The following is a 513,409-nucleotide window of genomic DNA, read 5'->3' as shown; positions in this document are numbered from 1 at the left end:
TCATCTGCCTCATCTGCCTCATCTGCCTCATCATCTGCCTCATCTGCCTCATCTGCCTCTGCCTCTGCCTCTGCCTCTGCCTCTGCCTCTGCCTCTGCCTCTGCCTCTGCCTCTGCCTCTGCCTCTGCCTCTGCCTCTGCCTCTGCCTCTGCCTCTGCCTCTGCTGCCTGAAGTGCTTATGAATGCCTAACTTGTAACTTGTATTTGACAAACTCTTGGAGAGTATCAGGGAATGAGAAGCTGGGAAGGATTCGTGGTTAGGCAGGGATGGAATGGTAAATAGTAACCCATTTGTGAGGGGAGGGGATACATTTCCACTCTGAATATTTACCTGCAGGTGTAAATACAACTGCTATAAGCTGATTTTAAATTACCAATGTGATGGTGCTGGGCTAGGGAAGATGTGCTCTCAGCTACCGCTTCAGTGACACACCTCTCTGCTTCCCACTGTGATGATGATAAACTAACCCTCTAAAACTGTAAGCAAGCCCCCAGCTAAATGCTCTCTCTCTTTTATAAGAGTCGCCTTGATCCTGGTGTCTCTGCACAGAGATAGAAGAGTGGCTAAGACATTCAGAGACATGTCTCTCCATTTCTTCTGTTCATACTCTCACTGGACTGCTTGCTTTCTCACTGCTGACATTTGCAAGTTTAGACATTCAAGACATTAGTCTTTGGTCATATTTATGGTTTGAAAATATTTTTCTCTTGTTGTGGGAAATATTTAAAAAGGAACCTGCACCACAGGGCTCCTGCCTGGCCATCTCTCTTGGTGGGAGGGGAGGTTGAGTTCTTCTCGCTACCACACAATGCCCCATGCACCCCATGGTCAGCCATCACATCACCCAATTTCCCAGTAGAGTTAACACTCTTAAGCTTATAGTTAACTAATCAGATTTATGTATCAATAATATCACAATTTACAAGACACCAATACAATAATTTCTGGTTACAATTATTAATTATTACAATAATTAATTACAATTGATAGTGATAATAGCTTTATCCCGATTAATCTAACCTTATAATACCACAACTACTTGTGGCTGGTAAACGCCACGCAGGTTCACGTTGGCATCCATCTTCCTTTTCTTCCTACCCTAAGACGCGCGCGCTCTCTCTCTCTCCCTGCCACTCTTAGCTCTGCCTCCCTTTTCCCTGTCCAATCACAGACCTTCTCTGCACTAATGTAATTGGAGAGGGAAAAATCTGCGACATTCTCTCAATTTGAAGGAGTCCTGTGCAGATGAGATTTCCCAGTGTATAAGTGTGTGTGTGTGTGTGTGTGTGTGTGTGTGTGTGTGTGTGTGTGTGTGAGTGTGTGTGTGTGTGAGTGAGTGTGTGTGTGTGTGTGTGTGTGTGTGTGTGTGTGTGTGATACTGGACACTGAACCCAGGGCCTGGCACATGCTAAGCTACTACTTAACCATTGAATCACACCTTGGTACATCTTCTCTTTTTAAGTAAGAGTCACAAAGTATATGTTTTTTTTTTTTTTTTTATAATTTTTGGTGAAGTCCAACTTATCAATTCTCCATCGTCTGTGCTTTGGTGTCAAGGGTAAGAGCTCTCTGCTTAGCCAGGTCTTACAGCGATTACACTGTTTTCCAGCTTAGTGGTTTGTATTTGCATCTGCGATCCAGTCTGAGGTCATTTTTAACAAGGCTAGAAGTTAAGTTACAAACCTTCTTGCTTATGGACGTCTAACTTGTAACTTGTACTTGACAAACTCTTGGAGAGTATCAGGGAATGAGAAGCTGGGAAGGATTCGTGGTTAGGCAGGGATGGAATGGTAAATAGTAACCCATTTGTGAGGGGAAGGGATACATTTCCACTCTGAATATTTACCTGCAGGTGTAAATACAACTGCTATAAGCTGATTTTAAATTACCAATGTGATGGCGCTGGGCTAGGGAAGATGTGCACATACACACAAAGCTGAGATCTTTACACAGTGAGAGGGTGCGGAGGGAAGGTCAGGGTTTAGGGACCTGAATCTTTTATAAGAAGCTGTATTTTTTAAAGACTTATTTTTATATATGTGAGTGTGGGTGTCCCCAAAGTTGGAAGAAGGCATTGGATCCCCTGGAGCTAGTGTTTGAATTGATATGAACTGTCAAATGTGAAAGCCAGGAATCAAACTCACATCTTCTGGAAGATCATAAGCCATCTCTGCAGTCCTATAATAAGTTAACTTCTTAATATTAACTCCCTAATAGTTCTGCAGAGGTATATATACATATACATATACATATACATATACATATACATATACATATACACGTACACGTACACGTACACGTACACGTACACGTACACGTACACGTACACGTACACGTACACGTACACGTTCACATTCACATACACACACACACACACATACACATACACATACACATACATATACGTGTGTGTGTGTGTGTGTGTGTGTGTGTGTGTGTGTGTAGCCACAGGTTCCCTAACGGGGTGTCTTTCTTGATCACGGTCCACTTTATTTTATTGAAACTAGGACTCTGACCGACCCCAAGGCTCACAGCTCAGTCTGCATAACAGAGTCAGCTTGCTCAGGGATCCTTGTCTCTGCCTCCGAATGCTGGGATCACACATAGTTGCCATGCCTGCCTGGCTTTTGTGTGACTGCAGCAGATCCAAATTCTGGTCCTCCCCACTGAACCATCTGCCACCCCTATATTTATTATTCGGGATAATAAGGAAGACTGGCCCGTTCTGGAGATAAATACCACAGAAGCAAGTTGGAAAAGACAGAGCAGGAGTATGTCTCAGTGGAGGAGGGCTTTCTCTACCCTGTTAGAGTCTCTGAGTTCATCCCTAGGACTCAACAAACAAACAAACAAACAAACAAACAAACACACACAGAACAAAGACAAAGGTTATTTTCAATAATGGCTGTGTTTAACGCCAGCTATTGAAATTCCTGAAAATTTGACAATAGACTTTCAGGCGCTGACACAAGCTGGTTTATAGGAAGAATAATATCAAAGGACAAAACACACACACACACACACACACACACACACACACACACACACACACACACACACACACACAGGGTTGGAGGAGAGACAGAGAGAGAGAGGGAAAGAGAGAGAGAGAATATGCCTCTTGCTGATTTCTCTAGCTAGGAGCCAGGAAACAGGTGAGGAAGCGTATGACTCAGGGTGGATTTTTCATTATCTATTTTCTAGAACTGTTATTATTACTGGAAATTGCAATGAGTAAAGGAAGTATTTGATGGGATTTAATTGGAGTTGTGTGTGTGTATATCTATGTATGTGAGTGCATATGTGTGAAGGTATGTGTCTATGTGTGTGTGAGTGTGTGTGAGTGTATGTGTGTGAGTGTGTGTATGTGTGTGACTGTGAGTGAGTGTGTGTGTGTGTGTGTGTGTGTGTGTGTGTGTGTTCTGTCACTGGTAGCTTTTCTGCCCACCTTTTACCAACTGTAAAGCTATAAAACTAAGCATTTGGGTAAATTTGCTCATATCCTACACTGAATATGTGTGGAGCCTGCTTTAAAACCTGTGGTGGTTTGTATATTCTTGGAGCAGGGAGTGGCACCATTTGGAGGTGTGGCCTTGTTGGTATAGGTGTGACCTGGTTGGAGTAGATGTGTCACTGTGGGTGTGTGCTTAAGACTCTCATCCCAGTTGCCTGGAAGTCAGTCTTCCAATAGTAGCCTTTGGATGAAGATGTAGAACTCTCAGCTCTGCCTGCGCCATGCCTGCCTGGATACTGCCATGTTCCCACCTTGATGATAATGGACTGAACCTCTGAACCTGTAAGCCAGCCCCAATTAAATGTTGTTTTTATAAGACTTGCCTTGGTTATGGTGTCTGTTCACAGCAGTAAAACCCTGACTAAGACAAAACCCTTGACTCCTAAGTTAATTAATTTTGAGATAGGATCTCACTCTTGCAGCCCAGGCTGGTCCTCGACTCACAGCAATCCTCCTGCCTCAGCCTCCTTCTAGGAGTGAGGATTCTAGGCGTAGCTGCTTTTGCAACTAGAGCTCTCATTCACCACCAATCATGAGTTCTTCTGGCTTCTCTGTCTCAGGCAGCCACATCAGCAAGCACGCCTGTATTGGGTGCTCTTTAAGGGCTGCAGCTCCCATCCAGACTCTGCAGTAACAAAAGCCACAAGAGGCTCTGTTTACACATAACCAGGCCCTTACACATAACCAGGCCCTTACACATAACCAGGCCCTTACACATAACCAGACCCTTACACATAACCAGGCCCTTACACATAACCAGGCCCTTACACATAACCAGGCCCTTACACATAACCAGGCCCTTACACATAACCAGGCCCTTACACATAACCAGGCCCTTACACATAACCAGGCCCTTACACATAACCAGGCCCTTACACATAACCAGGCCCTTACACATAACCAGGCCCTTACACATAACCAGGCCCTTACACATAACCAGGCCCTTACACATAACCAGGCCCTTACACATAACCAGGCCCTTACACATAACCAGGCCCTTACACATAACCAGGCCCTTACATATAGCCAGGCTCAGCGGGTAATCCCTGCTTGCTGATCAAGCCTGGCGACTTCTCAAACTCAAGCAATGGTGGAAGGAGAGAGCCTAGTCCACAGAGTTATCCTCTGATCTCCCTATGTTCTCTGTAGCATGCACCTCAACAGAATATTCATGTGTGCACACATATATTCACATGAATAATAAATAAAAATTAAGGTGAAATAATTAAACAGGGAGCCAAAGGGGTGGTCCAGTGGGTAAGAGTTACACTGCAGCCATGAGGACTAGGGCATCCACATCACATACCCGAGATTTAGATAGCTCCCTGCTCCCTGCCAAATTCCTGGCCATGCAGCGTTCTCCATGCTAATGAGGTACCTAGAGGCCCTGAGGGTTTAGCCAATAAGCTTCCCTTTCCACACATTTCTCCCTGCAAAAGGTATTTAATCTTCGCTCCACCCTGAGAAGTTGGTATGGTACCAAATGCATCCATCTGCTAAGATGAACAGTCAATAAACCGTTCAGAACCATGAACTGTCTCTTACATCAAAATTCGCAGTGAGGAGTCACGGAGAAGGCATTCGACTACTGAGCTGTAGCCTAAGCCTCCAGCAGAAGGTCTCTCTGTGCTTCTAGCCACAACAGCAGCCAGGCTAAGACAATCACCACCGAGCTAAGCAGAGCTCCCCTTTACTCCCCAGCCCCGAGCTCCACGCTGTCTCAGCCCGTGCCCCTACTCTGCTCCCTACTCCTTGAGAAGCCCAGACGTCCGGGAGTTTGGGAGCACGCAGTCCTGGCTTGTCGAGGGCCTGTGGGCAACCCCCCCCCCATTCCAACTTCTCTGTATGGTTCTCCAGCAGCTATTGGGGGCCCCTGAAAGCCAAGGAATACCAGCTCTGACTTTCTCACATCTCATACTGCGCTTTCCCATCCCCAGACCTGTGTCTAGGCGCTTCCATGAAGCCCAGCACAGCTGTGGTGTCCGATAAGCTCAGTCAAGCCACACCGCACCCTGTTTTGGAGTTATACCTCCCAAGCAGCCGTGCCCTGAGGCGGGCAGAACTGGGACCAACAAGGTAGAGAGTGATAAAGGGCACATCTGACACACAAATAAGTGTAAAAAAATTAATATAAAGCAAAGCAGGCTATGTGTGAAACAAAAAGTTAGATGTGCTTAGGAGTGAGGCTAGCAAAGCTGGGGAGGGGTTGGGGAGGCCAGAGAAGGTTGCATGTGGGCGTGGCCTGGTGTAGAACCTGAGGAAGGTGGAAAGGAAGCAAGCGAATGGCAGGAAGGGCCATTGCAAGGCTGGGAACTGCCGATGCCAGATGCTGCCGCAGCCTAGAGGAGATAGGAACATGCAGCATCAAGTAGCAGGCAGTGGCAGACGGTGATGGGGAACATTGTCCCAGCAGCAGAAACTTCAAAGAGCTACAGAGCCTTGGTCAAGAGATGGCTCAGTTGGTAAAGGTGACTGTTTTCAAGTCTTATGACCCGCGTTTGATCCCGGGAGACCCATATGGTTGGAGAAAACCCCATCTTCAATCTCCACACGTGTGTGGTAGCTTATACGTGAGCCGGCTTCCCCAAAGTAAATAAATAGTGTTAAATAGAAGAAGCCGTTACAGCAGCCAAGGAACTACAATGGGGTGCGTCAATAATGCTTTTCTGCCTCTCCATCCGTCCTGCAACCTTTAGGCATAGTCTTTTTGGGCTCACTTTGAAGATGGTCTCTGTTGCTGTAGCTTTTGTTACCCCACCTAAGCTCAGGTAACGAACTGCACTACTAGCCCTGCCCAGGACCTTAACATCAGAACCACCCCTACAGGCCTCCACCTTCCACAGCCCCCCTGCCTTCTCAAAGAACAGCCAGCAGCAGCCATGTGTGGCAACGGCTGCTCAAGATCTGTGCACGCCCATCTTCCTCTCCTCTCACTCTGCTAGTCTGATCCTGGCTCTGGGACAGAAGGAAGGCACTGGCTTGGGCTCAGGGAGGCAGTCTGGAGGCCTTGCCCCCACCTGTCCTGCCATTTGAATTAACAGGGTGCCACTGAAATCCCCTTGTCCTCCTGTCTGTCCTAGAAATCCATTCATTTTGGAGAAGGGTTTCATGGGATCCAAACTAGCAAACCACAGAGAACCCGCTAGCTGAACTGGACATAAACTTGGAGTCAATAGGTCCTGCTTTGGTGATGGTTCTGCCACCATAACGTTCCTAGGCTGCATTGTACCCTGGGGTGGGGTGGGTTGAAAGTTGGGGTGTTCCTCAACTCTCCTTGGGACTACCAGGAATCCCCAAGGCCAAAGTTGCCTTGTGGAGTCTGCTTCAGAGTCTTGAAGTAGGGATTTTTCACACCCACCCACCCACCCAATCCTAACCTGCTTTTGAATGAAGAGGAGGCTGAGGCTCATACAGCTTTTCTTTGGGGCGCTGCATTCATTAGTCACCTGGCTCTGGGGTTAGACTGACTTGGACTGGGCTGGCCGTTCTGCTGCTTCTCTACTGGGTGACCTCTACCAATTTCCTGACTCTCTGTCCTCATCCATCAAAGTGCATCATAGAATACACTTATATGTCATTCTCAAGGGCAAGTGTTTTAATCTGTGAAAGCTCATGCGCAAGGCTGAGCTATGGAGAACTTCTGTCAGTACCTGCTTTGATTGTTCTGGCTTCTTAAGGCTGAGCACTCTGGTAGACGGCCTTGCCTCAGGCTAGGTTGAACTGTTCTTAAAACCACAGGAGTGACCTCCAAACCCACTGTCTTAGTTAGGGTTTTACTGCTGTGAACAGACATCATGACCAAGGCAACTCTTATAAAGATCAACATTTAAATGAGGCTGGCTTACAGGTTCAGAGGTTCAGTTCATTGTCATCAAGGCAGGAACATGGCAGCATCTAGGCAGGCATGGTGCAGGAGGAGCTGAGAGTTCTACATCTTTATCTGAAGGCTGCTAGCAGAATACTGGCTTCCAGGCAGTTAGGATGAGGGTCTTAAAGCCCACACCCAGAGTGACACACCTGCTCCAACAGGGCCACACCTACTCCAGCAGGGCCACACCTTCTAATAGTGCCACTCCCTGAGTAGCATATACAAACCGCCGCATCTGCATGCAGTCAGGTGGGTGGCATACACCGCTTGCCCACTTAAACTCATTCTATGGTTTCTGCTACTCTCAGGGTCAAGGTGTGTGCCTTCCATTTGCCATCTCAGCCTTTGAAGTGGAGCTCAGCTGATGGTGTGCTTCATCTTGCTCCACCCTGAGGAGAGAGGTGGGGTCTTTGATTCCTTCCACACTTTGTCTCCCACAGGGCTTTTGCATGTAAAAAAAAAAAACCCTACTCTGCAACAAATGCCTTTTATCCCTGGACCCTCTGCCTCACTCCCACTTCCCCCCAGCTCCGTTGTGACTACCAGTAAAGTGTGCCCTACACCTTGTCAGACAAAGCCTCTTATTGCCATTCGTGTGGACATCTTGCTTGTATTTGTGTGACTATTTTCCCGATGTCTGTCTCCTGTATCCAGTCCTAAGCTCACCTCAGGGTCCCCCGTGCCTAAGGTGAAGCTTGGCACATAGATGCAATTCAGTAAATATTTGTTGAATGCAAACTTGGCCAAGTCTAGCAGCCATTTAGGGGCTACTCTTCAGAAGCCCTGAAAGCCATTTGCCCACAGGGCTTAGCCAAGGGATGGTGGGTCAGCTGAGAAGATGGCCCGCTCTCTGGGTGAATGCCTTAGTCTTTGATCTCAGAGACCTCCATGTGCAGCTCTGCTTGTGTAGTAAATGACTCACCCTAGGAAACCATGCTGGAGGGTTGCCAGCCTCAGCGGGAAGATTCTGTGTGAGGCAGACACAAGAAGCTGGCTGTGGTGATGACGGCATCAGCTCTGATCTTGTCTTTAAATTAGCACTAATGTGAGGGGAAAAAATTAGGAAGTAGATGAAGAATGTCTTAAATGTGGGGTGGGGGAGGGTGTGGCATTTTCCCTGAGCTATCTGTGGCCTTTTCTGGAAAGTTCTTTTTAGGCTTCTGTTTCTACAGCAGGGAAAGGGTATAGCTCTTGAAGAGTGAGGGAGCTACACTAACGTAGGGTCTCCTGTCATCAGACCCATGTGCAAGGAGCTGGGTCTGTGACTCTCAGACTATGGAATCAGAGGGTCCCAAGGAGAGGCGAGCCACTGCTCTGAAAGCCTGGGTAGGTTGTGGTACCAAATGGCTTCAAAGGTCTGACCTGAGACCCCCTCGGAACCAACTCTATCCTACTCAGAAACTTGTCAAAGCCTAGACAGTTCTGGTTTATCAGGCTCCTCCCGCTGGGAAGCATGGGGTAGACAGACCTGCTCACAGGGGCCCCCTATCTGTGGTCTCTGCTTCCCCGTGTCTATGAAGTGAGGTTGGTGGTCTTGGAAGCTGCTGACAATAGTGTGAACTGTGGAGCAGTCCGCACACATCAAAGGCGGCCTGCTGCCAGTGTTCAGTAAACGTTGCCGCCATTTCTAGTGTAGCTCAGGAGATTTGACAGTGATTTGTTATAACAGAAGTCTTCACTGAGGGGTGGGAAGATGGCTCAGTGTGTAAAAGCATTGGCCAGAAAAGCAGGTTAGGGGCAGAAAAGGCCCTAAATACAGATTTTCCCCAAACTCACATACAAGCCTGGCATGCATGAACACAAGTCTGTCACTCTAGTTCTATTGGGGACAGAGACAGGAGGATTGCTGGGGATTGTCAGTCATCAGCAGAGATCCAAGTTCAGTGACAGATTCGGACTCAAGGGAATAAGATGAGAAATGGTAAATCAGGACACCCGCTATTTTTCTCTGGCCTCAGTGTGTGCATGCGTGTACACACACACACACACACACACACACACACACACACACACACACGTCTTCAGTAGAAGCAGAGGCCTGAGTGTGGAGATTTAGACGCTGGCTGATTCCCTCAGCAATGCTACTCATTGTGCGTGTGTTGTCGTCCTTTCCTGACTGCTTTGAAGAGAGAGAGAGATCAACATTTGATGCCTACATTGGTCCTGAGATCTTCTGGCCCAGCCGTTCATTTTGCTGAAGTCACAAACGTTATCACCCAAACCACACAGGGGACCCCAAGACACTCAGGACTGGACCCCGTTCTTGCTTAACAAGAGCTGGTACTCCTGCCCCATCTCAGGCTGGTCTCTGACACAAACAGGGAGCTCAAAACTCTGTCCCAAGTGCAGATGTCTGGAAAAGGTGAGACTGATTTTATTCCTTTTCTTTCTTTTTCTTTTTTCCCAGCACAAGATCACAGCCACCCTAGAACCCTGGCCTGAGACTCTCCCTTTTGTCTTGGGCTCTGAGGCTAGGAAACTGTCTGCTGCAGAGGCCTGCTGGTTTTTCCAGCCCCCTGTGGCTTATTGGAGGTTTGTGCGGTAGGTGTGCTCCCTCTAGTGGCACAAGTAAGAATTACATGCAGCCCGGAAGCCGTTTCTTCCTATTATGGTGGGGGTGAAGAGTGGGGTGGGGATAGGAGAGAGTGGGTTGGGGCTGGGGGGCTGGGGAGCTGGGGAGGCTGGGGGGGTGGTTGTCAAGCCTCCAATGTAACTTTGATGCATTCTGTACTTGTAGAACCGACTCGCCCCCACCCCCGCACTGTCTCTCCTTTACCTCACCCTAATTCCAGCCCTGTCAATCCCAACTTTGACTTTTGCTCTTTGTTTTTGTATTAATCTTGATTTACTAACATTCTCTATTAAAATATTATCTGTATATATTATTGAGTCTTTGGTCATCTTTTAAAATTTGTGTCTGAGATGGGTGTCAGACTTCTCCCCTGCCATAATTTTGATCATCAACCTGCAGAGGAAAAGCCCTTATGTAAACGGAGTACAACACGCACTTGCCAGGGGAGACCTAAGGTCTGTCTGTCAGTGTGGGCTGGAAGCTCTCTGCACTGTCATGATCAGAGGTGGGGTTCTCCAGGCTGCTTCAGAAGGGGGTAGCTGCCCTTCAAAGAATGCACTGAACTGGGGTCTGGTGGCACAGGCCTTAATCCCAGCAGGCGGACTTCTTTGAGTTCCAGGCCAGCCCAGTTGACAGAGCAAGTTCCAGGACAGCAGGACTGCACAGAGAAACCCTGTCTCGAAAACCGTGAGGCGGGAAGCTGCTTTTCAAAGAGTGTATTGAAGGAGAGAGAGCCTTTGGATTAAAGGCTCACCAAGTTCTAGGTCTTCTTCAGTACCTACATAAAGGGAAGACCGCAAACAGGCCCAGCTTCTCAAGGCATTCAAGAAGCCACAGACAGGACTAGGAACGAGGGTCTTACCATGTAGCCCTAGCTAGCCTGGCATTTGTTATGTAGATCAGGCTATCCTCCAACTCACAGAGATTCACCTGCCTCTGCCTCCTGAGTGCTGGGATTCTCATCATCATGCCTGGTTTAAAAAAAATTTTTTTTTTAGAGAAAGGAAAAGAAAAAACTGTTTACAAATGAAGGTGCCAGTCCATCTCAGAGGCTGACCCTTCTGCGGGGACCCCGGGCAGAACCCCTGCCCACCTGTTGATCTGTTTGGGCCACAGAGTACTGCCTGGTTTCTAGACACTTACCCACCCCATTGCATTTGTGGTGGACTCAGTGAGAATGATTAAATAAACCTTATTTTGTTAGCACTGGGCCCACGCTTCCCAGGACCAGCCCATGCCCTACCTGTTGTTCCATGAGTATCCACCAGGGGGCAGTGAGCGCAAGCTGCTTGAATGTTTGACCCTATCAGATAGGAAAATCTCTAAGCGTTGATCATGGGCTTACCGCATTCTGGCATGGAGGCTTCTTTAGCCCTGTATTCTGAAAACACCTGACCAGGGTAGACTCATCTCAGTGCTATTCATTCCTGCCACCAGGCACGCAGTGAAACCCTGCTCTTCATCACCGACCGAGCAGTGGGCCAGCAAATAATAATAAAAAGCCTGGGTCCTTGATGAACAGCGCTTACATTCTGAGGAGGCTCAGGATTACCCCATTGTAATGTCATACTCCCTCTGCATACTGGTAAATTAATACTCTTTTTCTTTTTTCTTGAGAAAGTTTCACCCTTAGCCCAGACTGGCTTTGAACTCAATGCAATCCTCCTGCCTCAGCCAGCAGAATGCTGGAGTTACAGGCAGAAGCTAAAGCAGCTTTCTAATAGGAAGGAACATGATTATGAGGGTCTTTGTGATCTTCCACCCTCACAAGTCTCAAGTCTCTTCTTCTTAACTGCCCAATTCTTCTGGCTTCAGTCAGTTCCTAAAGAGCACCCAGCTCTTCCCTGTGTAGAGAGGGCATTTGTACCGGCGACCAGGTCATTTTGCTCGAAGAACATTCCTTTCAGGTTCTCCTGTTGCCCTGTGTCCTGCTTCAGAGCCCAGCTCCTCTGTGCACTCATGGGCTCTGATTTACAATTCTTTGACCTACGGATTTTTGACTTTGGAAGGTATAAATATAACACACGTTCAGCAGGAACTGCCTGGAATTTTGATCTTTCCCCTCACTGTCCCTGTGTAGGACATTGGCTTTTGCAACAGTGACAGTAGGCAACCTGTCAGGGTGAACAATTGCTCTTCTGTGTGCCATGTGGCTGGGCCCCAATGCTCACTTTTGAATGTATCTTTAACTGAGCAATATTTTAAAACTTATTGTGTTTTAAACGCAATCCCAACGGAAGCAGAGGAGTAGCTGTGTCCTGGTTGAAGGAATCTCAGAGAGCTATGAGAGATGGGGGTGGAGGGTGGGGTATGGGGGTGGGAGCAGGGGTCGGAAGAGTGGTAGTTGTCCCCCCACCCCCATCTATGTAGTGGTACAGGGTACACATGTAAGTCAAAATCCATGTTTTCCACGTAAAATGTATGTCTGCATGCAAGTAGACTTAAGAGATGAACTCTATATTAAATAAACATGTCAGCTATGTCCCTATGGCCATTTATATAATTTGCTCTTTATTTGTGAATTGTATTTCCGGGAGGATAGGCACTCTGTCTTCCCACTGGTGTATGTACCTCATGGAGTATAGCCCAGTGCTGGTTACTCAACAGATACTAAGACCATTGGTGATGGACAGAGAAATAGATGAATCAATAGCTTGGATTTAATGATTTCTTTTTTAAGCAGCAATAGAGGAGGCCTGCCTGGGAATAAAAGATCCCAAGATTGTCAGTCCACAGCCCCAGTCGAGGGATCTTCCTCCAGGCACCCACGCAGACTCTTAGTCCCTACCTCAAGGCTCAACCCCGGCTTGTCTATACCTCGTTGGGGTCTCCTTGGTCAGCGTAGATGAGGAAGCCGGTGAACAGGCTGTCGGTCCAGTAAGGGTCGTAGAAGAGGCCATTCTGCTCTGAGTAGAAGATCTGCAGCCAGACTTCATCACCCTCCTTGAGAGCTAGGATGGTGGAGCCCGAGGCCACGTCGTGGTTGCCCGTGTTGGCATCAAAAGTCCGAATGCGGTACTGACCATTGTGCACCAGGCCGATGGCCAGGTGTTTGTTGGCCAGCGTAATGTCATAGGTAAAGTAATAGATCCCCGGCACGCTGCAGACGAACTTGCCACTGGACGCGTTGTAGTGGCCACCCTCGTTCATCAGAATCTTGTCAAACTTGATAGGCAGTCGCTCGCGTGGGTAGCTCTTGGTTACCGCCACGGAAAAGGCCGACTTGGCTCGGCTACTGCCGCAGCTGCAGGGGCCTGGGAGGCCAGGCTCCCCTTTTTTGCCCTTAGGTCCCTTCTTGCCCGGTGTGCCATGCTTCCCGGGGGTACCACTGACCCCCTTGGGTCCTCGAGGGCCAGCTCTGCCAATGGCCCCAGCTTTGCCCTTTGGTCCTTGTTTTCCACGGTTGCCTGTCCTGCCAGGTGGACCTGGAACACAGAATAGTTGGTTTTATAAGGGACGTGTAAGAACCCGGCAGAGCCCTGGGGTGGAGAGAGGAGAAGGCTGTGGAGCACGTGGAAGGTGCTGGTAACACAGCCCGAGGCACTTCTCCTCTTGGTCTTTTCTGGAAAAACCAGGGTTTTGATGTGTTTAGTAGCGCTGGGAATCAGAGCAGAGGGGCAATTCACTGGGCTGGGGATGCAGCTCGGTTGGTAGAGTGTTTGCTTAGTATGTGTGAACTCCTGGGTCCAATCCCCATCACAGTAGAAAACTGGACATGGTGACAAACTCCAGCAATCCTAATGCAGCCCTAGTACTCTCTCTCTCTCTCTCTCTCTCTCTCTCTCTCTCTCTCTCTCTCTCTCTCTCTGTCTCTCTCTCTCTCTCTCTCTCTCTCTCTCTCTCTCTCTCTGTGTGTGTGTGTGTGTGTGTGTGTGTGTGTGTGTGTTTGGGGGCAGGGGTGTAGGGATCAGGAGTCCAAGATCATCTTGGCTTCACAGTGAGTTTGAGGCCAGCCTGGACTATGTGAGACTCTGTCTCAAGGAAAACAAAAAGAAGGAGGTGGATTCTCATGTTTCACAAAGACAGCTATGGTGCACACTGAAGGGAAACAGCAGCAGGTGCCAGAAACTTCCAGGTGTCAAGGAAACACCAATGCTATTGATTCCTGTGTTCTTCAGTGCACAGGACAGTGCTGGGCACACACCGTCTCAATGTTAAACATCGGTTGGCAGATCCTGCAGACCATCCCTAGATGTTTGCTCAGGAACCACTTTGTGGTTTTTAATACGGAGTTTTCATAAAATACACACTTTCCTACGAACAGCATCTTTGTGCCAATGGTTGTATTGGAAACATTTATACTTATGATCCTTTAACAACAACAGTCTCATGTAGCCTAGGGCTGGTGTGAACACACTACAAAACCAAGGCTGGCTATAGCCTGCTGACCCCTTCCTTACCCCCGAATGCTGGGATTCTGGTGTGAACCACACACATGGGAGGGGGCTTGTGCTCTATCTTAACATAGCCATGCTTGGTCTGAATGGCAGGGTTGCATGCAAAGTCATGCCAATTGCCCATCGAAGGCCTTGTTTCTGAGAGATGCTGGTACTCGTGAACATCTGAGATTGGCAGACACAGGGCAACGATGTGGAGGATAGGGAGACATTTTAGGAATGTTATGCCTTGACAAGGCACTTTGTTTCTGTTAAGTATGTAGTATGTTGGCATTTCACTATGTGACGGCTAATCTTGGTTGTCAATTTGATTGGAGAGGAATCAGCCAGGAGACGCGCCTCTGGGCAGGCCTGTGAGGGAAGGATTAACTGAATGAGGAAGAAGGTGTCCTAGAATGGACAGCACCTTCTGACGGTGTCCCAGATACAAAGAGATCTATCTTTGGGAAAGGCTGTTGCCACAGCCGCCATCAGATTGGGATTGCTGAGGTGGCCCGCCTCGTGGACTGAGCAGCCGCTGAGTTCTCCGCTTTCCCACCATGCAGATGGTCATTTTGGACTATCTGACCCATCCTCTGTTTGCAACTGTTGCAGTCAACAAAGCTGGAAGAAGTTCAAGTTCCAAAGAGCTCTTTAATAATCAGACATAGAGATGCGGAACTTGAAGTTTGTTCTGCTGGTTTCTGGTTTTCAGTCTCGCTTGGGCCCAGCATTTCCTCACTAACCCCCCTGTCCTCCCATTTGGAATAGTCATGTATATTCCGTGTGCCTTGTATATTGGAAGTCTGTGGGCCGCTTTTTTAAATTTTGATTTTACAGGGGTTGCAAGGTTACAAGAGATGGCCTTGAGTCTCACAAGAGACTTTGGACTTTTAAACAGTTTTAAGACTGATAGACGATGGGGACTGTTGAAGTTGGACTGAATGCATTTTGTGTTAGGATATGGCTCCAAACCTGTGGGGGCCACAGAGTGGAATGTGGTGGTTTGAATGAGAATGGCCCCCATAGACTAAGGGGCTAGGAGGCGTGTCACTAGGGATGGGCTTTGAGGTTTCAAAAGCTCACTCCCAGCCTCTCTTTCTCTCTCTCTCTCTCTCTCTCTCTCTCTCTCTCTCTCTCTTTCTCATAATGGACTAAGACTCTAAAACTGCCATCAAGCCCCCACTTCAATGCTTTATTTTATTTTGTCTTTTGTTTTTGTTTTGTTTTGATTTTTCGAGACAAGGCTTCTCTGTATAGCCCTGGCTGTCCTGGAACTCACTTTGTAGACCAGGCTGGCCTCAAACTCAGAAATCCTCCTGCCTCTGCTTAAAGGCGTGCGCCACCACTGCCCAGCCCAGTGCTTTCTTTGTTAAGAGTTGCCTTGGTGTCTTAGTAAGGTTTCTATTGCTAGGACAACACCATAAGAAAAGTAATTTGGGGAGAAAGGATTTTGGTGCAATACAGTTAGGAAAGGGTAGGAGCTTCTACCTCCGGCTGGGTGGTCTGCTTCCTTCTTTGTTACCACCTGAAAGGCTTCAGGAGAAACACTGACTCTCCTTCTGGAAACCTTTCTAGAGATGGGTTTACATTTGTTGGTTGGGGGCGTGGCTAGATCTCATCCTGCTCCTGTTGCTAGGTGACCTGGAGTTGATTGGGTTACACACACCACACTGCTCCATTTCTACCTCTGCACACTGCCTTCTTTAGTTGTCACTTGACCTCTGGCAGGAGAGATAACTCAAAGAATCCCAGACCTGTTCCCCTCTTGTTCCTGATCAAGGAAAGTGGTTGACCCAGAGACCATCTCCCATGGGATCCACAGGCAAATAAATCCCCAGGAAGGCTCTGGCAAGGCCCTGCTTGACCAGAATATGTCACAGGGTCAAAGAATGTGGGATAGTGACATCTAGTGCCTACCACCCCGCAGGACCTCCTCGGGTTCAAGCATTTCCAATGCTGTCAGAGGTCTTCCCCTAGGAAGGGGTACATCTGGAGGAGTTGGCTTTGTGCCTGCCATAGGAAAGACCATGGGTTTGGAGTCAGTCTAAATTCAGTAAATCTAAGTTCAGTTAGGGTGAGTGTAGTGGTTATTCCTGGTTGTCAACTTGATTATATTTGGAATGAACTACAATCCAGAATTGGAAGGCTCACCAGTGACCCTAATCTGGAGGCTGGGAGATAGAAGTTTCTGATCTGAATCTTGGTATGGAGAACTTGAGGCATAGTGACTATGGATTCCAGAAGATTAAGACAGGGAGATCTCTGAGTTCAAGGTCATCTGGGATTAAAGGTGTGGTGGAACACACCTTTAATCTGGGCTACACCTTCTGCTGGAGACCATATAAGCACATTGGAAGAAGGGAGTCTCGCTCTTGCTCCTTTGCCCGCTTGCCATGTGGGACTGAGTAACTGCTAGATGCTTGGACTTCCATTCGCAGCTACTACTGAACCATTGTGGGGAATTGGACTGCAGGCAGTATGTCATCAATAAATTCCTTTCCTATATAGAGACCATCCATAAGTTCTGTGACTCTAGAGAACCCTGACTAATACAGTGAGTAACATTGTAACACTGACTTCAGGACCTTGGATGAAGTATTCTGATACACTATTGGTATCACTGCTGCATATATGAGGTTGCTGCGGTTAGGGGAGGTTAAGTCACTTGTTTAAAATTAATATCCCAGGTTGATCTTAGAGTTTACATTCTTGCAGCTATGACAAGCTTCTCTTAACCTTGCCACCCGGATTCCTACTCTTCTCATTTGAAACTTGAAATAATAAGAGCATTTTTTTTCCAAGATTGGTAATTTGGTATTGGTAATTTGATGAACGACTTACTCAACATGCCTTGTCAGGGTTAAAATGCTATGTAAGTAAAAGATACCATGAGACTGAAAGGGTGGAATGTGTGCTTGACCTGCCCAAGGTCCCGGGTTCAATCCTGAGCACTACCAACAGAAAACTGCTATAATTTCCCTACGTTTCAGATGTACATTGAGGATGTTGATATCATACAGAGCAGGGGTGAAAGGGAAGGTCTAAGTGGAAGGAACCGAAAGACAGGATCTAGTCTGTTTCACGGCTACCTGATCCCTATGTGGATCAGGTAGACTCTGTGTGGATCCCCGTGGGGCTGTCAAATACAATGACTAAGTGTTTCCACCACCCACTCAAAAACATCCAGGGCTGGCCCAGGATACAACCTTGGCAAATGATGGCCCCACATCTCCCTGAAAAAAGGTTAAAAAACATGGGTATGGGTGAAGCTGTAGGGGTGGAGACCTGAACGCATCGATGACTCTTTCAGAACATCCAGCTTTTAGGGGGATGAAACCAACACACAAGGAGAGGCAGAGCCTCAGCAAAAAGAATTAAACCCCGGGGCCAAGCCATTTCTGAATCTCAGCTCTTTTTCTTCACAGTTTCATGAGTCAAGTAATCTCATTCGGGTCTGTTAATTGGGCTGATGCCAACTGCAAGCCAAGTGCTTTGAATAATAGCTCACAGGCTAGCATCAACTCACCCTGTCGCGATTTAAAAACTCAGCAGATGGATGGTCTTCATCTGTTCTCTTCCAATTGGTTATTAACAGGTAGTGATGAGTGCTAGCTAGTTTTAGGAGCTCTAAAGCACCTTCCATGACAGATTCTGTTAACCCTGAGTGCGACAAGAGGGCAGGTACGGGTCTCTTACCTTCTTCTCCACTGTCCCCCCGGTCTCCGTCCTGGCCATCTTGGCCGTCTTTCCCAGGGAAACCCATTCTTCCCACCACTCCTGAGGATCCTGGTGCTCCTGGAGGGCCAGGTGGGCCTTGGGGACCAGGCAGGCTGCAAACTAGTTGAGGACCCCCCTTCTGGAAGTCCCTGCGAGCAAAGGCACCAAGCATTGGGTCAGCAGCACACGGAAGGGCACAGGCCAAGAGTACCCAGGAGATCATGGTTGTCACCTGTAAGAGCATAAGAGCATAAGAGCATAAGAGCAGATGAGAGCAGACATGGTGCTGACACACTACTGACCAGTCCTAAGGCATCAGGAGAAGAAGGGGGAGGGCAGGGAGGAGGAGAACGGAGAGGAGGAGGTTTGAGGAGGAGGAGAGGGAGGAGGAGGGGAGGAGGGAGGAGGGAGGAGAGGAGGCATGGACACAATTGCATTTCTGTCTGCCTTTCCTCCATCACAGATATCCATCTAGACAAGTGGTTCTCAAGTGGTCATCACCCCTTTGGGAGTCACATGACTCTTTCACAGGGGTCACCTAAGACCTTGGAAAACCCGGGCATTTACATTATGATTCATAATAGTAGCAAAATTACAGTTATGAAGTAGCAGTGAAAAGAATTTCATGGTTGAGGGTCACCACAACGTGAGGAATCGTATTAAAGGGTCACAGCATTAGGAAGGCTGAGAACTGCTGATGTAGACAGTGCCCTTGCGTCCGTCCTAAGGGCGTACTTGGATGGATGAATCCTGTGCTCAGATATACTTTGCAGGGATCTTGAGGCAAGCCATTCACCAGTAGGCTATCATTATTCATCCAAGTGGCTGATATACAGAAGGAATTTGCACTCCAACCTCCACAGCACTAGTGCCTGACCTGTGGCTTTGGTGGAATACACTATTGACAGTGACAAGGGCAGAAATACTTTACAAATTGTGAAGTGTAGCTAAGGCTGCTTCCCACAGGGACTTGGGGCTGCAAGTGTCAGAGATGGGGATTCAGCGACTGAGGGTGGTACCACACGAGGGTGGTGATTCCACACGAGGGTGCAGTCACACTGCTAGGTGGCCATGGTCAGAAGTCGCTAAATGCTTCTGGTGCCCAGGCTCACTCTCAGGACACAGGGCTGTCAATCCACGCTCCATCTCACAGTACAGCGGCCTTATGCAATAGGCACATGGGGAGAAAAGAGGCTCGGAAAGGCGAGGTGATGGGCGTGGCTAAGTCACATAGCTAGCAGATGGCAGGCTGGGGTTTGACCCAAGCCACACAGCTCTGAAGATCGCCCCCTCCTGCTCCAGCCTGGACCATCCTTAAGGTTTGATCATCCATGTGGGGCACAGTGGGAGATCCTCTCTTCCCCACCTTCTATATCGATCAGATTGGGAGAGGGCTTGTTAAAATGCAGACGCTTGAGTCCCAAACCCTGAATTTATTCGCGAGTAGCTCAGGGGCAGGGCTGGCTAATTTGCATTCATAGTAATGAAGCTAGGGCTGATGGTTATTATCTGAGTACCAGTTTGTCCCACCCAGCTCTGGAGCTGAGCCTTTTCATCTTTAGCCTTCCTTCCCTATATGGATATGAAGAGTGGCTGGCTTCATGGCTCCCACACAGCCTTTGACCACATTATTGGTGTCCAGGTAAGGACTCATGGGTGGTGTGGAGCTAGAGGCAGGATGGGGACACTGCTCAAGCTTTGGAGCTCAGGGTTCCTCCTGAGTCCTTCGCAACCCTTCTCCACTCCTTTTGCTTCCCATCCTGCTGACAATTGTCCAGGCTTTTGAGCTGTCTTTGGCTGTTCCCCAGCGGACAAGCTGGCCTCTCCTCACTGAGTTTCTCAGGCTAGATTTGAGCTCCAGGCACCGACTGCTGGGTTTACAGAAGAACAGAGGGAAGCAAACATAGGTGACCATACTTTGTATTCCTTGTGTCAGGCTTTCTCAGCATAACGAATGCTAGTATTGCATCAGTGACAGATGCTTCTGGAAAACTGGCCCAGGCACCCCTCAGGCCCTTGCACCCTTTCCTCTTTCTGCCCAAAGAGATGCGAGTTGTGGGAAATGGGCTGGTGCAATTTCTTTTTCCCTGAGTTGGGGATTGAATCCTGGGTCTCATGCATGCTAAACAAGTGCTTTGCCATTGAACAACATTCCCTAGTCCAGTTAGGAGCTAAAGCACACCTGGGGGGGTCTTAAGAATGAAAGTTAATTTTCCAAGCAGCTTAGAAATGATCTGGAAGTTTGTGACCTATAAACATTCCATATTAGCAAGAGAGGAAGGGAGGGAGGGATGGAAGGAGGGAGGAAGGAGGGAGGTGGGGTGACTTTTACAAGTAGATGCGAACCCAGAGAACAGCTAAAGTCGCAGCAGGAAGACAGCTAATCTATCACAGAGTTCCTGTCTATTCTACAAAGTACAGCCACAAGGCCCCTCTGAGGGAGAACACTTGCTCTCTCCGGCCTTGTTTTCTCTGGACAGAGAGGGGTCAGTGGCTCTCAGCGACAGCTGGCTGGAGGAGGCCCAAGAGCCTAAGGGGTGGGCTGCTCTGAGACACACAGAGAGATGTTTTATTTTTATTTTTTTTTCTCTGAAGCTGGAGCCTGAAGTTTCTTGCAGCCCCAGAGACATTCCTGCAGCTGGAGCCAGGAATAGCTTTGGAAAGGAAAGCAGGGGACTCAATTTGCCTCCACAGCTGAAGGCAGAGAGAAGTCTCCTTGCTTCCCAGGCACCTCCAAGAAAAACAAGACTCCAAATAGCTCTGCTCCCTCCTGAACACCATGCTCACACCACCACGCACAGGATGGCCCTGGAGAGAAGACTGGGCAAGGGGTGGGAGCAAGACCCCAGCCCATCTAGATGGGGTAACTCTCTCACTGGCTTTTACATAAACGCATAGCCAACTTGGGGAGGGTGTCAATGACAATGGAGGCAGAGACAAAGTGACATTATTAGGCACCCTGATGATCCAGGGTCTGCATGGAACTCTTCACCTGCGTTGTGTTATTGGAAGGCTACAGTAAACCAACGAAGGCAAAAGGAAGTGTTAAAGGAAGAACCTGAACCTCTAAGAGGTGAAGTGATTTATCCACTGTCACAGCATCAGAGAGCAGGGTTCACCCACGGCCAGCCATGCCTCGAGACCACGCTTACCCCACATTACCTATTTCTCTTCTGCGCCTTCCTCCCACATACCCAGAAAGGCAATTTGCTCATATCAGTAGCATGAGTTATATTTGAACTTGGCATTGGCTGCCCCTGATATACAAACGCTTTCCAGGCCGTCAGCATTGGTTAGATGCTTTCCTTCCAAACATCCCAGATTATAGACAAGACCTTGAAGCACAGGCCAAAGCTGCACATAACATTCTTTGAGATGTATTTTATTTTACAGTTTTATACATATGTGCCCCATATGACTTTGAAAATGTCAAGGTGATATTACTTTGATAATCAGATACTTGAAAAAAATCTCTTGTCCTCTGGGGTGTGGAGGTGCACACGACTCAGGTGGACACAGAAGAATCAGGAGTTCAAAGCCATCCTCAGCTATATAGCAAGTTCAAGGTCAGCCTTGACTACAAGGGACCCAGTCTCAAAAACACACAATAAAGGAGGCTGGTGTGTGTGTGTGTGTGTGTGTGTGTGTGTGTGTGTATGTGTGTGTGTCTCAGTAGTTAAGAGCACTGGCTGCTTTTCTAGAGGATCTGGAATCAATTTCCAGAACCCACATGATAGCTCATAACTGTCTGTAACTCCAGTTCCCGTGGGTCTGACACCCTCACACAGATATACCATGCAGGCAGAACAGCAATGCACATAAAATAAAATCACACACACACACACACACACACACACACACAGAGAGAGAGAGAGAGAGAGAGAGAGAGAGAGAGAGAGAGAGAGAGAGAGAGAGAACAAAACAATATAGTGTTTCCTGCTTTAATAGATACAAGTCTCCAGGGCTCTGGCCCACCACAGACCCCTCTGGAGTGTTCATGATGTGGAACTCAGCAAGGATCCAAGCTAAGATTGGGTTCAGGTTTGCAAAGCCTAGCCCTATCCATGATTCATTCTTCATGTGCACTTTCAACAGCCTCCCTTCCTGTGCTTGCTGCAGACTCCCAACCTCTCCCACACGCCCCTGCCAGAGCTTAAGTCCATCCGCCAGCCACCTCATTCTTCAAGCTGGTCCAGTAGCTTCTGGCTGCAGGACATAAACACAGGATCTCCTAACAGGGCCCACATGGCCCTAAATGACCTGGCCTCAGCCTCACCCCAGCCTCTGCTCCTCTCTTCCTTTGCTTGTTGGAGAGCTACAGGTCCTCCATCATGCTGTGCCTCCAGGCTTAGCTCTCAACCTTCTTCCAAGCATTCCCTGACCCCCTCTTTTGGACAGTTCCCCTTCCCCGGCTCATGCAACCACTTTTGTTTGTTTACTGTACCGTCTCTCTCATGCCTAAGTCCCGTGAGCACACGATCTCAGCTGGCCACCTGTTTACAAACTTTCAAGCAGATATTTAAGAACTGGCTGCTTTGGGGCTGGAGAGATGGCTCGGTGGTTGACAGTACCTTCTGCTCTTTCAAAGGACCTGGGTCCAAGTCCCAGCAGCTATATAGGGCAGCTTACAAACATCTGTAACTGCAGGGTGTCTGACATCGTCATCTGGTATCAGAGGGTATCCATGAGTGTGCGAACATGCACATGCTCGTGCACGCGTGCACACACACACACACACACACACACACACACACACACACACACAAGCAAATCTTAAAATAAAAGAAATAGCTGCTTTATAATTGCTTGAGACTCAGAAAGTCTGTAGGGGAGAGAAAAGGGGGTCTAAACACTATAGGTCATAGAAACCCCTAATTCAAGAAACTTTTCTTTCTTCTGTCAGATTTTCTTCAATGGCACAGCCAGAGCAAATCCAGTTCCTTAAGATTGCTCAGTCTGCCTTTCTGTCCCTGTCTCTGGGGCTGTGCTTGCAGAATGCCACACATACAGCAAATGCTCCACACAGAGAAGTTTAGTCGGTCAAATAAAAAGTTAACCATTACCTGCCTCCCACTCCCCTTACCTTTTTAAAAATTGTCATCTAAGTTGTTCTTTCTGGGAATGGGTTGGGAAGAAAGGCTTCATCAAGTCTTCTTGCTAAAAGGAAGAAGAAAAAAAAAGATAGTTAAATCCCAGAAATGGAATCATGAGGTGTTAAACTTGGATGCACTCTGAAGTCTGGTTTTAATCTGCGCAGCCCCAGGCTTCCAGCCTTGCAGGAAAGTAGCTGCTGATTCGTGGATGCACACCCTCCAGGAAAGCTCTGGGACCCCGTGGCTCCAGCTTGGAGGTCGCTGTAAGGGGAGAGCCTTCTCCATCCGCCTTCACAGGACATGGACTCCCATTCATTTTTGAGGGCTTTCTGCCAAAACTGTGACATGAGAAGTGGCAGAGGTGGGGACCCTGGCCTTTCTTCTATTTCTCTGGAATGTGTTCTGCAAGGACAAAGGCCAGGGATGCTCTCGGAACCTTGAGTGAAGCTGTGAGGTCCAGGTGCTAACCAATCTCCCCTTGAAGCTCTAAACATCCCAAATCAACAGTTGCCATCCTCAGTGGTTAAAAGCCCTGGGAAAACCCCGCCACAACACTCATTTGCTTAACTATTTCATGGACACAATGCTATTTTTAACCCACAGTGTCTGTGACAAGAATGAGCTTATGCCCCCAAACACCTAGGCCAGTGGATGACACACTAAATACTGAAGTTGGCTACCTGCCCCCAAATTGTAATCTGCTCCCCAGAAGCCCTCTCAGCTTGTCTCCTCCTCCTTGAAGCCTCAGCTCTCCCTCTCAGCTAGCCTCTTCCTTGAAGCCTCAGCTCCGGTCTCCTTTCCTTGGGGAACACTGCCCACAGTCTAAAAGTATCTGACCCATAATGATCTTGGGCTACCCTGTTCTGCCTTCCAACGTGTTTGACCCAATTGTGGCGAGGTTTGATTCACCTCTGTCTCTTCGTGCTGGGAGATCTAGGGAGGTAAGGCCCTTGCCTGTCCCTCTCTGTAACCCTGGAGCTTAGCACCGCCACACATATAGTGCGTGTTCAGCACAACTTAAGTGACCTTGATTGCAATGGTCACTCCTGATCCACGAAGTACCAACAAGATGTCGATTTGTTCATGGTGGACAAAGTCACACATGGCTACTGAGAACGTAGAGAGCCGAATGCTAAAGAAGCAGTTCAATTGAGCCTTCCAGGCTCCACCTCAACCAGGAGACCCTGGAATGATGCCTTGCCTGGCTGTATCCTCAGCAGAAGAGGACCTCCAGCTTGGATCCAACTGGGCAATTCTTGATGTGTGTGGACTTAAAGGGGACTGAAAGGGGTTAAAGAGAGCTTGCTTGCAGAGGAACGAAGACTGTTGGAAAATCTGCTTTGATGGGAGAATGCTCTAATGGAAAACACCCTGCCTTTACCAATTCCAGGAAGCAAATTAGAAGCAGCCCTCCCCAGTGTCTCTTAGTGCTGAGGTGGCCTGCAGGAGAGGGGCTGGCTGCAGCTCCATACATCCATTTTGAGAGCTCTCAGGACATCCATTTTGGGGGATCTCAAGTTTGGTGCCCACTTGGAAACTGCAGGTCTCAGAGGAAAGAGACGGGCGACTAAAAGGTGAATAAAGAGAGTTGGAAGGGACGAGGTCCTCTTTCTGAGAAATATTTAAAGTTTTTCTTCCTTTTTCTCCCTTCTCATTCTTGGCTCTGCCTAGAAACAGAGGTCCAAGGATAAATTATGACCTAATGAGCTAGGACCTGGTTGGGCTTGTCTCAGCAGGCACTTCTGAAGCAGAAGTCAGTCTTGGGATTGATATTGAAGGATTCTATCATCTGCTATTTATAGCTCAGGTTCTTCAAAGCCAACAAACATACCATTCAATATGGTGGGCAGTGCAGGTCAGCCCTCTAGTCCAGGCTGCTACGGGTCTTTGAGATTCCACTGAAGAACTGGCTACAGGGGTCGGAGAGGTGGAGCCAGGCTCCTCGTAATCGAAATGGGAGACCATCAAGCTCCTATGAACTTGTGGCTATTGTGTCACATGGAGGACCAAGGAAGACAGTGAAGAAGGATCCAGTGGCTAAGTGGGATGAGAAGAGAAGAGCTGTGAGGGTGTTTGTTCTCCTGTCTTCGTGTCTCTAGGGGGTCAACCTTGGCATGGCAGACCGGCTGACGTGGTTGGAGAGAATAATTGGTCAGCGCTGTCCAATAGGAAAAGGACACAAGTCATATGTCATTTAAAATTATCTTATGATCACATTAAAAAGTAAGAAGAAGCAGGTGAAATTATTTTCAATGTTATTTAGGCCAAGGTATCATCTCATCCGAACATTCAATCTTCAAAATAATGATTAGTGTGACATTTCACCATCTTTAAAAAGTATTTTTAAATGTATTTTTATTTTACACATATGGGTGTTTCACTTGTATGTGTGTCTGCACCACATGTATGTCTGGTGCCCATGGAAACCAGAAGAGACTGATGGACACACTGGATCTGGAGTAGAGAAATGTGATCTGTTAGGTACTTGCTGGAAGTGAACCTGAGTCCTCTGGAAGAGCACTCAGCACTCTTAATTGCTGAGCCATCTCTCCAGTCCCACATTCTACAATATTTGATTAACACTAACTTTGGAATCCTATGAGGTTTCTCACACTTACAACTTAACTTTTAGTATTATTTACTAATGTACATTGATTGATTGATTGTGTGTGTGTGTGTTTGTGTATCTCTCTCTCTCTCTCTCTCTCTCTCTCTCTCTCTCTCTCTCTCTGTGTGTGTGTGTGTGTGTGTGTGTTTGCACATACCAAAGTATATCACAGAATACATGTGGAGGTTAGTAGACAACTCGCAAGGGGATGTAACCTCAGATCTACAGGCCTTTGCAGTAAAGCACTTTGCCCACCAAGCCATCTCCCCAGCCTCCTGCTGATGACTCTTGCTGAGATGGAATTCTCTCAGGGACAAAGTTGTTTTCTGTAGCTTTTCAGCCTCTACCCACCAGTTCTTACTCAGTGTAATCTTAAAGAAATCAATCAGTAGGTTTGATGCTTCTTTAGAGTAAGGCATGTCTGGAGAGTATCTGAGGATTTTCGTATGCATATGCACTATTGCATGCTGTGCTCATTGCATGCATATGCCCATTGAATGCATATGCACCATTGCATGCTGTGCTCATTGCATGCATATGCACCATTCATGCTGTGCCCATTGCATGCATATGCCCATTGTATGTATATGCACCATTGCATGCTGTGCCCATGGAGACCAGAAGAGCCACTGAAACGGTAGCTAAAGAGGGGTGCCATGTGGGTGCTGCCAACCTGAGTTCATTTCCCAGAACCCTCTTGGTAAGCTCTTGAACTTGTGACCTTTCAGCTTGTGTCTCCCAGGTGCAGAGATTACAGGTATATGCCACCAGAATCGGCTTTACACTGTACTTTTAATTTCTGGGTTTTTTTCCCCTCTAATTTTAAGGTAATTTTTTGTATTCAAAATGTCTAGGGCTGGAAAGATGACCCAGTGAGTGAAGCACTTCCTGTGCAGGTGTGAAGGCCTCAGTTCAAATCCCCAGACACCACGTAAAGCTGGAAACTGGAGTGTGAGTCTATATGTAATTCCAGGGCTCCTAGGATAAGGTGGGAACCGGAGACACAGGACTCCTTGGAAAATCACAAGACAGCTGAAGCAAACATGGGACTGAGCCTCAAACAAGGTGGAAAGCAAGGCCCAGCACCTAAAATTGTTCTGTGCTTTGTGCACGCACACTGCAGAATGGTTGTGTTCACACTCAGGCACATGCCTAACCAGAGAGAAAGGGAGAGAGAAAGGAAGTATTTAGCTTTTCTGGGAGACCTGGCATCCTGTGGGCCTTGTATTGCTCTTCACAGTCCAAGTGATAACGGCGTCCCCATTTTGCAGGAGACAAAACAGAGCCCAAAAAAATGTAAAATAATTTTCCCGTGCCAAGCATATTGGGGAAACTAGGCCTGCCAATGCTAGGCCCAGAGCTCGGGGGTCCTCCATCTTAGCCCCTCTGCTAGCAGGGAGGTCTCTAACAGGTTAGTGATGCCGGCATGACCGGGCACGTGTGCAGAGAAAGAAGCCAGAGGAGACAAATCCAGGGGAGGATCATTGGCTTTAGAAAGGGTTCAGCAGAGAATTGCTTCCAACACTGGACCTAGAATAGAAGAGGATTAACTGAGCAAGTCCATTTGCACAGAGTTCCTCTCATGGAAGTAGATGCAGTTTGCAGGGCTCTGATTGGCAGGAAGAAGTTGGAGAAGTACAAGTATTCGTCTGCTACCTCCTAGTGAGCATGGGGGAGCTGGGAGCATCAGTGAGAGATGATGGGAAAGAGTGCACAGTCAGCAGGGCCAGGACTAGAAAGAATGCAGTGACAAAAAAGTTACTTCCTGGGCTGGAGAACAAATACTAGCAAATATAAGGAAGGACCTGAAATTGATCCCCCAAATCTACATTTAAAAAAAAAAAAAAAAGGAAGTCAACCGGTAACACGTGCTTGTAATTTCATCCCTGGAAAAGCCGAGACAGGCAAATCTCAGGGACTCCCTGAAAAACCAGCCTAGCGTATTTGGTGAGCTCCACGCCTGTGAGAGAGCCAGACTGGAGATGGGTGGCATTGGACAGCTCCTAAGGAATGACTTCTGAGATTGTCCTCTTACCTCTACATCACTTAAGTACATGTGTCCTCCTTAGCACACACACACAAACACACACAGAAAACGTACACACAGACACAGATACATACATATACACACACACACAGAGAAAACACACATGCAGACACACACAGAGAAACATACATACACAGATACATCCATACACAGAGACATATAGGCACACAGACACATATGTATCCACACACAGATACATCCACACAGAGAGAAACACATACACACATGTATTTACACAGAAAACACACACAGATACACCACAGATACACACATACACACACACACACAGGAAACACGTGCAGACACATGCATAAACACACACACACACACACAGAAAACACACACATGCAGACACAAAGAGATACATACATATACAGATATATCCATACACAGAGACATACAGATACACAGACACAGATACATCCACATACATACAGACAGACAGACAGACACACACACACATACATACACACACACAGAAATTTCTTGGGGGATCTTGCTGACTTCTTCATGGAGTCAAGTAGCTTCAAAGATGACTTTGAACTTGTGTAAAGAGTTCTGATTCACCCTACTGGAACAAATGTCATGATCTGGGAAGCCGTCGCACGTTCGAGTGTGCTTTGCTAGTTAAATCAGAAAAGGGCAGAGGCGATGTCTGGAGAGATGAGCAAGCAGAGGGGTTGAGTTAGTTGGTGGTGGAGAGCGGAGTAGTGATTGTAGCAACCAGATACCAAATAATCCTGTGTAGATGGGAGAGCCGAAGTAAAACAGTGGGAAGAGAGATTTTTAATAATTCTAAATGCCTTTGTCATTATTAACGCTGCTGGTCTGCTGTGTATAGTTTCTGGCAGACAGTCATTTACGGGAAGGAGCTCTGGAATGTTGCAGACCAGTTTTATGGTCACGGCAGAGGAGCACCACACTGAGATGTACGAAGGCCTTCGTGTGTTACAGAAGGAACTGGATGGGCTGGGAGACCACCATCAGCCACTGTGATAGTTTGGGTGTTGAGGTTCCTGGAGTGGATCCCAGGGCAGTGGTGGTAGAAAATGTGAACTGTATAGAGATACAAATGAGGCAAGGGCATTTGGAGTATGGCTCTGCAGGGAGAGAGCTTGGCCAGCATGGACAAAAAAAACCTGGGTTTGCTCCCTGGAACTGAATAAATCCGACGTGGTGACACACGGGGAATCCTACCACACCATTGGCAGGGGCAGGAGGAGCAGGAGTCAAAGGTTATCCCTCAGCTACATAGTGAGCTCAAGGTTGGATGGGCCATAGGAGACCCTGGCTCTAACGAAAATAAAGACGAGGCTTAGAGACGAGGAGTTTGATGAAGCAGGGGGAGAGGAGAGAATTGTGAAGAATTTGATGTAATTTTCTGACTGTCATTTACTATAGCTTTCTGAGCACAATCTGCACCACCCTTCTCCCCATTTTAATGTATTTAAAGAAATGTCCAGAGATAAAGAGATAATGAGCCCTATTGAGGTTAACTCTGTGAACCCAAGCGTCCAATTTGGACACAAAGAGTTAAGTACCTTTGCTGCCGGTGCAGCCCAGAGCCTGTCCTTAAAGTTAGTTCCTCCTTTGAAGATAGATAAGTCGTTGTCATGGAAACGAAAGCACACAAGTTCAGGGCCTGAGGGCGTGGTACCAAATAGGTTCTCAGTAAACCTCAGGGCTCTTTTCTTTCTTAACCTGCGAGCCAGCAGTCAGAACCTGGCACATGGCATGCTCCTTAGAAATGTTTGAATCCGGGCTGTAATGCCCGAGGGAGGCAGAGGTGGAGAGGGGCCCATCCCGATGTCTATCCCCATCCCGGGGCGAGCTCTCTGCTACCTCATCTCGCGCCTGCAGCATCCAAGGTTCTTCCAGGTCCGCCCCACTCTCTGTCCTGAGGGGCACTACACTCACCTTCTGTGCACCGAGCCACATCCAGGGCCATCCGACGTCGCTGCTCCGGTGGTGTTCAGTCCTGCCTGCAGCAGCCAGAGATGCCGGCCCCAGGCATAGTTTTCCCATCCCGTCATGGGCGGGAGTGCCTTCCTTCCCGGTCACGTGCGCTGGCTAGCAGCTGGCCTTCTTTTTCCCTTCGGATTTTAGAAAGACTTTTAGCGATGGGGGCAACTTGGGTGTGTCGATGCATTTATGTGTGTAGAAGCTGTCAGAGCATTTGAAGGTTTAGTACACGAGTCGTTGTTATTGCGGTGTTCGCCAGTGTCTGCAGAGCCATCTGTGTGTACACGTGGGCATTTATCTCTTGGTGGATCCGAGGCTGTCTCAGGAGAGAGCATTTCCTTGTTCACTGAATGTTCGTGCACTGGACAGTGATTATAAGGTATACATACATGTTTTGTAGTAGTAGTAGTAGTAGTAGTAGTAGTAGTAGTAGTAGTAGTAGTAGTAGTAGTAGTAGTGTGTGCGTGTGTGTAGGTTATGCATTCAAATATACGTCAGACCCCAGTATGCATGTGCAGATTCATGGTGAAGACTGAGCTGAGTGTGTAACTGGGAGTATACTGGGTGTGTCTGATAGTGGCTAAGTATCTGTGTGAGGTGACATTGAGTGTTCAGTGGCTTCTTTTCTGTATACACACACACACACACACACACACGTACACACGTACACACGTGAGGATTTTCTCTGGATGTCAATGTCCACACAGATGGGAACATATATGTCCCTGCCCTCATCTCTCTCTCTCTCTCTCTTTGTCCTCTGCAGATGAGTTTCTTCTTTATCCTTCTGACTCTCAGGTCTACCTCAAGTTATGGAGAGAGAGAGAGAGAGAGAGGGAGAGAGAGAGAGAGAGAGAGAGAGAGAGAGAGAGAGAGAGAGAGAGAGAGAACACCCTGGGTGATCTCAGCATCCAAGACATCAGAGAGATCTCAGTTAGATAACAAGCAGACACTAGAAGAAGAAACACCAAAGGCCTGTTATTAGCACCTCTCCCTTCCTTCCTCTGCTCCCTTCTTCTAGCTCCTAGTATTCCCCACTGAGCAGCAGGAGCATCTGGCTAACAGCTGTCACAAGATGCAGACTTTACAGTCAGAATTTTAATGCAGAAATGCCTCCAAAGTCCAATGCTGATTGCATTCCCCTAGACACGTCAGTGGACTGCATAGACAGTATTTCACTTTCAGAGATGTCAGAGGAAGAATAATGATCTCACCTGCACCTGCCTTCCTTCCCTTAGCTGTGACACTCACCCATAAGACACTTAGGAAGTTATCAAGCTATGCAGAGATCAGTATTGATATTACATAAATTTATAATTTGTAGTGATCATAAATGTTATATTAATACCATCATATATATTAGCATTATATTGCATAATACAAAATAAGTAATGATACAAAGACATGCTAGTGGGCTCAATGTTTATTCAACAAATTAAAAGATTAACTTACATTTATTTATTTATTTATTTATTTATTTATTTATTTATGTTTATATGCATGTGTGTGGAGGTCAGTGGGTCTCAGACTGGCCATGCCTACAAGATAGACATGAGTCCAAGTGAACCAATTCACCCTCCCATGTGATCTTCATGAAAGGTACCATGCCTTTAATCCCAGCACTCAGGAGGCAGAGGTAGGCGGATTTCTGAGTTCGAGGCCAGCTTAGTCTACAGAGTGAGTTCCAGGACAGCCAGGGCTACACAGAGAAACCCTGTCTCAAAAAACAAAACATAACAAAAAAAAAAAAAAAAACAAAAAAAAAAACAAAAGAAAAAAGAAAGAAAAACAAAAAAGAAAAGAAAGGTACCGATTTTCTTCTGAAGTATTAACTTCAGAGACATAGTCCTATTGTCCTTGAGCCATAGCTTCATGCCACTTGGAAAGAACCTGCTTATGAAAAGAGACAGTGACAGTCTCACATAAGAACTGGAGGGGACAGAGTGCCATGGCTACTTTATTAAAGCCTTTGTTCTGATACTTGTAATAGTTGTGACAGAAGTCCTATTCTCTTACTCTTATCCTCTCTTTAAACTAGCTTCAATGAGTTCCTGTCAGTAACTATAGAAGGAGACTCACTGCAGTGTCTGCCTCCCATACCCACTTCAAACCTTTCCTTTTGTGTGAAGTTCTTTCAATGTGAGATGATGTGAATGAAGCCATTTCTTTGAATTATTAACTGGTGGTCTACTGGGTCCCCACAACCTCTCTGTGCCTCTCTTCTGAACTCTAACAATGCTGGGTTGGTAGTTTGACATATTGTAAGGGGGGGACAATAAATAATAGAAATCACTAGTGTGAGCCAGCCTCTAGCCTGCTTGCCTGAAACACCACTGTCTAGAGCCCTTCTCAGTTGCTCCTCCCACTGGCTAGAGCCACGTCCCGATTTGTGTACCCCTTGCTTATACCAGGTAGGCAAGCATGCCCTGGTCTAGGCTGCGTCTGAGTTTTTAGACTCACTAAGGAGGAAAGGTCCTGCAAAAGAATTCAGGCCAAGGTCCCCATTGCATGCACAATGCCACGAGGCCCAGAGATGGCTAGTTGCTTGATAGCTGTGGAGCCGGTCCTTTGACTTACACCCATAGCTAAAATATGGATTACTCTCTTTGCCCTTTTCAACTCTTCCTTCATTCCACCCTTGGCACACAAGTGTCTACACACCATTATTGAGTCATTCCAAAAGCTAGTGGCCAAGACCCAAGAACTCAGATGTTCATTGTCAGTAAAGGGCTTAGTGTTGTAGAAGCTCTCCAGAATGAGGTCACTCCACATGGGGTGTCAGGAATGAATCAAGGGCAGGGAGACAGCAGTTGGTGAGGTAGGCATGCTGCCATTGTAGAGCTCCTGAGTGGGTGGGCCTGGGGAATTGTACTCACGGTTGTAATGTCATTTGATTGAAAAGGTCAAGTTAAAAGGCCATGGGGTTGAAGCAGACACTAGCTTCCTCTGTCACTGAGGATGCAATGAGACAGTCATTCAGCACAAAAGAAAATATGTAGGTTTATGTGACATATAAATTTTGTTTTGGTGTTGTTTTTGGACATAGCAGTTGAGGAATTTGTTCTGGAAGTGTGCCCTATGTCTTTCGACCCGCTGAACTGAGAAAGAACTTTAAACAGTTAGGGAGGAAGTTAAATAAGTCAGCACACACTTGTATACAAACAACAAAAGCAAAACTGAGAAGGGAACACAAAATATCCCATCTGAGTGTGGTGGGTGATGCAAACCTTTATGGCAGCACTCAGGAGGTCGAAACAGGGGGATTAGGAGTTTGATTCACTGGATTTCCAAGTGAAATGCTGCACACACACACACACACCTAACCAACCAACCAACCAACCAACCAACCAACCAACCAACCAACCAGCCAACCAGCCAACGAACCAAAACAAAAAATAAACCCCCAAAACAAACAAAAAAACAAAGCAAAACAACAACAACAAAAAGCAAAATTTCATGATGGGAACTGTATTCCTTAGAGAGAGGAACTGAAAAACTGGAGACCCTTTTATTTTCCACTGTGTATCTTGGAATGATGTGCATTTGAAAGCTATGGGAGTGTTTTTACTAATTCAGTATCCTGCTTTCTGATAAAGCAAAAAGAAAAGAAAACAAAACAAAAGAAAATAAAACAACCAAGTCCTGTGAAACAGTTCTTGGAGAGTCTTCGTTTCACTGCTATGGGTGGACTTGGATCTGCAGGTGTGCCAGAGACTTCAGGAAATTAACAGTGAACTCCATACAATGGCACATTTTATTTATGGAAATAATAAAAATGGAAGTTTTTTCTTCCATTTCACAGGGGAAAAAATGTGTGGAGCACAAGGATGGGTCTTTCCCCAAGATTGCATTAGTGACGGGGAGCTGAGGTGACCTAACCCTTGGTCCTGGGCACAAGGTCCTTTATTAGAGCAAGAGAGAGAAGTTTCCACGGGAAAGGGAAGAGTAAACAGAGGGAGTCTCCAGCAGCAGAGTGGTTTCAGGAACTCTGAAGTCCCGAAAGGGCTGGAGCTCTGACAGAAATTAGACCAAAATAGACACTACGTCTCTTCAACAGGAAGTGGCCAGAAAAGCGCCATCCAGATTCCAGATGTAACTTGCAAGGCCTTGGCTGGAGAAATCTCATTTTTAGAATCAGATGAAGAAAGAGAGTGTGGGGGAGGAAGAAAGGGAAAAGAAAAGACAAGAGAAGACAAGAAAAAGAAAGAAAAGAAAAAAAAAGAAAGGAAAAGGAAGGAAGGAAAGAAAAGGCTCTTGAGAAGGCTTTTCAAATGCAGGGCTCAGAAAGGAAGAAGCTGGGCATGGTGGGTCACACCTGGAATCCCAGGATCTGTGAGGCTAATGTAGGAGGATTGCTGAGAATTTGGGGCAAGCCTGGGCTACATAGGGGGTGACAGAGTAAGACCTACTCACAAAACAAAACAGATACGCTGTTTGAAGGGGTGCTGTAAACCACTCTGCAGAATTAAGCTATGAAGAGCAGGTACGGGCAGGACTTGCCCCATTTCTGCCAGTGTAGTCAAGCGAGAGTAAAGGAAAAGGAAATTCTCCATCTCTGCACTTTGGCTTGGAAGAAAAAGCAGACAACCCAGACTCAGAGTAAGATGTGACAGTGACTGAGCTGTGCACACGAATGAGCTAGAGTCTGGGAAGAGACTCTGTCTGCAGCTGTTTGTGTCTGGGGAAGCTCTGCCCTTCAGTGACACTCAGATGGAGTTCTGCATGGTAGGTCTGCTCACACCTGGCAGGTGTGTTTACCCGTCTGCTCACACCTGGCAGGTGTGTTTACCCGTCTGCTCACACCTGGCAGGTGTGTTTACCCACAGCAAACCATATCTGTGTGCACAGCCATCTCTTTAAGGATGTATAACTTCCATGCTCCAGTGACAGAGAAGTTGAGCTCGGGACTTGGGATGGTTGCAAAGTGCCACATGTGTGTGTTACAAACTAACTGTGAAACATGTTTGTTAAAAAAAAAAAAAAAAAAAAAAGGTCAAAAGAAAAACCAAGTTAAAAAACAAAACAAAACAAAACAGGATAGTGTCTTTGCTCTGTAGCCCAGGCTGAACATATGTCATTTCAGCAAGTGAGTCCATCTCATTAATGACATTATGCAGATTAGATCTAATGAGGTGATAACATACCCTCCATTTTAGTAAAATGCCTGTGAGTCAGAGAATTAACTTTGCTGAAATTTCTGATGTTTTGATACTATAGAGTGTAATGTAACAGCTATTTAATGGCAAAAAGCAAATTACTATTTCTCATTCCTCACCATGGTAGTGAAGCACAATGCTTGATAGTCCTTTGTGGTACTTCCCATCCCATGTACCAAGAGATCCTTAAGCCAGATCATGAATGGCTTTGAAGCACGCCTGGCTTTAGTGCTAGCTGCTGCTCCGCCATCTGGAGCTCCAGGCCTAGTGGATCCAATGATACTTTGATGAGCAAATGGAGATTCTTTATGGAGCCTGTGCTAAATGCCAATAAGGGAAGACCTCCAGAGCTTTTTGAGAAAATCCACACTCTGAGAAGTAATAGCTCATGGTCTGCTGCTAAGTCTTGTGAAGGCTGAGCCCTTTACAATGGCGCTGGATGCTGTTTGATTCTACAAGCTCATAACGTGGATTAGTGAACATAAAACAGAGGAGACAAGGAAGAAGATGTAGACAACACAAGATTTACCTGGGTCACATAACAAACAACTCTGCTTTCCTCCCACAAGGCAGCTGCTGCCTCCCCCTCCTCCTGCCCCTTTGCCCTTTCTCCCTTCCCTCCTTTTCTCTCCCCCCCCTCATCTTCTCCTCCTCTTCCTTCTTTTTCTTCTTCTTCTTTCTCCTCCTCTTCTCTTCTTTCTTCTTCTCAACTTATGACTTTGTCTGCAAGGGGTGAAGGTTCCTCATGATAAGCTAAGTGGAAGGAAGAAACCTTGGTCAATGGTTTATTCTGACCAACACTACTGATTGCTGTAAAAACTTTCAGCGTTACAAATTCAATCTTCTGACAAAACAGTGTTCGGGGCGAGAGTTCTGAGCATGACATTTGGTGTCTACTGTGTCTGAACTAAGCAATACCTAGAATGATGGATGTAGGCTGCAGCAGTTAAGGGCTAAGTACTAAAGGTTTGATGTGTAGTCATGGACTCACAAAGAGGCACAGAATAGACCTTACAGATAAGAAGAGAATTAGTTTAGGGTTTCTCAATATGAATCTATGCACTATGTGGATATACCCTGGAGCTCATCTGAGGTCATGAGAAGTCATTTTGGAATATATTATAAAGGAAACATGGTCAAGAATATGCTCATGTGGGGGCTGGAGAGATGGCTCAGTAGTTAAGAGTACTGATTGCTCTTCTAGAAGTCCTGAGTTCAATTCCCAGTACCTATATGGTGGCTCTCAACCATCTATAATGGGATCCGATGTCTTCTTCTGGCCTCTACAGGTACTAGACATACATGTGGTGCTCCTACACAAATGCAGTCAAGGCATACCCACACAATAAAAATAAATAAATCTAAAAAAAAAGAATATTAATGTGAAAAGATTTCATGTGAAATTTGATTTAATTGTTTTTAAGGATAAATGGGAGTATAATGGTAATTGTTTAATTGTATTTAAGTATATATGGAATAATGAAATCCAGGCCTTCGATCTCAAACATAGGAAATAAAGGCAGGGAGAGAGAATAGAAAGATTGAGGAAAAAATGCATTGAAAGAAAAGTAAAAGTCTTGCCAAGGCAAATACAGAAAGTCTTTGACCATGGTCTACCTGGGAATTCAGGGATTGCTTAGCCTGGTATGACAAAAAACAGAGCCTGGAAATAGACTTATACAGTAAGTAGAAGGGAAGTTAGTTAAAATTAAATACATAGAGGAATAAATATTTTGAGGCTTTTGTTCTTAAATTGTAGGTCAAGATCAGGGGTTGAGTATAAACAAACTTACCTCGACAGATAATAGAAGCTTATGTTAATTCAAGTTATATAAAGAGAAAGGAATATATACTCACAGATATATTAATCTCCAAAGAAGGGAGAATTTAAATATACGGAGATGAATAAATGATTGAGGCTTTTGATCTTAAATTATAGGTCCAAAAGCAGGGGGTAGGCAGCCTAACCTATCTCAAACAATAAGAACTTAGGCCTTGATCTCACTATTAAAAATTAATTGTGTAAGAAGAAAACAGCAGATGGTGGGGGAGCACTATCTCAACAGATACTATTTGTTTAGTTTGTTTTAATTGATTTGAGTTGTTTTCATTATCAAAATGAAGATGATGATAAGTTTGGTGGTATTTATGATGCTAAAATTCCTCTGGGAGAGGTCAAGCTATACCTTTAACGATTTCCAGTTAATGGACCAAAGACATGCTATTTTGGGAGAGAGGCTCTGTATTTATGGTAACAGGAGAGGGGGAAACGGCTTTGGACCCCTTTCAAAATGATATGAATCCGGTTGATAGGGAAGACCCCCTGAAGATCTTGGCTATAGACAGAAAAGAAAAAATTAAGAAGACCAAACAGGACAGGTAATTTGATCTGCTAAATTCTCAACATGGGAACAGCCAATAATTGGCTTAGACATAAAAATGTCTCTAGCCAAAACCTCAGCTAAATTTAGACAATAAATCTTGTTGATTATGAAATCCTTAAGGTTCTTCATGCCCTCCTTCATATGTCATGAATGAAGATTTATTATAATTGGTTATTGATCAAATTAACTCATAAAAACGACGGTTGTCGGGGGCTGGAGAGATGGCTCAGTGGGTTAAGAGCATTGATTGCTCTTCCAGAGGCCCTGAGTTCAATTCCCAGCAACCACATGGTGCCTCACAGCCATCCATAACCAGATAGGACACCCTCTTCTGTAGCATCTGAAGACAGCTATAGTGTAATTACATATAATAAATAAATAAATAAATAAATGAATGAATAAAGTTTATTAAAAAAGACAGTTGTCTTTCACCTACACAAAGAAGAACCAAAATTGATTCTTTTTTTAAAAAGATTTATTTATTTATTATATGTAAGTACACTGTAGCTGTCTTCAGACACTCCAGAAGAGGGCATCAGATTTCGTTACTGATGGTTGTGAGCCACCATGTGGTTGCTGGGATTTGAACTCGGGACCTTCAGAAGAGCAGTTGGCGCTCTTAACCACTGAGCCATCTCGCCAGCCCCCCCAAAATTGATTCTTAACTGATCTGTGCACCTTGCACAATCCATACAAATATCTTAATAATACCAAAATTTTGGTTATGAGATTTATACATTGCAGAATGTACAGCTCTGGCAAGATTCATCCTCCAGGACGCTGAAATGACCGGCTGTTCCAGCCCCCTGCTTCCTGATGCTGTTCAGAGACTTGCTTCTAGAACATCTTCAGGAATTGCTGCTGATTTCCAATGGACTCAGTTCATCCAGCCTTTCCAATCAAAACTTCAGTTATGTCCTCAGCTTTCTAAGCACACAGAGATGGATAACAGACACTAAAGCTATCTTTCTTAAGTCTAACCAAATTTTCTAATTTTCCTACCTCTCCCCACTGCTTTAAAGAATTTTCTTGTCATTCCTATTTAACAGGAAGAAGTTATGGAGAATTGCCATCCTGATCCCTTGCGTTTGGGTGTCTGGTTATGGTTATTTTATAAATTATAGATAGGTTGTCATTTTAAGGAATAATTTGGAAATGGTCATAATTTTGAACAAGAAGGAAATGGCTGGGATGGATTACTAAATCTATTTTTAAACAAAACATTATATAGCCATCATCTTACATGGGTAGAAATCTTTATAATTGATACAAAAAGAAGTTATAATTTTACACTGATACAAAGTTTATGGATTGATGCAGATTAAAGTTTTAATTGATATAAGTTTCCTATATTGCTACAAAATTTGCAATTAATATTGTTACTCTTAGATAAGCATCATGCCTATACAACTCATTTAAGAATACAAGGCTTAGAGCCAGTCCGTCTAATAACTGCTATTACAAACTATATAAGATGATTTAATAAGCTGGGCGGTGGTGGCACATGCCTTTAATTCCAGCACTTGGGAGGCAGAGGCAAGCGAATTTCTGAATTCAAGGCCAGCCTGGTCTACAGAGTGAGTTCCAGGACTGTCAGGACTACCCAGAGAAACCCTGTCTTAAAAAACAAACAAAACAAAACAAAAACAAACAAACAAAAAGATGATTAAATAGCGCAAATTAAAGGCCAGGTAATAAACTCATGGTTATATTAGACTCTGATCTAATTATATTAAGGTGCTTTCTGTAATATTCAAATGAAAATAGCAAAGAGTAGTCAAGGTTCAACAATTCAGATATACTTTATATAGATAGATAGTCTTTAAAACATCAAAAATCCACAGAATATAACATTTGATATTAATTCATTATTAAAGATCATTTGACTAGAGACATGTCTGCTCCTGACAGTAACCCTTTCTTAGTTCAAAGAAGAAATTGAGCGTCAAAACCTCCATATGGAGTTGCTCCAGTTATAGCAAGGTAGCAACTGGACAAAAATTGCCCTATTAATCTACAGACAAAAAGTACTGTTCAAGAACAGACACATGATATAGCATGGTCAATAGCTTAGCTCTGCCAAGACTCAGCAAACAAGTCCTTCAAAGTTCCTTCTTCATTTCAAGGTCTGTCAGCTGGTTCTTGGCCTAAAGGCTAAAGACTGATGCTCCAACATTTTGAGGAATGAGGGGCTTTCCAAGTAGTTAACTGTCTACAAATCAGTTAAGTTTTGAAATCTATGTTTTGTCCTTCCTATATCTTCAGGTAATATTTAATTCATTCTTGGATTTCTGATAATTCTTGGAAATCTGATAAGGTTGAAGATGACTTATTGTCTCATAATCAAACTCAAATTGTTTAACATTGAGGAAGATGATATAGGAAGGGTAGTTTTCAGATAGTAATATAAGTTAAAAGTTAAAACATAATTCAAGCACAGAATTGTAAACTTTTAAGTCAGGATAAATAGAGTACTTTATCTAATTGACAAATATGATCGATTGGATGAGCAAATGCTCATACCCTTAGTCATGTCCTTAGCGCCTTATTGATCTTCTCAGAGGACTGCCTCTTGGTTTTATTGATTTTTCTCTATTTTATTTATTTCTGCCCTCTCTTTTTCTTTCTTCTTGCTTTGGGTTAGTTTCATTTCTGAAGGGACAAGTCCAGGTTATCTCTTCTCTTCTCTTCTCTTCTCTTCTCTTCTCTTCTCTTCTCTTCTCTTCTCTTCTCTTCTCTTCTCTTCTCTTCTCTTCTCTTCTCTCCTCCTCCTCCTCCTCCTCCTCCTCCTCTTCTTCTTCTTCTCTCTCTCTCTCTCTCTCTCTCTCTCTCTCTCTCTCTCTCTCTCTCTCTCTCTCTCTTCCTTCTTCTTCCTTTCTCCCAATCTTACTATGTAGCCCTGGCTGTCCTGGAATTCACTATGTAGATCCAGGCTGTCCACATACTCAGAAATCTGCCTGCTTCTGCCTCCTAGTGCTAGTTAAGATTAAAGGTGTGCACCACCAAGCCTGGCTATTTTTAATGTAAGCACTTACGGCTCCACCTTTCCCTTTGAGCACTGATTTTGATGCATCTCATGATTTGACATATGACATTTTGTTCTTGTCCTTTCAAAATACTTTCTAATTTTCCTTCTAATTCATTCTTTGATGATCTATCTGGAGCAGCAGGTCCTTCTCCAGTGGCAGGTTCCTGAGAGAGGACTGGACGATCAGAAGATAATGAGATAGAAAAGACTGGGATCGGCCGTGTCAGTCAGTTTACGCGAAACACCGAGGGGAGAGTGTCCGGGGTAGGTTGGTACACGAGGAGGCACCATGTTCCTCACCGCTGTCCTCCTCCGCGGCCGCATTCCGGGCAGGCAGTGGATCAGGAAGCACCGGTGGCCGCGGACCTTGTTTCTCCAAGCGAAGGAGAACATGATCTGTCGCCTGGAGGCCGAGAACCACTACTGGCTGAGCATGTCCAACATGACAGCGAAGTACGGCCATGCCACGGAGCGAAGGGCCAAGGCTTTTGAACCATCAAGGCAGCGTCCACTTCCAAGTTCCCTAAGCACAGATACATTGCAGACCAGCTAGAACATCTCAACATCTCGAAGAAATGGTCCTAACCCGGAATCATCACCCTTCAAGATTAAGGATACCAAACTGCTCTGTCCTTACTTGGTCCTAGGGCTAAGAAAATTTAATTTATGTACTAGTGTGACCCCTTCGACCAGTATCTTATTAAAGCAAACATGATTTTAAAAAAAAAGAAAAGAAAAGAAAAGAAAAGAAAAGAAAAGACTGGTATTAGGAGGTCTTGCACAAGCTATGTCTTATGCTAAACATGCTTATTAAGAAGTGCAGAATCATATATACAGACTTTAGGCAGAAATGGGACAATGTCAGCAGGAAGCTTTCATACAATGGGATGAAATCAGTGGGAAACTCATCAAACAATGTTGCACAAAGGGGAACCCAGGATTTCTTAAGGGCACCACAAACCGAGCACACAGTGGCCTTGGGACCAATAACTATAGTCCCTTGGGGTGGAAAGAGTTGGGTTTTCAGGATCTGAAATTGTAACTCCCCTAAGGCCTTAGGACTTAGGCCATTATTGGCTCTGTCACACATCCTGATTTTACAGGATCTGTGTGTAACTCAACATTATGACATATTAATGATTTCAGGAGTGGTTGACTATTTTATGTAAAGATTATCACTAAAGTTGATATAAGGATTTAGTGTTTAGGGAAAATAGTTCATGCTACTACTAGTAAATTTGAGGACTGAGACTTTTTGCATTTTTATTCTGGGAAGAAACTACCTTTATAGAAAGGGCAATCCTGTTTAACAAAACTGTTTACTGAATGGAAATTACCCATCTTTCTGGCACCTGCCCCTAGTCAAACTTTCAATATGAGTTAGAAAGGTATGGATGTTAACCAGCCAAAGGAGTGGAGTGTGCTAGCTATTAATCTAATGCTTGCAGTGTTAGCCTTCCCTCACTGTATGCCCTATGATGCAGGGGCTACAGCCCCACACCTTGGCTTTCTTTACTGCCTCTTGCGCGCACCGGACTCGACCAGCAAGAACGACGCTGCAACAGGATCCTTCTGCACACGTTTATTGGGAGAGCTTGATTGCAGAGGCGAAAAGAGCCCAGAACTGGTGCTGCTTTTATAGGCCTAGGAGAGGCGTGTCTCATACCCGGATTGGTTATGCACTAAGCCTCATTTGCATGTTCCTCATCTGATTGGCTACTCTCTCTCAGTACCTCACAGAGCCTCATTATCATACCTCATTTGCATGTCTCACATCTGACTGGTTACTCTCTTAGTACCTTACAGAACCTCATTATCATATCTCATTTGCATGTCTCACATCCGATTGGTTACTCTCTTAGTGCCTTACAGAACCTCATTATCATGCCTGGGCCAGGCAGTGTTTTTGCAAAAAACTTTCCTGCATATGTACACATTGGTTGTTTGTCCAATCTTATGCGTGGTGGCCAGCAGTAGTCAGTGCCACTCAGCAACGGCACATGTGGCTTCCCACATCTCCCCCTGTTTGTTTTAATAAAATGAGGCTGGACTAGGCCTGTGCAATTATGCCCATCCGCCGTGGCTCCTGTTTTAGGTCGTTCCTCTAATGTCACAGCCTTACCCGTCATAGGGTAACCCTATCGCCACCGGGCCCCATGTCTTAGGTTGGACTGTGCACGAGGAAAGTTGCCCGTCTCTGGATACCGCAGTGCTGTGTGACAATAACTGCTAAATGACCTAGGGCGAACTCTGCAAAAGAGGCCAGCCAAAAAATGAATTAGTGGTGAAATCATGATCACTCTATCGCTTGCAATGAGGAAACCTCAGTGATGTGCAAGGGCTGATCAATGATCGTTGAGTCTCTCTCATCTCAGTGCCGTGGAGTGCAAGAGCAGAGAACTCAGATGCCAACTAATTCTTGAGCATGGATAACCAAATTTCAGGGGAGGAGCCGTTTTCAATAGCTAAAAGTGCCTGAGTTATAATCACCTTGTCACGTTTTTGTTGGGTTCTGAATTTGCATACCAACCAGAGCATGAATGCCAGTCCACAGCATATGGCAGCACCAAACAAAATCACTCCCACCCATTCCTTAAAGTAAGAAAAAGCAGAGGTAAACCAAGAGGTAAAGTCTCCGAGGGTCACTGGTTCCACTCTGGTCCCATTAAGGTTCAGGATCTGCATCTGCAGTCTCGCCTGCAACCTCTCCAGCTCCTGCGACCAGTTCCCCTTCAGGTAATTCGATAGGTCTGTACTTTTAATAAAAGAATTATTAATATACTTATTGGGAGTAATGCACACATGCGATGTGGATGCCACACAACTCATTTGTATGACATCCATCATCCGTTCCATATTATGTTGTAAAATATCCACTCTCTGATTCACTAACATTAACCCTGAGGCGATATGAGAATCCACCTTTTGCAGGGTAAGCAATGCTTCAGAGGATTTTTCTGCTATCTGACTTATGGTGTCAGCAGTATTAACTTGATGGGCCATAGCAGTTCCTGCGGTAACTGCTGATGCCGCGGACACCACAATGGCTGTAACAATGGCAGCTGTGATTCCAAAACCTCTCTTTTGCCGAATAAGACTCGTTATTGGGAACTTCTCTGGATCTGCCTCAACAGGCACAGGGACAAAGATTGGTAGATGAACCACTAAGGCTAAGAATTTGGTTCCATTCCAGCATTGCGTCAAAAAACAAGTAACATTTGTACAATCTAACCATTCTGTATTATTTTGAAATTCAGCCAATATAAAGAAAAATGGAGGATTGACACAAACTTCTACTGGAGAAGTAGTCATATTTTTGATAATTCTATTAGTTGTCACATTATCTAAATGAGTAGAGGTATTGGAAAGAGTGGCAGAAACATTCAATATCTCATGAAAGGTTCCAGTCAGCAATGCAAAGGCTGACAGACTGGTACTAGCACCTGCCTCATTGCTTAAAATCCATTGGTAATATGGCCAAATATTTTCTTTCCCTGTAGCATCTCCTTTATCGTTCATTGTAGCAAAATCTAGTGGGGGTGACAAGACAAAACCCTTTGCTATTTCTTTCCGAGGAAAAATTTTTGATTGACAAGGTGAAAAAACTATAGGAAATGCGAGGTCCGGATGACACCAAGGCATGCTGCGTATAGCAGTAGCATTGCCAACAGGCCATCATGATCTTTTGGGAATGGTCACCTTTCCCTTTATCATAATAGTGGTGATGTTTATAGGTGAAGTTATATTATTTTCAACATCACCTGAGCCTGATTGCACTCCTTGAGCAACTTGCGTTAAAGCACTAAACAACACTCCATAGCTCACCTTATTTTGGCTAATGGGATCTGCCCAATTAAAGATAATCTTTTTCTTTAAAAATATACAGGGTGTAAAAGGTTTATCCACATTATGCACAAAGCATAGTGTATAATTCAAATGAAAACTAGTACTATTATACACCCGTGGCTCTTGAGGAGTTTGTCGTGCACAAGGCGCATCCAAATAACATTCCGTTGCAAAAAATAAAGGCAAGGTAGAAGAATTGGAATGTACCGGTAAAGGTACTGGCCATGATCTTACTATGGCCCACAAAGGTATACTTATCCCGGTTTCAATCATCAGGAGCAGGAGAATCATCTTGGGGTTCATCTTGCTCTTTCACGGTCCTTGTCAGTCGTGTCGGGACCCAAAGTGGATTTTCTTCACCCTGTGGAAAAACACAAATAGCTCCCCGGGACCTGATTAAGATAGGATCCGGGCCATACCATTTATTATCAAGGACATTTTTCCATTTGACCATTTCATTGGGCGATTGAGGCCATTGTCCATGCCTTTCAGCTGGTGATCTTCCAGCATCATCCAATTTTTAAAAATTAAGAGTAAATATTGTAAGGGATAGAGCCATCTTTGGCGTCATAGCCTCTATTCCCCCTTTCTGTTTTTGCAAATATTGTTTCAGAGTGTGATGGGCTCTCTCAATTATGCCTTGGCCCTGTGGATTATAGGGCAATCCAGTAATATGTTTTACTTGCATTTGTTTGCAAAATTGGCTAAATTTAGAAGAAGTATATGCAGGACCATTATCTGTCTTTAACACTAGGGGCTTGCCCCATGCAGCCCAAGCCTCTAAGCAGTGAGATATGACATGAACTGCTTTTTCCCCTGTCAAGGGAGAGGCATGTAGGACACCAGAACTGGTATCGATGGATACATGTACATATTGTAATTTCCCAAAAGATGGGATATGCATGCCGTCCATTTGCCAAACATCTAGGGGTCGCAATCCACGAGGATTAACACCCACGGAAGGTGCATTAACAAATTCTACACATTTACCACACTGTAGGACAATATCTCGGGCTTCTTTTCGTGTGAGCTTAAACTTTTGTCGTAATGTAGAAGCAGGGACATAATAAAGTTGATGAAATTTTTTTGCACTTTCTATAGAACTTTGTGATAGGAAAACCATGTCTCTGGTGGCTGAGTCAGCAATTGCATTTCCCTTAACCATAGGTCCAGGTAATGATGTATGTGCTCTAATATGTTGAATATAAAAGGGATGCTCACGCATCAAAATACAATTTTGTATTTTCATCAAAATTTCAGATACAGGACTGGACTGTTTAAAATTTCCGGCAGTCTCTAATGCTAGAACCGCATTAACTACATAAACAGAATCAGAGATAATATTTATGGGCATAGGAAATCTTTTAAAGACTTCTAAAACCACCAAACATTCTACCAATTGAGGGGCTCCTGGTGTAAATTGCAACCTTACAGCCTTTTCATTGATTACATAACTTCCAACTCCTGTTTTGGATCCATCTGTATAAATATCAATGGCTCCCTTTATAGGGGTATTAGCCATTACCTTTGGAAATATTACTGGATGTAATAACATAAAATGTAATAACGGATGTTTAGGATAATGATTATCAATTAAACCAGAATAACTGCATCTAAGAATGGCCCATTCATCTATAGTAGCACACAATATTTGCATTTGTGCGACAGTATAAGGGACAATTATGCTATCAGGCATTTTTCCAAAGTGAGTGATTGAAGTTTTTATCCCTTTGTGGGCCATATTTACTACCATGGTGGGATAATGCTCTATAGTCTTATTAGGGGATATATGTGGATGTATCCATACTAAAGGACTATTTTGCCATAACACAGCAGTTGGCAGATTGATGGTGCGTAATATGCATAGGCACAAAGGTTCTTGCTCATTTATACGAGTTAACTGTGTGTTTGGATCACCTTTTCCACTTTCCTAAGAACATTAGAAGCCTCAGGTGTTAATTGTCTCAATGAGGTAATATGTGAGTCTCCTTCTAGAATTTGAAATAAAGGTTTTAACTCCGAAGTAGGGGTCCTTAAATAAGGTCTAATCCAATTTATATCTCCTAATAATTTTTGAAAATCATTTAGTGTCTTTAGATGATCTTTTCTAATACTAATCTTTTGTGGGGTGACACATCGTAAAGTAATAGTGGCTCCTAGAAAATGACTAATATTAGACTGCTGTACCTTTTCTGGTGCAATACTCAAACCATTATTTTTTAAAGTTTCATTAAGCAAGCCATAAGCTTGCTGCATACTTTCTTCTTCAGGTCCACAAATTACAATGTCGTCCATATAGTGACAAATTTTTAAGGAGGGGGAACCATCCCTAACCGGTTGTAAAGCTTTTCCTACATATAACTGACATATGGTAGGGCTATTTGCCATTCCTTGGGGTAATACCCGCCATTGGTACCTTTTATCAGGTTCCATATGATTAATAGAAGGCAAGGTGAATGCAAATCTAGGTTTATCTTTCTTATTTAATGGAATTGAAAAGAAACAATCCTTAATATCTACTACTATAATTCTCCAATCCTTAGGTAGAGCTGAGAGTAGGGGGAGTCCTTTTTGTACAGGACCCATAACTTGCATTTGTGCATTAATGGCTCTTAGGTCATGTAACAATCTCCATTTACCTGACTTTTTCTTTACAACAAAAATGGGGGTATTCCAGGGTGATTGAGTGGGCTCCACATGTCCCAGATCTAATTGTTCTTGTACTAATTCTTTAGCTGCTTCTAATTTCTCAGAGGGTAAAGGCCACTGAGGCACCCACACCGTGTCCTCCGTATGCCACGGAATGGGCAAAGGCTCTTCAGTGGCCCCTAGAAAAAACCCAGCCCTTTCTTGTCTGCCTTTACAGTGGCTTTAACTGGTGAAATTCTACCTTGCAAATTTTTTCCAAGACCTAGTCCAGGTATATATCCCATTCCTTTCATCATTTCCTTGCTTTTCTGAGAGTAATCATTAGTCAATATAAAGTCCATAGCTGATAACACATCTCTCCCCCATAAGTTTACAGGTAAAGGGAGTACATAAGGTTGAAAAAGCCCTGTCCTTCCTTCTTTATCTTTCCATTGTAAGGATTTTGCACTTATAGTTGGGGTAGCCTCATATCCTAATCCTTGTAAGCTATGTGATGATTGATTAACAGGCCAAGAAGCAGGCCACCACTTACTAGATATAATGCTTTTATCTGCTCCTGTATCCATTATACCTTGAAAGGGTTTCCCTTCTATTTGTAAAGATATGTACTTTATTTTCAAACATACTCTTTCTACCCTTTGTACACTGCTTTTGCATATCATCTGTTTTCTTATGTTGTTTAGAATAACTCCAACCTTGAGTTTCCAATTTTAAGCTAACTTTCTGTTACAAGCAAAAGGCTGCCTGCCCCTTTGAAAGCTCCATTTGCAATCAGCCCTCAGCAGGGCTTTTTCAGCTGTACTTGACTCCCAGCCACTGTGCAGCTAACTTGTCATTTTTTGCTGTGCAGACTGAGACTGCTTTTTTATTTTTCAACATGAAACACAGAACAACAATCATTCAATCATCCAAGCAAAAACAAACACGAGTTGATAGACATATAGACAATTTGGTGCACCATAAAACAGACAATAGAACACAGATATCCTATCCGAAGCTAAAAATATCTCCATAGGAGCCAGAGAGGAAGCAGGACGTCTCCCGTTTTCCGTCTGTCCCTAGGAGGGCTCTGAAATAGCTTATTTTCATTTTTTCTCCTTCTTCTAGGAATTCTGCACAGTGGCTGCTTCTAATAGTTACTCCTCTTTCCCTGAGAGCTATCTTTAAGCCTTTGATGAAGGCTTCCTCTTTAGTCAAAGTCCTCGAGAGGAGGGTAAATTGACTTAATTTTTTGTTCTTCATTTTTTATATTATCCTTTATATCTTTATATTATCCTTTGTATTTTTATATTATCCTTTGTATCTTTATATTTTAGCTTCTTTTCTTTTTCTCTTTTTACATTTCTTAAGTTACTTATTTTTCTGCACGCGTCTTCTTTTTCCTTTCTCTCTGTTTCTGATATGCCTTCCTGGTACTCCTACAAAGTCGCTGCCCTTCCTTAACAGCTGGTCCCACACAAACCCAGCAGCAATTACCAGACCCACTGCGTAAGAAAGCATACCTCTCAGAGACTTACCTTAATTTCTTTATACTTACTGGTACCACCGTTCCTCAGCTGAAGAGTTCTGAATCCACGCAGTTGAATCCTTCTCAGCAGTCTGTTTTGCAGGAACCTTTATTAACACTGCTCCCCAGCTGAAGAGTTCTGAATCCACGCCGGATCCTTCTCAGCAGTCTGTTTTATGGGAACCTTTATTAACCGCTCCTTCCCCGCGATGCAGTTCTGAATCCTCCCTGTAGTAGGGGGTCTTCGCTCGTGCCTGAAGATGTTTCTTGTCCCGGGTTTTCGGCACCACTTCTTGCGCGCACCGGACTCGACCAGCAAGAACGACGCTGCAACAGGATCCTTCTGCACACGTTTATTGGGAGAGCTTGATTGCAGAGGCGAAAAGACCTCGAGCCCAGAACTGGTGCTGCTTTTATAGGCCTAGGAGAGGCGTGTCTCATACCCGGATTGGTTATGCACTAAGCCTCATTTGCATGTTCCTCATCTGATTGGCTACTCTCTCTCAGTACCTCACAGAGCCTCATTATCATACCTCATTTGCATGTCTCACATCTGATTGGTTACTCTCTTAGTACCTTACAGAACCTCATTATCATATCTCATTTGCATGTCTCACATCCGATTGGTTACTCTCTTAGTGCCTTACAGAACCTCATTATCATGCCTGGGCCAGGCAGTGTTTTTGCAAAAAACTTTCCTGCATATGTACACATTGGTTGTTTGTCCAATCTTATGCGTGGTGGCCAGCAGTAGTCAGTGCCACTCAGCAACGGCACATGTGGCTTCCCACAACTGCCCACCTTACCCCTTATTTTATAAATAAGAACTGCATGGCATAGGAGGCATCTAGAGAGAGGTCAGGGCACTTGCTCACCTCTCCTGCTTGCTGTAGATTCTTCACATTGAGAATAAGTTCCTTCCAAGTGGTAGTTGACTTCTTTCTAGGTTTTCCATACTCCCCAGGGCCCCTCCCTCGGTATGCTCAGGGCTGGCAGCACAGAGATTGGCAGCTGCCCTTTAGACTTCTGAGCTGCTAGGGCATCAATGCCAGCCAAGCGGGTGATCTTTCTGAGACCAAGGAGTATCATTCCAAGGGACCCTTCTCTATGCTTCCGTGATCTCAACCTCTCCCGTCCACCCAGCCCTTGGTTTGCGGGTTGGATCCTATATTTGCTGCCTCTGTGATACCTCACTATCCCCTTAGGCCCTTACAGTTTGCTACTAGCTGACTCCTGATTCTTTACATTAAATTCTACTTGTTAAAACAGGTGAGGTTTCAGCTTCCTGATTGGACCCATGCATTTAAACAGAGACAGTTATGGCAAACGTTAATGTTTTTTAAGTCTGGAAACAGTCATATGAGTGTTAACAATACTCCTGTTCCAACCTTATATATTATATAAAATATATATTAAATATAATATATAATTTATAATATATCATATAGCTGAAATTGGGAGTTAATAATAAACAATATATATTTTATTATTAATTCCATCAGTGTTTTATTAATGAAATATTTTCACATACTAATATATTTTTATATACTTAACATATAACAGATATTTAATAGTATTTATATAAATATAATAAATACATAATATACAAAATATAAAAATGTTATATGTAATATATTTATATGTATTTTTATATGAATGTATTTGTTGTATTATATTAGATAAATATATATTATATATACTAGATAATTATATAACAAATATATTTATTAAACATATGAATACATATATGTATATATGCCTAAATCTTTCATAATAAAACTCTGGTGTGGGATGGGGTGGCAAGGTGGCTTAGCAAGTAAAAGCACTGGCTGTGTAAGGCTCACCACCCGAGTTTGATTCTAGGAACCCAAGTAGAGGTGGAATTGACTCCATAGAGTTGTCCTCTGACCTCCACACATGTGCCATGTCACATGTGCTCGGACAAACTCACATATGACACATACACACAGTAAGAGTAAACAAAGTCATGGGAGATCGAGTTCTGAAAACAGAACAGACAGGGCTTTGGTTAGGATGTAATTAATGGATTTGTGACCATTCCAATCAAACTGATGTTCTATCAAAAAATCCTCAGATACCATGAACCAGATCCCTACTTCTGAGTAGAGCTAGGAAAATGTCTTTATACAGCTAGTGCATTTTTAAAAAAGTCATAATTAAGCAAATAAAATATGACTTTTTTGGGGGAAAACAAAAAGGTTCTATAGAGAAAACCTTTCCAAGTGTTTGATTGTAGAGTGGAGAAAACTGAGGCCCAGAAGAAGTAAGAGCTGCCCCAAACCATGTAACAAAACTGGAATGGAACCTTCCCCATTACTCAGTCCTAATATTGGAAGGCAGAGGAAGTGGGCTCTGGATGGTTTGTGATGGGAAGTTGCCTCCAACACAGGGAACGTGCGGCCTCAAGGAGTGGAGCGGGAGCAGTGAGTATGGCTGCGTTTAGCAGCTGGAACAACGGAACGGGGATCTTTCCCCTTTGACTGTTGGCTGCAGTTCCTGGAAGATTTAGACACATCCTGGGCATCTAGCACGGACGGCATCTTCCGCCCTTATTCCAGGGAAAGTACCGGGGCTGAATCTGGTTAGCCAAGAACAGACCAGAAGGACTGGCAGGCCGGGAAGGAAAGTGTCTCATGCAAAATAAAGACACTATGATGAAAGTCAGCAAATGAACCAACGAATGTTGGGCAGGTCAAAAGAGACAATCAATTGGCCAGTCATCGTCGTCATCATCGTCATCGTCGTCATCATCACCATTATTTTGGTTTTGTGAGACAGAGTTTCTCTGGAGTTACAGGTGGTTGTGAGCCTACTCCTGTGAATGCTGAGAACTGAACTTGGATCTTCTGTATGACTGTATATGCTCGGCTCAGGGAGTAGCACTATTAGAAGATGTGGCCCTGTTGGAGTAGGTGTGTCACTGTGGGTGTGGGCTTTAAGATCCTTATCCTAGCTGCCTGGAAGTCAGTATTCTGCTAGCAGCCTTCAGCTAAAGATGTAGAACTCTCAGCTACCCTGCCTATCTGGGCCCTACCATGTTCCCACCTTGATGATAATGGATTGAACCTCTGAGCCTATAAGCTAGACCAATTAAATGTTGTCCTTATAAGAGTTGCCTTGGTCGTGGTGTCTGCTCACGGCAGTAAAACCCTAAGACACTCTGTAAGAGCAATACATACACTTAAATGCTGAGCCCTGTCTTCAGCCCCTAATACCTTTTCTATAAATGTTTAATGTTAACATATCTCAGAAGTTTGTGTCCACCCAAACCTGCAGATAGTGAGTGACACCTACTGGTTACAATCTATCATTATCTGTCTGAACTAATTTAAGAAAGAAGTCAGAAAAGACCACATATGGTTGATCTGTGCCAAGATGGATATTATTATGGAAAGTTTGTACATGTGTTTTTTGTTTGTTTGTGTGAGTGTCACATATGCAGGCCATCTTATTTATACTTTATACTCTAGTCACTTGAAACCTTTGAACTGTCTTAGACAAGTACATCTAAGGAAATGTGTGATGTGGAGATATCGGGTGAAGGAATAGGGGCAGGAGAAGCAGCCGGGGTTGGTGCACTCTGGGTACTGGGCTCTCCTCTCATCTTACCACAGGAGTGTCTTCAGAGTCTGTGTGGTGAGGTGCAGGAAACCCTCAGCAGGCTTTACTGACTTTGAGCACTGACATAATTCTAAAAATGGGCTGTACTTAGGTATTTCTCAGGATTGTCGCATCTGCAGCATGGGAGAGACAGGAGTAGACACTGAGGTTAACTCCAGAGAGTAAATCTAGAAGGCAAGTGTTATGCAGGACACTCTGCCCTTCTACTGCATTCCTTCATAATCCACAGTGGTGTTGGGAACTCATCAGCTTCCTGGTAACAACCCTCACAGAGAAGGGAGGGGCCACTGTCAGTTTGTCCTTAAGGATGGGTGTTGTGGAAATTATTTAATCCCAATCCAGGGTTTCTACCCTGCCTTTGACCATTTAGTTCCCAGATAGCACACACACACACACACACACACACACACACACACACACACACACACACACATTACTTATATTTGCAAGAAGCTTAAAACGGCACAAGAGCTGGGCAGATGCCTACTCTCTATGCTATTGGACTCTACTTTCCTATCAATAACCTGAGTTACTACTTACTGTTTCATCTGGGCTGCTCTTAACTCCAAAAGGCCAGAACTCAGGGCCACCTTTTAATGACTCACTCAACCCATGGCAGGCTTCTCCTCCTTCCTTCCTCTTTTCTCCCCGACTTCTCCTCTCTCTTCATGGTCCTCTTCTGACCCCCAGCCAGGGAATCCTAAGCCTGCCTACCTCTCTTCTGCCCAGCTATTGGCTGTCGGCATCTTTATTTACCAGTCAGAAAATAACACGGGGGCAAAGTCACATAGTGAGTACATGAGGACTCCTCTTCTGACCCTCAGCCAGGGAATCCTAAACCCTGAGCAGCTATTGGCTGTCGGCATCTTAATTTACCAGTCAGAAATAATTTGGGGGCAACTTCACAGGGTGTCTACATGAGGACTCTTGTTTCTTGGGCAACCAGACTTAAGGAACCAACATTAGCATTCATATAGAAGCACCATCAGGCCAACCCACTACAGGTGGGAGGACCTCTCTCTTCTTGGCTCAGTTCCTAACCTATCAGACCATATTTAATGTTCGGGTGTTTATTTAATTTTTTTAAAGTAATTTGGTTAGATCTTTCTTTCTTTCTTTCTTTCTTTCTTTCTTTCTTTCTTTCTTTCTTTCTTTCTTTCTTTCTTTCTTCCTTCCTTCCTTCCTTCCTTCCTTCCTTCCTTCCTTCCTTTCATGGATAACCACGAAGGTCGGCAGAACAGGAACTCCTCTGTGCTCTCTCTCCCTTTTACATTGTTACTGCACAAATGCCATTAGTGGCTGCCGTCACCCACGCCATAGTCTCAGCAAGCTGAATGCCCACTGTAAGAGGGCTGGCTTTGAGATCTTCTAGAATTAGTTGTTCGATGTCCAGGCTCATTTTGTCAATTCTGAAATGGATCACACCGTCTGACAAAGGTACTTCTGAGCTTCTTCTGGTCATCTGGGCCCCAAAAGATTTGTGCTGTTTCTGACTTGTGTTATTTCAAATGCACAAGATTTGATGATTTTTTTTTCAACAGTGGTAATGAGGATACTTCTCCTTGGCACATAAATGTCCAAATTAATATGATGCTTGGGATAAGGTGCTCTCAAGTGATCCAAGTGTTTTTGACTGTGCTTCAGGCCTGTGGAGATTATGTCCGCGAATACCATTGCAGTGTTTGTTGAAATAGTCTGACAGTTTTGATGGCCAGAGGTTAATGTTTGAAATGCACTGTTACACACCACACACCGTGGACGCTGAGTACCACCTCCATCATTGTACAGGTGGACCAGGAACAATTATCTTCCCCTTGCATTCCTTTCACATGGGACACAAACATTTTCAGGGAATGTTCCAGAGACATCACAGGACTGTGCTTTTGAGTACATTATAACCCTGAATTAAAAATGAAGCCACATTACAAGCTGGTCTGTCCTTACATGCTATCCCATCCACATCAAGAATCAACCTGTGATGTGACATGCCTGTTCAAAGTAAGTTCAGGCAGCATGCCAATCCAACTCAAAGCCAGCCACCGAGATAGAATTAATGTCCTGGTGGAGGTGATTTCCCAGCCAGCCACCGAGATAGAATTAATGTCCTGGTGGAGGTGATTTCCCAACAAGTCTCACATGGAAGAGTTGGGCTCAGGCAAATTATTAATATCTATGAGTCCTTTATTATAAAATTGTATTTATGACAATTGTTTTCAATAATATTACAAATAAACCTGATCTATCTTGAATCTCTTAGGAAGAATACCCCATCTCTCCCATCCATTCTGTACCAAAGATTTGCATCCACTAAGTGAAGAGCCATGGACTGAATAAAGGAACCATTCACCCAATACTCAAAGGAAGGGCAGAGTTTTGACAAAGTGGCTCATATTTTTAATAAGGATTAAGCAGGAATATGAAGTGGAAACTTAAGGGTTCTTTGGAGAGTCAGTTGTGTGGGGTGGTGTTTTACTGAGGCAAACACGTGAAGGAGTGTTTTCCTGAAGTGGGCACAGGTGAAGAACTAAGGCAGACTCGTGAAGGAACGTTTCACTGAAGCAGACACAGGAGAGAGGATGCTCTGCTAGAGCAAACACGTGAAAGGACACATGATGGATTCTTTGCTAACAACACGCATGTATTAGTCTGCCCTACGTTGTGTAGTTGAGTTCCATTTGTTTGGACGCTGAGGACTTGGGCTGACTGGATGCATGTGCTGAGGCAAGACCTGTCCTGAGGCAAGGGACATGGAGAACATTCGATGTTTGGAAGGTATAAATAGGACTCAGAGGAGTGATGGAGACAGAGCTTGGCTTACAGGAACAGCTCGCTGTGCAACGCTTGTGGGTCTCGAGTCTTCGCTGATCTTCGCTTCCCTGAGAGAGGCACAGTTGAGAACTTCTCTTGGTGTTCCTGCTAATTGTGCATGGAGGCCAGAGGGAGAGGTCAGTGGGTGTGTACAGGCACGGCTAACTTTTACACGATACTGGGATCCAAACTGAGGCCCTTATGCTTCAGTGCAGTGAGTGCTCTTCCACTCTCTCCAGTCTGGGGAATGTCATGACCTCACACTACCAACTTTATTAAAAGTCAATGTCTGTCTTAGTCAGGGGTCTCTAGAGTCACAGAACTTTTGGGTTAGTCTCAATATAGTAAGGACATTTCTTGATGACTTGTAATCTATAGTCTAACTCCCAACAATGGTCAGCAGCAGCTGTGAATGGAAATCCAAGGATCTAGCAGTTGCTCAGTCCCACATGGCAAGCAGGCCAAGAGAGAGGCCATCTTCCTTCTTCAAATGTCCTTATATGGTCTCCAGCAGGTGTGGCCCAGACTAAAGGTGTGTATCACTATGCCTTTAATCCCAGATGACCTTGAACTCGGAGATCTCCCTGTCTTAATCTTCTGAAATTCATAGCCACTATGCCTCAAGATCTCCATGCCAAGATCCAGGTCAGAAACTTGTATCTCCCAGCCTCCAGATTAGGGTCACTGGTGAGCCTTCCAATTCTGGATTGTAGTTCATTCCAGATATAGTCAAGTTGACAACCAAGAATAGCCACTACAATGTCCATGTCAATGTAGATACTAGAAAGCCTGTCAGAGAAATTGCAAAAGACCAGCAGCCATCTAAGCCTGAAACCGAAGCCTTGACACAAGGCAACATTTGGATCTGACATACGTTGGCTGCAATGCTTTAACTGTTAGCCGTCAAGCAAGCTGTTTGGAGGCAAGGACTCATGCTAACTGTAAAATATAAATATCTTGCCCTTCATGAGATGTATTGGTGACAACATGACAGCTCCAGCTCACAGTTCCAACACTGAGATAATAAAATGAAAGTTCACAAAGCAGGGCCCAGTGGTGTACACCTGTACCCTCAGCACTTGGGAGCTGGAGGTAGGATGTTTGTCCTCAGCTACAAGATCTGCACATTACACTCCCTTCCCCAACTTAACAGTAATATGACTAGGGGTATTCTAGAATTCTTTCTAAAAGCAGAGTAAATTAGGCCTCAGGGTGGAAGAGAAACACTGTTTGACAAAGGGTGCTGAAAGTTTCTTGTAAACACAAAACTTAGCCACGTTCTTCAGCATCCCCATAGTCCATTTCTCTGCCAAACAGGGGTACTTCAAACAACTCATGGCTAAATATTCTCAATTGCATCTTTATTAACAAAAGAAAATACACAAAATAGACACCAATAACCGACTTTGTGTTGAACCACCCATGTCGAGGTAGAGATAGAACACAATTTTGGCCTTTATGATCAGAGATCCATTTGCATTATAAGTCTGTGTGTGTGCGCGTGTGTGGGTACAAGCGTGGCATACGTGTAGAGGTCAGAGAACAACCTGTTCCTCCGGAGCTGTTCACTGGTCTGGTACTTGCAGATTTGGCTGAGCTGGTGAGCCTGAGCCTTAGGTATTTTTCTCTGCCTCCCCAGGGCTGGGATTACAAGCATACACCACTGACTGCATCTGGCTGGTCTGCTTTCTCTTTACCATCCTTGCAAAGCAAGGCCTTCTCTGACTGAGCCAATTCCCCAAGCCTGCATTGCGGTTCTAATCTCAGTCTGAATGCTCACACCATGGAAAGCCAGGTATCTGGTGCTTTTCTCCTGCCTGTCTGAGATGCTGACGTCACACAGTGTCCTGGAAGTCAGTCTGGAACACACTCGCTGAGTCAGTGTCCCCAGACTATGCTCTCACAGTGGAGTGGTGTCAGCATTGTCTTTGCCATGTTTCCAGGCAAGGCAGGCTGAAGATCACAGCAGCAGCATGACACGTCGGAAGCCATCCTTACGGTCTTTAAAGAACCTTCAGTCTCAAGTGGCTTTGCTCTTGTATTTTTACCAAGTGATACCTGCTGGGTACAGTCTAGGTAACTAGATGTCTTAGATCTTTTCAACTTTACTTTTGTAGCATTAAACAGATCAGAATTAAATGACATACAATAGTAAAAAACACATCATATATCATAAATCATAAAAGTGACTTCTAGGTCTGAAAGTTCATGTTCAGCAAGGTAAGTGTGAAGCAGTCAACGACCATTAAAAGATGTAAGGTATAAGGAAGTGTACGAAAATCCAACGTTTAACAACTGAATGAAAAATAGATTTATTATTAGGATTATGGGGGACACAGATATTTGATGCCCGGCAGATTTCCCTCTGTGCTGCAGATAAAGATAGAATATTTTTGTTTAAAACCAAGAAAATCTTAGATGGCAAAAACCAAATGCTGTAACTGCAATTATAGAGTTAAATTACTAACGATGTCACTACTAGAATCACTAGTAATTTAAGAACAGGGCTCTGGCTTTGAGAGGACCTACAGGGTGGGGCTACATTCAAGAGACCAGAGGACTGACGGCATGTACATAGCTGGAGACCTCACTATGAACAAATGACTTTGTTTTTCTCTTCCTTCCTTCCTTCATCTCTTTCTTGAAATCACCTTGCTATGTAGCCTAGGATAATCTCAAACTTTTTCATTTTGAGACAAAGCCTCATGTAGTGCAGACTGGTTTCAAACTTGCTATGCAGCTAATGCTACGAGGCTCTTGCCTCAGTCTCCTGAGTGCCAGGATTACAGGTGTGCACTACCATACTCGGCTGACCTTGAACTCTTGACCCCCCTGTCTCCACCACTCTCAGGTGCCGGCATTACAAGACGAGCCATCATGCAGACTCCACAAGACACTTGAGAGGAAGAGAGTCAAACTTTCCAAATCATTAATTAGGATGGATGATTTTAACCCTAATCACAACTGGATGCTCTTGCTTGCTTGCTTGGTTTCTTGACTGTTGAGAAGACTTTGAGACTTCAGAAAAATTTATTAATGTCAGGGAGCAAGAAGGACAGATAAAGATTTTCTATCTCTCGGTGACAAGGAGCTGGAAAGAACATGCTGTGTATGTGTCCAATCCTGACGAGTCACTGTCCTAGGAAAGAGGCCATGGGGTCATCGGGCCTCTGCCGTTTCATCCTGTAGGCCTCCATCTCCTCTTCTGTGGGCTCTCGGGTTTCATAGATGCTGTTGTAGGGCCGCTTCCGCTCGTCAATCTGCATGATCTCCTTCACGTGAAGAAGGCGAGCCTCCTCTGCATTCAGTGCCTGTGTCGAGATGTGAAAAAGCAGCACCATGAATCTCCATCACACCCGACCACAAAAGGCCCCATGGAATAGAGTGTTCTATCAAACCCCACTGTCTGAAAGAATGGAGTCAGCCCCTGCACTATGAAACAACAACCACTTACTATTTGGCTCATCTATTATTTTCCATAGAGTACAAAGTGTTCTATGATGTTTTTTAAGAAGTTAAAGAAACTCTGTTAAGGGGCTGGCGAGATGGCTCAGTACATATAGGCAACTGCTGCCAAGCCGGATGACTCCAGCTTCATCTCCACAATCCACATGGTGGAAGGAGAGAACCAACTCGGGCCACCTACCTTCTGACCTCTGCATGAGTGTACACACGCGCACACACACACACACACAGTCAGACTCACATGATCTGAGCAAACAATCACTCAGGGTGGTCTCCTCTGCAGGCAGGCAGGAATGGCAGCATCAGCCCCAAGCGCCCACTCCCCACCCCCGCCCCCGTCTGGCTTGCTGCGTGTCACTTTCCTGACTGAGATGTCACAAAGTACCTTTTTCAGTTTCTCCTGCTTCCGTTCCTCATCGTCGCTGTCAGAACTGCTCTTGCGGTGTTTCTTCTTCTTCTTTTTCTTCTTCTTCTCCTCTTTTAGTTTCTCCTGATGTAGCTGTCAGGGAGAATGAAAGGCTACGTGAGTACAGAGCTCAGGCACGTTTCCACACCCGCTTGCTCAGGACTTAGTGATCCCGAGCAGACGGTCACACACTGACCTCCAGGAGGGCCTGAGGTTTCTTCACAGACTCTTCTGCAGTCGCACCAGTTATAATACACTCCTCTGAGTTCTGTGGGGAAAGAAATGTAATTTCAGTTGAAGACTATAGTTACGAATCATTTGAAGAACAGGTTAGAACTTGAAACATGAGAAGGTAGGATTTATGCAGCCTGACTGTCTTACACCTTTAAAAACTAGAGGACAAGGGCTATGGCTGTGCCTTGGTTGGTAGAGTCCTTGCCTAGCCTTCGAAGCCCTGGGCCCCATCCCGAGCACCTCCTAAAGCCAGGCCTGAGCACAGTCAGAAGCTCAGGGGCACCGCTGGCCAGGGTGACTTCTCGGCTAGCCATGCCTACATGAAACCCCACCTCATCTCCTTACTCATCTCCTCCACACAGAGAAAAGCTAGAGGGTAATACTCACAACGCTCTCCTTCCCAGCTTCTCCAGTACAGTAGGAATACTTAAAAAACGAGTGACAACATTTGTATCCCCAGCGGCCTTCTTTCCAGTAAGATCCCCAGATATGCTGTAGAGAGAGACAGAGACAGAGGTTATCTGGAAAGGAGCCTGGGGATAGAGACTCTTCCATCCCGCTGACAGGAGTATAGAATGATGCAGCCACCTTGAATTTATTTCCATTGTTGGGTAAAACAGAGACAGAGGGTGGGTCAACTTCAAATGCTGGAAAGCTGGGCACTGTAGTTATAATGGTCTAAGTTCTATTCTTAAAAGCCAGGCATGATCCCAGCATGGAGACAGAACATTCAAGTTTGAGCCAGCCTGGGTAAAACCATGTCTCAATAAACTGACTCCCACCCCACAACCTCCCAAAAAAGTCTATGAAAAAATTTAGTATTTGATTCTCTTAAGGTGTGAAACATTTCAAACCGAAGGTTTTACTGTTAATAAGTGGCTTTGCTGAACAGTGCGTAGACCCTTGTTAGACTGTATTTTGCTGACAGTGTGTGAGGTCTGTTTGGCTCTTTCTACTCTACATAGTACAGCTACAGTTTTAAGTTTACTGATCCTTGATGTTTAAAGTTTTGTTAGTTTAGGTTCACAACAAATGGGGTCAAGATTGTAGCTCAGTGGCAGACCATGCTAAGCATGAATGAGGCCCTAGGTCCAATCCCCAGCACCAAATATATATATGTGTGTGTATGTGTGTGTGTGCGCACGCTTTATGATGTAATGCACTAAGGAACACAGTATCATCTACTATATATTCTTGCCAAAAATTTAGGCTCTACTAAATCTGGGCTTTGACCCTCAATTCTTGTTTTAAGGCATGTAGGGATCGGGGGAGGTTATGACCCTGCTAGGAAACAGGCGGATGCAGAGCAGGACTTGGTCAATGATCAATACAGGCTTAACCGAGAGAAGGATCAGAGGGTAATGTGCTCACACACAAGGCTGATGGGCCTGAGTGGACTCCTGGGATGCACACACCAGTGGACGGAGGACGTCAACTCTAACTTAACCCCTGCACATGTGCACACTCGTTTTTAGAAGACGTGCTTGAGTGAAATGTCATACCTGTGATTTCCAAATATTTCTGCCAAAAACTATTAAATACAACTTGCATGTGTGTACATTCAAACCCAGACAAAGTATAAATGGTACAACATACAAAAACCGTGTTGATTCTGGGTAAGCATGCAGATGAAATAATATTTTTTTTTCACTTCAGAAAGCAGATCATAAAGCTAAGCTAAGCCGTCAGCAGCAGCAGCAGCAGCAGCAGCACAGAGAAGCCGATGGTCAGCCTGCTCAAGTGTGTGAGAGAGAAACAGCCCGGAGCCCAGCGAGCACTGACCGTGTGGTTATTGATCTTCACGTCTTCCTCGTACTTGGAGCAGGCGACAGCCCGCTCCTGGCCTTTAATGACTGTGCCATGCCTGGAGTACTCCACGTAGTCTTCTGTCTGGGCTAAGAGCAGCTCAGCTGGAGGGGCGTCCAGGTGTTCTTGGCCACCGTACTAAAGGACATTGAGCATTTTAAAACACATTTTATAACCAAACTTTTATATCAAATCTTTATGGTAAATAAATCTTTCCGGGTAAATAAGAAGTTTCCCTTGTTAGTTATCTGGTAGTTTCAAGATGGCCAGAGATTTTTGTGTGCACATGCCCAATATTCTTTGCCTCACAACTTTACTGTTTCCCCATCAAGAGTTGGAGCCAATTTCTCCATCCCTGGAGTTTGGATGTGTGGAAGCTAGAAAATGTGACGAAAGCAAAGGTGTGTTTTGTACATGGGGACATACTTTGTGGCCTTGCCCTGGAGCCCTCAGAAAGCATTTTAGAATGCTGGGCTGGGATTGAGAAAGCAAGACTGTGACGCAGGTGTGAGCTGTGCAGGTTCAGGGACCCACTGCCATAACAACGTGTGAGAAAGAACAGGCATTTATCTTAGCACTCCATCTCGGAGGGTTGTGAGTGATGCAAAAGTCTGTACCAACTGAGTTGGCAGGAGGACAGGAAGAGAAGCCTCATGGGTTAAAAGGGGCTCTCCGTACTGCACACCAAGCTTAATGCCTCTAACGCAGTAGGTAAAGGTTTCTTAGCCTTACCTTTTCCAGGATGCTTTCCTTCTGCTGCTCTTTGAAGTCTTCTTTTTTGACTTTGAAGGACTTATACAGCAGCTCTAGTTTTGTCGGATCTGCCTGGAGATGCACTTCAGACCCCTTGTCGTAGGCTTCCCAAGCAAACACTAGAAGAATTTAAAGTGTCTCAATGAGTTGATAGCTCCTTGTGGTTTTGCATTTTTAAAGCAAGCTTTAAGTAGCCATCACCCATCTCCCTCTTTTCTTTCTGACTGCTGGCTTTTTCTGAGACAGTTGCCTTAAGCTTGTGGCAATCTTCCTGCCTTGGTGTCCCAGGTAGTAGGGTCATAGACATATGCCATCATGCCTGTCTTCAGATCTCCAGTTTCCTTCTTTACATTGATTTATCTGCATGTGCAAATGCTCATGCCACAGAACACATGAGAGGCCAGGGGACTCCTCCATTCTCTCGATTTACCATGTGGATGCTGGGGACAGCACTCCGGTGTCAAGCCTGACAGCAGGCACCCTGAGCCATCCTGCTGGTCCTCATCCCTAAAGTCTAAATAAAAGGCCTATAAAGTGTTTGGTATAGAACAAACACTTACGTTGTGTTTGAGCCATGGAGATGGTATCTCCTGTGTATCGAACAAAGTTATCTCCAGCGTAGCTCACTCTGAAAGCACAGTTGTTAGAGACTGCTTTAAGAAAAACTCACTTATAAAATCAACTTAGAAAGCTCAGAACCCTTTACACCAAAGTCAGTAAGTTTAACTGGATACTTACTCATCTGGATTCTTCCCTGCATTGGCGTAAGGATTCTCTCTCATCGCTCTGGTTTTTGGATCATAATAGGCAGAATTTGGATCTAAATTTCTCAAATACTGAAAGGAAAAATATTTGAAGACTGAGTTACCACTGATTTATAGCAAGAAAGGCCTCAGCTGGGCAGAAGAGTAGGCTCTGATTAACTAAGCATACGTGTAGGTCCTGTACAAGGAGAAGCGACGTTGCCGGCCTTCCAAGTACCTCTAATTACACTAATCAAACCACACACAGACACTGCACAGGCAGGGCAAGTGCGGAACCTCTATCTCTCAGAGCCGGAGGTCAGGCTGACGTGACTTACTTTTGCAATATCTTCACGAATCCGGAGATTGCGAACAGTAATGCGTCTCTTAGAGTCGAAATTCTGCCCAGGCATGTCAATGTCATCCGCATATTTGTCTTCGTCTTCATCCTCACTGTTATGATCCTTTTCCTGAAAGGAAGAGTTGGGGACGAGAAAACTGAGCAAAAAGACGCAGCACTGTGCTCTTGTTTTCATTCCCCTTTAAACAAAGGCTCACTGTGTGACTTAAAGTTATCACATGACTGCGATTACGCCGAGCCAGTGGGACTAGGAGAGCTTGCAGCCAGAAGGACCAGCACGCCTTACCATCTGAGAGTTGGGTTCCTCTTCTCCCCACTGGTGTTTCGGAGAGTTCTGCATCAGGAAAGAAGGAAAACAACTGTAAATCCTTTTCATTTAGATTACTTCAAATTTAAAAAACATGCTATAAATGGGTATATGGGAGAAGTTCGCTGTGTGCCTAGCATGCACCAGACCCTGAGTCTAATTCCTAGCACTGAAGGGAAGGGAAGGAGGTGAAATGGAGGGAAGGTTGGCTGGTTTATTTCAACAACACGCTCTAGTACTTCTCACCTGTCCCAAGCACATACACTCTGACACAGTAGCTACTGTGAACTACTTTATTGATATAGAATGTCTTTCATATGTACGTGTCTGTGGGTGTGCATGCACATGTGTGTGTGTTTCCTTGGAGGGCCGAAGAGAACACTGAGTTGCTTGGAGCTGGGGTCTCAGACAGCTGTAAGCTGCCTGACGTGTGTGCTGTTACCAATGGTCTTAGGTAACCCCTGTGAACCAACTGTTTGACCCCAAAAGGGGTCATGACCCACAGGTTGAGGACCACTGTTTTAAAGAGTCTGAATATTTTGCTTGACTATCTTGTATCTTTACTTACAGCTTGCTCCACTAATTTTCCAGAGGCTAACTCTTCTTGCAGTTTCTGTGCTTTCAATGTCCGTTTTGCCTAAAAAATAAAGACATTTAAATTTTACTTACAACATTCAGATGGCAATTTAAATGTAATTGTACATACTTAAAGTGGGTGAATTTAGTGCTTTCAGAAATGGTCCTCTTGGGAAACAGAGGCAGGTAGATTTCTGAGTTCGAGGCCAGCATGGTCTACAAGTGAGTTCCAGGACTGCCAGGGCCATACAGAGAAACCCTGTCTCAAAAACAAAAAACAAAAACAAAAACAAAAATAAAAACAAAAAAAAAAAACAAAAAAAAAAAAAGAAAAGAAAAAGAAAAAGAAAAAGAAAAAGAAATGGTCCTTAGAGCTAGCTGTAGGATTTTGGGTCTCAAAGAAGGAGGAGGAAAAGGAAGAAGGGGAGGAGGAGGAGGAGAAAGGACAGGCAGGTTTATAGAGAGTTAGCCTCTTGCATGAACAAGCCTAGATTTATCTGCAGAGAGAGCCCCAACAACACTGGCAGGCGCTGCTGACTCACAGTGACTGGCTGACCAATCTCCAGCAGGGTCAGGTCTCTTTTTGTATGTTTCAATGCTCAGAAAAACATGACATCTAGATGTTTATATGCTGTCCCGTGATCTTGCCAGGCATGCTGGCACATGTCCATATTCCTCGTACAGGAATCAACTATTCGAATCAGCTATTCTTACATGGGATGTGAGACAACTATAAAGCAGCCTTAGACACAAGCTGCAGCTAGGGATGAAGACTGCAGAACTTCTAAAAGCCAGAATCAGCTGTGTGTGGTGATGTCACACCTTTCTTTAATCCCGGCACTCAGGAGGCAGCTAGCCAGATCTCTGTGAGTTTTAGGCTAGCCTGATCTGCATAGTGAGATCTAGGCAAGCTAGGGTTACATGATGAGACTGCCATAAACAACCAAGTAATAGAAGATCTGGATGTCAGTCTGTTCTTACAGGTCTAGTGTCTTTGGTCACACTGGAACTAAAAACTCAAGAAACTGCTGCCAGCCGGGTGTGGTGGCACTTGCCTTTAATCATAGCATCTGGGAGGCAGATGCAAGAGTTCAAGGCCAGCCTGGTCTCCACAGCAAGTTCTAAGACAGTTAGCACTACATAGAAAGACCTTGTTTCAGGGGGTGGGGAGGGGGTGAGGGATACACTGCTGCCAAGTAGGGCCACCACACCACATTCACCATTGAATTAGACATGCTACTATAAGAAATGGCACCTTCTTCAGAGCACCCCAAGATGTGCAAAAGCGCTGTCAGGTTAGAGACACCGCAGAATGGAACTTCTCTAGGGAAGTAGAAAGCAGGGAACTGCTTACCAGATCAACCTTGGCGTATTCCTCGACAATCTTCATGTGCTCTTCCGGATTGTAGCCATTCCAGCGGTCTCTCTTCCCATCATAGTCAAACATCAGCTGGGGCTGGACGTGCTCGTCTGGAGCAATGTTAGTTCCTGTGAATTTAGCTCCAACCCGCCTCGGTCTCTGAAAGGCAGCAGATCTCTCCCTAAGAACTTGCAGCACACAGAAGACTCCCTGCAACGTTTACAGAGTTGGCGCAGGCACACCACGGCATTTTTAGTGTCTTTAGTTACCAGGCAGACTTTGGACAGGAAACTGTAATGATACCAGACTAAATTCAAGCAAATTCATTTTTATTTTTCTAAAACAACTTTAGGAAATAGAAGTTTTCCAACAAGGGGAAAACAAAAGGCTAGCTGACGTTTTCCCACCAGGCTTGGAGGAAACTTACCTCAAAGCAATCTTTCCTCTTGTGTGTCATGGCTCCACAATTCTCACATGCACCTTTGCGGTACTTGGTAGTTATAGAATTCTGTTCAAGGACAGAAAAGAACAAAACAAACTTCTTATCAGAGGTAACTTTGGCTCTCACTATCTTGTCTACTAAAAGACTTTATTTGTTAAAAGGAAGACCAGGGGCTAGAGAGATGGCTCAGAGGTTAAGAGCACTGTCTGCTGTTTCAGAGGTCCTGAGTTCAATTCTCAGCAACCACATGGTGGCTCAAAACCATCTGTAATGGGATCTGGGGCCCTTTTCTGGCCTGTCGGAATACATGCAGGCAGAACACTGTATGCTGTATACATAATAAAGTAAATCTTTAAAAAAAGGAAGACCAGGTAGCCTTCATGTTCTGAGATGACCAAGTTTAAAGGTTTTAATAATATAAAAGAAGAAATAAGAAAAGACTGGAACTAACACTGTGTACACTGTGAATTTCAACACCAGGGTCACACAATACCTTCCTACTTTAAACAGCATCACATTCAAAGTTCTTAAGTTCTTCATAAAAAAAAAAAACCTCCACCGGCAAAAGGGCACACAGGCTGCCACCCACATACCTCCTTTACGCCTCGCTTGTACCACTCCCCAGATGAACTGAACTGCTTCTGTTTCTCTGGCTGTGGTCTCTGATGCTTTAAAGTGGGTCTCTTTGATGGATCAATGTACCATGGAACCGAAGAAATATACTGAGGAATATGAGGGTTGATATCTCTGTAATAAAATTTAAGTGAAATTGTGAAAAAGGAAGTTTGAAAATGGCATTTTAACCACAAAGGTAGTGAGCACAGAGGCTAAGAACAGAAACCCTGCCGTGGGATGGAGAGGGAAGACGGTTGCTATCTCCATTAACTGAAGAACTAAGAATAAAGATGTACGGTGTCATATTACACCGAGGAACTTTCTAATAGAGATGCGGAGACTTAGGTACAACTGGAAGGAGACGGAGGGAGGGGTTAGCGAGCTCCCTCCATCGGAGCTGAAAGTTAAACTAGTGCACACAGCCGACTGAGTAAAGCAATCACAGAAGCATTACAATTCAGAGATTTGAAAAATTCAAAATAAGAGCATGGGAAAGTAGCCACTTTAGGCTGGGGGCAGAAAAAAGGTCAAAAAGGACAACTGCTAGTCACTATGAGCTCTTTAGTAGCATTTGTCTACTAAACTACATACTTATGAGTCTGAGGAGATGAGAAAGAAGAACACACATTCTGCGAACAATAAAGGACAACCCCCTACCAAAGCAAAGGGTGGGCCCCCGATGAACTGGGGGTGGATTTAAACACACCAGCAACAGAAGACTTACTTTCCCTCTTCATCGACTTCTGCAGGAGCATTGCCCAGTTTCCTCTGTTCTTCTAGCTCCTTCTTCTTCCTCCAGTCCTCTCGGGTCATCTTTTTCGGCTCCTCCAAACTCATCTCCTTTGATCCCGTCATGGGTGTCGCACTAACTGGGTCCACAGCGGCCGCCGACATGGTGAACTGGTATCCTCTAAACAAGAGAAGTTTGTACAGTAATGGAGGTCTCCTGGAATACACCCTGACACTACTGAACGGTGTCTGAGCACGGTGAGCTTTCCTAGGGTCTCTCTCGCTTACACTTTTTTTCTCCCTCTTACTTCACAAACTTTTTTTTTGTTTTTTGTTTTGTTTTTTGAGACAGGGTTTCTCTGTGTATCCCTGGCTGTCCTGGAACTCACTCTGTAGACCAGGCTGGCCTTGAACTCAGAAATCTGCCTGCCTCTGCCTCTCGAGTGCTGGGATTAAAGGCGTGCACCACCAGACATGGCTACTTCACAAACTTTTTATGGTGTTGTGATCAAAACTGGGTCCTTGCTGCACTAACAGCATTCTCCAGTCTCCTATGTTCTTATTCTTTCAAAGTGCCTATAAAGGAGGGTTTCTTTACATTTTATTTATTTTTTGTGTGTGCAGGCGTGTGGAAGGGTCGGGTAAGGACCGAGCGTGCCATGGAGTGTATGGGAAGGTCTTTAGTGGGATTTGGCTTCTTTGTGGGTTCTTTCCTCTCCCATCCTTCTTCATCCCCTTTCTTTTACCTTTTCAACCCCCTATCACTAGATAAAAGAGAGGAAAGGAGAGAGAGGGAAGAAAAGAGATCCCTGAAGAAAGCCAGGAGTCAGAAAGGAGGCAAGGTTATCATTAGCATACTTCCTGCTGATTGGGGCACTGAGTTCCTTGGGGCAAGTTTGATCTTTGTTGTCAGGATATCTGATTTTTTTTTCTTCTTGTCTGCACAAGATTACCTAACAAACCTCAACCCCCAGCAATCAACAACAACCCCCAACAACTAACAACCCACCCCACTTCTTGGGGCTCTAGCATTTATTTACCCTCTAAGTCCAAGTCCCCAGAATTCCAAATGTCACATGAACACAGCAACTACCTGCAGTTGCTGGCAAAGCCTCTGCTAGGGCATGAAGCAAATCACAGTCAGCTACTGCAACAGTCCGAAGCAGCCCCACCTGGGATTAAAATGATAACATATTCTTATAATATTTCTATGTTTTTAAAAGAAACCAGAACTCCAAAATTATCACTACAGAGGTCAGAGATCAACTTGTAGGAGTTGGTTCTCCCCCAGTCACCACGTGGGTCCCAGGGATCAAACTCAGGTCATCAGGTCAGCAGCAAGTGCCTTTACCCGCTGAGCCATCTCACTGGTTCTAACGGTTTCCCTTACTCAAAAGGCTTTACAAACTGGGCACTGTAATATACAACCTAATCCTAGCACCTGGAGAGCAGAGGGATGTGGATATTCTGGAGTTGGAGGCTAGTCTGGAACTAGGTTGGTCTACATATTGAATCCACAGCTAGCCATGGCTATATAGTGAGACCTTGTCTCAAAATGAAAAAAAGTCTTTACGTATTCTTAGCGCCAATTCTCTCAACACTCCAATTTGTAAGCAGAGAAAGCCATGTATATAAAATTTTAAGGAGCTGGAGAGACGGCTCAGTGGTTAAGAACACTGGCTATTCTTCCAAAGGTCCTGAGTTCAAATCCCAGCATTACAACCATGTGTAATGAGATCTGATGCCCTCTTTTGGTGTGTCTGAAGACAGCTACAGTGTACTTACAAATAACAATAAATAAATCTTTAAAAAAAATTCAAAGACTTTCATACAGATGTTCCTAAATTAGCCCTCCTGCATGTCTCAAACTTATCTTCCATAGGAAAACAAACAAACAAACAAACAAAAAAACCCCAAAAACCTAAAAAAACCAGAGCACATCACTGTTCCCCTTGAAGGCCCAATGCCTTAACAATTACCAAAGTTCAGGGCTGGGGATGAAGCCTCAGTTGATAGAGCGTTTGCCTAGCAGAAGTTTGATTGCCAGTGCAACAAAAACTAGGCCTGGTGGTGCATACTTGATATCCAGCAATCTCGATGTGAATATAGGATCAGAAGACCAAGGTCACCCTTGGATATATAGAGAGTTCAAGACATGAGACCTTGTTAGAAAAAAATAGAGATGGGTCTGTCTACATTCAGGGATGCCTAGCATATCTAGTTCTCTCTGTCTCTGCCTCTCTCTCTCTCTCACACACACACACAAACACACACCACAAAATCACCCATATTCATAGTGTGCCTATTTTTATACCTCTGCTTTGCACTCCTCTGCTCTGGTCACTGACTTCATTTCCATTCCCGACCATTCCATGCCTTCTTTTGTCAGAGATTCTCATTCTTTGGCTTCTATAACATGTTACTGGTTTTCCGTGAACACCTCTCCTGTTCTCGACTTCTCTGCAGGCTCATCTATTTGCACACGTTTATTTAGAGGCTGATTCCTTACAGAGCAGCAAGAGCCTCACTCACCACTCTAAACAATACCAGTTGCCAAGATTCAGGAGGAACAGTATCCCACTACTGGGGTTCCATACTATCTCTCTGCCCTAGACTTTTCATTTGATCTTCAAATCTACACAACCAACTGTGTACATGACATCCACACCCAGAACACTAAGTATTTATCCACAGCATTCCTTAAACTCCATGACTTTCCTGTGAAATTGTGTCTGCCTCCATCTCCCGAGTTCTGGCTTTATAGGCATATGCCACCATAGAGGTCTGTGTATGGGGCAGGTGAGACGGTTCACCTACTGCTCCTGTAGACAACCCTAACTCAGTTCTCAGCATCTATGTCAGGTGGCTCACAACTGTCCCTAACTCCAGCTACAGGGATTCCAAGAAGACTACACACGTTCTTACAAGGGCAAACCCACCTACCTACTTATACACATAATTAAAATAAAATAGACTTAAAAATAAAAACAGAAGTGTTAGAAATCCGTGGTAGTATATACTAGAAGCACAGATTTAATCATCTTCATTTTAACAGTTACCATTTCTTTAATTTACCATGCAGACCGTCACCAAATCTTTACAACCACCCTATTTTATGGTGAGGAAACAAGTTTGGGGCGGGGGGGGGGGGGTTAACACCTTCAGATAACAAGACATTAGTGAGAGACGACAGATCGCAAACCCAAGCCTGACTTTAGTTGGTCTTTCAACCCCTGTTACAAACCACAGACACTGGAGTGCAGGCCTGTCACATTCAAGATTAAGAGGGACTGAAGTGTTTTGTCATTAGGTTCCACTGCTCTGCAGAGGGTCCGGCTCTCTCCGAGTTAGAACTTTAACAGCTCCCACTCACTGATGCAATACGGACATTCTAATTTGACCCTCACAAAATAAGATCATCTCCACCTAACGGAAAAAACTGAACCTCAAAGGAACTCTTTTGGGGACAGAGGGCTCAGCTTCGGTACGGGCTGCTCAGGATGTCCGGCTTACAGTGACCAGGGCTTTTCCTTGAGGAGTCAGCCTCGGTCCGGCTGAACGCGAGGGCGGCGCCTGCGTCCTGGGCCACAGTCTCCACCCGGGTCCGCCGTTCCACGACGGCTCATCACCGCGAGGACTCACTGCAGGGGATACCCGCTCCCCGAGGTCCCCAGTTCGTCTGCTCAATCTCAGAACCCCAACTTACCCAGTCGCGCCGCAGACCACTCAAAACCATCCGCCAGAAACGAAGCGACTCGGCAATGTTTACTTCCGGGTTCCCTGCCTTCTTCCGGCTGCGCAGAGATAACTTCCGGGAGATCGGCACATGCGCATTTGCAAGCGCTTGGCTCTTTTTTTTTTTTTTTTTTTTTTTTTTTTTTTTTTTTGACCCAGAAAGGCGAAGTGATGGCAGTGCAGCTTTCTTTCTGGAACAGCACAGAATCTTTTTTTTTTTTTTTTTTTTTTTTTTTTTTAAAGATTTATTTATGTATATGGATAATCTATAGCTGTACAGATGGTTGTGAGCCTTCATGTGGTTGTCGGGAATTGAATTTTTTTAGGACCCCTGCTCGCTCCGGTCAACCCCGCTCGCCCAGTCAGTCTCTGCTTGCTCCCACCCAAAGATATATAAGTACACTGTAGCTCTCTTCAGACACACCAGAAGAGGGCATCAGATTCCACTACAGATGGTTGTGAGCCACCATGTGGTTGCTGGGTTTTGAACTCAGGACCTTCAGAAGAACAGTCAGTGAGTGCTCTTACCTGTTGAGCCATCTTGCCAGCCTACAGCACAGAATCTTAGCAAAAATGATTATTGAAAATGCTGCAAAGGTCGGCGTAATGGCACACACCTTTAATCCTAGCAGAGATAGGCATATCTTTGAGGTCCTGGCCAGTGACATAGGAAGACCCTTTTTCAAACAAACAAACAAACAAACATCCCCATAAAAAACAAACTCCTGGAAAATAGGCGACTTTGGTGAATTTATTTTTCTTAAAAAAAAAAAAAAAAAAAGCCTTATGCCAGGCAGTGGTGTCACATGCCTTTAATCCTAGCACTTGGGAGGCAGAGGCAGGCAGATTTCTGAGTTCGAGGCCAGCCTGGTCTACAGAGTGAGTTCCAGGACAGCCAGGGCTACACAGAGAAACCCTGTCTCAGGAAAAAAAAAAAAAAAGCCTTATGTTTTTTGTGTGTGAGTTTGCACATCATTGGCGTTAGATCATCTGTGACTGGAAATGCAGATATATGTCTGTGAACCAGAATGAGTACCAAACCGGGGGCTTCTGCAAGAATGACCTGTATTGACTACTGAGCCATTGCTTGGCCATTTTTCTTTATGCTGTCTTGTGGTTATTTATACTTCCCCTACGTGAAGTGCTCTTCAGATATACAGGACTATAGCTAACGTCCCCACCACCTCAGTCAAACAGCCCAAAGTAGTAGACTTTTTAAAAAAGGAACTTGAAGTGGGTTAAGAATGTAAAAATAATTTTGATTTTTCAAGGCAGCTAAAGGCAGAGCAGAGTCCTGCGGACTCAGAGCGCAAGGCTTGAGAGAGGGACCAAGAAGGCAGGGATTATCTTTGGATGAACGCTTTCTGTAAAGCTAAATTAGGAGAGACTTGTATTAGCTGAGGACTCTATTATAAGTTTACCAACCAGGTACATTATTTCCCAGTAACAAGTGGGGATCACAAAGCTGGCCTGGGAACACCATCACTCAGAAAAACATGTCCTTTTAAAGACAGGATGGTGATATTATTTACACTTGCAGTGGACTGGGGAAAAGCAATGTTTCCTGTTGGTGAGAGGGGAAGAAAACCTCTCAAGGAATTAGACAATGTTCACGTGGAAGCTGTGGGAATGTATATAGATTTATTTTTGAAAGCAAGACTTTTGTGTGCTGGTGGTTTAATTCAGAAGTAGATGCAAAGAGAAAATAACAGGTTGAGGGGATAAAAGGAACAGGGAATAGAAGGGACAGTAAAAGTGTAAGTGCTGTGTGTGTGCTTGTGTCCATGCGTGCGGGGCCCCGTGTGTTGTTTTTATTCTTCAACTCCCAGAGTTAGGCTCTTTCTTTTGATGATTAGCATAACACTCAGTAAATATTTGTTGAATGAATTTAAAGGAAGCTTGAGTTACATATTTACTAGGAACATCCCTTTGCGCACAAACAGATTTAAGGAAGTGTAGGAAGACAGACCCCAGTCTGATGTGATGTCTGTGTAGGGAATAGCTCTCACCCCAACTGTAAAGGAGTTACACACATCAAACTGCTCTTGCATCTACCCAGATTACTGCTCTTCCTAATTTTTGATTCTACTCTACTGCGAGTGTTTAAACCCAGTATTGGCTGTTTCCCCATCTCACTTTATAGGTTTCTCCCAACCCCCTTTTTAGTTGAAAGTAGACAATTGCGTGCTCATTTCCCTCGGCTGCAGACTGATGTCTGTAAAGCCATTCCTCAAATGTTTTCTCTCCCTTTAAATTTAGATTTGATTCCTTTATTCTCTGGATGAACAGTCATCTAGTTGACATTAGGAAAACAGTCTTGCTACTTTCTTCTTTTGAGTTTCTAAATATCTCCCCCACCCTGGTTAGGGCCTTCCTTATGTTGGGCAAACACGACCATGCAGCCATATACTCAGCCCTCAGAAGACTGCTTAAGAATATCATGCCCAAAAAGTCTCTCTGGAAAAACATGTGTTTTGACATAAGTCTGATCATAATTCCTTTCTTAGAGGTAGAGATCATGTCCCCTGTCCTCTCCTCCTCTCTCCGCTCTCTCAGGCTGGCCTTGAAGTCTACGTGGCACAGAAGGACTTTGAACTTCTGATCCTCCTGTCTGCCATCTTACTGGATTTATGCTTCTTCAGCATGCTAGCTAAGTGCTCTATCAACTGGGCTTTAGCCTTGATTATAAATGTAAAAAGCAGTCATGCATTTTATAGTGTTACCTATTTCTTTCTATGTATATGTATATGTACATATATATGAAACTTTTCAAAATAAGTATACATTTCTTAAATTTTATCAGCACCAAAATGTTTGCCTATGCCACTTAACAAAACCAAGATTTATATCCGCTACTTCTCTTTGAACATTTCCTTCTTTTTCTTTTGGAGATAAGATCTCACCATGTGGTCTTGTATAGCTACATGAACTCAATATGTAAACCTGTCTGGCCTCAAACTCACAGACATCCTTTTGACTCAGTGTCCCAAGTTGTTGAGATTAAAGGTGTGTGTCACTATGTCTGGCTTCTTCATTTTGAAGAACCTCTTTGGATAGAATTATGCAAAGATCCCGAAGCTAAGCAGAATCTGTTGGTGCTGAGGAAACAAAGGTGCCCCTTTGTGTCTAGAATAAGAGGAAGAATCACAGAGAATGAGATGCAGGATTTGACTAGCAATATAAAGTTTTGCTATTTTATTGCTAATAGGAAGCTTTCTTGCCTTCCAGTCTGGGCCGGTGTCCTGAGAAGCCCTTGGGGGAGAACTCCTCATCTAGTTCCACAACACCCAGAGGAAGTTCCACTCCCAGGCACTCTAACATGTCCAGGATCACAGGATTCCAGGAGCTTGGTTACACCAGGATCTCAGGGTCCCAGAGGCAGCTTAACTCCCTGGAGCTGTGACACACCCAGGATCTCGGGATCCCAGGATCCCAGAATCACAGGATCATAGAGACAGCTAAACTTTGAGGAGTTCTGACACAACCAGGATCACAGGAATGACAGGCTTCAGTCAGATATGTCGAGGGCAGGTAGCACTAGAGATAATCAGATGATGGGAGGTAAGCATAAGAACATAGGCAACAGAAACCAAGGTTACTTGGCAACATCAGAATCCAATTCTCCCACCATAGAATGTTGTGGATACACCATCACACCAGAAAAGCAAGGTTCGGATCTAAAATCACTTCTCATGATGATGATAGAGGACTTTAAGAAGGACATAAATAACTCCGTTAAAGAAGTACAGGAGAACACAGGTAAACAGGTAGAAGCCCTTAAAGAGGAAACACAAAAATCCTTAAAGAATTACAGGAAAACACAATCAAACAGGCAAAGGAAATGAACAAAACCATCCAAGATCTAAAAATGGAAATAGAAACAATAAAGAAATCACAAAGGGAGACAACCCTGAAGTTAGAAAATCTAGGAAAGAGATCAGGAGTCATAGATGAAGCATCACCAACAGAATACAAGAGAGAGAAGAGAGAATCTCAGGTGCAGAAGATACCATAGAAAACGTTGACACAACAGTCAAAGAAAACGCAAAAAGCTAAAGGCTTCTAACCCAAAACATCCAAGAAATCCAGGACACAATGAGAAGACTAAATCTAAGGATAATAGGTATAGAAGAGAGTGAAGATTCCCAACTTAAAGGGCCAGTAAATATCTTCAACAAAATTATAGAAGAAAACTTCCCTAACCCAAAGAAAGAGATGCCCATGAAAATACAAGAAGCCTACAGAAGTCCAAATAGTCTATTTGGACCAGAAAAGAAATTCCTCCCATCACATAATAATCAACATCAAATGCACTAAACAAAGAAAGAATATTAAAAGCAGTAAGGGAAAAAGGTCAAGTAACATATAAAGGCAAGCCTATCAGAATTACACCAGACTTCTCACCAGAGACTATGAAAGCCAGAGGATTCTGGGCAGATGTTATACAGACCATAAGAGAACACAAATGCCAGCCCAGGCTACTATACCCAGCAAAACTCTCAATTACCATAGATGAAGAAAACAAGATATTCCATGACAAAACCAAATTTTCTCAATATCTTTCCATAAACCTAGCCCTCCAAAGGATAATAGATGGAAAACTCCAACACAATGAGGGAAACTACACCCTAGAAAAAGCAAGAAAGGAATCTTTCAACAAATCCAAAAGGAGATAGTCACACAAACATAATTCCACCTCTAACAACAAAAATAACAGGAAGTAAGAATCACATTTCCTTAATAACTCAACATTAATGGACTCAATTCCCCAATAAAAAGACATAGACTAACATCTGGATACGTGAACAGGACCCAGCATGTTGCTGCATACAGGAAACACATCTCCATGACAAAGGCAGACACTACCTCAGAGTAAAAGGCTGGAAAACAATTTTCCAAGGAAATGGTCCCAAGAAATTAGCTGGAGTAGCCATTCTAATATCGAATAAAATCAACTTTCAACCAAAAGTTATCAAAAAAGATAAGGAAGGACACTTCATACTGGTAAAAGGAAAAATCTACCAAGATGAACTCTCAATACTGAATATCTATGCCCCAAATGCAAGAGTACCCACATTCATAAAAGAGACTTTACTAAAACTCAAAGCACACATCACACCCCATACTATAATAGTGGGAGGCTTCAATACCCCACTTTCATCAATGGACAGATCATGGAAACAGACACCAAACTGAGACACAGTGAAACTAACAGAATTTATGGACCACATGGACCTAACAGATATTTATAGAATATTTCATCCTAAATCAAAAGAATATACTTTCTCCTCAGCACCTCATGGTATCTTCTTCAAAACTGACCATATAATTGTTCACAAAACAGGCCTCCACAGATACAAGAAGACTGAATAATCCCATGCATCCTATCAGATCACCACAGACTAGTGCTGGTCTTAAATAACAACAAAAACAACAGAAAACACACATACACATGGAAGCTGAGCAATGCTCTACTCAATGATAACTTGGTCAAGGAAGTAATAAAGAAATTAAAGACTTTTTAGAATTTAATGAAAATGAAGACACATCATACCAAAACTTATGGGACACAATGCAAGCAGTGGTAAGAGGAAGACTCATAGCTCTGGGTACCTCCAAAAAGAAACTGATGAGAGTTTACACTAGCAGCTTGACAGCACACCTGAAAGCTCTAGAACAAGAAGAAGAAGAAGAAGCAAATACACCCAAGAGGAGTAGAGGCAGGAACTAATCAAACTCAAGGCTAAAATCAACCAAATAGAAACAAAAAGAACTATAATCAACAAAAATCAGAAGCCGGGCGTGGTGGTGCACACCTTTAATCTCAGCACTCGGGAGGTAGAGGCAGAGGCAGGTGGATTTCTGAGTTCGAGGCCAGCCTGGTCAACAAAGTGAGTTCCAGGACAGCCAGAGCTACACAGAGAAACCCTGTCTCGAAAAACCAAAAACCAAACCAAACCAAACCAATAAAACAAAAACAAAACAACAAAAAACAAAAAAGTCAGGAGCTAGTTCTTTGAGAAAAATCAACAAGATAGATAAACTCTTAGCCAGACTAACCCGAGGGCACAGAGACGGTATCCAAATTAATAAAACCAGAAATGAAAAGAGACATAACAATGAAATATATCTTAAAATAATTATTCCGTTTATTGAATATTAACAGCTAAAAATATTAAACTCATGTTCTACAAACAAACAAAAAGAAGGAGAAGAAGAAGAAGAAAGCAAGCAAGCTTTCTTGATCTACCACTCACCAGTCACACATCAGCATCTCCTGTGGCTCCATAGAGCTGAGGACTTTACAAGCTGTCACAACCTTTGTAGAAAGGGTCTGTCCAGCAGGAGGGGGTGGGGTGGGGTGGGTGAAATTCCTAGTACAAGTATCCCAGTATCAATCATGGAACTTTAGAATGTTTTCAGGAACACACAAAGGAGACTAAGGAACTTTTATGTTAATTAAATATAATCACACACATAGCAGAAAGTGTGCAGGGGGAGGCTCCAATGTTATTATTAACAATGCTTATTTCAATGGGAAGTCCTGGGCTCTTGAATAATCTCCATTCTTTGTCTTCAAACCTGCCAAATTTCCACAAGTTCTAAAAATAAGCAGAGATTAACTACTACTTAAGAGGCAAAGGCAGGCAGATGTCTTAAGTTCCAGGCCATCCTGGTCTACATAGTGATTCCCAGGACAGCCAGGGTCTTCTTCAAGATCAGTAAGTGCTTGTAACTGCCCAGGAATCTCTCCAGTCTTGGATAGGTTTTGGTGGGGGCCGATCCAAGACCCAAACCATCTTCTCAGTAGATTAGTGCCTCTGACTTTGACTTGAAGATTTAAGGTCTGGATTAAACCTCTTGGCTTCTTCAGTTAAGTTTTTATGTACATGTTGGTCTCTTCTACTACTTATTCCTTTTTAGTCTTCTCCAAACTCCAGTATCTACTGCGCAGGCCTGTTCCCCTAGAGATTACACTCTGGCTACTCTGATCTGAGCTCTGAGGCAGGAGAATCTTGAGTCAGAAGCAGGCCTGGGCTAGTGAGTTTCCGAAAAGCCTGAACTGGGTAGTAAGAGACTTTTTCAAAGAAGCCAAAACCATAAAAGTGAGCCTGGAGCAGTGGCACAGCCACTAATCTAGTCCTTGGAAGACCGGAAGCAGTCTCAGGAGTTAAAAGTGATTGTCATTCACCATCCATTGCACAGTTCAAGGACAGTCTGAGTCCTGTGAAAACCTGTTTCCAAAAAAAAAAAAAAAAAAAAAAAAAAAGCCCTTCAAATTTAAAGGGACAAGACGTTTATTGGGTGAGTACCTTCTCGCAGGTCCATGTCGTGGCAAACAAAAAGCCTCTCACAGGAGTTTTGGACAATGTACGATTCTAGTTTGTTTGTTTGTTTTTTTTTTTTTTTGGTTTTGTTTAGTTTTGTTTTCCTTAATACTTTGGAGACAGACGCGAGAGCTGGGCGGTGGCTGAAAACTTCCGTTGCTCCCATTGGTTCTCAGGCTGTAGGCCCCACCTCCTCTCGGAGGGACCAATTGAGTTACAGTTTAAACTGCGGTGTGCCGGGTCGTTGGTGGCGCAGTCTTCGGTGAGTTTAGCTGTGAGCTCGTCGTGGGTGAGGGCGTCTTGGGCGAGCTTGGGGTGGCGGGGAGGGCAGACCCGGGACTGGAGGTTGAAGCAGGGTCGGGACGTGTGCTTCACTCGGCCCCGCGTCCCGAGGCGCTCTTGTCGTGCTCGACCCACAGCAACGCTGTTTTTACTTTTCTTCTTCCCTCCCCACTTCAGGATCTCAAGCAGCCCTGGCTGGTCTTGAACTTGTTATGTAGCAGGAGGCCAAATTTGAGCATCCTCTTGGCTTCTCTTTATAGCAGAGATTGTAGGCTGGAGACAGTTTTGATGGGTGCCAACATAAACTGATTTCTGTAAGAGTTGAGTGTTTTATGACCCTGGCGTGCAGATTTAGGATCTGGATTAAGCCTGTTGACTTCTCCAGCTACTTATAAATTTTTGTGCATAGGTGCCCTGGGTAAAGCTTGGTCTCTGTTACTGCGTAGTTTTTCCAGCCGTCCTCAATGCCAATATCCTAATATTCAGGTCTCTCCCTTAGAGTAATCCAGAATGGCTACTCTTATCTTTGTTGATAAGGATAATGAAGAACCCGGCCGCCGTTTGGCATCTAAGGATGGGTTGAAGCTGGGCACTGGTGGTAAGTATTTCCTGCCTTGAGATACACAGGTGTTGTGAATGGTCCCAGCCTACAGTTCCCAATGTAACCTAGGGGGGCCTTGAACTTCTGATCCTTTGACTCCACCTGCCCAGTGCAGTGATTACAGGCATGGGCCACCTTGCCTGGCTTATGCACTGCCGGGAATGGAACTTGGAGCTTTTCAAATGCTACTAAGTCACGTGTCCAGGCGCTCTGCTTAAATCGGTTTTTTGAGACATAGCTTTAACTGGCCTGGGATTTGCTATGCAGATCAGGCTGGCCTTGAACTCAGGAGATCCACTTACCCCTGACTCCTAAATTCTGGGATTAAAGGCGTGCGCCATGGTGCCTATGTTCATACTTATTGTCTTAATGAGGTTATTTAGAGTGCTAAGTAACTGCCCCAAATGAGGCACAGGTTTGTGTGTAAGAATTGAGTTAAGTTGTATGGCCTAATCTTTAAGAGCAATACATTTATTACCTTTATTTGTGTATGTGTGGGGTCACACGCATGCCGTGGTGTGCCTGTGGAGGTCAGAGGACAACCTGTGGAAATTGGTTTTCCTTATACTGTGTGGGTTCTGGGGACTGAATTCAGGTTGTCTGGTTTAGCCGAAAGCTCCTTTATTTACCCACTGAGTCTGTGATTTTTTTTTTTTTTTAATGATTATCCCTTTTTCAACAGTCAAGGCCTTAGATGGGAAATTGCAGGTTTCAACGCCTCGAGTCGGCAAAGTGTTCAATGCTCCAGCCGTGCCTAAAGCCAGCAGAAAGGCTTTGGGGACAGTCAACAGAGTTGCCGAAAAGCCTATGAAGACTGGCAAACCCCTCCAACCAAAACAGCCGACCTTGACTGGGAAAAAGGTGAGTGCGGGCTATGAACATGAATATTTGTACATGTGTTGGCACTTAAGAAAAGTTTATTATTTTTATTCATGTATACGTAGCTGTAGATGAATACTGCATGTGTGCAGTTACATAAGGAGGCCAGAAGAGGGCGCTGGGTGCTTGGAATTGAGTCTGACTCCTTTGGAAGAGCAGCAAGTGCTTTTACCCTCTGAGCCATCCTAAGCCCCACTGCAGCACTTCTGATGCTTAGAAACTTACTTCCCATCTGCCTCTCTTCCTCTCAGTAGGAGGTAAAGAGAGGTCCACAAACTCACAGAGAGGAGTCAGGCTGGTACTTCCAGTTGCTCAGCATCTTGAGATCGCAGCTTTTAGGAGTAGCTAACCCTGATTTTGCCTCAGCTGTTCTTAACTAGTACCAGGAAGCAGTTGGTTAGAGGCCATGTGACAGATGTGTGAAGTACTTAGCTGGGCTTGATAAGCACCTGCAATCCCAGCACTTGGGAGGCTGAAGCTGGAGGAGGGGTTGGCTGGAGGCTAGCCTGAACTACATGCCCCCACTCTGGCATACATACACATAGATCGGATGGGATCAAGAGCGCCCAGGCTTCTGTTTTGACTTGCTATTATTGATTGTCTACCTGATAATTCTTTGGATGTTTTAGGTTCTGCTGCTACTTAAGTCCATATGTTTAAGGAACACAAACTTGTTAATATTAGCCAAGTAAATAATTAAGGTAACAGTGGCAGAAAAATTACACTTTTATGAGGTCAAATTGACTTCCAGGATTAGCCACTATTCTGGGGTGCCTCAAGTCTGTTTTGTCCACTGTTAGGTTTGAACAGTTGAGTTGATTAGCTTTAAATTAACCCTGCTCAGGATTCTTAATAATATATGTGGACAGGTACTAAGAGGTCTGACTTAAAGAATACTTTTATTTTATGTATTTGGATGTTTGCCTGTATGGTATATGTATTGGTTAGGGTTTTCCTGCTATGAACAAACACCATGACCAAGGCAACTCTTATAAGGACAATATGAATTGGGGCTGGCTTACAGGTTCAGAGGTTCAGCCCATTATCAATGTGGGAAGCTTGGTAATATACAGGCAGGCATGGTGCAGGAGGCACTGAGAGTTCTACATCTTCATCTGAAGGCAGCAAGGACCAGGGTATTAAAGCCCATGTCCTTAGTGATACACATATTCCAATGAGGCCACACCTCCTAATATCATCACTCCCTGGGTCAAGCATATACAAACCATCACAGTATGTAAGTGTGCCACGTGCCTGAGGAAGACCTGAGACATCGCTTCATCTGGACTGGAGTTACAGATAGTTGTGAGCCACCCTGTGGGTGCTGGGAACTGAACCTGAGTCTTCTGTAAGAGCAGCAAGTGCTCGGAACCACAGAGCAGTTGGTTAGAGGTCATGTGACAGATGTGTGTCTTCCCGTCTCCTTTGTGTGTGTGTGTGTGTGTGTGTGTGTGTGTGTGTGTGTGTAGGGCAGGACAGGGCCGGTGCGTGTGATGGTATGCATATCCGAGTCAGGACAACTTCCAGGAGTCCATTTTCTCCTCACCTTTACACTGAGTCCTGAAAACTAAGGACTGACTTCTTAGAAGACAGCACACAATGAACACATTCAAAGTAGTGATGCCATCATTGGAAGAGGCTGTCCAACCGCAAGCTACCTTGCAGGTTGGCGAAACTGCATTCTCTCAGTGCTTGTTCTCTTGGGTTTTTCTAGATCACCGAGAAGTCTACTAAGACACAAAGTTCTGTTCCTGCTCCTGATGATGCCTACCCAGAAATAGAAAAGTTCTTCCCTTTCAATCCTCTAGGTAAAAATGTCTTTGGCACGATGGGCAGGCCCTCAGTTTGAGATTTCTCTTAGACTCTAACTCCGTGCGACTCTAACGTGTAGCCCTAGAGTCTGAGACTGTCTGAACCTGACTTACTTTGAATACATAGACTTGTTCAGGGGGACTCACTTGCCAGAGCATCACCTTCTGTCACGGGGGAGAAAGGGAGCAGAGATGTTGAGGAAAAAGTTAGAAGTTCAAGGTCATCATTGTGTGAGTTCAAGGCCAACCTGATTTACAGAGCAAGTTCCAGGACAGACAGGGCTATGTAGAAGGACCCTTTCTCAAAAAAAAAAGATGTAGATACCCGAATATTGAAACATTTTGTGTCTCGTGGTGCAACCATGACGGTGCATTGCTTGATATCACCTCTGATGCCATCAGAAAGGGCCAAGTAGAGCTGCGTTTGGACATGCACGCCTTTAGTCCCAGGGAGAGGCAGGCAGATCTCTTGAGTTCAAGGCCAGCCAGGGCTATGTAGAGAGACCCTTTCTGAAATAAACCAAAAAAGAAAAGGCCAAGTATAAAGTAATATAAGATAAAAATTTGAAATTAATGTCATGCTAACTATTATAGGTGAATGTTCTACACTTCTAAACTTATTACTGTTTCTGAATTCTGTCATTGGTGACAAAATTTTCCTTGAAGTGTGGTAGACTTCCCTCATTCCTTGAAGGGAGTATGGGACAAGTACATTCTCTAGATTGTAGTTTAACTTTCAGATGAAAACTGCCTTCCAGGAAAAAACAAAAACCAAAACCCCAGGCTTGGCTTGCGGCTCAGATCACTGTAAATCCGTTTTCTGTGACATCGGCACGCTTGTCATGTTTTCTGGTGTGCAGAAGTTCTCATTACAGAATCTTTGACAGGGAATGGGAAGCTGCTCTGTAGTTCAGCGTTGAACTCACAGTGATGTTGCTCCTCTCTCACCCTCTCCCATGCTCAGATAATAGCCACATCCCACCATGATACTTCCCAGAACCTGTTAGAGAATGTTCAAGGTCTGGGCTGTTAAAATTATACTTTTTTTGGGCAGTGGTGGCGCACCCTTTAATCCCAGCACTTAGGAGGCAGAGGCAGGTGGATTTCTGAGTTTGAGGCCAGCCTGGTCTACAGAGTGAGTTCCAGGACAGCCAGGGCTACCCAGAGAAAACCTGTCGTCTTGAAAAGCCAAAAAAAAAAAAAAAAAATATATATATATATATATATATATATGAATATGAAAGAAAATTATACTTTTTTTCCCCAAGTATGGCAAAAGTAATAGTTACATTGGGGCAGTAACTTTATTATCTAACTGGCTTTTGTTAAGTTGGCTCTATTTTCTATTTTTTTTTTTAAATTTATTTATCTATTTTATGTAAGTACACTGTAGCTGACTTCAGACACTACAGAAGAGGGAGTCAGATCTCGTTACGGATGGTTGTGAGCCACCATGTTGTTGCTGGGATTTGAACTCCGACCCTTTGGAAGAACAGTCGGGTGCTCTTACCCACTGAGCCATTTCATCAGCCCTAGGCTCTATTTTCTAAATGGCGAATAGTGGCAAAGAATAGGCTGACTGGATGTACTTCCCTACCCCATGCTTGGCTTCCCTTTGTGGCAGACTTTGAGAGTTTTGACCTGCCTGAGGAGCACCAGATCTCACTTCTCCCCTTGAATGGCGTGCCTCTCATGACCCTGAATGAAGAGAGAGGGCTGGAGAAGCTGCTGCATCTGGGCCCCCCTAGCCCTCTGAAGACACCCTTTCTATCATGGGAATCTGGTAAGGGAGTCCGTTCAAACTCGGGCTGTAAGCAACTTGTCACATGACACGTTTTTGTTGTCGGGACTGAATTGTACAGGTGAGTCTCTGGGCAGCTTCGGGATATTGGGGCCAAGTTTAGAATAAGAACTTCCCTCAGTCATTGTGTATGGTTGAGTCCCAAAAGAAGGTTTTCTGGAACCTTGGCCAGCCTTTGGTGATAGCAGTGGGTGAAGTTGAACACAGAGCTGCTTAGGCTAGGAGTTGAAGTCTGTGGTAACTGAGACTGGATGAGCACTCCAGGTTCCACCTGTGGCTGTCAGAGGACCAGTGTAGACTGACAGTAACTTGTCAACCACTGAAAGCTTAAGGCTTTAGTTAGAACGGGTGTGTGTGTGTGTGTGTGTGTGTGTGTGTGTGTGTGAGGGAGAGAGAGAGAGAGAGAGAGAGAAAGTGCCTCAAATGAGATGGGTTGCCGGTCTGATTTTATGATTTTGTGAGACTTTATGCTCAAGAGAACAAGTAGCTTTCGCGTATTTTAAAGACCTGCTTCTTGACTACCCACACTGATGCCGACACTGATGCTACATGTAAAAGATCTGCATGTGTGCGTGAGATTCATTAGATGAATGTAGGATGAAAGTTAGCAGCTAATGTTTGTTATGGATGATGGCTAGAAAGGAAGTGCAGAATCTAACGAGAAACTCCTCTTCTTCCAGATCCGCTGTACTCTCCTCCCAGTGCCCTCTCCACTCTGGATGTTGAATTGCCGCCTGTTTGTTACGATGCAGATATTTAAACTTCTTACTTCTTTGTAGTTTCTGTATGTATGTTGTATTAATAAAGCATTTGTGCATATGTTCAGATTGTGAATACTTAACCAACCCCTGATTGGTATTTTTTGGTGTTAGGAGACGCCACTGTTCTCCTTTGGAAGTAGACCCCTCAATGTGTCCCTTTTTGTGGCTGTTAGCTAGTGACAGTTATTAGATCTCTTATTTAAGGAGTCACTCCCAGCTCATTTAGTATTTGTTAGGCATTCTTTTTTTGTTTTTTTTTGTTTTTGTTTTTGTTTTTTTTTTTTTGAGATAGGGTTTCTCTGTATAGCCCTGGCTGTCCTGGAACTCACTTTGTAGATCAGGCTGGCCTTGAACTCAAATCCACCTGCCTGTGCCTCCCAAGTGCTAGGATTAAAGGCATGTGCCACCACTGCCCGGCCTTGTTAGGCATTCACCAGATTGGTTTAGTTCTAATGACTTTAGTATTCAGTAACGAGAATTTGAAAGGCTCTGAGTCTTTGAGAACTGTCTCCTCAGGATCTCTTCGATGATCACTGCAGATAATTTACTTACAGTAGGGTTCGTTCCCCAACTATAGAAGTTGGTTATGTATCCAATAGTGCACATAAGTATTTGATAAGCATTAGTGTTATTGACATCTGAGCCTATATTCTTGGACATTATGGGACTGGGATCTTTGTTTTCAAGTGAACTATGTTTTGCAACTGTCACAGCATGCTGGTCTCTGAAGTGTGACAAGTTTTGTAAACGATGTGGGGCTTCAGTCCTGAGGCGGGAGGGGCCTAGCATCTTAATTTACCTCTCGAGGATGTGGTATAGGACACGTGTGGGAATGGAGAATGATCAGGAGCTCCGAGCTTCAGGGCTGGAAGAGTGAAGTCCTCTGCTGTGCTTTGCATCTGCAGCTGGGAAGACATGGCCCCAGGAAGCCACTTTCCAGCAGGGTGCCTGGAAGGGTTCTCTTTTTTTGGGGGGCATTCTCCCTTAAAAGTGAGTTTTAATTATTGTTCCATGGAGCTCTGGGTGGGTGCAGTCTTGTGTGTAAAGTCTGAAGATTCTCCTTGAGAGGGGTGAGCTCTAAACTAGAGCCGCATCTGCCTCAGCCCTGCCCTCTGCTTTAACTGGGTTCAAGCTCATTTCTCCTTTCTGTGCTTGCCACGTTCACTGAGTCTGGGTAAAGCCGTGAGCTCTTAACCGAGCCTCAGTGTGAATTTTGTGCTGTCCTAATTGTAGTCCACTTCTGAGCTCAGCCCCACTCAGCTCTCTGGAGTCTGCTTGGGATGGAGGTGGATTCATTGCCAAATCTAACACGAGTGGCTTTCAGGTCCTGCTGAGCACGCTTGTTCTCTAGCCCGGGGGGGGGGGGGGGGGGTCCTTCCTGTCCATCTTCCCAGCAGCGTTCCATTCTTCTGAACTCCTCCCAGAACGAGCCATTAAGCTCTGCTTACAGTAGCCAGAGCTTCCTCGGCCTGCATCTCCAAACTCTTCTAACTCCCTTACATTGACCTGTTCCCCAACATCTGCAAGACCACATTGTCAGGTTAATTGCGGCAGTGACTCCATGTCTTGGTCCCACTTTTTAGTAGAGAGTCCATCATGTCAGGAGGGCATGGTGGCTGGAGTATCTCTGACCATGGCATCAGGTTATATCTCTCCACAAGGAAGCAGGGAAAAGGGGGCCTGGTGCTTAGCTTGCTTGCTTTTTTATCTTTTCTTAGTCAATCCAGGACCCCAGCCAATGGGATGGAGCCATCTACATTCCAGAGTTGGGTCTCTCTAAATTAATCCTCTCTTGAAAACCCCCTCAGTTACTCTCAGGTGATCCTTGCTAGCATTTGTTAACCTGATCAAGTTGACAATTAAAACTACCCACCACAAGGGGCCATCTGGAATCTACCCTTCCAGGCACAACCTTGAGATCCTTTCAATACTCTGAGCACCTCAGAGAACCAGGGTAGATGAAGGTCTCCCACCACATCAGGATCTTAAGTCTCCAAGGCTTGGGCTGCGGTAGCAGGTGTCCCATGTTGATGAATGTCCGGACTTGGAGGCAGGTAGCAGTCTTCAAGTTGAGGTAAATCTCCACTTGCTAGTGATCCTGTGTCTTTAGTACTGTGATGATGGGGTGGGAAAAGATACCACACTCTCATTTCTAGGATGTGCCCCAGCAGCCTTCTCTCCTGCCATGCTTTGCTTGGCCAGTGGTGGCAGAGTGGGCCTACGGGTTCTGTACCTTAGGCTGTGTGCAGCTGGGGCAAGATGACTTTCCAGTCTTCGTTCACAGCTTCATATGACTGCAGGAAGGCAGCCGTGGACTTGGCTTTTTCCTGCACTCATCCCAGAAGCTGGCTAACTTCCTCAGACCTCCCTCCTCTCAGGGTGCTTGTTGCTCAGGGCTGGCATCTCAGCCCAAAGCTAACTTAAATCTGTGTGTGTGTGTGTGTGTGTGTGTGTGTGTGTAGATCTGAGGACAACTTTTGGGAGTCTCTGCTACCTGAGATAAAACTTAAATTGTCAAGTTTATCAGCAAGACCCTTTATAACCTGCTGAGCCATCTTGCCAGCCCCAGTGCTGACTTTTGAATAGGCTGCACTCAGTGGCTTTGGAGACCTCAGCTACACGTGATCAAATGACAGGAACAACCAGATGGGGGACCTGTTCCTCCTGTCCAGCTAGAGTCAACTCTTACCAAGGGTCTCATCCTTGTTAGTCTGCAAGTCTCTTAGAGACTGACCTAGATAAACTAACAGCTTGGGGAACTGGATTGCAAGGAAGAAGAGTGCAAAGTGCCCTTTGTCCTATGTACACACGACTTCGAGGACGAATCATACCTTATGAAGAGGCCTCATTGTCCTGTGGGAGGAGCTTGGGATTGATGGTCCACTTCTCAGACCACACAGTGGAACAGGCTACAGGCCCTCCAGTATGCAGAGTGGGAGGGAGGGGGTTTCCATGGTGATGGCAAATCTCATCACTTCCCTCACGGTTGCTGCTGGATGCAGAAGTGGGAGCTGTCTGCCCTCGGCAGGCTGCTCAGAGATCAGGTTGTAGCTGGCTTCTGTACCTCGACCTTTGGGTGGGAATCGTAGTGGGGCTGGAACACTAACCAGAAGTGAATGGCAAGGGCACCTGACTCGGGAAACATCTTCATTTGTCTGGAAAGATTAAATTGAGCACTGTTCTACATTTCCAGGTTGAAAGCTTGGCATGTAGCTACCTGTTCTCAACCTGTGGGTGTCGACCCCTTTGAAGGTCAAACAACCCTTTCACAGGGGTCACATTTCAGATGTCTACAGTACGATTCATAACAGTGGCTAAATTACTGTTATGAAGTAGCAATGAAAATAATTTACGGTTTGGGGTCACCACAACATGAGAACCTGCATTAAAGGGTCACAGCCTTGGGAGGATGAAGAGCCACTGAGCTAGAGCAATACTTACAGCAGCCGTTCCAGCCCCACTTTGTTATTGAGGCAGAAGGAAACGGGTGTCATGCGGGACAGGACAGTTGGATAGAGAAATGACAGTAGAAAGAGCCAGGGAACTGGAAGCCAAGAAAACAGAGATAAGGAGAGATGGTTCTTTAGTTAGGAACAAGTAACTGAGTGGGATGTGGTTCCCAGAACCACACCAGGCAGTTTACAGCTCTTCCGGCCTCTGAGCATCTGCACCATGCGCACAAAACGGCCTCCCCAACTCACATAATTGAAAATAAATCTTAACCAAGCAGACACAAGATCACATAAGGTGGGCATGCAAGCCTGGGGCTGTTGAACTTTGTGGGATGCATCTCCAAAGTTTAACAATGACCCTGATGGATGCTGTGCGCTCTGGCTCTTGTAGAGGAGTCTGCCAGGCTGGGTAGCTGAAACCTTGGAGATCTATTCTCACAGTTCTGGAGGTTAGAGACTTGAGACTCAGATGTGGTTCCTTTCAGGCCTCTTTAATTGACTTGCTGTTAGAGGAACTGTGCCAGAGCAGACCAATGTGTTCATGGGAGGAAGAGAAAAAACGGTACTGCGAAATGACCTGAAGTTTCAAGCCACGTGGAGGGAGTGTGGCTGGTACCCCAGTGAGGGCAAGATGAAGATGAGAAGAGAAGATGAAGAGAAGATGAAGATGAAGAGAGAAGACGGCAGAACATATTTCTCCACTGATGCTCATGGAGATGTGAATTTTGGTAAGTTAAGAGACTGCAGAGTCCAGAGGGCAGTCTGGTAATCTGGGTGTGAGATATGTCCTGTATGAGATGGCTTATCTTAGTCTGCATCCTATTGCTGCCATAAAGACTCTGACCAAAAGCAACCTGGGGAGGACAGAATTTATTTGTAAGTCAGGGCAGGAACTCAAGGGCTGGAACCTGGAGGCAGGAACTGAAGCAGAGGCCATGGAGGAGTGAGTGCTGCTTACGGACTTGCGCAATGCTTCACTTAGCTTGCTTTCTTATATTTTTGGCATTAGCCTAGCTTTTCACAGCTGAGCCATCTCCTCAGCCCTAACCTGTTTTCTTGTACCACTGAGGACCATCTGCCTAGGGGTTGTTCCACCCACAGCCTGTGTGGGCTTTCCCTCATCAACCATTTATGAAGCCAATCTGATGGAGGCATTTTTTCCAATGGAAATTTCCTCTTCCCTGCTGACGGTGGTCTGTGTCAAGTTAACAAAATACTAAGTAGCATGCTGATGTTAATGATGGACACACACACACACACACACACACACACACACACACACACACTGCATATTTTGAGACAGCCGTCTCCCTATGTATCTGGGGCTAGTCTTGAACTCATGATCCTCCTGCCTCAGCATCTAGATTCTAGGATTGCAGGCGTGCATCCCCACACCCAGCTACATATTTTCATCAACATGCAGAGGTGGGTTGCTTCTGATACCAAACTTCTTAGACTCCATGGGATTGTGTGAAGATTTCCCACAAGTTCTCTTCCTAGAAGCAGAATAGCAGCCAACAGGTTATTATTCTTGGTCACAACGAGCAAGAGTTGTTAGGACTAAGCCAGAGGCCATCTTCCTTGCTTGAAGGATTCTCTTCAGGGTCATCTTGCTGGTGGTTGCATGCCTAGCACAGGGGAAGAGATCTGCCCCTGGATGCACAACGTTGCCAGGGAAAGTAGACAAGAAAATGACAGGCACAACGAATTCCCTGGGATACATGACTACTGGGAGAGCAGAGGCCTCTGTCTGTCATCTGTCCTTTAGAGTAGCCATTCCTGATGGTTGTCTAGGGAACCCCAGGGGTACTCAAGACTTTTGTAGGAATTCATGAGATTGAGTCTATTCTGTTGATAGCACCACCCGCTTACCTCTTCTCTCTCTCCTATTCTTCCACAGGAGCCTGGTGGCATTTTCCAGACAGGACTTTAAGTGTGAGGTCACAGCTGACTGAATGCAGAAGCAGCTCCAAGATTCCAGCTGTCATCTATGATCCAGACGTTAACGAGCCATGCAAGCGTGCGAAGCAACGCCAGCCTTCTCACTTGTTTTCCTTCCTTTGAGGGAAAGGTTGTTTTTCATAGAATATTTTGTGTTAACGTTAACAGGCTTATTATAGTCATGTTTAAGTCAACCAGTAAATATTTAAAAGGTTTCCTCAGATTTATTTTTTTATCACTATACATATGGACAGAATCTGTACAAATACAACCATTTGTAGTCTTTAGTAATCTTTTGTAATATTTGTGTCTATGTATGTTCATCGTTGTGCAGATTCATTTGTGTGCACGTAAGTGTGTAAGTGTGTGTGTGTGTGTGTATGTGTCAGAGAAAAATCTCAGACCTTTGGAGCCATGCACTTTTGTTGATTTGATTTTTTTTTTTTGTTTTTTGTTTTTTTGAGATAGGGTTCTCTGTATAGCACTGGCTATCCTGGAACTCAATCTATAAACCAGGCTGACATCAAACTCCCAGATCTGCCTTGCCTCTGCCTCCTGAATGCTGAGATTAAAGGCATGCACCACTACCACTGGGTTGAGACAGGCTATTCCACTAGCATGGACCTAAGCAAGTCACTAGAGTGTCTGACCAACAACACAGTGAGGTTTCTGTCTGCGTCTACAATGCTGGGATGAAAAGAACACACTACCATGCCTGGATTTACAAGTAATTACATGTATCGTGTGTGTGTGTGTGTGTGTGTGTGGGGCATGGGTATGGTGTGATATGTGTACCACTATTTTACTTAAGGAGATCAGAGAACAAACCTGCATGACATTGGCTGTCTCCTTCTACTTCATGGATCCTAAATATCAAACTCAGATCCGGTCTTGGTGATAAGTACCCTTACCCTCTGAGCCATCTTGCCAGCCAGCCCTTCCTTCCCTTCCTCCCTCCCTCCCTCCCTCCCTCCCTCCCTCCCTCCCTCCCTCCCTCCCTCCCTCTTCCTTCCTTCCTTCCTTCCTTCCTTCCTTCCTTCCTTCCTTCCTTCCTTCTTTCCTCTTTCTTTTTTTCTTTCTCTCTCTTTCTTTTTTCTCTTTCTTTTCTCTTTCTTTCTTTCTTTCTTTCTTTCTTTCTTTCTTTCTTTCTTTCTTTCTTTCTTCCTTCCTTCCTTCCTTCCTTCCTTCCTTCCTTTCTTTCTTGTTGTGAGCCTACCTTTTAATGGCTGACCCATCTTTTCAGTCCTTTATTTCCTTTTAAATTGGGATTGAACCCAGGTCATTGTGCTCGCAGGCAAGCACCACACTGACAGAGCCATCCCACAGCCCTTATTGTGGGATTTTAAAGAGTGTAACAGACTCGTGAGATCAACCCATTTGAGAATTGTTAGTTCAGGGTCTATAGACTCCCGGGCTTAAGTGTTTGGGTACAGACTCTGCCATTGTCATCTTAGGCAAGTTACTGGCCGTCTTGAGACCTAATTTCCTTATCTGTAGACTGTTACTTTCCTTATTCAGTCACTGAGACCAGCAAAAGATAGCACTGGACACTGATCATTTTTAAAATGCTAATTATTCTTATCATAAAAAAAGATGGGATGTCTTCTCTGTGGGTAACCATCTGCTAAGTGCTGTAAAGGCTGCACAATGGCGAACGTCACAGCTCCCACTCTAAAAGGGTCCTGTCACCCAGCAGAGTGGAGATGCCCAGGTTGTCAGTCTGTACCTTTCGGTTAGATTCCGAACCTGCCTGGGATTTATGGTCTGATTTCGAATTAGTCACTTTCTTTGGGAAAAGCCAGACTATATGCCTTTATAAAGATCCACTGAAGGGACAACACATTTCCACGTGTCCACTTCAGGCGAACCGTCCATTACATCAGGCGGTTTTCCCTTTCCCTTGAAGACAAGCACCAAGTCCTCTTCTGTTCCGATCTCCAGAACCTGCCTTCTTGTGATAGTGTAATCAGCCACTAGAGGGCGCCCCCTTCATTTCTTGCTCATTTGCTTTTCTTTCTGCAGTCTTAGCTGTGATGTGAGACATGTTTAGCTTGATGGCTGCCTTACATTTTGCTTGAGAAATAGTCTTTTAAAACACGGGTCTCACGTAGCCCAGACCCACCTTAAACGTGTAGCTGAGGCCAGCCTTGAACTCCCAGATCTTGACTTCTGCCAAGTGCTAAGATGACGGGCACATTTTTGTTTTTTGTTTTTTTGCCACACCCAGACTGTCTCTTGTTTTTAAAATTAGCGGTGCTTACAGAAATGCTTTAAATTTGACCTTTTTAAAAAAATATACATTGTTGTTTTGCTTGCATGTTTTGTGTCTGTGTGCGGGTGTTGGATATTTGAGTCACAGAGAGTTTTGAGTTGTCATGTGGGTGCTGGGAATTGAATCCCAGTACTCTGGAAAAGCAGTCAGTGCTCTTAACCACTGAGCCATCTCGACAGCCCCACTGAAATGTCTTTAAATAAACCTGGGGCGGTGGGATGAATGTCGCTGCCGCTGCCCAGCCTTTCCAGAGCATCTGTTTTCTCACCAGATCTGCACCAAGGGCATTTCACGGGCATCTCCTGGAATCGCGGGGCCACAGTGTGTGTAAGGTGGCTGTACTTGTATTCTAACGACTGCAAGCTCAGATTCTAGTTGGTTACGTAATCTCTGCTACATCCGTCTTGACAGGACATTTGATATTGTGAGCCATTCTCCCCAGGGCCATATCCCCGCTGGCTGTAAGAAAAGCCCAGGATAGGTTTTGGGTTTTATTCTACAAGAGTGGTTCCTGGGTTTATCGGACACAATGCTTTCTGTAACAAATATTTTGTGATAAGTAATTTGGCTGGCTGTTTGTTTTGAGCGGAACAGACCGGACCAAACCAATGTGGAATTCAATCACCGAGGCCTTGCAGCCAATTAACTAAGTTGCAACTGAGCTCCGGGCTGACGACTAAGGTGTAGCCAATTATTTTTTATGTCTCACTTTTTTTCTCCTGTAAATGCTATGTGTTCATGCTGTTGGCTGGAGTTCTCAGAATCTGCCCTGGTGTTTGGAGCTGCCCCATGTGAGAATCCTGGGTCTGGAGATAGCTCAGTCAGTAAAGTGAAGACCTGACTTTTGAGCTTCCATTTCACCCAAGCTGGCCATGGTGACATATCCTTGCACACCCACCACTGGGGATGTGGCCAGCTGAAGAAGGATCTATCCTAAAAAATACATGACTTGCTGCCAGTACCAAAGGTCTATAGCATGTGGGCACCAATTCCCAAGTATTCCACCAGAGGGCGGTATACCCTCTTCAACCCCTGCAAATTGCTTGGTTCCTAATCCTTTTCTGTGGGTGACAAGGGGCCTCTGTTAGAGGACTGGAGGTCCCCTGGGTGGTAAGGGGGGTGAAGAGGGAAGTGAAGAGAGGAAGTCACAGAGCATAGAGATGACCCCCAACTTAGTGTGGTAGATTTCTAGTCACATGGTATTCACCATGACTTCAGTTATGTGCTTGACAGTTTTAATTTTGTTACTTGTCACTTGTTTGCAAGGTGATAATGAACTAGCGCATTTACTCTTGTCAAAATAGGGTTTTTTTTTCTATGTTTGATAACCGGTGATGAGTCTTTACTGAATAATTTTTTTTTAATCGACTTAAACTTTTGTTTAACCTGATATTACATGTGTTTAAATGGTAACTTTTAATGTTTAAGTGATGTGTAGGCATAAAACTTGCATCATTGACATAATTAGAGTGTAAGAGAGAGAGAGAAAGACAGAGAGAGAGAGAGAGAGAGAGAGAGAGAGAGAGAGAGAGAAGAAGAAGAAGAAGAAGAAGAAGAAGAAGAAGAAGAAAACAGAAACAGTGTTACTAAATTCTTGCTGACCCTGACCCTGTCTGGTCTCTTTCTCACTAAAGCGTTGTCTAGGGAAAGATTTATCTGCGTAAAGACAAGTTAGTGCAGAGTCTTGACCATCCTTCAAGTAGCCAATAGGATGAGCAGCAATGCAGCATGAATAATTTTCCCACCATGTATATTGACATTCTATAAAGCATCCTTCAACCTTCAAACCATTTCCCTTATCCTGTGCACAAACAGCCAGTCATTGTGGGGGCGGGGTGAGATTAGGGGTGGGGGTGGTCAGTGGCTCCCTGGATGTGGAGTGTAGGTAGGGTCTACTTAAGAGTTGTGTGTTCTGTTCTGTGCATATGCCCTCTCTGAGTCTCTGTATCTCATCCCTCAAAAGAAGATGTTGGAGTAGATCTCATTCTCTCTCTCTCTCTCTCTCTCTCTCTCTCTCTCTCTCTCACACACACACACACACACACACACACACACACACACACGAACGCACGCACGCACTCAGAGAGTTCTGTGATGAGCCATCCTACTCTCACGACTTGTAAGAAAGTGAATGTTAATCTCTGCTTCCCAGGAAGGAGCTTGTAGAGGGGAATCCCCTGAACAAGACCAAGAGGGTTTTTACAGGCTGAGAGCTGTGTCATAAAACCAACGGCTGGGGATCCAGACCTCTGCGCAAGGACTTGGCTCTGGAGCAGGGCAGGGGAGAAAGAGGAGACTGCAGTTGCAGGATCTCTGAGATGGGAAGGGGTTGGAGTTCACCTGCATGTGTGTTTGGGTGTATGCCTGTATGTTCATACTTGTGCTAAGGTCTATATAAGGAGGTCAGAGGACAACTTTGTGGCGTTGGTTTTCGCCTTCTCCTTTTGCAAAGTCCCAGGGATAGAATTCAGGCCATTAGGCTTTGGAGACAAGCGCTTCCCATGCTGAGCCACCTCACTGGCCCCAGCTGAGTGCTATTAAAATGCTCTTTGCTTAGGAGGCGGGAGCAGGTGGACCTCTGTGAGTTTGAGGCCAGACTGGCCTACAGAGTGAGTTCCAGGACAGCCAGTATTACACAAAGAAACCCTGTCTCAAAGAAGAAATCTCTTTGTTATCTACTTGGCTGTAAATTTTAGTGGTTACATTGTTGGTATTTATAGAATATTTCCTTAACTGTCTCAGTGTATCCCTGAATGAAAGTGTATCATTTTATGTGTAGCACAAGAAACTTACAATCTATTTTTATTCTCCCCTCCTGGAGCCATTATGTTATGTTTGTGCTTTTTAATATCTTATAAATATATTTATATATTGTCAATATTCTTTTGTTTAGTGATCTCTCTCTCTGCCTCTCTTTGGTCTCCCCGTTGTGTGTGTATGTATGAGTTTTATGTGTGTATGTGTGTGTTTGTTTGTTTGTTTGTTTTTTTGAGACAGGGTTTCTCTGTATAGCCCTGGCTGTCCTGGAACTCACTCCGTAGACCAGGCTGGCCTCGAAATCAGAAATCCGCTAGCCTCTGCCTCCCAAGTGCTAGCATTAAAGGTGTGTGCCACCACTGCCTGGCTTTTTTTTTTTTTTTTTTTGGTATATGTTTTGTATATGTGTTGTATGTATATATGTGTTTTGTGTGGTGTGTATGGTGTGTGTGTGTGTGTGTGTGTGTGTGTGTGTGTGTGTGCGCGCGCGCAGGATATATGTAGAATTACTATAGGTAAAGTGGCAGGTTTGAGAGGTAAGAATAGATAAAGGCCAGAGGAACTGTTACACTAACAAACATTTCCAGGCAGGCCGTATGCTCTTTTGAAACTTTCTAGAACACATAGCTTTCCAGCAGGCATGGTTTTCTGTCCATGTAATTGATAGACCTATTTGGTTGGCCCTTACAGGAAGGGGTGAGAGCCATTCTTGTTCTTTAGCAGAAAGCCTTGGTTAGACCTTACCCAGAGGTAGATATTACAGGTGTAAATGTTTATCTGTCACTGACCTCCCAGACAGTCAGAATGTCATTTCCAGGGTCAGAGGTAGGACTTGGAACCCATGCTAATAACCAGTCTTCTAGTTTCAGTTTCTGACTTTAAAGCAGCAGTTCTCAACCTGTGGGTTGTGACCTCTTTGATGGGGCAAATGATCATTTCACAGGGGTCACAAGATCGTGGGAAAGCACAGATATTTACATTGTCACTAATAACAGCGGCAAAATTACAGTTATGATGTAACAACAAAACTAATTTTATGGTTGGGGGGGTCACCACAACATGAGGATTCGTATGAAAAAGTTACGGCATTAGAAAGGTTGGGAACCACTGTTTTAAAACCTGCTGATTATGAGAAACGGGTCCACAGTTCCAAAGACATCCAAGCCCGCTCATTTCCAACTAGCTACATAACAATGTCCATCAAGACCTGAGACCCAAAAATCATTTAGCAGATGAACAACAGAGTTGATCTGGCCAATTCTGGCTAAAATGGAGCATGGAGTGGGGTTTCCTCTCTTGCTAACTTTCAGACCTCAGAAAGTGATCAAGGGAGCCAGAGAACGGAGTTGGGCTGATGCAACACAGCTTGGAGATAAAATTAGGAGAAGAGGTAAACACAGAGGACCAAAGATGAATAGAATTACTTCTCAGACTGTAATAGGCATGATCCATTTCTACTACAAAACACCCAGAGAGAGATCCCATTCAAAAGCTGTTAGCAAGAAGGCATTGCTGGCATCTGACATGTTTTCAATTTGATTTTGCAAATCATTTAATGCAGACAAGGCAGCAGTGGGATTATGGGGAATATATACACAGTGTTTGACCTTGGTAACAATGGCAACAGCTTCTCCTGAGTGCTGAGGTTATCTGAAGCCATACAGTTTTGTGTTCCTTATGTCAAAGGCACGTGTTAGCCTACTGAATCCTGGTCATCCCTGGTCAAGCAGTTTTGATAAATGTCCCCCAGGCAGACGGTTTTGATTTCAAGGTATTGGTGAGACTCTCAGGACTACTCACTGGCATTCACTTTAAAAACTCATCAAATTACAGTAACCCTGAAGAAGGGGTTTTAAAAAAGAAGCTTTTAATTTATCACAAGCTTTTGTTATTCTTGTCGTTATTCCCCTTTGGGGATCCATATAGAAGTTTAGCTATGAGGCCATATCCAGAACTTAGAAGCTTTGAGTAGTCTATTAGTCTTGCAAAGGCCTCCGGAGACCCTAGGTTATTTTCTAAGTGTTGGGGATTGTAAGGGCCTGGATGGCTTGAATACAATCATCTAAAGAGCTTTATGCTCTAGAGTTAAGATAAATTCTAATTTAATACCTTTAGGGATAATAATTGGATCTTTGGATTCGATCATACCCTCTGTCAGCTATGGAATTTAAAGACTGCATTAGGTGATTTGAGGATCCATTTAAAGAAGGAGGTCAGATATAAGAACTTCATCCATGCATTGTAAGACCATCCCATTATTTAAAGTTAAGTCATTTAGACCTCTAGCTAAAGCTCGTCCAAAAGTGTGGGTGCTGGCTCCGAAACCCAGGGAAGAAAAGTCTAGGCGAGTTGCCTATTCTGATGTTGCACACTGGTCCATCCAAAGGCAAAAATGAATTGAGACCCAGGAAGAAGGCATCTTTAAGATGCAGGACAGTGATCATTGGTCATTAGAAGGAATTGTATACAGAGGCCTGGGCACACAGCTTCACTGCTCCATAGTCTCTGCTAAACTTTTTGGCCAACGCTGGGGTATTAATGGGTGATTTATAGGGAGTTAAAAGCCCATAAGAGAGAGATCACTGATTAGGGGGTGAAGTCCTTCCCCAGGCTTCAGGCTGCAGAACGCATCAGTAACGGTTAGGAAAAGCATGAGAATCCACTATAGCTCTGGTCTGTAATCCTGACCTGTCAGTCGCCATGCTTCGGGGTGAATGAGGAGGCTTGCGAGAACCTAATAATCTCCTCAAGGTTACTTTTAGGGATGTGGGAAAGGTCCCTTATTGACTTTAGTGTTTGCTCTCTTAGTTTTGCCATGTGCTGAGGTGGGTTAGGGTCTCAGTGACTGTGGGCATACTTGGTACACTTGGCAGTATTGAGGGTATTCGCCTCTGTATTGAGTCTCCTCTTCACATGATGTATATCTATTAGAGTCCAAACTAACCAAAGGCCCGTAGCTTTTCTGATCAAGAAGACATGAGCCTCCCAAGCTTTGGGATGCTTTTAATGGAGTCCAGTGGGACATGATGGACAAGGAAGGAGTATGGGGTCAAAATATTAGCTGTCTTCTCAGCCCCTTGGGCATTGGCATACAATGTGTGACTGGCAAAAACTCAGATCTGTTAAACTAGTTTTTGGGTTTTTTTTTTAAAGATTTATTTATTTATTATATGTAAGTACACTGTAGCTGTCTTCAGACACACCAGAAGAGGGTATCAGATCTCGTTATGGATGGTTGTGAGCCACCATGTGGTTGCTGGGATTTGAACTCCGGACCTTTGGAAGAGCAGTCGGGTGCTCTTACCCACTGAGCCATCTCACCAGCCCTAGTTTTTCATCTTAGGCATGGTCTCATCCATTCCGGCTGGTCTCAACTTGCTATGAACTTGAGCGTAACCTTGAGTATTGATTCTGTTGCCTTTACTTTCAAGTCCTGAGATTATAGGGACCACTATATTAGAAGAAGTAGTTTTGAATCACAAACAGTGGCTTAAAATATAGTTGTTGTATAACACTCAGATAAAATTGGACAAAACAGATTTTGTAGATAGGCAGGATTCTATTACGGTGGTTCTCATCCTGTGGGTCATGACTCCCTGGCACACCTCTATTTACAAAAATACATTACCATTCATAGCAGTAGCAAAGTCCCAGTTATGAAGTAGCAGCAGAAATAATTTTATGGTTGGAGGGTCACCACAATATGAGGATCTGTATTAAATGGTCCAAGTATTAGGAAGGTTGGGAGCCACTGCTCTATTGGGAGTGTTTCCTAAGAGGTTAAAAGCCCTAAAAACACAGCAGATAATATAAGCAATTACCTTGATAGAATGTAAAATCCCTTTTCTCTAAGCTGGTGTTTGGTAGCTGTTATAGAGAATAGGCCAACATTTAAGAAAACTTTTTTTTTTTTAGACAGAAAATTGGGTTCCAGTTCTGCATCAGTACATTAAATCCTGATCTTAGGAAATTTTAATAATTTTGGATTATGGTCAATTTAGTCATGGCCATACCATCTCTAAGCTCTAACTTCTTGTGACATACTTTAACCTCCTGGCTTTGTCCTACTTTTTCCCCTATTTCCATTTTGAAACAGTCCTTTCCTTAGTTGTAAAGTAAAACTAGATTTCACCATATAATTCCCCCTTTAGTCAAAAAACATTTTCTTTTTACCAGAAACACATTTCTATGCCTGTAATATACATCTCCTTTTCACACTTGCTGGTTTCTGTTTTACTTTCTTTTACAAAATTCTTCATGTAATTTGAGGTATTTGAGTTTTTCTTATAAAGCCATAAAACCTGCACGCAGGACATTCTTGACCTTTGGGTTTTTTTTTTTCTTTTTCTTTTTGTATCTTATAAAATTCATTTAGCTGGAGGATGGCATTAAAACTTAAATTGGCTATTATAGGTAATTTTACTCTAGCATCTAACTTAAATTGCTTTGTTATATTATTCACATAATCCTGGGTCTTTAGGCCATTTGCCTAGTCATTCAACCCCCCGCCCCCACGCACACACAGACTTTTCCCAGGTCCAGTTCTTTTTTTTTCATTCAAAATTATCTTCATTTTATATGTATAACTGTCTGTAGCTTGATTTTCTTTTTCATATAGTATTTTACTATTGGAGAATTTAATACATGCATACAGTGTATTTTGATATTATTTACCCAACTCCTCCTCCCTTTCCCTTAACTTCTTTTAGATACATCCCCATCCCCTCATTCCTTCTTAACATTGTGCACCCTTTTAAAAAATAAAACAAACAAAGCAAAATAACAATATCAAAAATATTGAGTCCAACTTGTGCTGCCTTTATCTGGTCATCTGTTGGAGCACGATCAATCAACTGGGAGTCATAACCTTGAAGAAAACTGACTCTCCTTCCCCAAGAAGCCCTCAACTTTCAATAGTTCCTCGATTACGGGTTGGGCTCATAAGCCCTCTTGGCTCCATGCCAAGGTATTGACTGGCTTGCTCTTGTGCAGATCTTATGCAGGCAGTTGGTCATTAAGTTCCGGGGTGCAGCTGCCCTGTCATAGCTAGGAGACACTGTTCCACTCCAGCACCAGATTTTGAGAAACAAGACTGTCCAGCCGGTTGGCAGGAGGCAGCGAGGAACGGCAACTTTCTGAAACTGGCTTGACTCAGAAACGGCAGAGGGAGGGAATGCCCTACCGCACGCTCGAGGCTTCCTTGGGAAAAGAGCAGAATCTTCCGGTCTGTTCTCTGCAGTAGTTTTGCTCATCACAGCTCAGGTTCTCTTGGTTATGGTGCTTTGTTCATTCGCTGGCACTTTTACCCCTCCCCCCATCACTGGAGGTGGAAGGGAAGACTTCGTTATGTGCAACTAAGAGTGCGAAAGATAAAAATAGCAGACAGGAGGTGAGTGGGAGAGTTCCGCAGGAAAACAAGGAAGCTAAGGATTCTGCTCCTAGGGACCCACAGAATGCTAGGTGACCTCGGTCAGGCTACATAGCAATTAAAGTATCAGAGCTAACACCAAATGCAAACAGCTTATTATGTCCCAAGGGAGGAGTGATTGTTAGGAACGTGTTGGAGCTGTTGACATAGTTCAAAGAAGTGACAAGTTCTGTGCTATTAAATGCCCCATTTTGTCATGTCTGTATAGTGCCGAATCATACAGATAAAATGTTTGCATAAGGGTTATTGTTTCCTTTTTTTCAAAGATGACAGGTGAAAGGAGTCAGTACACATGACACTGGCCAGGCTGGAAAACAAGAAACCAAATACAAAAGTAAAGTTATCATTTCAAATTAGAACTCAGCTCTGCTTCACTTGCCCAATTTGGACTTCTGCGCAGGCTTGGTGATGGCTAGGGTTTGGGAAAAAGCTTGAGGGATTGTGTGCTAGGGGCAGTCCTTCTCAGGATGCATACTGGAGCTATAGGCACAGGACTCCTGCAGCTTCATGCTGGTACTGAGAAATGCCCACAGAATACCTTGTTTCTGTGAAGTCCTAACAAATCTTTCACCCACTCCCATCCTATCCCTGTTCTCTAGTCAGCCACGTTTTACCCATTTAGCAACCACATTTGCTGTTTGCTATGCTTCCTTGGTCTTTACCTTCCTCCTCCTCCTCCCTCCTCTTCCTCCCTCCTCTTCCTCCCTCCTCTTCTAGACAGGGTTTGTCTTATGTAACAAGCTCTGGCTGCTCTGGACTTGCTTGGCAGACCTGGCTGACCACAGACTCACAGAGGTCTTCCTCCCTCTACCTCCTGAGGCTGGGATTAAAGGTGTGTGCCACCGTGCCTGGCTGACTTCCTTCCTTCCTTCCTTCCTTCCTTCCTTCCTTCCTTCCTTTCTTTCTTTCTTTCTTTCTTTCTTTCTTTCTTTCTTTCTTTCTTTCTTTCTTTCTTTCTTTCTTTCTTTCTTTCTTTCTTTTCTTTCTTCAGACACACCAGAAGAGGGCGTCAGATCTCATTACGGGTGGGTGGTTGTGAGCCACCATGTGGTTTCTGGGATTTGAATTCAGGACCTCCAGAAAAGCAGTCAGTCCTCTTAACCACTGAGCCATCTCTCCAGCCCGCCTGGCTGGTTTTCATTTTCTTAAATCTCTTTTCTGTTCTCAGCTTTGAATTCATTTCTGAATCCTTTGCTGATTTACAAATTGAAGCATATGCCCTTAACTTGATATCTCAATGTGCCAGGAGTTGTCCTACCCTGACATGATTGTGATGGGCTGTTAATTTATCTGGAACTCCCTAGGAGATGTTAAAGATCCCAGAGACAGATGCTGGGGAGACAGGTTCAGTGGTTAAGAGTGCTTGCTGCTCTTCTAGAGGATCCAAGTTTGGTTCACAGCATCCATATTGGGTGACCCACAACTGCCTATTTAACTCCTCCCTGGGAGATTTGACACTGTCGTCTGGTTTTAGTGAGCACCCACTCACACACGTGGTACTGACTCTCTCTCTCTCTCTCTCTCTCTCTCTCTCTCTCTCTCTCTCTCTCTCTCCAAGAAATACATGCCTTCTTCATGGCTTATTTTTGGTTCATGAAACAGCAGTTGATGTTACATTTATTGAAAGAATTTTAAAAATGTTTGCTCAGGGATTCCAGATGTTGTAGGTACACAACAGTAAAGCATGCTTGGCAGTGTTATACATTCACAAGTCCCCATTTCTCCCTCTTACGCTCATGAAAAACTTGGATTTATTGCATTAACCAGTTTGCTAACTCCTCTGTTTCTAGATGTTTAACGTCCCAAATAAACATCATCCAGTCACCAGTGTTCAGATACTGTAGGTGGTGGCCACATCCTGGGTCATTGTCAGCTTTTGCTGCATTATTTCCACTGTCACTCACTGGCCTGTGACTGCTTCTTAGAGTCCACTGCTTCTCATCCACCAGCATCAGTATCTACCTTGTTCTGTGTGTTTCTCCTTGTAGCAATTGAAACTTGAGCTCACTTCACTCCCTGGTCTCCATGTTGACTTTGGATCCTTAGCTATCCCATAGTTATATTTATTGCTGCTCTGTCTGTAAGCCTATCAAAAGTTAAAAGGTCCCTACAGCTAGGGAGTTGGCTCAGTGGATAAAACACTTGGGACACAAGTGTGAGGTCTGGCATTTGGACCATCAGAACCCATGACAAAAGCTGGTGTCGGCTTCTTTTGTGCCCCAGCACCAGGGTTCCAGAGATGAGATCCACTGGGTAACCTGGCTGGCTAGACCAGCTGGGTTAGTGAGCTCTGAGTTCAGCAGGAGACCTTACCTCAAGAAGTAAAGTGCAGAGTGGTGGAGAAAGAAATTTGATGCCAACTTCAATCCTATACACACACATGTGCATGTGTCCACATACCTGGGACATACATGCATACACACACACACACACACACACACACACACACACACACACACACACACACACATGTTATACACACAAAAGATATAAAGGCTACTGATTTTCAAAGATCCAGTACATAAGTTCACCCAGAGGTTAAGAACTGTCACAGTAATGCCCCATGGTTTCAGTGTTTGTGAAGAACCTAGAACATGTCACTTGCTTTGATACCTTTATTTCTCATGGGGCTGGGGTGGTAGAGAATAGTAAGTTCTTAGAATATATTTTTGTGATTCAATTTTCCTTCAGTCACCATCAAAGAAGTGGTGAGAGTCCTGGGGACACTTTGTATCTATTCTCCTTCCATCTGGGGCTTGAGATGATAACTCTGGTACCCTCCTGACTAAAGGAAGTTGTCTCAGACATCTCTGCATGGCGATTGCACATATATAGTAGATGGCCACCAGCCTTCAGGGAGTTAATGGGCTCTAATCCATCTTCTATTATCTCCTGTCACTATGATTTTGAGAACAACATGGTACATAAATCTGGTCAAATGGAAGTTCTGTACTTGGATGATAAAAAGACAGTACAGTGCATATATAGAGAAATTAAGTTTCCTTTTCTGTACCCAGGCTGCCCAGTCTAATCCCCAGAGGCAACTACTAGGACTGGTTTCTTGTTTATCCTTCTGGAAAAATTCCATGTATAAATCAGCATATGTGAATACGGCTATCATTGAACAAGCTCGCTTGGGAGCTGTGTATATGTGACTCTTCCCGTTGCTTTTTTTTTTTTTTTCCACATAGAAAATGGATTCTGGAGGTGACTTCCCTTAACACATAGTCAATCTACTGCTTTAAGAGCAGCCTAGTATTCTATGGGGCTTTTCGCTTTGTGATTAATTTAAGTGAATGAATCATTGATGGGTAATATCATTTATTTCTGTATTCCTTAATATGTAAATGTGGACTCTTGAAGGCAGGTCTGATAAATTCCCTTTTACATAAGGAAGCCAAGGTTTTTAGGAAAATTTGTGAACAAGGGATTGGAGAGAGGTGGTCAGAAGCCTTCATATTTTCGGGATTAGATTAGAATGCTTAAATGTGGAGTTATTCTGGTGCTCGACTCAGAAATAAAAGCCATACATTTAATTGGAGGAAAAACAAAAGCTTATCTCCTCATAGAGCCAAATTCTCTCAGTTGTGTTTTCTTTATTGCTTCTATTTCTATTTTCAGTTCTTAGGCAGTTTTATCAATGTCCTTCAACTGTTTAATTGTATTTTCCTGTATTTCTTTAAGGGATTTGTTTATTTCCTCTTTAAAGGCTCGTGTCATCGTTATAAAATTGGATTTAAGGTCATCTTCTTCTGTTATAGTTGTGTTAGGATATCCAGGGCTTGCTGCAGTGGGACAGTTGTGCTCTGGTGGTGCCATATTGTCCTGGCTCTTGTTGGTTGTGTTCTTATGCTGTCCTTCAGCCATCTGGCTGTCCTTGGTATTGGCTGAATGTTCCTGGTGCCAGCAGGATGCCTGGGAGAGGCAGACAGAGCCTGACCATGGATCTCAGGAAATAGGATGCTCCTCACCTTTGCTGACTTTGGCTCAGTTGAACCCAGCAGGCACACATTTGACTGAACAGGGGTCTAACCTGGGTGCTTCTGGGACCCCAAAATGTCCTCGGGAAGGCAGAAAGAGCCCTGGGCCAGATGATGGAGGTCAGGGGACAGTACATACCTCACCTCTGCTGGCTGTGCTCCAGGTGGACCCAATTGGCAGTGGATTAGTGGGTTAGGGGGTCTAAGCTGGATTATCCTGGAGCCACCCACAGGCCTCCTGAGGGAGGTAGGAGCAGGACACTCCTGGGGTCCTGCAAGGCTCCTTGAGGTGACAGAGCTGTGGGCCAGATGACAGAGCTCAGAGTATCAGATACAATTCACCTCTGTTCTAAAGTAAATAAATAAATTAATTAAAAAACAAAAGACCTTTTTAAGTATGTGTGCTACAAGTCTGCATGGCGGTTACCTGAGAGATATCTTTCCTTCTTTTTAATTTTCTTTAAATGTTAAAACAATGCATATGGCTCGGTAGTGGTGGCATAGACTTTTAATCCCAGTGCTTGGGAAGCAGAGGTAGGAGATCTCTGAGATCCACGCCAGCCCAGTTTACAGGACAGCCAAGGCTACACAAAACACCCGATCTCAACATTCCCCCTGTCCCAGTAAGCAACACAATACATTCATACACATGGGAGATTCAATCATGCTCACCCAATATTTATTTAGTGTTTACCATGGACTAATTACTATATTCTAGGAACTGAAGGCCCACCAGTGAATAAGTGAGATAAAATCCTGACCTGCAAGGAAGTTACATTTTTAGCTAGGGGAATAAGGGTTAAAAAAATAATATGAGGAATAAGCAGTTTAGATAGTGTTGGAAGATGGTTAGCACGGTATAACAATGGTGTGGAGTGGGATAATGGCCCTGGAGCATGTGCTGATTAAAGTGTGGCTAAGCCACGGAGAAGATCTAGAGTGACCCCTTGAGGGAGAAGTGGTAGTGACCTGCACACACAGCTGGGAGCTGAGCTCCCAGAACCCACAACAGACTCTTTGTTAGCCAGTGCAAATGACAGGTAGTAGAAATAAGGTCCCAGGATTGACGGGTAAAATGAGGGGGCAGATTCCACTGGGATGGGCAGAGGAAGGCCTTTTATTCTTAGGTTGAATAAAACCTGGTTCCGCTAGAGACTTTTGAGTAGAAGAATAACTTTGAAAGACCAATTCCAAAGGTTATTCTGGGGCTGAAGATGTAGCTCAGTTAGTACAGCTCCTATATAGCACTGGTGAAGCCCTGGGTTTAACTCCCAGTGTTGTGTAACGGGAATGTGGTAGCACGTGGGTGTGTTCTCGTCATTTGGGTGCTGGAGGCAGGAGGCTCAAAGTTAAAGTCATCCTTAGCTATACAGTGAGTTCTAGGCCAACCTGAGCTACATGGTATCCTGTCTCAAACTAGTTAATCTTTGAGCATTGTGTACTTAATAAAAGACCAGAAGTTACTTAGATGACCACCAGTAAGCAGTTGGCTGCACAAACACAGCTTTAGCAAAGAAAGCATAGTGTGTGTGAGGTGGTGGGAACTAAGGACTAATCATAAGCTTCTCTGTTGAGGTTCGGTCTTTTGATATGCTAGATACTGGTTGCTCCCAGAGACCATACCCAGGGAGTGCTATTTGACCTTGCCCCCCAAGTTATCTCTGACTGGTGAATAAAGATGCTGACAGCTAATAGCTGTGAGAAGAGACATAGGCATAGTTTAGGATTCTCAGGCTTTGGACCAGAGAAGACCACAAGGAGGAAAAAGAAGATGAAGTGAGGAGAAAGTGCCATGGGGTAAGAATCTTAAAATAATGGCCATGTGGGTTGGCTAATTGAATTTAAGAGTAGCCCAGACAAAACACGGCAAATTATATAATGGGATTGTTGGCTGGGAAATAGACATAATGGCATAGAGGACAGATATCTGCCCAGCTTTTGTGATGATTAAGGCTTATCATAAATATAAAGGTTGTATGTGTCTTTTATCCGGGAACTAAATGGTCAAAGGCAGGGTAACTCATTGTGATGGTTTGTATATTCTTGGACCAGGGAGTGGCACCATTTGGAGGTGTGGCCTTGTTGGAATAGGTGTGACCTGGTTGGAGTAGGTGTGTCACTGTGGGTGTGGGCATAAGATCCTCACCCTAGTTGCCTGGAAGTCAGTCTCCCACTATCAGCCTTTGGATGAAGATGTAGAACTCTCAGCTCTGTCTACGCCATGCCTGCCAGGATACTGCCATGCTCCCTCCTTGATGATAATGAACTGAACCTCTGAACCTGTAAGCCAGCCCCAAATAAATGTGGTTTTTATAAGACTTGCCTTGGACATGGTGTCTGTTCACGGCAGTAAAACCCTAACTAAGACACCCAGATTGAGATCAAATATTTCTACAACCCTTTTCTCCCAGATTTAGAGTTTATGGCCTAATCTGCAAGGTGGTGGTATCAGAATGTGGGGCCTTTGGGAGGTAATTTAAGTCTCCAGACACCTAATCCCTCTCCTCTCTTTCCCTCCCTCCCCACTACTCCAATTCAACAAGAAAACATCCACCTCCAACCCTGTGGATGTCATTACTCTGATCTCAGACTTTAGCTCCAGAACATAAGAAATAAATGTTTAATTGTGTTTATACAGTGCAGAACATCACCCTGTAGTATTATAGCAGAGTGAACTGCTAGCATGACATCCATGACTTCAGGCTGTCAAACTACACAGGAATCTGATGGCTGCTGGGAGCTTCAGTGCCCACTCTGGAGTATAGAGTATGATGCTGTAGAACCTTTTTGGTTTCCATTTGAATATTATTTAGTGTAATTTTTTATGGTGCTAGAGATTGAACACAGTCTAGGCACATACTCTACCACTGAGCTGTACCCCAAACTCTGTTATGTTTGTTTTGGACTTTGAACCATGTGAATAATATAATATTACCTATTCAAAAATAAAGTATTAGCCAGATATGGTGTCACATGCCTGTAAGTCTAGCTACCTGGGAGGTTGAAACAGGAGAGTTGAAAGTTTGAGGCTAGACAGGATTATTTACCAAGACTGAAAAATTCGTACTAGGGGAGGGGATAGCGAGAAGCCCTGTGTTTAGTCTGCAGTATTGTAAAACAGACAGACAGACTAACAAAAACAAAACAAAAGAAAAAGTATATACCTGTCTCAAGTCAGATGATATAGACAGTATATTAAGAAAAAGTTGAAAACCAGGCATTGTGATGCACACCTTTAATCAAAGAAAAGCAAAGGACCAGAGGTAGGCAGGTCTCTGTAAGTTCTCGGTTGCAGTGATAGCCAGGCTTTAAAAGGCTGTTAATTACTCCCTGCTTATGTCTTCCACTCGCACTGCCTGAGAAAAGCCTCCTTAACAGCTCTTTCTGTGGTCAGACATGGGTGTACAGAACACATCTAAATTTTCGTCTAAAAACAAGGAACGAGAGGTGGGATTAATTCATTACTGTGCAGCTTGCTTTCCCTAACGGTCAACAAAACACCCTCTTCCAGGCCGAGACAATACATCAAACCTTGGCTCTCATTTCGTTTTCTGTAGCAAAAGCATGCACTCTATTGATGTGCCAAGTTCACTTAAGAAGCCCTTCACTTGGAGCACTGTTCAGCAGTCTCTAGGGTCATTGTGTGCGTGCACCCCTGACTGCTGGGATGGACAATTCATTCATCACAATGAACCTTCTAAGCTGATTTCAGATCCCCTATGTCAGTTATCTGCGCTGGATAAGGCTGGGACACCTCCCGTGTCTGAAGCAGTGGTATGAGCCAAATAGAGAGCTGACTTTTTTGAAACAATTTTATTCATTCTTCTCATATACATTATATCCTTCCACTACATCTGCCTTCCCAGGCCATCCTGGAATATCAAACAAAAACTACATAGCAAGTTACAATAAGACTAGGCACATTCCCTTATAGCATGGCTGGATAAGGCAAGCTAGTAGGAAGAAAATGGTCTCAAGAGCAGGCCAAAAAAGTCAGGGTTATACCCATTGCGCTGTTAGGAGTCCTATAAAACCACCAAGCTACCCAGCCATGACATATATGTAGAGGGCATAGGTCAGACCCACAAAGGCTCCCCGATTGTCAAGTTAGTCTCTGTGAGCTCCTATGAAGCCTGCTTAGTTGATTCTGTGGGCTGAGTTCTTGTGGTGTCTTCAACCATTCTGGCTTCTATAATCCTTCCTCCCCTTCTTCCTCGGGGTTCCCTGAGCTCTGCCTGATGCTTGGCGGTGGGTCTTTGCATCTGCTCCCATTAGTTGCTAGAAGAAGCCTCTTTGCTGACGACTGGGCTAGGCACTGACCTATGAGTATAGCAGAAAATCATTAGAAATAATTTCAGTGACTTTTTTTTTTTAAATTTTGCCAGTTGTGTTTGGTTCTATCCTAGGTCTCTGGTTCCTGGCCCTCCAGGAAGTGTCCGGCGTGGGCTTCCTGTCGTGGCTTGGCTCACTGCACTTGGTTTCCACAGCATCCCCTAAATGCCCTCCAACTCTAGTTGCCTCTACCAATACTCTCTCCCTCCATCCACCCTACCCCTCCTGTTCCCATCCCCACCCTCCTCCTCACACATCGGTAGCGGGAGACTTCAATACCCACATCCCACCAATGGAAAGGTCATTGGACAGGAACTAAACAGAGAAATATGGGCGAGAGCTGCCTTTCAGTACAGCTTTGCCACTGAGCAACTCATTGTGTAACTTTCGGCAAGTCTCTGCCTGCCTCTGGGTCTTAGTCCATCCCAGAGTCAAAGGAGAACTCCATGAGATGATCTCTGTGCTTTAAGATCCTGGAGGGATTGAAAGTGCTATAAGGAGACACTTGTGCCACTAACTGTTGCCGACTGAGTGCTGGTAGGGCACTTCATAAGTACTCACTGGACAAAAGAATGAATGGATGCTTTGCTGATGTCATTGGGCTTGATCGCACCACAGCTGTACAAACTTCTGCTTCCTGCCCTTCTACATCACCCTACGTCCCACTTCTGAAATATCACTGCCCTTGACCTTTGAATCTTGTGATCATATGACCTTTACCACATCCACTGATACTCACGTGATGCAAGCCTCACTGCTAATGGATCTTTTATATATTACGGGAGAGCTCTAATCTTAGCACCATCGTTTGCTCCCTGCCTGGACTTGGGCAAGTTGCCAGAGCCTATTTCCTCCTGTATAAATAGGAGCGAAGGGTCAAGACATGCATGCATGAGTGCTCTGAGGTACTTGCCCAGGGCTTGGTGGGTGATGGGTGCTTAATAGATGGTTGCAGGTGTAGTCTGAAGTGGCATCCCTTATGCGGTGGTCATTCAGGCCTGCAAGTGTGGTGGCATCTGTTAGCTGTGACGCCAGCCTGCATGTGGGGGCGAGTCAAAGCTGTATGATCAATGGGCCTCAGTCTTTTAGGAACAACTCATCAAGACTCCCAGAAACATTCAGAATGGAACCCTCTCAAAATGAGTAACTGTATTATTGCAAGACATGATTCTTGGCTTTTCCTGACTAGTTACTGGATTAACACACACACACATTAACACACACACACACACACACACACACACACACACACACACACACAGTACATGTACACACACACACACACACACACACACACTCACACACATTGTACATATATACACATGCACTCGCCGGGCAGTGATGGCACATGCCTTTAATCCCAGCAGTTGGGAGGCAGAGGCAGGTGAATTTCTGAGTTCGAGGCCAGCCTGGTTTACAGAGTGAGTTCAAAGACAGCCAGAGCTACACAGAGAAACCCTGTCTCAAAAAAACAAACACCCCCCCAAAACAAAACAACCCACCCCCAAAAACAAAACAAAAAAACAGAACAAAACCCATACCCATACTCACAAACATTGTACATGTATACACACATTGTATACACACACACACACACACACACACACACACACGCACACACATTGTACATGTATACACACATTGTACATATACACAGACTCACATACATTGTACATGCACACACACACACACACACACACACACACACACACACACACGGGTAATTTGAATCCAGAGTTTCACACATTTGGCTTAGTTCCCGTGTTTCTTATTCCAAATTTCCAAATGCCTCAACCATCCATGTATCTTACGGTTAGGTTTGGAAGGCGACTGCCTTGGAAGCTGTGGAGGATTGAAGCAGTTAAGAAGGACAGGAAGTAGTGGAAAGCCTTGCTTTCATTTTCTTTCATCTCTTCATATCTAATCCTATTAACGCAGAGAATGCCGTGAATATGGTCATTGTGCAGAGAAGGAAATGCAAAGAATTATTCGCCTCAGAAAAACAAATGAAGTAAAGCCTCTTACACACAGCGGATAGGAGACGAAACCAAGCAGCTTAAATCACAGTCAATTTATGCTCCATATTCAGTGAGATGTTCTGCAGGAGAGCTGAGCTGGGTGTGTTAGGCTGGATCTAGGGATTTCCGAGATCGATCACCAAGTGCTTTCTTGTAGTACTGATGTCATCATTTCATCTCTCACAAGGGTCCCTCTAGCAGCCCCCTTTCGTCATGGCAGCCAAAGGCATCCCGTTTACCTACAGCAGTGCCACTTCTGAAGGTGTTTCTTTAAACCCCAGGATTGGTTGTTCCTCTCTTCATGGCTTGTCAAGATCATGACCCCTTTCCTGAGACAATCCTTGTTGTTAAGAAGTTTGTTTGAAACCAATCGGTGCCAAGATTTAGAGAAGAGACTAAGATCAACTCCACCAAAAATAACAAGGTTGCCTTTCTATTAGAGCGATCTGGGATAGTCCTAGGAAGGGAAATAGGGACTACAGTAGGCAATGTGTTGTACCACGTGTGCATGGACCAACTAATTTAATCCTAAGAAGAGCCTGTTGGGGGCTGGAGAGATAGCTTGGCAGATAAGAGCACTGACTGTTCTTCCAGAAGTCCTGAGTTCAATTCCCAGCAATCACGTGTTGGCGTACAACCCTCTGTAATGGGATCTGGTGCCCTCTCTCTGGTGTGTCTGAAAACAGTGACTGTATATTCACATACATACATAAATAAATATAAAAAGGAAAAAAAAGAGCCCCTTGAGACCTGCTATTTTAATAATCTTTTGCATGAAACAGCACAGCATTGTGAAATCTGGTAGGTGTCCACCCTGGCTCCCATGGGCCTAGACAGTGCAGTTCCCGGTAACAACACCAAGTCATGGTGTTTACCCTACACAGGTGGCACCCTCTCTCTAAGAGGTTCTGGTCCATAAAACCATTTCCCTAATACTCTGTGCTAGAAATGATAGATGCTTTCAGAAGAAAATGACGCTGGCATCGCTGTGTGCCATCCCATTTAGTTGAAAGCCTTTGGTAGTTTCAGACTGTTTTCATGCTTTTAGAAGCCTGTGGAAAAGACAAAGCAATTTGTGTTTAAAATCACCCCCAGATTGTACTTATCTTTCATCTGTAAATATTTGCTGCTAGAAAGCTCCTAGTCCATCATCTGCAGTGTTTTACCAAGGGCCTGGCCAGTGTTGGGCTTCGCCCTGAAGCTTTGAAGAGGCAGAGCAGAGGAGCCCAGCCTGGGGAGGAGCCTTGTGGGAGGAGCTTGGTGGGACGTGTCTGTGATCTCAACCTCTGATTTCCTTTCTTTCTTTCCCCCTTTTCCTCTTTCCTCCTCTCTCTCTCAAACTAAAATGTCTACCCTTTCTGTAAATTATCATGCATTTTTATTTACTTATTTTTTATTTATTTAATTAAAATTTTTTTCTTATTGAAAATAGGTTTTTTCTATATAATATAGTCTAGTTATTGTTTTCCCTTTCCCTCAATTCTTCTCATCTTTCCTTTTATCCAGCTCCATATCCTGTCTCTCCTTAGAAAGCAAACAGGAATCTAAGTACTGGATTTAATAGGCATAGGAAGAGTGAGCATCCTTGCCTTGTTCCTAATTTTAGTGGATATGCTTTGAGTTTCTCTCTACTTAAATTCATGTTGCCTGTGAGATTGCTGCCAAGTTCCTTTATTATGTCTAAGTATGTCCCTTGTACCTCTCTAGGATGTTTACCATAAAGGGGAGTTAAATTTTATTTCAGGCTACTTCTGTATCTAATGAGGTTTTTGTCTTCCAAACTGTTCACTTGGTGCGTTGCATTTATTGATCTATGTACATTGAACCATCCCTGCATCTCTGAGATGAAGCACACTCAGTCTGGTGCAAACTTTCGTTTGCAAGTATTTTATTGAGAATTTTTACATCTATGTTCATAAGGGAAATTGGTCCATTTTACTCTATCTTTGTTGAGTTTTTGTGAAGTTTGGGTATCAAAGTAACTGTGGCCTCATAAAAAGAAATGAGCAATGTTTCTTCTGTTTCTATTTGTGGAATAATTTGAAGAGTATTGGGGTAACTCTTCTTTGAAAGTCTGGTAGAATTCTGTGTGTGCTAAAACCATCTGGCCCTGGGCTTTCCTTGGTTGGTAGATTTTTAATTACTGCTTGGATTTCACTAGGTCTGTTTAAATTGCTTATCTGGTGTTGATTTAACTCTGATGGGTGGTATGTATCAAGAAAATTATCCATTTCTTTTAGATCTTCCAATTCGGTGGAATATAGGTTTTTAAAGTATGAACTAGTGGTTCTCTGAATGTCTTCTGTGTCTGTCGTGATGTTCTTCTTTTTGTCTCTAACTTTGTTAATTTCGATCTCCTCTCTCTACCTTTTAGTTAATTTGGCTAAGAGTTTCTCAATCTTACTGATTTTTCTCAAAGAAACACCTCTTTGTTTCATTAATTCTTTGTATCTTTTTTCTATTTTATTGATCTCAACCATGAATTTGATTATTTCTTGCCATCTACTCCTTTGGACTTTCTTTCTTTCTTTCATTCATCCATCCATCCATCTTTCTTTCTTTCTTTCTTTCTTTCTTTCTTTCTTTCTTTCTTTCTTTCTCTCTCTCTCTCTCTCTCTCTCTCTCTCCTTCCTTCCTTCCTTCCTTCCTTCCTTCCTTCCTTCCTTCCTTCCTCCTCCTCCTCCTCCTCCCCCTCTTTGTTCTAAGGCTTTCAGTCGTGCTGTTAAATTACTGGGATCTCTCATTGCTGCCCCCCCTTCTTTATGTAGGTATTTAGTGCTAGGCACGTGCCTCTTAGAACCAACTTCATTGTGTCCCATAACTTTGGGTATGTTGTCTTTTCATTTTCAGTAAGTTCTAGAAAGTCTTTCCACTTTCGGGCTTGATTCATTTCTCACTCAATAGTGAGTGGTCTAGATCCCATGAATTAGTAAGCTTTCTGTTGTGTCTGCAGTGGTTGATATCCAGCTTTAACCCATGGAAGTCAGAAAGGATGCATGGAGTTACTTCAGTTTTCACATCTCTGTTGAGACTTTCTTTGTGTCCAAGTATATTGTCAGTTTAGAAAAAAGTTCCATGAGGTGCTGAGAAAAAAAGGTTTATTCTTTTGTATTTGGGTGAAATAGTCTGTAAATATCTGTTAGGGCCATTTGGTTTGTGGCACCAGTTAGCTCCAATAGCATTTATTTGAATGATCTACTGGTGAGAATGGGATTTTGAATGCCCCCCACCCCCACCACTCATTGTGTGAAGGTCAATATGTGATTTAAGCTGTAGTTGTGTTTCTTTTAGGGACAGCTTTTAGTATTCTTTCTTCGTTCTGTACATTAAGTGTTTTGATTATTATGTTCTGTGGGGCATAATTCCTTTTCTGGCCCAGTGTGTGTGGTGCTCTGAATGCTTCTTCTACCTTGATCGGCATTTCTTTCCTTTTTTAGGTTGGAGAGTTTTTCTTATAAGATTTTTGTTGAGAATATTTTCTGTGCCTTTGGCCTTGTATTCTTCTTCCTCTGTTCTCATTATTCATCAATTTTGTCTGTTCATACAGTCCCAGATTCCTGGATGCTTTGTGCCTGAAATATATATATATATATATATATATATATATATAATTCAACAGCTTCTTTGACAGAGTTATCTATTTCTTCTATCTTGTCTTCAGTGACTGAGATTCTCTCTTCCATTTCTTGTATTCTGTTGGTAAGGCTTGTCTCTAAGTTTTCCATTGGGGTTCTTAAAATTTTTATTTTCAGTTTTCCCTCAGTTTGGGGTTTCTTTGTTGTTTCCCTTTCCACTTGCAAGTCTTGAACCGTTTTGTTCATGTCTCTCCCCTGTTTGCTCGTGTTTTATAGATTTCTTTGATGGATTAATTAGTTTCCTTTCTGAGGACTTCTAACATATTGATAAAGGCTATTTTGAAGTCCTTGTCTTGCGCTCCCTTCAGTACTGTATTACTTAAGGCCTACTGAAGTCTGCCCGCTGGACTGTAATGAAGACACAATGTCCTGGTTGTCATTGATCGTGTTTTTACATTGGTGTCTAGGCATCTGGGTTTGGGAAGACTGTAATTCTAGTTGCTGATATCAAGAATTTTATCTAGAATATCTGGTCTTTGTTAGGTGAGTGTTCTGTTCATTATTATTATTATTACTATTATTATTATTATTATTCCCTCTGTGGTTCTTAGGAGAGTGTGGATGCTGTGTGTTGTCTGAGATCCTGCCACATGTGGCCACTGCAGGTTCCAAATAGAATGTGTTTCTTCATATTGGGAGCTGACACTAGGGCTTCAGATGTGCTAGAAGAGATCCACAGGAGGATGGAAAGTAGGGTGTGCCATCAGGATCTGGTTAGTCCTCAGGGATGGAGGCAGGGAGGGGGGAGAGCCCACAGTTGGTAGTCTGCTACAGAGCTGACGATGAGACTGGGACATTGGAGTTGGAGCAGAGGAGCCTGAGTGAAGATCTGGAGATCTCCATTTTGCTTCCCCACCCTGCCTGTTTCCCTGACAGCTTGCCAGGTTCCTAAAAGCAGGATCCTAGGGAATGTCTATGGGAATTGGCTGCCGAGACAAAGGGCTGAGGTGGTGAGGGAGCCTGTGGGAGATTGGCTTGGTGCTGGAGGTGGAGGGGAAGGGGAAGGCACAGCGGATGGTCTGCAACAGACATGGAGAACTGGGTTTGGAGGAGAGAAGAGAGAGTGAAAAAAAATCTGTTTATTAGCATAGAAAATAGGGTCGAAAGCTAAGAAAGAGCTTTCTTATTTCTATCTACTGCCAGTCTACAAATAGCTACTCTTAACTAGTTTTTTTTTTTTTTTTTTTTTTTTGGTGTGTTTGATGTCTTCAAGGCTTCCCCGCCCACAAAGACATTAAATGACAACCACAGCCTTTTGTAATTCCTTTAAAATGTATATTTAGGGAGGCTGGCTCAGCCGTGAAGATCACTTGTTGCTCTGACAGAAGACCCCGGGTTCGATTCCCAGAACCCACATGGTGGAGCACATGTAATTCCAGTTCCAAAGGACGAGGACCATCAGCCCTTTTCTGACCTTCAAGGGTACCAGGCATGCTTGCAGAGCATCTACAAACATGTAGGCAAAATACTCACGCACAGAAGGTAAATCTATATGGTGTGAGTAGTTTTGAGTATGTGTATGAGTATTTGTGAGTATGTGTGTGAGCTTGCTCAGCGGTTAAGAGCACTTTAGTGTCCTTATGGAGTACCTGAGCTCGGTTGCCCACACCCTGTGTGAAGTGGCTAACAACTGTCTAAAACTCCAGCTTTTGGCTTTGTCCTTTTGGCGTATGGTGGACCAGGCATTACACTCGGCATTTTGTTGACTTTAAGATCAATGTAATCGTCAGTGGAACTGTGCCAGGTTAGGTGTTCTTGATTTTATTGGAAGAGTCACTTAAGGGATTGAGCTGCTTTGTCTCAGCTGGAGCCTAAGGCCTGGGTATTTAGACTACTCTCTGTTGCGTTTACACGTGTGTAAATCCGTTAGCAAGAACAACTGTGCGCGAATGAAAAGTTAAGAAGGCTGTACGCAGCCGTCGGCTGATAGGCACCCACTCTAACCCCAGCAGAAGCTACAGATTTGGCTTTGAACTTCCTGGGTTCAAGAGCCTGAAGTGTATCAGCTGCTGTGTAGGCTGGAGATACAAGCTTCATCATGACGCTTGGTGGTGTTTTTCCGAGCTGTCTCTCTCACAGTTTCCATGTACAAGACTGACGAGTCTGAGGACTCCCTAATGGTGGCGTCTTCCCCACTGTGACTGGGGTGTGCCTGAGAACCGTCTCTCCGGTTGTACATTTGCATACTTTTGAACTGTGACATTTCAAGTGTCCTTATGCTTCCTCCTTCCTCAGAACAGGTGACAAAACTCTGACTTAAACATGGATCTAGGTACCAACACCAGGGACTCTGGGAACTGGGTGCATAGCTTTTCAGGGCTCACAGTGGGTGTGTGGAGGTGTGTGTGTGTGTGGGGAAGTTGCTTCGAAAATTCAAAAGGGAAACTACAGAATGAAAACTGAACAACGTGTAGTCAAATGCGTCTGCAGTGTGGCTTCAGAACTCCGCACTGAGCGCCAGCTTTCTTCCTGGTCCTGATATTTGCAAGTATCAGATAATACAGTGCTGTGTGAAATTGAGAATGGCCGGTTTACAATACTGACTGTGGGATGTGTGTGTGTTTCGTGATGTCTAATACAATGCAGAACTGGGGGCTGAGAACTGGGGGCTGAATAGGAGGTGAGATATTTGGAAGGAGTTGTGATACTAGGAATCAAAACAAAAACCACGCAGGGCTCGAAAGATGTTGAGTGGAATTGATGGGACAAGTTCAGGGATCAGTCAAGATTCAACATGTCAAAGTTGAAGATGGCTGGGGACTTTGGTACCCTGGGTGAGAAATATGAACTAACACAGAGTCTCTCTCTCTCTCTCTCTCTCTCTCTCTCTGAGAGATGCTTTCTCTGTATAGCCCGGGCTGTCCTTGAACTCGATCTTTGGACAGGCTGGCCTCAAACTCAGAAATCCGCCTGCCTCTGCCTCCCAAGTGCTGGGATTAAAGGCGTGCGCCACCACCCACTGGTTGGTATGAACTCTTAACTAGCACAGAGCCATTCTTGCAACCCCCCACAATGGCATTTAGTTAGACTGGGGCTCTGAACCAAGAAAGCTAGTGAGTATTCTTGCATGGATGGCCTCCTACGCATGCAGCAGTTCTCCCAGCCCCTCCAGACTCACCCTCTAAGTTGTTAACTTGTCTCAGCTTCTGTCTTCTCTTTCTTTCTAGGTGTTAGAAATAGCCATGTGGTAGGGATCAAATGACACACAGGTGTGTAGCGCTCTGCCTGGTGTGTATCATAAGTTCCACAAATGATAGTTAGGCTTGTCATTTTGCCTTGTACCCCTCCCCCCCGTGTTACAATTTTTATAGTGGAATGAGGAGGCTCAATTCACATTTCATATATGAAAGCCTGTTTCTTGCTTTTAGTCTCTGCTTCCGGTGGCAAAAGGAAGGCGATGGGAAACCCGTGCAGCTAGCAGCAAAGAGTTACACATCTGGCTCTGAGCGTCCTCCTGACTGCTTCTGAAAGCCACAGTGAAGGAACCTAGGTGTTGAGAAGGAGACACTGGGTTGCAGGAGTTAGCAATGTCAAGCCGGGTAGTGGAACCATCAGCAGACACTGGCCAGGCTAGAGCTCCCACCGATGATTCCATTTAAATCCGTGTCTGTCCACTCCCCAGCCCCCGCTCCCAATGGCTCCAAATGGTTTCAGCATTTTTAAAATAAGGTTGTCACTGACATGCCGTAGCTTTTGGCCTTTTATAGACAGCTTCACAAGTAGGTCTCTTCTACCTTAACTTTCTGGTTACCAGGATGCTTCATCTCTTCCATACACCCAGGATTTCAGGGAATGCTAAATTTGGCTTAGAGTCTACTCCGATACCTGGAGCTATGCCTCTACTACACCAAGGAAGCCCCTTTCCAGGGTGTAGAACTCCATGAGTGGGGGTATGAGGTAACATATGGGGACATTAGAGACCTGGAGACAACACACATCCTTTCTAACCCCAGCTCTGCTAATTTCGGGGTGACCATGGGCAAGCATCTTTTAGATCCCCCATTTCCTTACTTATAGCCCAGGGATTAAGAATAGTAACTACATGTGTGTGTGTGTGTGTTGTTGTGGTGGTGAGGATTAAATAGGGCGTTGTGTCTGACTTTCAATGATGCTCAACAAATATTTCCTTTCCAAAAAGCTAGGTGTAAGAGAAGTTTAAACAAAGTGTTACTACCCCAGCAAGATGAGCAATGGTTACCATCTGGAGAGTTCAGGGCAGCAACCATCTTGACCTGTCTCTTTTCTGCCTGTGGGTAATTTCCCAGGGTGGCTATTTTTATTTATCTTGACTGGGAATTTGAACTTTGTCATTGCACATTCCAAAGACCCTGTAAGGGTTTTCTGACTTGGGGATACAAGCAGCGAAGGGTACCCACGGAAGGATTCTGTGACCTCAGGCAAGACCCCTAACCACACCAAAGATTAAAACCCTGGAGTCGGGAAAGATCTTGTTTGTGAAGCACTTGTTAGAGTGCCTGCCTGCCGTCTGGTGGGACCTCATTAAAATGTAGAGGTTGCTGCTGCCATCAACAGAGACAGGGACTGCCCTTCTGCAGATGGATGCTTGGGAACGAATGGATTTCTGAGCGTCCTTCCTGCCTGCCAGGTCCACATTCACTTTAAGCTGTCAGTTCGTAGTTGAAAGCACCTCTTTGTTCCCCTGCGGAGCCAATCCAGGACCGTGTGTCTGAAGCTAGGCACAAATCTTTCCCCTCAATCCCCTCCCTGCCTCCTGCCCCTCTCCAGAGGCCAATTCTTTCTCTTTTAAAATACCCGGACACAGGCTACTCTATCTATCTATCTATCTATCTATCTATCTATCTATCTATCTATCTATCTATCTATCCATCCGAATGTTAAATTGAGGTTTTTGGTCGAAACTCTGCCTACGCCTACTTGAAAAGCCAACAGGCTCGTTGGGCAGCCGACAAAGCTCTCGGGATTTCCCCACAGGCTAGGGAGAGTACAGACAGGAAGCCAGGGACCCAGCGCCTGACCAGCACTTCCTCAGGGGAGGCTGGAGCTTACTCCGTCTTGCAACGAACTCTCTAGAACGTGCAGGCTATTCTAGCTGTAGTCAGCAGCCCGCCTGGTTAAGAGAGGGTCCCTGCGGGCATCTGCATGGGTCTAGACTCTGCTGGCTTTAAGGTGGGAGCTGCTGGCTTCTGCCCTAAGATGCTGACACAGCCTGGCTGGGCTGGAACCTTCTATTCCGGCTCAGCCGCTTCCTCCCTAGCTGCCACGAGGAGGGAATTGAGAAGGGACTTTCCAGAGAGAGTTAGCTCGCTGGGTGCGGAATGGAATAAAAGCATATGCAAATTGGCCTGTGAGTTCCTTCCTCTGCCCCAGTGAGCCAAGAGAAAGATGCTCTTCTGGAAGGCTCTTGGCATCTCTCTTCTCTCCCTGGATGGCGGCAGCGGGGGTCCATTGGAGTGGTAAAACCAGCCAGGCAGCCACAGCAAGGGGGTGGGTGCTGCGGAAGCAGCAAAATGAGGAGGGGTGGGGAGAAGAAGGAAAGCCACATTGGAAAAGATAGGTAAACTGGGATTTGAGCACACGGAGAATTGGGGTTAGAAAAATAGTCCTTGCCAGCTGATTTACTATGCACCTATCTGTTGTCTGAGAGTCAGCCAGCTTTTGTACAGTGGATTATTGCAGAGCGAATGGCGCATTAAAGATATAATCAAGATGTTCAATGCTTAGTGAGTGACACTAGAGTTAAAGTAGGTGAGACTTTTGTCATGGGCTGTAAATATAAAAATGTCAGTGGCTTAGAAATATTTCCAGTAATATAGTTAAAGCATGGGTCTATTTCTGAAAGGAAGATAATTTTAGCCTTTTGTAACTTTCGGGTGGGATGGCAATATGGGTGATACAGTAAGGTGCTTCCTTAAATCCTGGTATTGTGGCTCCTATCTGGCAAGTCATCAATTTTCTTTTAGTGACAGTAATAAAAAATATTACATTGTCCAATATGGAGTGTAGGGGGTGCATGGGAATTATGACATACAACTTTGTTTATTGTATGGCTGTTCTTGGTTTCCTTCAGTCTTGTCTGTAGAAGGAATTTTTTATCTTTCAAAAGCATTGTTTTCTGTTAAACTTGACTTGTATTTTAATTGACATTAATGTAAATTTTCTCTCATGAAACCCATGGGCCTCAGAATTATTTATTACAGTGCTTTCTTCACATTTGAGGTATTTCCAGTCAATATTGTTTTATTCATCTGTTCCTATTCAACTTTGCTTTTTGTCTCAGCCTTTTCTGGTTGCTGATATTTTGTTCTCTAGTTCCTGGTATTGTATTGCACTTTTGAGCAGAATCAACGTTATTGTTATTATTAATTATTATTAATAATATTATTAATCTCACTCCTGTCCTTATTCACTGCTTGCGTTGGATAAGCACCTAGAATCCTGTGTGGAAACTCAGAGGGAGTAACGGAGGTTGAATCTCTGGCTGGGGTCTGCTCAGACTGCATTTGCTTGTGTTGTTGGAGGTTAAGGGATTCAGATACTAGAAGGAAAGCCCAGGCAGGGGATGGCATGAGAAGTTACTGGAGTTTCTGGTGTTACACCTTTGGTCCTCTTAGCTCTGGGTCCCTAATCTCCACTTTCTCTAAGGCACTTGTATATGTGTGTGAGTGTGTGTATGTGTGTGTGTGTGAGTGTGTGAGTGTGTGACTGTGTGTGTGTGCGAGTTTGAGTGTGTGTGTATGTGTGTGTGAGTGTGTGTGTGTGAGTGTGTGTGTTTGTGAGTGTGTGAGTGTGTGTGTGTGTGTTTGTGTGTGTACTTCCTTAGCTCGGGCTTAGTATTGTTTCTTCTGACTGTCAGCAGTTTGTGTTATTGGGTGTGGTTCCTAAGAGCCAGCTTTGGGCACTTTTTAAATTGTGATAATGATGCCCCTCTCAGATTGTTCTAGAATCTGGCAACATTTTCTTATTTGGCCTCCGCTTCAATCCCAGTTAATCAGAAATTTGTCTTAATAACGTATGGTACATGTTTATAATTTACAATTTGTAAAGCAATTCTATATGTTTTTTTTTTTTTATAACCCATGAAATCTGGAAGGTTAAGAGTGGCAGTAAAATTGTCACATCATTGAGAACTTATTAAATATTTGTTGCTTGAATGAAACATACCCATTTGATTGCTAAGGAACTGGAGACTTACATAGATCAAGCTGTCTACCCAAGGCCTCATTTTGCAGTAGGGACTCCAACTCATACTTGATTTTACCATGTCACGCTGGCTCAGATAGTGTCTATACTACACACACAGACACAGACACACATACACACACACACACACACACACACACACACACACACACACATACACAAACACATGGCATTTTACCCTGTAGCCCAGGCTGGCCTCAAACTCACGGCATTCTTTTAACCTTAGCTTCCCCGTTATTCAGTAGCAGATTCGAGCCACTAGGCCTGGTTTTCTAATCACTATTTGCTATTCATTGTGCAGAAAGGTAGTTTTTGATTCTGTAAGAGAAGACTATGGTAAAGTCATCTGTATGTTCCACTAGCCATCTGGCTACCATCCTTCTACAGATCAGTTAAGTCAACAGAATAAGGTCTCAAGGCCAAGAAAGCAAATTAGAGAAAAGAAAGGCAGACTGGCCACAAACCCTTTCTGGGGTGTGAGGGGCTCAGAGACATAACAGCTTTTATATGGACGAAAGCTACATGCCAACCAAGGCTTCCTTACTGAGTTCTCTCTCTTTCCAGAATTTATGTAGAACAGGCTGGCCTTGAACTCACGAAGATCTGCCTGCTGCTGCTTCCTGAGCACACCGATTAAAGGCGTGCACCACTACATCTGATTAGATATATTTCTCTTTTTTAATTTTTTCTGAACATCAAACTGGTCCCTGTTCTATTAGGGTTTGCTCCTTCATTTCTGTCTGTGGGCATCACTAGGGATCGAACTCACAGCTGTTCCACATTCATAAATGCTAAGCAAGCACTCTACCACTGAGCTATATCCTGAACCTTTTTCATGTTTTATTTGAGATAGGGTCCTGCTAATTGCCTAGGCTGGCATTAAACATGCTTCATAGCTCAGGTAGGCCTTGAATTTGTGAATCCCCTGCCTCAAGCCTCCCAAGTAGCGAGAATTACAGTTTATTTAGGATTGGGAATCGAACCCAGGGTCTCATGAATACTAGTCAATTATCCTACCACTGAGCCAGCTCCCGGGCTTTTGTGTTTGTTTTAGGTGAACACACTGCCTTCCAGGGAGTTAATTTACATGCTTCACATTACGTTAATGACACAATAAAGTCTACTTTCCTTAGATTGGGGAGATGTCACTACTCAGTCTGTATTCTTTAAAACCAAAGAAAGATTATTTCCAAGTGAATGTCTTGACCGTCTAGGTGGGGCTTTCTAGCAATGGGATTGTGGGTTTTGGGTTCAAACAATTACAAAGGAGTAGTCTTCGACCATGGGGGGTACTCCATCTGAGCAGTGGCAAAGGGACTTGTCTACCACTTGGTACGGGACGTTTTTAGGTTCTTTATTGTGCTAAAATCCCATTTCCTTAGACGGATAGCTACCTAGATCTGGTCCTCGGTAGAGTGAAGCCTCAGGTTCATGGCGGAAACAAATTGGCTGTCTTAAACTTGTAATACGTTTTGGAGGTTTGAGCGTGAGCTTCAGAGGCCGCAGAGGAAGCTAGCTTCAGAGATTCAACAATGGCAGTGGATAGCCTTGTTTCTTTGGGCCATTGGGTGGGTCAAGAAGTGTTACTATTTCAGGGCAGCCTAATATTCAGGGGTCAGCAGTGTTATGAACTTATGAACAATGTCACTAGTTGTTCCCACTGCTGGAGAAAATGTCACTCATATTAGCCCAGGCATTAAAATCAAAAGAATAAAGTTCTGTTGTAGCAGAATTAGACTCTTAGGCAGCATGTCTGGGCTCACGTTCAGTTCCTATCACCAGAGAGTCTTCAGAAAGCTACGCCAGCAGCAGAGAGAAGGAAAGACTACTCTAAGCTAATTGGGGAGAAGTATCAGTGGGATTCTGTCAAGGGCTTGTCTTTTTGACTTCTGTAGCCTGTTATTCAAAGTTCTGTCTGTGAAGTTTCTCCTAGAGGAGAGTTGCACAAACAGTTGCATTCTTTTTTTTTTTTTTGACTGAGATGAACTTCTTTGCGTGTGTCTGTGTTGCTACAAAGGGCGTCTCAAGCCTGTCTTGGTGCTCTTGACGCTTTTCGAGTCTCACCCAAAACGGCCTTCTTTAAGGATTACTTTGGAATTGTTTATTTGGTGTGTGTGTACGTTTGTGTGTGTATCTGTGTGTGCCTGGATGTTCATGTATGTGCATGTGTGTTCCTCTGCCGTGTGTGTGTGATATGACTGTCAATACCGGTTGCAGTCATTGCCAGTGTCCTCAGTTGAGAACAACAGCTCTGGGGGATTCTTGCTAGAACCTGCACCATGGCTCTCCTGTTTACTGAGAGCATGTCTCCATTGCCTCCCAAGGTAAAGATGGTAATAGTGCCTATCTCATGTGGCTTGGGGACCTCAGCTAATGTACCTGAGAACACATCAGATGTGCCAAGCAGATGTGGCAGGACGGACCAGGGTAACTTTAGCATTCACCCTCGCTTGTAGTGCCCCCTCACTCCTGGTACTCGTGTGGACTTTCCCTTCTCACCCACTCCCTCCCCCTCATGCGTTTAAATCACAATGATGGTCACCCCAAATAGCAAGTCTATGTAATGAAGTTCAGCTCTCCTTCCAGAGCTCCACAGCCGCCAATTAATCAGCTCCCATGATAAACTCATCAAAAATGAGCATGGATTTTATTTGCGGCTACAGAAATGGTAATTCCAGTTAGTTAACGGGTCTTTACGTGATAAGCTGGCTCCGTGGAATAGCAGAAAGGCCCAGAAGTGACTCTGTAGTAAGACGGTAATGCCGGTGTGGGGGAGATAGAAATGTGAAGCCTGAGGATTTGCTTGTTTCATTAACTTGATAGTTTGGGGGAACTAAACAATAGTTCCTTCATTTGTTGTTAAAATCCACCGACCTATTCGATTGTGGGAAGGGGTTTGCGGCGGTAGTCCTCATTCCCCAGCAAGCGTGTTACTTAGGGCCCGGTTTTATTTTCTCTCTGTAACAGTGGATTTTGAGAAGCCGTGTTTGTGGCTAAGACTGAGAAAGAGCCCCTCTGTGTGAGCAGATCTGGCAGAGGATGGCATCCGTCCTCTCCACCTTTGCCCCTAGGGATCAGTTCCAGCACTGGGTGGAACTGGGGATGCAGTTTGGGAAGGGGGGATGGGAGCTCTGTTCTGGGATACTGGTGTTGTGGGGTCAGCTGGACTCATCGTGGACTGCTCAGCCGTCTCAGTTTATCCCTCAGTCAGGGTAAGAGAGTGGCTGTGAGTGTGGGGTCCAGACTTGGTATAGTTAAGTGCCCAGGTGCTGTAGGGCTGTTGAACCTTCCTAAGCCTTGCTTTCCTCACATGACGTGATGCTGATAAGACAGCCTGCCTCATGGCTTTGCTGTGAAATGTGTTAAAATCCATGCAGCCCAGTGGCTGGAACTTAAGTGCTTGATGGTTGTTTGTTATAATGGTATTGTTATTGCATGTTTAGTTGTGTCTGTGAGCCAGAGGTTGTGTGGGGGTCATAGGATGAAGACTCCACTCCAGCCCAATGCACTATTTCTTGTGCTTACAAAGTATCTACTGTCTGGAGATTAGAATGAAAGTATTTCCACTCTGTCAAAGGCTATGAGGCTACAGGGCCAGAGAAACCTTTTGAGCATGCAGCTTGAACATGGATAGAAGTTGTTCCAGGAACTGAGCCTTAACAACCACGGAAGGTTTGACTGGAGACACAGGTAGCACTTTCCACATGGTAGACCGCCACAACAGTGGAAAGAGAGGTAGAACTTGGAGCTTTCCCTCCAGTAAGTTGACATTTATAAACTTGGAAGTGGACAGGTGGGAGGACCAAGGAGAAATGTCTTGGCCACTTTTTTAAGGAAGCGTAGCCTTTAGATAGCGTTTTGTGTCAGGCTTTGCTGCATCCTAGCCGACAAGGCCTAGAACCTAGAGACCTGGAGCCCAGCACAAAGCACACAGTCTAGAACCGTTTGTCCAGTCACTTATGTTTCACAAAGTCTCTCTTTGCTTCAAGAACTCACTTTATAGTTTTAATGGGACTTTGCTTCACGGAAAGAGTTACCAAGATGGAATACCAGAGGACTGCCTTGCTATTTCTTCTCACTGGCAAAGACTTATTGTCTGCGTTTTTAAAATGTTTTCTGGTCTGTTTCAGCTCTCCTCCTAAGGTTCTGTGCAGAGATGTAATGATGTATTTTTGCACACCATTTAATTTTTTCTTTAAAGTAAAAGGATATGTAACTACTTTCTTTTATCCTTCCTTCTTCCCTTTATCTTCCTTCTTCCCTTCCTCCATCTCTCTCTTCCTCTTTCCTTCTTTCTTTCTTTCTTTCTTTCTTTCTTTCTTTCTTTCTTTCTTTTTCCTTCCTTCCTTCCTTCCTTCCTTCCTTCCTTCCTTCCTTCCTTCCTTCCTTCCTCCCTCCCTCCCTTCTTCCCCCTCTCTTTCTTTTTCTTTCTTTCTTTCTTTCTTTCTTTCTTTCTTTCTTTCTTTCTTTCTTTCTTTCTTTCTTCCTTTCTTTCTCTCTCTCTCTCTCTCTCTCTCTCTCTCTCTCTCTCTCTCTCCCCCTCCCTCCCTCCCTCCCTCCCTCCCTTCCTTCCTTTCTTCTTTCCTTCCTTCCTGTTTTAAGAGAAAGTACATAAAATAATTTAGATCCATCTTCTTTACACCATAGGGAAATAAACAGAGATATCGGCATTAATTTACCTTTGAAAGGTTATTAAGCTTGTAACCAAGTTCCCAGTAGTGTCTTTCCTGGAAGCATCACACATGGGAACCCCATTTATTTTTCTAATCATTTAGCAGGAACAAAGGACCAGACATGTGTTTTGGGTGGAAGGTTGGCACATTTATAACAACTTTCAGATTTGTATTTAATTTTCCCCCAGGTACTGGGAAGAACACGCATAAGAAAAAGTCGTGCTATACCTTTGTCATAATAGACCATGACCAAATGATTTCTTTTCACAAGGCAAGTTGTGCCACCACACTTATATAGTAGGGATTCCATCTGAAAAGAGAGGTCAGCACCTCTTTTTATAACCGGTTCGACAGAACTCAGCTTTCCTGGGTTTGGCACCAAGGAACTGCTGACAATGCTCAGAGTGGTTCTGTTGGTCAATTCAAATGACCAATGTGATTAAAGAATCTTCTATTCTTCTTTGGTTTTCCTGGGCTGTCACTACAAATCTCTTGAAGTTTAACAGTGTGACTCACGGCTTAGAGAATGTTCTGGTAAATGGGAAGCAATGGCTGTCTGGTGGCTGACTACATATGGAGACTGGGACCTGGAGGCTGGCGGGTCTGGGGACCATGTGCAAGCTGAAGGGGTCAGGGCTGGAACATGGAAAAGTGCATCATTCAGAAACCTCCCTACTATTGGTGATGCAGGGACGATCACAGGGGCCTGATAAGGCAGTCATTTGATATTGCTCTTCAAAACCAAGCATGCCAGGTAGGCAAAAGGTGGGGAAGTGATTAGAGGCAGGAGAAGACCCCATAGAGGGCAGAGAGAAGGACTTACTGATTATAATGAAAATGAAGGTTACCTGGCCTTGGTAATTCTAGCAACTTGGATGTTGAGGCTGGAGTATTCCTAGCTTAAGGCCATCTTCGACAGCCTAGTGAGATTCTGTCTCAAAATCATTTTAAGAAGGTGGAGGGCTGGGCGTGCAGCTTAGTGGTGGAGCACTTGCCAGGTATGTGGGAGGCCCTGTATTTGATCTCTAGTTCCAGAGAGTGGGGTGGAGTCTCCACCACTGTTGAGAGGAGGGGAGTAAAAAGGGTAGAATCTCAGTCTCACTGTTGGAGATCCTGTCAGAGTTACATTGTAGGATTAGTCGATGGCTATTTAGGACGATTTCATATTTTCTAGCTGTACATCAAGCTGAGCTGGAATACTTGAGTCATGCAGTCAGATCACACTTCTCCCCACATTCTGTAGAGGAGCCCTGAGGTCCCAGGCAAGGCTGGCCGGGATGGTTTGCCCGAGCCTCCCTTGGTCTGCTCTCATCTAGAAGTATGTGGGCCACATCCTATCAGACTTTCCATATTATGCATCTTTCCTTTTGACTGTTTTGTACAGACCACAGTGTACTTACCTCAGGGCATCTCCTTCAGTGTTGGTCTTTGGGAGCCTTGGCTCTTCAGAGCATCTTCAGGCTTTCATTGGAGGCACATATCACGAGTGAACCTGATTGTTGGTATGGCTCTCTGTGAGATCTCACGAGGGTGGGGCAAAGGCCTGGCAGCCTTGGTCTTGCTGCATCCCCAGCATCTGGCCTCACCTCTCCGGTACTCTGTGGGTGAGTGATGAGCCGGTGGAGGTGGAGGGAGAGCTGTCGCTGGATCAATGCGATTGGCTTTTCAAAGTGCATCATGGTCCCCTCCTAGGGCACTTGGCATGCTGTGGGAGGCATCCTACCTGCTCAAGTCTCATATGCTCATAAAGCTGCCAAAGAGAAGGAATTAGATGATACCATCTTTCATCTTTGGAGTCTGGCTCACACAGGAGCTTTGTGAAGGCACACAGGCTGGAAAATAAAAAATGAAATGGGCACAAATGAAGGTGACTCATCTCACTTTGATGCACACCATGGGAATGAGGGTGTAGGAAAATGAATTTAAGAACCCAGGATAGCATTTACTCTGTCTCCTTTCTTGAAAAAAAATTTCTGGACTGTGTCTATGATCCAAGTGTGTTCTAGAAGCTGGAAATAATATTATGGAACCAACACCTACTCCCTACTCCGACATGAAAAAAGTTAAAAGTGAGCTTATAGGGTCAGAACCCCCCCTGGAAATATGAATCATATGATATATCTAGAATATAATTCTTATAATTTAATGATAAAAAGACAAACAGCCCAGTTTAGAAGTTGCAAAATATGTGAATTTTTTTTTTTTGTCTGAACAAAGTAGCTGTGCAAATGCAGTAAATAGATGAAAAGGTGCGCAACCTCATTAGCCACCAGGGAGAGGCAAATCAAAACCACAGTGAGGCACCGCTTTGTACCTGCTGGGAGAACTACAATCAAAAAGTCAGGCCATATAGCAAGGCTGTGGAGAAAGGAACCCCCAGACCCTGGCGGAGGAAATGTCAAATGGTGGAGCAGCTTTAGTGGAGAGTGTGAGAGTTCTCTAAAGAGACATGGATGTAATGGAACCCCACCATCTACTCTGAGTTACAGAGTCAAGAGAAATGACAGCATCTATCAGCACAGAGCTGGGAATGGCCCTAGAAGCATTTGTAGTTGAGATAGAGCAGAGGTGGGCTGGAGAGGGGGCTGTGTTTAAAAGCACAGACTGTTCTTGCAGAGGTGCCAAGTTTGCTCCCCAGAACCCATGTTGGTGGCTCACAACAACTTGTAAATCTAGCTCTAGGGGGACTCTGTAGCCTCCTTTGCCACCTGCATTCATGTACACACACACACACACACACACACACACACACACACACTTACACATACTTAAAATAAACAATAAAAAATAAATATTTAGGAAAAGTGGAAATAATATGTATTTACATGGCCTAGAGGTCGGGTATAGAAGTCAGGAGTAAATGTGATTAGCATGTAGTTTAGGGATGATTAAAACATTCTTAGATTAACTATGGTGGCTATCAAACAACTTCATGGTAATATTGAAAGCCATTGAGTTTTATCCTTTATGAGTAGGTAAATTGTATAGTCGTGAGTTCTATTTCAAAGAAACAGTTACAATTATTTAAAAAAAATTACTTGTTGTTGTAGGGGGGTCTTTTGTTCAGAGACTTACTCTATAATGCTAGTTGGTCTGGAACCCATAATGCTACCCAGGATGACCTTGAACTCACAGAAATCCTCCTGCCTTAACCTCAAGAGTGCTAGGGTTACAGGAATGCTCCATTTTGCCGAGCTGTTGTTTATATACTTTCAAAAAAAAGCACTAGCATGGGCTCTGCCCCTGTGAAAATATAGTCTTGTTTGGGAGATAGTATTTATCAACAATGACATCAAAGGCTCTATCAATTAGTTTATAACTATGAAGGGAAGGATTGAACATGACACAGGAGAATGGCAGGTATCACTGGGGAACGGAGACGAGGTATTAGTGAGGCTATTACACTCAATGATTCTAACAGATGCCTAAATAGCAGTGGCTTGAAAAGGGGAAGGTCCTGCTCTTGCTGACGTGAAGAAATACAGTTTCAAAGATCATCTAGTGCCATGCCCTGCCCTATCATGGGTGGTGCATGGCCCACATTGCATGGTGTGGGTGCAGCTGTACTGTGCGCTCTGTCTCCATGTAGAACTGGGTCACTCTAGGAAATGGGGCCTTTGTGCCAGGAGTGTGTGTACACGGTGTGTGGGGGGGAGGGGTGGTGGGTTCGGTGAACACAGAAGAGACACAGGGTGACAATCCAGTCATCTCTGCTATTGATGGTCTTGCTGAGGAGGTGATTCAGTAGGTGAGAGCCTCAGGAGGAATAGGCGTTGAGGGCAGTTTTCCAGGCCAGGGGCACATGTATGAGGGCACAGTGGGGACGGAAAGACCATCTGTCATGTTCCTGATTGCTTTTGAGAAAATCTTGCTACGTACTTCAGGCTGCCCTTGGACCAGCAGTCCTCTTGATGCACCTTCTTCTTCGCTGGGATTATGGGGTGGCCTCAAACTGACATTTCTCCTGCTGCAGGCTCATGAATGTTGAGATTACAGGCTTGCACCACATGCCCAGCATGTTTAATGATTGCTTATGAACTTGCCTATCTTGTGTCCCAGATCCTTATGCATCAAGAGTGTCCAGTCTGCAGAGGCCGTGCTTTTGGATTTATCAGAGATTTCTCTTGTGTTTTTACAGGGCTGGCAGGATCTGGCCTGGGAGGAAGGCCTCATCTGGAGAGTCTGTGTGTATCCCCAGCTCTGAGAACTGAATTCCATGGGTTATATCAATGTCAGACCTGTGAAATTCAGTTCTTCAGCTGGGATAGCTCTGTCATCACGGACCTGAAGAACACTGGTTGGAACAAACTCTGAAGGCCTTCATAGTCTGCCAAGGAACTTGAAGAGTGGAGAGAGTGGGGTGAAGCGTGGAACTGCTGGCACCGGAGGGAGTCATGTTGGATTGATGTGTGTTCTAATTTCATTTCTGTTGCTCTGATAAAATATCTTGACAAAAACAATTTAGGGGAGAAAGGGTTTATTAGATTATAATTCCAGGTCACAGCTGATCATTATAGGGAAGACAAAGTAGGAACTTGAAGCAGCTCGTCTCATACATCGTCAAGAAGAAAAAGAGAGCCAAACATTGTGGCACATACCTTCACTCCAAGAAATTTGGAAGCAGAGGCAGGTGGCTCTCTGGTAGGCCAGCCTGATGTACAGAGCAAGTTCCAGGCTAGCCAGAGCTATATAGTGAGATTGTGTCTCAACAAAGAGGAAAAAAATAGAGAAAAAATATATATGCTTACTTGTACTTGACCCCCTCTCTACACTTAAAGAGTCTAGGATCACCTGCCTAGGGAATGATGCTGCCTACAGTGGGCTTGGATCTTCCTATGCCAATTAATATAATCAATATATCCATCCACAGATATACATAGGTCAACCTGATCGAGATGATCCCTCACTAACACTCTTTCTAAATGATCCAAGATTGTGTCAGGTTGACAGTGCTAAGCAATATAGTATGGCAATTCCTCCTCCGGTTGGGAAAAGCGAAGCATCCTATAAATAGCCTCACTGAGTGGTTCTTGCTGCTGTGACTCTTGTTTACATTTCCATGATTTAGGATGAGTCAGGTATGAAGGGGACTAAGTGCTATGCATGCTGTTATAGGAGACTCATGGGAAACACCACTTTAATGAAGCTTGAGAGACACAGGATTGCCAAGCAGTGATTTCCCAGTCTCTTTATGGGACCAGATGGAATTAATTGTATGTGGCAATTATCCTTTAGCATGGTCTGCTGAGGTGTTTGGCTGCTTTTTCAGATATGTAGCAAAAAAGGATAAAGAACACATCCTTCTTATAGCCCCTCATCCCTTTTATTTGAACCTGTGCTTTCTTGCCTACTTTAAGCAAACAAGGGGTAGAGTGTTCTTTTGTACCTCCAAACAAGACAAAAGAAGTTGTAATTACACTCCACTGTAACTGACAGTTTCTTCCAGGGATGAGGATTAAGAAGCCTTAGAAAGTCTATTTGGACATATAGTCTATTAAATGATGGGGCTCAGGTCCTTGTAGAGAGGCAATAAAGACCTCTGTCACCAAGCATGTTGGGTCTCTTCTGAGAGTTGGGCTTGATTTGCTGCTGCTGATTATCTGGACTTTATTAAGCTTTTGAATTAGTGGGGAATTAGGAATGTGCCCTGTGCTTTGGGAACTCCTCTTTGACTCATCACTACGTCTTGGTGTCCTGGGATTTCCTTCTTACTCTTGTCTCTGAATGAAAAGAGAGGGAGGTAGCATGAGATGGGGGACTGTACAGCACCCACATGCTCAGTCTTTCAACTGAGGAACGTAGGTGTTTACTGTGCATCGACTCCTAAATCCAGGGCTTTGCCTATACGATCTCAGTGAATCTTACCAAGCCTCATCTCCATAATATAGACACATCAACAAAAGGATTTTTTCCCCTGTTATTATGATAAAATGGCCTGGCAAAAATAATGGTTGATTTTGGCTCACAGTTCAAGGGTATTGTTCATCATGGAGGAAGTCATAGCATGAGAAGCTTGAGAGCTGCTGGCCACATGACCTCGGCAGACAAGCCGTGGAGAGCAGCAGATGCGCACAGCTCACTTTCTCCTTTGCATGAAGTCCAGGACACTACCCAGGGAAGGGTGCCACCCTACTTTATGGTGGCTCTTCTTACATCAATTAACTTAATCACCTCACAGGCATCCTCCAGGGGTAACTCGATCTAAATAACCCCTCCTAGGGATAATTGGAGCTATGTCTTCTAGATAATTTCAGATCTTGTCAAGTTGATACCAAAGAGCTATGGTTGTCAAATTAAAAAATCCGAACCAGACTCAATGGGAAATCTTCAGCCATAGTAGCCAGAGAAGCAAATCTATGCCTTGCTCAGTCATTATCAGAGAAGCTTCCTGTTCCAGAAGATGGAAACAAGTAGAGATCCAGAGCCAGAGTATATGCAGAGAATGAGAGACCGCAGAACACTCAACCTTAAGAGGGACGTCTCCATAAAAATCCCTCCTCTCTGGCTCAGGGAACTTTGCAGAAGAGGAGGCTGAAAAGGTGCAGGAGGCAGAAGGGATGGAGGGCACCAAGAAATCAAGGCCTTCTAGACACAACTGGGCTGGCATACAATGGAATCACAGAGGGCAAGACAGCATGCCTAGGGCCTGCTCAAATGGGGTCCTAGAGCCAAGAGAAGTGGACACATGACCCCAACCCTAACCCAGAAGCTGTCTCAAGTAATAGCTATGCACAGATGAAAAGTTAGTTTTCTCTAAGAGAGTCTTATGGGGAGACAAGCCACTCTCGATCCCCATGCCCAGAAGTAGATGACCAACATACATTCAACAGTTTCTTTTGAGGCTCTTTGTCTTATAATGTTAAGTCAAGGCTTCTTTGGTTTGCTTTAACCTTACAGGTCCTTTGTGTATCTATTATGGCTTCTGGTTTTGTGTGTGTTTGGGATTCCTGTGTGGGTAAACGAGTCTCTGCACCTGTGAGTTTCTTGTGCTTTTTTTTCTTTGGCTCTCTTTATTGTTTGGTTGTTTTGTTTTATTCTGTTTTTGATTAATTTTATTTTATTAACACTTCTTAGATGTCTGTTTGTTTCTTAGGTAGAGTCAGAAAGGGTGTGGAACAGGTTGGGAGGCAGGGCAGTGGGGAAGAACTGAGAGGGGTAGGGGAAGGAAACTATCACTAGAATATATTGTTTTCTAAAGCTGAGCCATGCTCTTCAGATGGAAAAGGGTTGCTTGGTGATCGGTCCCTGGGCTCTACTGATCAAATCAAGGCCTCTCAACCCCCTATGTTCCATTCTGTGCTTATCCGACCCTTAGCCAGTGACTTGTCCTAGAACATTGGCAAATCTCAGCTGCGACCAGAGGTCAGTGTTGACATCCCACAACAAAAAGAGATTTATTGTGTGTAAGCAGAAAAGTCAGGTTACCCCATAGGTTATAGTCTGTTTGATGTGTGATTATAAATTATAGGCAAATTATAAGTTATAAGAGTAAGTATATTGAAAGATGATTGTCAACTTATTAACAGCGACTTTTTCCCCCTAGGGAAAGACTGGAGATTCATTTTTCTTTCTTTGTAATTTTCTTTATTGTTTGACCCTTACTCTGAGCATTTGTAATTAAAATAAACTATTGTAGAAGACTTAATGCGCAGTTGTACTGATTCCAGACAGTATTGGCAGTGAGAGATGGTTGGAGAGGAGTTCCTGGTATGTTGCCTGATGAAAGAGAAATTAACAGGCAATATGTAATATAGTTTTTAAAAAATTTAAAAGATTTATTTATTTTTTTATATGAGTACACCATTGCTCTTTTCCGACGCACCAGAAGAGGGCATCAGACCCCATTAGAGATGGCTGTGAGCTGGGAACTGAACTCAGGACCTCTGGGAGAGCCTTAACCACTGGGCCATCTCTCCAGCCCCTGTAATACTTTTTTCACGTGTATGTGTGTGTGTATGAGGACTGAAGTTGATGCTGTGGGTCTTCCTCCACCATCTCTACTTTATTTACTGAGGTAAGGTCTCCTGTTGAACCCAGAGATTGTCAGTTCTGCCTAGTGTAGGCAGCTTGCCCTGGGGATCCAATTTCTGGCTCCCAATTTAGGGATTGCAGGTGGTGGCTACACCTGCCCAGCTTTTTATATGGGCTCTGGGGACCTGAGCATTGGCATCTGCCCTCACACTTTATGGCAAGGGCTTTATCTACTGAGCCATCTCCTTGGTGCTGTCTTTTCATCCCAGAGGCTATGAATAGAGGCTGGAGAGATGGCTCAGCAGTTAAGAGTGCTTACTGCTCTTACAGAGAACCCGAGTTCAGTTTATAGCACCCAGAGGGCAGCTCACGGCTGCCTGTGATTTAGCCCCAGGGGATCTGATGGCCTCACATGGCTTCTTTGGGCACCTGCATGTATGTACATCTCCATTCCATACACACATAAAATAAAAATAAGTAAATCTTTAACACAAAGGTTATATAGGGTGTGAATTTGTGTGTGTGTGTCCAGTGTATGGTAACAAGTAATTTGTTCGGTAAATTATTATTTTTGCCTAGCCAAAACAAAAAACAAACTTACAAACAAACAAACAAACAAACAAACAACAACAACCACAAAACAGCAGCAGCAGCAGCACAAACATGGCATAGATGTGCTGCTTTCTATGTGTGCAGGTGTTTTTCAACATATGGGTTGGACCAGCAGCATCACTGAATCTGGAAACTGGTTGGTGATGCACGTCCTTAGTCTTGCCCAGGTCCTACGGGAGAGGAAAAAAAGACCCATTGAAATAGAAACAGGGCGGGGCTGAGGAATTCGATGGACCAGCCCATTGTGTGACTCTCATATTTGTAGCTACCGAGGTCAGTCAAAAGATACCCTTATTTGACAGAGCTAAACTGTAGCTCACGGAGACCCGGAAGACTCTGGGCTCACACAAGCACATGCAAAACCCATCTATCTCTGAGAACTGAAGAGCCGGCCCACAGACCTTCCAGACTCTTATTGAAGGTTTATACCAGAGGAGAGTCTGCTCCAAGTTCGTTTGAGGAAATGTTCCAATTTGTTCTTTGAGAGTTTCATACATGTATTTAGCGAACTCTGCTTACTCTTCTTGCACTTTCTCTCACTCCTGTTATCTCCCTCTCTTCCCTACATGCCTCACTCACGCCTGTTAGCCTACGACCCACTGGTATAAGTCAGGACTGAGCCTGTGTGGCCATGGGTTTGGAACTGTCCACTCTAGCCTGGTGGGATCCCTGAAGACAACCAATGTTCCGCCCAAGAATCCAACAGTAGCCAATAGTGCATCCTGAAGGAGGAGGGGCTTATGAGCTCCTCCCTATTCTGTGATTGGCTGTTGACAGGCTCAGTCTTGTGTAGGGTAGGTACAGTTCACTTCAACTATGTTGGTTCTCTGGATTCTTAAGATACAATTTTCAGTGTATTAAATCACCCGAAAGAGCTGTGAATGAAGGTAAGTCCTAGGTCACTCCTCAGTCCAGCGACTCAGCCGCTCCAGGGTGCTGTCACTTTAGCCCCAACCCAGGATAGATTCCACCAAGCAGTTTCTAGGACAGCACTATATTCCTAAGTTCCTTTCCAGTTCTTTTTTCCCCTTTATTTCTGTGATCTATGGGATCTCTGAAGCACATTCATCATCCTCGGCTCCTCAGGAAGAATAGCTCAGATGCAGCTGGAGACGAGTCTTGGGAGTAATGATAATCATAATGGAAGTATTGATTAGCCATCTTCAGACAACAAGGAAGGGCGTGATTTATCAGTTCACGATGATGGGCTATTTGGGAAGTTGGACACGTGACAGTCTGAGTAGCCACGGCTCTGCCTAGTTGCTATAATCCAGAGGTTCCAGACACAATGGCTTCTGATGATTTTTCTAGCATCCAACTCTTTACCAATCAGACAGGAAATTTCCCCTTTCATAGATTTGTTATACATGGAAACTCTCTTGTTCTCTTTTCTATTAGTATTTCAGGGAGGTCCATGTTGGGTTATCCGTGTGGTCAGGGAGTCTAGAAAAAACAAAACAAAACAAACAAAAAAAAAAACCCCCCAAAACTCTGGGGTGGAAGTTAGGGAAGCTGGCATCTTGTCCACTTCCTCTTTGCTCTTCTTCAAACTAAGCTGATTTTTACAACTGGTTTTGGAAGGAAGTTCTGACCCTATCTCTTGGGGGAACCCTTCCAAATAGAAATGAACTCTGCTTCTCTCTCTCTCAACCCAGAATATCTTATTTATTCATTGGCTTTTCCACATATGTGTATAATGTACCTTGATAATATCTATCCTGCCTCCTCCACTCCATCTCCCCCATAGAGCTCCCAAAAGGGTGTCCCCTCCAAATTCTCTTTCTGTTTTAATTACCCACTGAGGCCATTTGGTGCCCACATGTTGCATGGTGACAGGGCCAAGAATGAGCAACCTACCTGCAGCCACACCTGCAAAGAAAAATTATTTTCTTTCTCCCAGCAGCCAGCAACTATCAATAGCTTCTCCCCCCATGCTTGGTTTTATCTTGTGCAGGTGACCACAGCTCTGAGTTCATGAGTCCAGTAGCCAAGCCATGTGCAGAAGGCAGCGTTTCATAGCTCTCCTTCCATCCTCTGGTCCTTAATACCCTCCCCCAACCCCACTTCCTCAATGCTCCCTGAGCCCTGGTGTGGGAATCTTGTTATGATTCTTGAGAAGGTGTAAGCATCATGGCGATTTTCTTTATTGGGTGTTTACAGTTCTTCACTTGTCCTGAGAGGGTGTCCTTTTTCTAGATCGGCCTTTGAAGTTCCCATGGGACGTGCCTGCTATGATATTTAAATGAACTGCCTGGTAGAATCCAGTGTCCTTTCAGTACTCTCCCTGAGGGGATTTGCATTTTATTGACACACTTTAATAAATATCAGTGTATTTTTGGAATGTAGCATTCACACCATGATAGAATGGGTCTTCCTATGCTGATTTTAGATAGGAGAAGATGGAGTTTTCAACATGATTTTTTTCCTTGTGACATGAAGTTGAGTTCCAAAACATCAGTCGACATGGAAAGTAGAAACAGTTAAATCTAAGCATTCATGGGAAGACAATTTTAGATGGTGGTCCTTGCTTTTCTACCTTTTTTTTAAAAAAAGAATTATTTATTTATTTTATGTATATGAGTACACTGTAGCTGTCTTCAGGCAAACCGGAAGATGGTATTGGATCCCATTGCAGATGGTTGTGAGCCACCATGTGGTTACTGGGAATTGAACTCAGGACCTCTGAAGGAGCAGTCAGTGCTCTTAACTGCTGAGCCACTTCTCCAGTCCTTCAACCTTGTTTTAAGATAGGTTTCTTTGTCACTTGTGTTGGCCAGGCTTGAGGGCTTTGAGCTTCCAGAAAGCCCGGGTCTCCAGTACCTACGTGCCATGGCATTCATGTGGAGGTCAGAAGACAGTTTGCAGGAGTTAGTGGGACCTTGTGACTGAACTCAGATAGTCAGGCTTGGCAGCATGGGCCATCTGCGTCATCTTGACAACTCAATTGCACTAGCTTTTAAGTGAGTTCTGGGGATTGGAACTCACTGTATTAGGCTGATAAGTGCTTTTACCCACTGAACCATCTTACCAACCCATTCAGTTTATTGAGACTGTCTCAAAATGTAGCCCTGCTTGGTTTTAAACTTGTTGCATACACCATGGTGACTTTAAACCTGCATGATCCTCCTACACCAGCCTCCTGAGCTGATAGGATTATAGAGCTACAGTGCCACACCTGGTTAAGTTTTATTTTAATCTGAACATACTTTTTGTAGAGAAGTAATAAACATGTAAATATAAGCGTCGTAGCTTATTACAATTAATTTTAGAAATATGGCAGGGCATAAAAGAAAACAAAATTATTAAAATTTAAAATGATAGACTGATTATATGTTTTATTACCAGGAATATGGACAATTTAGAAAATCATGAAGGAGAAAAATTATCTGCAAACAACACATAGATTATCATTTTAAGTTCATCCTTTTTTTCTTCAAGGTAATTGGTGTGTGCTTGTTCTGTTTTCACTATTTAGCATTTTATCACAACCATATCCTTACGTTATATGGCCTGCTTTTGCATTCTAAATGGCTGTGTCTGTTGTACGTGGAGGTGAAGTGGCTGTATATTTTGAACTGGGGCTTCTGATTTCCAAGTTTATCTATCTATCTATCTATCTATCTATCTATCTATCTATCTATCTATCTATCTATCATCTATCTATCTATCTATCTATCTATCTATCTATCTATCTATCTATCTCTATCATCTATCTGTCTGTAAAAGCTACAAATTCTGTAGTTCCCTGGGCAATTTCATATATGCATATAGTATATACTATTCCTCTTTCTTCCCACTCCTCAGGAGTATTTCAACAGCATGGCATCTACTTAGTTGTTAATACCAGCGATGCTAGTATTGAGGACAGAGTACATGCCAAGCTGTTTTCAGCCCCTGACTAGGTTCTCATGTGGGCTCCTACCTCCCACCACATTTTAGGCTATTTCCGTGATGACGATGAGGTTGCAGAGGCACAGGCAGGAGGAGGGCTAGAAAACCTTCCTCTGTGCAGCTCTCGGCTCTCATCAGAGAGGCTTCTTTGTGCAGTGGATGGTGGTTAACATAGAAACTCACAACTGGTCAAAGTGAAGAGAGTGTGTTAGTGGAGGGCTCAGCCATGAATGGGACGTCAATATCACATCCCTTTGCCTCCCAGGCTCAGAGACAATATTGGAAGACAGATACAAAGATTGTAAGGGCCAGAGGTCAGGAAGAGCAGAGCCAAATAGTCCCCTCTGGCTGTGCACTCATGAACTTATAGTATAGCCTCGATGGCTGCCTGCACCAAACCTTCCTAAGTGAAGCTAATAAACATCTCAGCTTAGGTGGGGAGAGAGGGACTCATGAGTTCCCACCAACAGCCGAGGAGCTAATGACTGTCAACGGCTGCTAGAGCAGGGAGAGTCAGTTCTCTTTAAAGTAGGTAGACTATGCTCTAGCAGGTGGCTTCATGGAGTACATGGGCAATGCAAACTGAACTTGTGGATTGTTAAAAAAAAAAGGACATGAAATTAGGAAGAAAGATGGTGGTTGAGGATGGGTCTGAAAGGCATTAGGAGAGGAGTAGGGGGTGAATAGGACCCACATATCTTACATGGATATATATACAATTCTCAAAGAATTAATAAAATATTATATTAAAAATAATGCATCCCAACTTGTACAGCCACTATTGAATTCAGTTAGGTAGCAACTCTGAATGCTAGGAATTTATCTACGTAAAGATCCAGTTATAGTACCTTTGGGCATATACCTGAAAGTTTCTATATCCTACTACAGAGATAGTTGCTTATCTATGTTCATTTCTGCTCCATTTATAATAGCCAGAAATTGGAAACAGCATAGATGTCTATTAACAGATGGATGAAAAAAAATATGGTCTACATTTACACAATGGAATATTATGCAGCTCAGAAAAACAAAAACAAAAACAAAACACCACCAATACTATCACCAACAAACCTGACATGGAATTTGCAGCTTTATTGGTGGATCTAGAAAAAAAAAAGATTCTGAGTGAGGCAACCTAGACCAAAAAGACACATATGATATATCCTCACTAATATGTGTAAGTTAGCTGCTAAGTCTTTGATAAGCAGGCTTCAATCCATATAATTACGGAGGCTAGGTATAGATAGAGTAAGGGATTGGAGGGGGGAGGACAGGGTCTCCTGAGGAAGGGGAAAGAGACTATATAGTTATGTATGCACAGGGCTGGGTGGTAGAGTAGAGTGAGTGGGAGGATTAAATAGAGAGGAAAAGGGAAGAAGGGAGCAAGACAGAATGTACCAGAAGGGACATCTAATACTAAGGGTCATTTGAGGGGTCATGTGTAAATCTACTACAGTAGATGCTTCTTAAAATATATACATATATGCAAGAAATCTAAACAGAGTCAGGAAATAATAGGGTAGACAAAGTCCCAAGAAGATATCTGACATCAAATAAAACCTTCAGTTTCAGGAATAGGTTATATCTACTTGAGTTTTTGGCTAAATGGGCCCTATGGAAATCCCCAAACAATTCAGGTTATTGCCAAATCTCTTGGTTGCTCTCCACAATCTGACAGCAAGGCCCCACTGCTGAAGACAACATCTATGTAACTCAAGGAACATGGAGACATCAATCCAACTGGTGCCTACCCAAAGTCTTCACTCCTACTGACTAGTGTTTATGCTACCAGAAGATACTCTGTATGAACACTACCAAAGGAGAAAGCTAAACACAAATCCAGCTACAAACCCTTCCATCTACAATGGTGACCTGCCTATGGTTGCCATTGTAACGCTGATACAGTAGTGGCATCAGAACTGAAAGTAACCACCCACTATCTGATTGGCTTTAAGGTCTACTCTATGAGATGGAATCCATGCTTGACACTGCTGGGTAGCTAAGAACTGTAGCAATATTTTTTAATATATAAATCCTGGTGCCGGCATGTTCCTGCTATCCTCCCCAATGCTCTGGGCTCCCAAATGAAACACACACACACACACACAGCCTTTATATCTTGATATGCCTTAATCAGCTCGATGGCTGGGCCACTTCTTAATCTCCATGAGGTTAATTCCCACCCCCCACCTCCCATAATCCTGAGTTATTACTTACAGAATCCTACCCAGAGTGATGCCTAGCAGGGCCACACTCTCCCAGCTCCTTCACATGCTAGCTATGCCTTCTTGTCCTCCACTCTTCTCAGGCATGGCTGCTCTCCTCTTCTCCTTCTCCCAGCATGGTGAATCTCCTTTCTCTCCTTTCTCTGTATCTCTAGCCATTGAGAGATATCATCTAGAATCCTAAAAGTCCTACCCCTGTCTGCTCTGCCCAGCCATTGGCTTTTGGCATCTTTATTTACCAATCAGAATCAACTGGGGGGCAGGGTCCCTCAGTGTTTCTTCCTCAGACACTCATGCAAACAGGTTTTTGGGGAACATAATTAGCATAAGAATACAATCAGCTACAAAGAATCTGAGATTAGATTGGCCATTGACCTACAAGAAAGTCAAATTAAAGAAACAGAAATAAAATAACTCTTAATGGCATTCTGCTATACTCATAGATCAGTGTTTTGTTCAGCCATCATCAGAGAAGTTTCCTCTTGAAGTATATGAGAACATATAAGAGACACACAATTGAACAATGTGGAGACAGAGGAAGGGAGAGAGAGAGAGAGAGAGAGAGAGAGAGAGAGAGAGAGAGAGAGAGAGAGAGAGAGAGAGATATTGCAATTCTTAGATCTAAATGGGTTGTCTTCACCAAATCCCTCTCAGAGTTCAGGGACCTCTGTGGAAGAGGAGGCAGAAAGATTGTAAGATCCAGAGGCGATGGACAATGCCAAAGAAAGAGCGTCTTTCAGACACACCAGGACTGAGACACACATGAGCTCAGAGACTGTGGCAGCATGCACAGGGTCTGCACTGGTCTAAGCCAGATGGGGTTCCAGCACTGAGAGGGGAAGTAGACAGAAATCCCTATTACTAATGCAGAAGTTATCCCCAATTGATAACTGCTTGCAAAGGAAAAACTAATTTTCTAGAATAGAATCTCACTGGGTATATAAGCTATGTTTAAGGTCAGGAAAACACTGCCCAGCAGTAAATGGGCAATACAAAATGAATTCAGTGGTAGTTTTTGTTTGTTCTGTTCTGTTGTGTTTGTTTGTTTTTTTCTTCTTTTCTTATAATGCTTTGGGCATTACTCAATCTTATAGGTATTTTGAATATATATTATGATTATCAATTATGTGTGTGTGCAAATGTGTGTGTGCCTGAGTCTGTATGTGTTCAGTGTGCTTTTTCTTTGACTCTTACTTCTGTTTGAATTGACTATTCTGATCTTCCTCCCTTCCTGTTTTCGATGCCCGTTTGTTTTCTAATGAGAGAAATCAAAGAAAAGGTGTGGGTTTGTGTGGTTAGGGATGTGGGGACCGTCTGGGAGGGGCTAGGGGAGGAGAAACCATGATCAGAATATATTGTTTGAATAAAACCCATTTTTGATACAAAAACGTGAAAAGAAACCAAACCAAACCTGTGGGGCAAGTGGACAGAGCCACCAGACAGAAGAACTGGTAAGGCTGAGTGAGCTCAAACTCCGTGAATCTCAGAATTGAGAATGGTAGGAACGGGACCACTCCCTGCCTAACTCTATCTGCTGTACCACAATATCCCACTGAGGACCACGGCAATCAGGCATTTAGCACAAAAACCTGGAGTTTCCTATGCTAGTGAACTATCAAAGAGGACCCTGAATGTTTAGCCAATGAGCTTCCCTTCCTGGGCATTCCTTCCGCAAAAGGTATTTAATCCCTGGTTCTCCCTGAGTAAGGTGTATGCATCCACAATCGCCATCAAATAAAGCATTTTGAACAAGCCAGGGACATCTCTTCATCAAGAATCTCCGAGATAGTGGGGAGGCCTTCATGGTAAAGAGACGGCCTTCTCTCTTCCGGCTCCTCCGTATTCTCGGCACTCATTCACAATCAAACCAGGTTCTACTTCTGTCCTGGGCTCTGCCTTCCTCTTTCTGCCCGGTATGTGACACCCTGAGAGGAAGCCTGGATGGGGACTCCCAGCAGCAGGCCAGCAGCGCCTGGGTACTCAGGAGGCCGGGAACCTAATATCCTAGACTGCTGTTTTCCACTCTGGGAAAACATGGACCCCCGATTATGGACTGCATTCTGCGCCTCCCCACCCTGCCAGCGCCGGGCTAGGATGCAGCCTGGTAAAAGTGCTTCAATGAATTCTTTTGTTTAGAGAAAAACACTAGTTTGAATCCAGCAACGACTCACACTGGTTCAGAAGCTTGGTGAAGGTTTCTGTCTCCGCTTCCTTCTGTTGTGTTTTAAGATAGCGGCAGCCGTTCAAGATGCTTACATTCTAGTTCAGGAGAGAAAGATGGGGGGGGGGGGGAAGCTCCAATTGATCACATCTGCTCCTTTTACCAGGAAAGCACATGTTCCCCCCAAGTTGCTCTTTTCCCCCTGCACACACATGTTTTACCTTATCGTGGCTAATTGCAGGCAAGACTGGGAAAATGATCACTTTTTCCAACCTCTGGAACAGAAGGTGACTGGGAAAGAGGGGCTTGGGGTTGATTTAGGTCAGTCATCCAGCAGTGGTGGGGTTGTGCCTGGAGAAAATTGCTCCCCACAAATTTATGTGTACAGCATGACTGTATTGGAGATGGGTCCTTTAAGGGTTGTTATGGTGGACGAGGTCATAGATGTGAAGCTCTGATTCCATGTCTAGGCTATCGATGGTTATAGAATATGTGAGAAGCTGGTGTGTTGATACATGCCTGTAATCCCAGCACTAAGGAGGGAGAGGCAGGAGGATTGTTAGTTTGAAGCCAGCCAGGGCTATAGAGTAAGAGTGCACGCACACACACGCGCGCGCACGCGCTCGTGTGTGTGTGTGTGTGTGTGTGTGTGTGTGTGTGTGTGTGTGTGTACGTGTGCACGTGCACCTGTAGGAAGCAATGCACATAGTCCTACACTCCCATCTTTGTCCACCTGAGGAAGTCACTTAGCCAGCTAACCAGGTTAAACTTCCTTTCCCCTTATAAGGTCTAGCAGCATCCGGAATTCCTCCTCATGCAAATGAGGCATCCTTAGCACTCTGGCCCTGGCCAATGAGGTGCATTTGCGCCAATAGCCCCTACTGACCCTCAAAGGTTTAACTAGCCTTTGTTTCCCCCATTAAAATGAGCTGTCTCACTAAAGCTGCCTTCCAAGTCTGTTTTCCTCATGTTCACCAATGCCTGTGGTCTCTTAGCTTCCAGCCAACCGAACTTGTGTCCCCTCTTCGGATTCTCTGGCTGCGATTGTGGTGATCAATGTACTACAGATGGGAAAGCAGATTCTGAATGGCTCATATATATGAGGATGCAGCAAGATGGTCACCCGGGGCCCTGACTAGATCCTGGCTACTCTGGCACCATGATCTCAGACTGAAACCCCAAGACTGTGGGATTGTTCTTTTATCCTGGTAGCTGAGCTGTCTTGAGATAACTGACTACTAGGAGATATTCAAGCCCTGGTCTTGCTTGACTCTTATATTCTTCTTCATACTAGAGCCAAGAATCAATAGGAAACTGCTGTCTTCTCACGTCTCTGACTTAGGTTAAAAGGTGGTCCAGAGTCCGTCAAACCTCATCTTTCTGTGAATGTAGCTCCATCTCACAAATGCTAAAGTTTTCAACTGTATTAACAAGCACCACACAGTACTATTAGAATAGAAGTGGCTTTATACACAGTGCATATATTCAGCCTCCCTCCCTTCCTTCTTCTTCTTCTCCTCCTTTTCCTCCTTCTTCTCCTTCTCCTTCTCCTCCTTCTTCTCCTCTTTCTTCTTCTTCTCCACCTCCTCCTTCTTCTCCTCCTCCTCCTCCTCCTTCTCCTCCTTCTTCTCCTTCTTCTTTTTCTTCTTCTTCTTCTCCTTCTCCTCCTCCTCCTCCTCCTCCTTCTCCTCCTCCTCCTCCTCCTTCTCCTTTCTCTCTTTCTCTCTTTTGTTCTTTCGTTCTTTTCTTCCTTCCAGAGAGCCATTTCCCTAGTTCTCATAATTTTGATAAGAAACCTGAAGGTAACAGGATTTGGATGCCCAGGCTGAGACCCAGGAGTGAAGGATTCATGAGCTGTAGGGTTGAAGCAAGCTGTAGCATCTTTGTGAAGTTCAGTGGTCGAGTGCTTCCCTGCAGGTGACATAAGCAAGTGGCCATACAGCAGAGAAGTCTGAAAATGATGGTGGTACCCACTCCAGCATATCAGGTACCTTCCAAAAAGGATCTATCACTTACTAATGCTTTTTTAGTTATGCCTCTCAGTTTCTGAAAGGTTCGGACTGACAATTCTTGTCACCAGGGAAACACTGATGCATAAAATAGCCATGGATGTTCTTATGGAATGACGTTTTAGAAAGTGGAGATTTTGTGCATAAAGCTGGCTTTTTCTTTTTTTCTTTTTTCTTTTTGAGTCTTGATATGTAGTTCAGGCTAACCTCGAATTGACATCCTTCGTGCATTAGCTTTCATAGTTCTGGGATTATTGACAGGTAAACCACCATCCCTGGTTAGATTTCTGGCCCTTTACAGTATCAGTATGATGGATGATTCTGCATGGCTTTTCTGCATGGAAATTATCACCTTGCTCCAGGGAGCCATCTTCTCCTATAGACGTAGCATGAGGTCTGTAATTATCACATTCCCTGATACTCCCTATTGTCACATTTGACCTACGTGTAGTCTCAGTGGCCGGATACCAATATTGTTATTACTAATATAGCTATTTTTATTATTCACTGTCATTTTCAAACAAAGAAAACTGAGGTTCACACAGCTGCAGTGGACTGCCTGAGGACTTCCAGACCAGCCCGTGGAGTGGGCTAGGAGCCAAGTTCTATGCAGCCCTGCAGACTGAGCTCTCTGGCATCCTATGGAGCATCAATTTGGGAGGCAGAAACACAGATACATCACCTAGCAAACACATCCAACCCATAGAACACCAGGTTAAAGGGTATCTTGGCAGGAAACAGATGGCACCCTTGAATTAGGATAGCTCTAGCCTAGCTTCATATAGAAACTGTTTACAAAGGCGTGGGCAGAGTGGAGGGAAACCACAAAGCACAGTGGTGGGACTTCCGATTAGTAACGGTTGTTTCCTACAGCTCCCCTAGGCCCTTGGAGGGCATAGGAGGGGGGTGAGTTCCGGGAAGTGGAGGGACTGACAAGACTTGGGGGGTCTGGCTGCCTTACTAGAACCCTAGTATTTGGCAGGGGACCCCCAAGGAGGGAATAGCACCCTGGTTTCATACCCTGAGTTCTCTTTGCTTTTTCTAGCTAGTGACAAACACGTTTCCCAATTGGGGGTTAAGGGCTGATGATGCACGCATTCTTGCAGAGCAGTCTGGGAGCACAAAGTGGAGGAGAGCGAATAGTGGCTCAGGAGGAGTGGGTGAGATCAGCAACCCAAGGGGATGCCCCAGCAAAGAGCACTGCTGGGTGAAGGTCAAGGTGCTGCCACGAAGCATGTGGCTCTGAAGAAGGGTTATTTCACACGGAAGGCATTTGAGGCTCAGCAGATGTAGGAAGCAGCTTTTCTGGACCCTTCCTCATGTGACTAAAAGCAGAAAGTTCTGAGGATGGCGGCGGCCCTGAATCCCCCTTCCCTGGGAAGATGGAGAGCTGCGGAGATTGGTCTGTGCAAACAGATGGATACAATGGCGAGGCTAGCCCTCGTCTCATGACTTTCCTCCTTTACTGAGCCTCCCGTGTTCCACCACCTGGAAGCAGGCAACCCCCAGTCCTTTTCACTACTCTGTTTTCCCCCACATATATTGTCTTATGCCTCGATACTTTGGGGGTATTTCCTCATTATCAATGAACTTCTCTTCCACAGACATACAACTTGCAACAGAAAACACAGTTTGTCTGCTTGCTACCCCCTCCCGTTAATCCTCATTTTGGTGGTGTGCTTTGCTGTCAGTGCCATCAGAGAGCTTCGAGGTAGCACTGCTGGCTGGGCAGAAGAGGGACATCCCTTCCCCCTTGGGAATCACAACCTTCACTCAGGTAAAGCTGGGTCCTTGACTATGCTTCAGGAAAGAATTTCAGAACAAGTCAAAGTGAGGCAAAGTGACTACTTGATTAAGTAGACAAGGATGGTATGCACTTCAGATTCAAGCATGGGGTTGGGGAGAGAGCTTAAGAATAAAGGCTGTAGTAATAGTGTATACCGGAGCAGGCTTCTCAAGGAAGTAATCTTTTCTCCTTCTTCTTCCTCCTGCTCCTCCTGCTCTCTCTCTCTCTCTCTCTCTCTCTCTCTCTCTCGTTCTGAGGACTGAACGTAGACCTTCAGGCTTTGTAACAAGCGCCTTTACCCTCTGAACCATTTCTCTGGCCTCTCTTTGTTGCTTCTAACACACTTTTTTGAGACGTCTCTTGAAAAAGGTAATACTGTCCTTGTAGGCAACAGCAACCTTAATGGTGCCAGTTGTGCTGAAGTTTGGGGCTCTCAGCTAGGAAGAAATACAAGGAGTTCCTGCGCGAAGGACTTCTTCCCCTTCTCACGTTCCCTTCATTTTCTGTCTTTCTAGACTGACCCAGACTGAGCTATTGAACCAGGACAGAGGAAACTTTCCCTCCCAGGGCAGTAAGGATGAGTGGGTGAAGAGATAAAGATGAAGATGAATTCAAAGTTGGATTCCTTAGGCCTGGAAAGAAATCCCCCTTGTCTCCCAGACCACTGATTGTATACCATAGGGCTCCACTCCCACACCCCATTTGTAACACAGGACTGTAGACTCCATCCCAGCCACCATCTAACGGACACTGGTTGACCTAACCAGGATGCTTTCCTTATTTTTTATTTTTTCAAATGGTTGGCAGAGTGTGTAGATAGCCCTTCCTTTTAAAAGCTCCATCTTAACATACTTATGACAGGCCATCCTGCTTTTCAAATTTCCCCAAATCTCTTTTGCTTAATCCTTGTCAAATGCCATATATCCTGGTAAATGGAGCCATTTATTAATACCACTAAAAGCCAGTTTTAAAATTCACAGTTTCTGAAACCTACAGCCCGTGGCTTGAGATCTTTAGCAGAGTAGAGTCCCACGAGTGTATTTCAATCATCTTCATGGTGACATTTCCCAGCATCCACCCCAGAGACTTTTATGAATGTCGCTGTCAGCCTATGTAACAGGAACAAATCCAGGAGCGCTTCACTGACATTTTAACAGTCAAATAATCTCTACACCCGATGTACCCGACTCAGAAATGGAGTGCCTTTGAGGGTAAATAGGGCGGGAGGAGGGCATACGCTGGAGGGGTCACATAAGCATGGTGTCAGAATTAATTTAGGGCACAAATCTATCACAATTTAACATTCTCTTTTTCCTTGTCAGTGGGACCCAAATAGTGTTTAGATAGTAGATGTGTGTGCCTCAAAAGAGGTGGGGCTCCTCAGCTTCTGGGGCAAAGCATGTATTCACCCAGGCTTGGCGACATCATCCTCTATTGGTGGTTGGATTAATAGGGGATGATGATATGGTCCAACCAAAAAGCCATGAGCAGAACAGTTTGCTGCTGCCTGAGTGTCTTGCATAGGTTGCTGCTAAGAGGAGACATCGGGGAAGAAATGGCGGTCTCTTCTTCCTCCAAGGTGATGATGTGCAGGAAGCAGTTCTCATGCTGAGGATGAGACAGTACGAAGACGTTTCACCATGGCTAGCCAGAGTTCACTGACTCGTTCCTGAGATGCCTCTGATCTTACCTTGGAAGCCTGGAGACATGGGAGGCCTGGGGCTATCTTACATATACACGGAATTCCAGAGTTGAAGTAGATAGAGAAAGGCAGTTGATGATTCTAACATACCTTCTTTTGGATGGCAAAATAGTAAAAACAAAATGGAAAGGTTAGCATAGAAACCGGAAGTCCAAAACCTCTACCTCTTAAGTAATGATGTGTCAGTGCTATATTAAAAAAATGAAGAGGTTGGACATGGTGATGTATAACTGTAACCACAGCAGGGAGGCAGGGGCAGGTGGGTCTCTATGAGTTCAAGGCTAGCCTGATCTACATGGTGAGTTCTAGAGATGTTGTCTCAAAATGACAGACAAACAATCAAATTCCCATCACTACCCAACCAACCAAATAAAACAAAACAAAATACAAAATGAAGTTCCAGGGTAAATAATCCTGAGTGTAAGTTGGATCTTTGATAAAACACATGTGGATTTATCTGCTTCTTACTGTAAATATCCCGAGCATGGCTATATCATTATTGCTTAACCCAACATATGTGTGTTTTTTTTTTTTTAAACTGAGACCCCTGGGTAAGTATGCATGAAGCGTCCCCGATTTCTACCTTCAGTCAGTTTCATCTGTAAAGCCATTCTTAGGGAAACCTTTGTGGTACAGTGAAGGGACACACGGTTTGGGGTCAGTTCAATCACACTCTAGTGGTTAGATATTGAGAAGTCAATAACCCTTTATGAATGCAGGTGTTTCATCTCCATAAAAAAGAGACAATAAAACATACCTTTTGTTGGACCAGGTACTGCACATCTGTAATCCTAGCATCTGAGTGGCTGAACAATATATATTTATTATTTCATATATATGTGAATATATACACATATATTCAACATGTATTTTGAAATCCTATCTCCAAACAAACAGACAAAAGAGCTATGTGTGGTGGTCCATGTCTGTAATCCTAGTACCTAGGTTGTTGAGTTAGAATTATTACTGTGAGTTTATGACCAGCCTGGACAACTTGGTCGAGTCAAGGCTCATCTTAAACGCAGTGAGACCTTGTCTTGAAAAGTCAAAGAAAACAAGAGAAACCAACCAACCAACCAACCAACCAACCAACCAACCAACCAATCAACCAAATGTCCTTAGGTTATTAAGGATTATAAACAATATATGGGGCTGGAGAGATGGCTCAGCTGTTGAGAGCACTGGCTGCTCTTCCAGAGGTCCTGAGTTCAATTCCCAGCAACCACATGGTGGCTCACAACCATTTGCAATGGAATCTGATGCTCTAATTCTGGTGTGTCTAAAAAGAGTGACTGTGTACTCACATACATAAAATAGGTAAATAAATCTTTAAAAATAATATATTAAAGCATCCGTAACTTAAAATGATTGTTCACTAAACAGCAGCTAATGGTTTAGCTACCTTCATGACACGACTATCTGGTTTTCCTTGCCTCGAACACAATGGATTAATACATGTGTAAGATCAGTATCTTAGTCTACAATAATGTCTCAAAACTATGGAGCAACTGTTCCTCAAGTGCTACAAAGGAGCTCATGGAAATGAGCCATCTAAATCCACCTTCACGTCAGCCCTGAAAAGATAAGTTAAACATTTAACTTCCCTTCCATGGGCAGATGGCCCCTGATGGGGTTTGAACAATTTATCAAATAAGCTGGAGAAAGATATCATTCATGTTCCAGAAGATCTCAACAGACTTGGGTGATAGGCTAAATTAAACAAGATGAACTGTTTTATGAAAAATTGTAAAACCTACTACCTATTGGGTTCCATTTCTTTTTCCTTTTCTTTTGGCACAGCATGGAAAGGGAGAAGTGGCAGGCTTAGGGCTTCCTGTGGCTGAAGTTCAGTGGGAAGCCATTGTGGGGATCCAGCTATCTACACAAAGTGGTCTTTGTCCTTCCTCATCAATAGAACAAGGAAAGTCAGAAGGAGGAAGGTGCTGCTTGCTCAGCGTCTCTCCACAGACCACATGCCTACAGTAGGATGACAGATTCCCAGGATATAGGCTGAGTAAACGCCACAACCCAACTGCATTACATGGAGCACATATGTGGCATCTGAGCTCTTTTGTGCACAGTGGTAAAGGTAGCTGGGTGTTTTTGAATGGAGTTAGAATGCAAGGCATTGGGGGTCAGCAGACTAAAGCTTCTCCCACCATCAAAGGTGGACACCATTCCATAAGGTCCATCCTCTCACCGCTCACTAAGGCTTAACTAATCCCCAATCTGGAAGCTGCTTTGAAGAGCTTTCTCTAAATGGAGACAGGGCATACACACTGATCCTCTCTTTGGGGAATTTGAAAGTGGGAAAATGATTGAAAATCAGGTAGTGCGTGACAGATCTATAAACTGAATTGTTCTCTGGAGGAGGCCAGGCTGTTAGAGGGGCAGGATAAAGGAGTACGGAAACGTTAAGACAAACAGGAACAAGAATGAGGAAGCAGGAACCCTTAGCTACAGTAGAAACAATAAAAGAGGTGGAGTTTACTGAAGGTCAACCTGGGTTTGCTGAAGCAATGATGGCTTCTCTATTCATTTCAGAAGAAACAGAGTTGCTTTGCCAGCTCTGCTTTCCCCTGGAAGCTTCCTGACGCTTCACTTGAGGTTCATCTTAGGTCCACCATTGAAGTACCTCCTACTACCTGAGGTAGTCTGTGGGAATACCTGTTCTCTGTAAAGAGAAGGTATTTAAAAGTTTCACGTGGTGAGCTAGAGCCCCCAGGAGACTGACTATGAGGTCATAGATGCCTGGGGGCTGTCACGTGGAAAGGATGGTCAAAGGAGTGTGGATGTCTGTGTAGAGCAATGATTTTCACAGTGAGAGCCTCAGACAGCCACAGGGCATCTGGAAACTCCATTTCTAGGTCCACCTTGGACTCACCAGATGAGAAAATTTGGGGGTGAGTCCACCACTGAGGGGTTCTACAAAATTGTTCCATCTGAGGCATCCTTAAGTTTGAGAACAGTTACCCTAGAGATGAGATTTGACAATGACATGGCAGAATATGAGTGTGAAGAAAGGTAAGAGAGCAGTCAGTAGAGCCAGTTCCCATTAGGTTTCAGGAACTTGGTCCCGTGAGCCTAGGAATGCTGTAATTCTGTTGTGTAATTCTGACACAACAGAACTGCTGCTGCCCAGTACCCTGGGAACTGATTTTTTTTTAAAAAACTAGGATTAAACTTTAAACAATCCTGTTGGCATAGCAGAGATCCCACAACAGCAAATGATGTGCACAGCAGCTCACACTTGTAGAAATTTTAAATCCCATTCTGGGGTTTCTACCCTGCCTTGATCATTCAGTTCCCAGATAAAAGACACACAAGCAACCTTTATATTTTCATTAAGCCTGAAACAGCATAAGAACTGGGCAGAGCTCTATGCTATTAGAGTCTTCTTTCCTATCGATAACCCCAAGTTATTACTTACTATATTTTATCTGGGCTGTTCTTAACTCCTATTGGCCAGCTCTCAGGGCCATGTTTTTATGGCTCAGCTAAACCATGGCTGCTTCTCCTTCCTCTTTCACCTCTTCTCCCTCCTGGTTCTCCTCTGATTCCAAGCCTGGGAATCCTAAACCCCACGTATGTCTCTTCTGCCCAGCTATTGGCTGTTGGCATAGTTATTCACCAATCAAAAATAACAAGATCACACAGTGTCACTTGGGTCTACATGAGGACTCTCTTATCTTTGGGACAACCAGGTTTTGGGGACCCAATATTAGCATTAGGATACAAGTAGCACTAGGCCAACCAACTATACACTTTGGCCACCCAGAATTGTGAGCCAGTCTGTCTGATGACACCATGGCTTCAGAACATGATAATATACATGCCTGTACCCATAGAAACCCACCTTGTTACATCTTCCAAATGAAGACCCCTGTCTATTATTCTATTATCTTATGCAGCCCATGGTGCTCTAGTTATTGCCCAGCAGCACACGTCTTCTTACAATCTGGTCTAAGAGTTGAATTCCTCCAGCATGTGTGGCTCAGCCTGCTCTAGCGAGCACAGTTCCCAGGTGCTTGAAGGAGACAGAGTAGGTATGATATATATATGAGCAGAAGGCAATACTAGATTCAGAGACTGGGAAAAGGGAGACAGAAAGCATGAAACCCAAGCAGTTCCCGCTGCTTTGAGGAGGGCTGGGGCTGCTTAGAGTTGGCTGTGTGTCTCTGCTTGTTCAAGAATGGCTCTTGACCTGCAGATACTATAGAGAACTGTGAAGTTCCTGAGCTCAAGAAGATGCTAAAAGAGGAAGTGTGAAGTAGGCAGCAGGCTATGCAGATCAGGAACAGGGACTGAGGATGGGCATCAGAGACTTTGTTGCCATGGTAACTCTGGGGCTAGGGTAGCAACGAACTGATTGTGTCTTTATGAGCCTTTCTTGGGGCTTCTTGTCATGTTCCTTTCTGAGTTAGGGGTCAATCCTGGCTCCTACTTTCTACCATGCAATTAAAAATTTCTGGGAGTGAGAGTCTACCTTGTCACTTGCTCATGGGGACCTCTAGGTCCTCATTAAACTGGCTTCAGTAAGACTCCAACATCAGAGCATACAAGTATAGGACACCTGAACAAGCATTTGGGGACGGGAGGCCACACTCTAGACACCAATGTCAAATATACATGTTGAGTCTCATGGTGGTGATCATGAGTGCATGGGCAAGCTGCTTTTCTAAGTTATGGGATCATTTTCAGACTGACCCTGAACAATGTCCATGCAAGCACTCAGCCCATGTTATTATTGATATTCTTGCCTTGGTATTGCAACACACTTCCAAAGTTCAAGTGAAGAGGGCTGGATAGATTGCATCAACCCTTCTCCACAGCTCCTGAAGCAGAGGCAAGGAATCTTATGATCTAGTATGAATAAATGTCCTTCTTGCGGTCTGTGGGGACAAGGTCACCAAAGCAGCCAGTGGTACCAACCCCTGCCCCAGCTGGCTGCCATCAGTGTTTGAGAATCCAAAACAGATTTTTTTTGAAAGATTTATTTATTATGTGTGAATATACTGTTGCTCTCTTTGGACACAAGAGAAGAGGGCATCAGATTCCATTACAGATGTTTGTGAGCCACCATGTGGTTGCTGGGAATTGAACTCAGGACTTCTGGAAGGCCACTGAGCCATCTCTCCAGCCACCCCACACCCCCCAACAGGTTTTGTATCAGCGATTTTTCTCTGGCTTTATCCATTCCATTTTCCTATCTCCCTGGCCTGGAATTTGGAAGGGCCCTGGGAACTTCTCTCAGCAACTCCTTTCCTCTCTTGTCAGTCATTTCTCTGACCCATGTCTGATTGTCAGGTTTCCATGGGGAGCCCTAGCCTCTCGAAGACTCTCTGTTTTCTGTTCTTAGATGGGCTTGAAGAAACCAGAAAAGGCATGTGAGGCAAAAGCTGCTTGAATTGATAACAATGGGACTGGCAACCTCAAATTCCCTTCCATTGAAAATTCCTGGGGGTGGGGGTCGGGATGGGGCTCTTGCTTTCAGTACTTTTAACTTTTTATCATGCCTCTTTGGATTAGGTTTTTGGTGGGCTTTCCAAAACTTGGGTGGAAGGTGTCCACTAAGAGTGGGAAGGGGTGCAAAAGCAGATGTCTATTTGCCACAAAAAGGAGCAAGTAAGGAAAGGTTAAGATGTGTACGTTTCCCACACACATTTGGCCTCTGCTTCCTTCATCCAATGAGGCAGCTGAGTCTTGACTCCCATTCTTGTGTCACAGAACAAGTTGGAGAAGTTACAGCACCCTGGGATGAGTCCTGCGCCTTTCTTTCTTGTCCCTCTCATCCTCTGCTCACCCTGATATCCCCATTTCCTGCTTGGGGTCTTACAGCCAACAGCCAGAGCTCCTGAGCTCTGTTTAAAAAAAAAAAAAAAGCCGTCACCATGGTAACCTGCATCCTGCTCCATTTCAACCAGAGATACAAAGAAGCAGCAAAAGAGAAAGTTTAATCAGATTAAAAAAAAAAAAAAAGGAATCTTATTGACAGTATCCGTCTTTTTGGGAATAGAAATGTTCCATTTTAGTGGTGTTATCAAATGCCAGTCATTTTATGTCCTGTGGCTTCCAGAGGGTCAAAGTCATTGCTTGCTTTCTAGGGCTGTAGATGTCACGCCTTCTTCTCCAGAACGGGTTGAAGGCTCTTATGTGGCATGCTGGCTTTTTGTTTCTGGTTTGTTTATAGGCAGGGTCTCATGCAATCCAGGCTGACCCCAAACTTGCTATGTAGCTGAGGCTGACCTGCTTTCAGCTCTCGAGTGCTGGGGTTACAGGCTTTCTGGGTGTTGCTGCACTGGCCCCTGTTTATGCTTCTTGGAAGGAATTACGGTGGGATTCACTCTAGGGAGCTTTCCAGGCTTTTCCCACCTCAGTCTCCCCAGCCTACAAATCCTTACATCATAATGGAATGAGAAAAAATAGCTGTGACATCCTTGAAGGTCGCTTACTCCACAGCGCCACTCTTGAATTTGTGTGTCTAGTGATTCTTCCCAGGCATCTATGCCCAGAGAATGCTCCTGGATCTTCCTCAGGAGGGCGTGACCTCAAGAGGGCGTGACCTCTGGAGGGCGTGGCCTCTGGTCTTCATGACTCACTTGGAGCTGGGAATTATCTGGCTCATGCTGGTTAGTTTTGTCAGCTTGACAGTCTCCTAGAAAGGAAGCACTCCAATTGAGCAATTTTCTCTATCGTACTATTTCGTGGACATGACTGTATGGCATATTTATTGATATAGAAAGGGCCGAGTCTGCTGTGGCTGCCGCTATCCCTAAGCAGGTAGTCCTTGGAGATATATGAAGGGTAGATGAGGTAGCAGCGTTCCTCCATGATCTCTGCTTGAGTTCCTATCTTTATGGTGTTGTAGTTTTTGTTCTTGTTTTTTTTTCCCCCATGACTGTGATAAGCATAAGCCAGATGATATCTTTTTCCTTCCTAAGTTCCTTTTGGTCATTGTTTTATCACGGCAACAGAATGAAAATTAGCATGTTCTCTCTCATAGACACAGGGATGAGCCCATGGCCTGTGGGAGTTCTGGGCTTTGGTCTGGCAGGACTAAGAGGCCAAGTGAGGGCAGGTCCGGTGTGAGGATGGAGGCCAATGGGTGCAAGGATAGGGAGGGAGACAAGGCTCTGAGTGTTTCTCTTGGTGTTCATTGGAATGTACTAAGACACTGCCATCATCTGATATTTTTAAGTTATCCTAGGCTCCCCTGCACAACTTCCCAGAATTCCCCTCATTCCACCGTCCTTAAGTCAGATATACACTTGTTATTTTTCAAACTAGAATCTTTGGTACTCAGCTTCAGCTGTCTTCCCAGCTATGTTTTTGTGGATACTGCTGGGTTATCTGTTTGTGGTTTGTTGTTGTTGTTTTATTTTAAATCACAGCGAGGTTTGTTTTTATAGACAAAGATACAGTGGCCCTGCAAGGACTTATCTCCTTTTTGCCTAATGAGTGGGCCACAGAGAGTGGCTGCAGTACAGTTCTTGGCCACTAGGGGGCAGGAGCACCAAAGCAAAGGACTAAAGAAAGCCAGCAAAAGAAGCCGGCAGGTAGCAAGACAACAGGGCTTGTGAGGCTGGCACAGTTCAAGTTCTGAATCTCACATCTCTGTATCTCATCTTGGATGCACTGCGTGCCTACTTACTCTGATGATCTCATGCACCAAAGTGCCCGAAAAGAAATTTCTTAGGACTTTTGATGTAGGATCTTACTGCCTATGAAACAAAGCAAGAGGCATCTCGGATAAGAATTAACCTTTCATAGTTCTTAAAGAAGTTCTTGGGAATTGTAAGACCTCAGCCTCCGCTTCCAAGACAGTGTGTGACCTTTTGTAAGAAGCCTAACCCACTACCTCTCCCTGGGCTTAAATGTCTTCTTCACAAAAGGCGAGATGATGGGGCATCATCATCCTTTCTAAATCCAAGAGGCAAAGGGCAAAGATGGCAGACGTGGTTTCTATAGACTCCTTCCCATGAGGCATTTAAATCCGCTCCTTCATCCCCACACTGGGATCTACGTACTTCTACAGGCGGCCGCACTTTACACACAAGAACAAAAAAAAACCTCAGGTAGAAGCTTGGTAAGAGGTGAGTGAGGTATTTTTTTTGGCTCTTTCTACTCACTCTGTGTCTGTCTGCACCCTTTGATGGTAGTGAGGTCTGCGAGCAGAAGTTAGTGAGCATCTGTGATCGTTGACGCTGTCTTGAAATCCACATCAACTCCTTCCTTATCCTGAACCAGAACTTACTGAGCCAGCCCAGGCTGCCTGCCTGGAATGGAGTAGATATGAAAGTCCACTGGGAGCAAGGCATGGCTGGGTCAGGGGTTCTCAGCCTCCCTAATGCTGTGACCCTTTAGTACAGCTCCTCATGTGGTGACGCCAACCATGCAATTATTTTGTGGCTACTTCATAACTGTAATTTTGCTAATGTTATGAATCATAGTATAAATATTGGGTATGCAGGATATCTGATATCAATCCCTATGAATAGATCATTTGACCCACAGTTTGAGAAGAAGCGCTGGTCTAGAAGGGTTTTTTTTTTTTTTTTTTTTTTTTTTTTTGCCTTGTCATAGATCGTATTTATGGCCAGGCAAGACTATTTCCATACAATGCCATGTGGTAGAGCTTTTGCTCAAAACTTTGACTTTTTTTTATTCTTAAAAGATACTCCAAAGAGTTTAGGAACCCACGGACCTATGAGACTATCTGCACTTCTGGCTATCCCACATCGGGGCAAGATGGTGGCTTGGCTCTCTTTCTATAGTCTCATCCATGAAACACCATGAAGTTAAAAAGATCAAAACAAAAAGCAAGTGATGCGAAAAAAAGCAAAAACAAAACTAACTTATGTAAAGCTTTTAATCCCAGCATTCAGGAGGGAGAGGCAGGCAGATCTCTGTGGGTTTGAGATCAGCTTATTCTGCATAGTGAGTTTCAGGACAGCCAGGGTGCTATGGAGTAAGGCCATGTCTCAAAGAAAGAAAGGAAGAAAGAAAGAAAGAAAGAAAGAAAGAAAGAAAGAAAGAAAGAAACAAACAAACAAAAAAACCAAGAGAAACAGCCAACCAATCAACCAACTAACCAGACAAAACAAAACTCAAACAAACAAAACACCCAAGCTTAAGTAAAACTTTCTCTCTCTCTCTCTCTCTCTCTCTCTCTCTCTCTCTCTCTCTCTCTCTCCTCTGGCAGCCTCAGTGTCTCAGGCTCACTGTCCCGGAATGCAGAGGGGAGGGGTTGGCACAAGGGAGATGAGTCCTTGCCTTGCCTGTGCTTGCTGCTGTCTAGCTCTGAGTGACCATTCTTCACGTTTCTCAGCTGCCTGGTTGACGGTAAGCGGCCACTTTCTGCCCCATTGCCATTTCACTTAGCAGGACATTGTAACTAAAGACTAACAGAGAGTAGCACCATTTCTCTCTTTAAAAATTACTTCCATCAAAGTAAATCCTTATTGTTGAAGACATGATGCATTTCAGAAACAGGCCCCGGAGGCCTCTGAGCTGGAGCTGACCTGAGCGGCCCGGCCTGAACACTAGCTTTCACGGAACCAGAAGGCACCATGCAAGTTTCCGAAGGAGGGAAGCGAGCAACAGTCCCATCTAACTATAACACGAATGAGCCGCATCAACAACCAGCATGGCGTGGTAACCCTAAGGGGGCAGTAGTGGCACACATGCCTTGGCAGTAACCATCAGGTCTCCAGTTGGATTTAAGACAAGTCCAAGGCTCAACAAGAAGGAATTCATGTCTAATACAGCTAACTACTAGCTAGCCTAATCTAGCTAAAGACTCAGTGCTGGTTAGAGTCTTGGTTAACTGGAGAAGAGTCTAGAACCATTAATTTACTAAACCAGCACACTCCCTAAAAATCGAAAAACATTTGTTCTTATACCTACAGGTAACTGTAGTCTTTACATCAAGGAAAGTGCTGTTTGGAACATATGGAGACCACTACAAAAAACCCTCAGCCAATCAAAGTGCAGGTTTGTGGACTCCAGTCCCTGTGGATACATCTACAAAATCCTCCCACGTGTAAGGCTGAGAGAGCATTGTGAAGAGGGGGCAGAAAGATTGCAAGAGCCAGGGGATCAGGGACTTTGATCTAAGATTGTGTCTCCTAGTAATATCAGAAGCTGTACTCATGAAGTCTCACCACTAAGACTGTCCAAGTGTGAGCTGAACAAGGATGGCACCAGTGGACATGACAGATTGGATAGGGGAAAGCCCATGAAGTCTCAGCCCCACATAAAGAGCTCTAGGCACCTGAATAAAGCAGAGAGTGGGATGGGGTGGACCTCCCCAGGGAAGAGCATACCAGATGGTTGCCAAGTGCCACACTGCCAGCCCTGTAAACACACATACAATTAATCAGACTAGCTAAACAGGTTGCATTCCTGAATACGTTCTATCTATCTATCTATCTATCTATCTATCTATCTATCTATCTATCTATCTATCTATCTATCAATCTATCTATCTATCTATCTATCTATCTATCTATCTATCTATCTATCTATCTATCTAATACATGTAATGACAATTAGTGAAAAAGAGGACATAGATTTGAGGGAGAGTGGGGAGGGCTTGGAGGTAGGAAAGGGAGGGGAGAAATGTAATTAAATTAAATAAAAAACATTGACCACTGTTTTTGTTTGTTTGTTTGTTTTGGATGGCATCAGCCCTGAACCTTTAACAAGTGCAGAGCATCCTGTGATAACTGACCCAGGCATCTATAATGGGCAGGTTCCTGTTGACCCCACCTGTGCCCTTCAGGTTACTCTCCTTGTCTTTGCTGGGGAAGAATTTTGATGTCTTTCAGATTATCTTTTCCAGCATTTCCATTGTTTAGCAAGGGGAGATGGCTTCTGAGCTCATATGAGATCTGCATGCGAACACAGGCTTTTGGAGCCACCTGCTCTGCTGGCTGCTCATCATAGAGTGTAGCTGGGAAGGAAAGACAAAGGGACCTCGAATTTCTCTGTGCGGGCCATTTACAGAACATTGGGGAAAATGCCTCTTGTTCACTATTTTGTGTTCGCTGTGTCTGTATTCTGTGCTTCAAGTATCCAAAATACTGTCCCCAGATAATAGCTTATATGGTACATTTGGTCTGGTCCTCTTTCCTGTGTCCCTAAACAGTTTAAACCCTCCATATCCTCTTCCTGTCCTAGTCCTGCCCCGCCTTTGTGTTCCCCCAGGACTATGTTTCCCAAGGGTGATTGCCACATCCTGACAGCTGCCCAGTCACAAGCTAAATATAAACCCTTCAGACAGCAAGTAAGCCCCTCTGGTTATCTGCTCCTTTGTGTAGCTTATTATCCTCCCAAATCAAACTCCAGAGGAGACTCACAGATCATGCATGCTGGGCAGGGCCGGTGGGGTGCGTGCGTCTGACTGGGTAAACCAAACAAACGAAAGCGTTGTGAGTCAGCTGTACCCTTTCAGCAGAGCGCCGGGTCTGCACTTCAGACAAACCCTCCAATCCTCAGACGTTGATTTTCAAAGCAAATTGCTGCATGTCGCATCAATACTGGGAGCAGATGTAATAGTCTGGTGAGCTGGCTGCATGCAGCCAAGTGCAGGGACATAGAATCAAGGGCAGAGAGTAGCTGGCACACTGAGGCTTGTATTATCTATATGGCTCTGCCTTCCTTACAGGACCATAGGAAATGGAGGCACGGTGGGCAGAGGAACCCAGGTCTCTGGTTGTCTTAGAGACTGCGAAGCCCAGGGCTATGTCTTTATAGTGACCCATGGTAAGGTCTGGGGCTGCATATGGCCTTCTGGCTGCGAGGATTCTTAACACAGAGGGCAGCTTGGGATCTCCAGGGGCTACAGGCTTAGTCAAGGCCAAAAGCTGTCATGCTGAAATAGCCAAGGCCTGAAGGAAAACAGATTTTTTTTTTTTCTTCCAGAAATTGGTGGTCTATTTCAAACCTTGTGTGCAAATGCTCAAGAAACAGGACCAAGGGAGGAATTAATGTTTGGAAAAGGCTCTGGGGTTGATGCCATTCTGCAATTTTTCTGTGCCTGGATTTCCCTCATGTTTCTCTAGAGGTTCACCTTCTTGGCCACTACATGTGGTCCCAGGACCTTGTTTCCTCTCACATTGTATTCTCTCTCCTAACGATATAACCCTAGCTAAGCCAAGCACTTCTTTCCACTCCTCCTCCTCCTCTTCCTCCCTCTCCTCCTCCTTTTTCTCCCCTCCTCTCCTCCTCCTCCTCCTCCTCCTCCTCCTCCTCCTCCTCCTCCTCCTCCTCCTCCTCCTCCTCCTCCCCCCTTTTTCTTACCCGAGACAAGAGCTCACTGTGTGTTACCTAACTAGCCTGGGGAAACTCAGTATGTAAACCAGGCTGACCTTGACCTGACCAATATCTTTCTGCCTCTGCTTCACAAGTGCTTCCATTAAAAGGAGTGTGCCTTTAGTCAGGCCCAACTTTCCCCTCTGTTTCCATGCATCACATTTAAATACAAAAGTCACGTCTGTTTCCTACCAGCTGCAAATGGAATACCTGACTTCACCATTTGGATGTCTTGAAATCAGCATTTTGAGAGTGAGCCTGCAATCACCCATCTGTGCTTTCTGATGTTTCTTACCTCATTGAACAGCAACCACAATGCAGTTAAATAAGTCAGAGACTTTGTCGAAATCTCGTATCTCTTCCCCGCTTGCAATGCTGTGCTTAGCCTTGCGTTGATTACTTGACTCAGACATATTTTTAACCTGCCCACCTTTCCCTTTTATGACTCTGACTCCTTCTGAAACTACTACCGTGTCTTGCTTGGACTAACAGATCAACTGCAACCCCTAATTCTTTTTCTTGAACTCACTATAGCTCCCAATTAACCAAAAATACCGTCCTCAAAAAGTGAGTTGAATTCTTTATTCGCCCTTTCTCTAGTGCTCCCAATCTGGTGTTCGCCTCTAGGTGACTCTGATAGTAGAGGATAGTGAGATTCCAACATTCTTATGCCCTTACTCTGTCTCTCTCTGTCTCTGTCTGTCTGTCTGTCTGTCTGTCTGTCTCTCTCTCTCTCACACACACACACACACACACACACACACACACACACTCTTATACTTTAGTCTTATTTGATATCTCCTCTCTCCACACCCTCCTGTAGTTTGCTCTTTTCAATGTAAGGACTTCACCCGTTTTCTTGGAAATGGCTTGTGAGAGATGAATTAGCTTTTACAACTCAGATGAGTCGGATGGAGCAAATAAACGTCTTCTGGCTCTTCAAGCTAACCAGTGGATGGGGCTGACGCTCCCGGGGACTGCTCTACACCAACAATCTGTGAGTCTGGAGCTGCAGCATTTCAGCAGAGGTGTACGTATAAACATTTCAAAGGGCATTTTACAGAGGAGGTGGGAAGAAGGTTCACAGTGATGGCTGTCTTTCTTTGTGGGATTGACTCTCTCTTTGTTCCTTGGCTGCTCTGTGATGGCAACTTAGAGGTCAGAGCTCAGCTTGCTGGTCATGGTTTGAACTTTTCTGGGGGCGGAGGGGGGGGGGGAATAAAAGTTGGAGGAATGAAGATCTCATTGTTTAACAGCAGACAGTAATGAAAGGCAAAACAATCTACCACAAAGAAAGCACTGGGGCCGCATCTAGCAAGAGCAGGACAGCCACAGGAACAGAGGATGGAAAGACAAACCAACCAACTGACGGACAGAACGACCAACCAACCAAAACAAAGTAAACAGCTAGCCAGGACAGCTCCCCATATCTGACCCCTGCAGTTACATCTGAGAATGCACATGTAGGTGATTGGATTTTCTTTGGCTATGAGTTAAAGTTTATGCTGAGAAGATTGTAGCAGGACTGAATGAGCAGGAAGAATTTACCTGGAGATGAACTTTCTCTGACTGGTCCTTAGGCTGGAAGTAAAAACACAGACATTTCCTTACCATTGGCATGGATATGGCAAACAGGCAATCTATGAGCCACATAGGGCATGGGTGGTTAGATAGCGTTTACTCCCCTGTGTGTCCCTGATTGTTTGCATGCTTGTGGCTGACTTGAACATTGGTATCATCAGGACTTAAAAGCCAAATATGGTTGTGATGGGAAATGGTATGGCAAGCGGTTAATAATGTCTGCTGTGGCTAGAGAATATGGCAATGGGGCCGCAAGTATCCATCTCAAAATTGGGTCCACCACACATAGTGAAACTGGAAGCCAGAGAGACATGCTTGCTATTTTTTTTAATTAGGTATTTTCTTCATTTACATTTCAAATGCTATCCCAAAAGTCCCCCATACCCTCCCACCACAACTCCCCTACCCACCCACTCCCACTTCTTGGCCCTGCCGTTCCCCTGTACTGAGGCATATAAAGTTTGTAAGACCAAGGGCCTCTCTTCCCAATGATGGCCGACTAGGCCATCTTCTGCTACATATGCAGCTAGAGACACGCGCTCCGGAGGTACTGGTTAGTTCATACTGTTGTTCCACCTATACGGTTGCAGACCCCTTTAGCTCCTTGAGTACTTCCTCTTGCTCCTCCATTGGGGGCCCTGTGTTCCATCCAATAGCTGACTGTGAGCATCCACTTCTGTGTTTGCCAGGGAACGGCATAGCCTCACAAGAGACAGCTATATCAGGGTCCTTTCAGCAAAATCTTGCTGGGGTATGCAATGGTGTCAGCGTTTGGAGGCTGATTATGGGATGGATATATAGCTCACTCTCACCGGAACTCACCCGGTCCTGATAGCACTGCATTCGTCCTTTCCAAGGCCAGTGCCTCTGACAGCAGAGTTACAGTGAACTAGATCAAGTGACCCTCGGCAGCGCCAGGCAGATGCTGAAGCTTCTAGCTCATGGAATGGTAGGAGATTTACTCAGAGCAGATCGGGACTCATCTCGGGACTGTGGTGCAGAAGCTGCACAATGCAAAAGGCATTTGGACTTGATCCTGGAGCAACAGAGAGGCTAATGGAGTTACACATATGATTAAACATGGTCCCTGCTTTCATCTGGCCACCACTGTGGTAAGGAAGAAAGAGACCTCAGCTGCTGGCTGCAGCCCAATGTGCTATGGGTTATGCAGAGGGGATGTGAAGAAATTAAAAGACCAACATGACTTAATGAAATGTGACCCTGGAACTCTCCTGCTGAAAGCCCACTTGTTCTTAGACTGCAGATAAAATCTACATCCAAGGCTCCTATGATTGGCTTACTGATGTCCGTTCCAGAGCCCTCCATGGCACCTTTTTTAGCTTCTCTGTGTCTCTAATCATCTCTCTTTAGTCTCTAGATAGGCCAAAGATTCTGCTAGCACATGATCTTTATACATGGTATCCTATTTTTGGGGGGCACTCTCTCAGTGGCCCCACCCAACTCCCACCTGCTTCACTAACTGCCATCCCCCCACCCCCAGGTCTCAGTAGATGTCCCCAGATCTAGTGAGGACCTTGCCCTTCACCCTCAGTGCTTAACATCCTTATTTATATGACTGGTTGTTTAATTTCTACCTCTCTTGATGCGAGAAGCACCTAATAACTATTGAATGAATTAGTGAGTGAATAAGAAGACAGTTTCTTAGTCTGGAAGAATAAGCAATACTAATATAAGGACAGTGGATATGCAGTGTGCAGCCGGGGCTGAGTGTAAGGGATTGGCCATGGCCGTCTTCTCTGTGTTGGCTTTCCTCCCCTCCTAAACATGTGTGAAATGAGCCATGGCACCATGGGACTTGCTGAAAGGCCACTTCCAAGGGATTATCAATGTCAATCCTTAGCTCTTTAGGGAAAGCAAACATTCTAGGTTGATAAACAGTGCTTAGCTCTATCTCTGGGAATTATAAGAAAATCCTTCAACCTTAAAATTGCTCAGAGCTAAAGAGCTTTTTGAGGGGTTTCTTTGTGGGGGGTGATCCAGCAAGATGGAGGACTGGTGGCTAGCATAGAAGTAAGGTGCAGCTGGCCCCTTCTGTATTCTGTGTCCTACATTGACAAGGTTTTCCTTGTCTTAGGGTTTTTATTTGAGAACCAGGAGGGTCAACGTCTGTAAACGTCCCCAGTATTAGTGTTCTGTTGCCGTGTAATGACTTATTCTAAGATTTAGTGTCATGATATGGTAACTGTTATCTATTGTAGGTTTCTGTGGGTAAGAAAGGCAGAGCATAAGAAGAGAGACTAGACTTGTGCTTCACATTTTGAGTCTCAGGTAGGATGAGGTGAACTCTGGATGTTGGAATCTTAGATTCATTCACATAGGATTCTGGGAGTTCTGCTGTGGTTGACAGAGGGCCTGGATAATTTTGTTGGTTAGAACATCCAGGTGTGGCTTTTCCGTGTGTCTGCACATCCTTGTAATGTATCCAAGGGTAAGAGACAGGAGATGGACATGCAGATGTACGTGCAGGGGTATGAGGATACACACACACACACACACACACACACACACACACATGCACACACACACACAAGTCAGGAGCAGGTGAAAGAGATGACCAGGCATACATATGGAAGTCCTACAGTGTCATTTTCCCTCGGTTTATTTGTTGGAAGAGAATTGCTTAATCTTTCCCATGAGTATGGGAAGTGGTTGTTACCTTTCACTGGAACATTTAAAAGTCACCTCATTCCTTTAAGCAGATTCTCAGAGAGGACCATGGAATAGGGGTATAAATTTAAATAGTGACATAGCAAAATCTAGAAAGGCCGTCCATGAAGCCAGGCATGATACCATATCCAGTGCTTGGGAAATGGAGGCAGGAGGACTCACTGAAGTCTGTCATTGGCTACGCAGTGAGCTTGAGGCCAGCCTAAGCTACATGAGACCAACTAACAACTACCTGTGGAGAGCCGTGAGCAATCGCCGTTACAAGATGGCGCTGGCTTCTGTAGTGCCTAACTGGTAAACAAGTAATGTGCGCAGGTGCAAGAGTAAATTCGTGCCAAGTCACTGCCCATCCCGGGGCGTAGTAATGGGGTGATGGGCAAGCAACCAATCAGATGCTGACACGCCACACGGAGGGGTATATAAGCAGCACCATTTTCCGGGTTCGGGGTCTTCCTTATGATGAAGCAATAAAAGCTTTGCTGTAGAAGGATCCGGTTGTCCGAGTCTGTTTTGCTGGCGAGACATTAGCTCGGGACAACTACCTACCTACCTACCTACCTACCTACCTACCTACCTACTTTACTCACTCACTAATTAACCAATCCTTCCCTGAATAGCAATTTGGCAGCTGTTCCCAAATTTGTCACTCTTTAAGGAGATGTACTGATTCTCCAGAAGCAAGCATCTCTACCTTCAATTAAATAAGTGCAGGACAATCCAAATGTGCGTGTGTGTGTGTGTGTGCATGATCTGGCACAATGGCTCTTTTGAAACATTGGAGACATGGTCTGCCATTGTGCTGGAGCACTGGGGAGAGTCTAAAAGCTACATTTGTGCAGTTTTACAGCTGCCAAAGAGCACATGCACACACACACCACCCTCCTAGTAAAGAGTTGTGTTTAGGAGAGGGCTCTTTGACTGAACTAGTTTCAGTGTTCATTTTATTACTCAAGAGGGCACTTTGGAACTCCCTGCCATTATGGAATAATTACACTGTAGTTCTTATTAATTTTTTACTGCCTTCCTTAGGTAATTAGTGGGATCATGTGAATGATGTCGCATTAATGAGTGGAGTTTTGAATGTGAGTAGGCAATCTTTCATTTGGCTGCACAACAAGACAAGGCTTAGAGGACCTCAGGAGCCCTCCCTCTACATACAGTTAATGGTGATGAAGCCCTCCATAGCTTTCAGAGATGCACCAGGCTTCCTCCTTTGTCATGAACAGCTCTATAACTAGGGAAACAGACAGTTCTTTTGCAACAATGGTTTGGAAACTAAACCAGGACAATGAGATTCTTGAAGCCTGAGGTAGACAGTCTCTGCAGGGCTCATCATTTTGTTGTCTAAAGTGGCATTTACCAGCAGCTGGCACTTTACCAGACAATAGGAATATACCTGCTCTTGTCATGTATCTTGTTGCAGTAATAAAACAAGTACCCTTTCTTTTTTGTTATGCAAATTCTCAATTTCTGTGTGATGTCATTGTTTTTCCATTTATTTATTTATTTATTTATTTATTTATTTATTTATTTATTTTACATCCTGACCACTGTCTCACCTAAACCTTTACAATCCCTTTCTTGTTCTTATGTATATGAGTGCTCTATCTGCATGTAAGCCACCAAGCCACCATGTGGTTGCTGGGATTTGAACTCATGACCTCTGGAAGAGTACTCAGTGCTCTTAACCACCGAGCTGAGCCCTCCTTTCTTGTTCTTAAATTCCTCAGCACACAGGTGTGAAAAGATCCCAGTGACTGTGACACTCTTCTCTTATAATTGAGGAAACTTAAGACTCAGGAGAAGAAGAGATCGTTTAATCCACGGAGAAGCAGTAAAGCCCAGTTGCAGGCATGGTTCCTGGGGGTGGGAGACTGGGTTGCTGTGGCCCCCTTATTCCATCTCTGTGGGCTTGCTGCTCTGATCCCGACTGTGGAGTGTGAGTGTAGCTGCCTGGATAGGCTTCCCTTTGGCTGTGCCATCTGCTCAGATAATCTGCTTATCCAGTGTCCCCCCAGGCTGGGAACCCTATATCCTCTGGTTTGTCTGTCCACTTACAAGTCAAGTGTGCCCAGCCTGTGAAAAGCAGAGGATGCTGGCTGAAATCCTTGTCTTCTCAGTGGACAGCCAGCATTGGTGCCCTTCAAATATTACTTGGACGTTTGAATATTATCTCCAGTACCAACAGCTGGCTGTTACCTTGGCCTCTTCTCTTCCCTGCTGGCCCCTGCCTAACTTAGTGAGTGTGTGCCTGGCCAGTCACTGTCCTCCTTGTCCTGCATGAGGACACTGTAGGCTTTTCTTCCATGCCAAAGGCACTCTTTCTGGGTGGTCTGGAAGTGTCCAGTTCTTAAGACAGAAGACTGCAGAGGAGAGGGCCCTACCAGCATCATGCTTCCTTGTCACTGGGCTCTTGTGAGCAGGGTCATGACGAGCCATCTCTTTTTACCTGAAGTATCGTGAAGATGCTCGTGGGTGTTAGGTTACCATCAATTTCTGACCTTTATATTCACGACTAACCTCAAATTTGCTCCCAAAACATAAAAGCAGTTGCCATTTCACTCATCCAACATCTTTTCTTCCCCCTTTGGCCCTGATTATCAATCTGTATTCCCGTCTGTCCTTACAGAGTTAAGGTGTTCACTGGTTCATCTAACAAGCTCTCCTTGCCTACTTGCTGTGTACCAGGCCATCTGCTCTGGGCTGACTTTATCAGAGTGCACATGATAGATGTGCCCCTGTCAGGAAAACTGGGTGCTGACTACGCAGGTGGATGTGGTGCTGTCTTTTTTGGTAGAATATTAATTATATTTGGGATGTGGATTATTTATTACTTATTTTTATTTGTGTGTGTGTGTGTGTGTGTGTGTGTGTGTGAGAGAGAGAGAGAGAGAGAGAGGGAGAGAGAGAGAGAGGAGATTTTTTTGTATGAGCTCTTTATTTTAATTACTGAAGTAGTATCAATCAAATGCGCAGATATCAGTATGGGTCATCTTGCTAGCCAGCTTACTCTGGGTCTCCTCATCTCTGCCTTTGAAGCCTGGAACTATAGGCAGGCTGTCACACCCAACCAGCATTTATGTCTGTTTTGGGGATCCCAATTCTGGTTCTCATGCTTGGGTATAGTCACTTTAATTGCTGAGCCATCTCTCTAGCTCCTGGGGGGTATACATTTGGCCACAGTAAAGACTCACAGAATTTCTAGAATGGATCAGTGTAGGACCCCCATGTCCTTCTTACTTACTGGACATGCAATCTGATGCTGGAAGCCATGATAGGAGAGATAGGTGCTTCTAACAAAAGGGATAAACATGATCAGGAAAACCTAGAACATTTTGTTCTTTTCCCCATCTGTGTGCCTTGAAGAAGGGGTTGCTATGTGAACTGTCAGCTGATGGGGGAGAGGTCCATGTGAGGATGCTGGTGTGGAAACAGAGTGGGGCTTACATCAGTTATGAGACCGACTGGGAGACTGCCTTCTCCTGAACTCCCCATGCAGAAAAATAACAGATGCAGAACAATTTAACACGACCTCTCCATCAGTCACTTTCCTAACAGAGAACAGCATGGTGAGTGACAGACATGGCCTCCCGCCCAGTGGGCTTCATGTGCACATCCATAAGTCGCAGAGATGTGGGGGAAGCATCTCTCGATGCTAAGAAGCTGCCCCCCCATACTCTTTTATAGTCTTGATGCACTGGGCCTTTGCCCAGCTTAATTAAATTCTATCTCTATCTGCTTTTCCTTTAACTTCTAATTTCCCAGTGTAAATACGAGCCAGAAGGAGCCAATCAAGAAGGCAGCTGCTCCTCAGGGCAGGCTGGGCTGGGGTGATGGTTGATCAGAGTCACAGCTTGGATCAATAATGATTTCTGTTTCAGCAAAGGCATGTGATTGACGCCAGGAAGGAGGGACTTGGGATGTGTGGGCTGTCCCCTCTTCTGTATATGGAGAAGTCATTACTTTTTTTTTTTTTTTTTTTTTTTGCCTCCAGGGTTGCCAGATCTGTCAGCTCCAGCAATAACTGATTAATAGCTAAGGTTTTTCTCTACAGAAGGAGGAAGTTTTGCTGTGTGATCTTAGGCAAGTTATTAGGCAGGGCTGAGTCTGGAGGGCTTCATAAGGCAGTGGGTTGGTGGGATGCACAGGGGCAAACACATTCTAAACAACTGGAAGTGAGATTTAAGTAAAAGTATGGAGCCGAGACAAAAGCCCATGATGCACTTGGGACAAGGATACAAGGGCTTGCAGAGGGAACTCAGTACTGCCTCCTTGCTGATTCTTTGTCTCCAGACTTTTGCCTGTGAGACATACCTAAGGCCAGACAAGAACTGAATCCTACCCCTAAATCTGGCAGACACTACTACATATTTTTACCGACATTTAGCATATCTACCCTTTTAATGGGGTACCTTCCTGCGAGTGGTGGATGGACCTTACTCAAATATTTTAGGGGCCACTGAACAACACAGCTCAGGAGCCCCAGCACCGTTTGTATCCTTTGACCTAGCAATTCCAATTTTAGGAAATGATTCTGAGGAGATAATGGGGACAATTTTTGGAATACTTATTATACAGTATTGTATTAGAGGAAATCACCTGGTAATTCTTTCTTTTCTTTTCCTTCCCTTCCTCCCTTCCTTCCTCTCCCTTTCTTTCTTTATTCCTTCCTTCCTTCTGTCCTTCCTCTCCCTCTCTCTCCCTCCCCACCTTCCTTCCTTCCTTCCTCTCTCTCCCTCCCTCCCTCTCTCCCTCCCTCCCTTCACTCCCTCCCTTCCTTCCTTCCTTCCTTCCTTCCTTCCTTCCTTCCTTCCTCTCTCTTTCTCTCTCTCTTTCTTTCTTTCTTTCTTTCTTTCTTTCTTTCTTTCTTTCTTTCTTTCTTTCTTTCTTTCTTTCTTCCTTTCCATGATCTCACTATGTAATCCAGGATGGTTTTGAACTTGTGACCCCTCCTGTCTCAGCCTCTCAGGTATGTACCACTATACCTGACTCAGTTTCCCAAGTGAATTTTGGTGAGTTTGCTTAGTCAAATACCTTGTGGTTAATCTTTCTTGGTCAACTTGACTGCATTTAGGACTTGCCACTGATGATATCTGTGAGGCCTTTTTTTAAAGAAGAAAGAGAAGACCCTTGAATGCAGGGGTCACAACCCCATGAGGCTGAGGGTCCAGAGAGGATAAAAGGGGACAACAAGGAGAAATAAGAGAGTACCAGTGTCCTGTATGCACCTGCTGATACCTCTGTAGCCCCCTGATAGTACTCGGGACTCTACTGTTGTACTGGCTGGTTTTATGTGTCAACTTGACACAAGCTGGAGTTATCACAGAGAAAGGAGTCTCCCTTGAGGAAATGCCTTCATGAGATCCAGCTGTAAGGCATTTTCTGAATTAGTAATCAAGGAGGGGAGGGCCAATTGTGTGTGGTGCCATCCCTGGACAGGTAATCCTGGATTCTATAAGAAAGCAAACTGAGCAAGCAAGTGAAGCAAGCCAGTAAGCAGCATCTCTCCATGGCTTCTGCATCAACTCCTGCCTCCAAGTTCCTGCCCTGTGTGAGTTCCTGTCCCGACTTCCTTTGGTGATGAACAGCAATGTGGAAGTGTAAACTGAATAAATCCTTTCCTCCCCAACTTACTTCTAGGTTATGATGATTTGTGTAGGAATAGAAACTCTGACCAAGACACTGTCAAGCTGTGTTATTGCATTAAAGGGAATGAGGGCTGACCTTCCATTTCTTTTTATTGTTCCCTTGTATTCTGTAAAGTTTCCACACCAAAAAGAAATTTGATAAGAAGGAAAGCAGACCTTCTGTGCAAACAAACATGCAGAAGCCCCACCCTGCACTCTGTCTTCTCCCAACCAGTGCACCCCAAATTTCTCCCATAATAGCAGAAGCATTGCACACTGAGTCTAGATTAGGAAAGGCCTCTGGGAAAGAGTGGTGGGGGCTGTGTGTCTCTGAGAGCTACAGAATCACAGAGGGAAAGCGGCAAGTTTCAAACCATCTGGCTCCGTCTGAACACGCTCAGCCCCTCCTCTCCTATGCAAAGGGGCCTCTTGCAAGATGTATTTTATTTACTTTCTTTTTCCTGAAAATCCCTCCGACATTGAGATTTATCCAGTGGCTCTGGTAATTGGTGCAGTTTGCACAGTCATTTGTATGGACATAATGTACTGTGGAGGTAGCGAGAGAAATCTCCAGTCACCCTGAGCTTGAATCAGGTGAATATATATTTTATAGTTTCGGTCAGATTGATTTTTTTTTTTTTTTGCAAAGCACCCCTGGGGTGTTTGCAGGTAGGAAAATTCTTGTACTGTGGGTTGCTAGTTTACATCAATGGGAAGAATAAAAAGAGGAAGAAGAGGAGGAGGAGGAGGAGGAGGAAGAAGAGAAAAAAAGAAAATGTTCTTTTTGCTGATGTATTCCATCACCCTTAGATGTGTGCTATAGAAGGAGATGAAGGGTTTCCCATAGGAGGGAGAGAGGCCAGGACCTCAGAGCTAGGGTGAGGAGCTTCCTACCAGGACTGATTCATACCACGCCCAACTGGCAGGTGAGGGTAGAAGTTCATAAGCTTTGGATAAGTTATGATAAACAAAACTGATATGATCAGAGGTTTTTAAATTCCAGAGCCCTAAGATTAGGAGGCTTTGTGTTCATTCTGGGCAGAATATTCAGCTTTTGGCCTGGTGTTTTACACTGAATAAGTATGTGTTATCTTGGTTATGTAAGTTGTATCAAACCAACCAACGAACCAACCAACCCCATGTCTTTTTCTAAAAGCCAGTCAAAACCAAACTATAATATTTATCTTCCTGCTCCAGTTGTTTCTTATGCCTGAAATACTTTTAGTATGTCTCCCTTGGGTAACAGTAGGCACACCAAGTATGTAGCATGCATAGTATGCTGTGTCTCACTTCTGATTCCATGGCAGACATTACTAATCAGTCACTTTTTACTAATAATGTGAGATGTTTACTTCTGTGATGGTTAATATTGATTATCAACTTGGTAGGCTCTACAGTCACCTAGGAGACATAGCTCTGGACATATCTATAAGGGACAAACCAGATTAGGTTAGTCTCTGGGTATGTGTATGAGGAATTATCTAGATTAAGTTTACTGAGGTGGGAGGACCCACCTTAACTGTAGAGAGCACTGTTTTCTAGGTTGTGGTCTTGAGCTGAGTAAAGAAGAAAACTAATTCATCTAATTCATCATTCCGTTCTTGACTGCACACACCACAGGACCTCAAGCTCCTGCTGCCATGCCTCTCCTGCAGTGGACTGCACCTTTAAACTGTGAGCCAAAGTAATTCCTTCCTTCCTTCTTTCCTTCCTTCCTTCCTTCCTTCCTTCCTTCCTTCCTTCCTTCCTTCCTCCCTCCCTCCCTCCCTCCTTCCCTCCTTTCCTGCTACTATCTCTCCCTCTCTCCCTTCCTTCTGTCATCCCTTCATTAAGTTGATTTTGTCAGGATTTTTTTTGGCAGCAGCATGAGAAGCAACTAGTATTCCATTTGCACTCTGGGTAAAACAACTCTTTTGTACTGGGAAAACACTCCCTTATTGGTCCAGAGGGAGTGGTAGACAGAGCTGGTGGTAGACAGAGCTGGTAATATAATGGGGAATGAAGCTCCGTTTCATCTGATCTGAGCTCTGCTGGAAGCCTGGTTCTATTTCTGTTTGAGATCTTTAAAACAAGATTCAAAACATAGACCAGGATGTCAGGGAAGTGGATATGCCATTGAGAGGTGCCTCATAGGGCACCTGGGAGGTGCTACCTCATCCAGATCCCAACCTCAGGTTATGGGATGGTGCACTGAAGTATGTTCAGTCCTCTTTGGTAGTCCTTGTCCCAGTAGACTGTTCTTGAAGGCATTTAGTATTCAAACTCTGGGATCCTTGGTCTTGACATTGGGAGGAACCGCAGTATAATCAGTCAGTCAGGTGGACGCTTACTGCTTAGTCAGGCATTAGACAGAGCAAGCAGAGCTTATTTTGCATATTTGAAATGTTCCTTTGTAAGTATTTAAAAATAAAGCTTCAGAGTTACATAAAAGTAAGACACATTTTATCATTCAAAGCACAAAATAGACAAGTAGTGGAAATTACATGTAAATCTCAAATATTTGCTGAGTTTCTTTATTATATTCTAAAATTACATAATGATGTTTGATCCTAAACAATTTTTAAAACTACAATGCTGTCCCATTTGTATTTCTGTTTTAATCAGGGAATACTAAATTCATAAGATTGGGCTGGGTATGGTGGCACATGGCTTTAATCCCAGCACCTTTAAAACCAGGGCAGAGGCAGAGAGATAACAATGAGTTCAAGGTCAGCATGGTCTACATAGCAGGTTCCAGGCCAGCCAAGGCCAAAAAAAAAAAAAAAAAAAAAAACGAGACTCTGTTCCAAAAAAATCCATAATTTCATAGAGATAATTAATGGAAAATTGGTATGAGAACTTCTAAGAATGGGCATGAGCAGTTTTCTTCTTGGTAATGGGTATTCAGGCATATGCTACAGAGAGCCTTATATCCAGTAGAGAAATCTATGCAAAGGGGGGTGGATTTTAAAGCCCAACCTTCCTTAACGCAATTTTGAAATCTCTAGCCTACATTTGCTTCAGACTTGCTTCTCTCAGTTCTGTGGCTGTGGCTAGCTGCTAAATTCCTTGACAATGAAGATCCTGCTTCTAGATCAGGCAGTTTGTTCCTGAAGACTGAGTGACCTCACACGAGCAATGACGTTGTCAAATCTTACCACCCTCAGCTATAAGATAAAGAAATTGGATGCAGTGCTCAGCTGTGCTCTGTTCACTAGGGTTTCCTGCACAGGGCAAGGGAAGGGTTTATTTATTTATTTATTTATTTACTCCTTTCTCAAGAGAAGCTGCATTTTTAGTTAGTATCTATCTATCTATCCACCCATCTATCTATCCATCCATCCATCCATCCATCCATCCATCTATTATGTAACACTCAGGACTTGCTTTGGAAAAAAATAGGTTGGATGACATTTAAGTTGTCTAGATTCAAAAGATTCACAAAGTTCTAATTCTGGGTTCATGTAGTTTTCATCATGCATGGCTTACTCCATGAGCACAGAGGGACTTAGTAGGTTTCATTGGCAAAGATAATGAATGGGGGCATTTGGGAATAATAACTGGTGGTTTGGTTTGAATGAGAAATGTCTCCCATAGGCTCCTATATTTGAATAACTGGTTCCCAGGTGGTAGTGCTGTTTGGGGAGGCTGGAGAGCCTTTAGGAGGCACAGCCCTGTTGGAGGATACATGCCACTAGGGGCAGGCTTTGAGGATTTTTAGACTCACCCCATTTCCTGCTGGATCTCTCTGCTTCCTATGTGCAGATAGAATGTGATTAGCCCTTTTCCTGATCCAACTCCTATTTGTCATGCCTTTCCCAGCATTAAAGACTCTCCAGACTGTAAGCCAAAATAAGTCTTCCATAAATTTCTTTGGTCTTGATGTTTTATTATAGCAACAAAAAGGTAACTAATATAATAAGTAATATTTATCCCACGTGTAATGTTTGCTCCATGGATTATAATCACCTTTACATTTGTTTCTCAAAAGAGCCCTAAAAGGTAGTTTTTTTTTAAAAAATTGTGTGTGTATGTGCATGCCTGTGCTATTCTGCAGGTGCTTATAGAGGCCAGAGGAGGAGGTTGGAGTTCCTGGAAAAAAAGTTACAGGCAGTTGTGAACTACCTGATGTGGGTGCTGGGAAATGGACTTGATCCTCTGCAAGAACAGTAAGTGCTCTTTACTTCTGAGTCACCTCTCCACCTCTGAGGTTGACTTTCTTTAAGAGAAACTTAGGATCCATCAGATTTTTTTTTTTCTTTTGTGAGGATGTAGTTCCATGGGGGTTGAAAACACAATATCTTTGAACTGTGCTACTGTTTACCTGGAGACACTGGAGTTTTTTTTTTCCCATTTTTTATTAGGTATTTAGCTCATTTACATTTCCAATGCTATACCAAAAGTCCCCCATACCCACCCACCCCCACTCCCCTACCCACCCACTCCCCCTTTTTGGCCCTGGCGTTCCCCTGTACTGGGGCATATAAAGTTTGCGTGTCCAATGGGCCTCTCTTTCCAGTGATGGCCGACTAGGCCATCTTTTGATACATATGCAGCTAGAGTCAAGAGCTCCGGGGTACTGGTTAGTTCATAATGTTGTTCCACCTATAGGGTTGCAGATCCCTTTAGCTCCTTGGGGACTTTCTCTAGCTCCTCCATTGGGAGCCCTGTGATCCATCCATTAGGTGACTGTGAGCATCCACTTCTGTGTTTGCTAGGCCCCGGCATAGTCTCACAAGAGACAGCTACATCTGGGTCCTTTCGATAAAATCTTGCTAGTATATGCAATGGTGTCAGCGTTTGGATGCTGATTATTGGGTGGATCCCTGGATATGGCAGTCTCTACATGGTCCATCCTTTCATCTCAGCTCCAAACTTTGCCTTTGTAACTCCTTCCATGGGTGTTTTGTTCCCAATTCTAAGGAGGGGCATAGTGTCCACACTTCAGTCTTCATTCTTCTTGAGTTTCATGTGTTTAGCAAATTGTATCTTATATCTTGGGTATCCTAGGTTTGGGGCTAATATCCACTTATCAGTGAGTACATATTGTGTGAGTTCCTTTGTGATTGGGTTACCTCACTCAGGATGATGCCCTCCAGGTTCATCCATTTGGCTAGGAATTTCATAAATTCATTCTTTTTAATAGCTGAGTAGTACTCCATTGTGTAGATGTACCACATTTTCTGTATCCATTCCTCTGTTGAGGGGCATCTGGGTTCTTTCCAGCTTCTGGCTACTATAAATAAGGCTGCTATGAACATAGTGGAGCATGTGTCCTTCTTACCAGTTGGGGCATCTTCTGGATATATGCCCAGGAGAGGTATTGCTGGATCCTCCGGTAGTACTATGTCCAATTTTCTGAGGAACCGCCAGACTGATTTCCAGAGTGGTTGTACAAGCCTGCAATCCCACCAACAATGGAGGAGTGTTCCTCTTTCTCCACATCCACGCCAGCATCTGCTGTCACCTGAATTTTTGATCTTAGCCATTCTGACTGGTGTGAGGTGGAATCTCAGGGTTGTTTTGATTTGCATTTTCCTGATGATTAAGGATGTTGAACATTTTTTCAGGTGCTTCTCTGCCATTCGGTATTCCTCAGGTGAGAATTCTTTGTTCAGTTCTGAGCCCCATTTTTTAATGGGGTTATTTGATTTTCTGAAGTCCACCTTCTTGAGTTCTTTATATATGTTGGATATTAGTACCCTATCTGATTTAGGATAGGTAAAGATCCTTTCCCAATCTGTTGGTGGTCTTTTTGTCTTATTGACGGTGTCTTTTGCCTTGCAGAAACTTTGGAGTTTCATTAGGTCCCATTTGTCTCGATCTTACAGCACAAGCCATTGCTGTTCTGTTCAGGAATTTTTCCCCTGTGCCCATATCTTCAAGGCTTTTCCCCACTTTCTCCTCTATAAGTTTCAGTGTCTCTGGTTTTATGTGAAGTTCCTTGATCCACTTAGATTTGACCTTAGTACAAGGAGATAAGTACGGATCGATTCGCATTCTTCTACACGATAACAACCAGTTGTGCCAGCACCAATTGTTGAAAATGCTGTCTTTCTTCCACTGGATGGTTTTAGCTCCCTTGTGGAAGATCAAGTGACCATAGGTGTGTGGGTTCATTTCTGGGTCTTCAATTCTATTCCATTGGTCTACTTGTCTGTCTCTATACCAGTACCATGAGTTTTTAAGTAACTATATATGTGCTCTTATGAAGCACAGGATACTAATGCCTTAGAGTACATACCAAGGAAAGGATCATTGGGCAGTGGTAGGGTAAGCTATCATCTGCCTTCCAACAGTGTAGAATGACTGCATTGTAAACAACAACAGGACACTGCAGATGTAGCTGAATTTAGCAAAATATCTTCACACATTATATATATATATATATATATATATACACATACATATATATATATACACACATATACATACACATATACATACACACAAACACACACATATATGAATTCATAATAGTATAGGCCCAAAGAGTTTTCTTGTGCTTGCTGTAATTTTGATTTTCTTCCATTACTAAGGAGGCTGAGCAGGTCATTATTTTTTTCTCATCTGAAACTCTGAATACTGAAAGGTCATGGTGTAATTCCTGGTGTGTCTCTGGCTTCTTCTATCAGGCTAGAATCACATTAAATGTCTGCTGAATTGAATGTGACTGAGATCAATGCTAGGTGCTTCCCTCAGCAGTGGATTCAGGTGTTCCAGAAAGAAACTCTGTCTTGAAATTTTTTAGAAGTAGAAGCAGCTGTGTCCAGCCAGGGCCTGCCAGAATAGAAATTGCTAGAATAGAAATTGCAGCAATGATCAGGGTGTTCGTTTGCTATTGCAAAATTGGAGAGCTGATAAGATTTCAGAAATCAAAGAGGGGTGGTCACTGGATGAGACGGGTCTCATGATAGATTTGGATTTCCTTTCTTGCTTTTGTTGACAGTGTAATATGCTGACAATTATTATTTAATGTACTTGAAATACTTGATAGACTCCACCTGTAGAATATCTAGTCTCACCCTTTACTGTCTATCACCTGCACCAGTGATTTTATGTTCTTTGTGTTTGTATGCCTCATTGGGAATCTCTAGAAAACAAAGGCACAGATTTTGCACAAATCCCCGGTAGATGCTTGTTGTAGTTTTGTTATATTGCTGGGATGAGAAACTCTGACAAAAACAACTTGGAGAGGAAAGGGCTTACTTGGTTTGCACTTCCAGGTTGAGAGAAGTCAAGGCAGGTACCATATAGGACTGATACTTGCAGGCTCTTTGGCTCATGCTTATCTAATTTTTTATCACATTCCAGGATACCCTGTCTAGGGAATGGTGCCACCCACAATGGGCTGAGCCCTCCTACATTGACTAGTAATCAATACAGTTCCTCATAGACATGCTCATAGAGTAATCTGATCTAGGCGATTCCTCAACTAACTCTCAGATGACTTGAGGCCATGCCAAGTTGGCAATGAAGGCTGGCTAGGACAGTTATAGACCACTTGAAGACATATGTCAATCATTTGTTTGTGTATGCCATTATTCATTCACCCACTCACCTTTCACTTAACACTCATTCATGTATTTGTTTTTAACTGCTGAGGTACAGGTGTTATATTAGAGATTTATGAACAGTGCTCCATGTTCTCAAAGGGCTTAAAGTCTATGTGGGTAAATAAATCTTCTAATATATTGTTGTATGATGTAGAAGAGGTGGATAGAGATGTTGAAGTTGTACAAAGGAAACAACTAATCTGGGGCTGCTCTCAGTGTGAAAGATCATGAAAGGTTTCATTGGTAAGAGGAAGTACTTTTGACAGAACAACTTGATTGCTGTGTACACACAGGTGTGTGTGTGTGTGTGTGTGTGTGTGTGTGTGTGTGTATGAGTGAATGCAGGATATATGTGTGTATGATAGAAGCCTGGCCTCTGTGAATTGTGGGCAAGTGTTGGACCTCTGAATTACACGTCCTGTCCTGTGTTGTGGTTTGAATGAGAATTCTCCCTTTAGGCTCATTTTTGAACATTTGGCCCTCAGTTGATAAAATTATTTGGGAAGGATTAGGATAGCATCCATATTTACAATAGCCAGAAGCTGGAAAGAACCCAGATGTCCTTCAACAGAGGAATGGATACAGAAAATGTGGTACATTTACACAATGGAGTACCACTCAGCTATTAAAAACAATGACTTCATGAAATTCTTAGGCAAATGGATGGATTTGGAAAATATCCTGAGTGAGGTAACACAGTCACAAAAGAACACATATGGTAGGCACTCACTGATAAGCGGATATTAGCCCAAAAGCTTGGAATACCCAAGATACATTTACCAGATCACATGAAGCTCAAGAAGAAGGAAGACCAAAGTGTGGGTGCTTTGGTCCTTCTTAGAAGGGGTAACAAAATACTTATGGGAGCAAATATGGATACAAAGTGTGGAGCAGAAACTGAAGGAAAGACTGCCCCACCTGGGGATCTATCCCATATACAGTCACAAAACCCAGACACTATAGTGGATGCCAAGAAGTGCATGCTGAAAGGAGCCTGATAGACTGTCTCCTGAGAGGCTCTGTCAGAGCCTGAAAAATGCAGAGGCAGATGCTCTCAGTCAACCATTGGACTGAGCATGGGGACCCCAGTGGAGGAGTTAGAGAAAGGTCTGAGGAGCTGAAGGGGTTTGCAACCTCATAGGAAAAATAACAAGATCAGCGAACCACCACCCAGAGCTCACAGGGACTAAACCACCAACCAAAGAGTATACATGGAGGAACTCATGGCTGCAGCTGCATATGTAGCAGAGGGTGGCCTTGTCAGGCATCAATGGAGAAGAGGCCCTTGGTCCTGTGAAAGTTTGATGCCCCAGTGTAGGGGAATGCCAGGGAGGGGAGGCGGGAGTGGGTGGGGGAACACCCTCATAGAAGCAGGGGGAGAGGGGGTAGGATAGGGGGTTCCTCGGGTTGGGAACCAGGAAAGGGGATAACATTTGAAATGTAAATAAAGAAAATATCTAATTAAAAAAAAAGAAGATGTGGGTTTTTTGGAGAGGCATGTTACTGACTTTGAGATTTCAAAAGTCCTTACCTTTCCCCATTAGGTCTCTCTCCCTTGTACTTGTGGATCACATATGAGTGCCCAGCTACTGTTTTAGAACCATGACTTCCTGGTCACTTCCTTGGTTTCTCCTATAAAGGTCATGGGCTCTAACCCTCTGCATGGGTGAGTCTCAAATTAAACACTATTTTATAAGTTGTCTTGGTCATGGCATCTTAGCATAGCAATAGAAATATCACAAAAATCATCTTGTTACTTAATGTAGACTTGTTTCTTAAATTTTGGCATTCCTTATATGTGTTTGATAGTTTTATGTCAACTTGACAATAAAGTCATCTGAGAGTGGGGAACCTCCATTAAGGAACTGCTTCTAAAGACACATGCTCCATTATGTTCATAGCAGCCTTATTTATAATAACTAGGAGCTGGAGAGAACCCAGATGTCCTTCAACAGAGGAATGGATACAGAAAATGTGGTACATTTACAAAATGGAGTACTACTCAGCTATTAAAAGGAATGAATTTATGATTCAAATGGATGGACCTGGAGGGCATCATCCTGAGTGAGGTAACACAATCACAAAAGAACTCAAATGATATGTACTCACTGATAAGTGGATATTAGCCCAGAAACTTAGAATGCCCATGATATAAGATACAATTTGCAAAACACATGAAACTGAAGAAGAACAAAGACCAAAGTGTGGACACTTTGCCCCTTCTTAGAATTGGGAACAATCACCTATGGAAGGAGTTACAGAGACAAAGTTTGGCGCTGAGACAAAAGGATGGACCATCTAGAGACTGCCATATCCAGGGATCCATCCCATAATCAGCCTCCAAACGATGACACCATTGCATACACTAGCAAGATTTTGCTGAAAGGGCCCTGATATAGCTCTCTCTTTTGAGACTAGGCCGGGGCCTAGCAAACACATAAGTTGATGCTCATAGTCAGCTATTGGATGGATCACAGGGCCCCCAATGGAGGAGCTAGAGAAAGTACCCAAGGAGCTAAAGGGATCTGCAACCCTATAGGTGGAACAACATTATGAACTAACCAGTACCCTGGAGCTCTTGACTCTAGCTGCATATATACCAAAAGATGGCCTAGTTGGCCATCACTGGAAAGAGAGGCCCATTGGACTTGCAAACTTTATATGCCCCAGTACAGGGGAACTCCAGGGCCAAAAGGTGGGAGTGGGTGGGTAGGGGAAAGTGGGGGTGGAGAGTATGGGGGACTTTTGGAATAGCATTGGAAATGTAAATGAGGAAAATACCTAATAATATATATATATTTATATAAAAGGAATTGCTTCTATACAACTGGGCTGTAGGCAAGTCTGTAAGAAATTTTCTTAATTAGCCACTGATGGGGGGAGTTTCTAGCCCATTGTGAGTGGTGCCATCCCTGGGTTGGTGGTCCTGGGTTCTATAAAAAAGCAAACTTAGCAAGCCACAAGGAGCAAGCCAGTAAGCATCACTCCTCCATGGCTTCTGCATCAATTCTTGCCTCTAGGATTCTATACTGTTTGAGTTCCTGTTCTCACTTCCTTCAATGAAGGACAGTGCTGTGGAAGTGTAAGCCAAATAAACTCTTGCCTCCCCATGTTTCTTTTGTTTCATCATAGCAATACTAACCTTATCTATCTTATCTATCCACCCATCTATCCATCATCTATCTATCCATCTGTCTATCTATCTATGTACCTGTGTGTGTATTTGTGCATGTATAGGCACATGTATGTCTATATGGGCACATGCATGGTCAGAAAATAACCAACAAAAGTTGGTTTTCTTCTTTTGCCATGTGGATCCTGGGAATCAGACTCAGGTCATCAGACTTGGCAGTTAGAGGTCTTACCTGCTAAGCCATCTTTCTGGCCCCTATATAATTTCTAAGTGATGACTAAGGATTTTTGAAGACCATAAGTCTTCAGAAAGGTAACAATCATATTGAACGTATTATTGTATTTACACTTTTTTTGTATATGTAAACACACACACACATTCTGTATATATGGCAAAGTTCACCATTTCATCTACCTTCAAGTACATGTTAGTAACATTAGGCAAATCCAGTCGACCAAGACCTTTATTTTTGAAATGTTCTGATTGTTCCATATAGGAATTCTGTACCCATTAAGTGTAAGTGTATATTTCTCCCTAATCTCTGGAGACCTCTGTTATATTTTCTGTCTCTATAAGTGAGCCTAGTCTGGGCATCTCATATAGATAGCACCTTACTGTACTTGGCTTTTTGTGTTGGCTTACATTAGTTAATGTAATGTTTTTGAGATTTATCCACATTGCAGCATGTGTAAAATTTTGTTTTTAAATGGCTGAATATATATATACACATACATAATCTTAACACTTAAGTTCCTTTATTGGCCATTATGAATAATGTTGCTCTAAACACTGGTGTACAAGTATCTATTTAAGTTCCTTTAAATCTTTAGAGTATGTATGTCTGAAAATAGAATTGCTAGATGGTAAGGTATTTATCTTTATATTGCTGTAACATAATACCAATTAAATTCTAAAGATAAAATGTTACTTTTGGCTTATTATTCTGGAGGTTGAAGTACAAGATCAATTTCTTCATTGCTTTGGACAACTGGCTAGGGTGGTCCACACTGATGGGGATATAAAGCAGAGCAAATGGCTTACTTAACTTCATGATTCAGGAAGTAGAAAGAAAGGACATTACAAGTGCCACGTCCCCTGTAAGGAAATGACTCCAGTAATTTAAAGACTTTGTAAATTCACATCCTAAAGGTCCACAACTCCTCCCAACAGCACCACTGTGGGGACAAGAAATACTTATCAGTGGGGAGGGGCACTCATCTGAACCACAGGATATAGTAACCTTTTCCTTTTATTATGATAAGAATGTGTAACACACGGTTTATCTTCTTAACAATTTTAAGTGCACTAAGCATAACACCATTCAGCATATTACTAGAACTTACTCATCATACGACTGAAATTTTATATCACTTAGCAGGGACTTCCTCTTCCCTTGTCCCTCTATCCCTTGGGAACTCCAGAGCTATTTTTTAGATATTACATGCTAAGGAGAAACATGTTGTGTGATTGGCTTATTTCACTTAGTAGAAAGTCTTTTGTATTGGGATTTCTATAATTAAGGGGATTTTTGACACCACCTATCATATTTTTACATTTAATTGTTACTGGAGCATTTCATGTCATGTCTAAGAAACCACTGCAAAGGTCAATGTTGCGATGACGTCCCCTTATGTCTTCTTCTATGGGTATTTTAGTTCCAGGTCTTGGGATTAAGTATTTACTCTATTTTGAGTTCATCTTTCTAGATGATAGAGCATTAACTCTTACTTTTATTTTGTATGTGGTAATGGTCTCCCCAACATAATTGAGAATTCCCACATATATGAGCCAGTGGTTGCCCCAAATGTGGAGACACTATCCTTCCTTATTGTATTTCTCATATTTCTATTGGCTATCCTTCAGATATGCCAATTTTACATACTTTTAAAACATTTGTATATCTATATATTACAATAACATCTCTGGGTGGCTAGAGTAATGGCTCAACCACACACACACACACACACACACACACACACACACACTATGTAGGATTCACAAACAGTAAAAAACAATTTTTTGAATATATTTTCTAATTGGTAATTTTAGATTACTTATTAACCCGTTACTGCTTAATTAAGACTATTTTTATTTTAACTTTATAATATTATTCCTCTGTTTTGGTAATCATGTGGCAGAGTGTTCCCTAAATATGAACATGACCAGAACTTATTGAAGAGCTGTTCAAACAGATAGTTGGGGTTCATTCTAGAATTTCTGATTCAGTGGATCTGAGGCATGGGCCAACGTAGTCATTTCAAACAAGTTCCCAGGTGATGGCCCTACTGTTATTGTTCTTGGAGCCATATTTTGGGGACCACTGACTTGTATACTGGGGTTCCTTGTAAGATTATATTTTAACTTCTCCTTTAAAATATAACAAAGATATTATGAATAGTACAATTAAGTTTTGTCAAAGCAGACATTACATTATTCTGTACATTTTTTGGTACAAAGTTTCAATTTGTGTATTTTATAATCAATAATTGTCTAGTTCTATAATATTTTTGTGGTCTCTCCAACTCCCAAACCTAATCACTGTGCTTTTTCTTTTCTATTTTTTTTTAACAGAAGCATACCAGACAGCATCCTAATTGTGTGTCTGAACTAGAATTTAATCAGTCACAACCAATCAATAAGACATAAGTTGTTAGCTTTGTTGCTCCCCCTTCCACTCTCTCCCTCCCTCCTTTCTTTCCTTTCTCTTTACAGATTCTTTGTACACTCTTGCCATGTTGTAGCCCAGGCCCTTTCAAAGTCACCACTTTCTAGTCTCAGCGTTCTAAGGGCTGGGATTATAAGTGTGTGGCCGCCCCACCTGGCCACATCTGTTTTCATCTATGCACAAAGCTTTGGTGAGCATTTCTCTGTACCAGAGTTCAGATTTTGGCTGTGTTTTAGGATTCCTAGAGAGCGTTTCCTAAGCTTGAGTCTTACGAGAGCTCTTGGTTTTATTGGTCTTAGTATAGCCCAAACACAGAAATTTTAAAAAGTGATCCTAATGTGTAGCTCAGGGTAAGAATAACTGCTCTGCATGTATATGGGACCTATCATGTGGGGTCTGGACTAGTCTATGACATCCCCTTGAGATCTGATGCTGAGAGAGTTCACCATTGTTTCTTTTCAAGAGTTATGTAAAGATGCCTCTTCCAGAAGTCTAGGTGTGCATGTTGATAGCATAGTAGCAATGGCAAGAGGCCCAAATACACACACACACACACACACACACACACACACACACACAACATTAAGACAAGCATCATCAGAGGGATCACGATGGAGGCTCAGTCCTTATCTTTCCCATACGCACCGTATTGGCTGTTCTCATTACTTAACTTCTGGCATTTAAAAAATATTATCACTGAAACATGAATAGAGATTAATTAACTGAAAATAAAACCCCCATAAAGCATCTATTTTCAATTAAATAAATAATGAGAATCAAGTCTAATCATTTTAATCAACAGTGTTCAAGTGCAGATGGTACCTTCTAGACTTGAAAATGACTGACAAGTTGCAGATGCAGAGGGGACCCTCAGACACTAAGCTGATGATATTCAGGATACAAAACAGCTCATATAGCTCTGGCAGATTAGGTCTGGTTAGTTCCTTGCTCTGATCCAGTCTGTCAAACACATAATTTTTTTTCAAACATGATCTCATGTAGTCCAGGCTGGCCTCATTATGCAGCCAAGTACGACCTTGAACTTTGGGTCCTCCTATATAATTAAACAAGTATTTCCTTTCCACCCTCTAAATGTTGGACTTGGAATCCTGTGTTACCACGTTCAGCTTGCCAACAAATGGACTCAAAGGGTTGTTATGAGTCTCCAACCCTCACAATGCTGCATGCTTGCTGGTAGTTCTTTCACTTGACTGGTTGTTGTTTTTTTTTTTTTTTCTTATTCTTTTAAAGATTTATTTATTTATTTTATGTATGTGAGTATACTGTAGCTGTACAGATGGTTGTGAGCCTCCATGTGGTTTTTGGGAATTGAATTTTAAGGTCTTCTGCTCGCTCTGGTCAGCCCTGCTCCATACGGCCCAAAGATTTATTTATTTATTTATTATATATTAAGTACATTGCAGCTGTCTTCAGTCACACCAGAAGAGGGTGTCAGATTTCATTACAGGTGGTTGTGAGCCACCATGTGGTTGCTGGGATTTGAACTCAGGACCTTCAGAGGAACAGTCAGTGCTCTTACCTGCTGAGTCATCTCACCAGTCCTTTTTTTTTCTTTCCTTCTTGGAAACTGAATTGAGACACTACCACGGCATTGATTACTTACAGTTTGTAACCTAAGCAGGGTCCTTGTTAGAAACATTTCCTGATGAGTAGTGATAGACCAGCCTTGATGGGGAGATGAGACTGTGGGCTTGGCTTGGAAAGAAAAGCCTCTGTCCAGGAAGTGTCATTACCATTATGGTGGGGGTGAGATGGGAAGAGGAGTTGAAGAGAAATCTAGACTGTTCTAATTCTTATTTTTTCCCAAATAATTGACTTTGCTGGAGAATACTGGCTATGGGAAGGACTGTAGCCATCCCAGATGCCACTCGACCCAATTTACATACAGGGAAACCAAACATAGACAAAATGACTTGACCATGGCTACCTAACTATTGGGTTTGGGCCTTTAGGAAAGAATTTAGGGCGGGACTAGCTTCAAGGCTTTCCTGCTTGGCTCTGCTCTCTTTGAGTCTTAGATTTCTTCATCTGCAAAATGGGGAGCAAGCTAAATTAAAATATCATTATCCATGTGATGAATAGTTTTATGTCAACTTGACACAAGCTAGAGTCATCTGAAAGGAGGGAACCTCAACCAAGAAAATGCTTCCATAAAATGGGGCTGCAGGCGAGCCTCTAGGGTATTTTTTTAATTAGTGATTGATGGGAAAGGTTACAGTCTGTTGTAGGATGTGCTTTCCCTGGGCTGGTGGTCTTTGTTTCTATAAGAAACCAGGCTGAGCAAGCCATGCAGAGCAAGCCAGTAAACAGTGCCCCTCCATGAACTCTGCATCAGCTCCTGCCTTCAGGTTCCTGCCATATTTAAATCCCTGTCCTGACGTCCTTGGATGATGAATATTGATGTGGAAGCATAAACAAAATTAACCTTTTCCTCTCAACTTGCTTTTTGGTCATAGTATTTTATCATAGCATTAGTTAACTCTAACTAAGACAATATAGAAGGAAATAAATATTTACTAATGATTTCATTTGAATCCTGATTTGAAGGAGTTACTAAGGCACATTTGGCTCATAAATATTTGAGAAATGAAGATTTATGTAGTTAATTAGTCAAAGGAATACAGTGTTAAATTTGACTATATATACATCACCAGCTAAGGTCTTATAGGGCAAGAAATTGTAACCTGTGGGACAGAAATTTGTTAGTTAAAACATTATATTTTCACGTCTGTTCTCTGATCAAATAGTGAATGGCAAAAATCAATCAAAGTCCGAGGTAATTAAATAATGTTCTAGTGAATCTGTTGAACAATGATCTTTGAATGGGTATATACATCCTGTACCTTGTTTTAGTACAAGCTTTAGACAATTTTCTTAATAAGTGTTAGCATGATAATGAAAAAAAATCTGGTCCTCAAATATTGCTATTTTGATACACTGCTGGATATTTTGGTCTTAATTGTTTGAGTATCCATCCTATATGCCAGCACAGGAGAAATATGTCCTAGGACATCTCTATCTAACTTGTTAGTGACAACTAGACAAACTGAAGAACATTTGACAGTAAAGGTCCAGGAAAAGCCAAGGGAGACAGATTCTTGTTATTTTGGCCAAGAAAATATGGACATCAATCAATAATTAGGGTTTTCAAAGCAGAAGGCTTAGTGAACTGAGGGCAGAGCTGGTCAATGGCAGACCTCTTTGTTAGGAGTGGGGAAGGAATAGCACCATGAAGCACCTTTCTGTCACACACACACACACACACACACACACACACACACATGCATGCACGAACACACGAAAGCACACACTCACACACATACATCCCAATGACTCACTCATTTCAGGCATGGACCATGATGTCTAGTCAGGAATGAATCAGTTCTCTTGGACCTTCTAATTTCTGAGTTTGCCTTTGTTTTCATTTCAAACTGTTGAGCGATTTGTTTAAGAACTTGGCCATAGGGACTGTTCTGTCAGTGTTTAGGAACACTCAGCTTATTTGTGTCTCCCACAGTTCATGCTGAACTGTGTCCACTGTCTCATACACCTGCAGGGATAGTGGAGGGGACAGTGCTATAAGCTGGCTCTATCAGTGGGTGGTCTTCAGCCATGTTACAAAGCATATGGGTAATGCTTTCCCTGTGCCTTTGACCTTGTTAGGTAGCTCTCACCCCAAGCCATGTGTATTTCACTCCATTACGGAGCCCCACGTTCACACCGAGCGATACATGATTGACAGATTTTAATTGATTGGCCATGCCAGAAATAATTTTTAAGGAGTATTTTTAATAAGAAAAGTTTGTGTTCATAATGAAAGGCTTAGAAATGAGAGCAATTTATTGAGAAGAAAATAAAATCACTGGGTATACCATTATCTAGAGATCACAAATATTATTTGCTGTGCTTGCTTTCAGAGATACTTAAACATACTGAAAATCTACTTCAGCGGAGAGAGTTCATATATCAATTAGGGAATTGGAAAGATGGTGTTGGGAGTTGGGGATGTTGGTGAGCGCTCAGTATGTGGATGGAAATTGCAGCCAGAGCCCATGAGCAAATGTACTTCCACCCAAGGAAACAATCCTCTAGCTGAATGCTAGCTGAGGCGACATGGTCTTCTAAGAGAGAAGGTTTTTGGAGACATACTACTATGTGTGGGGAAAGCAGGTGGATATGAGGCATGGGCTCTCCACCTTAGAAATGAATCTTATCAAGACTTCCCTAACTGTGCATACTTCCACTGTCTGTCCACTATCCAACCTGTGTCACTTTCCTTGCCTCTGTCAAAAAAAAAAAAACAAAAAAAAAACCCTCCTGAGGTTGATGCTGGGAGATGGATGAGGTGATGATGTGCATGATTTACAAACACAGGGATCTGAGTTTAACTCCCTGGACCACGTAGTAAGCTGATGTGGTGGTCCATACTTGTGATCCCAACCCTAGGGAGGTGAAGTGTCCCTGAGGATACTTGGAGTTCCAGGTCAATGAAAGACCCTATGTCAATAAAGAGTGGACAGTGACTGACAAATGACACCAAATGTCGTCCATTGGCCTCTGCTGGTGTGCTTGTACACACACACACACACACACACACACACACACCAAAACATGTTAGAAAACCCCAAAACAAAACCATAAACCATCCTGACCCTGATCACATGTTGTCTGTACAGTTAAAGCCTGTAGCAGTGGAATTGTAATTGGCCATTGTTACTGGAGTCAGGCAGAGATGCAAAGGCAGATGAGGAAGCTTGAGCTTTAAAATGGAGGAAGGGAAAAGCCTCCGGTGTGCTCTGGCTGGAGGCAGGCTCGTTGAGAGCAACACTGTGAAGTGATTGGTGAAACTGCTAATTTGGATGTAGTGTCTACCTGTCAGTTCACCAATGTGCATCCCGTCTTTGGTGCATTGTTATAGGATTTTTATTTGCCTCCCTGGCCAGTTCACTTCTCTAGCAAATAGTGGTCCCATAGTCTTAGTTTCTGCAAGTTTAGTTTTCTGGACACTGAAGACAATGAGTTTGTTTGCTTGGCTGTCTATAGACTTGTACATTAGAATTCTATTTTTTATATGCATATTCAGTCCCTTGTGCTGCATTTGAAGTTTAACAGTGTCCTTTGGTGGACATGGGTACCAATATGATCATGAAGTGGCCGCTATTATAGTCATTCCCATTTACCTGAAGAGATCTGAAGATCAGTGAGGATATAAATCAGCAAGGATCCACAGCAAGAAGAATCTGGCTTCAAATCTTGGCAGTTACGTTCTACAAATCACTTCCTTATACTGTCTCTCTCAGCTACTCAGAGACAGAGCCCACCCTGTCTTTGACCACATGTTAGAAGATAAGAACTTAAAAATGGTGCTTTGTTGGTGATCTACTAAAGACTTGCATTGGGTCAAGCCAGTGATCATTTCAGCATGGAGAGGTAAGGGGCTTATGGGCCCCATGCCTAACTAGGAGCTATTGGTAATAGATGATTTTCTTCAAGGATGCTTTGCCCCTGGTAGATTGACTATTTTCCAGTGGATAGCTGCACACCTCTGTGTATATGAACAGCACAACATTGACTCAGTAGATTGTAAACGCAAAAAAACAACATGGAATTGGAAGGGTGTGTGTGTGTGTGAGTGGGTGGGGTAGATCTGGGAGGAGGTAGGGGGATGTTTTAGTTAGGGTTACAACTGTTGAGATGAAACACTATGACCAAAGCAACTTGGGGAAGCAAGGATTTTTGGCTTACATGTCCATATCACTGTTCATCATTGAAAGAAGTCAAGGCAGGAATTCAAACAAGGTTAAGAACCTGGAGGCAGGAGTTGATGCAGACCTACAGAGGGGTGCTGCTCTTTGGCTTGCTTCCCATGTTTTACTCAGCTTGCTTTCGTATAGAACCCGTACCTCCTATCCAGTGGTGGCCCCAACCACAATGGACCAGCTCCTTCCTCATCAATCACTAGTTAAGAAAATACCCTAGGGCTTGCCTACAGCCTAATCATATAGAGAAGCACTTTCTCAATTAAAGATTCCCCTTCCAGTGACTCAAGCTTCTATCAAGTTGACATGAAACTAGTCAGCACGGGGAAGAACAGGGAGTGAGAATAATCAAAATGCACATATGAAATAAAAATATGCATATGAAATTCTCAAAGAATTAGTAAACATACTACATTAAAGAATGGGCCCCTTTCTCCTACTGGGTTGCCTCATCCAGTCTTGGTACGAGGGTTTACGCCTAGCCTTATTGTATGGGAGAGTGGAGGGACAGGAAACTGCAGTAGGGATGTAATGCATGAGGGAAGATTAAAAAAGAGCCTCTGTATTAGCCAAATTTGCCCCTGTTGAATCTCTTCCCGAAGAAGTTGGTCCTTTCTGTAAGACTTAACCCACTTTTAAAAATCGTCTCAGAGGACCTTGAATCCTCTTGATTCTGTTCATCTATCTCACTTCCCCTTTAAATTCCCAAATGGACAGAAAGATACAGAGGATAGAGTCTGGGAGAGGTGAACAGATGGTGCCGGGACATCCTTGGATACCTGTTCAAGAGTCCTGCTGCCCAGATCTGGCTGATAGCTGCCTTGTTTAGTGGGCTAAAGACCTTGAGCTGATTTCTCATGTCACCTCAGTGTCAATTTCCATTGCCTCTTCAGTATGCCCCAATGATGCTAAAATACTGCCTAGTCTGTGAGCGGGGTGATTGCAGTATAGACAGAAATCATTTATGTGATTCTGGGGCAGATGGTAAGTGCTCTATGTAAATTAGAATGCAAATTCCTTCCAAGTTTTCTTTCTTTTTTTTTTTTTCTCTTGTGGCTCTGGCAATATGGAATGGAGGAATTTGAATTGTTGTAAGTTTGAGCTGGAAAAATCATACCTACTACCTCCTTTCAAACACTGTCTTGGGAAAAGCGAAGTTAAAGTTGATAAAAAAGTGGCCTTCATTCCCTCCTGCATCCCTGCATATTTGCCAGCCCACACTGTTCACTCAGATTGTCTAATAATCATGGGAGAAAAATTCTCAGTATCTTTTTTTTTCCTGATTCAGTTGAACAATTACTCTTTGTGAATCCAGATAAACACACAATACATTAAGAGCTTCAAGCCTTATTTTATGTTTCTTCTCTGGGTCACTGTCCTTGGAATCAGTACTTGGAATCGGTAGACACTGGATGAATAGGCTGTGGAGGAGCAACGTGGGGACGCTTAGCCTTTTGTTGGCTGAAATAATAGCATAGCAAGAGGCTTATCCTTCTTGGGTAGAAAACACAATGGAATATTTTAATAGTCAATTTAACAAAAGAAAAGAGATTTACATCCCAACACAGTTCATTTTCTGTCTCTATGGTATCCTCCCATAATCAGGGAAGCTAGGGGATTCTGCACAAAGGTGGCAGAACAGTGGCTCAGTGGTCCTGGAGAGGCTGGAACTCCTGAGTAGCCAGAGGATTGTCTCAGGCATCCTGCAGGATGGCAGGGATGAGGGTGCTTGGCAGAGAGATGGGTCTTCCTAATGACCTGGAGAAAGAAGCAAAGTTGATGGCTGAGGTTGGGCTCAGTGTTTGAGGTCTGAAGACTGAGGAAAGTTGTGGAGGAAGCATCCAGAGGGAGAGGATGTGAAGGATTCACATTAGGGTCTACTTGAGGTTGTGGTCAAGACTGCAATGGCTGGATTGGCCTGGTTTGAACTTTTCCTCAGCCACTTACAGTTCTTGGTACAGAGGGAGTCTTGGTTTTAACTACAAAGGTGTGAGTTAGCCAGGTTGGATAAGGTAAGAAGTGAGAGGAAACAATGACAAGGGCCAGGAAATCTGATTCATGTAAGGACAGCCAGTGAGGACATGTCGTTGGGGAAGATGAAGAGGGATGGAGGCTAAGGTTATTGGAGATAAGACAGGGAATAGAATGAGAAGGTTATTGGGACAGTCACCTAAGCAATTCTTGAAGTCACTAATAATCAAGACAAAAATGGACTGGAGACAGTGATGGTGAGCCAAGAACTGACTGGTTCAGGATGGAAGGTCCAACCTTGGGATGCTGGTGAAGAGGACGGTAGACTTTGCAGTTGAATACCAGGAGACTCAAAGGTGCAGGAGGGGAAGAGGGAAGATGGTCTGGAATAGAGCGAGAAGGATACCAGGTCATCTCTCCAGCTGGAGGCTAGGAGAGAATACAGTCTTCACTTGAAGGATCTTCTCAGGGGAGCATTGGGGCCTCTTCAGATGGCTCCTTTGTAACCGTCATAGAATAGGCCAAGTGTATTGGGGATGATGTACAAGGCCATCAAAATGAGTAGTGAATGTACACATTGCTAGAGAAGGGCTCCTAGGAGGCAATTGTGGGGAGGAGGTGAAAGGTGGCCTAAGTTTTAACAAATGGGTGGAAGCCACCCTTGGAGATGGGGAGGAAGGAAGGGGAGAAGTTATGGGCAGATACATAGCCATGTGGCTGGATTTGGAGTACCGGAAATCAACTGAGAAAACCAGAAGAGGGAGGAATGGAGGTGGTGGTACTCTCATCCTGGAGCGCCTTTCGGTGTCACTTTTGGAATTTGAAGTTTCCTTGAAGTGATTGAGTCACTGAACAAGGATAAGCAGAAAGTAAATTGGCTACAAGACTTGTGCTTTGTTATCTGTGCGCCCGTGACTGCACGTCTGTGTTGGTTTATATGGTGCCCTGTGTTAGGATGGTCCAAGTGCTTCCATCTCTGACCGCTTTGTTTTCAGCATTAGTCTCTTGGAGATTATAGCTTTAAGAATATAGATCTGAATTTGACTTCCATTTGTAGCTTAGCACTTTATAGTCTGTGATTAATGTCTTGCACTTCCTGACCTATCAGTAAAATGGGAATAATAGACCCTAGGTGAGATTTCCTTTGGGGACTGCACAATTTTTAGTCACATGCTTGGTGGAATGACTCCTAGGGACACAGTAACTGTGCAGTGTAGTCTCTCTGGTGATCTCTATGTTGGGTTATTTCTCTTTAAAATGTTGTTGTTGTTTTTCATGTACATGGCTGTTTTGCCTGAATGTTAGTCTGTGTACCACATGTGAGCAGTGCCTGCAGAGGCCAGAAGAGTGTGTTGGGTCCCTGATTGTGAGTCACTTTGTGGGTGCTGAGAATGGAACTCTGGTCTTCTGGAAGAACAGCCTGTGCTGTTAACCACAGAACCACCATGCCCCCCACCCCCCAGGCCATTTGCATTATTCCTTGTGGCTTGGATGTGTATTGAAATCACCTGATTCCATTTATTATTGGGGCAAGCTTTTGCTATGCTACCCAGCTAGTCTCCAGTTGAGATTACCCTGCCTCGGTCTTCTGAGTGCCAGGTAACAGACCCACACCACTGTGTTTAGCTGCTTGCTCTAGTTTAGAAACTCCTATCTGCAGGTATTCTGGTGGATTTGATTAAGGGTGTGGCCTGGGTTGTTTCTCCGAGATTCAAAGATGATTCTTCCATGTAATGAAGGTCAGGCAGGTACTGAGCTCAGTGTATTAGGGAGTAGCCAGCAGCATTGGCCTCAGCTGGGATTCATTAAAATGCAAATCCTCCCTGATCTACTGATTAAGAAGCTTGAGGGCTTGGGGCCATCAGTGAGTGCTCTAAGGAGCTTCCTGGTGGCTGTAGTTTATATCAAGCTTTAAAACAAGTGGTGTAGGGTGAGGCAGTCAGAGCAGTCACTTTGGCCTTTGATGTCTCTTCCTTCAGACCTGGTAGGTGTCTCACATGTCCCTATTCTTTTTAATCCCCAAGAGAACTGTACCAATTGAGTTACATACCTAGCCTGATTTCAGTTGTCTTTATGGTTGAGCAGGCATATTCTTGTAGTCCTGGCACTCGGGAGGCTGAGTTCAAGGTCAGTCTGAGCTATGAAGTTTTAGCGTAACCTGGACTAGGTTGAGGTCCTGCTTCAAAATCAAATTCTACGGTGTATATGTACTGTATTTTATTGATCCATTTATCTGTTGGTAAACATCTAGGCTAGATCTGTTTCTTACCAACTTATTGTGTGTAGGAAAGCAATAAAAGCAGGCCTGTAAACTTCTCTGTGATATGCTGACGTAAAGGTTATTGTGAATATGTCCTGCAGAGGATAGCTGGGTCATACGACAGCTCTGTTTTCAATTTTTGAGAAACTTCATTACCTGCATGCTTTTCTAGTTTAGAGGGCTCTTTGTCTCTCTCTCTTTCTCTCTGTGTGTAGGTGTGTGTGTATACTTAGTGTTTACTCTCCTTACAGATTGGAATATTGTTTTGTTATTTTGCTTTTTTTTTTCTGTCTTGTGCTATGATACTATCTTGGACTGTCTCTTATCTGATAACATCTATTTAATTCTAAATACCTCTTGTGTGTGTATGCTGATTTCTTTCTCCATATTTGAGCTATTTTGTTCTTTTTTTTTTCTTTCCATTTTTTATTAGGTATTTAGCTCATTTACATTTCCAATGCTATACCAAAAGTCCCCCATACCCACCCACCCTCAATCCCCTACCCGCCCACTCCCCCTTTTTGGCCCTGGCGGTCCCCTGTTCTGGGGCATATAAAGTTTGTGTGGCCAATGGGCCTCTCTTTCCAGTGATGGCCGACTAGGCCATCTTTTGATACATATGCAGCTAGAGTCAAAAGCTCCAGGGTACTGGTTAGTTCATAATGTTGATCCACCTATAGGGTTGCAGATCCCTTTAGCTCCTTGGGGACTTTCTCTAGCTCCTCCATTGGGAGCCCTGTGATCCATCCATTAGCTGACTGTGGGCATCCACTTCTGTGTTTGCTAGGCCCCGGCATAGTCTCACAAGAGACAGCTACATCTGGGTCCTTTCGAAAAAATCTTGCTAGTGTATGCAATGGTGTCAGCGTTTGGATGCTGATTATGGGGTGGATCCCTGGATAAGGCTGTCTCTACATGGTCCATCCTTTCATCTCAGCTCCAAACTTTGTCTCTGTAACTCCTTCCAAGGGTGTTTTGTTCCCAATTCTAAGGAGGGGCATAGTGTCCACACTTCAGTCTTCATTTTTCTTGAGTTTCATGTGTATAGGAAATTGTATCTTATATCTTGGATATCCTAGGTTTTGGGCTAATATCCACTTATCAGTGAGTACATATTGTGTGAGTTCCTTTGTGAATGTGTTACCTCACTCAGGATGATGCCCTCCAGGTCCATCCATTTGGCTAGGAATTTCATAAATTCATTCTTTTTAATAGCTGAGTAGTACTCCATTGTGTAGATGTACCACATTTTCTGTATCCATTCCTCTGTTGAGGGGCATCTGGGTTCTTTCCAGCTTCTGGCTATTATAAATAAGGCTGCTATGAACATAGTGGAGCATGTGACCTTCTTACCATTTGGGGCATCTTCTGGATATATGCCCAGGAGAGGTATTGCTGGATCCTCCGGTAGTACTATGTCCAATTTTCTGAGGAACCGCCAGACTGATTTCCAGAGTGGTTGTACAAGCCTGCAATCCCACCAACAATGGAGGAGTGTTCCTCTTTCTCCACATCCTCGCCAGCATCTGCTGTCACCTGAATTTTTGATCTTAGACATTCTGACTGGTGTGAGGTGGAATCTCAGGGTTGTTTTGATTTGCATTTCCCTGATGATTAAGGATGTTGAACATTTTTTCAGGTGCTTCTCTGCCATTTGGTATTCCTCAGGTGAGAATTCTTTGTTCAGTTCTGAGCCCCATTTTTTAATGGGGTTATTTGATTTTCAAAGTCCACCTTCTTGAGTTCTTTATATATGTTGGATATTAGTCCCCTATCTGCTTTAGGATAGGTAAAGATCCTTTCCCAATCTGTTGGTGGTCTCTTTGTCTTATTGACGGTGTCTTTTGCCTTGCAGAAACTTTGGAGTTTCATTAGGTCCCATTTGTCAATTCTCGATCTTACAGCACAAGCCATCGCTGTTCTGTTCAGGAATTTTTCCCCTGTGCCCATATCTTCAAGGCTTTTCCCCACTTTCTCCTCTATAAGTTTCAGTGTCTCTGGTTTTATGTGAAGTTCTTTGATCCATTTAGATTTGACCTTAGTACAAGGAGATAAGTATGGATCGATTCGCATTCTTCTACATGATAACAACCAGTTGTGCCAGCACCAATTGTTGAAAATGCTGTCTTTCTTCCACTGGATGGTTTTAGCTCCCTTGTCGAAGATCAAGTGACCATAGGTGTGTGGGTTCATTTCTGGGTCTTCAATTCTATTCCATTGGTCTACTTGTCTGTCTCTATACCAGTACCATGCAGTTTTTTACCACAATTGCTCTGTAGTAAAGCTTTAGGTCAGGCATGGTGATTCCACCAGAGGTTCTTTTATCCTTGAGAAGAGTTTTTGCTATCCTAGGTTTTTTGTTATTCCAGATGAATTTGCAAATTGCTCCTTCTAATTCGTTGAAGAATTGAGTTGGAATTTTGATGGGGATTGCATTGAATCTGTAGATTGCTTTTGGCAAGATAGCCATTTTTACAATGTTGATCCTGCCAATCCATGAGCATGGGAGATCTTTCCATCTTCTGAGATCTTCTTTAATTTCTTTCTTCAGAGACTTGAAGTTTTTATCATACAGATCTTTCACTTCCTTAGTTAGAGTCACGCCGAGATATTTTATATTATTTGTGACTATTGAGAAGGGTGTTGTTTCCCTAATTTCTTTCTCAGCCTGTTTATTCTTTGTGTAGAGAAAGGCCATTGACTTGTTTGAGTTAATTTTATATCCAGCTACTTCACCGAAGCTGTTTATCAGGTTTAGGAGTTCTCTGGTGGAATTTTTAGGGTCACTTATATATACTATCATATCATCTGCAAAAAGTGATATTTTGACTTCCTCCTTTCCAATTTGTATCCCCTTGATCTCCTTTTGTTGTTGAATTGCTCTGGCTAATACTTCAAGTACTATGTTGAAAAGGTAGGGAGAAAGTGGGCAGCCTTGTCTAGTCCCTGATTTTAGTGGGATTGCTTCCAGCTTCTCTCCATTTACTTTGATGTTGGCTACTGGTTTGCTGTAGATTGCTTTTATCATGTTTAGGTATGGGCCTTGAATTCCTGATCTTTCCAGAACTTTTATCATGAATGGGTGTTGGATCTTGTCAAATGCTTTTTCTGCATCTAACGAGATGATCATGTGGTTTTTGTCTTTGAGTTTGTTTATATAGTGGATTACATTGATGGATTTTTGTATATTAAACCATCCCTGCATCCCTGGAATAAAACCTACTTGGTCAGGATGGATGATTGCTTTAATGTGTTCTTGGATTCGGTTAGCGAGAATTTTATTGAGGATTTTTGCATCGATATTCATAAGAGAAATTGGTCTGAAGTTCTCTATCTTTGTTGGATCTTTCTGTGGTTTAGGTATCAGAGTAATAGTGGCTTCATAAAATGAGTTGGGTAGAGTACTTTCTACTTCTATCTTGTGAAAAAGTTTGTGCAGAACTGGAATTAGATCTTCTTTGAAGGTCTGATAGAACTCTGCACTAAACCCGTCTGGTCCTGGGCTTTTTTTTGGCTGGGAGACTATTTATAACTGCTTCTATTTCTTTAGGGGATATGGGACTGTTTAGAAGGTCAACTTGATCCTGATTCAACTTTGGTACCTGGTATCTGTCCGGAAATTTGTCCATTTCGTCCAGGTTTTCCAGTTTTGTTGAGTATAGCCTTTTGTAGAAGGATCTGATGGTGTTTTGGATTTCTTCAGGATCTGTTGTTATGTCTCCCTTTTCAGTTCTGATTTTGTTAATTAGGATTTTTGTCTCTGTGCCCTCTAGTGAGTCTAGCTAAGGGTTTATCTATCTTGTTGATTTTCTCAAAGAACCAACTCCTCGTTTAGTTAATTCTTTGAATAGTTCTTCTTGTTTCCACTTGGTTGATTTCACCCCTGAGTTTGATTATTTCCTGCCGTCTACTCCTCTTGGGTGAATTTGCTTCCTTTTTTTCTAGAGCTTTTAGATGTGTTGTCAAGCTGCTAGTATGTGCTCTCTCCCGTTTCTTCATGGAGGCACTCAGAGCTATGAGTTTCCCTCTTAGAAATGCTTTCATTGTGTCCCAAAGGTTTGGGTACGTTGTGGCTTCATTTTCATTAAACTCTAAAAAGTCTTTAATTTCTTTCTTTATTCCTTCCTTGACCAAGGTATCATTGAGAAGAGTGTTGTTCAGTTTCCACGTGAGTGTTGGCTTTCTGTTATTTTTTTTGTTATTGAAGATCAGCCTTAGTGCATGGTGATCTGATAGGATACATGGGACAATTTCAATATTTTTGAATCTGTTGAGGCCTGTTTTGTGACCTATTATGTGGTCAATTTTGGAGAAGGTACCATGAGGTGCTGAGAAGAAGGTATATCCTTTTGTTTTAGGATAAAATGTTCTGTAGATATCTGTCAGATCCATTTGTTTCATCACTTCTGTTAGTTTCAGTGTGTCCCTGTTTAGTTTCTGTTTCCATGATCTGTCCATTGGTGAAAGTGGTGTGTTGAAGTCTCCCACTATTATTGTGTGAGGTGCAATGTGTGCTTTGAGCTTTACTAAAGTTTCTTTAATGAATGTGGCTGCCCTTGTATTTGGAGCATAGATATTCAGAATTGAGAGTTCCTCTTGGAGGATTTTACCTTTGATGAGAACGAAGTGCCCCTCCTTGTCTTTTTTGATGACTTTGGGTTGGAAGTCAATCTTATCAGATATTAGGATGGCTACTCCAGCTTGTTTCTTCATACCATTTGCTTGGAAAATTGTTTTCCAGCCTTTTATTCTGAGGTAGTGTCTATCTTTTTCTCTGAGATGTGTCTCCTGTAAACAGCAAAATGTTGGGTCTTGTTTGTGTAGCCAGTTTGTTAGTCTATGTCTTTTTATTGGGGAGTTGAGACCATTGATGTTAAGAGATATTAAGGAAAAGTAATTGTTGCTTCCTGTTATTTTTGTTGTTAGAGTTGGCATTCTGTTCTTGTGGCTGTCTTCTTTTAGGTTTGTTGAGGGATTACCTTCTTGTTTTTTCTAGGGCATTGTTCTCGTTCTTGTATTGGTTTTTTTCTGTTATTAACCTTTGAAGGGCTGGATTCGTGGAGAGATAATGTGTGAATTTGGTTTTGTCGTGGAATACTTTGGTTTCTCCATCTATGGTAATTGAGAGTTTGGCTGGGTATAGTAGCCTGGGCTGGAATTTGTGTTCTCTTAGTGTCTGTATAACATCTGTCCAGGCTCTTCTGGCTTTCATAGTCTCTGGTGAAAAATCTGGTGTAATTCTGATAGGCTTGCCTTTGTATGTTACTTGACCTTTTTCCCTTACTGCTTTTAGTATTCTATCTTTATTTAGTGCATTTGTTGTTCTGATTATTATGTGTCGGGAGGAATTTCTTTTCTGGTCCAGTCTATTTGGAGTTCTGTAGGCTTCTTGTATGTTCATAGGTATCTCTTTCTTTATATTTCGGAAGTTTTCTTCAATAATTTTGTTGAAGATGTTTGCTGGTCCTTTGAGTTGAAAATCTTCATTCTCATCCACTCCTATTATCCGTAGGTTTGGTCTTCTCATTGTGTCCTGGATTTCCTGGATATTTTGAGTTAGGATCTTTTTGCATTTTCCATTTTCTTTGATTGTTGTGCCGATGTTCTCTATGGAATCTTCTGCACCTGAGATTCTCTCTTCCATCTCTTGTATTGTGTTGCTGATGCTCAAATCTATGGTTCCAGATTTCTTTCCTAGGGTTTCTATCTCCAGTGTTGCCTCACTTTGAGTTTTCTTTATTGTTTCTACTTCCCTTTTTAGGTCTAGTATGGTTTTGTTCATTTCCATCACCTGTTTGTATGTTTTTTCCTCTTTTTCTGTAAGGACTTCTACCTGTTTGATTGTGTTTTCCTGTTTTTCTTTAAGGACTTGTAACTCTTTAGCAGTGTTCTCCTGTATTTCTTTAAGTGATTTATTAAAGTCCTTCTTGATGTCCTCTACCATCATCATGAGATATGCTTTTAAATCTAGGTCTAGGTTTTCGGGTGTGTTGGGGTGTCCTGGACTGGGCGAAGTGGGAGTGCTGGGTTCTGATGATGGTGAGTGGTCTTGGTTCCTGTTAGTAGGATTCCTACGTTTACCTTTCGCCATCTGGTAATCTCTGGAGTTAGTAGTTATAGTTGACTCTGTTTAGAGATTGTTCTTCTGGTGATTCTGTTACCGTCTCTCAGCACACCTGGGAGACAGATTCTCTCCTCTGAGTTTCAGTGCTCAGAGCACTCTCTGCTGGTAAGCTCTCTTACAGGGAAGGTGCGCAGATATCTTGTTTTTGGACCTCCTCCTGGTCGAAGAAGAAGGCCCAAAACAGGGCCTCTCTCAGAAGCTGTGTTGCTTTGGCAGTTCCCAGAAGCTGTCAGCTTCTGTGGTGCAGACTCTCACCTGTGCAGACTAAATTCCTAAGTTCCAGGGAGTCCTGGAACCAAGATGGCGACCACTGCTCCTGAAGCTGAGGCCGCCTCCCGAGCCAGGCGGATACCTGTCCTCTGGTCTGGACGGTGGCCGGCTGTCTGCAGCCTGCAAAGGGTACTGCCTCAGCGGCTCTGTGCTTCCGCCTGTCCCAGAAGCTGTCCGGTTCTCTGGCGCACCCTCTAACCTGTTCAGACTAATTTCCTAGGTCCCGCGGAGTCCTGGAACCCAGATGGCAACCGCTGCTGCTGAGGCTGAGGCCGCCTCCCAAGCCAGGCGGGCACCTGTCCTCTGGTCCAGACGGTGGCCGGCTGTCTGCGGCCCGCCAAGGGTGCTGCCTCAGCGGCTCTGTGCTTCTGCCCGTCCCAGAAGCTGTCCGGTTCTCTGGCGCACCCTCTAACCTGTTCAGACTAATTTCCCAGTTCTGCTGAGTCCCGGAACCAAGATGGCGACCGCTGCTGCTGAGGCTGAGGCCGCCTCCCAAGCCAGGCAGACACCTGTCCTCTGGTCCGGATGGTGGCCGGTTGTCTGCGGCCCGCCAAGGGTGCTGCCTCAGCGGCTCTGTGCTTCCGCCCGTCCCAGAAGCTGTCCGGTTCTCTGGCGCACCCTCTAACCTGTCTATTTTGTTCTTAATTTATTGAATAATACATTCTCTCTGTCTGTCCTTTAAAAAAATTCTTAGTTCCTTTTGTCTTTTGGACTCTGCTTTTGTTTTTTTGATTGTATCTCAGGATTCTTGGACATTGCAGTCATGTTTATTTAGTTTTATTTATCGGTGTTTGTGTGTAGTATTTCCGCATCCATGTCCTCTATCTCTGGTACTTTTCCTTCGGTCTGGCTGAATCTATTGCTTATGGTTTGGTGTTTTTATTTGACATATTTTTTATTTCCAACATTTAAAAATGTTCCTCACTGGGGTTGACAATGCTCCTTCCAAGAGCCAAATACTGTCTAACAGAAACCCCAATCCCAGGCATGAGGAGCCCTCTTTTTGAGTCGTTGATAATGGTCATCCAGGAAATGCCCAAAACACTACAGGCTATTTCTGTTGGCCCTGGCTGTCCCCCTTGAAGGTGCACCATGCATTTAGATTGCTGGGATGGAATTGACCGGAAAGCCTCCTCCTTGAGAACCAGTGTTTATGGCATCAGAAGGAAGGATACAACCAACAGCCTTGCCCAGCTATGACACCTAAGAACAACAGCAACAATGACCAGTGCACACAGATGGCTTTGCAAGTCTTTGGGCTTGGCTGGGTATCTCGCCCTCCTCTGACTCCCCAGGTTATATTCCCAAGGGTGTTTAATGAATGTTCCAGATGGAAAGGTTTCTTCCACCTGAGTCACCGGTGAGAACAACCACAAACAGCTCTGAACAGGCACTCTGTAGATCCTAGGAGATCCCACTCTGAAGATCTCCTAAGGTCTAATCACCCTACTGTGAGGATGCACTTTCAAATTCCTGGCACCCGCATCAGTGAATGGCAGACAGGTGTGTTCAGAGGCCCCCATCCCCCACTAACCTCAGTTTCAACAATATTGAACTTCAGTGCTATTCATTAGTTGATGGCATTTACTCCTGGGTATAGAGGGTGGGGGGTCACCATTCCCTTTGCATTGGTTGCCAGGGCAGAACCTCTTGTGCTTCTCAGCTTGTCAACATCTATGCTATCACTTACCGTGGAGTTGTAAGGGATTAAATTCAGGCTCCTTGAGTTATGCTTATTCGTGTTCTCAGGCCCCTCCCTCAGCTATTTCAGTTTTAAACACTAGGCTCCCATGCAAGATAGTACCTGGCCACTGCCTTCTGAGTCATACAGCGTGACAAAATTGAAATCATTTCCACCTGCTGATATGTTCATCTGAGGAATAGGGTCTCACCAAACCCCATGACTTGACTTGAGGCTTGTGAGGCCATGGCTTGTCTTGAGGGTAGGATTCTGTCTCTTTATAGGGTTGCCTGGCCTTCCTGTTGATGAGGCCTCCTCTCTCCAACCCCCCACTAGGAACTGTGCAGCTGGAACTGCCTCTGGTTTGAGTTCTTTCTTTCTGGTGCATCAGCCACCATTTCCTGTCACTTTCCCACTGTTCCCTCACTGTCTTTGTGAATTTCTCAAGTCTGCCCTTCCCTTTCTGAAACTGTGATTTCTTTGTCAGACTTTGTCAGGTCACACAGGCAGCACACTGTCTGCTACCTCACGCAGAATTCTGTTAATGATATTTGTTACTGACAATTACTAAGCTTCATTTCCTGCTCTGGGAATATTGATTTTTATCTGAGGCAATATGAGCAGATGAGTGTCCGATTCTAGGAACTTTCAGGAGGTGTGGTGGTATACTGTCTTTCCACAGGTATAGTTACTGTAATGACAGCCCACTTCTAGGCTCAGAACACATCTGCTTCTCTGTCTCCAGAAACAGTCATTGCTGGGACTGGAGAGATGAATTAGTGGCTAAGGACACTTGTTGCTGTAACTCCAGGGAATCTGATACCCTCTTCTGGCCTCTAAGTGCACACACACACACACACACACACACACACACACAAACACGTCAAATAAATAAAGTACTCACTGCTATGCTCTACCCATGCTCTTCCAAGGTTCTACTAATGCTGATGCTGATGTTGCCTTGTACTAGGCCTGAATCTTCACAGACTATAAGATCTTTGAGAAGCCCAAGACTATTTTAATTGAATTACTGCATTCAGTGCTAGGCTTCAGGAGTAGCCTATAGGGTATTAGCTCTGAATGAATTGCTTTAGAAAAAAAAATCAAGCAGCATGAATTGTGGTTTAATCCTCAGGGGATATATAAATGGAATTCCTTTCCAATTCCTTTTTATTTTCCTGTATTAGTTGGTAAACATACTTTTATAGAATCGTTCCTTCCTCAGCTAATGCTTTGTAGTTGATTTAAGAAGAAATAAAAGTTTAACAAGACCTTTAAACTTTTATTGCTTGATTTTAAATTTTATTTTCTTGGTTTTTATGTTGGAAGGGATGATAGACATCATCTCATCTAATCCTTCAAGGGCTTCATCTGGTATGGGCCAAAGTTCCAAGGAGGAGAAGTCCTGCCTAAGGCCCTACAACTTCACCCTCATAGATCTTAGCTTGAAAAAGACATTTCATATCTGGACAGGAGTTGAGAACCACACAGACGTGTCATGGAAAGGTTCAAGCAAGCAGATCAGGGTAGTGGTAAGGGTAGAGTTCTGTGCTCCAACTAGAGTAGTGTTAAGGGAAATGGGTACTCCAACTAGGGTGGTGTTAAGGGAGGTGGTATGTACTCCAACTAGGGTGGTGTTAAGGGAGGTGCTATGTACTCCAACTAGGGTCTATCTGGAAGAAGGAAAGGATGAAGCCTAGTGATAGCCAAAGGGAGGATTTGGGTCCCAGGAAGAGATTTCCCACAGTTCTGACAACTTGTCAAGCCACTTTACAGAAGAGACTAGAACTAAGACAGGTCAATGATGGGCAGAACCACACCTTGACCAGTACTTCAAAGCCTTGAATACCTCTTTTCCAATATTTAAAGGTAAATCTTATATCAGTATGGGAAAGATGGTCTTGGGGAAGGTCCCTGGACCATCTCGTTTTTACCTCTTCTGAATGAGATCACATGGAATACTAATACTAGTCTGGTTTGCAGTATGAATTATATGCTAGTGGTTATGGGTAAACTTCTGACCTTGTAAAGGGAATTTCTTTATGATGTGCATTCAGGGACGCACCTGAGTGTTTTGAAAGTTAGAAGGTCAAATTTCCCTAGATCAGGTCTGATTAACAATATTCTCTGATCTTCTGATAAGATCTTAAACAGAATGGACTTAAATGGTTAAAAATGTGGAAGGTCAACACTAGGAGGTTCGGTTAACAACACCAAGAGTAACTCTGGGAATATTACCATCCGTTATTTCAGTGGACTCTCAAACTGTGTGTGAACATCTATTATGTAAGTATGGTGTAATAGATGCTAAATATATTGGTAGTTAGGAATTATCCCACTTGAATGAGCAAGCTGGCTCAGGTTTTGCTGTGTATCAAGCTAGCTTAATTTCATCAAGGTCTCGTTCCCCATGGTTCTGTAGTTTGGTTGGATGGGTCCTCTGCTGCTTTTGTGGTCTCACTCTTGTAGATGCCAGAGAGCAACTGGATTTGGAGAGGGCAGCCATCTTCATGTGTATATTTGGCAGCTGATACTAAGTGTGGACTGTGAGCTTCTTTGCTTCTGGATCATATGGCTTCCCGTCTTCCAGCAGGCACAGAAAAACATTCCCAGACAGAGAGGTGCAGGCTCTGGAGCTTGAGTGACATTAATTTACCCCTCACATTTACAAGTCAGAGCAAGTTATAAGACCGTATCAGATTCAGAGATTGGGGGTGGGCTAGGCAGCAGAAGGAATTTCCTCCATAACAGAGTCTGTAAAGAATTTGTAGACATATTAATCTGCTGAGATATCTACGAGTAAATCTTTGTTAGCATGTGGTTGTGAACCATAGTCTCTACAGCACATTTATATTTGCTCCTAAGAGACAGGCATCTGGGGGAGGCTTTGGGCACCTGGTATATCTGTTGAGTCCTGAGTCTCTGTGGTTTGGAGGTAGTATTGTCTGTGTTCTGCATATAAAAATAGCTGTATAAACCAAGAAAGTAACAGCATGTCTTTTCATTCTTAGAGAGCCAATGTGCCCACCTGTGGCTTAATTTTAGAGATCTGTTTAGATTTCACTCTCTGAATTGTTTACAGAAATCCAGGGCTAGGAATATGCCCTTTAAAAATGACGAGTTTTCTATAAAGGTCATGTGGCTCTCAAGCATTTGGGGAGATAAAACAAAGGTGACTGAAGGCCAAAGGATTAGATTTCCAGTCAACAAGAGGACGTTTGAAACCTGAAGAAGAATCCTAGAATAGTCTGGGAACAGAACACCTTTGTGAGAATCTCCCCAAACCCCCAAACTGTACTGTTTTCCTAAACAAGAGAAAAAGGCAATTCAGAGAACACAATTAATTGAGTTTCTGTCTTCATGATGGTGACCTTTAGAATGTCCCATTTACCCTAAAATGTTTATAACGACACTATAAAAGGTTGGCTAAGGAAGAAAGTGCAGCATAGTCCTCAGTGCTTGCTTGTTAAGGAGGAGGGTCCTTGCTCAGCCACTGGGCCAAGAGAGGCCATTTGGCACTCTCTGCAAGGAAGGGATTGTGACCATTGTGGAGGTGACTCTGGAGTGGAACCCAGATGAGAGCAAGGTGAAAGAGAATAGGTGTGCTATACAAGAGGGCATCTTTGGGACACGCAAATTGTGGCTGACCATGTAGGATATTTATAATGTGAAGTATTAATTAATTTTCTTGTGAGTGGCATCCAGTGATGTCCTCTTATTGCACTGTAACATGGGGAGAAGGAGCAAGCAGAGCTTCTTATATAGCCACCGAATTCATTATGGGGCCCCCATCCACAGGACCTCATCTAACGCTAAAGACCTCCCAAAGGCCACGACTCCAGATAAATTCAAGATGTGAATTTGGGTTTTGATATTCTAACATATGAACTTTGGGGCATATTCAGTTCATGGTGAGGAAGGCAAACAGAGAGGTAGTTTGGCAACCCATGATCCTTCTTGAATTGAGCTACACACAAAATCCATTCCAAACAGTGCATTTAAGCATCTAGAGTGTTACCTGCACAGAGTCCCATGCTCTTTTCCAAAAATGGCCATCCATCACTCAGCATCTGGTTCCTTAGCAATCCATAGTGACTCCTCTTTTTGTGGCCATGGGAAGGAATAATTGTCTCGGGCAATTTCATGTTCTTATAATATAGTATCTTATAAGAATAGTATCTAAAACTCACAATGAGTAGAAATTTGTTTGCCTCATAGTTCTGGAGGTTGAAAAAACCCAAGATCCAGGAACTATCTTAGTAAGTGTTAACTGTGGTAGAAAGTAGATGGGTCAAAAAGTCCATGTTGAGTGAGAATGAGCAAGGCAGTGGGGAAGGATGATCAAAAGTGAGGGAAGAGAGGAATGGAACCAGAGAGAATGGCCTCCTGACCCCATTCTGGAGTCAGAACCTTCATGGTCTCAACACTGCCTAAAAGTGTCCCACCTCTCAAGACGCTGTACTGAGGTTAAATTTCCAACCTGTGAACTTTGGACGAGAGGGTCAGACCAGGGCAACCTCTAAGCAGGTAGATATAGAACACATTGTGGTATTTAATACACGTATACATTGTATATGGGTCAAAACCAAGATCATTAATGTTTCCATCTCATTTCATGTTTCAAGGCTCTTTCATTCTATCTACTCATCATATATAACACAGATTATTCTGAACTGCTGTCATTCCACTATGCTATTGAACATGGAAACATTCCTATTCCACTCGTCTTGTAATTCCTCTGCCTACTTTCTAAGGTTTCCCAAAACATAATTAAAAAAATAGTTGAACAATATTCCATTGTTCGTTAGGACTGTATTCTCACTCACCCATGGACTGATATCTAGGCCAGTCGCGTGTCTATTGTGACTAGTCGGGTGACTTTTTGACTTGCTGACATCACTTTCTTTGTGCATGTACCAGAAATAGGATTGAGTCAGATGGCAGATCTAATTTTAGTGTGTTTAGAAAATGCCACCTGGTCCTTCTCAATGGTTGGATGAATTTACATTTTACCAACATCGTATGAGAAATCCCCCTTTTGTATATTCTTCCCAGCAGCTATTATCTTTTGTATTTTTAAAAGTGATATCTATTTTCATTTTCAGTTATGCATAAGCATATATGTCTGACTGTGGTTTTGTGTACATGGATGGTGCATGCAGAGGTAAGAGAATGCTGGCTTCCTTAGAGTTGGAGTTACAGGCAGTTGTGAGCAGCCCAACATGGGTTCTGGGAACAGAACTTGGGTTCTCTGTAGAAGCAATACATGCACTTAGCCATTGACTCATCTCGCCAGCTCTATCTTTTGTCTTTTTACAGTAGCCAGGTATTCTGGCTGGCTTTGTGTGTCAACTTGACACAAGCTGGAGTTATCACAGAGAATGGAGCCTCCCTTGAGGAAATGCCTCCATGAGATCCAGCTGTAAAGCATTTTCTCAAGTAATGAAGTAATGATCAAGGGTGGGTTGGTTCCATTGTGGGATGTGACATCCCTGAGCTGGTAGCCCTGGGTTCTATGAAATACCAAGCTGAGCAAGCCAGGGGAAGGAAGCTAGTAAGCAGCACCCTCCCTCCATGGTCTCTGCATCAGCTACTGCCTCCAAGTTCCTGCCCTGTGTGAGTGCCTGTCCTGACTTCCTTTGGTGATGAACAGCAATGTGGAAGTGTAAGTTGAATAAATCCTTTCCTCTACAACTTGCTTCTTGGTTTTGATGTTTTGTGCAGGAATAGAAACCTTGACTAAGACATCATACTAACTGGGATAAGATAATATCTCACTGTGGCTTTTATTTGCACCATACTGATAACTAGTGCTATTAAGAATTGGTCCCTATGAACTAACCAGTACCCTGGAGCTCTTGTCTCTAGCTGCATATGTATCAAAAGATGGCCTAGTCGGCCATCACTGGAAAGAGAGGCCCATTGGATTTGCAAACTTTATATGCCCCAGTACAGGGGAACGCCAGGGCCAAAAGGGGGGAGTGGGTGGGTAGGGGAGTGGGGTGGGTGGGTATGGGAGACTTTTGGGATAGCATTGGAAATGTAAATGAGGAAAATACCTAATAAAAAAAATCAAAAAAAAAAAAAAAAAAAGAATTGGTCCCTAAATTTGTTGTTCACTTCCTTTGTATCTTTTGCCCATTTTAAATCAGGATATCTTCCTTGAGTTTTAAGTGATTTCATTACTCCAGATATCAACCCTAAACCAGATGAATAGCTGACAGTTTTCTTATTCTGTAGATTGTCTCTTCATTCTGATTTTTTTCCTGTGTAGTGGGGAAGCATTTTGATTTTATATAATCTCATTTATCAATTTCTGTTTTTTGATTTTTGTGCTTTTGGGGTCTTGTTAAAAAAGTTCTTATCTATACTGATGTTTTAAAGTATTTGCCCTTTATTCTTCTCTCATAGTTTCAACATTTTACTTAGGTTTGGTCCATTTTGAGTTGATTTTTGTAAGCACAAAAGTGATAAGGATCACTTTGTTTTTCTTTAAAAATATTTTTATTAATTCTTGGGGATTTTCATAAATTTGTTTGATTGTATTCACCTTCACTTCCCTCTCTAAGTCCTTCAAAATCCACTCCCATCTCTCCATCCTCCTAAATTTTGTGTATTATTATATTTTTTTTCAGTTTTTAAAAATCTATTTGGAACAATAAACATGATAGGAGTAGAAAAAAAATCTCTTATGAAGTCCTTTATGAAAGGGAATTGTGACAAGTTCCTTATTAGACAGAAACAGTTCCATCTCCAAGGGAGAATATACAATGTAACTGTGGCTTCATAGAATAAATCGGGTAGTGTTCCTTCTTTTTATATTTTGTGGAATAGTTTCAAGAGTATAGATATTAGGTCTTCTTGGAAGGTCTGATTAAATTCTGCACTAAACCCATCTGGTCCTGGCCTTTTGTTTTTTTGGTTGGGAGACTTTTAATGACTGCTTCTATTTCTTTAGGGGTTATGGGTTTACTGTTTATATGGCTTATCTGATCTGGATTTAACTTTGGTATTTGGTATCTGTCTAGAAAATTGTCCATTTCACCCAGACTTTATGGTTTTGTTGAATATAGGCTTTTATAGTAGGATCTGATGATTATTTTTGATTTTCTCAGTTTCTCTTGTTATATTCCCTTTTCATTTCTGATTTTGTTAATTTGGATACTGTCTCTGTGCCCTCTGGTTAGTCTGGCTAAGGGTTCATCTATTTTGTTGATTTTCTCAAAGGACCGAATACTGGTTTTGTTGATTCTTTGTATAGTTCTTTTTGTTTCTACTTGGTTGATTTCTGCTCTGAGTTTGATTATTTCCTGCGGTCTACTCCTCTTGGGTGTATTTGCTTTTTTTTTTTTTTTTTTTTTTTTTTTTTGTTCTAGAGCTTTCAGGTGTGCTGTTAAGCTGGTAGTGTATGCTCTCTCCAGTTTCTTTTTGGAGGCACTCAGAACTGAATTTTCCACTTAGCACTGCTTTCATTGTATCCCATAAGTTTGGGTATGTTGTGCCTTCATTGTCATTAAATACTAAAAAGTCTTTAATTTCTTTCTTTCTTTCTTCCTTGACCAAGTTATCATCGAGTAGAGTGTTGTTCAGCTTTCATGTGTTTTTTTTTCTTTTTTTCCATTCTTTTTTTAAAATTAGGTATTTTCTTCATTTACATTTCCAATGCTATCCCAAAAGTTCCCCCATACCCCCCTCCCCTCCCCACCCACTCCTACTTCTTGGTCCTGGAGTTCCCCTGTACTGAGGCATATAAAGTTTGCAAGACCAATGGGCCAACTAGGCCATCTTCTGATACATATGCAGCAACAATATGAGCTAAACAGTACCCGCTGGAGCTCGTGTCTCTAGATTTCATGTGTTTTTGTTGCAATTGAAGACCAGTCTTAGTCTGTGGTGATCTGATATGATGCATGGGATTATTTCAATCCTCTTATATTTGTTGAGGCCTGTTTTGTCACTGATTATATGGTCAATTTTGGAGAAGGTACCATAAGGTGGTGAAAAGAAGATATATTCTTTTGATTTAGGATGAAGTGTTCTATAGATATCTGTTAAATCCATTTGGTCCATAACTTCTGTTAGTTTCACTGTGTTTAGTTTGTGTTTCCATGATATGTCCATTGATGAGAGTGGGGCGTTGAAGTGAGGTGCAATGTGTGCTTTGAGCTTTAGTAAAGTTTCTTTTATGAATGTGGCTGCCCTTGCATTTGGAGCATAGATGTTCAGAGTTGAGAGTTCTTCTTGGAAGATTTTTCCTTTGATGAGTATGAAGTGTCCTTCCTTATCCTTTTTGATAACATTTGGTTGAAAGTTGCTTTTATTCGATATTAGAATGGCTACTCCAGCTTGTTTCCTGAGGCCATTTGCTTGGAAAATGGTTTTCCAGCCCTTTACTCTGAGGTAGTGTCTGTCTTTGACATTGAGATGTGTTTCCTTTATGCAGCAAAGTGCTGGGTCCTGTTTACCTATCCAGTCTGTTAGTCTATGTCTTTTTATTGGGGAATTGAGTCCATTGATGTTAAGAGATATTAAGGAATAGTGATTGTTACTTCCTATTATTTTTGATTTTTTTTTATGTTTGTGTGGCTATATTCTTTTGGGTTTGTTGAAAAAAGATTTCTTTCTTGCTTCTTCTAGGGTGTAGTTTCCTTCCTTGTGTTGGTGTTTTCAGCTATTATCCTTTGTAGGGCTGGATTTGTGGAGAGCTATTGTGGAAATTTAGTTTTGCCATGGAATATCTTGGTTTTCCCATCTAAGGTAATTCAGAGTTTTGTTGGGTATAGTAGCCTGTGCTGGCATTTGTGTTCTCTTAGGGTCTGTATAACATCTGCCCAGGATCTTCTGGCTTTCATAGTCTCTGGTGAGAAGTCTGGTGTAATTCTGATAGGTTTGCCTTTATATGTTACTTGACCTTTTTCCCTTACTGTTTTTAATATCCTTTGTTTTGTGCATGTTGTGTTTTGAGTATTATGTGACAAGAGGGGTTTCTTTTCTGGTTCAATCTATTTGGAGTTGTGTAGGCCTCTTGTATATTTATGGATATCTCTTTCTTTAGGTTAGGGACGTTTTTTTCTATAATTTTGTTGAAGATATTTACTGGCTCTTTAAGTTGGGAATCTTCATTCTCTTCTATACATATTATCCTTAGATTTGTCTTCTCATTGTGTTCTGGGTTTCCTGGATGTTTTGGGTTAGGAGTGTTTTGCATTTTGCATTTTCTTGACTGTTGTGTCAATGTTTTCTATAGTATTCTGAGATTCTCTCTTCTCTCTCTTGTATTCTGTTGGTGATGCTTGCATCTATTACTCCTGATCTCTTTCCTAGGTTTTCTATCTCCAAGGTTTCTATCCCTTTGTGATTTTTTTTATTATTTCTATTTCCATTTTTAGATTCCAAATGGTTTTGTTCAATTATTTCACCTGTTTGATTGTGTTTTCCTATAATTCTTTAAGGGATTTTTGTGTTTTTTCTAAGAGCTTCTACCTGTTTACTTCTGTTCCCCTGTATTTCTTTAAGGGAGTTATTTATGTCCTTCTTAAAGACCTCTCTATCATCCTCATGAGATTTGATTTTGAATCAGAGTCTTGCTTTTCTGGTGTGTTGGGGTATCCAGGGATCACTGTAGTGGGAGAACTGGGCTCTGATGTTACCAAGTAGCCTTGGTTTCTGTTGCTTATGTTTTTGCCTTTGCCTCTCACCATCTGCTTATTTCTGGTGTTAGCTGGTCTTACTGTCTCTGACTGTGACTTGTCCCTCCTGCAAGCCTGTGTGTAAGTACTGCTGGGAGACTAGTTCTCTCTGGGAGGAATTTGGGTATGAAGAGCTGTGGTGCAGGGTCAGTTTTAGGGTGCAGATGGAAACCGGAAGGATCCTGTCCCCACTGTTCCTTGGTTCCTGAGTCCTGATGGCTCTGGGAGGGTCCCTCTTGGGCCAGGAATTTGAAGAGAAGCGGTGGTCTTACTTATGCTCACAGGCTTGTCAGCACTCCTGGCAGTATTTGGGTATGGAGTGCTGTGGCACATGGTCAGCTCCCGGTGCAGATGGAAACTTGAAGAAGGATCAAATTTTAATCTTCTTATATACATATACAGGCTTTACAATAGCATTTATTAAAAAGACTATATTGTCTTTTTTCTCATTTATGTTTTTGGTAACTTTGTAAAAAAATATTTCAGTTAATTTTAAATATATGGAGTTACATCTGGCCAATCTATTGTGAGCCTTCATCTGGTTGTTGGCAATTGAATTTTAGGACCTTTGCTTGCTCTGGTCAACCTCACTTGCTCCAGTCAATTCTGTTAGTTCAGTCCTTGCTCGCTTCAGCCCAAAGATTTATTTATTCTTATATATAAGTATACTGTAGCAGTCTTCTGACACACCAGAAGAGGGCATCAGATCTCATTATTGGTAGCTATGAGCTACCATGGATTTGCTGGAATTTGAACTCAGGACCTTCAGAAGAGCAGTCAGTGCTCTTACCTGCTGAGCCATTTCACCAGCCCTTCAAATTCTTTAACCAGAGTATGAAGCACCATATATTTGTAATCCATAAAATTGTAGGTAATAGTATTCATTGTGCATTTGGGAGTTCAATCACAGAATATTGTATACACACACACACACATACACATAGGTAAAGCAACTCCATTTGTCAGGGTCTTTATTGGCTAGTGACTTTTACATCCTTAAGAGAAATATGTTGCTGAGGGTGGCATGAAACCTAGGTAACGAAAACATCTGGCTGCCTGAAGTCCTGACGGAGTTGTTCACCATTCACCGTTGTCACAGATACCTGAGATAAATTAGGATAAGAAGGAGAGAGGAAGATTTATTTTGGCTCACACGCTCTGAGGTTTCAGTTCACATTTGGAAGATCCCGTTGCTCAGGCTGTGACTCGGCAGCATGTCCTGGTGAATATAGTGAAGCAAAACTGCTCACTCTCTAGTAGCTATGAAACAAGAGAGAGAGAGAGAGAAGAAGGAATCCTGGTTCCCCACTTTCCTTCACAGATATTTCCCCAGTGACCAATGTATTTAAAGTGTTAACAGAGATATATTTTGGGCACAAATGTAAATTTGTCAAATGCTAGCCTCATTCCTTAAAGCCACCAATTGTTTCTTTCCTGTTGTTTCTTGCCTAGAAGTAGAGGGTTCAATTGATTTTTTTTTGCAAAGATATAATTGATGAATAAAAATTATATTTAATGGGTATGTATTAGCTTATTCTCTCACTTCTGTGACTGAATACCTAATAAAAAGTAACATATGGAAGGAAGGATGATTTTGGCTTGAGGTCTGAGAGGGTAGTGTTCATTATGTCAGGGATGGCATGACAGAGTTCATCACAATGGGCAGATGTAGCTGGGACTCTTCAAGTCTCAGCAGAACAGGAAGTAGTGGGAGAGGAATGCTTGTCCACATCTGGCTTTCTTCCCTGCCCTTTTATTCAGTGCAAGTCCGCCAACCCTTGGCATGGTACCAGCCATGTTCAGGGTGAGTCTTCTGCCTCAGTTAATTCTCTCTGGAAAGGACTTCATAGCTACAACCAAAGGTTTGTCTCCTGGATGATTCTAAATCCAGTCAAATTGACAGTGGAATGAGCTCATTGTACACTGTTTTGATATACATTTGGATGTGATATAGTTACCATGATCAATGTAATGAGATTATCCATCACCTCTCATAGTTAGATCTGTTGTTGTGCTAAGAACCCAAGCAATTCTGAAAAAAAAAAAAACAACCCTCAAAAACAAAAGCTCACAATCTTTTATTGTAATGTAACAGTCACTTGAAACTGAGACTTGTCATAACATATATTAAAAGGATGAACTTTTGTCTAAAAATAATATTATGCATAAACTACCCAAGAATGGAGTAAGTAGAAAAGTTGGTTTCTTCTTACTATGAAACTCGTCTTTGGCAAGAAAAAGTATGAGATCTAAGTTGCCTGGAATACTTGAATTGGTGACTTCTATTTTCAATATATTTTCTTTATCAATCATGGTATAGTTAGAGAAACAATGGGAGATATTTAACACAAGAAATCAATAACTGTATGAGCTATCTGTATAGTATTACAAAATATCCTAAGACTAGAAGCTTAGTACAACAATCTTTTTTGTGTTTTTTTTTCGAGACTCTGTGTAGCCCTGGCTGTCCTGGAACTCACTCTGTAGATCAGGCTGGCCTCGAACTCAGAAATTCGCCTGCCTCTGCCTCCCAAGTGCTGGAATTAAAGGCGTGCGCCACCACTCCCAGCTACAACAATCTTTTAGTATGAGTTCTCCAGTTAGCAGGTTGTTGTCTCCTGGTTGTGGCTGGCTCCCTCATATGTCTGTGCTGGATGTCAGGTCAGCTAGATGGCTTTGATTCTGAAGCCTGGGTGATTATGCACAATTGGGTTTTTCTGAAGACATTTCTTATCTTCTAGTTGGCAAGCGTGGGCTTAGTCATATGTCAGGAAGGTTATTGGGTTTCCAAAGCAAGAGTAGAAACCTGAAGTGTATTTAGATCTAGAATCAGAACTAATACAACATTGTGTTTATTATGACTTATGGGCTAAAAAAAGGAGTAAGGCCAATCTGTGTTCAAGAGGTAGAGAAATAGACTCTATCTTTAATTCTATATTTCAGAAGTCTGTAGGAAGGGGCTCGTTAATTGTGACTATTTTACACTGATATAGTAGCCCCTGATCCACTATTTTATTTTTCAATGCTTTCAGTAATCTATGATCGATCAGCAGTGGTCTAGAAATACTAAATGGAAAATTTAGTAAAAGTAAAAATTTACTTTGGAATAAAAGTAAAAGGCCTTTTAAAATTTTGCAGCATTCTGAGTACCATGATGCAATCTTGCACAGTCTCACCCTGTCACCATTTCTGTTGATTAGGCTGACCATCATGGCATAGCTGTGTTTGGGTTCAGTAACCCTGGCTTTACTTTCACGGCCTTAAAGCACAAGAGCAATGATGCTTGCAGTTTCAGACAGGCTCAGAAGAAGCTGTAGCATCGCTTCTTCTATGTGAAAAAAGTAATTTTAATAAGAGAAGAAAAAAATCCAATGAGGAGGTTGGTAGAGTTAAATGTGCACTATACCAGAAGCATGGACAAAAGCACTTGTGTCTTTTAACAATGTCAAAATTTATTGATTATCAAAGTCACAAGGTACAGTGGTTTTATTGAAAGCAACCTATGAAGTAGTCCCAACTCCTTGGAAAACTGGCTCAGGCAAACAAAGCTCCTTTTATTCCAATCTTAGCTGCTGCTATTACTGTAAGACACAGTAGACACCACACCGTGAATGTGTCCTATATCTATATATGCATTTATGTAGGTTATAGAATGGCTGCAAGGGATAAAGAGGCCTCAAAAGAGTAAAGGAGTTCTACAGAGGTCCAATTTAGAGGAAGAAGTAGGGAGTTTGGGATCCAGAGACAGTCCTTGTGGGAATAAGATAATGGACCCTGTTGGAGGTCTTTTGGAAATACCTATGGCAGGTGAATGGGCTGGGTCACAGGTTCTAGCTGAGCTGCAGAGTCAAGTCAGACTGAGATTGGGAGTTGTAGAGGTGAAGAACAGGATGAGGTAGACAAAAGGCTGATGAATAGATACAAAGTTTAGATAGATGAACAGGTAGATGATGAAAGGCAGGTCAAGATGGACAATGGGCAGATGGATGGATAACAATTGAAGAAGTTTGTAGTGACAATGGGGAACAAGTAGAACCAAAGCTTCTAGGACAAGGGTTTCTACCCATCAGTTGTTTGATCCCACACTGGCTGGTCAGATGACAGGTTTGTGTGGGCTGTCATTATCGTACTTGTGGTGGGTTGAATAGGTTTGGGCTCTATAGTTTCATGTGTTTAAATGCTTGGTCATAGGGAGTATCACTATTAAGAGGAATAGTCTTTTTAAAAAAAATTTTTATTAGGTATTTTCCTCATTTACATTTCCAATGCTATCCCAAACGTCCCCTATACCATCCCCCCCCACTCCCCTTCCTACCCACTCCCACTTCTTGGCCCTGGCGTTCCCCTGTCCTGAGGCATATAAAGTTTGCACAACCAATGGGCCTCTCTTTCCACTGATGGCCAACTAGGCCATCTTCTGATACATATGCAGCTAGAGACACGAGCTCCAGGGGGTACTGGTTAGTTCATATTGTTGTTCCACCTATAGGGTTGCAGACCCCTTTAGCTCCTTGGGTACTTTCTCTAGCTCCTCCATTGGGGGCCCTGTGATCCATCCAATAGCTGACTGTGAGCATCTACTTCTGTGTTTGCTAGGCCCCGGCATAGTCTCACAAGAGTCAGCTATCTTATTGGAGGAGGTATGGACTTGTTGGAGGATCTATGTCATTGTGTAGGTTGGCTTTGAAGTCTCCAATGCTCTGGCTCTGCTCAGTGCAGAAGATACTCTCCTCTTGGCCTTAGCTCCTTCTCCAACACCAAGTCTGCCTGCACACTGTAATGCTTCCCACCATGGTGATAATAGACTAAACCTCTGAAACTATAAGCCAGTCCCAATTAAATATTTTCTTTTATAAGAGTTGCCTTGGTAATGGTGTCTCTTCAGAACAATAAAATTCTAACTAAGACAATAGTCTTTAGATGTCTTTGTCTTTATGGGGTTCAGGTGAAGGTGTTGTCCTTCCTCAGTTTGGTGTGCTTGATAAATACTTGGATCTGTTTTTTTCTGATAATTTATTCCAATAAATTATAGAGAGGTACCCCTCTTACATTTAGACTCAGTTATCAGTTTTTGTCTTGTGGGTAGTGCAGGAGGACAGTGCTAAATGCCCACAAAGGTACAGAGTCATCCTGTGTCTGCATATACACTCAAATGGAGTCAAATACTTTTGTGAGATGCAATTTTCAGGATAAGGCACAGCTAGAGAAACCACTGTTTTATATAATATGGACCAATTTAGAATAGGACATAGTCTGATTTCAACACCTAAGATCTATAGTAAGACTTATTGTTTTTTTTTTCCAAATATTTTTTTATTAGGTATTTTCCTCATTTAAATTTCCAATACAATCCCCAAAAGTCCCCCATACCCTCCCCCACTCCCCTACCTACCCACTCTCACCTTTTGGCCCTGGCATTCCCCTGTACTGGGGCATATAAAGTTTGCATGTCCAATGGGCTTCTCTTTCCAGTGATGGCCAAGTAGGCCATCTTCTGATACATATGCAGCTAGAGTCAAGAGCTCCGGGGTACTGGTTAGCTCATAATGTTGTTCCACCTATAGGGTTGCAGATCCCTTTAGCTCCTTGGGTACTTTCTCTAGCTCCTCCATTGGGGGCCCTGTGATCCATCCAGTAGCTGACTGTGAGCATTCACTTCTGTGTTTGCTAGGCCCTGGCATAGTCTCACAAGAGACAGCTATATCAGGGTCCTTTCAGCAATATCTTGCTAGTGTATGCAATGGTGTCAGCATTTGGAGGCTGATTATGGGATGGATCCCTGGATATGGCAGTCTCTAGATGGTCCATCTTTTTGTCTCAGCTCCAAACTTTGTCTTTGTAACTCCTTCCATGGGTGGTTTGTTCCCAATTCTAAGAAGGGGAAAAGTGTCCACACTTTGGTCTTCGTTCTTCTTCAGTTTCATGTGTTTTGCAAATTGTATCTTATATCATGGGTATTCTAAGTTTCTGGGCTAATATCCACTTATCAGTGAGTACATATCATTTGAGTTCTTTTGTGATTGGGTTACCTCACTCAGGATGATGCCCTCCAGGTCCAACCATTTGCCTAGGAATTTCATAAGTTTATTCTTTTTAATAGCTGAGTAGTACTCCATTGTGTAAATGTACCACATTTTTTGTATCCATTCCTCTGTTGAGGGGCATCTGGGTTCTTTCCAGCTTCTGGCTATTATAAATAAGGCTTCTATGAACATAGTGGAGCATGTGTCTTTCTTACTAGTTGGAACATCTTCTGGATATATGCCCAGGAGAGGCATTGAGGGATCCTCCCGTAGTACTATGTCCAATTTTCTGAGGAACCGCCAGACTGTTTTCCAGAGTGGTTGTACAAGCTTGCAATCCCATCAGCAATGGAGGAGTGTTCCTCTTTCTCCACATCTTTGCCAGCATCTGCTGTCACCTGAATTTTTGATCTTAGCCATTCTGACTGGTGTGAGATGGAATCTCAGGGTTGTTTTGATTTGCATTTCCCCGACGATTAAGGATGCTGAACATTTTTTCAGGTGCTTCTCAGCCACTTGGTATTACTCAGGTGAGAATTCTTTGTTTAGCTCTGGGCCCCATTTTTAATGGGGTTATTTGACTTTCTGGAGTCCACCTTCTTGAGTTCTTTATATATATATAGAATATTAGTCCCCTATCTGATTTAGGATAGGTAAAGATTCTTTCTCAATCTGTTGGTGGCCTTTTTGTCTTATTGACTGTATCTTTTGCCAGTAAGACCTATTCTTATGGTGATATGTGATTAAGAAAAGACATGTGACATAGTACTACCGGAGGATCCAGCAATACCTCTCCTGGGCATATATCCAGAAGATGCCCCAACTGGTAAGAAGGACACATGCTCCACTATGTTCATAGCAGCCTTATTTATAATAGCCAGAAGCTGGAAAGACCCCAGATGCCCCTCAACAGAGGAATGGATACAGAAAATGTGGTACATCTACACAATGGAGTACTACTCAGCTATTAAAAAGAATGAATTTATGAAATTCCTAGCCAAATGGATGGACCTGGAGGGCATCATCCTGAGTGAGGTAACACATTCACAAAGGAACTCACACAATATGTACTCACTGATAAGTGGATATTAGCCCCAAACCTAGGATACCCAAGATATAAGATACAATTTGCTAAACACATGAAACTCAAGAAGAATGAAGACTGAAGTGTGGACACTATGCCCCTCCTTAGAATTGGGAACAAAACACCCTTGGAAGGAGTTACAGAGACAAAGTTTGGAGCTGAGATGAAAGGATGGACCATGTAGAGACTGCCATATCCAGGGATCCACCCCATAATCAGCATCCAAACGCTGACACCATTGCATACACTAGCAAGATTTTATCGAAAGGACCCAGATGTAGCTGTCTCTTGTGAGACTATGCCGGGGCCTAGCAAACACAGAAGTGGATGCTCACAGTCAGCTAATGGATGGATCACAGGGCTCCCAATGGAGGAGCTAGAGAAAGTAGCCAAGGAGCTACAGGGATCTGCAACCCTATAGATGGAACAACATTATCAACTAACCAGTACCCCGGAGCTCTTGACTCTAGCTGCATATGTATCAAAAGATGGCCTAGTCGGCCATCACTGGAAAGAGAGGCCCATTGGACATGCAAACTTTATATGCCCCAGTACAGGGGAACACCAGGGCCAAAAAGAGGGAGTGGGTGGGTAGCGGAGTGGGGGTGGGTGGGTATGGGGGACTTTTGGTATAGCATTGGAAATGTAAATGAGCTAAATACCTAATAATAAAAAATGGAAAAAAAAAGACATGTGTATTAGTTTTGCTGTGCATTGTGAGCTGTACAAGTTATAGACATGGTGAGTGATGTGTGCTTCATTGAGTTGAAAAAGCCATTCAATTTGTGGCCATTAGCAGAAAATATGTTCCAGCTGTGTGGTGGATTTGTTAGGAATGGTTCCATAGACTCATGTGTTTGAAGGCTTGGCCCACAGGGAATGACACTATTAGGGGTATGGCTTTGTTGGAGGAAGTGTGTAACTGTGGAGGTGGACTTTCAAGTCTCATATATGTTCAAGTCACACACTGGCACAGTCTTTCCTGCTGCCTGTGGATCAAGACCTAGAACTCTTTATTTTTATTAGATATTTTCTTCATTTACATTTGAAATGTTATCGCAAAAGTCCCCTATACCCTCTCCCCCACCCTGCTCCCCAATACACCCAATCCCCCTTCCAGGCCCTGGCATTCCCCTGTACTGGTGCATATGATCTTCACAAGACCAAGGGCCTCTCCTCCCAATGACCGCCGAACTAGGCCATCTTCTGATACATATGCAGCTAGAGACACAAGCTCTGGGATTACTGGTTAGTTCACATTGTTGTTTCTCCTATAGGGTTGCAGACCCCTTCAGCTCCTTGGGTACTTTCTCTATTTCCTCCATTGGGGGCCCTGTGTTCCATTCAATAGATGACTGCGAGCATCCACTTCTGTATTTGCCAGACACTGGCATAGCCTCACAAGAGACAGCTACATCAGGGTCCTGTCAGCAAAATATTGCTGACATATGCAATAGTGTCTGAGTTTGGTGGTTGTATATGGGATGGATCCCCAGGTGGGGCAGTATCTGTGTTCTTCCTTCTGTTTCAGCTCCAAACTTTGTCTCTGTAACTCCTTCCATGTGTATTTTGTTCCTCATTCTAAGGAGGAATGAAGTATCCATACTTTGGTCTTCCTTCTTCTTGAATTTTATGTGTTTTTCAAATTGTATCTTGGGTATTCTAAGTTTATGGGAGAATATCCACTTATCAGTGAGTGCATATCATGTGTGTTCTTTTGTGATTGGGTTACCTCACTCAGGATGATACCGTCCAGATCCATCCATTTGCCTAAGAATTTCATAAATTCATTGTTTTTAATAGCTGAGTAGTACTCCATTGTGTAAATGTACCACATTTTCTGTATCCATTCCTCTGTTGAGGGACATCTGGGTTCTTTCCAGCTTCTGGCTATTATAATTAAGGCTGCTATGAACCTAATGGAACATGTGTCCTTATTACAAGTTGGAACTTCTTCTGGGTATATGTCCAGGAGAGGTATTGATGGATCTTCTGGTAGTATTATGTTCTATTTTCTACACTGATTTCCAGAGTGGTTCCAGCTTGTAATCCCACCAGTAATGGAGGAGTGTTCCTCTTTCACATCTGCTGTCACCTGAATTTTTGATCTTAGCCATTCTGACTGGTATGAGGTGGAATCTCAGGGTTGTTTTGATTTGCATTTCCTTGATGATTAAAGATGTTGAACATTTTTTCAAGTGCTTCTCAGCCATTCGATATTTCTCAGTTGAGAATTATTTGTTTAGCTCTGTACCCCATTTTTTAATGAGGTTATTTGATTTTCTGGAGTCTAGCTTCTTGAGTTCTTTATATATATTGGATATACGTCCCCTATCTGATTTAGGATTGTAAAGATCCTTTCCCAATCTGTTGGTGGCCTTTTTGTCTTATTGACAATAAGACCTAGAACTCTTACCTCCATCTCTATTACTATTTCTGCCTGCACAGTCATGTTTCCCACCATAATGATAATGTATTAAACCTCTGAAATTGTAAGCCAGCTCAAATAAAAGGTTTTCCTTTAAAAGAGTTGCCTTGGTCATGGTGTCTCTTCACAGCAATGAAACCTAAGATGAACTAAGACAAACTGACAGTAAGGTATTGTACCAGAAGACGTATAGCCAATGTGAAGACTTCCAATGTATTGCACCAGAGAACATTTAGCCTAAGTGAAGACTTCAGCTGGGGAATCTTCTGTTCTGATTGATGCTTGCCATTAACTGTAAGAAATGGATTGTCACTTGAGAAGGACTGGGAAGATGGTTTAGTGGCTAAAATGCTTACTGCACAAGCAACCAATGTAATATCCAGGCATGGTGAAACTCTGGCACTGTGGGGCAGAGACAAAGTCTCTGTGGAGTGCTGGCCAGCCAGTTTAGTCCAAGTGGTGGGCCCCAAGTTCAGTGAGGAGAGACTGTGTTTCAAAAAATAAGGTGGGGACTGATAAAGGAAGACATATAAGGTCAAACTCTGGCCACTGCACATAAAAAAACACATGCACGCACATGTATCTGTCATGCATACCTGTACCCAGAGTCTCAGATACATACATCGGTTGAAAGATATAAGAAAAATATAAAACATATTGGAGACACTGCCTTTTGCTAGGAAAGAAGTTGCTACCTCATTTCCAACAGAACTAATATTGATGAAGGAGAAGGCATATCATTCCAAGTAAGGGCTAGAGGGGCTAGAGAGATGGCTCAGGTTAAGAGCACTGGCTGCTTTTCCAGAGGACCTGGGTTTGATTCATTAGGGTCTCTGTAACTCCAGTCCTAGGGCCTCAGATGCCCTTTTCTGGTTAATCTTTTTTTTTTTTTTTTGGTCTTTGTTTTTGAGGCAGACTTTCTCTGTGTAGCTCTGGCTAACTTGGAACTCCCTGTGAACTCAGAAATCTGCCTGCCTCTGCCTTCGGAATGTTGGGACTAAAGGCATACACTCTGCTATAGCTATGCACACATGAAGTGATGTGTTATGTGTGGTGGCTAGACATGTTTTCTGTTTCAGGTATCCTTTGGGGTCTTGGTATCCTTTGGGGTCTTGGCCTCCCTCATGGGTAAGAGGACTATCATTTAACCTAGTGATAAACGTGTTAGAGCAGGAGGAATAGATGAAAGAATGAAGTGTGCTTGAGGACAGGTAAGAAAGAGAGGTCTAAGTAATAAAGACAAAGCTGCTGCTCCCGAGGTCATGTATTTGGTACCCTGGAGAACAATTTCTCAGTTGCTGCTGGACTGCCGAAGAGACTACAGCTCTGTGGACATCAGGATGACTTTCTCTTTCACCGGTGGAGTGATTTACATTGGCTGAATGGGACTGAATGCCTCAGCATGAGCAATAGGGAAATCCAGCCTAACAGAGGCTTCCAGGTGTGGCAGATAGCACAGGTGCAGAAGTGAGAGAATGCACCTCTCTGGGGTTGCTTAGCAGGTCTGAATCCCAAGGCTGTAAAAGGCTGTGATTCTGGGGGAGTGGTGAAATGCAAATTCTTTCCTAAAGGCAAATGTTGTCTGGGTCAACTCAATTGCTAAATCCCTGGGGACTTACCCTGGTGTCAAAGCCACTGTGCTGGCTAGGGATAGAGTCATGGGCTAGGTATATGACCTGAATGGCCAAGAAAACCATATTCTATTCATTGACTCGTCTTTCAAAGAAGTCTTAATGGAAAAGCGATAGGTACAAAAGGATTCGTGTTACCTTCTTTGTTTGGGGGATGATCTTAGCTATCACCACTGAGAGTATTTGGGTGTATATGTGCAGTGTATATATAGAGAGGCAATCAGAAGAGTACAAGTGCATTCAGTAGAAATGGCTAAGCAAACACCAGTCAATAGCTGAAGGAAAGCCACAACTTCAGATCCTTTAATGAGGAGAGCAGTACAGATATTAGAGAGATTTAGTGTTCTCTATTACTAACCTCCAGAGGATGGGGAGATGGTGGGGAGCAGGAGGCAGGATAGGTAGCCAAGGATGAGGTCAGAAAGGGTTTATAAAAATTCTGCTCTGAAGCTTAATTATTAACCCTGAAGCCATATACATAGGTTGAGGGCTGATTTGGCAGGCTTATGTGTTTTAAATATGTATTGCTTTCCTATAAGAACTATTTTACACTAATAAGTTATACTGGGAATTAACCAATCATTGCCTGAAAGAGGTTGGTAAATGTAAAACAAAAACAAACAGAAAAAAAAAAAACCCAAACAAACCCAAACACCATAGTCATATCACTTAAACTCTTTGAGGCACATTTGCACATATGATGAAAATGAGCCTCAGAAGCTGGAAGTGGTGAGTCTGAGGCTGCAAGGCCAAAAAGAAAGACAAAGTCAGGATGAAAATTCAAAATACATGCTTTTTAATTCATCGGGTTTATAATCTGACCCCCAGACTCAAAAAAGTTATGGCTTATATTTTGACAGAGTCTTAGTCTTTCTTGAGGCTGTGGGAATCACCCATGGAGACTTTACCAAGTCGGTAAACCTAGATCTAATCCAGAACTTAAAAGGCAGGGCTTGAGGGGCAAGGGTACAAGCGCTTGAGGGTGCTTATGCCAAAACAAAACCAAAGCATCAAATCAAAAGTTTTGCTGTGTCAATCTGACATTGGAGTCTCGAAGAGCTAGCAGTTCTGATGGCAGTAGCATCTTCCAGGTGTCTGCCCTCTTGCCTCTGATTTCCCTCTACATCATGGTGATTGCTTGAGGGGTTCAAGTGAAAGACCTTGCATGAGAGATTTGCACTTGCTTTGACCAAGGATAAGTGTTAAACTCACGACGAAGGGGTGGGCCATTACTAGGTTGTGTCCTCTTAGTTTCTGTAGGAATAGATAAATCCGTGGGATGATGTCTACCTAAGACCTCCAGGTACTGGGCTGCATATAGTGCACATAGTGCACATAGGCTTGATCAAGGAGAGGAGCTGGTTTGTTCCAAGGGCAAGTGATTCCAAAGACAGTTGGTTCTTCTTGGCTAATGCTGTACTTGTAAATATTGGAATGCTACCTGACATGTGTTAGGTGTTCAGTTAATACTTGTATGTTGAATAAATGAAGTATGCTTTATGGATGTCAAGTGTGAAAGCTTTATATATAACATATCTGGGATCACTAAGATTTCTCTTTCTAGAAGGTAGGAACGGAGTGTAGCTGGGATTCGCTCAGGAGCACTCCACCAGGTCTAATGTGTGGTGATAAATATAGCCCTCCTAGTGTTCAGAACCAATTTCACACCTCATCTGTTATCACGCTCAGAATGTGTAAGAAAGTCCCTCATCATGGTAATACATCAGCTCTCAAAGATCAAAATTGCCTGAAGATCAGAAAAAAAGAACACGGTTATAGTCCATTGTGCTTAATCAGCTACCCAGACATTGATGGATTTCAGAAGATACTTATATTTAAATCCTGACATCTACAATGTCTCAAGGAGAGCCTGCAGTTTACAGCCATCATAGGAACAGTTTCACAAAATCATTTCTCCTCATCCATTGTCAGAATCACAGTCTCTCTTTGAAGAAATATTCCAGAAAAGGTCAGACAAGGATTGGGGATAAAATCCTACCTAGAATAATCAAATCACTAGGTTACCAAAATTCTCACTTTGTCCATGACAGGCATCACTAACAGAACAATCTACGTTCTTGTGCATCCTGGATGCAGCTTTACTGCTTCTCAATCCAAGGCTCTAAGTCATCACTACTGGTTTATCTAAGCTGCCATGTTGAAGGGGGAAGTCATTGCCCTTGCTGATCTAGAATTTGTCTTTGATTATTACTTCCCTGGAAAGGTGATATAAACAGATAATAAGACAAGAAAGAAATGGTAAGAGAAGTACTCTGGATTGAGAAAGAATATTGATGTAGGTTATCTGGGCAGAGATTGCTTCTGGGCAGAAAAACTATTCAAAGACATGGCTTAAGACTGTCCTCACCAATGGTAGTCGTTCACTAACTCAGCTTTTGGGGTCATGTGTATCAGAACCACCCTGGTTGTAATGCATGTGTTTGTACTCAGGACTTCCTGAGCCTCTGGCTCTGAAGGTGGATTAGAACATATTCCCTGTGTATCTTAGTCACAGCCAAGTTGGACCCACTGCCCCAGGGAGACCTGGATTCTAGTCCCAGCTCTGCCACATGATTGTGGTGTGAACTCGGTGTCTTGGCTACTTTTCTATTGCTGCAACACCATGACCAAGGCAACTTAAAAGAAAGCATTTAATTGGGGGGTTTGCTTAGGGCTTCAGAGGCTGTGTCTGTGACCATGGTGGAAGGCAAGTACAATTGGCTCTGGGGTGCTAAGAGCTTACATACCTATCTGCAAATTGGAGAGGGGAGACACTTTTGAAAACTTAAAGTTAAAAGGGCCGTACCTCTTCCAACAATACTGCCTCTCCAATCATCCCTAAACAATCCATCAACTGGTTACCAAATACTTAAATCTAGGTATAGCCTTACCTGAGCCTCAGTTTTCTTAGCTTATGGAGCAACAAGTACTCATTAGCCATGCCCCAGTCTCCCTTACAGGGTAATCCTGAGTGTCATTCAAGAGAAAGCTACCTGTGATTCTTTGGAAAGAAAAAAGATGTCCAAGACACAGAGAATATAGCTATCTACCTGTTATAGTTATCAGCAAGTTAGAGAATTGAGATACTTTTCCTCAGGTGTCACTGGCCTACTAAAAACCAGGAGAGAAGTAAAAACATCCCTGCGAAGAGACCACAGCTGCCTTTATCAACCATAGCTGGTAAAATTTGGGGACATTTGAGAACCACTTGATCTAGAGTCTTATCCAAGATGGAGTTAAGAAGGAATCCAGGGTGTGAGAAGCATGGCTTATCTAGTTTCATATTTGTTTTGGTTTTTGTCCTTTTCCCTGCAAATGGCTGACCTGTTTGTCTTTCAAATTTAATTCACATTTTGTTGTTTTACAAATAGATTTTACTTTATATTTATTAGTAATTTATACTTTAATAACCTCATATATATATATACATGAATATATATGTTTATATTACACATGTATATTTATGTATAGTACATTCATTGTCACTTCCTACCTTCTTTCTAGCCCTATCAACCCTAACAGGGGATTTATATTTCTTTTTCTTTTCAAGTTACTTGAGCTCATTTCCATTGCTGGCAACCAGAAAACCTTCACAGACACTTTCTCATTAGCAGGTCAACTCTCCAAAGCTAGGGATCTGTCAATGTTTGGTTTACCCTAGGACCCTGAGTGACTAGCATGCTTCCTAGAACACAGTAGACATGAACATTTCACTTAACAACTAAATTGAGAGCTGCCTGAGGACTAATCCTAACAGAAAGAGATCAAAGCTAGGTCTTCTCAAAGCCGAGAGATAATAGGAAGAAAGTTCCTGGCTTTTATATCTGGATGCTCAGGGAATGATTCTGGGGATCATTTCTGAAAGGTAGGTAAAGCATAGATGAGTTCACAGAACACACATTTGTGAAGCAAGAATGACATATGAGTTAAAACATAGCTGTGGCCATTCATGAACACTTTGTGCTATAACCCCAGGGTGACTCTGTGGCTACTATTTCACTAAAAATGAGGTTACAGCCAGACACACCATTTATAAGGAGAAAAACATCATAAGTGGAAAATGAATCCCGATATTTCATTCAAACAGTGTGGCTTAACAACACAGGACAGTGAGGGTCAGCTGTTCATGGTGGTGATTGGGCAGATACGGTGTGGCTACCTGGAGCCCAGCAATATAAAGCAGCCCATGTGGCTTATCACTAGTCTGAGAAAGGATGAAAAGTCCAAGTATAACATCTAATGAATTAAAATACTCTTTGAACCATTGAACAGTTGAAGCATCACATGTGGAATATTGATAACAATCAGAGACAATATGAGTAGAAAACTGCTTTACCATGTGGCTCCTTTTCTCTGCTGGTCATCATCCTATTCTGCCCACCCTCTTTTGCATCCCAGAAGTCATGTCCACATGGTAGGGTGGATGCCCGAGACTATGCTTCTTACAGTCCACTAGTGGCCTCAGCATCTTACTGGTACCTGTGACATTCCTGAGTGCCTCTGCAGATCAAATGAGTCAGAAGCTCTGGGGGTGGGGTGGGGGTGGGTAGTGTAGTCTTCTATGACCTCTGGGTAATTATGATGCTTCTTCAAGTGTGAAAATCATAAGCCTATGACAGTGAGTTCTGTAGTTTCTGGTTAAAGCATAGGCAGAGGGAAGGAGTTAAGAGAATGAGCTGGGGAGGAGGGGGCAGTGACTGGAGAGATGGCTCAGTGGTTAAGAGCACTAACTGTTCTTCCAGAGGTCCTGAGTTCAATTCCCAGAAACCATACCATGGTGGCTCACAACAATCTGTAATGGGATCCTGTGCTTTCTTCTGGTGTGTCTGAAGACAGCCACAGTGTACTCACATAAATAAAATAAATCTTGAGAGAGAGAGAGAGAGAGAGAGAGAGAGAGAGAGAGAGAGAGAGAGAGAGAGAGAGCATGCGAGAGCAAGAGAGAGTGAGAGAGAGCTGGGACATCTCCTTTTGTCTCCCTGCTATGGGGTTACTTATTCTTCAACTGCATCTCTGCCCCTGGAAGATGCACCTTCTCTGTTCTGTGACCCATGAGGCACCACAACAACTCCCCTCTCTCATCATTTTGGGCTTGGGGATGTTAGATCCCCCTACCCCCAGCCAGACTTGGGGTTCATACAACCTGTCTTGTTGAAAGATATTTTATTTTCAGTGTTTGGATCATTATAGATCCATTTAAGTTGTTTTTATCTTAATTCAATTTTGATAAGTTATATATGTTTAAGAAATTATCAAACATTTTTGTATTTTCAGTGTTCTAGATTATGTTTTCAAAGTAATCCCTAATGATTTTCTATATTTTACTGGAGTCTATAGTGACCTCCAATTAAGTTAATTAATTAATGATTTCTTTTTTCAGACAGGGTTTCTCTCTGTAGCCCTGGCTGTCCTAGAACTTCCTCCATAGACCAGGCTGTCCTTGAACTTACAGAGATCTACCTGCGTCTGCCTCCTGAGTGCTAAGATTAAAAGCAGGTGTCACCACTGCCCACCTGATCTCCAATATTTTAATTATTAATTTTCTTAGCTTTTATCTTCTTTCTTTTAGTTAGTTTGACTAGAGGATTCTCAACTCTTTTTATTCTTTTACTTATTTACTTATTTTACAGTGAAATGAAATATTATTTGATTTAAGTTTTGTAATTTCATTTAACACAATTGCTTATTATTATTATTATTATTTTATTACTATTATTATTATTTAACTTATTCACTTTATATCCCACTCACTGCTCCCCTCTGGGTTACCCCCTCCTACAATATTTCCCCCCATCCTCCCTTCTTTTCTTCTCTAGGTATCCCCTCAACCATGGCACACCAAGTCTCTGTTGGGCTAGGCGTATACTTTTCCATTGAGGCCAGACAAGACAGCCCTGTTAGAAGAACAAATTCCATGGACAGGCAGCAGCTTTGGATAGCCCCTGTTCCAACTGTTCATTACCCACACAAAGACCAAGTTGCACATATGTTATTAATGTTTGGGAAGGCCTAGGTCCAGCCCATGTATGCTCTTTGGTTGGTGGTTCAGTCTCTGAGAAACCCAAGGGTCCAGGTTAGTTGATTCTGTTGGTCTTTCTGTGGAGTTCCTGTTACCTCTGGGGCCTATAATCCTTCCCTCTATTCTTCCATAAGAGTCCCCAAGTTCCATCAGCTGTTTGGCTATATATCTGTCTTAGTCAGCTGCTGGGTATAGCCTCTCCTAGGCTCCTGTCTGCAAGCATAACAGTATAATTAATAGTGTCAGGGATTGGTGCTTTCCCATAGGATGGGTCTCAAATTGGGCTGGTTATTGGATGGCTATTTCCTTAGTCTCTGCTCCATCCCCTGTTCTGTGTTTCTTTGTAGACAGGATAAATTTTGGGTTGAAAGTTTTGTGAGTGTGTTGGTGTCCATCCATATTGTTCCACTGAGGTTCCTGCCTGGCTACAGGAGGTGGCCTCTTCAGGTTCCAAATCCCCAATTTTCTTAGTTTTGATCTTTCTTTTAGTTAGTTTGACTAGAGGATTGTCAAATCCTTTTTATCTTTTTATTTTTATGGTTATAGTTTAATAATAACATTTTCCCCTTTGTTTTCCTCCCCCTAAACCGTCCCATATAATCCTACTTACATTCCTGCAAGTTTATGGCCTCTTCTTTTCTTAATTGTTGTTTTGTGTGCATATATGTATTTGTATATACATATCAATTTTTACATATAACCTATTCAGTGCATATAATTTTACTTGTATGTATCTTTTCAGGGCTGTTTGGCACTAGACTACCACCAATTTTGTTTATCATTTCAAAAACCAACTTTTTGTTTGATTCTTTGTGCCATTCTTTAATCTCTATTTCATTAATTTCCAGCATGATCTCCATCTTTTGCTGTCTACTAGGTTTGGGTTGTTCTTGTTTAGGACCTTGTGGTAGATCACTAAGTTATTTGACTTTTTTTACAATTATTATTTTTTTTTTTTACTATAAGCAGTCATAAACTTTCTCCTTAGAATCAAAGTATCCCCTGGATTTCAATGAGTTATACATTATTTTCATTAGGTTATAGGATCCTTTTAATTTCCTCACGGATTTCTTCAGTGACCCATTCTTCATTCAAGGCTGATCCACTCTGTGTGTATTTGTATAGCTTTTCTTGCTATTGGATTTTTAGGTTTTTTAGATTTATTTATTTGTTTACTTATTTAATGTATGTGAGTCTTCAGACACACCAGAAGATGGCATCAGAACCTTATTACAGATGGTTGTGATTCACCATGTGCTTGCTTGGAATTGAACTCAGGACCTAAGGGAGAGCAGTCAGTGCTCTTAACCTCTGAGCCATTTCTCCAGCCCTGATTTCCAGTTTTATTCCATTATTAACTTTAGATTATTTTAATTATTTTATATTTGGTAAGACTTGTTCTATGGCCTATTTTAGAGAAGGTTCCATGAGATATTGAAAAGAATGTATATTCTGTTATGTTTGAATGGAATATTATATAAATATAAATATATATATAAACTCCATTTGATCTGTGGTATAGTTAATTTTATTTTATATGCATGAGTGTTTTGTCTATGTGCCATGTACCATCCAGGTGCCTATGGAGGTTACAAGAGGGTGTTGGACTCTCTGGGAATTGGATTATAGACAATTGTGAATTGTTATGTCATTGCTGGGAAGTCAAACCAGGTTTTCTGAAGAGCAATTGGTGCTCTTAACTGCTGACCTTGCATTTTATGTCTATTAATGTTTGCTTTATGAAATCAGAAATGTCATTGTTTGGTTCTTAATTTGAAATTGCTTCTTTTAAGAGTCACCTGCCCCCCAAAAACCCATTTATCTATCTATCTATCTATCTATCTATCTATCTATCTATCTATCTATCTATCTATCTATCTATCTATCTATCTTTCATCTACTTATTTGTATGTGTTTGTGTGTGAGAATGCACGCATGTGCATGCTATGGGACAAACTTTCAGGGCCACTTTCAGGATTCATTTATTTCCTTCCATTATATAGGTTCTGAGCTTGAACTCAGGTCATTCAGGCTTGGCAATTAAATGAGCCAGCTCACCGGCCCTACGATTGTTTCCTGCTTTTTCTCTGCATTGTTCCATAGTGGTCTTTGTTACCTGTTTTGACTAAATCTGGTTTCAAGTCTATTTATCAGATATTAGAACAGCTATGACAATTTGCTTTGTTTCCATTCACATGATGGACTTGTTTCTATCCTTTGATTCTCAGTCTGAGATGTCTTTACCCTTAAGATACATTTTGTGGAGAAAAATACATGGATATAGTTTTTAAGCTACTCAGCCAGTGTGCATCTCTCTCTCTCTCTCTCTCTTTTTTTTTTTTTTGGTGTGTTGAGGCCATTTATACTTGAGAGATGTTTACAAATTACAGGATTTTGCGGGTATTATTCTTATGGCACAATGGATTATTGCCTGTTCTTTATATTCTCTCCTACAGCATTGGGAAGGTGTTGTATTAGATGTGATGTATTCTACCCTAATTCTCCTTGCTCTCATGAGTGTTATGTTTTCCCATGCTCTTGCGACTGAAATTGACTTTTCCCCTGTACTTTTTTGTTGTAGACCGTCTTACTTCCTTTCCTATGCTCAGTATTTAAAAAATATGTATCTTCTGCAGTGTTGGCTTTGTGGTCATGGGCTGCCTTGGTTTCTTGACCAGTATCCTGAAGTGTCTTTATTTCTTTGTTGATTTTCAAAGATAGGTTTGCTGGAGTGGCAGTCTGAATGAGAAGTTCCCCAGTGGGCTCATATAATTGAACGTTTGTTTGCTTAGTTGGTGGTACTGCCTGGAGAGGTCTAAGAAGTGTGGCCTTGCTGGAGAAAGTATGCCATTGGGGGGCAGGCTTTGAAGTTTCCAAGCCTTGCAACCATTCTCAGGGTACTTTCTTTGATTTCTGCTTATTGTTCAAGATACAAACGTTCAGCATTCAGGTCATGCTGATGACTGATGCTTGCTGCCGTGCTTCCCTGCTGAGATAGATTCATCCATCTGGAACCATAGGCCAAATAATCCTTTCCATCTCAAAGTTGGCTTGGTTGTGGTTGTTTGTCACAGCAACAGAAAAGTAATGAATACAGCTGGGTGTAGCAATCTTTGTTGGCAACTCTTTACTTCCAGGGCTTGGAATTCATAATTTCTTTCCTAGGCATGTATAAGTAATGTTTAGACTTGTGAAATCCATGTCTGTGGTCCTGAAGGTATCAGCCATGAAGGAAGACATTTTTAGGTCCTAGGGGAGTATAGGACTCATGGATTAGTCAATGTGGGCCTGGAAATGTTGTATATGAATGGGGATGCCCCTAGATTATATGAGGCAAGCTCTGGTGGGGAAGCTTAAAATCATAGTACCAATACTTCTAGAGCCGTAGAACATGGGTGGAGATTTCCTCTGCTCTCCAGGGATAAGCTAGAGGGATGTAAACAGTTTTTCACCAGTAGCTATATATCTAAGTCCTTTCTTGGGTTGGAAAGGCAGTCTTCCCTGGCTTTTGATACATGATTCCATTTGGTGATAGAGGTTTGGGCTCCTGGTATCAACATTCCTTAAGCTTCCAGGAAGCATTCCTGAGTTCTGAGAATCGGCAGAGGATTTTACTGATCCCTAATAGACATGTGCAGATGGAGTCAGAACTTTATAACAGTAGCTAAGATTGTGGGCTGGGGAGGAAATATCCCTTAGTTCTTGCCAAGGCAAGTGAGCTTGGGACTCAGTATGGGTCTTTAAGTTGTAGGATGTTAGAGAGTGTCCTTTTCCATATGAGTGATTTGTCAGCCCAAGGTTTCTGGTTGTTCCGAAGAACAATTGCAAATCCCTAAGCCAAGAAGGTATATAACATGGATTGTTGTAATAGCTTGGGTTTAGGGAGCTGGGTGAGACTTAATGTACATTTTTAATTTGAAACACAATGGCCACCCTCAGACTATCCTACATTCTAAACTGTATTGAAAGGCTATAAGGGGAATGGAATTCTCTTGCTAGTGTATCTTCTAGGCAATGTTGTTCCATTTGCTGTCACTTTTCACCTTTTCCCTACTTCCTCAATCCCTCCCCTCTCACAGGGAGCCAGGTTGACCTCATAAGCTGCAACTTCTCCACGTTGACTTTCCTCTTTGCTGTCTAAGGTTCTAATGATTTACTAACTCATTTCCAGACTTTTCTCTTTGTCACTGTCTTCAATATTTCCTTTGTTGGCTTGGATTCATTCTGTAGCAGAGTCATATGGGGGACACTTCTATTCAGCCATCTGGGTGTTTCTCCTCCAGCCTGTCAGCCTCCTGGATCTGTCAGCCTGGACCAAGAGACCTTGATCTGGCCAAGAAAATCTGCCATAGATTATTGCTGGCATGTCTTGTTTTCTTATCATCCATACCCTCCATACATTTCCATACCCACCTACGCCACCTCTAGATGATCTCTCTGCTGGGATTTCCTGATCATCTCCTGCTTCTGGCTCACTCTAGTATCTCTTAGACCTCTCAAGATAAACCCCAGTAGCTGATTTAATGTAAGCATGGTAGCTTTCTTTTGCCTTCCAGGTTTTTAGCACTTCACCAGTTTCACAACTAGAACAGATTTTAGAGACCAGCTCTCAGTTTCTAACATTTGTGACCCACAGAGTAAAATGGAGAAGATACCTATATAATGTCAGACCTAGAATATGAAGCTGTAGGATAAGAGCCAATTAGGGTAATGTGAGATGGGAATCCAATCCTCTATTTGGATTGCGTCTTCCCAGTGGTTTTGAGGAATACAGTTTAGCATTCCAACTGATTTGTTAACTCTTTTTTTTGGGGGGGATGAACAGAATCTTGAAGGAGATAGAGTAATTTGTTCAAGGTCACCCAGTGGATTAGTTCAGAATTTGAATCAAGGCTTTCTTAGCTTTACCACTTTCTGTAGATCCACAAATAAGACAGACTACAGGGGACTTTCAAGGGAATGATCAAAGAGTGTCTACCTCCTATTAACCCATCATCCCTTCAAAGTCTCACAGTCCGTCAATAGGTCCCTATGAAAATCATCAATATCATTTCCTCTTGAAACGTCTCCCTCCTGCCCTGATATAAATGCATTGCTGGCTTGTTAATTTTAGTTGGAAAATCGGAGACCTAGTGACAACCACTACTGCACAGGGCTCCTCTGCTGTTCAATAAATGCTAATAAACGGCAATCTGCAGTCTTAACAATTGCTTCTGCCTGAACCCAGATGCAAGGGCAAAGATTACTTTGGTCTGAATTGGATTTGAAAAGGCTGAAGGAACAGGCTTTGAGTGCGCAGTGGAAATGCCAGTTGAATATTAATTACTGCTGCGCTGCCGGATTGTGGAAGGGTGTAGTGGTTCAGCGCAGAGACAAGAGGGACTAGCAAAAGCCTTCAGAATGCTTGTGCTTGTGGAATCCAAGAGCGTGGCTTCAAACAGAGGCTTGGGAGCCTGGGGGTGGCTTTTTCTACAGCTCTCCCAGTGTTCCGAGAGCACTTCTGCTCTTGCAATTTGCTCATTTTATTTACTCTTCAGAATCATCATAGTGACTCAGCCAGGAGCTGTCTTACGGGCAGGTTTTAATTAGTGGCCTGGGAATTCAAAAAGTAGCAGGGAGGTACATAGGGGTTCCAGAAGCTACTTGCCCCACTAATTATTTCGAACACTCCAAGAATGGAATACTCATGCCTCTAGTGATTCCCAACACACAGTTACGACCAGCCTGCCTTACACAGTTATCCCCCTGACCCCAGCATTAGTCGTGTGTCGCATGTGAAGGATAGAGATTTGCTTATGAACATACTGAGGTGATTTCCATATATTCCCACCCCTAGCAATCTTTTAAATTATGGATACTAAATTATGTCCTACAGATTTAGCTGACCAATAGACACATGACTAATTGTTTCTTTCCATTTGAAATGTGAGCCTCCTGGTGGGCTGTATGTTTTGGTGCAATTATATCAGCCCCAGGCCAGAGCTGGGCCATTTTAGCCACCTGAAGAGTGTGCTAATTGTCCTGAAGTATACTGCCTGATGTGTGTCTCATTGCTGTAGTGGTTTTAATGGGAATTTCTAATTAAAAATAAGAAGAGAGTCAGGGTTGGATGCCTTCCTCCTGCATTACAGTTCAGGCAGAGCCCCCTTGAGCATGCTCATGTGATCAAGCCCATGAGGGGAGGCAGCTAGGGCAGAGACTAGCGTGTGTCTGGTTTGTCTAGTAGGTACAGCTCAGGCTGTTGGAGCTCTCATTAGATCTGGGCCAATGTCAACATGTCTTCCCTCATGCCACTTCTCCCAGGCTCTGTGTCAGTGTGTGGAGTGTGTGCCAGTGGGGACTCTGGGAAGAAACAAGGCAGGGATTTTAATCAGCTGGAGTTTCAGGCTGACATCTGGAAGGAGTTCATGACATAAGATTGTTCTAGAAAATCATAGTCACACCCCACTGCTTCCAAAAGACCAGGTTCCCTGGTGATTCAGTAAGTGGTCCAAGAGTCTTATCAGATGAGAATATCAGCTCTGTCCTTATTAACAGTACATTCTTGGAAAAGCCACTTAACTCTTTTGAGCCTTGGCATACTTCCTTATAAAGTGAGGATAACTAACAATAGAAACTCTGATGGCATATTGGTGGACATTTGCTTAAGACATTTTTGTATTGTACATGGTGAGTCACATTTCCTCCCCATGCCCCAAACCCATATTCTTACTACCTTGTTCACAGTCTAATAACACAGAGGACAGGAGAAGAGTGAGACCAAGTTCTGAGACTATTAGTCAAAAGTAGAGACTAGAAAGAAAAGGCAACAAAAGAGAAAATGGGATTTTCTTATCCCTGTGGGATAAGGCTCAGCCCATTTTTGCCAGCTGACATTGAGAAGTTTTTGAGAGGGAGAATAGGGTTTGTAAGAGGTGAACTGGGGGGAAGAAAGAGAAAATGGAAGAAGAAAGAGTTAAGAGGGTGAGAATTGTTGTTCCACCTATAGGGTTGCAGACCCCTTTAGCTCCTTGGGTACTTTCTCTAGCTCCTCCATTGGGGGGCCCTGTGATCCATCCAATAGCTGACTGTGAGCCTCCACTTCTGTGTTTGCTAGGCCCCAGCATAGCCTCACAAGAGACAGCTATATCAGGGTCCTTTCAGCAAAATCTTGCTAGTGTATGCAATGGTGTAAGCGTTTGGAGGCTGATTATGGGATGGATCCCCGGGTATGGCAGTCTCTAAATGGTCAATCCTTTCGTCTCAGCTCCAAACTTTGTCTCTGTATGAACTAACCAGTAACCCCCCAGAGCTCTTGTCTCTAGCTGCATATGTAGCAGAAGATGGCCTAGTCGGCCATCATTGGGAAGAGAGGCCCCTTGGTCTTGCAAACTTTATATGCCCCAGTACAGGGGAATGCCAGGGCCAAGAAGTGGGAGTGGGTGGGTAGGGGAGTGGGTGGGGAAGGTATGGGGGACTTTTGGGATAGCATTGGAAATGTAAATGAAGAAAATACCTAATAAATAAAAAAATGCTAAAAAAAAAAAAAAGAGAGTGAGAATTTGAGAGAGAGCCCTCTGTGGCTTGAGCCCCTTGAATACATAAGATATCAAGAAGTAATGATGGGTCATCTTCTAGTCCTTGCATGTGGAGAGAAAAAGAGGCAGGCTAAGTCAGGGGAGGTATGTCTCCAGCTTCTGTCTTCTGGACATGTGTGTAGGATTAGATATGAAGACATTATTAAGAGCCGTCCCATTGTCCTCATTGCCCAAAGCCTGGTACTAAACATGGGGAGGACTAAAGTTGAACCTTTGACGACTCAGTACACCAGTCTTTTGGGAGTGACAAACACACACAAGAGGCATAGGTAACTAGCAGAGGCCTGTGTTGGCTTCTACAAGAGATGTGTAAAAGCATTTGAAGAAGCGATTTCATGCAGTAAAGTAGCTGTATGCAGGTCTGAATTCGAGATGGGGCATTGAACAGTTGCTCTGGCTAGAGCCCATGCAGGAACAATAGGATTGGGAGGTACAGAGTGTGCTCAGAACAGCAAGCAGTAATCTACTGTGGTATTCTAACAGCCTAGGCTCCGAGCCTGCAAGGTCAGGTGATGAAGGGCTAAGTGAATACCTGGCTTAGGAGCTGGGCCTGTAAATGGAGCCCTGTTGACTTTTTTTCTTATTTACATTAAGAGTTATCTCAATAGCCTTCAGTTTTATTTCCTACCACCTACCTACTCCTCCCTCCTCCAATCTATATTTGCAATTTGCTAATGCTCAGCTGGTCAGCAGGTTTTCTGTTGACCTCCCAGTGCCTTTAATTTTCATCTCAAAGAGTTAGTTCTATCTGGCTTCTAATACTGTCACTAAAAAAAATTAGATTTCTTAGTGAGATCTCTTGACTACAAGTTTGAAGGGCTTTTTAGAAATGGCTTCATAAATGTTCTCATGGACAAGAAGGCAAAGTTCAGGGAAATCGCAGGCTTGGGAGTCCTTCAGACCAACCTTCATATTTTAAATAGACAAGAAAGAAAAGCTGCACAATAAGAACTTTGCGAGAATGAGAAATGATCTCCTGAGTCTTAGATCCAGTTGGGGCTTTTCAAAGCTTTCTTTTGGCAGGAGGGTGATTTAATAATTTATTTTTTACCACCTGAAGGTGAGTAACACAGATGTGACCTTTGACTTAGCCACATACTTGCCTGAACAAGAGCAGTAGTGTCCACTCTCCTGTGTGTCCTGTTGTATCAGCAACAGCCTCAGATGTAGGCAGTCCTGTCCATGGAGTCTCCTAGATAAATGTGTCTATCTCTCCATCCTTGACTGCCATCTTGACTTGAGAACTCTTAGGCCTACTTCTTTGGCATAAAGCAGATAAGTGTTGTTGAAAAGGATGGCTTGCCAAGGTGGGAAGCTCTCACTGTTTGGCCATGATGGTCATGAAGGTGGTGGCCTGAGTGATGTACTTGACTGTTCTGACCCAATGGATTGTGGTCCAAGAGGGTGGTATAAATTTTACTTTGGAAGGGTTCTGTGTGCCACTGTGGGAAAGAGCATGGAGTAACTGTGTGGATCAGAGGTGACTCTTCTGCATCTTCATTGGGACTTTGTTCCTTTCCCTTTTAAAGGAGGTGTGCTTGGCTAGAGGCCTAGTGACTGCTGCCCAGGACTCTTGAGTTTTCAGCTTGAATATCTTCCATAAGTGGAAGAGGAAAGTGCATGCTTATTTTTACATACGTGTCTTATACATATATCCAGGAAAGGGACAAAAGTATATGTGTGTGTATGTGTGTGTGTGTGTGTGTGTGTGTGTGTGTGAGAGAGAGAGAGAAAGAGAGAGAGAGAGAGAGAGAGAGAGAGAGAGAGAGAGAGAGAGAGAGAGAGAGATCTTCTGAAGGCAGGAAATGGGGCTCAATAGCAGCACTTGATGGAGCTTTAGAATTTGTTTCTGCCTTTGTAAGTAGGACAAAGGCACTCTGAAGGAAGCCTTTTGCTGGTATAGTCCATCTCTCTTCTCCTTCAGGCTATTCCTCTGCAAACAGGGTAACACGAGGAGTTCTAGAAGGACTTTGTATTGGTCATCTTCCTGTCTCTGTGATAAAGTACCATGACCAAGGTAACTTATAGAAGAGTAGGTTTGGGCTCATGGTTCCAGAGGGAAGAGTTCATCATGGCGGAGAGGCAGGCATGATGGTTAGAGCAAGTCTACTCTCAATGAATACTTCCTCCAGCAAGTCCAGCCCTGCTCAGTCATTGCCTCCAACTGGGGACCACGTGTTCAAATACACAAGCCTCTGTGGGTATTCCTATTCAAAGCACTACACACAGAGTTCTACTCAGACAGATTTCTCTTCTGTCCTTTATCACGTGGCCTCAAGTTATTCTATGCAATTGTCATTTGGTGTAACAATCTTTATTTTTTTTAAATGTGCATAGGTGTTTTGCTTGCATTAGTGTCTGTGGGAGGATGTCTTTTAAACTGTGCAAACAGCTCTGGAAAGCATTGGTATTTTATCTCTGGCTGATGAAATAGTTGAAGATGGGAGTCAGGAGAGCAGTATTCTGATCGTAGCCTTGCTTACACATTGCAGAATGACCCTGGACACAGCTATCTGTCTCTCTGTTGAATTTCATCATCTGCATTTAATAACAACCTTTCATTTGTGGGAATACACAGGTTAGCTGCAGGAGAAATGGCATTTCCAAAATCATTTTCCATTACCTGCCTAATTCCTGTGCAAGACTGGGCCCCTTAACATTATGAGCCAGAGAAGATTATGAGGACTGTGGTGGTTTGAATAAGAACGGGCCCCACAGGCTCATAGTTTTGAATGCTTAGTCACCAGGGAATGACACAATTTGAACAAGATTAGGAGGTGTGGCTTATAGGAGGAAGTGTGTCACTGGGGGTAGGCTTGGAGATTTCAAAAGCCCACACCCAGGCCGAGAATGTCTCTCTTGGTCTCCGGACCACCATGTAGTTCTTAGCTATTGCTCCAAGGCCATGTCTGCTATCATGCTTCCAAACGGAAGACGATGCACTGAACCTCTGAATCTGTGAGCAAGCTTTCAATTAAACGTTTTCCTTTCTAAAAGTTGCCTTGGTCATTGATGTCTCTTCACAGCAATAGAACAGTGACTAAGACAAGGCCCCACCCCTCTCTGAAGGGGTAATTATGTTGGTAGGTAATTAGGGTTGCTGGGTAAGGGAGAGTCATTTTATTCAGCATTGCAGCCACTGCCAAGGTAATTTTAAGAAACACCCACTCACCCACTCACCTATAACTCACCCTAATTAAAATCATTTGTTCAAGAAGTGTAGGAAAATACTTTCTTTGGATTTCAGTCAGGCGTTTGGTTGGCTAGTCTCTCTACAATTATGTCAGTGGAACCTTCCCTCAGGCCTTCCTGTGAGGGGTGAACCCTCTTACAGACGGCTGCAGAGAGAGTGTCTGTTCAGCTATCTACAGAGGTATGACTTTGAGGAAATAATATGTTTGGAGGGGCATGGGAATATGGGCTTTGTGCTTCATTCACATAGTAAGCAGCCATGTTTATTGAGGGTGGCTGGTAGGGTTGCTGAGGTGCCTGGGGACCTATGTAAAAGAAAGGTATGCATTTGCTCTGGCTTCCCTCTTGACAGTTGGAAGGGCTGAGTGCCTTGACCCTTCGTTATGGATCCCCTTAAACAACAGTTTCTCAACATCTATGTACTGATCTGAAAAAGTCAGTCAAGGTCCTCCAAGGGATTGGAGGTTTTGTTACCTTTCCCCCAAAGGGTTGATGCCTCCTCAGCTTCACTCAACTCCTGAAAACCAACCCCATTCATGATCTCTCCGACGGCAGTATCACAGTATCATCACAGGATGTTGTACTCAGAGCACCAGGGGCAGAGCAGGAAACTGATGTCTTTATGGGCTTTTCTATTCTCTGTGTTTATGTGTGCATGAGATACAGACTGATACAGCTGCACAGTGGACCACAGGCTTGAGATCTGTCCAAGAACAGTCCTACACCATAGCCAGCCTCCCCAAATAGCTTTTAGAACCAATTGAGGGCCCAACTGGAGAGGTTGGAAAACCTGGGAAGAATAGTTTTAGGGAAAAGCTCCTGAAAGAATTTGTTTAGAGTCACCATAGAAACCAGAACACCAAGACTTGAAATCTGGGCTCCAGTTCTTAGATCCAGACAGACTCAATGTCCTCAACAGGATTCCAGTGCCTGAAGCTCTCCCACCCCTGCATAACCCCAGTTGCAGTACCTCCTTCTATCCGGCTAGGTGGCAGCAGAAGGCTTCCAGTGGAAAGCATTCCACAGGGATCTGTCTGACTTGGTGCCCAGTTTGGAGTCTGAGAGGGCTGCAGGGGAGATGTTTTATGGCGGTGTAAAGAGTATTTCAGGTTTCCCCTAAATGATGATATTATACTTACTTTTGTTTGGACTGCAGCCCAGATTTACATGGTATGGAATTGTCTTTCTTTAGGCCACATTGCTGCCTTATGCTAGATTTGAGATGAAATTAGGGCGCCCTCACCACTATGAAACCCTGCCTCTCAGGAGAATGTCATGTGGTTCTGGTTCCCCATCTGCCCCCCTGGTCTTATCTTGAGTCATGCATCTCTGGTTAAGTACACAGACACTGCTTACAGACTCCCAGGGTTAGAATACCACCTGACCACTTGCTAACCATGGGACTGTTGTGTCTTTATGTGACTTCTCTTTACCTCACTGTCTTCTCTGAGGTTGGGATGAATGACTGCAAATGGCACTCAGTTTCTTTACAGTGCTTCTCATGAGAGGATAAGAGAATATTTTTGAAACAAGTGTTTTGCTTCCATGGAACCTGGTGGTCAACAAGTATACAAGTTCTCAGCATAGATCTCATGAGCTCATGCAACTCTTTTTCCCTCTGAAACCATGTGACCAGACCTAGCTGGCCTCCTCAATGATGAGAAACCATGCAGGAAGGAAGATACCAGTTCTTCAGCTGGGGTCCCAGTTACATGTGAGCTCCATTGACATCAGGCAAAGTAAGGGTGAGGCCAATGCATGGAGCTTTGAGGTAGTGGTGGTGCAGTTGAAGCTATTGAGCCAGGTTAGATAAGTCTTTACCCTGCAGGGTTGCTGTGGTGTTAGATAGTGATGTACAAAGTCTAGCACACACTAAAGTAACCCAATACAGTTATTAGGACAACATATTTGCTGTGGTGTTAGATAGTGATGCACAGAGTCTAGCACGCACTAAAGTAACCCAATACAGTTATTAGGACAACATAATCCCAGGCCATTGTCTGTTGCTCTCTCTCTCTCTCCTTCTCCCTCTCCCTCTCCCCCTCTCTCTCTCTCTCTGTGTGTGTGTGTGTGTGTGTCTCTGTTTCTCCCCCCCCACCCGATGCATGTGTGTGTGTGTGTGCATGTGTTTGATGTGTGGTATTTCTGCACATGGAAGACAGAGAAGATTGGATATCCATCTTCTACCATTCTTTGCCTTGAAACAAGTGCTCTCCCTAAACTTAGGTTCACAACCACCTAATCCCAGAGAGTTTCCCCTTTCTGCCCACCTCACACCTTTGTCAAGTACTAGGGTTACAAGTGCATCACCCTACACATAGGTTTTTAGGTAGGCACTAAGGATTTGAACTCATATCCTCATGTTTGTGCTGTAAGCAGTCACATTGACAATGGATGGAAAAGCCCAAGTCAGCCTAGGTTTTGGGTGTGTGCTAGGTTCACAAGAGAAAAAGTAGTTGCGTTAGATTTCCTGAATAATGTTGCATGTGCCGCTTTCAATTCTTGTAGCCCAGAGATATAGTTTGTGCTCCACTTTCACACTGGGCCAAGTATTCCTAACACCCTGAAACCTGGGAAGGTAGGTACAAGTGATGGCAGGCCCAAGCTGCATTGAAAATTATCTAGTAGAGACTTACTAAAGTTTCTTGGATAGATACATAATTGAGTACAAAGAAGGACAAATGAATAAATATTCATGATAATAGTAATGATAATGTATAGGTAGAATAATAGGATTTCAGATTGGTAGGAAATCTATGGAAAAACCAAGTTTATTTTTCTTTCTAAAAAATGATGACATGTTTCCAGTCTATCAGTAAAAAGATTATACACATATAACATGTACTACATACAGTCACTAGCATTATATTACAGAGGCAATGTTAGAGCTTCCCTCTGAGTGAGGTGGCACATCAGACAGTCACACAGTTGGTTTGGTTCATGAAGAATGGCAAGAGTAAGTGACCACTTGTGACCAGCTTGGCCTAGGCTCCCCAGCATGTGGAAAACTGTAAAAATGGGGCCATCACAAGCAAATGGAGTTGGTTGGTAAGCAAGAAAAGAGCAGCATCCGAGTGCTGGGCAGAGCACGGGCTTCAGGAAGGGCTGGGGGCTTGCATAATCTTTTGTTTTCCCTATCCCCTCTTTTCCTTCTGGGGTGAGACTCTGTTACTACTGCCGACTGCCCATGCTTCTGAAAACTTCAACGTGCACTGCATGCGATTTGGACTCAGTCCTTCTGCCAGGAGGTAGAGCTGCTGAAACTTAATTTGCAAGCATGGTGACCTGCTTCAAGGTCCTTTAAAGACTTCGGGGAAAGAGCAAACACTTAAACTCTAATCTACTGGAGTCAATGCTCTGTTATTTTTTAATTTTTTTAGAATATACTGCTGGGATTTCTGAGTACTGGCAGCAGGCAGGGAGTCTCATGGGGAAAGTAGGGTTGGGGTTGGGTTTGGAATGGGGTGAGATCCAAGTTTTGGTGAATCTTCTCTCTTGAAACAACTTATACCTGATTGATAGGACTACTTATTCTTTACCCCCCTACCTCTTGCATGACTGTATCAATTTTTCTGTAGAATACTCAAGTCCCACTGCCCTTCCCTTTCTGGCTCATGCTGGCGTCATTATACAGTAGAGCTTTAGGATGGCCCTCCAAATGACTTCTCCGGTTTTTATTTTTCACCAGGAAGTCAGATTACGTTTCCATTTGCCATCTTGATTGTGGAGCTCTTTGTGAGTGCCATTGTTGAGAAATGACTTAAGTGACAGGCCAACTCATGACTGGTGGTGAGGACTTGGGTACAAACGTTTACTGCACTAGTTTGGCTCTCCTTGGACTTTTTGTCCAATGTATAGGCACTGTCTTAGGGAGACTGGGGCAAAGAACACTCCTTGACTTAACTCTGAGGACTTGGAATAAGTCATAGCAGACCTAGATTCTCTTGACAGCCTTTTAGAGAAATACTTCGAGTTCTTTAACATTTTTAGCATTTACAATTTATAGGGATATGAAGTACACGTAATTCTTTCCTTATGACTGCTTAACTTAGCTGAATCATGGGTCAGCAATGGCCATGGCATTTGTGAAGATGTCACTTTGCATTCAGAGTTGCTCTGTCATGTGAGTCTCTTCCTGAGTGAAGCTGTGTTAAGATCTCATCTCTGAATTTTCCCATTGGAAGTGTTGAATGAGGATGGGTAGTTTTATTTTGAAATAAATAAGTAGTTTGATGAGGAGAATGCCATGTCTTTTTGGAATATTCCTTAGATGGTGGGACATGTGGTCCATTAGTGGAAAACCTTTAGTATGTGTATTCTTCCTGCTACTTAAATATTTGAGCTGCAACCCCACAGCCTTTGACAGTATCTTTTGTTCTGCATGTAAATCCCATTTTCATCTTTGGCTTAGAGCAGTAGTTCTCAACCTGTGGGTTGCATACCAGATATTTCATCTTATGATTCATAACAGTAGCAAAATTACAGTTATGAAGTAGCCACAAAATAATTTTATAGTTGGGGGAGGGGTCACCAGAACATGAGGAACTGTATTAAAGGGTTACAGCATTAGGAAGGTTGAGAACCAATGGATTAGATGAAAGGAACAGACTCAACTTTGTGAATGGAAGAGATGGTGTTGTAGTGATCTTGACATGAAGTCCTCTTATGTGCAGGTCTCTTCTAAAACTGGAGATCTTGGGGTGAAGTGATGGCTTGACAGGCCTAGTAACTTCCACATTCTGAAACATCCCCAAGGTCTATAATACTGGTTGGAGTCGTGGATACTTACTGCCTAGTTGCATTGGGTCATAGGCATTACTTAGAAGAACATAAGGATGTGCATAGGCTATGAGAACACAATGCAACAAAAACATCTCTGTATCCAGACTAGCATTTTTAAACTGTGCTTCCTGGCAGCAGAAATAAAGCTAGAGTCAGCTAGCCTGACAGTCAAGTTTTCCTCAAATCCTTTGGGGCCAGCATTTCCTGAAGGCAGTCAACCCTGGTGAGGAGAATTGATAAAACTGTCAGTCATCCCTCTACAGAGAGGAAAGGGGACTGGGTCACTTGCTCATGATTGGATGGTCTCTTCTGAGTTTGGATCCATTTCTGATTTCTGTAGTCCCTCATATGGTCAGTGAACTCTGAGATCTGCGATGGCTGCCTTTGCTTGAGTGTCGAGATACATCCTTTTGACCCCTGGAATAGGCTGTAGGAGCCACTGTCCTGTTTGGATCCAGAAGGCATTCCCCAGAAGAAAGTTTAGCTAATGTATCTACAGTGCATGTGTCATCCCTGGAATGCTCTCTGCTGCATCTCGGATCCTGGAGAACCCGGTCTTCCACATGCTTCTGTCTGGGAGGGCCAGAGCTCTTTGAGGTACTGGCTCCAAAGTTCTGCTGTGCTTCAGGTGGTACTGGATGGCATGGGGGTCTAGTGTGGACAGTGCCAGTAGCAGGAGCTGAGGCAGAAGCAGAAGCAGAGGCAGGGGCAGGCCTCTGTTTGCTTCTCCAGTTCTGGATTTCAAGGTTTCTTTTGTCTATGGGCAGCTTGTCAATTTTCTGAGCTTTTGAGATTAGAGACTTCCCATATGTACCTTGTAGAGATAGGAGAAAATACCTAGTAGGAAGTAAAGGGGAGAAAAAGAAGCAGTTTTTGAATTGTTGTTAAAGGTAAAAGGACAACATAAATCCCATTTGTCTCTATTTAAGGACCAGGCCTGATTTTGAAAAAGAAGACCATAAGTTACTAGCTCTAGGAACAGACCGTAAGTCCTAAAAAAGTAGGCCAAAAGGTACCAGCTCCAGAAACAGACCATAAAATCCAAAATAAGGTCATAAAATCCCTTCCTAAAGAATAGCCTCGAGATATTCACAGAAATGGGAAAATATCTTATCCAAGGATGGATCATCTGTGTTGGACAGTCCTATCTCATCCTATAGTTAAACATTCATGACAGAGGAATGCAGACTACTGACCACGTAGCACAAGCCAATCAGAAGTTGACCCCTGTCACCTCCCCAGCACCTGCCAATACAATATTAGATTAACTAACTCACTCTCTAAATACAGAAGAGCTAACATAGTAGCCAATCAAGTTATACTGTCACTGCTTTGGCCCCAACTAATCACGTTAGAGATTACCTAATCCTTCTAGAGAGTTCCCCTAGTTCCCTATAAGAAGGTCTGCCCACCTTTGTCTGGGGTCACCATTTTAGAGAATGGCTGAGCCCGGATGCTGATAATTTCTGCAGAATAAATGCTCTTCATCTTTGCATACTCTCCGAGTCCAGAGTCTTCCTTCCCTTTAGTGATTTTCGGAGCCTTACCAAGGGATTCTGGTCAGCTAGAGTATGGTCAGCATGGCTCTGGCAGGCCTTGCCCTTCTCCCACATTCCCTCTGCCTTGCTAAAACCCATTAAATGACATTCCTAAAGCCAAACATCAAGGTCTGTTCTCTTATTTGGCAGCTTCCTCCTTCCAAGACTGATTACCAAGGTCCAGCTATCAAAGTATTGAAGTCTAGCAACCAAAAGATTCCTTCAGCTCATCTAATTAACATGCCCAAGTAAAATGAAATACCCCACCCTAACATGGAATTTCCCCTTGTATGTTTATAAACTACCCATTTTCCTATGGACCACTCCTGTCTCCTCTCTATCCAGAGGCAGTCCTTTGTCCTCCTCCCTTGTTCCTTTTCCCTTCTTCCCCATCCTCCATTTCCTGTCTTTGTTTCTTATTCCCTGCCCCCTGTCCCTCTGGGGCAAACAAATCTCCTTTGTGCTGAGCACTTGGTCTTGGGGGTCCTGAGCTGATACTTTCCTTAACAGTTGTTGACTTCTTGAATTCAGTGTTGAAAGGGGTATTAGAATTTAACTCTGCACAGATCATCTTTATTGGACTCTGAGTGACCCCTCTCAAAGCTAAGGGTGGCTGCCTCTGGTGGAGCAGAAGAAACAGGATAGCACCAACAACACATAACAAACAGTCAATGCTTATTCTGTGCCAGGACTGCTCGAAGCGCTTTGCTGAGTACTGACATAAATCTCTCAAAAAAATCCGTGTGCTTGGTACAGTCGAGAAACATGAGGACACGCATGCTTCCATCACCTGGGACCATTGCCAACTTCTGTGAGTGTATTTTGTGACGTTTGTACTAAATGAAATTGTCTGATGCTGTGGTTTTCATTTCTTAGTCTGTACAATGCATAACTATACTTCCTTTTGTACACACGATGTGGAAACTAATCTAGCAGTTTGTCTGATGTCAAGTTATGGTCAGACTCAAGTACTCTAGATCTACAGGCTAGTCTCTAGTTTACTGTACATACAACAGTATTTTTTTAATAGAACTTTATTTATATAATTAGTCTTTGCCCAGTAAGGAAACTGACACCCCTAGGTGCTGAGGAGAAAGTGCCAAGGTCTCTTGAAAAGGTCTGAGACGTCTGTAGCTCGCCCTGACTAGTCTTCTTCGTGGTAGCTGTATGCAGTCTGTGGGAGACTCTAAATCCTGGATCCAGATTTATCCAAGTGGAAGGGTGAGAATGTTAGGTATCTGTTACCTTGTGTCACAGGCCACCCACACTCCCTTTCCAAGTATTATCTAAGAAGCAGCCCACCTGGCCTGGAGGACATTTAGAATGTTAATTTGAAAGCCTCTTAAGAGAGAGTCTTTCATTATTCTATTGTATTTCAAAGTTGCTTGGTGAACCCACAGGGGCAGAGGGTCTTCTCAAGACTATAGATCTCGCCAGAGAATAAATAGGGGGCAAGTATATGCTTCAGGAAAGATTAGATTTCTTGTCTGTCCACTGAAGTGCCCTTAGTCTAAATCTCTCCCACAGGACACTGCCTTTCTCCTCCATCCTCCAGTCAACAAATATGTGTTAAGTTCTCACAGCAGTCAGGTCCTATAGGATTAAGCTTTGGACAAGAGAGAACTCCTACTTTTTGTTATATAAGAGTGTAGTTTCTGAGAGAGAGAGAAGGCCTAAAGACTTGGTCTTATCTGAAGACCATCCTCCAAGAAGCGTTTGGGTGGAGGACTGAGGTTTTTGTACAGTCAAGCTCAGGGGTGGGGTGGGGTGGGGTTTGAGACACCAAGGCAAACTAGGTGAAGTTTGAAAATGACAGTTAGATCCTAGATGGGGAGACAATGACTAGAGCAGGCAAGGACTGTGGGCCGTGGTTTGCATTTTGTGTTTTATTATAAAGGCCCAGGGATGCTTTTGTGACTGGCAAACGCATGACTAGACCAGACTTTGATACATTAATAATAGATAGTGAGAAAAGTCTCAAGAGGAGACAAATTGTATAATTTGGGATGTCAGGGAAGTAGCCTGTTTATGATGGCAGCTGTAGAAATGAAAATTGCAGATGTATCTGAGAAAGATACCGCAGGTAGAAAGGTTGACTTGTTGCTGTGTATGGTTATGCAGCCCCAAGGGATGCCAAGGATAATTGCTAGAGGACAATCTGGGCCCTGGCATTTGCTGAAGGGAACTCTAAAGAGGCTGGCTTTGGAGGGTGAACCTCGAGGAAAGTCATAGGTGCTCTCTGTTTTTGTTAGACTGTGTGCAGTTGATGAATGAGTTAAAGAAATGCAACTGGAATCAATGAGAGGCCCGTGTTGGAGGCATCTGCGAAATATTTTTCAGTTCAGAACAGTGGTTTTTGTATGTATGGAACAAGTATAAAACTAGGAGACCAGAGAGCCTGGGATGAAGGCTTGCCACTCACTGTATCTAGGCTGTGAGTTGTAAAGGAAAGAAAGAGAAGTTGGAAGACATTCCAAGCATAGGCCATGTCGAGTCAGCTCTGCAGCCTACCTGACCTATTTTCTAGGTCAGAATTCTTTCTTTTTTTTTTTTGAGAGTATATAATTTCCTGTCTCCTTCCTCCCTCACACCATCCCATATAATCTTCCTTGTTCTCTTTCAAGTTCATGGCCTCATTTTTTATATACACAAAGACACACACACACACACACACACACACACACACACACACACATCCCTAAATACATAAATACAACTTGCAAAAAAAAAAAAGTCAAGGGCAGAGGGCCCAATTAAAAGGATTAAGAGGATATATTAGGGTTTAAGCTTGGTATGTTATTTTGCTTTTAAATCTGTAATAGTTTGTATACATCTATGCTCTAGTTGAAGGGAATTTGTCATGTTCTTTTGACCTGGGTGGGTTACCTAGCCTAAGGTTAGTGGCCTATTATTACAAGATTGGTGAGGAAGACCAATCCCCATTATGAGTAATATGACTTTCAACTGCAAGCCAGGAACAGTTTTCTACAGCAAACATTCTGTCATGTGGGTTTATATAAACAAACAAGGATCATGCCAAACTTGAAAGTCAGCAGTGCTTATAACTATTAAAATAATCCCTTCATTATCAGAAGAAATCCCTTTGACCTTAGTAAATAGAATTAAATGCGAATTCAATGTTGTGGTGCTAATATGAGCAAAGCTTTGGCCTGTATACCATGGTCGGTAGCAAGTACATACTTGCTAACATTTCCCTAAGTCATCCCTCATCTGTTCAGCAAGCCATCACCCTGATGCCCATCTGTTCTCTCCATGTGTGTCAACAGTCCGTGCACATGTTTCAATGGCCTTTCTTAAGCTGCTGCTGCAGCCTAGTAAGACTCTGGCTCTAATCATTTTTCCAATGAAGAACACTGGGCTAATGAATTTCTTCCTAGCTTTGAGGCTATACAGTACGTATCCAACATGAATGCCACAGAGAACCACCATTACTGCTGATATTTTCTTTGAAGACGTGAAAGCAGAAGTTTTTAGGTGGGAAGCCTCAGGAAATGCTTTGTGAATATGAATGATTTATCAGGAAGACAGAGCCTTTAAAAACGTGACACACGTGCTTTAAACTTAAGCGATGATAAAAATTGGCTACTTCATGAAAAAAATTAAAATTTCTGAGAGAAATCTGAAGTTCTGATTCATAGTTCTTCCCTGGAATGACAGGAAGTTCGTTGCCTCCTTGTGTGCATTGCATGTGGCTTACTGTTCTGCTGCCTTTCCTCCAGGCACTGAAGTGCAAGACTCCCCCACTAATAGAAAAAGATTAGAGAGCTTGAAAGAAATGCTCCCTTACCACAAAACAGAATTTATAAGCCAGGGAGGTAAAATGATCACTCCTACATTCCATATGTCACAGCGGAGGCCATTTTGCTTCTCTATGACTGACCTGGGAACTGAGTCCATGTTATTTACCCTCTGGCTTATTGTTCCTTTATCCTAGCACCTCGCCTCTGCACAACAATCTCAAGGCCCCAGTCACCTTGACTGATTTAGAAGCTTTATGGAAACACACATCTGGGTAGATCTCTGTGTGTGTTTCTAGAAAGGTTTAGCAGAGGAGGAAAGAGACACCTTTACTGTGGGCTGGGGGTTCTGGGCTGTGCAGAGGAAGTAAGCTGAGAACCAATAGTCCTGTCTCTCCACTTTCTGAGCATGGGAGCCATGTGACAGGCTCCATGATAGACAATTGTCAAACTGTGAGCTGAAAAAAAAGCCCTCTATCCTTAAGTTGATCTTGCTAGGAATTTCTTCACAAAATCTAATACATTTGCAGTATATGAACTTAGGGGAGACTGGGGATTTTAAAGGACATTGCCCAAGAGCTCAAACCTTGGTAGAAGAGCCACAACCGGAGTGAGGAGGCAGATGAGGTAGAACGTGGGGTCTGAGAGCTGCCTTTCCATCACCCAGTAGGGATTGGTGGGGCTGTTGCAGGTGACACAAGTGGCGTTGTATATTAGGGAAACCACGAAGTACATCAAGAAGCTTCCCAGGAGGACAAGGCCATGGAGGACAGTCTGTGGAGGGGACAAAGAAGATGCTGTTGGAGGTTATAAAGTTAGATTGTGGAGCAGCAAAATGCACACCGCTTAGTTAACCTTTGTTTTAAACCATTTTCAAGAGCATACACATATCAAGCATTCACAAAATGAGCAGATACTGGAGCAAGCTCTACCTAGCTGGGTTTTGAAAACTGACTCAACTTGTAAAATTCTGTCCCCCCCCCACCAAAATGTAATGGCTAAGAGCATCCTAGACAGTAGAATTTGAGATGGACATTTCAAGTATATCTTAGTAGATAAAATTAAGGTAACAACATATTTCTTGGTAAATGGCCTGTCTGTCTTTATTCCTGAGCTTAAATTTCAGTGTTCATCATTTTTAAGCCTACTTCCCAATCTATATAATGAAGCTCTAGTTCTCAATTGATAGTATTTGAATATGAGGCTTTTAGAGGTATTTTAGGAACCTCCCCCCATTAATGGGCTTAGTACTGTCCTGAGAAGAGACACAAAAGAAAAGATGCCTTTCTTTCTTTTTCTTCCAGAGATGTGTAAAAAAAAGGCAGCTGTCTACAACCTGGGATGAACACTTTCCCCCAGATAATTCCTGGCCAGGTTGCTGACTTTGGACTTTTAACCTCAAGAATGGTAATACATAACTTTTTTTTCCTGTTTAAGCTCCATTATCTACATTTGTTATAAGCCCCAGGCAGACTTAAAATAACTCTGCATTTTTCTTTCACTCAACATCTACTTGAGAGCCACGTGGTACACAGATGTTATATTTCTAGCTTGTTCATTTTAACTATAGAAGCTTCTTGACCCACGACAGAGTTAAGCCTTGTAAACGTGTTGTAAGTAGAAAATGGTGCATGTTACAAATGCTTCTGACTATACCTGACCCTCTGAGCACCCCAGCCTGGCAGTGTAGCCCAGAGAATGGGTTGTTTGTCATTGTGATTACAAGGCTCAGTGGAGCGTTGGAGCCTGCTGGCTTCGCTCTGTAGCTGCCTTGGGAGAATCCCTCACACATACTGCCAGCTCAGGAAAAGATCTAAGTTCAACATTTGAAATACAGCTTTTAACCCACATGTGCAGTGTTGGCACCACCATAAAATAAAGCAGAAACAGAGATGCGAGCTTAACTATTGCTTAGATGGGACTACATGTGTTTGACTGTACAAACATACCACTGGGAATTTTACCGTTGATATACATTATGCTTTTTTGTATGTATGTATATATGTATGTATATATATATATATATATATATATATATATATATATATACACACACACACACAAATGTATATACATATATACACACACACAATATACATATATAAAATTAAAAACAATGCTGTAGCAAATATTTTTATATGTTTCCTTACCCATATGTAAGATTATTTGTTTATTACTGTTATTTGTAGGGTGCATACTTAGGAGTGACATTCTTTCATAGACTCTGGGTACTTTAAACTCTTTCGATTGTCCTAAAAATCACCCCCTAAGCAGTACTTCTCAACCTTCCTAATGCTGTGATCCTTGAATACCGTTTCTTACATTGTGGTGAGCCCCCCACCCCACCCATAAAATTATTTTAGTTGCTACTTCATACCTATAATTTTGCTACCGTTATGAATCATGATGTAAGTATCTGTGTTTTCCAATGGTCTTAGGTGACTCCTGTGAAAGGGTCATTCGACCTCCAAAGGAGTCACGCCCCACAGGCTGAGAACTACTGCTCCACAGTCTCTCATCAGTTTATAGTCTGCTAACAGGATAAGAAAGTTGTACTTCTTCACCTTTAATACACTGCTGAGTTTTACCACAACAGAAGGCTTAGCTTGCATGACTTCTTTTATCCTTGGACTGCCTATGGTCATGTGGCTTCCGAATCACTCTAGCCATGGAATAAATAGAGCTGTCATTTGAATGAAGGTGTTCCTTCAAGGCTCTTAGGGTGGCACCTAAGGCACTACGTGTGACCAGAGGAGGTAGGATGTTTTGGGGAAGCGACTGAGTTACAAGGGCTCTGGGCAAAGAATGGATTTATAAAAGAGGCTGGAGGGAGAACATTCTGCCATTATAATATAAGAATGCAGCATCCAGTTTTGCCTCCGTCCCCCGAAAGTAAGTCATCTGGAAATGGAGGAGTTAGACAGTAGTCCCTCCCAATTTCCTGTCCTTAATGCTAGTTTTCTGTGCCTTCATCTTGGACTTCCAGCCTTCCAGATAACCCAAAGTCCTACTGTTTACAAATTTTGTTTGTAAGCAGATATTTTGTTATAATAGCATAAGTAATCTAAGACAAATCTCTTTTCTTATTTTTCTAGTTCATATAGACTATGGACTATGGTATATATTGGTATGGTCCAATATAGAAATGGTATGTTTTTTGGTCAAACTCACTCTTTAATCCTCTGGAGTTGGGGTTTAGGGGATAAGATTTAGTTTGTTTTTATTTGTTGAGTTGATCTTGAGCATATTTTAGTAACCTTTAAGCTTGAACACCATTAATTTTCATCTTCCTCCTCCTCCTCCCAATCTTTATTCCTACTTGGCTTTTGTGTATCTCCTACCCTGTCAGCTTTGCTCAAGTGTAGTTTCACTGGAGTTCTGTGGAACTCACATTTATCCTCATACTGATTTTTTTTGACCTACCAGCAGCCATCCTCTTAAAGAAAACCTTAAGTCATGGTTTTTTAATCACTCAGAAAGAGGTTATTCATCATGATTTTCTTTTTTACTTCATGTGCTATTTAGTGATTAAGTTGAAATTAAACATACTAAAAATGAAGGATTCCTATGGAAAAAAAGCACAGTTAAGTTAAATATATCTACTTTCTTTGCTAAATAACTTACCTATTGTTTTTTGAGAATTCTTGACAAATTAAATATATTCTTTTCTTTAAGTGAATAATAAACCTCATAGTTTATTTGAAAATGCCATTCATTTCAAAAGTAAAATAAATAAAGATTAATTATATCCATTAGTGGGCTATGCACACACATAGCTACTTCAGTTACTTCCCCTCAGGTCTTTGATTAGAATTAAGCCTCTGTTTTTGAGCAGCTTTTGCTTTGGTTTCCCTAAGTACTGGTCCTCTGGGCAAGCTCCAGTAGGAATTACATTGGAACAGTCCCTAATTACTAGCGGATTTTTGAGACCATCTCCATGTCTTTTTGGGTCTTGTACAGTTTTACTATTTATATTTAAGTGGTATAGTGAGATCTATTTTGACTAATTTTAATTCTGAATGTTTAGTTCTTCAAATATTGCTTATCCACCCTTCTCCCTTCTCATCACCTCGCGATTCTCTGATTCTCTCGGGGTGGACACTGAGCCATTGTTTTCCAACCACCTTTCCTTTTCATAACTTATTACTTGTGAGTCATTCTAGATGAGTTTTCAAGTTTACTTCCCAATTTGGTACCTCTCTCTCTCTCTCTCTCTCTCTCTCTCTCTCTCTCTCTCTCTCTCTCTTTCTCCCTCTCTTTCCCACTCTCTTCTTTTCTTTCTTTTCCCATGCTGTCTGATCTAGAACAGGTTCCACAGATTGTACCTTTGATTTCAACACTACTTTTTCATTTTGGGCAGTTTTAAAGTTTCCTGAGCTGGGCTCAGTTCCTAATATCAAAGTCCTGTCTTTGACTCTTACATCCTCTACTCACTGTTTCTGATGTAACTATACCCCAGGAGCTCATCAATACCATATTTTCCATAGCTTATTTTGTAGAGTAGACATAATTGAATTAGCAATAAATGAAACTCTAGATTTCCATACTATAAAAGATCCAGATTCCCCTCTGGCTTATCTGTGTCCTGCCTCCTAGAAAGCATTCTGTACCTGATCTCTCCTCCACTGTGCCGTTGCTTTTTCTGGTACTGATGGCCCATGTACAAAACTACCATGAACTTACACCAAAAGAGGCACAGCTAGGCTTATCACTTTTTCTGTGGTCACTGGCACACATTAGAGAGCAAGATTTCCATAATGAGACCACTTAGACCCGGAGGTTTTCTTGGTGCCTCTTATATAGCCTGTGATGGTGGTAAGGGAGGGAAAAGTCTCATTGTATGATGAAGGCATGCATTGAGCCTGCTTAGTAACCTTGTAGAGTTTTTAGTACATGTGCTTTCAGAAGCACTCATTTCCACGTGAATATGGGTAGATCTCTTTCCACTGTGATCTCCACATGCCACTAAATCTTATGTCTATTTCGTTAGCAAAGGGGCTAAAAGGACAAGGATCAGAGCACCAGGGCTGAAAATTCACTTCTCCTTTGAGCGGCATGGAGCCAGTTTCTTAACTTGTTATAGCTATTTGTAAATCTGTAAAATGGGAATATAAAAAAGAGTTTAACACCAAGAGCATAGTGGATTTAAATGAGGTAATTTATGTGAATTATGATGATTAATACTGGGCATATGATTTGAGCCCTTTAGAATTATTAATTAGGGAAACTCAGTGAGGGTGCTCTCTCTCTCTCTCTCTTCCTCTCCCTCTCTCACATACACATCTATCTATCTATCTATCTATCTACCTATCTATCTACAATCTAGAGGTTGATTTTAGTGTCTGTTTTTCTCAAACTCCATTTTTTCTTTTGTGACAGGGTCTTTTGTTTAACATGGGGATCACTGATTCTGTTAGACTGGCTAGCCAATCATCTGCTACAAAGATCTTCCTATCTCCATTTTTTTCTGGCACTGGGATTACAGGTACACACTGCCATATCTGGCTTTAATGTGTGTACTAGGTGACAAACTCAAGCCCTCACCTTACTGATTAAATCACCTTCTCACCCTGTGTTTTATGATTTAAGATACTGAAATATGATATTTGCAAATGCTTGCTATGTGGTAAATAAGTTAAATGGGCAATAGTCCTGTGCACACAGTCTCAGCTGTACTCCAGGTAGCCTTTCCTGGCTCTGCGGTGCTCCTGAATTTTTCATCAGTATCTCTCTGGTTTTGCAACTCTCTCATTGCTTTATGTTTGTTTGTTAGTGTTGTCAGCATGGTTGGATACTGAGGCCAACAAGGCCAGTTTCACTGCTGTACAAGGGCACAGTGAGAAACTAATCAATTTATTGAGCCAGAACAACTATATATAGTAAAAAGAACTCAGAAATCTGAGTGCAGTCAATGAGCAAGACTATGAGTTTTAAGCTAAATGGCCTGTGGGGTCCTTACCCATGTCTTCATTTCCATTGCCTGGTGCAAGAGGATGGTGGTGAGGGAGATGGTGTTGATTGGAGTTCCAAAAGTAAAGACATCTATGTCTGAACCTCGGTAGGTCTGAGGAGGAAGAAAAACCAGGCACTGTCAAGGAGGCATATCAGGGCATGCACAGATTTATGGCTACGCATTAAATACAGTGAAGCTAGGAGTCAAAGGAGGGGAAGGAACATGGTGAAGAGAGAGTGGAAAAAAGCTTAGGAACATGTTTGCTTTGGTCAAAGCAGAAAATCATGGTGGAACGGTGCACAAAGGCTTTCTTGAGCATTTCCCAGGCAGGGCATAATTGCCCAGGGTAGGTGTGTCTACCTTCAAGGAGTCTGTGGTCTTTTAGGCAGGGCAGGTGGTAGTATACGTTAAGAGGATGAGAGTTCTGTGAGAACTAAGACACTCTGGGAGCACAGATGAGGTTAATCAACTGAGTCCTAAGTATGATAAAGGAAATGATAGTCTAGACAGAGGGCAAGTTTAGGAGTGGCCAGTGTGATGGTTTTTGTGAAAGTGACATGAACCTAGACATATCTGGGAAGAGAGAATCTTAATTGAGAAAATGACATAATAAGATTGGCCTTAATAAGATAACTTTAGGCAAGTCTGTAGGGTATTATCTTGATTAATGTTTGATGTGTGAGGGTGCTACTCCTGGGTAGGTGGTACCAGGTGCTATAAGAAAGTAAGCTGATCAAGCAATGAGAAGCAAACCAGTGAACAGCATTTTTCTTTGGCCGAAGCTTCAGTTCATGCCTTTAGGTTTCTGCCTCAAGTTTCTGTCTGACTTCCCTCAGTGATGGACTGTGATGTAGAACTGTCAAGCTGAATAAACTCTTTCTTCTTCAAGTTAATTTTGGCCAAGGTGTTTTATCACAGCAATAGGAACCTTACCTAGAATAAATGGTTTCAGCTCTAGGGCAGGAACTATAGAGTCTAAGAAGCATAGGATGGATCTTGCTCAAAGATGCCTCCATCTTTGGGAGGCTGGGCACCTTCGTAGTCACTTTAGAAGGCAGGGGAATTACAAACATGCTATAATTTCATGGTGATAGTGTAGAGCACAGGCATGCACAGAGGAGGGGCTGCCACAGTAAGATGAGAGAGCAGAGGCAGTCAAACAACATGGTCCCTGACAATACAATCCCATATCTAAGCAGGCCATGAACCAACTCCAAACTGTTTTCCCACAAGAGATAATAACCCAGCATAGTGACAATATTTGTTTTTTCAAGAGCTATCAAAAATGAAACTTTGCACAAATTGTTCTATCTTCTCAAACACTTAGAGTTGGATGTACCCAGCTAGTAATTTGCAGTCTCTGCCATGATGTATGTATACAAGACACTATTCGTCTTGATTTTGTATAACTAAGACTAGTTTCATATGTGACTTGTATGTCTAGGATGAGAGTATATGACTTACCAGGTAAGGGATAAAGAAACAGATGAGGCTCTGGTAGAATGCATCAGCCATGGAAACCCAGAAAGTTGGCAGGTTGTAGCACTGCAGGCAAGAACACATCAGTAACTTGGCATCCTGGCAAACCTCTGGTCTTTGCAAGCATTTTCCTTGTATGGCTGGGTTTGACAATATGATACTTTGCATACCTGTTGTCTTAGCTACAAAAGAATAAAGTTCTAGCTCTGCCTCATACATGTAACTTTGTGGAAATTATGAATCTTCTCTTAGAGCTGCTTTTTTTTCCCCCATAAAATATGGAGTTCAAGGGCACTAAGTGCATCTGTGCTTTTGGTATCTCGGAAGTGCTGTCAGCATCACTGTCAATGCCATACATTTGCTCTGCTCTGTCACTAGTACTGCTGATTTGAAGCAATTAAGTGCTGTCTGTGTGATGGAGAGGTCATTCATAGACCAGTATCAATGTTCCCAAAAGTCAGAGATCAACCCTTTTAGAGACAATATTTCTCATCTTGTCCCTGCTCTTCCCCCTTCTTGATGATGATGGTGGTGGTGGTGGTGGTGGTAGTGGTATGTGTGTGTATGATATATACTCAAGGACTACATTATGTATCCAGCATGGCTATGGGGAGGGTAAAATTAGAAGAGCCTGAGATGGGCTATGCCCCCTCCCCTTCTTCTTTATCTTGGCTGCTTGGGTTGCTGTATTGTTCTCCTCTGTCTTTGGGTTAGGACTTGGTTTGATTATTTTGATTCTTTGACTGTCCACAAAAATAATCAATGGCTCTAAGACACTACCTTTGGCTTTGCTCTTCTTCATACTAGGTGCCAAGGCTTGTACTGGACTGTCAGGTGCTTCAAAGCTCTTTCCTTAAAACTCCCTTGGAGGCAGCCAGTGTTGCTCCCATCTCTTCTGTGTAGCTTCCTTGTCTGTGCCTGGGCTAGTCTCACTACTTGGGTTATGTCAAGTCATTCAGAGCTTCAGTATGACCTTTATAGAAACCTACATGATGATTTCCTAAGCCTTCTGAAGTTTATTTGATTAAACTAGTTCTAGACTCTATATAATCTTGAGGTCTAGTTCTGCCTTCCTTTAGAAAGATTCACTCTGTTCCTTACTAATGAGGAGAAAATTAGCTGTTGGTCATAGAGACCCTTCAAACCAGGACCAATAATTTGGACACGATTTAAGTATATATCCCCAAGAGCTTCCATGTTGGAAGCTTGGTCCTAAGTGTGGTATTGTTTAAGACATGTTACCTAGTGGGAAGTGGTTCAGTCACTGAAGGAAGGTGCTTTCTGGATTAATACTGGTTTTACAGAGTGAGTTAGTTCCCGTGAGAATGCGTTGTTAAAATGATCCTGTGCTACAAATCTCACTAGCTTCCTGTCACACCATGTGATCTCCCGTTCTCACATATGCTCCCACCTTCACACTGTGATGGAGCCATGGAGGCCTTCACCTGGAAGGTGGAGCAGACAGAGTTGCCTGATCTCAGACTTTTAGCATCAAAACTATGAGCTAAATAAAAATCTTTTGTAGTATTATCTAGCCCTTGGTGTTTTGTTAGAGGAACAGAAAATGCATTTGTAACTGGTCTTGGAGGTTTAATTATTGCATTTCACAGCCTAGAAGGGTGGGGGTCTTATCATATATACTCCACACTTTAGCTATGGCATTTGATGTAATTATGATGCTATTAAAATATAGTTACTAGTCTTATCTAACATTCTTAGCAGCAAGTTTGAAACAGGCTAGAGTCACCCAAAGTCATGTAGAGGTAAGTGACAGATTTATGGCTAAGCAATAGACTTCCTGACTTGTAGCACAATTCTCTTTCTCTGACATGCAGGGAACAGTTAGATCAGAGGTCATGCTGAGGTCAGAGAGAATCTGAAGCTATGGCCCCATGCCTTCTGGAATTTCTCACCTCAGAGTTCTGGCCACTCTTGTATAACTCAGGCAATGCCAGGAGTGTTTCTGCAGAGACATCTTTATCGAGGACTCCAAAGATGATGGGTGGCAAGGACGTGAAGAAGAGATTGAAGAATATCATCTGCCAATAATCGATCATGGTGGAGCCAGAGAAACCACAGAAGAACTGGTACCAAAACAGCAGGTTGACGTAGCACTGTAGGCAGGGAGCATGGCTTTGTGAGTGAGGGTCCTGCATGATCTGTGATGGACTATGACAGTTAAGAGCAGAGGTTTGAGAAGTAGAGAGGCTGGATTTTACATGTCTGGGTATATCAATTACTACTAGCTCTGTGACTTTGGGCAAGCTATGTCATCTCTCTGAACATCATTTCATCATCTATCATGGCACATGATATACAAACAGCATCCTAGTGGTAATAGAAAGTGGGAAGGGATGATAGAAAGCTGATCTGTGGACTTCCAGGTAAGACGGCAGATTACAGGTTGTCTCTGTGTGAGTCTGTAAAGGAGAGAGTAAAAGCAAGGATAAAGAGACTTCATCCTAAAGACAGTTAGAGGAAAAGCATGGGAAATCCATAATGGAAGTGAAAGGAATCAAGATGCATGCACAGGAGAAGTAGGTGACACAGCCTGATACAGGGAGGAGACTCAGCCACCACTTCCAAAAGGTAAGACAGATGAAAGCTACAAGTTATTCTCCAAGACACTCCCACAACTTTCATGAGAGTCAGACCCAGTGGATTTTGGTGAGACAGAAAATTCCTCCAGCAGATGGGTTAGTAGTAGAGATAAATCCTATTTTGCCACACTGCAACTAGGAGGACAGCAGCTGAGCATCATATTGAGAGTGAATTTGATGTTAAAGACTGATCTATGTATCCTTGGGGTCCTGAGTTTAGGGAACATCCAAAGATCATGGAGTTTCAATTTAGCTTGCCTTAAGGCTTGGGTGAAAGAAGGCTCTGATGCTGTGCAGGGGGTTGGGTCGTGGGGGATGAGCTTGTCTTACTCACTCAGAATTACCCTTTGGTTTGATGATAACTGGTTGTGAGTTAGGGATCAAATTCTGAAACCACCTGTTTTGTAGAGTGCCAATCTCTCACGTTCCAAAAATATGAACGCAGGTCCTCTGTGCTTTAGTTGCTGCTCAATGAATCTGGGAGATCCTGCCTTCCCCAGCTAAAACAGACATCCCAGGATGGCAGAACATACCTAGCCCATATCATGCAAACCTAAATGTGTCTAGAAGATACCCCGATTACTCAAGTAAGAACTTTCCCTCTGAAGATGGCTCTGGAGAACATCAGACACTTGTCCAACAGGACAGGTGAGAGGTCACAGTTTAACTGGTCCCCTCTACACACACTTGCAGTGCCCAGTTTGAAGACCTAGAACAAAGCTACCCTGATACTCACCCCCCCCCCTTTTTAATATATTTGGCACAGGTTTTTTTTATTTACTGTATTGTATTTACATCAATCAAATTTTGTTAAAGATTTATTTATTTTATGCTCTTTAGCTGTTTTCAGACACATGAGAGAGGACACTGTATCCCATTACAGACGGTTGTGAGCCACCATGTGGTTGCTGGGAATTAAACTCAGGACCTCTGGTAGAGCAACCAGTGTTCTTAACCTCTGACCCATCTCTCCAGCCCATCATCAATCTAATTTTTTCTATATATTTCTTATTTATTTGTATTTTTGTTCCTCCCTTGTTTCCTTCTCCTCTCTTCTTCTATATTTAATATTTTGATTTACCTTACAGACCTTTATATAATAGCCAGAAACTGGAAAGAACCCAGATGCCCCTCAACAGAGGAATGGATACAGAAAATGTGGTACATTTACACAATGGAGTACTACTCAGCTATTAAAAAGAATGAGTTTATGAAATTCCTAAGCAAATGGATGGACCTGGAGGGCATCATCCTGAGTGAGGTAACCCAATCACAAAGGAACTCACACAATATGTACTCACTGATCAGTGGATATTAGCCAGAAACTTAGGATACCCAAGGTATAAGATACAATTTGTAAAACACATGAAACTCAAGAAGAACGAAGACCAAAGTGTGGACACTTTGCCCCTTCTTAGAAATGGGAACAAAACAGCCATGGAAGGAGTTACAGAGACAAAATTTGGAGCTGTGACGAAAGGATGGACCATCTAGTGATTGCCATATGCAGGGATCCATCCCATAATCAGCTTCCAAATGCTGACACCATTGCATACACTAACAAGATTTTGCTGAAAGGACCCAGATATAGATGCCTCTTGTGAGACTATGCCAGGGCCTAGCAAACACAGAAGTGGATGCTCACAGTCAGCTATTGGATGGGTCACACGGCCCCCAATGGAGGAGCTAGAGGAAGTACCCAAGGAGCTAAAGGGAACTGCAACCCTATAGGTGGAACAACAATATGAACTAACCAGTACCCCGGAGCTCTTGACTCTAGCTGCATATGTATTAAAAGATGGCCTAGTCAGCCATCACTGGAAAGAGAGGCCCTTTGGACTTGCAAACTTTATATGCCCCAGTACAGGGGAATGCCAGGGCCAAAAAGGGGGAGTGGGTGGGTAGGGAGTTGGGGGTGGGTGGGTATGGGGGACTTTTGGGATAGCATTGGAAATGTAAACGAGGAAAATACCTAATAAAAAAAAAGAGAAAAAAATAATGCTTTTAAATTTCTTTTTTTATTTCCCCCTCCTATACTGATCTATTTTAGAACTTTTTCACTATTGGGAGGACTGGGAGGACTTTTTGACGTTTTCTTTAGTTTTGCTACACAGCTCTTTCTTTTCCTACTTCTAACAATCCTTCCCACGCCTCTGCTTTCCATCTATCCAATCAGGCGTCTCCCTTCTCTCCTCATCTCCTTCCTTCATCACATTCATTACTGTTTTCATACTGACTCTGAATTATCTTTAACTCCATAGCTCATGCTACTGTCCCTTTCAGATCCTTGGTAATCGATGGACTGTAACGTAAGTATATTTTTAGACCCTGCATGCTGAGATGCTGTACTAATTTTCTCCTTGCTGAGTGTTGCTGGGGATTGAGCCTTCAAGAGCTCAGTATGAAGGAAGGCTCCCTGATGCAAGCACAGGGAGATGTGCACAAATGGCTAAACAGAAATCCAAGAAACATGAAACACAAGACAGCACAACTCCTCCATAATTACACAATCTCTCAACTATGGGACTCAAAGATACCCAAATAGATGAAACACTGGTGGAAGCTTACAAAACTTTTAAAAGAACATACAAATAGGCAGCTAAATCCAACAGGGATCCTAGAGAAGAAAGTCATAACACAGGCAGAAAATTCATGAAGAAAATTAAGATTTGGATGGAAAAAGGACAGAGATATTGGAAGAATTTTTTTTTTTTTAAGCTGGAAATGAAAGCTCACTGAACAAAATGAAAACCCAGTGGAAAGCATTTCCCACAGGCTTAACCCAGCAGCAGAAAAAAGTGTCAGGGATGCAGGAGAGGAAAGATGAAACCATGCATTCCAACATCAATAAATGTTTGTGACCGCAACATCCTCAGACTGTGGGGTATGACCAGGACACAGAGCTTAACATGAATGACAGAAGAAAGGACTGAGGTAAACTGAAGGTACAGATAATCTGGTCAGTAAAAATTATAGCAGAAACCCTCCAAATCTAGAGAAGGAATTAAGTAAGCATTTAGAACACCAATAGAAATGACCAGAGGACTATGACATACTCTACAGGCAACATGTCAAAAATACAAAGCTAAGAAACTATATTAAAAATGGTAATGGGAGGCTTAGAGGGATGGTGCTGATAAAGTGTGTCACACTAGTGGTATGGCGTGTGAACTGCTTCTGAGAGAACCTGAGTTTAGTTCTAAGCATCCAGGCTCACAACTGCCTGCCACTCAATCTTTAAGGGATCAAATGTCCTTTGTAATCTCTGCAGGCACAGACTACCATGCAAAATCTCACATCACATACACTAAAAGTAAAATTTCTTAAAATCTTAAGGAAAAAAAAGCTGCTGTAAGAGAAAAACAACACATAGAGGCAGAAACACCAGAATAACATCGGATCGCTACTCCGAAACTGTTAAAATCAGGAAATCATGCAGTGATCTATGTTAATCCCTGACTATGACGTACCTAGCACTTTTCAATTTGACAGAAATAAAGACAAGTGTCACATATTATTTCTGTGGTTGCTGTCTCCAATGGGAATATAATGGCTGGAGTAACTACAGAAACCAGGAAGAAAAAAAAAAAAAAGACCATGGGGAAGTGGGTGCTAGAGAAGGGACTAGTAAAATCCAAGTGGTATGAATGGGGGAATGTGGAGGGGTGGGGCTTATTTGGGGATCAGGAGATAAGTCAATACAGGAGGAAGGGAAGATTAATAACACTAATAATGCTTGAAAAAGTCCTATAGAAACATTTAATATTTACTTAAAATCACACACACACACACACACACACACACACACACACACACACTCACACACATACATACCCCTTAAATGAAGTTATGCCACTTGAACTGAACTAAAATTCATATGGACACACGAAAGTTCTGGGATACTTAAAATGATTCTTATGAGAAAGAGCAATGCCAGAGATAACATACACTCCAAACGAATGATATTTCAGAGCCACAGTAACAAAAACAGCTTGATGTTGTCTAGAAATGCAGATGTGTAGACCAATGAAAGAGATCAGGGGACTTGAAAATAAATTCACACAGTGATAGCAGCCTGGGTTTCATAGAAAAAGGTCAAACATTGTCTTTTTAATAAAATAGCTATTTTTATTTCCACTTGTGAGTGTGTATGCACACGTACACATATGAGTGCAGTGTCTGCTCTTGTCAGAAGAGGGCAATCAGATTTCCTTGAGGAAGGAGTTAGAGGTAGTTGTGAGCAGTTTTTATAGGTGCTGAGAACAGAACTCAAGACCTCTAGAAGAAAAGCAGGGCTGTAACCACTGAGCAATCTCTCTCGCGCCCTAACTGTCTAATTGTCAACAAAGCTGTCAAAACTGTACACTGGAGAAAAAGGCAGCCTCTTTCATAAGTGGTGCTAAGAGAACTGTCTATCCACATGTATAAGAATGAAACTAGACTCCTATTTGTCATCTTGTGTGGAAGTAAACTATAAGTAGGTCAAAGACCTTAGTGTAAAAGTTGAAACTTTGAAATGTTTGTACGAGAAAGCACGATACAGGCCCAGGAAAGGATTTTGTGACTAGGACTTCAGTGGCTCAGGCAATAATCCTCTAAATGGAGAAAGAGAATTAGGTGAAGTTAAGAAGCTTCTGCCCAGTAAAGCTTCTTAGAAACCAGCACCACGGTGCAGACACTGTCTGTGTCATGCAAAAAGAAAGGCTGCCGACTGTGCGTCAGAAATGGGGTTCACACCCGGGCCGCACAGATAACTATAATATTAACCACCTATAACCATCTAACCAATAAATGGGCTAATTAATCCACTAGATTGTTCTCAAAATAAAAACAAACTGCCAATATTTGAAAAAAAAATGTTCACTATCCTTAGCTATCAGGGAAGCTGATGTCAAATTTACGCTGATGTCAGCAAGAAAGTAAATGACCTCGATCAATCGATCAGAGGACGATGAAGGAAGAATCCTTGTTCACAGCATGAAGGGAACAGAACTTGGGCAGTTACCATGAAAATCTCTGTGGCGGGTCCTTCCTCCAAAACTGAAGCTAGAACTGTCATGTGGCTCATCATTGATATATACTCCAAAGACTCTTAAGTCCATATACACAGAGATACTGCATGGCTATGCTCATAGTTGGACCATACACAATGGTCAGGGAAGGGAATGGATGAGGAAACTGGGGTGTATATCTAATAGGTAACTACATATGTGTTCCTAGCTCATGAAGCTAGAAAGGATCATTGGGAGCATATTTTAAAGGGGTTGGGGGAGAGGGTAATGTAATACAGATAATAAGAAGAAGTAATTGAGAGAACAGAGGGGGTCAGCTGGAGGGTAGGAGAGGATACTAGGTTGGGGGGAATGAATGAATGAGAACAAAGGATAATGGCAGTGTAGGAAGAGGCCACGAGGAAACCTATTACTGTGGATGAAAACTGAAGAAAACAAATGAATGCAAGTTAGTCCATGAGCAGGAAACCTAAGGGGAAGGCAACCTCATGAGGGTTACCACGTGATTCCTTCCTGATGACCTTACAACACAGAAGAGTGAGTGATTAGGCTTAAATACACCATTTTCTTTAAAACAGCACCTCAGTATGGAGGCCTGGCTGGCCTCGAATTAACTACGTAGACCAAGCTTGCCTCAAACTTAGAGATCTGTCTGCCCCTGCTTCTCAAGGGCTGGAACTAGATGTGTATGCCAGCTGTATTGGCTAGTTTTGTGTCAACTTGACACAGCTGGAGTTATCACAGAGAAAGGAGCTTCAGTTGAGGAAATGCCTCCATGAGATCCAACTGTAAGGCATTTTCTCAATTAGTGATCAAGGGGGCAAGGCCCCTTGTGGGTGGGACCATCTCTGGGCTGGTTGTCTTGGGTTCTATAAGAGAGCAGGCTGGGCAAGCCAATGAAGAACATCCCTCCATGGCCTCTGCATCAGCTCCTGCTTTCTGACCTGCTTGAGTTCCAGTCCTGCATCCTTTGGTGATCAACAGCAGTATGGAAATGTAAGCCGAATAAACCCTTTCCTCCCCAACTTGCTTCTTGGTCATGATGTTTGTGCAGGAATAGAAACCCTGACTAAGACAAATTGGTACCAGCAGAGTGGGGTATTCCTGTGACAACCTGACCATGTTTTGGGGAGGACTGTGGAAGGACTTTGGAACTTTGGGCTTGAAGATCCATCCGTTGTTAAGAGCTCTGTCGGATGTTGTGTAGGAGCTTGGAAGACAACGTTGAGAACACTGCAGAAGATGGAGGTCTGGTTTGTGAAATTTCAGAGGGAAAATTAAAGACTCTTTTCAGGGCCATTGCTGTTTTGATTGTGAAGATTCTGTAGTTCTGGTTAGCTGGGGCTGAAGAATCAGCTGTGATTAACAAGATACCAGAACTACTAAAGCAAAAACTTTGCATTACTGGGACTATTGATGCTGGTTAGCTGGAGCTAAGAAATTAGCGGTGATTAAGAAGAGACCAGCATCATTGAGGTGACATCTTCTGGGAAGTGTTTTCTGAGAGCACAGTGGCTGTGTTCCAGATATAGCCAAAGTTGTACATTGTGCTGTGGCTGGACTTGGTAATGTGTAAGGGTCACCCAGGTGGTACTGGTTTTGAAGGCATGAAGGAGTTGAGCAGAGCAGCTGAGGCTTGGCACTGTGAGAGGCCATGGAAGGCCATTGGTGAAAGTGCAGCCTCAGTTGCAATTGATGGCCCAGGACTGAAGGGGTCATGCAGTGTTTTGGAGATGCCAGTACCATGAGATGACCACCAAGAGCAGCAGCAGCAGTGGAGTAGAGGCATCTGGAGCCTAGAGGATGACGCGTGTGCTACAAAGGGCATGGCTGGAGAAGTGACCCAAGCCCTTGGAGGAGCCCAGAAGATCGTGAGTTGGATCCCAGACATTGGACGGTTGGAGATTGATTTTTGCTTTTGATTGTGACTGTGCCCTGATATTTTCCCTCTTGAAGGAAGAAACTGTTTTAGTGATGCCCACAGTTAAGAGACTTTTAATTTAAAAAGACTTTGGATTTTTAAAAGAGATGGATATTTTAAAGAGATTGAAATTTTAAGAATATGTAAAGACTGTGGGACATTTAAAGTTATTTAGACCTTGGGGATGAATAAGAATGTAAGGGTTGAGGCTTACTAGTGATGTGTTTGTGTGTCAAGTTGACAAGGGGTCAGCTGTATTGGCTAGTTTTGTGTCAACTTGACACAGCTGGAGTTATCACAGAGAAAGGAGCTTCAGTTGAGGAAATGCCTCCATGAGATCCAACTGTAAGGCATTTTCTCAATTAGTGATCAAGGGGGCAAGGCCCCTTGTGGGTGGGACCATCTCTGGGCTGGTTGTCTTGGGTTCTATAAGAGAGCAGGCTGGGCAAGCCAATGAAGAACATCCCTCCATGGCCTCTGCATCAGCTCCTGCTTTCTGACCTGCTTGAGTTCCAGTCCTGCATCCTTTGGTGATCAACAGCAGTATGGAAATGTAAGCCGAATAAACCCTTTCCTCCCCAACTTGCTTCTTGGTCATGATGTTTGTGCAGGAATAGAAACCCTGACTAAGACACCAGCATACCAGGTTTTAATTTTGTCTTGCCAACTCTTTTTCTGTCCGAGATCCTCCTACCCAGAGTGTGCTGGTCAATCATATTGTAAAATGATTGAAGTATGTATCTAGCCTCAGGGAACTGAGAAGTTCAAGACCCAAGGCTTAAAGGTAACGGCAGGGGGTAGGCGGGGATATCTTACAAGAACTTAGTAGATTTGTGCCAAACTAGCACTCTCATTTACTAGACGTGGTCTTGGTAGGGCTTTGAACTCAGCGGCCCTTTATCCTAGTTGAGAACTAGAAACAAGCATCTGAATTTTCAAAGTTCTTTCACTTTAGTCACTCTGGGTCTTTCCTGGCCCTTCATCCTCTCTTTGGGTTACATAGTAAGATTCATCTAGACGCCCGGAGCCAGCAAAGCAGACATCATGTGTTACCTAGGCTTCATGGGAAGAAACTTGTCGTCTCAATATGGACAGAGCATCTCCCTCCGATAAGGAGATTTTCTTCCTGCCTCAGTCCACACACTGTGCCAACTGGCTAGCATGCTGCCTAGCACACAGCAGACATTCAACAGTTACTTGAATAGATGAAGTAAATCTTTGTTTTTGTCCTGACATGCATCTTGCAAATTTAACATCACAAAGTATATCTGTCCCCTAGAGGCTGGTTTCCACTTCCCCTCTGGTCTTTGCATTTCACAGGGAGCACACTGAACCCCGTGACAGCAGGGCTGAGATTGGGTGCCCATTCTTCCTCCCTAGATGCTCCATTACAGTAATTAATTCATTGTTCAAATTTCAGAGCAGGCAGGTTTTTAATCCCCTCTGGAATTGGTTTCGGATGTGGAAGTCATCGTTGCCCACCCTCTAATTACAGCTGGGAGATAATACAGCATCCGTATTGCAGTTGGGAGCTTGGCAACATGCTAGAAATAAATATCATTTGAGCTTTGAGAGCATGGCTGGCTGGAGAGGTTTTCTTTCTGTTTCACAAATTTAATGCAGAGACGAGGCTGTGCCGATTCAAAAGAATGATTCATTGGATGGAAAATAAAAACCTAAATAGGCTGTTTTGGATTCTAAGTAAGCTGTCTTTCATTCTCAGAGTGAATTTCAAGTCAAGTGGAGTGACTTGTTTGCGTAGACTGTGCTGAGACAACATCACCCTCCAGCTGATTGAATTTACCTAATTTTTTGTTGTGCAGCTCTTTTATGTACGCATATGCATTGGACTTTGGACAGAGAAGTTAATTTCTGAACAAGGAAGACTGTATCAGAGTCTAAAACCATGGAGTAAGAGGAAAATGATAACCATTTTATAGGCTACTATGTTTCTCTTTCAAGTGCTTTCTGTACAACATTACCAGTTCTTATGACTACATTCAAGCAAGCAATAGCTGCCTCCCTTTCCTGAGGGAGGAATCTACGGTCTATGGAGAGATGAACAGTGTTGCCCCAAGTTGGACAGTTAGTGAGATTCCGAATCCAGGTCAGCCTGACTGGTTTCCTTGTGCAGAAATGCTTCATCTAGTCTTCAGAGGAGACAGAGCTCTTGCAAGGCTGTATGGGAAGTTAGACGGGGGATACTCACCACATTCTTGTAGAAGTAATACACTACCATCCTGGCCAGGCGCGAGTAACACCAGTGGCCATGCACAAGCAGCAGCTTCTTGAGGTGGCTGAAGCGGGCAATGGCAAAGTCACTGGACATGACAGCCTAAGAGGAAAGAGCAGAGACATTGGTTTTCAACTTACAGCCATCAGTGCCCTCAAAGAAGCTCTCTTGAAGACATTGCTTTATTCTAGGTCTGTAGCAGTCTGGGCCCGCCTGATCCCTTGTCACCTTCTCACTCGAAGGTGGCTCTTTGGGTTCCAACACCCCTCCTCCCTTTTTGGAAGCTGAAGCCTTACTAGAATCTAAGAAGGGCCAGAACTCTACTTGGCCCTGTTTCCATCCAGTTAACCAGCAATAATTTTTTAAGGCCCACTGGCAGTTTCTGTTCTGAAAGAGAACAAATTCACCAGGTGATTCTCAAACTTCTGAGTACCCTTGAGTGCCTCTCGAGTAGGCCACTGGCATAATATACAGATGAGTCCATTGGTTGGGACATTTGTTTACATGGTGCTGAGATGGACATTCTGTCATTGGGGTCATTTATAACAAGATACAGAGGTCTCTTAAGAATATGAGGTTTAGATATGTTTGTTAGGACTCTTGGAACACTTTCAAATTATGTCAACTCCCAGAACCTCAGTTTTATTATCTGAGAAAATGATCGACAGTCTATAATATATAATTATTATTGAAATCCCATGCAGTAACATATAAAGTATATGACATTGCTGGCATATGGTTAGGACCCGAAGGGTGACCGAGAACTAAGGCTGCTGTTCTCACTCTCAGCAACCATTTAAAGCAGTATCTTTTCTGGTGGTGAGATTATGAGCATTGATGGTTCAGAAAACAGGGTCTGATTTAATGGGAAAGAATAGCATCTCATTTTAGTATGCTTGTTCCAAATGGAATTTTTAGAGAATTAGGTACACTACGAAAATGTACCAATTAACTTATGAGGCAATAAAATATATTCAAATATCCCTATGTATGTCACTCCTTATGGAGGTCACAAGGATATGTGGAGACAGAGAAAGGCTTATTCATGCTGTGTAGCCTTAGACTATTGCTACCATTGATTTTTTTTTTTTGTAGAAGCCACATAGCCTCAATGTCCCTCTGTTTTTAAAGGACTGAGTTGTAGGATTTTGGTAAAAGAGGACACAGAGGCATGGAAGACCCCCTGACAGTCAGTTAAAAATTCTGTGATGCTCAAAGGAAGATTTCTTCAGCCCCCTGGGATACTCCTCTAACCTACAGTAAGGATAAAGGAGAGCAGACAAGAAGAAGGACGAGATAAAGGGCACAGTACCTGCATGCCTTCCTGCCCAGATATTCCAATGCCGATGTCAGCAGCCTGAATCATGCTTACGTCATTGGCTCCATCCCCTGAAAGAAAAGAGACCAGTGAGCATCTTTACACCTGGTCCAACCGCTCAGAGTGGCCCATCTGAACAGAAGAAACTGCACTTTATTTTAAATCTCTCAATGATTACTTCTTATTGACTTTTTACTCCATCAATGATGATCAAAAGTGTCATGAATGGTCCTTTATAATGTGCAGAAAGGCCTCTGCACATCTTAGAATAGATTTTGCTGAAGAGTAAATTGAGACTCTGACCAATTTTGAGACTTGGTGAGGGCTGTCCATCTGGTGAAGGCATGCAGTAGTACCGGAACTTGTCTATTTCTGTTCTGATTCTGGGGTTGCTAGGATTTGATGTAATATGTCTCCTGAAAGGCTCCTGTGTTTAAGGGTTGGTCCCCAGAGGGTACATCCACCACTGAGGAGTGATTATGTCACAAGGGCTCTGACTTTATGAGTGGAACAATCCAGTCATGGATTTATAATTTGATGGTATTCTTGGGAGCTGATGGGAAGTGGGGCCTGGCTAAAGGAAGTAGGTGACTTGGGACATGCCTTTGAAGGGTGTCTTCTCTCAGGCACCTTCCTGTCTCTCTCTCAGTTTTGATTCCCATGAGATGGCACTTTTATTTCATCATGCTCCCTCCATCATGATGATGATGATGATGTGTGTGTGTGTGTGTGTGTGTGTGTGTGTGTTAGAGCTAGAACAAATGCTGAGTGAGACTTGACCATGGGGTCACATATGTAGATCATCCTCTCTGAGATCCTGCTTCACACTTCAGGAGGATGTAGTGTAGCCAGAACCTAAACTGCCTAAACCATGAGCGAAATAAAACAGTTACTCACTTGAGGCTGTTCAGGTCAGATATTTTATCACAATGGCAAAGAGGTGACTGAAACAAGGCCTAAGGGCCTTCTCTATTTTAGTTTGACTCGAATCAACTACCACATCAAGATAACTAGAATACAGGGACAGCTAGCTCATCAGAGACCATGAGTAAGACCCAAAGGAATGGATGACATTCAGTTTTCTGTATAAATATAGAAAAAATGAGATCTATTCACTGATTTTTTTTAAAGCTGCGATATAGTATCACTTTGAGTAAATTAAGCTTTCATGAAACTAGAGTAAGGTCATGAAAGCATGCACACACACAGACACACACAAAACACACACACACACACACACACACACACATACACACACACACACACACAGAGACACATGGACACCCTACGTCTGATACCAGGACTATCGAGTAGACTGTTCTCTAATGTTGTAAAAACCTCTGTATCTACAATAGAGAAATAGTTACCATCTTATATCTATTGAAATGTGGCTGGTGAAGGTCTATTTAATTCAAGAAGCCACATACAGTTCTATACAGTGAGGGCATCTTACAGAGCCCAAATCTCCCCAGTGCTTTATCTTATAAGCCAGAGCTCAGCAAGCTAAACTCTAAAGGATCAGATAAATATTTTAGGCTTTGTAAGCTATAAAGCAAAGTGAAATAATTGTTGCTGAAAGACTAGTAGTATTAAATTTTATGTTTAAAAATACAAAACCATTATAAGCTTCCGTATAAAAATATACAGTAGGCTGGAGTCAGCCTGTGGGCTCTGCTTGGTCACCCTGTTAGAGACGGTGTTTACTATAGTCTCCTTCGGAACCCACTGGTTTTCCGTAGTAGCTTCTCATATATAAGCTGTAATTAAGTTTAGATTGTTTATGATAGAGAATAATGGAATTGGAGAGGAGAGAGAATAATTCCTCCACAATTATTTGGCAACAAGTATATGGAGCTTTAAAATGTTATCACTAATATTGCACTCCATAAATTTATATGATTTATGTGCCAATTAAAAATGTAGTAGTTGTCTTTCTTGGTAGACTTTGTCATTATAATAGTGATTCTTTTCTCGATAGCACAGCAGTCCATAATTTTAATCCTCTCAAAGGCAGAATAAAGCTAAGCTTTAACTTCTGTTGGCACACCAGGAGAAGCAGAGGTGTGGAATCATGCTATTTCTCGCCCTGTTGGTTTTGTTTCTGTTGCTATGGGAGTGAAGCCAATCTCTAACCTCAGAGAGCATGTGCTGGGCTATTGCCTATTGTGTATCTGGATTAGAGAAGAGGACGGTTCACAGCATTGCAGTAGTGATGGCGTTGCTAAGGATCTGTTCCTTTATCCTTTTCTCTGAGACCGGATCTTATAGATCCCAGACTGGCCTAGACCTCTCCGTGTAGGTGAGGATAACTTTGAATTTTGGGTCTTACTGTTTCTTCCTCCCATATGTTCGGGGTATAGGCATATGCCACTGTGCCTGGTTCTCTCAGTTTTTATATTGTATATGGAGACTATTTAAAAGAATATAATATTTTCCAGATCTCTAAAACAGGAGAGAAGAAAAGAGAGAGGCGTTTTTTCTTCTGTAGAGATGACCCTAAGTAGAATAGGTTGGTTACCCTTAGCTCTGTGTGTCTGAAACCATGGACAGTGATACAGTCTATAAACTATTTGTGTGTATATATATATATATGTGTGTGTGTGTGTGTGTGTGTGTGTGTGTGTGTGTGTGTGTGTAATGATAGTAAGTTTTGCTTCATAAATTATGTCCAATAAAAGGTTAACAATAACTAATAATACAGTGTTATAGGAAATTAGAATAATATATCATAATATTTAAACTCATGAATGTTGATTTCTATAATTATCTTCTCTTAGGCCCAAAGACAACTAAAATTTCAGGGACTAGGTTGATGTATGTGAGTTGAGAGATGGGGGTGGTGGTGACTATATTTAATATATGTATGGAATGTGCTCATCTTGAGATCAAATAGTGAATGAAACAGACTCTGTCCCTATAAGCTTATGCGTAGGAGGTACGATGGGGAATGGGACTCCACCAAAAAGGGCAAGATATGGGTGGGGTTAGGGGTAGAGTGTTTCACAGAGCATTTTGTACAAAGGCTTGGAGAGATGAGGGTAAGGAGGAAGGCCCATAGAGAATGGCAAGCAATTTAATTTAGCTTGGACAGAATATGAAGAGCCCAGTGATAAGGAATGATAAGGCCAGGATAAGAAACACCAACAGCGAGTTAGTGTAAACCAGATCGCGAAGACTCTTATAAATCAGGCTTCTTGTTCCTGGGAGGTACTTAGTGGGAAAGTTTTATTTCTGTGCTTGAGATGAGTAGCCCTTGATCTTCTGACCAATTTATCATCAACCAACAAGAGTCAATTGAGAATATGCCTTGGATGTAGAGGCTAGCATATAAAATTAAAAGATACCATCTAAAGATCTGAAATACCCCTACCCCGTCTATCCCCAGGAGAATAGCAAATTTATAAATATCTTAGGTATTACCATGGGTAAATAAATCTGGGAGGGTACTGGACAATGTCTCTTAGTGGAGCACTCTTGCTTGTCTATTTCTGGTAGAAATATTTTTTAAACTATATTCATATTTTGAGTCCAGGGCCCTTGTTTGGCAGTGACTTCCACCTAAGATCTGATTTTTATTTAGCTAACTGGCCAGTTCTAAGCGCTTTGATTATTGTTCTAATCTAGTGGCCCCTATTTTCATCTCCTAACGTCGACATCTAGACTGTGATTTTTATCAAAGACCTCTGCCTACTCATATTGTTTTTCACAGCTGATCCAGGTCAGGTGAATCCTGCCCAGATACCACCCACATCCCAGGCTGATGGGTACCTATGGAAAGAGTCATGACGCTCAACTTGTCTCGCACCAGCTTGACAATCATACTCTTCTGCAGTGGGGTGGAGCGGCAACACAGGACAGACCGACAGTACTGAGTCAACTCCAGGAACTTATTCTCCAGCTTTCCCTGGAAAATTGCATTCAGTGTCTTCCCATCAATGACCAGTCCAATTTCAGGAGCCATAGCTCCCGAGTTAACAGATGGCATCTTAGGTGGGATGCGGTGCCCACAGAGTTTTCTGGCTGGCTGCTGCGGTTCATGAAACCTCTTTATGTCTTCCAATGTACAATTGAGGATGGACTCGCAGGTTTCCTACAGAGTGTCACATAATAAAGTGTTAGTAAGCAGCCTTGAAGGTTAAAACTGTACCTTTATTTTTAGTAAGATAATTATAAAACTCTATCATATAAGTAATTTTCCAAGTTCATTGCACATTTCTCTGCAGTATTTGAAGCAGCATTAAACCATACTGATTTTTGAGACATTAATGGCCAGAATAGGAGAAGGTGATTAGAAGTAGAAGTGGCTGTTGCAAGATGGCAACTGAGTTGGGCCGGGTATAGGATAAAACTTAGCACTAATATGTTGGTAGACTTTGACAACATTTCATGCTGTTCTGTGAGTTTTCTGTCTCTTACAGGCCTTTCCAGTTCCCTGCTGTGCCTTTACACATTGTTGTAGGTATCCCTAGTCTTGGTTTAGAGATGAGGAGATTGAAACAATGAGGAACATAGTACTTTACTTAATGTCAGCCAAATAGTAGTGAGGCAGGAACCTTACTTTTTCAACATGGTTTCCTAACTTGAAAAGAAACCCGCCACTCTGGGTAGATCTATTGGTCTATTCCACAGAGGTCTTAAGAACTGTGCTATACAGTGTTTTTCATGTTGGTCTGGACTGACCATGAATATGAAATTATTACTGGTTCAAAGAGTCTTCTCTGTGATTTTTTTTTCTACTTTGAGATGGTCTTTTGATATAGTCCAGGTTGGCCTTGAACTAGTGATATTACTGTTCCCCTTTTCAAGTGATTAAAGATGTACCACAATCATGTTAGTTTTATGATTTTTTAAAAAAATAAATGATGTTATTTTGAAATTCGGTGAGGAAGCTGTTTTTAATTAGCAATTCTTTTCTAATACTTTGAATTATATCAATGATAAAATCAAATCATAGTACTAATTATTCTTCTGATATTTCTTCAACTCGTGTAAACATTACCTTTTAATAAAGCTTGAGAAGACCGAAGATAATAGTATAAATAACTTTAGTAGCATGCTGTACTCATTTGAACTGGATTTTCTATGTAAGTATAGCATGCATGCATTTCTGTATGGATGTTTGCATATGTGTTGGTGAATGTGTAGATGTGTGTGCCTGTGTCCTGTGCATGTGGAGTCCAGAGGGAATGTTGGGTGCCAGCCATGAATTTTCTCCACTTTACCAAGGCAAGGTCTCTTCTCACTAAACCTAGAACTTGTCAACTTGGCTAATCTAGCCAGCTTGCCCTGGGGATTCCCTGTCTTAGCCTCTAAGTGCTGGTATTTCAGGCATGCCCCATGCTCAGTTGACATGCAGGTTGTGGGGATCTGAACTCTGATCCTATACTTGTGCTACAAGTACTTTATTCTTTGAGCCAGCCCCTGAGCCTATCAGGTTCTTTTATCCATGGTAAGGGATGATATTTCTCTATTAGTCAAAATGCTAAAAATCTATTCTAAAAGTAAAGTATTATTCAAATGAATTATTTTGAATAAAAGCATTAAGAGAAATAGTTGAGGTGATATGTGGATTTGGGTAGATTTTGTGAAGGTACTCCTTAAGTGACAGATCTGGGGCAGATTGATCTATTGTCTAACAATCATTGGGGTAATTCCTGGAGTAGATACAGCTCATTTTCCTGAATCTTCCCTTAGGAGATGCTAAATTGCTATCGCAGACATAAGGACTTGCAAGAGCCAGGAGGGGCCACAGGAACTGATTCTGGAGTATAAAGTGTTTCCAGATAATGGGGTGATTCTTGCTGGATGTTGGGCTTGGTTCTAGTCCCATAAATTCTTCCAGACTGGACCACACAGTCACAGGAGCTGTGAAGTTCACAACCAAACCCGAATCCACTTATTTCCATGTTTTAATCACAATAGTTCTAGTTACTGAATATTTAACATTTTGTCAGGATCCTGCAGTAAACAATGCTGGAGTGATTCCTTCTAGTCATAGACCTAATGACTCTTCCAAAGAAGAGAAATTTTACACACACGTGCACACACACACACACACACACACACACACACACACACACACACACACACGATATATCTTCCCAAGTTGACTTCTACTTCAGCACTCTTTCCCATTCACTCTAGTAGCTTGCCTTGGGAGGAATCTGGTGCCATGTTGTGTAGCAGTCTGTGGCAAAGCCTAGAGGACTGTGAACTGAGATCTGTTAATAGCTGTGAGGGTCAACTTGGAAGCAGGGTTCCTTCCTATCTATAAACCTAGTTAAATTTCATCTTGCCTCAGAGCCCTGGAAAGGTAGCCTATAACTTTACTGAGACCTTCACCCACAAACCCTGGCTCAGAAATCCCTGGGTTTCTAATTCACAGAACCTCGGGATCATAAAGGACTGTTTCAGCTGCTAAGCCTTGGGGATAACTTGTCATGAAGCACTAGCTAACAAATATAAGGACTAAGTAAGTACTTTCCCTCTGCAATCCTATTTAATCTTTCTGGCAGCATGCACATTAAGTATCTTTAATCCATGCTTTAGAGCAGAGGATGAAAGCTATGGAGTATACAATTTGGAGCATTTGAAGCTCTAAAGGTGCTGTCAATAATAATAGTAACGGTGGTTGTTATTATTAGTTCCTTTTGAAAATGCACTTCTAGTCTTAGAATTTATAGACACGAGAACCTAGAAATCTTGGCAGACCCCACAAGACCTGCTTATTGCTTTAAGATATATACAAAAGAGATAGTAAATCTAAGTATGTTTATAGTTAGGTAAATTAAAACCTGTGGAGAAAATGTTCACTGAATAGGTAATTACAGTAAACTAAGGCTTAAATAAATCTGAGATTTAGATTGTGTTTTCTCACTTTCTGGCTTAATATTATTGATATATCTACGTACTCCCAGGGAAAAGGCTAAGGGAGACTACTCTTACTGGATTAGTGGCTCCTGTATAAGGGTGTGAAGATTCAAGTGTAATCGAAGAACAGTGGTCTTCAACCTTAGGGTTGTGACCCCCTTTGGGATTGGAACAATCCATTTCCAGGGTTTGCCTAAGACCATCAGAAAACACAGATGTTTACATTACGATTCATAACAGTAGCAAAATTAGTCATGAAGTAGTGACAAAAACAATTTTATGCTTGGGGGTCACCACATCATGAGGAAGTAACTGTAGTCAAGGGTTGAAGCATTAGGGAGGATGAGAGCCACTGTCTTAGAGGGTTCTGGACAGCTCTGAAGGAGTTGACAGTGATGGAGTTGAAAATTCAGTGACTAAACCCACAATGACTTGGAGTGTGGCCAACTGTTCTTTAGAAACTTGACTTGTTAATCAAACATCTTCAGTTTCCTACAGGAATGCATCTCATTAAGAAGAAGCTAGCCCACTGCACCCTCCTTAGTCTGAGTGTCCTACAGATTTGCAGATATTCAATCTTCAAAGTTATTCACAGGAAAAAAGGAAGCTTATAGACCAGATTTACATCTTAAGGGACATAGGCATGCTTTGTAGTGTGTGTGTGTGTGTGTGTGTATGATCATGCACATGGGTGAATGTGGAGACCAGAGACTGATGTAGAGTGTCTTCTTCAATCACTTTCTACCGTATTTTCGAGTCTGGGTCTTTCTGAACCACGAGCTCTCTCTATTCCTCTTACCTGGCTGATGAGTGAGTCCCAGTGAGTTTCTTCCTCCCCAGCGCTGAGATTAGAGGCATTCACTGCCATGACCACCTCATTTATATGGGTTTGGGGACCGAATCCAGGGTCTTATGCTTTTGAGGGACACACTTTACTAACTGGAACAGATCCCCATCCCCCCTTCCCTCCCCACACATTCAAACAATGCATCTTTCTTCATGGTATAAAGACCAAATATAAATCTTCCCAAACTTCTCTCCTGGGGTCTCGCTCAGCCAGCAAGAGGCCAGCACTCTCTTTCCCACTCTGGTTGCTTCCATTCACCTGCCTTTCCACTTCTCCTTCCCCATGGAATATACTAGCTTCCCAGGTTCCCTCTTCCCATGGCCCCTTGAGTACAGTGCTCTTCTTGTCCAGCTCCTCTGAATCTCATCCCTGCTCCATTGACAGGGGATTCATCTCAGCACTCACTTTCCACATTCCTTATTTCACTTTCTATATCTTCCTCCCAAATGCAAACTCTTAGGATAGCTGGGAAGACATTTCCTTAGGTCTCATACTGTGCTTTCCTGGTCCTCATACTTGGCACAACCCACTCTGGTGGGAAATATTGATTTCTGGCTTGTTCTTACACTTCTCTCCCATCCCATCACAACATAGTCTCATGATGCATTATTTCTTTTAGGATGCTGTTCCACAACATATAAATTGATGTTGAAAATTTAAGCTCTGGTTAATTTCAGTTCAAGTGGGACTTGTCAATAGGGGGCTTAATATTAACCAGCAAGATACTGACCATTGAGTAAATGGGTGTGGTATATGTGACTTGCACTAGCCTGACAAGAAAGCAGAACTCTAGATTTGGTGTCTAGACTAGCAGACTAGCAGGGAAAGCTGTTGAGCAGGAGACTGAGCCTTTGTGGTTTTCAATGTCCTTACCTATAAAGTAGGGAAGCTCAAACTCCCTGGTAAGTAGCAATCAAAGTGACCTGTTTACTAAGCTTGTGCATGGATTACTGAATGCTGGGCTGAATGACTTTCAGATTTTTCTGAGATCCAAGATCTCCAGAGTTGGCTGAGGGGCTGCTATGTATATCAGCATTCACTCCCTCTTTGGCCTTACCTGATTCTCTGTGTTAATGGAGTACACTGTGTCAGTCTGATCCAGCAGTTTGCAGGAATATGCGATATTGACAGCTGTCTCCTGTTTATCTCCTGTCAAAACCCAGAGCTGGATTCCAGCCTCCCGCAGTGCAGCGATGGTATCTGGAACCCCTTCTTGGAGTCGATCTTCAATCCCAGTGGCTCCTGGAAACACCAAAGACATGGGGGCACAGTTAGGTCAAATGTGTGGCAGCTTACGTCTCCCACAGCATTATACAGCTGTTAATCAAATATGCTCTCTGTATTAGTCTGTGCACACAGGATACAACGAGGAACTAGATAAAGATGATTGGTATGCTGGCTAATTTTATGTCAACTTGACATAAGATAGAGTCATTTTGGAGAAGGGAACCCCAATTAAGATTATTCTGTAAGATTGGGCTGTAGAGAAGCCTATAGGGCATTTGGTAAATTAGTGATTGACATGGGTGGGCCCAGCCCAGTATAGCTTATTGTGTGTTTGCGGCCACCTCTGGGCTGGCAGTCCTGGGTTCTATAAGAAAACAGGCTGAACTAGCCATGAGGAACAAGCCAGTAAGCTGGACTCCTCCTTGATCCCGGTATCAGCCCCTGCCTCCAGGTTCCTGTCTTATTTGAGTTCTTGCCTTGACTTCCTTCAGTGATGAAAAGTAATGTGGAACCATAAGCCAAATAAATCCATTCTTCCTCAACTTTCTTTTGGTCATGGTGCTTCATCAGAGCACTAGTAACCCCATTTAGGACAATTGCTGCCTGCCCAGAACTCAAGCCATTGGAAGGTTTGTAATTGAGCTACATGGCAGGATCAGAGTGCTTTGTGAGCAGACACAGAACTTCACCTCGAAAGTCAAGGAAAAGTCTTGCTGATGAACAACTGTTTCTGTTCAGACCAGGAAGATCAATGGCAGAGGTAAATGAATATTCCAGGTAGAGGGACCAACAGGTGTGAAGGCCTAGAATTCAGAGTACGAGATGACTAGAAAGGAAGTCAGGAGGAGAGTGAGTGAGAGGGAAATAGGTTTTGGAGTCATATCAGGGCCTTGAGGGATATGGAATTTATTTGGCCGCAAAGAAAGCTGTAACAGGGTGTTAGGTGGGGGAGGGGCAGGATCGGGTGTGTATTTTCAGATCATTCTAGAGAGTGGATTGGAGAATAGAGAGTCAGAATGAGAGTTTCTCAGGGACTAAGCAAGAGTGTAGAGGGGACCTGGTGGTGGCCTGTAGTGACACAAGGCAGTGAGTATTGAAGAGAGCAGAGAGAAACTTGCTCTGGCGCAGATCACAGCAGGTTTAATAGGGACTCCCGTTTGTTTTCGATATGCACAGTCATGCACAATTAGACATACAGATGCCATCATCTGTGGATGATCTCGAGCTTTGCCTCAACCCCGATGAAGCCGTGCCCATGTATGAAATAGTTGCTAAGCGCTTAATCAAAACTCAATCTGCATTTGAATTGAGATTCATTCCAGGCCACACACTAACGGCTAACCATTTTACTTAGGGTACAAGCAAAGGCTTCGTTTCTTTGAACAATCCAGGGTGGTAAACCGTTGGCAAAGCAGTTATATTGGCTGCATATTGCTTGTATTTTGAGACTTGGTATGAAGGCTGTGCGGCATTTTTGGTGGTCACAAGTTTCTGCCTTCAAGTCACATTTCCCAGCCACCTTGAGGTGAAAAAAGGGACCCATCTCTCTTCACATGTGCCTGTTTTGTATTTCAGGTACAAATGCATAGGTAAACAACTCTGTGGGCAGTGATGACTTAAATATCGTTTCTCTGTGAGGTTTAGCCTGCGAGGTGAGCTCAGGAGATCGATTTACAGCACAGGGAGGCTGTGTGGAGGGAAGAGGGAAAACACATTTATTTGTGTGAAAGAGAAAATGAAACAGGAAGGTTGTGAACGCCTCTCCTAGACAGGGAAGCTGACAGGCTCTGACAAGTGAGTCCTTCAGCAGAGCCAGCTGATGAATATCTTCTGAGGCGGAGAGTTGGTGCTACCCTGAAGCCAAAGACACATCCAGGAGGTGAGAGAGTGGTGGGAACCCCAGATGGGGTGACCACTTGTGGCCTTGTATGGTGGGTAGACTACTCTGGACTAGCTGCATTCTGGTTCTTGTAAAAACAATTCTTGTTTCCAGCTTTAGAAGTGTCAGGGCTTAGGAGGCAGCAAACATAGCAGCCAATGCACAAGGCAAGAGGCAGAAGGCGCTAAAGAGTAAAAAGTTCTGTTTGAAGGCTGTCTAACTATTCTGCTGCTGCCATTTAATTGTCAAGGCCTCACCATCTTGTAGCAATGAAAGACAGCTCTTGGTTTAGTGGCCCGTGTACAGCCCTAATTCTTTCTTGTGTGTCATTTTAGAGGAGGTCTGTGAAAGATCCCCTCAACCTAAATTCCTTCCGGCTGCTTCTCATCTCTCCTGGTGGCCCCAGAGTGATTAACAGCAAGGGCATTTCTTCCAAGACACCAGGAGATTCATTTTCCTAAGCAAAGCTTTTCACTTTTCATCTCTGTAATGCTCTTTCTTCCTATAGACATCCAGCCTGTCTCCTAGCTGGTCTCAGTACTTCTCCTCTTGCCCTGCATCATCAGTTTACCTTTTTATATAGCCGTAGCCCTGGTGATTTTATTAAAGTACTCCATGAATGTTTAGCATATGATCTACATGGCCCTTCATGAACTGGGGTCCTCTCAGCTCTCCTTTCTATTCTGTGGTCCAGCGAAAGCAGATCTGAGACATTTCCCCTTCTCCTCAGACCTCACTTCCTGCCTTTCATTTAGATCCAATATTCTGTCATGAACATTCCCCTCCTTTTCCGAATAACTTATATTGGTCTTTGCAATTAGTAGTGGCCTTTCCAAATTGTCTTGGCCCCATTGTGAGTTGGCACCTCCGATTTTGCATTTATATCCCATTTGTACATCTGTCCCAGCTCCTGTCACTTCCTGAGTGATGATCTGACTTGGTTAATCATCCAGGCTAGATTCTAAGTGTGGGAATATGGAAGCTGTGGTTCCATTTTCTCACTCTAGCTGCAAAGCCTAGCATGCTACTTCGTGCACATAGTAGGTGTACAACAAACATTTGATTGGGTAGAGGAGTTTGCTGTTGGGGAAGAAGCCAAACTTATGGGCTTCTTTTTCCAGCAGGAAGTCCAGGAATGCTCTCAGGGCAACCCCAGGAAACTGGGCTGGTTGCTGGTATGGCCCAATTATGCCAAATATCTGGAAAAACCCATGGAAGGCTCCTAATTGAGACAAAATTGTAGCAGCATCGGAATCCTGGCCAAGAGTCCCTTTCCTAACTTGCAGCATTCCTCTCCTGTTGTTTTTAATGTAGTGATGTCTTATTTTTAGCTACCAAGTAAAGTGAGGTGATTCTCCAGGTGCTGGGCTGTCTCCATCAGAAGCTCCTCTCGGTTGTCAAGGGATGCTTCAGCCTCACGACGGAAGCTGGCCCACCTCTGGAAGTCCTCCTCATCTACAACCTAGGAGACAGGAGAGGATTATCAGTAACCTTGAATGGATCAGCAAATGGGATTCCTCCTTGTTCCTGATATGCTGGCCTCCTCTAAGTCTGTGTGGATCTAAGTCTGTGTGGATCCTGATATGCTGGCCTCCTCTAAGTCTCACAGAATTGGGTGTGGGATTCTCCATAGTGATATTTTGAATGTATAAATTGACAAAAGATTAAACCTTACATTCCATGATCACCAAACATCTGCTGAGTTCCTACTATGCTCACGTTTCAGGATGCTACAGATTATATGCTGATGGAGGGTGAGATGATTTCGTCAGGTAAGTGGCTTAAATGATTAGTTCATTTCGAGGAGTACTATGCAAATAGAGAAAAGGACAATACTATAGAGTCTGTTGTTGACGGAGAGTAACTTGCTTTCTGTTGTGTACTGGCTAGTTTTGTGTCAACTTGACACAGCTGGAGTTATCACTGAGAAAGGAGCTTCAGTTGAGGAAATGCCTCCATGAGATCCAACTGTAAGGCATTTTCTCAATTAGTGATCAAGGGGGAAAGCCCCCTTGTGGGTGTGACCATCTCTGGGCTGGTAGTCTTGGTTCTATAAGAGAGCAGGCTGAGCAAGTCATGGAAAGCAAGCCAGTAATGAACATCCCTCCATGGCCTCTGCATCAGCTCCTGATTTCTGACCTGCTTGAGTTCCAGTCCCGACTTCCTTGGTGATGAACAGCAGTATGGAGGTGTAAGCCGAATAAAGCCATTCCTCCCCAATTTGCTTCTTGGTCATAATGTTTGTGCAGGAATAGAAACCCTGACTAAGATATGTTGGAAGTTGAGGTCTTCCTGACAGCTGACATGTAAAGTAAGACCCAAGGAGCCCATGCTGCAGTCATGCCCAGAATATGGACAATAGGGAGGGAAGAGAGTTCCTGGAGAAGTTACGGTGATGAGTTGGAGAGGGTGAATATGGTCAAAATATATTGCATGAAATTCTGAAGGAGTTAATAAAAACATTAAAAAAGGACCCAATCCTAGAAATCATGAGGAAGAGAAAGTTAAGTACTGTGAAACAGCAATGAACTTGACCCCATTTCTATCCAGTAGTGCATCAGGAAAGCAGCAGCCATATTTTCCATGGCTTGTAGACAATTTATCAGGCAGAGAGTCAAATATACAGAGACATGATGTGTTTCTACTTTGGAGTCCCAGAGCACCTTTGGCCCACCATGTTATATGTATGCATCCTCTTTTTAAAAAACAAATGATTCTTTTATACAAGCACAGATATTAATTGAGTCCTTCTGTGTGACACTATAAGGAAAATCAAGGGGACACAGGTCCTTTTTATTTGTTTGTTTTAAGACAGGACCTCACAATGTAGCCTTGGCTGGCTTAGGACGCACAGAGATCTACCTGCCCCTGTCTCTTAAGTGCTAGGATTAAAGGCATGCACCACCATTCTGGGCCATGAGTAGGACTTTTGCATCTGAGAAATGTACAGTGTATAACAGGGGACACAATAGACACAGACATATGGAAAACAGACAATGGTAAGAGTATAGTTATTCTGTAATAAGCTATCCTAAAGTCACATAAAAAATAGTGAGATTGGGACTTGTACCCAGATGGGTCTGGTTTTAAAGTGAGGATATTTAATCTCTATGAATCAGATGAGCAGCCATGGGGGTCTGTAGAAGAGAAAATGATTATGGCCACCTCAAAATGTATGAGCATCATGGCATTGCTACCAGATATTACACATCTCATCAGATGCCCTTGCTCTGTCCCCCTTTCATACCTCTTCTGTCAGTGCTGCAGCGTCAAGAGGTGAGGGATCTGTATGCCCACATCAGAGCCAAGGGTAAAACAATAGCTAATGGTGGGGACTGAAGGCACAGTCAGAACACAGTTGAACATGTTCTCATCACAGGGATCAGTTGTTACATAGTTATGCAAATTGGTGCCATCAGTGAAGACTCAGATTCTCAAAAAGAAACCAGAAAGCTAGATTTCTTTCATGTGAATACACACACACACACACACACCCTCTCCAAATTTTAATTTAGACAAATAATTCAAAAATTAAAAGACTACTTTGAAGAAAAATTATATCTATGAGTGGGTGGATAGGATTAAGATACTTTGAGTACATGCATAAGATTTCCAAAGAATATAAATAAATAAATAATTTTATGAGTTGCAGGCCACCCATTACACATATAATAAAGATAGAGAATGGTTAAAGACACAATATCTATTTTTTATGTTCAGATTTTTGCCTCAGCAAAATTGTAACAATCATAGATTTTTGGCCTTGAGTCAGAATAGTTAAACCTAGCCAGGACTGATGCAGAGCCACAATCCCAGTGACTTAGGAAGTTGAGGCAGGTGGTCACAAGTTCAAGGCTTGCCTAGACAACTCAGTGAGATTCTGCTTCACAAAGCTACTAAGAATATAAACACCACCACAAAGCAAAGGCTGTAGGCAGAGCCTAGTGCTGGAGTCCTTATTTAATATATGTGCATGGTCCTAGAGTCAATAGCCAAGAAGATTAACTTTCGAACTATTAATAAAACAAACCAATGGTTCTTTGGAAAGAAAGGAAGAAAGAAAGAAAGAAAGAAAGAAAGAAAGAAAGAAAGAAAGAAAGAAAGAAAGAAAAAAAGAAAGAGAGAAAGAGAGGAAGAAAGAGAGAACAGTTGGGGAGGTAGAGCAGTCAGTAAAGTGCTTGCCATGTAAGCTTGAAGACCTGGTTGTAAGCTCAGTTCTGTGGAGACTCTAGAGACTGCAGGATTCCTGGGGCTTGCTGGCCATTCAGTGCCGCTCCAGGTTTAGTGAGAGACCATGGCTCAAAAAATAAGGTGGGAGTTAATGAAGAAAACACACGTGCGCGCGCGCGCACACACACACACACACACACACACACACACACACACTCACACACACACATTCACACACACACAGACACACACAGAGACACACAAAGACACACACACACACACAGACACACACACACACACACACACACAGACACACACACACTCACACACACACACAGACACACACACACACACACACACACACACTGAAAGAGGTCGAAAGCAATTCAGTTACTGCAAACATCTGGAGCAGGCATCATTTCTCACCTTCTTAGCGATGCACAGGGTTCGAAGGCCATCTCTTGCATACAAGTCCAGATGTTTTTGGGTCCTGGCTCGGATTCTCTTCAGCTTCTTTTCCACATCAATATTACTCTCTGTCAAATAGTTGTTTCTCATGAAGCCATAGGCAAATGCTCAGGGAGTTTCACCGTCAACTCCCTGGAGTCTTTCCAGTTAACTACATCAGCCATAAAAGAGGAGTCCCCTTTCTAGCCCTCCCTAGGAACATGGAAGAGGTCTTTTGATGACAGACTGCCTTGGAAAATGATAATTCTATGAGTCCTCACAGTGTTTGCTTCTTAGAGCTTTTCTTCAAAAGCCTGGCTGGAAAAAGTGCTACTTAAGGAAGGGAGGTAATCTAAGAAATTGTTCAACTAAACCTGCTTACAAGACAACTGCCTAGAAAGTTAATGCAACGCTATTGTTAGGTGGAGGGTTGGGGGCTAGGAATTTCAGTCTTGATACTCAAGGTATATTTTCAGTAGCCAGCCTTGCTTGGAGAGCCACCCAACTTTGCAAACTATTCTCTGAAACTTAGACAACCCATCATCCGCCCTGTCATCTACTTTAGCTCTTGTCAAGCTCAGTTCCAAGACAGCTGCAAACCTGGATCTCATTAGTGGACTTCTTTAGCGCATTGGGTTTGCTGACTTAGGCTTTCTTTCAAGACGAAGGATGGTGTTAGAAAAAAATAGCTTTTGCATTTCCTGTAACTTTAGTGTGAAAAATACCTCACTCCCTTGTTCAAAAATCCCTGTGTTGGGGCTGGTGAGATGGCTCAGTGGGTAAGAGCACCCGACTGCTCTTCCAAAGGTCAGGAGTTCAAATCCCAGCAACCACATGGTGGCTCACAACCATCCGTAACAAGATCTGACTCCCTCTTCTGGAGTGTCTGAAGACAGCTACAGTGTACTTACATATAATAAATAAATAAATCTTAAAAAAAAAAATCCCTGTGTTAAAGTTCCACATAGCTTATTTCTTTTCAAGATCATTTATTTTTTTTCTATTAGACAATAAAAATAGTTCAGGACTGGGCTGGTGGGAAGGCACAGGACCGGATCCTGCCCTTTGTTCATCTAAGCTGTGGTAGGCATCAGTCATCTATAAATCTGTAAGTCTGAGCAATGAAGCCTTTAGAATCCCTTACTAGTGCTGGGCAGAGGTTTTAGAGAGATCCTCAGGAGTGAAGAGAATTTGAACGCCACACCCATTCCTTCATACAATGCCAAGCTAAAAATATAGTTTCTAATACTGGTCTCACTAAGTACAAGGAAGTCCAATAAGTATATCTTTATACAATATAAACATCTTTTCAGATATTACTTCCTCATTGATCAAATGACCTAAGTCCAGGCTTTATGTAATCAATGCCTAATTGAACACTGCAATATCTTATCTTCAAAATCATCCCTTTTGAAGCTCACCCTTGTGAGCCCTTGGGTTTTCCCACACCAGGTTTTCAGGAACCCCAGAGTCAAACTGGATGATCAAACATCACAAATACACTAAACCTGATCTTATTTCTTCCTTCCCTTTCAAAGCATTGTCTCTTTCTTAAGGCAGTGACACTGCTATTGTGGTTTTTATTCGCAGCATCTCCAATCCATTTCTGCAATCAGGTGAAGAAGGAATAAACAAACATCTCCAGGGCAACGTGGCTCTTGCCCAGAGTGCTGTGGCTTCCTCAGCTCAGAAGCACTCATCTGCCAGAGTCTGGGGATGAAGAGAACTAATTAGCTCCCTTCTCATTCTAAACACTAATCAGTCCCCATGAACCTCTTGGCTGCGATCCACAGCTGATAAGGCTGGAGGCTCTGGGCTGCCTGGGCAATTCTGAAGCTTGGCTGGGAGCCACTATCCTGGGAGAATCATACCCCTATCACTGTCTTCTCCTTGTTAGCAATCAGAATGCGGCTGCACACCAATTCATGCTTCTCTAAAATTGGACACTGATACATAGGGACTTTGGAGCTTTTTTTTTTTTTTTTTTTTTTTTTTTGGCCCCATGCAAGTTTATGAAAAATCCATCTTGGTGGGGGTGGGCACTGGGGAAAATGATAATAAAGAGGGACACTTGAGGGACCACAGTGTGCTCTAGGATGTGACTAATGGATGTTTTGGTAGAAAGAAGCCTGGATATGGGTATGGCTAATGAATATTTTAATGAGTGTAGAAACCTGGAAACTGGAAAATGTGAAGGTAAAATAGCTTCTCTTATAAAAGACTCTACAGAGTCTTGAATGCATTAATGAACACCCCACTTCCATAAGTCAAGGTGGTGGAAAATTCAGTGTGTTCTAAGGATCTTGTTTTGAGACTATCTCATGGGCTTGGGTCCATTGCAATGTTAGAGTAAGTGACTTTTAACTTGGGTTCCTTGTCACCATTACACATTGCCCCTAGGACTATAGCCCTTGTGTTCCCGGGCCCCATGGTGGGAACTCACCACAGGCTGGATCTTCCAGCAGGTCCATGATGACTGAGTCAGCACCCTTGGTGTAGACGATTATTTCATCAGTCAGTGGGTGCCTCACCACTACTGACATTCTCTTCCGGACAGAGTCAAAGCCCAGCGTGAAAAGGAGGTCAAAGGTGAGGCAGATGCCCTGGGGCAGACGCACAGTCACCTGCTCAGGTGTCCTAGACACTAGTGTGAAACTGTAGGCACGGGCAGCATGCACTAGGGCTGCTTCATCAGGGCTTTCAGCCTCGTAGCACAGCTCTGGTTCATCTTGGCTGAGAGTTGGTGCCTCCAGCCCCTCCTCCAGAGAAGTGCCTGATTCAGACCCCAGGATGTCACCCTGCTCCCATGTGCTGCTCCGGTAGCCACCGTCAGTGGAACAGTCACCGCTACACACGGACGTGTCATCTTTCTCATCGGAGTCTATGGTGGGCAAGTTGGGTCCCAGACTCTCTCCTAGATCTGTGTCAGAGGGGGCCGTGGATGAGAATGATTGACTGAGACTCAAAAGCTTCAGCCTTTGGAAGAGCTGTTGAATCTTCTCCAAGGATGTCCCTAGAGCCTTGTTGGCTGGTGGAGTGGTAACCTGTGGTTGAGTAAAGAAAGTGCAACATCACTCTAAGCATGTGAGCTGTCTTATGCAGAATAAGAAGTCATTTTGCAATCAGAGCATTATTTGGGTCTTCTGTGGTCATAGACCTGTAGCATGGTCATAGAAAGACCCTGTGTTCTGTGGATCTCAGCCTACCCACCTGTACAAAGAAGGTGTTAGCTCAGATGTTTCCTTCTGTACCTGACCTTCTAGGTGTATAGTTTCCAAACATCCCACTCTGGTCATGGTGGAAAGAAACATAGGGGTGAAAATGAGACTCTCTACAGTACTCTTTCTCTCAGTTCAGTGCATGGTAAGCTGCTTTCTCTCTGTGTGAATCATCACATTCATTTTTTTCCCTGAAAATCTATGGGTATGGAAGCCAGGCACCCAGATGTTGAATAGATTTGCCATGATACCTCAGTGTTTTGGTAATAGAGTTGGGATTCAGTTCTGAGTTTGGGTCCAGCAATTAGCTTGGAGCTATGAGCTAGTGCCAGCCTTCTCATTAACTTGAAAACTGAAGTTGGATGCTAGCTTTCCCAAAATAGTACTTCTCAAAAATAGTTGCTTGTTCAGTTAATGCTTTCTGTCTCCTATATATCACGGAAAGTGTGTGATCATGAGGTGATTTTTCTGGGTGGTTTGAAATCTTGGCATAATGAGAGGAAGTTATAGTCTAGTGAATCCTGTTTTTTTGGTTTTATAGCCACAAGTTGCTCCAAATCATTATTTTTTTTAAAACTTTTTATTGGTTCTTTGTGGGTCCCACCTCATGCAACCTAATCCTACTCGTTTTCCCCTTTCCTCATATCCATCCTCCACCCTTGCATGCTCCTCCACAACAGAGAAAACAAAATCCCATTGTGAAAAGTATAGTGTGTCACAGTGTGTCTCACACTGTACTATCTTGTCCACACTACTTTGCTTGGAAATGCTCATTGCAATGACTTGGTTTGGAATAAAGCCTCTGGTTTCTGCTACTCTGTCAATACCGGAACCTCACTTGGACTCCTCTTGGATAGCCTGTTGTTGTCCTGTTCCATGGAGATCCTGTAGTTTCAGATTTGTAGGACTGGCCCCTTCATGCACTCTATCAGTTCATTAATGGAGATGATGAGGCAGGCCAATTCAAAGCCCTGGATCTGGGCCATGAATGGGACTTGGCTGGCTCTACCACCCTTGTCATCCAGGGTTCAGCTCTCCTGACTACCATAGATGGTGAGGGAAGTAGGGCATCTCTCCCTCATCCGTGCCGTCACCCAGAAGACAAGAGGCAGGGACGGCTCTCCCACACACACACCCTTGAATCTGGCTCACCCTCAACTGCCACACCAGGGCCAGCTCTACTGAGATGTTCAAGTGAGGAACAGGATCAGCTCTTCTGTTTTCAAGACCCCATTGGGGTCAACTCTCCTGTTCAACACCAGTGTTAAAGGTAAAAGGGAGGGGAGAAGACCTCTCCCTCTCTGACACCACTGAATAGCAGAGGAGAGGTAGGGCTGGCTCTCCTACACTCAAGTCCTTGGGACTGACTCACCTGTAACCCCCACACTCAGGGCCAGTTCTACTGTGCTACCCAGGTGAGGTGCAGAGCCTGTTCTCCCAAGTGCTGCAGCTGGTGAGGGCTAGGGTTAGATTTCCCACTCTGATGACCAGGTCTTCTGTCTGCCATAGATGGCAAGGGGCAAGAGGGTTCATCTCTCCCTCTCCATGTTACTGCACAGCAGACAAAAATAGCAGGGCCAGCTCATCTGTACCCCCACCATCAGGTTCAACTCTACCATGCTACCCACATGAGGTGCAGAGTCTGGTCTTCCAAGTGCTGCTGCTGCTGAGAGGCAGGGACAGTTTTCTTGCTCTCATGACGCCAAGGCTAGCTCTTCCAAGATGCCCAATCAAGGAGTGAGCCAGTTCTTCAGCTCTCAGATATAACATGTCCCCATGGAGCAGACCAAGGATGCCCACCTGACCTTTGGTGGCAACAGACCCTTGCTGTTGCAGGGTCATGGACCCAGACATGGCCCCCAGTGGTGCCACAGGTCAGGACCCCACCATGGTCCCAGGTGGTATCACCAGCTACTCACATCAGGCTGTTCTTCACTACCCTTGAGTCTCCAGATCTGCTTCTCTTCATTGTGCCCACATCCTTACTTGCTCTCCTTAGAGCTGCTTGGGCTCTGAGTGTCTAGAGTCATCTCAGGAGTAGTCTCAGGAACATTATGCCCCACTTGTGAATTTTGGTACCAGGCAGGGGTCATCTCAGGCATGGTCTGCTCCCCCATGCTCCCACAAGACTGTTCAGGGTCTGAATGGTAGTCATCTCAGGCTAGCTCCCTGTCTAGGCCCCATGGCATTGGTCTGGAGGTCATCCCAGGCTCGCTCCTTGCTTGCCTGACCTAGTGGTCCCATGTGAGGTTTACCTGTCCCAGGCTTACTCCCACCCAGGGTCCTCAATCCCAGATAGGGTTCTTCTAGTCTCAGGCTTGCTTCTGGTCTTGGGAGGTGTTAGGACCTACATGGCTACAGACTGGTGGTCATCTCAGGCTTGCTTTTTTTTTTTTTTCCAGGAAATGTTAGGCTCACAAATTATTCAGATGTTCAGAGCTCAGAACTCCTCTCTGCCACCTACTGGTGCATATATGACACAGCAGCCATGCCTGCAATGCGTCTAGTGGCAGGCAGATCATTATTCTTATCACTGACTTGTAGGGATCTTGGCTGAGTCTGTAGATAACTGAAGACCCATATACCCTCAGAAGTTTTCATTGTTCCACTTCATATAGACAACCACATTTCTGCATTGTTTACAAGGAAAGCACGTAACACACAAGCTTATTAATTTTAACTACAATATAAAAATAGATTCAAGTATGATGATGATATGATTTGGGAACCCTGAGTCCACAGGTGGTTCTACCACAGGTTAACCATGCTTTCTAAGTTAAGTTATTCAAGAGTTCAGACTTCACTTGTTAAGTCAAAAAATTATGCCCTTCTAAATTTCAGGGTTGTAAGTAATATACAGAAAGTAGTTAGCATTGGGACCGGGCACCCAGTCAAATGCTCAATAACTATTTACACAGTCCCTGCCCCGCAGATGATGGGCCAAGGTTGAAGGTTGCACAAACAGCTGCTCTGTAACTTTTCCCATTTAATTTATAAAGAGGGAAACAGACCTAGGAAGATCACAGGGCTGATCCAATTTTCACAGAGATGGGCTGATGATGCTGCCGCTAGCACCAAAGGGCCGTGCCTTTCTGATCAGGGATTTCCCCTTTCCCACCTGCCTTTGTACTTCTCCCTCACCATTCCTTCCCTCCTTAATCATCACTCCACCTTACCCTCTTTCTGGGCTCAGTGGTTGTGGACACCATGACGGAGTTGCAGATGGTTAGGGCGAGAAAGAAGTCAGCAATGGAGGCAGTGGTGGAGTGCGAAGGCTTGGCAGGTCTGGTATCTGAGGTCTCTAGCCACAGGGCAGCATCTCTCACTTTGCTCAGGAGGTTTTTGTCAGGAGTCACATCTTTTTCCTGGAAGAAAAACAAAACAAAACAAAACCCTAGTGAGGTCTTTTCCTGAAAGGACTGGGGAGGGAGGTCCCTCCCAGCAGGCTCTGCCTGTCTAGGGTAAGGAAAAACACCACTATCACTGCAGTCTTGCATCCAGCACATTCCTCCCTGCAACTGGACTGATCACTGCTCATACTTATTTGATTCTTCATCGTCAATCGGCTCTGTGGAGCTACTAGTAGCCAACATTTCTTCTCATCTACCATCTTCTCATCGCTTGCTCCTTACTCCTAGAGCTTGGATCCTCCAGCCCCCAATTGTATATTTTTGTACCAACTTTATACCAGTACTGCTACCATCCAGCTCTTCTTACCCTGCACATGCACATGTGCTATGCCATGTTCCCAAGACACCACTTTTTTCCCCTACTTCTTTTTTTTAAAGACTTGTTTATTTATTTTATGTATATGAGTTCACTGTAGCTGTACAGATGGTTGTGAACCTTCATGTGGTTGTTGGGAACTGAATTTTTTTAGGACCTCTGCTCACCCTGGTCAATCCTGCTTGCTCTGGTCAATTCTGCTCGCTCAGTCCCTGCTCTCTCTGGCCCAAAGATTTATTTATTACTATAGATAAATACACAGTAGCTGTCTTCAGACACACCAGATGAGGGTGTCAGATCTCATTCCAGGTGGTTGTGAACTACCATGTGGTTGCTGGGATTTGAACTTAGGACCTTCAGAAGAGCAGTCAGTGTTCCTACCTACTGAGCCATCTTACCAGCCCTTCCTGCAACTTCTGACTTTCAAAAAGATCTCCAGATCATCACCATCAGCATCTCCAACTCCTCCTGCTTCTAAATCCCTTCACAAGTTTTTTCATCAGACCCTAGTAGTCTCTGTTGCAATCTGGACACACAACCTCCTTTTATGTTTCTGGTCATATCAACAGAAGAATACTGTCCTACTCATCAAAGTCTCACCTAGATCTTAATGACCACAGAAGTGCCCGCCAGCTGCCTGTTAGATTCGATCCATCTCATGGTGATCTCTTCTGAATCACAGAAGTAAGTTCTATACTGACAATGTCCAGAGGTACCAGGCATGTAAGGCGGATGAGGAGAGTGCGCCAAGGCACAACTGAGTTCATTATGGGATAGAAAGTATTGTTAACCTGGTAAGCCACACTAAACAGTGCTGCTAGCTTTGCTCAGCAAAATGCTCCAAGGTCCTTCTGCCAAGAATCCTGACTCCTCAGGATAAAGCAGAGATGAGAAGTGACCTGTTTCCCCTTTTTCTTCTCTTTTAACTTTCTGAGATGAAACTGATCCACAGTTTTGCAATTTTTCCAAATTTTTGTAGAACTTTCCATTTGAACTGTCACTCTGGGATGGGTGCTATCCATCTTCTCTGCATTTGAATATTGTACTTCTAAAAGTAGCTCACATTTATGAAGTGCTCTCTACCTTCCCAAGCTCAGGGCATTTGTGTGACACCTGTCAGATCGTTGCAGGTTCCTGTGGAGATGTATGTAATTCTCTCTTAACCAAATCAGCCCCAGAGATTTAATCCCTGGCTCTTAGCAAGATAGGGTGGAGCTCAAATTCATATCAGATCCCTCTACAACAGACACAGCATCTTTCTTCTGGGGTTATGGCACAGGGGCTTGGTCCATTAGCACCCTGTCTGAAGTTCTGTAGCCAGACCAGCCAACACTACCTAAACACTGAGCCCTCTTCTCTTGGTAATGAGAGCTCCTATTCTTGCAGTGTTTCATATTTTCCCAGGACATCCATCATCTCCATATATCTCTGCAACTGGTATTGCTATCATCTTAGTGCTGTTACCTTTAATTTTAGGTTAGAAAACTCATGCCTAGCAAAACTTAGTGCCTTGTCTAAACTCTCACATTAAGCAAGAAATATTTCCTCAGCTGACTCTGGGTAGTTTGACTCTAGAATATCTCTTCACTCCTATACCAGGCAAGATCCTCCAGGAGAAAGAAGTGACCTTTGGGACTTCTTGAGAGACAGAGCCTTGAGTGTCTGGCATCCCAGATGCCATGGACTGGCTTGAATATCACACCTGAGTTCTCAGCACTTCGGGAGACTGTGGAAATGTTCCTCTTTCTGAAAAATGGATTTTTTTTTTTTTTTTGGTAGGGGATGATGTAGAAATGGGATTCTAAAGCTTTGCACAGAAGAAAGTTCTTTCTGGGAAGAAAGCTCAGAGGCCATCAAAGTTCAATCCTCTATTTTCCTGCAGAGAGTGAGGAAATGAACTGCTCATAATCATGTCTTGCCTTAGGGTCAGAGCCAGGTCAGCTTTCCCTCCATGAGGTACCACATCATGAACTGATCACATAGCCAGAATCACTTAGTAGGTACTTGCTCCTTGTTCAGGTATTCTAGACTCTACACGTGTCATGAGGATGGTGGCTTGTGTCTGATGTGTCCCCAGTGCCTGGAGTTAGGGCATGCAGAATGTTGAATGATTCCTTTCTAGAGCACTGATGAGTTCTTGACTCTTGTTGTTGTTCGCTTTTATTTATTTTTGAGTGTGTGTGCATGTGTCAGGATACCATGAGTAGAGGTCAGGGGACATTGCCTGAAAGTTAGCTCTCTCTTTCCACCATGTGGCTCCCAAGAATCAACCTACTTAGACCATCAGGCTAGGTGACAGACAATTTTTCTGCTTTGCTAGTTCATTGGCCCTTGACATTTCTTTATTAAAACTATTTTTTTTAAATACATCTCTACTTGATTATAAGGCAGTGTGTTATAAAAGGCTTCTGCAGGTGTTGGGTGATATGTCAGTCAATTTTTTACCTAGTCACCAGACCAGCCACTGCCCCCAAAATCTCTTCAGGGTACTATTTGCTCTGGTCCACCCTTTTCTGTGTGGTCTATTAGCACTTGTGAACTTGGCCCTTAAAACAGAGAAAAAGGTAGTTCCTTTATGCATGGCTGGTAACTTTGAAGGAAAAGAAACAGGAGGCCATTTATGGAGGGCATTTACAGTTTTTTTTTTTTTTTTTTTTTGAGCCAGAGCTCTGTGGTACGCAGACTCCCAGCTGACTGGTTTCCTTCTATTGTTAGTTAGCTGGAGCATACAGCTCTTGTGTGAGCTCTCAGGGCCCACATGAAGGAATGCTGATATCATTAGGCCACCTTTGCTGATATTAGATACATACCCAAGTTCTTTGTTAAATACCCTCATTTTATATCATCTACGCCAGGTCTATCATTTTCCGTTTTGATTATGAGGCAAAGGAGGCTCATTAATATTAAGTCATTTGTCTTAGATCTCAGATCCTGTGCCAGGACCCCACATTTCTTTATCCATAAACATGACTTCTTAAATGATATGGTGGTGCCTCCCAAACTGGGGTTGAATTCAGGCCTCCTGTAATGGACCTGGGCACCTGTATGCCTAACTAGCTTACAGGAGGGCTTGTTCTGCTGGTTAAGGAGCACAGCTTGAACAGCAAAAGTGTGTGCCACATGGTGGTCCAGTGGTTGCTCTTCCTTTCTGGCTGGACTATATTCCTACACTGAAGTTTGGGGAGAACAGGTCCACTTCTATTCTGCTATTCTCCCTTCAAGTATGTGCAAATATGTGTGTGTGTGTGTGGGTGTGTGTGTGTATGTGTGTAGGTCAGAGGTCATGCTATATGCTGGGTGTCTTCCTCAATTACTTTCTAGTTTATTTTTTGAGTTAGGGGCTTTAACTGAACATGGAGTTCCCTGATTGGCTAGGTTGGTTTGAATAAGTTTTAATAAGCTACTCAAATCACACCATCACTGTTACTGATTGGGGATGGCAACTTCTCCATACAGAAGTCTCCTAAGCCATTGGTAGACAGAAGTAGGCTACTCGGCCCTTAGCTTGCAAGGAGGCATGGCTCCTCTTGTGACTCCATCTTCCTTACTTCTCCATCTTGCATCTTTCTTCCAGCTATGGATGAGCACCTCCACACGCTCTGCCTTGCTTGTACAGATTTTTCTCCTGTCACACCTGCTCCTCATTCAATGGCTGCTGCTGTTTAAGTTCCCCTGGTTACCCTCCACCCATTCAGGTGCTAGAGCTAGGCCTGGAGCGTCCCTCTGCTAATCTCTTATAATACATTTGTACCCACTCCCAACAGTAGTTACTAGTGTCCTAATTGCTCCTTCATTAGTTTGTAAATTCCTGAATTGAGGGGACACTGCCCTATTAGACTTTATACGCCCACTGTCTCGCTATTGTATTCACCATTGAAAGGATGTTAACAAATGTTGATGGATCGGCTGACCAAATAAATGAAAGGATATTCTAAAGAGATGCTGACAGTAACCACAGATACAGTCGACATAGTAGGGAGGAAGCAGGCCTTTCTGTTTGTTGTTGGTGGAGGGACATGTACAACATTTTGGGAAAAGTCAATTGACTAAAAACTGCACAGACATTCCAACTTAGCAATTATGCTCTAAAAATTGATATTGTAAAAAGCCTGCTACACCTGTATAAACCCCCAATGGTTCAACCATCCAACAAGTTCCAACAGACACTGAAAAAGAAAACTGAGGCTGCTCTATACCAAACTTATAGTGTGCCTGAACATAGGACACATTCTCTATGTCATGTGTATGTATGTGTGTGTGTGTGTGTGTGTGTGTGTGTGTGTGTGTGTGTGTGCGTTTAATAACAAAGTTGGGGCTGGAGAAATGACTTGGTAGTTAAAGTGCTTGCTCTGAAGAATGAAGACCAAGATCAGACCCTAGCCCTCATGAGTTCTGGGTAGCTTTGGCAGACCACCTGTAATTCCAACCTCAGCAGACAGATGGGAAATCCCATAGCAAATTGCTTAGCTAGAGTAGTCCTATCAGCAAGTCCAGTGTTTGATTGGCAGACCTTACCACAGTGAGTAGGGTAGTAGAGTGGTCAAGGATGACGTGCTGATCTTTGGTCTCCACATGTGCATGTGCATACAGAGACATAGTTATGCACAGCCATGTGGACACATGTGTGCCCACACATTTTAACGTGCGTATACACAGAGAGACCCGTATGAAATCAGAGAAAAGGCAAAGTGCAAAAGTTATTTGATCAAAGAATCATCATCTATTTGTGTGTGTGTGTGTGTGTGTGTGTGTGTGTGTGTGTGTGCGTGTGTGTGTGTCTATATGCTCTATAGAGGCTTCTGTTTAGGAAGGGTCCTCTGGAAAGGCTGCATAGGCTCCTGGGGGATGTTTGTCTCTGGTGGAGTGGGATGGAAGACAGCACCATGTGGCCTTTGATCCCCTTTCCATTCCTAGCTGTATGTTGGTATTAATAGCATGGAAATAGGACTTTCTTGTTGCTGGGGGAACTGAAGGTTGAATTTGTTTCAAGATAGTGACATTTATGTTCCGAGGTTGTGGTCTTGATGATATTTAGTTTGGATTAAAAACTGGGAAGGCACAAACATTCATCCAGATAACACACAGATTGTTAAAGCAAGCTAGGTAAGTATAAGGCAAATTCACTGTGGCTACCCCAGAAGGTTTTTTTCTGATAGTTTTTGCCCTTCCATTTGGGTCCCTGGAGACTAAGGACAGTCCTGCCTTGTGTGGTCACATTACTTACAGAAAGATATGTGTATCTGCCTGATTTAATCAGTACCCTTATCTAACCTCACAGAGGCAGCAGGCATATGCTGGTTGCCCTGACAATCTGCAGGAGTCTGGGAGTGTTTCATAGAGGAAAGAAGCTGCCCCTAGGCACCTCTTTCAATTGTGTCTACTGCATTCTCTAGAGGTGGCAGGGTAGGGGACGTGCCTATAGAAGGAGTGATGGAGGAAGCTGCAGAGGCCCAGTGCAGCTCTATACCATGGTTGGGATGATGCTCGCTAGTCTGATGATTTTTGTGAAATATTGTGCAAGTGGCTCTTGGAATCAGGGACTCTGCTTGAATCTTGGCTGCTTGCAGACCAGGGCAAAAGGCATTTTATTTTCCATCTGCCAGTGCTGTTAAACATCGGCTGGGGATGTGCCAATTTCATAAGTATATTACCCACCTTAAAACCACAGGTTTATAGCATGTAATTAGGAGATAATCGCTGATGCTTCCTCATGTTTAGTAGCAAAAGAAAAAAAGCAGACCCAGTTTTGGTTGTTGCTGCTACTATTGATTCTTAATTTATTTTGGGTTTAGATTCAAGGGTCAGGGAGACCAATAGCTGGTCTCTTGAGAAGCTTGTAGACTGCTGTCAACTCCTGGTACCTTGGGGGTTTCTAAGGCAAGCTCTGACTCAGTTCTAAAGGGAAGGTGGAGATGGGGTGGTTCTGAGAGATGCTTATGCCAGGCCGGATGCCGACTGGGCAGGTGGAGGAAAGCACCAAGACAGGTAGGAAGGGTGTAAGCTGGGCAAGCCTGTCACAAATAGATGGAGGCAGACCTCTGGAGAACTACCTGGGGTGACACCCAAGTCTGCAGTGTCCTCGTTTAGAACCTGACAGCAGCCAGCACAGCATCAGAGCCAGTGGGTATCTTTAAAAATATTTATTTTTATTTTAGATATAAGTGTTTTGCCTGCACATATCTATCTGTACCTTGTTTGTATTGTGCCCACAGAGGCCAGAGGGCGTTAGATCTTCTGGAGCAGGAATCACAGAGGGTTGCAAGTCATCATATGGATGCTGGGAACTGGATGGAGGTCCTCTACAAGGGCAGTGAGTATGCCCTTTCACCATGGAGCCATCAATCCAGTGAGCATCTTTAGAGACAGCACAAGTCTCCCCTTCCAGCCAAGGATTCAAGTGCTTAGCTGAGCCATGTATGTGTGGTTTTAGTCAGGATGTCAATGGCTTATCTAGAGAGAACCCCAGTCTTGCCTGCCCCTAGAATCACTAGAAATGGAAATGATAATGTTCATATCCATAGACAACATGTATTAGAATCTCAGGGGAATAAGAACAATCTTCCTTCCTTCCTTCCTTCCTTCCTTCCTTCCTTCCTTCCTTCCTTCCTTCCTTTTGTTCAAGACAGGATTTCTCTGTATAGTCCTGGCTGTCCTGGAACTCACTCTGTAGACCAGGCTGGCCTCGAACTCAGATACCTGCCTGCTTCTGCCTCTCAAGTGCTAGGATTAAAGGTATGCACCACCACCACCCAGCAGGTCATGCCATCAAATAAGAACTTTTCTTTAGAAAGGTCACTTCAAATGTGCACTAACTGTCTGTCTGTCTTAGAAATATGATGAATCAGAATTGCCCATAATTTAATGAAGGAGGTGCCTATAATTCCAGTTCACTCTGTTTGCTGAGTGTTAAGTAAGCTTACTCATAGTAGAGCTGAGATGAAGACCTGAGGCCGGAGACCAAGATTGGCTTGATTTGTAACTGAACAGGATTTTGAGGTCAGCATAAACATTGCTTTATTTGATTTTGGGAACATCCTAGTAAGAATTTTATGTATTTTCAGGTGATTAAAAAAGGGATAAAAAGAGATTAATCATATTATGAATTAATAAGCCAACAGCATAGCTATATACCTATCTTTTCAGACTTATTGTCCAGCCCCTTCCTGAACAATTACCCAAAGTTGATGTTTTACTAACACCAGATTCTTGGCTATACATAAAAAGAACACATTGGTGTCTCTTTCTATCCATGTCATAGGTGGTGAGTTCATTATCTGCTTTCCTTATTGCTCTGGGATGAATGTAGAACTTGTTTTAGAAACCGCTAACCAGTACAGAACACTATAGTCTATGTTATGGGGACAGTTTGGGGTTAGACCATCTCGCCCATTGCCATCAGCTAAGGGCCCTCCATCAAATTTATATTGACTAGAAGAGATTTTTTTTTGTTTTGCTTTTTAAATCACTGCTGCCAGAATGCTTCCAAGTCTCCTTCCCTATGTCCTTGGGGCTGGGGGCATTCATTATTAGACACATAAGATGACTGCCATACCTAGAACCGTGAAGTTCCAAAGACATATAGACTAGGTCCAATGAGACTTCATTTAAGCAACTGAAAAAAATATCATATAAAAATGTAGACGAGCACTTCACTCAGAGGTGTAGAATTAAAGAAGAGGGTGCGGGGAACAGAACTCTGGTTCTCTGTATGAGCAGCAAGAACTCTTTAGCTGCTTAGCCATCTCTCCAGGTCCACACTGTGGCATTTTCTAGGATTTGTGATGCTATGTTTCTGAATATGTGTAGAGGAAGGAGTGGAGCAGGAGTCAGCAGACTCCAGCTCTGGCCTTGACCTCCAGGGACTGCTGTGCAATTTGAGAGACTGAATTTGGAGTCTTCATTTGCTATTGGATGCCTAGCAATGACTTTGAAGGGATCAAAAATGAAAAGACAAAAGTCAGAGCAAAGTAGAACTCTCACACGGGAACCACAGAACTAATCTAAGGGACAGAAGCAGCTAGACAATTTGGATATAGATATTCACTTCCCAGCTCTCTAAAATTCCTCTTTGACTCCTGCTAAAATATTTTCTCTCACCTTTCTTCAAGTGCACAAAGCCTAAAAGACCTAAGCCTTTTGTCTTTCTAGTTTATGGAAGTACACACATAACAAATATTTATTCTTTCTTTTAGCTCTATAATTGGAAAAGCGTGCATAATGAGGAGGCTGCTGGCTCTTAGCCATGGCCCTGACAAATGGAGGAGGGAGGGGTCCCGGGGAACTGAGGAGTGTGCCAGCCATGTGGGATGGATTTTTTAACTCAAGCTAATCATTGCCATTAGGAAACCCTGAATTAGTACAGGGGATGCTTCTAATTCCATTTGCAGAAGAGGATAAATCAAAGAACCTCCAAGTTTCCAAACGTGGAACATTTGGAATATACAACATTTGGAAATAACAATTATATGCTGACCGAACATTGTGTGAGTGCCATTTTGAGCACTCTTCACACTTTAATTTTTTTTTAAATTAATTACAGGGTTTCATGTAACCTGGTCTGGCCTCAAACTCACTATGTAGCAAGTTCTGGGATTATAGGTGTGCAATATCTTACTTGGTTTATGAGGTGCTGGGATGGAACCCAGGTCTCATGTTTGCTAGGAAAGCACTCTTCCAAGTAAGCTACACTCTTGACCCCAACTAATCAGGGTTTATAGAGGCTCTGCTATATCCTAGAGCCTTCTCTTATTTTCCTGACATAATTTGTTTGTGATTCAGTGAATACAGGCAGGTACTTACTATTGAGCTGCTGAAGGCCACAGGAGGCTGTGAGGTTTCCCACCTCCCCACAGATCTTTGTCGGCAGTGGCTCTGGATTGGAACCCGGGCACTATGGCATCTCCTCAGAGGCTGGGCACCTCCTTGGCTTCTCATCGTTGTTGAGCCCTGGGCCCATCTAGGTGGGAAGGACAGACATTGGTACTGGGTCCACTCCTCACCATCTGAGTCCAGCTCCTTTGGCATCTCCAGTCTCTTGGCTGTAAGAAAGGAATCTTGTCATGTCCTGGCTGAGCTGTGTTTGGGGGATGCTAGACTTCAGGGGTTGGGGTAGAGTGTAAGAAAGTTTTATGGAAAACTGTATCTGGGTTGCTTAGATGGGAGAAAGTATGTGACCTTGTTCTTTGACTCCAACTCAGGATCATTTTGAAGATTTAGTAACCTAATTTGTAACAGTGACTAGCAAGCTGGGTACCTGTAGCAGTAGCTGTTACATTATTAAAAAGAAATAAGAGGCTCCCATGTAAATGGTGAATGATCACCATAGTAAAGTGGATAGAGTCATCTATAATATCTCCTGCTTTCTCTTTATCGTGTGTGTGTGTGTGTGTGTGTGTACTACTTAGTTCTATATGTTATCTTCAGACATGAAAATTTACAGTCCAGACTGGTTCACATTCTAAATTAAAACACTGACTTGGTGAAATCTAAGACATCTGTTAAAATGGAAGGCATTTTCTAAATATGCCAAATTTGACCCTGTGCCTGTACCTAGATCTGCTCTGACACACCAGGTAATATCACTGAAGAAATTTCTCAGCCTGGCTTCATGACTGATACACAGTTGGGATCCATTCCACCTTAGCCCATCTTTGATGTAAACATACTTTGCTGTGTTGAGGGGTAAAGCAACTTGCCAAAATGCCACAGAACCTCTCTCTCTCTCTCTCTCTCTCTCTGTGTGTGTGTGTGTGTTGGGGGGATGGGATCAAGATAGTGTCCTTGTTCCCCTGTTCTCTTAAGAGAGCAGGGCACTTATGGACCTTCATACCATTTTCTTGGTGACAATATTCGCTGCCCACAATGGTACAACGCCTGAACACCATCTTGTTTTCCGTCAGGGTCCCTGTCTTGTCAGAGAAGATGTACTGGATCTGGCCCAGGTCCTCTGTAATATTTAGAGCTCGGCATTGAATAGACAAATCAGTTTCTTCATCATATAGGTCAAGGTCGTTGTGAAGGAGGAACACTTGCCCAAGTTTTACCAGCTCAATGGACACATACAAGGAGATCGGGATCAACACCTGAGGGGAGATAGATTCACACTGTGTCATAAACCGACTTGATCCCTGTTCCCAGATCCTCAACTGTGGGTAACAAAGGCATTTGAAAGAAAGATGAGGACAGCTCACAGCATGAATTTTTTCTGAGAAATTCTGTGTCTCTTGGAATCCCCAGGGCAAACGGAGAGGAGACATGCCTCCTCAGTCCCTGTTGCCTGGAGTGAGGCAGACACTCCTCACTGGTTGTTCACCACAGCATGACGGAGTATAGAAGCTCTAGCACCACCTTTGAGAGACCTCTGAGATTCTCGGATCTCTGTATCATGGAGATTCACAGGCACCGTTGTGAGTGTTCAGGCTTTTGCTGATTATGTTCACTAGTCCAGTGCCTGATGGATTAATCTAACTTCTGATTCGTTTCTATCCCTAACTCTTGGGGCGAGAGTCCTTGGTAGCTCCCTGTGCTGTTTAATTTTCCTTTGGTCATGGGTTTTAGTAGTTTTCCTGCTCTGTATCTGGCAAAGGGATGCACACATGTTGCTGCCTCACTCTTTAAACCTTCTCCAGCAGCTCTCTGAGGGGTTGTCTTGACGTTACCTTCAATGTGAATACTTGATAGTCTATCAGAAAGCGGTAACGATCTTCCCATCTTGTCCTTGTTACTTCTTTCTGAGGCTAGCACTTATTTTCCTTTAAAGCTGTAGAGTTAGAGAGCTCCTACCTGGAGTAAGATGATCATTGTGAGGAACATATAGAAGCCTCCAAGGGCAAGAGAGAGGAAGTTCCCATCGGCATCTGGCACGTCAAAGGGAGGATGTTCTTTAAAGGTACCGTTCCAGAGGCTGTGGCCTGAGAAGAAGCAAAACTAGGCTTGAGACACAATCTCTCCTTAGTCCTTAAGTTATCAGGTACCTTTAGGCAGTTCTGAGTGGGTACTTTAAGAGCCCATTTCTATTTATTTATTTATTTATTTATTTATTTATTTATTTATTTATTTAACGTATTCACTTTACATATTGCTCACTGCCCCCTTTCTGCCATCCCCTCCCACAATCCTTCCCTCCATCCCCCTCCCCTTCTCCTCTGAGTGGGGGGGGTGGGGCTGGGTATCCCTCTACTCTGGCACATCAAGTCTGGGTGCGAGTCTGGGCACATCCCCTTCACTGAGGACTGACAAGGCAGTCTAGCTGGAGGTACATATCTCACAGCCTGGCAATAGCTTTTGCCATAGCCCCTGGAAGAGCCCATTCTTATTCCACATGACACAGTGTTGTCTGCTCCTCCCCCTCTCTTCCCTCAGTTGACAGTGATCCTTCCTGTACCCCATTCTTTATTCTTCAGCCCCTTGATGGAATGAGGGACACTAATTCTGTTTTTACTGGGGAAGATTAGCCTGAAGATGACCTATATTTTGATGGGGCATGTAGTTTTCTGTCATGTTGTAAGAAGTGTGTGGTTGGGCCATCTTGACCCATCTGTCCTCCCATTTTCCTTCTCCTATCCACCTGTAGATCCAGGCATCCGCCACCGAATTCTTCCCAATCTTCCCTCCTATACCAAATTATTATTTGCATCTGTCCTGGGTTTTGATATTAATAATTCCCACTAAACAAAGGACCATGACCCTGAAGGTCCATGAGGGTGTATGTGCCAGAACACAGAGTGCTATGAGATGCTATGTGAGTTCACAGAACTCACACCTTATATACTTTGAACTCTTTGTTTCCTTATTTGCTAAAGGGGTGATAACCCATTATCACAGGATTATGTAAGGTGAGCTACATGAATGTCCTTGAATGTTAATTAGTGATAGCTATCCTATAGGGTTATTGTGAAACTGGAATAATCTATTGTACAAAATTCTAGGCTAGCTAGTTTTCTGTCAGCTTTAATACAAAGAAGAGTAAACCTCAACTGGGAAAATTCCCCTACTAGATTTGCCTATGGACAAATCTGTGGTACATTTTCTTGATTGATGATTGATGTGGGAGGTGCCAGCTCACTGAGGTAATACCATCCAGGGGCAGATAGTCCTGGATGGTATAAGAAATGAGGCTGAGCAAGCCATGAAGAAGAAGGCAGTAAGTAGCACTCCACCATGACTTGTGCTTCAGCTCCTGCCTCCAGGTTTCTGCTCTGACTTTCCTTAATAATGGACTGTGATGTGGAATAAATCTTAACTAAACCAAACATTCTTAGCTTCAGGACACAAACTGTAGAGTCACAAAAAGAATATGTCTTCCTGCCCAAAGCATTCCCCTACCACCTGCTGAAGCTGGGCCATATTCTTCATAGTCAATTGGGAAGACAGGGGAATTACAGACATGCTATAATTTCATGGTGATATTATAGAGCACAGGCTTGCACAGAGGAGGGGCCATTGCAGTAAGAAAGATGAGAGAGATGAGGAAGTCAGAGTAACTAGAAAGTGAAACAGGAGGCCCCAGGGGTCTTAGAGCCTGGGCCAGTGTGTATGTGTGTGTGTGTGTGTGTGTGTGTGTGTGTGTGTGTGTAAGGGCATTATGGGCCAAGCAGGAAGACACACCTTGATATAAAGATAAAGAGAACACTTGGTAAGGAACCTTGGAATAATAGTTGCATGGGAGAACTTTCTCCTCTTCATAGGCTATGCAAAGAGTAAGGCAGCAAAGAGTCCTGTTTCATAAAAGTGGCTATTTGCCCCCTTCTCCATTGGTATTCTCTCTTTATCATTTTGGAGAGCCCGCAAAGCTAATTCCGGGTGGCTTGTGCCTTATCTCTGCACGGCCATGGAATCATTAACTTTTTTTTCTTCCTGGAGACTCAATGATCTCAAATGTGCTTTTAGTTCTAGTATGTCTGAAAAATCTACTCAATCTGGAGACATAGCTCCAATGGCCGTATGGGCATGGGTAGGAGTTGTGTTCTTGCTATGGTTTCCTCTGTCTTCTTCTGCTGCCTTTCCAGCTGTGAGCTACCTACTCAGGCACAGCTGTTAGACTCCCATGGGAGGTTCATTAAATAAACACTCCTGACCTCACCGAGACAAGCTCTAGTGCCTCACTATACTGACACATTAGATTCATTCTCTCTCTCTCTCTCTCTCTCTCTCTCTCTCTCTCTCTCTGATGCCATCTTTTAAAATATGGCAATGGTTATGGTTTCAGAATAAGGCTGGCAGCAAACATCATTACTGCTTTCTAGGCCAGGGTCATCAGGTGCGTCTGAGATCATGAGTTTTTCTTCTCAATCTTCTGTGATTGATTGTGGGGACTCCTTTAGCTTTCTGCGAACCAGCCATAGATTCAAGATGATTGTTAAGAGCTCCATGAAGGACCCTTTCTTGTCTCCACTCTGAAGATCAACTTAAATGGCTCTCGCTCACTTCTGCTGTGCCTTCTGAAGCTTGGCCTTGCTCCTATGCACTAGATAGGTAACTGCTGTCTGTGTGCAGTCGTTCTCCTCCCACCTCTGTGCCTTCCTCACTGCTCATGTGGCTAAGTACAGTCTTTCTGTCCCCAGAATTCCCTGCCTCATTGTTCTCCTGAACTTTGTCTGCCACCTATCTTCTGTACCAAATATCTACCTCATCTAGGAACCAGTTAGAGCAGGTACCGCTCCAGGAAAGACTGCTCTCAGTGGTCTCACTGGTGTTTCTACGTACGTTCTAACCTGTGGGTCCTGGAAAGAGGCTGTTTTATGAGGCAGAAAGGAATCTGTGGATGTGATTAGCTCATGAAATTTCAAATGAGGAGTAGCCTGGGTTCTCTTGGTGGGTTCAAGGATGTAATTACAAATGTGTTTATAAAGGGAGATACTACAGACAAGGCTGGGGAGATGTGAGCAGAGACTAAAGGATGCTTCTATTGTTAGCAACAGAGACAAGTTAAAAGCCTCGAGAAACCCACAGATAGGACTGGATTCCTCCTTCTGTCTCTTCAGAAAGACTCATATCTGCAGAAATCATGACCTTAACCCAATAACATTGGACTTCTGATGTTAAGGGTAGAATTCTGCAAAGAGAATTTTTGCTGTTTTGAACCTCTCGGTATGAGTTAATTTCACTTCAACAGCAGACAACTAATGCAGTAGCCATGGACAGTCCTCTGTTGAGTAGGATAGGCTGAGCTTTTGAGTCTGTTCCTGTTTGACACCTCCTAGGCGGATTGTGGGATTTTCAAGGGTCAGTCCTGTGAGTCACTCATCTACTATCCTTCCATGCTCAGAGAACACTTGGGTTCCAGGAGATATTTTTAACCAATCAGTGATTGACAGTATTGCTAATATATTTAAGAACATATGCACTTTCAGGGAATTTTCATGGTACCCCACTAAAGTAGGCAATATGGACTTGATTTTTCTTTTAGGAATTTAAAGCTCAGAATTGTGACTTGCCCAAAGAAACAGATTTCTGTGTTGTCTTTTGCAGAACATCCCATACCTACAGCTCCAATGAGGCACATGAGGAAGAGGAGGCCGATGCAGAAGAAGATATCTGTGTTGATGCGCCGCTCGATTTTGCTGCGTTTGTATCGGGGGCCACTATTGTTCAGCATGGCTTTTGTTTCATGGCCTTTGAGAAAAAATTGGAAAATTCAGTTTCTTGGCTCCTACAGAAGCTTTTAATAAAAGTGAGTTTTCATTTGTTATGTTGAACCTGTGCTGCTTCAGAAAGTCTGCTCAGAACAGGTAGCAGAGGCCTCACATAGTCAGTCATCAGACCTCACATAGTCAGTCAGGAGGCCTCACATAGTCAGTCAGGAGGCCTCACATAGTCAGTCAGGAGGACTCAGTTGTTGAGCATCATCTCCATGCCAGGCACTGTGGTGGACAGCACCAGACCTCCTATGCCATGGGATACACATTGCATCACTCTAGAAAGAACCCCCTTATTTTTTGATACTACTCATCTGCGTGGTTAGCATGACAGTGCTGTCTGGAGAAAGGGATCCTTTTCTAATTTGCATAAAGCATGATCTTTCAGCTCTTTTAGGCTCACGGTAGGATATAATAATATAACAGGTGGCTCACTGTCTGGCGGAGACACAAATAAGATCAGTGTAGCTATTCATTTGCCTTGCCACAGTTGAAAAAGCCAACCAGTGGGAGCAAGATAAGTATATCGCAAACACGTGTTCCTAAGGAAGGCCCCTATATCTGAATCCTGATTGGTGGGATAACTTGGTACAAATGTTTGTGGATTACAAGTTTAAAAGATCTGTAGCATTCCTACTTGGGGTCGCAGTCTTAGCTCCTGAGCCTGACCTGTGTCTCTGATCCATCAGTCCTGAGGTATGTGTACAATAAACTATCCCTGCTTGATTAGAAACAAAACAAAACAAAACAAAACAAAACAAGTCCCCCAAGATCAATGATAACAGTAGCCAAAGGGCTAAGGCAGACACACGGTGGCAGGTAGACAAGTGATTAGCAAGAGCTTCTTTGGAGAGAGTCACTTATTAAGAGTGAAAGAAGAGTTCACTCTTCAGAGAAGAGAGATTTAGAGGGAAGAAATGCATGTGCAAGGGGCCTCCAGGAGGATGAGCTGGGGCCAGTAATTTCCCTGTTTGTTTCCTTGTGTCTAAGGTGCTGACACTTCATGCAGAAGAGAAGTGGAGCCAAAATCTGTCACCCTACTATTCACCAGCTACACTTCCACATAATATCTTGCTCAAAGGAAAAAAAAATGCCAAACTTGGAAGACTATCAGTTTTCCTGGTTACTTCTTTTCTAGCTGGGGAAACTGAGGATCAGGCTAGAAGGAACTTGTCCAACGGGAAAGGATAACTTAACACTGGAATTGCCTGGAAAGCCAGGATCCCATCTTCCAGCAACTTGTGATGCCCAGGGAACTTCAGGGGAGGTGCTGAGAAACTAACACGTGGCCTTCAGATGGTGACTCTTCTTAGGAGCTGCTGGATTTTAATGTCTGTGTGTGCTCAACACCAGTCAATGCGAGATGTGTTACTTGTATTTTTGTGTGTGTAAAATTAAAAACAAAACAAAACAAAACAAAAAAAACAGTACGCCGGTTCCAGAAGAGATGGCTGCAGGGCTACTGAGTTAGCTGCCTTGAGGATTCAAGATATCAACAACAGTTGGAATGAATGAGCTCAGATTATTAAATTAGATCGGAGGTACTGCAGCTGTGATGGGCTCTGACAGTGATGGGCACAGCCTGCTGCATCCATCTCCCAATATGTGCCTCAAGCTCACCTCCTGGGGTCCTCACCCTCTGAAACCACTCCATTCTTTTGGCAGGAAGTGAGGTCAAAGGCAAGGCAATTAGGAGAGGGGTTAGAGTTGGAACTTGCTCTGTGTATATCTGACCTTGGCTCACAGGAAATTCATCTCAAGAGATGTGGGACCTCAGGCAAATGGATTCTTCTGCACTTGAACTTCTCAGCTGCAAAATGGGATAATATGTGTGTGTGTGAGTGTGTGTGTGTGTGTGCATGTGCATGTGTGTGTGTGTGTGTGTGCATGTGTGTGTGTGTGTGTGTGTGTGTGTGTGCATGTGTGTGTGTGTAGTAAACCTACACTTAGAGTCTATTAGCTCCAGGTAAGTAGGGGGTCTGATAAATATTTTCTGTGAGGAGCACATACCTCTAGAGCTTATTCGTCTGGAAAACTCTCTCTGCCTCCTTGTGACAAGAGGATTGTCCCATCATGATATGATGCAATTCCTAACTAGAGCTGAGCTAATCAATACCCGTGTCGGGTCCTTACACCTCCTCACACTGTGAGCTAAAATTAGCTCCTGCCTCAGTTATTGTAGTATATAGCAGTGTATAGTAATGAAAATGTCTCCACATCCAGAACCAAGCAGTGAATAAAGAAAATGTTAAAATTATAACTGATTAAAAAAAACCCCACAAAGCCACCAGTAACTGGAGTTCAGCAAGCCTTCCCTTCACTAGATACAGCACTAGGTGACTTGCATGGGATAGGCTGTTTGATTCTCAGGAGTCTATAAAGAAGATACCGATGCCTTTCTTAAACAGGGAGGTAGGAAAGTTGAGCCATGAAGGGAGAAGCTATCCGTTTGTGGGGTTATTATAAAGACCTGCCCATGTTTATGTCCCCAAGCCACCACCGGAGTGATGAACTGAGTCCCTCTTCCTATCTGGTGGGATACATGGTATTGACTCGTATCTCATTCTGTCTTCTGTGAACAGAGTGAGTGAGCTCCTGTCGCCACCAACCTTTGCAAGCTTAGCTTAGAAATGAAAAGTCGCATGGTGCTGCCCCTAGGAACTCCTGCAAGTTGCCATTGTCTGAAGATGAAGTTAGAGAGGCTAGAGAGGGGAGGCAGGTTGAGAAAGAAACTGTATAGAGAAAATGACCTGCGTAGATGACAATGCCAGCCGCCACCTCGGTGTTTCGGATGGTGCAGCCTCGGAGCAGAAGACTCTCGCTGCCAAAGCCAGTCCTGGTCTGATCAGGATGCTCCCTGGAATGAGGAGAGAAGTCAGGGTGTGCTTTCTGCTGGTCTCCTTATGTGATTTCTGATCAGTATAATGGAACTGAAAGCTGTGAATGAAAGCAATTCATTCCCCTGTTTCAGCAACCATGGCAGCTCTTGGGAATCCCAACTCTATGTCCAGGTGAATGTCACCATTGCTGCTGGGGGGCTGGGTGATGTTGGACCATCAGAGGAAATTGTTCTTTCTGAAGAATCCTTAATTAGCTCACATTAGAGACAGAGCTGTGACAAGAAAAACCCCAGCTTTTAATTCTTACCGTCAAATTGGTTGCAGGGATAAAATGCAAGGAATGAGCTTTTGGACCTTCCAGGTTTGGTGCTGTGTCTCCCTTGGACTGTGTCTACCACCCCAACCCACCAAGTCTAGCTGCTGGGGATAGGAACCACACTAGGTGAGCATCCTAGTCCATGGAAGATGCCAGATCTTCCTGTCTTTTGTATCATGACACAGATTTAGAGAGTAAAATAAAGCAAGAAGGGGTTGGTTACAGCCTTCTCACATCTGAGCTCCCTCCCACACTGGGTCTCTCTTGCTATATACATTCTTTCCATTACTCAGCCTCTCATAAAGTATGTAGTCCTCCTAGGAGGGCACATTGACCCTTTGTCTTACTACAGGAGGCAGATTCTTAAAGAAGAAGCAAAGCACCTTTCCTCCTCCAGCCTCAGAAAGTATTTCAGCTTTCCACTTCATGTTAGAAAGTTCTGAGGCATAATGACTCCATTTATGACCTCCAGCATGGCATTCTAACCCAATTCCTTTTTCCCTGGGATTTCAGCAGGTTTAAAAGTAACATTCTAGAGCTGCCAAGAGGATAGGAGAGCAGCAATCCTAACACTGAATCCAGGAGAGCAGCAATCCTAACACTGAGTCCCTTCTCCCAGAGGTTCATCAATGCTTCATTTTCCTTTGTGCATCTATGACTTTTTCTCTGTGTTACTGAAGCTGAAGGCAGTTTATAAGCCAGGTCATGCTATCATATCCACTTTAGAGAAAGGAAAGTGGAGGCAAATTCATAGCTCTCGTAAGAGGCAGACTATGTCTTTGATTTTTAAATAGCTATCTCTTTCATGCTGAGCTCATATGCAACATATGCCCATTGATTGATCAAAAGATTGTCTTTTAAAAAATGTGTTGACTTAACTCTTTTTCATACAGTATATTTTGATTAAATTCTTTTCCCTTCCCAAGCTGTTCCAAAGCCTCTCCACAGCTCCTTCCAAGTAACTTCATGTTCTTTATCTCTTTCAAAGAAACAAAACAAAAAACCAAAAATCAAAACAAATACCAAATAACAAAAACAAAATATATCACATACCTAAAACAAAATATGAAAATGAAAAGAACACTAAAACGGTGGACCCTATTTGGCTTGGCTAACTACTCCTGTGCATAGGGTCTGCCCTGAAGTATAGTTGATACACTCAGTGTCACTCAGCTGAAGAAAACTCCCAGTGCGTATCACTTACAAACAGCTTCCTGTTTGGGGGTGTGACTTTGAGTCCACTTCTGCCTTTCTATGCTAGGATTTTTGAACTTGTTGTAGGTCTTATGCATGCTGTCACCATCTCCATGGATCCATATGTGCCGCAGGGTCACTGTATCAGGAAGATGCTTTTTCTTTGGAGTTATCCCTACTCCTGCCTCTTAAAATATTTCTGTACTTCCTTCCACATAATCCCTGAGCCTTGAGGTTTGATAAAGATGTCTCATTTAAGGCTGAGTGCTTCAAACTCTCTCTGCATAGTCTAGGTATAGGTCTTTGTGTTAATTACCACCTTCTGAAAGAAGAAACTTCTCTGATGAGCGTTGACTGATCCTCTGTCAGATGTATAATTGATAAAGCTTGTCTTTTTTGATATAGTTTTATTATATAGCTCAAACTGTCTTTGAACTATGATCATCTTTCCTTAACCTCACACTGACTGAGATTACAGGCATGTGCCACAGTGTTCAACATCACTTTTTTAAATGTTAACAATTCCTTAGTCTGATTATAAACTATATTCACTTACATGATTGTGCGTGGCTCTGGAAGGTTAGCAGGGTCATTTTATAAAAGCTAAAGCTTACAGAGGTTGAGATTTTTTCCCCCAAGGGCTAAACACCTAATATCTTGGGATTCTGGATCGCAGGTGACAGACTGTTTGCAGCTTGTAGTTTATGACAGCCTGATGTAATAGCACAGGGATAGCCAGCTTCCCTCTCTCTCTCACAGTATCTGTTTTTGAATAGATGGGGAAAAGGGTTTAGCTGACTCGTGGCTATTCTACCATTGAGCACTCTTTGCGAACAGAGATGTTCCTGGTCAACATGCAGCATTTATGTCTTCAAATTAATAGTTGGGCAGGCAATTTCTTTGTTGTGGGGTTGTCTTATATATTGTAGGGTGTTGGGTGGCATCCTGGCCTCTGTCTACAAAAGAACAGTGGCATAGCTCTCCACCATGACAACCAACACTGCCTTCAGACATTGCCAAAGATTCCTGATTAAGGAGAAGGATATAGTCTCAGACTGAGAACTGTGATCCTATGGAGATTCATTTGTTTAATCAATTATTTTTTGAGACAATGTGTCATATAGCCAAGACTGGCCTCAAGCTTGTTATGTGTTTGAGCATGACATTGTCCTATTGATCCTTCTACCTACAACAACTACTTCTTCTTCTTCTTCCTCTTCCTCTTCCTCTTCCTCTTTCTTCCTCTTCCTCTTCCTCTTCCTCTTTCTTCCTCTTCCTCTTCCTCTTTCTTCCTCTTCCTCTTTCTTCCTCTTCCTCTTCCTCTTTCTTCCTCTTCCTCTTCCTCTTTCTTCCTCTTCCTCTTCCTCTTTCTTCCTCTTCCTCTTCCTCTTCCTCTTCCTCTTCCTCTTCCTCTTCCTCTTTCTTCCTCTTCCTCTTCCTCTTTCTTCCTCTTCCTCTTCCTCTTCCTCTTCCTCTTCCTCTTCCTCTTCCTCTTCCTCTTCCTCTTCCTCTTCCTCTTCCTCTTCCTCTTCCTCTTCCTCTTCCTCTTCCTCTTCTTCTTCTTCTTCTTCTTCTTCTTCTTCTTCTTCTTCTTCTTCTTCTTCTTCTTTTTCCAAGAAAGGGTTTCTCTGTGTAGTCCTGACTGTCCTGGAACTCACTCTGTAGACCAGGCTGGCTTCAAACTCAGAAATCTTCAAATTCTGCCTCCCAAGTACTTGGATTAAAGGCATTCACCACCATGCCTGGCCTACCTCCAACTACTAAGTGCTGGAATTACATGGACATGTCACCATCTCCAATTTATATGGTTATGGGGATTGAACTCAGGATCTTGTATATGCTAGATAAAGACTCTATTAATTGAATACTCCCACCCCAGCCTAAATGGTTGCATGTAAAGTCTCAAGCTCATTATCTTCAAGTAGAATAAGCTGTTCATCTTCTAGCTAACCTGTGTAAATAACAGGGGATTCCTAACTTAAGGAGATCCATAAAGGCTTCTGGTATACAGAATTATTAGACATTTGGTTTATGTGTATTGGGCCTAAAAGTTGTCTACTTGTCTGACATAGGTGGGGATATAGGCCAAGATGGTAGAATCTTTCATAATTTTGGGATTGCCCATGGCCTGGCTAGTTAGACTTCAAGGTTTCTCTTCAAGGCCTGGAGGCTGGGGGAAGACAGTTCTCTAGGAGCAGCAGCCAGAACAAAGGGGCCCTGAAATGAGTGGTGCTGGACAGTGCTGTCTGAAGTCCATGTGGGTAGGAAGGCCCGAGGTTTCAGTGACAGTGAGACAGGACACATGTTAGTAGCATGAGTTCAATGGAGAAAGAGCCATGGGGAAAACCAGGCCATGAGTCTGATCTCTAGTAGAATAAGGAGATTGGTTCAAGGTACAGGTGACTTGGAGCAACCAAATCCAGCAACTCAGGCAAGAGGGGTATTGGGCTTGCCAGAAACAATGGACAGATTTTTCCATGATAGATGCATACAAAGAACTCTTCCCCAGTTCCCATATTTCTCTCATTATTCCTTACTGTGTATTTAAAAGATAAATAGCTTCAAGGGTACTGTATACATCTTCTGTGTTCTTCTTTTATCTCTCTCACATTCCTCCTCATGATATCACACATGGGCTGAGTAGGAGTCTGGGAAAAAAAGAACCGTCCCAGTAGACTGGAACCCTATTGGTAAGGAGTGGGCACAACACAACTGAGCTGTGGGAAGCAGGGCAATTGAAAACACATCAACCTGCTGTGAAATGTTGGGTGAATCCAAAAGTCTAGAGCATAAGATTCTCCATCTGAGACATGGAGACCATGGTCCCTACTTCCTTGGTAGCTGTAAAGACCACTTAAGATGGTATTTTGAGAACTCCTGTGGCACTGGAGAAGACTAGACATTTACTTATATCCATCCTCTTGACTCTTACTGTATTTATTTATAGCAAATAGATCAGCTGTTTGACGTGGGCCAGAATTACAGTAAAATTCTGAGGCTTAGTCAAAGTTGAAGAATAACAACAATTCTAACACAAACATCGATGACTAACTGGGCATTTTTGGCACAGTTTTGCTAATCTGAGCTCTGCATATGATATACAGTTTGGTTCTTAGGGAAGAGAAGTCCTGCTATATAGGTATTATAAATTTTACTCTGCAAAGATGGCAACCAAGGAACACATAGGTGAATAAAGTGATCCAGCTCACACTGTTTATTGTTGGGAGAACTATAACACAAGGCCAGGTCTGTAAGCCTCAAACATCTGTAACCAAGTCTGTAAAACTCAAACATCTGTAACCTCAGGATCTGGGTACTCTTAATGGTCCAGTCATTTCAAGGAAATACACTTTCCCACAGAAGAGAAGATGGTTCCTAGTAGCCCAGGGGCCCTGGATACTTACATATAACCCTTAAACTTGCTGAGATGGTTGTTGGGCTTTTCACACACGATGGTACTGTGGAAGTGCTCTGGTTGGAACTGCACCTCCTGGGAAAGAGAAGAAGACCCATGAGGCAGTTGCATCAAAGGGATCTAGCCTGCATAGGCTCCCAAAGAAAGATAATTACTGCTCTCGGCATCACACATGCGGCCACTGTCCTTTGTCACACCATGATGCTTGAAGCATGCCAGGTTAAAGATACCTCCTCATTAAGAAGAGGGAAGTCAATAAGAACACGGAATTGGGTATAGATTAAAGGCAGGTGGGTACAGCACAAATCGGCCTTGCACAGCTCTCCTCTAACCCACAGGCTCATGCAGTCTTGCTCCCTCCCTCTTCCATGAGGTTCCCTGAGCACTGATAACATGAACATTCAGCTAAAATAGCTGTAGATTCCTATCTAGGGCCTATGGTCGCCATAGTCCTAGGCTTTTCACAAGGTTTACAATACCAGGTTTAAAATCCCTCCCATGGGAGGCTTGTATAGATGACCCACCCATAGCTATTCAGCTCTGCCGTTACTGTGTTGCTTTGACCTCATGAGTTTCCTCATTGACCATCACCCATTATAAGAAGAAACTTCCCTGACCACAGTTGAGGATAGCACCAATCTATGAATATAAAAAATGTTTAGAATTGTAAGGAGTAAATGAATTTCTGAACGAATGTGTGTTGTTAACATGGGCACAGCCATGTAAGAGATCCATGCTTAGGCACAGGGAAGTAGCTAAATCTGCCTCTGGTGAGGGTGAATGTTGATAGTGTATGGAGAAAATCTTCACATAAGCCCCCTTCCCATGTTTATGGTTTAAAGACTGGTGCCCTATAGAGACCCCTCACACCAAGCTTAGCTAAACCTCCCTCCTTGTTCAGCTTTGTACAATAATGCTACCTCCTTGCTAATATGGTTATAATAGCTCTGCCTCCTTGTTTAACTCTAGGCAGTTAATTTTACCTACTTCCTTGTTCAGTTGTTCATGATAAACACACTGAGCTTCCAGGGTGCTGCACCTTCCCCATCTCAGAGCCCAGATAACTTGATCCCAGCTTTACTGTACATGTCTCTGTCATGTCTTCATTTCCTTGTTAGCCATAGGCTGGGTTTTGGGACTCAAGCTGTGTAAGGACATGGCATATAATGCAGTTTGGTAGCATGATCATCCAGCAAAAAATAACTGTAGACTCTTGTCTAAGGCCTATGATAGCCATAGCCCTAGGTTTTTGACAAATTTTACAATACCAGCCTTAAAATCCCTCCCTCTCGTGGAGCAGGCCATGCACATGCGGGCAGCACTAATCGGATTCAGGGGTTATTAATAACAGTAAATAAAGATATGATGTTGGGAGGGAGATTGGGTTGAAGACACTGGGGAGGACTTGGAGAGAGGTAGTCATGGGTAGATATGATTAATATTCATGGTATAAGTGTATGACACTGTCAAAGAATAAAAAAATACAAAAAAGCAACATGTGGTACTGATGTTTCTCTGGCATCTCTGCGTTTGTGTGTAGTATAGAGCTGCCCAATGATGGACAATCTAAGTCTGCTTTGCCATTATGGAAGCCACCAGTGTGGCCACTGAGCATGTGAAATATGCTGGTTTGACCTAGATTTATTTTTTAAATGTAATGGAATTTAAACTAAACTTAAATATTTATATGTGACTAGTGGCTATCATACTGGATGACACAGAAATATATGGGGGAAAGGAAGGGCTTTTCATGGTATTGGTAATAATTCCTGCTCTCAGAACACTGAGGCAGAAGAGTCACAAGTTCAATGCTAAGTTGGCTACTTAGCAAGCCAGTGTCTTAATACCAACAGCAGTAAAATAAGGGGTGATGGGCACACTAACTGCATGCTGCTCTATTATACATGCTGTATGTATAGTACACTTCCAGGACTTAGAAATAACTACATACATATGCATGTATTCATATACAGTTTTACATTTCAAAAATGAGTTCATGGTCTTGTGTCTGGAATAGTCCTTCAAACAACATGCATACATGTGATGTATATGTATGTTGCAAGTGTAGGTTAGAAGTGAATATCTCACACCTTCCTTAATGTTTGATACCTTATTTATTTTGAGTCAGTGTGTGTGTCTTACTGAATCACTGATGAGACTAGTCCAGCTGGCCCACATGATCTAGCTCTTCTCAGCCCACTCTGCCTAGCACCTAGATGACAGGCAGACACTGCTATGCCCAACTTTTCACATAGGTGCTGGGATTTCAAGTCAGGTCCTCATGTACTTATAGCAAGCATTTACTTACTGAGCCCTCTTTCCCAGCCTGCCTTGAACAGTTTGAATGTCAATTTAAATATTTTTATGAACACCTGAAATAGAATATCTATAATGTATATATATATATATATATAATTTCTTTTAGTTCTTTTCTGATAGAATATTTGTATAATTGGTTTTGACTATAGAAACTCTCCTTGAAGTTGTTTCAGATATAGTATAATAGGAGTAAAATCAGCTAGAGATGGTGAGATATTGCTTTCCAACTCTAGTGCTCAGCAAAGCATTTAACACTTGAGCCTTGGTTTCTTTATCTGTAGAATGTAGCTAATATCACCAGCCCTGCCTATCCCATTGGTGCCTTAGAAAATAGAATCTATTCAGAAGAATTCTGCAATGCATATCATTCTATCCAAACAGAAGGCAGCAATGCTGAAGACCATAATGGGCATGGTTCCTGGGTATAGTTTTGAACATATGAGCGAGTAAATTTGTCATTCAGGGTTGTAAGCTACAGCTGTTCAAAGGGGCAATTTGATTAGAAGAAATGATAGCATTTCCTGTCTTTGTGTAAATATACTGTCCATTACACCCATGGGGGTGCCAACATAAATAAACTCTCTACTCACTTGAAATAAATTGCCCATCCAGGAGTTTCTAAAAATATGGCTCTTGTCCCTCCAGGTATTGATTCTTTCAGGGACAAACAGTGAGTCCGGAGATGATGACAAATCATGCTGTAATTTGTGGGCTGCTTTTGCACTTTTGATTAAGCCATGCGCTTTGGTCCTGACCCATACCACTCAGATCACTGCTGGGTTTCAGAAAGGAGTGGCAGCTAATAATCCTGCAGCAGCTCAGAGTCCCTGTTGCCCCTGAATCACGCCCTGTGGGGCTCCGGCCAAGGTCATGGTGAAGGTCGACTCTCTTGCCCTGTTCTTGCTCAGAGCAAACCTGCTGTGTCTTTTCTCTGACTCCTTCTTTCCAGGCACTGCCCATGGCTCTTCTGTCTTCATCTTGTGGAGGGCTGGTTTTTCCCTCTCTCGCTACCTTGGTTTCTTCTTGCACTCTCCAAAATAGATGCAGAAGACACAAGAGCCCTGCTTTTGCAAATGTTTATTATTATTTTTAAAGTATGTGTATGTGATACATACATGTGAGTGAAGATACCCTTAAGATATAAAAAAAAGAAAAGTGTTCTATCCCCTAGAGCTGGAGTTACATTCAGCTGTGATCATTCTGTTGTAGTTATGGAAACCAAACTTAAGTCCTCTGCAAGAGCGGTACACACTCTTTTAACCACTGAACTATCTTTCAAACCCCCAATACTGTGTCCTCTAAACATGACGACGTGGCCCTACTTCCCGTAAGGACAAGATGTGGTTCCTCCAGGGAAGCTTTTGTGACTGCCAAAGGATGTATGTAATTACCAGGCCATCTAACATCAACCAGGCTCAGCAAACTTTGATTCTCCTCCCAGGTAGGGCAGGGCTCATCTCACCACCCTCCAGATTATTCTATTTCATGGATAAACTTAATCTAAGCAGATTCTTGTTTTTAATTGTTCCCCCCTTCCCCCATAAGCTGCTGCTCTTTGACGAGAGTCCCACTGACTGCAACCAAAGCACAGGGAGAGATAACCCTCTTTCAGAGGAGGGTATATGTCTCTGCAGGGCTTTAGGGAAGGCCAGACTATTTTTCCCTGTGTCAGGCACATGCTAATAAGATCCCAATGTAAATTTAGGACGTGTGGGCAAGTGTATAGTTGAGAATAAACGGAACATCATCTCATAGTTGGCATGTAACAGATTTGCCTATGGGAAAATCTGTGGGGCATTTCTTGATTGATTTGGAAGGGCCCACAGTGGGTAGTGGCATCCCTGGGCTGGTGGTCCTAGGATATATAAGAAAGTAAAGCTAGCAAACCAGGAGGAGTAAGCTAGTGAACAGTACCCCTCCATAATCTCTCCTTCTATTCCTGCCTTGAGTTCTTGTCCTGACTTCCCTTTATCATGAATAAGCTGTAAAATGAAATAAACTCTTTTTGAACCCCAACGGCTTTTGGTCATGTCTTGACTATGGCAAGAATGCAAACTAGAACAGCTGACTCATAAAAACTGTCTTCAAAGTTGAGGTCTCATGCATTCATTCTTTTCTCTTTCATGATTTTGAGTATTTATTGGATATCAGGACATGGATCTTGGGGAAAGGGAAAGAGATTCAGAGAGGAGGAAGTGGGTATTGACACAACAATTACTATAGCGATAAACAACACCCAGTTCCCAGTCTTGCTCAGGTGTGTCCATTTGGTACCTTTGAAAGCAAAACAAAGTGGTCCAAAAGTCAGGGTGTCATAACTTCCCAGGCTGTGTTGTCTTACTTTTTGCTGACCTTTATCTCAGATACAGCAAGCTGGCCACTGTCAAGGCCACCAGGAAATGCAATCTAAAGCAATCTGGCTGGAGCATATTGTAACAGTGAGAACAGGTTAGGACAGGAAACCCCTTACGTGTTCTTCCAGTTTTACTTTTTTAAGTTTACTTACCATCATGTTATTTTCACAATGGATTATCAAGTCATTCAATTAAACTGGTTAACAAGTCCCTGCTTCACTTTTTGATATTTTAGTAGACCACTGCTCCATGTTTCCTTATCTCCTCTTCCATATTCTTTGCAAAACAAGCTCCTGTAGCCCCTTCATCCCTTGCTCACATCTTGACGTAAGTCAAGGCATCCTGCCTCTTATGCTGTCCCACTGTGGGACTGTGAGCTGAGTGCAATGACTCCAGGAAGGAAAATCACACAAGACCGTTAACTTATTATTCCTTTCAGTCCTTCACTGTCATCTTGGATTCCTAGTTGTGGTTTCTAAGTCCAAATCCTCAAGCTTTCTTTTCAACCACCGAGCCTTATTATATGTTCTTCCTTCCCTTCCTTTTCCTACCGCATTCTTATTACAATTCTCTTTTGTTCCAATTATCTAGAACCATCTCACAGAATTCTGTTACTTGTGAAGAAAAGAACACAATTCCCTGTAGTGGTCACTCCACTCCATGGCCACACAGCACACTTTCTTTCGTAACATAGATGTAGTGTTACTTTACAAATTTTGTGAGAATTTTATTTTTAATTATTTGTGCTCCAATCATTTATATTTTAAATGTTTACATTTGTTCTATGACCATTTTGTACACGTTTAATAATCCTGCTTATTGTTTCCTCTGCCCCTCATTTTACCTCACTCTCACCAGTGTGGCCCGCCTGACCTTCCTATACTCACACCCTTTTGTTTAGAGACTCCTGTTTTTAATCAAGACTGGTAGATGATTAATTCCCACAAAAGGTCACCAATTCCACAGTAGTTTTGCTAAATCTGTATTTTTCTTTGTTAATGAACACTGAAAGCATTACTACTTGTTTTGGAGTCACACAAGGTATAAAGCAGTGGTTCTCAAACTGTGGGTTGTGACCCCTTTGGGGGTTAACTGATGGGGGGGGGTCATTTATATCAGAATTCTTCCATATCAGATAGTTACATTATGATTCATAACAGTAGCAAAGTTACAGTTATGAAGTAGCAACAGAAATGTTTTTATGGTTGGAGGTTACCAAAACACGAGGAACTGTGTTAAAGGGTTGTAGCATTAGGAAGGTTGAGAAACACAGCTATAAAGTAACAGTGACTCACAGTCATATGGTCTTAGAGTACAGGATTCATGTTTCAAATCATTTTGAAACCCCTGTCAATCTAGAAATTCTGTGCTCATTGAAGGAAAGGAAACAGCCGGCCTTTCCTCTAACACAGAACACATGTATTCATCCAGATTTTACTAGGAGCCGAGGATGTCTGTTAAAGAGAAGAGTGGAGTCAGTTATCACTACGCTTGCTTACTGCTGAGTCCATTTTCTCATGGTGCTCAGGAGAGGGGGCCACCATGAAGATTCCTGGACCTGGATTAGCCCAACAAAGCAAGGGTAGGGATACCTCTCCTAATCTGATCAATGGGCCATGCCATAAAGGAGTTAAAAGGCTGGCAGAACACCATGCCAACTAAAAAAGCAGTGAGGAGGAATACTGTAGAATTGGGGAATTCCTCTTCACTCACTCTTTTAAAGAAAAAAAAAGTGTTTCACTAGGGTATCTAAATCGTGATAGCAAATGTTCACCATACATCATCTGCTGGGATAAATCATTGTTTCCTTCCTGGAATGCAAATGAAGGAAGCCCTAATTTCTGCAAACCCTATCTGAAACTACTAACAATTACTGGCACTTGGCAAACTTTCTAGTTCCTGGTTGGTGATTGTCCTTTTCAAGATAACCACTGGGTGTGATGAGTAATCCCTTCCATCTGTCTCTGGAGGAGGGGCTAGTCTACATTCCCAGTCATCTGGACAGTCTTCCTGCCACAGCTACTGGCATACAAGAACATGGCTTGGGCTGGAAGGCCATCTGAACGGGACCTTAATGCTTCCTTGTAGGTTGAGTTTCCTTTTTCCAAGTAGATGGATATTATGGTTTTTTTGTTTTGTTTTGTTTTTTGTTTTAATTCAAGACTAATAAATCTTAAGGTCTTGCTGTGACATATTCCTTATAATGTCTGGGTTTGACATTCCAACAAAATATCAGAAAAAGAATGATTTTGTCCCCGGATCATTTCCAAAAGAAATATTAGTAGAGTTGTTTACCAAGGACTGTGTCATGCAGTCATTAATTTCTGATTAGAACTCATTGGCTTAGTCTATTCCCTGGCCTGTGTTTATTTTGTCTTCGACCCCAGGAATATGTCATTGCATTACTTCACAGAGAAGGCCTGTCATCTACACTCAGTGAAAAAATAAATAAGTGACATGAGGCATAAACTCTGGACAACTGCCATAGGAGGGGCAGTGATGTCTTAAGGGAGTATTCACTGTAAAGACAAACCTTCTCTGTATAAAACTGTCTTGTTAGAGATAACAAAAACACGGGAAAACAATGGGAAAACCCAATGTTTTTGGCAAAAGAGGCCGTAAAAAGCAGAGTATAAATTTCAACTCGAGAAGCTATATTGAGCTGTTCACAGAAGATACAATCATAACGTGTCACCTCTGCCAATAAATAATGGCAATGAAAATCCAAGCCAGGCATTAACAACTAGACATTCTATAGCATTGGATGAGAAAGTGAATTGATTAACTGGAAGATGGGGTGAAGAAGAATGAGAAGTAGCAACATCTACAGAAGCCCAGAGAAGAGTAAGAACCTGCTATTCGATCCACAATATTGGGAAGGCAGAGGAACTAAGACAGGAAGCAGGTTTCGGGGAAGAAAGACTAGCATGGGGGAAGGGATATAGGAGAGAGTTAGAGGACATCCAGACCCTGCCCTATATAGTATACAACCATGGTCATATGTAATGTAGGATTTTACAGTCTGAGTCTGTAATGGATATCCATTGCTTTGTTGCTCAAAACCCTTTTTCTCCACAGATCAGTCCTCCTTATGACTTTCAGACGGAGGATGCAGTTCAGAGAACCCTGACACTCTGGCCATAGTTAATTGGTCCAGGAATGGGTATATGATACCTAACCTGGGACAATCAGTCTCTTTCCCTGGGATGCTTTCCTGACATACGTATCAAAAAGACTGATTACTCCTCTCTAGGAATTAAATGGGAGCTGGGCCCAAAGTGGAGCTTATCCTGATGGATTCTCACTTCCTGGCACCACAAGGCCTAAGGCGCACTCACCTTGTATTTTTCCAACAATTTTCATTTTGGGCAAGGTATTTTTAGTCAGCATTTTGCCATATGCAACCAAGGTATTGTGTGTGTGTGTGTTTGTATGCATATGTGTGTTTTGTCTTGTACAGGGCAGAAGTTGGGACAGCTGTCTTTCATTTCTCTTCACAAAATGATTTGAGTCACTGTCCTTTACTAAAGCTAGAGCTTATTGATTAGATTAGATTGGGTGATCAAGCATGCTGAGGGAGGAATGCTCCTGTCTCTACCTTGATGATGCTAGGATTATAGGCTCACATCCCCTTCGTAGTTTTAACACAGGTGCTGGAGATCCAACGTACATCCCCAGGGATGGTTGTGTAACATTTACTTGCCTGAGCCATCCTGCAACTAAGATTTTTGATTAATCCACATGTTAGATAGGTATGGTTATCATTTGAGACAAGAAATATTTTTCATATTGAGTTTAAATACACACAATTTTTCTTACTGGTTAAGGTTGTGTAGGCCAACATTTAAATCTAAATATATTATCCTAAGCTATGGAGATGGTAGAATGGAGAAAGTCTGAAATCTTTATGCTATCATCCATTAAGACCTTAGTGTGATTCCATCTTTCACATAACCTGGAAGAGTGGATCCTGAATGGATATAAATGGTAAAGCATTTTTAAATAGTTGTGTGCAAATAATGTTAACACTGGGAAGAGTGCATCCAATGTTAATACTGTGCATGTGTGTCTGTATGGACATATACAATTGTGTCTGTGTGTATGGATCTATACGGTCACATGAATAGCTATCTGTCTACATGCATTTGTGTGTGTATTATGCATACATGCCTGTTGTGTCTCTGTGTTTGACTATCTCTTTTTCTGTGTATATATGTACATGTATATCTTGATACATATGTTTGTGTCATATATGCATATCTATCTATTATTTATTTATTTTAGTGTGCATGTGTGTATTTGTGTGCCTCTACCTCAGGAAAAAAAATCTATAGGAAACTATAGGAGATAACCTGTTAGAAAAGAGTCCAGAAATTCATATAAGTCAAAGGTAAAATTAATTGATTCTCACTGGGTTGTTCTGTCACTAAATTATCATTATTGCTGCAAGTAATTAAAACGTATATAGCTTGGGTATTTTCATGTACAGAAAAGTTATAATCAATTAAGAAATACAAAGTATAAATAAAAGGACATAGAATTAGTTTAGCATTGGGGAAAGCAGTCTTGTGTATAAAAATTGAGTTTTAATTCAGACTAAACACGATATTAACTAGTTAAGCTTTACTAAAATCCAGCATCTCTCAAATTGGTTTTTTTTTTCTTTTCTAGAATGTTCCCAACAGTTTGTTTTTCTAGAAGAGAATGTTTCTGTGACATCTAGTTGAAGGAGATTGATCAATGCACTGGGTAAGGACTATGTCTGAAGTAGCAGGAAGATCTACATGTAGTGTGTGGGTGAGATTCAGTTAAAATTTTGAGTTCTGAATTTAAGTTTTTTTCTACTTGAATGCACAGGAATAATGATCACAGAAAGCAGTGAGCACCTTCAGCATGCACTGATAGTCCTCACTGAATGCCAGTTCATATGGAGAGGAACCAAATCTACCAGAGACTAGTGAAGTTGAGTCAGGAGACACCCATGACACTTCTTTTGAAGTACTTATCACTGGTTAAAGAGGACAATCAGTAAAGACAGCAACTGCACAGATTTGACATATATCATTTCTGTTTAAATCTTTGAGTTTTCATTAACACTAAAGCAGAAAAACTTAAAGTCATTAGACATATTTGGAAGATGCTGGAGAAAAGTTCTTTTGAAAACCGGTAAGTCAATGAAAATGATCATATCTTCTGCATTTCCTGGACAGAAGACATCTCAGCAAAGCCAAATGCTCCATGAAAGAAATTAAATTAGGATATAGTCATTTTGAAAACTCCATTGAATTTATAGATTGAAGCAATCATCACCAATGACTCTCAACAGGGCAGAAGAGACAACATGTTCCATGGGATGCTCATACACTATGTGTGGTGGTTTGTGTGTTGAAACACTTGGTCCCCAGCTGGATGTTTGGGAGGCTATAGGAGTAGAGCCTTGCTACAGGAAGTATATCACTGTGGGAGGGCATTGAAAGCTCATAGCCTTGCACCACTTCCCATTTTACCTCTGCTTCCTGTGTGTGGATGAAAATGTGGTGAACTAGTTTCTTGCTTTTGTCCCCCACCATGCCTCCTTGCCATGATGGACTCTACCTCAAACTGTAAGTCAAAATAAAATTCTTCCTCCAGTTGCTTTTGCTCACTATTTTAACATAGCAACAGAAAAGTAACTAATACACGACGTTACCTATGACCCCTCTGTTTTTACACACACATTCACACACTCACACAACCCTCTCTCTGTGTATCTCTGTGTCTTTCTGTCTCTTTCTCTCTGTCTCTCTGTCTCTCTGTCTCTCTGTCTCTCTGTCTCTCTGTCTCTCTCTCTCTCTCTCTCTCTCTCTCTCTCTCTCTCTCACACACACACACACACACACACACAGAGGGAGAGAGGGGGAGAGAGCAAGAGACCATTGAAGAGTGATTCATGTGCTGGATCCAATGATAAATCTATAGAAATAGACTAGAAAGGGGGAACATAGTAAACGATACCACAGGTACACAATAAAATCAGAAAAATCAAGGTTATAGGGAATTTTGTACAATAAACAAATTGGTTTGTTAAACAACTTGATACCAACTATGCAAAGGAAGAAGAGAGATAAACAAGAAATATAAGGTAAAAGAAATATAAGCTCTTAACCTGGCTCAAACACTCTGGGAAACCAGTCAATACCACTGACTTGAAAGTTAATGTCAAAGAATTATTGCGGTTTTACTGGCATAATAATGGTGTACTTAAAGACCTTATTATTCAGAGATACATGCTAGATATTTGCAGGGGAAATGCTAAAATGCTGATAATTAAAAACACCTTCCAGGGCTAATGAGGGAGGGGAAAGAGATGAGCAGATTTAATTATGTATGTGTTGCTTGTTTAAATTGGCCAATGGGTACATGAACACATATCAAATTATTCTCTAGATCTTATATATACTATAAAAATCAGAATTGAAAACCTCACTGAGTTTAATGCTAGTTTGGTCCACCACAGCAGGGTAATAGAGTACCACAGAAGTGTTTATCACAAGACAGAATATCCATTGTATACAGCACGAGCTCGATTTAAGTTACCCATTGATATCATATAGAATTATATATTATTATATACATCATATATTAAGTGAGCCACACAATGTAACCACTATTCAACAGTGATAAACTAGAAAGCACTAAATATTCTTGATAGAAAATTTGAACAACCCATCATAGGCAGGACTCAATACCAGATTCCATTTCTACTAGGGAAGCAAATTTTCCCTGGTTCTCAGGGCAGGCAATGCTGAGAGGGCTGGCAACCATGCTGAGGTTTTGAGTTGGTGGTTCTTTTATTCTTACTGGACCACAACTCATTTGTAGGCAAATGTTCATGTTTCTAAAAATGCTAAAAGCAGTAGTTCTACTGCAGAAAATGACTATTTCTAACTGAGCAAATGCTTTCAAGCGGTAACTATTGGCAAGGAGGAAGCCATAATAGTTAAAAGAGATACTCAACAAGGAGTTGAAAATGGAATTATTAATCAGTGATGCTGTAGGACAGTGCCTTTCAAGTTCAATATGCACTCGAACCGCCTGGGACTCTTGTTAAAATCACTGTGATTCTCCATTGCTGAGTAGCTCTTAGATGATGCTGAAATGGCTCAGCAACTTTTGGGCTTAGCCTAGCACATTCCTGATATGGGGAAATGGTTGGATACATGCTTTGGTAGACTTAAGTTTCAATCTTTTAGATGTCAGACAACCAAGAACATGCTTGATCTAGAGTGCTGATTTCGAAAATCCATTTCTGATTCTTTCGCTTTAGTGACTTTTGCATTTACTAAAATAAGAGGCACAGGTATTCAGTTTTAGAGGCTTCAAGATTCAGAATGCCACAAATAAGAAAAGCAAACAAATTAACTCTCTGGTCAAACCTTTTGGATGCTGGGCAGAACTTAACATAGTGGTAAGGTTGGACTGTTTGTTTCCAACTCTTCCCTGACAATGTGATATGGGACTAATTATTTCAAAAATAGGTCAATGATTTTGTGAATCCAAAAATGACTCCTCCCAAGAAAGATTCTAGCTGAAAAAGTAATGATTTTGGTCTAATTTTAGCTCTAGGAAAAGGATTTAAGCAACAATTCTGGTCCCCGAAGCATCCTAGAAAGCAGACACTTATCAGTGGCCACTGATGTTTATAATTGTACTTGAATTCCACTCGTGGAAAGAGAAGAAGAAACTACTTGAGCCAGGGGAATTGTCACTTTCACCTGTCATGATTATGTCTGTATCAAATCCAGGAAAATGTCCCCTTCTCTAAAGTTTTATAGGAATGTAAATGAGTACTTGTTTTAAAAAATGTTCTCAGGCACCTTAATATATTGTACATTGAACCCTTCATGAAGATATCTATGGGGTTCTAGCTTATTAGTTTGACTTGACCATGAACCATAATTTTCAAGAGCTAGGGACTGTGTTGGGTTTATTCTGCTTTGGGAAATGCTTGTCCAAAGAAGCCAACTTCAATTTCTCACCATTTCTGAGTAATGTAAATAAGATTTGAGGTAGGGACTTCTAGCAATGTCTGAGGTTTGTAAAAGTCCTTTGGGAAGAATGAGGGTCTCATAGAAAATAGAAATGTAGAGAAAAAAAAAAACAAGTTAACAAAAAGCCATTGAAACTCATTATTCAAGACTGTTAAGTTTCTACAGAAATCAAATCATATTAGGAGGTGTTTACAACTTCTGAGACAATAGTGAGATCTGTCTTTACTGTTCCCCAGAATTTTCATCTCTCAGAAGAGGTTAGCAATGCCTACCTTACAGGGTGAGGTATGGACCCAAAAGATGATGTGTTCAGAAGGGTGGCCATGTAGTAAAAGGAACCTGGAGGGATGGCAATTTACTGCTTGTTCTTATTATGATGAGTTTGTTTGTTTTTTCCACCAGAATGGTACCTTTCCGTTGTTTCAGTTTTCAAGACGTTGTCAGTGAGTTTATGTCAAGAATATGTGGGGGAACATTTTCAAGGTATTCCTACTTAGGGCATTGTTGCACTGTGGCATGGGAAAGGGTAGGGGTGTTTGGGAAAGCTCCCGAGGGACAGTGATGGTGCATTCTGAGTGCTCACTGTGTATCTGCAGCAAGTCTTTAAGTAGTGATCCCATCCTTCCAAAATGTCAGTTATGGGATCTGTTCCTTGGAATAAAAGATTTCTGTGCTGAAATATTTAGGAAGCTACACATTCCTTCGTCTCCTTAGGGCTTATTAAAGGATCAGAGAAGTCCTACAGGATACAGAATTTAAAACATGTTTACTATTATCTTTGGTCTTATTTTTCTGCGCAGTGTTCTCCTCCCTTGCAACTCTCATCTATATCTTTGTTCAATACACTGGGGGAAACTCTGTGGTACCGCATTAGCTAATAGTGAATTCTGTGCATATCCTGAAACCTTAGGCATTAAAGATAATAGGAAGAAACAGGGAGCCGGGAGCAGCCAAGACACCCTCTGTCCAGAGAGTGGGCTGGGATTCAATCCTTTAATCCTGCTGCTTTGTTCTTCCAGCAACCTGCTACTTAATTCTGGAAAGACTCTGTAAATGATAAATAAGTGCCTTTCCTATGCACCTCGCTGTAAATGCAAGGTAACAGCTTAAAGGGCCAGGCATGTGAGCTACCATAGACTTGAAGAACAGACGTGGTTTTGAATTCTGGCTCCAACTCTACAGCCTCAGTGACTGTGGGTGAGAGACATGACTTCTCTATGGCCTAGGTTACACATTTGTAAGATGAGAATGGTAATGCTGTCCATCTGTTGGGCTGTTGTGGATAAGTCAATCATACAAAGCTCTTAGCATGGACTCAAGCTAATTATTGTTATTAGTGAATCATAGACACTCTTGAGCAGAGGAAAATCAGGATAAGGACAAAGAGCTCTAGAAGCCCACTCAGTAAGCCTCCTTTTCACAAATGGATGTACATTTTTAAGAAATGCCAAGTACCCCGCGAGAATTCGGAGTGAGAATTTGAAATGTTTATTGAATTGAATTGTCATGGTGCTGGAGTATGAGGAGTCTTTCACCTAACTTCCCTTTAGTTAAACCCCAAAGAATCTGATTGATAGACAAGAAACAGTCTGGAGCTTCGGCAAAAGGAAGAAGAAAAGTCAGTGGCTGAAATGCAATAGCTTTGAAACGAGAGAGGAAATAAGATTCAAAACTAAGTGAGAATGAAGTCAGAGGGGTTAAAACGGAGATGGCTATGCAAACAGAGCTTTATCATTTCCAGGACTTAAATGAAAAGGAATAGAAATAAAACCAAGTCTAAGAGATCCTCACCTGACTTCAGGCTAAGGTGTCAGATTCACCTGTGTGCATGTAGTGGGTGTGTAGAATGTGTAAACTTTACTGTAAGTATCAGTTAAAAAGGTTTCTCAGCAAGGAAGTAGGTTCCAGGGCCCCAAGTCCAGATCTAGATTACTCCTGCCTGCCTTGAAGGACTTTGTGACCGTACACCAGACTTTTGTCTTCCTCTTTATAGACAGTAAAGTGACTCAGTGAATGGGGGAGGGACAAGCCAAGGAACAGAACACTCCGAGGCCCAGCCAGATCAGTGGGGCTTGGAGACCAAGAGCTCAGTGAGTGATGCTGTGATGGTGTGGTGAAGGCGTGTTCCTGTTCTGATGGCCACAGAGACCACTTATTGTGTCTGCAGCAGGCACCAAGCTCTTATTTTGCTCCTATTTCCTTATTTCCATTCATTCTCACACAAAGCTATGGGGTTTCTGTAAACCTTCCTGCCCACAAGTGGAGAGGAAGGAGCAGACTTATGACGGCTGTCAATCACATAGGAAGCATTTGAGACACGCCCATCAGGTACTGTGGAGGAGGCAGGCTGAGTCAGAGTATACTGTTTCATTTTGAGAAGTGATACAGACCACAGAACCACAGCTCATGAGACCCTCGGGGGAGTAAAGCATTTGCTTCCTTTCTCTCAAGTCCCCTGACTCATTTAATTCCTCCATAGCCTAAAGCTGGCAGAATTTAAAAAAAGAAAAAAAGGACAGAAACCTTTCTTTAGAGAGAGGTTGGAAATCAAGCTATATAAAGAGAATTGTAATTGAAAACCAGAATATCACACCCAATTAGCCAACACAAACTGCTTATGAAAATCATTGATATTAATAGCACCCTACTTACTAGTCTCTCTCAGTGTTCTGTCCCTGCTAAGCAATCAGGTCTATACCATTTCGTCTTTAGAGTTACTCCAAGGGAAAGGTATTATTTTGCCTTTTTTTCATGATAAAGGAGCTAAAGTATGGGAGAGTGATAACTTCTGTAAAACGCAGCTTATCCATGTCAGAACGTAGTAGTTAAGTCCAGTTTTGTCAAAACCTAGTTTCAGAACTGGTCACCACCAAACTCTCTGTGTTTCCTCTACCATCCCACACTGCTGGTTAAGTGTGAGGAATTAACAAAGCTATCAACAATGGCTGACCTAGGAGAGGCTTAGGGCTGTCAATGAGGTAGGTTCCCAAAAGGGAAAAGTGGGAACTGGGACACAGCTCAGTTGGCTAAGTGCTTGACGTGAAAGCATGAGGAGTTGTTTGATTCTCAGAACCATCTTTAAAAAGTTCAACATGGTATGTGCTTGTAATCCCAGTGCTGGAGAGCTGGAGTCAGGTGGGTCCCTGGAGCTCTCCAGCTAGCCAGCATAGCCTATACAGTAAGCTAGCCAGCATAGCCTATACAGTAAGCTAGCCAGCATAGCCTATACAGTAAGCTAGCCAGCATAGCCTATACAGTAAGCTAGCCAGCATAGCCTATACAGTAAGCTAGCCAGCATAGCCTATACAGTAAGCTAGCCAGCATAGCCTATACAGTAAGCTAGCCAGCATAGCCTATACAGTAAGCTAGCCAGCATAGCCTATACAGTAAGCTAGCCAGCATAGTCTATACAGTAAGCTAGCCAGCATAGCCTATACAGTAAGCTAGCCAGCATAGCCTATACATTAAGCTCCACATACATGAGACCCTGTTTCAGTAAATAGGTGGAAGGTTTCTGAGGACACATGATATCAAATGCTTATGCAAACAGGCATTTGTATATATTCATATTGGAACACACACACACACACACACACACACACACACACACACACACCAGGAAGAATGGGGAATAACAACTACTACTTTGCTGTAGTTACGGAAGACCCAAAGGAAGATATGTGCTCAGATCTGATCTGGGCAGGGTTGGCTGAGAACAGAGGTTGGTTGCATTCTTAGCCAAGCAGTTGTAGGACTTAGTTTTCAATACAAAGTAGGTTTTCCTGGAGTACAGTTAGTCATCACTTATGAACTCAGTCCTTCAGCAGAATACAGACATTTTTTTTTTTTAGTCTCAGTTTCTTCATCTGTGATATGGGCATGATAGCTACCCAGAAGGTTGCTGGGAGGGCTGAATTTCTAAAGAGGCATCTGCTTCTCTTTCTTCCTGCCAGTGTAGGTCCAGCATTCCAAGAGACACACTTGCTTCTTGCCTCTGATCTCCCAATGGAAGGATACATAGAAGCACTTACCGGCTGTGAGAAGCCCTTCACGACACGCCTCTGCTTGAGGTTGGTCTCTCCATCCAAGTTGGCAGTTTCCAGATGGCAGACCCCACTGGGGTCTGAGGAGAAGAGAAGGAGAATGTCTGCTGGGACAATCTCATTGCACTGCATCTGGACAAAGTCTCCCACACGCACATCCTGCCAGCGCTTCAGCATGTAGCGTTGTTCTTTTCTAGGGTGCAAGAAAAACAGACGTCTCAGTAAGACTCCCCAGTGCCGTGCCTTACTTTAGATGCCAACTTGCTGCAGTCTAAAAACCACCAGGGAAGTGTCTCCATTAAGGAAATGGGTAGACCAGGTTGGTCCAGTCCAATGTGGATGGCATTCTTCAAGGGTTGATGGGGGGTCCTCAGTGGTATAAGAGTAGAGGAGGCAGACTGAGTATAAACTAGAGAGTGAGTGATCAAGCAAGTATGCATCTAGGAATTAATTTTCTCTCTGCTCTTGGCCTTGATGTTCTGGCAGTAATACCCTGTATCCTGGACTTGTAAGCCAAATAAAATTCTTCCTCCCCTAAGTTATTTTTGGTCATGGTTTATAAAGTCCCACTCGTAAAAGGTCTATTCCTTTGATTATTTAGAATTTTAAGCGATTCCCAAGTGTTGACCAGGTGTTGATCTGCACCTTTCTTTCCTGGGTGGAAGAATACTTTAAGGAGATGTTAACTGTGGTATTATACTGCATGGCTAATTATCACATAAGAAAGCAAAGGTACAAAGACCTGAGATAGAGAAAGGACTGTTCTCAATTACTGGGAGCAGAGAGGCAGTAAAAGTGAAGATACTGATCATTAAGAAACTTTGTGTCTGTAACTCCTTCCATGGGTATTTTGTTCCCTATTCTTAGGAGGAATGAAGTATCCACACGTTGGTCTTCCTTCTTCTTGATTTTCTTGTGTTTTGCAAATTGTATCTTGGTTATTCTAAGTTTCTGGGCTAATATCCACTTATCATTGAGTACATATGAAGTGACTTCTTTTGTAATTGGGTTACCTCACTTAGGATGATATCCTCTAGATACATCCATTTGCCCAAGAATTTCATAAATTCATTGTTTTTAATAGCTGAGTAGTACTCCATTGTGTAAATGTACCACATTTTCTGTATCCATTCTTCTGTTGAGGGACATCTGGGTTCTTTCCAGGTTCTGGCTATTATAATTAAGGCTGCTATGAACATAGTGGAGCATGTGTCCTATCCCACCCGGGATCCATCCCATAACCAGCCACCAAATGCAGACACTATTACATATGCCAGCAAGATTTTGCTGAAAGGACTCTGATATAGCTGTCTTGTGTGAGGCTATGCCAGTGCCTGGCAAATACAGAGGTGGATGCTCACAGTCATCTATCGGATGGAACACAGGGCCCCCAATGGAGGAACTAGAGAAAGTACCCAAGGAGCTGTAGGGGTCTGCAACCCTATAGGTGGAACAACAATATGAACTAACCAGTACCCCCAGAGCTTGTGTCTCTAGTTGCAGATGTAGCAGAAGATGGCCTAGTCGGATGAGAGGCCCCTTGGTCTTGCAAACTTTATATGCCCCAGTACAGGGGAACACCAGGGCCAAGAAGTGGGAGTGGGTGGATAGGGGAACAGGGTGGGGGGAGGGTATAGGGGACTTTCAGGATAGCACTTGAAATGTAAATGAGGAAAATATCTAATAAAAAATTGAAAAAAAATAGAATGTTTGGAACACTGATAAAATGGAAACCTCTAGACACATTTAGAACATTAGTAAGAAGTTACCAGGGACGTTGACAGCCAAGAGCTCACCATAACTGGAAATCAGAGGACTGAGGAATGAGAAGGAAATGATGCACTTACCTCTGTGTAATTTATCCAACTTAGATAATAGCAGTAGCAACAAAACCTGCCAATTTCACATTTAAAACAAACTGAATACTGGTATCAACATTTGCTTGCTTACATGACAGTGCATTGGTATAGACATTATATGAATTTCACAAAGAAACTGAGGATCAAAACTTCCTTTCCTCGAGTCTTATAAAACCAGAGTTGTACAACCTGAGCTTGTACCCAGCTTGATGTCAAAGTTCACAGCTTCCACAGCTAGCTCCTCCCAGCTAGTATAACAGCATCAGCTCCTCCGTTCCCTCTTTCCCAATACACATTGCATTTACACAGAGCTCTCATTATCAGAAAGTCTTTATTACACCCAGCCAACTATTAAACAAATTTTGCTCTCCTGAGTAATCCTGAGCTCTTATTTTCTATCTTAAAAAAATGATTTGAAAGTATCCCTCAGAGTCCTATAAATCTTTTGGCCATGCCAAGCTACATCTAATGTCTAAGATAGCCTTAATTATTCCTGGGATCATGCAATTTCAAGGCCTATCCTAGATGTGTGGGCTCTTCCATGACTATATCTTTAATGTTCTTTTTTCAATATGGGATTTGGAACTAGACCAATATTCCACATGTTTTTTTTTTTTTTTTGTTGTTGTTGTTTGTTGTTTGTTTTTTTATCGGAGCCCCGCTGGCTTGAAGTTGATATCTCTAAGTGTATCTGGATCTAGGGAGGCAGCTTACTTCTGTGCCATTTCTACCAGACGCTGAGCCCCTCTGGCTATGTTTTTGCTGGAATCTGAGATTCCTGGCCACAACAAGTCAAGTACTCAAAAAGCATGAAGGGACTGTTGTCGTCCCTTCTTTAGGTTCTCTGGAGAATCTCAGCAAATCCCTCCTAAAAGCTTTGGTCATACATGGTCCCCACAAAAGACTCCCAGCTTTTGAAATGAAGATTTTAAACTTCTGGAAGGCTGGAGGAAGACCTCATCAGAATATAAAGATATCAAAAAAGCATGTGTGTCAGATTTCCACAAGACTTTTGATTAGTTCCATACACACACCCATTGCACTCCACATCTCTTCTTAACAATGAAGAATGGGGACAGTCCTCCCAGCTCTATTCCCCTTTATCAGTTCACGGATATATTTGAAAATGTATTCATTTGTATACTTAGGTAATGGCCACCCAGCAAAACAGCCATTGCAACTCAACCCTGGGATCTCCTGTTGAGTGCTGAGTGACAAGGCTCTTTAAAGATTGTGGGATGGACTAAATTCTCAGGGCCAAATGAACTTTCATAGAATGAATGAAGGGTTAGATTTCTACCACTTTATCTTTTCATTTTGAGAGGAAAACCATAAAAATGATTCTTAAATATTAAAAGAAACTTGCTCAAAGGAACAAAGGGCTACCACCAAGTTTATCTGCATCTCCCTTTATTTCCTCCAAGCCTTTGGCTTCTGTAGCTACGGCTGGGATCTATGAGATAAAGCCTTCGGGACTGTGGGGTATCTATTGATTACTACATCAACATTCAGCCTTGTGTGTCAGAATGGATTAGGGAGAACACCCTTTAATCTGACCATCATCTGGATGGTCATTATTTTCATAGTTTCTTTATTCTGAAAGTTGTGACAAATAATATTAGGTGGGGTTGCTACACTCAGAGCAAAGTCAAGGCCAAAGCACATCCGTTGGTGAATACAAGTCTGCATTTCCACTAGTCAATAAAGATCTCCACTGCTTTGTATGGGATATAAGTAGGAACAAGGAAAGATGGAAGACTCTGGAGGTTAGTTTTGGATGCATATATACTTATGTGTTTGAAGTGGGCTGGAATGCTAATCTTTCAATCTTCATCATGACACATGTATCACTAGACTTGTGCTCTGTCTTCTTTATGTTACCACTTGGATCCCAGTGAGGCTACCACCATGCTGGACAGTTGTTTCTATGTGCCAATTCTTTTCTCAGACACAAATAGGCTAGGTGAGGGACATCATGGTTATTCCTGGAGGTTTGTCTCTTCACTTCTGTAAAGCATGTTGTCACTACTCTGACACCCTTGGTCTTTCTTCTTCATGCTTTTTATGCTTATAATTGTATTCTGTGACTTTGGATCAGGCAAAAATGACCTGGACACACAAACCCTAACCTCTCCCTCTGAACTTTTGCTTAGAAAACAGGGATCTCAGCAAATTGATGCTCTAGGCTCTGGAGTGTGGTTTGTGAAACAAGTTCCCAGAAATACTGTTCCTCTCCAACAGGCCCATGTTCTCTCCAGGAGTCCCCAGAGGGAGACTGAAATACTAGAGCTATAGGTATTCATTTAAAAAGTATTATGGGTAAGAAGAACAAAGACCAAAGTGTGGACACTTTACCCTTTCTTAGAAATGGGAACAAAACACCCATAGGAGTTACAGAGGCAAAATTTGGAGCTGTGACGAAAGGATGGACCATCTAGTGACTGCCATATGCAGGGATCCATCCCATAATCAGCTTCCAAATGCTGACACCATTGCATACACTGACAAGATTTTGCTGAAAGGACCCAGATATAGCTGTCTCTTGTGAGACTATGCCAGGGCCTAGCAAACACAGAAGTGGATGCTCACAGTCAGCTATTGGATGGATCACAGGGCCCCCAATGGAGGAGCTAGAGAAAGTACCCAAGGAGCTAAAGGGATCTGCAACCCTATAGGTGGAACAACATTATGAACTAACCAGTACCCCGGAGCTCTTGACTCTAGCTGCATATGTATCAAAAGATGGCCTAGTCGGCCATCACTGCAAAGAGAGGCCCATTGGACTTGCAAACTTTATATGCCCCAGTACAGGGGAACACCAGGGCCAAAAAGGGGGAGTGGGTGGGTAGGGGATTGGGGGGGTGGGTATGGGGTACCTTTGGGATAGCATTGAAAATGTAAACGAGGAAAATACCTAATAATAAAAATAATAATAAAAAAAATCTATCAATAAAAAAAGTATTATGGGGGCATGCACATGCAGGTGACATTCCTTATTGGGTACATCATTTAAGAAAAGTTATTTGTCGTAGTGTTATATTATAAAATGATATGTTACAGTAACCCAATCTAGCTATGTTCTAGGATGATAGACATATTTTACTGGACCTTTAGGGACACTTCCATTTCACACTTGGCTACTTTGCTCTGGTTGCCCGATGCTCTGGGGTACACTCCGTCACTTCATCTGTCAGCAGCATGTCTGTGGAGCAGCCGGGGATGCGTAGCCCAGGGGTGTCCAGCCAAGGGAGGTGAGAAGTAGCAGAATTTAGCTGAAGTGTAAAAGTGGCATGCTTCTACACTGAGTGACACTCAGATGTGACCAGCAGCTGGCCAGGAGCAGCCAGCTGGAGCCATTCCCTCATTAATATGGCCCGTTTGGAACAGCTGTCCCAGGTGGATGCACGCACAGACTCTCGCTGTACCCTGCTCAGTGAGCTTGCACCTGGGAACTCAATGCTATTTTAGTTTCCTGCAATGTTCACTGCTGCTTAAATATAAGATAAATTCACGCGGCTTAGGACAAAGACTCCATCTGGCAGATTCTACCTTGAGGAGAAATGAAGTGGTTCAGTGTTAAACAGTTTTCTGGGAGAAGATAGGCCTTTAAAAATAAGGTAAATAAACAGCAAGAGAGGTTTTTAACCAGTTGTATGCCACAAGGCAATGGGTGAGAGGGAGAGATGGAGGCGAGGATGCTCAAGGCTTCATCTTTCCTATGCCTGGGTCCTCTGGAGAAGACTAGACCCTACCAGAAGGATTAACTGTTTTACAGAATTTATGATTAACAAACAGATGACAATCTGCCATGGGTTGTCCTTTACCATGCTTAAATAGGAAGCTTAGAATGTCCCAGGTCACTAACTAGAGTGAATGGGGACCACTAAGATGAATGAAGGCAGTCCTGGGATTAAGAATGTGTGTTGGGGCTGAAGACATGGCTCAATGATCGACTTCATACTGTTCTTGCAGGGGACCTGGGTTTGGTTCCTAACCTCCATGTCTGGCAGTTCACAACCACCTATAATTCCAGTTCAGGGGATCTGACATCCTCTTCTGGCCTGTGCAGGCACCTGCATACATGCTATCATACCCAAACATAGATACACAATATACACATAATTAAAAAATGAAATAAATTTATCTTTGCGAAACACATGAAACTCAAGAAGAACGATGACCAAAGTGTGGACACTTTGCCCCTTCTTAGAATTGGGAACAAAACACCCATGGAAGGAGTTACAGAGACAAAGTTTGGAGCTGAGACGAAAGGATGGAACATCTAGAGACTGCTGCACCCGGGGATCCATCCCATAATCAGCCTCCAAACGCTGACACCATTGCATACACTAGCAAGATTTTGCTGAAAGGACCCAGATATAGCTGTCTCTTGTGAGACTATGCCGGGGCCTAGCAAACACAGAAGTGGATGCTCACAGTCAGCTATTGGATGGATCACACGGCCCCCAATGGAGGAGCTAGAGAAAGTACCCAAGGAGCTAGGGGGATCTGCAACCCTATAGGTGGAACAACAATATGAACTAACCAGTACCCCCCAGAGCTCATGTCTCTAGCTGCATATGTATCAGAAGATGGCCTAGTCGGCCATCAGTGGAAAGAGAGGCCCATTGGTCGTGCAAACTTTATATGCCTCAGTACAGGGGAGCGCCAGGGCCAAGAAGTGGGAGTGGGTGGGTGGGGGAGTGTGTGTGGGACTTTTGGGATAGCATTGGAAATGTAAATGAAATAAATACCTAATAAAAAAATTAATTTATCTTTAAAATGAGTATGTTTGAATCCAAGCTTCACTGAGTATTATCTGTAAAACCTTGGTCAAATTATATAACTTCTCAGAACCTATATTTCTTTATCTACATCATTGGGGACTGGGACCTGTCTACATGAAGGAGTGTACTTAGGGCTTTGTATCTAGTGCTCATTAGACACAGCTTCCTTCACGATGCTGAGAGAAATGATTGTTCATGGTCTAGTGAGGGCTTCCCACCCTTCTTGTGCCCTTATAATTTCTTCTTGATGTTACTTTATACTCAGGTACATTCTATGGTTTGGATCCAGGCAATAATAATGTGTAAACTCCAGAAAGTCTACAAATATAAGCCTTTCCCGAGACCCAGAGTAGAACGAGATTATCATCTCAGTAAATGGAACAGTTCCTGCCCTGGAGCATGGCTGTTCACAGTTTGAGCTGTGTAGGCTGGATATATAGTCCTATCCCTAGTCTTTACCTGAAGGCTGGAATAAGTGTTGAGGTCTGGTCAAGGTGAGAGTAGTAGTGAAAAAGCTCAGGCTAGACCCACGGTTCTCCCCATGGCCAGTGGCTGACTCAAGCCTGGTTATAATGCCTGGTTGTTTGTGAAACTGAATGTGGAGGTCTGAGGCATATGGCAAAAAGGGAACAGCAGAGTCATCGAGCTGTGTTTAAAGGATAATTCTCACTCTTACAGCTGTCTACCTTGAACTATTACCTTTCTTCATGTGTGTGCTAATGTGCTTGCAGATGCATACATTTGTGACTATGGGTAGAGGTCAGAGGTCAACCTCTGTTGTCACTGCTTAAGTGCTATTTACCATTTGTTTTTGAGAAAGGATCTCTCACTGGCCTGCAATTTGACATGTAGGCTAGGCTGTCTGAGCCATGAGCCTCAGCCATCCTCCCTTCTGTGCCCCCCTTATGTTACCATGCCCAGATTTTTTGTGGCTTCTGTGGATCAGACTTAAGTCCTCATATAAGAAACGCTTTACTGAGTGAGCTATCTCACCAGCACCTTCTTAGTCTGACCCTCAGGTTATTCAAATGGGGGACTTTTGGTAGTTGTAGCTGAAAGTTCATTACACTGGAATTTATAGCTGCCCATAGTCGTTTCTAGGTTAGGGAAGAACGGAACATTGGCATAGTGGCGGAGGATTAGGAACTATGATAGTTGTCTATTTTGTTAGCAGATACAAATGAGGTATGGGATTTGGTGGCTAGGAGGAATGTCTGATGAGAGGGATTAGGGCTTAAAAAGGGTGATGTCATCTTAAGTTCTTGACCTGATCCTAGGAAATGACACTGAGACTGAAGGAATTGCATTAAAGATAGCTTGGGGGCTGGGGGATAGGTGCTGGGTGCTGGAGGCTGGGGGCTGGGGGTTGTGGGCTGGGGAGGGCGGGGCAGGGTGGGGGATAGACAGTACAACTTTCATCCTGCCTTAGAACCCGTTGTTGTCTATTCTTGCTTGTCTGGCACAGAGCACACAGGAGGAGTTTGTTAGACATGGAGGAGTTGAGGAAACTCTATAAAGGAGCAGCTGAGGTAGAGGAACAGGGGCGGCAGGAACCATGTCTGGGCTGGAGACACTGTGGAACTTAAGTAACAGTCACCACACCAGAGATGCCAAGCCCTGCACAGGGCAGCTGGGAATTGATTGGCATAAGAGGACCCAACTCCTAAATCAACGTGTTGAGGCTGAGCATCCTCACAGTGTGGCCTTTGCTTTAGCACCGCACTGCTCTCATTCAGAGGCTACAGAAGCCTGGCCACATGGGGTCTCTCTCATATGCATGCTAGGTGTTAAAGCTCCGAGTTCTGTGATGGCACTCATCTCTAACTTCACTGACTATGTAGCTGCCACCTTCAGAAAGAATAACTTAGAACAGACCATCAATTAGAAGTGATGGCCACAGGCACACCATGCCTCACAGGACAGGGAGTCACAGGAGCCTTCCTGCAAACCCATAGCCCCTGGATTATGAATAAGCAGCCTGGAGGTATCTGAGAGCACATAGCACATTATGCATGAACTTCCTCTAACCTCAGCAGATCCCAATCCTACTGCTCTCTTTACACCCCCAGGCAGTGAACATCAGTGTTGCATGGCTCGTTGGCATGGCTGCTTGCATATCATGCTTCTGTTGCCTTACAGTTTCATGCATCTTTTATTTTCACTATGGGATGACCTTGCTGAGAGATGGGAAAGTCTACATTTGTGTTCCTAGGTTTGGATAAGCTGAGTGTTTGTTAAGTGTGATGTCTTATAGATTTATCTTGGACATTATGCAAATAGAAGCTGTTTGAAGCCACATTGACAATTAGTCATTACAGACTTCCCGCTGAAGATGTCTAGTAATAATAAGATCTCATATTATTGGCTGACATGTATGGAGTGCTCATAAGGAGCCTAGCACCAGATATACATGACCATTTATCTATCTAATTAGGAGGCAACTTTCATTATTACTATTTTTTTTCCTCTTTTTAGATAAGAGAGGCAGGGCTGGGAGGAGTTACATTACTCAGGTAAGGGCTTGTGAGTTGTAGTGAGGGGCACCGTAGCTTGATGTGGAATAGATGCTCTGTTTGGAAATTAGGTACACAGTAGATGAAGGTGAAGATAGTGACAGAAGCCTAATAGAGGCTAAATGAGAACACGAGAGTCACCTTTTAGAGTCCTGAGCTCAGTAATGGCAAGACAGAGGCCATGAATCCCCCCTTGCTGACACACAACTCATCTCTGGTGACAATCGTTCAGGGCTTCAGGCACACTTGAACTCTTGTTTTATGGCACTCCCATCTATGAGTTTGGGGACCTAATGTATTCTCTCCTGAAATAACAAGCTGAATTGGTCCAAGTGGTTTTTATTAATAGCCTTCTGTGAGCATGAGGCAAGGCAGAGGGGCTAGTGTATGCGTGGGAGACACTTGTAATATGGACACTGGGTTTGCCAAGTACAGAGCCAATGGACACCATGGTCTGTTGGTCTGTGACCTCTAGGCTGTGGTAATTTTCAGTCACACTTCAAATGACCCACGATGTTTTTCCACTGTCTGCATTTCTCACATTCTCCCCTGATGCCTGTTTTGCTGTATATTGGAGCTTGAAATCAACCTCCACAGATACAATCTTTCTCTCATATATTTTCAAACTCCAGCCATTGATCTTTCTTTTGTACTTTTCTTGGGTCAAGTTCATGGAGATACCTTGCTGTCAAGGCACTGGAAGCCTCCTCAGTAGTATTTTAACTAATATTATCTGAGTGCTGCTGAAAGTCAGGCACAATGCCAAGGATTTAATAGTATATTTAAAAGTCTTTTGGGGGTGAAAGTAGAGTTATGATGGTATTTTGATGTTAGCATGACTCTGGAAAAGACCAAAACTTGGCCTTCTCTCCTTTTTAGATTCTATAGGTCACCACTGAGGAGACGCAAAGGCAAATGGGGACCACAGCATCCCTTTTCTGGCACCTGAACACACATGATATTCTTATGCTCAGGGCATCTTGGAAGTTATGCTGGACCAAGTGTCTTAAGGTCTGGGCTAGGTGAGGTCACTTGTTGCTTTCCCTGAACCTGATACTCAGTGTATGGATGCCCAGATGTTGAAACAGAAGCTCATGTGATACATTCACCAGATAGGGCCATGGTGGGCAGCTCTGGCCAAGTGCAGGTTTGATGTGGAATATTTAATAAATGTGTTCAATCAAGTCACTGTGATACTTTTTGTTTGCTGTACTCCACATCCTGTGACTATATGTTCTAGAGTTTGTTTCTCTAGGAATGCCATTTCTGAGCCCTCTTGCATGTCATCTGCCTATTTTCTCATGAAAAAGACCTTAGGGAGAATTATGATCAGTATTTAAAGGTGAGCCCAGTTGGGTTCCATTATTGAAATGGCTCTATTTAAGTCATTAGATAATTAGTTAGATGACCAGCGCCTGCAGTTCAGTTCTTTCATCCCCAGGTTGTCCACTGTGGATGCCGGCAGGACAGGCAACTGTCAAAACCAGGCTGAAGGCCCAACCAGGCTGGTATCACCAGTGGATGATGGCTTCTCTTGCAGCACATGGAGTTATCTTGACATCAAAGGTACCTCATTTCTAGAAGGATGACTCTCTATGTCCTGCTAAAAAGTCAAGCCGAGGGATAGGGGAGATGGCTCAGTCTGTAAAATGCCTACCATGCCAGTGTAAGAACCTGGGTTCAGATAAGCTGTCATTGGCAGAATAATTATTGGAGCTTGTTGCTCAGCTAGCCTAGCCGATTGGGGAGCTCTAGGCTGAGTGGCAGACACTGTCTCAACCAATAAGAAGGAGGACATTGAGGAAGACATCCTCCTCCCCGGAAAGCAAGTGTGTGCGTTTACACGCAAAGCTGCATGGGCATGTTCATACTAATATGAAACACAAACACACACACACACACACACACACACACACACACACACACACTAAGGCTAAAAACCAGTAGTGTATTCTCTCGTTTACTCTCAACTTTCAAGCACTTTTTCTTGGTCCGTCCTGGTCTTTCTTATACCATTATAATCCACATGTGTAGTCTTCAGGTGACATATGGCCAGACTGTAAACTGAACGATGCTCCCTGGGCCTGGCTAAGCATTTCTCCTGCCTTAATGTCCCCTGAAGGGTCACCTCTTCGAGGAAGGCTTCCCTTGGCTTTGACATTTCATGCAGGTAGACGAGTCCCTACATTCTCCTCTATAGAACCATGTTCCATGCCCCCTTGTATATTGGACGCCAAAGGACATGGGGGCATTGCACTTGTCTGTAAGCATCTCATATACCTTGGACTGATAGCCCTTTGAGGACATGCTGCCATGATTCCACACTATCAATTATGGCACCAGTTAATATTTACTGAACAGGCGATGGAGGAGTGGCTTAGCTTGGACAGTATCTGTCATATGAGCATTAGTACCCAGGTTTAGATCCCCAATACCAATGTAAACTGCCAAGTGTGGCTTCATGCATCTGTAGCTCTAGTACCGTGTGTGGAGAGACAGGCATATTCCCAGGGTTTGATGGACAGTCAGCCTATCAAGCCCATGAGTGCTGAGTCCAGGGAGAGACCCTGTCTCAAAAACTAATGTGCAGAGCAAAGGAGGAAGACACCTGATGTCAACCTCAGGCCTCTATGTACATATGCACACATGTGTATCTATGCGTAGACATATTTACACACACACATACACACACACACACACACACACACACACACACACACACACACACAGTTGAATAGATCAGTGACTGGGTGCTGTAACTCAGGATGGACTTTGTTCTTTATTTCAATTTGGGGACAAATCCCACCCCAATTCCCTCAGCTCATATTCCTCCTATACTGCATGATTTCTGAATATAAATACAATTTCCCTAAGCTAGCTGGAAAAAAATACAAGTCTCTTGCTGGGTATAGTTTCTGGATTCATTAAACAGAGCCCTGGGAGAAGCTAAGCTAATACAATTCTGAAGCTAATCTCCCCTCCAAGTCGTCCCATAAATCTGATTAATGGGTCACCTCTCGACCATAAGCACTGTTGCTATATTAAAAGAAAATGCTCTAACAGGATTGTAATTCTGTTAACAAGGCTTCCGCTGTTCGCAAAAGGCATTTTTTCACAGGAGAAACGAGTCTAGACTGGAAGATGCATGGGATTAGATAGCGAGCAGAATTCTACAGGCTTTTGCGCTTAATTGCAAAAGAGGAGAAAGATAGAGGAAGATTCACAGAGGACCAAATCAGAGGAAAGAGTGGGTACTTGAGACACGTGCTTCTTGGTGTCCCTCAGAAAAAATGTCACTTTCTCAACTCTCTGTTGTCTGATAGCTTATCCTGTGACACTGATCTTTTGCAGTGGGACAGGCCCCTAAGTATCTATTGGCTCAGATAATCATTAACCCTCAGGCTGTATTTCGGCTTCTCCTGCCATGGTTTTTTTCACAGAACCTGTGGACTCCAGAAGAAGACAAACTTCAAGAACATCTGTCTAGTGTAGGGTGCCCCAGGGTGGGCATGCTTCCATAACTATGTGGGAAACAACTGAGAGAGACTGGATTTTTAAGTGATAGTCTTGAGGACATAAAAGTGGCCTCTGTAATGTCTATTTCTCTCTCTTTCAGAAGTTATTTTATTTGGGCTTTATTTCTTTCTGGAAATCACGGCTGGGCTCTTTGGATAAGGACCTTGCCTTCAGCATAACTTATGATAATCTTATTTCCTGCTCCCAGGGATTGAGTTGGTGGTGGGCATGTGATCCAGTGTGGGACACTGAGATATGAGGGGACTAGGAGTGAGTTTCCTCTCTTGACTTTCTATGAAGGGCACCAGAAATAACTTTCTTTAACCCTTTGTGGGCTATTAAAAATAGTTCTGGGGGCTAATCGCGCTGCAGCTTTGTCACTGTCACGAAGCACATCTGTCTTAGGGTTCAGTCGACACTAAATTTTGAGTCTGGATCTAGAAGCTCACTGAAGTACTTGTTCATCTCAAGTCACCTGTGCTGGCTTCAGCCATCATAATTCCTTGTTGGGTACATCTCTTTGATTGAGGTTTCTACCACTAGTAGGGGAAAACAACTGAGCCAACACAGTACTAGACAGGATTCTCACTGAAGATTGGGACTGACTCATAATATGTTATCATTGTTATTAGATCAATGGACAGCAGCAGGTAGATGCTATATTCTGAATGAGTTGGCTGTAGGTTCTCTTTCCTTTCCTTTCCTTTCCTTTCCTTTCCTTTCCTTTCCTTTCCTTTCCTTTCCTTTCCTTTCCTTCCTTTTCTCTTCTCTTCTTTTCTTTTCCTTTCTTTTCTTTTAAATAGTGTATCTTCCAGAACCCACAAGCCTAAAGGAATGCAGAAATCCAAGTGACCTTCCCAGTGTATTCATAGTTAGCTGAGGATCTGGGCCTGGAGGACTGGCATCTGACTGCCAAGCCTGCTGTCCCCTAAAAGTCATAGCCCCTTCTGTCCAAAGACAGCCCTTCATTGAGGGTGGAGTGCTGGCCTCTCTTGCAAAGACTCCCGAGTCCCTGGACATTATAAAACAAAGTGGGGTGGGGGGATTACAGGCTCCCAGGCAGAACAGGACTTTAGGTCCAAGAAGCATTTACATCCATTATGTCATTAGCAACTCTGGCAGAGGAGCAATAGGCAGTTAATGATTGCTGGGGGTGGGGGGGATCAGATACTCCCACCCCCCTGCCCGCCTTAAGTAAGTAAGTTCATGCATGCCATTCTAATTAAGTGCAGTGGGATGCCTGGCACCTAAGAGAATGGAGGAGACATGAACTAGGAGTGGGGGTGGCCAGGGAGAAGAGAGCTTTCAGTAGGAGGAGGACATAAGTAAGAAAGGATGATGGGGGGGATATGATCAAAGTCTTGCATTTCTATATATGCATATATGTGCATGAAATTGTAAAAGGATAAGTGAATTGACAGAATAAAGAAGTAGCAGCTTGTAGTTCCCCTAAGAGACTCAGGTAATCTGGCCTGTCCAGTACTGGGCTGTATCTCCACACGGAATAAAGCATGTTAGCTGTTGTGAGATGAACCCTTCTGAGAGTTGTGAGATGAACCCTTGGAGGTCACACCATCTCTGTCACAATCCAACACCGATTGTCTGTCTGGCCTCCGTAGTTAATTATCTTGCTGTAGTGGAAAAAAGTAAGTATTCCCATACTTAGGTTCTAAAAGTATTTTTGAGCAACATGAAGTTAAAAGTATACCGATTTCTTTACTGTGTACCTTTTCTTTGTTAACCATGAGCCGTGGGTTTTGATGACCAGCAACTCTTTTGGGGTAGGATGTCTTAAGAACATGACCTTTTTAGTCATTCTATTGAACGTTCCTTTAGAAACACTAAAACCCCCTTTTGTTCTAACAGTGAGTGGTCTAATACCTTTTCTATTTTTTTTTTTTTAATTTTGAAACAGGTTCTCATGTAGTTCAGGTTAGCTTTGAACTATATAGTTAAGGTGGCCTTGAACCCTTAATTCTGCTGCCTCAGCCTCCCCAGGTCTGAGATTCCAGGCATGTGTAATCATACCTTATCTATTAGATATCTCTAATAGATAATCATGTTATTACCGATCCTTGATTGTTATTATCTTGCTTTCTCCAAGTTATTTTGAGAACAGAACAGCAGGTCATTCTGTCTTGAAGCATAGGTGAACCTAAGTCTAATCAACTGCAGGGCTGGTGCCAAGAATAGGGGCACTATTATGGCATAGTCTAGCAAAGCAGGAAGAGCAGGATTCTCATTCCTCAGAAGGTGAACAACTTCCTCCTTACTTTTGTGCCACAGTATAGGAACAATAAAGAGGAAAGATGTTTAAAAAGAAAACAAACAAAAAACGTAGATGGGTGTGTTGGGACAGTAAAAAGGAATGCTTTCTTAAAAGCTCTGCCTATAAGGAAAGGCTTTGTACTCAGGCAGCCATTCCTTCCTCTTCTGTAACTGACTAGCATGCTCCTGACATTTAGATCTAGCTGGGAAAGAAATAAAAGCAAAGTACTTAGACTAGTTTTTCCAGACATATAGTTGTGGACCTGTCAACAAAGATGGCCAAAACAGTGTTCCTGAACATGTGGGGAACACAGGGTTTCACTTTTGGGTTCTTTGTATGTGATAGTATCCCTGGAGGCTTTCCCCTGGCCATAACGTCTCTAGTGGACCTTGTCTTCTAAGCCCTTCCATAATCCAGTTCCAGTAGCTAAGCTTTCATTCCCCAGGGGAGAGAATTTCTTCTAAGTTAGCAGATCCTAATCAGCTAGAGTTCACACTTCAGGGTAATTCCCTTTCATTTCAGCCAGTGACCAGGGCAACAGAGAAACCTGTGCAGATGCAGGTGACAACGTTAGAGGGAAAAAGATAGTCCCAGGGTGATCTGAGAAAAGGGTGGAGGGAACATGGAGGGGGAGGGACAGAGAGGAACAGAGAGGAGGAGAGGGAGAGAGAGGGAGGGAGAGAGAGAGAAAAGAGAGAAGGAGAGGGAGAGAGAGAAGGGAGAAGGAGAGAGAGAAGAGAAGAGAGAAGGGGGAAGGGAAGGGAGAGAGAAAGAAAGAAAGAGAGTGAATGAATGAGAGAGATAACTGAATGAAAAAGACTGTCCCTATTTAAGAAGAAACAAAGGCTTTCATCACCAAGCAATCCAGGCATTCATGGCTGTTAGCTCACTCAACAGACATCCCCTCACTTTCTTCCATCTAGCCTGAGCTCATCTCCCCTAGTTCTTTTGTAATCACCAGGTTGTTACAAAACAGACATATACTTTAACTCTGTCTTTTTCCTCTTATCAAAGAAAAAGCATGCTCCCAAGAGCCCAGTTGGGCTACTTGGCCAACAGAAGTTTGCAAAAATGCAAAACATTTTATAAAAAACATTAGTAAACAGCGTGGTAAGACTGAGCAGACAAGAATTTTGCATTCTAAATTACGAGTGTGGCTCGTATTTATGTGTTTGGCATTAACAGTAAGCAACTCCTAGGAGTATTTTGTATCAGTCTCATGAATACATCAAGAATTCCTTAAGTTTTAGGAATTATGGCAGGACATTTACATCACTTGCCTAAGGCCACCAAATGACTGCAGACAGTGCTCAACCTGGGATCTTTCCTCAGGCTCCAATTCTAACTCAAAGCTTCAACTCTCTCCTGAAATACACTGATGTTTTTCTCCTCCCGGAAATAAACACACTCAGAGCAACACCGGACTAATTAGGTAAGATAATTCATAGAAAAATCCTCAAAGAAAATACTATAAAATGACTTCCTAATTTGAAGACCCCCTCCTTAGTCTTCTTTTGCTCACGCTTTTCACTATCATCCTCACACTGGGGCACTAACTCTTCACTCAAGTAAAATGATAAGAGCCTCTACCCACATCCTTTCTGCTAGCAGGGGTTGGCAGTCAGAGGGAGTTAGGCTGAAAGTTGCAGTGAGTCTGCCCCAGAGCTCTTAGATTTACCTGCTGTAGACCAGGGACTCTCGGTTATTGATGACTTTATCAGATTTGTATCTCCGGAAGTCTTCCCAAGCATCCTTGATGGCTGTGACTGTGAGGATGGCACAGACCGGAACCATGCTCACCCCTGGCTGGAACGCATTGACCACAGGGATGAAATTCAGAATAACAATGCCCACAAAGTAGAGATTGGCGAACCGGTGCAGCTGCTCAAAAAGGTTCTTGGGTATGAAGGACAACACAGTGTACTTGCTGGTCTTCACTTGGTTCCCCCGATAATGGCGGTTGGGGTTTTCTTTGTAGGGCCATCCTTCGAAAGGCAGGTTGGAGACCACGACCCTCTTCTTGTCTTCTTTCTTTTTCCGCCTTTTCCTCCCTTCCTTCCTCATTTCTGCTCAAGCCTGCCTCTTTGATTCTCATAATTTAATTAGCATCCTTTACTCTTCTTCTTTGCTTAAAACTTCTCTCTTTTCTTTCAAAACTAACAATAAAAAAGTTAGGAAAAAAAAAAGTAAAGAAAAGAAAAAAGAAAAACAGCAAGCCGGTCTGCAAGCAGTATGGGAGAACTCTCTGGAAGGAGTTTGCTGAGAATGGGTGTGTGTCACCTGGCACTTCCTTCTGCCTGTTTGAACCTCCACCTGCTGGAATGTAGGCGTCATCATCCACAGGTGTCTTCCTTTCCTACACAGGTGCACTAATGCTGGGTCCTAAAACCTACCAGCTTAAGCAACAGCATGGATTTATAGCCAGGCAATCTACTGCTTTTCAAATGGCATGCACTGTGTGTGTGTGTGTGTGTGTGTGTGTGTGTGTGTGTGTGATTTCACCTAACACCCTCAAAAGAGCTTCTTAGGAAATTAATCTCCTGTGATGATCTAATTACCCTGGAGTTTACCTCTTGGGTTTCTAACCCAACTTTAATAATAACACAATATCTGGATGGCTAAGAATGTCAGGGTTTTCATGAGTTTTTCAACTTCAGCCCTGTTTTTGACTAGATTGTGTGTGTGAGTGTGAGTGTGTGTATGGTTGTTCTGTTAGGATATGTACTGGCACCCCCAGCTGCCTTCCACTAGATGCCAGTAGTATTCTACCTACAGCGTGTCCTCAACCTATCACCATATGTTTAAGGGGTGGTGGGGGAGGAAGGAGGAATGTGTCAAAATCACCTCCAGCTGATCATTACTGAGTTAAGTGAACTTAATGTCTAAAAATAGTCTTAAGCAATCAAACTATCATCTAAGAAAAGCCCTATAAACCCCTCCCCCTAGATAGAGAGAGTTGTTGTTGAGGGATTGTATAAGAAGTTCCCAAAACATTACAGACTATTGCTAGAGGTGAAAGGTAAGTCCCTATTGGTAAAGGGCACCATGCAAGTTAGACACATAGTCCAGAGGTCCTTGAGCTGGAATTGATGTGAAAGGTTACTCCCTGAGGACTAGCTTTCATGATAGGTAAAAGCCTTGAAGGCAAAAGATAGCTTGAAGGTGCCATTCAAGCTTCCAAAGGAGAGAAGCAAACAACAATGTTGCCCAACTCTAATACTTATGAACCACAGCAATGACTAGTATGGCACAAGAAACCCTCAGTATTCAGTAGTGGATTGCATACCTTGGTTGTAACTAATAGCTCTCTCACTGGACTATGTCCCACACAACAAGAGGGAAATTGTGCCCAATTGCCCAAGGCTAGTGAAGTCATGGATCTTGGAGGAGAGCCTACAACCTCTACTTTTCTAAACCAGTATAATCCCTAGCTACACTTTAAAATGTTTGTCCTTATACCCTCATCAAGGGATAAGGACTTATCTCTACCCATTGTCTTTTCAACAGGTAAAAAGCATTACAGAAAACCACAACCAATCAAAATGCCCAGGTTCAACTGATACAGCTACAAAACACTCCCTCACTGAAGGCTCAGGAAAATGCCCAGGTTCAACTGATACAGCTACAAAACGCTCCCTCACTGAAGGCTCAGGAAACTTTGGAGAAGAGGGCATGGAAATATAAGAGCCGGAGAATCAGGGAATTTCCTGTGAGATAATGTCAGAAATTAACACATTAAGTCTCACCAACATGACTACCCAAACATAAGTTGAATGAGAATAATAGACATGCTAATGTGCACTGGGGAAAGTCTGTAAGGCGTCAACCCTACACACAGAACTACAGGCAATTAAGGAAAGCTGAGAGCAGGAGAAATAGTCTTCCCTGGGAAGAGCTCACTATTTGGCTCTCTAATACTAAATGGTCATCCCTGAAAACATACAAAAAGCTACATTATACAGACTTAGCAGAGTGTATTGAAGAATGTGTGTATACATACACACATAAGTATACATAACAGTAACTAATGAGAAAAGAGGCAATGGATTTTAAAAAAGAGAAAGGGGAGGGATATAGAAGGGTTTGAGGGAGAAAAGGAAGAGGGAATGATATAATTATAATCTTAAAAAATAAAGTTAGTATTTTAAAAGAAATTTTAAAAAGAATATATAAGGTTAACTCAGTGGGTAAGGGTGCTTGTCACCAAGTCTGATGACTTTAGTTCAATACTCAGACCCTATGTAGTAGAAGGGAAAACCAACTTATACAAGTTGTCCTTTGGCCTCCATATGTTTGTTTTGGCATGTACACGCACACACACACACACACACACACACACACACAAACATAAAGAAAGAAAGAAAGAAAGAAAGGAAGGAAGGAAGGAAGGAAGGAAGAAAGAAAGAAAGAGAGAAAGAAAGAAAGAAAGAAAAGAAAGAAAGCTTAAAAGCCACAGTGCTAGGAAAGATCAGCCCGTTAAATATGCTGGTGAATTTATTTAACCTTCTGCAATAGAGGAAACAGTTGTAGAGTCCCTTACCTTTCATATATTTGAATGCTGGCACTATTCATCTCCCTGTCAAAGCAATATCTCTTGAAGTCCTCTATGCCATCTTTGACCATGATGATCAACAGGACAGTGGCCAGTGGAAATATGGTGATTTCCCTGTGGAAGACTTCCATGGAGGGCATCCAGTTCAGAATCACCAGGAACAGGAAGTAGAGGTTGGCCCACCTAGAGGGACAAGCAAAGTGGCAGTGGAGACTCTGGAGGAGAAAAATATACTCTTCCAGTTTCTTCCTAGTTATTGGCTCTTACCCAACTCAAACATCTCTTTCACTGTGAATTCAAGTAAAAAAGTAAAGGCATTAGAGTAAATGCTATAGCTTTTTTAAAAATAACATTAATCTATTCTCTCTCTCTCTCTCTCTCTCTTTGTGTGTGTGTGTGTGTGTGTGTGTGTGTGTGTGTGTGTGTGTGTGTATGTGTGTATGTGTGTGTGAGCACACATGCCTTTTGCCATGATGTGAATGTGGAGGTCAGAAGACAACTTGTGGGAATGGATTCTCAACTTCTAACCATGGGTCCTAGGGACTGATCTCAGGGCATCAGTCTTGGTAGTGATCACCTTTACCATCTGAACCATCTTGCTAGCCTTGTTTCCGCTGCTTTCCTAGTTCACTGACCTGCCTACATTTGTTCTCTTTTGTGCAAAGAGGACATCATATTACCCTATCTACTTTAAAGGGCTTTTAATAAATGTTATGTGATATAAAAATTGGTTTTGCATACACAAAAGGGTTCTGAAGCATAACAGTCGTCAATGTTAGTTACAAATTTTAACAAATCTTGGGATTTTAAGGTAATATTTGATTTATAGTTAATACATGTGCATGTGTACATGTGTGCATGCCAGATGTTGATGCTTGGAGTCTCCCTCAATCACTCTCTACTTTATTAATGAGGAGGGTCTCTTACTTGACTCAGAGCTCATTGATTTCACTGATCTAAACAAGGCAATTTCACTCCGGGGCTCCCTTGTCTCTCTCTGTCTCCTAAGATCTGGGTCTACAGGCAGATAACTTCCCACTTGCCCAGATTATACAGAGGTTCTGGGGATCTGAACAGTCTAGTCCTCATATTTGGCTCAGTGAATATTTACCCCTCAGTGAGTTATCTACCGAGGGTGTCTCTTTATCTTTTCATCCAGTCATGTCTGAATTGTTACTTCTTCAAGGGAGTCTTGGCTGACATTGCTCTGTTTACCAAATTCACACTGTAAAGTACCACATACCTTTCTTTGCAAGTATTTTTTTTTCTAGTTATAGAATTAAGTCAATTTGGCAATTTAAAAATTAATGTATCTCCTTCACTAAATGGGGCAAACAATGAGTTCAGTCTCTTCTTTCCATATATGTTTACTACGCAAACACATGATGTGATAAGTCAACACTTGATAAATGAGAGGAGCTTGTTCCATATGTACATTTGGATATCAAAGAGAACTGCATCATCTCAGCAGCAATGCTAGGCCATGGTATATATTGTTGGGAGACCCAGCTGCATACCTATGAAACTGCTCAAAGAGATTCTGGGGCAGGAAGGTGAGGAGAGTGTACTTGGTTGTACAGATGCTGTTGCCTGGGTACCTCCTGCAGACCTTCTTCCAGTCCTGGTGACACATGCTGTTGTTGGGGTATACGACCCGCTGCTCTGCTGTGTTGTGGCTCTGTCTGTCTGTCTCTGGAGAAAGCAGTGGTGTGGTTTCTGATGGAGATTGGGAGAAGCCATCTTGGGTTCGCCATTTCCATCGGAGCCAAGAAAAGTCAAGAGAGCAAGTCATTTCTGGGATCAGGTGACAATAGTCTGCAAACACACAGGAAGTTGCTGTGATCAGGAGAGCTGAGTGGAATGTGAACACAAGAAGTCACTATGGTAAGGAGGATAATACAACATGGCATCTCTTCTTTTGTACATGTAGAGTTCAATCTTAGAAAAATAGAAAAAGTTCCTGCGATGCATCTGTTTTAAGGTCAGATACATTAAGTAAACAATAAAAAAAAATTATACAACTACCACAAGGATCAGCATTGTGAAAGCAAGTGATGGTGTCAGTGTGGCAGTTGTTGATGACATGGTTGATGATGTCATGGAAAAGCCAAATTGTGGTCTGCAAAGATGGGATGCTAGGAGGCTAAATTTGGCTCATTCTTAACAGTAAACGTTCTCCATTCACCTTGTTCATCTTCAACATAAAAAGAAGAAAGAGGGGCTAGAGAGATGGCTTAGTGCTTAAGAGTGCAGTTCTTACAGAGAACCCAGGTGAGTTCAGTTCCCAGCCATCAGATGGCTGCCAATTACATGCAAATCCAGTTTCAGGGGATCTGATAGTCTCTTCTGGGCTCTGTAGGTACTAGGTATACACATCATATACATACATACATATATACATTCAAGCATGTACATATAGACACATGATATAAAAATAAAGAAACCTTTAAAATAATGAATTGGCTTTTAAAAAATGAAGAAAGCTATTTTTACCATCCTTTGCTCATGTGGTTAATTTAAATTTTTAATGTATATGTATAGATATGTATTTTACCAGCATATTTGTCTGTGTACCATTTATGTGTCTGGTGCCTGAAGAGGCCAGAAGAGGTTATTGGATGTCCTGGAACTAAACTTACAGACAGTTGTTAGTCACTATGTGAGTGTGAGGATTGAACCTAGGTCCTCTGGAAGAATAATCATATTCCTAATACTATCCATGTAGGAACAAATTTGAGAGGAACAAATTGGGAAGTACATAAAATTGTGTTGACATATTTTAAGACAAAATGAGAAATGTTTATATTTTAAATACTTTTTAATTGAATTTTTAAAAAAATTAGTTAACATATGGCTGGACGGTGGTGGTAGACACTTTTAGTTCTAGCACTTGAGAGAGAGAGGCAGGAGGATCTCTGTGAGTTCAAAGCCAGCCTGATTTAAAGAGAGAGTTCAAAGATAACCAAGCCTACACAGAGAAATCCTGTCTTGAAAAACCAAGAACCAAAAATTAAATTAAATTAAGTTAAAAAGTTAGCATACTATGTAATGGGTTTTATTATAACATTTTTATCCATATATGTCAACATGCTTTGTTTTAATTGCTCCACCCACTCTCTCTCTGCATGCCCTATGTACTTCCCCCTTCTGGTCCACTCCTTCTCCCTCCAGAGTTGCCTCCTTCAATTTCCATGTCACATGGATTCCATTACCAAGAGTTCTTTAGTCTTTAGGATTTCTTTGGCTATGAACATTTTAACCTTACAAAATTTCAGAGCAGGACATCAAATGGATGGGTCTGGGGACATAGCTTGTAGGCAGAGTACAAAAAGCAAGAGGCATTGGGTTCCACCAAACATAAACCTATTCCTTAGTTAAGGTTTTACTGCGGTGAACAGACACCATGGCCAAGGCAAATATTATAAAGGACAACATTTAATTGGGGCTGGCTTACAGGTTTAGAGGTTCAGTTCATTATCACCAAGGCAGGAGAATGACAGCATCCAGGCAGGCCTGGTGCAGGAGGAGCTGAGAGTTCTACATCTTCATCTGAAGGGTGTTAGGAGAATACTGGCTTCCAGGCAGCTAGGATGGGGTTTTTAAGCCCACATCCACACTGACATACCTACTCCTACAAGGCTACACCTACTCAAACAGGGCTACACCCTCTAACAGTGCCACTCCCTGGGCTGAGCATATACAAACCATCACAACCTGGTATAGAGGGCATTCGTCCATAATCCCAGCACTCAGGAGACAGGCAGGAGGACTAGCAGTTCAATGTCATTATCAACTATACAACAATTTGAATGGCAGCCTAGTAGGTTTTATAGGTTCTCTCTCTCTGCGTCTCTGTGTCTCTGTGTCTCTCTCCTTTTTCTTTCTATCTTTCTGTTTGTTGTTGCTGTTGCTGGTATTTCAATGAGAATGGAAAGTGGAACAGCGCAGAAAGATACTTTTCAAGGACACCTGGACATGCAGTGACTAGGCTGTGGTGACCACTGCTTGTATCATAAATGTAAGCTGGTCTTTTCTATCATCTTTGTCTTGGGGATTATAATTCCATTTGGTATATCTCACACCTGAGTGCCTGGCCAAGAAGATATTCTTCCTAGATGGCTGATTTGATTGTTACTATATTTGGATTAAGACATGTCTAGGGTAGCAGTTCTCAACCTGTGGGCTGTAACTCCTTTGTCAAACCTCTGATTCCAAAAATATTAACATTATGATTTATAACAGAAGCAAGGTTATAGCTATAAAGTAGCAATGAAACAAACAATTTGTGCTCCATAATATAGGAGTTGTATTAAATAAATGCAGCATTCAGAAGACTGGGAAGCACTGTTCTGAGGGATGCCTGGGCACCGATGGCTCCGGCTCCGGCTTGATGCATTTGCACTGTGACAGTATTATTGTGGGGTGGTGAAAAGTAGGAGGCCAAGCCTCTTTGCAGATAACGTAAGTCTCTGGGCTGTGACTTGTTTTGGCCTCAGCCTGTGTAATCTTCTCTTTTTGCTTCCTATCCATCAGAATAGGAAGAAGAGAGGCTGGGGCCCAGCTCTAGTGGTTTTAGAACCTGAAGGAGGATGTATGGAGTCTGTGAAAGACTTGGACGGAGAAGAGCAGTTCATACACTCTGGCACGGAGACAGCTCAGTTTACCTCTATTCCCATATCTATTTTTTTTCCACAGCTGAAAAGTTTTATATTAATTTTTTTATGAACAACCTCTTTTAAGGACCTCCTACATTTGCAAATAATGTGCACACTGTACTTTTCCCTTCCTTCTCTTCCTCAATCCCTGCTTTTTTCTGGTAACCCATAATCCACTTGGCCTCAGCAATCAGTTAATATTTAACCCAGAACACAGGTACATAGCCAAGTGTCTGTAGTTGGCAGCAATTGCAGTTACAGTATAAAGAAGTGATAGGCTACATATCCAGGAAATTCGGACTTATTTATTGGTACCTACTGTCTCCCCACATCCTGATCAGGAGATCTAGTTCCTTTAATGCCAAGGGCTCCCAGCAAATTAGTAACCTGAGACAGTTCCTCTCTCTTGTTTTAGCATCTCTGAGTGTTCTCATTTATTCTTGGAACCAATGATCCAGCAAGACCTTTCTCAATTTTTGATAATCACCTAACTGTTGTTTGGAACAGTTGCGTGGGCAAATTGTTGTCCGAGCCAAGTTCCTATCGGGAGAGAACATCTGGCCATCAGCTGACATACCCAGACAAGCTCTGGTGTTGACTCAACCAAATCATCCTTATTAACAAGCAAAGGAGTTAATAAGGATCTCTTCTGCTCCCACAATCCTCAGAGATGAACAAGAGTGAATCATGGCTGGAGCTTTCTTTTTCTGATTCTAGGGAAACGTCTGTCACAGACAAAGTGTCAGTAAAAACTGCCAATAGCAGAGCCAAAAATCTGCAAACACAAGGCAAAAGTGAACCAAGAAATCCCTCTGGAAAGGCCAGGAGATTCTGGCCTCACAGGTTCTTGCCTTGAGGGGACCCAGCTCTTCAGGCCTTAACTTTGCTTGACATTTATAGGCCCTTTCTGGAAGAGGCTTGGCCACTGTCAGAACTTTTACACAGTGCTCCCTCCACCACAAAGTTCTGCCCAAGCACATGGAGTTTGGTGGTTTGAATGTGAACAGCCCCCATGGGCAAATATTTTAGAATACAGTCTCTGGTTGGTAGAATTATTTAATGACTATCTCCCTGCTGACAAGCTCCTGGCCATGGTGATCATGGGCTCTAATGCTCTGGGAACTGGAGCCCCAAATTAAATGCTTCTTTTGTAAGTGGCCTTGGTCATGCATGGCAATAGGACCGGAGCCAAACAACCTTGGACTGAACTCCATGAGCCAAAAAGAGGCTGCTTTGCAGAAGTTGTTTTTGTTGGGTATTTTGGTCCCAGTCACTCAAAGGTGACCAGCAATTGTAGAGTATGGTGCTTAGCATCAGATTTCCCTGCTGCCAGGCTCGTTAACAGAATCCACAACTAAACCCTCAAAGTTCCTCCACACCAATTTACTTAACATCCTAGAAGCAAATTATCTCAAAGTTATACTTTGTGAAGTTAGAAGCTGTATATAATGGTCTTTTTCATGTACTGGGCTCATGGGATTATTTTTTCTTGAATAAATACATGACTTAATGTCAGTTGTTATTAATCTTACAGTGAACAACCCAGGCTGCTATTGAAAATCTGATCACTTAGCAGGAGAAAAAAAAGCTCCATGTGTAGTTTAAATGATAATACTTTACTTTCCTGATGCTCACATGACCTGGTCTTCGTCCTTACTCTCCTCAGGGCTTTGATCAATCTGAATATTTTTTTTTCAATCTATAGACCCGAGAGCAGTAGGGAGTTCTTCAGAGACTACATAAACCCCTGTATTAGCTATGAAAAAAATTATGTAATTACAGATGCCCATCATAATGGGACCAAAAGCAATATTATGACATTTTGGAAGCCAGAAAGAAGTGTGTATCTTTTTTCTCATTACAAAAAGATGTTCTTTTCATGGGTTCCTTTTGATTGCAAAGGCAAAGGAAATGAAAAGATAATTCATGAACAGAGTTGAAAATGCAAATGAGAAATCTTGCCTTGGCTAATGCTATACATACCAGAGACCTCTCTCTTTTCGGTGGTAAGGCTTTTTAAAAATAAAGACATTGGACTGATACAGGAGATGCAGGTATTTGTTTGTGGGGTATTTTTAAACTCCTCTTTGTCAAAATTCCATTTTTATTTTTATTTTTAATAACAGACTGGGCCTTGAGGTACAGGGCCATAATCCTAGCCACTCAAGAGCCTGAAGAAGGTGGACCACAATGTTAAGACTTACCTGGGCTATAGCAGAGGTTCAAGGCCAGCTCAGGCAAGTTAGAGAACTTCAGCCACAAAACCAAAGTTAAAATCAGGGATTAGAAGAGGAATGGAGCATAGTGGTGCAGGGCTTGCTTAACACCTGTGAGACCCTGGACTTAATTCCTACAAATATGTTAAGAAAGAAGTATGATACTCTTCCTTACAAATATAGCGGATGAGAGCCGGGATGCTGGCCATTCAGAAGCTTTCTGCCTTGCGTTCATGAAGGTCTTGGAGTTAATCTCCAGCATTGGGGAGGGGAGGGAAAACAGATATGAACAATGGGTGTCAAATTAATGAAGGAAAGTTTGATATTGAATTGGATACTTTCATAATTTTAAAGAATAATAACATTGAGAAACTTTGACATCTTGTGCCTTTTTGATAGGATATAAAGAGAACGTGACATCACTTATGAGTCAGAAACATTATTTTAAAAACCCTCAAATTAAGGGTTAGTTCACAAAATTAGTAGCCTGTGCTTTTTAAAGTGTCACAGATCAAAGAAAGCCATGGAACTGATGGTGGGAGAGGGACATATAAAAGCTAAATAGAATATTATTCTGAATGGGACTTTTGGCTGGAGGGTAGGAGATACATGAATTATAAGAAGCAGGGCATGGTGGATCATACCTAATATCCTAGCACTGAGAAGACTGAGACTGAGACAAGAGAAATATTTAGAGTTCAAAGTCAGCCTGAGATACATGGCCAGCACCTGTCTCAACAACAACAAACAACAAAATCAAAACAAATCCTAAAGAAATAAAGACTTGCTTCCATAAATTAAGAAAATACAAGCATTATTAAGAAATGGGTAAAATTTGAAAAAGTGTAGATTAGGTAGTGTAGTGATTCAGTAATGTTAATTATCTTACTTGTGCCATTTTCAGTGATTTTGTGTTGGTTATATAAAAATATTCTTGTTATTAGGGTATTCATTCTGAACTATTTAAGAATGGGGACAAGCTAGCACAATGATTCATAAAAATGTGTTTTTTATGAACAGGGGCATGCATGTACACACAGAGATTTACTGAACTAGAGGAAACTCCTTGAGAAAAGCCAGGCAGGTTAGGGGGGATGGCTGGATCTAGAAGCAGAAATCAGAATTTCTTCAGCGGTAGGTCGAGACTCTTGGCCATCCACAGTGGCAGAGGCTAGCGGCTGAGACTACAAAAGTCTGGGCTTGGTCAGATGACTCCTTACACTCTTGGTGTGAGGAAGAGGAGGAGGGAGTCCTGACAAGTGTTAGGCAGAAATATGATGGGGTGGAGGAGGTGGATTGCAGGCATGAGGAGGAGCTGAGGGACTGAGGCTGAGGGCTGGCAGGTAGTTCCATAGCCTTCCACCCCATTTATGTGCTTGCTTCTTAATGACGTGCTTCTTCCCAACAGTGGAATGGGAAGCAAGGACTGTGGGTCGTTTTATCTGAGGTGTGGTTTATTGCTGCTCTCAGAATGGTAGGGAAGGGCATATCCTACTGCTCAAGGTCTTCCCTGTTGTAAAGTTTTCCCTCTCCCTCTCCCTCTCCCTCTCCCTCTCCCTCTCCCTCTCCCTCTCCCTCTCCCTCTCCCTCTCCCTCTCCCTCTCCCTCTCCCTCTCCCTCTCCCTCTCCCTCTCCCTCCCCCTCCCCCTCCCCCCCTCCCCCTCCCCCTCCCCCTCCCCCTCCCTCTCTCTCTCCCCCTCCCCCTCCCCCTCCCCCTCCCTCTCTCTCTCTCCCCCTCCCCTCCCTCCCTCTCTCTCTCTCTACTTCTTTTGAGGGCGCCTCCCATTACCAGTAAACTTGAAGATTACCTAGATCCATTAGTTTATGCACAAAATCACCTTGCCTTGAAGTACCAGATGGTAGGGGCCATTCTCATGATGTGGTTATTAACCTAGCCTAGTCCATTAAAAAGGAATGTTATTTCCCAGACCTTAACTTCCTTGTTTTGCCTCACATTTCTTATTGATTTTTCTCTTTTCCATTTCCTTTCCTTTCAGCTTCAGCACACTTCATTCTCTCCTGTAGGGAGTCGACTAGTTATTCATGGAACCAACAAATGCATATTGGGCCCTTGCTTTGAACAGGATGAGTAAGACCCACATGGGTGTCCTTCTGAAATGACTTTACTGTAGTCAAGAAATTGTAAGTACCTATTTATAGAAGCATGCATGCCTATTCATCAGTGTAGAAGAGCTTGCAAAGGAAGGCTGGGCAGTGATGTCACACTCAGCCAGGATGGGACTTTGTTTCTTAGGAGGTGGGGCTTCTGTGAGGTCAGGAGAAAAATGGGAGGCAGCTAGGGAGGGGTGTGCAGGTGGTGTGTGAGTAAGAAGGATGTGGGGGGGGGGGGCAGAGATTTGACAAGGGTTCTGAGAAGCAGTGGACATATTAGCAGAGGTGGAGGAGGGAATGGAAAGTAACCCAGGAAGGCTAGAAAGTGGAATAAGAAAAGCTAGAGACTGACATTCCTTCTCATATTATAACTTTCTAGCATATGTACTAAAAAGTTCAAGTTGGGCAGAATCATGAGGAGGAAATAACTCTAAAATTAAATTTAAACTCAATTTCTTGGGACAAAGAGATAGCTCAGTCTATGAAGGGCTTACTCTGTGACCATAAGTACCTGGCTTCAACTTTTAGAACATAAAAAGCTGTGGGGTGGCAAGTTGGTTGGTTCACTTAAAATCTCAGCATTGGGAAGATAGAGATTGGAGGATCCTTGGGACTTCCTGGTTGTCCAGCCTTAGCCTAAACAGCAATCCCAGGTTCCAGTGAGAATCCCTATCTCAAAAGTAAAGTAACATAAAATAGTAAGTGATGGATAGCCATCTTGAGGTACAACGTTTGAGGTTGATCCCTGGCATCCGTGTATATGTGCACACATGTACATGTGCACCCTTAATATTCCCCTGACCTCTTTAAACACACGTACACACCCCGACTCTATATTTCTTAATAAATAGTATCCTATCCTGATATTTCAATTAGAATACAAGACATCAGCAAGAATTTTCAAAGCGCTACATGCTGAGGGCTAAATGTGTGAATCTCAAGAAGTACTTTTCTATTTAACACCAGAGTAACAAATAGTGTCCTCTTTAGAAGAAAGGATCTGGAGCAGGCATGTGGGCATAGCTCCAAATCAACTGTTTATCAGCTACCCCTACACTGCAATTGTTCTTGAATCACTTTTCTATTTTCCAGCTTGTCAAAATACCATTTGTTTAATCAAATGCCATAGAATTTAAGTCAACTGGTTTTGAGGCTTAAATGTTGACTTTGACTACTTATAAACTGAAATTAAGGCGTTCAATGTACTTTTTATCGTCTTAAGTAGGCACAGATAGGATCTGAATCCATTAAGATAAAAAACTTTAAAAACTATTAGTCTATTACAATATTTGTCTGCACCATCTCAGTCCCTAGGAACAAGGTTCAGAAACATTTCAATGTCCCAGGAAGCCTTGGTCCTTCTCTTATGGAAGCTTGCCCATTAGCAGGGAGGAAGCTCCTGGCAGCTTTGGAAACTTTCCACCCCCACAGAAGGGTCAAAACAACCACAACAGCAGGTATTCATTACCCTTGAGGTAAATTCATTAGCCTTAAAATTCAGCTAGTCCTGGCCCTTTTCATTATTCAAGTTTTCAAGTAGGCCAGAGACTGATAGGAAAGAAATCTTAGTTGTCTTGTTTCTTTTTTTTCCCACTTGTTCTGATTGGATTCAATTTTTTTTTGCATGTAGTCTTTTGCTTATTTTACAGGTGCAGAGATGGATGTCAGCAGAGGAGGGAAAAATGATTTCCCTCCAGAACATTTTCTTTTTTTCTAGTCTCCTTTAGGAAAAGCTATGTTTATTAGGTGCCAAGATGTCCTCCCCCCCTGCCCATATTTGAGCATTTTAAACTTAGACTATATCACATAATTAATTATTTATTATTTCTTTCATCCTCAGAAATTATGATTGAATTTTAAGAAAATAGTCTTAGTTGTAGAAGTGAACTCTAGATGACAGAAATTACCATTGGAGAGATTCTCTAGTTAGTTTTATGATCCCAAGACCCACCTAATCAGCAATGTTTTCATGGGAGTAGACTAGCCACAGACCGAAAAACTTAAAATGATGCCTGGATAGGTAGAAACCTTAGAGGGAGCCCAGGGATCCACCTGTCTCTTCCTTCCCAGGTCTGGGATTACAAGTTTGTATCACAATATTTGGCTCTTTTAAAAATGTGGGTCCTGGGGACTGAATTTGAGTCCTCATGCTTGCAAGGTAAGCACTTCTGTGATGGAGTCATCTCCCCAGATAGATCTTTTAGTAACTAAAAATCTTCCCTGGGGAAAGAGTATGATTAAAAGGGAGACCTCTAAAACTCCCCGAATCACCAGCACAACATGCTCAGCCATCACTAGTTGAGTTAATGATTTTTATTTTTATTAAATTTTACTCCAACAGATTTTAAAGAGAAAACCATTTTTAAATAGACAAAAATGTACTTCTAGTCTATTGTGCTACACTGCATCTCTAAAGTTTACTAGAACTCATGATGTCCCTGCTACCCAGCAAGTTGGCCTCCCATTTGATGTCCTTGGAGATCAGAACTTGCTTTTCAATTGGATCACATATTCCACTGTCTTTTTTCTTGCATTCTGGGTGTTACATCATGAATGTTTGAGATTGTCTCCAAAGTTCAATTTGACTTTAGCAATCCCCATCTCTACTATAGGGTCTCTATCTGATGATTTAACATCCATCTTGACTTCCCTTTCTATGGCCAGTCTATTTTTAGTTCCATCCATATTTGCCTCCTAAATATTTTACAAAACCACAAGCTTCTAACTTCTTACATTCTTGCTCACTCCTTTTTGCAAACAGCCTCCATATAGCTCCAGAATTGTTCTAATGAGGAAGCCAGCCTACAACAGTTTTCTTCTTACAGCTTTGTAATTATGTAAGGTCTGGGTTTTACATTCCACTGTTATCTGTGTTGTGACTTCATATGGTCTAGCTGTCTTTGCCTACCTCTTTCCTTCTGGCTCTGTAGTCTCCAGATGCTACTGTGCGTGCATGCCTAGGCTTCTGGCTACTGCTCTTCCTTGAACATTCTTTGCTCATGCTGCTTGGCAAGTGAGTCAGAGTGGGAGAAGCTAAGCTAGGAACCAAATCAATGAACAAATTTCATTGGTTTAGAGTAACCTTTGAAGAGTTTTCAAGTGGAGATGACTATCCTCTATCCAGTGACTCAGGGATCCAAGTTCCCTCCACATTGTCATTTCAACATGTAATTTTATATATAGCCAGGTCAGGGACCCAGAAGTTAACTATAGCACCTCTTCATACTCTAATTTCCAAAGCCAGAACCAGCCTCTTTGCCACATTCTGACTGCATTTGGAGGCTTGGATACTTTGAAAGAACATGGACATTTAGGAAAGTAGTCCAGAGAGATCCACAGGAGCACTGTGCAGCCTGACGACAGGATATGGGCATACCCATCTCTTTATTTTGGCCAATAGACATTCTATACTTTCTATTTCTATTCTTCCTCTCTGATATCTGAGTGATATATTCCAATTTGAGCTCAAAAGATTAGCTCTGAACCACATTGACCTGATGTAGTCTACTAACAATCAGACAACAGAAAATTCATATGTGCTTCATGTACTAGACATTTCTTCAAGGCCATTATGGATAGCTTGAAAGAATTGGCTATCACAGGGAGAATGCACCAGAAGGCAGGGTTCTTGAGCCAGTGAAATGATTGGATAGATAGGAAATATTCACATGCAAAGCTAGCTGGGTGGAAAATCAATGGGGAATTGAATAAATGGCTGATATAGAGTCTCAGAGACTCTTAGGAATGTAAGGCATGATTCCTGAACAAGTAGAATTGACAGTCCAGTGAATCAGATTTGGGTGTCTAGAGGCAAACAAAGACCCAGAAAGTGCCAGAATAGGCAAATGGGGAAGTTCTACTTTTTATCCTACCTAGATTATTCTGCATAAGGAGCTCTGGGGACAGAGGTGAGACCCTCACCCCTTGACCATTGCATAGAAGTTACCACATGGCAAACCTGAAGCAACACAGTTACCTGCACTCAGATGTCTTCTCTCTGTTGAAAACTGAAGCTTCTTTGTTCCAGTTTCCCTCCCTGGTCTAACCTTGATTTCCCAGCTATCTTCTTGACGAAAGATAAAAGACCAGGGGAAATTAAAAGACAATGCAGGCAATCTTTTCTTTGTATGAGACAGGTAAAATGAGCTGCATAATTTCATGTTAATATCCCTCCAGGCAGAAATGCGATTTCACTTAAAAGTTGCTTTATAGATTCTTTTGGTTTGCTTTAATGGCAAAATAATTAAGTTGTGCCTAATTAAAAGGGAATAAATTGCTCACAGATGTGGAATAAATCAGTGCTTAGTTGAAGGGTGGGGAAAGTTGTACAAAGTTCATAGGGCTACAAGCAATTAAGAGACAAGAGGCCAGATTGATTGACGAGACGTCCACGTGGAACAAGGCACACATTGATAAATATGTCCAGGAAAGATTGAGGTGGGGGCAGCAGGGAACAGGAAATTTGGGGAGAGTTTTATCAAAGACAAATGAACTAACTACTTATTTCAGCACAAAGAACAAGTGGCTAGACCTGTGACGTAAAAGTGAGAGAAAATGTTGCAGGATTGCTGCCTCCAGAGGATCCTTCCTGAAGAGATATTCTGTGACCACACACTTGGGAGGAAGTCAAAGAATGGAAGAAAAGGCAAGGGGATGAGAATTACTTAGGAAAGACATGGAAAATAAAAATTAAAGATAGGTTTTGGTGACTCCTGGCAGAAGAGTGAAATGCTCCCTTAAAATACATATGATATGGTAATAAGGTATAATGTCCTCCTGTGTCACCTTAAAATCGTTAATAAAACTTTACAACATAGGGTTGTTGACCTCAAATGATATAATTTGATTGGGAGGAGGGTTCTCCAAGGCAAGGAGGAGGAGGAACTGTCTCTTGGTTTAGGACAATGCAAGGGAAAAGATACAAGGAGGACCATGAGCAGATGGAAAGAGGAAACAAGAAATGCTGGCCATTCCAACCACAGACCAAGGAGGCACTTGGGATTAGGGCTCAGACTGGTCTCATGGTGATCCTTAAGATCAGGGTAGGCCAAGTGAAGTTGTCTGGTTTATTCATCCTACACTCAGCTGAATGACTCTGGAGTGTCTCCGATATAACCTAATTTTTAGGCCCTAATTCCTTCCTTTATAAGACAAGGGAGTTGCTGTAGCCCATGCATATTCCCTATGTTTTCAATCAGGTTCTCACATTGATCTGTCTGGGCAGCCTGATGAGAACCTGCCCTGCCCCCCCCCCCCCCTTGCCTCCAGATTACAGCGTTGGCTGCTTTTAGAGCAAAAAGGAACTCACAGGACATTGTTCTTTTTTTTTCCAGAAAGGAACACATTTTCATCCACTTTGCTTTGGTTGAGTTACTCTACTCAAATGTGTGTTTGAGTATGGACATTCTCATACTTTAAAAATAAACAACTAAACTGTTTCATCTCTATCATCTCTAAACATAACAAGATTTTAAAATAGCTCACTCCAACCCGAGGAGGAATCTCAAGAAACCAGCTCTTTCTAGACATTGCCATGTGGATATCTTAAGGATGCAAATCTCAGTTTGCCTCCAAAAAGACTCATTATCTTTCCTGATACACCTGTGATATCTGTCCTCCATAGCTCGTGGAATGGCGGAGTGCTTTCAGCTTTGACTGTATTGTATTGAAACACTTTCCATGTCCTATTGACTCCAACCACCAGTTTTGTCTGTTCTCTGGGCCCACTACTACCCCACCGTACCCCACCCCACTCCACCACACCACCCTACTCTACTGCACCACACCCCATCACACCCCATTCTACTCCACCACACCACACCACACCACACCACACCACACCACACCACACCACACCCACACCCCACCACCACATCAGGCCATGTTCCCTTCTTGTCTCAGTTGACTAAATATTATTACAATTTGTTCCTTTTTTTCTAAGTAAGTTTCCTCTCACCCAGTTTGTTCTTCAGGTAAGTCAGAAGACATTATCTAAGTGTAAATCCATTCAAGCTTTCACTGTACTACTCTTTCTTGGCTTTGGATTTCCCAAAATAAAGTATAAGTAATATAACTTTAAATAAAACTTTAACATAATTTCAGAACGATCTACCACAGATAGCCTGTCTTCCCAGCTTTTGCTTCAGTATCTACTGTCACATTCTAATCTAGTCATGGGGCACTCTTTCCATTTGATGCACATCTTCCTCAGCACCAGCACTCTGCATCTCTACATCCATTTGGAAATGCTCATTTGTGATTATTCTCATGAAAAGTATGATTGGTTTATAGCTCTCTGTCCTTATCTCACTTTAGCTTTCAGTCCTGTGTAATCAGCTATGGGCTTGTCTGAATTGAAGGCTTCTTCGTGTCAGTCACAATCTACCCCAGTGACTCCTGGGAACAGTCACCACTCTATCCCAGTGACTCCTGGGAACAATTGTTCATTTACATGTCCCTAGGTAGAGTGACCAATGCTAAGAAGTGCCAGGTTTGTATGATGAATAAAAACCATTAACTTATACTTAGCAATGATTTGAAAACTTTCCAAAAAGCATATTCACTATTGAACTTTTCTCCCCAAATTGTTCTTTGAGGTCAGCTATATCTGTGTGATAGTGATCCTTCTTAACACCAGAATGAAATTCCCCAATATTCCTATTTATATGCATCAGAGTTTAAGGAACTTGAGAGTTTGACTTGGGAGCACATTTTGAGAGGATAATATGAAGAAGTGGAATGAAACAATTCAGAGAGCATAGTAACTAACATCAATAAATCACATGTAATTCATTTAAATAACAATATATGATTCAATTTCACCAAGGACATAGTCCCTAGAAGTTTTTAATGTTTTTCTCTCTTGACACAACAAACTTGAAATTAATTTTCTCCATAGCTAATACTTGTTACAAAGCATTTAACAAAATTACTCTGATCTTATCACTTCTGTCCCCTGGGATCCCAGAGACTAAGAGTGACTGGAGTTTTGAGATAGAGGAATTAATTGGGAAGTGTGTGTGGCCTGTCCCCATTGCTTAGGACTACAAACCCTTTACTCTTGCTCAGGATTCTAGTTGAAATTCTCACAGTAAGATGCCCCTATGTCTCAGCGAGCTCTTCCCCAATAGACTCAGGCATGCTTTATAGTTAAAGTTCACAATCTTCACTGCACCTTATCTTTTATTTCTCAGATACCTTCTCTATTTGTTCATGAACTTTTAGTTCCCTCTTTTCTTATAAGTGACTTGATATTTGTATAGGCCAGAACTGAAATAGACTAACTAGGTCATTTAGAAGAGCTTCAGAAATGAGTTTGCACTTGTATTGAATTATCACATAAGATGGACTCTGGCTTAGGATGTGTGACTGTGGGTAAGTCAGAAGTTGTCTATAGTGTACAGATGAATCTAGTTGCCCTTTATTCTGGAATAAGAGCAATGATAACATATGATGTATAATATAACATGGTAACATTATATAATATATAAACAAAATTTTGCAATGATAATAAAGATGAAGAGAGGTTATATAATTTGCTAAAAGTCACAAAGACAATGAACAATAGAAGCAAATTAGCCTTATTCTCGGCATGTATATTGTGACTGTTAGTTCTGCGTAGTTGAGCCTGAAATATACCTATGTTTACTTCACAGTCTGTGATTACCCTGGGGGAATAATTTCAAAATAATCTTTTATGTTAAAATAGAGTTACTTCACATGAGATTTTCTCTCCCTTAATCCTATAAAATCTCTAAGACCCTATAAGGGGCTTTTTATGTTTATAAAGGAGAGCATGACCAAGAATTTCCTATGATGGACTGGAGAGATGGCTCAGTGGTTAATAACACTGATTGCTCTTCCAGAAGTCCTGAGTCCAATTTCCAGGAACCATATGGTGGCTCACAACCATCTGTAATGGGATTGCCCTCTTCTGGTGTGTCTGAAGATAGGGACAGTGTATTCATACATATAAAGTATATATATATGTATATATATATATATATTTAAAAAGTGTACTTTAAAAAAAAAGAATGTCCTATGATGAGATCATAAGCCTAGCAACAAGAAAAGAAAGCAGATTAAAAAAGGAATGTTAAGAAGTGTAGATGACTATCACTTAAATACTCTTCTGGCCTACTTGGCAAGACTCTGGTGACCGAGAAAGCAGAATAGTCATGAGTCTGTTGCCAGTAACCTGCAGCCTTCAGGAAGGTAGTAGGGTGGCCCCAGGTCATATTGTATTAAGGGGCTTAGGGATGAAGCATAGGCCTCCAGGAAATACATCCTCTTGAAGACTCAATCTCCAAGGCTTTAATTTTCCCATTTCATTAAACATCAACTGTTGGCAAGAGATCCCTGGTTTCAAAAATGCACAGTCTGATTACATTCTGACAAAGGAAGGAGACACTGACCCAACTCATTTCCTGATGCCTAGGGGACTTGGTATCCAGTTAGCCAGTTTTAGCATGTTATGGAGGATTCACTATCTGATTCACGGCACAGACTCAGTGGTCTGTCTGGGGTCTTTTGGCTTATTTTTCTGATACAGGAAATCAAAATCAAAGTAAATAAGCATGTGCAGGTAGCTTTGTTCAACTGCCTATCCTGCCTTTCAGTAATTTCATTTTGTCCTTTCACGAAAGGATAAATTGATAAGCAGAAATGCATTTCCACATTTGTGATTCCTCTAAGAGCTGCTGTAGAGTTAGCTGATGTCTCACCTCTCATATAGAATGGTTCCCGTAACAGGTGCTCTCCAGTGACTGAGGCTGTAAATGTTGTATCCAGGCAACATGTCCATCTACAGAGCCGTAGTAAGGCGAATGGCTTTGCTATCCATTAGCAAAGTGAAGTAGACTACTTCTGAGCACAGAATCATGTGAGGGAGTTTCTGATGGTAGCAGAAGGGATGAAGCTTTGGGGTAAGAGACATCAAAGGGAGTGTTGAAAAGAGAGGTTAAACTGAAATTTTGATAAATATAAATAAAAATCTTCTTTTCATCTGGTGGTAAGCTGTGGCTCTTATGTGTATTCTACATAGAACTGGAAGTCCAACCAGGGGAGTATATTCTAACTAAAATGTATGTGAAAAATGTCAGCCAAACAAAGCTTGTGAATCGTCTTGTAGATTAAAGACCCAGAGGAGACTGAGATTTACACAGTGAGTACCATCATTAGGATAGCAAATACACAAATAATACATGCTATAGAATAAGACAGCAGTGCAATGCATGGAGACTGTGCACTTGACAGATGTAGCCTTGTAAGTCAGTACAGATGTATGGGCTCATACATATTGACCTCATTGATAACTAACCTACCATCAGTAATAACAAGTAGAACACTTTCACCACTTATCACACATAGAAAGTAAATTCACAGTATATCAAAGACCTTCATGAGAGAAGGAGGAATGGATTTAAAACACACCCGGGAGAGCAGCTTTATAATTCTGAGGCCTGGAAGAAACACTAAAGGCAAAGACATCAATAATTTGACTAAAGATTGATGAACCTGTACCATATTAAAATGGAAATGGTCATCAAGGCAGGAGGAAGATGAATGATAGAAGCAGAAGAGGAAAATCTACGTGGCATCATACAAAGTAATTCTTAGCTTCAGGGTCACACACATTAAAACAATAAAGTTGTAACTGTCACACTACCAGACTGGCAAACAAATTAAAGCCTAGTGAATTTTAGATTTGGCAAAGATGAGGTACAACAGACACTTTTATTTGTAAACTGTTATGGTACGTTTGAAAGAGCTTTAACTTGAGAAGGCAAGTTGAAAGTGCACATGCCCATAGTCCAGCATTTCTACTCCTAGTGGGTACCCTGGAGTAACTTATCCAAATGTGTATAAGGAGACATATTTGGAAATGTTAATTCCATCACCATTTAGGAAACTTAGAAATGGAATTGTGAATATATAGAGAAAAAATAAGTAATAATATAAATAGAATGGGATTCTGTATGGAAGACAGAAATAGACCACAGAAAATAGAAAAAAAGAGTGAGTCTTGCTTAGAGTTATTATTTTCATTTAGATACTTTCATAAATATTGTGGACATTAACTTATAGTTTTTCATGACAACCCCATGACAGGGGTACTATTAGCATCTGTGTTTTACACATGAGCAAAACAAGGTGCAGAGAAATTCAATTACCCACATATCTCCCAGTTGTTAGTGGAAGAATAGAGCCACAGAGCAACCCATTTAACTTTAGAATTGCTACTTTAATGCTATACTTGTCTCAGAACACAAAGTATAGCATTAGCTCAAATTTCAACTATGAACGTGATATATGGTGTACATTTCATTTAGTGTTAGAATTAGCTGCATTTAACTAAATAGTGGTGGCATAAACAAGTGGCATAAACTTCTGACATACAACAGTTTGGGAAGTTTGTACTCTAAGGCACATGTGGGGGTTCCTAAATCACGAGAGATCTAGATTTCTCTGTTACATTATCCTTAGACGTGCTGTTTAATGTTAAGAACCATAGGGCTCTGAGAGCTTCATCCATCAGTCATGTTCCTTACAAGCAGAACAAAGAAAAAAATGGAGGACAGGCAAATGTATATCTGCCAGCGTAGTCCCTCTGAAGATTTAAAGATAGGCTTTGTGGCAAGATACTGTCAATAAGACAAAAAGGTCACTAACAGGTTAGGAAAGGATCTTTACCAATCCTAAATCAAATAGGGAACTAATATCCAATATATATAAAGAACTCAAGAAGATGGACTCCAGAAAGTCAAATAACCCTATTAAAAATGGGGTACAGAGCTAAACAAAGAATTCTTAACTGAGGAATATTAAATGGCTGAGAAGCACCTGAAAAAATGTTCAACATGCTTAATCACCAGGGAAATGCAAATCAAAACAACCCTGAGATTCCTCCTCACACCAGTCAGAATGGCTAAGATAAAAAATTCAGGTGACAGCAGATGGTGGTGAGGATGTGGAGAAAGAATAACACTCCTCCATTGTTGGTGGGATTGCAAGCTGGTACAACCACTCTGGAAATCAGTCTGGCAGTTCCTCAGAAAATTGGACATACCCGGAAGATCCAGCAATACCTCTCCTGGGCATACTAGATGTTCCAACTTGTCATAAGGACACATGCTCCACTATGTTCATAGCAGCCTTATTTATAATAGCCAGAAGCTGGAAAGAACCCAGATGTCCCTCAACAGAGGAATGAATACAGAAAATGTGGTTCATTTATACAATGGAGTACTACTCAGCAATTAAAAACAATAAATGTATGAAATTCTTGGGCAAATGGATGTATCTGGAGGATATCATCCTGAGTGAGGTATCCCAATCACAAAAGAACACACATGATATGCACACACTGATAAATGGATATTAGCCCATAAACTTAGAATATCCAAGATACAATTTGCAAAACATATGAAACTCAAGAAGAAGGAACACCAAAGTGTGGATACTTCATTCCTTCTTAGAATGGGCTATAAAATATCGATGGAAGGAGTTACAGAGACAAAATTTGGAGCTGAGACAGAAGGAAGGACCATCCAGAGTCTGCCCCACCCAGGGATCCATCCCATATACAGCCACCAAACCCAGACACTATTGCATATGCCAGAAAGATTTTGCTGATAGGACCATGATATAGCTATCTCTTGTGAGGCTATGCCAGTTCCTGGCAAATACAGAAGTGGATGCTTACTGTTATCTATTGGATGGAACACAGGGCCCCTAGTGAAGGAGCTAGAGAAAGTACCCAGGGAGCTAAATGGGTCTGCAACCCTATAGGAAGAACAACTATATGAACTAACCAGTAGCCCCCAGAGCTGTGTCTCTAGTTGCATATGTAGCAGAAGATGGCCTAGTCAGCCGTCAATGGGAGGAGAGGCCCTTGGCCTTGTGAAGATCATATGCCCCAGTACAGGGGAATGCCAGGGTCATGAAGCAGGAGTGGGTGGGTTGGGGAGCAGAGCAGGGGAAGGGTATAGAGGACTTTCAGGATAGCATTTGAAATGTAAATGAAGAAAATATATAGTAAACATAGATCTTGAAATTGGAAAAAAAAAAGAATAGGCTTCGTGACCTAAAAACTTTAATCTCATTGCCTGCCTCTTTCTTTTCAAGAGGAGTTGGGCTATATAGTTCTTTAATTAGACACATTGTTACCTTACATAAACTCTATGTTCTATATAGAAAAAAGGATATATTGAACAATGAAGTTTCTGCTATAAATATCACATATATAATTATATAAATTCTTCAAACAAAATTATATATTATTCACGTAAAGATACCCTTTTAGAGTTCATACTTAAATAAGCATGTATATAAAAATTAATAGAAAATTTAGGACAATACATGTTTCAAGAAGGAAGAAGGGGAATATGTGATAAACCAATTTAAAAAAATCAAACTCAAGAATGGCATGTTAAAACCTGATAAGGGTCTGTGCCCTGAGCTGATCTTGTGCCACAGCACTCCATGCCTAAATAAAGCTGGGAGAGAGCTGGTCTCCCAGGAGTGCAGTCATGCCTGTGAACACAGGTAAGACCACCACTTCTTCTCCAAGGGACCCACCTGGAAACCTCAGGACTCAGGAACCAACGAGCAGTCTGAGAAAGGATCCTTCCAGTTTCCACTTGCACCTTGGAGCTGACCCTGTGCCATAGCTCTCTATAGCCAATTTCCTCTCAGAAAGAACTGGTTTCTGAGGAGGTCTGACATGCAGGCTTGCAGGAGGGACAAGTCACAGTCAGAGACAGCAAGACCAGCTAACATCAGAGATAACCAGATGGTGAGAGACAAGGACAAGAACATAAGTAAACTTTATATGCCCCAGTACAGGGGAATGCCAGGGCCAAGAAGCAGGAGTGGGTAGGTAGGGGAGCAGGGTGGAGGGAGGATATAGGGAAATTTCGGGATAGCATTTGAAATGTATATAAAGAAAATATCTTTAAAAAAAACGTAAGCAACAGAAACCAAGGCTACTTGGCACCTTCAGAACCCAGTTGTCCCACCACAGCGATCCCTGGATACCCCAACACATGAGAAAAGCAAGACCCTGATTTAAAATCACATCTCATGAGGATGATAGAGGACTTTAAGAAGGACAAAAATAACTCGCTTAAAGAAATACAGGAGAACAGAAGTAAACAGGTAGAAGCCCTTAGGGGATAAAAAACACAAAAATCCCTTAAAGAATTATAGGAAAACAAAACCAAACAGGCAAAGGAAATGAACAAAACCACCCGAGATCTAAAAATGGAAATAGAGACAATAAAGAAATCACAAGGGAGACAACTTCAGAGTTAGAAAACCTAGAAAAGAGATTAGGAGTCTTAAATGCAAGCATCACCAACAAAATATAAGAGATAGAAGAGAGAATGTCAGGTGTAGAAGGTAGCATAGAAAACATTGACACAACACTCAAAGTAAATGCAAAATGCAAAAATCTCCTAACCCAAAACATCTAGGAAATTCAGGACACAATGAGAAGACCAAATCTAAGGATAATAGGTATTGAAAGAGAGTGTATATCCCCAACTTAAAGGGCTAGTAAATATCTTCAACAAAATTATAGAAGAAAACCTAACTTAAAGAAAGAGATGGTCATAAACATACAAGAGTCCTACAGAAATCCAAATAGATTGAACCAGAAAAGAAATCCCTCCTGTCACATAATAGTTAAAACACCACATGCACAAAACAAAGAAAGGATATTAAAAGCATTAAGGGAAAAAGGTCAAGTAACATATAAAGGCAGACCTATCAGAATTACACCAGACTTTTCACCAGAGACTATGAAAGCTAGAAGATTCTGGACAGGTGTTATACAGATCCTAAGAGAACACAAATGCCAACACATGCTACTATACTCAGCAAAATACTTAATTACCTTAGATTGAGAAAACAAGATATTCTATGACAAAAACAAATTTACACAATATTTTTTCACAAAGCCATCATTACAAGGGATAGTAGATGGAAAATGTCAACACAAGGAGGGAAACTACACCCTAGAAAAGCAAGAAAGTAATCTTTCAGCAAACTCAAAAGATGATAGCCACACAAACATAAAAATAACATCAATAATAATAGGAAGCAACAATAACTATTCCTTAATATCTCTTAACATCAATTGACTGAATTCCCCAGTAAAAAAAGATAGACAAACAGACTGGATAGGTAAACAAGACCCAGCATTTTGCTGCATACAGGAAACACACCTCATTGTCAAAGACAGACACTACCTCAGAGTAAAGGGCTGGAAAACCATTTTCCAAGCAAATGGTCCTAGGAAACAAACTGGAGTAGCCATTCTAATATCAAATAAAAGCAACTTTCAACCAAAGTTTATCAGAAAGGTTAAGAAAGGACACTTCATACTCATCAAAGGAAAAATCTACCAAGAAGAACTCTTAATTCTGAGCATCTATGCTCCAAATGCAAGGGCACCCACATTCATAAAAGAAACTTTACTAAAGCTCAAAGCACACATTGCACCTCACACAGTATAAGTGGGAGAATTCAACACCCCATTCTCATCAATGGGCAGATCATGGAAACACAAACTAAACAGAGACACATTGAAACTAACAGAAGTTATGGACCAAATGGAATTATCAGATATCTATAGAACATTTTATCTTAAAACAAAAGAATCTACCTTCTTTTTAGCACCTCCTGGTACCTTTTCCAAAATTGACCATATAATCAGTCACAAAACAGGCCTCAACAGATACAAGAAGGTTGAAATAATTTCAGGCATCCTATCAGATTATCATGGACTAAGACTGGTCTTCAATAGCAACAAAAACAACAGAAAGCTCACATACACATTGAAGCTGAACAACGCCCTACTCAATGATAACTTGAAAGGAAGAATAACACAAGGAAGAAATAGAGAAAGAAATTAAAGTCTTTTTAGAATTTAATGAAAATGAAGGCACATATATCCAAACTTATGGGCCACATTGAAAACAGGGCTAAGAGCAAAACTCAGCTCTGAATGCATCCAAAAAGAAATTGGAGATAGAATACACTATCAGCTTAACAGCACACCTGAAAGATCTAGAACAAAAAGAGGCAAATACACCCAAGAGGAGTAGACAACATGAAATTATCAAACACAGGGCTGAAATCAACCAAGTAGAAACAAAAAGAACTATACAAAGAATCAACAAAACCAGGATCTGATTCTTTGAGAAAATCAACAAGATAGATGAACCCTTAGCCAGACTAACCAGAGGGCACAGAGACAGTATCTGTCAGGCTGACTCGACCAGAGCAAAGGGTCTGCGGCAAGTATCCAAATGAACAAAATCAGAAATGAACAGGGAATATAACAAGACAAACTGAGGAAATTATAAATAATCATCAGATCCTACTATAAAAGCCTATATTCAACAAAACCAGAAAGTCTGGGTGAAATGGACAATTTTCTAGACAGATACCAAATACCAAATTTAAATCCAGATCAGATAAGCCATACAAACAATCCCATAACCCCTAAAGAAATAGAAGCAGCCATTAAAAGTCTCCCAACCAACCAACCAACCAACCAACCAACCAAAAAAAAAAAAGACTGGACCAGATGGGTTTAGTACAGAATTCAATCAGACCTTCCAAGAAGACCTAATACCAATACTCTTCAAACTATTCCACAAAATAGAAACAGAAGGAACACTACCCAATTCATTCTATGAAGCCACAAATACACTGTATATTCTCTCTTGGAGATGGCACAGTTTCTGTCTAATCAGGAACCTGTCACATTTTCCTTTCATAGAGAATTTCATAAGAGAGTTTTTCTACTAGCATGCTTAATGCTCCAAATAGAGTTTAAAAACTGGCTGAGTGCATATTACTTTTAGCTTCAGAAGATATCATATATATTTAAAGGTATTTAACTATTTTAAATTATTTTGATGACTTAAAAGATGAAAAATACTGAGTTGTATGTTTTAAAACAAATTTTATTAATTTAAAATGAAAAATATTAATGATAAACCATAAAAAAAACCCAAAAAACCAAAACCCAGTCTGATCAGTTGGATGAAGGTCAAGTTGGATGGATGTATCTCCAGGGGACATGTGTGTGTGTGTGTGCCTATGTTTCTACATCTTTTGTATAGTTTACTCACTCTTCTGGTCTCATTTTTCTCTCTGTAGAAAAGAGTCTTCATCTCAAAGAATTGATTTCTCCTGTTGGAAGTTCAAGTCCTCATTGGATGTGAGATAGTGCCAAAACTGAAACTTTTTTTTGTATGTGGAGCACATTCTTTATAGTAATAAACTTGTTGAGATGCTATCAAAATAAACTACTTATAAGTATTAGCTTATTTCATCCTTGGAAGAATCCTTGGAATTAAAAAAAGAACAATCCTTTTCATCTGTACAAATGAAGAAACTGGGAAATGAAGAATCTCCCCTCAGACTGCACACTTCACAAAGGCAGGACCTAGGTTGGAAGCCACACCCATGAGGCTTGAGAAGCTGGCCAGGAAAATATCACACTGGACAGTGACGCTGCGAGTGTATGTTTTGATGCTAGCATTCAGTGGGCAAGGTGAGGCTGCTGGGTTTGGAATGGAAGAAAAGGCTGGCTTTGCCCTATGTCTGGTTGAGTCTGGTTTTTTGTTTTGTTTTTTTTTTTTTTTGGTTTTTGGTTTTTTTTTTTTTTTTTTTTTTTTTTTTTTTTTTTTTTTTCCCGAGACAGGGTTTCTCTGTAAAGTCCTGGCTGTCCTGGAACTCACTCTGTAGACCAGGCTGGCTTCGAACTGAGAAATCCACCTCTCTCTGCCTCCTGAGTGCTGGGATTAAAGGCGTGTGATACCAAGTGGGCCGCAAAAAGTTTGGCAGAGGAGCTAAAGGGATCTGCAACCCTATAGGTGGAACAACATTATGAACTAACCAGTTCCCCGGAGCTCTTGACTCTAGCTGCATATGTATCAAAAGATGACCTAGTCGGCCATCACTGGAAAGAGAGGCCCATTGGACTTGCAAACCTTATATGCCCCAGTACAGGGGAACGCCAGGGCCAAAAAGTGGGAGTGGGTGGGTAGGGGAGTGGGGGGGGGTATGGGGGACTTTTGGGATAGCATTGGAAATGTAAATGAGGAAAATACCTAATAAAAATATTAAAAAAAGATATATTAAAAAAAAAAAAGAACTCCTCCTCTGTCCCAAACCTATAAGGTTAAGGGATTGCCTTTATTTCTCAGGAATAGAAGGATGTCTCTTTTTAGGATCCATGATGCTTTCCATGGTGACTTTATCTGTTCCAATATTCTCAGAAATGAAGAAAACTGAAGGTTCTTTCTCTTGAAGACCATTGTCATAGTATCTGCACCCTCCCTCCTAAAAACTCTTTTCTTTGAACCCAAATGCTTGCTCTCTCCCCCTTAGGGCCTCATTGCAGCTGCCTATGTCTAACTCCCCTGATGCTTCATTGGCTCCTACACTGTTTGCAGCTGTGTCCTGAGTCTTGTGTCCTGTGTCCTGACTCTTCCTCCTGAAGAGGCTGAATCGCTTTTTGCTCCTGTTGAGAAGTCTTTTCTGGATGCCATACTGTAGTCTCCCCTCCCCCAGCCTGAAACCTGCTTGCTCAGGGGTGGAGCTTCCTGCTCATTCGTTCTGCCACGCCCACTGCGGGCCGTGTCGCTTTTCTGTTGGTGCCACCACGTGCTTACCCTACTACTGGACTCCGAGATTATTCGGCGGGAATCGGGTCCCCTCCCCCTTCCTTCATAACTGAGTGTTGCAACAGTAAAAATTGAGCTTTGATCAGAATGACTGTCTTAGCTACATTTCTTTATCTCGCCACCTAGCCCCTCTTCTCTTCCAGGTTTCCAAAATGCCTTTCCAGGCTAGAACCCATGTTGTGATCTGCTGGCCGGACACAACACCATACCATATCTCTTTTTAATTTTTTCCCCCCAGAAGTAGGTTTTTCTTTTCTGGTCAACTGTGCTACTTTGGCAGAGAAGCATGGGATGTGCATATTCATTTCCAAAGCCATGCACTCAAAACCAATTCCATCTTGTGACTCAGTACATTGCCCTTTCTTATGACTGTTGATTATACTGGCTTGGTGCCGGTTCCCTCCGATGAGAGCTGGTTGCATTGAGTAAGCCATTGTAAATGGGTTTCCTCAGAAGTATGTGTGTACAGACATTATTTACAAGCAAAGAGCCCCCCCCCCCCCTCACTCCTCTCGCCTCCCTCCGCCTACAAATCAAACAAACCAGGGCTTCACATCTTTAATACCAGTACCTGGAATGCAAATATAGGGAAGTTTCTGTGAGTCATGTTAACCAGGCTGGGTGAGATCTTGTCTCAAAAGAGAGACAAGGTGGGTGGGGCCCTTAACAGTTAAAAGCCCTTGCTGCTTTTACAAGAGGCACAGGTTTGAGTTTTAGCATCCACAAAGTGGTTTACAATCATTTGAAACTTTAGTTCCAAGGGTATCCTGAATTCTTTTCTGCTTCTATAAGGACAGGTTGGCTACACACTCACTCATAAAATAAACAGTTAGATGTAGAAAAGTTGGCAACTGTGGTTTTATGGGCTGAGCCTGTGTGTGTGTGTGTGTGTGTGCGTGTGTGTGTGTGTGTGTGTGTGTATGTGTGTGTGTGTGAGTGTGTGTGTGTGTGTGTGTGTGTGTGTGTGTATGTGTGTGTGTGTGTGTATGTGTGTGTGTGTGTATGTGTGTGTGTGTGTGTGTATGTGTGTGTGTGTGTGTATGTGTGTGTGTGTGTGTATGTGTGTGTGTGTGTGTATGTGTGTGTGTGTGTGTATGTGTGTGTGTGTGTGTGTGTGTGTGTATCTGTTTAAACCACAGCATTGAATGCTTCAGAATATACAGAGAGTCGTGGGTATGGCAGTTCTGTTCTCATGGAAGGTTAAAACTTCTGGAATAATCCTGGTAATGATTTGTTTACATGACTTTTTTTAATTTTTACTTTTATGTATGAGTGTGTATCTTTGGTTTTGCTGTACGTATGCAGGTGCCTTCAGACACCAGAAGAGAGCATTGGATTGTTTAGTGCCGGAGTTTCAGAGATGTTGGTGATGCTTGAGATGGGTGCTGGAACCACATCAGGGTCCTCTGGAAAATGACTTTCCAGCCCTCTAGTCTCCACTGTGTTGGGTTTTAGACAAAGGGAAAATAGGATTTGGAGATATAAAAATGGGCACGGTTAGATCTCTAATATGGTTGTGCTTGGAGTAAAGCATATGCATGTGCCTTTGTGTGATTATATTCACTTTTGTAAGTGTTAGAGCATAGAGGGAGAAGAGGGGTGGATCTGGGGGTTGTTCAGGAATGCTGAAAGAATAAGTATTCCTAGTGGATCTTAGACAGTTAAACTTACAAACACCTATTGGTTTGGGTTTGCATTTGTTGTCTTTAAAGTCACATTTGACTGGGAGATGGATGAAAAGTAAGTCTGAGGCTAGATGGGAGCGGTGTCAGAGCTGAGGCTACTGTGCTTATTCCCAGTAAGACAACCTTCCAGCTGTGAGTGAGTTCACAAAATGGCGGCGTTGCAGAGAAAACACAGGAGCCAAGCAACCAGTGATGTGCTTGCCAAGACTTCTGAGAACTTTCCATTGTCTAACACCAGCTCCTTACATAAAATATTGATATCTTTGTTCTTGAATTCTCTGAGATTCCCCTGATAACTCTCAGCGTATTATCTTTGTACAATATCCAATTCAGAACCTGCTCTCTTCTTCTACAATTACATGTATCTTACTCTACAGTAGATACAGCTCTGCCACATAATGGCTGAGTCCTTCTTGATTATTTTCTTGATTATTTATTTACTTTACATCCAAATCACAGCTTCTCCTCCCCTCCTTGCCTCCAAGTCCCTCCCTCTCATCTTCCCTCACATCCCTTCCCCACCTTCTCCTCAGAGAAGGGGAGGTCTCCCATGGACATTAACAAGCCATAACATGCTAAGTTGTGGAAAGACTAGGCACATGTTCTTCTACAGAGGCTAGATGAGGCAGCTCAGTTAGGGAACAGGGATCCAAAGACAGGCAATAGAGTCAGAGAGAGCCCCTGCTCCCACTATGAGTCCCACATGAAGACCAAGCTGCATAACTATTACATATGTGCAGAGGGCCTAGTTCTGTCCCATACATGCTCCCTAGTTGGTAGTTTGGTCTCTGTGAGCCCCTATAGGCCTAGGTTGTTGATTCTGTTGGCTTTCTTGTGGTGATTGTGACCCCTCTGGCTCCTCCAATCCTCCTCCACTACTTCCACAAGATCCCCCAAGCTCCATTTAATGTTTGGCTCTGGGTCTCTGCAACTAATTTCATCAGTTGCTGGATGAAGTCTTTCTGATGACAGTTATGCTAGGCTTCTATCTGCCAGTACAGTGGAATATCATTAATAGTGTCAGGGGATGGTCCTTCTCATGGCATGGGTCTCAAGCTGTGCCAGTCTTTGGTTGATATTTCCTTTAAATTCTGCTCCATCTTTTCCCTCTACACATCTTGTAGGGGTAGACAGGACAAATTTTGTGCCTAAGGTTTTATGGGTGGGTTGGTGTCTCAATGCTTCCATTGAAAGTCTTGCCTGGTTATAGGAGATGGCTGGTTCAAACTCTATATTCCACATTGTTAGGAGTCTTAGCTAGGGTCACCCCTATAGAATACTGGGAATGTCCATTTTCCTAGGCTTGTAGCTTGTCCCAGGGATGTCCCCCAATTCAATTCCCTCTTCAAGTGCTATTTCCTTCTACCCCCCCCCACTTTATCCCTTCTGTTCCCATTCTTAACCCCTCTCCCAAAGCACCCCCTATCCATCCACCCCTGATGTCTAATATATTTCCCCTTCTCAGTGAGAGCCAAGAATCCCCTCCTTGTACAACAAAAGGTACTGGTCTAACTGGATGTCTGTATGCAGAGTAATTCAAACAGATCTCTCTATATTACCGTACACAAAACTCAAGTCCAAGCGGATCAAAGACCTCAACATAAAACAATACACTAAATTTGATAGAAAAGAAAATGGGAAAAATCCTTTAACACACTGGCACAGGAGTCACTTCCTGAACAGAACACTAATAGCTCAGACACAAAGATCAACAACTAATAAATGGGACCTCATGAAACTGAAAAGCTTCTGTAAGGCAAAGAACACCATCAAAGGACAAAATGGCAGCTTATAGAATGGGAAAAGATTTCCACACAAGATTGCACATCTAACAGAGGGCTGATATCTAAACTATGTAAAGAACACACAAAACTACACATCAACAAACCAAATAACCTAATTTAAAAATGGGGTACAGATCTAAACTGAGAATGCTCAACAGAAAAATCTTGAATGACTAAGCAGCACTTAAGGAAATGTCCAATGTCCTTAGTTACCAACTAAATGACTCTGAGATTCCATCTTACACCTGTCAGAATGGCTAAGATAAAAAGCTTAAGCAACATCTTATGCTGGTGAGGATGTAGAGCAAGAGGAACACATCTCCATTGCTGGTGGGAGTGCAAATCTATACAATCACTTTGGAAATCAATTTGGCGGTTTCTCGGAAAATTGGGAATAGTTATATCACTCCTAGGCATATACCACAAAGATGCTCCACCAAACCACAAGGACACTTATTCCACTATGTTCATAGAAGTTTTATTTGTAATAGCCAGAAACTAGAAACAGCTTAGATGTCCCTCAAGCAAAGAATGGATAAAGAAAATGTATATTTACACAATGGAGTATTACCCAGTTATTAAAAACAATGACATCATGAAATTTGCAGGCAAATGGATGGAACTAGAAAAGATCATTCTGATTGATGTAACCCCGTCCCAGAAAGGCAAATATGGTATGTACTCACTTATAAGTGGACATTAACTGTTAAGTAAAAGATAAATGTGCTACAACCCAAAGACCCAAAGAGTCCTTCCTAACCCCTCAGGACCTCAGACAAGATCTTTATGTGAGACTGACACTAACACTGACTCTAAGTCATAGGTTGCTTGCTAGGAAATAACATTTCAAAGCATTGGAACAATTGCTACCCCCAGGCTCAGTGAGCACACGCTTCCAAGTGATAAATATATTTGACACACATGTTGATGAGTTCATGGATTCAAAGAGTTTATAAATATGGGTTAATTTGAATTAAAAGTGGTTGTTCACACATAGAGTGTGTGGTCTTATTTCCTTTGAAGATTACATTCCATAAAGTATCACCCACATTAAAGATTTTATCAACAATATAAAGGCTTGATAATGAGGTTTAGCTGACTTTTACCTTCTCCCAGCTAACCCAGGAGAAATAACAGTTACGGGTTAACCCATCCATGGAATCATCACAGCGTTCATTCCTTTTTCCCTTCCAATGTGATGTCTCATTACAGTGTAAGGTGATCACCAGGGTCCTTCCAAGTCCATCCTAACTGTTGGTTACTACCTCAGGTGTCATAAAGGACATAAAATGTTAATTCTAGAACAAGTGGCCTTTCTGTTAGCAAATACACATGCCAGTATACAGGGAAAGACTCGGGGGTTTAAGAGAGAGAGAGAGAGAGAGAGAGAGAGAGAGAGAGAGAAAGACACAGCTTACAGGACTTGCCATAACAAATGGAGCAAATCTTATTTACAAATGATCTTTAACCCCTGAGGTCAGCCCAAATAAAGGAGCATCTGTCATCTTTGGGAACATCCAATATTCTTTAGCCTGACAAGGGCCTCTACAGACTACATTGCATTCAATCTAATTGGCTCCATGCCCTTTTCTTGCCTTTTCCAGCTATGCATGGCAAGCTAAGCCGTCTAGGGAAGGAAAGCAAGCCTGGAGATGTGGGACACCTTGACAGCAGAATCCAGGGATGGAGGCAGGGTAGGAACACTTCTAATTAGAGTACAACTGGGTACATTGATTTTCAGCTTCAGAAGGAGCAAGTTACACTGCTGTGCCTGGAATTTTAGAGTTCCTGCTGATGCCGGTGGGTAGCTGAACTTTCCTTTGATCTAGATGAGGCAAGGAGAGATTTTTTTCTTTTTTTCTTTTAGTTAGAACCGTGGCCACGATCAATTTTTCCAGACCACAACTGAAGAAGTATGAATATATGAGACAAACAGTGCCAATGTTGTGCTCAATCTCACGATAGCAATATGGAGAAATGCTGACTGTGTGGGTGTTGGTATTGTTCATGCTTCTCATAAATGCTCATCAAACGTACAATGAGGCTAGAGTGCTGATGATATAGCAGGGGACATGTGGATGAAGTCCACCTCCTTGTGAAGCCTATATTTTGATGATAAGATGAGGGAACATAGATCATGTTATTGAACTAGTTTTAGTTCTGCAACGGAAGTCAGTACTGCAGAGTAGCACATGACAACAACACGCCTACCTGAACCTGAATTGGACAAGAACAACAGACACATTAAAGTAGAGAGGAGTGGGGAAAAGCTCCTGAGGTGTCAACCCTACACAAAGAACTACCAGCAATGAAGGAATGCTGACAGCAGGAGAAATAGTCTTCTCTAGGGAAGAATACATCAACTGGTTAGCCAATCCCAAATGGTCAGGCTTGAAACATACAAGTAACATGGTACTGACTGAGCAGGTAATATTTGGAGTATATATGTACATAGCTGTATATGTATGTAGCAACAATTAATGAATAAAATGCCATGAATTTGAAAGCAAACAAGAAGGGCCATATAGGAAGGTTTGGAGGGAAGAGGAAAGAATATGATGTGATTATATTAGAATCCCAAGAAATAAAATGAATAATGAAAAAGTACAATATATAACAACTAGAAAGAAAATAATGGTATTGTAATCATTGGCAAATAGTAATTATGGAAATTGAAATAAAATACATTAGGAACAAAAAAGCATTTATCACTGTCTGATAAACCATTTTTATTATTTTCTTGTTTGCTTATAGTTTGCTTTCCACTGCTAAAATACAAACTAAACAAAGGCAAGGATTTTAGCCATTAATCTTTTCTTTTTGAGTATACCTAGACAAATTCTTTGTAAGTAGGAGATAATAACCCATTGAAGCAAGAAGACTTACTCATCTGACTTGATAAATTTACAAATAGAAAAAGATGATGTCTAAACTAGAAGAGAAGGAAAGTGAATGACCATCAGACAGATAAAGGATTATTAACAGAGGAAGTATAATTTGAAACTAAGCAGGAGAAGCAAGATATAAGTAGGTTGAATATACAGAAACAAATGCTTGACTAAGCATACTTCAGTTACTCTTCAGAGATCACTGTGTTGTGAGCTTGGAGAAGCACATTCTCTATCATGCTCTTGAAGCAGAGATAAGAGCAGTGCATAAGTGCAAATCAAGTGACTTCTTTTGTGATTGGGTTACCTCACTCACGATGATATCCCCCAGATACATCCATTTGCCCAAGAATTTCATAAATTCATTGCTTTTAATAGCAGAGAGGTACTCCATTGTGTAAATGTACCACATTTTCTGTATCCATTCTTCTGTTGAGGGACATCTGGGTTCTTTCCAACTTCTGGCTATTATAAATAAGGCTGCTATGAACATAGTGGAGCATGTGTCCTTCTTACTGGTTGGAACATCTTCTGGATATATGCCCAGGAGAGGTATTGCTGGATCTACTAGTAATACTATGTCCAGTTTTCTGAGGAACTGCCAGACTGATTTCCAGAGTGGTTGTACCAGCTTGCAATCCCACCAGCAATGGAGGAGTGTTTCTCTGTCCACATCCTCACCACCATCTGCTGTCACCTGAATTTTTGATCTTAGCCATTCTGACTAGTGTGAGGTGGAATCTCAGGGTTGTTTTGATTTGCATTTCCCTGATGATTAAGGATGTTGAATAGTTTTTCAAGTGCTTCTCAGCCGTTCGGTATTCCTCAGTTGAGAATTCCTTGTTTAGCTCTGTACCCCATTTTTTAATGGGGTTATTTGAATTTTTGGAGTTCAGCTTCATGAGCTCTTTGTATATATTGGATATTAGTCCCCTATCAGATTCCTAGAATACCCAAGATACAACTTCCAAACCACAAGAAAATCAAGAACAAAGACCAATGCGTGGATACTTCCTTCCTTCCTAGAATAGGGAATAAAATATCCATGGAAGGAGTTGCAGAGACAAAGTTTGGAGCTAAGACAAAAGGATGCACCATCCAGAGACTGCTATACCAGGGGGTCCATCCCTTAAGCAGCCACCAAACCAGACACTATTGCATAAGCCAGCAAGATTTTTCTGAAAGGACTCTGATATAGCTGTCTCCTGTGAGGCCTTGCCAGTGCCTGGCAAATACAGAAGTGGATGCTCACAGTCATCTATAGGATGGAACACAGGGCCCTCAATGTAGGAGCTAGAGAAAGTACCCAAGGAGCTAAAGGGGTCTGCAACCCTATAGGTGGAACAACAGTATAAACTAATCAGTACCCCCAGAGCTCCTGTCTCTAGCTGCATATGTAGCAGAAGATGGCCTAGTCAGTCATCATTGGGAAGAAAGGCCCGTTGGTCTAGCAAGCTTTATATGTCCCAGTACAGGGGAACGCCAGTGCCAAGAAGTGGGAGTGAGTTCGTAGGGGAGCAGGGCGGGGGGAGGGTATAGGGGACTTTTGGGATTTGAAATGTAAATGAAGAAAATATCTAATAAAAAAAAAAGAGTAGTGCATGAATATCCAGTCCTCTTATCAGGCTCAATTGCCTATTGGCATCACAGACTGACCACCAGTATCTCAGGTGGACAATGTGTAGGTCCCATGGTAATTGATAAAACTGAATATGACCGTTTTGTGAAGGGGTGAAGGGAAGCAAATGGTAAAATCTCGGAGCCCCAGAATGTCAACAGCTTGGAAACTGAGGCTTTGAATTACAAAATTTTCTTTTGCCTTTTCAATGACTACAGTTCCATAAAGCTTAGGGCAGGAGAATGGGCGACCAAGGTATTTTGGAGACAGCTTACATGGAAGGGAGGCTTATCTCCATTGTAGGGTATGGGACTAGGCAAAGTTTTTCTTTCTACAAATCCCTGGACCATCAAGGCCAGCTGAAGATGTGGAAGCCCAGCTCAGCATGATATCAGGTCAATGGTCTTACTAAGAATTTGCTTCATATCATGAGTAGTATTCTTTAGGTATTGCCTGTGTAGTAAACCTAACCTGGGAGAGACTTGGTCTTTTTTTTTTTTTTTTTTTTTTTTTTTTTTTTAGAGAAGCTTTCTGGCATTTGACCCTGGTTATATGAACTCAGAAGAGAAGTCTAGGCAAGACTGTTGCATAAGCAAAGGTGAGACAAGCACAGACATCAGCAGCTTCTGAGTATTTTTGGAAAACACATTTTCATCTTCAATTTGCACCAGTCTCGGAGCAGAGCTAAGTCATCACAAAGTGTGAGTCTTGTTCATCTCAGCCCCGATGGACAACCTGTTTTGTTAAACAGACACTGTCAGAAGCCATCCCTTGGGGTGTGTTACCCCAAGTACTGTGAGAATTTGATTCCTTTGAATTCCAAATTTCTTTATTCACAACAAGTGGAGTGCTTTCCTCTCATGTCAAGGGAAGACAGAAAGTTGGAAAAAGAAGCAGGGAAAAGAGAAAGAAGAGTGAGAAAGGAAAGAATTAGAAAGTGCTATTTATGCAATCCAACATTCCCAGGATCCCTACTGTGTATTAGCATCTTATCACAGGCATGGAAGGCACAAAATCTGTGCTTCAAACATACTACAGGGCTAGGCATTTCTAGCTTCATTTTTTAAGAGGGAAAACTCAGACCCATCCCTAATGGGATGAGGTCTCAGGGGTGTAAGTAGTATATAAAGTTTGCACAGGCCTATCTAATTCCTAAGTACAGGCATTCTGCAGACACTTTGCTGAACTCAGGGTATGCCAGGAAGCATAGCTGCTTCTGGGTTTTCAGTAGCAAAGAATTTAACTTTGTCCCAAAGAAGTTTTGTCTTTGTCCACACCTCTGGGAAGTATTCTCTGAGCCCTTAGAATTCATGCTTGAGAGTGTTTTGTTTGTCAGGAGGTGTAGGCTTATTCCAGAATGTCTAACAGAGTCATTTAGGGTTGGAACTTGGGTCAGGAGGTGTCAGCTCACCCTTCAAGGGGAGCTGGAGTCTAAGGTCAGGTAGGTGGATATTCACTTATATTTGATTTATGCAACAGAGCACCAGTGGAATCTTAGTATAAGGTCTTAAGTGAACACCCCTGGTTGACAATGTTCTAATATGTGCTGTTATATGTGCTGTGAAAGAAATCCTGTGACTCTATAGAAAGAGAGTATGAAGGTTGCATTTTAAAGCACCTATAGATTCTACTCCATTGGTCTTGTTGCCTGGCTGATTTTAATTAGTACCCTTCCCATGTAATAAAGCCCACTCTTGGCATAATAGCTTTCTGTGAGTTTTGAGACTTCTGCCAGTAAAAACAAAGAAGGCAAGTGAAAGTTGTCTGTGGGATCTGTCCCTTCAACTTCATCAGATTGGCCCTACTGCTGACAGCTCTAATGTCTTAGAATGTCACAATCTATTGTCTCTAGACTCTTGGAATTAACACCATACCTCAGGTTCAATATAGTGGTGGGGAATGGAAGGCCAGGGTCCTAGCCCAGGACAATGAAAACGAGACAAAGTCTTGGGATGGGAGTAGGAACCAATGAAGTGAGTTGTAGTCATGACAGGTAGGATCCTCCAATCCTAGTCATGTCTCTGCTGCTGATTTGGTGAATTACATTCTTCTCTTGGATGGGGGAGGGGGAAATTAAATCTATCCTGGCCTTACTTTGTATATTTATAATATGTAGACACTGAATTAAATTATCCTTAGGTCCCTGAAAGATCCAGTTTTTGTAGCATTTCATGGTTGGGTCAGCAGGCAATAAAAGTCCCCCAGGTAATTATGATGAATGGAAGATACTTGTTCTTTCATTTCTGGGTACCTTTGCTAGGCTGGGCAGCTCATTTGGTTAGATATAACTTGTGCTCACACTTATTGTGGGCACAGGTCTGACCTCACAGAGAGCCTTTTACAGCACAGTTCTTTCTGTTCATCTCATCACCTTTCCTTGCTTTTGCAGTAACCACTGTGACCCACCTGTGTGTTGAGCTTGGTAGCAGCTAAAGTGGATTCCAAAGATGATTATGATGTACTCCTGCTCATGGGCACTAGAGGAGGTTAGCAGAGCTAGAGGGTAGGTTGTGTCATGAATATAACTAGATAGAATATATTAAATTGAATATAGGATAAACAGAAACAGAGGTATAAGTGATGCTTGAGGAGTTGAAAAAAAATATCCAGGAGGTGGAAACGGTAAAAAGGAGAGTATAGCACAGTACAGAACAGAAAGTAAAGTAGAGTAGAAAGACCCTGTTTTGTTATACTGGACTTGAAATAAGAATTTCTAGTAGTAGACATAGGGCACAGAATCTTTCCAGGAATAAGAAGAACAAAAAAGAAAGGCAAGGATATTAGAAATGTAGTGTATGTTGGAATGGACCATGTTAGACCTATAGACAATGAGAAAGTATAGGAGAGATAAAAGGGCACAGACAGCCTTGGGTTTCATCAACACATTTCAATCTTACTCCATAGATAAGAAGAATAGTAAAGAAGAAAGGATGAGACTATACTTTGAAGTTACCCATTCTTTGTTCTTGTTCCTATCCATGGTTCTTTAAATCAGTGATGAGTCTGATATGTCAGAGTGACACGCAGAATTTTAAAAACCCGCAGTTTGCATCAGTAAGTGTTTTGTGCATAAGAACATCATTTGAAGTCCCAACCCTAGCACTGTTGCTGGTGATTTGTGTAAACCATTCAGTGGGGACAGAGCCCATCATGGACTCACCTGTCCTTGTTTTGTAGACGTGTAAAACACAGCTAAGGAAAGGCAAGCTATGTGCGGGGCTCAAGCATCACAGACTGTGGGACCAGGACTATGTATGCAGGTCTCAAGTCTATTCTGCACTTTAAATGTCAGCATCCTCTGGCCTGCTAGCTCAGTTCCTTGTCATGCCGAACAAGGAGATCTCTCTTCTTCTCATTTTATAGATGAGGGACATGAGACAAATATAGATGAAGTAGTTAGTCCAAGGCTACTCAACCAGGTAGAGATGAATTCTTCGGCATCTGAATATGCTTTCCTTTACCAGATGGAGCTGTTAGCAGTGAGCACTAGGCACAGGGAAGGGAGTTTTTGTATATGCTTAAGCTTTAAGTAGGCAAATAAGCTGAATAATCCCCCCCAAATTAAATATACATGGCCAGTAAGTCTATAAAAATGTTCAGCACTGACCCATCAAGGAACTATACATCAAACTAATGCTAAGATACACTTTCTCCCGGTCAAAAGGCTATCATCAAGAAATCAAACAAGAAACTCTGAGGGGGATGCAGGAAAATAGGGATGTGACTCAGGCAAGATGTTATGTAAATTGGTATGGAACTTCATAAAAAAAAATCTAGAACCAGAACTGAATTATGACTCAACTAAACTACTCTTAGGTAAACCCCCGAGGGAATATAAATGAGCACGCACGGAGGTACCTGCATAATCTCATGTATAAAGTACTTTTCTCAATAGCCAAGTTATGGAATCCAGGCGACTATGAACACTTGGCTAGAAAAGGGACATGTGATATACATAATGCACTATTAGCCATTAATAGAAAATAAATGATATTGTTTGGAAAATGGGTAGTATTGAAGATGATCATATTAAGCAGAAGTTGTGACTGTGGATGTGTCCAGATAAACCAAAATAATACTTTCTCTAATATGTGGAATCCAGACTTAGCAACAACAAAAATAACACTTGAAAGTAGACGTGGGACTGTTTAGAAAGGAAGGGGGCATTAAGAGACAGGAGTCACACAGAAACAGGCAAAAGGGAATGAATAAGCCCAAAGCAGGTAGTGCACACACACACAAGAAAATGTGATAACACTTGATCTTAGCCAAAAGGCTGAGAAGTGATGAAAATGTGATAACAAAGCCTCACTATTTTATACAACGAATATATACTAATAAAAATGTCAAGAATCTAAGTTTTGAATATAAGAATTAGAAAACTAGAAAATTAGAAAAGAATTAGAAAGTAAATCTCTCTTTATAAAAGGAAGAAAATAGAGACAAATACAAATAGTTAATTGCAGATATGAGATTACTCAAACCCCAAATTGTTTCTTTGCAAAGATAAACTTGCTTTGTAAAACGCTATTTGGTTCCAGAAGACAAAGGACATAAAATACTGCTGTCACTAAGCTCTCTTTACTCTTCAGCAATGAAAAGATGACAAAAGAATGTTTCATGGCAATAAGTGTGGCAGCTAATAATGAACATAACTCTTTGAAAAACATTAACCAGTTAAAACTGACCCTAAAAGAAACAAAATTAACAAATAATCATATGCCAGTTACAAAACTTAATTTAAAGAAGTTTGAGGCTAGAGAGATGGCTCAGTGGTTAAGATTATTTACTATTATTTCAGAGAACCCAAGTTTGATCCCTAGCACCCATACTAGGTAGCTCACAACCACTGGTATCTCTAAGAGGATATATACATAAATACAAATAAAATTAAAATCTCAAGACCAGGCACAGATAGCTTCACTGTGGACTCCATGTAACATTGAAAATGAAGTGAGACAAGTCATATACAAATTCCTTTGGGAAATATAAGAGATGGAAATTTTTCTCAAATTGTTTAATAAGCTTATTATTACCAATACATCAAAAGGAAACTGTGTACCAATATCCCTCATGAACACAGGCTAAAAAAAATCTCTTAAAAAAATTAGCAAATCAAATCCAGTATGATCCAGAAAAGGTAATAGACTGTGGTCAACTAGAAACTGTTCCAGAAAGACAAGATAGGATTTAACATATAAAACTCAATTTAGCTCAGAATATTAATAAAATAAATCCAAAAATCTAGGACCACTTTATATGCCCCAGTACAGGGGAATGCCAGGGAGTGGGTGGGTAGGGGAGCAGGGCAGGGGGAGGGTATAGGGAACTTTCGGGATAGCATTTGAAATGTAAATAAAGAAAATATCTAATAAAATAAATAAACAAACAAACAAAATAAAACCTTTTTGACAAAAATCTAGCTTTTGTTTATGAGGAAAAAGTTAAGAAAACCAGGATCTTTAAAATTATCTATTAGCTGTGTGTATGTGTGATGTATAGAGAGGGTTATACATATGGAGGTTAGAGAGCAGCTTCACAGCGTTAGATCCCTCCTATCTTAAATGGATTCTAGTGACTGAACTCAGGTTGTTGAGCTTACCTGACAATTGTTTTACTTGCCTAACCATCTAGGTAACCCCATATGAAATCTTTTCACTTCATAGAGTTATCTTATGAGATTGGATTTCAGTCAATAGCATGCGTGGTCATGAAAGACAGAATGTGTTTCCCCAAGATCATGATTAAGACCAGGATATCTTTTCCCACAACTTTCATTGAATCATTTATTAGAGGAATTAGGCAAGAAAGTAAGACACAATATTAAAAGTGGTACATATTTAAAAGAAAAATGTAAAATTGCCTTGATCTGTGCACAGTATGAAAATATATATTGAAAATTCTAAAATATAAGATTTTTTTCTGTAGAGATACAGTTGGAGAATACAAGCTCAATCTATAAAATCCATTATATTTATGTATTAGTAATAGCTAAAAGAAGACTAACATTGACTTTACATATCCAAGAGCAATATAATAAAAATACCATAGGACAGGAGAGCAGGGTGGAGGGAAGGTATAGGGAACTTTCGGAATAGCATTTGAAATATATATAAAGAAAATATCTAATAAAAAATCAAGTTCTGACACTTATCATAAAATATTGATCAAAGAACAGAAAATACTTAATAATTATATATTATGTTGATGGTTATACTGTATATTTAGTGATATCCAGTCAAAGTTTTAACAACATGTTTTGAAAGATGCTGTCAAGTTACGTTAAAAATGATATGAATTTCAAAGGATGTGAAACAGTTAACACCATTGTGAAAGGGAAGATCCCTGACAATTTAGTCTGGCTTCAATAGTTACTGTAAGTATAAATTAAATTAAGACAGGAGATTATTGTATTAAACATATGTAGATCAATGGGATATATTAGATAACATAAAAGTAGGTCTTCTTTGCTTTGTTATTTTTTTAGCAAAGGTGATGTGCTAGCTCAATGTGGGGTGATGACTTACATGAGACCCTCTACTGGCTCATGTATCTGCACTGCTTGTGGATGCTATAGAACTTTACATCCTGGAGTCCTGCTGGAGAAAGTATGCCACTGGGGGTAGGGCTTTAAGGATTTATAGCATCACCTCACTTCCAGTTCATTCTCTCTGCTGCATATTTGTAGAAGCAGCTGTGGCCTCTCCCTTTCCTGCTCTAGCTGTCTGCCGCCATGCTTCACACATCCATTATAGACCCTCCCTCTGAAACTGTAAGCCAAAATAAACACTTCCTAAGATACTTCTGGTCATGGTGTTTTGTCACAGTAATGAAAAGTAACAAATACAGAAGTGAGTACCAGAAAATATGAGACCACTGCTGCAAAGAGGGGAATGTGGAAGACTTAGGGACATTGGACCAGAAAAGTGAATGAATACCATAAACAGAGCTTATCAGCCATTCCAGAAGCTTCCTGCATGGCAGTAGTGCTGAGAGTAATACAGACTGTGAGATGTCAACTGTATAATACAAACAGTGAGATTAATACAAATGGTGAGAGTAATAGCAACTGGTCTAGAGGCTAGTCATGTGATACTTTGGCAGTCTGACTGTCTTAAAAACTTGAGGCCGGGTGTGGTGGCGCACACCTTTAATCCCAGCACTCGGGAGGCAGAGGCAGGTGGATTTCTGAGTTCGAAGCCAGTCTGGTCTACAGAGTAAGTTCCAGGACAGCCAGGGTTATACAGAGAAACCCTGTCTCGAAAAACAAAACAAAACAAAACAAAACAAAACGTACTGGACTGATTTCTTTGGCAGCATGGTTATTTCTGATAATTCTTACAGATATCCAAAATGAAAAGAAGCAAGTGGAGCAAAGAGAAGTAGAAAATGTACAGTTTCAAGGGAAGAAAAGAAGCAGGATGTTTAACGTTACAGCCAAGTGATGAGTTGGAAGAGAGACTGTAATTGTTTTATTTTTTTCCAATCAATATATATTTTTTAATTAGGTACTTTCTTCATTCACATCTCCAGTGCTATCCCAAAAGTCCCCCACTCCCCTCCCCATTCCCACTTCTTGGCCCTGGTGTTCCCCTGCACTGAGGCAGATAATGTCTACACGATCAATGGGCCTCTCTTTCCACTGATGGCTGACCAGGCCATCCTCTGATACATATGCAGCTAGAGACATGAGCTCCGGGGGTGGGGGGGGGGGAGGGCACTGGTTAGTTCATATTGTTGTTCCACCTATAGGGTTGCAGACCCCCTCAGCACGCCTTTAATCCCAGCACTCGGGAGGCAGAGGCAGGCAGATTTCTGAGTTCAAGGCCAGCCTGATCTAAAAGTAAGTTCCAGAACAGCCAGGGCTACACAGAGAAACCCTGTCTCGGAAAAGAGAAAAACGAAAACGAGACTGCAATTGTTAAGGGGCATTAGTTCCATTAAGTAGAGACTTTTTACTCTATACCAGAACAATGGGGAAAGCACCTCTGCAGCAAGTTGTCACCTAGCTAACTTTGCAGCTTGTGAAAGGTTCAAGAGGTTTTCTGCTCCTAAAAGGCAACTGCACACAAAAGCCATGAATATGATTCCAGGAGACTGAGGTCCATCCTGAACTGGCAGTGGAACGTGGGCACACGGTAATGGCTTTGCAGCCATAAAGGATACAGAGTGTTGGAATTATGTTTTCTTCCAAAGTTTCAGAGAGCCACCAAAGCCATAAGATGTGTGGTCTTGTTACTACTACTAAGAAAAAAAAAAAAAAAAAAAGAAATACTTAGACATTCACTTAGACATGTGAATTCATTTCAGACATTATTCTAAATCAGTTTATATGCTTCTCTAAAGAAGCCAAATCTTTAGTAGCAGAAGGTGAATCCATAGTTTACAATATCTAAGGGTAAGTAGGAGACAGGATGGTGACTGCAAGGGGGTCTAGGCTTAAGGGACATTTTTGGTGGTGATGAAAAATTCCTGTCTTTTTTTGTGATTCTGTCAATCTAAAATACATAAAAATATGAGTGGATGGTCGATTAGAGCAGATCACATTATACTATGTAATAAATTCTGCAACAGAAAATAAGAAATGTGAAAATAAAAATTGATTCTTTTCTTTTATGTCCCCAATATAATGAGTTATTCAATCCAAATCCATAGGATAGAGATAAGAATAGTCATTGGAAATTTAACAAGTATGAGAAGGCTCATATTTTAGCCCTGCCTGGTTCCTATGTGAGTCATAGATCAGCAGTGTATCTGATTTTATACTGATACTTTCAGTTGTATATGGTGCAAACTTAAGCATACATTGATGTGCATGTGTTCTTCCTGTCATCCCATCTGCTCTCAAAACATATTCCTCAAAGAACACACAGGTGAAAACATGAATAGTCACAGTCCCTTCAGTATTAAGCCCTCTAAGGCCACTAAAAGTGAATCCCTTGTTTCCAGACACCTATTTTGACAGCATTGCCCCAAAGAACTCTGACCTTAACTGGACAAGGTTATAATAAATAAAACAACACACATATTATATTTGTCAACATAAAGGATTTTCAAAGGTTACTTAGACCAAAATTGATTTCTTTTAAAGACAGCTGTCAAAGCTCATTCTTATTTTATATGCCTTCTAAGTTGACTAAAATTCAAGGAGAACCATAAACCCTCACATCCTGCAGGCCATTCTGTGCCTGCTCACCTTTGATGGTGAAGCTGTTATTTGGCCAAACACTTCATTTCATTATGGACAGTTTTCCAACTGTGGAGTCATGTGTGACCATCATTTATTGGCCTTGGTTCTGCCCCACTTGGGGTTTATAGTTTTCCAACTGAGGTTCTCTTTAAGCATCTTTAGAACACTAAATGATTCCACCACTTATTATTATTATTATTATTATTATTATTATTATTATTATTATTATTATTTTGCTTCTCTTCTGTAATTGGTCCAGAAATAGCCAGTGCCCTCAACCCTAGACCAGTGTTAAATTAGGCACTATTACTTTGGAACTGCCTGTCCTCAGCTTATTTAATGCTAATTATTGCAATATATGGACGGCTTTTGAGTATCAAGAGTTCTTTTAATATTTATGTCTTTCTTAACTTATCCCTGCAAGAATAATTAGCAGTAGCAAGGGTTTTTTGGCCTTTGGATGACTCCATTCCCATCTTAATTCCAGTCACCTTTGGGAAATGTACCATCCCTTCATAGCCCTTGATTGCCACGGCTCTCATCTCAGTGGGATATGATAAGCTCATGAATTAGAAATACCTCCACTACCCACCACGCTCCTTGCTCCCCTTCCCTTAGGGAGCTATTCAAAATACAAAACTATCTTTAGGAAATTGTGTGTTTATTCTGCTGACAATCTCTACTGCTTCCAACAGTGGACTGAACCCTCTCCCAGGCTTGTCCAATACAGCTCTCCTGAAAGCAGTCATACTTTATGAACTGATCCCAAGTAAGTACATCACCAGCTGTGTGCCTCCAAAACCTCTTTCGTCCTGAAGAGAGAAGAAGGAAAGACAATAGTTCTGAAGAAACACTTCTGCACACTTAGCAAACAGAATGGCTATACAGAGTTCCACAACACCTCTTTTTTTTTTTAATTATAAGATATTTTCTTTATTTACATTTCAAATGTTATCCCCTTTCCTGGTCTCCCTCTAAAAACACCCTACCCTTTTCTCCTACCCCTCCCCCTGCTCACCAACCCATGCACTACCCTTTCCTGGCCCTGGCATTCCCCCACACTAGGGCACAGAGCCTTCAAAGGACCTCCCATTGATGACGAACTAGGCCATCCTCTGCTGCATATGTAGCTGGAGCCATGATTCCCACCATGTATACTCTTTGGTTGGTGGTTTAGTCCCTGGGAGCTCTGGGGGTACTGGTTAGTTCATATTGTTGTTCTTCCTCTGGAGCTGTAAACCCCTTCAACTCCTTAGGTCCTTTCTCTAGCTCCTTCATTGGGGACCCTGTGCTCAGTCCAATGGATGGCTTACCTCAACATCTCTTATTGTACTAATGCAATTAGTTCATACACTTAGCCTCCATAGATGTCCAAAGGAAGAATAACACTGACTCTGTCTTCAGTTATTTTCCAGGATCATTTATATTGGCCTCGTGTCTAGGAACATGCTTGCAGAGATTGTAAGTTAACCAACCCCCTTTGTAAGTTATTATCATTAAGAACAATAATAGTTAACAGCAGCAGCCTACCAAGAATGAGGAGCCTTTGATTCCTCGTTAAACTTATTAGTTAAACTTATTTTGTGCTTTGCACTTCTAAAGAGTTCATTAGAGCCTCTTACTATACTACAAGCAATTAGAGGTGGATAATATCGGGGCTGGGGAGATGGTTCTGTCTGTAAAACTGTTTGACTCGGAAGCATGAGGATCTGAGTTCAGAATCTCAGCACCCACATAAAAGTTAGCTTGTAATTCTATTTGGGCAGATTCCTGGAGCTCATCGGCTTGCCAGCCTAGCTAAATTAGTGAGATCTGGGTTGAATGAAAGGCTGTGTCTGAAAGGGAAGTGTCTAAAGAAGATAGCCATACATGTACACATAGAGAGAGGGGGGGAGGGGAGGGGGAGGGGGAGGGGGAGGGGGAGGGGGAGGAGAGGGGAGAATAACCCTAGCTACATTTCACCCTGCTATAGTGCCCTAAAAGCTGACAGTAGCAAATTATAGCAATTAGAGACAGCTCTGGTTCCTTGACAGCTCAGAGGTCTTTTTATGAGCTGTTTCATATAGACTGTTATTAACATCATCTAGATAACAATTATTTTCAAACCATTTACTAAGGATTTACTAAGTTCTAAGCTTTGGGCTAAGTACTTTATAAATATTATTTATATGTTGAACCATCATAATAAGCACATGAAGAAGATACACAGCTATGAACATGGAATATGCAATAATTGGTTTGCTTGGGTTACCATTTTCAATGCAGGACAGACTGATATAGAAACCTAAAAAGCAGATGTGTTTGCTGACTCTCTGTTTACTAGGTTTAGTGATATATGATATCTACTTCTAGTAAATAGAGGGCTAGCTAGCCTGGAAGCCATTTGTACCAATGTGGAGGAAAATATCTTGAGATACGTGCAGTGGCAATCCTTCTCTCACACTAATAAATTGTAGGGCTGGGATTATGATCCTAGCCTGTGCATTTCTAGCCTGAAGGTGTTAGCACAATGCTACACTGTATGCTAAGAATGCTTCCTCCACTATTAAGACCTCTCACTGCTAGTCACATGCACAAAAGAAATAGGGCTTGATGAGAAACACTTAAGTTGTGCTGACAAAAAAAAAAAAAAAAAAAAAACCACAAAAAAACCCACAAAAAAAAAAAAAACCACAAAAAACCCAAACAACAACAACAAAAAAACCAGCAACTTTTCTGAGCTCTTTGTAAGTCTCATAGAGGTTGGATTCCTCATACTGGGAACATGAGCAGCAAGGAGTGAAGGCTGGCTGCTAATAAAAAGGTGATAGCTACTTTACTTGTTCACCCATCCCAAGGCAGAACTTTCCATTTCACTTGCTAAGCAAGTAAATATTAGCAAGGAAATTAGTAGTAATTATTATTAGATATCACATACATATTATAAATATTATTAAACATTGTAGTTATTATGGTTATAGTTATTTAAATATTAAAAAATATACATTTTTACATGTATATTATATATGTATAAAATTTGTACAAGTATCAATGATATAAAAGGAAGCAGATATAATTAAAAAAGATAATAATCTTTCAACCCCATTGTCATCCTGACTTCAAGCATCATCACTGTAAAATGCATTAGAAGTTACTTTCTATAAATGGAAATCAAGGCAGAGTGGTCCAGGGCCTCTTCAGGGGCTCAGGGAAAGAAAGTAGCGAAGGCTGGTTTGGGATGTCAGTGAGAGCCTCCTGGGACTTGCTGTCTTTTATTTATAGCTGAGTTCATTGTTGACATTCTGAACACCTTGTAAATACCTTGGCTAGTGACCTGTAAGTGACTGAAAAGCATAATGATATAACTTCTAATTGATTTCTTTTTAAATCTCTATTTTGACAGAGGTTGTCAAAGCAATCCATTGGGGACCTGAAGCTATACACTTCTAGATGAAACAGGGGAAATAGAATGAAGCAATGATTAACAGTGATGATAGTTGCAGTGGTGATAGAGGTGTAGTATGTGTTGAGTCTTTTCTGAGTGAGTAGTACTTTGGAGAACTACAGTATAGATAGTATTTTAGTAAATCATGGCCATGACTCTATAAGGCTGACACTTTTATTTTTCCCAGTTTCTAAATAATAGAACTAAAGTAGATACTCAAAGTCTTAGTCAGAACAGTTCCTCTTTGCATTGAATGCCAATGTATGCTGCTCTTAGCTGCTCAAGATGCTGAGAATAAGACCAGCTGATTATTCAGCCCTGAACAAGACATCTATATACTACTTCCTTAAAAGCTTAGGGAACATCACAGTCAAGGAAGTAAAGGAATGCAAGAGCCAAAGATAGAAAGAAGTTCTGCAAAATGCTACCTTCTGGGCATGACAACAGCCATTACAATCATGACCTCACAACAGCTGTGGTCATCTGTGCTGGACCCGCACAAGATCATGCTTATCAACAGCCAATCATGGCCTAGGAGAGGCTCGTAGGGGAGTGGGAAACAGAGAAGTTCCTGGGTGAGTGTATATCGTTTGTCATGACCATGGCCATGTTAGTGCTGTCTATACTTTACACTCATGGGAACTGCAAAGACTTCCCTGGGTAAGGCTCAGGGAACTGGCAAGCTATCCCCTGGTCTGTGTGTAGATGCTGACAATATGTGCATAGAGTGTTGAGCACAGATTCTTTCTCCCATATATTTACAGCCTTATACTGGTCCTCTACAGAGACCCCCCCCTACAGGGATAAGTTAAACCTACATTCTCTATTCATCTGTATACCATAAATGAGCCTCTATCAAGATGTATAAAAGAAATGTGCAGAGTCTCCAGGCTGTTGCTGATGATGTATCCATCAGGATGCATTGGCTTACCCAAGCCTAGCCTTTATGTATGTCTGTGTGTCTGTACTTTCTTAATTCTTTCCTTGCCCCAGTCAGGTCAAGTTCAAAGCAATGCAGGTCAAGGCAATGGGACAGTACCCTTCCGTGTTAGGATATTGGTTACTGACAAATTTCTGGAGAGGTAGTATCCTTGTTTTTAACTGAGCACTCACTGGTGCTCCTACCACTCTCTACTGAATAATTCCAATCTCTGGATCATGTAGATGTCCCCAGTTTAACCCATCAGTTCACAAAATAAAACAAAAAGCCAGGAACCCTGGAAAAAGAATTTGGCAGTTAAGGGTGGGGACTAGGGAGGGAGAGTAAACAAAATATATTATATAATGTATTGTGTTTGTGTATAAAATTGTAAAAAATATCCAATTAATAAAACCCCAACCAACCAACCAAATAAACAGAAAAATAAGCAGAGAGCTTTAGCGACTCACCCACAATCACAAGAACAGTAAACAGATTTGTGAGTCAGGATGCAGACAGCCCGTGGTGTGATTACAGTTTCAGCTCCAAACACCAAGCCCAGAGCCTGCACTTTAAGCAGCTAAGTAGTCATTATTGGAGAAGGTTGATGGGAGAAAGACAATTTTGGAGTTAAGAGAAGAAAAAGATGGCTTATAGTAAAAGAAAGGCTGTCTGAGTGAGTTAAGCTCCTTAGCTAAGACATTTGACATTTATTTTCATTTTTCTCCTAGCCTCACAACTGTGGGAAGAGAGGAGTTAGAAGCAGCAGGAGGAAGAAAGAGGTCTATCTACAGGATGATTAAGCTAAACATCCCAGCCACTGACTTGAGGGCATAGAGCCAGGGAAGATAGAAGGACAGGAAGGGACTGTGCCCTGACCTCAAGCACCAGCCAGCCTACCAAGCAATAGATTTAGCAGAGCAAACCAAAATTGAGTTAAACTTTTTGTTAAAGTCACATGAAGTATCTTAACGAATCACGGAAGTAGATAATGCATCTGCTACAAGCGTGTGCTGTGGTCTCTCTGGGGGTTCATGTGGATGTATTTTTGATGGTTACTAATGGTGTTTGTGTGTGTGTGTGTGTGTGTGTGTGTGTGTGTGTGTGTGTGTGTATGTGTGTATGAGTATGAGAGAGTGTGTCAGAATACATACAAGTATGTATATGAGTGTGTGAGAGTATATGTGTGAATGAGTGTGTATGAGTGTGTGTGAGAGAAAGAGTGTATGTTAGTGGCTATATGTGTATGTGAGGGTGTGTATAAGTGTGTGTGTATGAGAATGTGTGAGAGTATGTGTAATTGAGTATTATGGGGTTTGTGGGGGAAAGAGAAAGAATGTGTGTGTGTGTGTGTGTGTGTGTGTGTGTGTGTGTGTGTGTTAGTGAGGCTTAGAATATTCCTGAGTACCCACAATGCATAGGATAGCCCCAGAGCAGAGCTACCCAGTCCAAACTGTATATGCCAAGGTTCATCTCTCTAAAACTTTCTATGTTTTATTTGAAATTCTACCTTAGGAGAGCCAAGAATTACTGTCCCTCTTAGTCTCCTGGGAGATGTTCCTATCTCTGAATTATTCCTCCTTGGAATCAGGAGACAGCTCTCTCCTTTTTTCAGGGACTGCAGCTAGGTTTATGTTTATCTGGCTAGAAGAAGTTTTCTGATGAGGTTTTCAGAGTCTATCCTTTCCTGTAGACACCCTCTCTAGTGATCTCGAGTGGCAAGCTCTAGGTACTCTTGTCCTTTATAACAATGAATTTAATAACAATAATATGTTATCTTCATAAAGGTAATACAGTTTGGACTTGGTCTTTCTTAGCATGCAAAAGAGAGAGGCAGATGTTTAGGAAATTTAGAGAGGGACGTCTAGGATAGCCTGACTTAGAATTTCAGGCTTTAGGGTAAACCTAAATTTCTCTTTGAAAGACCCTAGGAAATATTTCATGACAAGTTAGCTAAGGTTGAGGTTCAATGACAGATCTCTGTGACCATCAACTGGGACAGACATTTCACACACATTAAGTCCCCTCTGACAGCAAAATCACACGATTTAAAATATAACTCCAAATCACAAGCACCCAGTGTTTCAGTTCCTGGCTGTTGTTTCTAGTCAGCTGCTTCTTCTATGATTACCTGGCTTGGTGGATAGGAGATTGTGGTAGGTAGCCAGTGAGTGGGATGGGGGAAGGACATGGACTGAAAGGTTGGTATCTGACGGCCACACTGAGAGATGCTCTGATCTTGAGCAGACAATGTATTGTCTCCAGGCCTCAGTTTCTTTGTGTGGTTGCTGGAAGGCTGAGTCACTCTGGCAAAGTCTTAGGATAAAAAGCATTTGGCACCAGGCAGGTTCTCAGCAAGAGCTAGCTGATTCGGTTATTGCTATCGTCATCATTATTATGCTTTGGGAGCGCATGATGGACACCAGCTGATTCTATTTTATATGCCTGCGTTCTAGAAAAGACTTTACTTAAAAAAAAAAAAGGTTTTCTGCTAAAAATAAATATGAAAAACCACTGGGTACCTTCATTTTCACATCAAGAGCTTTTAAGACTAAATGACATCCAAAATTAAAGCTAGATTTCCTTTATTCTGAAATATGAATCAAAATTGGCGTGGGATGAGGGAGGGGGATCCGTGTTTGCAGTCTCAGCCAGGGATGCAGAGCTGAAGAGTGTTCTTCAGGTTCCCTCGCTTGTTTCCTTCATTGTCGTTCATGCAATCTCCAGCCTTCCACATTCACACTCACCATCTGTCAGTAGAGGTTGTTAAAAACACCCATCCAGCACAAACGGGTCAATATCCTGTATCCCACCTGCACAGCTTCGTTAGTGGAAGGGTTTTAGCACGGTGTCAGAAACACTTATTGAAGACTGTGGAATACTGAACTTAGAGACAATACACTGCCTGGGTTCATATCAGCTATGTCAATTGCAGTCTTTGTGATCTTGGCCAGCGATTAAAGGTATATTTTAAGGGGGGGGGGGAGAGAGAGAGAGAGAGAGAGAGAGAGAGAGAGAGAGAGAGAGAGAGAGAGAGAGAGAGAGAGATATGAATGAGAATGTTATTCACTCAGATTCGCATTAAAATAGAAAGTAGCAACGTTAGGACCAGAAGTCATGACCAAAGGTTGCAAAGTGGCTGCTCCTAGGCTGCACCCAATTTACAGATGGACTTGAACTTTCAGACTTCAAGACAGTGTGAAAGCAATATTTGATTTAGCTGTCTCAATATGAAGAAATTAGGAGATTTTACCTGAAACTCGAGAATTACCTCTTGTTTCCTCATTAATAGAATAGGGCAATTGTAACTTTTAGTTACTGTCTACTGGTGCCGAGTGAGGAACAACTCTGAATAAAGCTCAGGCATTTAATGCAGTGCCTCAGACACAGAATAGTCGTTCTTGGGTGCTGTCCTTGGTGATGTTCAAGCCGGACACAGGCTTTGTCCCCACACTAGTCAGCTCTTCCCCAGGCTGTCCTCACTCCTCTGCATTTAGAAACATACTTTTCAGTCTTATACTAAACAGTCTCATTTAGAGGGGAGCTTGTACAAAGGGGTCAAATATAAGTAGAGAAATTGCTTGGCCCTAGTGTGGGTGATGCATTTTCTAGCAGTTTGAAATCAATGCATTGAAATAATGCTCAGTGCCACCAGATGGTGTTGCTCAATTTCCCAATATTTGTATGTCTAGTTTCTTAATCTAAGCTGTTAGCATTTCTAGGGTGAGTCTGGCACCCCAGCCATCTGAACATTCTCACTATGCTTGCTGAAGTGATTAAGACCGTTAGGAAGGTGTGCCCTGGGGTGGGGAGAAAGAGAGACAGAGAGACATATACACACAGAAAGAGAGAGAGAGAGAGAGAGAGAGAGAGAGAGAGAGAGAGAGAGAGAAGAAGAAGAAGAAGAAGAAGAAGAAGAAGAAGAAGAAGAAGAAGAAGAAGAAGAGGAAGAGGAAGGAGGAGAAGGAGGAGGGAGGGAGGGAGGAGAGAGAGAGAGGAGATCAGATGTCCAAGGTCACACAGCAAAAGATATTTTAACTTAAGGTTCTATATAGTTATGACGACTTGGCTGCTTATAGCGCAGTCTTGTTTTCTGATGGGATTATTTTGGCTGGTACCATACTTGGGTGGGAAACATGGCTGCTGAGGGTCAAAAAATTTGACTAGAAATTACAATATTTGCTCCTCACCAGATCTGGCATCCCTGAGTCTGATTCCCACACAGTGGTAAGTGGCAGTACTGAGTAAACTTTCCTGTGATCAAGGGGATGCAGTAATCTTCTAGGCTCCCAACAATTCCACTGGGATAAGCCCCATCATGGTCTTCAACTACTGCCACGAGTTCTCCACCAGTACTTGTCTAATCTTCCCTGTGCCATTATGCTGGACCGTTATGCAGACAGAAGGCTTCTAAACAGCCTGGAGTGTGTTCGCTTGTGTTTCCTGGAGTGTGCTTCACTTCTTAACTCTCTGTGGCTGTGAAAGGAACCTTATTTTGGAAAGGAACTTTGAAAATGTAATCAAGTTAAGATGAAGGATTGAGGTAGACTCTAACCCAGTGTAATGTGCCTTTATAAAAAGAGCAGAGCAATGTTTTTCAACCTGTAAGTCATGACCCCTTTGAGTGCTGAATAACCCTTTCACAGGGGTAGGCGCCGGGCAGTGGTGGCGCATGCCTTTAATCCCAGCACTTGGGAGGCAGAAGCAGGCAGATTTCTTGAGTTCGAGGCCAGCCTGGTCTACAAAGTGAGTTCCAGGACAGCCGGAGCTATACAGAGAAACCCTGTCTCAAAAACAACAACAACAACAACAACAAACCCCCAAACCCAAACAACAACAACAACAACAACAACAAAACCGTTAGAAAACATAGATATTTACACTACGACTCATAACCCTAGCAAACTTGTAGTTATGAAGTAGCAATGAAAACAATTTTGTGGTTGGGTGTCATGACAACGTGGGGAACTATTGAAGGGTCACAGCATTAGGAAAGTTGAGCACTACTGGAATAGATGGTCATAGGAAGAGAAGGGACATGGCCATGAGAAGGCAGAGACAAACATGAGAGTGATGCTTGGTACCCCAGCAAAAGGCATCTACCTCAGCACAGCTGGAAGAGCAAGGAGCCTAGTCCCATTGACACCTTGATTTCCGATTTCTAGCCTACGTAGCCCAAGAGAATCTATTTCTGTTAATACATCTCATTTGTGCTGCTTTATTATATAAATGCTACAAAATGAACACATAGCCCTCCTATTCATCCTTTCCAGTTGTTTCCGTACCTTCATTTATCTTGTGTATGTGTGCACATGTGTGCATGTGTTTGAATCTGAAAGTCTGAGTTCAACTTCAAGTATCTTACTTAATAAACCCATATCTCGTTTTAGAAGAGAGTATCTTTAACTTTTATGGAGCTTGTTGATTATTCTAGGCTGACTAGTCAGCTAGAGAGCTCCAGGGGTCTACTTGTCTCCATCTCAGCAGCATTAGGATTCCAAAAATACACCACCACACCCAGCTTTTTAACATGGTTCTGGGGTTTGAACTCAGGTCCTCTTGCTTGCATGGCTAAGCCTTCTTCCAAGTTATGATCTTCCCTTCTTTCCTCCTCTCTCGTTCATCTTCCAGCACATTTCTACAGCCTGTGTGTTGTCTCCAGACTGCCATTCCTCCAGGCACAAAAGGGTAGACAGCCTGGTTCAGAACTTGCTAAGTAAGGAGGGAACAAAGGGAAAGCTATCTGCAGGTGTTGAGTGGCTTACAGCTGGATGGCTCAGCCACCATGCTGCCGGAAACAGCTGCAAGGGTCTGACATATGTAGTGTGGATCTTGGCAATATCATCTTCGGAAGCTGTGAGAACAACAAGCTTGCTTAGGACTTCATATGAATTGGCCCAGACACCTACTCTCCCTTCCCAGCCTCTTGAAATTGACTTTTGCAGCTTCTTAGCATTCAGCAGCAGCCCTCACTGGTGAAGCTTAGACAGACTGTATGTTCCCTACAAAGCAGGGTACTGACAGCTTTTTTCTTTTCCTTTCCTCATTGCTTAATCTGTCCACTTCCTGATACTAATGGATTTTTAAATGAGCCTAGGACAATTGATAGCATTTCCCAATTAAAACCAAATACCCTTCATCCACCCTTCACACAGTCGCTCAGTACAAAGAAAAAGCGCTGGCAGTATAGCACAAACCAAGAGCTCTCTGATTCTCTTGCCTCCTGCCTCTGCTGCCTGCAGAGAGGGGGTGCCCCGCCCAACGACCTGGCTTCTGCAAAAGTGCTCTGCAAAGTAGGAGAACCATCTAGATAATCATCCCAAGTGACTCAGCCTGAATTTTCTAAGCAGCATCAGGACCAGAATCATACGTAGGACTTTCCCTATCCTTTCTCAAGCTTGAGATTTCATAGCCAGGGAGCTTACATGCTTCTCCCAGGATTATAGGAGAATATTCGTTAGCCATGTTAATTGATAGAATATTTGAAGTTAGCAGGGTTGATGGATTTCCCATTAAATGATCTCTGCCAAGTGAGTGCCTACTCTGGCCTTGGCCCTGCATTTGGCCCCTTGTATAAATAATCTCTAACTCTTACTACATCATGTGCTTTACAGATGCCTAGACAGATACCCTCAGAAGTTGAATGATTTATCTTGACACCATGCACTGAGTTAGGTAGAATGAACCCAAATCTGGGTTACTTTGGTGCTTCTTGGACTGCATATGAAAGAGTAGCCATATTTCGGGACTGTGTTCAAGGCTACTTTACTTACTTGGAAGGTTGACATATGGAAGGTGCAAGATTCATGTTAGAGAAGTAACACATGGCGGTTTTAGATCTATGATTGATTTCAGTCTTCTTAGACCTCAGTGTCCTCCTAGAGGACAATCAAGAATGCTCTGAGGAAATGCTCCTAGCAGCAAGAAGCAACTGGGGTTAGTTTCTTCTCTCTGTATAATCAAGCTGTCATTTCAATACTATGCTCCTAAACTCTGTTTCTACAAGTCTTCCCTTAGCCTTATTTTAATAATTCTTCATTACCATTTACTAGATAAAGCCTACTGTTGGCACAATTAGCCCTCCAATACAGAGAAGGACCTTTGTATGTATGTATGCATGTGTGTATGTATGCATATGTATGTATGTATGTATGTATGTATATGTGTTTAGTGCAAAGGTTGACTGTGAAGTATGTCCTTCCTTCCTTTCTTCCTTCCTTCCTTCCTTCCTTCCTTTCTTACTTCCTTCCCCCCTCTCTTTTTCTCTCTCATATCTTTTATAAATCAAACTATCTCCATTACTTTATGAGTTGAATCTGGGGTTCACAGATTTATCTAGATTAGCTGGCCAGCAAGGCCCAAGGATCTGCCTGCCTCCTCTTCCCTGTGGCTAGGATTATGGTTACATGCAGCCATACTACCTAGGAGTTTTACATGAGTGCTAGGGAACCAAACTCAGGTCCTTCTGCTTGTGTGGTAAGAACTTGCGGAATGACCCATATACCCAGCCCTCTTGCATAAATATATCTAGAATATAGTGAGGAGCCATTCAAATGTTAGAAGACAGTTTGTGGCAAAGTCATGCCAGCAGAATGTTAATAAGTGCTGTTGGTTCTAGGTCCACTAAAGATCCAGAACTCATATCCATTTAGCCCTGAAGCCATTTAGTTTTTATCTAATCTATCACCCAGATTTAGCCCCAGAGGTTTCCTTTATTTCTGTTTGGTTCCAGAACCATCCTCCATTCTGCTGCTGGCATGACTTTGCCACAAACTGCTTTCTAATAGTTGAATGGCTCCTCACTCTATTCTAGATATATTTTATATTCTTAAATGTGCCCTAGTAGGACAGCATCTCATTTTAGCCCCCTGGAAACTTGTGACTGAGCTTTCTACCACCTTAAGTTTGCTCACATTCAACTCTAGACACCATGAACTTCAAATGCCAGGCTTCTTCCCCCAAGGCCTCTGCATATGCAGTCTCTTAACCAGGTAGACCCAGAGTTTTCACCCAGTTGACCCTACACATTCTTCAGATGCCAACATTGATGATTTCTTGGGAAATCTTCAGCCATATATATCCATGTGAACATCTAGGACAGCATCCTGGCAGCCTGCACCCATTATGCATACGCTTTGGTCATTTTGATGGACATTGCTTGCTTGCCATCTTTTCTCTTCCATATACAGAGCTCTGAGAGGCCACAGCATGACATTTTGAAGCATAGCACTGGGAGTGTGTGGTAGACGATAAATATTTATTGCTTTCCTTTCTTTCCTTCAATTTGCTTGACATCGACCCCGTCAGCCACAATTGGTTCATCTGAAACATTCTTATTTGAATGTTTTAGGCCAAGTGCTGTCCCTTTATCCTCCTCTCTCATGTTATCCTGTCTTCCTTTCACTCTTATAAAGGTGTTTTAGGGTCATGCCATGAACTGTCACTTTTAAATATTTGACAAAAACAAAAAACCCCGAAAAGCTTAGTTTTACTTTTTCCTCCCTCATGTCTTCAATAGTGACAGGATGAACTAAGCATGTAGTGAATTTCAGTTGCCATGGTAACTGATAATGGTCTAGTTCTTTCACTTTCTTTCATAGAGAGGAAAAATGTCTCTTTTTCTTTAATGAGCAAGATATGAGAATTTATCCTACTATCTGTTAGATATCTAACAGCCCAAAGGACTATTTTTCAATTATCTAGTGCTCTTATACAATCTTGAAAACTTTTTGCTACTGGTCACAATGGTCCATCTTACTTCACATGTTCACTCTGGAGCTTCATAAGGCTTGAAGAGAAGTCTGGATGTCTGTACGTGTACTGTGTGCAGGCACATGCTCCTGAGGAGGAACAGTGAGTGTAACCCCATGTTACATGGCGCAGATTTTTGTCTTGGATGAACTAAGTCGTGAGATACAACCACTCTAGAATTCTCTAAACACAGCTCATTTGCATAAAGACGAGGAGAAGATTCTCTGGGGCCTGGGATTAGTGTGCAGCCTCTCTAATTGGTTGTATGGGTAGGAGTGAAAGACAGCTGTTCACAGCCATTTCTTCACTCTAACTAGGGCAACCTTCTTTCCAGTTTTCAAGTAAAAGGAAAAATATATTGCTGCACAGCGAGGAATTTGTACATGCAAGAAAATAAGGACACCCTGGAGTCAACTCAGACTCTGGGGGCAGGGCATGTCCCTACTTTTTGATAGAAGCAAAAGGAACTGGTTAGTTTCCTTACATCTCTCGAGCATTTATATTTCTCTGGAAAGTTTCTCATTTGCTAATGTTATGAGAGGGACATGGTGGGTAAGCTTGAAGTTCTGAGAGGGGAAATGGTCTGTCAAAAGTCACAGAGGCAGATGATGACAGGCTCCATGAGGGAATCCTGGTCTGCTTATTTGTAATCCAGTATCTATGTTCTAGTTTGAATATGACTTGTTCCCACTAGAAGAACTCAAGAGATTAGTTATCAGAGAAACAGCTATCAAACCAGGTTATCTCTTCCTTCCTCTTCTTCCAGAACCACTCACTAACATTTCACTTTCTGTTACAAGGTCCTCACAGGAAGGAAAGAAGATAGATGCTCATCAAATGCTGTGAGACCCTTGGGACTTCTACAACTGGGAGATAAATCAACTTCTATTCTTTACAAATCACCTGGTCTGAAGGATTTCCTTTTTATAGCTCTAGAGTAAGAGAACATCTTACTCATCCTACTCGTCTAGTGCTCTTGTGGGAGAGATGTTGGTCTTATCAACAATTATTTTGCTTCAGTATCTATACAGTAGCCATGACATAAATGTTTATAACAATACTTTAATGGGGGTAGAAATTTAAGCATGGGATAATATTCTGGGAGGCTCTGTGTGTGGAGTCTGTATCCATGTGGTCAGGGAGTTTGTTATTGCTGCTGTAATTTCATATGCTCCTCCTGGCACAGTGATCTCAGCACTAATGTAATCCTCTGTTTTAAAAAATAAAGAGGTTCAAAAAGATGAAGTTCCCCACTTGAACCTGAGGAATCAATAACTTGTGGCAATACCCGGAAGAGAGCAGATGGGAGTGACGGGCAGAGAAATGAGAGAAAAGTCTTGCACTGGAATATTCTGCCTATCATCGTGTTCTGAATCATATGCTAGGTTTTTACCATATTAGAGCTTGATCGAATTTTGCAGCATCCATGCATATCTATCCTATACCTGAGGAAATGAAAATTCAAAACTGTTGAATTGCATACTGGGATCAGGAGAGTAAGTGTGTGTGTGTGTGGGTACCCTCGGATTCCAGAACAGGGCACTGGATCTCCTGGAGCTGCAGTTACAGGCAGTTGTGAACTACCTGATCTGAAAGCTGACAACAGAGCCCTGGCCCTCTGAAAGAGCAGCAAGTGTTATTAAGCACCGGGCCATCTCTCCAGCCCCAAGGGACTACAAGAGTTTCAACCTTCTACAAAAAATTCAGATCTAGGAAGCGGCTTTGAATATGTCCTATCCTTCATAGATAGACGTAACAACGCAAGAATTCTCAAACAGGGTTTATCAATGTCCTAGCATGCTCAGTGTAATACAACTAAGAGTTGTATTGGTAAAATACACAATCATTTTTTAACCAACAGTACTGAAAGATCCTGACAGAATGTAAAAGGACACAGAAGCCCTGAAATTGGCAAGATAGATGTCAGTGTTAGCAGAACTAGCTTCACTGATTTAGAAAAATAGAGGTGCACAATGCTCTGGCCACTCCTTGAACCTGTGTGTCTGCCAATGTTTTGACCGTTCCTTGACCCATGTGTGTGCCCACTGATGAAGCCCATTGCCAGGTGTTTGTGATATTGGTTGCTGGGAAAGAGTCAGAAAATCTCCCCAGCAACCTCAGCCCGGCCAATCCTGAGTTGCTACACCTGCACCAGACTCTTTCCTTGTACCCCTCCCATACCCATTTCGTGAGAATAGACATTGTTTAGATCTGGAAATCCCTCTGGAAATCCCGTACTCCCCCGCTTCTTCTTTCCCCACTGAGGGCCTATAAAAACTGGGACCTCTTTCCTCTCGAGGTCGACTCCTCTACCCCTGCGTGGGATATGAGTCATCCCCAGAGCTCTGGCTTTCCCCGAATAAAGCCTCATGTGGTTTGAACAAGCTCGGTCTATCGTGAGTTCTTGGGTGTCCGCTCTTGTCCTGAGGCCTGAGTGAGGGGCTCCTCTCGGAGTCTTTCAGTACAATATTGGACCAGCTGTCCACCTTTCTGGCCTGGTTTCTCCTATGTAAAATCTAGTGGATGATAACTGGCAGAGCACCTCTACATCACATGCTAGTGCTGATTGATGACTTAGTAGTCGCTCTTTGGCATGCTGCTCATGTGGGACTCTCAGATACCCTACACCTTGCTCATATGCCTTGAGCATGGTGGGTGGAACAGGAGCAAGTTTGCCATAGATTTGACAAACCAAGACTGAATGAGCAGTAAACATTGACAGGTTTATCATCTTTGTTTACTTGCTCAGTCACTTGCAAAATGATTTCTATTTTCGATTTATATTGGCTGCTGGAATAAATTATCACACTCATCATGAATCTTCATTTTTAAGCTATGGGGGGTGTGGGGGGGTAAATGAACTTTTTTGGCTAGACCCATGAGCAAAGAGCTTGTAGAACAAACCTTATCCTAAGCCCATAGGGGCTCTTTAATTCCAAAGTTTCTTTCATTTTTTTTCCAAATTAAAAAAAAAAATCTTCAAATCTTCCATCTCAATCTCTTTCTCAATGTGATGCTCTCCTCCCCTGTCCCCCAAATTATTCAAATGACTAAAGTACTGGAAGGATAGGTAGGGGAGGACTTGTTAATAGGCAGCCTTTCCTTTACCGTGGATGAAGAACCATTTTTGACTTTAAGATAGTGTGAAAGCAATACTCATTCATTAAAAAGTGCAATTTGAATTGTGATCTTTTCCTAAACTAGTGGTGTTAGTACTCTGCTCTCTCATGATGCTGGGCAGCAGCAGGAAGCTACAGCTCCGGGTTATTCACGTGACTACTAGAGAGAACAACAGATGCTCTGTAGAGTGGGCTGGGCTGCTCCACTGTGATTTTCAGTAGCTTAGGTGGATTGCATGCGTTTGGGGCTGCATCATACATGAGTTTATTGGGGCACATCATATGTAAAGCAGAGAGCAAACGAATTTTTGAAAATGTAAAACTCAGGTGTGTGTGTGTGTGTGTGTGTGTGTGTGTGTGTTCTGGGAAGCATGTCCAAGGCCTTGAGCATGTGACTATGTGTTCATCACTGAGCCATACTCCAGAACCTCGAGTTTTGTAGTTTGGAACATGTAAAAGCTTAAAAGCTTAAAATCAGATGGTTGAACTGCTTAAAAGCAGAACCTGCGACGTCAAGGGGATTTGAATTTTCCCTGACATGTGCAAATGCATTGATAGAGAAGCTTCTTGGGCAAACTGAGTGATCGCACTTCTGTAAAGCAGAGGCTGTGGATTTGGGATAGGAAGACAGCTGGCAGCTCTCCATAGCATATACTTTGGGATCAGATCCAGCATGCTCATGGTAAGGGGGACTGCGTGGTTGCTAGCTAGCTCGGTTGCATTTTTTTTTCAACCTGTATCTCTCAGCACCCATGGTTTGCTGTATAAATTGCATTTCTATGCAAGATCTACTGTGAACAAACATAAGCTTGAAAATCAAGCATCCAGACAAACATACAGGTTTATGTAACAGCCACTTAAATTACCGAGTGCTCCATGGGAATATGGAGAAAAAATTGATTCAAAAGTTTGGACCATTTTCTGGAGGTTCAGTCTAAGTGAAGCTGTTCAAACATCACCGAGAGGAGCATCATGCTCTCTTCTGGATATATACCATGGGTGGGTGGAACTGAGTATGCTAACTCCTAATTCCTGGCTTTGAGTTTGCCCACGTGTAAAAAGCACTCCACTGATTTTGAATACCATTCTGGAACCACCCTCAGTGTTTACACAGAAAATAGCAGGCTTGCTCCCGAGCCGGTAGGAGGGCTGAAGAAATAGCAAGTGCTCGGAATCAATTAGCTTTGATTTATAAAGCAGCATCGCTGACATGCGTGATAATTAAAATATCAGATTGGTTATTATTCTATTTACTTTGCTGCACAACACACACTAACTGGCAGGGGAAGGTGTCATCCCCACAGTGATCTGAAGATTGTTTGGAGCTCCTTACCAGAATTCAATGGGGCAGCTATATGGGAGAGAAGTGACTTTGAATACCAATGAAGTTTAATTTAAAAATTGCTTACCATTTATTCAATATCTATTGCATGGTGTATATTATACTGGTAATAATAATAATGATAACAGCTAAGATTTATTGAATTTCCATTTTTTTGCCAGCAACTGGTATTAATGTTCTGCATGTGTTAACTCACATAACAACCTGTAGAAATAGTGTTCTTTCTGACTCCATTATTAGGATGAGGAAACCTAGGCACAGAGTGTCACAAAGTAAACCGATTCAGGTTGAACTATTGTATGCCTTGCTTCACATCCTATCACCTGCATTAGTATTTTTTTATGGTACTCGGTTCTTTAAAGAGCATATGCCTTCAAACCTTTGCAATAATCCCACTTCACAGAAAATTGAAGATGCCAGAAGTTTAGCTCCTTGGTCATATTTCTGAGACACTAATCAAATGATCTTTTAGATAGGATTTTCTGCTGAAGTTTCTATTAGCAAGGTGATTCATAGATAATACAGAGAACAGCTTTTTCTATGTAGAGAAAGCTGATATCAATGAAACCTGTGAAGGTCAGCAAGATGGCTCAGCCAATCAGAGCCAAGCCTAATGACCCCAGTCCTCAGGATCCACGTGGTGGAAGGAAAAAACTAACTCCATGAGATCGTCTTGTGATCACCATGCGGGAGCCATGGCACATGCCCCTCTCCCCAGAATAAACAAATCTGCAGCTTTTGAACACCTGCTTAACTTCCATGGTAGACGATAGTTGCTAGGGAGCAAATGTTTCACTTTACTGTTGTCTTATCTGGCTCAGGGTTTCACAGTGGCTTGGTCAGGAAAGAGACTCTGAAAACTCAAACAAGCTTTCAAAGATACGTAGTTAGATAGACAAATAAAGATGTTTGAGTCAAGGGTGGGGCATAGGAACATTCTATGCAAATAAAAGATATGCTGAGATGCTGCCTTCCGACAAGTAGGCTCAGATGACCTCCGTGTTGTTCCTCAGACAAAATAATTGGCTCAACCCAGTCCATACTTATTAATGAAGATCACCCCCCCCAAAGCCATCCTCTCACTGATGCTTGATAGATAGAGAAGCACTCGTTGCCTTTGAGTTCTTTGTGGGTGTTCAGGCTGACTGTTGGATAACTGTGGTTTCCTAAACATGACAGGATGGAGCTGGCACTACTGGAAACAGGCATTGGTAGACTTGCTGTCTTCACTTAGCATTTCAGGGATAGTCAGGTAGGCAGACATGGGGGTGGGAACACACATGTATATGTGAGCGTACATGTAAGCATACTAATTTAGATTTCAGAAAATCTTGTGATTCAATCTAACCAATTTGCTTTTATCAGAGCTTTAAGGAATTCTCACAGCTATCAGTAATGTAGCCTTTTCCACCTATTTTTCCTGTTAGCTATTATGCACAATTTTCTTGTGGGAATTCTAAAGATTTTAAGCTGGGTTTGGTACTCTTCGGGTACAAAACTTTCAAGTCTACAACAGCCATCAAAAAGCAGCAGCTTGATCCATAGTAAATTATTATACAATCATTAGAATTCCTTTTGAATCATAAAAATTACAACTCAAGAATCTCTAACGCTTGCCTTTCAGGGTTCTTTTAAGGCCTAATTATTTTCTCTTGAATGTGCCTTGTTATCTAGCTTTGAATAGAATTCTAGGCATAGGTAATATTAACTATTATGTACCCTGCATAATAAGGCCAGTTTTGGCCAGCTATCTGTCTGGTAGATCCATCTGTATTGTAATTTCTTCAAAGCCACTCTTGGAGTGATAGTTCACTTTCTGAATAACACTTCAGTCCTTTAACAGTGTCATGAAGAGAGAGAGTACAACTTAGCACAATAACTTATTCTGAGCTCAAATCTAGGAAAACAGTTGTGTCCATCATGAATGATGCATTTGTCATCATTTTCCTCAGTGAAGGTATAAAGTTTACCTTTTATGAGTGCTGTTTCCCAACATGATTTACAGAACCTAGCAAGGCATGAGCATGCATCCAAGATCTTTCTAAATCTGGTGTTTTCAAATGCTATACTTATGACCTTAAGGGTCGTCTTATAGGACCATGTATTCAAGCCTTGATTGCAACCCTACACAGCATTATTGTGAAGTGATAGAACATTTAGGGAATGAGACCAGGTGAAAGAAGGTTTGATCACTTAAGCTATCTCTTTGAAGAAGGTATTGAGATAGCAGCCTGCCCTTCCTTCCTTCCTTCCTTCCTTCCTTCCTTCCTTCCTGTTATGAAGTGAGCAGTTCCCTTTATCATATAATCCCATAATGATGTACAATTTCACCATAGGCTCCACATCAACAGGACCCAGTGAACATGGCTCAAATCCCCTTGAAACCATGAGCCCAAGTCAACCTGCCTTCCACTAAGGCTGATCATCTTAGACACTTGTTCTCACTAGCAGGAAGTTACACAGCACAGTGGTTGTCAAGAGATCATAGTGCTTAATGTCTGTTAATCCAAGGGAATATCGTACATCGAGTAGGGCTCCCAAGTTCTGAATTGCAAGAGCATGAGCTAGTCTCCTTACTCTGGGTAAACTGAACAGTCTGGATACCCTGCCACTCATAAGCCATAATGTAATAACTCCATATTATAACTAGCTCATTCTAAATGCATATGATGAGCAGCTTTGGTATCAGGAAGGAGGGTGTGCTTGAAATAAGCAGTTTCTGGGTAGACACTTCTTGTATGCCCTCAAAAACATGATAAATCCCTTGGATTAAAGATGCTATGACTATGTCTCCTGTCCCAGTCAACAAAACAGGAGGTTTCCGCTTTGCTGATCAAGGTTCCCATAGTTTGACATTCTATTGCCAAAGACACTTGGCAGCTGCTCTAAAGTGTTAACACAGTTACCTTTCCCATGAAAGTCACTTTGTAAAACATAAAAGCCGAAATCAACATGCTGATTTTTCTCTCTCGGAACCTTAGGAAGGACACTATCTTACTTTAAGTAATAGCCTGTATGCGTGTCAAATTTCACTTTCTGGGACATAGAAATCTTTGTGTTTTCTCACTGGGCTGCAGTTTGCCTAGAGGGTAATGGTGACTCCATTTCATTGGCTGGATTTCTTATGCGCACACTCACCTAGACCTTGGGTAACAGGAGCTGGAGTTTGACACCTGCCCCTGCTCAGTCTTCAGAGGATTTTCCAATCTTTCCCAGGCTCTGAGGCTCACCAGGACAATGTGCTCACCTTCAAGTTTCCATTTTCCCTCAAGTATGTGAGCAATTTGGAAAAAAGTCCTGCTTTGGGCAGCGTAATAAAGTGACCTTTGACCGAGTACTTTCCACAGGTTGTCATTCACTGGGCTTGGTGCTTACAGATGTGCTCGATAAAGGAAACGGAGGGTATTTCTATACCTTTTGGACAAAGAGTCTGTGTACCAGAATCCTGAAGCAACATATCTGAGATTACAGCATCACCTAAGGAGAAGGCTAGTATTCAAACCGAAGCAAGTAGGACTCCAGAGTTCTTGATTTGGAATTAAAAGTCTGTGGCCAGGAAATGAATTGTTTAAGTATTATTTCAATTGGGAAAAAACAAAACAAAACAAAACAAAACCAACCAGAAGCACTCAGAACAGTTCACTTGCTATAAAGGAGTAGAGAGAGAGAGAGAGAGAGTGCATTTTTATACATCTAAAAGTAACAGGTTACTTTTAAGTTCATGGTCCCCCTATTTCAGAAAACATTGTTTTTTTAACAACAACAAAAACAAACAGACAAGCAAACAAAAACAGAATCCTGAATTCTTATGATGCACGTGTATCACAATCTTTGTGAATAAGGTAATCACACAGGATTGTTTTTCCACTCGGCGTAGACATTCGGTGTTCTTGGCACGTTTGCCGTCTACTTCATTAAACACCTGTTTCTGTAGGGGAGCACAGCCGTTTGAAGCTCTACTCATTTGCCTTCTGGGGAAACCAAGGTTCCTTTCTTGCCCTGAATGTTTTTGCCCAGCATGTATTTATAGTTTTCTGGACTGAGTTTCCTACCTCACCCAATGTTAAGGACACCCCAGGACCCTCTACTCCCTCTTCCAGGTATGGCCATTGCTTCCTTTTTTTCTACTCAAGAGCTTTGGCCATTGCTGTCATTGTTACTGTCTCCACTCTCCTTGTTTCCACAATGATCCCTGTACTTAACAAGGCATACAACACGTTTGCACTTTCACTGAGTTCTTTATACTTACTGCTTGTGTGTGTATGTGTGTGTGATTAGAAGTGGCACTATCATAATTATTCCCATTTTCTAAGTGAGAGAACTAAAGTTTAGGCAAATTGTGCTCCTTATGTAAATCATTAAAAAATAGATTTACTTTAAATTATGTGTGCATGTGTGGGAATGTGCACAGGAGTTCAGGTGTACGAAAAAGCCAGAAGAGGTCATTGGGGACCCAGGAGATGGAGTTAGAGGGAGCTGTGACCCACCTGACATGGGAGCTTGGCACCAAACATAGATCTTCTGGAAGAGCAGTAATGTTAACTATTGAGCCATTTCTCCAGGCTTTATGTAAATGCCATGCTGTTGTAGAGACTTCCCACAATTCCTCACTGTCCATAAATGAAGGTCTTAAACATTAGACTTTCTAAGACCATGGACAATTCCCTCTCCTCTCAACATTTCATCAGTACTATGTTGTGCAGTCTTTTCCTTCATTCTATTACAAGTACCCTGTCTCCTGGGGTAAATGTAACCTAGCTGAGACTCACATGGCAGTGAGAAGATAACTAGGATATCCAATCAGCCAATGTGAGCATCTGAGTGTCACAGCCAGAGAATGTATTGATGAGTGGTATTTTCTAGCAAGCCTTCATGGGTAGATTCAAAGCTTTGAGAACATCCAAAAGGACACCCGTGGGAAACCAATGGGTCCTTATGTCTGGTCACACTACTTCCTCCCATTGCTAGTCACTCTTCTCAAGATGTTTATGGAACACTAAACTATCCAGGATACTGCGAGAGGTTTGAATAACACAGCAAAGCTCCATCAAATTGGCCTGAGCCTTGGTTGGCAATTCAGATCTGGAAGAGCACACAGTACATGCTGTCCACCTCCTGCCACATCAGCTTCACTCTGAGTCCTCATTAGAGGAGGCTGGAGCTCCACACAGCACAGTTGCTTAACATATGAGAGTTGATGATCATTTAGATACTTGTCAAATCCCTTCGTCTTTACAAGATCTGTTGTCCCTCTCCCTGCTCCTGTGAAAGGCTACCAAGATTACCTGGTTGCCAAGCTTCGCTTCTAAGTGACTCTATTTTCTATGAAGTCTGGCAGGGGAGGTGCAATGTGCATTATATAAGGAGCAGCCCAGTGTACTCGGAGTTGAGAGGGGCCCACATTTCACAATTGCAGAACGTTTGACAAGGCCCACACAATTGCTCTATTAAATTAAACGACCATAGACTCCATCTGCGCACATAATCTCCACACAGGCTGGGCTCCTTTACAGCCAATAGCCTGCAGGTGTGCAAATAAGTGCTCATGGGCCACACCAGATGTCAGGGCCTAATTAAAATATAGAATGAAAGTGCTCTTCCCTTGGTACTGAGCAGACAGCGCTGCTATGCTTCTTGGGATAGGAAATGGTAAAGATAGAAAATGTAATTCTAGTTGGGGAGAAGCAAATGGCTGTGTGCAGTCCACCTCCTGAGAACCACTTAGCATGGAGCGGCAAGTCAAAAGAAACCATTTGTTCTCTTGTTCCAGGGCCGTTTTTACCTGGCCTCCATAATGCAATTAGTGCTTCTGTGTTTTAGTTCCAGGGCAGGGGCTCCAAGTTAGGGCTCCCAGCTTGATGGTTCAGATGCTGGAGTCCGATGGTGCTGATTATGAGCAAGCTGTACTGTTCATAATTTTGACCGGGGGCACAGCCATGTCACCTAGATTCTAAGTGGAATTCTAAAGGCTGAACAGAAAAGCGCAGCTGGAGAGCTGTCAATCACCTAAGTAACAGGCAAGGAGAAGTGATAGGGGGTAAGTGCCATTCAATCCCAGAGGAGGGCAGGGGAGATAGCTCTTTCTGTACAGTTCTTGCTATGGAAACAGGAAAAACTGAGCCCAATAGCCACAAGCAAGAGAACAATGAGTGTGCCCTTGTGGTTCCAGGCCTGGAGAGGTGGAGCCAGGAGGATCTTTGGGGCTTACTGACCAGCCAGTCTAGCCTACTGGGTCTAGGGCTGGAGCTAAGGAGAGTCCTTGTCTCAAAGCAAAGCAAAATAAAAAACTCGGTGCACAGTGCTTGAGGAAGGACAGTAGAGGTTGACCATTGGCTACGACATGCACATGCACCCACATGCATATACATGTATGCATACACATATAGAAAGTAAAGTCCATAGAACCTGAGGAAGGTAGTGAAGTGAACATGTATGATTGGCTGGGTTATAAGTTCTCTCCTCCTTCCTTCCTCACCTCCCACTTGTATTACTCTTCCTCAGCATTTCTCTCTTTGTTCTTTCTCACTCCCACCTCCTCCCCTGTCTCCTTAACAAGGCTTTCTTCTTCCCATGTTGTAAATACATGGGCTATGGAGGCAGGAATATCTGAATCTGAAGTAGGCTACTGATGCTTCCATTGTATTTCCACTAGACTTTTCTCCCACTCCCTATTTCTTGGGCTTAATTTAAAAATCATATGAACTCTGTTTGGAGGCACATCTCAAAAAATAAAAAAAAATTATCTTAAATACTGTTAGTTCTTGATTAATATCACCAGTGACTCTGAGGGACATGCATATATTTAAAAAGGGACCTTTTTGCTTGTTCACGGTAGCCCTCCACCATGCAGGCCCCGTGTAAACTTGTGTCATATATTTTTAATTTAATGACTAAGTATTTATTTTAGCATCGTTTTATAGAAAATGAAAGTGACATATCGCTTGCCCAACACCCGCAAGGGCCCACACGGGACTCCCCACGGGATCCTAAGACCTCTGGTGAGTGGAACACAGCGCCTGCCCCAATCCAATCGCACGGAACCTGAGACTGCGGTACATAGGGAAGCAGGCTACCCGGGCTTGATCTGGGGCACAAACCCCTTCCACTCCACTCGAGCCCCAGGCTACCTTGCCAGCTGAGTTGCCTGACACCCGCAAGGGCCCACACAGGATTCCACACGAGATCCTAAGACCTCTAGTGAGTGGAACATAACTTCTGCCAGGAGTCTGGTTCGAACACCAGATATCTGGGTACCTGCCCTGCAAGAAGAGAGCTTGCCTGCAGAGAATACTCTGCCCACTGAAACTAAGGAGAGTGCTACCCTCCAGGTCTGCTTATAGAGGCTAACAGAGTCACCTGAAGAACAAGCTCTTAACAGTGACAACTAAAACAGCTAGCTTCAGAGATTACCAGATGGCGAAAGGCAAACGTAAGAATCCTACTAACAGAAATCAAGACCACTCACCATCATCAGAACGCAGCACTCCCACCCCACCTAGTCCTGGGCACCCCAACACAACCGAAAATCTAGACCCAGATTTAAAAACATTTCTCATGATGATGATAGAGGACATCAAGAAGGACTTTCATAAGTCACTTAAAGAATTACAGGAGAGCACTGCTAAAGAGTTACAGGCCCTTAAAGAAAAGCAGGAAAACACAGCCAAACAGGTAGAAATCATTAAAGAAAAACAGGAAAACACATCCAAACAGGTGATGGAAATGAACAAAACCATACTAGAACTAAAAGGGGAAGTAGACACAATAAAGAAAACCCAAAGCGAGGCAACGCTGGAGATAGAAACCCTAGGAAAGAGATCTGGAACCATAGATGCGAGCATCAGCAACAGAATACAAGAAATGGAAGAGAGAATCTCAGGTGCAGAAGATTCCATAGAGAACATCGACACAACAGTCAAAGAAAATACAAAATGCAAAAGGATCCTAACTCAAAACATCCAGGTAATCCAGGACACAATGAGAAGACCAAACCTACGGATAATAGGAATTGATGAGAATGAAGATTTTCAACTTAAAGGGCCAGCTAATATCTTCAACAAAATAATAGAAGAAAACTTCCCAAACATAAAAAAAGAGATGCCCATGATCATACAAGAAGCCTACAGAACTCCAAATAGACTGGACCAGAAAAGAAATTCCTCCCGACACATAATAATCAGAACAACAAATGCACTAAATAAAGATAGAATATTAAAAGCAGTAAGGGAGAAAGGTCAAGTAACATATAAAGGAAGGCCTATCAGAATTACACCAGACTTTTCACCAGAGACTATGAAAGCCAGAAGAGCCTGGACAGATGTTATACAGACACTAAGAGAACACAAATGCCAGCCCAGGCTACTATACCCGGCCAAACTCTCAATTACCATAGATGGAGAAACCAAAGTATTCCACGACAAAAACAAATTCACACAATATCTTTCCACAAATCCAGCCCTTCAAAGGATAATAACAGAAAAGAAGCAATACAAGGACGGAAATCACGCCCTAGAACAACCAAGAAAGTAATCATTCAACAAACCAAAAAGAAGACAGCCACAAGAACAGAATGCCAACTCTAACAACAAAAATAAAAGGAAGCAACAATTACTTTTCCTTAACATCTCTTAATATCAATGGACTCAATTCCCCAATAAAAAGACATAGACTAACAGACTGGCTACACAAACAGGACCCAACATTCTGCTGCTTACAGGAAACCCATCTCAGGGAAAAAGACAGACACTACCTCAGAGTGAAAGGCTGGAAAACAATTTTCCAAGCAAATGGACTGAAGAAACAAGCTGGAGTAGCCATTTTAATATCGGATAAAATCGACTTCCAACCCAAAGTTATCAAAAAAGACAAGGAGGGACACTTCATACTCATCAAAGGTAAAATCCTCCAAGAGGAACTCTCAATTCTGAATATCTACGCACCAAATGCAAGGGCAGCCGCATTCATTAGAGACACTTTAGTAAAGCTCAAAGCATACATTGCACCTCACACAATAATAGTGGAAGACTTCAACACACCACTTTCTTCAAAGGACAGATCGTGGAAACAGAAACTAAACAGGGACACAGTGAAACTAACAGAAGTTATGAAACAAATGGACCTGACAGATATCTACAGAACATTTTATCCTAAAACAAAAGGATATACCTCTTCTCAGCACCTCACGGGACCTTCTCTAAAATTGACCATATAATTGGTCACAAAACAGGCCTCAACAGATACAAAAATATTGAAATTGTCCCATGTATCCTATCAGACCACCATGGCCTAAGACTGATCTTCAATAACAACATAAATAATGGAAAGCCAACATTCACGTGGAAACTGAATAACACTCTTCTCAATGATACCTTGGTCAAGGAAGGAATAAAGAAAGAAATTAAAGACTTTTTAGAGTTTAATGAAAATGAAGCCACAACGTACCCAAACCTATGGGACACAATGAAAGCATTTCTAAGAGGGAAACCCATAGCTCTGAGTGCCTCTGAGAAGAAACGGGAGACAGCACATACTAGCAGCTTGACAACACATCTAAAAGCCCTAGAAAAAAGGAAGCAAATTCACCCAAGAGGAGTAGACGGCAGGAAATAATCAAACTCAGGGGTGAAATCAACCAAGTGGAAACAAGAAGAACTATTCAAAGAATTAACCAAACGAGGAGTTGGTTCTTTGAGAAAATCAACAAGATAGATAAACCCTTAGCTAGACTCACTAAAGGGCACAGGGACAAAATCCTAATTAACAAAATCAGAAATGAAAAGGGAGACATAACAACAGATCCTGAAGAAATCCAAAACTCCATCAGATCCTTCTACAAAAGGCTATACTCAACAAAACTGGAAAACCTGGACGAAATGGACAGATTTCTGGACAGATACCAGGTACCAAAGTTGAATCAGGATCAAGTTGATCATCTAAACAGTCCCATATCACCTAAAGAAATAGAAGCAGTTATTAATAGTCTCCCAACCAAAAAAAGCCCAGGACCAGATGGGTTTAGTGCAGAGTTCTATCAGACCTTCAAAGAAGATCTAATTCCAGTTCTGCACAAACTATTTCACAAAATAGAAGTAGAAGGTACTCTACCCAACTCATTTTATGAAGCCACTATTACTCTGATACCTAAACCACAGAAAGACCCAACAAAGATAGAGAACTTCAGACCAATTTCTCTTATGAATATCGATGCAAAAATCCTCAATAAAATTCTCGCTAACCGAATCCAAGAACACATTAAAGCAATCATCCATCCTGACCAAGTAGGTTTTATTCCAGGGATGCAAGGATGGTTTAATATACGAAAATCCATCAATGTAATCCATTATATAAACAAACTCAAAGACAAAAACCACATGATCATCTCGTTAGATGCAGAAAAAGCATTTGACAAGATCCAACACCCATTCATGATAAAAGTTTTGGAAAGATCAGGAATTCAAGGCCCATACCTAAACATGATAAAAAGCAATCTACAGCAAACCAGTAGCCAACATCAAAGTAAACAGAGAGAAGCTGGAAGCAATCCCACTAAAATCAGGGACTAGACAAGGCTGCCCACTTTCTCCCTACCTTTTCAACATAGTACTTGAAGTATTAGCCAGAGCAATTCGACAACAAAAGGAGATCAAGGGGATACAAATTGGAAAAGAGGAAGTCAAAATATCACTTTTTGCAGATGATATGATAGTATATATAAGTGACCCTAAAAATTCTACCAGAGAACTCCTAAACCTGATAAACAGCTTCGGTGAAGTAGCTGGATATAAAATAAACTCAAACAAGTCAATGGCCTTTCTCTATACAAAGAATAAACAGGCTGAGAAAGAAATCAGGGAAACAACACCCTTCTCAATAGTCACAAATAATATAAAATATCTTGGCGTGACTCTAACTAAGGAAGTGAAAGATCTGTATGATAAAAACTTCAAATCTCTGAAGAAAGAAATTAAGGAAGATCTCAGAAGATGGAAAGATCTCCCATGCTCATGGATTGGCAGGATCAACATTGTAAAAATGGCTATCTTGCCAAAAGCAATCTACAGATTCAATGCAATCCCCATCAAAATTCCAACTCAATTCTTCAACGAATTGGAAGGAGCAATTTGCAAATTTGTCTGGAATAACAAAAAACCTAGGATAGCAAAAAGTCTTCTCAAGGATAAAAGAACTTCTGGCGGAATCACCATGCCAGACCTAAAGCTTTACTACAGAGCAATTGTGATAAAAACTGCATGGTACTGGTATATCGACAGACAAGTAGAGCAATGGAATAGAATTGAAGACCCAGAAATGAACCCACACACCTATGGTAACTTGATCTTCGACAAGGGAGCTAAAACCATCCAGTGGAAGAAAGACAGCATTTTCAACAATTGGTGCTGGCACAACTGGTTGTTATCGTGTAGAAGAATGCGAATCGATCCATACTTATCTCCTTGTACTAAGGTCAAATCTAAGTGGATCAAGGAACTTCACATAAAACCAGAGACACTGAAACTTATAGAGGAGAAAGTGGGGAAAAACCTTGAAGATATGGGCACAGGGGAAAAATTCCTGAACAGAACAGCAATGGCTTGTGCTGTAAGATCTTGAATTGACAAATGGGATCTAATGAAACTCCAAAGTTTCAGCAAGGCAAAAGACACCGTCAATAAGACAAAAAGACCACCAACAGATTGGGAAAGGATCTTTACCTATCCTAAATCAGATAGGGGACTAATATCCAACATATATAAAGAACTCAAGAAGGTGGACTTCAGAAAATCAAATAACCCCATTAAAAAATGGGGCTCAGAACTGAACAAAGAATTCTCACCTGAGGAATACCGAATGGCAGAGAAGCACCTGAAAAAATGTTCAACATCCTTAATCATCAGGGAAATGCAAATCAAAACAACCCTGAGATTCCACCTCACACCAGTCAGAATGGCTAAGATCAAAAATTCAGGTGACAGCAGATGCTGGCGTGGATGTGGAGAAAGAGGAACACTCCTCCATTGTTGGTGGGAGTGCAGGCTTGTACAACCACTCTGGAAATCAGTCTGGCGGTTCCTCAGAAAATTGGACATAGTACTACCAGAGGATCCAGCAATACCTCTCCTGGGCATATATCCAGAAGATGCCCCAACTGGTAAGAAGGACACATGCTCCACTATGTTCATAGCAGCCTTATTTATAATAGCCAGAAGCTGGAAAGAACCTAGATGCCCCTCAACAGAGGAATGGATACAGAAAATGTGGTACATCTACACAATGGAGTACTACTCAGCTATTAAAAAGAATGAATTTATGAAATTCCTAGCCAAATGGATGGACCTGGAGGGCATCATCCTGAGTGAGGTAACACATTCACAAAGAAACTCACACAATATGTACTCACTGATAAGTGGATATTAGCCCCAAACCTAGGATACCCAAGATATAAGATATAATTTGCTAAACACATGAAACTCAAGAAGAATGAAGACTGAAGTGTGGACACTATGCCCCTCCTTAGATTTGGGAACAAAACACCCATGGAAGGAGTTACAGAGACAAAGTTTGGAGCTGAGATGAAAGGATGGACCATGTAGAGACTGCCATATCCAGGGATCCACCCCATAATCAGCATCCAAACGCTGACACCATTGCATACACTAGCAAGATTTTATTGAAAGGACCCAGATGTAGCTGTCTCTTGTGAGACTATGCCGGGGCCTAGCAAACACAGAAGTGGATGCTCACAGTCAGCTAATGGATGGATCACAGGGCTCCCAATGGAGGAGCTAGAGAAAGTAGCCAAGGAGCTAAAGGGATCTGCAACCCTATAGGTGGAACAACATTATGAACTAACCAGTACCCCGGAGCTCTTGACTCTAGCTGCATATATATCAAAAGATGGCCTAGTCGGCCATCACTGGAAAGAGAGGCCCATTGGACTTGCAAACTTTATATGCCCCAGTACAGGGGAACACCAGGGCCAAAAAGGGGGAGTGGGTGGGCAGGGGAGTGGGGGTGGGTGGATATGGGGGACTTTTGGTATAGCATTGGAAATGTAAATGAGCTAAATACCTAATAAAAAATGGAAAAAAAAAAGAAAGTGACATATCAAAACCATGGTTTCATAGACAAGGAAACAGAAGATTGATTTAAACAATACTAAGGGTCTTAAAAGGTCATTTGCTGGGTCATGTGCTTACTATTAAATGTGAAGACATGAGTTTAAATATTCAGAAACCATGTAAAATCAGCATATAATTGTGGTGCCAAAGCTTCCTTGGTGAGATACGACACAGAGACAGGAAAACTCCCCTGAAACTCTTGGGTCAGCTAAGCTGGTGTCTGCAGCAGTACAAAGATACCTGTCTCAAGCAAAGGAGAAGGTGAGGACCAACATCAGAAGTCCTCTAATCTGCACATGAACATTATGCCAAAGCCCCCAACACATGCCATACATACATATTAAAAAGCAAAACAAATTACAGTAATGGGCAAACAGTAGAATACATGGTTTTCCATTTGTGAAGCATTCATAAAGATGATATTTAAATATCTAAGGGTTTAGGAGCCAGTATTCATGTATTTACTATACACTGGGTAACTACCACACACCAGGATCCACATTTATGCTGTCATTTATTCCTTTTTATCCCACTTTGTAAGGCTCTGGACAGTCTACACGTTGAGTAAATCTGCTCAAGGAACCAGGGCTGTGGTTTAAATATGGCCCTGACCTCAGTTCTGGAGCTCCATTCCTTCAAATGCATCACATTGTCCTCAGGGCATACAAGGTCTGCACACTGCAAAGTTGCATGCAGTAATAAAGGTTGAACAGCACTGTCAGCTTTATAAAAGATTCCTTATGTGGCCTGTGTATCAGAGGCTTTCCACAGAGATCTCTGGCCCGGTCTGGTTCGAGAGTTCCAGAGGAGGGTAGTGAGTGCAGGCAGGGAGGGGTAGTCACTTCCGATGCTTCAGTTGGCTTTACCTCCATCTCTGCCTTGCCTTCCAGGCTACTCCATTACTACACTCCACCCTGCACTGAGTCTGGTCTAGCTGGGCTGTTGAGAGACCGACTAGCCAGTGAGGAGTGCAGTTGAGCTTCAGGCAGCGCTTCAGGAGAGCAGACCTCTTCCCAAGTGCTATAGCTCTTAAGACAGAAGGCTCGAACAATGGAGTAGTTCTTGCACACCCCTAATCTTATATACAGTTTTGGGGTGGGTAAGGGTTTGACAACAGGTGCTTCTCTTTGGTTTGGTCTGAGAGCTTTGGGGAAACCTTATTTGCATGTGGGATGGCTTGGTGCTGTTCCTACATGACTGATGGCCACATACCTCTCTGGGGGTCGGGGGGTTGTGGGAGGATATAGCAGGACCCAGGGACCCAGGAGGATGACCGAACAACTGCCATCTCATGCAGGTGGAAATCACCACTCACTGGGTCACCAGGGTTCCAGACCTTTGCTAGACCAGGGACCAGGCTGTCTGTGCACAGCCCACCACTCCATAACCTTACACTCTCAGAACAGCCTTGATAGGCAAACATGCACTTCTTCCCTTTACAGATAATTGAATTGGCATTAAAAAGGCTAAGAGACTTACATAGCCAGGACACAGTTGCATTTGGAATTCTTGCTAGATATTATTTAATACCGTATAGCATGTTAACCCTGGTTCCAGTTGACTATGAGTCTTGGGTCTCTTAGATACTTGGGGTGTGATTATGGACTGTTATAAAATAGGTTCATTCTAGTCATCCCAGCTAATTGGAAAGTCAGCTGTAATCTTTGCTAACTGAAGGGGCAGGAGGATCATACACTTGCTCCCTGGCTGGGATATAGAATGAGTGCAAGACCTGTCTAGGTAATTTTGTGAGACCCTCTCTCAAAAACAAAAGCAAAGCAAAACCCACACAACCTTATTTGGCAAACTGCCTGCACATGACAAATTGGCCACTCTCCTACTCTTATTTTAATGTCTGTCTTGCTTTTACAAAGATACACAATGTTTATTTTTATTATACATAGTTAAGTGTGGGACCATGATGTGACATGCTTGATAATCAAACAAACTAAGATGTCCATCATTTCATAATGTCTATTATCTTACGTGTGAATGTTACCAAATCAATCTTAGGAAATTTCTTTTTTTTCCATTTTTTATTAGGTATTTAGCTCATTTACATTTCCAATGCTATACCAAAAGTACCCCATACCCACCCGCCCCCACTCCCCTACCCACCCACTCCCCCTTTTTGGCCCTGGCGTTCCCCTGTACTGGGGCATATAAAGTTTGCATGTCCAATGGGCCTCTCTTTCCAGTGATGGCCGACTAGGCCTTCTTTTGATACATATGCAGCTAGAGTCAAGAGCTCCGGGGTACTGGTTAGTTCATAATGTTGTTCCACCTATAGGGTTGCAGATCCCTTTAGCTCCTAGGAAATTTCTAATGTATGTCACAGTACTATTAGACATAACTCCATATACTTTCCCATTAGCTGTCTTTCCATTCTTGCTTTGATTTAAGCAAGAAAGGATGAGAAAAGGACTTTGTGGCAGGAAGAATTGCAAGATGATCCCCAGGATTCCTGGCTGCTGTCACATATAAAACAAAACTCTTGCCATTTGTTAAGTACTCTTGTAGATATGGCTGACAAGGGAATTGGCAGATCACTTCAAATTCCAACACACTTGGCCTTAAAATAGATGAACCTGGATGAGCTTGACTAGTCTCAAAGGGCTCCTCCTGGAAAGAGATTTGCAGCACAAGAGAGGTTTTCCACTACTAAGGAAAGCATGGACAGATGGATGTATGGAGCCACACGGCAGAGAAGGCCATTGACATGTAGGAGACAAGAAGTTCCTAGCTCTGACAACTAGCCGGACTTGTGAACTGCCATGCTACTGCTCCAAGGAACTGACCTGGCTGACAGTTGGAGTGGGTTGAAAAGCAGACTTTCCCAAGACCCTATGAAAAGGACCAGGACTCCATTGCAGCCTTGTAGACACGAGTAAGGAACCCAGCCACACCTTCTCTGGACTTCTGCCCCACAGAATTGGGACTTGATAGATGGGTGGTGTTTTCAGCTGTGAAGTTTCTGTAATTTGTAAGATAGTAATAGGAAACCAATACAGTGTTTAAAGTAGTGAATGTTAGCCCTAATTATATAAGTGTAATATTTTATTACACATAATGCACTCAGCTGAATCATTCACTGTATTTTTTCACTCTCAGATGAGTAAATTTTACTGCCTATGAAGACCAAATCCACAGTCTAACAGCAATTATCATAATAATCTAACATCCATTGAACAATTATGATGTGTTCATCCTGCTAAGTGCTTTCTACGCATTGACTCACTCAGTCCTCATAACCTTACGGAGTGGGCACATTGTGAATCATTTTACAAATGAGGAAGCTAAAACATGGGTGAGGACTGAAGCCAAAAGACATTGTGTTGCTTTAAGGAAAAGTCATTATTTACCATTACAGCACTTATTAAAAACAAAAGTTTTTCTTTTATTAGAAGGTGGGATTTTTCATCTGGCATTGGCATATGTTTTTATGTTTTCATCTGTAACTCTAGAAGTCACATTTCCTCATCTTTATCAGCAAAGAGCAACATAGGGTAAAATACAGGCTAAACCACAGTACTGTCTTCTAAGTCTACTGAGGAATCAGTACCTCAGGGCTAAGAACACTCCTGCCATTCAAAAAGTTACCTCTTCTATTTTGTAAGTTTTATTGCTTTATTTGTAAACTGACAAATTACATTAACAGGGCATAAATGTAATGCTATGATTTATGAACACTATGTGGAATAATTAGATCAGACTAATTACCATATCAATCATCTCAAATACTTATCGTTTTATAGGGCTAGAACATTGAAAATTTACTCCCAGTGATTTTGAAATCTTAATTATGGTATTTACATTGACCTGTGGTATCCCTTGAAGTCACAGAAAAGCTTATTCTTCCTATATAACTGAGGATTTTTGATCCTCTACCTTCCTGTCCCCATTGTCCTTCATACCCCAGGCTCTGAAACAACCCTTACACTGTTTGCTTCTCTTGAGTTCAATTATTGCAGTTTCCACAAGTAAACAAAGTAAATAAGTACATATGTAATTATTGGTTTTCAAGAAAGATTATTTTACCTATCAAAATGGTCTTCAACTCCATCCATGTTCCCACAAATGACAAAAATCTTCTTTTAAAGGCAGGATGATATTCTTTTGCGTTATGTGTGGATAATATCATCATATGACATCATATGATATCATCCACACATAATGCATATATTAATATATACCATCCATACATAATATGTCTATATAATTTTCTTCATCTGTTCATCTCCTGATAGACACTTAGGTTCTATATTATCAAGGTAGGTCAGTTGTGTCTTTTATATTCCAATTTTAAGTCTTTGGGGTAAAATACTTAGAGGCTGGGGTTGGTTTGCTGGGCCATGCTAGAATTTGTTAGTTTTTCTGAAAAACATTCATGAATTTTTCTATCTGGGCTATACTGATTATTTTTTTTTTCCCAACAGAATATTAGGGTTTCTTATTTCCCAGGCTCCTCTAGATATTGGCCTCCAATTGGGTCATGCCTATGGGTCTGTGTTGCCATATTTGTTATTCTTACTGGCTCCTTTCCTCCAGGGAATTGATATCACTCAGGAAGCTAAGCTCAGATAGTTTCTTTGGTAGGTAGATGCCTGGGCTGTGGTCAGAGGCTAGCCAGAGATGTCTTAAAATTCAGAGAGATGCCTGAAGGTCCTTGGGTTAATTATTCCTGCTGGAATCTGCAAGGTAAAGTCCCGAGGGAGTAAACAATCAGCTAACAATTCTAAACAGTTGCTAACACATGGGTGAACTGGAAAATTTAAACCGCCATTAGCAAAGAAGCCCCCAAGGCTGTCCTGTTCTCTTAGTTTTGTTGTGATGATTTGATGAGAAGATCATTAAATTTGGAGTCAGAAAAACTGAGAATCTATTTGGTGCTGTTGTTCTGAGACCTACAGGTTGCAGAGCCTCTCTAGGGCTCAGGAAAGTGATCCAAGATCCTCCTAAAGTTTGATGCGGAGTATTCTGACAGCTAAAGAATCCCAAGGAGCTCTGAAAAATAGACATACTTATTCCTTAGATTCAGAGACTTAGAAACCCCTGTAGTCTTGGCTAGGGAGAGCATGGAGTCAACACAGATACTGTAGTGACTGTCTATAAAGGCAACAGGAGGTCTGTGACACAGATCACAAAATCAGGTCGCACAGGTAGCAAGACTGGTACCCGGCCATGTACATCTCAGCTAGATTCTGAGTAAGGTGCATTCTGGAGTCACTTCCATCTCTGCTAAAAGGATGCTGTGACTAATGAGAATGTTCACTTATTCCACAACATACTTAATGTATTTGGTATCAGGTACACAAGCAGCTCCATTGTACAGCTGAAGAAATATGGATGTGGAGGAGTTATCTCAATTGCCACACAGCTAGGAAGAGGCAGATCTAGACCTAAACTCCAATTCTCTTTTACTCTTGACAACCAGCTCTTGTTTATTTTTCGATAAAATGGTGTCATGCTCTGGATAAGACACCCACAAGGAACCACCTCTATTTTGGCCAGTGGTCACAAGACGTCTGATCTGTCAACTCCTATGGGTACAATAGAAAAATACTCAAAGGTCATTTAAACATGGGGTTTCTACAAACAACAACATAGTGTCTTCACAAAATCCAATATGGTAGCTCTGAAGGCAGTTGGGCTGTTTGCCATTGTAAGGTCTCATGTGAGCTTTTGGGGGGAATTAGTACAGACACCATGTCTCTTTCCTATTCACACACACATTTTCTATTTAGAATTTTCCTCTACAGTTAGGGTATCACAGCAGAACTTCCTAGGGATTTAATTGAGCCTGCTGCCTCCTTCTTCTGTGGTTCATTAGCAACTCCTCCAGGATAACCCCAGGAGGTTCACATAGGAAGTAAATGATGCTGGTCTTCAGTTTCGCCCTGAAGGAAGAGTGACTGAGGGTCTTGGCAAAGTAATGACAGCTAATGAGGACTAAATGTTTCTTAGATTGGGCTAGCTGTGCCTGCACCCTCCAAGCATCGTCAGTGTGTTCCTGGAGGAGCAGAAACAGTCTTAAGAGGGCATCAGGAACAGAGAGATAGAGGCTTCTGTTCTTCATCTTTCCAACACAGTGCCATGTGACTGCAGGCAGATTTCAACCTTGCCACGGTATTTAGAAATTTGTATAAGCAAAATATGAGTTAAAAATAGCCTTTGTTACCTCCCATGGTGCGATTAGTCTTCAAAGAGACATGCTATCTGTAAGCTGTTTGCAAAAGATGATGCCCTTTGCCAAGACATGACTCTATGACCCGTGCCTTTCTTCAGGAAAGTTGTTCTTTTTCCTGAGGCGATTAAAGTACTCTGACTAGCAGGTGGAGAAATCACCCATGAGGGATTTATTGCCTTAGGTTTCTCACTTTTAGTTTGAAATCAGAATATAAATCTTTAGTGTCTCCTTTTTGTTTTGGTTGGCTATTCTGTTTTGTAGGCAAAGCTGGTTTAAACTCAGGCTCCAGCTGTGTATGGCTCTGTCTCTGTGTGAAGGTCAAAGCCTGGTTGCTTTCCCCAGGGATCATCTCTTCCCTGCCTTGTTCTGACTTCCAGTCAAGTTGACAGAGTCTTAAGGTTGCAGAGTCACTCCCTCCCTGGTTGTAGTTGTGAGCTGTGAATAATGCCAGCAATTGGGAGAAAATCACGCTGGTGGCATGCCACCTATTGCCTGCATCAATACCTCCCTGGCTCACGAGGCCCCTGTAGAGACTCAGATGAATCTTCTGAGTTGAGAAGTCAGAACTGGTTTGTTCAACTCCTTTGAACATGGCCCTCGCCATGATGTACTTTGGTTCTGTAGACATTACTAAGTGTGGCTGTTTATCAGCCAGGTCCCCAGAGTTTGTCTTGATATCAGTTTTCCCAATTCATGCCCGTATAGACCCAGCCAAAAGAGATTCCATGTCCAAAATTTTAAGGGACATGATATTGGTAAGCTGTTTGCAAAAGATGATGCCCTTTGCCAAGACATGACCCTATGACCTGTGCATCATACACAACTAGCAGATGTAATAGTCTTAGATTTTTGAAAACATCCCTAAGCAGAGCTTCTGAGGGCGACCAGTCTATGTAAATACTGTACCCTTGCTTAAATTTGTTAACGATTTATGCCTCGCTTTTCACAGCTTATGCATCTTCCCATAGCTTTTAACCTTTAAGGGCAACTATCATAGTGAAGGGCCACAAAACATGGGAATTGCCTTGCATGTGATAAGACTTGGGCTGTAATAAGACTTGGGCTGTAATAGTATCTTAAACTTTCATTCTGAATATAATTACAGTTTCAAATACCTTGATTCATTTAAACGATATAATAGACCATGTCATGTTGTTCCTACCTTTCAAATTTCAATTCCATCCATTAATCCCAACAAGTCATTCTGTCTTCTGAAAGGAATTTAATCTGTCAAATGAAGACAGCAATTATAGCTATCTATGGGAAGAGTGGGAAGAGTGTGGTCCCTCAGTATAACTCAGTAAGTCAAAACTTTTACATGACTGTCCAGAGACTCCAAGCCATTTGAGCTAGGGCACCTGGGAATCTTTGCAAAGATGATGGGTGGTAGATAGATCAAGGAGTCTCATGGCCTCTCATCAAGCCATGAACCCTTTGAGGGTCAGGACGATGCTTTCTGTCTTACTTCAGTAGCACCACTGCTTAGAACATGATGGGTGCCTGATCAGTGTTTGATGAATTAGTAAGACAGAGAGTCTTAAGTTCAAATCCCAGTGTTATTATTATTTCTGGTCTTGGGTGAGTTGTCATCTCTGCTGATGAGCTTGCATTTTTATGAAATTGTGAGGAACAATCTTGTAGGGACAAATTTAAGACATGGTATTTGGGGGTAGCTGGTACTGTTTGTACCAGGACCTCCTAAGCACTTTCTGTGGACTACATCATTTTATTCTCATGAAACCTCTGTGAGGTGTGGGTATAGTTACTGCTGTTTTATAGGTGGCATAGTTGATATTTAGAGAGATCAAGAAGCATTCAGTTAGTACAACTAGATCATAGGGATGGTGTCCCAACCCAACCCAGGTACATTTTTTTTCATATTCTGTTTTTTTTTTTTTTTTTTTTTGAGACTGGTTCTCATTCATGGAGTTCAGGCTGACCTTGGTTCATTAAGTCGAGGATGACTTTAACTTCTGATCCTCCTGCTCCCATCTTTCTAGTGCTGGGACTACAGAGTGTGGTTCATACAGGGCTAAGGATCAAACCCAGGACTTCGAGTACTCTAGGCAAGAAAGCTAGCAACCGAGCTTCATTCCCAGTCATCAGTCATTAGGTTCTAGGCTTTCCATAGATTCTAGTAAAATAGGAATCTAAGAGCAACCTCTGCTATTAGTGTTGGTGACGTTCTTGTTTAGATTGTTTTCTGGTGATGCTGGACACAAGTGAAAACTCCAGGCAACCTAGTTAGTTTCATGATTAAAAGAATATGTCCACTCTAGAAATATCTTGCTTAGTCAGAACTCAAAGGCTGAGGTTTCAGTATGTTTGTGTGTGTGTGTGTGTGTGTGTGTGTGTGTGTGCGCACACGTGTGCATGTCAGGGAGCGCATGCTTGTCCTCCTGGATAGAATGCTGTATGCCTTCAGAAGCCATTTCAATTAGGAAGCTGCTAACTATTGTCCTCAGGCAGACCTCAGAAGGCACTAGGGAGGCAGGTTTCCTCAGCCAGTGAGCTTTCAGTGATCTTACAGAATAGGTCAAATAAAGGAAAGCAGGTACCTGAGATTGGCCTCATATTCTAACACATGAAAGCAAGTCCCCAAGCTAGGGAAGACTAGAGATGCCCTGAACCATGGGTGTCCTCTAGTCCCAGCGCAGGAAACTTGGGAGGATATCTAGAACTAGCTAAATAATGGAGATGATACATGTGTTTAAACACCTCAGGGTAGGCACCTCCAGTTGTCTACCATTTAGCCATCATTTTCTGGTGACATCATCCAGCCTCCATTTTCTAGTGACAGTGTCCAGTTTTAGGAACTGACCCACACAAGTTAAGTGTATGAACATATAGTTCATGCTCACCCCACCATACCATGCTGTCACTGATGGGGGAATACTTGTGATAGTCCAGATCAAGCTTGGTATATAGCCCATGGTAGATCTCTTATCCACAATTTTCACATTTGCATTGGGAAATCCAAAAATTGAAGGTAACTCCTCCATTCCTTTAGTCTTCAAGGGAAATTTGGACACTATTTCTCTCTTACTAGCTTTGCAGGGCTTATCTAGCTAAGGTACCAAGTATTGGAGGAAAGAGAACCCATAAGTTCCACTGGAGAAAAAGGAAAGCATTATGCTTCTGTGTTTCAATGACATACCTCTCAACCTAGTGCCATCAGTGAGCATACAGTTCTTTTATGGACAGAGGAAGTTTAGAAACAGATATAGAGAAAGTAAAATGCTTGCAAAATCAATTACTTAATTAGTATGTTTTTTACACCATGTTTATAAGAACAAATCAGAATCAACCTAAATATTCAGTATTTGGGGACTGATAATGTGTTTTTAGTTCATTCATACAACAGAATATTATGAAAAATTAAAACAATAAGCTAACCACTAACCACAATAATGACTCACCAGACAAGATATCTTAATGGCATAATAGCGGCACTTTTATCTTGGGGATTACCAGCCAACCCCTGTCTGAGTATTTTAAAGCCTGCTAGATGGTAAGGAACTTGTCACTCACACCTGGTACTGTAAACCTGGACAGCTGCCAATTGTCACAGAAGTCATAGGCTAGAAGAGAACCCACTGCAGTCATTTTCCTAAGCTAATATAATCTCCAAATGTATCCTAAATACTTATATGCACAGGTATACTCTTGTCATTCCTTATCACAGAAACTTCTATTGCTACAGATGGAGACTATTACAGAAATTCAAAATTGTCAAAATACAGAGAACAAGCCTTTGTGGGTGCCAGACAATGGAACATCTAAGGCTCAGGTACCATCACAAAGGAGGAGGCAGAAAGATTATAAGAGATCCAGGATGTTTGCTGCTACATAGTATCCCCTTGAAATGCACCCAGGAACTTGCAACACTATAGTTGCCTGGGCAAGATTGGTATAATAATACACCAGCTGACTTGCCATTGTGGATGGGTGAAATTTCACAAAGTCCTGTTCTGAGATGGAGAGCTGCAGGATGTCAATAGTTATATAGAGAGGGAGAACCAGTTTCCTTCAGGGATGAATTCACACATGAGTTGTACAGTCTCAAGTGATCAGTCCTGAATGCTTGTAAATATAAGTGTATTAGTCAGGGTTCTCTAGAGTCACAGAACTTATGGATGGTCTCTATATAGTAAAGGAATTTATTGATGACTTACAGTCTGTAGTTCAATTCCCAACAATGGTTCAGTAGTAGCTGTGAATGGAAGTCCAAGGATCTAGCAGTTAGTCCCACACGGCAAGCAGGCAAAGGAGCAAGAGCGAGACTCCCTTCTTCCCATGTCCTTATATGGTCTCCAGGAGAAGGTGTAGCCCAGATTAAAGGTGTGGTGGAACACACCTTTAATCCCAGATGACCTTGAACTCAGAGATCTCCCTGTCTCAATCTTCTGGAATCCATAGCCACTATGCCTCAAGATCTCCATACCAAGATCCAGGTCAGAAACTTCTATCTCCAAGCCTCCAGATTAGGGTCACTGATGAGCCTTCCAATTCTGGATTGTAGTTCATTCTAAATATAGTCAAGTTGACAACCAGGAATAGCTACTACAATCCACCCCTTGTCAACTAGACACAAATAATATCTCATGTTCACAGGAAATAATAACAAGGTTGTCACAGGAACACCCCACTATGCTGGTACCAATTTGTCTTAGTCAGGGTTTCTATTCCTGCACAAACATCATGACCAAAAAGCAAGTTGGGGATGAAAGGGTTTATTCAGCTTATACTTCCATACTGCTGTTCATCACCAAAGGATGCAGGACTGGAACTCAAGCAGGTCAGAAATCAGGAGCTGATGCAGAGGCCATGGAGGGATGTTCTTTACTGGCTTGCTTCCCCTGGCTTGCTCAGCCTGCTCTTATAGAACCCAAGACTACCAGCCCAGAGATGGTCCCACCCACCAGGGGCCTTTCCCCCTTGATCACTAATTGAGGAAATGCCTTATAGTTGGATCTCATGGTGACATTTCCTCAACTGAAGCTCCTTTCTCTGTGATAACTCCAGCTGTGTCAAGTTGACACAAAACTAGCCAGTACAATAAGTAATGCTAAATTGACTCTATAGTTTGTATATGCATACATATATATCTATATGTATATGTTTTATATTTATGCATGTACATATGCAAATTATATATATATATATATATATCAAAGAATAGGTCATGGATTTGGGAGGGGAATCTAGGGAGGAGTGGGAGAGAGAAAGGAGGGACAGAGTGATGTAGACACACTGCTCATGTATGAAGTTGTAGAAAATTAAAATTAAATCTAAATTTAAAAAGCTAAACACTGTACACCATCTAACTCGAACTCTGAGAAAGAGGAAGTTAATCAAAAACAGGGTGCAGATAGTGGATAAGCTATCTGGGTTTAAAAGGGCAGTACATCTGCATATTCTTCTGCATGGGTGTAAGATTTCACTGAACATTAACACACATACAGGTTTTAGGAAAGGGGAGTTTTGAGACATCTGGAGAGCTTAATTTTTAATTAAACACTGATTAGGTATTAAAATTAAATATATTTTTACTATACACATGAATTCCTCACTTAGAATATACACAGAAATAATTTTTAAGCAATAAGGAACAGCTTGCTAGAAAGTAGAGCGTCTCTCTTGGAGTCAGCATCTGAATATTGATGTGTTTTTCGATCAGTGTCTTACTTAGGGTCTCTATTGCTGCACTATGACCAAGCAAGTGGGGAGAAAAGGGTTTATTCAGCTTCTCCTTCCTCATTGCTCTTCATTACCAAAGGAAGGTAGGACAGGAAGTCAAGTAGGGCAAGAACCTGCAGGTAGGAGATAGTAAAGAGGTCATGGAAGAGGCAGGATTTGTGTAGTGTATGTAGCAGAGGCCAGGGGCTTTGATCCAGACCGGTGGTTCATTTCAATGAATATTTGCAAGTAACGAAGTGTGGACAAAAGGGCACACTGTGACATACTGTAACTTCCGCAATGAGATTTTTTTTTTCTTTTGGGGAAAGATGGAAGCCAGGTACAGAGGGATAGGGAGTTGAGTGGGATTGGGATGCATGACGTGAAATTCATAAAAATCAACAAAAAAGTTAAGTAATAAAGAAGAAATACACAAATCTAATAAGAATAAATAGAAATTAATATATGGCATATATTATTATATCTATATATCTCATATACTTGGTGCCTATTACCAATCACAAAATAGTTTTCCTGGTAAGCCCAGACAGTCACAGCATCACTCCTAATAAAGTTTATTTTTTAAATTAACAATTGCAAACAGAGTATATATGTTATGAATAATGCATTTTTTTGCAAATGTGTACACTGTGGAACAGCTAAGTAGAGCTAATATATTAGCATATACATTTCCTTATGAATTTGTAGTCTTTTCGTGAAGTTAACACTTGACTCTTTCTCTTCGTGGCTTTCAAGAAAATAATGATAAATCTGTTTTAAAGTAAGACAGACCTTTGTCTTAAGGCCAGCACTGCCTATTCTTAGCTGTGCTCCCTTGAATAAGAGGTTGCATATCTTGTGCTTTCTTCCTCCCTTTGCAACGGAAGTTTATTATAAGAGGTCATAGTGAAGATGAAGTGGCAAAAGCCCCGGACAGCAGGCTGGGTCATTACTTCATACAATAAGCTCTTGAGCTTATTTTTCACATCTCAATGAACTCTATGCCTTTGACTAATGCTTCTTTAGTTTATCATGAAATTTACTCTCTATAACTGATTCATCTTTTATTTCCTAAATGCATACGCATACTGGTATACCTGTACTGGGCACTTGCTGTGTATTGGTGAGCAACAGGTAGCAAAGAGTTTGCTCCTGCTTGCAGCAGGCTTATAATTTAGACCAAGGACTGATACTGTTTAAGAAATGAACAACTGTGCTATTTGTTTTCCATAACAGTAATTTCCTCAGTGCTATTGGTGTGGTTTATCTCCTTTCCTTCTTCCTTTTACCTTGTCTTTCCTTTACCTGCCAGGAGCCCAGTGTCTGGCAAGCACATCCAGAAGGGTCCTGTTCTGATAGCTCACAGACAGAGTCCCGCATCTACTTCTGATGACTCTTCCCTTGGCAAAGTCAGGGTACTACCCATAGACCCAGAATGATCACTAAAGGGATAACCATGTATGTCGAGAAAGATTTGTGTAAGAATGCTCTGATATAACTTAAAGTAACAAATATTTTTATTATTTATTTATTTTTTTATTAGGTATTTTCCTCGTTTACATTTTCAATGCTATCCCAAAGGTCCCCCATACCCACCCCCCAATCCCCTACCCACCCACTCCCCCTTTTTGGCTATTATAAACAAGGCTGCTATGAACATAGTGGAGCATGTGTCCTTCTTACCGGTTGGGACATCTTCTGGACATGTACTGGGGCATATAAAGTTTGCAAGTCCAATGGGCCTCTCTTTGCAGTGATAGCCGACTAGGCCAGCCTTTGATACATATGCAGCTAGAGACAAGAGCTCCGGGGTACTGGTTAGTTCATATTGCTGTTCCACCTATAGGGTTGCAGTTCTCTTTAGCTCATAGTACTACCGGAGGATCCTGCAATACCTTTCCTGGGCATATATCCAGAAGATGTCCCAACCGGTAAGAAGGACACATGCTCCACTATGTTCAAAGCAGCCTTGTTTATAATAGCCAGAAGCTGGAAAGAACCCAGATGCCCCTCAACAGAGGAATGGATACAGAAAATGTGGTACATTTACACAATGGAATACTACTCAGCTATTAAAAAAATGAATTTATGAAATTCCTAGTCAAATGGATGGACCTGGAGGGTATCATCCTGAGTGAGGTAACCCAATCACAAAGGAACTCGCACAATATGTACTCACTGATAAGTGGATATTAGCCCAGAAACTTAGGATACCCAAGATATAAGATACAACTTGCCAAACATGAAATTCAAGAAGAACGAAGACCAAAGTGTGGACACTTTACCCTTTCTTAGAAATGAGAACAAAACACCCATGGAAGGAGTTACAGAGACAAAATTTGGAGCTGTGACGAAAGGATGGACCATCTAGTGATTGCCATATGCAGGGATCCATCCCATAATCAGCTTCCAAATGCTGACACCATTGCATACACTAGCAAGATTTTGCTGAAAGGACCCAGATATAGCTCTCTCTTGTGAGACTATGCCAGGGCCTAGCAAACACAGAAGTGGATGATCACAGTCAGCTATTGGATGGGTCACACGGCCCCCAATAGAGGAGCTAGAGAAACAAATATTTTTAAACAAGGGATTGTTTATAATTCGGTTGCCATTAATACCTGATTTGTAATCTAATCTACAGTAAAATTGATGTATACACATGAAACACATATAAACACTGCAAGGGGAATATGTCTATGTGATGAACTTAAAATGCAGTTATCAAAGTAAATATGCATACATCATTATGTATAAATACATACTTTCTATATGTAATCTATAAGGAAACTTCAGGAGTACATTTATATGTATACAAATCTATAGCCCATGTCCTGGTTATCAGGAAAATATTTCATCTTGTCTGTGTATCATATTTATGTTATAGTTGGAGGTCTTCAAGGCCCAGTTCAAGGGTTGTCACAGATGTTTAAGATAGATCTGTAAAAGTGATTTGGGAGACAACAAAGTCTTTATGCACCAATCCATCTACTTCCTATAATTGCCCAAATATATGTCCAGCACACATCTGACATTTAAAACATAATCAGAACATTTTAAGAAAACCTTATTTTCTATGGCCACACAAAGCCAGAAAAACCTGTTTGATGAAGGGAGTTTGTGCACAGAAAAAGTTTGAGAGTCATGTTAATAGAATAAGCTCCTATCAGTAATTTTACAGCACCAACTGAAATCCTTTAGCTGATACCCCACTCCCACCCCAACCCTGATAGTTAGCTTTGCTTTCCCTGGTACTTCTTTTCCGACAGGTGGAATGTTTTATTAGGCATCCAGTATCTCTGGAGCTGTGCACGTCTTCGTGAAGATCCCAGACAAATTAGAAAGTCAAATTAGCAATGCATATTTAATGCTGCTTTGTAGTTTGTTTTTTTTTAAGTTGGCAGCAATGTTTACTCTTTGAGGGGGAGTTTATAATTATGCAAATTAAAGAAATAGTCTGCCTATGGTATAATGATAATGACTTGGGTTTTATATCCAGAGTCAAAGTATTTCTATTCTTTTCTTAACTTCACCTGTGACTTGAGGGGAGGTTAGTCAAGGCTGTGCGCCTGCTTCTTCAGCTGGATACCTTGGAAGTGGATATTCATCGGCTCGGACTTAGAGGTCCCACAGACACTGCCAATGGCTTTGAAAATGAACATTCACCCTCTTGCCTCCTTCCTAATAAGATATTCATTTTGTTTACATTTCCACTTTGCTCCAGATGTCTTTGGTGTACCATCTCTAGACCCATGAACATTAGTGACTGGTCTCAGATAATCATGATGGGTGGTCCTACATCCTCTGTTACAAGAGCATGTGGCATTCAGGCAAATGAACACAAGTAGAAGCTTACTGGGGGTTTTCTAGAAAAGTGCATAAAAAGAGAGACATGGAAGAGATATCTGTCTGAAGTTGTCAGAACTAGGTCTTGGGGTGGGATTGGGATTTGTCTACACTCTCTTTATGGACTTCCTCTATCTTTGGGCTTTCTGCTATACAAGTAAATATCTTAAAATATTACTTAAACCATGCAGAACCTGTATTCTCTGTTATTTATAGACAAGCACACATCTTAATGTTTCCTGATACTTCCTAAATTGTTCAGTAATTTATGTTTATACATATGTAAACATCGAAGAGAAACTTAAGCCATAGTCATATATTAGCATCTGATTTACCAGTGATGTCAGCTGATCCTTACTTAAGTGCACTGAAGAAGACAATTACAGTTTAGTGAATCTCCTGTGGCTACCATGGGAATCTATATTGTATGATCAACCAATAAGAAGAAAACCTACTTACAATTCAGACTCTTTGTTTCACTGGGATAAGTTTCTCCAGCCAGTCATGATCTTCCTGCCACTGTGAGGCTGAAAGACACAGGAGAGAAAATAAATATAAAATGTGCAATCTCAGTTTGGCATCAGGCAGTAATTAAGTATTTTGCCCTTTTCCTTCCAGCTGGATCACTCCAGCTACAAATAAACTTCACAAGCAAGCTGGACATTTTCCCAGGAAGCTGCTTCAACAGCAACCGTTTGCTCTGATCAGGGAACCGGGTCTACTGTTTTATCTGCCAACATGCAGAATACAAATGATGTTCCATGTTCCCTTGGATGTCAATCTAAACGTCTCTTCATTCCATGGGACACATCTTGGTCCAAGCACTTGGTGCATTTCAATTTTGCCACATAAACAGGTTCAGAAAGAGGATGAGATTTTACCCATTAATAAAAGTAAGATCTTAAATCTGTGTTGAAAATGTGGAAGAAAAGAAAAGGTCCATTTCTATGGAGCTAGATGTAGAGAAGATGTATTTTTGGCAGAGCTCTCCCCCCCCCCCCTGTCTCTCTCTCTGTCTCCGTCTCTCTGTCTCTGTCTCTGTCTCTCTCTTTCTCTGTCTTGCAGTGAAACCACCTTTCCTAGAAATGTCTGTATAAAAAGACCAGAGCAATGGCAGTATCCAATAGACATGCTAACATGTAAAGAGAAAAATTTCATGTAGGAAATGCCTACCTATAGACAAAGAATTACAGGCAACTAATGACTGCCAGGGGGTGGAGACTTGGCCTTTCCCAGGGATGAGCCTAGTCATTGTTTGTCCAATGCAAAGTGAAACCTTGCAACAAAGCCTTGAAACTATATAACAAGACATACACCACACTACAAAATAGACTTAGCAGAACTTATTTATAAACATGTATTTTATGCACATACATACATACATATATAATACATACATGTGGTCAGTCTTGGAAGCATAGCCACATTTACAACAAAAGACTCAGCACAGTCTATTTATATTTATGCACACATATACACAGACACATATATGTAAAATGATAATCAAAGAAAAAGAGGTTAGCAGTTTGAGAGTAGGGTCATGGGAGGGATTCTAGGAAAGATAGCTGGGTGGTGCTGGAGACAGGAAAAAGAAGGAAGTAATGTAATTCTATTTCTACTAAAAACATTAAAAACCTTTCTGTTTCAGAGGAAATGGAGTGGTCTTGCAAAGCATGTCTATCATTTTAAGAAGATAAAGATCACACACGTACAAACACATGCATATGTATACACACACAGGCACATGCACACATTCATGTACACCCAGATATATATGCATACATGTACAAATACATGCTCACAAATATACACACACTTACATAAACATACTCTCACACACATGCATGCACACAAACACACACACACACATACACACACACAAATGAGGGCTTTAGATGCAAGTAGATTTTCTTTCAAAAGGATCTGGCCAGACGTAGTCTGCTTCTAGTTGACTCTAGATGTCTCTTCCCAGGTCATTGATGACCTAAGTCTATAATGGGTCTTTATTTCCTTCATCTTGTCCTGTTGACCTGGCCATCTCTGTGCCAGGCCTCTCTGCTGACTTGTGACAGAAATGATCACACACAACACTAACTGGCCTGCCCAGGGCCCAATTTACTCACCATGAATAAGGGTCATGAAGAAACCATCCCAGTCCCCTACCTTGCAGCTTGAACTATATTTGACTCATAGTTTCAAAAACTGATCTATGTTCAAATGTCAAAAAGTTTTATACTAAAAGACTTTAGATTTCATATTTTAAAAAGCTTGAAGGGGCTGTTTTTATAGCCTTCTTTCCCACATGATGACCCAGGGGAAACGGGAGTGGTCTCTGCAATCTCTAAGCAGGGCAAGGTGGCTTCTTTTGCCCTTTCTCACCATGTGGTCTTCTTTGCTCATTTCTGCTACCTGCTGGACTAAGTGTAAGCATAGAGAATGGCCCATCTTTGCCAAGCCCACCTTGCCCCACAGTTGCTGCATCTGAAAGTAGCTTGAGTATAGCCAGGTTCCCATCTCAGCTTCCAGTCCCTCTATAAATAGCATTGCGTGGCTTTCTTTTATTTTTGTCCTTATCCTCCGCTCTATTGTCTAAACTCCATTCAAAAAGTATACATTATTTATTAGATTAGGAAAAAATGGGTTTGTAAGTACATTTGAGAAAGATGAAGCTTTGCTGTTTCCTTCAGGGGGCAAAAAGCAGCTGAAAGCTGGGGCATCATGTACCAGGCTACGCAGGAACTATCAGCGAAGTTGGTCACTGGTGATCTTTCCTCAAGTATCCTCCTCCCTTGACTTTAGTTCCCACGTCTTATCAGATAAGGAAGCGCTGCTGGATCACAAGTTAGCAGCTGGTGATCCATGGGTTATGGTTATAGCCAGTTATTGGGTTCTCTGTTTCTTTTGTTAATTAAGCACAACTAACGGGAATGTATCAACTAATAATCCAGATCACAGACTTCTCAGAACTTTAATAGTTAAACAGTTTTCTCCCCCTAAATTCCTGGATAATGATGATGGGGCATATGGCTTCTCCCATTCTTTACCCACCTCCAAGGGTACATACTTACAGCCTAATCATTTTTTATAGTCACTGTGTCTTTGCCTTGCCTCACTAGAACTTTCTGCTGATGCCCTTGGATGGGATGCACCTCATGGCCCTCCTTTCATGAGAAGCCGATGATGCTGAGTAGCAGAGGTGACTTGACGCATTCTTCTACACCTTAAGGAATTGTTCCTCCTTCCTGTGGGCCGAGCTGGGAAGCAGCAAAGTGTGAGGGCCTTTGTGAAGAGCCCTAAACACAGGCAAACCTGAAAAGGCAACAGCCTGGCTTTGAAAGTAGCAGAAATTTTCTTCCGTTGGGGTTGGTAGGCGATTCTCTAAGTAATTTGCAATTCAAGTGTCTCTTTGTTTTGTATGAAAATTTGCTGCTATTTGGAAAGTGGGGACGAGCTAAATTGCATCCTGCTGGTTTTACTTTGACTGTATCAAAAAAGAAACTGTTAATCTGGTTCCATAATTAACTTCCCTGTTTTAAAAAGGCCCTGGGAGAGAGTCCAGAGAGTGGCTGTCAACTCCCTGCCTCTCTACTCAATAATACTGTTCAATAGGATGCCCTGAAAGGAGAAAGGTTCCAGGTGGAAAGGGCTCTTGATTATCTCTCTGATCTTTTGTGTCCTTTATTCCTATCCAGCTAACATTTGGTAAGTTCCTACTGCAGGTAGAGCACCAGATCCTTTGAGGGGTAGCAAGATAATAAATCCCTGACAAGCTGCCATGGAAAACAGTTAATTTTCCATACATCCATCCATCTATCCGGAACCCTCCTCCCTCCAAAATACATGTTTTTTTTTCAAGTCCTATATGGAGCACTTGTATGTGAGAAATACAAAACAGACATTAATTAATCATGATTTAAACTTTCTAAAATGAAGAGATAACTTTTGACCAAGCCATAAAGTTAGCATCATTGAAAAGAAGGCATAAAAATTGGCTCTGGACCCTAAGTTATCTGTGACTTTGCATATGCTTAGACCTGTTCATTAAATGCTATAGAGAGACTCACAGAAACAAGCGGAGGTAGGTGGTGACTATTACCTTGGAAGGTTATTTTGGCAGGAGTAGAGTGGTTGCACTAACATTAAGAACTGATCTGAACACTGCTAGGGACTTTGCTAGGCGTCTTCCAAGCACTTACTATTTCGACAGAACTTCATAAAGCCAAGCAGTTATCACTGGCTTCGGGTTATAGTCAGCAACTACATCCAAGTCAGGTCCCAGGGGACACAGAGCTGTAAGGTAAGTCCACTGTGCTGTGATGGCTTGGGCTGCTGAGGCTGAGATGTGCCTGTTGAAAACCAGGTAGACCTTGAGAGCTGCCTTTGTTAGTGAGGATTCAGTGTTACTGGGTGAGGCAGAAAGTCCCAAATAAAACTGTCATAAGCATTCAAAGCATGATTACTTTTATTATGATTTGCTTAGAAGATTCTATAGACAGCCATCCAGTGTTTCCCACTAGTCTGATTTGACAGAATCACAGCTACGCTGCCTGTGTAGTTAGCATTTCTCTGACCACAAAAGATCACCAGAGGTTAAATCATCACACACACTTTGGGCAGCAAGATGAAGGAGGAAAAAAAAACCCTACTCTTTAAAAAATATGTCCTAGTTTTTCCATGTTATACTTGTACTTCTGTCTCATTCGCCAAACCTTGGTCACATGATCATATACAGATTGCAAAAAGCATAGGCAACTGAAAGTCAGGATTCTCAAAGGATAGGAGCCCTTTCTTTCACATATATGAAACTCAAGTGGAATAAAACTCAGATGTAAGATACAACATGATGGAAGAAAACATAGGAAACTGATTCATGAGACTGGCCTGGACAAGGATTTCTTAGGTGAGATCATAAAAGTACAGGCAACTGAAGAAAAGATCTCTATGTATTTCTTTGTACAAAGGAATGTGTATACTTAGGCAAATGGGATTCTATCTATCTATCTATCTATCTATCTATCTATCTATCTATCTATCTATCGATAAGGACTTTGTACAGAAAATTATATATAACAGAGTAAAAAGACAGCCACAATATGGGAGGCCAGATTTCTATACTGTAGAGATGACAAGAACTTTAGATATAGAATACACATGGAACTCATATAATGCAATGTAAAAGAACTGATTGAAAATGGATAGAAGCCCTTTATTACATACCTCTCAGAAGGAGGCATGCAAAAATGCTATAGGTAAATGGAAACATATTGAACACTAGGGATCTTTAAGGGTATACAAATTAAATTTCACTGTATTACTCCCAACTAGAATTACTCCAATTAGAATGGCTATTAAAGAAGACAAAAGGAATCAAACAAACCATTGTACAAAATTGGTGGGATTGTACTTAATACAGCGCTCATTGGGGGAAACATTGTGGAGGGTTCTTGAAAAATTAAAATTAGAGCCACACAATTACCCAGCAATCTCAGCACTGATTATATAGCCAAAGGGAAAGAAATTAATAGAAAGAAATAGGTACACTGCCTTGTTTATTGTAGGACTATTCACAGTAGCCAAGACTTAGATTTTTACCTAAATGCTTAACATTATATAAATACACACAGAGAAATGTGTCACATCTATATCATAGAATCCTATTCAGCTATGAAAATGAAATCATGATACTTAAAAAAAAGATGGTTGAACCTGGAAGACATTGTGTTAAGTGATTAAAAACCAGACATAGGAAGACAAAAACTACATGGTTTCTTTTACATAAGGAAATTTTAGAAAATGTATCTCATAGAAGTAGACAGTAGAGCAGTGATTATCATAGTGCAAGCATGGGGGCATGAAAAAAGAAGGGAAGGATGGGGCAGTCAACAGATCCCAGGTAAGAAGGCAGGAGAAGTAAGCTCCAGTGTTCTACCATACTCCCAGTGTGCTGCCTCCAGTGTTCTAGCATACTCTCAGTGTGCTGACTCCAGTATTGTATAGTACTCCCAGTGTGCTGCCTCCAGTGTTCTAGCATACTCCCAGTGTGCTGCCTGTGGTTAACATGAGTATAATAGTGTACACTTAGGGTAGCAAAAAGAGAGTCCTTTGAATGTTCTTATTCCAAACACAGTAAGTTCATAAAGTGACAGATATGATAATTGCTGATTTTATATGTCAATTTAAGTATGCACCAAAACTTTTAACCATACCCTCAAAACATGTTGAAATCGTGACAGGATTTTCACTCTTAAGGGAGATGAATGGTATTAGAATTCCTATTGTCATTTATATGGAGATAGTAGATATGTCAAAGGACCATAGCTAGAAAATGACCCTGCCTGGAATGTAATTTCACTCTAGATGGACTAAAGATTCTCTTTCTTTGTTTGCTGTGCCTTTAGCTCCATTTTCCAGTTCTATTTAATCTCGAGGACCCATTTCAATTCCTATCTCCTCCAAGAACCTGTCTGAAATTCTACTCAGAAAGAAACAATCCCTTCATTCCCCAAACCTCCTTAACGTTGGTCTAATACTTGTTCCTTGTCATTATTGTATAGGATCTCTCTCTCCCTGAATCCCTTCCTCCCATCTTCTCTCTCTCTGCCTCTCTGCCTGCCTGCTTGTCTGTCTGTTGATTTTTTTTTTTAAGCACAGTTGCGTTTTACACAATGGCTCTGCACAGGCAGTGAACTAAGAGAGTACATCATAGAAGAGATTATGAGTTCTAGTACCCACACTTCTTCCCTTTTAGAAATCATTCTCTCTTTCTCCATATCTGCCCAATTAGAGACTTCATTGCTAATCATCCTGTGGCTGTTTGTAACCTTGTCATATCTCCTGGCCAATGGAATGTGAGTGTAAGTGTGGATACAAGTTCTGAGGCCATGTCCATGAGGACATAACTACTTGCCCAGCCCTTTTCCCTACTCTCATGTGATAGCTGGGAAAGGACATAGTACCTACTGTGGCCATGCAATTGCGAAGGCTCAGGTTAAGAATAGTTAGTGAATTATCCATCTTGTGACTTGAGATGACCTCTTGAAACTATCTATTTCCCTAGACTCCTCCCCCATCTTTGAATAAGCCCGTTCCCCTGAGTGGCTACACCCGGTCTCCATGACAGTTTACCTGTGTTTTGCCTCATTCAAAAGATTAAATTGTCTTTCTTGGAAAGAAATATAGCTTCCAACTCTAACTTTCCTTTTACCAGAAGAGTAACATCTACCACAAAATGAGTCCTATGTCACTTAGCTGGCATTGTAGGTCAAACCCTGAAGGCAGTTGAGGCATCTACTGGAGCCATAGCCTCAGATTCTTGATTTTGGTTAACCAGGAGGGTTAAACAAAGAGATTTGGTTTTAGAATTTTATTATTACTGTTGAAGTTACTTTTCAAAATATTTTTAATTAGGGGTATGTTCAGTCTTCTTAAATAATATTTTGCACTGACATTCGCTGATTCATTCTTCTTAAACCCATCATTTTCGAAAATTGTCTGTTGCTGCCTAAGCACTTTTGCCATTGGAGAGGTTCTACAAAGTTCCATTCTTTTTCTGTCGCTCCCTGTTAGGAATCTATTTAGGCAATTCTGCTGAGAATTCATTTCCTGGATGACTATTAACAATAAAATGCTTTGTATATGCTGTTTAATACTTTCCAAAGCCCTTTCATAATCTAATAGCATTTCACCTAAGAAGCTTGGGAAGTTGTGGTGCTTAAGTACCCTCATTCATGTTCCTATTCCCACTCTGCAGATCCTCAGCTCCCAACCAGAATGGTGAAATGGCAGTATTTAGCTATCGGTTATGATGAATGCTGTCCTGCAAACGGGTCTTTGCTTCAGGTAATGAAATGTTATTCTTTTGCAACATTTCATAGAGCCTCAAAGATGAAGAATGGTCCTCATCACTAGGAACAGAGCAGTAACTAAGACATGCAGTATTCCTGTTTGTAAGGATCTAGTGGACAGCGTCTGAGTCACAGTTTGCCAGATGGTGGCTGTCTGTGCATCTTCTGTGGGCAACTGTTGTCCTTCTGTTTCCATCATATGATTTTATCGGGCTGGTATCCACAGAGGAAAGCAGATAATTCAGGTCTGGCTTTTCTGAATATTTAGCTCTGTGTACTGCAGCGATTGGAGCAAGTAAAAGTCTTACGACACAAATAAAGCCAGTTGAGGTCATTTGTGGAATTTAGAATTGAGGAAATAGAAGATAGATATAAGCTCTTCTCTGATCTGCCACATTAAGCAGGGACAATGTTATTTTGAAGTCAACTGGGGCCATGTCTTTTCTCACATGTATAGAGAGATAGCTTCTGCAACTTCATAGTCATGAAGTAAGAGGAAGCTAGAGAGGTAGACCCTGAGGAGCAGGCAGATATGGTAATTGGGGAGGAGAAAGAATAGGCTGGTCAGATACTATGTGCTGACTGGCATATAGAACAGGCCGGTCAGATACTATAATACACATAGACTGGCACATCACAAGTGCTCCTAACTTATTTGTTGAGCTGAATGTTATTTTTGAGCTCCTTAGTCTAGACGTCTCCATCATCCAGCTGAGTATACTGAGCAGAAAATATCCTTGGTACTACTCCTTGAATGAATGAATGAATGAATGAATGAATGAATAGTATAGTATGACTATATTTCCAGCAAATTGAAGAAGAGATCATAACTTAAGATGCCCAACATCTTTTTTTTTAATAAATAAATTTTACCCATTTGCTCAAAGTACGTCAAAACAGAGTGGTAGTGAAGAGAAGGGCCTTTAATCACCAGATAGGCCAAGCTTTGATTTGTGAGTTCAGAAGCATCTGGTTGGGTAATCTTCAGAAAGCAATAAGAAACCACGTCATAGGAGTTTTGGGGAAGAGCAGAGCGAGGTCAGTGTGCAGTCTTATGCTGGACAGCTGATGTGTAGTTGAAAGTGCCTGTGCTGTCTTATCTGTGATGCCAAGTTTTATTGAGCAGCTTCTATTTTTTTTCAGAGCCTGTTTCAATGCTATGGATATGGGAGAATGAGACAGATAGAGGCTATGACCTTGAGGAGCTTCTGCATCAATGGAATGAGCTGGCAATGCTAAAACACATAGAGGAACAGCCAGCCTGAGGAAATGATACTGGCCACAGGGATAGCAGAGAAGAGATAGAAGGGAATGGGAGGGACCTCTCAGTTGGACCATATAGGAAGGCGTAGGGAAGCCATATTTCTCTGAGGTCTGAATCTCAGAACCTAGGCATCATTTCATGTAGACACTAATAGTACTTTTTAAATCTGTTGTAGAGGGAAATGAATGAGCCAACTTAGATAAACTTAAGATAGTGCTTCAGGTAGAGAAACCTACAAATACAAAGGCTAAGGCTTCAATGTGTTTAAGGGATGGAAAGGAGACTCTGTAGCAGGGTATAAAGAGGGCAGGGAGAGCACTGGGGAATGTGACAGAGGCTAATCTCATTCCCTAGCCACTTAAACTGCACTATAATATCAGTTACCATAATAGGAGCCAGGGACGCAAACATGAAACGGCAAAAGCTACCTTGCAAAGTGTCTCAGCCTACCCAAGCTCAGCAAATTTTGTCAGGGGAGGTTTAAAGTGAAATAATTTTATTTAATAACCACAGTTTGATTGTATTTTATTCCTCCTATTGTATCTTTGCTGGTATAAATAACTGAATTAGAGAGAGAGAGACTTCTCTCAGGCTTTCTCCATAAAGGAAGCAGGAGACAGCTGAAGAGTAAATATGAGCTTGCTCACCAGAGAATAACTGGTGAACTTCATTCTCACTGAGACTAAACCATCACTTTGTACAGGAACTGACACAATGTTGTAGAGTATAAATTAGGGTGCTGTAGTCTCCCCTCCCCCAGCCTGAAACCTGCTTGCTCAGGGGTGGAGCTTCCCGCTCAATCTTTCTGCCACGCCTACTGCTGGAACCTGCCGCTTTGCTGTTCCGAAGCCATCACGTGATCACCCTGCTACTGGATCCCAAGATTATTTGGCGGGAATTGGGCCCCTCCCCCTTCCTTTATAACTGAGTGTCGAAATAGTAAAAATTGAACCTTGAGCAGAGAGCTTTGTCTTGGTTCCTTCCTTATCTCGCACAGCCCAGCCCCTCTTCTCTTCTAGGTTTCCAAAATGCCTTTCCAGGCTAGAACCCATGTTGTGATCTACTGGCCAGACACAACAGGGTGCTACCCATTAGAACCCAAAGTGGCTGCTCAAGCTCTCTGCTAGTGATGGCTTGTGATGGATAGAACCCATGCTCCAGTACTTTCCAGGCTGGCTGTCCTTAGACATTTTCTGATTTCTCTAAGCAAAGTCAGTGGTAGGAATCATGGTGTTTTATTCATGTGAGTTTGAGGGTCCATAGACCTTAGAGGAGCAGAGGAGAATTTATCTGTGAGATTGAAAAGGGTAGAGTCCAAAATTGACGAGAACTCAGGCTCAAATCAGGACATAGTGAGATGTCAACCTGTATTGTGCAGGAATGTCTTTTCCTCCTCTCTCAGGGAGCTCACCCCCATCCTCATAGTTTTATATATCACCTGTAGACTGATGGTTTTTGGAATTGCATTTATAGCTTAGGCCTTCCATTAAATATTCAATGCTAGTTCGGGATCTCAGACATCTTTAACTTGACATGGCTCTGCCAAACCTATTCAGAATACATCTCTATTTGTTTTAACCAACATTCTATTCCTTCCTTATTCTCTAAGATCTCTGCCAACTCTACAACCACCTACCATTTGTTTCTGGTTTAGCTTTTCTCATCACTTCTCATGTCCAGAATCTTGGACATCAACTAAGGTTTGTAGGACCTAGTTATGAATGATGTCTCTGGTCTTTCCCCCACATTATCATATTGAGTCATTGCTCAACTCCTGGTCTCTATACCATGCTCTAGAGACCCATGCTGCATGTCTCCTCTTTATTTTTTGTCCTCTCATAGTCCATTATCTACAGATACAGTCTGAGTAAATGCAAGTTAGATTAATGATACTGTCATCTCTTGACACACATACTTAAAAGCTTTCAATGGTGCTTTGAATATCATTCACAGCATCCCACCTGGATTACAAAGTAAAAAGTTCTGTCTCCTTACTTCTGCAATTTTACATCTTGTGCTTTCCCTGTTCATGCCTAAATCTGGTCACAGTGGCCTTCTGATGACACCAAGACATGCTAAGCTTATTGGCACCTTAATATATCATGTTTGGAATAGGAAACCTTTTCAAATATCTCTGCATAGTGAACTCCTTCATTCTCACAGAAAAAGTAACACTTTCTCTTCTTCCTCTATCTAATGTAACATTTTCACTGATACAATCACCTATTAAACTGTATATTTTACAGCAATTTCAAAGTTCAAAATAACATTCTTGCTTTATTGTAGTTGTCTGGCTGTTCATATTGCATTATGACCCACAAATATAAGAAAGCATTCATCTTGTAAATGTACTGTCTTCCTGGCAGTGAGCAGGCCTCATCCCACAGTGACCCCAATGTTGAATGATAAATGTGTCAAAACTTCATATTGGTTGTAAAAATGAGGTCTATGCTACATTGTAGTAATTCCTCCCCCATTTCAATCCTAACATGAGTCCCTAGTTTGTTTGTTTCTTTCTTATTTTTTAAAATTAGTCTTATTCAAGTAGCATTTATTGAGTTGAATCTGAAGGTATCTCATTTTTCCCTGACAGTTCTGGAAATTGAATGAATGTAGGGCCTCATATATGCTAGGCGAGTCGTATTACTGAGCTATGTCCCTACCATGCACATACTTCAATAGTAAGACATGTTCATCTGTTTCCCATACCTGAAAGAAATTGTCCAAATACTCACTATAGGAGAGTCATAGATTACCCATATATTTGTATACAACCACTGAATACTCATATGAACAAAACTTTGACTCATGTTCTCCCATCTAATGTAAGTTAGTATGTTGGATAAGCCATTTCCTACCTCTGTTTCTCAAATTTTGGCATCTAGCTCTTTTATGTGTTAGCACTGAGACCTTTGACAAATCATCCAATGTCTCCTGGCTCCAGGATACTCAGGGAAACAATAACTCTAAAAAGGAAGTTCCCAACCCAGTTCCTGGATGTTTCCTCATTTAGAAACACCTGGGAATGCTTTCTTATTTTGAAAAAGGGGGGTCTTGGAATATGCAATTAATTCAAGGATACAGGGGTAAAGAAATCATCCTGAATTATCCAAGAAGTCCTTAATTCTAATGAGAAGTTCCTTATGAATTAGAAGCCAGGGGAAATTTGAACACAGAAGTCAATTTTACTGTTGTAACAGAAATTGTAGTGATGAAGCCACAAGTCAAGGGATGCCAAAAGCCAGTGTAAGCTGGAAGAGGTGACTGGTAGCTTTTCTCTTGTGTCCCTAACAAAGAATAACTTTATGGGACCTGGAGTTTCCTGACACTGGAACTACTATGAAGGGATTTACTTCTGGGGCATTTTGATACAGTAACCATGGAAACCAACATGGCAGTCATCTACAAGCTGCAGTCCTATAAGTCTAAGGCTCACATTGCGGTTAGTCACCAATGTCATCACATATACTGACCTCACTGGGCTCGCACAATATGATTAAGCAATTAATGTGTAGTGCAGCAGAAACAGATGTGTGTGTATATGTGTGGGGGGGAATAGTATGCAAATACCACTACTTCCTTAAAGAGACAGTGTTTGCATGTTCTCCCCATGTAGCTGGTGCTTTTCCCTCTTTCCCTTGCTTCTTTCTCTGCAACCTCTCATCCTGAGCCCTCTACAGCCATTTTTTAGTGTGTGTGCGCATGTGTACGTGCACACACATGTGCAGTGTCTGCCACTTTCCAACTCCCTTTAGACACTGCAGTATCAGGAGGTTCGGGAGGTTCAGTTTTGTCCTAGGTGCCCTTGAGCTTTCCACTTCCACAAATAGTATAAAAACACTAATAGGAGCAGCAATAGCATCTACTAGTAACTGCTTTCCTGGAGGACCCCTGCCTCCAGGAGGACATCTGACTGGAACTAGCAGTTTACACAGAAACTTTATAATTTATATGTTTTGCACTATAAGCAATTATTGTCCATTTTGCCATGTTGCCTATTGCAGAGTCTTATGGGAAGCCAGAAATTTGAGGGTGAACATTTTACCTGGCACCATCTACCTGCACCTTTAGGCCATATGATGGTCCAGAAGGAGGCGAAAACAACTGTTCTTCTAAGCCACCTACCTGACTCTTAAGAACAAAGGAAAAGAGCGAAATTTGCTCTACAAATTAATTGACAGGAATTGAAACAAAAAGCCTTTCTAGGGTTGGAAGTGGAGGGAGAAAGGCACTAGTTGCCAGGGAGTGAAATATCCAAAGGCTGGCTGTAAAAGCTCTCTCTAGTTGCCCATGGGTGTCAGAACTCATCTATCACCTTTAGGGGACTCAGAGTCAGGGACCTCTGCTGGGACAGACAACATATGCTAAGTCTTCCCCCTGAGTGCTTTGCCGGCCACAGCAGCTGAGCCTAGGCATCCACCCCACAGATGTGTCAAATGCCCTGGAGGCTACCTGTGGTTGCATGCACAATGGATTGTGCTCACTTTTTACATCAGTACCTGCTCTTTTGGCTCTGAAAGCAACTTTCCAAATTTACCCCCACCTGTGTCTCTCTGTTCCCCTGAGACTGCCTTGGGTAAATTGTTTGCTCTGAGTAATTCCTGTGGCATTTTTCAGTCCTTCTGTGCTTTACCTGAATACATGGGATCTCAGAGTTATTTGCATCTGTCTCTGGTCTTGCCTCCCCCCTTTGGGACCAATGAATTTTATTTCATATAGTTCATGTCTCCCCAGGTACATAGCACTCCATCTCGCCCAGAAGAGATACTCAGTGGTTTTATTATTGAATAACTACTTACTTTGTAATAATTTGTGGCAGGACATTCTATAGTAATGGCTGTGTGAATTAGGAGCAAGGAAAAGCTGGCTGTCCTTATTTGTGAGATGGAAATTTATTGAAGGGTGGTGTTAGGTTAGCAGTTAGGATAATTTTTTTTTAAAAAGTTTTTTAAGTATTCAGTTTTTTTCCTCTCTATTGCTAAGCATCTAGGGATTTTCTTCTGCTTTCTGAATTTAGGTCCTTTGTCCCTATAGACATGGCCATGCCGAGTGTTACTGCTGTCTTTCTCTAATTTACTTCAACTCTAATGAAAAACATCACACATCACACATTCTGAAGTGACATTAATTAATGCTGATGCTCTCTGCTGACATTTCAATAAAAAGTGCTTAGTTAAGGGATGGGGCACACTCCTCTAATTCACAACACGGCTTGCAATATGAGTCTAAAATCAATGACTGGATGACTAGATTCAGGTGTCCAATCAAGCCATTCGTAAATGCTTACTGCCTAACTCTTGGGCAGGAAATATATAGCTCATGAGAAGAGTGGCCAATTGGATAATAAGGCTGAAGGCACTGAAAAGCAAAGCTTTATGAAGCTTGGTAGAATTTAGAGTTTTCAGCTGGAGGAAAGATTTTCTTTCTTCCTTTTGATTTGTGGATTCACTCATCATGCATATCCATTCAAGTTGATTAGGATGCTGGACATCATCTGATGGAATGCCAGATACTCGATCACATGTGACGTTATTTATTGTATTACCTAAGCAGGAAAATTGGCATTGATGTAATGATGAAAATGAGAATAGAGATCATTTGTTGGGTTTCATATCTTGATTTGATACTATATGTACATTAGCTCATAAAATCCTGCACTTCAAGGTTGGGAGTCAATGTTTGAACCTGAAAATTTATCACTAAGTAACTTAAGCTAGTACCTATCTGTTTAGTACTCAATTTCCTCATCTATAAAATGGAATTAATAAAAGTAGCAATCTTTTAAGGGTTAAATGTGATCATAAAATACTGTAAGGCCTATAATCAAGATATTAATGGTAAAAAATAGTAATGGTAAAAATCATCTGCCATTACTATATGCCAGAAATTCCCCTATGCAGACATGTTTCTATTATCCCTATTTCACAGATTAAAAGCAGAGCAAAAAACTTGACATTTGGCATAAGCTAAAATGTGGCAGAATGGAGGATTTAATCCAGTACTGTCAGCTGCTGTTAGTACAGTAATGCAGAGTTTTCAGTACAATGTTCTACACAAAGTCCATGTCAAAGAAGTGGTTTTGGTTTGATAGATTATAGGCAGTATATTCCTATAAGAGAAGAAATTGGAGTCTTGCTTTGTGGGCTCTTGCCTTAGACTTGATTTGGCTAAAACAACTAGATTTAATTTTCTTATCAATGCAACAGCGATAGGTGGCTCCCCTTAGAATCTCAGTTTTTCCTCAGTCCAAGTACAAAATACTCCCTTGCTACCATTTAGGAAAGGTGATATCAGATGAACAAATACATTTAAAGCATCCACACTTCAAAAGCCAGATTTATCTTTTCCTGAATGCTTTGAAATTTCTCTGTCCTTTGGATCCTATAGAGCCCTCTGCCCATGGGTTTTCATCTACTAATTATATGGGATAATAATGCAGAATTTAGTGGACCTTAGTCTTGCTTAAGTATTATAGATCTGTTGGTCAGACTTTCCTATTGTTCCTTCCAGGAGTTCTTTGGAGAAGCTTAAATTGAATTTGTGCAGCTTTGGCTGCTTCAGGGTCTGTGACCCAGGACTCCTGTGATGTATTCAGCAGCCAGAGTTTGCCTGTGAGCATAAACTGCCCACAGAAGCTTCCAGAGATACAAACTCCACTGGGGACTAAAGTGAATCTACCTTTCTTGTAGCAGTTGGGATACTGCCACTCTGCAACTGATGGCTTCATTTTGATCTCACTGATCTACCAGTACCTGTATCTTAAGTCCTTTCATGTCATTTGTTCCTCTAAATTATGTGTAGCATCTGTCCCACCCAATTGTAGACAGACTGAGCAACGAAAACATGTCACATCTTTTCATATGTAGCTCTCACTTAGTACAGAATTCACATATTTATCTTTTGGGATTTCTATATAATGTTCACCCTCCTCATAAGATGCTAAACTCCAGGAGGGAACAGACTGTGTTTTGTATTTACCTTCTTGCATTCAGAGTTAACATCAGGTATAATGTTGCAACTGTACACATGAATAGAACAAATACCTAACTGTTCTTCTGAACTCACAAGACTGTATCTAGGGATCTAGAATAGAAACATGAAGACATTCATTCAACTCAATTACAGGGAAGAGCCCAGTCACCCATCATGGCTCTGGCTATATGGTCCCCAATCAGGTAAACTCCAAAGATGGATTCTTAGCTAAGGTCTCAGTTTTTTTAGTTAGGAGAACAAAGATGGATTCCTAGTTTAGGTCTCAGTTTTTTTAGCTAGGAGAACAAAGCCCACAGGATCTTCCCAAACAGATTAAAGTCTATATGCCATTGCACATCAAATTCACAGTCTGCATATTGAATGTCCAAATTTGATAGGAAATACTAAAATTTAAATGGGGGTGATTAAAATTATGTAGCCATAATTAATACTAGTGCATACCTCCTACATGGCAATTCAACATATCCATATTAAGCTATCTCTAGGACTTAATGAGATCTTGTTAAATTTAATTGTCTTGTTAAATCTAAATTAAGTGTATGTTAAAGGAAACTATTTAGATCATTACTGGGTTTTAAGTTGTCTGCTTAGTTTAGAAGTTAAACCAATGCTGTTCTCAATACTGTTGCCTTGTGGTTAGGCACAAGTGAACTGGACAGATGTCTCTGACTGCAGTGCACTTGCCTGGGAGAGCTGCCTGGGACTGCTCCATAAGCCCAGGAGCCAGAAAACTGTCTTGATGTTTGCCAAGACACCAGACACAGAGAAATAGGAGGCTCTTAAAAGCATTTACATGGTGCTTAAGGCAGCCCAGGATACTACAGACAATTCCACTCTCCTGTCTGTGGGTGACAGCTATGGGGATGAGAAGACAGACCTAGACTTGAGTTTGGGACTGCAAGGAAGCTCTCCAGAGAACAGAAGCAACAGAAGTATATGTCGTAAGTGACAGTGTCAGCTAATAGCGGATGCTGACAAGTCCTGCCCTCTGCAAGCCGGAGAGCCAGGAAAGCCATGGCACAAAGCCCAAGATCTGGAAGAATGGATGGCTCAAGGGTGAGTGTGAGAGGAGATAATTTCTTTCCTCCCCCCTCACATCCCTCTTTCTTCCTTCTTTTCCTTCCTTCCTTCCTTCCTTCCTTCCTTCCTTCCTTCCTTCCTTCCTTCCTTCCTTCCTCCCTCTCTTCTCTTCTCTTCTCTTCTCTTCCTCTTCCTCCTCCTCCTCCTCCTCCTCCTCCTCCTCCTCCTCCTCCTCCTCCTCCTCCTCCTCCTCCTCCTCCTCCTCCTCCTCCTCCTCTTCTTCTTCTTCTTCTTCTTCTTCTTCTTCTTCTTCTTCTTCTTCTTCTTCCTTCTTCCTTCTTCTTCTTCTTCTTCTTCTTCTTCTTCTTCTTCTTCTTCTTCTTCTTCTTCTTCTTCTTCTTCTTCTTCTTCTTCCTTCTTCCTTCTTCCTTCTTCTTCTTCTTCTTCTTCTTCTTCTTCTTCTTCTTCTTCTTCTTCTTCTTCTTCTTCTTCTTCTTCTTCTTTCTTCCTCCTCCTCCCCCCCCTCCTCCTCCTCCTCCTCCTCCTCCTCCTCCTCCTCCTCCTTCTTCTTCTTCTTCTTCTTCTTCTTCTTCTTCTTCTTCTTCTTCTTCTTCTTCTTCTTTTCTCTCTCTCTCTCTCTCTCTCTCTCTCTCTCTCTCTCTCTCTCTCTCTCTCTCTCTGGCTCTCTAGTTCTACCTAGCCACTCAACAGTTTAGAATGGAGCCATTCCTATTAGAGATAGCCACCTAGTTATTCAGTTCACTTCTTAAATGCTAATCTCTTCTGGGAACAGTCTTATAAACACAGACAGAAACAATGTTTAGCTACTACATTTCAGGGCACCTTGAGACTGGTCAAGTTGATGTATAAAATATACCACTACTGAGAAGGAGGACTTTTCGTAAAGATAATTGGGAACCAAGTGACATTCCTCTGGCACAAAGGACATCTGTGTCCTCTGACATGAATCAAGGTCAGAAGCTATTCAGAATTGGATATGAAGAAGAGCTTTCCAGCAGAGTTTTGGAGTATATTCAAGCCTGAATTTGGCCCTTAATGAAGAAATACACATACCCCACCTCAGAGGGAATAAGGTTTAGGAGACAGAAGTACAAACTGATTGAGTGTTTTAGAATACTGCCCAAGAGATCTCTAGAGGAGGAATTCCATTCTCTAGGGATGATGGTGATATCATGAGACTAGTAACCCATAGCTTGATGGAACTCTTACATGTGCTAGGCATTTGACTAATATGCCATTTAACCACCCTCTCCTTCCCCTTCCTGTGAGTGTTACTGTCATTTCCACTTCACAGTTGAGGGAAGCTGGGGTGAGATGGACCATGTGCATAAGTTGTCCAAGTTCAGTTTGCTGGAAGTGGCAGAGTCCAGATTTAGATTCTAGCAATCTGTATTTGTTACTAATATGCTATACTGCCTCTGGAGTTCACTATGCCCTTTGCACCTATTTGTGGCAACAGAATACTGGCTTGCCTTCTGTTAGGGTAGGGGTGGTTTTCTTTCCTCATGGAGGAGTTCAATAGAGTGTAAGTGAGATTAGCTCCATTTTCGAAGAAAAGAGAAACACAAACGGGGAACAAATTTACAGCAATGCATAGTTCAACCTAGTGAAAGAGGGAATCTAACAACAAATTAGAATCACAATGGAAAACAATACATACAGCTGTGACAAAAGAATGAGCAGTTTTCTAACACCAAAATGGAAATTCTGACAGGGGGAAGAAGGGACAAAAATACTACAAAAATGAAGGGACAGAGACAGAACGAGAGGGTAGATTCTCCTATCCATTCCCAAAATCAGTTGGTGTTTGTGTTTACAATGCAGGACTTTGCTATTAAAAGCAGTGGCTTTTGGTGAGAATACTATTTTGGAAAGGAGGGAAGGGAAGGGAGATATACTACTCTGAATAGCTTTGGTCTTCTCATTGAAATTATGTGCCTTGTACTTATATGACTTATTAAAAGTGTATTTTTTTTAATGTAGAGATGACGATCAGATCCAGCTGTGTTTTGAGGTAGGAACAGAGAATTCTCAAATCTAATGTGACAATATTAGAGAAGAAAATAGTACTTTGTGAGAAAGATGGGGATTTCTAATCCAACAAATCTGGAATTTTGTCATTGTAAAATGGCTGATGTGGCAAATTCATCATAGTCCTTATAAGGACAAACCTGGTGCATGCATTGCTAAGTTATCTTAAAGTTGACAGGGGATCCTGTACCATGGCATAACCCTGGTGACCTCAAATGCATGGGGAAGATTTACCTTCAATATTCTAGTTTTAGTAGTTATTTGTTCCTCCAAGACCCTGAAATGTTATATTTAATCATTGACTGATCCTTAAAAAACATTCCCTTTTCTTTCTTTTTAAAAAATATATTACTTCTTTTATTGGATATTTTCATGTACATTTCAAATGTTATCTCCTTTCCTGCCCCCCACCCCAGCTTCCCAGAAACTCCCTATTCTATCCTTCTTCCCCCTGCTTCTATGAGGGTGTTCCTCCACCCACCCACCCACCCACCCACCCACCCACCCACCTACCCACTCCCGCCTTCCCACCCTTGATTCTCTTATACTGGGGCATTTATCAAACCTTCATAGGACCAAGGCCCTCTTCTCCCATTGATGCCTAACAAGGCCATCCTCTGCTACATATGCAGATGGAGTCATGTATACTCCTTGGTTGATGATGGCTTAGTCCCCTTCAACTCCTTTAGTCTTTTCTCTTAACTCCTCTATTGGGGACCCCACATTAAGTCCAATCGTTGGCTGTGAGCATCCATCTCTGTATTTGTAAGGATCTGGCAGGGCCTCTTAGGAGACAGCCATATCAGGCTCCTTTCAGCATGCACTTCTTAGCATCCACAATAGTATCTGGGTTTGGTGACTGTATCTGGGATGAATCCCCAGGTAGGACAGTCTCTGGATGGTCATTCCTTCAGTCTCTGTTCTACACTTTTTCTCCAGGTTTTCTCCTGTTAGTATTTTGTTCTCCTTCTAAGAAGGACTGAAGCACTCACACATTGATCTTCCTTCTTCTTGAGCGTCATGTGGTCTGTGAATTGTATCTTGGTTATTTGAAGCGTTTGGGCTAATATCCACTTATCAATGAGTACATATCATGTGTGTTCTTTTGTAATTGAGTTACCCCACTCAGGATGACATTTTCTAGTTCCATTCATTTGCCTAAGAGTTTAATAAATTCATCATTTTTAATAGCTGAGTAGTACTCCATTGCATAAATGTACCACATTTTCTGTAGCCATTCCTCTGCTGAAGGACATTTGGTTTTATCATGGAATATCTTGTTTTCTCCATCTATGGTAATTGAAAGTTTTGCTGAGTATAGTAGCCTGGGCTGGCATTTATGTTCTCTTAGGGTCTTTAGGAGATCTGCACAGAATCTTGTAGCTTTCATAGCCTCTGGTGAGAAGTCTGGTGTAATTCTGGTAGGTCAGCCTTTATATGTTACTTGACATTTTTCTTTACTGCTTTTAATATTCTTTCTTGTTTTGTGCATTTGCTGTTTTGATTATTATGTGATGGGAGGAATTTCTTTTCTGGTCCAGTCTATTTGGTGTTCGGTAGGCTTCTTGTGTGTTCATGGGCATCTCTTTCTTTAGGTTAGGGAAGTTTTCTTTTATAGTCTTATTGAAGATATTTACTGGCCCTTTAAGTTGGGAATCTTCCTTCTCATCTATACCTATTATCCTTAGGTTTGGTCTTCTCATTGTGTCCTGGATTTCCTGGATGTTTTGGGTAAGGAGCTTTTTGCATTTTGCATTTTCTTTCGTTGTTTTGTCAATGTTTTCTATGGTATCTTCTGTACCTGGGAATCTCTCTTCTATCTCTTGTATTCTGTTGGTGATGTTTGCATCTATGACTCCTGGTCTCTTTTCTAGGTTTTCTAACTCTAGGGTTGTCTCCCTTGTGATTTCTTTATTGTCTCTATTTCCATTTTTAGATCTCGGTGGTTTTGTTCATTTCCTTCACCTGTTTGATTGTGTTTTCCTGTAATTCTTTAAGGGATTTTTGTGTTTTCTCTTTAAGAACTTCTACCTGTTTACCTGTGTTCTCCTGTACTTCTTTAAGGAAGTTATTTATGTCCTTCTTAAAGTCCTCTATCATCATCATAAGAAGTGATTTTTATATCAGAATCTTTCTTTTCCAGTATCATGGTGTATTCAAGACTTGCTATGGTGGGAGAATTGGGTTCTGATGATGCCAAGAAACCTTTGTTTCTGTTGCTTATGTTCTTATACTTGCCTCTGGCCATCTGATTATCTCTAGTGCTAGCTGCCCTGGATATATCTGACTGGAGCCTCTCCTTTCTGTAATCTTGGTTGTGTCAGAACTCCTCAGAGTCTAGCTGTTTCTGTGATCCTGTAATTCCAGGATCCTGTGATCCTGAGATTCTGGGTGTGTCAGAATTCCTGGGAGTCAAGCTGCCTCTGGGACCTGGAGATCCTGGTGTGACCAAGCTCCTGGGATCCTATGATCCTATGAATTCCGGGGAGTGGAGCTTCCTCTGTGTATGGTGGGATTGGCTGTGGAGTTCACACCCAAGGTAAACCAGCACAGACAGAGAGGAACCCGAACCACTGGTTGGGCGGGGCTCCTGTGTCCCTGGATCCTGCTGGTCCCAGTTACTCCCAGTGGTGTTAGAACAGATGTTGTGTCCTCCTCACCTCTGATCCTATGATATTCCATTTTTTTAAATATTAAGATAAATTTTATTCACATTCTTAATAAGGTATAGAGACTGTAAAAAATTCTTAGGCTACAGCTATTAGTCTTTCTCAGTACTGCTTCTAATTTTATCACTCGAGTTATTTCCCCAAAATGTCAAACACAGCTGGAATGAAAGGGTTTTTGAAAATGTGGCGATGTAGTCTACGTAAATCTACCACATAATAAACCTGGAAAGATAGAAGGATTTGACTGTGTGGAATCAGAAAGAAAAGAATATACAGCCAAGGCTGTGGAGTTAGGCCCATCTTTCAAGAAAAATAATGAAGTAAAAAAAGAGAGATATAAATAGATGATGGTGATGATGATGATGATTGCGCATAGGTGGAGGTTAAGTTCTTAATAACCCACCAGATGAAGCACCAAGAAAACCTGGCATATTTCCCAAAACAGTGGGGAAAAGGCTCATTGGAGCATTGGAGCCTTGTCTTGCCTTTCTTTTCTTTTCCTTTCACACAGGTTGCAGGCTAGCCTCTAATTCATAAATATCCTTCTGCCTTTGCTGAGCAATGAGTGGTGGGATCAAAGGCTGTCAGTCCTTAGTTTTCTTTTTTTTAACATTCTTTTTATTTTTGTATTCCAACTGTGAGAGTCACTACTGAGTATCTGCAATTAAAATAGATGTAGTTCATGCAAAGTAAAATGAATAACACTGCTACCCAAGCAAAGACGAAGGAGCCTGAATGAAGAGCGTAGCAATACCCCATCTAAAGAGTTAGCTACAGCAAAGGACAAAGTGAGTTCTAGTGGAACAGGAGCACCAGGGCTGTGAATCAGAACTCTAGGATCCCAACAATCAATCTACAAAGAAAAAGAAGAAAATACAAAGACTTGCTGCCCACTAGCTTACCTAAAATCAGAACAGGAAGCACTTGGGAGAATGAGAACAGAAGCAAGGAAAATGGCTCAGGTAGGCAGCATTAAAAAGAAGTAAGCCTTGGGACCCAGGAAGAGGCTAAGCTGGTAGAGTGCTTGCCTAGCCTCCAGGAAGCCTTAGATAACCTGGGTGTGGTGATGGATACCTGTAATACCAGCTCCAGAGAATTAAGGGCAGAAGCATCAGCTGGTTAAATCATCCTTGGCAGGTACAAGGCCAGCTTAGACTACACGAGACCCTTTCCCAAAGGAAAAAGAAAAGACTCTCTGAAAATTTCCAGAAAAAGCAAGGGTATCAAATGTTAGGGTTACTTAATAAACGTTACATTTACCTCACAGCCAAAATTATCATAGCTGGAGTTTTGATTTCTATAGATTTAGAATTCTCCACACAAGAGGAGAAGAGTGTGAGAAACTTTAAAAGATAGTTTTCTATTTTAAGAAAATCAGTATTAAACAAAAACACAGAGATGTAGTGTGGGAGAAGTTAGAGCATGGAGAGGGACATCCAAGTAAGGATGTGGCTTTAACTGATGGTGGTGAACGACAATGCCCAGATCAGCTCTAAGTAAGCTTTCCCTTGCTTTAGTGGGCTGACCTACTTCTTCATTCCACCCCAAACATTCAGTCTTGCCTGAATTATTCTCATCTTCCCATGTCAATCAAACCAAGATATTCTCAGCAGATCCTTCACCTTCATTCAATGTCTTTATAGATATGTGGGCTAGTTTGCTAGGGCCACCAATACAAAGTACCAAAAGTGAGTGGCATAAAGGAGGAAAAACTTCCTGTCCCCCCCCCCCTTTTTTTTTTTTTTTTTTGGTTTTTCGAGATAGGGTTTCTCTGTATAGCCCTGGCTGTCCTGGAACTCACTTTGTAGACCAGCCTGGCCTCGAACTCAGAAATCTGCCTGCCTTGCCTCCCGAGTGCTGGGATTAAAGGCATGCACCACCATGCCCAGCTATTCCTGTCCCATCTTTAGAGGTGGGAAGTTTGAAACGAAGGTCTTAGTAGGAATAGGAGTGGTGAAGGCTATTTCATGCCTCCCCTCAGCTTTGGAAGCTTCCTGGCCATCTTTGAAAGCCCTTGACTTGAAGAAGTTACCATTCTGCCTCTATGTTAATCTCTTTATGGACACACCACTATCCAGCTTTGTCCATACAAAGATATCAAACCTCTTGAATAACTTCGTAACTGTTCTATCAAGGATAAAACACATTTTCTGTAAAGGGCTACATACTACATACTTTGAGCTTGTATATATATTGTATAACCTTTATGGCCAACAAAGGTCTTTTTTTTTTTTTTTCAACCCTTTTAAAAAATATAGAAAAAAAAAGAAAAAAAAAAAAAAAAAAAAGGAAGCAACACCAACAAACCCAGGTTTCCTGGCCATTATTGGCAGTGGGCTATAGATTGATGGTCCTTAATCTTACATGGAAAATACGTTAGCCCAATGTTTTAGTTCAGATGATCTTTGTGTGATGGCCAGGGTTTTTATGCTTCTTAATATGAGTGTCAGATTTATGATATAAAGGTTCTGCTGGCCTTAGATGTGACTCTGAAGTATTAATGATATTCTAGAACAGTTTAGCTATGGCACCGCCTGTCCCTTGAATAGCCAATCTAACTCAACTGAAAAGCTGTGGGGTCACATATTGAGTGGACTAGAATCAAAGCAAAGAACTATTTTGAGATGTTTCACGTTGTTTAAACATCATACAACACATGGATGTATCAAAACGGTACATAGTATCCCATCAATATACATGCAATTTCTGTATTTTTAAATAATTATTAAAATGTATTTTTTTAAAAATCTTGAGGAAAAACTGATGCTATATGAGCTGCCCATCAAAGACAAATAAAGGCAAACTCAATACACCTTTAAGGGAGGGCTCTCTGGGCTACTTCTTGTTCCCAGGCTGTGTGCTATGGAAGTTTCCATTGTAATTTACTGATGAGAATGCTCTTTTCATCTTCTAGCTGTTTACTGAACTGGTTGTCATTTGCAGTTTCTGAGATTATCCTGACAATTTAAGATTCCTCAAATGCTTGAGGAACCAAATATTGGTCTCTGTATAGAAGTAGGTGTCCATAAATAAAATCTGTAAGTGGAAAACCAGCAGTGAGTGGAATATACACACTATGGACATAACTCACCTTGGATACTGGACTGTAATTTCTCTCCCTCTCCATCTCCCTCTCCCTCTCCCTCTCCCCCTCCCCCTCCCCCTCCCCTCCCCCCCTCATAATTAAGGTTGGCCTCAACTCACTATTCATCTGAGGATGACTTGACCATATTATCCTTTAGCTCCAACCCACATAAGTATAGGAATTATGGTTATGTTTCACCATGTCCAAGTCCCTAAAGATTTTTTAGAAAATTATTTAATTATGTGTATGTTTGTATATTTTATATTTTGGTTAGGTATGTGTTTATGCAGTGTCTCTAGAGACATTGGGTACCTTTTTGCTGGAGTTCCAGGTAGTTGTGAGTGCCTAATACAGGTGCTGGAAATAGAGTCTGGGTCATCTGCAAGAGCAATGTTCAAGCACTGGTCCATCTTCCCATCCCATTCTTGGGAAGTCTTTGAAACTATTTTTTTTTATAAAGTGCTTATTTAGTTCTTACAAGAGTGTTTGTTGAATTTTCACTTCTAGGTGACTTTCCTGGCATGTAATCAAATTTTCTTGTAAGCTTCTCACTTATTTTCTCAGCCATAACATCAGAAGTGAGGACAGGCATATCACTAAACAATTCTTCATGCAGCTACTTAGCTACTAAATTGTTAATGGACTTAATCATGTTTTCAAAAATGACCCAATTTTCTAGCACTCTTCCAATGCTTGTTTTTTAAACTATTTTCATACTTTTTTTTGCTATCATAACAAGTTCACTTAGAAAAGTATGTTTAATTCAATCCATCTTTCCTTCTGCTTAAGTAGGCTTTCTTTGATAAGTTCTAGCAAGAGGAATCACTGGCTTGAAGAAAGTGAAGTGTTTCAGAATCTTATTTGGTTTTTAGATATTATTTTTTCCTCTACATCTCAGTAATTTACTGAATAAAGCCAAGGAGGATTCAGACAATTTTGGCTGAATACTGGTTTTCTTATTTTCATTATTTGATACATAATAAGGGAGCTAAACAATTATTTTTAAAGATGGTGTTTTTATTATCAGTCTAGCAATAAGAGATCCCCTAACAGAATATCCTGCAGTGACTTGGCAGAAAAAAGAACTGCTGTATACTTGAATTTCTGGTAAGGCAGGGAGGTTTCAATAGGTTCGGGCAGTTCTGATCTTGTGGCAGGAGTGTTTAATGGTAAATGCTCCACATAAGAACACCCCCTGCCACATTCTTCAATGAGAATGTTTATTTCAAAGAGTTGGTATTTCCATTGACTTCTGGCAAGTCCTTGGGTATACTCACAGATGTTTATCCCAGTCTCTGTCAGGAGTAGAACCATCCCTTACTACCACTGTTTCTGGGAAAAGACCTAGGTCAGAGAAGGAAACAGATACATCTAACAAAGGTCTTAGGTATCTTGTGACAAAGCCCTAGCCTGGGGTGTCAAGAACCCTTTTAGTCCCAGCCTGTCCAAACATAGCTTTGGGCAAGCCCCTCTCTCTCTCCTTTGAATCCTCTCTAGTATAGAACACTGGCCTATCATTCACTTCTATCCCAGAGGTCACATATGGTAGCTTCTCTACCAGTATGAAGATAAAACAAATCTCCAGGATTTCTATCCATCTTTTGCTTATGCTATTATTATATAAATAAAGTATGTGGTTACTATCCCTTTTTAGGTATCCTTCCCAACTCAGGAACATACTGTTTGAGTTTAGGAGTATGCTAATATCCCTCATGTTCCTAGGACCTAGTTATATCTACAATGTAATAACTGTTTGGCAAATACCTATTGAAAGAGAATATGATATTTCTACTAGAAAATTTCTTTCACCAACACCAAGAAATTATTTCCTGCTAGTTCTTTGTGTACTAGAAGTTGGTAGCTCACATTTTATGCTTTTTTAGTCTTCCATATTTTTATAAACTTTCCAAATGCAAGAATTCACTTCTTAATTTTTCCAATCACTGTGTGTTTGTGTAGGCATTGTGATAACGAATATGATGGCTTGGAAGTGAAATGTTCGATGAATATTTGTAGAATGAATGTGTGTTTTCTGCATGCAATGAATTATAATCACAACATCAGGTCAAATAGGCCTAGGGTCCTTTTGAGCTTTGAAAAATTGTGTTTTGCTTTCTCAAGCATGGTATCTAGCTGAAAATTAATCTCAGCCTTCCTTTGTACTTATATTGATTGGTTATCCACATAGAAAACCCTGTGGACTTCACATAATCTAAATTCATTAGGAATTGAGCCAAATTTCAATACATGAAACTCTGAGCTGGGTTTTTCTTTTTAGCACAGAGATCTCTTTAATTCCTTATCTGCAGTGCAGATTTCCTTCAAACATTCTGTAGCTGATGCTGATGGCTGGTCCAGAGGAACCATGAGAGCAGCATAGGCATTAGCATTAGATGGACTTCAACTCTGACTATTGTTTTAGATCACCTGACAAGTCCCTTTCTGTCCTTATGTATGATGTATGCACACACACACACACACACACACACACACACACACACACACACACACACAGGATAGAATAGCATAATGGCTAAAGGTAGGTCTTGATATTGAATTGATTTTGTTTAAATTTCATCTCTATTACTTAGAGCACTATATGATATTAGGTTGTACTTAATGTCAGCTTTCAAAAGATAGTAAGAAATCTCAAACCCAGTATGTTCCTTGGAGAGAATTAAACTACAGGAATGTCCTCTAATTTGAACATGTTAGTGAGACTTTCATGTGTATGCTACCTATAGTATATAATTAATTGTCCATGACTAAAAAAAAAAAAAAAAAAAAAAAAGAAAGAAAGAAAGAAAGAAACGAGAGTAAATGATAAGTTTTCCCATTTGTTGGGATACTAGGGAAATGTTCAAAAGAATGAGGAAGGTACAAATACTGTTGAGGGGACATATATTGAAAACAGCACTAGGTAAGAATTCAACTTATAGGAATGATACACAGTGAGATTAATGTTTATTTACAAAGTCAGTTGTTATGGTGTACAGAGAGAACAAATGTGTTCACATATAAATACAGGGGACAAGGACACTGATTGACGTTCAATTTTATTATATCTTATTTTGTTTTTAGAATGTAGAGAATGATAAAACTTTTCTTCATTTTCTGACAAGGATCCAGAAAAGCTAGGGGCCCACTTCTAAGGGAAACATACCAGTGGTAGGACAAAGAATCCTAAACTCCTAGTACAGAGCACAGTTATGCTTGCTGTCCTTATACAAGGCATGGAAAAAGGACACAATCCTGTCAGAGAGTGTAAAGAGAAATAAGAGCCATTTGTACCAGTCTTCCATGGGCAGGAGATGCCGTTTCCAAGCTGAAGCAAGCCTGCCTCCATTTTCTAGCCCTTTCCTACAGAACCTTCATCAAGTACGCAGGGATAATATGGCGAATACCAAGATGCATCAGGAGACCTAAGAGAAAGTTATGCATGCTATGGGGCCCTCACCAAATGTTCAGTATCTCTCTGCTGAAAGCTGAGTAGCAGGATAACATGGGAGACTGATTTTCACATGGCCCCAGAGTATTTATGCCTTGGTGGCATATTTCTGTATAGTAAAGAAGAGAGAAAAATGTCTCTTACATTTTGGGAAGCTGGAGCCTGGGCTGTAGACTGCAGAGAAAGCTTGAGATAATTGCTATTCTCTGACACTGATGGAAACAAGGCTGACCTTGCCTTCAAATCTTTTGATGTAAGGGTCAAATTTATTAACCTGCTGCTGCAGCAAATCCTAAATAATCCATCTCAACTAAAGATTAGATGCTAAATCCACATACATTTCCAAATCAGTGGACTGAAGAGTAAGGAATACTCTCCTTTGACAGAGTCAATATTCCCTTAATTCTCGTGTGTGTGTGTGTGTGTGTATGTGTGTGTGTGTGCCATGCAATATATATTATGAGACAGAGAAACATGACTAAGAACCAGAGGGGGGAACCTCCATTTTGAATACTAGGAAGTGAAAAGTTAAAGGCATAGAAAAATCTACATAATGAAATAATTACAGAAAGTTTCTTCAATCTTGGGAAATCCTCCTTGTGCAGGAGCCTCAAATGACTCTAGAAAAACATGACCAGAAAAAAATCCTTACCTTAACACAATATTATTTATATGCCCAAATTCCAAGATAATTGCAAGGGAAAATATAAACTCACGGTGAGCCAAAGCACTAAAGGTAAGCCTATTGACTAACTGGAACAGTTGGTTTCCAGTCACCTGAGAGTAAAACAATGATAGACCAAAGAAAGGATTCTACCCAACACAGACAAGAGTTACTTACAGAAGGATGGGCTACACCACAGATGGCTTGAATAAGAATGGTCCCTATAGGCTCATCAATTTTAATGCTTAGTCTCTGGGGAGTAAAACTCTGAAAAATTGAAAAGATTGGGAAACATGGCCTTGTTGGAGGAAGTATGTCACCGGGGTGAGCCTTGAGGTTTCAAAAGCTCAAGCCAGGTAGCCTATGGTTCAGAAGGGAGCTCTCAGCTATTGCTCCAATGCTTGTCTGCATGTAGCTAGGCTCCCTGCCATGAAGATAATGGACTGAACTCTGAAACTGTAAGCAAGCTTCCAATTAAATGTTCTCTTTTAGAAGAGATGCCTTGGTCATGGTGTCTCTTCACAGAAATAGAACAGTGACTAAGACAAACTCCAAAGATTCTCCTTGCCAGCAATTGTTAACTGCTTATATATACTTGGAGAAGGGAGAGACTACATCTATCTTCTGAGCCCTCTAGCCTTTCCAGGTGGGAATATTAGTAGGGACAATATTGAGAGGATCTTGTGAGCATGACCGTTAAGTGCTCTGGTCCAACACAGATGACAACAATTATGTCCAACCCAAAGAAAACAGCCACAAGGAACAAGAATCTAAAACTTCCAGAAAACCTTAGAGAGGAAACACTTAAGACATTGACACATGCAAAAAAATTCTAAATAACTCTTTACAAAGAAACCACATAGTTAACAAGAGCAAACAGCTGGCAAGCAAGAATACAACTGTTGTAGTTTGCTCTCTGTGGCTGTGGTAAACACCATGACCAAAACAACCTGAGGAGGAACGGGGTTATATTTACAGGCTATGATCCATCATGAAAAAAAAAACAAACAAACAAACAAAAAAAAAACCAAGGCAAGGACTAAAGCACAAGCTTAAAATGGAAACTCTTTACTGGCTTACCCCTTTGGCTAGCTCAGCTACTACTTTTATCATTCATACTCATCTGCCCAGGGATGGAATTGCCCACATTAGCCCTTCTATGTCAATGCACTATTAAGAAAATGTTCCCTGTTAAGGTTTGGTATGTTGCCATGCATCACGATACTAAATACTGACCCCCAACATTAGGTCTCCCCCATGAGGAAAGCCTCAGGAGATTCTCATGTATACCAAATGATGCTATGTAACCTTGCTCTAGTTTTAAATGATTGGCTGAATAGAGATACCTACAGTCTATAGTTGGGTAGAAGAGAGGTAGGCAAAGCTTTGGTTGCCAGGCTTGGGGTCTGAGGCAGAGGCCATGAGGAAAAGAGAATGAGAGAAGGAGGAGGAAGAAGATGCCTTGGGGAAGGTGGATCTTGAAAGCATGGCCAGAAGGGCTGGCCAATTGGTATAGGAGCCGCCCAGGTAGAACATGGCAAGTGATATCTCACGGTTACTGACAGGGAAGTAAACAAAATAGTGCAGAGGTTTGAGGTCTGCCCAGCTCTAGTGCTTTTCAGCTTATTATAAAGATAAAAATTTTGTGTCTTTTATTTGGGAACTAAATGATCTAAGGTGGGGTAGAAACCACTGTTGTGGATGGGCCCGGTGCTGTTTGTATGTTAATTCTGCTCTCCTGGGAGGGGCTGTGGACAAGGAGTGAGTCATACTCAGGTGACTTCTTGTGAACCAATCCCCTAATGAATAAAAGAACCACTCACTGGGCGAGTTGGACAGAGAAAGAAGGGAACCAGGGGAGAGTTACGGCCCCTTTGGCACGGGGACAGCAAATGGTTAAGATGTAGCTGCTAGAGTTTCCTGCCATCATGGTGGATCTGCAAGGATTCATCACTGGAGAAATCAGATTTTAATAAGGCTTACAAGATTTGGTTTTAGTTGTTGCACCCAGAGATTGAGTTACCATTGTGTCTGAACTAAGGTTGTGTTGCGTTTTCCCTTACATGGTGACTTGCCTAACTTCAAGAGAGAAGAGTATGGTGATGGCAAAGAGTGGGTTTACCAGATGTGCACCACAAAGGCTGTGGGGGATTTGAAACACTGGATTGGCATGGTAACAGCCTGCCAGTGGGAACCTAGTGAGCTGGGTGGAGAGATTGTGGAGTTCTGAGTCAGAGTCTCCATCAGATAAAAACAGGTCTGCCATTGCCCGCCAGTGCATGGCCGGCCAGACTGCCAGGGCGGAGGCACAAGCGCTGGAATCTGCCAGTTCTTTCTTTCTTTTTTTTTTTTTTTTAACATTTCCTGCAATAAACCACTAATTAATTTTAACCACAAGAGCCCCCCGAACACAGTTACAAACCCATTTGATCTGGGAAGTTTTCCAGTTGAGGTTCTCTCTTCCCAGGTGACTCTAGGTTTGTGCCAGTTGATGCTAACTATGGTGCCATTCTAAAAAGCATTTGCATAGCAAAAGAAACCCAGAGTGAAGACCAATGTACTAAAAGGAAGAAATGATCTATCTGCCATTCATCAGACACCAAGGAAGCCCAAAACCTTTTAACATAAAAATAACAAGTAATTAAGTGAGAAAATAATCAGAATACATTGTCTCCAAAGAAAGAATGCAAATATTAAGGCATATTTAAAAACACTCAGTAGGTTTTGCAAACAGAGCAATGCAAATCAAAACCACAACACAGCATCTCATTCTGGTTAGAAAAGCTAATATAAAAATGATAAAAGGTAACAAATACTGAGAACATATATGGAGAAATAGGAATTCCCAAACACTGCCATAAGGAATGCAAAGTAGTATAGTCATTGTCAAGAACAGGAAGGTCATTCTTCAAGACACCGACAATAGGTCTGCTGCAGAATCCAGTTATCCTGTCTTTTGATGCATAGCCACATACGTTGGGCAAGTCAGCATACAAATGAGCTCCCTGCATGCACATGGTTCTTGTGGCATTATAGATAATAGTGAAGATATCAACCTAGCTTCCCACAAATAGATGAATGGGAAAAGAAAGGAGGCTATATACAGTAAAGTACTACTTAGCCTAAAGAAGAATGAAATTTTGTCTCCACCCACAGGCTTGAGTCTGGCCACCCTCTCTTCTCTGGAGTCATGGGTAAGGGTCAACTTAGGTCATACATAGACAGCAGTGTGAGGCTGAAGACATACCACAGCGCTTTCAATCAAAAAGTCCTTTTCCAAATTCTAATATTTGCCTAACAAAGCATGATCGTGTTGAGTGAGAAGCAAGAAGAATTCTGGGTGTGACTTAGGAGATTTGATGTCTATGTAGAGATTTTTCTTCCTGTGTTTGGAAGTAGGTCATGCACAGGTTTCTGTTACTTTGGGGGTAGGCAGATAAGATGTTTGGCTAAGCCATTCTGTTTTCCTAGAGATTGTTTGATTCTTAGCAGAAATAAGGCAAGATGAATTCAGGTCAAGGGCACAAGTTATGACAGAGAACATAAAGCTAACTTGTTTTCTAATTCTAATAATATTTGTTTTGTGGTAGATAAGTGTATAAAATACTTTTGATACTGAAAGTACAATCTTTAATTTGAAATGTAACAGCTTCAGTGATGAATATTAATTCTAGTTGTATATAAGTTCAATAAGTTTTATGTAGACCCTGGGTATGGATGATTTTGGTGTGTGGTATTTTTACTTGCAAGTTATTTTTATTTTTTAGTTGAAAATAGATTCTTCTCTCTTACAATATTTTTAATAATAAAGCTTATTAAAAATAAGGTCAATATGGAGATGAAAGATATAAAGAAAAATAAGAGAGAGAATTGTTTGTTTTCCTGAAGTTTCCCATGTTTTTATTATCTGTTCCTTAAACCTAATCCCGACTTGCTATCCTGAAGAAAGGAAATGCAGATCTCTTTTGGGAATGATTCTTGATTGGATCTCATACCCAAGTCATTGATTCATGACTTTTCAGTAAAAAACAACTAATTTCCTTAGAAACAATGGATCATTTCTCTAGTTTTCTAGCTTCCACAGATTCCTGATTGTGGTGGACTTGCTGCAATCAAGTGAAATATTTGTGGAATGCCTGACATGTGCTCACCAATTGACTGTTTACTGAGGAGGACAAAATGAGGTCACATGGTTGCTCCTGTTTCTCTCTACTCCTTTATATTTATATTTATATTTATATTTATATTTATATTTATATTTATATTTATATTTATATTTATATTTATATTTATATTTATATTTATATTTATATTTATATTTATATTTATATTTATATAGAGTGACCTTTGCAAAGATCTGGTCTCACAACAGTATCTACTCTCTTCCTTGCTAATTGAATAGCACCCTCTGAGGATCATTTGCAATGTTTCTTTACTTCTGTACTTACCACATCAAGAGAGGAAAATCATTTCTCTCCACCAGATTCCCAAGACACTCAGGGATTCATGTATTTACTTCTGCCTAACCATATCCTTCAAGACTAAGATTAAATGTTATGTGTTCCCAGGCCCTTCCTTCAGTACCCATCTCTGCCACTAGATGTGCCTTCTTTCCCCATAATCTATTCTTCCATTGTTTCTTGTAACTTCCTGAACTGTGAGTCTGTGTCAGTAGGTTCTCCCCTCATTGTGTAAAAGCAGAAGATCCCTGTGGTCAAACTGAAAGTGTGTTGAGAGTTTTGCATTATGACAACCCTTTGCAAAAACCATTGTTTAGTTTCTAGTTGTATGAAACAATACTCTTGTCACATTTCCAGGGGACTAAAAGTATCCCCATTGCTGGGGACCTTCCTGGCATCAAGTACTGAGGTACTGGACAAGGCCAAAGATTGACTGATTACCTCTGGACTTGTTATCTCTCTCTGACTATTTTGGGGGCCAGAAGCTGAAGGCCTCTGGAAGCTCTCTTAGTAATTTTTTGTGCTAATAAATACAGGCTCCTTTTCTCTTACTATGTTGTGTTAATAAGAGCTTGTTTCTGACTATTCTGTGGCTAAATGCTGCTGTTTTCTGGTAATAAACTGCTGGCAGCAGCAGGGAATTAAGAAGAAAAAAAAAGGCTTATTTGCTAAGGTTCTTTTCTCTCTAGCTCTAGGACCTCTGGTCTAGTCAGCAAGAGATCTGGAACACGTTAACTCTCCATGAACCAGAGGAAAAAAAGAAAGGGAAAGAAAGAAGTAATTTATACTGAAAACACACACACACACATTCTGGTTGGGTCCAACCACGTATCTCCACAATCCCATAGGTTTTCATGCATACTTATATACATACACATGTACCGACCCGCATCTATATGTATGTTCATACATTTAGATGAATAGATAGCTTCACTTTATTATAGTGTACACCTGTGGCTTAATCCTTGGATCTGACCCAGAATGAATGTTTTTCCTTGATCACAAATGCATCTCAAGACTATTTTTCCTCTTAGTGTAATTGTGAAGGCCCATTGCATTCATTCTTATGTAAGCTTTACTTACTATTCTATGAGGAGGGGGGCACATTCTCTTCTGGATTCTAACTTTATTACAGCTTTCTGCTAAAACAACTAAAATTATCTCCTTCAAATTTCTTCTTAAAATTATTTGAATCAAATCAGGAATTCTACAAAGTAATTAAGTCATCTAAACATCATTAATTCATGAAAGTTCATCTTCACATTGATCTGCGGGGAATTTGCTCACTAGGGTGGGCTGACACCCGGAAATCATTAGACTATGTAAAACTGATAGGAAAGGCATATCAGCAGCAAGAAGTAATCCTGGGATGAGGTCTCTAAAGACCCTGCATTGATAGAGTTCACCCATTGTAGGCCATGCAAAATGGTGGGCCATCTCCAGCAAACTTGAAAGCTACACTCTTTCAAGGCTGCAAGGTATCTTAGTGTTCTAAGAAAGTGTGTGTGCTGGAGAAAGTACCGAAGGAGCTAAAGGGAACTGCAACCCTATATGTGGAACAACAATATGAACTAACCAGTACCCCGGAGCTCTTGTCTCTAGCTGCATATGTATCAAAAGATGGCCTAGTCAGCCATCACTGGAAAGAGAGGCCCTTTGGACTTGCAAACTTTATATGCCCCAGTACAGGGGAATGCCAGGGCCAAAAAGGGGGAGTGGGTGGGTAGGGGATTGGAGGGGTGGGTATGGGGGACTTTTGGGATAGCATTGGAAATGTAAACGAGGAAAATACCTAATTAAAAAAAAAAGTGTGTGTGTGTGTCTTTTCCCATCTAAGAAGATTTTAAAAGGAAGCATTTAAAAGGCCAGTGACTATAGATATAAGTGGGTTGTGTCTTTACCTATTGTGAATAGCTTGATATAAAACAGGGATGATTTTAGATGATTCTTTATAAGACCATAAATGCCTTGAGATCAAGGGTCACATTTTACTCTTCTCTCTGCCCTTTAAGTCACTAGCACAGCCCCATGCTATTGTAGCAAAACCTTGTAAAATGTCTGTTGAGGTAATTTTTGAAGGGGAAAAGCATACTTCAGTTTCTTTCCCTAAAATATATCATTGTTTTGAAACATAGCAGAGCTTCTAAAGTATGATTAAGTCTCTCCGTGAAATTATAGTAAATAAACAGTTTTTTTTCCTGCCTGTCATTAAAATATAATTTGTTGTTAGTGACACTCTCTCAAGTTAATAACCCCTAGCACAGAAGCCATCCTACAGAAAACACAGACATTGCCTTCAGAGGAGGAATGTAAATGGATACAATTTATTACTTTAAAAATAAATATCATCCAATCTGCTTCATGCCTTAGCCACAAAGAACCTTTTCTGAGTTATTTCCCCATGATTAGTCTCATTCTTGCCTTGAGGACATCCCTGTACTTACTATAAGTTTACTAGAATGGATTAACTACTCCTGTTCCCCAAAATGTTAAATGTCTCAAACATGTGCTCAGAGTTATCAGAGCCACACTCTTCCACATCAGGATTTGGTGACGCACACTCGGATTGTGGGCACAATTAGAAACTGAGATCTCTTACTCAACCTCATGTTAGAGTTATAGGATTATGTTGAGATTTAAAGACAACTTTGTTTGTCTCTCTGCCATGCACTTTAAAGCCTTGAGTTTCTAAAGAATACTTTATTAATTCATAATGCATTTTCTGCTTTCTGTAGTATCCATTTGAAAAATTGCATGGGACGGTTGGTACAAGATATTCTTTCTAGATTTTTTAAAAATAATTAAAAAAAATTCTTTTCTTATATATTATACCTTGACCAAAGTTTCCCCTCCCTCCCATCCCTACAGCCTTTTTCCCCTTTCTCCTCTCTCCCAGATCTCTGCGACCTCACCTCTCTCCCAGATTTCCACATCTTCCCTTAGAAAAGCAGGCCTCCCATGGACATCAACCAAACATGGCATAACAAACTATAAGACTAGGCACATACTATGACATCAAGGCTGGACAAGGTAACCAAGGAGGGGGAAATGGGTCCAAGAAATAGGCAAAAGGGTTTCTCAGAAAATTGGAAATCTATATCAAGACATGTCATTGTCTTGGGCCTGCCTCCCAGGTCATGCCACTCCTTTGGCATATAGCCAAAGGACACTTCATCCTATCAGATCCCATCACATCCTATCACATCCTAACACATCCTAACACATCCTATCACATCACATCACTTACTCAGCTATGTTCATAGCATTTCACTCGTAATAGCCAAAAATTGGAAACAACCTAAGATGTTCCTTGACCAAAGAATGGAAAAACCAAAACTAACCAACCAAACAAACAAAAACCCAACACATTTACACAATGGAGCATTATGCAGCTGTTAAAAGCAATGACATCGTATCATGATTGGAATTTTCTTATATTGGATATGTTACTCATGGGTATAGAATTTATCCTCAGGGAATGTAAGCAGTCAGGCCTAAATAGATCATCAGAATGAGGAGTGGAATCAGCTCTTAAATTATAAAGTGAAAATGAGAAGAATCTCAACAGGTAAACCTTCATCTGTCAGGCAAGATCAACTGCCTCCACTTTCATGGCTAAGTACCATTCTACATCTGCTCAGAGAACCTCACATTATTCACCGGAGACTTTCAACATCTAGAATTGGAGTAAAACAAGCACTATAATGATGCCAAAGAAACATTAAAAAAAAAAAAAGAATGTGTTTTTAATAAATGGTACTAGTTTGCTGGATAATAAGTTTTAAAGAACATTATTTTGCAAATTAAAATAGATTCAACTTATTTTTTATGTGCAAAAGAAACTAAATTAATATTCAAAATGTACATAAAACCTTTGCCAGCATCAGCAGGAAATATGGGCTAAATTTCTCTAATTTGGACCTATAAAGTAATTATAACTAAAAGTCTAGATATGAAAACAGTAATAAATTCACTATATGTGGCAAACCATCTTGAGATGAGTCAAAAGACCAATTGCAAATGGAAAGTATTCCCAGCATACCATAGAACAAGATGAATGTCCTTAACATATAAAATGAATTAACACTAGTGAGAGAAATGACTGATAACTGTTGACAAATGGGCAGAGGGAATAAATACAAAATGTATAAAATGATAAAGACATGGGTCTTGATTTATATGAGAGGGCAACCAACTTTACTTACAGTGATACAAATTCTGGCTACAACTGACTGACATGTTATTGCTCATTGTTCAGACTGACAAAACCTCAGAGCTTGACACTACAGTCTGCTCAGTGGGCTATGAGGAAACAGGCTTCAGTAGGCACTGGTAGGAGGAATACAACATAAAGAAACACACAGTCTTTACTGAGGGAACTTTGGCCATTAGCTACTTAAAAAAGGGCCTCTCTCTCTCTCTCTCTCTCTCTCTCTCTCTCTCTCTCTCTCTCTCTCTGTATGTATACCATACATATGTGGAAGTCAGATAGCAACTTTAAGGCTCGATTCTCTCCATCTACTATAAATTCTGAATTAAATTCATGCCATCAGACCTGGGGGCAAGCTCCTTTACTTGCTGGGCCATATCATTGGCTCTACACTAATGACTATAGTAAAATGTCCCTCTCAACCCAGCAATTCCAGTTCTAGGAATTTATACTGAAGACACAGTCTCAATAGGGAGACATGTCACCATTCTACTCATTCCAATGGCATCTGTAGAAACTGCTGGAACATAGGAGACTGTGAGCATAGGTGACTGGCTAAATAAATGATAGGACATGCATTCATTGATCCATTTATCACCTAGCTATGAGTAAACAGGGCAAATGGTTCAGTAGAGTGATCTTGGAGAATCATTATTAAATGAAAAAAAAAAGCTTTTTTTTTTTTTAAACAAAGTTCTCACACATTACTTTGTATAAAAGACAGAGGGGTAAGAGAAAATATATACACATCTACTTATGTTTATAGCAAGAAAGAGAGGAAAAATAAGACACAGAAGTACTTTGGCTAGTGGCATGTAGTAGGAACAGTGGAGCAGTGTTTCAGGCCACTGTGACACTTCTCTGAGCATACTTTGTGTATAAATTTTGATCTGGAGAAGTGTGTCAACTCTCTGAGACCCAGCAAAGGTAGAAAACCTAAGACTACCAGCATCAGATAGACATTATATGGACATGTTTACTCATGTATAAATCATCAAATTATATGCTTAAAATTAGTTCTCAGTGTGTATGTGATAAATAAAATGTTATATAAAGTCAATGAATCTGAACAACAAACTTAATGGATTTCACATCAGATCTTGAACCCTCTTTGAAGTAGAAGCCAAACTAAATGTAGTGCTCCTATATACCCAAGGAGGACATATTCTAAGATCCTATAAAGAAGTATAGTAATAAATACTGTATATATTCTACTTTACATACATATTAATTATATAGTATACTTTATAAATTATGTACTATAAAAATCAATAACAAAATCAACTAATCATAACATTCTGCTTTATAAGGTTTATTTAAAATCTATTGATTATTTCTGAAATTTTCTATATAATATTTTTGGATTGTAGTCAAATGATGTAACTATGATTTATTGGAAGATGGAATGACAGATAAGGGACTACTGTCCTTTTCTTGTTCTTCAGCACAATATTTACTAGTATGTAATTATGAGTTTATGTTTCCACATCTCTGGCTAGATTGGGAAATTTGGAAGGACATGGACATCTCTTATTTGTTGCTAATTCCATAATGATTCAAACGTGATATATGGAAGGTATCTAGTTTTTGCTTAAGTAAAAAAGAGGCAGGAAGGGTCTAGACAAATGACTCAGTGGTTAATAGTGGTTACTGCCCTTGAAAAGGATCAGAGTGCGGTTCCTAGCACACACATTTTAAGTGACTCACAGATACCTGTGACTTAAGTTTCAGGAGTATCTGACATCATCTCCTGGTCTCCATGGGCACCTGTGCTACTACTCATAGCTACACTCTCCCCTCCTTCTCCTCTACAAGTTCTCTCTCTCTCTCTCTCTCTCTCTCTCTCTCTCTCTCTCTCTTTCTCTTTCACACACTCATACACACACATGCACACACACAGACACAAATAGAGTAAGGGGCAGCAGTTGTGGGAAGCAAAGCACAGGCTGCTGAGAGTTCCCTGGCATGGGTCACTATGTAACACAAGGCAAAGAACAATGATCTAAGTCCTAAAGATAAGATACTGAGAGCCAGACACTCTGGGTTCTAATTTTGGCTCCACCTCTTCCTTCCACATCATGATGGATAAGCTGGTTAATCTGCATGGTCATACCACACAGCTAAATGATAAATGTAAATGACCCTCTATAGGCATTGGACCAGCATTGGCAGATAGTAAGAACTCAGTGAGTAATATATAGTCTGGTGATTTCCAACATGATTACCTTAATTCCTAGAACCACTGGTAAAGCCATGACATTGCATTCTTAGATAAGGAAACTAGAGCACATGGGAAAAGAATTTTAACCCTTGCCCTACTCAAAGATTTTCAGTTAAATGTCTACTGAATCAAGTGAAACAGTTCCAACAGAAGTCTGAGCCTCTTTAATAGGCAGTTATATGAAAGTCAACACACAACTTTATATTCTGATTAGGGGGATATTTTTCATTATTATTTTCTTATTAATGTCTTAGGTGTCTGGATTAGCAATCATGCCATAAGCAATAAATAAGCTGATGAGTGCAGTCTCTGACATCATAGCATGAAAATGTGATATAATCCCTTAGACATGGCTTTACCCTCCAAAGGGCCCCACATCCCAGTGTACTTGCCACGGCATGTGGAGAGGGGAACCTGGCATCTGCCAAGGAGATTTCATTCTCTCCAACTGGGTTTCTATTTTGTACAAGACCAAAGAAACATGGTGTTCCATTTTTTTTACTTCTTAAATAGAGTAAGTAGTCAAGAAAGTCCCTAGAGAAGTAACAAGATCTGATTGAATTTTTCAATTTTTTTTCTGTTATTCTATCAAGTTCACTTGACAGCAGAGGACAAACTGCCTTTCAAACACTGTAAGTGAACGCATCAGTGATTCCGAAGGAAAAACGCAGGTTATTAAGTGGGAACAAGTCTCTCTGAATATATTTACACCAACTCAGAGAAACCATTGTCCTCAGAAACCTCTGTGACAATCAATTTTCTAGTCTCCTTAATGCTTTAAGTCTGACAGATGATAATAAAATACAGTGAAATTACCTTTGAGCTCTGAAATGTACATCAGTCTCCACATTCTTCATGTCTTGATATTTTATTTTTCAAACACAGCCATCTATTTTCAATGTTATTCCCAAGCACTTGAATTTGATGTCAGGGGAATAGAGCTACTGGTACTAAAGTCATACTCATAGGGAATACAGAATCTATTGTCTGTGTATGTGTATACCTTTGTACAATGCACATACACCAACAGATATTAAGAATTACCAGAACCTAGAACCTTATTGCTCTCTTTATTATCATGACAAATTAACAAATAAAATGTACTCTGAAGATCATAAACTGGCTTTTGAATCAGGTTTGCCATCAGAACCAAGCCTAGTTGGGGAGCTAGTGTAAGTTGGTGGCTGCTGGTGGAGTGGAATAAGTCAGTTTCCTTCAGGGATGTGGATCCTGGTAAGATGCTCATGTTCTTAGGTGGATGGTGCCACACCCATGTGCATATGAGCAGTACCAATAGGACTTAGTGGGTTATAAGAAAAGATAGAGGGATATGGGAGAGGGAGGAGTTTGGGAGGATAGGAGGAATAAAGGAGTGGATATAATCATAATAATTAAAGTATATTGTATACATGTATGAAATTCTCAATGAATAAATTTTTAAAAGGCATGTTTGAGGCAATGTGTATTTGGCAAGGACCTAATGAATTCTGAGGCCTATAACATCCATATTTGATGTCAGTCTTCCTCCTGCTTCTATGATGGCAGTATCACTGTCCCTTGAAAGATGAGAAAACATAGAATAAGGAAATAACACAGGGTTGAGGAGACAACTCCATTGATAAGAGTGTTTACTGCTCGAGCATGAGGACCTGGGTTTGATCTCTAGAACATGTATAAAAACAGCCAGGGTGATGAGTGCTTGTAATTCAAGTATTGTGGAGGTAGAGACAGATGGATCAGGGAGGCTAGCTGGCTAGCTAACCTAACATAATTGTGAATTCCAGGTCCCAGTGAAAGATCCCTCTTGAAATAACCAAACAATAAAAAATGAACAACAACAAGAATAAGGTGAATGGCTCCTGATAACTCCTGTGGTTTACCCCTTGTCTTTAAGCACAAACACACACACACATCCAACACACACAGAGAGAGAGACAGAGAGAGACAGAGAGAGACAGAGACAGAGAGACAGAGACAGAGAGACAGAGAAAGAGAGACAGAGACAGAGAGATAGAGAGAGAGAGAATGAATTACACAGATAACAAAAGGTTGGAAATTGTGGAATGGTATCAACATAAATGAGGCTTTCTTCAATGTCTCAGCCCCCTTTATAGCTGGTACAATATTTCAATTGTCTTACTTTTTTCTGTATAGAGGAATGTAAAATAATTATAGCAGATGAAACTTAAAATTACCCTTTGAGAGTACCAGAATGAGAACTTGAACAAAATTTCATTAAATTTTAGAAGCCTCTGCTGTTCCCTTAGGACACTGATTTGTACCCCTCTCTGCAGTTAAGAGATTAGTCATGGCCATGGAGCCAATAGAAACTAATAACATCCAACGATGTTTCAGAATTGAACAAAGATAAGGAGAAAGAATGTGTACTATCTGAGCAAGTATTCCGTTGTCACCTGCCCATCATTGTCTCATCCAGGGTGTCCTGAGCACTGTCCTGGTGTCTGTCTTCACGTTGAGGACCATAGCAGTTCATAAAGTGGCAGGGTAGGTTTCTACATTGGTGTCATTCTGAACTCAAGAGACCAGAAGTCTCATCTGGAGCTTTGTTTAAAACAGACCTTGAATCACACTGACTTTTAGTGTGTCTGGGTTAAGGGCATGAGATATTGCACTTCTAACTGGTTCCTGAGTAATTTTGGAATATCTGGGTCAGAAACCACATTTGGAAAACCACTGTACTAAGCTATACTTTGGCGTTGCAGGTTGTGAATGAAAGCCATATATGTAAAAAGTTCACCATCAAACTTGTTAGTGGGGCACGGAGCTGGCAGTCTCATTGAATTGACCTAATAAGGCAGAGAAGTGATGTAGAGAAACAAACAAAAATCTGAGGACAGTGTAGCTCCAGAAGGTTTAGCTCTTTAGAAGTAAATGTCATTGAAAAAGAAATTAGTAATAGGTGTCCGCTCAGCCCGGGAGGCTTTTGCCTCAGGATGTGCGGGAGCCATCTTGGTTCCGGGACTCCGCAGAAAGGAGTCTGCACAGGTGAGAGTGTGCACTACAGAAGCTAACAGCTTCTGGGACAGGCGAGAGCCACAGAGCTTCTGAGGCAGCACCATTTTCGGGCTCCAGACATCCGGCCACCTTCCTGGCCAGAGGACAGGTGTCTGCCCAGCCAGGGAGGACTTTGCTTCAGGATCGGCAGGAACCATCTTGGTTCCGGGACTCGACTGAAAGTAGTATGCACAGGTGAGAGTGTGGACTACAGAAGCTAACAGCTTCTGTGACAGACCAAATCAACACAGCTCCTGGGAAAGGTTCTGTTTTGGGCCTTCATCTTCAGCCAGGAGGAGGTCCAAACGCCAGATATCTGTGCACCTTCCCTGTAAGAGGAGAGCTTGCCTGCAGAGAATGCTCTGACCACTGAAACTCAGAGGAGAGAGCTAGTTTTCCAGGTCTGCTAATAGAGGGTAACAGAATCACCAGAGGAACAATCTCTAAACAGAGACAACTATAGCAACTAACTCCAGAGATTACCAGATGGTGAAAGGTAAACTTAAGAATCTTACTAACAGAAACCAAGACCACTCACCATCATCAGAACCCAGCACTCCCACTTCGCCCAGTCCAGGGGCACCCCAACACACCCGAAAAGCTAACCCGGATTTAAAAGCATATCTCATGATGATGGTAGAGGACATCAAGAAGGATTTTAATAACTTACTTAAAGAAATACAGGATAACACTGCTAAACAGATAGAAGACATTAAAGAAGCACAAAAATCCCTTAAAGAATTGCAGGAAAACACAACCAAACAGGTGATGGAATTGAATAAAACCATCCAAGACCTAAAAAGGGAAGTAGACACAATAAAGAAAACCCAAAGTGAGGCAACGCTGGAGATAGAAACCCTAGGAAAGAAATCTGGAACCATAGATGCGATCATCAGCAACAGAATACAAGAGATAGAAGAGAGAATCTCAGGTGCAGAAGATTCTATAGAGAATATTAGCACAACAATCAAAGAAAATGGAAAATGGAGAAAGATCTTAACTCAAAACATCCAGGAAATCCAGGACACAATGAGAAGATCAAACCTACAGATAATAGGAGTAGATGAGAATGAAGATTTTCAACTCAAAGGACCAGCAAATATCTTCAACAAAATTATAGAAGAAAACTTCCCAAATGTAAAGAAAAAGATGCCCATGAACATACAAGAAGCCTACAGAACTCCAAATAGACTGGACCAGAAAAGAAATTCCTCCTGACACATAATAATCAGAACAACAAATGCACTAAATAAAGACAGCATACTAAAAGCATTAAGGGAAAAAGGTCAGGTAACATATAAAGGCAAGCCTATTAGAATTACACCAGATTTTTCACCAGAGACTATGAAAGCCAGAAGAGCCTGGACAGATGTTATACAGACAATAAGAGAACACAAATTCCAGCCCAGGCTACTATACCCAGCCAAACTCTCAATTACCATAGATGGAGAAACCAAAGTATTCCATGACAAAACCAAATTCACACATTATCTTTCCAGGAATCCAGCCCTATAAAGGATAATAATGGAAAAAAACCAATACAAGGACGGAAAGCACGCCCTAGAAAAAGCAAGAAGGTAACTCCTCAACAAACCTAAAAGAATACAAACACAAGAACAGAAAGCCAACTTTAACAACAAAAATAATAGGAAGCAACAATTACTTTTCCTTAATATATCTTAATATCAATGGAATCAACTCCCCTTTAAAAAGACATAGACTAACAAACTGGCTACACAAACAGGACCAAACATTTTGCTGCTTACAGGAAACTCATCTCAGAGAAAAAGATAGATACTACCTCAGAATGAAAGGCTGGAAAACAATTTTCCAAGCAAATGGTATAAAGAAACAAATTGGAGTAGCCATTCTAATATCTAATAAAATGGACTTCCAACCCAAAGTTATCAAAAAAGACAAGGAGGGACACTTCATACTCATCAAAGTTAAAATCCTCCAAGAGGAACTCTCAATTCTGAATATCTATGCTCCAAATGCAAGGGCAGCCACATTCATTAAAGAAACTTTAGTAAAGCTCAAAGCACACATTGAACCTCACACAATAATAGTGGGAGACTTCAACACACCACTTTCATCAATGGACAGATCGTGGAAACAGAAACTAAACAGGGACACAGTGAAACTAACAGAAGTTATGAAACAAATGGATCTGACAGATATCTACAGAAGATTTTATCCTAAAACAAAAGGATATACCTTCTTCTCAGCACTTCATGGTACCTTCTCCAAAACTGACCACATAATTGGCCACAAAACAAGCCTCAACATATACAAAAATATTGAAATTGTCCCATGCATCCTATCAGATCACCATGGACTAAGGGTGATCTTCAATAACAAAATAAATAATAGAAAACCAACATTCACATGGAAACTGAACAACACTCTTCTCAATGATACCTTGGTCATGGAAGGAATAAAGAAAGAAGGACTTTTTGGAGTTTAATGAAAATGATGCCACAACATACCCAAACTTATGGGACACAATGAAAGCATTTCTAAGAGGAAAACGCATAGCTTTGAGTACCTCCAAAAAGAACCTAGAGAGAGCACACATTAGCAGCTTGACAACACACCTAAAAGCTCTAGAACAAAAGGAAGCAAATTCACCCAAGAGGAGTAGACAGCAGGAAATAATCAAACTCAGGGGCGAAATCAACCAAGTGGAAACAAGAAGAACTATTCAAAGAATTAACCAATCGAGGAGCTGGTTCTTTGAGAATATCAACAAGATAGATAAACCCTTAGCCAGACTCACTAAAGGGCACAAGGAAAGCATCCTAATTAACAAAATCAGAAATGAAAAGGGAGACATAACAACAGATCCTGAAGAAATCCAAAACTCCATCAGATCCTTCTACAAAAGGCTATACTCAACAAAATGGAGAACCTGGATGAAATGGACAAGTTTCAAGAAAGAGACCAGGTACCAAAGTCAAATCAAGATCCTATATCCCCTAAAGAAATAGAAGCAGTCATTAATAGTCTCCCAACCAAAAAAAGCCCAGGACCAGATGGGTTTAGTGCAGAGTTCTATCAGACCTTCAAAGAAGATCTAATCCCAGTTCTTCACAAACTATTCCACAAAATACAAACAGGAGGTACTCTACCCAACTCATTCTATGAAGGCACAATTACTCTGATACCTAAACCACAGAAAGACCCAACAAAGATAGAGAACTTCAGAGCAATTTTCCTTATGAATATTGATGCAAAAATACTCAATAAAGTTCTCGCTAACTGAATCCAAGAACACATCAAAACAATCATCCATCCTGACCAAGTAGGTTTCATCCCAGGGATGCAGGGGTGGTTCATTATATGGAAATCCATCAACGTAATCCAGTATGTAAACAAACTCAAAGACAAAAACAACATGATCAGTTCATTAGATGCTGAGAAAGCATTTGACAAAATCCAACACCCATTCATGATAAAAGTCTTGGAAAGATCAGGAATTCAAGGCCCATACCTAAACATGATAAAAGCAATCTAGAGCAAACCCGTAGCCAAAATCAAAGTAAATGGTGAGAAGCTGGAAGCAATCCCACTAAAATCAGGGACTAGACACGGTTGTCCACTCTCGCCCTACTTATTCAACATTGTACTTGAAGTCCTAGCCAGAGCAATTCGACAACAAAAAGAGATCAAGGGGATACAAATTGGAAAGAAAGAAGTCAAAATATCACTTTTTGCAGATGATATGATATTATATATAAGTGACCCTAAAAATTCCATCAGAGAACTCGTAAGCCTGATAAACAGCTTCAATGAAGTAGCTGGATATAAAATTAACTCAAACAAGTCAATGGCCTTTCTGTACACAAAGGATAAACAGGCTGAGAAAGAAATTAGGGAAACAACACCCTTCTCAATAGTCACAAATAATATAACATACCTTGGCGTACTCTAAGGAAGTGAAAGATCTGTATGATAAGAACTTCAAGTCTCTGAAGAAAGATATTAAAGGAGATCTCAGAAGATGGAAAGATCTCCCATGCTCATGGATTGACGGGATCAACATTGTAAAAATGGCTATCTTGCCAAAAGCAATCTACAGATTCAATGCAATCCCCATCAAAATTCCAACTCAATTCTTCAATGAATTAGAAAGGGCAATTGGCAGATTCATCTGGAATAACAAAAAACCTAGGATAGCAAAAACTCTTCTCAAGGATAAAAGAGCCTCTGGTGGAATTACCATGCCTGACCTAAAGCTGTACTACAGAGCAATTGTGATAAAAACTGCACGGTACTGGTATAGAGACAGACATGTATACCAATGGAATAGAATTGAAGACCCAGAAATGAACGCACACACCTATGGTCATTTGATCTTTGACAAGGGAGCTAAAACCATCCAGTGGAAAAAAGACAGCATTTTCAACAAATGGTGCTGGCACAACTGGCGGTTATCATGTAGAAGAATGATAATTAATCCATCCCTATCTCCTTGTAGTAAGGTCAAATCTAAGTGGATTAAGGAACTCCACATAAAACCAGAGACACTGAAACTTATAGAGGAGAAAGTAGGGAAAATCCTGGAAGATATGGGTACAGGGGGAAAATTCCTGAATAGAACAGCAATGGCTTGTGCTGTAACATCGAGAATCGATAAGTGGGGCCTTATAAACCTCCAAAGCTTCTTCAAGGCAAAAGACACCGTCAATAAGACAAAAAGACCACCAACAGATTGGGAAAGGATCTTTACCTATCCCAAATCGGATAGGGGACTAATATCCAATATATATAAAGAACTCAAGAAGGTGGACTCCAGAAAATCAAATAACCCCATTAAAATTGGGGCTCAGAGCTGCACAAAGAATTCTCACCCGAGGAATACTGAATGGCAGAGAAGCACCTGAAAAAAATGTTCAACATCCTTAATCATCAGGGAAATGCAAATCAAAACAACCCTGAGATTCCACCTCATACCAGTCAGAATGGCTAAGATCAAAAATTCAGGTGACAGCAGATGCTGGCAAGGATGTGGAGAAAGAGGAACACTTCCCCATTGTTGGTGGGAATGCAAGCTTGTACAACCACTCTGGTAATCAGTCTGGCGGTTCCTCAGAAAATTGGACATAGTACTACCAGAGAATCCTGCAATACCTCTCCTGGGCATATATCCAGAAGATGTCCCAACCGGTAAGAAGGACACATGCTCCACTATGTTCATAGCGGCCTTAGTTATAATAGCCAGAAGCTGGAAAGAACCCAGATGCCCCTCAACAGAGAAATGGATACAGAAAATGTGGTATATTTGCACAATGGAGTACTACTCAGCTATTAAAAACAATGAATTTATGAAATTCCTATGCAAGTGGATGGACCTGGAGGACATCATCCTGAGTGAGGTAACCCAATCATAAAGGAACTCTCACAATATGTACTCACTGATAAGTGGATATTAGCCCAGAAACTTAGGATAGCCAAAATATAAGATACAATTTGCTAAACACATGAAACTCAAGAAGAACGAAGATCAAAGTGTGGACACTTTGCCCCTTCTTAGAATTGGGAACAAAACACCCATGGAAGGACACAAAATTTGGAGCTGTGACGAATGGATGGACCATCTAGTGATTGCTATATCCGGGGATCCATCCCATAATCAGCTTCCAAACACTGACACCATTGCATACACTAGTAAGATTTTGCTGAAAGGACCCAGATTTAGCTGTCTCTTGTGGGACTAGGCCGGGGCCTAGCAAACACAGAAGTGAATGCTCATAGTCAACTATTGGATGGATCACAGGGCCCCCAATGGAGGAGCTAGAGAAAGTACCCAAGAAGCTAAAGGGAACTGCAACCCTATAGGTGGAACAACAATATGAACTAACCAGTACCCTGCAGCTCGTGTCTCTAGCTGCATATGTATCAAAAGATGGCCTAGTCGGCCATCACGGGAAAGAGAGGCCTATGGTCATGCAAACTTTATATGCCCCAGTACAGGAGAACGCCAGGGCCAAGAAGTGGGAGTGGGTGGATAGGGAGTGCGGGGGGGGGGGATGGGGGACTTTTGGGATAGCATTGGAAATGTAAATGAGGAAAATACCTAATAAAAAGTATATATAAAAAAGAAATTAGTAGTAATCAGTAGACATAAACCTCCCAAGGTTCACACCATGACTTAAGACTGTCTAGGTATGATTTACCTTTAGGAGCGTGGGTAGAGAAAACCAGCTTCAGGAGTTCAGCCTGCATGAATTGATGTGAGTCACAGTTGTTATTTCTCATCATGTGGTAGGTGCTATGGAGAATGAACACATAATAGACCCAACAACCCTGGGCCTAGGTCCTCCGGCTCTAGCATTTTGTTTAAGTAACCCAGAGCTCATTTCCCTAGCTCTTAGTTTCATCCTCTTTAAAGCAGGCATCAAGCCACCTGTCTTTCTCTAAGCTCATTTTTTTCTTTTTTCTTCTTTCTCTTTTCTTCCTTCCTTCCTTCCTTTCTTTCTTTCTTCCTTCCTTTCTTTCTTTCTTTCTTTCTTTCTTTCTTTCTTTCTTTCTTTCTTTCTTTCTTTCTTTCTTTCTTTCTTTCTTCCTTCCTTCCTTCCTTCCTTCCTTTCTTTCTTTCTTCCTTCCTTCCTTCTTTCTTTTTTCTTTTTTCTTTTTTTTGGAATGGCAGCCTTCTTCAGACAGATTTATTAAAGCCATATGCCTCAAAGAAATAATGCTCCCCTTAGCATAAGGAGAATATGATTTGATTGTAAACTCAGCATGTGGGGTTCAACCTTCAATGAAGGGCCTCTTAATCCACGCATATGTGTACTTCTCTGCCACGTTCTACAAAGAAATACACTGGAAAATCTAAGAGATTCTGAATCCTTCAAGGTAGATACCCAGCATCACTAGGTTGTGAGCTGAAGAAATAAAATATCTGACACAGTTTTAAAAAGCCATCGATGGCAATGAAATGAGAAACTCAGTCAGTGTTATTAAGGGTAATTATAGTAACATGTAGAAAGAAAACAACATCTGTGGTTTGCCTGATTAATAGCTTAATGTAACAGCGCGTGTATTAATGGAATGACACTCTGCATGCACTCAGACTACATTTGCAAGATCTGGAAACAGAGAGGCAGGGGAGAAGAAAGAAACAGGTGCCGGATTGTGACCTTGTGCTTTAGAGATGCAGTGCTCACCATTTTAATGGCACACCAAAGAAGATCTGAGTTGAAGATGATCTCTAGAGAGACCTACCTATGTGCACAAAGCTTATCCTGGACGACACAGCTAACACATTTTTTTTTAAACAACAGCTTTTTCCTTTGAACTTAGGGGAAAGCCAGAGTCCCCAGCTATCATTTGGAAACTCTGCAGGGTGCCAGCTTCCCAGTTTATCTTGAGGAGATTGAAAAGCCATACAGAGATCTCATTCTTTTTTCTCCGAGCTGTCCCTTTCTTTTTATTTGAGAACAAGGCTCTAATTCCATCTGCTTCTGCAGTCTACTCCGGATGAATGCAGGATATATTATTTATCATAAAACATGCTCGGGCACATCCAAGCTGCAAGCTCTGTCACGCAAGGAAGTAACATTTGCCTTCAGCTTATCATAATGAAATCAATTGCAGAAAAAAATACAATGTTCTATCAGAGAAGGGATGTGGATTGTGTGCCCAGCAACCCAAATGAAATTTCTAACAGAGCATTAAAAAAGTAGTCATACCACAGGCCTGACTCAGAATTTAGAATCCATGATGCTAAGAAGCAATTATCCCGACACTGTATCTGTGAAGGCAGGGAGCTTTTACTTACCCAGCAAAGCTGATTGTCCCTACCGAGCAGACTCCATTAGAAGGTATAGAAAACAGTCCTTGGGAGTAGTGTAGTTTCTGCCATAAAGCATGGCTGAAGTTTTTCTCTTTTCTATGGCATTTTTCATCGCTCTGACTATGTCAAGGCAAGGCCTTGAGCTAACAGCAATTTGGTAACTCAGAGAAAAGACACAGGAAAGAAGTAACCACAGCCAACGCAACAAAAGGCAACAAGGAGCTGCCTCACCAGGCCCAGGAGTGAAGAGAGAAGAATGGCAAGCCTGTGAGTGTGGGGCCTGGGCCAGAACAGTGAAGGCTGTGTTCTCCTCTCAGCTCCACATGGAGAGAGAAGCATCACTGTTAGATGTGACTCTTGCATTCATGTCTCCTTTCTGTCAATCAATGAGCCAGCCATATAGAAATTCATAAGGGGTTTTATTCTCTATGCATGGTACAAAAATGACTTTGCCCATTATGTCTGGAGCATGTAGTTAAGTGTGGGACAATTATAATCTTGTTGTTCTCATTTGGGGGCCTGGAATGGAATTCAGTTGCTGGGTTTCAAGAGCTCTTAAGGAAAAAAAAAAAGATTCTTAGCAGTGACTTTTATGTGTGTGCTGGTGATGAATTTGCTCTCAAAGCTTCAGAAGTGTCATTCTGCTGTAGTCATAGTTCCTACTGATTACTGTCTGATTATATCAAATATGAAGAGAGGGACCAATATATTATACTTCAGACATATAAAAAAATCAGGATTATTTATGGGTTTACTGATAGCTTCAATTCATGTATAACACTTTTGCTGAGTTCCTTGCAATCAAACTAAATAGGGTAAATGTCAGAAGTCAATTACTATAATGATGGATAGCAATTGATGGACTCATAAACAACAGACAAAGTAAAATAGTCAACAAACCTATCTTGTAGATAGCAAGAAGAGTTTGGGACTCAGTAGATGTGGAAAGAAATGGATATAATATCTGATGCCGTAATTGCTGAGGATCGGGTTAGTTCTTCTATAAACTTGATGCAACCTAGAGTCACCTGGGAAGACGGAACATCAAATGAGAAATTACCCAGACAACACTGGCCTGTGATCATGTCTATGAGACATTGTCTTGACTGATGGTTAACGTAGGTGGGTCCAGTCCACTGTGGGTAGCACCATTCCTAGGCAGGTCTAAGCAGTATCAAAAAGCCAGCTGAGTATAAGCCAGTGAACAAGTAAGCCAGTAAGTAGTGCCCCTCTATGGTTTCTCCATCAGTACCTGCTTGAGTTTCTGTTTTGACTTCCCAAAGTGATGGACTGGAACACGAAGCATAGGTCAAATAGAACCTTTCCTCCTCTAAGTTGCTTTTGATCATGGTGTTCATCATAGCAACAGAAAGAGAAGTAAAACAGCTGGGTTAGTAATTGTGAACTTCATATATAGTTATGTTTCGTTCCAGATAACAATGTAGAAATCTGGACATAGAAATTTACCAAAGGAAAAAAACAGCTTCTAAAAACCAAATAGCTATAAAATACAAACTAGGAAGTTTTAAGAGCATAAAATCTACTCAATCATTCAGAGTCTGGAACTTTTAAAAGAGGATCTTGGCACTTTTCAGTTCACCATTTGCAAAATACGAGTGCCTTTTAAGCTTCTCTTCTCTCAGAGTCTCCTGGCTTCTAGGCACAATGTGACTGGGTATCACAGTCTGCTTAAATTGTTGAATATTTATAGCCAAAAGAATCCAAAGATCATTTAATGCTCTGGTACTTTATTCTACCCGAGGAGGGATGTGAGAAATCAGGGAGGGAGATAAGTCTACTAGCAGCCACAGAGGAAACTGCTGGCAAACACCTTCCTCCACCAAGCATGAGTTGATCCAAAATGTCGGTCGGTAGTTCTGAGGCTGAGATACCTGCCCAAAATATATTCTAAACTCCTGAGGTGATGGAAGAGGACGTGCACACCTGACTCATTGAGTAAATGATATAAACTTATGGCCCTTTCCCAAGCTAATTGTGACTCTTTATTCAGATAGATGGTAAGCAAACTTGAAGTCTCAGTACAGTTTATACCAATTAATTTGACTTGTTAAATCATTTTTGCAGGTAGTGATAAAGAAACAATGAAAAATCTTCATACTATATAGTATTTATGGTCATGGAAAGGGTTAATCAAAACCAATAGCAACTGTAGGCTACCTTAGTGTATGATGAATTTCTTGGTCTTTTGCCATCTACTAATTTATGTAAAAGTCAATGTTCCTTTACGAGATGTTACACAAGGTTACTGACCTATTGACATGTCTTGCTTAATTGGCACAGGCTTCAATTCTAAATTAATTGGGAGTGCTTAGATGTTGGGAGATTTCTCATTATAATGCAGGCTAACATATTTTATGGAACAAGCCCCCAAATGCCGAAAAACAGGAGCCTAGTCTCACAAATTAAGAGCGTGCTGCTATCTGATATGAACAATGTGGGCAGGACCCAGTTATTCCCAGATGTTACCTGGCCTGCTCCATAGGTTGGGCTACATTTTTTGCCATTGTATTACAGCTTCTGGATGACAAGATTGTGTTCTGTTTTAATTTGCTTTCTGTTACTGTGAAAAAAAAAAAAGGACCAAAACCAACCCGTGCCAGAAAGGGCTTATTTTATTTTTCAACCCCAGGATATAATCCACTACAGGGGAAAGTGAAGGCAGTAATGTAGAAGTAGAAAATAAGTGAGAGACCATGGAGGAATGCTGCTTACTGCACGCTTTCCATGGCTTCTTCAGCTTGCTTACTTAAACAACCCAGGCCCACCTGTCCATGGGTGGTACCATCCACAGCAGACTGGGCTTTCCTCATATCAATCATTAACCGAGAGTGTACTCATAGGCATGCCTACAGGCCGACCTGATGGATTCCTCAGTCAAGGCTGCCTCTTCCCAGGTGACCTCAGATTGTACCAAGTTGTCCAAAACTTACTAGCACTTGCTTACACTCTTTTGTGACATGATATAATGACGATTTCCGTGAGAAAGCCATCCGAAACTTTGCCCAAATTAATTTTTATTAAGTCAAGTCTGTTTTGCCTACATTAAAAAAAAATTCACCATTTTGGTCTTCCTATGACTTTCTTCTTGCCAAATTTTTACCCAACAGGTAACTGATAATGAAGAAATTGATGACCCTACTTCAGCTATTTGGGTAGAGTTCCTCCGCAGAAGTCTTTTTTACCTATCTAATCAGCCTGTTCATTTTCAGAATATAAATCCATGAACCAAATATCCCCAAATAAACATTTTGCCTATTGTGTATGTAAATTATCACGAATAACTTACTAGCATTTGCATAACATAAGTTTCAGAATAAAAATGCTGAATACTGATATGGAATGTGTTTATAGCCAAAATTCAAATGCGTATTTTCTAGAGTCAGGTCACATCGTTAGGAGGTCATGCAAAGGAGCTTGGGATTCTTTGAGTAACGATTTGCTCAAATTAATGCACGAGGGGAAAAAGATTAATTGTGATATTCATAGAGTATGGACAAGGTTTCTCATTGTTTATGCTGTGAAGTAGACGGCATATGTAATGATTAATGTCAAATGGAAGGAGAATTAATGAGCTGTTGGGAATATATTCGTTCTATTTATATAAGACAGTGGTTCGCACATGACTTTGTGAATTGGTGATCCTTTATACTCTTCAAAATTATTTAGGACTCAGATGAATTGTTAGTGTGGATTGCATAACTCTATTTCCTTGAAGAGAGACTTAAAGTTAGAAATTTTTAAGCAATAATTTTTATTTATTTTGAAGTGACAATATATCTATTTTATATTAGTATATGGCACATTTTAAATCATATATAGCTATATAACAAAAACTAAACAAGATTTTAAAAACAAATATCTTTAGTGTTAGGATAAAGATTTGCTAGATTCTCATATCTGCTTATATATTTTATCATTGTGTTATTACGTTGTTGTTGGCCTGTGAAGGAAAATCTACCCTCATACATGGTTTGAAAGTTTTTGATCTGTAGACTTTTTGAAAGGGTTTGGAGACACTGAGTTATAGTTGGCAAGGTTATAATTCTGGGTATTTAAATAAACATCAATCTAGATGTTGTGAAGGTGTTTTGTGGGTGTGATAAAAGTCACTAATAGTTAAGGGTCATTTGACTTGGGGCTGGAAGGTGGCTCAGCAGTTAACGAACTGAATTTGTTTTCCACCATTCATATAAGGTAGCTAGCTCATAACTGCATGTAATTCTGACTTCACAGGATATGACATCCTTCTCATTCTTACAAAGAAAAAAAAAGATCAGTTGTCTTCAAATCAGAAAGCTTTTCCTGAAGATCTGGCTGGGTTTGACTCAGGGGCTTGATGTGCCTTTCCTCCTGACCTTTCCAACACTTGCCTAGCCAGCCCCAACAACTACAGAAGCCAGTTTCTCACAGCAGGGCTCTTAACATCTATCTCCAACTGTGCCTGTTTGTTGTTGTTGTTGTTGTTGTTGTTGTTGTTGAACTCTCACAGTCTCACAGATACAAGGACCTTTAGGGTTGCTTGAGTCTCACTTTAAGAGCTGCTTTAAGGTATATAGTTTAAGGTATTTGGTTATATTTTGAACAGCCATTCTTGACACTTATATAAATGGCAGAACACAATCATTACATAGGGACAGTGAGATTAGAGATGGCCACTTCTCTCCTCAGAGGGATTACTCATCAAAAGGCACATCTTCACTAGCAGCGCATCCTGAAGTGCTCCTTTTCTCTTCCATGCCTTTAGTACTCTCACCCTGATTGGCTTTAACAATCTGCACATATTTAAATGTGAAGATAAGTGGATCTAAGTGGCAATGCTACAAAACACCAGGAAGAATTAGGATGTGGTTCCTAGTTTAATGAGCTGAAGCATTTCACTTCAAAGTCCATCACATACGTGTTTGTATTTGCATACAAGAGAAACAAATTTCCACTGATAAGGAATTAGAAATTCTAACTGTATCTTTTTCAGGAATCATAGATGCTATAGGAATAGAAAGGGAAACGGAAAAGGCATGTAACAGCCTTTGTACACAATGTTCTATTTATTGAATTCAAGTTTTCAAGTTGAATTTTCTAGGTAGATGAGTGGATGTCTTAGTTACTCTTTTGTTGCTGCGAAGAGACACCATGACCAAGGCAGTTTATAAAAGAAAGCATTTAATTAGGTGCTTGCTTGCATTTTCAGAGGGTTATTGTTCCATGGCCATCATACCAGGCCAGAATAGTGCCAGAGCAGTAGCTGAGAGATTTATATCCTGATCCATGGGCCGTGGCGGTGGTGGCGGCGGCGGCGGCAGCGGCGGCGGCGGCAGCGGTGCTAGCAGTAGCAGGAGAGAGAGTGGCAGGGGGAAATGAGGGAGGGAAAGAGAGGAAGAGACTGGGTTTGGGATGGGTTTTTTAAACCTAAAACCAGTGACTCAATGGCTTCAACAAGCAGTTCCCAAACAGTCCTACTTCCCAAACAGCTCTACTGCTGGTGACTAAGTATTTAAATATATGAGTCTATGAGTTCCATTTTCATTCACAGTAGATTTTTCTCATTGCCCAGGCCTTTTAGCTACTTCACATGTACAAACTTCACATGTTTGTAAGGTGATGATGGGGATAAAGGAAGAATGATATCCAGAAACAGAGGGATATAATCTTCATTTAGAAGTAAAAGCTTTGTACTAGCTAGATGTGCTAGCTAGGACGGTGAGAAGTTTATGCTCTGTGATGGCTAATTTACATTAACGATTTGACTGGATATGGGTTTACCTAGGAAACACACCTCTCTAGGCATGTCTATGAGGGTGATTCCAGAGAGGCTCAGCTGAGAAGCGAAGAATGGCAGCAACATCTCACAGACTGTATTCCTTGACTGAATACACAGACAGTAAGAGAGAAGGGAAGTGCCACCATTTATCTTTATTTCCTGAGGTGAGATTTGACATGAGCACCCTCCTGTTAGCATATGCTTTCAGTGATATACCTCCCCTACTGGGTTGGATGGTACCCTCAAATTATGAGCCCAAACATGTCTTCTTTTTTATTATGTTGCTTTTGTGAGATATTTTATCATGGCAGTGAAGAAACTAACTAGAGCCAAGGGTATTGGCATACATCTTTAATCCAAGTACTCTGGAGTCAGAGACATGTGGATCTCTAAGTTTTAGGTCAGCCTAAAACTGTTAATTTTCTACAGAGAAAATTAACCAGTAAACAATTCTAAACCTTCTAAGTTATAGGTCACCATGAATCAATAGGGTTAAAGTGATGGATGTGGACACAAAGAAGATGAAAAGTTGCCTCAGAATTTCTGTGAGCCACTGTTAGCATATTGTTGATTAAGAAGACTCTGTTCCAGAAAGACTAAGTAATTTGTTTGTGGTCAGTGTTACATTCAAGACTGTCTTGTAACTTAAAACCAGTGGAGCTCCCTACTGCTCCATTGAGGTCAACATTCCTTTTGAATTTCTGTTTGACTGACTCCCACCTAACTCAAATAACTTAACAAAAAAGATAATTCATTGTTTTTTTTTTGTTTGTTTGTTTTGTTTTTTCTAATGGTCCAGATCTCCAAAGACTCTTTATACCAATACCAACTCTTTCCTTCAATGTTATAGGAAGGATAACTCTATAGGGAAAGGCAGCTAAGGTTTTGCTGACTCTAGAAATGTAAACAGAATTGAAGAGGAAACTTAAGGTTCTTTGGAGAGTCAGTTGTGTTGGATGGTGTTTTGCTGGGTCAAAGACATGAAGGAGTGTTTTCTTGAAGTGGACACAGGTGAAAGACTAAGGCAGACTCATGAAGGAATGTTTCACTGAAGCAGGCATAGGGAAAGGATGTTCTGCTAAAGTAAGCCTGTGGAGGATATGTGATGTTTGAAGGAAGTATAAATAGAACTTGATGGACAGTGAAGGAGGCTGAGCTTGCCTTGCTTATAGAGCTAGCTGTGCAATGCTTGTTGTTTCCCTGAGAGAGGCACAGTGGATAACTTCTCCTGGGGTTCCTCCCTGCTCCCTTCTGAAATGTGCCTAGCTGAGGTCTGGCTGTCTCTGCTAGATAGTGTCACCACTTTGATTTGTGTTTGCTAACCTGATTCTACCAAACTGGACTGCTGATACATCCATGAAGTGTTTGCCAGTGGATCAAGCGAGCTGCTGCCTCTGACCTGTTAACTGAACAGCCGATCTCCAGACAACAGAGATGGGAGTTGCTCCAAAGAACTATTTCTAAACAGGTCTATTTCCTGCCCCCACCCTCCCTATCCTTTTTTTCTCACTACCTCTTGTGGGTGGTGGGCTAGCAGGGAGGTTAAAGAATTTAAGAACCATCATTAAAAATAGGTTTTGAAAGAAAGTTACACAGAATCAGCCAAGAAGTCTCAGTAGAAATGCCTTCTTGATATAGCTCACCCTGCAAAAGCCCCAAAGAAGACATAGAGTCATTCAGTTTTGGCAGGATGCTTGTCCCTGGGGCAAACACTGTTACCACAAGGGGGGATACTTTGGATGTGCCAGGTGATTAGAGCAACTCAATGCTGAAGCCAGTACTTTTTACTGCAAGGAGTGTGCACCTCCCAAGAAAAGAGTACCTTCTCACCAGAAGGGCAACAATTCTAGACAGATACAGAGTTAGAATACTATAATTCCATTGTAAGATGCACCTTTGGAAGCAGAAGGAAATGCAACAGAAGGAAGTATCTAAGGACAGAATCTTTCCAAGGAGGGGAATCTGAACCAGAGGGAAAATTTTGCTTTTCTTCTAAATTACTCAGGTCAGCATTCACAATTTTTGTAAAGCACGGAATTCCTAGATAGAAAAGACAAGGTTGATTCACTATGGCCTACATCAAATCAAAGTCTTAGCATAAGAAATATCTTAAATCCTTAGAACACGCCTGGTATTCCAAAAGCAGTCCATGTGATTTATGCATGAAGATTGCTCGTGTGATTAATGCTAAGCCCACTGCCAATGCCTTTTATGATCCCAGACCCAAGCCTATAATGACCAATCAATCAAGTGTTATTTTATGAAGCCTCAATTAGCAGTGAAAATAATATTCACTGTTCCCCAAATTGTATAGCATTGTTCTTTGTGATTTTATAGCATACATTTCTCACCTACTAAAACTTCAGTTGGCCTGGTATTTTCTGAGTTCTTATTAAACTTCAGTTCACATGGAATTTCATGGTGTAGGTAGAAGTATTAAAGAATCCAGTAAACTAAGATTTCTACAAGGTCATCTTGAAAAAAAAAAAGAATAATTTATATGCAGCACAGAATCTTACTTAAATTCCCACCTCAAAAGTATTATAAAGAAAAGCAGTAGTGATTCTGGGTTTTATGAACCTTATCAAGGACAAGGAGACAATAGAAAGGTGGGGTTGGGAGGTGTGGTTTGCTTACACAATCATCACTTCTAATACTGACTTCTCAGTACCTGTGTGAACAGGCTATTTAGTTCAGTTTCACAAACTTTCTGATTTCAACTATAATATGGGGATGCCATCAGTAGCTAACTCATTGACAATTTTAATGTCCTTTCAGTTGAAATAAGGTAATTTTTATATAAGGGATAAAATAAAGAAAGAAAAGAAATAGCACCTATTGTTATTCCTAGAACATACTAGGTAATACAGAATTTTATGGGCTTGAGTGAATCTTTTATAATTTCTCCAAGGAGCCTTTCCAATTCTTTCATTATCATCCATTTTTCTATGTGGCATTTTTCATAATCACAAACAAATAGATTTAATTCCTTATCATAAGTTAATTTAAGCATAAGCTATTGCATTAGAGGTCTTTTCAACTTGAATGCAAACACACCTTGACTTTGTTTGCTCTTTCTAAGACCACCATAGGTTTACTCTAAGTAGTCAATGGATGTCAGTGAGTAGATTATCTATAGGAAAGGAATTTTCTTTTCTTGTTGATTCTTATGAGCCAAAATAGATAGTTTGATATATGATGGCAATAGACCCACATACCCAGAAAATGGACTGCTGTGAGAATGAAACAAAATACACATACCCATTTGTAAAGATGTGTCATTGCCCCACCAATTCCAAATCTTATGAGTTTATTCTCACACATGTGTACATAGCCTGTACTTTATTAATTTTTTACTACTCTTCTTTACTCTAGAAAGTATCTGAGAAAAAGGCGATACAATAAGTGTTTTCTGATAGCTTTGGTATCCATGATTGAATGTCCCCTTTGTGCCAGGTTTGGAGAGAGACTTAGCAGAAGGTCCCCTCCTGTATGTGACCAGAACCAGTCAGTGCATATGAAATATCTCTTGGTAATTGGTTCCAAGGTAGAAGTAGAGCTACTGAGACTGTGCTATCTTAGATTATGCCTCCATATTAGCAAGGCTCCAGTTAGCACAAGTCTGCTGGGATCATGACTTCACCCAAATGTCACCGAAACCTTGTCATACATCTTAGGAACAGCTCTCCATCCTAACTTACTTAATAGTAGCATCTACCTGTTTCTCGCTGTCATCTCATTGTCTCTCTGGGTTGCTTTCTTCACTTTATTGTCTGTGTGGCATGAGGATTTGGTCAAACTAATTTCTGGCATCAGCCTTGGTCTTGGTACCTGTGTACCTCCTAGTTGCCATGGTACTAGTCATGTTGGGTAAGCTCTTTGCATTTATGTCCATAAATGGCTCTCACTTCAGTGGCACATTGCTAACTAAACAGAGCGAAACCCTACAGGCTGGCAGGCTCATTCTTGTTCCCTGTCAACTTCAGGATGGATTAATGCTCTACTATCCTTGAGATTGCTTTTTCTGAGAAATTCTTTTGGATGGACACTTTCAATTATTTTCATAAGAGTCAAGGTTCAAATGATCACACTGTTTCACCTTTTCATATTCTCATACTTCTGAAATGTTGTTACATCTGTGTCTTTAATGAAAAACTTAAAGTACCGAGAATGTTCCTACCAGTTCTATAGTGCAATGTGGTGACTGATGCCATCTAAAGCTCTAGGTGTATGGTAGGATTTCTCTGCATCTAGGCAGTTCTCATCTGTAGTTCATGAGGAGGCTCCGTATTTTGCTGTTCACAGTCTACTGAACAGAACAAAGGAGTTACATCTCTAAGAGCTGTGAAAACGAAACATATCCCAAGTATCATGGAATCACATGGTCCAGAAAGGAATAGGCCTTGATTTCAGTTCTATTTTGCCTGCAAATCTCCACATAAAACCAAACACACGACAGCATTTTATTCTCAACAGAAGCCATAATGGAATGGGGTGATAGTATTTTTTTCTTAAAAAAAAAAATATATATATATATATATATATATATATATATATATATACATATACACACACACACACACACACACACACACACACACACACACACACACACATATATATATATATATATATGAATGCATTCTTGCTTAATTTTTCCCCATAAATTCTGGCTTGAAGATACTGAACAGTTGGTTATTATCTCAGGGAAAATCCAACAGCCTGTTTTATCCACTTTATGTTTTTCTCTCTCATTTAATTTGAAAAGTAAACATTGCTACGAGGTTCAGAATGAGGCTTTAGGCAGTTTCTCCCATCTGCATTCTACAATTCACTCGATGAAAGGATTATTGTTTGTGATCATCTGATGGAAAAAAATACCTCACTTATTTTCCAGTAAGATTCATATTTTTAAGGTAGATGAATGCATTATTAAAATTATTTTGTATTGCAAAATGAAAAAGATAGTCTTAATTTTTTTTCTTCTCTATGAAAAAATACATTTCTGGAAGTCAGTGGTCAGATTTCATGAACCCATTGGGCATTGACTTATTGTTCTTAACAAGTCAGCTATACATTACTATTCTAAATTTTGGGGATTCAAATGGCCTGCTAGGAAAACCACAAAGTGATAACTGCTGGTGTTCATTGAGGTTCCATATGAGGCTTGACCCTGCCTTCCCTGTAATACTTGTCAAGGGGAAATCTTATACCTATGCAGATTAATATAACCAAAGTTTGGGGTTCTTTGTAGTGGATGGAGCCAGTGACATATTACCATGTATACAAACTACAGTTCTTTACTTGCAACTATTAAAGAAGGAAGGCAAAGATTTCCTGTAAGATTTGACTCTTTATCAATGAAATTGATTCAGATAGACCAGATTTTAATTTTCATCTCTGCTACCTTTAAGTGTTTATTAGATCTTGGGAAGTTACTATATCTCCCAGTTTTACTTTCTTTATTTCCAAGAGAAGTACCATATCTATTATTGATTTTATGTAGATTTATACAAATTACATGAGTGTAGTATATGTGGCATTATATATGTATGTATACATATATATGTAAACCTAGTATGATAAATAATCTAATAATGGTTTCAGCTATTCTAATTCAACCATAAACCCAAATACCATATATAACAGCTTTCATTTTTCTATCACTATGAGACTTGAATAGCACAATTCATTTCTTAAGTTTCTGTAATTTCTCACCCTACTCCAATCTCATTTGGTTAAGAAAAGGTGAATATATAAAAGTAGCATAAATGCCTAATCTGTAGAAATAGTATGCATGAGACAGAACTAGTCATTTGATTATTTCCACCAGGGGAAAATGTGTCAAGTATTCACTCAAGAAACTCTCCCTGTTTCCCCATATTTCCAGTTTCTAGTTCTGTGTCTAAGAAATTTTGAAAGCTGACATTCCACACTGATGATTAAAAACCTGAACAAATTAAATATCTACAGACAAAAAAAAGAGCAAAATCCCTCAGCAAAATATTAACAAATAAAACCTAATGGTGTATAAAAAAATACACACCATGATCAAATGAGATTTATTTTGTTATGCAAGAAAATCAGCTAAACATCACATCAATAGGTTAGAGAAGGAAAAAAATGACATAATTATAAATTGGTGTGGCAAAAGCATTTAACAGAATCCCACCACCATTCAAGGTCCTTTAAATTGATTAAAGGGAACTCTTTCAGTTTATACAAATATAAATATATGCACAAATTTTATAGCTTATTTAGATAAGCCTAAAAAGCAACATCTTTGTCTCACTGATTTAGAACAAAGTAAGGAAGGAATCTCTCACAACTGATTTTCAGGATTTTTTTTCTGGATCATCATATAAATTCAACTTCTTTGATGTATAGTTGTAATGAGCAATTAGCAAAAACGGTACTCATTTATAGTTAAGTACCCTTAAACATGAAATACAAAAATTTCAACTGAAAATGCAACCTATTTGTATAGGAAAAAATGACTGAACTCTGATTAAATAAAAAAGAAAAAACTAACAGAATGGAAAGATGTTTCATGTTCATGGATAGGAAACATTACCATTTAAGCAAATAGAGAATTCTCAAAGTTCTGAGTAGGATATAAGATTAGGAGGCTTCCCTGAAGGTTGGTGAAAGAGTCAAGGTAAACAACAATAGTCTTTACCTTTATGAGAGATTACAACTGAGAACAAAAGGATTAGGTAGCTGAGAGCTCTGTTAAGTAACAGAAGACTCTACGAACTGGTCACCACATGGCTTGGTCTGTAGTCAGTGGGAACTATCCAGAGAAATGTTTGCTCTATAAACACAGACAGAAACCACAGGCACAAGCTGCCGAAGGATGGATCAGACTTCAGAGATGTAACACACTATGATAGAGAGATGCAAAGCCAGCACAAGCTATAGGCAGAGGCTTATGTGTGATGTAAATAGGTGTGATGTTGAGATTATTCAGGGGTCTCAAGCAGGAGACATCCAGTAGTGCAAATAACAATGGAGGACCTGAGAGGTATGCTGCTGCACTCAGCCTGGCCATGTCAAAACCACATTCTAAAGATATGTGAACTGTAGTTATTGAAGAGACTACTGAAATGGATGTCCACACAGGTAGGACCTGAAAGGATGAATGTTTCCAGGGGAAAAGGCAAACAAGAGCCGAGCAAGTGTGACATCAGGGCACAGCAACAGGTGGAAATGTCCCCAAAGCAATTTTCCATGCAGATGTCTGGGAACAACCCAAGGAAGGGCTGACACCTGCTGGTGATGGAGAAGAAATGGAATCCAATGGGTAAGATAGAACTGTCTCCAGTGAGACAGTGTGTGCCTTCGAGTCTGGCTTTACAGAGTTGAACTGGAGCATCAGACTGCCCTTCCCTAGTCAGTGCAGTTCGCATAGCTTACTATGCAAAACATCTTCTGAAGAGGATCACAAAGCCATCCCTCCAAGGAAGGGACACTGAATATGCTGTTAATTTTCTTCTCTTATTATATCTTTGCCTTAAAAACTTTAAAAATTTACATGTAAGTTTTACCAGGTAGGGAGGTTACAGCAATATTGGCTCTTGGTGGGATAGCTACTTTTTATAGAAAACAAAAACATTTCCCATACCCAGTACTGGGATGAAAGGCATATGCTAACACCCTGAAAACAAAACAAAACAAAACAAAACAAAAAAAAATAAACAAAGAAAAAAGCGAAAAAGCCCCAAAACTTTACTCTTGCAAAAAATATCTCATCAATGTCAAGATTTTGGTTTTATATCACTAAATGATTGTTATGATTTTTACAATGTTGCCACACCCATTCCATTGAGTATGTCATACTATTCTTATTAGAGCCCATATACTTTCCATCTCACCTCCACTATGCTTACCTCTTCTTTTTTTTTTTAACCCTCCCATTTCATTTTAACTTCTTAATTAACATGTGTCATAGTTTTAATAGTCTTTAAATTCTGAGGATTTTTCACAACATCTCTACTTTCCTGCTCTATCTAATCTTTCTCTACTAAGACAATTTTATTTCTAATCTTAGCCTTAGAACACAATCTGTTAGATCCCACAATACCCTTCTGATTCTTTATCCCTTGCTAGTAATTGAAGTTTAAGGGAACTATTATGATATTTGCATAGTGGTCTTAGAAAGCAGTTAATATTCAATTCTTGGAATGTCATTGGGGAATCATTCTAGGGCCATGCACATGAGGGTTAGCCAATGAATTATATTACCAGTCCACACTAGAGGAATTATTCATTTGATATACTACAGTCTAGTTTCATGTGAACACTGCAAATACTTCAACTGAAGGATGTAGCTGATATATATATATCTCACAACCACTGAAATAATCCTGAAATACAAATGACAAAGCAGGAACTCAAGAAACATGAGCAACAGAAGCAGCATGATCCCTTAGAAAGTAGCAGATTCCAGTGAAGCGAAATAGATAGAATTGTAGATGGAGAATTAAAAAAAATACTTGCCTTGAGCTTTAGCAAAATCAAGTAGGATATAAACCAACTCTTAAATGTATCCAAAGGGAATAAAAATAAATGCCAGCCTGACATAAGAAAAGCCATATACAGTATAGAGAAGAAGGATACAGAGGCTGAAGAAAGTAAAGTGCTTGCCACACAAACATGAGGACCCGAGTTCAGATGGCCAGCAGCTAAGTGGTGTGAGACCCAAGCCTCACTATTTCTCACTGGAATTCCAGTGCTGGCAGGTAGTCACAGGAGGGTCCTAGGATCTTGCTGACCAGCCAGTCTAGTTTAGTCAATGAGCCTCTCCTTCAGTGAGGGGCCCTGTCTCAAAAGTTGCTGTTCAAACCATTAGAGGAAGACACCCAAACTTGAACTGTGGGCTTCACATACATGGGCACATACTTATGCACGAACCTGCATATACAAATGCACATACATGAACATGTACACATGCGTACAGCAACACACATATACACACACATACACACATATTGAGTACACACAAGAAATAGGAATTCAATAAACAAAAGTGTTGATAAATATCCTGATACTTTATGAAAAAAAAAACTAGATGTAGTGATAGACTATCAGATGTGGAAGACAGAAAGATGAACTGAAATATTCAAACATTGACATAGACAAAGTACAATAAGAATAAACTATATGAGATAATATATGAAATACCACTGAATAAATTTACAAATTATTTAGCTAGGAGAAGAACTTCAGGGTAGAAGAATAATTATATATTCAATAAAATCACAGCAGAAAGAATAGAGATTGCTATAAAGATTTAAAAGGCAAATAGAATGATTGAGAGATGAATTTTAGAAAAAGAACTTCCTCATGTTATATTATAAAGATAAAAATAAATCAGATGATAAAGAAAACACATTGAAAGATGAAATGAAGAAGCACCAAATAACACATAAAGCAGCCCACCAGAATCAGGGATTTATCAACAGAGACTTTGAAAACCAGAAGAGCAAGGAAATATATTTTAATCTGTAAAAGCTGTAACTGCCAATCCAGATCATATTCCCAGAAAAACTAGGCATCACATTTCAAAATCAGAAGAAAAAAAATCTTTCCACGATTAACACAAACACAAGGAGCTTCTGATTCCTTGGCCAGTGGTAGAGACACTACTTAAAAGGAATCACACTGAGAAGAAATTCAACACATCTAAGAAGCTGCAGTGAATAATACATTAATCCTTAGAACAGTAGATACACCAATGAGTAGTAAGAAAACACCAGAAATTATAAATCTAGAAATGATGGGAATTAATACACACTTTTTGGCAATCACTCTGAATATTAGTGGCCTCAATTTGCCAACCAAATGGCACAGAAGAAGAACAGATTGATAAGTAATTTGACTGCATAATGAAAATTATTCCAACAAAGGACCCAACGACAGAAAAAGGTATTCCAGCATCCTGAACCCTGGCATCTATGCTTGATTTTTCCAAAATGTTAAAAAGACTTTTGAAACTATCCAAAGGATTAAAAGGGAGGGAACCTTCTAAACTCATTGTTTGATGCTTTACCACATGGATTAGCAAAGCCAGACAAAGATACTGCAAGAATGACTTAGCACACACCTCTCAATAAACCTGCACTATCACATTGACAGTATGAAGGATTAACAATCATTTCATCATCTTAATTGATGCATAAACTACATTTGATAAAATCCAAATACCTTCATAATGAAAGTCCTGACAAAATAGGTATAGAAGAAAGATCATGCCTCAACATAATCAAGGACATTGTGTCAAACTCAGCCAACATGGATGAACAGGGGAAAGTTTTTCTAAGATGGAAAACAAGATAAGGGCACCTGTGGGCCTGGGTACCAGAGGTTTTCCACAGAGATCTCTGGCTAGGCCTGGTGTGAGGTTTCCAGCAAAGGGAAGCTAGTGCAGGCAGGGAAACAAAGTCTCTACCATGCCTTCCAGGTCGCTCGGTAACTCCGAGCTACTCTGCACTGAGTCAGGTCTGGCTGGGCCAATGAGAAGCGAACTATCCAGTGAGGAGTGCTGTGGAACCTCAGGTGGCATTTAAGGAGAGAAGATCTCTTCCCAAGTGTTACAGCTCTTGGAACAAAAGACTCAGATGATGGCATAGCTCTTGCATACCTTTAATTCCCTGGATAGGATTTATATACAGTTTTCTGGGTGATTTAGGGTTTGACAGCAGGTATCTCTCATTGGCTTGAACTGAGAGTTTGGGGAAAACCTTATTTGCATGTGGGAAGGCTTGGTGTTGCTCCTATGTGACAGATACCCACACGCATCTTCTGTGGGGGCTGTGGGGTAGTAACTTCAATAGGAGTCAGGGGTCCAGGAGACATGAACACCTTTTGCCCCATGTAGGTGGAAATCACTACCCACTGGGTCCCCCTGGGGTTCAAGACCTATGCTTGAGTGGAGACCAGACTGTCTGTGTGCAGCCTACTGCCTCACAGGCACCCATATTCGTTTTTCTTGCTCAATATAGTTCTGGGGGTTTTGAAAAAAAATTAGGCAAGAAAAAAAAAAAGGTATAAGAATAGAAAATAAAGTCAAATCATCCTTTTTTTTTTTCACAATGATGATATTTGGGAGAAACTGAAGAATCTCCCAAAAGCCTATTAGAATTCACTAATTCAATAAAGCAGAAAGGTACAAAAGCCAGCAGCTTTCATTATATCATTAATAAAGTAGATGAGAAGGAAACCCTGAAGGTAAGCCCATCTACAACAGCTACAGAAAATGAAATAAAATGCCCAGGGGATAAACTTCACTCGGAAAACGAAAGACATCTACAACCAAAAATTATGAAACACCAGGGAGAGAAATTGAAGACAGGAAAAAAAAAAAAAAGAGAGAAAGGAAAACCTTCCATGCTTATGGCTAGGAGAACTAATATTGAGATATTTAAGCTATTCAAACAATATGTAGATTCAATCAATGTTAGAACACTTATGACATTATTTGCCTAACTAAGGAACACAAGTATAAATTCACATGTAGTGTACAATATGCTGAGTAGCCATAGAAACCTTGAGCAAAACAACAGAGCAGATAGCATTACAGCATTACTGTCAAGATGTGCTTGGTAGGCTTTGTCTCCAGCCTTGATATAATCTTGGGATAGAAGCAGATGTACAGACCATGCAGCAAGCCAGAAATCCCAGAAGGAAAGCTTGGGACCCTGAAGACAGTTGGCGCTTGTTAAGGACAGCCAGAACATATCAGAGGAAGGACACTGTCTTGATGACTTTGCTGGAGAAACTGGGTATATACCCATGCAAAGCAAGTGGAATCTTGGTATGTCTCATTCCCATTCCACAGAGCTCAACTCAAAAGGAACCAAAAGACCTGAAGTTAAGATCAGAAGCTATTAACAAGCAGTGGGTGGAGTAGGGCAGTTTTAGACACTGATACAAGGCCATAATTTTTGTGGATTTGATGCCAAAAGCACAGGAGAAAAAGGGCAAAAGCATGACAATTGGAATTAAATCTACCAACGTGGTGTAAAGGACACAGTCTATGTCTTTGGAAAAGATATGAGATCAGCATAGGTTCTCACTGGCAGGCGAATGGGTCAAGAAAACATCATCTACATACATGATGGAGTATTATCCAGCTCCAAAGAAGATTGAAAGCATGCCATCTGCCACAGAATGCATGGATCCTGAGAAGGTGAAGTGGAATAAAACAACTATAGAAAGGCAAATCCTTTCATTCTCTTTCACATGCAGAAGCTGAGAAGAGACAACTGTGAGCAGAATAGTGATCAGCAAGCATTGAGAAGGGTATAGAGAGCAGGGTGGGAAAGAAAGGCTGATTTGACTAGTACATGCTCTGTGCATATATGGAAAGATCACACTGCACTGCATTAATAAGTACAATTAAGACTTTAAAAATAAATAAAAGACTTACCCTAAACTAAAGTAAATCAGGACAGGGTGTTATTAATAAAGTAACTGAGAAATGAATCAAGGGGACATAAACAACCTGGAAGTATATCCTCATAAGATCCACAAACCTGGTCAACAGATCTTTACAAATGAGCAAAGGTGGTACATTAGAGCAAAGGCCAACTTTTAGACAAATGGTAGTGGACAGCTGGGCACCACAAGCAAAACTAAAACTTATCAAGGAAAGACCTTACATTCTTCACAAACATTGTCTCAAAGTATATCATGAGAACAAATGTCAAATTCACAGCCATAAAACTCCTATGTGCATGCTGCAGTCGACAAATGTGACTTCATCAACCCAAATAAAACAAGAGAGTTTCTGCTCTCCAAAAGGAGGACAAGAAAATAAGACAGTCAGAGAGAAATTCTTCCCAACAAAAAAATATAGATAAAGTCCTATTTTGCAAAAAACCATCCGTAACACCTAAAATTCATTTAAAAATAACTTGATTAGAAAATAAACAAAAATTCTGAGAGATATGTCATCAAAGAGATACACAGATGGAAAATATGTCTATAAAATGATGTCACTCATCAGAAAAAAAAAGTTAAAAATACACTCAGATTCTGTTACACATCCATTAGAATTAGAATATCCCAAAGCTAAGATATCCATAGCACCAAATGGCAGAGGATATGAAATGACAGATACTGTCACTACTGTTAGAAATGCAAAATGACACAGCTGCTTAGAAAAATTGTGTTCTTGGAAAATTATAGGCAGTTTTAACAAGCAACCCAGCCACAATACTTCATAGTATTTATTCTGAAGGAGTTGAAAACTTTTGTTAGTATAAAAACCAGCACATTGATATTTCTGCTATATTCATAATTTCTTAGACTTGGAAGCAATTGATGATTCCTTCAGCAGTGAATGGTAAGTCATAGTAGAACTGGACAATAGAATATTGTTCAGTGCTAAAAGGAAATAAACTAGAAAGGCACAAAAGATATGGAGAAACCTTAAGCACACATTACATAATCTGATATTGTCAACTCCATGGCATTTTTGGAAAGATCAAGCTACGAGGACAACAGAAAGATCTGTGGTTGTCAGGGATGGAGAGGGAGAAGTGACAAAGCCACAGAACATGGAGGAATTTACTGATTATGAAAATGCTCTGTATAGCCAGTCATGGTGGCTCCTACCTATCATTCTACAAATTGGGAGACTGAAGCAGGAGGATTGCTACAAATATAAGGCTACTCTGTCCTACATACTGATTTTCAGACTACCCTGAGCTCATTTAAGTCTCTGTCTCAAAAACAAGACACAACACAACAAAACACAACAAAACATCTCCATAACCCAGCTAACAACTCCAACAGAAGTCTCCTGCACTGCTGGAGGCCATGCTGGTACTAGGAACCCCAGAGGCCTCTTGCTTTACCACAGGCCACACTGATGCATTGAACCCCAGAGGCCATATGAGTTTCCACAATTTCAGAACCCCAGAGGCAACAGGGCATCCCAAACCCCAGTAGAGTCACCTTACTGGACCTGAAGACTTTCCCATCACCAGAACCACAAGCTGCTAAAGCCGAAAGACCAGAGACAAAACAGAAAACTAAGAGAAAAACATGTACCTAACAAAGATAAAATCAGAAATCAAACTAAACCTATAATTACTCAAATCCAGATGCCTAGAAGTCAGCATAAGAACACAGCTAACAATAGCTAAAGAAATATGGTACCACCAAAGCCCAGATATACTACTACTAAGAAGCTCTGGATATCCCTATGTAGCTGAAGCATAACAAAATTACCTTAAAACCAAATTTATAAAGATGATAGAGGTCTTTAAGGAAGAAATGAATAAATCCCTTAAAGAAACCCAAGAAAAACAAACAAACAAACAAAAAAGTGAAGAAAATGAATAAAACTGTTTAAGACCTGTCTGAGAATGGAAATAGAAGTAATAAAGAAACACCAATTGAGGGATCCAGGAGATGGAAAATCTAGTTAAGTGAGAAAGAACTACAGATGCAAGCATCACCAACAGAATATAAGAAATGGAAGAGAAAATGTCAAGCATAGAAGATATAATTGAAGAAATTGACACATAGTCAAAAAGTGTTAAATCTAAAAAAATCCTGGCCAGGCAGTGTTGGCACATGCCTGCAATCCCAGCACTTGGGAGGCAGAGGCAGATAGATTTTAGCCTGGTCTACAGAGTGAGTTCCAAGATAGCCAGGGTTACACAGAGAAACCCTGTCTCGAAAAACCAAAAACCAAAACCAACCAAACAAACAAACAAAACAAAACCCAAAACCCAAACCCCCAAAAACAAACAAACAAACAAACAAACAAAAATTCCTGACACCAACCATCCAGGAAATCTGGGACACTGTGAAAAGAACTAACCTAAGAATAATAGGAATAGGAGAAGAATCCCTACTTAGAGACCCAGAAAACATTTTTAACAAAATCCTAGAAGAAAACTTTCCTAACCTGAAGAAGGAGATTCCTGCCTATAAAGGTACACAAAGCATACAGAACACCACATAGATAGGAATAAAAAAAAAATTTCCCTCACCACAAAATAATCAAAACACTAAACATACAGAACAAGGAAAGAATATTGAAAAGCTGCAAGAGAAAAAGGCCAAGTAACATATGAAGGCAGACCTATTACACACTCCTTCTCAACAGAGACTCTAAAAGCCAAAGGGACCTGATCAGATATCTTGCAGATTCTAAGAGACCAGAAATGCCAGCCTAGACTACTATACCCAACCAAACTTCTTCTCACCACAGATAAAGAAAACAAAATATTTGACAACAAAGCCAATTTTAAATAATATTGATCCACAAATACAGGCATACAGAAGGTACTGGGGAAAAATTCCAACTGAAGGTGGTAAACTACACCCATGAAAATAATCTCACACCAGCAATCTAATGCAGAAACACACACACACACACACACACACACACACACACACACACACACACGAGAGGAGAGGTGAGATATGTGTGAAGTATTTATATGTTCTTTTTAATTTTACTGTGAATGTAACTGTTCTAAGATAATATTCTTAAAAATATTTACTCCACTTTTAACAAAATTCCTCCACTGGCAGGGCAGTAAGGGTAAATGCTTAAACATGTTCCCCATCCCAACTTTAATGAATATTTAAATGCCAGGAAGAGCACAGGAAGAATAAGAGAGAAAATAATCAATGACCACCAATGCACCCTCAATACAACATTGCCTGAAGGGATTACATTGTGACCAAGACTTCACTGGGAACTCTTTATCACTTTAGCTACTGGAAGCACCTGCAATCTATCACTGTAGTTCAATTCAAAATTCTAAGCATTCACAAAAGCTTGTTGTAAAAGAAGACATAATGGATTTGGTTGATCTCTCTCTCTCTCTCTCTCTCTCTCTCCCTCTCTCTCTCTCTCTCTCTCTCTCTGTGTGTGTGAAAGAGCAGGAGGATGGGGAGAGAGAGAGGGAGGGGGGAGGAGGAAGAG

At 42.2% G+C, this 513,409-nt stretch overlaps 4 protein-coding genes, 1 long non-coding RNA gene, 2 other non-coding genes and 2 pseudogenes across 16 annotated transcripts; 5 read left to right on the top strand and 4 right to left on the bottom strand.

The window, feature by feature from the left end:
• Positions 1-12,578: 12,578 nt before the first annotated feature.
• C1qtnf2 (C1q and tumor necrosis factor related protein 2) lies at positions 12,579-29,798 on the bottom strand. The gene is made up of 4 exons (NM_026979.5): positions 29,717-29,798; positions 23,135-23,208; positions 18,031-18,283; positions 12,579-13,380 (listed from the first exon to the last, which is right to left on the bottom strand). Exons 2-4 carry the CDS (start codon positions 23,150-23,152, stop codon positions 12,767-12,769), a joined length of 885 nt encoding a protein of 294 aa, NP_081255.1. The 5' UTR covers positions 23,153-23,208; positions 29,717-29,798; the 3' UTR covers positions 12,579-12,766.
• Positions 29,799-29,901: 103 nt separating this feature from the next.
• Positions 29,902-41,921, top strand: Gm12151 (annotated as a pseudogene).
• Positions 41,922-56,121: 14,200 nt separating this feature from the next.
• Slu7 (SLU7 splicing factor homolog (S. cerevisiae)) lies at positions 56,122-70,378 on the bottom strand. 3 transcript variants are annotated; one of them, XM_011248823.2, is made up of 17 exons: positions 70,285-70,378; positions 67,619-67,750; positions 66,574-66,759; positions 65,828-65,981; positions 65,220-65,300; positions 64,787-64,951; positions 63,425-63,493; positions 62,836-62,883; positions 62,527-62,658; positions 62,184-62,281; positions 62,006-62,073; positions 61,425-61,564; positions 60,669-60,830; positions 59,274-59,378; positions 58,849-58,920; positions 58,632-58,745; positions 56,122-58,092 (listed from the first exon to the last, which is right to left on the bottom strand). In XM_011248823.2, the coding sequence occupies exons 3-17, from the start codon at positions 66,741-66,743 to the stop codon at positions 57,913-57,915; spliced, it is 1,758 nt and encodes a 585-aa protein (XP_011247125.1). In that variant the 5' UTR covers positions 66,744-66,759; positions 67,619-67,750; positions 70,285-70,378; the 3' UTR covers positions 56,122-57,912. The 3 variants fall into 3 exon arrangements, with proteins under 3 accessions (XP_011247125.1, NP_683514.2, NP_945174.1); NM_148673.3 differs by having other exon boundaries at positions 56,123-58,092; positions 67,672-67,750; positions 70,285-70,373; NM_198936.1 differs by lacking the exon at positions 67,619-67,750 and having other exon boundaries at positions 56,123-58,092; positions 70,285-70,373.
• A 6,262-nt stretch (positions 70,379-76,640) lies between these two features.
• Positions 76,641-83,860, top strand: Pttg1 (pituitary tumor-transforming gene 1). 5 transcript variants are annotated; one of them, XM_030246068.1, is made up of 7 exons: positions 76,641-77,618; positions 77,736-77,903; positions 78,423-78,521; positions 79,207-79,385; positions 81,118-81,211; positions 82,839-82,997; positions 83,696-83,840. In XM_030246068.1, exons 3-7 carry the CDS (start codon positions 78,434-78,436, stop codon positions 83,773-83,775), a joined length of 600 nt encoding a protein of 199 aa, XP_030101928.1. In that variant the 5' UTR covers positions 76,641-77,618; positions 77,736-77,903; positions 78,423-78,433; the 3' UTR covers positions 83,776-83,840. The 5 variants fall into 5 exon arrangements, with proteins under 5 accessions (XP_030101928.1, NP_001124526.1, NP_001349728.1 ...); NM_001131054.2 differs by lacking the exon at positions 76,641-77,618 and having other exon boundaries at positions 77,853-77,903; positions 83,696-83,860; NM_001362799.1 differs by lacking the exon at positions 76,641-77,618 and having other exon boundaries at positions 77,853-77,930; positions 83,696-83,860.
• Positions 83,861-85,136: 1,276 nt separating this feature from the next.
• Gm5782 lies at positions 85,137-89,490 on the top strand. Its single transcript, XR_879807.2, has 2 exons — positions 85,137-87,956; positions 89,129-89,490. It is a non-coding gene; the product is annotated as a predicted gene 5782 (transcript).
• Positions 89,491-129,642: 40,152 nt separating this feature from the next.
• Mir146 (microRNA 146) lies at positions 129,643-129,707 on the top strand. The gene has a single exon (NR_029558.1). It is a non-coding gene; the product is annotated as a microRNA 146 (primary transcript).
• A 112,111-nt stretch (positions 129,708-241,818) lies between these two features.
• Atp10b (ATPase, class V, type 10B) lies at positions 241,819-491,940 on the bottom strand. Of its 3 annotated transcripts, XM_017314606.2 has the most exons (24): positions 491,664-491,940; positions 441,395-441,462; positions 352,215-352,512; positions 350,686-350,880; positions 331,190-331,394; positions 314,445-314,530; positions 309,441-309,547; positions 306,536-306,667; positions 302,837-302,964; positions 301,884-302,136; positions 300,854-301,092; positions 291,505-291,693; positions 287,554-288,154; positions 285,090-285,199; positions 281,829-281,955; positions 278,445-278,629; positions 273,439-273,760; positions 269,665-269,741; positions 268,329-268,454; positions 258,500-258,700; positions 256,572-256,652; positions 255,114-255,218; positions 249,741-249,928; positions 241,819-244,695 (listed from the first exon to the last, which is right to left on the bottom strand). In XM_017314606.2, the coding sequence occupies exons 3-24, from the start codon at positions 352,487-352,489 to the stop codon at positions 244,203-244,205; spliced, it is 4,425 nt and encodes a 1,474-aa protein (XP_017170095.1). In that variant the 5' UTR covers positions 352,490-352,512; positions 441,395-441,462; positions 491,664-491,940; the 3' UTR covers positions 241,819-244,202. The 3 variants fall into 3 exon arrangements, with proteins under 3 accessions (XP_017170095.1, NP_795973.2, XP_006533597.1); NM_176999.3 differs by lacking the exons at positions 441,395-441,462; positions 491,664-491,940 and adding an exon at positions 354,152-354,227; XM_006533534.3 differs by lacking the exons at positions 350,686-350,880; positions 352,215-352,512; positions 441,395-441,462; positions 491,664-491,940 and adding an exon at positions 347,824-348,279.
• On the top strand, positions 279,659-308,129 carry Gm12146. 2 transcript variants are annotated; one of them, XR_879805.2, is made up of 5 exons: positions 279,659-280,493; positions 281,825-282,265; positions 298,267-298,364; positions 306,524-306,725; positions 307,681-308,129. It is a non-coding gene; the product is annotated as a predicted gene 12146 (long non-coding RNA). The 2 variants fall into 2 exon arrangements; XR_003949542.1 differs by lacking the exon at positions 298,267-298,364.
• On the bottom strand, positions 290,757-290,842 carry Gm51418 (annotated as a pseudogene).
• Positions 491,941-513,409: the final 21,469 nt, after the last annotated feature.

This window comes from Mus musculus, chromosome 11 (assembly GCF_000001635.26).
Source record: "Mus musculus strain C57BL/6J chromosome 11, GRCm38.p6 C57BL/6J".
Lineage (NCBI taxonomy): Eukaryota > Metazoa > Chordata > Mammalia > Rodentia > Muridae > Mus > Mus musculus.
This window is presented reverse-complemented; position numbering and strand designations above follow the sequence as displayed.

Coding starts and splice junctions, on each gene's coding strand:
- C1qtnf2 (NM_026979.5), bottom strand. Junction 13,381..18,030: donor GGGGGACAGTGGAGAAGAAG/GTAAGAGACCCG, acceptor TCTGTGTTCCAG/GTCCACCTGGCAGGACAGGC.
- Slu7 (XM_011248823.2), bottom strand. CDS start 66,743: ATGTCGGCGGCCGCTGTGGACCCAGTTAGTGCGACACCCATGACGGGA. Junction 62,074..62,183: donor GCAGGGAAGAATCCAGATGA/GTAAGTATCCAG, acceptor CTGTGCTTTCAG/AGTGAGCTACGCTGGAGATA. Junction 58,093..58,631: donor AGCAGGAGAAACTGAAAAAG/GTACTTTGTGAC, acceptor ATCTCGACACAG/GCACTGAATGCAGAGGAGGC.
- Pttg1 (NM_001131054.2), top strand. CDS start 78,434: ATGGCTACTCTTATCTTTGTTGATAAGGATAATGAAGAACCCGGCCGC. Junction 79,386..81,117: donor CGACCTTGACTGGGAAAAAG/GTGAGTGCGGGC, acceptor GGGTTTTTCTAG/ATCACCGAGAAGTCTACTAA. Junction 81,212..82,838: donor CTTCCCTTTCAATCCTCTAG/GTAAAAATGTCT, acceptor CCTTTGTGGCAG/ACTTTGAGAGTTTTGACCTG.
- Atp10b (XM_017314606.2), bottom strand. CDS start 352,489: ATGACTTGCTCTCTTGACTTTTCTTGGCTCCGATGGAAATGGCGAACC. Junction 285,200..287,553: donor GCTGGAAGATCCAGCCTGTG/GTGAGTTCCCAC, acceptor ACTATTTGACAG/AGAGTAATATTGATGTGGAA. Junction 269,742..273,438: donor CGTCATGACTCTTTCCATAG/GTACCCATCAGC, acceptor CTTTTCTTTCAG/GGGATGGAGCCAATGACGTA.